The following is a 548,395-nucleotide window of genomic DNA, read 5'->3' on the forward strand; positions in this document are numbered from 1 at the left end:
GTTTCATCAAATATCTAGGTGCCCTGTGATTCAGTCAAGATGACACATAAAATTAACCATCAAAGATCATATAGGCGTTTACATAAAATTTTAGATAAGCGATGCATCTGAAAAAATTTTCAAACTAAAAAATCTGCCCTCCACTGGAGTGATTGCACCCTAGGTGCAAGGAGTTGGGTGTTTATCCTCCTTCTCCTATCAGTTACTGGCTGAGAAGTAGCTTCTGAAGGTGTTCATTTCCAGCGTTCCCTGTGCATGGGCTGGATACCCTCCTGTGGTCCAAGGAAGTCTCTGTCAGAGCTGTAGGCATATGCAATGAGGGACCTTCCCTGTGTACAGAAGAACATGGAGGGGAGGGAGAGGAGCAGAGCAGCACCTCCTCTAGATATGTTGCATTTTTACAACAGCAGGCATAAGTGGGATATTGAGGACATTTAACCATGCTCTTTGTGGATAAGACCTATTGATTTTTGCATGTTCACCACAAACTGAATATGCTACCCGACCTGCATGGGCATCACCTGTAGATGTGACCATTATTACCCCTGTGATAGAGCAAGGAGTACCTCTCCAGTGCTTCCACACAGAAACTCTTCTAAAGAGATGGAATGTAGACAGGGCCCCTCTGCTGGCGACATGTAGAATGGAAGGCAGGTGCCATCTTGAAGAAGATTGCTCAGCCTGACCAGAGGCCCATTTCCCCTAGCACTCTCTTCATACCCTTCAAGCCCAAATCCCTGAAACTGATGTAGAAGTGTGGGCCTTTCTCTCTGCTAGTTACTTTGTATGTGGCCAATAAAGGATGGTGATACTGCAGGAGATAAACAGGACTTTATAATGTTTGTGTCTAATCAGAGAATAGAAATCTTTTTAATAAAAAAAAAAAGTTTATTTCATGTGAAATAAAGATTTTGAGCAGCTTCCCTGACAGTCCGGTAGTTAAGACTCTGCTACCACTGTAGGGTGGGTACAGGTTTGATTCCCAGCTGGAGAACTAAGATACTGCAAGTGGTGGGACATGGTAAAAAAAATTTTTTTTTGAAAAGCCTTCACAAGCTCTCCATCTTCAGGAGAGTGTTCTAGGCAGAGCTCAAGTTAACCTACAGCTCAGAAGACCACCTGACCTGCCAAAGTGTGTTTATTCGAACAAATAGAGTAAGCACCAACCAATTAAAGCTACCTGACAACAACAATGAAAGTCTACTCTGCCGAAGTAGAATAAGAAAATTTCAGATAAATTTTAAGATGGCACACTTCAGGATCTCCTGCTCACCAGCCAGTGCTGCTGTATCCACTTAGATCATGCCCCCAGTCTCTCTGCTGAGGTGGGAGATCTGGGTCCCAGGGTCTCTGCCCCACTGGCTCTGAATTTCCTGGAGCCAGGCTGCCAAGGGTTTGGATAGTGGATTGGAAGGAAGGGCCTGTGTTTGAATGACGTCTCTGCTAATGCTTGGCTCCGTGGCTTGGTTGAATCCTCAGATTTCTCAGCCTTCATGGTTCACCTGTTAACTGGGTACAGCACCTAACCTGAGGGGGATGTCAGGATCAGATTCACTCCTCCAGGAAATGGTCACTGAGAGTCTCTTGTGCGGGCACCTGGCTGGCTCTGGGAAAATAGGGATGGATGATGCAGAAACAGCCCCTGGTCCCATGAAGTCTGAGTTTGAGGAAGCCAGGAGGGAAGTAGATGTCACTGGTTGACAAGTAACCGGGGCTATGAGGTCCGGAGGTCTTCCTGAAGGAAGAGGAGTCTGATCTGAGAAAGCATGATGGAGGGGGAGACAGAAAGAACAGGGAGTGGCCTAAGAGAGAGCTTGATGGGGGAAAGGAGAGAGTCCAGGACGTGGTTTGAAAGGCAACAGTCCTTACTGCGTCTCCAGCTCTAGAGAGTGGGTCTCTCTACCTCCTTCCCTCTCTCTCTCCTCCCTTTCCCCATGGAGGATCCTGCTAAAACCATAAGTTATTCTTTACAGTATTTTTCTCAATACTTTATATGTTTTAAAATAAAAATGACTGAAAAAAATAAAAATAAATAAATAAATAAAAATGAACTTATGTACTAAAAGTTTCTGAGGCTTCTGTAAAGAAAGATATAATAATAATTCAAACATTCATTATTATGAAACAATGTATCATAAGACTATGTCAATGACAAGTAAAAATAATCTCTACCTGATTCAGACCTCTGATGATAGAAAAAAGAAAAGAATAAAAGAAAGGAAAGAAACACATTAAATGCAAATTATAAGCCAATGATTGAGAAATAATACTGGAAATATTGAACTTTTAGAATTACCATTCTTAAAATGAAAAGGTAAAATATACAAAGTATTCATTGCCCTATCTGATAGTCTTGATAACTGTTTCATAACAAATATTCCAGATGTAAAAATTTTTTCTTTCATTTTGCATCGAATTTGGTCAAATTGTTAAACGGGCGTCCACAAGCATCTTCAACTAGGGAATACACATTCCTTTGTAAAAGCTCACTTCCTTAATCAGGAAAATATTTTGTCTACTCGTCCTGATTTTCACTTTGCTGTTGAAATCAATACAGTTAACTCAGATCAGTTTCTGGTTTCCTGTTGGAGTATAACATAACATCCACATCTTTTTTTTTTTTTTTCCTCTCTCTCTCTCATCTTAAAGTAGTCACAAAGAACTGTAGCCTACCATGAATATTTAAAATACTAGACTACTGTGAACACTGTTGGGTAGTATTTGAATAATGTTAATATTTGAGTCTTCCAGTAGGATTAGCAGAACTACACAAAATCCCTTGGTGAAATGACCAAATTAAGAACTTATTTTACTTCCAAAAGGTGTTATTTCTTGAACGCTATTCACAAAATTTGTATAAAGAATGCAAGCCTATAAATTTATTCATTTATATTTTAGTTGCCAGCATGACTCATTCATATGGAAAATTGTTCAGTCTTAAAAAGGAATGAAATTCCAATACATGCTACAACATGGGCAAATCTTAAAAAGCATTATTCTAAGTAAAATAGCGCGCGCGCGTGTGTGTGTGTGTGTGTGTGTGTGTGTTCCATTGTTTTCGACTCTTTGCAACTCCAGGCTCCTCTGTCCATGGAATTTTCCAGGCAAGAATACTAGAGTGGGTTGCCATTTCCTCCCTCAGAGGATCTTCCCAACCCAGGGATCTAACCCATGTCTCTGTGTCCCCTGCACTGGCAGGAGAATTCTTTACCACTAGCGCCACCTCCTTGCAGTCCAACTGCAAGGAGATTCAACCAGTCCATCCTAAAGGAAATCAGTCCTGAATATTCATTGGAAGACTGATGCTGAAGCTGAAACTCCAACACTTTGGCCACCTGATGCGAAGAACTGATTCATTTGAAAAGACCCTGGTGCTGGGAAAGATTGAAGGAGGGAGGAGAAGGGGAAGACAGAGGACGAGATGGTTGGATGGCATCACCGACTCAATGGACATGAGTTTGAGTAAACTCTGGGAGTTGGTAGACAGGGAGGGCTGGGGTGCTGCAGTCCACGGGGTCGCAAAGAATCGGACACGACTGAGCGACTGAACTGAACTGAACTGAGCGCCACCTAGGAAGGCCAAGCCCGTATGCAAAAGGACAGATATTCTATGATCTCATTGTATGAGGCACATAAAGCAGTGAGATTCTTAGAGAAAGCTGAAAAGTGGGCTATCAGGGTCTGGGAAGGGGGCATTGGGGAGTTAGTGTTTAGTGGATACAGAGTTTATGTTGGGGATGGTGAAGAGATTTGGAGATGGGTAGTGGAGACGGTTGCACAACAAAGTGAATGACAATGTCACTAAACCGCACATTCAAAAATGGTTAAAATGGTAAATTTTATGTGATGTGTATTTTACCATAACTTAACAAAAAATGACTCACTGTTATTAGCTAGGACCACGAACCATGACTCACATATGGTTAACAGCTATTAACACAAGAAGCAAGACTGACTTCATCATGATGACTTCTCGCTTTCATAGCCCTATTTCTGCTTTTTTGCTTACCTGACATTGGTGAGTTCTTCTGAAGCAGAATCGCTAAGCCTTAACTGTTGAGGGAGAGTTATAATACCTTTTTTTTTCCTGATTTTTTTTTTTTTTTTCAGAATCAAGTCCAGCCATGAAATTTGTGGGGCCTGGTACAAAATGAAAATGCGGGGCCCTATGTTCAAAAATTATTAAGAATTTTCAAGATGTCAATGACAGAGCATTAACCTGAGTGCAGGGCCCTTCTAAGCTCTGGGCCCTGGTGGCACTGGTCTCATACCCGTGAAGTCAGCCCTTCTCAGGATTTAGCAAAACACAAATTTCCTGAGAAGTACAAAGGCGTCATTCCCCCTGGAGACAGGAGGTGTGAAATTAGAGCATGTGGCCCAGTGACTGCAGCGAGCACTGGGCCGCCCTAAGGGGAATCCTCTTGGACACAAAACCAACACGCTGAGCAGGTGTGTGAAGGTGCCATTTTTGAGTCAAGAGTTGACCAGTCTTGGAGCTGTTCCACCTCCAGGGAGGTAAGAACTCCAGTTTATTTGAAGCTTATTCTTTTGTTTCTTGTTATTTATAATGGATGCACGTCTCGTCTCTTTTTCTATATAATTTACTTATTTTGAGTTGTGCAGGGTCTTTGTTGCTGCCCATGCCACTCTCTCTAGCTGGGTGAGCGCGGCTACTTTTCATTGCCGTGCACAGGTTTCCCACTGTAACGGCTTCTTTTGCTGGGGAATGTGGGCTTCCCTGGTAGCTCAGTTGGTAAAGTTGGTAAAGAATCTGCCTGCAATGCAGGAGACTCTGGTTTGATTCCTGGGTTGGGAAGATCCACTGGAGAAGGGATAGGCTACCCACTCCAGTATTCTTGGGCTTCCCTTGTGGCTCAGTTGGTAAAGAATCTGCCAGTCCGCCTGCAATGATGGGTTTGATCCCTGGGTTGGGAAGATCCCCTGGAGAAGGGAACAGCTACCCACTGTGGTATTCTGGCCTGGAGAATTTCAGGGACTCTATAGTCCATGGGGTCACAAAGAGTCGGACATGACTGCGTGACTTTCACGTGGGCTTTAGGCACACAAGCTTCAGTAGTTGCAGCACACGGGTTCAGTAGTGGTGGCACACAGCCTTTAGTGGAATCTTCCCAGGCCAGGAATCGAACCTGTGTCGAACTACTATGCATTGGCAGGTGGATTCCCATCCACTGTGCCACCAGGCAAGTCCTGACACCTGTCTTAAAGAAAGGCCCTTTCTCATCCATGCAGCCCCCTCTGGTTCCCCTCTAATAACTCTCCTTAAAAAAAAAAGAATAGAAACATGTATAAAAATTCCAAAATTTATTAATAAAACTTCACCCCTGAAAAAAGAAAACTCATATTAAAATTTTTTTTTTCCTTTCAAACATTATCTTTCATACAAACTCAAACGTGCTGCTTCCATTTCCTTGGCCCCTACACAGCTTGACTTTCTCCCACCCCCACCTTTGCAGAAGGCGCCCTGGAAGTCTGGGATGACCAGTCAACTGCCTAGCCCAGCTGGTTATTTTCCTACCCTTGCTGCCATCCACACTGAGGAGTCCCAGACCCAGCCAGCAGCCTAGGAACCCCTGGAAGGCAGCCTTTACCCCTACGTTTTTGTTTTTGTTTCTTTGCCTTAATGCTTAAATAATTTTTTTTTTCATTTATTTTTTTGTCTGCGCAGCCCGGGGACTGAATCCAGGCCATCAGTACTGAGGGCAGAGTCCTAACTACTGGACCACTGAGGAGATCCCAATTTCTTATTTTTAAAGTTCCAACCTACTGAGAAATGAACACCTTGTCAACCTAGAACAACACTGGCAGCCACTCCTCACGCACTTCAGTAAGTCCCCTGGCCGGTAGGATACGATTTATGTTATAACACCTCCTCTCCCACGGCCGCAAACCAGCTTCCATGACGGGCCCCTGCTGCCCTTGTTCCTCGCCCCATCCCCACCATTCACCTTTCCTACTCCCAAAAGTACAGCTCATGGCAACCTTTTAAAGAAAATTATTTTAATGGGTGTCCCAGCAAATGTACTTTTTAAAAAGCCCCCTCTGAAAACCAGAGCTAAGGAAAATGAATTGTGTTCAAGGATTTCTTTTTTTTTAAGCCTTCCCTGGGTCAAAAAGGTGTCATTCTGAATACTTGAGTTTTGTCTCGTGTACTTATTTTCCTTTAGATCCCCTGAGATCTCAAGCCCATTTTCCTCAATGAGCGAGCCTCTGAGCCCACTAGGGCTCAGCTTCCCGGCCCCTTCCTGCCTTGGAGTCTTTCCCGGGAACCAGTCATTGCTTCCATGACACTGACAGGGAACGTTCCACAAAGGCCATGAGCCGGATCCCAGCCCACCTGCTATGATAACTCTGTGCTGGAAAACACATGAGCCAGAGAGCTCTTACCCAGAAGAAACATCTCCAGCTCTCAAGATTGTAAGACAGAAGACAACAAAATTCTGTCAAACAATTACCCTTCAATTAAAAAATAAATTAATTAAAAAACAATCTCTCACACATCATTAGTGCAGTTTAGAGGAAATGTTTTTTACCCCCACTTTGAATTCAGCCAGCATTTCGATGGGTCTGGATCTTATAAGCACAACCACAGTACATGCATTTGGAAAACAGATGTCTGTGTTCCTCTCTTCCAAAGAGACTATAGAATAAGGGTTCTCCTTCTTCAGGATCCGAGGCGTCCAGAGATCTGGGGCCCAGGAGGGCTGCCAGCCCCTGCTTTCTTGTGCCTGCCAGACCTTCTTTCTCACCACACTGTTGGCCATACCTTAGTCTGCAGCCACCGTCAGTCCTTGCCCCGTAGCAGAAAGAACCTTCTAGCTACACTCAGGCTGCTACCCATATCCTGTTCCCAGAAGTATCATTTCCTCAGGCATCTTTTGAACCTTTAGTCAGATACATTATGTTCTTTCTTTGTTTTTAACTTTTTATGTTGGAGTACAGTTGACTAACAATACTGTGTTAATTTCAGGTGGACAGCAAAATGACTCAGCTACACAAATACACGCATCTCCTCTTTTTCAAATTCTTTCCCCATTTGGGTTGTTACATAACATTGAGCAGAGTTCCCTGTGCTCTGCAATGGGTCCTTGTTGGTTATCCATTTTACATACATGTGTATGTATCACTCCTGAACTCCCTAACTATCCTTTCCCCCGACTCTTCCCCCATGGCAACCATTGGTTCATTCTCCAAGTCTGTGAGTCTGTTTCTGTTTGGTAAATAAGCTCATCTGTATAATTTCTTTTTAGATTCTGCACACAAGTGTGTGTGCTGCATATGAAGTTGCTTCAGTTGTGTCTGACTCTTTGCGACCCTATGAACTGTAGCCCACCAGGCTCCTCTGTCCATGAGATTTTTCAGGCAAGAATATTGGAGTGGGTTGCCACGCCCTCTTCCAGGGGATCCTCCCCACCTACAGATCGAACCCACGTCTCTTATATCTCCTGCATTATTTGGCAAGTGGGTTCTTTACCACTAGTGCCACCTGGAAAGCCCCGCATACAAGTGATATCATACCATAATTCTCTTTCTCTGACTTCATCAGTATGATAATCTCTAGGCCCATCCATGTTGCTGTAAATGGCATTATTTCATTCTTTTTAATGGCTGAGTAATATTCCATTGTCCTAACCTCTAGAGTACTGTGGCTCAGACAATAAAGAGTCTGCCTGCAATACAGAAGACCTGGGTTCAATCCCTGGGTCAGGAGGATCCCCTGGAAAAGAAAATGGCAACCCATTCCAGTATTCTTGCCTGGAAAATCCCATGGACAGAGGAGCCTAATAGGCTACAGTCCATGGGGTTGCAAAGAGTTTTACACGACTTAAGCTACTTCACTAAAAAACCTAAATAACCATTGTACATATGTACCACATCTTCTCTATCTATCCCACACTTAATCTTCTTGCTCTAAATTCCCCATTGACTCCCACTGCACTTAAAGCAAAACCTGACTTCCTTACAAAAGTTCCATAAAAGGCCAGGACTGGCCAGCTTTCTGATTCTTGGATCATCACTCTCCCCCATCCCCAACCCCACCCAGGTTCTCTCTCCCGGGATACACTGAACTGCACCCCACCCTACCCCTGCAGGTGGGCCCTGGTTTGTGTACACCAGTAGAATTCTCCTGGTCACAGAGATTGGCTGCGGCAGAGGCACATGTCCCCAAATGGTTCAATCCTAGGGCTTTCCTTCCACAACTTTTCTCCATCGATGAGGCCCTGGACACTGTAGGGCAGTGGTCCTCAACCTTTGTGGCACCAGGGACCAGTATCATGGAAGATAATTTATCCAAGGACCGGGAGTGGGGTGGGTGGGGTGGGGACTGTTCAGGCAGAAATGAGAGTAATGGGAAGCTGTAGAGGAAGCTTCGCTGGCTTGCCTGCCACTCACCTCCTGAGCAGCCCAGTTCCTAACTGGCCATGAACCGGTACCAGTTCTTGGCTCAGAGATTGGGGACCCCTGCTCTAGAACCGTGGGCAGCTGTGCTGCAACCGTAAGAAGGGGCCACCTTGAATGTAGGAGGAGACTAACCGTGAGGAGGCCAGACCGGGAACAGAACCCACACTGCTGGTGACTTCACCATCTCCAGATGAGACCATCCTGAAGCCCACGCATGTCTGATCCACATGGATGGACACATTCCCTCTGGAAGTGGCTGGCAAGGGACACTGTCTGACTCTCTGTGGTAGGAATTCTGCGCGACAGCTTCTAGACAGGCCCCAGCTGGCCAGCTCCTCACACTGTTCCCACGCTGTCACAGTACTTACCGCTGTCCGAAGGGGCTCTTATGCTTTGGGTTGTCAGCTGCTCACGTCTGACCCACTAGAGCAGGGGACTCATCTGTACTTGTTCAAGTTGCTCCTGCAGGGATGGCGCACAGTGGGTGCTCAGCAAATACTGGTGAATGGCCGATGACCTGTTCACCAACTCTTTTATTCTGACCAGGCCGCATGGCTCATGGGATTTTAGTTCCCTGACCAGTGGCCCCTGCAGTGGAAGTGCAGAGTCTTAACCACTGCCACCAGGGAAGTCCCATCACCAAGTGTTTCTTTTCTCTCTGCTGTTGCTGTCCTCACTGCCTGAAACAGTCCCAACCCCTTTCTCCAGCCAACGCTACCCTCCTCTCAACTGCGGGTCACTTATCAGATGCTCTGAGACCCCTGCCTGGGCCCCCACCTGGAATGGTCTTCCCTGAGTCCCAGGTTTCTCTCTCACCTTACAAGACTGATCACTCTTGGCAGCAAATGTCAGTTCACATCTCTGGCTCCCCATTCTTCATCCATTCGACAGTTTAGCTGAATACCTACTATGAGACAGGCGCTATGGAGGCTGGGGAAATAGCACTGAGAAAACTACATAAACACTGTATTCATGGATCTTACATTCTAGTAAGGGGAAGACAGTAACAAGTGAATAAGGAAAAGACATGATTTGACAGCTGAATACTATGAAGGAAAATGAAGCAGAGGCGGGAGATGAGGTGGCGGGGGATGAGCAGACTTAACTGGGGAAGTCAGAGGTGACTTAAAGGGGAAGGTGACATTTCAGCAAAGACTTGAATAAGGTAAGGGAGTAAGCCAAGTGGCTAAATACAGAGGTATAAATTTGAGAAACCTCAGCATGTGAGTGGTATTTAAAGCCATGAGCTTCTAGGGCATCATGAAGGGACTGATTGTGGATATACAGGTAGAGTCCAGGACCGAACTTGGGGCCTGGGAAGGTTTAGAGGTCACGAACAAGAGGAGCAACCCATTAAGGAGATAAGAAGCAATAGGAAAGCCGGAAAGAAATCAGGAAAGCCTGGTATCCTAGAAACCAGGACAGGAGAGTTTCAAGGTAGGAAGTAACCAACCATGCCAAACGCCACGGATAAAAGGTCTGAGAAGTGGCCACTGGATGAAGAATATGGGGGTCACTGGTGACTTTGATAAGGGGGCAGAGACTGAAATTGTTAACATGTTGAGATGAATATGTGAAAAGCTGTATGTATCAAGACGCTCTCTGTGGCACTGTTTGTAAGATGGAAAATCTGGAACTTGAATATTCAACAAGACGAAATTGGTTGTGGCAGATAAGGTGCATATAAGCAACAAAACACTATGTACCATTAAAATAGTGCTCTAGAATGTGAGAAGTGTTCGATTTACGTTACTAAGTGAACAAGTTGGGTCACAGAACATACACATTAAGAACCTATTTTTGTATTTGACATGTGTTAGTTGCTCAGCCCTGCCTGAACTCTTCCAGGTCCCATGGGGAACTCTTTGTGATCCCACCAGGCTCCTCTGTCCATGGATTTCTCCAGGCAAGAATGCTGGAATGGGTTGCCATTTCCTCCTGCAAGGGATCTTCCCCACCCAGGGATTGAGCCCGTGTCTTCTGCATTGCAGCCAGATTCTTTACCACTGAGCCACCAGGGACGCCCCATTTGATAGCACAATAGAAGATAAAGCATGGGTTGGCAAACATTTTTTGTAAATGGCCAGACAGTAAATGTTTTAGGCTTTGTGGACATTCAGCTTTAACGTGGAAGGTGTCACAGACAAAATGTCAATGAATGAGATGGTGGCTATGTTTCAATAAAACATTATTTATGGACCCTGAAATTTGAATTTCATGATTTCCATGTATCATGAAATAGTCTATTTATGTCTCCCCAAGCTTTAAAAAGAGTATAAAGACCATTCTTTGCCCACTGAGTGCAGAAAAACTAGAATAGGGTTGGATCTGACCTGTAGGCCATAGTTTGCTTACCTATTCATTCCCTGCACCTTGTGTTTCATTGTTGCTTGTTTCCCAAGACACTTCTCGTTCTTTAATAGACTAGATAATTTATTTTAAAAATATATGTACTGTTTGTGATCCACACCCCTCTTTTCCCTCAGCCTCCAAGAATTCAAGTTCCAGGAGCTGCAAGTTATTTTATTCATTGATGTATCCCAGGCTCCTAGATAAATGCCTGGGGCACGGTAGCAGATTATTAAACAGTTGTTGAATGTATGAAGGAATAACATATTAATCAATCCTAAAATAAATCAACTCTCATTATTCATGGGAAGGACTCCCCCCGAACAGGAAAACGCCAATACTTTAGCCACCTGATGCGAAGAAAAGACACTGACGCTGGGAAAGTCTGAGGGCAAGAAAAGGGGAGGGCAGAGGATGAAATGGTTGGATAGCATCTCTGACTCAACGGACATGAATTTACGCAAACTCCGGGAGATATGGAAAGACACAGGAGCCTGGCAGTTGACGGGGGTCACAAAGAGTCGACACGCCTTAGACGTCTGAACAATAACAACTCATATAATTAGCAACCTAATATAAAAAACAAACAACCAAAAACCTTCTTCCGTGAGTCCCCAACCCTAAGAAAGTCCACAACTTGCAGGGGTCCTGGCGCCCACTTCTCGAGACCCGCCCCTCAACCCCCGAGCCGAGCACGCACGTTCACTCCCCGCGACGCAGCCTTGACGCCACTAGGAGACGCCCAAACGGCCGCCCTCTAGGTAAAAACACCAGTCCCACGTGACCGGCGTCGCACCCGGTGAGCGTCACGTGACGGACTCAGTTTTCCTCCAATCGTTGCACATGTTGTGGGGATTCCACCCAGGACCTGACCTGAGCTTTAAAACACCCTATGCCCCCGCCAACCAAACTGGCCGGCTCCGTCAGCAAGCTGGGCGGCGGTGTCTCTTAAGAACCTACTCGTAAAGCCGCTTCGGGGAAGACCGGGCCTACAACGTGCTTAGTCCCGGAAGTGACGGCTCCCAGAGGGGCCGGAAGTGGCAGTGGAGGGAGGGAAGATGGCGGAGGTGGTGAGTCCGGTGCCCGGGGCGGGGCGGAGGGAGCCAGGGGAGGTGGGTAGAGCCCGAGGCCCCCCAGTAGCCGACCCTGGCGCCGCGCTGTCTCCCCAGGGGGAGATAATCGAGGGCTGCCGCCTGCCCGTGCTGCGGCGGAACCAGGACAACGAAGATGAGTGGCGTGAGTGACGTCGGGGGGCGGGGCTAAGGAACCTGAGGGCGAGAGGCGGGGGGAGAGTCAACAGAACCCCGGGGAGGGGGTGGGGCCTCTAGAATCCTGGAGCGGGCGGGGCGCAGATATTCAGGAGGGGCGTGGCTTTTAGCCTTAAGAGCTGGACAGGGCAGGGCTTGAAGAGGGGATGGCACTTGGTGACTAACCGGGGCTTGAGAGAGCATTTCCAAGTGCTGGGGCTTTAGGGTTCGGGCCTGGTGATGGAGTTCAGGTGGTAGGAGGGTGGAGCTTCATGGCCTGGCCCTTCTAAGGCCCTTGCCTTTGCTGTTCCCACAGCACTCGCTGAGATTCTGAGCGTGAAGGACATCAGTGGCCGGAAGCTTTTCTACGTCCATTACATTGATTGTGAGTTCTGGGCCGGGATGAGGTGGGGCTGGAGGGTTGGGGGGCAGCCTCTGGCACTCCTTCCTGAGCCATCCCCACTGCTGCAGTCAACAAACGCCTGGATGAATGGGTGACCCATGAGCGGCTGGACCTGAAGAAGATCCAGTTCCCCAAGAAAGAGGCCAAGACCCCCACCAAGAACGGACTTCCTGGGTCCCGACCCGGCTCACCAGAGAGAGAGGTGGTGAGTAGGTCCCCTGCTTCACCTCTTCTCTCCTGCCTACTTTTCAAATCTCTTGGCCTCAGTGGCTCACAGATAGGCAAGAGGCTGTGCCCTCCCACCCTGGCTTCAGCTTGTAAAGGATGGGGGCCAAACTGCAGATGTAGCTTCCAGAGTCCAGTGACTGTACCTGTGTCCTTGAGAGGGCAGAGGGTGGGGTTTGATCACTCTGTGCCGAGGGGGCCCTACTCCCCTTCCCCATCCCACCACCATCCCAGCCCCAGAGGAAGACCCTGGACCTATCTCTACAGCCGGCCTCCGCCCAGGCCAGCGGGAAGACCTTGCCAATCCCGGTTCAGATCACACTCCGCTTCAACCTGCCCAAGGAGCGGGAGGCCATTCCCGGTGGCGAGCCCGACCAGCCGCTCTCCTCCAGCTCCTGCCTGCAGCCCAACCACCGCTCAACGGTACCCTCAGCAATTCCAGGGACCTTGCTTTCCTCTCAGGTCCCACCTTCTCTACCTTCTGACCCACCTGTCCTGGTTTCTCTCTGCAGAAACGGAAGGTGGAGGTGGTTTCACCAGCAACTCCAGTGCCCAGCGAGACAGCCCCGGCCTCAGTTTTCCCCCAGGTGAGTCCCCCAAGCCATCTCTTCTGCCCTCCTACCCTCTGGTAGCCCCTTTTGGGCTTACCTCACAGCCACCCCTTCTGTCCTTCCCCTATCATTTGCAGAATGGATCAGCCCGGAGGGCAGTGGCAGCTCAGCCCGGGCGGAAGCGGAAGTCGAATTGCTTGGGCACTGATGAGGTAGGTCTGGGGAGGAGGGAAGCTGGGTGAAACGAAGGGGACATAAGGAGGACACGGAGTTTAATGACTACTTTAAAAATGAACAAGGGGTACTGGGCAGAAATGGTGTTGGAATTAGGAGTGAGGTGGAACTGATTCAGATCTGGCACTAGGTGATCTTTTTCACCTTCCAGGTGAAAATCACCCAAGTCTGGGTTTCTTCAGTTGGCAAGTGGGGATTACACCTCCCCTAGGAGGGTTGCTGTTAGGTTTGGACAAGGAAACCTGTGGAAGGGCTGTGAGCTGTAGAGTGTGCTGCTTGAGTTGTCTTCTGTAACCTGGTATCTTTCATGGGCCTTGGGCAGGACTCCCAGGACAGCTCAGATGGAATCCCGTCTGCTCCTCGCATGACTGGGAGCCTGGTATCTGACCGGAGCCACGACGACATCGTCACCCGGATGAAGAACATTGAGTGCATCGAGCTGGGCCGGCACCGCCTCAAGCCGTGGTACTTCTCCCCGTACCCTCAGGAGCTCACCGCGCTGCCCGTCCTCTACCTCTGCGAGTTCTGTCTCAAGTATGGCCGAAGCCTCAAGTGTCTGCAGCGTCACTTGGTATGAGGAGTCCCAGGGGTCACCCTCCTAGCAGCCCACCCTTCACCTCAGCCCCTGTGCCTGATTCTCCTCTCTTCCTCAGACCAAGTGTGACCTGCGACATCCTCCAGGCAACGAGATATACCGCAAGGGTACCATCTCCTTCTTTGAGATCGATGGACGTAAGAACAAGGTCAGTGGCTGAGAGGCAGCAGGAAGACTTTGGTGCTGGGAGTCTGGGGGAGTCGAGTGAGCAGCTTCTTCAGCTCAGGAGGACACTGTTACAGCTAACAGATCTCGGGTGCTGGTAGACAGAGTGACCAGGAGTTTGACAAAATCTCTGCTCTCTCAGAGCTCACAGGGGAAAACAAACAGGCCAGTAGCAGTTTGGATCCCAGTGTGACATGTTTCATGAGAAAAGTGGGCTGTCAAGATCTTGGGGTGATCAGCTAGGCTTCACAGAGGAGGTAACCTCTGAACCTTGCCACAAGGGTAGGGTGGGTACAGGAACCCCCAGCAGTGGGTTCTTAGGAGTGGGTGTAGCCTGAGACCACTGCAGGTGGTCAGAGACCCAGAGACCCTGCAGGTTCAGTTCCAGACCACCGTGATAAGGTGAACATCAAAATAAAGCAGTCACACAAGATTTACTGGTTGCCCAGACTATATAAAAGTTACATTTATGCTGTGCCACAGTCTATTAAGTGTGTAATAACAGTATCTAAAAAAAAATTACAGTGGTAACATCCAGAATCACTGATAATTGTAACAAATACAATAATGAAAAGGTTTGGAATATTATTGCAAGAATTATGAAAAGGTGACAGAGATGTGATGTGAGCAAATGCTATTGGAAAAATGGCACTGATAAACTCAAGGCAGGGTTGCCACAAACCTTTGTTAAGAAAAAAAAATGCAATGTCTGTGAAAGTCAATAAAAAGAGGTGTGCCTGGGTAGATAGTGAGCCTCGAAGCGCTGTCCTTCGGGCTGGAGCACAGACAGAATGAGGGAAGGCTGTTACAAGGACAGAGTTCAGGTGGTGGGATTGGGGTCAGCTGGGAAAAGGGGACACTACAGGTCTGGGGCCTCACACCTGCCTTAGTCTCCCTGTGGGGAGGGAGAAGGGAATAGCCTGCAAGGACCTTTAAGAGCGAAAGGCCTCCATCCCTGGGGCCAGGAGGGCGGGGAGGGAGGGCCAATCACTGACTGGCAGGAGAGAGCTCTGGCTTGGGTGCTGGGGGAGCTTAAGAGAAAGATGCTGCTTTAATCACTGTTAACTGTGTTAGGTGCGGGCTTGGGTATCCAAGTGGCCATGCCTAGCAGGTGCTTAAAAAGCCTCCGGTGAAATGCAGGAGAGTTGTGAGCATGGAGTACAGTACCAAGATGAATTTTACTGGGGCAGTCCTTGAGAGACCCCAGACTTCTTCACCTGTGTTGTAGACGAGCAGATGTGTTTTCAGGAGGTGTGACTGGGCAAGAGAGTACTGTGGCTTTTTGACAGCCGAACTCCTGAGACTGTCACACAGGCAGAGCTTTTCTCATAAGCCTTGGTCAGTCTTCCTGTGGGGGCACACATCAGTTTGTTGACTGGTAACTGTGCAGAGGGCAGTGGAGGCCTTCCAGGCCAGTTAGGTGGAGGTGCGGGGAGTAGGGGCAAACCTGCCCAGCTCACCAGGAGGTGGGTGCTTGAATACCATCACAGCTGGAACAGGGACTGCTGGACACTAAGAAGGGCCCGTGCCTAGGGACAGCCTGGCCCAGGGATGGGTGCCAGGGAAGAAGGCACCAGGGAAGAAGGCTTATCCCCTTTCAGCCTGGGGGACAAAGAAGCTCCAGGCTGACCCCAGCCTGACGGCCACGCTCCAGGAGAGCCACGCGAGGTGGTGACAGACCTTGTCTTTCGCAGAGCTACTCCCAAAACCTGTGTCTTCTGGCTAAGTGTTTCCTCGACCACAAGACGTTATACTATGACACAGACCCTTTCCTCTTCTACGTCATGACAGAGTATGACTGCAAGGGCTTCCATATAGTGGGCTACTTCTCCAAGGTGAGCGCTTCTGCAGGCGGCTCCTCAGTCCTGCCCTGAGCTGGGTCCCTCCCCTCACGCTCACTCTGGCCCATCTTTTCCAGGAAAAGGAGTCCACGGAAGACTACAACGTGGCCTGCATCCTGACCCTGCCCCCCTACCAGCGCCGGGGCTACGGCAAGCTGCTGATCGAGTTCAGTGAGTACTCAGGCTGCTGGCCAGGGGCCGGGGCGGTAGCAGGCTGGCCCAGGCCCCAGGGGGCTGCACACACAGACAGACAGGGCTGCTGTGTTCCCAGCCGTGGCCTTGCAGCCCAGTCACCATGGGAACTGGCCAGAAATAAAGGTGGGACCCTCCCAGGGTTCTCTCCGTTCTGGGGTGACTGCCCTGCTTGTCTGCGCTAGGCTCTCAGTCCCTCGTAGTTCCTTGGCCACGGTGCTGAGCACCACTCAGCTGCTCCCAAGTCTGACTCATCAGCCCCTGCCCAGGGCCATGGGCAGAAGCCGAGTGAGCCACTCCTGCTCAGCTGTCTGGTCCTGTGCAGTTGTACACGTTCCTGGGCAAGGATCTGTGGCTCATTTCCCCACTTGTTGCCTGAGCCTTGTGGACAGTGGATGTCACATCAACATGACTCACAGGGGATCTGGCCTCTGCCCCTCGTCAAATGTGAACTCCGCATTGGCCTCCAAGGCCCCCTCCACTGCCCAGCCTCCTCCCCTCATTCTGTTCATCTCACCATTCACTGCACCCTTGGAATAACCACACTCTGACCTGGGAGATGAGGAGGGAGCCTTGGCTTCCTGACGAAGACATGAGGCCTGACTTGATCACGGGGCACCTTGAGTTCTATTGGTAGAAAGATGCCAAGATGGGGTCACATCTTCAGGAAGCCCTCTGTCTGGCAGAGCAGGAGGATGCTTAGGAAACTCAGCTTAAGCCTTGGAGCTCAGACCCAGTAGAGACGGGATGTGTGTGGGGCCACCAAGGAGATGCGCTCATTGTGCCTGGCGGGAGCAGACAGGATACCAGAAGCACCAGTCCAGGCAGCTCCTGAGGGCAGGGGGGTGGGGGGGTGGGGGGTGTTCACTGGGAGGGGCCGGGAGTCCCTGCCACTGAGGCGGCAAGTGTGGCCTCCAGTTGATTGGTCAGGACTCTGCGTGCCCGCCCAGCAAAGCTGGGTGGGAGTGCCAGTGTGCCCCTTCTCTCTTTCCTGCTTCCTGCCTCCGAAGCAGAGGCCTCTGTCTTCCCCACCAGGCTGTTTGGTGGAAATCACAGGAGGCTGGGCAAGAGGGTCAGACTGGCTAATAAAGATGTATCAAGGGGAAAGCAGAAAGGCTACACTCCAACACAAGGCTTGTGATGACTGAGGGTGAAGAAGGGCTTCTAGAAATAGTGGAGACATCTCAGGGCCCTGATGGGAAAAATGAAGACTGTCCAACAGGCGTGAAGCCACTCAGGGTTTTGCAGGGCCTGAGGGTCTCACCGAGAACCACCTACCAGTACCTAGCGTAACTAGGGTAAGGAGGGCGGAGCAGCCGAACTGGGAGGGAAGGAGCCCCGGCAAAGGCAGTTACTGCTGAGGAACAGCCTTCTCTGACTGGGAAGTGCTTTGGCATCACTCGCCTTACTTCCTCCCAGACACCCAGCCTGGTCTTAGAGCCGCTGATGCTTCTCCGCTCACAGCTGGGGGACTGTTGTGACTGAGAATCTGAGCAGCCCCTGGCCTGAAGCAGAGGGGGGCCTGGCCCACTTCTCTGCTCACATACCCAGACAGAGTCTGGCAGGACCAAGGAAAACTGGAGGCACTTTCTTTCCACAAGCCATTCTCTGCACTTCCCCATCCCACCTGTAAGCCCTTGCTGGCTCCTGGTTGATCGTAGCTTCAGCACACAGCTAAAGAGTAGGCATGCTAGTCCTTTATGAGGAAACTAAGGCACTGAACAGATAAGCCACATACCCAGACCACAGAACCACCACGTGGCAGGCCCAGGGCGGGACCATGCAGTCTACCTGGTCGCCTGCGTTCTTAAGACACTAGTGGCACAATACTGTGATTTTTTATCCACCCCCTCCTGCTCCATTGCTTTAGGCTACGAACTCTCCAAAGTGGAAGGGAAAACGGGGACCCCTGAGAAGCCCCTCTCGGACCTTGGCCTCCTGTCCTACCGAAGCTACTGGTCCCAGACCATCCTGGAGATCTTGATGGGGTTGAAGTCAGAGAGCGGGGAGAGGCCACAGATCACCATCAAGTGAGCCTGGCCCTGCCTACCTGGGGGTGCATGGCATGACCTTTTGTTCCCGGGCTTTTTCACTCCTCGGGCTACTGGGGCCTGGGGCAGAGATGGAGGCCCCCAGGGGATCTGATCTTTGCCCTCCCACAGTGAGATCAGTGAAATTACCAGCATCAAGAAGGAGGATGTCATATCCACTCTACAGTACCTCAACCTCATCAACTACTACAAGGTAGGGAGGCAGGCAAGGGGAGACAGGTGTGTGCAGGGATGCTGAGTGCAGGCCCCATGTGGGCTGACCTGCCTTGCCCCATCTCCTGTCCAGGGCCAGTATATCCTCACCCTGTCGGAGGACATCGTGGATGGGCACGAACGGGCTATGCTCAAACGGCTTCTTCGGATCGACTCCAAGTGTCTGCACTTCACTCCCAAGGACTGGAGCAAGAGGGGAAAGTGGTGACCGGACACTGCCCTGGGAATGCCGGCAAAGGCAGCAGAACTGAAGCTGGCAGCCATCCCGCCCCCACTGGGGTCTCCAGGAGGCACCCCAAGGGAGACAGGGCTGAGGACCACTCCAAAAGGAGAGGACGGGCCTGGTCAAGGCCGGCTGGTGCCCAGCACCAAGGCGAGCTCAGGGCTCACGTCAACTCCACGGTCAGCTGGCAGCAGGCCCAGGCCTACTGTGAACCAGGGACCAGAGGGAGCCAGGCAGCTGTGTATAGTAAGATGGGGGGTGGGGGTGCCTTGTACAGGGGACTGGCAGCTGTACAAACTTCTTTTGTAAAGTAGGAGCTGGGTTGTGGTGGGTACTGGCTGCAAAATTCTGGCCTCTTCTGCCCCATTGCCCCCTGGCAATAAATTGTTTCTAGAGGTCAGAGGTATGGAAGGTTCTTGTGGGAGAAGGGGCAGTGCTGGCAGACTCACAGATTCTGTGAAAAGCTCCTTTATTGGGTGAAGGACTCTGGCTTCACACTGAAGAGGAGGTTTATTGGGGTGAGGGGTTCGGTGGCTTTCAATGTCAAGCTCTGGTTCTCAGTCTTCGGGTACCTGTGCGTGAATCTGCAAAAGGAATCACCTCTGCTGTTGGATTTCTGCAGTGTAGTGACTGGGTGGTCCAGATATTCAGAATCATAGCCCTTCTAGAAGGCCAGAGAAGAGTGCTGGGGAAACCATGCTGCCCCTACCCAGTCTAATTCTCCAGTCAGACCAGGTCTCCATCTGCCGCGTTATTCGCCCCAGCCCCAAAGCCCCTAGATTCACTCCAGCGAGGGTGGGGCGGGGCGCGGTGCTAAAGCCTGCAAGGGAGAGGGCCCATCCATCTACTCACCGCTGCAGCGAGGCTGGGCCAGCTTAGGGCCCCACGCAGTTTGGCATCCGGACCAGGGATAGATTCCAGGCCCCACACGGTGAAGCTGCTGAAACTGGCTGTGGCTCCCATAAAGCGGTCCTGGGGACGGGAAGGGGTCCCGGCTCAGCATCGAGGTTGCGGTTCCCACCCCCGCTCCCTTCCAACCCTATCCCCCAGTGCTCACGAAGTCCCGCTCCAGCGCCTCTGGGGGTTCCACCAGTTCCTGCTGTTCTCGCTCGTGGTCACTCTGCTTCCCCACCAACATCTCTGCCTTCTCTTCTGTCATCACATATCCCACGAAGCCGGGCGGCACCACCACCTCCTCGCCACGTAGACTACGCCCCCGAAACGACGCTTCCAGTCCTGGAGGAGGCAGGCGCAGGGAGAGCCTCCGTGAGGGTCTGATCCAGGCCTAAGGAAGCAAGCCCGGTAGCGGTCCTCCCGCCGCCTCCGGTGGACCACGATCCCCAGGAGGACTTGCGCCGCTCCTCGCGGAGGAGAGCGCGATGCCGGCGCAGGGGCTGCCGGGAGCCGTAGTCCGGCCGCGAGCGCTCACCGTCGGGACCCAGGCGGATGGCTGGGGTGAAGAAGCACCCCACCGGGGTGGGCCGGTTAACCGGGACCTCGCAGGGCAGAAGGTGCAGCGAGACAGGGGCGGGGTCGCGCAGTGTATCAGGGCGCAGGTGAACGCGGCGTTTGTCGATGCTTTCCTCGTAGCTGTTCTCCATAGTCCGTCGCGACTCCGCAGCTCGCAGGCTAAGGCCGAAGCTGGCGCGTAAAGCGCGCGGAGCCTGTCGGGGGCGGTCAGCGCAGAGCCTCGTGGGAAGCGTAGTTCTTCTCTTAGGCGCCTCTGCAATCCTGCCTCCCAGCGTTCCAGTCCCAGGGTTTTTTCCTTGAAATCCCCCCCCCACCCCCACCCCAAGAAATACATTCTTATTGTAAAAAATTAAAACGATGTCTAAGAGTACACTTTTTACATTGATTAGTACAATGTGTTTTGTTTGTGGTGTATGTATGTTTAACTACACACACCACAAAGAAGGGACTCCTTCACATGTGAAGGTATTTTATCCGAGTTTGTCTTCCAAACCTGTATATTGGTCATTTTTATTACAGAGAAGACTTTTATTTATTTTTTAGTCAAATATGCAATGTATCTGCCTTTTCTTTTCAGGCCTAGTTTTAACAGTACTCTCTTTGTTAATTTCTTTAAGTTAGTCGCACAGTCGTGTCCGACTCTTTGCGATCCCAAGGACTGTGGCCCACCAGGCTCCTCTCTCCATGGAATGCTCCAGGCAAGAGTACTGGAGTGGGTTGCCATTCTCTTCCTCAGGGGATCTTCCTGACCCAGGGATCGAACCCGGGTTTCCTGCATTGCAGGCAGATGCTTTACCAACTGAGCTACTAACTCTTCTCTAATATTAATGTGTCCAGATAGCCAACTTAGATTTTGACAAGTACTCTCATAAAACGAACTCATACAAAACTGATGATTAAGATTGAAATTGCATTTAATTTATAGATTTGAGAAAGCGAAAAACATCCTCAGACTTCCAGGATCTGGCTTTGGTGTTTTGCTGAACAGGAACAATTTCATAGAATATCTGACAAGGTCACTCTGTGATGTGAGTGATGAAAACAAAAGCAAGATCATTCCGTACTCACCTGAACACTGACAAAAACACAAATATTGTCCAAAACACAAATAATGAACATTCTTCTATCTTGGATAGCATAGTGACTGTTGCTACTTTACCAATTATAGTGTTAGCTTCCATATAGTTAATGTTGTTAACATATCCCATCGTAGAAATACTCCCACTCTCTGAAGGCATCCAATCCATAGAAAAGTCCCCCTTCTTTAAACGCTCTCTCAGATTCCCTAGAACACAAGTCCAAATCCTAGAAATCCTGTTGTTTTTCAGTTGCTAAGTCGTGTCCTGCTCTTTACAACTGCATGGACTGCAACACACCAGGCTTCCCTGTCCTTCAGTATCTCCTGGAGTTTGCTCAAACTCATGTCCACTGAGTCGGTGATGCCATTCAACCATCTCATCCTCTGTCGCCCCCTTCTGCTCCTGCCCTCAGTCTTTCCCAGCATGAGGGTCTTTTTCAATGAGTCAGCTGTTCACATCAGGTGGCCAAAGTATTGGAGCTTCAGTTTCAGCAGTATGAAAAGGCAGAAAGCCTTCCTAACACCCTCTTACCGAGATACCCCACAGTGCAAAAGTAATAAGTACAGATGTATTCCTGGTGATCTTTGGCTGAAGGGTATGGACAGTTTTTTTTCTTTTAATATTTATTTATTTATTTGGCTGTGCTGCATCATTGTTGTGGCATGCATGATACTTTTTTTTTTTTTTTTTAGTTGCAGCATGTGAATTCTCAACATGAGAACTGTCAACTGAGGCAGGTGGGATTCAGTTCTCTGACCAGGGATTGAACCCAGGCCCCTTGCACCGGGAGTGCAGAATCTTAGCCACTGGACCCGCCAGGGTGGTTCCTTGACAGATAAGTTTTGCTTTAGTTTTCTACTAAGGTTGTTGTTGTTCAGTAGCTAAGTCATGTCTGACCCTTTGCGACCCCAGGGACTGCCGCACGCCAGTTTCCTCTGTCCTCCACTATCTCCTGGAGTTTGCTCAAATTCATGTTCATTGTGTCGGTGATGTTATCTAACCATCTCATCCTCTGCCAACCCCTTTTCCTTTTGCCTTCAATCTTTCCCAGCATCAGGGCCTTTTCCAATGAGTTGGCTCTTTGCATTAGGTGGATGAGATATATAATACCATTTATTTATGTCTCCTTTTATGTCTTATCTGTACAGTTGTGGGGTTTGCTTTTACACATATTTTAAAGCTTATTCCTAGATATCTTATATTGTTTGTATTGCAAACAAGATTCTTTTTTTCCACTTTATTACTCTTAATTATTATTTATCTATAGCAGAAGTTGGCAAACCTCGCATTTGGACTCTGACACAATTACTCAACTTTGTCATTGTAGCATAAAAATAGCCACAGACAGTATGTGAACTAATAAGCCTGGCTGTGTTCCAGTTAAACTTTATTTGCAAAAACAGACAGTAGGCTGGGTGGGGCCCGTCAGTGATAGTTTCCAGGAAAACAGTTGATTCTTACATATTTTTAAAATTTGCTTATTTTAATTGGAGGCTAATTACAATATTGTAGTGGTTTTTGCCATATATTGACATCAATCAGCCATGGGTGTACATGTGTCCCCCATCCTGAACCCCCCTCCCACCTCCCTGCCCATCCCATTGCTCAGGGTCATCACAGTGCACCAGCCCCGAGCACCCTACCATGTCTCATGCATGGAACCCGAACTGGCGATCTGTCTCACATATGGCAATATACATGTTTCAATGCTCTTCTCTCAAAGCAGTCCATACTTGCCTTCTCCCACAGAGTTCAAAAGTCTGTTCTTTACATCTGTGTCTCTTTTTCTGTCTCTCATAAAGGGTCATCGTTACCATCTTTCTAAATTCCATATATATGCATTAATATACTGTATTGGTGTTTTTCTTTCTGACTTATTTCACTCTGTATAATAGGCTCCAGTTTCATCCACCTCATTAGAACTGATTCAAATGCATTCTTTTTAATAGCTGAGTAATATTCCATGGTGTATATGTACCACAACTTCCTTATCCATTTGTCTGCCGATGGACATCTAGGTTGCTTCCATGTCCTGGCTATTATAAACAGTGCTGCGATGAACATTGGGGTGCATGTGTCTCTTTCAGTTCTGGTTTAGTTCTGGTTTCCTCGGTGTGTATGCCCAGGAGTGGGATTGCTGGGTTGTATGGGAGCTCTATTTCCAGTTTTTAATGAATCTCCACACTGTTCTCTATAGTGGCTGTACTCGTTTTCATTCCCACCAATAGTGTAAGAGGGTTCCCTTTTCTCGACACCCTTTCCAGCATTTATTGTTTCTAGACTTTTTGATAGCAGCCATTCTGACTGGCGTGAGATGGTACCTCATTGTGGTTTTAATTTTCATTTCTCTGATTCTTACGTATTAATTTTTTAAACATATATCTATTGAATTATTTGTTTTTCCTAATAGTTTTGTTTTCTTTCCTGGGTTTCCCAGAATTAATTATCTCACTTTCAAATAATGATTATGATCATTTTACCCCCTCATTACATTACATGTCTTCATTTCTAGCACATCAACAGACATCTTTTCCTTTTCCCCAACATTTTCTTGGGAATTTCACCAATACTCATGAAATCGCTTTTCAACTTGTTTATATGTATCTTGTTAAAGCTGTACTAAGGGTTTTTTAAATCCATTACTGTTTTTATTGCAGTAGGCTGGCTTTACAATGTTGTGTTAGCTTTTGTTGTTGTTGTTTCCATCACTAAGTCGTGTGTGACTCTTGAGCCCCCATGGACAGTAGCCCACCAGGCTCCTCTATCCATGGAATTTCCCAGGCAAGACTACTAGGTTGCCATTTCCTTCTCCATAAGGGTTTTTTAATTTGGAAGTAGATGTTTGATTTATTTTTACATTTTTGGTTTTGTTCAGTTTCCCATAGTCTGGATTTTAGTAATTGCATTCTCATAGTGTTATGTTTATCTGCCCTTATTTCCTGTAAATTAGTAATTAGATCTAGAAGCTTCATCAGATTCTTTTGGGGAGGGGGTGAGAAAGACTGCTTCAAGGGAGGCAGTGTGCTTTTCCATCAGGAGGGACCTAATACCTCATGTTTCCCTTTTTCTGTGAAGTTAGCAGCCCTGGATGATCATTGACCAGCTGTTTCAATTCACTGTGGGTTGCAAAATTGGTATTATAAGTTCACATTTCTTCTTCATTTACTTTATTCTTGTTGTTCAGTGGCTAAGCTGTGTCTGACTCTTTGAGACTGCATGGACTGCAGCACACCAGGTTTCCCTCTCCTTAACGATCTCCCGGAGCTTGCTCAGACTCATCATGTCCATTGAGTCGGTGATGCTGCCCAACCATCTCATCCTCTGTTGCCCCCTTCTCCTTCTGCCCTCAATCTTTCTCAGCATCAGGGTCTTTTCCAGTGAGTCAGCTCTTCATATCAGGTGGCCAAAGAATTGGAGCTTCAGCATCAGTCCTTCCAATGAATATTTAGGGTTTATTTCCTTTAGGATTGACTGGTTTGATCTCCTTGCTGTCCAAGGGACTCTCAAGAATCTTCTCTAGCACCACAGTTTGAAAGCATCAATTCTTCGGCATTCAGCCTTCTTTATGGTCCAACTATCACATCCATACATGACTACTGGAAAAACTATAGCTTTGACTAGACAGACTTTTGTCAGCAAAGTGATGTCTCTGCTTTTTAATATGCTGTCTAGATTTGTCATAGCTTTTCTTCCAAGGAGCTTTTCTTCCAAGTGTCATGGCTGCAGCCACTGTCTGCAGTGATTTTGGAGCCCAAGAAAATAAAATCTATCACTGTTTTCACTTTTTCCCCATCTATTTGCCATGAAGTGATGGGACCAGATGCCATTTACTAGAGTAGTTCTAAAAGGAAAACTCCCCCTCATCCACTAGTTGGTCCCCTCTTGGTGCAGTGAGTCTAAGAGGGGCACAGTTACTGCTCGATGCTTCCCTTGTATTTCTCAGGTTTTGAAATGACTTGTTCCCCTGTCATGCTTCCATGGTGACTTTTAAAAAAAAAGTATTATTATTAAATAATGTATTTTTAAATTTTGAATGCCTCAGTTACTTCTGTTTGTTATTCTCATTGATCCTGAAACTGTCCCACCTGTTTCTAATGGGAACCTCTTCAAGTGAGCTTCTGAGTCTTTTGATGTGACCCTAGTATTCTTGCCTGAAAATCCCAGGCAAGACAGAGGAATCTGGCAGGCTACAGTCCATGGGGTCACAAAGAGTCAGACACTACTTAGCAGCTAAACAGCAACAAAAAGTAGACTTTTATCGGTTTCCTTGTTTCCCAGAACCACAAGATATTTGTGGGTTGTCTTGACTAGTTCCTGTTCCAGACTTGGAATCATCCAAGGATCCTTGGTTCTTTTTACTAAGAAGTGATACTTACTAATTCAGTTTGACACTAGATGTGCTCATGACTGCTAGATTGTTTCTAGATGTTTTCAGTGGACATTTCTAAATGTTTTCTGTGAAAATATGTATTTTTCTCTTTCAAAAAGAAAATACATCATGAGTTTATGCTATTATATCTAGGATTACAGGGTTTTTTGGGCTTCCCTGGTAGCTCAGTGGTAAAGAATTTACCTGCTAACACAGGAGACACCGGTTTGACCTCTGATCTTGGAAGATCCCCTAGAGAAGAAAATGGCAACCCACTCCAGTATTCTTGCCTGGAAATCCCCATGGATAGGGGAGCCTGGTGGGCTACAGTCCACGGGGTCACAAAGAATTGCACGCAATTTAGCAACTGAACAATAACAGAGGGTTTTTACTAACCTCAATGCTCTTACCTCAGTATCTTTTTCTCCCACATGAAACATCCCAGTGCTCAGCAGCCTTGTTCCACATTACATACACAATAATCTCAATAAAATAGCAACACTACAACAATATGATTACCAGTTAAAAAATTATTTTTGTAGTTCTTTTTGTCCTTAAGATATATTCCACTAGGATGTACAGTCAGTTTACTGGTTTTAAGTTCTGTGATTGTACTACCAGTTGGATAAAAAGTTAAGCTCACTTGTTTCACGACTTTTGACTTTTAGAGATAGATTTTAAAAGATTTAGTTTTACTTTGTGTGATTATTTTCATTTCCGAAGTCAAACTACAAAGATATATTTAGAGAAAGCTAGTGTCTATCCCTGTTCCCTCTAACCTGTTCTTTCCTGCCCTGTGTAACTTTTTAAATACTTTAGTTTACTTTTCTGTTGTTTACTCTTTTCTGAAGTATTAGCATGCATGTAAGTATACTGAATTCAATTTCCTCATATTTTACGGAGGGTTTTTGTACCTATGCTCGAGTGATATTGTTCTGTAGTTTTCCTTTCTTGTGATGTCTTTATCCGGTTCTGGTATTAGGATAATGCTGGTCTCAGAGAATGAGTTAGGAAGTGTTGTTCCCTCTGCTTCTATTAATATTTTCTGAAAGAGATTGTAAAGAATTGCTATTGTTCTTTCTCAAATTTTTTTTCACAAGGAGAATTCACCAGGGAACTATCTCAGCCAGTTGCTTTCTTTTTTAGGAGGTTTTCACTATTTTTTGTTATCTTTCAAGAGATTTTTGTTTTCAACTTTACTGAGATATAATTGACATATAAAATTAGAAAACATTTAAAGTGTACATCATGATGAATTGACATATGTGTACATTGTGAAAGGATTCCTCCCATCTAGTTTAACCCATCTCACATATTTATTATATTTTAATTATATATTAAGAACATATAATATTAACTATTATAATTATTAATTTACTTTCTCTAGAGATAGCTCTATGCAAATCTTTTATTTTCCTATGTGTAAGGGTTTTTTTTCCCTGTGTAAATTTTGTTACTTTGTGTCATTTGAGGAATTGGTCCATTTCATATAGTTATCAGACTGTGAGCATACAACTGTTCATAATATTTATTATCCTTTTACTGTCCATGGGCTCAGTAATGATGATTCCTCTTTATTTCTGATATTAATGATTTGTGTCTTCTCTCTTCTTTTAGTTAGCCTGGCTAGATGCTGATCAATTTTATTGATCGTTTCATAGAACCAGCTTTTGGTTTCATTGCTTTTCTCTGTTGAATTTGTGTTTGACATTTTATTGATTTCTACTCCAGTTTTTGTTATTTAACTTCCTCTACTTGTTTTAGGCTTATATTACTCTTGTTTCTCTAGTATACTAAAGAAAAAATTTAGATAATTGATATTTAGATCTTTCTTCTTTTCTAATATATGCATTTAATGCCATAAGCCTCATTCTAAGTATTGCTTCCACTGAATCACACAGATTTTAACAAGTTATATTTTCCTTTTCATTTAGATCAGAGTATTTTAATATTTCTCAAGAGGTTTCCTCAACCCATGTTGTTATATGAAAGTATGTTGGTTAATCTTCAGATATTTGGGAATGTTCCAGTTATCATTCTGTCATTGATATCTCTAGTTTAATTCCAATGTGATTCAAGAGCAAATGTGTATTATTTTAAATTTGTTAAGGTCTGTTTTATGGCCCAAAATGTGGTCTGTCACAGTGGGTGTTCCATGTGTACTTGATAACATGTATTCTGCTCTTGTTGGATACAATATTCCGTAATCTATAAATGTTTTATCATCTATAGAAGTATTCTATAATTCAATCCGGTTGATTGATGGTGCTGCTCAGTTCAACTACATCCTTACTGATTTTCTGCCTGCTTGATTTGTCAGTTACTGATTAAAAGATGTTAAAGTCTTCCTCAAACAGGGCATTTGTTTATTTTTCTTCACAGTTTAAAATACTGTTGCATTGTTGTGCTGCTTTCCACGTCAGTTTTTAAGTCTATTGCCCTTCCAATTCTTTTGCCTTTGTAAGTTATTCAATCTTTCTGCCTAAAGATCTTGGAAAAAATTTTTTTTAAATCTTTGAAATCTGTTTTGTTAGGATGTGTCTCAAATTCTGGGTTAATTGCCCAAGGTTCCCAGTGGGCCCTTTGAATGTGCAGATTTTTTTTTTTTCTTGTAAAGTTTTCTTATAGTCTTAAATACCAGTTCTGGTTCTCCTGGTGGCTCAGACAGTAAAGAATCTGCCTGCAGTGCAGGAGACCCAGGTTTGATCCCTGAGTTGGGAAGATCCCTTGGAGAAGGGAATGGCAACCTACCCCAGTGCTCTTGCCTGAAGAAACCCAGGGACAGAGGAGCCTGGCAGGCTACAGTCCACGGGGTGGTAAAGAGTCAGACACAACTGAGCGACTAACGCTTTCTGGTTCATTGTTTAGTTTTTCTCCAGGAACTCCAATAATACAAATATGTTTCCTTTTTGACTATCTTCTGTTTCCATTACTTTCTTCTGACCCCTTCTAGGTTTTTATCTCATTTTCATTCTCTTGTTTTTCTTTCTTCAATGCCACTTATTATATTTTTATTTGAGTCTGTTCTCCTGCAAGCATCTTATAATGTAATCTTTAGTTCTAGTTAATTTGTCTGTTTCTTCCATTTCTTTCCTGAGTTTGATCTTGGGTGGCCTCCACTTGCAGTGGCTTGAAGCAGGGTTTCAGTTCCCGGTCAGAGATTGAGGTCAGGCCATGTCAGCGAGAGCTGAATCCTAGCCACGCAATCAGTGGTCAGTGACAAGGCCCTGGCCCTTTAGCTTTGCAGAAATGGATTCCCACAAAAACAGAAAGTCGTGAAACAAGCGAAGTGTTTAGTAGGAGGAAATGAGAATGGTACATGTGCACAGACACACAGGTGGGCTCAGAGATAGTCGCACCTGCTGGTAGTTTGAATCACATTTATGGGGCATTTCTTCTGGGTTTCTTTTGATTGATCATTTTGATTTGCGTGGTTCTGAGCCCGTTTGTGGTATATCTCACGATTCTTCCTTGTGTGAGATGTGATCCTCCCTCACATCTCAGCCAAGGTGGATTCCAGTGGGTAGCCTGGAAGGTAGCCTTGGCATCACTCCCCTTTTGATCTCCAAGGAGCTTTCTAGTCAGGAAGGTCCCTTTGACTTCAAGAATGAGAAATATGTGATCTCTTTTATATTTTATCTGGGCAGGGCCCATCCAGCCTTCTCTCTCAATTGTCCTATTGATCTTTTGGAGTTTCTGTCCTCACGGCATGAACTCCAGCTGCTTACCTCCTGCCTCAAGTTCAATCAATTCTCTTTTCATTTCGTCTTGGGTTTTTTAATTTCTCAGGTGACTTTGCATGCCTTCAACTGCTTGTTAGTTCTGAGTGTTATATTACAGCTTTCTTTTGCTTCGTTGCTGTTTTTGTTCAGGAATGTGTGTGAATTGGGCTTCATAGATATGTCATGAAATTCATTTTCTCATATTTTGCAATAACTCTGTATGAACCTGTTAATCTTTTTCTTGTTCTGTCCTGTGGGGCTGGGTGTTTTTTAAGAGCCCTAGTTTAGTGCGCCCTCTTCTGTCAACACTGAAAAGTCCAGACACTTCGAAGGATTTGTTTTTTTGAGTGGGGGAGGAGCCTGGGTCGTCTGATCTTGTTCTTTTGTCCTGCGGAACTTGTGAAATTTCTCCATTTGTTTCCCCTTTTATACTCAAATGCCAAAGTACAATCCCTTCCCTTACACCTCTTTGCTCCCCAGAATTGACGTGTTTCAAAGGTCATATTTCAAAAATCCTATAGACAACTTCCAGTCTCTTCCCCTAACCTACTCCAGACACTCGTTAACATTTGCAGACTTGGCTTCTGTTTCCTGGAACTGAACACTTACTGGTTTGGCAGTGGCTTGCCCAGATCACATAGCAAGTTACTGCAGCAGCTCCAGCTTTGGACAGACCTCCTCCTGACCAGCTCTGCAACAGCCCTACTTGTCCTTCTTGAGCCCTTCTTTCCTTCCCTCGCCCACCCCAAGCAGGAGGGGAAGATTGGGTGCCCGAGAGGCAGGGGCCAAAGAGCCCCTTTCCCCAGAGCAGTAAGGCCCAAGCCTCTGGCCATTCTCCACCCAGCACTCACCACTGCTGCTCCTACAGCCTCTGGGGGACATCCAGGGCAGGGAGGGGTGGGGACGCGGCCCTGTGGTAATGGAAACCTGCTCCACGATGACAAAACATGATTACCAACCAGCTGGGTGACTGTAGGAAAATCACTCAACCCCTCTGGCCTACAGATTTCCTCATCTGTGGGGCCCTGCTGAGCTGTTGCAAAGATGAAGTGAGGCAATGTGTGAGGAAAACAGCTTGGTGACTAGTAGCAGACTTGGCCTCAATACATCTGAACCCTGTTATCTTGCATGTTTGGAAAAAGGACTGGGGGAACTGTCTCCTTACCTGGCAAGATTCTTAGGTCCACAGAGTGGGGTTATCCCTGGGTCGGGAATTTCCCCTGGAGGAGGACATGGCAACCCACTCCAGTATTCTTGCCTGGAGAATCCCATGGACAGAGGAGCCTGGAAGGCTGCAGCGAGGAAAAGTCATCTTAATTTCAGGCCAGATCATGGGAGGTCCTTTCCATCAGCTCCCAAACCTTACTAGCAGATCCTTCCAAGTTGGCTCCAATCAACACAGCCTAGGAATCCCCTTCCCTAGGGCAGGGACCACCAGGCTGCTGCAGCTTCCTCTCACTGCTTCTCCCACTGGTCCACTATCCTAGCTAAACTAAACTCCGGATGCAGGGACCTTGCAAAGCTCTGGAGTTGAAAAGCACTGGCTCATAGGTCAGGTCCAAACCCAGCTTCATTTCCATTCCGAACTTGCTGGGTGGTTTGGGGCAAGGCTTATCTGAGAAGCAAAGATGTGGCTCTTTTTTCTTCTACCTCCTGGGCAGGGATTCTAGAGAATGCTAGGCATATCTGGGCAGGAAGGAAGTTTGATGCCCTGCAGTCTGGGGGTTCTATAGCTTGGAAGCTCTCCTAGAGCCTCTGATCCCCATCCCAGTTGCCTGCCCCCAACCAGGGCCCAAAAGGAAACAAACCAGTCAGTGCTGTTAGCAAATGTCATTTTTTGTGTGTTTTAAAGAAAGGAGCCACAGTGCTCTGTCCTGGTTCTCAGCAGCCCTTCCAGGGCAAGAGCCTGCAAAGGCCACCGTCCTGGCTCCGGGGCTCAGCCAGCCGCTGACAGCCCACGGAGGTAGTCCCCCGCCAGGGGCAGCACGGCCCAGTCGTCAGTCCGCAGGGCCACAGGCACTCCGTCCGCCTGGGGTGCCTCCAGCCGCAGCAGCAACCGCGAGTCTGGGGGCAGACGGATGGCTACAAGGTAGCTGACGGAGGGTTGGGCCACCACCACAAAGGGCTCCAGGTGGCGGGACACCAAGGCCTCCAGCCCCTCTGGCCCGAGAGGGCACCACAAGCGACTCTCAGCACCCTTCGGCAGGCAGGAGTCCCAGAGCTCCTCAAAGAAGTCCAGCTGGGCCCCCTCAGGGGGCTGGGGGAAAGGCAGGAAGAGGTCGGCGAAGGTCACAAGCAGGGGTGGCAGGTGAGCGTGGCACGTGAGGCCGCTGGGTGTGCTATACAGGGCACGCACGGCCAGCCTCGCGGGAGCCGGGCGTCGAGGCTGCAGAGGCAGGAGCAGAGGGCGGGTGGGGCGGCCGGGGCACAGGCAGGGCACGTGGACAGCCCTCAAGGGTGCATAGAGCTGTTTTTCCACACGAAAGCGCAGCTCCAGAGAATACACTGGCTCTAGCACCTCCACCTGGAGCTGGAGCACCGGGACTGGGCCCTCGGCTCTGCGGGGACCCACGCTTAGCCGAACCGGGGCCGGAGCCTCCTGCACCATCAGCGCCGCAGCAAAGCCCTGGTTCTCGGCCACCAGTGAGGAGGCCAGTGCAGGTGCAGCAAGGGAGGGGCCCAGGGCCACCCCCAGCTTGGGACCTGCTAGGTGGGCCAGGAGAATGTAGTAGAGGCGTGCGTGGTCCTGCCCATCAGGGTCCTCCAGCTGCCTGGCCAGTGCCTGTAGCAAGTCCACCAGGCCTTCTCTAACGCCTGCCCGCAGCAGGGCCCGGCAGACCCGCAGCAGGGCCTGTTGGAGGCCCCAGTCCGTGCAGTGGGTGGCTGCAGCCCACAGAAAGTTGAGCGTGGCACTCTGGGCATCCCCGTCTGCCACCCTGGCCAGCATCAGCAGGTGCCAACGGAGGGCCTCCTCTCTGCCCGGCCTGGACACCACCTCCTGCCGCAAGGCCACCCTCAAGGGTTCCTGCAGCTCAGGGCCCACTCGATCCAAGAGATCTACGAAATGGGGAGCCAGCGCAGGCCGGGTTCGGTACAACTGGGCCAGTCCCTGGGTCAAAGGTGTCAGTACCACAGGTTGCCCAGCCAGGCAGTGAGCAACTAGGTATGAGGCCTGAAAGCAGAGAGTAGCCAAGGCCCGGGGGCCACTGTCCAGGGCCGCCCTCTGCCGCAGGCCAGCCAGGAGCTCCTCCAGATAGTGCCGGGGACTCTGATCCTGGCCCTTTTCCTCCTTTTCTTCCTCTTCCATGCAGAGAAGACACAGCAGGTGCAGGCGGGCCAGGAGGGCCATCGGCTCATGCAGGAGGCTGGGCAGGAGGCCACGGCAAAGCTGGGACCCCAGCAACAGTGGGGCGGCCTCCTCACCTGTGGGTCCCAGCGGCCAGTTCTCAGGAAAGTTCAAGAGACAGTGCAGGTAGAAGAGATGGGTGGGCAGGGGCAGGGCTGGGTGCTGAGCAGCCAAGGTGAGCCGGCGAAGCAGCAAGGCCTCATCCTGGGCCGTGAACAGGGCCTCGCCAAAGGCCGCCTTCAGAGCCAGCATGGCGTGCAGCAGCGTCAGCTGGGCTGTGCCCAGCAGCCGTACCAGTTGCGGCTTGAAGAGTACTGGTGGCTGTCCCCGAAGACCCCGCAGGGCCCAGCCCAGGAGCCACAGAAGCTGGGCCTGGGCCACAGGAGTGAGCAAGTAGGAGGCGTCCAGAAGCTGGGCCACAGTGGCCCGCAGCTCCCGGGCCTCCTCAGGACTGAGCTCCAGCGCCGCAAGGCCACACTCGCCCTCCTCAGCCGCCGGCCAACTGGGTGCCTGGGGCTGAAGGTGGACATCACCCTCCTCAGCTAGCGTCCAGTTCCAGGGCCCACCCTCCATGGAAGAGTCCCCAGCCGTAAGCAGGCCCTGCAGGCCGGCCCCGGCCCTGGCTTGTATCACCAAGGCGTTTCGCAGAGCAAGTGCCAGCAGCAGGCTGAGGGGCTGGACCGGGCCCTCGCGTCCCAGCAGGGCCCGCAGCAGCCCCAGGCAGCCCCCCAGCAGCCCCGGCCGGCAGCTCTCCAGTTCCCGCAGGCATTCCCACGCTGTGGCCTGCAGGGGGCGCTGTTCCGAGGCAGGGCCGAAGCTTCGCCCCAGATCGCGACCCGAGGCCAAGCCAAGCAAGAGGGGCAGGAGCCGGCGGGAGGCTCCCGAGGCGGGGCTCAGCGCACCTCCTGCCGCCAAGGCTGTGGTGGCCGCCAGCAGCAGGGGCCGCCTCAGAGCTGAGGGCCGCGGGGGTAGGAGGACCAGAGTGTCCAACAGAGACGTGGCGGCTGCTTCGGCTGCAGGAGCGTCCGGCCACAGCTGGGCTGGGTACTCCAAGCACAGAGCCAGCAGGGCAACCTGGAGATGGGGGAGGGCGTGGGGTGGGCATCACGAAGTTGAGGGTCAGGACACGGTGGGCTAACCACCTGGGGCCAGGGCTCGGGCAGGTGGGCCTACCTTCATGGGCTCGCTCAGCTTCTCACTCCTCAAGTCGCTCAGCAGGTCACGACCCAGATCCTCACCCTCGGGACCTGCCATGAAGGCGGATGGGCTGGCCCGGAAGGTGCCCAGGCGCTGGGCCCAGGTTTCCCGGCCGAGGGGGCCCATGGTCGGGCACACAGATCCCTGCAGGGAGAGGCAAGGGAGGGTCAGAAGTGCGGCCCACGGACGCGCAGGAGCCCCAGGGCCGCTAGAGGGCGCGCGAGCCGCTGCGCGGACCCCAAAGGGGCCGCCCTCGGCCGCGCGCAGACACCAGCGGGGACCCCGCACCTGGGTCCCGAGATGAAACCCAGAGGCTTCGGGGTGACGCTGGGGCGGGCTGCCAGGGTCCCCGCGGGGCAACAGCGCGGGGAGCAAGGGCGGGGGCGCCGGGCGGGCCGCTGGCGCGGGGTGCGTGCAGAGAGCTCATTAGGCCGCCTGCCCGCAACCGGCACCGAAACCACAGCACCGCCCCGGCCCCCGGCGCCCGCGGTAACGGGCCGGCCCTCTCACCCTTCCTGACTCAGCGGTCGCTGGCGCTGGGGCCGGCCGACTCCTTCCGGGCTGGCGGCGCGGGGCGGGGCGCACGGCGCGTGGGCGACCGAGACGGGGCGGGGCCCGCGCGGGGGCGGGGCCGTAACGGGGCCACCACCTCCCCCGCTCTCCCGGCCGGCAGGTGCCGACTCGCCGGTTTCGCTGAGGCTGAGTAACTGTCCCGCTCTGCGCAGGCCCCCCTTCCCCGAAACCGCCGCAGGCCCAGGCAGAGGCGGTGGAGTTGGGTGGGCCCGGGCTCCCGGTGCCCGGGTCCCCGTGGGCGCTCCGACTGCAATCTCAGGGCGCTCGGGTGGCCAGCGGCCGGGGGCCCGCGCGCCTGCCGGGATGCCAAGGATGGCAACCCGCGCGCACCGCGCCGGCACCCGGGCGCAGAGCACCCTAGTCCAGCGCCCGCAGACCCGGGGAGTGAAGTGGATCACGAGTACTCGGGGCTCTCGGTGTGGCCGCTGGGGGGTGTGCGAGGTGCAGTCCCGGGCGGCCGCGGGCCTGGCGGAACCGGTCGGGCAGGCGCCGCAGGACTTGGCTTCGCTTCCCCGACGCCAGCCCCGGGCCCCCCACCCGCTCGGCTTGGGGGCGCGGAGCCGGCGCCGGGAACGAGGCAGGCGGAAGCTGTTGACCTTTGCCGGAGGCCGTGCCGACGGTCGGCTAGGGTAAAGCTGGCGGGGCCAAGTCACCAGCTGCAATGAAGCCGGAAGACAACGGGATGCAGACGTGCGGACTGGCAGGGCCCGGCGGGTCACGGGGCTCCTAGGACGCTTAGCACGGACCGGGAAACTGAGGCCTTGCCGCCGCAGGTCTGGGGTCAAGCAGTGCCCGAGCCCAGTACCTTGACTTCCAGAGGGCTGGACCAGGGCTCTTTGGGGGTACTCAGAAGGCTGAGCCTGGGGCTCACCTAGCAGCCTCTCCTGGGTCTGGGGCCAAGGCTACAGACGCCCCACTGACCGCCGGTTTCCAGGGCAGAGAACCGCAGGTGTCCAGACCCCACACCCACAGCCCACCGGTCTGAGTAACGCTCCAGGCTCTAATTAGCCTGCTTTGAAGATGAAACAGGCCCGAGCCCCCATGCTAGCCGCTGCCAACTGGTTTCTCTCCTTTCCCCAGGCTTGGCAGGCCCCTCCCTACTCCCATCCCGCTGCCCTCCAGATGAGAGGTGGTAGGGAGTGGTGGGGTAGAGAGAGCTGGAGAAGAGGCTTTCTGGGTGCCCAGGGTGCCAGGCGGATCCACCCCAAGGGACAAGTCCAGCTGGAAAACCCAGTCCCAGCTCCTCTAGGCCCCGGCTCCACAGTTGACTCACAGGCGGCAGCCCCAAACTACTTCCCTCTAGGTGCCTCAGTTTCCCCACCTATAAAATGGGAGTGATGACTCCTGCCGGGGAGGCTGCGGGGTGGGGCTGCTGGCTAATTAAGTCTAAGATGAAAGAGGCCAGGATGACAGCAGCCCTGGGAGGGAAGGCAGCTTGGAGGTAACAAGGAGCCTGTCTGGTTTCCCTGTCTGAGGCCCAGAGGGTGCTGATAACTGCACATCCCCAGCCCTCACCACTTACACGGAGGGAAGAATGATTATTAAGCCCCTTTTTTACAGTGGAGGAGCCAGGCTTCAAAGGGTCAGGAAATACTATGCTGGCTCTGGCCCCCGCTCGGCCTCTGACAGCCGCCAGTCTTTCAGAACCTTGGCTCCTTGGAGCCCAGGGTCTGGAGGGAGGGAGTTCCTGGTGCTGTGCTTCTGGATGCTGTGGTGGGAGCATCCGCATGGATTCATGGCGGTTCACAGCGCTCCGAGGGACCCGAGGATGGGGTCCATTCACAGAGAAGGAAAGGGAGGCCCAGCCAGGTGTAGTCACTTGCTCAGTCACAGAGCTCCTAAAATGTGGAGTCCACCCTTCAGGCAACAGCCCCTTGCTACCCTTGACTTGGCCTGCCACTCAGGGCAGCTACTCTCTGCCTTCACCTGCCTGCCCAGGTGTCTGCTCCCATAGGAGGGGGCTGCTGGTACTGCCCCTGGCACAGGCCAGCCATTACACTGAGCTCAGTCCACCAGCACTGAATCTGCAGTCAGCAAGCCCACCCCTAAGAGTGACCTCCCAGCCCAGAGGCCCCAGGTGTGGGCTGCAGCAGGGAACTCCCTACTCCATCCCCCCAGCTCATTTCTTCTCTTTCTGCTAAGTTTCCATCCTCCTCAGGGCAGCCCTGTTCTGGGGAGACATGAGACACAAGGCTTAAAATAGGGAAAGTCTGTTTCCAGAGGGGTCCTGAGTCACGGTTTTCTCATCTGTGAAATGGGAGATGACCCATCCTCACAGCACTGGCACTAGGGATACAGAGGTGCTTTAAAAGGAGCTCACCAGGGAGGTTCAAAACGGAGGGGATATGTGTATACCTATGGCTGATTCATGCTGAGGTTTGACAGAAAACAAAATTCTGTAAAGCAATTATCCTTCAGTTAAAAAATAAACAAATTAAAAAAAAACTACTTATGTAAAGAAAGAGCACATCAATTTGCAAATCCATAGAAAGCAGAGCCATGGGTACCAGGGGCTGGGGCGTAGGAGGAATGGACAGTGGCTGCTAACAGGCAGAGGGTTTCTTCAGGGGGCGATGAAAGTGTTTCTGAAGATAGTGGTGACAGCTGCACGGCTCTGTGCAGATACTAAAACCCACTGAATTGGGAATTCCCTGCTGGTCCAGTGGTAGGTCTTCGTGCTCTCATTGCTGAAGGTGCAGGTTCAATCCCCGCTGGGGGAACTAAGGTCCTATAAGCATGGCCAAAAACAAAACAAAACCCCACTCACTGACTTGTACACTTTAAAAGGGTGAATTTTATGGGTATGTGAACTATATCTAAATAAAGCTACTAAAAATGACATTCAAAGAGGTCCTTCATGTACAGAGTTTACACTGAGGAAGAATGGAACAGACAAGACAAATCAAAATTTCATGGAAAGAGATGCTGCAAAAAAGAATAATAAAATAAGGTAATGGGACAGAAGTGGCTGGCGGGACAAGGATTCAGCTGGGGCACTCAGAGAGGCCTCTTAGAAGAGGGCATGTCTGGCTGAAACCTGAGTGAGGAGAGCAGCCAGTCATCAAGTGGGGAAACGCCTCGGGGGAGAAGGAGCAGCGGAAGAGAGGCCTGAGCTAGGAGCCGGCTTTGGCCAGTTCAGTGGACAGAGAGCCAACAGCGTGGCGGGCACACCACGACCAGCGGTCAGGACGCCAGCGGGCCAGAGCTCGCTGGGCCCCAGGGACTCCTTTCGGCTCCCACGGATCGGAGTGGGACACACGGAGAGGGAGGTGCCAGGCGCCAGGCGCCCTGGGAACCGACAGGACGAAACTCAGCAAGCGACGGCGGCATCAGTGGCGCCCACCGCACGGCACAGATTGCCAGGGGCTCTGCAGCGCCCACGGGGCTCCAGCCAAAAAAGGCCACTATTGGAGCCAGGCAGAGGCCGCAGCGGCCCGGGCACCAGCAGCCTGCTCTAAGGCTGAGTCCATTCTCAAGGGCTGCAGGTCTTCCCGGCCAAGGCGAATCAGAAGCATCTCTTGGCAGCAGAGTTGGAACTCGGAGCCCTCCGTACAGACGTGGCTGAGCCCAAGTCCCTGGCTAGGGCAGCCCGGCTCCAGGACTGGTGTTCTGCTTGTCCCCTCAGCACAGCTCTTCCATCTTCAGCTGTCAGGCTTCTAAGCCTGCCCCACCCCACCCCCTCCCAGCTCCTCCCAGAAGCCTTCTTGAAAACAGGAAGGGGTTAAAACTTCTCCGTCCGACTTCTGCCCTGGCTCTCCCCAGAGTTGCTCAGGACAGAAACCAAGCACTGAAGGTGGCTGCCAGCCACCAGTCTTTGGGGAGCATGGTCCTTACTTGCCTGTTGGGGTTCTGTCTCCTCACACCCCTGTCCACTGTATCGAAGAGACAGGTCGGCTGAGGACACTTGGAATCAGCACTCGTGACCCAGGCCACCATCCCCTCCTGCTTGGACCATGACAGTAGCTTCCTCGCTGATCTCCCTGCTGCTCCCCTCACCTGTCGATGCACTCCCCTCTCCCCATCGCAGACCCCAAGGCTGCCCATCGCCCTGAACCTCACATGACATGGCAGACCTGCCTCTCCCAGCTCAGACCTTACACCCTCCCATCCCCTCACCATCCAGCCACCTTTCCGTTCATCACACACAGACATACACACAGACACACACCCGGGGCGCACTCCTGTTCTGGGGCCATTGAGCCATCTGATCCATCTACACTTCACGCTCTTCCCTGCTCTGCACAGCTGGCTCCTACCTCTCATTCAGATCTCAGTGCCCCTTGCCTGTCACCTGAAATCAGTCCTGACTATTCACTGGAAGGACTGATGCTGAAGCTGAAGCTCCAATACTTCGGCCATCTGATTCGAAGAACTGGAAAAGACCCTGATGCCAGGAAAGACTGAAGACAGGAGAAGGGGCGACAGAGGAGGAGATGATTGGATGGCATCACCGACTCAATGGACATGAGTTTAAGCAAGCTCTGGGAATTGGTGATAGACAGGGAGGCCTGGTGTGCTGTAGTCTGTGGGGTCACAAAGAGTCAGACACGACTGAGTGACTGAACTGAACTGAACTGCCTGTCACCATCCACCACTAACTGAATGTCCTGCAACACACTAATCATTTCCTTTGTCTTGCATCACAGAATACCCAGTGCTAGCATATAGCAGGTGTTCAATGAACATTTGTTGACTGAATTAGGGAAGGAGAAAATGATACTGAACTGGCGTTGTATGAACAGAGCAGAAGGTGCTTGCCCTTATGGAGCTCACAGTTCAGTGTTTACCCAAGTTCACACATACTGTCTAGTTCTAGATGAACCAGAACCAGAGACCATGAATCAGAAGCCACACACTGAAAGCCCATAGTTCAAATCTGCCCCACAAATGTATTTTATTTGACTCATTTATTATTATTTTTTAAGGAAGTCAGTGTTTAAAAACTGGTAGGTTTCAAGGAATTCCCTGGCGGTTCAGTGGTTGGGACTCCAAGCTTTTGGTGTTGAGGGCCTGGGTTTGTTCCCTGATTGGGGAACTAAGATCCTGCAAGCCACACAGTGAAGCCATAAATAAGTAAAGATAAAAATTGGTAGATTCCACATGCAAATTTCGATTTCCAGTTCCCAAGTGGACAAAAGTGGCACCACTGGGTTTCTGAGCTTGAGTGACATGCTTGCCACTGGCACTCTAGTCACATTCTCCATGCCACCCCCAATTTCCGAGAGCTGCCTTTTGTCACTGAACTGACATTATAGTTTTCCTTATAATAATAAAAAAAATAAATTAGCTCTGCATTTATACCTCTATTAGAGCAAAAGTTGGAACATGAAAGACTGTGTCATGTGAGTCAAGAAACATAGGCTAGGGGCTTCCCTGGTGTCTCAGTGGTAAAGAACCTGCCTGCCAGTGGGACACAGGTTTGATCTATGATCCGGGAAGATCCCACATGCCTTGGAGCAACTAAGCCTGTGGGCTGCAACCACTGAAGCCCGAGCACCTAGAGCCCGTGCTCCACAACAAGAAAAGCCACCACAATGAGAAGCCTGCCCCTGCAACTAGAGAAAAGCCCGAGCAGCAACAATGACCCAGAACAGCTAATAAATAAATCATTTTTTTAAAAAAAGAAACATACGCTATTCATCCATTCAATAAATATTCATTGACACCCACTATGTTCCAGGCGCCATTACGGATGCTGTAGATAGAGCGGTGGACAGCACAGGCAAATCTCTCTCCTTCCTGGGGCCTCATTCTATACACTGGGTACACTGGAGAACTTTCTTTCCACAAGTGAAGACATCTGAGTTCCTCCCCCATGAGAAGGACTGCCCGTGTCCAGCGTTATCCATGAAGATTTCAGCAGAGTTTCCACGAAGTCCCTGCTGTGTCCCAGCCCCTGTCAAGGTCTGGTACAACCAGGGTGCTCAATAAACATTTATCGGATGTTTGAGAGTCCAGGTAAGAGTGGATGGCTAACAAGCTAAGTGTGGGCTGTGGGAGGCAGAGCCTTGAGAAAGGAAGGGGCAGGGGGCAAACATTAACGCCCCTGCCAGATCTCACACCACTTCATACACGGCCCCAGGAGGTAGACAATGGGATTCTCAGGTCACGGACAATACAGGCTGGAAAGGAAAGCTCCTCGGCCGGCCAGACTCCCGGGTTCCAGGAAGGTGTAGAAGAGGAGGCCCATCTGGCCCCTAAGTCCACCCTTTCCCCACCCACCCAGGGTGTGCTCCACAGAAGTCCTGTGGGGGGATGTTAAGGGCCTCTGGAACCTCCCTCTTGAAAAGCTACCTTCTTCCACTACATGCCTGAAAGTCCACCATAGGCAGACTGCTCCTTTTCTGACTCCTGACTTTTGAACTGTGTGAATTCATTTATCAGATTCATTTCCTCCTAATCTGTTCTAGCAAACATTTAATATGTGAGAAAGGTGTGTGTGTGGCCGGGACTCTGAAATATTAGTTTATTTTACATGGGGGAAGCGGGGGAAGCTAAAAGAGAAAGGGGTCCCATCCCTGCCCTTACTAGTCAGCAGGTAAGAGAAACCCCGTGGCCCAAGCGTCACAGTCACTGGGCCTCACGGAGGCCACCAGGTGCTTCTGAGGACGGCGGGGGCTCCCTCCAGGAGGTGAATGGTTGGAGTGAGGGGTCCCAGGCTGAACCTGAGCTCAGGGTAGGACACAAGCTCTTTGCCTGCCGCGGTGCAGCCAGGCGAAGGAAGCTGGTCCTCCACCACCCGCTCCCCTCCAGTCTTGCTGCACCCGAAATCGGTCCATCTGGGACAAAGACGAGGGCTTTGGCGCACCCCGATGGCTAAGGCGCTGGGGTCTTTCGGGAAGGCGGCGGACTCAAAGCGGTTTAAAAGACCCTTCCTCCACGAAGCCTTCCACACCTGCCCGGCCGAAAGGCGGACTCTCGGCGGCCCCGGGCCCGGCGGGTGCTCTCCGCTTTGTATTGCGGCCGGCGCGGCCTGGCCTGCGGGTCCACCGGCCTGCGCGCTCCTGCGGCCCCGCGTGCCATTCCGCACGGAGCCGGCGACCAGCCAATACCTCTGGGCTGAGCCACGAATTGCTCAGCCAGGCCTTTGAGACCCGGGGCCGCCTGGGCCCAGGCCCGGTTCAACAAGTGTGGGCCGGGCCGCCCAGTCTCGCCCGACGGCTTCGCGCCTCCCCAGGCGCCCGGGGCGCGCCGGGCCCCGTCGGGAGAGTTTCATTTCATCACCGGCAGAGCGTGCGAGCGCCGGATAACGTTGCCCCTTCCCCTCCCTCCCCTGCTCGTCGGCTCTCTCTCCGAAACTCCGGTTGGCGAACGCTAGCCCTCCCGCTGGGCGGCAACCGGGCCGGCCCGGCAGCCGGGTGCCCTGCGCCCGCCCCCGCCCGGCCACCCCGCCCAGGCCGCGAGGCCACCTCACCGGCAGCGGAATGGAAACCGGTTCGACAGGTAACAAATAGGTGGGTTGTCACCGTTATTTCCCAACGCATGCGCCGTCGCTCTCCGGGCCACTCCAAGCTAATTAGCTCCGATCACCCCCTCCCCGCCCCAGCCACCAACACACACCGCCGCGAGCCAATAAAGCGTGAACCCGTCCGGCCGGCTCGCACTTTAAGACTCCGTGAGCGGCCGCGAGGGACGCCAGTCGCGCCGGGAGACGCTTCCCCGCCGCCCGCGGCACCTGGCTGCAGGGGACCTCATTGGGACCGGAGGACGCAACAGCTCCGCCGAGCTGAAACGGGCGCGCGCCGTCCCAGGCGCTTTGGCGACTTATTCTCCGACCTGCCCCCTCCCCACCCCCCGCCCGCCTCCAGCCCGGCCCGGGAAAGGTGGGACGGCTCCGGCTCTAGTTGCGGAAGCGGCCCGTGCCGCGCGAGGAGGGTTCGAAGATGCCCCGCGCCTTTCTGGTAAAGAAGCCGTGCGTCTCCACGTGCAAGAGGAACTGGAGCGAGCTCCCCGACGAGGAGCGCGGCGAGATCTACGTGCCAGGTGAGGCGCCCATCCAGCGCGCCCGGAGCCCCGCGCCGCCGAGAGGACGGAGGGCCCCGTCGAGCGGCCGGCGTGCAGGGCGCCGTGGCGCCGAGCCCGGCGGCCCGCGCAACTGCGGCGCCCGATTTAATGTTTAAGCGGCCGCGGCCCCGTTAGCCCGCGCGGGAGCGGCCCACCCCGGGCGCCGGGGGGAGGGGAGGGCGGGCGGAAAGAGCGGCCATGTAGGGGCGGGGGTGGGCGCGGGGGCGGCCTGATGTGGGGGGACAGCGGTTCCCAGGCCCCGGTGGGGGCGCGCGGGCTCGCGCGGGGCCGCCCTCCCCTCCACCGGCCTGAGCCGCGGCGCAGGGGAGGCAACGGGGTGTGTCACCGCCCTGGCGACCCTCCACTCTCGCGTCGTAAATCCAGAAAGCCAGGGCTTTTATGGGGCCGGCGGAGGGCACTGGAGCGGTGCCACTTTGGAGCGGGGGCACTTTGGGGGGGGGGCCGGGAGCGAGCTGGAGTTTGGGCTGAGGTTTGTGCAAAATGCAAGAGAAGACCCAGAGCGTAGGCCACCTTCATTGCTCTCTCCGTTTCCCCCACAACGCGGGTGACCAGAAGGTCCCCGTGGGGGTCTGGCAGGCAGGGAGCCCCCAGCCGTGGGGAATGCCAGACGGCGGGGAAGGCGTTGGCTGCACCCCACCAGCCCTGAAGACAAAGGTGGGATCGGGTCTCACCTCGGTTAGAAACGCGCCTCCTTCAGCCTCGAAGAGGACACCAGTGAGCTGAAAGGGGGTTTAAAGAAGCCGTCCCACAGCCAGGGACCAGCCCGGGGGAAGCTGAGGCAGCCAGTTTATTTTCGGAAGACGCCTTGACAGCGTCGGAGGCAACTTGGAATGAGTAACCCCAGTTGTTTCTTGCCTCGGCGGCATCTTCCTTGTTAACCTTCTGTCCGCCCCACCCCCAACAGAATCTTTGGTCGAGAGCGAGCAGGTTTCCTTCGGAACTCCCCCTCCCCAGGCCTGGGGGGTGGGGCGGGGGATGCGCTGAACACCCTGCCCAGCGCCTCCAAGGGGGAGAGGTTGTAATTAACCAACCGACTTTGACCCTTGATCTGCAGGCTCCCCGGCACCGCCCCAGGCCTTGTAGGAAAGTGGCGAAATGAGGGCGGTGAGGGGCCCTGTGAGGGCTTTTGCCTCAGTTTCTCTCCTGAATGCATGGTTGGAGACAGTGAGTGAAGCGGCGGCCTGACCGGTATCAGGATCCTATGGCCTAGGGTGCTGGCAGGGTGTTTCACAGCTTAGCCTTGTCTCAAGCGCCTTGGCCCCTGTCTACAGCCTCCTTAAGACGAGGGAATGTTCCAAAAGCCCTGATGATCCCAGTGGGGAAACTGAGACAGCAAGGGACCTGAGCAGGCCCAGGATTCTTTGCGGTTTATCGTTTCTCCAAGTTCCCCAGGGAGTTGATGGTGTTTCAGGTCTGGAAGGGGTGAGGCTGAGGGCCGCGCGCCCCCTTCCTTGCTCCTGCTCCTCCCTCACCTGTGTTTGACTTGCTGCTTAGCTGCTCCTTGGGATCTGATAAACCGAACTTGGACTGTGTTAAAGGTGAGCGGAGCCTTGCTTGAGACTCAGTGTGCTGTTATTTTTAGTTTTATTTCACATCCCAATCAGTAACAGATCATGTGTTGACTTTTACAAAGGACAAAGAAATTCCGCTCGTTCAAATTGTTGGCTGCCTTGTATGCTAGTGGTTTTCCCCACCGCATTTCTGGTGGCGGTGGGGGGCGGGGGGCACCTACACCCGGGGGCAGACCCGGCAGGTGCAGAGGAGGGCGTCTGGATGGTCTGTGCCACCTGCTGCTGCCGTCTGGGTGAGCGGAGCCGCTCAGCCTGCAGGACCACCCTGGACGAAGGGAGGGGTCTAACCTGGAAGTGCAGGTGAGAAGTTGCCAGGCAAAGTCCTGTGGGGTCAAGCAAAGAGGAGAAGTCAAAGAACTGACTTTTGCCCCTCAAAACCATGTGGCCCACTAGCAAGTTTTCCCACAGTTTTTGGAAATGAGAAAGCGAATGTTCTTGGGCTGCACTCCGGCGCCTCAGATGGCTGGAGAGTGGGGAGTGTGTTTTGTGGTGGCCTGTCCCCTGACTGGGCCATTCCATCACCAGCGGACCGTGACCCCAGGAGCCGGCTGGGCACGTTTCCTTCACCCCACCCCACAGCCTCAGCACGTTGTGACCAGCTAGGCGTTGACCCCGTCCGGTCCCACCGGGAGAGGCACTGGGAGGGCTGGGGAACGAAGCGTCTCAGGTCTGACCTTCCACCCCAGTCCTCTGAGACCCTCAGGGCAGCAAAGAATGCCTGGAAAAAAGGGCTTTACTGACTGAAGGCTCTGACTCCACGGCCCCAGGCTGACCGGCAGTCCAGCCTCTTCTCTGAGGCACAGTTCTAGAGGTTTCCCACCCTCAGTCCCCTGGCCTCAGTCTCCCCCGAAAGCTGAGGGCAAGGCCCAGAGGTGGGCACAGGGGCTGGAAGGCCGTGGGGGTGGGAGACAGTGCCACTCCTGCCGGGAGCATTGAAAGGGCTCATGGTTAAGAAGCCCCTCTTTGGGCCCCCTGCCCCCCATCTCCGCGGCATTTCTCCTGTTGTGTCAGTACTGACTGTGGGAGGGATGCTGGTTTCTTGAGGATGAACTCAGGCACCTGTACCCAGGGGCTAAATTCCATCTCCTGGACCAAAGAGGAAGCTCCAGGAACCGAGGAATGGGGATGAAGCCTGGGTACTCCTGGCCCCTGCTGAGAGGAATAGGGAAAGGCCGGGAAGGCCCTGGAGGGGCAGACCCGGCCTGGAAGCTGAAGGACACGCTCCAGCCATGAGCGTCCCGGGGCCTCTGCCCTCTCCCCAGCTTGGGACCCAACGTCTGTGGGCCCTTCTGCCAGTTCCCCAGCACGTGCCCTCCCCAGGGAGGCAGCCAGGCTGAGGTGGGGGGACTGGAGCTTCCCCAGCCTGGCTCTGACGAGGCCGTGTGGGTTGCTGGGCGGCTATCTTTCCTGGCCGGCCGAGATAGGAAGGCTGAGAAATTCAGCTTGGGGCCCCAGAGTACACGTGTGGGGGTGGGACGGAGTGGAGCTGGGGCGCAATTATGCTTCTGATGGTAATTATTCTAATTCCTGGGAGGGGTTGGCAGTGAGGTCTCCGTGGAGCAAGGCTGGGAAGGTAGGCAGCCAGCCCATGGGTGGGAAGGGTGGGCTGGGTGGGCTTCCTGGCTGTCCCGCGGGGTGCCGTCACCCCAGCTGCCCTCGCTGTTTGTCCCTCGCTTGGGTGACCTGAGGCAGAATCCTGCCAGACTGTTTGTCCCAGAAGGAGAGCAGGTGAGGACGGGAGCAAAGCGCGGCCGTTGTTGCCGTCAGCTTTCCTCTTTAACTCTCCTCCCCCTCAGCCGGGGCTGCGTGGCCTCCCACAGGGGTCCCCGTGCTGCCCCGGGGGGGGGGGGTGGGCAGCACGCGAACACTGCCCAGTCCTGCGGCGTCCGCCCGGGAGTGAGGGCTGCAGTGCATCGGGTGGCCTTCGCTGTGGACTCAATATGAAAAACGGCTGGCGGAGGGGGGACGATCCCGCCAGAGGGGAGCCCTTGGTGTTCACAGCATGGGAACGACAGGCTGAGAGACGGGGCCGGTTGCGTTTCCAGGGCTGCCCACCTCAGGCAGTTGGCTTCGCTGGCTTCCTCTGAGGCCCTGCTAGCTGACCTGGAGGTGGGAGGAGACGGGTGTGGGGGACCCTGCCCTTCCTGATGCAGGTGCAGGGCTGCCTGACAGGGGCCTGGGCATGCTGACACATGGGGCTCCCTCCGGCCTGCTTCAGGGCAGAGCTGAGCCCCGACCCCCTCCCAGGTCGGCGCAGCCGCAGCCTCTGGGAGGCAGAGGCCGGGTGTCCTCACACCTCTTTTGCCTGTTCTGCCCTGAGGCCTCGGATGGGGAGGACCCAGCACCCTGTCTGGTATTTGGGCCAGGAGCTTGAGAGACTTGCTGAAGGCCGAGGCGGGGCGAGAAGGCCTTGGGCGGGGGCTGCTCTGAACCCCTCGTCCAGGTGGAGGCAAGCTGGGCAGACAGAAGGGGAGCCCTGGAACCCCTGAGGATGTGGGGAGAGGGCCCGGCTGGCACGGCCTGGCCACGCTCCTCCGCTGTGGGCCGGCGATGAGTAGCCACAGCGACCGCCACCTTGCCGGAAACGTCTAATTAGGGGACAGAGAGCAGTGCCGGCAGGGCCCGACCAGTTCTGCTTCCTGCCACTCGGTGACACCCAGCCACAGGAGCCACACGCGGGCGAGCGCTCCCTGTGCGTGCGGCGGCGGGACACGCTCCTGGGGGTGGCGGGAAGACAGGTTTGGCGGGGTGAGTGGGAGGAGGCGAGCACCCCACCCTGATGGCCTCACCTGCCCCTGGCTTGGGGTAGAAGCGGCGTGGAGACAGGCCAGGTGGGCCCGCTCCCTGTCCCCAGCTCCCCGGCACCGTCACTTCGGGGGTTTCTGTGGAATGAGAGAGGCAGGCACTGGTCTCTCCCCAAACCGGCTGAGATCTCAGAACCCTGGCCTTGGACACCCCCACCCCCACCCCGAGTGGAGCAAGGGAGCCAAGGGTGACAGCTCACCGGGGTGCAAACCAGTTAACCCTTACCTGCTGTTACTCCTCCGTCTACTGCTCCATGTGCAGGCGGTGTGGCCCAGCTCCAGTGCCGGGGAGCCTCGCTCATGCTACCCGATACTGAAAGATAGAGAGGGTAGAGGTTCCTGTTTATCTCCACCTGGATTGAGAAATGAAAATTGTCATCCAGCTTTGAATTCCCTGGCAGGATCTCCAATAGCCGCATAAGCTGACATCAGCTGAAGCTGCCAGCTCTCAGACACGCCCCCCCTCAGCAGACCCCGTCCCTGTGGGAAGACTGGGGGGACCCCCGAGAGCTCTGGCCTGACGTCCAGCCGCCCAGGGCTTGGAGAGAGGCCAGGCCAGGGCCAGGCGCTGGTGAATCAACTCCCAGAATGAGGTGGCTCATTAGGATCCCCAAACGGACAGACAGACGGCGCCAGTGCCAGCCGAACGGGTTTGGGTGTCGGGCAAGCACATTCTTCCCCCTGTCAGACCTTTGTTGTGCTTTGAGGGGGCGAGAGCTCGGGCCTCTCCCGAAACTGGGGTGCCTTCACAGCTGCCTCTCCTCCATCAGCATGTCCTCCGCCCCCTCGGGTCCCAGCCCTCCGCCTCCAGCCTTGAGCGCTGCGTCCTGCTGGGGCCACCCCTCCGCGGATCCCCATCCACTGTCTCACCGGCCAGGGGGCAGCGGTGCCGGGGGGCCTGTTCATGGTTCTGAAACCCTAAGTCCACCTCCCGAGTCCCCTTCCAGAAGCCCACTCATCCTTTCCTCCCTGTGCCCCTCTTGAGTTTTCCTTCTGAGGCTTGGAGAATGTTCCTAGCTTAGCCTCTTTGAGGGAAAAACACTAAATTGAAGCATTAGATTGTTTGCCTCGACTGTGGGGGTGTGAGACTTGTCTCTTTGTCACTCGAGAGACCTCCCCTCCTCTCTAGTCAGGATGGGGTCCAAGCCCCCGTGTGTGAGGTGTCTGCTCGCTGTCGCTGCTGTCACTGCCCAGGGAGGGAGCCCAAGCCCTCCAGGCGCCACCGTGAACTGAGCTCCGAGCGGCGAGGAGCGGTCCCTGCTGCGGGGGAGGCTTGCGTCACAGGCAGGCAGGCTGCCCAGGAGACTGTTAGGCTGAATCCACCTGCTGCTCCCTGACCTCCTCCCTGCTCTGCCCCGCCCACCTGTCTGCCTGCCAAGCTGGGCCCGAGGGAGTGGGGAGCCTGGAGCCCCAAACAGCCGAGGTGTCAGGGACAGAGCGGCCCGAAGGAGGGAGGGGTTAGGACCACCCAGTTCCCCACAACCAGCGGCTAAATCTGCCTGGAGGAGAGGCCCTGAGTGCCCTCACCACTGGCACCCATCTGGGGCCGCGGTGAGTCCTGGGGTCCCGGGCCTCCTGTGTTGCCTTTTGTCACTGCGGGAGCGTGGCTGAGGCCTGGAATCCAGGGGGACTGGCCCAGGTGGGGCCAGCAGACAGCTCAGGAGGAATAATTGGCAGCACAGGTTCGGCCCTCCCAGTTCCGCTAAGACACAAATTACTCAGCGGGCAGGCCTGTGGGCCGTGGCGCTTGGCTGGCGTCACCTGTAATTACCTTAATGGGGTGGGAGGGGGGTGTGGCGGGCAGTGGGCTGGGGGCAGCCCTGCTCTGCCACATGCCTGCCAGGGGCGGGACTGTGGCCCGCATTTCCAGCAAGCTCACTGCCAGGGAGCCCTCCTGAAACCCTACAGAGTCCCCTTTTCTCCTCCACGCCCTTCACCTGGCTGCTCTTCTCTTCGCAGTCAGCCTGGGCTTCTGTCCACCACAGCCCTACCAGGAACCAGAGCCGTCGGTGGCTGAACCCCCTTCTTGCCCCCTGGCTTTGGACATGAGCCTTCGGAACTCCAGCTATAGTGTGACCCCCGGGCCCTGTGTGGTTGCCCAGCTGCCCTCCGAAGACATGAGCCGCCTGGCAGGCCCGCAGAGCAGAGACCACGGCTTTCTGCGCACCAAGATGAAGGTACTGACCCTCACAGTGTCCCTGAGGCTCAGAGGCAAGTGGGTCCACATGGGTCCCGCCCACAAGGCGTGGCCCAAATGAGATTAGGCAGACTGGCCTTGGATCTGGGTCCAGATTTCTACAGATGTGAGCCTCCCTGGGGCACAGACAGGGTGGGAAAGAAGAGAAGTGAGCCTGAAGTGAGGATGACATGCGTTGGGGAGAAGCAGTGAGGTTCAAAAGACGTCCAGCCCTTTGGAGTCCTTTGTGGGTGTTGTTTAGTTTTGTTTCTCGCCTTGAGGGGAGGCACCCCTTACACAAAAGTCCTTGGAAAAGCGGGGAGGCGTGAGCCTGGCTCTGCACCCCAGCCTGGCCCGCGTCTCCGCCGCCATAAGAGTGAGGTCTGGGATCTGCTTGGTGGTCAGCTGTCCCCTGAGGTGTATGCCCAGCAGTCTCTGCCTCGTCCAAGTGCATGCTTCCAACCCAGGGCCTTGCATCTCGGGCAGGGCCTGGTGAACCCGGGTTCAGCAGCCGAGGCAGGAAGAAGCACAGGGTGGCGGAAACGGCCCTGCTTTCCAGGAACACGAGGCCTGCGTTCCTGAAAGTTCTGGAACCTGGAAGCACCTGCCAGTGGTGATTTAGTGGAAGGGCTCTCAGTGGAGCTTCCTGTGAGCCAAGAGACCAGAGAACTGGCAGGGAAAGGCTGCTCCTCCTCTCATCATGGAGGCCGGGTGTTGAAACCTGCCAGGAATCACCAGGAAATGTGCTGGGCGGCTGACGGGAGCTGACACAGCGCCCCGATCCCCAAGGGCCTCCTCTCCCAGCCCTTGAGCCCCAGCAGCGAGGGAGCGCGTGGAGGGAAAGCAGAGGGCACAGGACCAGAGACGAGGCAGGAAGTGAGTCCTGACCCCAGACGGCTTGGTCAGTGAGCAACACGGCCTTTACCTGGTGCCAGAGCTGCGCAGGGCCAGGCAGCACGGGTGATGGGGGAGCACCTCGGGCCCAGGGGGCTCGGGCGGCGCGGCCAGCGACAAGGCCCCCACGGAGCACAAGTGACCTCTGAGCATTCAGAGGTAGGGCCTGGAGACCACGCCTCCACTTCTGAACAGATCTGAGGTGTTCCACAGTTTCCCTGGAAATGAAAAACCTTTATAAAGGGGGTCATCAGGGTGGCAAAGGGACCCAGATTAGACCATGTCAGGCTCAAGAAAGGCCGGGGCTGGGCCGGCCTGTGAGGCGAGGGAGCTCCGGGCCCCCAGCGGTGGCCTCAGCCCAGGAGGGCAGCGTGGAGACCATGACCGTGTTGTGGAACCTTCCCCGTCGTGAGGTGCAGACGGAGAACTGAGCAGCAGCTAGAGGAAGCCTGGGCTCAGTGAAGGGGGTACTTTCTGTCAGGGAGAGTTGCCCTCTTTCTGTTGGGAGCTGGCCGCCTGTCTCTAGAGACAGTAAAGAAGGGCCTTGCAGAGGGACTCAGGAGCCCGACAAGAGGCTGACTGAGGACCCAAAGGCGGCTTCTGGCTCCACCACCCCATCTCCGGGAGCCAGTGCCCAGAGGTGTGGCCCCTGGGTGGGCAGCGCCCTCCTTGGGGCCGGGGGCTGGCGCGGTGCATCTTCCCCATCTGCCACCTGCAGCCCCAGCTCCTGGGTGTCTGTCACACACCCCGCCCTTGCCCACAGGTGACACTGGGGGACGGTCCCAGCGGAGACCTCTTCACGTGCCACATCTGCCAGAAGGCCTTCACCTACCAGCGCATGCTGAACCGCCACATGAAGTGCCACAATGATGTCAAGAGGCACCTCTGCACCTACTGCGGGAAGGGCTTCAATGACACCTTCGACCTCAAGAGACATGTGCGCACCCATACAGGTAAGAGGGGCCCGCCTGCGGCAAGGCCCAGCAGCCGCGTGGCCATCATGGGGGTGGCCGGGGCGTGCGGGGCGGACGTCTTCGTCCCCTCCGTCGGGCCGCTGGGGAGTTGGGGCTCCTGTACCCCAGAGCCGGGTCCCTGACGCCCCCGCTGCCCTCCCTGCAGGCGTGCGGCCCTACAAGTGCAGCCTGTGTGACAAGGCCTTCACACAGCGCTGCTCTCTGGAGTCCCACCTCAAGAAGATCCACGGTGTGCAGCAGAAGTACGCGTACAAGGAGCGGCGGGCCAAGCTGTACGTGTGTGAGGAGTGCGGCTGCACGTCCGAGAGCCAGGAGGGCCATGTCCTCCACCTCAAGGAGCACCACCCCGACAGCCCGCTGCTGCGCAAGACCTCCAAGAAGGTGGCCGTGGCCCTGCAGAACACCGTCACCTCCCTGCTGCAGGGCGCCCACCATGTCTGAGCAGCGCCCCGAGAGGGCGGGGCCCGCCTCCTCGCTGCCCTGCCAGCCCGCCCTCTGCGGCTTCCTGCCGGAGCACCCGAGGGCAGGCCTGGAGCTCGCCACGCGTGCTCGCTCAGGCTGGCACTACTGACCTCTGTTTGCATTTGCACTGGTGTCTTTGGACAGAGGCCGCTCCGAGCCTGGGCAGACGTGTGGGGCGGGGTGAGGCCGGGGCTGCCTTCCCTGTGGAGCAGCTGAGTCCAGAGATAGGACTTCCTTCCCAGACGAGGTACGGGAAGGTGATTCTCTTGTCCCTCACCTCTGAAGCCTGGGGCAGGGGCAGCTGGTTCCCTGTGGATGGCAGTCGGGTGCCCTGACAAAGGGCACCGCGGCAAACACTGGTGGTGGAGGAGCTGGCGATGGCTCACCCGGCCGTGTTCCTCTTGCTCAGGGCTGCAGGGCTCTGCTCGTCGACAGGGAGATGCACACACATGTGCACAGCCGTGGATGTGCTTACACGGGAGGCCTTGCCACATATCACCTCATTTTTAAGAAATCAACTACTGGTGCCAAGGAGGTTTTATTTCTTTTTTTAAAAGATGACAAGTGTACAGATATTAATATATTTTTGGTGCCGATGGCGACTGCTTCTAAGAGAGGATGGAGCTGGCTTTTCTCCTCCCCACGCAGTTCTATTTATCCTGGACATTTCACACCTCCCCTGTGCCTCGGCTGTGGGGTGGCCACCGTCACCCACCCTCATCTTTCCCAAGATATTTAATCGAAGACTTCCCTCCAGCCCTGGGGGAGCGTGCACTGCACCCCGTTCTTTCCTCCTGATGGGACAGCCCATCACAGATTCTGCTCTTCCCTCCTTGGAATTCTGCCTCCTTCCTGCATCCTTTCAAGGCCAGCCTCCGGGTGACCGAGAGCCCCCTGGCCTCCTGATGACAGACCATGGGCGGAACAACTCACCATTCCAGAGGCCGAGGGTTTGTCCGGCTGGGGCCGCGGGGCTGAGACCAGAGGTGGGGTGATGAGTCTGTGATGCACCCAGGGGTCCCCCGCCGGCAGTCACAAGAAGAGTGCAGGGCCAGGCTGTGAGGTCTGCTCTTTTCCTGGCTGAGTCAAAAACCTTAGGACAGGAGCAAAAAAGTGGGAGAGAGTCATAACCAGACACATCAGAAGCTTCTGGAGGGAGGATGGTATGAGATGGTTAACAGGTTATCTTTGTAACCTTACTGCTGTTTTTCAGACGGCGGGGTTGGCCCTTGAGGCCCTGAGGAGGGAGCCACCCCTCCACGGGCTGCTCCATTAGAAGGACTCGGCCAAGCTCCCCTGGCTCTAGCCAGGTTTCCTACCAAGAACAGGAAAGGGCTGTGGGTCAAAAGGGAGAGACAGGCAGGGGCTGGAGCTAGTCTACCAAAGAATGAGAAGGCAAACTCGAAAGAGAAGACAACAGAGCTGGTGGAGCCGCCCCGCGAAGCCACAGCCCAGGTGGACCCAGCCTTGGCCTGTCCTGCAGCATCCACACAGCCCGGGATGCGGGAGGGGGCCTTCTCTGGCACAGCTCTGAATGTGTGTGGATGGTTTTGGAAGAGTCTGGCTTCATTTTACTTTAGGGCCTGCAAGAGCTGCTGTATTCTGGAAGTTGTAATGTATACAGTAACATTCTCTGGAAGTTCTGTCTTGTTTACGTGTCTGTGTCCCTGTGTGCGTTGCCTGGTCATTGTCCATCTCTGTGTTCATTGCCATCCAAGGAGGCTGCACAGCTCTGTGTTTGTTTTATTTTATAACTTTTCCCTCAACTGGCAAAATAAAAAAACTGTCATTTTCTGTGTTTCAGTGTTTTTGTTTCATAGGCCTCTTTTTTCCACCTCCAGGGAAATGAATCAAAACAATGGATACATTCTATTCAAAGTCTCACCCTTTTACAGGTAGCAGTGGCTCTCAAGTCAAGACAAGAATCTGCTCAATTAAGTGGCCTGCCCATGGTCTAAGCTGTCAGTGCCTGCTGACCCCAGGACCCCGTTCTGTTCTCCGTGGTGGCCACAGGTCCCATGCCCTGCCAGGACCACAGGAGGAAGAGCCGCATCCCCTAAATAGTAGGGCACGAAATTCTTGTCAGTTCTGGGTCAGACACTTAGCTGTGGGGATGGTCACACCCACATAGCCTCTGTTTCAGGCCAGGTACACTGTGTATTAGCATCCTTGACCTTCCAGCCACACTCTGGGATGGGTGCACAGTGCTGATGGGGAGGTTGGCAGATGGCATGGCACCTCTAGGCAACTCAAAGTAGAGGGAAACTTAGAGATCACCTGGCCGTGCCCATCACCTACCTAGGATCACTGAGGAGACCTGATCACTCTGGGACCCGGGTGCCTGAGTGCCCATTCAGTGTTCTTCCATCACAGCCTCGCCAGGCATGGAGGAGGCGGCTGCCAGGCCTGGGCCCTTGGCATACATTCTGGGAGAAGGATTGGCAGATCTGGTGCTGTGAGGAGAAAGGGAAACATTAATCTGACCTCCACAGCTCTCCCGTGTGAAGGCAGAGGGTGGAAGGGCCCCTAGCCCTCCCTGTGTCTCTTTAAATAGCCAGGCACAGAGGATTTCTCTTTATCTCTAGAAGCCTCCCAATGTGAAAGGCAAACCAAATCCCAGTTTTCCATGTCCCAGGATGAGCAGAACCCATTGTCAAAGCCCAGATGATTAACTGCTATGTAAACTTTAGCAGGAGCAAGGTTTCTCAGAAGCCAGGGATGGGGGTGGGGGGAGGGCTCCCTCTGAAGCTCTGCTCTCTCCCCCTCCTTAGCAGGGCTCAGGGGTGGGACACCGCCCGACAAGATCAGGCCAGACGGTCACATTTTGAGGGCCCATAATGATCTCCAGCTTCTGCAGGATGGCTGCCGCGTGTGGGCCTCCGCGGACCAGGAAAGAGGCTGCAGCCAGGCAGAGGGGAGCGATTAATGCAAGTCAATGTATAACTATGGGTAAGTGGTGCAGGCCTACAACCAATGCAGTGGGACCCGAAAGGAGGGTTTGGATTTGAAAGAGTCAAGATTTCTTGAAAGAGGTGGGGTTCAGCTGGGCCGGAAAAAATGGGAGGGTCTGAAGAGAACAAAAGAGGAGGGAAGGCTTTTCTGGGAGGGCGAGGGTAGGATCAGACCCAGAACAGAGGAGGTGTGTGCCCTGGGCTGGGCGGAGGTCCTCACCGGTCCCATTGCCAGTCCCGACGCTGTCATTCATTCAGCCACACCACTGGTGTTTTTTGAGCCCTGCCCAGGTGCCAATAAGAACTGGTAACCAAACAAGAGAGACAGACTCTCCCCAGAGACAGAAGAGCTGGCTGGGACCTAGCAAGACGTCCGGCCTAAAGGAGGATGGAGGGAGAGTCCTATTTATACAGCTAAAAGCAAAGCAACCAAACGCAGGGCAGAGGGAAATTTACAACACCAGGAAGTGCGGTGAAGATTTAGACTGTATATATTTGTACGCATTTTCTAATGTTTTTACAATGAACATATATTATCTTTTATAATCAGAAGAAAATTAAGTTATAAAACAATTTGGGGCTTTTAGTCAACTTGAAGTTCAACACATCACTGGGGACAGAGCTGCCCAAAGGAGTGCCAGTGTGACCCGGAGTCCGTGAGGGCGTGGAAAGAGCAGAGATAGGGCTTCCCTGCTGGCTCAGATGGTAAGGAATCTGCCTGCAATGGGGGAAAACTGGGCTCAGTCCCTGGGTCGGGAAGATCCCCTGGAGGAGGGCATGGCAACCCACTCCAGTGTTCTTGCCTGGAGAATCCCAGACAGAGGAGCCTGGTGGGCTAGAGTCCATGGGGTTCTGGAGAGTTGGACATGACTGAGCGACTATGCACACAGGACTTGAGGCCCAGCCCTGTCTCTGGCTGTCTGTGGGGCCTTGGGCAAGCAACCGAACCCCTTGGTTTTTCATCTATAAAATGAGACGGGTCCCCAAGTTGAAAGGTCCTTTCTGTCCTAACGACTTCATGTCTCTAGGCCCCCATCTCAATAAAACTCCTGAAGAAACTCACTGACAAACTGCAGCAGAAAGGAGGAGGTGCAGAAGGCTGAGAAGTTTGTCCTTCGAGTGGGGAAGACCAACCACAGGGCTGCCGACTTGAAGCAGGGGGAAAGGCTCATTCCGGTGGATCCAGCGGGCAGATCCTGGGCAGAGAGGGGAGCATCAGAGGGGTGCAGGCCCCCACTGTGGGGAGCCCTGGGGCAGCAGCTCAGGAAGGAGGCACCCCCAGGCAGTGTGCCTGGGGTCTGCTGGCTGGGCCTGGGAAGCCATTTGTCAGGAATTTCTTCAGGGACTCAAGTGGGGGAGCTGAAGGCTGGACAAAATAATCTTCAACACTTCCACTCCAAGAATTCTAAGAGGTTGAGTGGTGGTCATGACTTCCAAGCCCAAAAAATGAGAGTGAAGAGAAGGGAATGGAAAAGGAAACCCTGGATGGGGAAGACCAGTTGGGAGCCTGGGCTTGGGTGGTCTTGCCAAGAGAAGGGATACCCTGGCTGGTCCTTGGGGCCACCCAGGAGGAGCCCACTCCCTCAGGCAGAGACAGTCACCTGACCCAGCATGTCCCACCCTCTTCATGTCCGAGACCAGCCTGCCCTCTGTATCCTCATCCCAGCTCCCTTCCCCAGTTCCTAGAGTCTGCTTTAAATTTTTTCTTTTTGACCGTGTTGCATGGCATGCAGGATCTTTTCCCTGACCCCCTGCACTGGGAGCATGGAGTGTTAACCACTGGACTTCCAGGGAAGCCCGCTAGAGTCTGTCTGATACTCCATCCGTCAACCCACCAGTCATCTCCCTCAGGGACGGCCCTTGTCGTCTGGCAGCCCCCTGCCCCCAGGCGGCTGACTCACTGACTTGTGGGGGCTCAGGGCCCACGCCAGCGCTGGAGGGAACATGAGTCAGGTGTGGAGATCCTGGCCCTGGCCCGAGGGGGACATTGACAATGACATCTTCCAGTTTCTATTTCCTGAAAACGTAAGAGCTGGGTATCAAGTGATCCATGTCCTCTCTTCCCCACATGTTCTCTGCACAGAAAATGAGGGAGACGACTTCTACCCCATCAAGTTTTCACAGTAGGACACACATCAGGCATCTAGAAACATGCTCAGAGATGTGAAGGGTGGGGAGCCAGCTGCACGGTGTAACCTGCCAAACCCTCAAGCAGGAGCACCCACCTGTCCGCAGAATTCACTGGTGAAACTTTTGAGAGTGGATCGCCTGCCCCCCACCGCACTCCCACCTCCACAGAGAGGAAGCCAGGGCAGGGCGGCCCAGGGCAGAGAGCTAGTGAGTGAGCTCTGTGTCCAGGCTGCGGGTCCACACTGCCCGTCGGTGGACAGACGGACCGTGGCATTCGAGGTGGGAGACCAAACCGGGAGAGGCTCGGGGCACTGAGAGATGCCGGCGTTGCTCACTGCTGAGCCTGGCACTCCTGGGGCCGCGTCACCGGCCCTTTAATAGCAGCTAATCACCACTGGCATTTATTGAGCTCCTACTACACACCGCGCTGCTGCGCTTCCCCTCTGACATCATTGCTAACCACCACAACAACTCTGGGAGGTGGCTATTATTGTTCCTATTTTTAGACAAAGAAATGGAAGCTCAGGGAGATGAAATGCCTTGCTCAGGGTCACATGGGCTCCAGTCTGAGGCCTGACTCTCAGGCTGGGACTCCTGTCTCTCCAGCCCTTCACGATCAGGTGGCGGGAGAACCTTTCCTCTCCATGAGCACCTACTCTGTGCTGAGCCCTGTGCTGAAGCCCTGGGGGTTCAGGGGGCGGTGAGGTCCCTGCGCCCCGGGGCTCACCTTGCCCTGGTGGAGCCTCACTAGAGCGTGAGAGCCAGGGAGAAGAAAGGGGCGACCCCATGTCAGCAGAGCTGGGGAGAGAGAAAGGTGGGAGAAACCCTGACACGGATGAGCCCCCACGACTGCCTGTCTGGTGATTGGTGCCCTAGCCCCAAGGTCTGAACTCTCCAGACGAGAAACTGCACCTGCGTGCTCAGTCATGTCTGACTCTCTGCAACCACACGGACTGTAGCCTGCCAGGCTCTTCTGTCCGTGGGGTTTTTTGGGCAAGAACACTGGAGTGAGTTGCCACTGGGAAAGTGACGCCTAGAAACGTCAACAGGAGGCCAAGTTCACAGTGGCTACCTGGCAGAGCCACCACTGTGCAGGCACCTGGCTGGAGTCTCGCAGCCTCTCACTGATGGGCGTCACACTGTATTCCTAGGAAATGCGTGAAAATATAAGAAAAGAGGGTCCCAGAAACTCCTAAGCCCAAAAGTCCTCAGTGAGAGCCCAAGGAGGCCAAGGGTGTCGGGGTCTAGCTCCAGCCACAGCCATCTTCAGATATTCCAAAGGACAGGCAGGGAGATGCTCGGGAGCCAGGATGTTCCAAACCGGCAGGAACTCTGAAGGGAACTCCAGCACCTGCCCCCACGCCTGCCCTGACCTTCTCCCTGCAGACCCAGATTACCAGGTAGTGATCTTGGCCTGTAAGAAACTCATCCTTTCCTCACCCCCTCAGCCTGTCCAATCCAGCCCACTCCTCTGGGCCTCCCCCGCCTCTGGGGGGACTCCAGGCAACAGGCCCGGGCGCCTCCCCCTCCCCACGCGCAGGTGAGTTGGTGAAGCTGACCAGGAGAACTGGTAGGACTCCCATCCCTTCTGCCAGAGGCAAAACCTGCAGCGGTAATCACAGGGCAAAGGAGCGGGCCAGCCGGAGACTCAAGAAGAGGAGGGCAGACTGGCAGCCCCAGGGCCTGAATTGGGGCTGGCTCAGAAGCAAAAGGGGCCCTCGGAGAGTCGGGTTCTCTGTTCCTGCCCTGACAGACCCGATCAGTACTTCCTGCCCTACCGGACCCTGATACTAATATCCCGACACAGTCTTCTTCTCTGCCATCCTCCAGGCTTCTGAGAAGTTCACAGCGGGTTTTCTGATAGAACCTCTGAGGGGCCCACCATCACCCCCAGGAAGCAGCCTGTGAAAGAGGAGGAGTCAGTGATGTCCTAGAAGTTGGGGGCGGAAGGATGGGGGCTTGGTGCCCAGGCAGAGAGGAATGGCCTTCCCTAAGGAGGCCAGGGTGCTTCTGAGGGCAGGCACTTGAGGAGGAGCCCTCTACAAAGTTTGCTCTGTTGGTGGGGAATTTGTTAAAGACACAGTAGACGAGAAAGAGCATCCATGGCCTGGTTGGGAGATGTGGGGGAAACATTCCCACACTCAAAATGGTGCATGAAGACGTGGTGTCGAAAGGACTTCCCTGGTGGTCCAATGGTTAAGACTCTGCCCTTCCCCTGCAGGGGGGTGCAGGTTCAAACCCCTGGTCAGGGAACTAAGATCCTGCAGGCATAGTGTGGCAAAAAAAAGAGAAAGGAATTTCCCTGGTGCTACAGTGTATAAGAATCCACGTGCCAACACAGGGGACACGGGTTCGATCCCTGGCCCAGGAAGATTCCACATGCCACAGAGTAAGTAGGCCCATGTACCACAACCACGGAGCCTTCAGGCTGCAACTACTGAAGCCCGTGTGCTTAGAGCCTGTGCTCTGAAACAAGAGGAGCCACGGCAATGAGAAGCAACCAGAGTAGCCCCTGCTCACAGAAATTAGAGAAAGCCTGAGCAAAGCAACGAAGACTCAGCGCAGCCAAAGATAAATACAACACTTAAAAAAAATAAAGAAGAAAAGAAAAAAGACGTGGTGTCAAAATGAATATGACAGATAAAATTTTAGCCCTAAAATAAAGAATCCCTGCATATCAACAAGAAAAAGAAAATACAGAATATTGAAAACTGGGAAATAATATGCATGAGCTGTTTATGAAAGAGCTTCAAGTGATAAAAATCATGTAAAAAAAACTTCATTCATAATCAAGTAAAGAAAAATTAAAATTAAAACCAGATATAGACGTCTATCACAAAACTGATTATTTCAATGAAAAAGTAGGAAAAATCCAAATGTTTACCCCTAGGTTACCATCAAAAATTATAATGAAATGTTGTGTATCCATTAAATACGATGTTACGAAAGTATTTACTAAAGGGAAAATGTTTAAAATATATTAAGTTTAAAAATCAGTGTTATGGGTAGGCATACTTTCCATTTTTGTAAACACAGGTAGGCTGATGTACACATCATAAAAGCTACAGAAGACCAGACAACGTGACATTCACAGCACTGAGTTATTCCTCAGTGATGGAATTAGGATTTTTATTTTCTTTCGATTATCTGTCTATATTTTGTACTTTTCTACAATGATCCCATATCGCTTTTGTAATGAAAAGAAACCTTGGTGACTTTGAAAGGGTCCTTGGCAGAGGAGATGTAAGAATTGTTGCTTTCTGTGTACATCCATCCCCAAGAAGTGGACAGTCTTCTCCTGCTTGGTGATCATAAAGGTGGGGTAGGATGGGACTGGGGGAGGAAGGCTGAGGCTCAAGATCAGCTGGGGGTCAGGAAAGGGATCCAGGAATCCCAACTCTGAAGGTACTCTGGAGCCCCCAGGGGCCCTCGGATAGAAGACAGAGAGGATTCGGAGGTAAAGAACATGACTGGATCCTAGGTCCACCAGTTGACACAAAGGAAGCCACTTTATCTGAAACTCAATGTCTAGAAAGTGGAAGTAACAGTAATGTAGGATATTGTAAGGATCAAATAAGATGATTATTTTCTTTGCAAGGTAAATAGCCCTAAACAGGGACTTCCCTGGTGGTCCAGTGGTTAAGACTCTGCACTTCCACTGCAGAGAGCATGGATTGGATCCTGGTTGGGGAACTAAAAACCCACCTGCCTCGCAGTGAGCACCCCAACCCCACAAAAGCCCTAAACAAATGTTAGCTGTTGTAGTTAATAACGTTCACCTTCAGTTGAGCCTGAGCAAGAAAGCTGGCCAGCTGCTGCTGTCAGGGCTGCGCTGGACATGTGGGAACTGAGGGGCAAGTGTCCATATGTGGTTCAGGAAAATTCTCGGATTTCCCGGTCCAGTCATAGCACGTAAAAATGAAAATAAAATGAGCCTGAAGTAAAGTGTGCAGCAATTCACTGTCTACTCTTTGAGGAAAGAATATGTAATAAGTGATAAGAACTCCCTGGTAGTCTGGTGCTGGCGGTGAAAAGGAGGAGAAGATGGATGAAAATGCATCCTAGAGTTGTTTACTGATGTTCTAGCAAAATGCTTGGGGGCTGAGGTGGGTGGACCAAGGATGCCACACTCATCATCTAAGGAGACTGGGAGAGGCTGGGTGGTGGTTCCGGTTAGATGGGTCCCCACCCTGCGCGAGATGGGGGAAGCCATGGCTTGTGGGTGGAGGTGGCGGGCACGCCCGTGAATCACAAGCCCCTCTTGTTCAGAACCAGGGAGCTGGCTCCTACAGCGCCTCTCACGGCTTTCATGCAGGGTGGCCTCAAACATCCTCAAAGAGCACCACTTTCTTCATCCCACTAGAAGAACGGGATTTATTGCTGACAAGCTTTCTAATACTGACCATGTTTGGAGACTCAGTCTTGTTTTTAGTATTCATTTTTATTTATTTGGCTGTGGGGAGTCTTGGCTATGGCGTGTGGAATCATAGCTCCCTGACCAGGGATCGAACCCAGGCCTCCTGCCTTGGGAGCGGGGAGTCTTAGCCATGGGACCACCGGGGAAGTCCCTGGAGATGCCTTATTTTTTTTTTGTTTTTGGAGATGCCTCCTTGACTGCTCCTCCCCAAGTCCTCCAAATGACGTACTTCGTCTTCACGCTTCTTTTCTTGCTTTTTTGCTTCTATTAGGATGCCTTTCCTTCTGTTCACCCCCTTTTCTTCTTTGGGGTCATTTTGGTTGCTCTTCCTCTCCTCGATGCTCAGTATCCCCCCTTCTCCCTTTGTCCACCTCTCTCTGGTTCTGGGTTCAGCCAGCAACTTCACCTGTGCTCTTCATGTCACAGATAATTGGAGTCACCCGATGCCTGAGCTACAAGCACAGAGGACAACCGTGTGCTGAGCTTGCATAGATGGCCACTGGTCATTAGCGAGGAGTAGGGGAGCCGCCCCCTCCCCCCCGGGGCCACCAAGCCTGAGGATTCATGCACATTTCTCCTAGCCCCCTCACTAGTCCCTTCCTCAATTATCCAACAAGCCATTTGATATCTTTCTCTGAATTTTTCTCATGATACTCTTGCCAGCCCTTCTTCCTGGCCCCCAGGCCCCTCCCCGATCTGCGGGAGCCTCTGATGTATCCAAGCCTTGCTGGTGCCGACATGCCTAGACTGAAAGCACTGCTCGGCTGTGCGGTTTCGCCTGGTGAACAGAGTCACAGCCTCTTGCCTCCGAGGCAGAAGCAGCGGGGAGAGACCGGCAAGGACTGTCCGGCATTCCTGCTCAGCTCAGCAGCCTCCCTCCTGTTCTAGGCGCTTCTCGGCTTTTTGTTTGTCCCCGCTATCCAGCCAAGTACCAGGACGAGAGTTTCTCCTGGTCTCCTTCATTCCTGAGAACCTCACCCCACTGTGTTTTTTTCTAATCCGAATCTCATTTCGAAATCTCCTGCCCAAGGGGTTTCCCGACACCTCCCAGTTTTGAATCAACCCGCTGTTTACAGCACACCCAGATAGAAAATAGAGATGTCAGGGGGGCCTGGATCTGACACTACGCCCTGAAGACACTCCTGTGCCCACGACAGCCGTTGGACAGGTTGCACCTGGACAAACAAATCTATTCTTGCCTTATCTCCCATGAAAGAGGGAACCAAGTTGGCTCCAAGCTGTGAACAAGAACTGGCTGGAAGGCTGATGCCAACTCGGCCGTATTCCTCCCCTGGGGGACGCAGAGGGGTGCTGTAACCACGGGTCTGGCCTGCGTCTGGGCCATTCTCTCCAAGCAGCCCACAGAACACTCTGCTCCGAAGTGTCCAGTCCCTCCCAGCTTAGCTCCCCATCCCTGAGAGAAGGAGTGGATTTCTGGCCTCAGGGATCCCAAGACAGGAGCAACCGCAAGAACAAACAGGGAGAAGTGGGTCAGTGTTTTGAACAAGTGAAAATGGGTTGTTCTCTGCATACAAAGGTGACCCACCACCTGCCTGGTAACCTGAGCCCTGAGTGCTACCTGCCACCTGCAAAGAGGCTCAGCCTGTGGTCCCAGTCACCGGCTATGCCAGTTCTCCAGAGGAAGCAGTTTGGGATTAAAATGGCAACCTGGGTTTCCGTATCATGTCCTTGACAATTTTATCTTAAAAATCTAGTAAAAAAAAAAAAAATCTAGTCAAAGCCCCAGTTGTGCCTCTAATTCCCAGAGAGCCAGTCCCTTCATCCAAGTGAGCAGAGCGACATTCAGATATCCAGCCAGCCTCTGAAGCTCTTGTCTGCTCCTGTAACTCGAGGCAAGCAAGCTCCCGCTCCTGGCGCGTGGTGTCAACCCTATGTCATCGTGGTTCAGTGCAAAGCCTTCAACGACTGGTGGCAACGACACCGCAGAGGAGAGGACTCTCCTGTGCCTCCCCCCGCCCCACGCGCCAGGGCCAGAGCCCAGCTCTCACTTGTTCAGCTCTCCTGGAGAGCCCAGTTCTCCTTCTGTCCTGACAGAAGGACGTGCTCCAGGGCGAGGGGCCGGGAGCAAGGGCCCCCAAGCACGGACTGGGTGGAACCTCGGCGACAGGAACTGTGGGTTGCGGACTTCACCAACATTTTCTTAAAACTCAGAATTGCTCAGCAGACGACCACACACATGCACACAAAAACAGTGTTACCTGACATCAAAATGGCACATTTTATTGGCAGAAACACAGGAGACATCCACTCATGACTGGGAAGCCTGCCGGCTCTCGCTTTTTTTTTTTTTTGCTTAGCCATGCAGTTTGTAGGATCTTAGTTCCCCGACCAGGGATTGAACCCTGGCTCAGGAGTGAAGGGCTTCCCTTGTGTGGCTCACCTGATAAAGAATCTGCCTGCAGTGTGGGAGACCTGGGTTCAGTTCCTGGGTTGGGAAGATCCCCTGGAGAAGGGAAAGGCTACCCACTCCAGTATTCTGGCCTAGAGAATTCCATGGACTGTATAGGCCATGGAGTCACAAAGAGTCGGACACGACTGAGTGACTTTCACTTCACTTCAGCAGTGAAAGCACTTATTTCTAACCACTTGGGGATTCCTTGTCTCCCTCCTTTCTAAGGCATTGGCCCATCACACTTTTCTCAATCCCCAGTGCAGAAGTTTGCAATTTTTTTTCTGCTAAGAACTCCTTTTGGCCACCTAATGAATGTTTCATTCCTTTCTAGTGAGTCTAATTAATTAGCATAACTAAGCCTCTCCTGTCATCCTCCAGCTCCACAATCTCCTCAGCCTCTTCTCTGTCTCCCTTTCCTCAAACAATTGCCAGGTTCCTCTCAACAGGGTTTAATGAGCTCCCACTGGACTCTGGGCTCAATTCTACAAACCCCCTGAACTCCACTGTCTCCAGAAGATTCCTGTGTCCGTGGGGCTCTCCTGAGGCTCCTGAGGACAGCTCCTGAGGCTGTCCTGGGTTCACTGGTTCCTTCTCTAGGGATGCAGATTGAATGCTCATAAGAAACCCAGCTCCTTAAATGACCCAATCAAAAAATGGGCCAAAGAACTAAACAGACATTTCTCCAAAGAAGACACAGAGATGGCTAACAAACACATGAAAAAATGTTCAACAAAACTCATTATCAGAGAAATGCAAATCAAAACCACAATGAGGTACCGTCTCATGCTGGTCAGAAATGGCTGCCGTCAAAAAGTCTACAAACAATAAATACTGGAGAGGGTGTGGAGATTAGGGAACCTTCTTAGGTTGGTGGGACCAACCAATTCTCACCATTCTGTTGGTGGGAATGTAAACTAGTACAGCCACTATGGAGAACAGTGTGGAGATTCATTAAAAAATCAGAAACAGAACTGCCATACGGCCCAGCAATCCTACTGCTGGGCGCACACACACTGAGGAAACCAGAATTGAAAGCAACACATGTACCCCAGTGTTCACTGCAGCACTGTTTACAATAGCCAGGACATGGAAGCAACCTAGATGCCCATCAGCAGACGAATGGATAAGAAAGTTGTGGTACATATACACAGTGGAATATTACTCAGCTATTAAAAAGAACGCATCTGAGTCAGTTCTAATGAGGTGGATGAAACTGGAGCCTATTATACAGAGTGAAGTAAGTCAGAAAGAAAAACACCAATACAGTATATTAACACATATATATGGAATTTAGGGAGATGGTAACAATGACCCTATATGTGAGACAGCAAAAGAGACACAGATGTGAAGAACAGACTTTTAGACTCTGTGGGAGAAGGCAAGTATGGAATGATTGAGAGAAAAGCATTGAAACGTGTATGTTACCATATGTGAAACAGATCGCCAGTCCAAGTTCGATGCATGAGACAGGATGCTCAGGGCTGGTCTGGGACAACCCTGAGGGAGGTGGGAGGGGGATTCGGGACGGGGGGACACATGTACACCCGTGGCTGATTCATGTCAATGTATGGCAAAAAACCACCACAATATTGTAAAGTAATTAACCTCCAATCAAAATTAATTATTTAATTAAAAAAAAAAAAGAAACCCAGCTCCTCATGACCCATGAGGGAAGGTAGTTTGGAAGAGGCCTGACAGTCACAGACAGCACAGGTTTAGTGAAGACATGACCCAGGGGGAGCTGGTGTGGGGAGGGCTGCTGCCCAGCACAGCCGCCCTTCAGTCGCGCTCCCGCTGCGGCAGGCCACATTGTCGCCAGCCCGGGAGGGACAACAGCATCTCACTTACGAGGCCTGCAGTTTACCTCGATGGGCCCTGGTCCCCGGCCTGTCCCCTGGCTGTCTAGATGGCTGTGTTGAGCGAGAGCCGCCAGGAAGGAGGGGTGTCCTTGTGCCCTCCCATCAGAACTCTGACACCTCTACATACAAGGGAGTGGGGCTCACCTGTTCCCGGCTGACTCATCCTTGAAAACATCTTGTCAACCTGCATCAGAGGAAACACTCTTCTCATCCTGCCTCTGTTCCTGGAACACAGGGGGGAACTGTGCGGCCTGGCAAGTCATGCAGGGGTGGCTGACGAAGGGTCAAATCACCGTTTATCCCACTTCTGGGGCTCAGTGTCAAGGCCAAGGTCAGGAAGGAGCAATGCCGACCCACCCCACAGTACCACCTGGGGCCGTGTCCAGAGCATCTGTTCCTTGCTCTCGGGCCCCAGCCCCGAGGCCACAGAAGGAAGCCCTGGACTGTGGAGATTGGTGAACTGACCCAAGTGCCACAGCGAGTCAGGCCGTGCTCTTCCTGAAATACTTCTAACTACTTTATGACAAGTGTCTCATTGATCTGGCCAACAACCAAGGAAAGAAAGAAAAAAAGGAAAGGGAAGAAGAAGCCTTCTCATTTTACTGAAACAAAAGTGAATGGGGGGACTTCCCTGGTGGTCCAGTAGCTAAGACTCCATGCTCCCAAGGCAGGGGGCCCAGGTTCGATCCCTGATCAGGGAACTAGATCCCAGCACAGCATATAAATTTAAAAATCTTTTTAATTTTTATTTTTTTAAAAAAATTTTAAAGTGAATGGAGAGGGGGAGCTTTGGGGTGAACTAGGAAGCCAATGAAAAAGTGTAAACAAACTAAAAAACCCTGACCCTGGCCCCAGGGCCACAGCAAATCAGATAGTTGAGGGTGTGCATGCGTGTGTATGTGTGTGTATGAGAGAGAGAGAAATCGAGAGAGGGAGACAGGGGTCCTCTACTCTGGTCTCTGACAGTTTAGACTGACTCCAAAAGATGGGCTGAATTTGACCCCTCTACACTCCCACCCCCGCCTTCCCCAAACTTTGTAAATAATAGAGACGCTCACTAGAGTAATTAGAAGTAAAAAATTGTCAGCCAAGTGGTTTAAGAAGGTGTGGCTGGAAGCATTCTGTGTGTTTTCTCTAAAGGAGGACTGTGTAGACAGTCAAACACGTGAGTTTAATAAGCTTATAAATTTAGAGTGACTCCACATCTTACAGTGAGGTCTGGGGTTCAGCTACGTCACCTGTGAAGTCAAAGAGGCGGCTGTGGGCTTCTCCTCCCTGAACGTGGCCTCCAAAGTCTGCGCCCAGGGTTTCTGCCTCAGTCTGTTTTTTTTCCTATGTAATTGACCCAAACAATTCAGCCCCTAGTGTTTTTGCAGAGGGAGGTAACAACTCCTGGTATTCAGAAATGTTTTCTGATGTCCTATCTCTTTCCTCCCCTCCTTGGTCTGCCCTGAGCTACCTGAAATAGCTCAATCAGCGCTGATCTCCTTCAGGAACTTACGTGCTTCCTAGAAGAGACACGGATTTGTTCTGGATAACTCTTACAAATCCACAAGGTGCTCAAGTTCCAGGCACTCTGATCTCAGTAATCACTGTTTACTATAGTGCTTTTTCTGGCCTCTTCTACCGACAGTATTTCTAAACATTAATTTAATTGGACTTAAAAGATATTGTGCATAATGTGCCATAATTTGGCAAGCAAATCATGTCAACGGTATCCTGCTGACAGGGTACGTGTAGGGCAGGAAACCACACTGTCAGCTGGAGTGTCCCACGTGTGACTCTGAGCCCTAAACAGCCGCAGTCTCGGGGCTCCCCATGAGGGAGGCACACGTGGGTAACGTCATTCATCTGGGCCCTCGCTGCTCCGCTGGATCTAAAGGTGCTCTCCCTTTCCAGATGGTTTGTTCTGCAGAACTCACACTTGGGCTGCCCCTTCAATATTTTACTCTCTTTCTGGCACATGCCAGCCTGGACAACAAGGCAGAGCAAGTCTGTAGCTGAATACTTTGTCAGCTCTTTTTACAGAGCACTGCTGATACTCAGGGCTTGCTGCCCCCATCATGCAACCATCTGTTAACAGAGGGACAGACAACTTCCTAACCAGGGCCGCTACATATACTCTGACTTACGCCCTCGGTTCCATTCCTTTCAAAGATTATTTGGGTGGGGGGCTTCCCTGGTGGCTCAGTGGTAAAGAATCCGCCTGCCAGTGCAAGAGACACGGGTGCGACCCCTGGTCTGAGATGATCCTACATGCTGCAGAGCAACTAAGCCCAGGCTCCACAACTACTGAGCCGGCGTCTAGAGCCGGGGAGCCGTAACTACGGAGCCCACCGCAGTGGGAAGCCCACGCACCTCAACGAAGAGCAGTTACCGCTCACTGCAACCAGAGAAAGCGCTTGCAGCAACGAAGACCCAGCACAGCCATAAATAAGCAAATAAAAGGAGGAAGTGATGTTTATTTTTAAAGATTATTTAGAGGGAATTCTTCACTGGCCAATAATGCAGATTTGTTCTCCTTATGCCCCCAACCTGGACGCTTGGATCTGACCTGACAGCCTGAGCCTCCTCTTTCCATTGATGTTTTTCAGAGTCTGTCATTCTCGTGAGTTTTCCTTTGAGAATATAACTAAGACTGGACTTGCTTGGCGGTCCAGGGGTTAAGACTCTGCCTTCCAATGCAGAGGGTGGGGTTTCAATCACTTGCCCAGAAACTAAGATCCCACATGCAGCAGGGTACAGCCAGAAATTCTAAACAAACAAATAAATAAAAGTTGTTTTTAAAAAACGTAATTTGTAAAAAGAAGATGCATATATCCAAGACAAAAGAGAAATCCCAATCCTATGGATGCTGCATGAGTGGGTAAAAACTTTAAGATGAGGGAATTGAGGAGAAACCTCATAATATCCGAAGGATTCTTGGTGCAAAAGTTACTAAAGCCACTCTCTCACTCCCACAGCAGCCGGAGACACACACCTGCCCTTCCCCAGGCAGACTGAGCTGGACTAGATAGGCATCGAAAAGCTGTGCTACCTTCCTCCCAACTGAATCAGTGTCCAAGCGGGTGCCTCCCTGGACTCCTCGGAAATATCACCAAGCAGAAGTTCTTTCGAGGGGTGAGCACAACCTTCGGGAAGCCTAGCACCACCCGAGAGTGCCGCCCCAATCTCTCTGTCTTTGGTAGGTTCATAGGAGGCCTCAGGAAAGGGGGGTGTCCTGGAAGGTAGCAGCCCAGGTACGAGTGAGGAACTGTGCCCAGGGGGCAAGGAGATGGGCTGAGAATGAAGGTGCTTCCGGAGCCGCTGCTGCACACACAGGTCTGAGCTGGAAGGTGGAACTAGAAACTGAATGATGAAATAGAAACACATTCTTCGTGGTGATCGAACTCCCAGATTAAACCCGCTTTATTTCTTTTTAAAAAAATTCATCTCTGTAGCATCTGTTTGCCTCTGGGCATGTGAAGCTTTTGCCTTCTCTCTTCTTGTTCAGTCTTCTTCCAGAGGCGAGAGGGGTGAGAAGTGTCACCTTCTGATTCGGCACCAGATTGGGTCACAAGTGGATGGATCGCTCTCCTTATAAATGCATCAAATCTGACCAATCAACATGTGGGTCTGACAGTCACTGAGTGTTTTGAACAAGAAACCACAGCAGTGAGGAGCTCTAAAAGGCCACAGCCTCTGCTTTGAGGCACTTCTGTGGGACTGATCATGCCAGCCTGGCTACACCTGGCTTTATGCACCTGCCCTGATGTCTGCACAGGTCAGGGTTTTCTAAATGGAGATCTCAGCCCTTCCTGACTCACTGGTAATCAGACCCTTTGTTTTCATTTAAGACATCCTCCACTAGTAACAGCTTTGGATAGTTATCCTCTGGTTTGTCTATCCTCCTACCTACTTACATCCTCCAGAAGAGTCTCATATTTAAATAAGTCCAAGCATGAATCTCTGGTAAAGAGAAGACTATTCCTGTAAAAAGGGTAAGTCTTCCCAGGTTTGTGTGCCTCAGCTGGGACTGCTGACACAAACAATTTTCTTTTCTTTCCTAGAACTGATCTCCATTGCATTTCCTTTTCTTTTCATCTATGATTTTTTTTCTTAATCACCAAAGAAGAGGTTTGTTGCCTAAACTGAAAAAAAAAGGTCAATAACCAATCTGCGTCTTGTTGTATCAAAAGGTCCTACAAATGCAGGTGATTGTTACCAAAAGACTTGCATGATAAGGGAAGTGGAGGAATCCTGCAGGGAGCTTCCGGCCTGGGTAAGGTCATTCCTGAGCAGGTTAACAACTGCTTCGCAGCGCTGCTCACAGGCCCTCTGATGGCCACATTTTCAGAACAGAGAATTGGTGGCAGTCTGATGCACTCAGCAAGGGACCAACCAGTGTCTTCTGCCTCAGAAATTGAGATTGTCCCAAAAGCTGATGCCACATGGCTTCCCACAGCACAGCTCAAAGAAGCCTTTGTTGCACTCAGCTTAGTAGGTGAACGCAGGGATCTCTCAATCACTTCACCCTCAGTTTCCTCCCACTGCCTGCTCTTTTTGGTAAACCAGAGTTCATCACGTTGAAGAAAGCAAAGGTTCAAACAATCCTCCAAACTGACCTATCCACAATTTTCTTTTTTTCCCCCTACCAAATCAGCCCCCTTCCCCTTTAAAAAGAGATAGGTCAGCAGAACATGAGCATAGCTCCGCCTACTGACGATTCTTGGCCTGACGGGTTACTGCTCTGTATAAGGCTGGCACTTTCCAGATTAAAAAGCAATTCTTCCAAAACCGCAGTCCAAAAGCTATTAGGACCTGGACTTTGGACAAATGCCAAAGGTGACAGTCCCGATCTTCTTCCAGAGAGAGTAGGAAAATGACCCACTAGAAGGAAGAAATCTTCAATGATCACATAGAAAAGCTAAGTAAAATGTTGGAACCTGTTCAACCACCCTACTTCAGTTAGAAGGTACTTTTTAACAACATTAGGAAAGCGAAACTAGCTGTGGGTGGGGTGGAAATGTTGCCAGGTCATCCCGCCTGAAAAAAAAACCCACGATTGTGCCTACATGACGGACGTGCCACGGCGGCACCATGGTGGCACCGCTGTACCACGTGGCCGCGAGGACCACGCTAGAATTTTCTATGGTTCCTGCCCAGGGGGCTATTCCCCGTGTTTTGGTGACCACTAGCTCATCACTTGAGGTGACTGGGTTACTGATTTGTTATTCCACAGCGTGATTAAGAAACAATCATCTAGGAAAACACAGATGCACACATCAGTGTGTAAGAAAAGGCCCGAGGGTGCTGAGGGCTTGCTGGGTCAGGCGTCTTGGTGAGACGGTGGGCGGGTACGGGGCAGGAGGGCAGGACCCAGGGAGGTCCGGCCAGGCGACTCCGAGGCCAGCCCAGCAGTGCCGTCTCCTGGAAGTCTGGAGCAGGCCCGGCGCGGGCGTGCACGCCTTCTTCCAACCAGATGCGCGACTGCCCCCTATTGGACAAAATGCTCTTCAGCTTTGCCGGATAGGCGGCTGAAGGGAGACATTGGCTACAAGGCCCGCCAGGTGGCTTCAGGAGAGGCAGGACCTTCTAAGTTTCAGTTTCCACATCTATAAAATGGAATCTGTAACAGTATCTGGCCTTGCAAACGGCTGTTATCAGGAGGAAATGAATGAAGTAACACTGTGTTCTATCTCTGCCTGCCGTTCTGCTCTCTGCCCTGACAACATCCAAGTCACTTTCCTGAGGGGATCTTTCTCTCCAGTGTCTTTGAACCAAGGGCACAATCATAAAAACAACTTAGTCATGTTATTCTAAGCTCTAGTAGCTAGTGGCACCTCACTTCTGGTAGCTTTAATAACTTCACAAATGCTTTAAGAGTAATTCTGGAAGTACTTTTTTTAAAAAAGCATTTATCATGACTTAAATCAATTTTCTGATAATTTATGGTTAGTGTCTAAATCCCCCACTGGATTCTGAGTCCCCTAAATTCGGGGACCTGTGTGTCTTCTGTATTACCAGTACCTACCAGCATGGTGCCTACTGCACAACACATATGAGATAAATATCTGTTGAATAAACACATAGATGAATCATAAGAATTTGTAAAGGCCTGCCAGAAAGCGCACAGTCAGATATGGGGGGAACAATCTTTTTTCAAGAATGCTAACAGGGACTTCCCTGGTGGTTCAGTGGCTAAGACTTCATGCTCCCAATGCAGGGGGCCTAGGCTTGACCCCTGGTTGGGGAACTAGATCTCACAGAGGATCCTGCATGCCACAGTTTAAAAAGAAGAAGAAAAAAAAAAAGATCCCACATGTGGCAACAAAAATTCAAGATCTCCCATGTGGCAGCTAAGATCCAGCACAGTCAAATAAATTAATTATAAATTTAAAAAAAGAGTGGTGCCAAACTAATATTAAAAATGAGAGACTTCCCAGGTGGTCCAGTGGCTAAGACTCTGTGCTCCCAACACAGCAGGCCCCAGGTCAATCCTTGGTCAGGGAACTAGATCCCGCATGCTGCAACTGAAGATCCCGCATGCTGCAACTGAAGATCCTTCATGCTGCAACTGAAGATCATGCATTTTGCAACCAAGACTCCTGTGCAGCCAAATAAATAATTTTTTTTTTTTTACAAATGAAAGGGCAGGGTGATGAAAAAATTTCGGAACTAAATAGAGGTAATGGTTGCACAATCACGTGAAGGCACTAAATTTCACTGGATCATACGCTTTAAAATGGTTAATTATACGTTATGTGGATTTCACCCCAATAATAAAAAAAAATGAAAGGGCAGAATCGTAAATAATTATGATCCATGATGATTTAGACATTCTACAAATATTTGATGAAGTCAATATAAAGAGAATAACTTTGATACAGTGTTTGATGGTTTACTTAAATGTCTCCACGTAAATGATTCATCTGTGCCTCTCAACCGGCCCATGGACTTGCCCAGGAGGAAACCGAGGAGCCCGGATGTTCCCACAGTGACTTCCTATTCCTCAGACGGGCTAGGAGCGCTCACCACTGGGAGGCGCTGTTCCCTCAGCCTCCTGCCTGAAAAGCACTTCCTCCAGCCAGTTGCTTCTCTTTCACCCCTTTCTGGGCCTGACGTGGAGAGTCATCTCATCAGAAAGGCCTTCCCCAACCATTTTCTCTAAAAGACACAGTCCAGCCACTCCCCTCTGTCATTTTCTCTCTGCTACCCTACTTGGTTTTTCTCAAAAATTCTTAGCTCATATTACATACGGACACAGGTCTTCTGTCTCCTTCCACAATAGCATATGCAACAGAACAGGGATATTTGTCAGCTTTGTTCTCTGTTACAATCCTGACTTCTGGAATAGTGCCTGATAGGTGCTGAAGAAATACTTGTCAAAGAATGAAGAAGCAGTAGAATTTTACCAAGAACCTGTCTGGATCTTTGGGGGAGTCTAGGCTTTATAGGTGATACTACAAAAATGAAATTACAATACGTGTGTGTGCTCAGTCATGTCTGACTCTTTGCGACCCCATGGACTGTAGCCTTCCAGGCTCCTCTGTGGGAATCTCCAGGCAAGAAAGCTGGAGTGGGTTGCCATTTCCTTCTCCAGGGGATCTTCCTGACCCAGGAATTGAACCTGTGTCTCTTTAGTCTCCTGTGTTGGCAGGTGGATTCTTTACCACTGAGCCAATTATAATGTGACTGAGATAAAGTACCAAGTTGGGGACAAGTTCCTCTTGTCCCCAAGGGTGAGGCACCTGTCTGTTGTGTCCCTGGCTCAGCATGGTGCCATCCACCTAATACGGGCATTTGTCTGTATGATATCACCAAGACATGATGGATTCCAGGCAATACTGCCAAAAATGGCAGAACTGACCACAACACACATGCAGGTCCCACCCTGGGTGTGCACACCAGGGGACTGGGGGTGGAGAATTTCTGAGGAGGAGAGGAAGGGAGGAAGGAGAATGTGCTGGGTAGGAGTCAGAGTCCAAGGAGCATGACCTCGAAAGCCTTAAGTAATCAGGGTAGGAATAGCTCCTGAGATCAAATTGATCTGCAGTGCAAACCTTGTGAGATTAATTTGGGCCCACTAGGGGGAAGATCCCAGGGCAGACGTCTTAAGAGTTGGGTCAGGGTGGTCTGACAACACGATAACCCTTGCAAGATGGACAATGAACCTCTGAGACCCAGTGGCCATCCCAGAGGAGTGCCCAGCGGCCTCTGAGAAATCCGTGCCCAGGAGCAGCAGCCGCCGCCTTCCTTCAGTCCCTGAGTCAGGCAGCCAAGCACAGAGGAAAACCCTCTGGGGTCGCATACAGGATACAGATTAGGAGCCAAACTCCTAAAGCTCCGCTGTCTCCTCTCTTCCCTGCACCTGTTTGCACCTGGGTCTCTTAAGTGCAGTTTACAAATTGCAAACAATCTCACACAAACATAAAATCTATCATTTGTCCAAACTGGTGGCTGCTATGGCCCTTGTTACATCTTAGATGGAACAAAAGTTAACATGGACAGATACCTGTTTGTCATCCTGTGGCTCACATTCTAACTAAATGGAACAGAAACATGTTTCAACCTTTAGTAAATTGCAAAAACCTTTAAAAAATGTTCTGAACTTGAATGTCTACAGAGAATTCCAAGCTATGTAAGCTATGACACACACACACATGTTTTCTCCAAAAACTTCCTTATAATATGTTCAAAGTTCACAGCTGAAAATTCCAGCAGGGACTTCCTTGGCGGTCCAGTAGTTAAGACTTCACTAAGCAGTGAGTAATGGGTTTGATCCCTGATCAGGAAGCTGAGATCCCACATGCCTCACAGCCCAAAAACCAAAACATTAAATAGAAGCAATACTGTAACAAATTCAATAAAACTTTGAAAATGGTCCACAGCAAAAAAAAAATCTTTTTAGAAATTCAAGCAAATTAATCAATTACAAAACAAATTAAACACAAAAAAATCACAACATGATTTGTATAGCTCTCATTACTTTGGCCATTTTCCAAGGGGTGATTGACACTTCATTTTAATGGGTGTTGTTTCCGGGAACTATGACCATTGACCTTTGGCCTGTAGGTAAACCTCCTCCTTGTGGGCACTCAAGCATGGGTGGGTATTTACTTTTTCTCAATTCCCACAGCACAGAAGAAAAAACAAAGCAAAGCGCATTACTGTTTTTACCTTATATTCCCTAACATTCAGAAAGAGTATTTGGCCATCAGTTGGAGGCCTGGGCTTGACATGAGATCGAATGAACAGGCACAGCCTGGTGTCAAACTGAACCAGCAAACTTGAGCATCTGCAGAGGGGCAGGGACCCGGGCAGGCTGGCGGGCTCTGGTCCACAGCCGCCAGACGCAAGGCAGATGGGCAGCAAGAGTTGCTCTGCGGGCCAGGGCAGCCAGAGCTTCTTACTTTTCAGGAAAAACCAGAAACCCAGGTTTTAATAGGAACTCTATTTTTAAACATTAGCAGTTAGTTCTAAAAACTGCTTTCAGAATATTCTATGGGCCAAGTGACTCTCCTTGCGATCCTGTGATTAAGATTTTGCCTGTCAATGCAGAGGATGTGGGTTCAATCCCTGGTCAGGGAGCTCAGATCCCCCACATGTTGCATGGCCCCTCCCCAAAAAATCAAAACATAAAACTGAACCAATATTGCCATAAATTCAACAGACTTTAAAACTGGTCACATAAAAAAATCTTTTTTTTCCCCCCCAAAAAAAGAACTTCTAAAAATTCATTTGAAAAAAAAATATTCTATGGGCCAAGCAGTACACATCTGTGGCCTAATATGGACCTTGGGCACCCTAGCTGTGAATCTGGGGAGCCTAAATCTGCCACTCTTTAACTGCTCCTGGTGGTTGCTTTCCTTCCTTCCCTTGGGTTCAAATCCTTGGATTCAAACTGATATATCTGCCTAGACACTTTGACCACTCCAGGGCCCAACTTCCTCATCTATAAAATGCAGATAATAACATAACTCCTCTCATATGGTGATTATGGGAGAAAAGGAGATACTGCAGGCAAAGAATCTACCTGCAAAGTAGGCATTTGGTGAAAGACATCAGCTATGATTAGTTGTAAACCTGGTGTCTCCCTCATCACCATCATTCATAATTAATCAGCAAATTCTGTCAAATAGGATTTATCCTTCAGTCTGTCCTCTTGTTTTCATCCCCATTTTCTGTGCCTTAGTTTGTAGTCTCCTCCTCTCACTTCTGAACTGTTCATTCCAGTGATCTAATGAACAGACCTCCTGAGCAGGGGACTCTGTGCCAGGGACCTACTTACTGTCCCATTTTGACCCACTCCCATGCTGCTCCCAGCTGACTCAATCTCTGCTCAGCAAATGATGAAAAGCAGACATGCTGGAGTCTTTTTCCCTGTCACCTACAGAACAAAGGCCAGTTTCCTTATTCTTGCATGCAAGGCTCCCCCCGCCCCCAGCTCACCTCCTCCCAGTCTCTATAATCCTCTCTCTGTTCCAGCTACACCAAACTACTTTTTTCACCTTTTCCCAAGTGAGTCACATGGTTTCTGGTCATCATACATTGGCAACACTATTCTTCCTGCTTAGAATGTTTGTTGTCCTCTTCTCACCCAGTGTCAACCCCTTCTCACCCTGGTAAGTCCAGCCCCAAATGGTCATCTCCACCATGAAGCCTTCTGGGACCACCTCTCTAAGCAGTCACCCTGCCTCCTCTGCATTTCCCACCAGACAAAGTACATAGGTCCCTTCAAGCCCTCTCACAGTGTGTGGTAGCTGGTTTACTAAGGCATCTCTGTCAGGATGAGACGGACAGGAAGCTGAGGGTAAGAACCTGGTCCCTTATATTTGTTGTATTTCCAACTAGCACGTTGGTGAGTGTTCAGTGTTGGTTGAATGAATTAATGGGACCAAGAAGGCACTTGAACAAAAGCCACACAATAAAGGCACTTTTATACAACTTGTTGTTAGAAACAGGGATCTTGGACTTCCCTGGTAGTCAGGTGGTTAAGACTCCAAGCTGCCACTGCAGGGGGCACGGTTTCAAACCCTGGTCAGGGAAGTTCCGACTGTCGCAATTTGTGGCCAAAAAGGAAAAGACAAAAGAAAGACAAAAACAGGGATCTTTGGGAATATGCAAAGAAAGAATAATAAAAACATATAAAATCACCCAAAAGCCCACAATTCCCTGTAATGTGCACATTTTGGTTAAGTTTAGTAAATATATATATATATATATTATATAAAGTTCTAGCTACTCAGATGATTGAAAATATCTGCACTTACACAAGGTGGTGTCATGGTGTCTTGATCTTCACTTTTTCTTTCTGTGGTCTCAGTGGAATGCATCTCATATTCCAGGAGAAAATGTAATTCAGCCAAAGAACAAGTCTGATGATTTAGTTCACAGTTTATATACTGTGAAGCGCAATCTGAGAGACTCACATAACAGAAAACTGTCCGTCTTGACTGGGTGTCTGTGCATGCCTCTTAGAAGAGAGGCAACAGTTTCTCTACACTCAGATATCACCAGAGGAGGCCCAGAGTGGTTGATCTTGGGAAGGCAGAGGTCTGAGAAAGAAAATAAACATCATTGTCTTTTGGCATTTATGTTCTTAACTTGCCTCTGAAGCGTTCATTCAACAAGCATTCACTGGGACTTCCCTGGTGGTCCAGTGGTTAAGATTCCATTGTTCCACTGCAGGGGGCACAGATTTGATCCCTAGTCCAGGAACTAAGATCCTGCATGCCACGTGGCATGGCAAAAAAATAATAATAATAATTTTTAAGAAATAAGCATTCATTGAATGAATGGACAGGTGGCTCCACAACCTTGCTCCCTGACTCCCAGCCAGAATGGCAGACCGTGCTGTGAAAGGCTAGAACAGGTTGTCGTGCTCAGCTAGCAAGAGCAGAAGCAATTCAGTACAATGGTTCCCCATGCGGTTCTGGGTTCAGGCTTGCCTTGGCTCTGGGCCTGGCACAGGCAGTTTCTAGTTAAGTAGAGCTGAGAGACTGACAGTTCTTATCTTAGAGGGTTGTTGGAAGGATTAGATGATAGAGAATATGTTAAGTGCTCAGTATAGTACCTACGAGATTATTTTGATTATTATAAGAATTCAGTCAATGTTAGCTAGGCTCATTTGCTAAGATGATCCTACTGATAGGTTTGAGCCTTCTGTAGTTTATCTTTACAACTCTGTCCACACCCAATATCTCCACTTTACTACCTTAACTATGAGATCAGAGTTCCTAGAGAATGCAAGAAACAGCAAGCTATAAACTTCTAACCAGGGACTTTCCTGGTGGTCCAGTGATTAAGACTCTGTGCTTCCACTGCAGGGAGCGAGGGTTTGATCCCTGAACTAAGGGATCAGGGAACTAAGATCTCACATTTTGGGTGGTGTGGCCAAAAAAATTAACTTCTGACTGATAAATAAGCAGAAGTAAAGGATCCAAGGAGAAGAAAACAGGCCACATATACCAAACATCTCGTTGGGTACAGTGACTCAAGCATAAAATAGATCTGGACTCTTGATGGCCAGGGAGATATGGGTAATAAAGAGGTATGCCTTCAAATTGCTAGGGGAAATTCCACACCTCTGTGAGCCTAGACGAGTGGAACGACATTTTCAGGAATTCAAGGCTTCAAAAAATCTGAGATATTCTAAGAAACAGCATAAATTATTATAGCAAGTTCTCAATAGGTGTTAAATAGTACTGAGACAAGTAGTCACTGAATTGAAGGACTGATTCACACAGTACCTACATGCTGAGTACCTGTGATGCATTGGTTAGAGAATTGACTGGAACAGGTAACCCAACAGACACACGTTGATTCCCTCTGGAGCTTACATTCTAGTGGAGAGAGATAGTAAACAACCATAGAGGGGAAACTGATTCAGATGAATGCTCCAGAGAAAGATGGAGAAGGATATGGCAACCCACTCCAGTGTTCTCCAGTATGTCTGGCGAATTCCATGGACAGAGGGGCCTGGTGGGCTACAGTCCATGGGGTTGCAAAGAGTCAGACACAACTGAGCGATTATCACTCATTCCAGAGAAAGAAAATCAGGGCTGAAAGTCTCAGTTTGGAGTATACAAGAACTGTAGCTGGTAGAGGATCCGGCTAAGTGACACAATCAGATAAATCCAGAATGCTGGCCAACTATAAGAATATGGGCCAGAGATTCCCTCACAGTCCAGTGGCTAAGGGTCTGGGCTCCCAGTGCAGGGGGCCTGGGTTCGATCCCTGGTGGGGGAACTAGATCGCATATGCCACAATTAAAACCTGGCACAGCCAAATAAATGATCTGAAAAAAAAGTTTAAAAAAAAAGGAATCACCTTGCAATGCAGGGGATGCGGGTTCCTTCCCTGGTCAGGGAACTGAGACCCTACACGCCGCAGAGCAACTAAGCCCGGTGCACTGATACTGCTGGTGTGCATCGGAGCCCACGTGCCACAGCTGGAGTCAGTGTGGCAAGAAAAGATCCTGCAGGACCCAACAAAGACCCGACGCAGCCAAATAAATAAATAAATGTTTTAAAAAAAAGAATACAGGCCAAGTTAGTTAAAAAGTTATCAAAGTTGTTAAAAAACAAAAGAAATGGGAGATTAATGTAAATTTAAAAGAGGCATCACCGACTGGATGGACATGAGTTTGAGTAAACTCTGGGAGTTGGTGATGGACAGGGAGGGAGGCCTGGCGTGCTGCGATTCATGGGATCGCAAAGAGTCGGACATGACTGAGCGACTGAACTGAACTGAACCGAACAATCACATTCAACATATAAGCCTTGCTTGTATCCTAGACCAAGGGAAAAAAATTATAAAGTATATTTTGGGAACAAGGAAGGACTTTGGAATACAGATTGAATGTTAGATGATATTAGGGAATTATTCTTAATTTTTAACTTATTAAGTTAAAGCTTTTTAATTTGCTTAGGTATTATGACTATGTAGGAGAATGTCTCTATTCTTAGGAGACACACACTGAAATATACAGTGTGCTGTGTGTGCTCAGTCACTCAGTCACGTTCAACTCTGCGACCTCATGGACTATGGCCTGCCAGCCCCCTCTGTCCATGGAATTCTCCAGTCAAGAATACTGGAATAGGTTGCTATTTCCTATTCCAGGGGATCTTCCTGGGCCAGGGATCGATTCTTGTATCTCCTGCATCTCTTGCATCTCCTGCACTGGCAGGTGAATTCTTTACCACCACACCCTCTGGGAAGCCCCAAAATATATATAGAAAAGGAAAATAGGGCAAACTATTCGTAACTCCTGAATCTAGAATATCTTATTGCCTATTGCTCTAATCACTAACTTTTCTGTATATACTGAAATGCCCAATATAGAAAAACTGGATAAAAAGGAATGGAGAAGGACTCACTTAGTCGAATCTGACTCTTTGTGACCCCATGGACCATACAGTCCCTGGAATTCTCCAGGTCAGAATACTGGAGTGGGTAGCCTTTCCCTTCTCCAGGGGATCTTCCCAACCCAGGGATCAAACCCAGGTCTCCAGCAATGCAGGAGGATTCTTTACCAGCTGAGCCACAAGGGAAGTCCAAGAACACTGGAGAGGATAGACTATCTCTTCTCCAGGAGATGTTCCTGACCCAGGAATTGAACCGGGGTCTCCTGCATTGCAGGTGGATCTTTACCAACTGAGCTATCAGGGAAGCCCAATCATTAACTTTTCTGTATGTGTTAAAATGTTCAGTATAGGAAAACTGGATAAAAAGGAGTGGAGAAGGACTTTTCTGGTAATCCAGTGGGGAAGAATCCACTTGCCAGTGCAGGGGGTTTGGCTTAAATCCCTGTTTTGGGATGATTCCACGGGCTGAGGGGCAACTAAGCCTGTGTGCCACAACTACTGAGCGTGCACACCTAGAGCCCATGCTCCGCAACAAGAAGCCCGTGCACTGCAACGAGGGTGGCCCAGGTTTGCCGCAACCAGAGAAAGCCTGCATGCAGCAGTGAAGACCCAGCACACACACACAAAACAAAAAAAATACTAAAAAAGATATATATACAAGGAATGGAGGAGAAGTAAGTGTAGATAACTTTTTGGAGGAATTTAGCTGTGAAGGGAGTGTATTAGTTTTCTAAAGCTTGCTGTAAGAGATTACGACAAACAGTGGCTTAAAAGAACAGAAGCATACTCTCTCACAGTTCTAGGGGCCAGAAGTCCAAAATTAAGGAACTGGCAAAGGCCACCTCCCTGCAGAGGTTGTAGGGAAGAACGCAGTCTGTGCCCCCCACCTCTGGGGGCTTACCCGCGCCTCACTCCAGTCTCTGCCTCTGGAGTCACATTGCCTCCTCTACTTCTGCCTGTGTTTGATCTCTTTCTGTCTCTCTTTTATAAGGACACTTGCACTGGCCTATCAGGCTCACCCAGATTATCCAGAATAAGTTCCTCCTCTCAAGATCTTTAACTTAATCACATCTTTCACCATATAAAGTAATGTGCATTCTTCTGCCACATGGGTGATATTCACAAGTTCCTGGGATTAGGAAAGGAATGTATCTTTGGAGGGCCACTTTTTTGCCTAGTACAGGAAGAAAGAAAAGGCGACAGTATCTAGAGAGGAATGTAGGGGCATGAAAGGTTTTGTTTTTAAGATGAGAGAAAAGATTGCATGTTTACAATAACTGGTTTGAGACTATTTTGCTGTACACGGCAGTAACAGTACAATAATACAGTTGATTTGTTCATTGTGTTAGTCACTCACTCACAGGTAAATTCATAAAGAAAACAGCAAGGCCATCATCAAAAAGTCTACAAATAATAAATGTTTGAAAGGGTGTGCAGAAAAAGGAACTCTCCTATGCTGCTGGTGGGAGTATAAATTGGTACAGCCACTATAGGGGTTTCTCAGAAAACTAAACAGAGTTACCATAGGATTCTGTAATTCCATTCCTGGGCATCTATCTGGAGAAAACTATAAGTCAAAAAGATACCTTGCAGGACTTCTCTGGTGGGCCACTGGCTAAGACTCCATGGCCCCAATACAGGGGGCCAGGGTTTGATCCCTGGTCAGGGAACTAGATGTGGCATGCTGTAATAAAGATGGAAGATCCCACATGACTCAATTAAGACCTGGTAAAGCCAAGTAAATAATTTCAAAAATATGGCATAGAGTTTAGATCTTTTGGAGACTGGGGAAAATTATAAAGGGATGTGTATAAAACTTTTTTTTAAAGGTTTACCAACATGCTTTGTATATAATTTTATTTATTTATTTATGGCTGTGCTGGGTCTTCGTTGCTGCATGGGCTTTTCTCTAGGTGTGGTGTGCATGCTTCTCATTGTGATGGCTTCTCTTGTTGCAGGACACAGACTCTAGGATTAGCAGGCTTTAACAGATGGGGCATGTCAGCTCAGTAATTGAGGTTCCTGGGCTCCAGAGCTCAGGCTCAATAGTTGTAACACATGGGCTTAGTTGCTCTGAGGCATGTGGGATCTTTTCGGACCAGGGATTGAACCCATGTCTCCTGAATTGGCAGGTGAATTTTTTACCACTGAGCCATCAGGGAAGTCCAGAAAACTTAACAGCTGAAAAAAATAAGACTATTATTTATATAAATTTGTTATGAGACTTACTTATGATATAATGAAATTTCTACCCCTTAGAAATTGTATAGATTTTTTAAACTATATGGAGGAGAAAGGGTGAAGTATTCCTTTCATCCTAACTATCCATGACTGCTTTTCACCACCTCTTAGGTCCCTACTGGAGAGACCAAGTCTTAATACTGATGCTTTGACACTAGATACTTAGGGAGTCTCCTCTCTTCCCTGGGGTGACAGTGGATGCTGGATGACAAGTGGAAGACATACAAGAAAGCCCCAAAGGAGACAGGCACAGGGGGAAACTCCATCTGATTAGATGAATAATTAAAAGTCAAAATGGAAACAATAATAATACAAAATAATCGAGACAATTTCAAATCAAGTATGAGCAATTCAAATTTGATGTGGAGGTAAGGGGAACTCGTGGAAATAGTGATCATGGTGAAGTGATTAAAATGGTGGAATCCATTGTATCATGATTGGTCAACAGAAAATAATAGAATTCTATATCACCAAAACTACCATTTAATAGAAAAACCTGTAATCACTTTTTAAAATCCAGATGCATATCAGAATTATCTTGGAATTTTTTGAAAAATACAAATGCCCAGATGCTTTTTTTTTTTCTTTGCTACAACTCCAGATACATTTCTAATGAGCAGCCATGTTTACAAAGAACTGGTCTGTATGAGGATCTTTTATCTATCTTGTTTCACTTCTTCTATTTCATACTCGGTGTTCCCATTTCGTTTAGTTTATGCTTTCCAATTTCTCTCTTTTCTTTTTTTTAATGTACTTTCTCAAGCCTTTATCAAGCATAGTAGAAAAGCTCTTGTATACATATATATAAATAATATGTATAATGTATATATTAGAAAACTTATGAATTTTTGCCTAAAAAATTTATGACACTTTGATTCCACTTGTTTGACTTAGCATAAACAGAACGCTAGATTTCTAATTTAAAAAAATACATATGTAACCAGCAACAAAGGTTTACTGTATAGCACAGGGAACTATAGTCAATATCTTGTAATAACCTGTAACGGAAAATAATTTCAAAATAATATATGTGTATACATATAACGAATCACAAAAATAAAAGAATTCTATTTTTTGAAATTTAGTAATGTTTATCTTTTTGCCAGTTTTTCTAAAAGTCCTATGGACATCTAATAACATATGAGATATAAAATTTTAAATTTATTTGTGTAGGATATAAGATTAATATGAATAGAAATCTATTATATTTAAATTATTAATGACATCATTCAAGATGCTCCTATTCTTATTTTTTCTGAACTTCATACTCTCAGAGAAATGGTACTAAATCTCACTATGATTATATATTTTTTCTTTTCCCTTATATTTCTTCTGATTTTTGCTTTATGTATCTTTGTTTCTTTGTTGTTAGGTGGCTAATGGTTTACGATGCCTATCTTCTCTGTGAATTGTACCTTTTATCATTAAAAATACTTTTTGTTTCATTTAAAAATAAATAACTAAATTTAAAATAGGGGAACCCATGGGACTTCCCTGGTTGCCCAGTGGTTAAGAATCTGCCTTCCAATGCAGGGGATGGGTGTTCAGTCCCTGGTCAGGGACCTAAGATCCCACATGCAGGGGGCAACTAAGCCCCGTGGGCCACAATGAAGGGCCCATATGCTGCAATAAAGACCCAGCACAGCCAAGAAATAAAATAAAACAGGGCTATTCTGTTATTCTGGAAGTTATTCTGGATACAATTTGCAGGCTAGAGGGAAGATCAGGGAGGCTGGACCAGATACACAGGACCCAGTGTGAGGCCTGTCCCACTGCACTGTAAAATCAGCTACATGGGAGAGGAGAGAAACAGGGAAGAAATAACTTTAAAATCCAACAAACATGATTACTATTATGGGATGTAGCTTCTTACTTTTTTCCGTCACTTCTTTATTTTCTCATCTCTGCTCTCGCCTTTGTCGAGCTCCTCATCCTTTAGGATCCTCTATCAGACATTGATCACTCCAGCCCACATCTCTTTCCACCACCTTCATGATCTATCCTCATCCCGCTGTCACTGTCCATTTTTCTCACTATGCATTCTCCTACATCTCATAAACTCAATCATCTGTTAAACTAAATCTTTCTGGCCCGTCCTCAATCCATTTCTCAAGCACTTCTCTACAAGCTCCTTAGTCACAGCTCTTTTCCAAGAAACCAATGTCCACTTTTCCTCTAGCTACCGACACATTAACAAATCTCTTTCTTCCCAAAATGTTCCACTTCCCTCTATCAGGCTTTTTCACTTCCTTTGGTCCTGGTGTCCACCTCATTCCCAGTAGCTCTTCATTCCCACTCTTTCTTCTCTTAGGCTCAGATGCTTTCTCTATTTACCCCTTCAGGGTCAATAGCATTCTGCTTCACTCTAATTTCTCCTCTTTGACTTGCAAAACATCCCCTATTTGCTCCTCTTTCCTTCTTACATTCTCCATCTCCTCACTCACTTCATCTTCCTCCTCTATAATTGCTTTCTCTTCCATAGAAACAGATTCATCACTATTATCATTCTCTTCTTCTAAGATATCCTCCTCCTCCCCCACCCCGTCCTCATTCTCTTCTTCATCATTCGCCTCTACACTTTCAAAAGGAATTTCCATCTCAGCATTGGTGATTTCTATCAATCTTTCATCCCCAACCACTTCCACCACTTTCTCAATTTGCTCTTCATTTATGCTCCCCATTCTTGAACGCGCCAACTTGTCTCCACTAGTCCCCAGCTTCTCCCTACTGGATCGCTGCTTCTCTGTACTTGAACGCTGTTTATCTCCAGTGGATCTCAACTCCTCTCCACTTGTCCCCAGATCCCCTCCCCTGGATCCCCGCCTCTCTGCTCCGGATCCCCGCCTCTCTGCCCCGGATCCCCGCCTCTCTGCCCTGGACCCCCGCCTCTCTCTCCTGGGTACTAGCTTCTCTCCACTTGTTCCCAGCTTCTCTCCCCTGGATCCCCGCCTCTCTCCCCTGGATCCCCGTCTCTCTCCCCTGGATCCCCGCCTCTCTCCCCTAGATCCCCGCCTCTCTCCCCTGGATCCCCGCCTCTCTTCCCTGGACTCCAGCTTCTCTCCACTCAAATTCAGTTTCTCTCCACTCGATCTCAGCTCCTCTCCACTCGATCTCAGCTCCTCTCCACTCGATCTCAGCTTCTCTCCACTCGATCTCAGCTTCTCTCCACTCGATCTCAGCTTCTCTCCACTCGATCTCAGCTTCTCTCCACTCGATCTCAGCTCCTCTCCACTCGATCTCAGCTTCTCTCCACTGGAACTCAGTTTCTCTCCACTTGACCTCAGCTCCTCCTCATTCTGCTTTACTTCGTATCCTCTGGATCTCAAGTCCTCTCCACTGGTTTCCACGTCAGTAAACTTCAACTTCTCTTTAAACGCAGGCCCCTTCCGAGATCCCACTGCAGCCCCTGCACTCTCAGATTCAGCCTCTACTGTGTGTCTGAATTCTTGCTTTCCCCACACCTCCTTTGAGCTGTCTTTCCGCAAACCTGCCGAAATCTGTAATGCACTTGATACACTGCGCACTCGTTTCACATCCATCCTTTCCGGACTCCGGCCTGACTTTCCTCTTAAGACTGTCTTTTCTACATCTTCCAGTATCCAGTTCTCAGACTCAAGCTTCGGGTCCCACGTTTTAGGTCTTCGCGTCTTTCTACCCAGGAGCTCCATTTTCCTGCCAATGACGATGAGCCCGTTCCAGGGCATCCATAACTTTTCTCGCATCGTCTGCGCCCCTCTGCTTCCCGGCTCCAGTTGCGACAGCCCGAAGATCCTGGCCTGGCCTCGGGGGCCCTGGCAGCGGGCCTTGTCGCGCCCCCTTGCCGCTCTTTGTGGCTTACCCCGCCACTCCCTCCTGTCCCCGAGCGGATATCCAAACAGAGCCCCTTTCTCCAAAGACATTACGCCTCTCCGTGGTCCCTAGTCCGCCCACCCCACCCCAGCTCCCCATTCCCCCCACCCTCCCACCCTCCCACCCAGCCCACTGGCCCGCCGCCCCGCCCACCGCCTGGAGGGCGCGAGAGTGGACTAGTGCGCACGCGCAGACCGCGCGAGGCCGTTGGAAGGCGAGGCCCAGAGCGCCAGGGAGCGGGAGTCAACCAACCGGGAGGTGGGGGCTGACAGGACTCCAGACCTCTGCGACTGTAGAGCAACCCCCTCCCCATCCCCCCGCCTCCCGCCTCCACGCTGTGGCCTGTTCCCTGCCCTCTCAGTTCCGGGCTGCCCCTTAAAGGTGGGGCCTGGGCACAGGAACGACAGGCGTTGCAGCCAATGGCGTCCCGCACGGTAAACCTGCTACCCAATCACGAGGCGCGGCTGCGAGGGAACGGCGTGGGAACCACGCCCGGCTCCAGGTGACTCCTCGGTAGAGAGGGGAGGGCGCCTCCGTTAGTGGATAGGATCCCCACTGGGTCCGTTCCTCGGGGCGAGGTCTAGCGGACCAAGCTGCCGCAGCGCGCGGGCAGTGACCCGCTGCGGAATCCTTTAGTGCTGTAGTCGAGGAGAGTGATGGGGGAGCATCTAGAAGCTGGGAAGGAGAGCAAGGTAGAGAAAGGATGCAAACCCCCTGCCATTCCTACACCTCCCTCCATAATATCCGCTGATGCCCAATTAGGGAGTGAGAGAGAAAGAGAGAGAGAGTGTGTGTGTGTCTACGCTCACGCAAGAGTTAGAGAAAAAAGCGATCTGAGCAAGGGGGTGGCATCCGCTTGGGGACTGGTGAGGAGGCAGGGTTTACCTTTACCCCGACAGATGGAAACGGACCCGTCACTCTTACTCCTTCCTCCCCTCCCCTGGGCCGACTCATGCCGGTTTCATGGAAGGATGTTATGGGTTGAGAAGGGGCTGGAATACTGCTTTCCCAAGGTGGGGGGAATACTGTTCACCACTAATGGTTTACATGTGTATCTGTGTTATACAATCAGAAGACCAGTCAGCCTTCATTCTTGACTTCATTTGACAGTTTCTGAGCATCCTTGTGCTAAGGATGGTTGGGGGTGGGCATACAGAGGTGCACACTTTTAAGGGTAGGAGATACATACGTAATGGGCTGTGACTAAAAGGCCACTTATCCTATAAGGATGGAGCAGCCATAGTCCATTTTTGAAGCCCCATCTCTCTCAAGCAGTTACCAAGAAAGGAGGCAGGGCACTTGGGGGCCTGTTGCACCAATGAACCAGACTGTCGGGGGCGGGGGGTGGGGGAGAAGGGTGGGGGTGGGCGGTGCAGGCATATGGACAGAGGAAGAGCTTGCCCTGGGGGTGCTGGAGAAGCCAACAAGTGAGGAGTGGGGTTCAAGTGGAATTTGATGAAGTGAAAGGGACTGACAGACCAAAGTGTAGAAAAGAAGGCATCGTTTCAGTGTTTATCTATGTTCATATTCATAGTTAAATTCGTTTATATATATGCCTGCCATATAGGAAGGGCAAATCTAAGTGTTAGCTATTGTATTACTATTACTGTATAGTGAATGCTACGTGTTGGGAAGATGTCCTGGGCTGTCAAACTGATGGGTTTGTGGTTACAGCCCACTGGCACCTAACCTTTGTAGGTACCAGACTCTCTTATAGTCTAGTATTAGATCTTGTCCTTTAGAATAAGCATTACCTTCTTCAAAATTCTCCTATAAATATAGAAAGATGAATAATAAATGAACAGATAAGTAAAAATACAATAGAGAAAATGAAATAACAAAATACTTGATTAATCTAACAGAATTCAAGAAAGAATAAAAGAACAAAAAACAGGAGACAAACAGCAAGATGGCAGGCTTATAGCCTGGTCCGGGAAGATCCCACATGTCGAGGAGCAGCTGAGCTCGAGTACTTCAACTACTGAAGCTTGCTCACCTAGAGTCTGTCCTTTGCGACTAGAGAAGCCACAGCAATGAAAAGCCCGTGCACTGCAATGAAGAGTAGCCCGTGCTTGCCACACTAGAGAAAACTCACACATAGCAACAAAGACAGGATAGCTGTAAATAATTTTATTTTGAAAAAGACATACTTTTAAGAACACAGAAATATTGAGAAACTAATGGAATATGTACACTATGATCACACTAACCAAAAGAAAGCTGGTGTGGCCTTTTTAATTTCAAACAAATAGACTGGAAGAGAAAGTATTCTAGAAAAAAAGGAGGGATATTTTATAATTATTAAAGAGTCAAAAAAAAGAGTCAACTCAACAGGAAGATAAAACACTCCTCAATTTTATGTACTTCATAACATAATTTCAAATATGCAAAATAAAAAATTACATAATTAAAAGAAGAAATCAACCCATGATTACAATTAGAGTTTTAGCACAACTGATAGCATATTAAAAAGCAGAGACACTACTTTGCTGACAAAGGTCCATCTAGTCAAAGCTATGGTTTTTCCAGTAGTCATGTGTGGATGTGAGAGTTGGACCATAAAGAAAGCTGAGCACGGAAGAATTGATGCTTTTGAACTCTGGTGCTGGAGAAGACTCTTGAGAGTCCCTTGGACAGCGAGGAGATCAAACCAGTCAGTCTTAAAGGAAATCAGTCCTGAATATTCATTGGAAGGACTGATGCTGAACCTGAAACTCCAATACTTCGGCCACCTAATGCAAAGGGCCAACTCACTTGAAAAGACCCCAATGCTGGGAGAGACTGAAGGCAGGAGGAGAAGGGGACAACAGAGGATGAGATAGCTGGATGGCATCACCCACTCAATGGACATGAGTTTGAGCAAGCTCTGGGAGATAGTGAAGGACAGGTGACTGTCCTTTTTGTAAGGGCTGCCTTGAAGATGACAACTTTGGAGGAACTATGGTGACTGGCAGTGGAAAGAACAACATACTTCTAAATAATAAGTCAAAGAAGAAATTATAATGGAAATTAGGCAATTTTTTAAGAAATTATTTTGAAAATATGACATATCAAAACGTATAAGATTGGAGAAGGAAATGGCAACCCACTCCAGTATTCTTGCCTGGGAAATCCCATGGACAGAGGAGCCTGGTGGGCTACAGTCCGTGGGGTTGCAAGAGTCAGACACAACTTAGCGACTAAATAACAGATGGAGTCTTATGATGACTTGTGGCAGAATGATTGTCCCTAATATGTCTGTTTATGAATAATTGTGGTGAAAATGATAAGAAAAAAGAAGAAAATGTGACAGAATTCTGTATGTTAAGATGCTTTTTAATATCCAAAGTTAAAGAGATTTGTTTTCGTACAGACTTCCTGAAAATGTGATTGTGGCTCAGCTGGTAAAGAATCTGCCTGCAGTGTGGGAGACCTGGGTCCGATCCCTGGGTTGGGAACACCCCTGGAGAAGGGAAAGGCTACCCACTCCAGTATTCTGGCATGGAGAATTCCATGGACTGTATAGTCCGTGGGATTGTAAAGAGTCGAACACGACTGAATGACTTTCACATCAAGTGTGAGTACAGTTCGACAAAGAAATAAAAGTATGAGCACATTTTTTAAAAAGTGCTGACTTATAAGCTGTAGCTAAAGCAGTGTCCAGAGAGTAATTTATACCTCCAAATGTATATTTTAGAAAAAAAGAAAGGTTAAAAAGTCAGTGATCTAATTTCAATATCAAGAAGCTAGAGAGGACATATCTAGTGGTCTAGAGGTTAAGAATCTGCCTGCCAATGCAGAGGACACCAGTTCGATCGCTGGCATGGGAAGATCCCACATGTCACAGGGCTATTAAGCTCTTGTGCCACAGTGTGCAAAACCTCTATGGAGAAACTATAAAACATTACTGAGAAAAATTAAAGAAGACCTGAATCATTGGAAAGATATCCATGTTCATGGATTAGAAGATACAGTATTGTAAAAATGTCTATCCTTCCCAAATTGACCTATAGATTCAATGTAATCTCAATCAAATCTCAGAAAGTTGGGATTGAAATTAACAAGCTGATTCTAAAATTTATGTGGAAATGCAAAGGACCTACAGGAGCCAAAATGATTTTGAAAAAGAACAAAGTTAATTCTACATTATTTCCATATTACCTATCAATTATAATAATCAAGAGAGTGTGATATCAAAAATATAGATGTGTATCAGTGGAACAGAATAGGGAATACAGAATTGATCACTTTTGAAGTCAGTTGATTTTCTGCCAGGGTGTACACCAAAACAAATCACAGTGCAAATCAGTTCAGTTCAGTTGCTCAGTCGTGTCCGACTCTTTGCAACCCCATGGACTGCAGCACAACAGGCTTCCCTGTACATCACCAGCTCCCAGAGTTTACTCAAACTCATGTCCATTGAGTTGGTGATGCCATCCAGCCATCTCATCCTCTGTCATCCCCTTCTCCTCCAGCCTTCAGTCTTTCCCAACATCAGGGTCTTTTCAAATGAGTGAGCTGTTCGGATCAGGTGGCCAAAGTATTGGAGTTTCAGCTTCAACATCAGTTCTTCCAATGAACATTCTGGACTGATTTCCTTTAGGATAGACTGGTTGGATCTCCTTTTAGTCCAGGGGACTCTCAAGAGTCTTCTCCAACACCACAGTTCAAAAGCATCAATTCTTCAGTGCTTATATTTCTTTATAGTCCAACTGTCACATCCATACATGACTCCTGGAAAAACCATAGCTTTGACTAGATGGACCTTTGTTGCCAAAGTAATATCTCTGCTTTTTCTTTTCTTTTTTTTTTTCTTTTTTTTTCCATTTATTTTTATTAGTTGGAGGCTAATTACTTTACATCATTACAGTAGTTTTTGTCATACGTTGAAATGAATTAGCCATGGATTTACATGTATTCCCCATCCCGGTCCCCCCTCCCACCTCCCTCTCCACCCGATCCCTCTGGGTCTTCCCAGTGCACCAGGCCCGAGCACTTGTCTCATGCACCCAACCTGGGCTGATGATCTGTTTCACCCTAGATAATATACATGTTTCAATGCTGTTCTCTTGAAACATCCCACCCTCGCCTTCTCCCAGAGTCCACAAGTCTGTTCTATACATCTGAGTCTCTTTTTCTGTCTGCTTTTTAATATGTTGTCTAGGTCATAACTTTTCTTCCGAGGAGCAAGCGTCTTTTAATTTCATGGCTGCAGTCACCATCTGCAGTGATTTTGGAGCCCCCCAAAATAAAGACTGTCACTGTTTCCATAGTTTCCCCACTTATTTGTCATGAAATGATGGGACAAGATACCATGATCTTAGTTTTCTGAATGTTGAATTTTAAGCCAACTTTTTCACTCTCCTCTTTCACTTTCATCAAGAGGCTCTTTAGTTCTTCTTCGCTTTCTATGATAAGTGTGGCGTCATCTGCATATCTGAGGTTATTGATATTTCTCCCTGCAGTCTTGATTTCAGCTCGTGCTTCATCCAGCCCAGCGTTTCTCATGATGTACTCTGCATATAAGTTAAATAAGCAGGGTGACAATATACAGCCTTGACATACTCCTTTCCCGATTTGGAACCAGTCTGTTGTTCCATGTCCAGTTCTAACTGTTCCTTCTTGACTTGCATACAGATTTCTCAGAAGGTGAGTCAGCTGGTCTGGTGTTCCCATCTCTTTAATAATTTTCCACAGTTTGTTGTGATCCACACAGTCAAAGGCATTGGCATAGTCAACAAAGCAGAAATAGATGTATTTCTGGAACTCTCTTGCTTTTTTGATGATCCAGCGGATGTTGGCAGTTTGATCTCTGGTTCCTCTGGCTTTTCTAAATCTAACTTGAACATCTGGAAGTTCATGGTTCACCTGCTGTTGAAGCCTGGCTTGGAGAATTTTGAGCATTACTTTGCTAGTGTGTGAGATGAGTGCAATTGTGCAATAGTTTGAGCATTCTTTGGCATTGCCTTTCTTAGGGACTGGAATGAAAACTGACCTTTTCCAGTCCTGTGGCCACTGCTGAGTTTTCCAAATTTGCTGGCATATTGAGTGCAACACTTTCACAGCATCATCTTTTAGCATTTGAAATAGCTCAATTGGAATTCCGTCACGTCCACTAGCTTTGTTCATAGTGATGCTTCCCGTGACCCACTTGACTTCGCATTCCAGGATGTCTGGCTCTAGATGAGTGATCACACCATCATGGTTATCTGGGTCATGAAGATCTTTTTTTGTACAGTTCTTCTGTGTATTCTTGCTACCTCTTCTTAATATCTTCTGCTTCTGTTAGGTGCATATTGTTTCTCTCCTTTATTGTGCCCATGTTTGCATTAAATGTTCCCTTGGTATCTCTAATTTTCTTGAAGAGATCTCTAGTCTTTCGCATTCTATTGTTTTCCTCTATTTCTTTGCATTGATCACTGAGGAAGGCTTTCTTATATCTCCTTGCTATTCTTTGGAACTCTGCATTCAAATGGGTATATCTTTCCTTTTTTCCTTTGCCTTTAGCTTCTCTTCTTTTCACAGCTATTTGTAAGGCATCCTCAGACAACCATTTTGCCTTTTTGCATTTCTTTTTCTTGGAGATAGTCTTGATCACTGCCTCCTGTACAATGTCACGAACCTTCGTCCATAGTTCTTCAGGCACTCTGCCTATCAGATCTAATCCCTTGAATCTATTTGTCACTTCCACTGTATAGTTGTAAGGAATTTGATTTAGGTCATACCTGAATGGTCTAGTGGTTTTCCCTACTTTCTTCAATTTAAGAATGAATTTGGCAATAAGGAGTTCATGATCTAAGCCACAGTCAGCTCCCAGTCTTGTTTTTGCTGACTGTATAGAGCTTCTCCATCTTTGGCTGCAAAGAATATAATCAATCTGATTTTGGTATTGATCATCTGGTGATGTCCATGTATAGAGTCTTCTCTTGTATTGTTGGAAGAGGGTGTTTGCGATGACCAGTGCGTTCTCTTGGCAAAACTCTGTTAGCCTTTGCCCTGCTTCATTCTGTACTATAAGGCCAAATTTGCCTGTTATTCCAGGTATTCCTTGACTTCCTACTTTTGCATTCCAGTCTCCTATAATGAAAAAGACATATTTGGGGTGTTAGTTCTAGAAGGTCTTGTAGGTCTTCATAGAACCATTCAACTTCAGTTTCTTCAGCATTATTGGTCAGGGCATAGACTTGGACTACTGTGATACTGAATAGTTTGCCTTGGAAACAAACAGAGATCATTATGTCGTTTTTGAGATTGCATCCAAGTACTGCATTTCAGACTCTTGTTGACTGTGACGGCTACTCCATTTCTTCTAAGGGATTCTTGCCCACAGTAATAGATATAATTTAATTTATATATTTATAAATTATATAATTTATAAATATAAAAATTATATAATTTAACATCTGAGTTAAATTCACCCATTCCAGTCCATTTTAGTTCACTGATTCCTAAAATTGTCGATTTTCACTCTTGCCATCTCCTGTTTGATCACTTCCAATTTGCCTTGATTCATGGACCTAACATTCCAGGTTCCTATGCAATATTGCCCTTTACAGCTTCAGACCTTGCTTCCATCACCAGTTGCATCCACAGTTGGGTGTTGTTTTTGCTTTGGCTCTGTCTCTTCATTCTTTCTGGAGTTATTTCTCCACTGATCTCCAGTAGCATATTGGGCACCTACCAACCTGGGGAATTCATCATTCAATGTCCTATCTTTTTGCCTTTTCGTACTGTTCATGGGGTTCTCAAGGCAAGAATACTGAAGAGGTTTACCATTCCCTTCTCCAGTGGACCACGTTTTGTCAGAACTCTCCACCATGACCCGTCCACCTTGGGTGGCCCTACATGGCATGGCTCATAGTTTCATTGAGTTAAACAAGGCTGTGGTCCATGTGATCAGATTGCTTAGTTTTCTGCAATTGTGGTTTTCATTTTGTCTTCCCTCTGATGGATAAGTGCAAATACAATGTTTTTAAACAAAGAGTGCTAAAACCACTGGCTATTTATGTGGCAGAAATGAATCACAACCCACAGTTTACACTATATACAAAATGAATTAAATGGATCATAGACCTACATATAAATATATGAAAATGGATCATAGACCTAAAACTGTTTCTGGAAAAAAAAATAGAATATCTTCATGACTTTGGGGTGGGAGTGTTTCTTCAAGAGTACAAAAACATCCTTAACCACAAAAGAAAAGATTGGTTTGTTGAGCTTGTAGAATTATAAGCCATTAAGAGAGTGAAAAGTCTCGCTTTGGCAGCAGATATACTAAAATTGGAACAATACAGAGAAGATTAGCATGGCCCCTGTGCAAGGATGACACGCAAATTCGTGAAGCATTCCATAAATTAAAAAAAGAGAAAAAAAAAATGAGAGTGAAAACACATCCCATAGAGCTGTGGATATTGACAACACATATAACTGACAAAGGCACCTGGAACTTCCATACACTGCTGGTGGGAGTGTAAATTAGAACAATCAGCTTGGGAAACTGTTTGGCAGCATCTATGAAAGCATTTTAAACACATGCCTACCCTCTGACCAAGCAGTTCTCATACCCAACAGAAATGAGTACTTAGGTCCCTCAAAAGATATATGCAAGAATGTTCATGGTAGCTTTATTTATAATAACTGCAAACTGGAAATAATCCAAATGAGCACCAACAGCAGTAGACTAGATAAACCACGATGTGGTCATAGAGTGGGACACCACACAGCAATGAAAAAGAACCACCATGCTCAACGACATAGATGGGTATTTTAAAGAACATGGTCAACAAAAGAGTGTGTTCTATGTAACTGCATTGTTATATGAAGCTCAGGGCCAGATAAAATTAATCTATGAGTGGTCCCTCAGTGTCCTAAACATAGGCCAAAGCCCATGAGAGGAGACAGGGAGGCCTCTGAGGGTGAGAAGTGAGCTGTGCTTGGAGCGAGAGTGACTTCTGACCTTGTCTCTAGTACCTCCTGGCCCAGTGGTATGGACAGAGCAGGTGTTCAGTAAATGCATATTGAGATAGCTCAGTGCAAGAATGAACTAGTAGCTTGGTGCCTCAGGGATCTTTTCATTTGGAGAGATACAAGTGCCTGACCTATAAGTCTGTGCCTCTTGACACTAAATGTAGTGAATGGAATGGTCTCAGGACCCCCTCAGAAAGGGGTGGGACTGTCTTTACACCTGGTGAGAGGTACCTGAGGTAACCAGCTGGGAAGGGCTGGGCAGGTAGCTGAGGAAGCACGTGGGATGTGGAATTGAAAAACTGTTTCAATCTGGCCCTGCCACGTGGCAACTGTGTGGTTCAGGCCACATTATTTCACCTCTCTGGGGATGGCAGCCTCTGGGCCTTTAAATGGGGCAAATTCTGCCTACTTCAGAGGATGGCCAGGTGGGAAAGTATCATTGTGAAGCCCTGAGCAGTGACTTACCAGGATCTTTGGTGTGTGTGGTGGGGTGCAGCCAGTGACCCCAGGCCATGGTGGAAATAACACTTTGAGGTGGCTCTGCAGGAGGACTGGAAGCCTGCGGCCAGGATGGGGATGGTGGTGGTCAGTCACGTCAGGGCCCTCCTGTCCCCCACAGGCCTCCTCCATGTCAGTGGGCCTGCAGGGAGACGGCTCCTTGCAGGTGGAGATCTCTGATGCCGTCAGCGAGCAGAGCGGGACAAGGTGAAATTCACTGTTCAGACCAAGGTGACATTGCACCGGGAGCAGGGGTGTGGTTCCGGTGGCTGCCGAAGGAAGCTTCAGGAGCCCGAGCAGCCTGGCTCACCTGGTGGGCAGATGCCAACAGAGCCTTTGGGCCTGGCTTCTCAACCTGGCTCTCTCCCCCTGCCCCTCTGAGAAAGAGAGCGTCTCATCTAGTCTCTGACTGCCTTTTCCCAAGGCCCCAAGTGTCTACCCTCCTAAGGGTGATCAGGAACACGAGAGCCCCAACTTGGGCCTCACCTGGCATGTGGGACAGGGGTGGCCCAAAAGTGGGTGCGCACGCAGGAAGCTTGGTGGGTGTAGGACTTGCGGGGGGCAGGAGAGGGGAGACCCCTTCAGATAGGCTTCTCGGCTTCCGGAGCTGCCTGCCTCACTTCACCCAGACTGAGTTCTCCGTCATGTGACAGCATGAGGAGTTCATCTGGCTGCACGATGCCTACGAGGGAGGTGTATGCAGGCCTCCCCGTGAGGGGGAGCCAGCCTGGGAGAACAGGGGGTACGCCGGTCTCCCTGTGAGCGGGAGCCGGCCTGGGCCTTCAGGGGAGGTGGGGAGGCAGGGCCAGGCTTCAGGGTGCGGGTGACGGCCATGTGGATAATGAGAGGTCTCCCAGCTCTGTCCTCCTTTGAGCAGATCCCCCCAGCCCCTCCACAGTCAGACTCTTTGAGGCTTCAAAGGAAAAACTGCAGAAGCTGGATGAGGAAGACCGCTCAATCACACGGCAAGAGTTTGCCAAAATGAAGCAGGAGCTTGAAGCGTGAGTGCTGCCTCCTTTTCTTTCTTTTTTTTTTTAAACATTTACTTATTTATCTGACTTCGTCGGGTCTTAGTTTTGGTACACAGACTCTTAGTTGTGGTGCACAGGCTAGTTGCTCCTCAGAATGTGGGAATCTTAAGTTTCCTGACTAGGTATCCAACCTGCGTTCCCTGCATTACAAGGCAGATTCTTAACCTCTGGGAAGTCCCTTGCCTCCCTTTCTTGTCTGCCTGACAAAGCCCCAGCCCAATCTCACCTGAGAGGCCCAGGGTTTCCCTCCTGACTACCCTCTGTGAATGTTTAGGGACCCTGCTCCTTACTCTGGGGCTGGCAGAGGGGAAGGGGCAGGATGATGGGAGCCAGCAAGGGAGCTGTGAGCTGCCTGCTGTCCTCCGTGGGGAATACCTGGCTATCTTCAAGAAGACAGTTACGATCCATGAAGTCTCTGCAGCAACTGGCAGCTCACCCCACCTTGTGTCGAGACCACAACTTCTTTGTCTTTTTGGAATATAGCCAGGATGTGAGCTGGGGTCACCCCTGGGGGTGGGGGACAGGACTCTTAAGTGGGCTCAGGCCTCCAACTCATCAGCTCTGACAGTGGCATGTGCCTGGGGTGGGAGGTGCTAATGCCCTCCCCCTGCAACATCGACCCCCTCCCCATGTGTGTCTCAGCTGACTGTCCAAGGAAAGAACAGGAAGGAGCACCTTGGGTTTCTGAGGAATATCATGAAGTCTGCAGATGAAGCCCTCCATCACTGGGATGTCAGGGCTCAAGGTGACTCCTAGGCCCCTTCTCTGGATTCAACCCAGGGCCTCAAGTCCACAGCAAGGACTGAGGCTCTGGGTGGCTGTGGGAGGGAAGCCACTGGGGGTTCTGGCCTGGGGGAGATCATGCCACCCTTGGGAGCCCTTAGCTGCTCTGCTTCTGGTGGCTCAGTGTAAGTGGGTCCTGTCTGGCTCCCATAGGAGGTGGATGATTTCTTTGAGCATGAGAGGACCTTCCTGCTGGAGTACCACGCCTGCATCCAGGACACCTATCTGCGGGCAGACCAAGTTATGCACTCATGAGTGTACGCAGAACTCCAGGGGCCCTGGATTCCCTACCTTCTCTACCCAGTGGCATACTCCCCAGAGAGGAAATTTCCTGTGTCTGCCCGTGGCCACAGACACCCGTGGTGGGGCTTGAGAGGTGGGACACCCGTGGTGGGGCTTGACAGGTGGGCCAAGGGGCTCTGATGGGAGGCTCTATCCCAGCAAGCCTGGCAGATGATTACATGCCTATTTCAGCTGCACTGAGCAGTCTGGGATCACAGGAAGTCAAACCAGCTAAAGACGTGGATTCCCTCTGGCCCCTCTCCCCCCTTTCTATGCCTGTAATACTGTGTCTGTCCATGAGGGGTCACTGTGTGGAAGTCTACTATCAGCTCTAGCGGGGGTGCAGAAGCTCCTGTTTGGCTTTGATAGAGAAAGAGATTTCCCCTAAGGGCAGGGAGACTTTAAGCACCTGCTAAGACCCCTGCCCTAACTCCTCCCCACTGCCTAGGAGCTTCTTCAAATTGGCAGAGCTCTTTGAACATTAAGGGTGAGTACTGCCTTCTGTGTTGAAAGGTGATCATGATTCTTTGCACAGAAGAGTGTCCTGGGCTGGGGGAAGGCTCCAGGATCGTTTTGGGATCTTTCAGTGATAACTTGGGCCCGATGAAGCCCTGGGCTCACTCTCCACACTAGTTTAGTGTGAGTGAAGTCAGGGATCCAGCCTCAAGTGTGTGTGCATGTGGTGATGGGGGAGGAGGTGGGAAGTGGGTTTGGCAAGGCCTTTACCAGGATGTGCCACGTGCCTTTGGCACTGTGCTGTGCTGCCAACATTCTGTCCCAGACACACTTCCTGAACTCTTCGCCAAGAAAGTCACTGGAGTGTGCCAATCTTTCTAAAATGTCCGTTGCTCCTCATCTCTTCCCTGCTCAGGGCCCTTCGGTGACCCTGTCCCTTCCAGGAACTGCCCAAGACACAAAGCCCAGAGTTCCTAGCTTGCATTTTAAGCCTGGTATGCTCTGGCCACTGCCACCCAACTGCCCTACTGAACTTAGAGTTCCCTAAAATCATACCTGGCTTGCACACCTGCAAAGCCTTTGCCTATTGTCTAACCCCTACTCAACCCCTGAGATCTAGGTCTGAGGCCAACTGCTTTGTGAAGCCTTCACTGGCCTGCTCCCGTGAACATGAGTGCTTGACATAGAGTGGATATCAGGTGACCCTGCTGGGTATTTAGAGGACAGCAGCACCCCTGTCCTTAGCAGCCCCTCTGCCAGCTCCGTCCCCAGCTTCCACCTTCTTGCTTCAGGAGTTGGAGGGCCAAGTGGCCTCTAACGAGGACCTGAAGCTGTCAGACATGCTGAGATACTACGTGCGAGACTCCCAGGCAGCCAAGGCGAGAGGTGGGCCCAGAGCAAACCTCCGGGCTGGAGGCCAGGGGGCTGAGCCACCCGGGGGGGCAAGCAGGCGAGGGTCAGGGACCCTGTGCCCTTGCCGGCCCCAGGACTGTTGTCCTGGCAGCTGCGGGCACTGGCAGACTACAAGAATGCCAACAAGGAGCTGGACAGGGCCCGCACCACCAACCAGGTGTGGGCTACAGAGAGCCATCCACCCTGTGCCCCTCGGACTCAGCCAGGCAGGGTAAGCCCCGCGCCCCGTGAGCCCTGCCGCTGCGCGGGCCACCCCGCCAGGGTCGTCATTGCTCTCCTCTCCAGAGCTCGTGGACTTCACATCCCATGGGTCTTCCTTCCATGAGAACCCCACTGGGCTGGGCCAGCTGGAGCTCAAACACGCCAAGGTGAGCCCTCCAGCCTCGCGGAGCCCTCTTGCTGCCTTCCTGGCCTCCCACCCTGGGTCTCTAGTTTCTTGGCACTTGGGAGCAGAGGTGGAGCTGGTGGGGGTGGGGGGAGTTGGCTGGCACGAGCACCCCAGGGCAGGGCCAGGGCTCTCCATTTTGACCAGGACCCTTCCCTTCTCATCAGTAGCAAGGCTTCAGTGAACAGTAGGACAGGGCTGCGGACAGAGGAGTCATTCAAGGTGGGGCAACAGCAGGGAGACATCATGAACTCAACAGGCCAGCACCCTGCTTCTCTGGAGCACCCTTGTCATCCTCAAGGGGGAGCCTTAGAGCTACCAAAAGCCCCCAGATCTCCCACTCCAGACAGGCTGCCTTTCAGCCCTAGGAGCCACTTACTATGCCTTCTCAGGGCAAGCCCCACCCCTGCCCCAAGGTGCCAGGCCCTGCCAGAGGGAGTCAGAGCAGCATGGACACCACACTTGGCCAGAGCTAAGCAGAGCCCCAACCTGGGGAAGCCCGGGGACTGTGACCTCCCCTCCCTAGAGACAGGGACAGCCTCCACCCACTGCTGGTCCATTTGAGTTCATTTGTCTCCAGCCTGCTCACAAATAAAAAAACCTGGTTTTATAAGGAGGCTTGCTTGTTGTGACATTCCAGTTCCGGGGCCCACCAGGTACATCCCCCTGGGGCACACCCCTGCAATATCTTCAGCCACTCTCCAGAGTGCCAGGAAGCTCCGTGTATCAAGGACAAGAGCCAGAACTTGGAACCCAGGAGCAGTCAAGGCGTGCCACCACCCCCTTATAAACCCTGGCACAGACCACACATAAAACTATTAAAAATACTCTGCACCCATTTCCTAATTAGAAAATGGAATACACCTTCCTGCCTCCCTCTCAGAAATACTGGCAAGTTCCAAGGAACAATCTTTAATTCCAGGCAGCTTTTTAGTTGATGGGGAAGCTGGTTGGGGAGGAGGTATAAATCCTGCATTACCACCACCCCCTAGGGCAAGACTTCCACCTTTACCTGTGGGGCAGGTGGAAGCCCAAAGTAGTCTGGAAAGAGCCCACAGCAAAGTTGGCAAGAGGCTTGAGGCTCCAGCCAACACCCTCCTGGTTAAACACCAGGAAGGTGGTGCCCAAGACACCTTGGTCTGAAGTCCTGGGCTCCACCTGGCCAGCCCCACCCTAGACCCCAGACAGATGCTTAAGGCCAAAGGCTCAACCTGGCTTGTGACTCACAGCAGCCACTGGACCCACCCCTCAACAATGAGTCAGCTACCCAGGGGAGAAGGCAGAGCAAAGAGCAACTACTGAAGGCGGAGAACAAGCTCAAGAGGCAACCAGTGACTTGCAGTCTCAAGGCCCACATCTGGGAAGGCTGCATGGGGAATAAGAGGACAGGCCTCACCATCGTGTTGCCCACCTGGATCAAGGCAACAGAAGCAGTCAGTTCAGGCATGAAGCCCCTCTGTTCAAGGGACCCCTGCAGGCAGTAGCAGACACACCCTGGCTGAGCTACCTCCTAGCCAGCCAGCCTGGTGCCAGCTATAAAATGAAGAATGGGAACTGTCAGAAAAGGAGCCTCAGCCAGTCACAGGGGTCAAATGAGGGTGTGTGGGGGCTGTAGAGGTGGGTACAGAGGAGATGCTGCTCATTCTCCCACCCTGCCTCCCGCACAAGGTCCCCAACCTTGAAACAAACATCCCATTAGTGAGCCTTTTTATTGTGGTTTTTCTTTTTTTTTTTTAATTGAAGGTCCCTTACTGGTCCTGCTTCCATGAGTGGCTGTGACCAGAGGAAAGGGGGGAGGGGAAGCAGGCGGCGCAGGGAGGGGTCATCTCCACAACATTCCATTTATACACAGAACTAAACAGACAAGCACAGAGTCACTATTGCGGTTAGAAGTTGGCAGCATGGGAAAGGGGAGGAACAGGTGGGGGACTGGGGTGTCGTTAAAAAAAATACAGGCCCCCCCCAAACAGGGGTTCCTGGGGGGGGGGAACTTGGTCTGTTTCAACCCAAGAGGAATCAAGATCAAAAGCGGTTTGGGAAGGCCAGAACCGTCAGGGGTGGAGGGAGAGGAAGGTCCAGGGGGTGGGGGGGGCTGTTTGGCAACTGGGGTGAAGGGACTGCCCTCCCCCTGCTGGGATCCCCCCAGCCCCTCCGGTCTGGCAGGAAGGGGGCAGCCTGCAACCCCCGTGGGCAGGTCTGGGGCTGCCAGATGCTCCAGGCAGGGGGCTGGAGGGGGCTCACAAAGGCTTGCCCTCCAGGGAGATGACGGCGCTGCCCCCCAGCTTCTCTGCAAGGGTGCAGCGGTCCTTGACCTCTTCGTAGCAGTTTGCTTGTAATTCATGCTTGATCCCTGTGGGGAAGAAGGGGGAGCATCTGTGAGCAGGAAGGGTGGGGGTGGGGGGTGCTGTGGTTGGGAAGGAGCCAGTCTGAACAGATGGAGGGAACCAGGCTCCCTTCCAGCAGGCAGGGATCTCCTGGGCCATGCCATTCACCCCACCCAGCAACCAAGGCCCGAGCACAAGGGCATATGGCACCAGCAGTGCTGGCCCTTACCCGTCAGCTTCTTCTTGATGGCGTCCTTGGAGCTGGCGTAGATCATTTTGCTCTTAAGGGGTGCACACTCAGGGGCCCTGCAAGAAAACAGAATCAAGAGAACTCGCCTCCAAACCCAGCAAGTGCCCTCAGGCAATCAACAACTTCCAGAAACCCCCGAGCTGGGCCCGAGCACTCACGCTTTCATCAGGTTCCTCATTGACAAGTTTTTTTTTTTTTATTACAACACCCTCCTCTGACACACAGGCGTCTGGATTAAGCCGGAGCCACAGACCTTCCTGTCCTGGGAAAGGGGGGTGGGGCAGAGATAGAGCAGGTGAAAGGGGAAAGTGCCTGCAAGAGGAGCTCACCAGAAGATGAACACCAGGTCCTCCTTCTTGCTCTCCTTGGTCTCGTAGGTTGCATCATAGAGGGCGTAGCGGCAGTCCTTGTCTGGCAGCATCTTGACAAAGGTGGCATAAGGGTCGTCTACCGTCTGGCCCACATCACCCACCAGGATCTCCTTGCCCTCCTCCAGGATGATGTTCTTCTTGTCCTCACTCAGGCAGAAGAGCACCGCCTTCTTGCGCTTCTTCACTTCCTCTGGTGTTGAGGACTTACGCACTTTCATGTCGTTGAACACTTTGATGACCCCATCAGAGACAGCCACACCGGAGGCCTAGAGGATGAGCCACACGCACCTCGTAAGGAGAGTTCCCGGGACATGCCCTGAAGTCCCTCTTTTGCTTTCTTAGGAGATCTGTCTAAAGGCCAACAAAGCAAAGTCCTCAGCCCCAAGAGGTTACTACTAATCCCCTTCCCAGGACTAGTGGCACTATTTTCCCACCCAGGTCACCATCAAAGGATCAGATGTGACACAATCCCAGAATAGCAGCCAAAGAAAAAGGGACCTTTGATCACATAATTCAACAGCATTCCTCTCCACCCGACATCCTGCAGGCTAGAGATCCAAGACCTGTGAGAAGCAGAGCCTTGGCCAAGATGTGAGTCCAGAATTAAAAGAACCGACAGACTACTGACCCCGTTTTCTACGCAGTCTCAGCTTTTGCATAAAGTGCTGACTCAGAACTTCACGTATAGCAGAAAGGGACCCAGATCTTAGTCATCTCTATAGAACCAGGACCCACCAACGGTGCTCAACTGTTCTAGCAAGCCCATCAGCACGGTTCCAAGCAGTTATTACACAAGGTATTCCCTTCTCTGCTGGGGTCTCCCCAAACCAAAGCAACAACAAACCCCTAATTAAGGCCCTACACGGGAAAATGCAGGCCCCCAAGTCGCTGATAGGAGTCAGCGGTCCAAATTCAAGTGCCCACAGTCTCTGAGAGCTCTTTAAACTTATAGGTCGTGTTGGGGGACACCCTAGCCAGGAGAGGGAGTGACGGTCCACGGTGAAATCTGCCCCCGCTCCCGGAACTGCAGAGGAAGCCGGCCACGTGATTGAGCCGCTTCCGGAGTAGGCGGTGAAAGCAGATCGGCTAGAGTCAGCCCCCTCCCCGAAAAAAAACCTCGTACCCAGCGGCAGCTGCACCTCGGAAGGCCTCAACCCAATGGAATTGCCTGGGCCGACGACCTTATCGGCCCCCTGCGCTGCAGGCCTGGGCAAGTTACACAAGCTTCGGCTCTCGCAGCCCTCGGGCCGAACACAGGGGACGGGGTGGTTTCCGGGCGGTGCCCGCCTGGGTCACTTCCCTAAACGCGGCTCCACCCTTAGGCCCCATCCGGGAGAGCCGAAGGCCCCGTTAGTCCACGGCTTCGGTCCCAGCGGCCAGGCCTGACCGTGTGCGCACGCGCCGGCCGGGAGCGCTGTCCCAGTCTCCTCCGGGTGTACTCTGCGAACCCGGCTCGCCTTCAGGGGCTCGCTAGCCGGGGAGGACGGCCGAGATCTTCGCGGTCCGCTCTGTGGCGCGCGGTGCAAGCCCCTAATCGTTGGCGCCTGCGCCAGGACACCCCCGCATCCCCCGCCAGCAGCGCCGCCCCCGCCCCTCGCGGGCATCCCTGCCACCTGCTCTCTAGACGGACCCCGCTCGAGAGGGAGGGTGACGCGGAGACAGGAACAGCCCTTGGGTGGGGCGCGCGCGCCAAGATCGCTCGCGCGCTTTTCCTCCGTCGCCCCCGGGCCAGGTTTGGATGCCGCGTATTCCAGTCGAGACGCGCGTCCCCGAGAAGTGACTCTTGGCGGCCCCGCCGCGGCGCGCGACGCCGGCGGCCCCGCGAGGGGACGGGCGCGCACGCGCCCTGGACCCCTCCCCCACGGCCCTGGGCCGCGCGGGCGCAGCAGCCGGGTGGGGGAGGGGAAAGGGAGCCCAGGGGGCGCGCGAGCGACGTCCGAGCCAGCCCTCCCCGGCGCCCGCGGGCGCGCACGCGCGTCCCGGCGCCGCCCGCCCCTCAGCACGAGACCCTCGTCCAGCCCCGGGAGCTGGGGGAGGGGGTACCGACGTCGCGCCCCCGTTCCCTCTCGCGCGCCCAGATGATCGACTCGCGGCCGCCTCCCGCGCGGCGCCGTGGCCTGCGCTCACCATGTTTCCGGAAGCGAAAAGGCGATAGCGAGGAGAGCCTACGAGACAAGAGCCGCTGCAGCTGCTGCCGGGATCCGACTGAACGCGGCCTCTCCCGGCCCCTTCCGTTTAGTACAAGCCGCACAATGAGGGGCGGGGCGGGCTTCCGGGGCTCCCACTGCGGGCCGACGGGAAATGAAGTCCGAGGGCCCTGCGCTGTCTTCTGGCTCGCTGGGTAACAGAGTCTTTTTCGTCTGACGGTCGCCGAGCGCCACGTTGCATCCTGGGAAAGGTAGTCCGAAACAGCAGAGAGAGGCGGGGCTGTGGCACGGAGAGCGCTCCCGTAGGTCGAATTTCCCAGGAAATGCTCCGAGCTCAGCGAAGGCCTCAGCGTTTGGTAATAAGACCTGAGAATAAACCTTGGCTTCGCAGCTCTTTACCCAGTAGCGAAACGATTTTCCTAAGCTTCATCTTGGCACTTTCTGGATACCTTGGTAGGAAAAATTTCAGTGAGTTAGTATTTAAGTTTTCTGAATTGAAGCACCTATTTATTCTTTTTTATGGGATCCAGTCCTAGAGCAAGGAGAATCGCCAAGTATAAGGCCCCTCCAATACAATAAGTATTCATGAAGCATCCTCCATGTTGTCTACTGAGAAAAGGTATATGCAATGTCAATAAACTGAGGAAAAAAAACACAAAGGAAAGGCTACAAGGAAATGTTTGGAAATAAGAGATTTGTGCCGAAAGGTGTTTGGCAAATTCATGAAGCAATAAAGGGAGAAGGGGCTTTGTGCATTCGATTCAAAGAGTATGTGCTTTTCTACTAGACAGTGAAAAGAGAAAATAGATATTAAACCAGACTTGAATTTCATTCTCGAGTTGGTAACCAGGCATATGGTAAATTAATACCCTCAGAAATTGAGACAGAAGTTCTGTGAAAGCATAACCTTCAAAATAAACCAAACTGGGTTGGGGGACTCCGGGAACATTTCGTCGGTCTCGAAGACTTTTTAGTCTGCAGGAAGAGAAGACAAGGTCCCAAACAGGAGGCCCGGGGCATTGATCTCACATGCAAAATAAAGTTTAGAACAATAAACAGCTGGAAGCCTGGTCTTCAGGAGCCGGCTAGCGACACCCTAGTGGGGTACGTCGCAGAGCATGCTGGGGGTTGTAGTCGGGGACATCCCGTCGCATCGCCCACCAACCGAGCTCCCAGGAGCCTCAGTGGGGGGCGCAGCTAGACCGCCGCCTCCAGCTAGAGATCGGCCGGAGATAAGGCTGGCTCCACCTTTTTAGAGATTCGGAGTTTCCTAGAGCAACGAGGAGGGGGAGGGAGACTTCGCAGTTACCCTGGAGACGCGCTCCCGCCCGCCCCTAGCTGCGGGATGCCCTAGATGTCCTTATTAGGACAAGAGACTAGAGGAGGCGGGGCCAACCCGAAGGCCGGCGGCAGGCTCCTTATAAGGCAGCGTCGGGCGGGAGGCGGGAGTGTGGAGCGAGATAGCGGGTGAGAGATTGGGGCTGGGCGGGGCTTGAAAGGGAGGGCCTGGAGCCCAGGCGCTCGCCTCTCAGCTCCGCTCCGGTTCGGCCCCCGATCTGCATCTCTCCACTTCCGGAATAACCCCTGACTGCTGCTCTAACTCACTGAGTAGACTCGGGCTCAACTGGGACCCCTGTGCATAGTTTCCATCTTAACCTCCCTGAGGGTCCCCCACCTCCAACGAGTCACAAAAACGATGAAGTGTTTTCCTTTGTCCGAGCTTCTTACTCCCAGGCTGCCACCCCGAATCCAACAACGTGCCCACTTCAGCCCCTCTCATATCCCCCGATGTCTGGTGGTGGTGTAGTCGCTCAGTCGTGTCCTGACTCTTGCGACCCTATGGACTGTAGCCCACCAGGCTCCTCTGTCCATAGTATTCTCCAGGCAAGAATACTGGGGTGGGTTGCCATTTCCTTCTCCAGGGGATCTTCTGACCCCAGGGATCGAACCCAGGTCTCCTGCACTGCAGGCCGATTATTTACGACTGCGCCCCCGAAGTCTAGCACGTCCTATTTGTTCCCTTTCTACTTGTTCTCTGTCCCCTATTCTCTGTTCTCCAAGCTTTGAAGGGCTTCCCTGCGTGTCCCCGGCTTCACGGCCCTCCCCCGTAGCGCAGGGTGGAGGAGCCCCAGCTCAGGATAGACAACCGTTTCCCCGAAGGGTTCTTCAGCTCCTCTTTGAGTTACCTTTGTGTCCTCATTCTCTGTACCCATTCTTAAAGTCCCTCCTACAAAACTACCTGCATGCATTTGTTCTCCCACCTGTAAGGCGAGTGCGGAGAAAAAGAGAACGAGTCAGGTTCTCTACATGATCCTCCGCTATAGCGAGACTGAAGTCAACTCGGTACGCGCCGCCCCAGCCAGACCTCCCAGCCACAGGGGGCGCTATCCACATTGCCCCCTCCTTCCCTGCACAAAGAGGACAACCCCTCGCTCTCGAATCTGTGGTGAGAGGAAGAGGCGGGTCAAGGCCTCGTAAAGGAGGAGGGGCGCGTCCTTAAAGGCTGGTCCTGTCCGGGAACGGCGGGAGGGCGAAAGGTGGTAGATAACAGCGATCGGTAGCAGCCACTTAAGAATAGTACAGGGGCGGGGAGGGCGGCAGAAGGCTGTCCTCTGGTTAATGCCTCGCGTGGGACCACGTGATTAGAGCGGTCCTGCCCTCCTCCGCCGGAACCTGGTGTTCGAATCCCGTCTCCAGAACTAGCAGCATTTCACTCCTACCAGCGTGAGGCGCCAAAGGACCCGCCCTGCGGCTCATGGCAGCGCCCGTCCGGCTGGGCCGGAAACGCCCGCTGCCTGTTTGCCCCAATCCTCTCTTCGTACGCTGGCTGACCGAGTGGCGGGACGAGGCAGCCAGCAGAGGGCGCCGCACGCAATTTGTGTTTCAGAAGGTGGGTTCTGGCCGGGCCGGATGGGGAACAGGTGCAGGCCAGACGAACAGCCAGGCCCACCTTGACCCAATCCTGTACCCACTATCCCCGCCAGGCGCTGCGCTCCCTCCGGCGATATCCACTGCCCCTGCGCAGCGGCAAGGAAGCTAAGATCCTCCAGCACTTCGGAGACGGGCTTTGCCGGATGCTGGACCAGAGACTGCAGCAGCACGAAGCATCAGGCGGTGAGTGCTGGGAGAAGGATTCGGTAATCCCCTGAGCCTCCCCCAGGTGCAGCTTTTGTACCCACCCAGGATACCTTGGCTTCTTCTGCCTACTCCAGTTCAAGTTGCTCTTTGACCTGGGGCTAATAGCTCTTTCAAGAGCCCGACCGCTCTCACCAACACTTGAGCCGGCAGCATCCTGCCTGCTGGATTCCAGGGTCCGTGTTTGACCCTCTTCTCTTCCCACAGGTGACCATGTCCCGTGTTCACCATCCGGAACCAAGAGCCCAGCCCGGGAAAGGCCACCTGCTGAAGTCCAGGACCCTTCCATGCCAGTGAGGAAGGAGCAGGGGAGTAGAGGGGAAAGCAGGAGCTCCAGGAGTAACATTTTTCTGGCTTGGGGGATTTCGCTGTGCTGGGTCCTAATCCCACCTGGCTCCGGGCAAGTGACTTATTCTGTTTGATGCTTAGTTTTCTCATCTGTAGGAGTGGATAGTGATTTGTAATACAGTCAGTTGAGAGAGTTCCATGATCAAGCTATTCAGGGGACTAAGCCCAGTAAGTTCTAGAATTTGCTGTTGAGTCTTCTTGCCTTACTTCCTCTGACCTGTGCTAGAACTGAGGCTAGGCCAGGCAGATTACACCCCCACCCCAACCCCGTCCCCCGAGACTGTCCACCATCTCTTCCCAAGTTTGCAGATCATCCTCTCACATAACCTGTGTAACAAACTAGAGAGTTACAAACTAGTTACAAAAACTTGAGAGACAGCTGAGTGACGTGGGTTTTATTGTGCTTAGTCATTCAGTTATGTCTGACTCTTTGTGACCCCATGTACTGCAGCCTGCCAGGCTCCTCTGTACATGGGGATTCTCTAGGCAAGAATACTGGAGTGGGTTGCTATGCCCTCCTGCAGAGGATCTTCCCAACCCAGGGATTGGACCCAGGTCTCCCTCATTGCAAGCGGATTCTTTTACCATTTGAGCCACCAGGGAAGCACCGCTGAGTGACTTGCCCAGGGCTATTTAGCCTGCTGAGATAGGACCTGAACCTCAGCTCTGCCAGCGATTCTGTCTGTAGCAGCTGGTTGGTTTTGGGTTCAAAGCCCCCCTGTACCTTTCAGGTCCCAACCCAGCTCAAAGCAGGAGGCCCTGGCAGCTACTGGCCAGCTCGGCACTCGGGAGCACGAGCGGTCCTGCTGCAGCTATACAAGGAACACCTGGTGAGCGCCTGCCAAGCTAGGAGTTGGGGAAACAGGCGGTGGGGCTGCTGCTCGGGCACTGTGTTGGTTATGTTTCTGTCTTGGTTACAGAACCCTAGTGGCCAGGGCTTCCTAACCAAGGAGGAGCTGTTGCAGAGGTGTGCCCCAAAGGTTTCCAGGGTAAGCACAGAGGGGAGAAAGGAGCCAAGTGGCTGTGGATCTGACCCTGAGTCCTCCAGAGACTGCCCTTGGGAGAAAGCGGCATGGGGCACAGGGAGTGGGCACATGGTAGACCTGGGCGCTCTCTAAGGGTCTCCTTCCCTGTGAACAGGTGGCCCCTGGAAGTGCTCGCCCCTGGCCAGCCCTCCGTTCACTCCTCCACAGGAACCTCGTCCTCAGGACACACCAGCCGGCTAGGTGGGGCGAACGCCATGGCGTGCGGGAGGCAGGGCGGGGGAGCAGGCATGCCGTGCTGAGGGTAGCCGTGCAGTCAGAGATGTGCTTGTTGTCAGCCTGAGAAACAGCCCTGGGCAGGTCCAGGGGAAGCTGATCTGAGGGGCGAGAACTCGGCTGGAAGGAGGGAGGTTGGGGAGCCCGGGACTTGTCTGTAAAAGGTCGCCAAGGCGGGTGAGGCCAGCCTAGCTAGAGGCCCGGCAGGAGAGCCTGCCAGGCATGAGTGAAGAAGGGAGATGTGTGTTCTTCTCCACCCACCAGGTATTCACTAACCCCGGAGGGTCTGGAGCTGGCCCAGAAGCTGGCTGACTCAGAGGGCCTGAGCTTGCTGAATGTGGGCAGCGGGCCGGAGGAGCCCCTTGGGGAGGAGTCTGAAGTGCCAGGAGCGGCTTCAGCTGAGCTGTGAGGAGGAGGGAGTGAGGGGGAGAAAAGGGGAGCAGGAGGGGCCCCCGAAATGAGGCCAAGACCCCACCCTCTTTCCAGCAGCTCCAACTGAGCTGTGGCTGCCCCGCATTCTGTGGGTTAGGGGAATAGCAGCCCCGGCCTGGCTCAGGCCAACACCCACCTCTTCTCCCTGGTAGTGGCACCAGCGAAGGGAGCATCCAGCAGCCCCTCTTGGAGTTGGGACCTGGAGAGTACAGGGTGGTGTTGTGTGTGGACGTCGGTGAGACCAAGGGGTGAGTGAGGTGGGCCTGGGGAGGGAGAGGGTCGGGGAATGGCCGACGCTGACTCGGGCCCCCCACTGTGTAACTCTAGGGCGGGCCACAGGCCAGAGCTGCTCCGAGAGCTGCAGCGGCTGCACGTGACGCACACGGTGCGCAGGCTGCACGTCGGGGACTTCGTGTGGGTGGCCCAAGAGACCAGTCCCAGAGACCCAGGTAGGGGATGTGGACACGCAGGTGGAGGTCAGAGGCAGGGCATGGTGGGTGAAGAGCTGTGAGCTAACAGGACCCCTCTTGGCCTCTGGGCAGCACGACCTGCAGAGCTAGTCCTGGACCATATCGTGGAGCGAAAGCGGCTGGACGACCTATGCAGCAGCATCATCGATGGCCGCTTCCGGGAGCAGAAGGTCCGTCACGGGGCTCACTGCCCCTGCCTGCTCGGGGGCACTTCCGGGTGGTCTCCAGGCAGAGCTCCTGCAACTCAAGCCACATCCCCTCTCAAGCTGGTCCAGGGTGGCCTGAACTCAAACTCCCTTGGGCCCCTCTGGGCACACAGTAGGTGTGCAGGGTCTCTGGGAAGAGCTGAGGAGCACGTTAAGGACCCCTAGGGGGTCCAGCTCTTGCAGTCCAGGGTTGACAAGGCTCTCCTCTCCAGGATGGGGCTGCAGAGGCTGCGTTTCCATGCTGGCTGCTGGGCTGGCCCCACGGTGAAGCCACGCATAGGCCAAGGGAGGCTTGAGAGGGATGGGCATCACTCAGATGGTGGTGGGGCTTTCCATGCGAGAGCAGCAGTGTGAGCCAGGGTGTGGAGGCCCCTCTGAGGCAGGTGGAGAAGCTCAGGAGGATGAGGTGGCGGGTGAACTGGTGGGTCCAGGATCTCGTGATGGTTTTGAGGGAGACATGACAGACACCTAGCATATGAGCTTCTAGGCGTGACCTGCCCGACCCCCATCTGCCTGCCCAGTTTCGGCTGAAGCGCTGTGGCCTGGGGCGCCGAGTGTACCTGGTGGAGGAGCATGGTTCTGTGCACAACCTCAGCCTTCCTGAGAGCACACTGCTGCAGGCTGTCACCAACACCCAGGTGAGCCGGGAGGGCGGGGCCGGGCCGGGCCGGCAGGGAGCCTGTGGCCCGTGAACTCCGCTCTGGAGCCGCCTCCTCCCTTGGATCCCCTTCCCCAGGTCATCGACGGCTTCTTTGTGAAGCGCACAGCGGACATTAAGGAGTCGGCTGCCTACCTGGCCCTGTTGACACAGGGCCTGCAGAGGCTCTACCAGGTGAGCAGACCCCAGCGGGTGCCATCTGTCACCACTGGCCCCTCACTTGGGTGCTGTACTCCCTCAAGGAAGGCGAGCAGACTGAGTCCCCTGGTCTCAGGCTGGCCCACTGAGGCCTGGGTTGGGGCAAGGCCTGGCTGCTAGTGTCCCCAGAGCTCGGGCCTGGCCTCAATCCCCTCTTCCCTCAGGGTCACGCCCTCCGCAGTCGCCCCTGGGGCACCTCTGGGGACCCTGAATCAAAGGCCGGGCCCTCCCCAAACCCTCTCTGCTCACTCCTCACCTTCAGCGACTTCAACGCGGGAGCCATGAAGAACAAGGTACCGCCTCTGCCCAGCCCCTCCTCCTCCCAGGCTCCGGCCCTCCGCCGTCCTGATACAACACTGCCCCCACTACAGGCCCAGTCTGTGCGGGACGTGTTTGCCAGGCAGCTCATGCAGGTGCGCGGGGTGAGCGGGGAGAAGGCGGCGGCCCTGCTGGCTCGGTACAGCACCCCTGCCAGGTAGGTGCCCGGGACCCCGTCCTCTGCTGTCCCCCACACTGGTCATCAGCTCAACCAGTGCCTCGTGGCTGGTCAGGTGCTATGAGGGCTGGACTGACCCCGCTGACACCCGAAGAGTTCATGGAGGTCAGATGGTGAGGGAGACAGAGCCACCCAAGACCAGACAGAATCTCGGGCATTGGGTGGGGGGCGGGTGTCGGAGAGACCTGGTATGTAACAGAGAAGGCTTCCTGGAGGAGGGGGTGGACCATGAAGACTGGGCCAAGAATAGCCATTCTGGGAAAACATTTGCAGGAGCATGAAAGGAGGGTGAGCAAGATGGAGCAGGGCCTTGAATGCCAGGTTCGGAAGGGTGGCGGTTGTCCTGACTCCTCTCACCCAGGCTGACCCCTTCTAGCCTGTCTCCTGTCATTCTGGCCCGAGCCACTCAGGGTGGGTCAGCAGTCAGCCGTTGTCAAGACTTAGAAAATCAAACTTTCCATCCTGCCCTCAGCTTACTGGCCGCCTATGATGCCTGTGCCACCCCGAAGGAACAGGAAATGCTGCTGAGCACCATCAAGTGTGGGCCGCTGCAGAGGTGAGAGCAGGAGACGGAGCCTGCAGGGGGTAGGTGGGCTGCGGTCACCCTCGCCCACCTGACTCTTACCTGCCTCTCTCTCTGCACAGGAATCTGGGGCCCGTTCTGAGCAGAACCTTGTCACAGCTCTACTGCAGCTCTGGTCCCCTGACCTGAGCTATGCCACAGGACAGGCTCCCATCTGCCCCCATCTTCCCAGACTACCAGTCTTCTAACCAGAATTTTTGGGCTACAGTAAAAATCTTAAATGTTTGCATTTTTATGTGTTAGAAGGAGGCCCCAGGGGTCTTGAAAGATATCCAGGTAAGAACAGGGGAGACAGTCATGTCCAGTTTTTAAACTGAGCTCCTCGGGACTCTTTTGGTTCCCTTTCAGAGGACTGAAACTGCTAGGGAGATGGAGTCAGTGAGGCGTTGCGACGTTGACTCTAGTTCATGTCATCAGAGTTCTCTGATCAAATAAATTTCCTTTGATGAGAAGTTCTGTAGCTTGGAAAAGAAAAGTTTATAAAGCGCTAACAATCCAGTGGCCTCATTTTACGGATTGGAACACTGAGACTCAGAGAGCTGCTAGGATTTCTCCACACTGATAGTTTGAGCCCAAGCTGGGATGGAAACCCAGGGCCTCCTGGCACTGGCTAGAGCAGGATTCTTCAGGCCCGCTGCAGACCAGCCAAGTCCAAGTTTTTGGGCTGGGGCCTGGAGTCTGCAGCCTCATTACCTCCTCCCTTCTTGGGTGATTCTGGTGCCCATGGTATGTAGGCCAGTCCCAGCCTTGGGGGTGCAGCTCCCAGCTCCTGTCAATGGGGCCCTTCAGCCTGGGCAGAAACACGCCCCGCCTTTAGGTGGGTGTGGCCTGCCTCCCGTTAAGTCTGGCCTTTCCCCGCTCTGGGGTTCACTGCAGTGTGACCCACCCACCTCAGCCACCAGAACTCCTTCTTTCTCCCTTTATTGCCTCTCTCTCTCTACTACCCTTCACAAGAGCATCTTCCCTTTTAGCAGAACACAGTCATCCCTGAGCCCCAGGCTCCTCAGCTACAGAGAACCTCCCCTTCCCTGAGGGCCCCCCACCCACCCCTCAGAAGGTGTAGGCCCCCACGAAGACGGTGAGTCTCAGTACAGAGCTGGCCCGGTAGCTCATGAGGGAGTTCATGGTGACCATCTCCAGGTCCAGCACGTACTCCCGGGGGCCTGTCACAGGCCGTGCGAGGACCAGCATGGCGCTGACATTGTTGATTTGCTGCGGGGTACAGTGGGTAGGGGGGGACACATGGATTGCATCAACGTACGCACCCAAACCCTACCCCCACATCACCTCCCTGCCCCGTGTCTGGCACCCACAACCAGTTGGCTGCACAGTGGAGAGTGCCCCGGCCAGCCTGTGACCCCCTTGACATCGGCACCCTGCCCCCAAGAAATACCCTTCTGGTGCTCTGCCTGCCCTTTGCAGCTAGTTCTTTTGTCAACCACGGTCAGCTGATGATTCAAGGCCTGGGGTGATTCTTGGGAACAGTGGGGCCTTTAGCGACTGGGGCAGGTAGACTCACCTTCAAAACACTCAATTCCAGGACAAAAAAGCCAGCACTGGTGCCAGACAAAGCCTTAGGGCCCTCACTGTGAGTCTCATCTGGACCGCCCCCTCAGCTCCACCAGCCCGGAGCTGGAGTCTCAGGCCCCAGGCTCTGTACTAGCCCCTGCTGCCTCTCTCCCTCCAAGACCCAGCTCCACTTGCCTGCCTTCCCACACTCTGCTGGTGTGTTACCTCCGGCCTCTTCAGCCGTCCCTCATTCTAAGGGTGAAGCTATCCAAGCCGATACGCAGACCATTACAGGGACTCAAACCCCAGTGTCCGAGTGCCTTGCTAGGATTGCATTTAGCTATCTGTCGTTTGTACCAATTTATAACACTTCTACCTTTCTATAGAAATTGACCCCTGGGGTTGGGGGTACTTTCAGAGGAAAGGCAGGGTATGGTGGCATAGTTGAATCTTCCACTTAAGGTTTCCTGGAACTCAAGTTGGGAATTATGCAAGTCACTTGAGGGGTGGTGTTAGGGAGAGCCTTACCCTAATGTAGAAGTCTCCCTGCGAGTTTCCAGCACGGATCTGAAAGGCATTGTAGGCACCAGGGTAGACGGAGGTTGCTTGGATTTGGAATACATCCGCCGGTACGCTCCGCTCCGAGGTGATGCTCATATAGCGGTGCACGATGGATGAGGGCTGCTCCCGGCACAGGGGGTTGGAGGCCGGACAGAGACAGCGACTGGAGACCCCAAGATGGGGACACAAATGAGGTTCTAGCCCATCCCCCAAATTTGGCCCATCCCACCCAAAATCAAGGATCTTCCCACTCCTGCTAGAACAGCATGTGTGGTTTAGTCATGAAGGACTACAACTCCCATCAGCTTTCAGAACTTGCCAGTCCAAATAGGTGCCAGGCAGCCGCAGAGCTCTCTGGGAGTTGTAGTTTCTCCCGTGGCCTGGCGTGGAGTTGACTCACTTGTCGGACACCTGGACGTAAGGCTCCACGCAGCGGTTGGTGTCCACACAGCGGTAGCCCCCATGGAAGTTGACACAAGTCTGGGCCTCAGAGCACTGGTGCGCACCCGACTCACACTCGTCAATGTCTGTGCCAGGGGAGAGGGGCTGGAACCCAGGTACCAAGCCACCAGCTCCTCACGCCACCCTGCCCACTCTACCCGGGCAACCTGTACCTTGGCACAGGCGTGTGGCCAGCAGCTGGTAGCCCTGTGGACAGTGGCAGGAGAAGCGGCCTGGCTCGTTGACACAGCGGTACTGGCAGAGGTAACTGGAGTAGCTGCACTCATCGATATCTGGGGGAGGGTGGGGCTGAGGACAGGGCCGGGCCGGCCTCCCAGCTCAGCCCCACACGGGCTCATCTAGAGAGCCTGGCCTCAGGTTAGGCTCAGTACAAGAAGAGGCAGAAGAGATAAACCCTGCAGCTCAGCAGGGGACAGAGGGTTCAAGAACCGGCTGCCCAGGGGACTTCCCTGGTGGTCTGGTCGTTAAGAATCAGCCTGCCAATGCAGGGGAGCACAAGTTCGATCCCTGGTCCAGGAACTACTACCCCACATGCCCCAGGGCAACTGAGCCCATGTGCCACGTGTGCCCTCGCACCCTAGAACCTGTGCTCTGCAACGAGAAGCCATCACAATGAGAAGCCCGTGCACCGCAAATACAGAAAGTCCTGGCAAGCAACAAAGACCCAGTGCAACCAAAAATAAATAATTTATTTTTAAAAATGCACTTTTCAATGCAGGGGATGCAGGTTCGATCCCTGGTCGGGGAACTAAGAACCCACATGCCACAGAGCAAGTAAGCCAGTGGGGCTCAACTACTGAGCCCACGCACCACAGACCCATTGCTGCCAAAAGAAAAAAAAAAGACTGCCCTGCTCACAGACCTGTCTCTGCCCCAAGACTAAGATGATACTAAATGAGAGGACTGGGAATCTGGAGGTTTGGCTTTAAATCCTACTGACTGAGTTTGAGGAACCTCTGCTTCCTTTCAGTAAGTAAGTGGATTAGGCTGGATGAGCCCTTGACACATCCCAGACTGCTCTGGGTTTCAACACTTTGCCTGATGCCTGCAACCTATGATCCACCCAAGCACACAGTCACCTCCTGCCAACTGTGAGCCGCGCAGGCCAGAGCCAGGTTTTCTCCTCTGTGCCCTTTAAGCTGCCCGGCACCGAGCCAGGTACCAGTCGGGCCTTAACTTGGCAGCAAAGTACAAAGCTTAACAGAAACAGGGTACATGGCTAGTTGACAGGGAGAGAAAGAGAGCCCAGGCCCCACCTCACCCCAGCTACATGACCCTAGGCAAGTCACTCAACCTCTCGTTGAAATATTTTATTTTTTGTAATTGTCCCCCCAAAAAACTTGAGGGAGGTATTAATGTCAATTTGCAGAGAAGGAAAAACTCATATTTATTTCATTAGGATGTGAGATAAATACTTTGGCCACCTGATAGGAAGAACTGACTCATTGGAAAAGACCCTGGTGCTGGGAAAGATTGAAGGCAGGAGAGAAGCTGGTGACAGAGGATGAGATGGTTGAATGCACCCGCTCAATGGACATAAGTCTGAGCAAACTCAAGGAGACAGTGAAGGACAGAGAAGCCTGGCGTGCTGCAGTCCATGGGATTGCAAAGAGCTGGACACAACTTAATGACTGAGTAACAAGAAGAACAATCTCACAGGATTTCTGGCAGACTGCACAGGGCAGGTTCTCAATAAATGCTCATTCACTTTGTAAAACGTTGCTGCTTGGACAGTATAAGGTCTTCCTGTTGTCATTTTCTTATTTAATTCTCAAGACAACCCATTCTACAGAAGAAGAAATGGACTCAGAGAGAAGAGTGACTTGCCCTGGTCCAGGATTTGCACACATATCAGCCTGACTCCCAGGGACGGAGGCACCTCCATCTTTGCTCAGTCTCTCTGCTGAGCTTCAGTGGGGACCTAACTGCTCCCCTCCGTGCCTTCCGCAGCAGGCTGGGAGTTCTGGTGGGCAGCTCTGAGGGTGCCTTGCCCCCTGCTGGGGTGGGGTACACAGGAGGCACATGGGTGCTGGGTGGATGGGACATAGAGGCATCAAATGGAGAGCTGTGTGGCAAGAGGCTAGGCATGCACAGGGCCTGGGGAACCAGCAGAAGCCAGTGGAGACCAGTGGGGAACCAGTGTCGGGGGTGGAGTGCTCACCACTGCAGGAGAAGCCGTCCCGGTGCAGCTCATAGCCCTGGTGGCAGCGACACAGGAAGGTCCCATAGGAGTTGAAGCAGCGCTGCTCACATGGAGCCCCCATGTCACATTCGTTCACATCTGGGGGTGCCAGGAAAACGGGGGAGGGGTGAAAACCAAGGAGCAGCCCAGAGCCCCAACTGCACCTGCACTGATCAGAAAGGGAGTTCCCCCACTTCACACCCCTCTGCCCAGGACCCCGAGCCTGGCCCAGCCCAGCCTCACCCACACAGGAGCGGTTGTTGGGCCCCAGCTGGAAGCCCGGCTCACACTGGCAGCGAAAGGAGCCAGGCAAGTTCACGCAGCGGTGCTGGCAGTAGCGGTACCGACACTCGTCTATATCTGGGATGCAGGCAGGAGAAGGACAGCGGAGGGCAGAGTCAGGTGCCGCCCAAGCCAGCTGGGACCCCGCCTCATCACCCACCATCTTGCCTGATTCTGGGGGGCTGGGCCAGGCCAGATCGGGCAGGACTCATACATTACACGCATACAGCTCTGTGTCTGGTGACTCAGGCAGAGGTGGCAGGGGGCAGGGGTGAAACCTGGGGATGGGTTGGAATGGGGGTCAGGCGCTGGGGTGAGAGCCAGGCCACAGGCACAGACTTACCCACACACTCGGGCCCGATCTTGCGATAGCCGTCGGGACAGGTACACTGGTAGGAGCCAGGCAGGTTATGGCACTCCTGGCTGGGGCGGCAGTCGTGCAGGGCCTGGGCACACTCGTCTACGTCTGCAAGACACACCACTCAGCCCCTGCCTGGGAGCCCGTGCACCACCCAACACGACAAGACTCCTCCACGTGGGAGGACACGGGTCAGGTACCACTCACATGAGTGTGTGGGTGACTGACACCCCCAAAACAGGAACATGTGGGCCCATCGCCCAACAGCACAAATAAGAGTCTACTAGCCCGGAGCTAAAGAGAAAGGGGCCCCTAAGCGGGGAGACTCCAAGTCAGGGATACATAGGACAAAGCCCTGCCCATACTCCCAGGGGCACTGATTCCAGGCCCTTCCTCCAAGGTCCCTGCCTCCCAGGGGTGGGGTCCAGACCCGGAAGGGCCAGAGCAGAGGCTGAGGGCAGAGCTCTTGCAGGGCATCTGCAGCAGTTGAGGTGGGGGTTCCACAGGGGGCTGAGCAGAGGGATGGGCAGAGGAACTGGGACCACCTGTGGCAGGTAAGGACCTGGGCAAGGGTCTGGATGTTACTCCAGTGCCCTGAGGAAGCTTTGGAGCAAGGGAGGAACACAGGGTATGAGTTTTTAAAAGGCAGTGCTAGACACCTGTTAAGAAGATTGGCAGCCTACTCACCCACGCAGCTCTCTTGCTCGTCGGGCTCATAGCCCGGGAGGCAGGGGTGGGGGTGCTCGGCAGGGGGCACGGGCGGTGGGGGCCCCTCTCCATGTAGGTCATTGATGACAGCAGCCGAACGGGGCAGGCACAAGTAGCCCCCGTAATGGTTGATACATTTCATTTCCCCCTTGCAGGCCTCAGGAATGGTCAGGCACTCATTGACATCTGCGGAGAGGGGCCTGCTGGGCACAGCCAGTCTCCCAAGCGTGGGCCGTGGAGGGCAGGGGAGGCAGGAGCCCAGCTCAGCCTGCTCTAAGCTGTGTGATCCGCCAAGGCCTTCCCTCTCTACTCCAAAAGCTAAGGCTGCCTGCCTGGGACTCCTTCCTGGGGGCTGCCAGGGCTGTTCCCTGCCCCTGGTGGGGCAGCTGTTCCCACGATCACCCCCATTCTCTTGCCCACAAGAGGGTCTCTATCCCTCCCTGAAGCTTCTGCCCTGGCTCAGCCTAAGAGTAATGTGCAGGCCTCCTGACCGCGCCCCCGCCCCGCACTGCTCGCCCAGGGCCATGATGGTGCAGGGCGAGATAGCAGAGTGATTAGATGAGATGTCCAGGAACCAGTCCTGTGGGCAGCGCCCTGTTGGTCTCTGGACTCTAGGGGGTGGCTGGGGGGAAGGGTGCCCCATGTTTCTCTGAGGGGGAGGGGCCTGGATGGCTTTTCTACCCTGAGCCAAGCTGGCCCCCTGAGAACCAGAGCAGGTGACATACGGCCAGGCAGAGCAGGGCAGGGGACAGCCACAGGGCTCCTGCAGCCTCTCTAGGAGCTGGGCTTTGTGATCCCCTTTCCGGTTCTCGGGGGCAGGTCGGCCCCCAAGCATACTTACCCCTGCAGTGCTGGCTGTCAGGGTCCCACTCATAGCCATCTGTGCATTCCTACAAGGGGAACCAGAGGTGGCCAGTGGTCATCCCTGGTCCTCTCTAACTGACCAGGCCGAGACCAAGGCCCAAGCCCGGCCACCCTCCCGGCCTGCTCCAGACAATGGCCCCAGCAGCTCCACCAACCAAGGGAAGGCACAATCTTCCCCAGCAGCCGCCACCCCAGGATCCTGGCCTCGGTGTCCCTGCCCAGCCCAGCCCAGGCCAGCGGCCCCACTGTCCCCACCGTGTAGCTGTCGGGCTCCTCGGAATCCTGGGGAGACGCTGCTCCCAAGAGCAACAGCAGCAGCGCCCAGAGCAGTAGAGACCCGGGGAGGCAGGAGGCGAACGGGAGCATCCTGGGGCTAGGAGGTGGTGGGCAGGGGTCAGGGCACCTCTGCCACAGCAACCCCCAAACCCTGTGCCAGGACTTCGAGCCCCAGCCCCTGCCGCCTCCCGCCCGGGACCGCGCTTGGGGCCCCGGAGCCTCCCTGGGCCGAGGGCCCACTCCTCGCGCGGGCCGGGGTTCAGGGCCCACTCGCCTGGGGCCGCCCCGCCCCCGCCCGGTCCCTCTGTGGCTCCGGCCGGGGAGCGCGGGCCTCTCGGCTCCTTGCTGACGCCGACTCGGCCTAGACTTCTGGCTCGCGCCCTCCCGCCACGGACGGCCACTCACTTGGGCCCACGACGGCCCCGCGGCCCGCGGCTCCGGAGGCTCGGCTGGCTTCGGCAGTGCCTGCGGCAGACGGACAGGCGGACGGCGCAGCTCCCTGGACGCGCGGCCCCAGGAAGCGCCCCCCGCCCGCCCGCCCGCCGCGGCGCGGCCCACCCCGGCGCCTCCGCCCGCCCCTCAGCGGATTCCTGAGCCCGCGCCAGGGGGAGGGACCCCGACCCCCCGCTTCTCCGCCCCCGGCCGGCCGCAGGCCCCCACCCGGTCCCCCGCGGCGCCGCCCGGAGCCGCCTCCCGGCGCCTGGCCAGGGTCGCCCAGCGCTCGATCCTGGGGGCATTGGCCTTGATGCGGGGCCCCCGGCTCACTTAGGAGTCCGCAGGCTTTCACTGTGCGCACCCCAAAATGTCATCCTACGCACCTAGACCCTACCTAATCTGTGCTCCAGGAATTCTTGGGCACCCACACCTCAATGCCGGGGGCCCCAGGCTCTGAGCCTCCCGGAATGTCACCCTGGGCACCTGGACCCCACCAAATAATCCTGGGACTTCCGGATTCTCACTCTGCACCCTCCGGAATATGATTCTGGACACCTGGACAGTCACTCTGGAAATACCGAAACTTCGTTCAGGGTTCCCAGACCCTCGCCCTAAGAAGAGATGCTCTCGGGTCCAGAACTGTCCATCTCGGTCCCTCTCCCCTCCATCCCCAGGGTTGTCGTCAGCCAGGCGGTCCCTTCACTCCAGAACTGCCTCCTCCGAGTCCTCAGTCCGCGAGACTACATCAGATTGGGGCGGGGGCGGCAGTTCACATTTGGCCGAGAATGAATGGAAGCCCCTGAGAAGGCGGGCAGGGCTGAACTCGGGCGTGCTGGACGCCAGGGTCAGGGTCCGGTGCCCTCGCCTTTCTGGCCATCCTCCCGCCAGCGTCCCCCACTATCCACACACCCCGCCCCCAGTCCCCGGGTTTGTGCCTACTCCCGAAGCAGCGGGAGAGCCTTAAGGGGCGGGGTTTGGGCGGAGCTGGCTCCCAGGAAGGGGCGGGGTCTTGCCCTGCCCACGTCTCAGGGCGGGGCCAGACGGGAAAGGGCTGCGTGTCCAGGGATCTCCCTGCTGGAGGCAGGCGGCGTGCGGGAAATGCCGAGTTCTCGGTTCACTTTCCCACTCCTGTTTATCCTCACACACGCCCCCATTAGCAGCCCTGCCCGGTGAGTAGGGGAGGACGTGCCGGTGGGTCCTAGGATGAGCCTTCAGGATTCACTGTGAACTGCAGAGCACCCTCCCACCTCCAAATTCTTCCCAGCACCACCACCCGCCAGGGGTGGGGGAGAGGAGGCTAAAAATAATAAGTCTTTAAAACCCAAAAGACAGTAACAAGTGCTGGAGAGGATATGGAGAAATTGGAACCCTCACACTATGAGTGGGAATGTAAGATGCGGCGGCTGCTATGGAAAACAGTCTGGCAGGTCCTCAAAAATGTTAGCACATGACCCAGCAATTTCACTCCCAGGTGTACATACGCAGGGGTATTGAAAACATGTGTCCATACACACACACAAATCTGTACACAGTGTTCACAGTAACACTATTCATAAGCGTTGAAAATATAGAACCAAAGGAATGTTCATCTATTGATGAAAGGAGAAACAAAAAATGATATGATAGAATATTCAGTTCAGTTCAGTTCAGTCGCTCAGTGGTGTCCGACTCTTTGCGACCCCTTGAACCACAGCATGCCAGGCCTCCCTGTCCATCACCAACTCCCGGAGTCCACCCAAACCCATGTCCGTTGTGTCGGTGATGCCATCCAACCATCTCATCCTCTGTCATCCCCTTCTCCACCTGCCCTCAATCTTTCCCAGCATCAGGGTCTTTTCAAATGAGTCAGCTCTCGGCATCAGGTGGCCGAAGTATTGGAGTTTTGGCTTCAACATCAGTCCCTACAATGAACACCCAGGACTGATCTCCTTTAGGATGGACTGGTTGGATCTCCTTGCAGTCCAAGGGACTCTCAAGCATCTTCTCCAACACCACAGTTCAAAAGCATCAATTTTTCGACGCTCAGCTTTCTTTATAGTCCAACTCTCACATCCATAGGTGACTACTGGAAAAACCATAGCCTTGACTAGATGGACTTTTGTTGGCAAAGTAATGTCTCTGCTTTTTAATATGCTATCTAGGTTGGTCATAACTTTCCTTCCAAGGAGTAAGTGTCTTTTAATTTGATGGTTGCAATCACCATCCACAGTGATTTTGGAGCCCAGAAAAATAAAGTCAGCCACTGTTTCCACTGTTTCCCCATCTATTTGCCATGAAGTGATGGGACAGGATGCCATGATCTTAGTTTTCTGAATGTTGAGCTTTAAGCCAACATTTTCACTCTCCTCTTTTACTTTCATCAAGAGGCTCTTTAGTTCTTCCTCACTTTCTGCCATAAGTGTGGTGTCCTCTGCATATCTGAGGTTATTGATATTTCTCCCGGCAATCTTGATTCCAGCTTGTGCTTCCTCCAGCCCAGCGTTTCTCATGGTGTACTCTGCACATAAGTTAAATAAGCAGGGTGGCAATATAATGATAGAATATTATTCGGCCATAACAAGGAATGAAGTACTGATATGTGCTACAACATGGATGAATCTTGAAAATGACACTGCTTGAAAGAAGCCAGACACAAAAGGCCACATATTCCATTTATATGACACAACCAGAATAGGCAAATCTGAAAAATGAACTAATGTTTGCCAGGGAAGAGGAGAATGTGAGAAAGACTTCTGACGGGTATGGGATTTCTTTTGGAGTAATGAAAATGCTCTGAAATTAGACAGTGGTGATGGTTGCATAGTTATGCAAATACATGAAAAATCACTGAATTATCTAAACACTTTAAAATGGTGAATTTTATGGTACGTGAATTATACCTCCATAAAACTTTATTTTATTGATTTATTTAGACTGTGCTGGGTCTTCACTGCTGCCTGAGGGCTTTCTCTAGTTGCAGTGAGTGGGCTTCCTGCTGCGGGGGCTTCTCTTGTTGCAGAGCACAGGTTCTAGAGTACCACGCTTCGGTAGTTGCAACTCCCAGGCTCTAGGGCACAGGCTCAATAGTTGTGCCTGATGGGCTTAGTTGTCCTGCAGCTTGTGGGATCTTCCCAGGCCAGGAATTGAACCTGCATCTCCTGCATTGGCAGGCAGATTCTTAACCACTGGGCAAGCAGGAACCTAAAGCTGTTATTTTAAACCTCCAGCTCTGGGGGTGACGGGCGGGGAGCCCTTAGTTGTAGATCACACACGGCTAAAACCAGCTTGGGACACATGACTGGGGACTAGAACTATGGACCCAGGTACCCTTCTGTAGAGTCTGTCTACTGCATTTTTCCAATTTATTTATTTATGGCTGGGCTGGGTCTTTGGTGCTGCGTGCGGGCTTTCTCTAGTTGCAGTGAGCTGGGCTTCTCTCCTTTGTGGTACGCAGGCTTTTCATTGAAGTGGCTTCTCTTGTCGCAGAGCACAGGATTTAGGTGCATGGGCTTCAGTAGTTGTAGTACATGGACTCAGTAGTTTTGGCTCCCTGGCTCTAGAGCACAGGCTTGGTAGTTGAGGTTCGCAACATTAGTTGTTCCTCTGCATGTGGCATCTTCCTGGATTCTGGGGATTGAATCCATGCTTCCTGCATTGGCATGCAGATTCTTATCCACTGAACCACCAAGGAAGTCCTCTACTGCATTTTAATAAAGTCAGCATCATTCTTTTTTTTTTCCCCAGGGGAGACCCTTGGCTTACTACATGGTATGAGTGTGTCTGTGGGGGGGGTGTGTGTGGGTGCAGAAAAAGGGACCTCACGGCTTTGGGAAGATTCCCAATGATCGAAGAAATGAGGTAATCAGCACATGAATGAATGGATCTCTTCCCCTGCTCCCATCCCCATGGAAACCCTGGAAAACCAGTTTTTTTCTCGCCTGTCTCTGGTCTTGGACGCTGGTTCCCAGACTGAAGGTCCATGTGAAAGCCCCCGAACCCAAGGACCCACATCAAGGCACAAGTGACAGGTGTTAACACCCCTGCCCAGGCCTCAGCCTCTGGCCTGGCTCTGTCTGAGGTGCCAATCCTGCTATCCTCCTTCCCCCTGAGGCTCATTCACATGCCTCCTCCCCTCCCCGTTCCCAGACTGTGACAAGAAGGAAGAACAGAGGAGGTTGTAGCTGCCCCTTGCTGTCCCCTGGACCCTGAACGTTTCTGGTTAAAAAAGACGACTAATCACTAAGCCAGCAAATCCCCCCGAGCCAGCTCTGCGTGCGGCCCCTTCCTGGGTGCTGAGGATACAAGCAAGGCAGACACATCCGCTGTGGCTGGGAGGCAGACGCCCAGTAGACGCAGGCAGCCCGGGGGTTCAAGGGGCTGCAGGTTATACCACAGGATAGGCGCGCTTCTTGGGGTGTCGCCCGAGCTGACTGAGCTCTGTACTAGGATGAGCAAGAATGCTTCCTGGGGGGTACTGACCACCATTCACACCACCCCCATCATTAGGGCCTGTGGCTCCCATAGCCCTGCTTCCCCCTCCAGGCACCAATGGCCCTATATTAGCATTTGCCCACTTAGCATCTGTCTCCTCCTGTCCTCTTAAGGCCAGATCCATCTCCACATCCTTAGGATTGCCCAGGACAGGGTTGGCAGAGAGCCTCTGCCGAATAAAGACAGGAGGTGGAGTGGGGTACTGGCAGGCAGGGGCCGTGCAGGGAGAAAAGCCTGAAGCCCTCTTGTGTATGTGTGTGTGGGGGTCCTCCTCCCCCTCCCGACCTGGTTTCCCTTTTGTGGTTTCTCCAGCTCCACCCTCTCAGCCCCTCCACCTTGGTCTGCAGCTTCCTGCCCCAGACACTCCAGTCTGCCGCATCATGGCACCAACTGTCCATCTCTCCTGCCTCCTGGCCCTGCTGGTGGCAGGCTTGGCTCAAGGCACCAAGGGCTCCCTCAGGGGCCAGGTAAGTGTCCCCAACTTTCTCCCATGCCTGGGGCTCACCCTGGCAGAAACAGGGCTCTGTTCCTATTTCTCAGAGGGAGCGACTGAGACTGAAGGGATGATCCATGTGCTCAGGCCCACACAGGGAGAAAAGCGGGTGAACCGGCTGCTTCCCTAGGCCAGTCCCAGCTCAGGTGGGAGCTGAGGTGTGGTCCCGGCCATGACTCCTCACCTCACCCCCTCCCCACTACTCTTTCTTTTTACACCAACCCCCCCCCACCCCCCGCCCTGCACCGCCACCCAGGACCCAGGTCCCCAGCCACTGGAGCTGAAAGAAGTCTTCAGATTGTTTCAGATGCAGTACAACCGGAGTTACCCAAATCCAGCAGGTATCCCGGGGCACGTGCGTCTCCAGTCTAACCCCTGCTCTCATTTAACAGACAAGGAAATTCAGGCTCAGGGTGGGGAGTGCATTTGATCAAAGCCACTCAGGACAGTGACGTGGGGCTGGGAGTGTACTCCCTGGTTTCCCGAATGCACAGGGGGGACAGGATCCTCCTTGGCTATGAACCTGGAAGAAGGTGGTGGCTGTTGGGGGTTAAGAGGATCTTCACGTCCAGAGCCACTTTCCTGTGACTACAGCAGGAGACTGCGAGTCATCCAGCAAGCACCAAGCAAGCACCCACTTTGTGGATTCCCTCTCCACCCCCATGTGTTGCCAGCCCTGTTTCTGTCCTCTGGATCTCATCTCCCATAGGGGAGGTCTGTGGGCACCTTTCAGCCTGACTTCCTGTGCCAGGGACTTGTACCCCAACCCTCCCGTCATGTTCCAGCCACAGACTTGCGGCCAGAGGTGTGAAGTATAGATAGATATGACCTGGCAGGAAGTCAGTCTCTGACCACCCACCTTTCTCTTGTCACTAGCCTTCAACCTTTCACTTGGCTTCTTCCCCAGGTGGGCAGATACTCTCTTCCTGCCTTCAACGAAACCCCAACCCTAGGGGGACTGGGGAGCCACTTCCTTGGTCCAGGTGTCTGTAGCGGGGTCTGCAAGGGCCATAGGAAAGGAGCCAGTGCTTACCTGGGAGAGTGTGGAGGGAAGCCAAACTGGTGGCTGCTTCCTGTCCCCGGGGGCTTGTGAGCCAGCCTAGACAACCTCCTTTTGGTCTAGAGCACGCCCGCCGCCTGGACATCTTTGCCCAAAACCTGGCCAACACTCAGCGGCTGCAGGAGGACGACCTGGGCACAGCCGAGTTTGGGGTGACTCAATTCAGTGACCTCACAGGTACTGGACTCCCGGCCCTGGGTGGTAGGCAGGGAAGCAGGATCTTTCCCAGCAGATACCAGGCTGACTTGGCTTCTGTTCCCCAGAGGGACTCCTGAGGGCCACAAGCTTGGGGGTTTGCCCCAAATCCGAGATCAGGGCAGGAACTCTGTGGAGGCCTGGGCAGCAGCCCAGCTCACAGAGACACCGGGTGCAGGGCTGTGCACCCCAGCAAGGAGCCTGGCCTCCTTCTAGGCCTCAGGGTCCTTATCTTTCTGCCTCCCGGGGCATTACAGGGACTCAAATGGCTCTGGATGTGGATGGCTGGGGTGGGAGGCAGGATGTGGCGGGTTGGGGGGGGGAGTCAAAACAGTGAACTTCATGGCCCCATGTGTCCCCAGAGGAGGAGTTTGTCCAGCTTTACGGAAACCAGGTGGCTGGAGAGGCCCTCGGCGTGAGCAGAAAGGTGGGGTCTGAAGAGTGGGGGCACTCAGTGCCCTCAACCTGTGACTGGCGCAAGGCTGGCACCATCTCACCCGTCAGGGACCAGGTATCTGCCTCCACCCCAAGCCCAGCAGCCTGGCCCAATCCAGCCCTGGGAGGAGGCGGGGGGGGGGGGGGGGCCAGCAGCGCGTGGGGAGGTGGGGAGGAGAGGGCCTGCAGTTCTTACCCGCCCCCACCGCTATCATTCTTTCACCATTAGCAACACTGCAACTGTTGCTGGGCCATCGCGGCAGCGGGCAACATCGAGGCCCTATGGGCCATCAAGTTCCATCAGTCTGTGGAAGTCTCCGTGCAGCGTATGGCTGGGGGCTGGGGCGGGGGGCTGAGGGAGGTGGGGGTGCCTGAGGCCTGGGCACACACACTGTCCCTTCTGGCACCAGAGCTGATCGACTGTGACCGCTGTGGGAACGGCTGCAAGGGTGGCTTTGTCTGGGATGCGTTCCTCACTGTCCTCAACAATAGTGAGTACCTGGCTGCTTTGGGCAGTCGTGGCAGGGGGAGGATGGGGTGGGTACTGCTGCCGAGCTGAACTGAGCTTCCTCCTGGGCCTCGCTTATCTCTAGGAGGCCTGGCCAGTGAGAAGGACTATCCATTCGATGGGAGTGGCAAAACTCATAGTTGCCGGGCTGAGAAGCACAAGAAGGTGGCCTGGATCCAGGATTTCATAATACTGCAGGCCTGCGAGCAGAGTATGGGCAGGATGGGGACACGGGCAGGCACAGTGGGGAGACAGACAGACTAGGACAGATGGAGCTATAGACAGAGATGGAGGGATCTCTGGGGGCAGGGGGTAGAGGGCAGGAAAGAGGAAGAGATAGATAGAGAGAGATGCCTATGAGCCAAGAGCAGGGGATGAAGGAGAGGCAAGGCTAGATGGTACCTTCCACCCCCAGGCATTGCCAGGCACTTGGCCACCCAAGGCCCCATCACCGTGACCATCAATATGACGCTACTGCAGGTGAGATAAGGTAGGGAATGGGGTGGGGGGGAGGGGGGCGCATATAGGGGAGGTGGCCCCAGACTCTGCCTCTCTGCCCCTGCAGCATTACCGGAAGGGTGTGATCAAGGCCACACCTACCACCTGTGACCCCATACAAGTAAATCATTCTGTCCTGCTGGTGGGCTTTGGTAAAACCAAGTCGGTGGAGGGGAGGCAGGGGAAGGCGGCCTCATTCGGATCCTACTCTCGCCCTCGCCACTCCATGGCATACTGGACCCTGAAGAACTCCTGGGGGACTCAATGGGGTGAGAAGGTGAGTGTGATCTACTGGGGGCAGACAGGGCGGACAGACCTCTCCCCACTGTCTGGCGCTGATGGGCCCTAACTTCTTAGGGCTACTTCCGGCTGCATCGAGGGAGCAACACCTGCGGCATCACCAAGTTCCCGGTCACTGCCAGAGTGGACAAACCTAATAAGCAGCAACAAGTCTCCTGCCCTCCCTGAGGCCGCCTGGCTGCCCTTTGGCTCTCTCCTGCTGTGCCACTTACCTCCCCCTGCCACCCGCCCCAAGGTTTTTGCAGTCTCCCAGTATTCTTGCTGGGGATTGAATAAAGCAAGACAAGACCCCTGTCTTTGGAGTGGACACGGCTGGGGTGGGGAAATGGATGGGGAGTGAGTAGATATCGTTCTCCGACATGTCCTTGTCCCTGTGGGGTCAACAGACACACACATCCTCGTACACCATGACACTCAAAAAGAGACGTACGTGTGCAACGGGCACACACTTCCATGCGCGGACCCATGCGTGTACCCACTCACAGCCTCCTCCAAAGTCATGGCAACTTTATTGTCAGTGTGGCCAGGGCGGGGGGAGAGGCCTCAGTCATGATAGAGGCGCAGGAGGCAGCCACGGAGGGTGCCCATGTAGCGGTCCCAGAGCGCCTGGTGCCTGCAATGATAACAGTAATGGGTTGGCTGATGTTGACTGGATCCCCATGACCCTGCTCCACGTGCTCTTTACACCTTTACTTGTTTAATCCTCACAGGATTCCTCTAAGCCTTACTGCTGTCACCCCCAGCTTATGTCTGAAGGAACTGAGGCACACAGAGAGAAAGGAACTTGTCAAGATCAGGTCAGTTTCTCAGCAATGGAGCTGAGACTCTGGTCAACAGAGTGACTTCCAACCCCAGGGCCAAAGAACTAGGGTACTCAGAGTCTGCAGGAGGGCTGGGCCCCAGCAGGAAGCCAGCAGGATAAGGAGGCCTGAGGTCTCTCACCGGAAGCCATCCAGGGAGTGGACTGAAGCTGAATACTGATTCAGGAAGAGCCGCACATCATTCAATGGCCAGTGGTCAGAGCGGCAGGGTTCCACGAACTGTGGGTCCAAGGTAACATCTAGCACTGGCACAGCCCAGGGACAGGCCAGGATGGGGCCAGAGGGCAGCCGGCAGGACAACTCACCTTCTCCACGAGGTCTACAAACAGGTCTCTGACATCCTTATTGTGGGTCAGCTTGGCGGCCACATTCACCAGCCCCCGGGACAGGTTCTGTGGGGCAGGGAGCCTGGGAGTTCTGCCTTCTGCCCGAGAGAGGCTGGGGGCTGAGACCACATCTATCCACCTCCCTCAATCAAATAATTCCCCAGCGTTTAAGAGCTGGCCACCCCCAGGGGCAGGCAGAGGGAACAGCAGCACCGCCTGAGGCCAATAGCACAGCTGCTGCGGGGACAGGGCTCTGGAGGCTGAAGATGCCCCAGTTACAGAGGCTGGACTGGGCCACAGACCTTGAAGTTGGCTTCCATCTCCGAAAAGACACCAAGCTTCCCCCGGAGGGCAGTGCACACCAGGCTGAAGGAGGACAGGGTCAAGGCCCACGCTGCCTGGGCGCCCACTTCAGGCCCCGCCCCACAGACCCCTCGGGTCACCTCTTGTGCAGGTCTAGAAGGTCCTTGTCAGCCACAAGCACCTTGAGCTCCTTCAAGTCCTGGAGAAACTCCTTGTCTAAGTCCATGTCCATGTCATCCACCTGAGAGTCTGAGTGAGGCCCATGAAAGGAATGGAGGTGGGAGATAAAAAATACCTCCTGTGATAACCTGAGCCTTCCCCCCACCATCTCATGGCACCCCACAAGACAAAAGAGCATGCTGGGTGTGAGAGAGCTGGAGGGACTGGCCCCAAGCCAGAGAGACGCTGTGGGTCCCTTGTTTGCAGACAAGCTATGTGTGGGGGCGCTGGGCCATAAGCAGAAGCAGCTGGGCAGGGGCCCTGAAGAAGAAAGGCTGCTGGGAACGGGGGCCTGCACCTGGGTCAGTGGGGGCCTCACCGACGGCTCCAAGGGTCCAGTTCTGGATCATGAGCTCAGCACAGAAGGCAAAGTCCCCAAAGCTCAGATACTGCAGTTTTTTCTTCCCTGTCTCAAAGCGATTGTTGGCAAAGAAGACGATGGCTGCATAGTCCCTGCGGGGTGGGGAGGGGGGGCATCCATCAGGGCTTGAAACTGCTTCTTAGCAAGCAGTTCCCAGCTACAACATTGGCGGGACCGCCGTATTCTGGCCTCTCTCTACCCTAACTCACTGTGTGATGTGTTTCAAGTCACGTCTCTCTGGGCCTCCTCCTCTGGGCAAAGAGAAGGTTTAAGCCCGGATCTCCTAAGGGACACAGTGGGAGACCACAGGGTAACAGCGACCATTTCCTGAGTACTTACTAAGCCCCAGGGACTGTGCCATCATGGGCTTTACCCATGGCACCTCACAACAGTCTAGCTGGTGAATGGCCAGGCTGGGATTCAAACCCAGGCCAGTCTGAACCAAAGTATAATCCAAGAGAGGGATAACCATTGCCCCCATACAGTAAACAGGTCATGCGGGTTGGGGCAGAAAATAAGGGTCAGCCTCAGGGCACAAGGAAGGAGTGTGCAGGAGGGGGAGACAGTTGGCTCCTCACCTGGCCCCTCTCCTGGCCCCTCACCTGGCCAGCCGGTCGGATAGGAGGAAGTGCTGCTGGATGTTATCCACCAGAGAGCCCCGCATTTCCTCCACCACCTTGAAGACGCGCTTAAAGTTGTCAAACTGCAGGGCAGTCAGAGGAGGAGGAAGGACTGGTCAGAGGTTGCTCACCCAATAAACTGTTGGGTTTACCCACAGTCACTTTCCCACCTATCCAGTCACCAGACACTGATGAAGCATTTGCTATTTCTTCAACAAACTATTATCTCCTGCATTGGCAGGTGGATTCTTTACCAATTTGTCACTTGGGAAGCCCTATTAATTATTAATACCTCTTATCAATCGCCCAAATGTTCACCAGCTTCTGCCATCTTGCCTTGGATAAATGTTTACTCACTCTTATCAACAAATTCACTGCAATTTTAGCATCATGCTTTCTAGTCCTTCACTAGTTTGTGCTGAAACTGACCTTCCTGGCTAAGTCCCAGGAACTCAAAGAAGAGAAAATACTAAGCCATCTTGGGGAGCTCACAGGAGTCACAGAGGAAACTGCTAAAGGCCCAGTAGAAGGGTTACTTCTTCCTGGCACCACTGGCAAGGCTTTTGGAGAAGGTGGTATATGATCACCCCCCTCAATCAATCCCCAACCATGCCTTAGATTTCAAGAGGTAGATATGTCCTAAAATAATACCCTGTAAAAATAATACAGGTAGGGGCAGATGAGCAAAAGAAAGCCAGGGGCTGGGGAGTCTAGAGGGGGGACAGGGACAGGATGATAGGCGGGTCTGAAGGTCAAGACCAAGGAATGTAGCTGCTATAGGAAAGAATGGGAGCCATTCAAAGTTCTTAAGCAGAAGAAAGCTAAGGTAAAAATGTAGGCTTCTGAGAGGTCACTCTGGCTCAAGAGTAGGGGACGGCTTAGAAGGAGCTAAAAGAGAGGAGAGTGGAAATGAAGGCACTGCCACAGAGGTGTTGGAGTGGGCTGGAGGTGAGGCAGGAACCAAAGGGATGGTGCAAAGGGCTGGGCTGCAGACGGGTGCAGTGCCCACCTGTCTCCGGCAGCTCTTGAGGGTGATGCCTGTTTTGGTGCTGATATCATCCAGGTCTTTCTTGGTGCCCTTGGACAGTTTTTTGCCCAGCACCTCCCGCACGAAGGCCTCGTCAAAGGCATAATACCTGTGGGGAGTTGGGAACGACACTACTGACTTCCCATAAAAAGAGGAGAGAGGAGAGCTGGCAGGATCTGGGTTTGGCCCCTTCCGCTCTCAACTTTCTCCCGGCTTGGGTAAGTCCCGTCCGTCCCCGGGCCCCATCGTCAGCCTGCAAAATGGGCACAACGACAGACTGGTTGGCGTCCCCACCCCCCGCCAGGTGAGCACCTCTCGATGAGCAGCGCCTGTCGAGAGGGCGGGATCTGGAAAATGAGCTGGTGAAGCAGCTTGGGCGGCGCGTGGAGCAGGCGCTCGAGCATGTGGAAAGTCCGGTAGTGGTCCATGGTGTCGCTCTGCAGCACCGCTGCCGTGGCGCCGGTCTGCTCCAGAATTCCCGAGCGCACCCTCAGGGCCACCGCGTCGCTCACTGGGAAGCGAGCGCTGGCATCAGGCCCCGCCCCGCCGACCCTCGAGGTTCTACAGGGATTTCAGCCCCAAGCCCCAGGCTTTTCATACTCCCAGGCCTCTGCCCACTGCCCTATAGGATGCCTAGTCCTGGTTCTGCCCCCTCTCCCATCCAAAACAACCGCTCCGCCAGACCGGCTCCCCCAGTCTGCCCCCCACAGACCCGAATAACCGTCCAGCCAAAGGCGATACACGTCCTCGTCGATGAGGGTCGTGTTCCCCACGAAGATGTCCAGCTCGCTGGTCATGGCGACGCCCGGACCCGGGCGCTACCGCAGCGCCCCAACAGGAGCGAGCACTGCCCGGGCCCGGCGCGCCGCCGCCGGGCCACTTCCGGGAGCACCGACATTCGTCTCCCGGCACCCGGAGCCAGAAAAGGACCACTTCCGGGACAGAGCGAGTCGGGGGCTGGAGCCGCGAAGAAAGAGGCTGAGGCCGACACCGTTGGGTAGCTCCTCCTCCCAGCGGGAGGAGGAATCTCGGGATCCTCAGTTCCCAGCCCAGCCCAGCCCAGGCCACCCCACCCTCATGCCGGCCGGGTTTGCAGGAGGGCATCCAGAGCCAAGGCCTCTGGCTAGTTGCCCCTATCCCGGCAACCTTCACCCTCATATCTTCCTGGTTATTCTGTGCTCTTTTGCGGGGAGCCCCAGTACTTTGACCTGTATCCTGAATGGAGGAGCTCCACAGGGCTCTGTGGGGGTCTCTGGTGGCTCAGCGGTAAAGAATCCACCCGCCAATACAGGAGATGCCGAGTTCAACCCCTGGATCGGGAAGAACTCCTGGAGAAGGAAATAGCGACCCACTCCAGTATTCTTGCCTGGGCAGTCCTTAGGGTCGCGAAAGAGTAGGACACGACTGAGCGACTAAACAACAACAGGGCTCTATCCTGAATCTTTTTTATGCAAAAAAAGTCTGGCCCGTCTTCAAGGGCCCTTGCTGAGAACCCCTCAGCCCATCCTGCAGATGAGCCACTCCTGAACACGGGGTACCTACTCCCATGATTTTAAGCCAACCGCCCCGCCTCCACCCCTCCAACTAATGACCTCCCTGATACAGCTTAGAGCTCTGTCTGGAAGTCCACATCCAGACGGCCACCAATCTGTAACTCTTTCCACTCTTTTCCCCACAGCCAGACCTGTTGGTTTCCTGATCTGTTCCCATCCCCACCCCCCACCCCGTGTTCCTATCTCAGGAACAGCCTCTACATCCACCTTGTTCTTATACCAGAAACCTGGGCTTTCTCCCAGACTCTTCTCTTTCCACATTCAGGTCTGCTGATTTGCCTCCTGAATATTTCTAGTATCTGTTTTGTCCTCTCCACCCCCACTGCACTGTCCAAGCCCAGTCCTTCTGCATAGCTCTCCTTGCCCACTGACACATTGTTCTCAGTAATCTTTCTGCCTACATCCCCTCCCTATGGTCCATCCCACACAGAGTAGCCCAATCAACCTTTTTTAAAAAATGTATTTTCAAAAATGTTACTCTCCTGCTGAAATCCTTACTGGCCTGTGTAAATGCTCCAGCTTAGTATTTAACGCCCTTAAGAATCTAGCTTCTGACTACCTTTGTTGCCTGCCTTCCTCTCTTACCACTTTCTCTAAGCACTGCCTTTCCAAAACAAACACGAAAAACCAGTTTACTCTCGCTGTTCCTAAAGCATAGAGGCTCTTTCAGTCCCCAGACTTTCATTGTGCTATTCTCTCTTCCTCAAATAGCTCTCTCATTACTCACCAAAGTCCTATACATCTTTCAGGGTCCCTCAGGTAGCACCTCTTTGGGGAAAGCTTCCCAGATGGCCGTAGAAGCCTCCTGCCAATGCAGGAGACATAAGAGATGTGGGTTCCACTCCTGGGTCGGGAGGCTCCCCTGAAGGAGGGCATGGTAACCCACTCCAGTATTCTTGCCTCGAGAATCCCCATGGACAGAGGAGCCTGCCAGGCTACAGTCCATAGAGTCGCAAAGAGTCGGACACGGCTGAGGCGACTTAGCACGCACTTTGTGGGTGGGGGCAGTCCCTCAAAATGTGGTCTTCCTCCATTTGCTTCTTCATCGCAGCTTGTCGCCTCTGCCAGATCAAGACCTCTTTAAGGACAGTATAAGGATATGACTCAAGTTTATTTCTGCATAACTCTTACACACAATAAAAGTTTACTGAACAAACAAATCCGTTGTATGCCCCTCCCACCGGACAGGAAACGGTCTGTGAGAGGGAGAGTAGACTGATGATGTGAGCCAGGACGTTTGGACTTAGGTTTCCAAGGACTGAAAGCGATGCTCAGTGAGTCGAGACTCTACAGTTCGAGCAAAGCTAGGATGGATGGAAAGGCGATCCGTCTGGATTTTGTCAGAGGGTGGGCGGAAGAGTCGGGGGTCGACACTGGAATCTTGGTTCTCAGAGGGAGCCGAGAGGCCTGGGCTCGAGCTTGAGGCGGTTTGGAATTGGAAGGTACGAAGTGCCTACTTTGAGGCTGTCTGGAACCGAGGTCGGGGACGCGGATACCCAAAGTCAGCGAGCGTCAAGGGACTCCGCGGTCCGAAGTGGGCGGGGAAGGGCTTCATTCTGGGAGCCTGGACCCCGCCCCTTTCCGAGGGCGCTAGCCCGGATTGGCTGTTCGTCCTTGACGTCTTGGAGCCCCGCCCCGGCGCGCGCCCGGCCGCGTGCCCACCCCCGCGCGGCTGCTGCATCCTACTCTAGCTCCGCCACAGCTTGTTCACTGAGCGGATTCCTGAGCCCCAGCGGCGAGGAGCTCGTCGTGGGGCTCCTGGGCCGCGGCAGCGGGCAGGCAATGCTCCAGAGGCTTAGGCAGCCATGGAGGCCGAGACGGGCGGCCTGGAGGAGCTGACGGATGAAGAGATGGCGGCTCTGGGCAAGGAGGAGCTGGTGCGGCGCCTGCGGCGGGAGGAGGCGGCGCGCCTGGCGGCTCTGGTGCAGCGCGGCCGCCTTATGCAGGAGGTGAATCGGCAGCTACAGGGTCACCTGGGCGAGATCCGCGAACTCAAGCAGCTCAACCGACGCCTACAGGCCGAGAACCGCGAGCTGCGCGACCTCTGCTGCTTCCTGGACTCGGAGCGCCAGCGCGGGCGGCGCGCCGCGCGCCAGTGGCAGCTCTTCGGGACCCAAGCATCCCGAGCAGTGCGCGAGGATCTGGGCGGTTGTTGGCAGAAGCTGGCCGAGCTGGAAGGCCGCCAGGAGGAGCTGCTGCGGGAGAACCTGGCGCTCAAGGAGCTCTGTCTGGCGCTGGGCGAAGAGTGGGGTCCCCGAGGCGGCTCCGGCGGCTCGGGGGGCTCTGGCGCTGGGCCGGCACCCGAGCTGGCCTTGCCCCCCTGCGGTCCTCGTGACCTGGGCGATGGAAGCTCCAGTACCGGCAGCGTGGGCAGCCCCGATCAGTTGCCCCTGGCCTGCTCCCCAGATGACTGAGGGCACAGCTTCCCGCCGATGCCCGCCCGGATTGTTCCTCAAGCGACGAGACTGCGGTGAATCTGGGGACCCGGACGCCGCCCCGGCCGCGCACGAAGGGCCGATGGAATGGACTTAGAAACCCTAACACTGAGGAAGGCCCCTGGCTCTCGCTGGCGGGGCAGTAGGGGGACTGGAGGCTGGAGTGGAGGGACTTACTGGGGGCTGGGTGGAGGCTAATAAACTGAGGCGGAAGCAGAGCCCATGGCTCTGGCGCGTCTGTTTGGAACTCGCCGGCGTTGGGACGAGGGCGGGGACCATTGGGGGTACCATTCCCATCTGGAGGGACTGTAGAACTAAGGTGGCTGACTCCCCCGTTACTCCAGTCCTGGGGCGGGATGTGGGACAGTGGTGAGCCATTGGCTCCCCCCATCAGGCCCCAGGACAGGCCGTGATCCGGCCCCAGAAGTGGCTCCAGCTCCCTTCCCGGCTCCTTCCTGTCCAAGACAATGGAGCAGGAAGCAGGTGCTGGGGGCCTAAAACCCACTCAGCCGCCTCCCGAGAGGCTGGAAGGGGCCTAACAGCGCCCTCCGGTGGCACACGCGGGAGCACTGTGGGTCCCCCACCGGGAGGAGGATAATCCTCTTGGCTTGGCACCTCACAGCACTTCTCTTCCTCTTCTCAGTCCTGGAGATGAGGCAGAACCGATGTAGCCTCATTTGTCAGATAAGAAAATCGAGGTCCAGAAATATCAGTTTGTCTAAGTTCAGGTAGTGAGTTGGTGGAGCTGAAATGGGAGCCTGAGGCTTGTGGTTCCAAATGGTTCCCTTTAGCCTCTGGGTCCAATGAGAGCAGACTAGAGCTTCAAGCCTTTTATTCCATTTTGGCAGGTTTGTATAAAAATACTCTCTTTAGGAAAATAAATAGCAGCTGCCCACGCTGTGGAGGCTTGGAGCTAAAGTCTTCTCAGAGCTGGGGGCTGCAGGTCAGCTCTGGCACTCTCCTGAGCCGTTCCTTTTAGGAGGCGCTGGCAGAGTGTCCTGGTTCAGTAACCTGGTGCTGCTCGCAGGGCGGCTGGGTGAGTTAGTGTTCTAGGCTGGTAGAGTATCATCTTCTGTCAGGGGTAGGGTTGGGTGGATCACAGGAAGAGGCGATGAAGACCATAGGGGTGACCTGCAGGGGATTAGGGCTCCAGAGGACCTCTGAGAATCTACAAAGTCCCTTGGGAGCTGCCCGGAATTCCCTCCAAGTGGGAACTATTTTGTCTCTGATTTAGTGCAAATTGTGCTAGAGAGGCCAGCTCTGGAGAACCAGTGGGCAGCTTTGGCTCTACTAGGAAGCAAAATATGCTCAGTCTCGTCTGGAGGGATGCAGAAGAATCTGCTGGAGTTGGACATGGGATATGATCCAGACCAGCTGGACCAATGAGCAGGGAAATACTGGTTAGGGTGGCACCCATGGGGAGCAGGAGCTGGAGTGCCTCATAAGGCCAGGAGGGTTGGGGAGCCCAGGGGATCAGAAGAGGGGTCCCCACTGCTGCTGCTACTCTTGCGATGAGCTGAGGCACAGGGCTCTGGCGTGCTGGGGTAGGTGAAGACCAGACTGGGGGTGAAAGGAGTCAGGGAGGGTGTGGTCATGAGCGTGGGAGTGTGCAATGCTTCGGGTTCAAGTATAGGCCCTGGGGAAAGGGAGATACATGGCACAGGGCGGGAGGGGCCTGGCGGGCTGCTGCTGCCGCTGGCACCGCCTGTGCCGCTGGTTTCGCTCTCCTTGGCCCCTTCCGGGATTTTGCAGATGGGGCGGTGGGCTTCGAGCACCAGCTCCAGGCGCTCCTTCTGCTTCTGCAGCTCCTCAATCTCTCGCTGCAGTCCAGATTTCTCATCCTCCAGTTTGTCGGTCTCCTGTGGACGATAAGGAAAGGAGTCAAGAAGAAGAGGGCTGAATGTCGCAGAGCCTCCCCCGGTGGTAGTGATTGGCAGGTTGGGGCGCGGGGGAGGGGAGGCTGGAGAGTCTCCCTCAAGTATGGACTACAACTCCCATGAGCCCATAGGAGAATATGGGCACGATTCCCATCAGGCTCGGGGGCACCTTTGAAAGATATTGTCGGGCCTGCTTCAGCTCTGCTATGTTCAGAGCGAGACACGCTGCAACTAATTTTTAACCACTTTTTCCTCGTCGCAGTGCCGCTCCAACGGGGAGCTTGGGGGAGGGGATGTATCTAATGGCGCCCCCTGCGGCCCTTGGGAACTGGGGGCTCTCTGAGGTTGGGTGGGCCGGGACCAGGGCACCCTCTGCACTCGCTGGTGCTCACCGCCTGCAGGAAGTCGGTCAGTTCTTTCCTCCGGTTCCTGCACTTGGCCGCAGCTAGCTTGTTCCTCTCCCGCCTCACTCGACGGCGTTCCTCCTCCTCGGGGCTGATCTGGGGGAAGGAGGGTTACAGAGAGCAGTCAGGTGGACTCTGTGCTGCTGGCCAGTGGTAGGACCCTGGCACAGGGCATGGCAGCACAGGGGCGCCCTCACACTGCACTCTGGGGACCTCCCCACCCTGACCCGTTCCGCATTTAGTAAGCTTGGATTAGTCAAATTTCCTCCTCGCTCCCAGCTTTTGCTTCCTATGATTCCTCTGGGAATGTCCTCCTTGTCCCTCTATAAATCCTAACCCCCTCTCCCAGGACTCCACTGAGATCCCTCAGGCCACCACGACCCTTCCTGGAAGTCTTCTTTCATTCCACAGCTGTAAGTGGCCGTTGCAGCCACTCTTTTTCAAAGGAACCTCTTCTTTTCAGTCACTTGATAACCAAACCTCCTCTTCCCCAGGGGCTGTAAGCACTAAGAGGGGCTAATGAGAGCTTCTATGTAGTTATTTATTGGGAACCTACTGTGTGCCAGCTAAGTGCTTTATATGGATCCTTAACCCAGCTTCTCTTGTAAGGAGCCAAAGGCCAGGGAAGATGAATAACTTGTTTGTGGTTCCAGAGCAGAAATGAAAATCCATGTGGTTAAGAATCTGCTTTGCAGTGCCGGGGACACTGGTTTGACCCCTGGTCCAGGAAGATCCCACATGCTGCAGAGCGACTAAGCCTGTGTACCACAACTACTGAGCCAGAGCTCTAGAGTCTGTGCTCCGAAACAAGAGAAGCCAACACAATGAGAAACCTGCACACCACAAAGAAGAGTAGCCCCTGCTTGCTGCAGCTAGAGAAAGCTTGAGAGCAGCAACAAAGACCCACCACAGCCAAAAAATAAGTAAATCTTAAAAAAAATTAATGCAGTCTATTTAACACTGAGAAAGGGCCCAGCTGATGGACACCACCTCTCCCAAAAAGGAGCCCATTCATAGCCCGTCTAGGAGTACCCAGGATCAAAGAAACGTGGCTGAAGGAAGTCCAGGAGCCTGCCTCTGGGGCTTACACCATGGTCTCCTTCCATCTGGTCACAAAAGCCAGCCATTCTTTTTCTGGAAAAGCCACCCCTGACTAATCGCACATTTCTCAGGATTCTAACTGTCCTTTCCATCCTCTACCCTGCTGTCAGAGCAAACTCATTAAGAGGCAGCCCTCACCCACTACAGTCTCAGATACTGAAATGCCCCAGGGAGAGCAAAGAGGAACCAGTCCCTTAAAGACCCTCCAGCTCTTAATCATTTATTTGGGCAAGGACTTTATTACTAGCAGTGAGCAGCCAAAAACCCTGGTTTGGAAGGCAAGTGTTCCCAGCTCTTTCAACTTCAAGCCTCCTCTTACCTCCTGGTGAGACACTGTGGCTTGGTGGGTATGATCTGACTTTAGAATTGGACAGTCCTGTCTCATTACTCACTCCTTGTGTGACCTTGGGCAAGTGACTATCTCTCTGTGCCTTCATCTCCTTAGCTGTAAAATGGGGGAAAGCCAGAGTTCATTCCCAAGAGGGTTTTTGTGAGGATTAAATGAGTTAGAGAAATTGAGACTCAGAGTAGCTGAAGGAAACCCTTTCTGTTTTCACCTCGGCAACACAGCCAACCTAAGCCCACCCTCTCCACACCTGTCATCAGGTGGAGCCCTGCTACTGCCCACACAGCTTTCCACATACGCACCTTACATGTTCTCACCTCTGCCTCCATTCCTGCTCCTGCCATCCCCTCTACCTGGAATGTCTTTCCATCATCTTTCTCCCTATGCAAATCCTACCCATCCTTCTAGGCTAATATGCCTCCACCTCCAGGAAGTCTTCCCTGATCCAGAAGTGACTGCATTGCCCTCTGGGTCTCCCCAGGGGCTCTCATCACTTTCTGTCTTGGCCAATAGTAACCAGCGAGCCTGTTCTCCCCACACCCCTTCTCAGCCTGTGTTCTGCTTCTGGACAAGAGTTTATTCTCTGCACCTCAGCACCCCTGTGGACTCAAGAACCTTTGTGAGCACCTCTGCTTCTTACCTGTTCACAGGCCCGGCGACGCACCCCTGGAGTTGGGCCCAGGGCCCGGATGACTCCTGGCCGGGGCTGTGGGGGACTGTATGGGGGATAGGCCAGAGGCCTGGGGTAGCTGCTGGGTCCCAGGAAGTGAGGCTGAACCATCCACTGCAGCTCCTGGTTGCCACTCACAGTGTTGATGCTTGGCACGAGGTGGAACTTCTGAGGGATAAGACATGGAGGGCCAAGGATAAGGTCTGTGTGGATTGAGGGGCTTCCAGTAATAAAGTGTGAATTCCAGGTGCTGTCCCAGACACTTTAAAAATACTGACTCCTTATAATTTGCACAACAGTATCTTCATTTTAAGGGCTTCCCTGGTGACTCAGCGATAAAGAGTCTGACTATATTTCTGATGCCAATGCAGGAGATGCAGGTTTGATCCCTGGGTCAGGAAGATATCACTTAGTGGAGAAAATGGTAACCCACTCCAGTATTCTTGACTGGAGAATCCCATGGACAGAGGAGTCTGGTGGGCTGCAGTCCATGGGGTTGCAAAGAGTCGGACACGACTTAGTGACTAAACAACAACAAATCTTCATTTTCAGACAGGAAAACGGTTGTCCCTAGATAGACAGTCAATAAGTGGGAAGTGAGGTTTGGGCCCAGGTGATCAGGGTCTTACCAGCTCCTGCACCCTGCCTGAGTCCCATCTGCACAAGGAAGATAACGACAGCCCCAGGAAGATTCCCTGGGGAAGGAAACGGCATCCTGCTCCAGCATTCTTGTCTGGGAAATCCCATGGACAGAGGAGCCTGGCGGGCTACAGCCCGTGGGGTTGCAAAAAGTCAGACACAACTGAGCAACTTAGCACAACTTCAAGGGTGACGATGAGAATCAGGTAAGAGAATGTGTGTGCGACAGAGCCTGGCAAGTGGCAGGTACCCAACATACAGGGGCCATGGTAGGCAAGAGCCACTGCTCTGGGTTCAAGCTAGCTCAGTTCTGATCTTAGCTCAGCCATCTACTGGCTGTCAGGGTAAATTATTTATCCTCAATATGCCTCCATTTCCTTGTTTTTAATATTGTCATAGGTTAAGATCATTTCCCTGATGCCAAGAAGTACCCTTCAGTAGCTCTGAGGTCACAGTTTAATTGACAAATTAAAAAAAAATAGTGGCACAAAATAACGGGTTTTAAAATCAATGGGGTCTTAGGTTCTGTGAGACAAGGTAAAAAATGAGGTGGAAAGTGCCCAACACAATGCAAGACTGCACAATATGCGCTGCCACGATTCTTTCAGCCAGAAATGTGAGGAATGGGTTGAGATAGGGACTCAGTGTTCCGGAGGAGAACTGAGTTCAAGCCCTGGGGCTGGGCCCTGGGTGTGGGCGCCCAGCCGTCCGGGAAGCTCCCTCAAGCCCAGGCAAGTCTAGCCCCGGCTCAGCGCTGCGGGCCCAGTGGCCCAATGACCCTAGTTCCCGGCCTACGTACCGCCGGCGGCATCTCCCGCTCCCGACGTTGTCAGGGCCCGGGCCGCTCCGGGCCAGGAAGGGAGGGGCGCCCGGGGTGAGTCACCCACCGTGACTCGGCCGCCGTGACTCGGCGGAACGGACGCCGCTCCTTTCCACCCCTAGCGACACGTGCTCATCGCCCCTCGACAGGAAATGGGCACCTGCAGCCTCCCGGGTCCCCCCAACCGGCAGCGGGCGCCGTTCGATGTCGGGGGCGCGGGAGTTGCCGGTTGCATGACCCCGCGCACGTCCTGGCACCTCGCGGTCTCCACCCGCCCCAACCCGTAAAGGGGTCAAGAGCCAGTCTCCCGGAGCCCACCAGCTCCACTGCGGCTGGACGGGGATGAGAACTTGGCGATGGGGTGGAGAGGGACAAACAAACAGGCAGGCACACGGACGACCACAGACAGACTGCTCAGGATTCCCAGTCTGTCCGGGCAAGCCGGCTGGGGGAGCCAGTGTGTGGGGACCTCTCGGCCGCGGCTCAGACTCCGGACCTCGGAAATGTCGTCCGAGATGGATCGGACCCTCTCTGATCCGGTCGGGGCTGGGACTAATCCCGGACCAAGGGGGTCCCCTTCCGAAGCAGATGGGACAAAGAAATTAACGGTGAACAGGAGGAAGGAGAGGAGGTAACAGAGACGGAGGGACAGAGAGACAACGGACAAAGGGGGAGGGGACGTGCGCTGGGGCCGATGCTCGCAGAGATGTGTTCCTCCCGCCGTGCGCGCTCTGCGGGGCTGTGGGGCAGAAAGCGCCTTTGGACAGCGGAGAGTGGGCAGAACCCGCTGCCACGGCCCCGAGACCTGGTCCCTCTCCCGGTTCCCGGTCCCAGTCCCCGAGTGTGCCGGAGCGGCCCGCGCTCTCCTCGGCGCTGTCCACCTGTGGACTCCAGGTGTCGGGTTCCTCTCACCTGCTGGCCTGTGGCCGGGGGCTGCGTCGGGCCGCCGTACGCACCGCCGGCGCCGGAGCTCGGTCCGGGTTCCCCGTAGTCTCGGAACATGCCCTGGGTTGGCGGCTCTGTGGGGTCCGCGTCGGCGGCTTCGGTTCTGACTCACTCGCTCCTTGCGGAGTCTTTTCTTTTTATGAATGAAAAGTCCTCGGGCTGAACCACTTCTACTGGGGGGGGTGGGCGGGGGAGGGCGGGCGTTTCGCCGCGGCTCTGGTCACCTCCAGGCTCCACCTCTCCAGACGCGCCGCCTTTTATCAATCCGCCCTGAACTTTTCGATCGCCTCCCACAGTCCAGTAGCCGACTGACTCTCGGTGGGGAAAAGGGGCGGATCTGGCGGCTCCCAGGAACAGCCGCGGGCCCGCCCCCTCTGACGTAGCTGCCCAAACATGGTGCGATTTCCTCGCCGCGCCCAGGTGGAGCGAAGGATTCCCCCGCGGACCTACGCACCTGCGAGCAGCCGGGCGCCCCGCCCCGCCCCCAAGAGCCGACTTAGCCTCCGCCCGCCACCCCCCCCCCCCGCGGTTCCCCCCGCAGCCCCACCGCTTGGTCTAGCCTAGTGTTTGCATTGTAAAATGGGACAAAATAATCACAGAGCGACCTTGCCACGCGTGGGAAGTTGGAATGAAGAATATGAAAGAAGTCTGGAAACTGTACATCGGATTATAAATGTGATTGATGTTGCTAGTATTACGATCATCATCACCTACTGGGTGCTTATTCATGCCCGGAACCATGCTACTGCCATCCAAGTCGTGACATGAGTCCCCTTCACTGGCGCTGTTTTAAGGTTCAGGTATACGAAAAAGTGAACAAATGACAAACCAGAGTTACAAAAATGGTGTGTATTTTAAATAATTACAAGGACATGTTAATACTTTGAACTACCCACAGATACAAAGCAATACAATCGCCTTACTCACAGGATAATTTTAGGAACTGTAGCAAGGTTTAATTCAGAGCCCCTACCGGTAGTGAGATCCTGTCAACTGAGCCAATTGGACACAGTTCTGTGTTCTGATAAACGCCATCTTCCTTAAATACTGTAACGGCTCTTCCAGGACTGTGTTGTCATCAGCCTTGTTTGGAGATTATGTCAAAGGTTTGTGTGAATGTGAGGCCAGGACCAAGTGTCAACAACCAAAAACCAACAACTCTGGGAGGAAGGTCCCTTTATCAGCCCCATTTTGCAGATGGGGAAACTGAGGCCTGAACAGAGTAAGGAGCTGCCTGAGTCACACAACTACACAGAGAGAGAGCTGGGCTATTCTGCTTTCCACTGGTACCTCCTTTTGATTGGCTCCAGTTTTGTCCTCACAGAAGGGAAATTTCAGGAAGATGGGGTCCTGGACTACCTTCCTCAGGGACAGAGGCCACAGTTGGTGGATGTATTCAGGACTTAGAACCAAGAGGCCAGCTTGGCCCTGGGCTTCCAGTCCCAGAGTTACTATTTTCTGTCTCTGTTACCCTGGGCAGGTCACCTTCCTTCTGAGTCTTGCTCCCAGTGGGAATAATTGAGCCGCCTGCTGACCTCATGGGGCGGCTGTAGGATCAAATGAGATCACAAATGTGAAAGTGCTTTGTAAGCTGTAAAGTGAGGCGCACTCAGAAGGTGGTTACCCATCTGGTGCCTCTCCCTTTTCCTTATTCTACTCTGCTTGTCATTGTCTAAAAAGAAAAGAAACCACCAGCAGTTTGCCAGAATGAGAAATACATGGGTGTGTGTATGTGTGTGTGAGTGTGCATGCACACGTATGTGCACACATGTGTGCATAAGTGGGGGGGAGAGGCAGTGTGACTCATGGAAAAGAACATATGTGCTGGAATCATACACCTGGGTTCTGAATTTGAATTCTTCTTAGGCTGCTTGCCAGCTGTATGACCTTGGTGAGGCACACAATCTCTCAGAGCCTCATCTGTGAAATGAGGACATCTGATGACTACAAAATGATAAACATCTCAGGATTGTTAGAGAATAGATATCAAATAATGTTTCATGCTGCGTACAGCATATAGTAAGAATTTGACAAATAGCAACAAAACATGCACGTTAAGAAAAAGCCCCACGGGTGGAAGCTTTGGGGGTTCTGATCACATGCTAAGGTACTTGTGTGTACGCACACACACTGATATCCGAAATTCTTAGCTGAACCTAAGCAGGACAGGTCAGAGTGAAGAGGCAGACAGGTGGTGGCACATGGGAAGCCTAACAGGTCAGCCTTGACTGCATTTGTCTGCCAGCTCCAGAAACACAGACTGGGACAGTGATTGAGCAGGGGCTCAGGTCTCAAGTGTGTGTGTGTGTGTGTGTGTGTGTGTGTGTGTGTGTGATTACATGGCTCTCAAAGTCCCTTCCTGCCCTAACCGTCGGTGGAGCCACAAGGAGGTCTTTTCAGAGGCTGCACATTCCAAGCTTCTCAGTCACTAACTCCCGCCTCGTGGCTGCAGTAACGTTCCTGGCCCTTGACCTCACTAGCTCCCACCCAGGGAGGCCTGGCGAGAATTCCAGGGGGCCACAGTGATTTCAGGAGTCTGGGGGCTGGGAGGTCTAAGAGACCCAGGCCTCGTCCTTTGGCAACTGTGTGAGCCTGGCTCTATCAATTTCCCTCTCTGAGCCCCAGACAGTCCCCACCTCCTGGGGCTGCAGTGAGACAAAAGGAGGTAGTGCATGAGGCTGTTCCGCACCCAGAAGGTTCTGTCAGTGCCCCCAGGGCACTGAGGTGATGTTTATGTTTTCCAGTTTCCGTTCACTTTTTACGTTGAAGTTTACTTTTTTAAATTGAGGTGAAATTCACATAACATACAATTATCCATTTTAAAGCATACACTTGAGTGGGATTTTGTGCCTGCATGAGATTGTGCAACCACCACTTCTCTCTAGTTTCAAAACTTTTTATTTTTTTTCAAAACTTTTTAAATCGTTCCAGATTTAAAACACTCCGTGTCCATTAAGCGCCAGTACTCTGTCGTGTCTGACTCTTTTCGACCCCGTGGACTGTAGCCCATCAGCCTCCTCTGTCCATGGGATTTCCCAGGCAAGAACACTGGAGTGGGTTGCTACTTCCTCCTCCAGGGGATCTTCCTGACCCAGGGATCAAACCCACATCTCCTGCGTCTACCTGCATGTCTACCTGCGTTGGGAAGTGGACTCTTTCCTGCTAAACCACCCAGGAAGCCCATTGAGTAATGGCTCCCAATTCCCTGGTAACCATGCTCCCATCCCCTAGTAACCGCTCATCTGCTTTCTATTGCTACAGATTTGCCTGATCTGGACACTTCATGCAAATGAAATTATACATTTGTGACCTTTTGTGTCTGGTTTCTTTTACTTAGCATAATATTTTCCAGGCTGCCAATACTATAGGATATATCAGCATTTCATTCCTTTTTATGGCTGAATAATAGTCTATTGCATGGCTATACCACCATTTATTTATTCATCAGTTGATGGAATTGGCTTGTTTCTACTTTCTGGCTATTATGAATAATGCTTCTATGGACATTTGTGTACAAACTTTCATGTAGACATATGTTTTCCATTTATCTTGGGAATATATCTAACAGTGGAATTGCTGGGTCATGTGGTAACTGTATGGATCACAACAAACTGTGGAAAATTCTTCAAGAGATGGAAATACCAGGCCACCTTACTTGTCTCCTGATAAACTTGTATTTGGATCAAGAAGCAACAGTTAGAACCTTACATGGAACAATTGACTGGTTCAAAATTGGGAAAGGAGTATGACCAGGCTGTATATTGTCACCCTGTTTATTTAACTTACATTCAGAGTACATCATGTAAAATGCCGACTGGATAAAGCACAGGCTGGAATCAAGATTGCCAGGAGAAATATCAATAACCTCAGATATGGTACCACTCTAATGGCAGAAAGTGAAGAGGAATTCAAGAGCTTCTTGATGAGGGTGAAAGGCGAGAGTAAAAAAGCTGGCATAAAACTCAACATTCAAAATACTAAGACCATGGCATCTGGTTCCATTACTTCCTGGTGAGTAGAAGGGGAAAAAGTAGAAGCTTGACAAATTTTATTTTCTTGGGCTCCGAAATCACTGCAGCTGGTGACTATAGCCATGAAATTAAAAGATACTTGCTCCTTGGAAGGAAAGCTATGACAAACCTAGACAGCGTATTATAGAGCAGACATCGCTTTGCCGACAAAGGTGCATATGGTCAAAGCTATGATTTTCCCCGTAATCATTATGGATATGAGACTTGGACATAAAGAAGTCTGAGCACTGAAAAACTGGTGCTTTCTAATTGTGGTGCTGGAGAAGACTCTTGAAACTCCCTTGGGAAGCAAGGAACTCAAACCAGTCAATCCTAAAGGAAATCAACTCTGAATATTCATTGGAAGGACTGATGCTGAAGCTGAAGCTCCAGTACTTTGGCCACCTGATGCAAAGAGCTGACTCATTGGAGAACACCCTAATGCTGGGAAAGATTGAAGGCAGGAGGAGAAGAGGGCCGCAGAGGATGAGATGGTTAGATAGCATCACCAACTTAATGGATATGAATTTGAGCAAACTCCAGGAGATAGGAGAGGACAGGGAAACCTGATGTGCTGCAGTCCATGGGGTTTCAAAGAGTCAGACACAACTTAGGGACTGAACAACAACGATGTTGTTGTAATTTTCTGTGTAATCTTGTGAGGAACTGTCTCACTGTTTTACAAGTGCTTGTACCGGTTTACATTCTTACTAGCAGTGCCTGAGGGTTCTAATTTTTCTACATTCTTGCCAACATATTATTTTCTGTATTTAAAATACACCCTAGAGGGTGTGAAGTGGTGGCATCTCATTGTGTCTTGATTTGTATTTCCTTAATAGCCGCTTGTGTTCCTTAATGGCCAGTGAACATCTTTTCATGTACTTGTTGGCCATTTGTAGATATATTTTTGGACAAATGTCTATTTAGATCCTTTGCTATTTTTAATTTTCTTTTTTCTTTTTGTTGTTGAATTATATGAGTCCTTTGTTTATTCTAAAACCCTTATCAGATAAATGATTTGGAAATATTTTCACCCATTCTGTAGGTTGTCTTTTTACATTCCTCATGGTGTACTTTGATGCACAAAAGGTTTTATAATTTTTTTGAAGTCCAATTTATCTGTTTTTCCTTTAATTTCTCATGCTTCCAGTGTCCAATCTATGAATCTGTTGCCAAAGTTGAGGTCATGAACATTCATCCCAATGTTTTCTTCTAATAATTTTTAAATTTTGATTCTTATTTTTAGGTTGTTGACAAAATTGCAGTTTAATGTACATACAATAAAGTCCACTCATCCATTATGTTCAGGTCAATGATTTTTTTTACATGTATGTACACACACGTAGCTACTGCCCTGATCAAGGTATGGGATATTTCCAACAGCCCACACCTCTTTTTGTCTCCTCCCAGTCACCACCCACCATCCATACATAACCACCATACTGACTTCTATCATCATAGATCAGTTTTGCCCGTTCTTGAACTTCATGTAAATGGAACCGTATAGAGTGCACTCTCCTGGGTCTCGTTTCTTTTACTCAGCATATCTGAGGGATTCATTTACATTGTTGCGTGAAGCAGTAGCTTGGTCTTTTCCATTACTGTGTAGTATTCTGTTGCACAACTATCCCATAATCCTCCTCTCCATTCTCCATCTGCTGATATGGATGGCTTTCTGAGTTTGGGCTCTTATGAATAAGACTTCTGTGAGCATTCTTTTTTATTTTTAAGTCGTGCCCAAACTCATGTGAGATCTTAGTTCCCTGGTCAGGGATCAAACCCATATCCCCTGCAGTGGCAGTGTGGAGTCCTAACCACTAGATCACCAGGAAGTCTGTGCATTCTTGGTATGTCCTTCCACGGCCAATTGCACTCACGTCTCTTGGCTGTCCGCCCAGGGGTGTAGCTGCGGGTCACAGGGTACTCGTTAGTTTGGCCTTCATTCTCTCCAATGGTTCCCATCCCGCCAGCAATAGGTCAGAGTTCCAGTCTTCCTACATCTGGAGGTGACATTTCAGTTCACGTCCACAAAGCTTTCTTCCCCTTGGGCCTGGCCCCATTCTGTCTAACCTGGATATTCCCCACAGCCTCCAGCTTGCTCCCTTCCCTCCACTTCCCACCCAGCAGCCCGAGGGATTTTCTACTTTATTTTTATTTACTTATTGTTGGGCTCCTGGCTTGTGAAATATTAGTTTCCCAACCAGGGATTGAACTTGGGTCCCTGGCAGTGAAAGCGGCAAGTCCTAAACACCCCGAGGAAGTCCCCTGAGGAAATGTTAAAACCCTGACAATATTCACAGAAGAACCTTTCATAGTTCTGACCACTTTGCCCTGACTTGGACCTTTCCAAGCCACGGAACATTTCAAATTGCTTCTTAGGAGGGTCTGGGGTCTGGGAAGGGGTAGGGTCCGGATGCGTGACATATTCTGTATTGTTTTAGGTCGTGTGTTGATTGAGAGGCTTGAAGGGCCAAGAGAGTCATGCACTAGTGTCGTACACTCATATATGCTGTTGTTATTGTTTAGTCTCTCAGTTGTGTCCGACTCTTTGCCATCCCATAGACTGTAGCCCACCATGCTCCTCTGTCCATGGGCTTTTCCAGGCAGGAATACTGGAGTGGGTTGCCATTTGCTTCTCCCGGTATCTCTTATGAACCAGCCACTATTTGAAGTAATTCACTGATGCTCACAACCATCCTGTAGAGACAGATAATAACATTCACCTATTTTATAGATTAGGGGATGGAGGCATAGAGAAATTGAGCAAATTGCTAAAAACTGCACAGCAAGGAAATGGTGGAGCCAGGCTGTGAATGTAAGCAGTCAGTCTTAAGAGCCTGAGCTTCTCACTGCCTTGTTAGTCTGTCCCTTGAAGGCAGCCAGAATCCTGAACATGGCGACAGGTTGTTCCCTCTGCCCAGGATGCCCGCCCTCATCCCCTTGCCTGGCCAGCTGTCATCCTGCAGGTGTCAATTTCCCCTCCACTTCCTCAGGAGGCCTTCCTAGAGTCCTTAACCCAGGTTAATCTCTCATGCAACAGAGCCCCACAGCATTATGCAGGCTATTCAGTTCAGTCTCTCAGTCGTGTCTGCCTCTTTGTGACCCCATGGACTGCAGCACACCAGGCTTCCCTGTCCATCACCAACTCCCAGAACTTACTCAAACTCATGTCCGTAGAGTCAGTGATGCCATCCAACCATCTCACCCTCTGTCATCCTTCTCCTTCCACCTTCAATCTTTCTCAGCATCAGGGTCCTTTACAATGAGTCAGTTCTTTGCATCAGGTGGCCGAAGTACTGGAGTTTCAGCTTCAACATCAGTCCTTCCAATGAACACCCAGGACTGATCTCCTTTAGGATGGGCTGGTTGGATCTCCTTGCAGTCCAAGGGACTCTCAAGAGTCTTCTCCAACACCACCACCGTAATGTAGGCTATTACATGTTTTTAATCTGCTCAGAATACTTTTTAAGAATTTTATGTTTTAGGGATTCTCCCTATCTCTTGTTCTGTGTGTGTGTGTGTGTGTGTGTGTATGTATAGATGTGTGTGCAAGAGAAAAAATATTTTAAAACTTTATTTTTATTTTTTACTTTACCTTATGTTTTTAAACTTTCATCTCATTTGTTTTTCAACTAGGAAATACGTTTACATGCTTCAAGATCCAGAAGTCACCCAAGCATATACAGGGAAAAGTATCTTTCCGTGTTGTAAGCAGTCTCTTGTGTATCTTTTTACCCAGAAGTTAAGCTGCTCTACACCCTGTTGGTTTCTGTTTTATGTTTTGTTTATCTGGCTCAAGTCATGTGGGACCTTAGTTCCCCAACCAGGGATAGAACCCGTGCCCCCTGCAGTAGAAGCATGGCGTCCTTAACTCCTGGACCACCAGGGAAGTCCCCTTGCTGTTATGTTCTGTGCCATGTGGACCGTTTCCTCTGAATGCAGGATACCAGGGGCTCTGCTGCTGGAGCCCAAGAGGCTCTGCCCGCCCAGCTTGGCCCCTTGGGTTTCTTAGAGTAGCTCCTGTCCCCTGTAGTCCCAGGCCTGGGGCAGTTAGGGCCTGTCACCGAGTTCTTGGACTCTCCTACCCTCCTAGGCTGAGGCTTCCTCCCACCCCTGGGCTCCGGGTGCCAGCCCCGGCTTCGGGCCAGCCCAGGGATAAAACTCTTATCCTGGAATGAAAGGCCGGCAGGCCTGGGCTGGGCCTAGTAAACGCTACACCCTCCCTGGGAGGATCTCCGGGCACCGGTGTAAACTGAGTCATGGGGGGCGAGGGGGTGAGTCATCGGCCCATGAGTGGGTCCAGATGAGGCAGAGGCTGTCTGCATGGAGCCCTCCCTGGGCCACGCTTCCCGGAGCCACGTTCTCAGGTCCCCTCCAGCCCCCAGGGGGACCCTGGCCCAGGGCAGAGGGAGCGGGGCCCACTGGGACCAGGGCCTGGAGGCCAGACTCTCTGCGCGCAGAGTGTGCCTGTGTGTACGTGTGTGAGTGTGTGTGTGGGGTCAGGGAGGGGGGAGGCAGACAGGAAAGGAGGCTCTGACTCGGGAGGAAAGGATTGGGGTTTGGAATCGAGTCAAAGCCTCCAGAGGCAGATTTTGGCGGGAATGCCTCGCTGCTCTCTCCTGACCTCTGCGGGTTCCGCCGAGTTTTCTCTGCAAAAGCCGGCTCTCTCTCCCTTTGGCCTGGGAGGAACCAGCACCCCTTGTGTGACCTGCCTGTCCTCAAGGGTTTCCAGGGGCCTGAGCTGGGAGCTGAGGGTAGAAGGTCCCCAGAAATCACTTCAGACTTCACCCCAGGGAGGCCACTGCTCAGGGAGCAGGGGATAGCGCCCTGCCTCAGGGGTGTGTGCAGGGCTCTTGGGAGTTGTGGAGAGCCTCCGGAGCGTTTCCAGCCTTGACCGTGGCCAAGTGACTTAAGCTCTTTCTGCTCAGTTTACTCCTCAGGAAAATGAGGGCTGTGAGAACCGAAATGAGTGAATGTGTGCACATTGCTTAGAGCAGTGCCTGGAGCAGAGCAGAGCTGCGTGTGTGTCTGCTCTGGCTCTGGAGCCTCTGTTTTCTCATCTGAAAAATGGGTGAGGGGGGACACCTGAGGGGCCCCTTGTCCGGTTGTTGCTCTGGTTCCAGTCGCTGTTATTATTTCCTAGGAAGCTGCCCCGGGGCCCTGCTGCCCTGCCCAACTCTGTCCCGGGGTGGTTTTCCAGCCCTGCTGGGAGGCCGATAATCAAGGAAAGATGGGTTTGGTGGGTTTCTGGGCTAGGTGCCCTTGGGTTACCCCTCAGCATCTTGGGGATGCGAGTCAGAGAAAATGGGGAGTTTCCCTCCTCAGATGAATCAGCTGTGTGACCCAAGCCAGGTCCCTGCCAGGGCCCCTCCCAGTGGGCGGGAGTGGGGCACAGTTGCCCTTCTGGGAAAATCCCCAAAACCTCGCCAAAGCCCTGGCTGAAGCTTTCTCTCGACTCAGCTGTTTCCTGTCCTCCCAGGTTCAGCCCCTGGCCCCAGCTGGAATCAGGGGTCGGCAGGGTCCCCTCACTCACAGGCCAGTCCCTCTGGAGCCTTCTCTCCAGGGGCTGGGGGTTCGCTGTGGTGGGGGTAGGAGTAGGTGGAGTGGGGGTGTCATCCTTTTCTTGGCTCCGTCGTCCTGCTGTGGTTTCATAAAAGGGAGCAGAGCACAGAGCCTGTCCAAGTTTACCCAGCCTAACCTGCCCGGGTCTGGGCTGCTTCCTGAGTCCCGCACAGGAAGGGGCCGGCCAAACAGTGCAGAAGGCCCCTGGCAGCCTGAGCAGGGGGTCCCACTCGGAGGAGCTGCTGCCGCTGCTCCTGGCAGAGGGCAGTCCCCACTGGAGGCAGGTAGATCCTTCCTGCTCAGTAGGCTTGGTCACTATACTCTCTGGGCCTCAGTTTCTCCATCAGTAAAATGGGAATCTTAGTCTTGGCCCAGCCTCTCTGAGGTGGTTCAGAGGACTGAACCTATGTGCTTTACACATCAGATCCTAAGTCCTTGCTGGGTCTTGTTTATCCATGCAGTGCACCCCTTCTCCCCAGAAGCACTTTCATATAGCAGGGGCTCAACAATGTACTGGGCACTCTGGCGTTGGATGTGTGGCCAGTTGCTTAGTGGTGTCCTACTCTTTGTGGCCCCATAGATTGTAGCCCACCAGGCTCCTCTGCCCATGGAATTTTCCAGGCAAGAATATAGAGTGGGGTGCCATTTCCTACTCCAGGGGACCTTCCTGACTCAGGGATCGAAACTGTGTCTCTTGCGTCTCCTTCACTGACAGGTGGACTCTTTACCACTAGTGCCACCTGGGAAGCCTGGAGTTGGATGACCTGGATTGACATACTGAACTTTGTAACCTTGAACCAATGACTGAACCTCTCTGGACCTGTTTTACAGAGCTGAGAAAGGCTTAGATGAGAAACATAGCTACATACTTAGCACAGTGCCTGGCTCTTGTTATGAATAGAATGAGGAAACTGAGGCCCAGACACAGAGGGTGACTTTCAGTCAGTCACTCATTCATTCTTTTTTATTTGGCACTTAGCTAGGCCGGGTCCTACGCTGAGGACACCCTGGGGTATAAAGTGCAGCCACTGGCCTTGAGGGGCTTCAGATGCCCAGACGAGAGCCACAGGTAGGTGGGCATTATGGGAAACTGGGGAGCAGGCGAATGAGGGAGGGGAACCGCTGAGAGGATGATACTCGAGATCTGCAGTCAGCCAGGAGGCAGGGGAGGGTCAGGCCTACCAGGCAGAAGCAACAGCCTGAGAAAAGGGCACCAAAGTGGGTAAGGCCAGCGTTGTGAGCAAGCGTCACGGGCACAGGCAGCTCCCAATTCTGGAACAAGGAGTCAAGCATAGAGCAGAGAAGATGAGGCTAGAGGGACTGGCAGGGGATGGATTTGAGTCATTCATTCATTCATTCATTCAATAATATATGAAAAGGTGGCTCTGGCCACACACTGTGCAAGGCTCTCTGGAGACAGGGCTCAGATTTAGGCATTGTTCCTGCCTTCAGGGAGCACTGTCTGGGGGGCCAGCGAGAGACAGACATTAATCCAGTGATTACAGAAGGAATCACTCGATCCTTGCTGCAAAGCAGGTTGTTCAAGCAGAAGGAAGAGTCTGAGGCTCAGCGCTGTGTGCCAGGGGGTGAAGAGAGAGCCAGTTGGCTCCAGCGTGGTGAGCATGGGCAGAAAGGGGAGCCTGAGGGAAGCTGGCAGGGGACAACTAGGTCATAACGGGCGCAAGAGTGGACTCAAGTCACAGGCTGCGGGGGTGGTCACAGAAGGGCTTTGGGGAGTGGACAGACACTGGACAGAGGCTGCCCTGTAGGACAGCTGGCAGTGGGGGGAGAGGGGAGAATGGGGCAAGTGGCAACGGTTTGGGAGAGAGAATGAGGAAAGGGCTAAAGCGGGGCCATGAGGAGGGAGAACAGGGACGAAGTGTGTGAAATGCTGAATTGTGGAAGAACCAGGTGGTGTTGATACCATTTGGGCATCTTTGTGGGACCCACGAAGGCCTGGTCAGGAGCCCCCCAAGCCTTGGCTCAGTCTGGGCAAGTGCAAGACGCTTATCGTGAGGGAGGCAGGGCCCCAGGCTCCGGCCTGGAGACCACTCAGCACTGGGGACTTCCCAGGGCTGGGCTGAGGGGGACTCAGCTCAGGGCGGAGGAAGCTGGGAAGGGGGCAGAGCCAGCATGACTCACCTACTTCCACCCAGTCAGCCTGGTGGCATCTCCGCTCCCCTGCTCCAAATTCCAATTCGATGAGGCTGCTGAAGGCTGAGTCAGTTCCAGCACGAGAGCCGCATCCCCAGGGGCTCCCTGCCAGACGCCCTGGCCTCCAACCAAGGCCAAGGCCAGGGCCAGGGCTGCAGCCAGGGGTGCGGAGCCAAGCTCCCAGAAGCTGTTGCAGCCTCAGCAGAGGGCATGGCCCAGGAAGATCACGTGAGTGAACATGCCAGTTGCATTGTAGAGTTCACTCTAGGTGAGGCTGGAGACCCCCATCAGCCTGGTGAGGACTAGGATAACTTTTTAAAAAATATTTCCTTATTTTTAGTTGTGTTGGCTGGATCTTAGATGTGCCACGTGGGTTCTCTAGTTGAGGTGCGTGGGCTTAGTTGCCCCACGACACACAGGATCTTAAGCTTCCCGACCAGGGATTGAACCCATATCCCCTGTATTGGAGGGTGGAGTCTTAACCACTGGACCACCAGGAAGGTTCCTGGGGCACAAGTCTTTTAACTCTCTCTGCCCATGACTCAGGTAACTCTCTTCCCCTCTTGGTCTCTATTTTCTTGACCATAAATTGAGCCAAAATCTTCTGATGGGTTGTGAGAATTAAATAGTCCATATGGAAGTGCTTTGTAAACAGACGGGTGGCTTCTGATGGTTTGGGTGGTAGGAAGCGAGTATAAACAGAACTTAGAAGGCTTTTTAAGGTTGTGTACTGCACGATATTTCACTGCACAAGTATATTTCAGCCAAGCAGGTCAAAACCCAACCCACCCTCTACTCACCGGACCATGTGCCTGGTGGAGAAGCAGGGCAGGACCAAGGAAGGACCTTTCTCTAACACACCCTGTGGGCTAGTAGTAGTCCCTCAGACTTTACTGGGGCAAGTCCTTGAATTTATGGGAAATCACCGAACAACTGATTCTGATTCTTGGCATGGAGGTGAGACAGGACTGACTTTGAAGAGGCTCTCAGAGACATTCCCAGCTTGGTCACTGAGGGCAATCAGGACAGAGAGGGCAGTCTCTCCTGGCCCTGCCTCTCTCCACCAACCAATGCAGGTAACCACCGACATAGTATTGTAAAAAACACTCAAGACACAGACCCAGGCTGGGTTTATTGAAATGCCAGGAGTACGCGTGTGACAAGGGAGCCAAAGAAAGGAAGAAGGTGGTGCGGGCTATGAGGTGGCAGGGACAGGCCCTGTGTCCTTGGCCCTGGCATCCCCTCTCTCTGCTGGAGGCAGAGTGGGAACAATCACCCACTCTCTCCCAACAAAATGAAATGCTCAGGCCCACAGGACCTCTGCCCCCTGCACTGTGAAGGCCCCAAGGAGAGGGATTGGAAGCACTAGTTTTTTCTCTTGTGAAAGAGGAGAAGGGGAGGATGCAGGAGGAGGGGGAGGTGCAGTCAGGGATGACGGTGGCCAAGGAAGGTTCTCCTGCTGGCGTCTGCACCCTGCCTGTGCTTCTGGATGACCAAGGGGAGGCAGCAGCTAATAGAGGCTGAGGGTCCGGCCCTCAGGGAGCCATTGCCTCCAGCCAGTGGGGACTGGAGTCACCCTGAACACAGGACAGAGGTTCAAAGGGATCAAAGATGCAGGCAGTTCCCGAGTGACCCAGTCCTCAGAGCTGGACAGGCTCAGCCTCCGTGGGACAAGGAGGGAGAAGACAGGCGGAGGCTCCAGCCCCAGCAGCGGGGGCAAGGGCCGTCTCCCTCATGTGGCCCTATTAGGTCAGTTCCACATTGTTGGCACGGTCCAGCACACGGGAGCCACGGGCACTGCCCCCCAGCTGGAAACGGCTCTCATAGAGAGTGGGGCAGAGGTGCCAGCGGTTGGCCCGGTAGATGCCCAGGTAGGTGTAGACGTCAGGCTTGTAGGTAAGCAGGCACTTCACACCTGCCGCACGAATGGCTGCATCTGCCTCCAGAACACCCAAGCGGTCCGTGAAGTCGTCCGTATAAACACAGATGACCTGCCGCCCTCCCTCCTTGGCCCGTGGGCTCACCTTGGCCACCTGCAGCCGGCCCTCGACCACGGCCCGAGCAATGCCAGCCCAGGCGTGGTCCAGCTTGAAGCCAGGTGCCAGGTGTATTAGCCATTTGCCAGACAGCACCTGGTGGGTGATGGCCAGCTGGCGCAGGGTACCAGGCGTTATGGGCCGCCCGCTGGTCTGCAGAGCTTCCCAGGCGGCCTGCAGGCCCTGCACATCACCCGAGTTGGGGATGTAGCCCTGCCCGTACGCTGCAATCCAGCCCACAGGCTCAGAGTTGGGTGAGCCAGGGTCCCCGTAGCGGGTGACTTGGGATGGCGGGTACTTGGCCAACCAGGCATCCAGCTCTGTGGCAGGCGTCGTGCGGGCATCAAACACCAGCCAGGGGTCCATGTCGGCTGCCATGGCCTCCGCAGCCAGGTGCTCAGCAGTGAAGCCATCTTCACGACCACCTGGGGAGTCCTCTTCCTCCAGCTCCTCACCCGGTTCCATCCTGTGGGAGGGAACCGAATCAGGGCAGGGCCGGGACAGACTCAGCTCGCTGGGTCCTAGGGAGTGCCAGGCACCGAACTGAACTTGAAAGGTGTGGGCCCGAGCCTCCGCTGCCGCATCTCCACGATGGATAACAATTTGTTACTGCCTCAAGCAGTTGTGCAGAATTAACCGCCTGAGGTGGAACAAAAGCTGTATAAATGTAGTTAGTGTTATTACTGCTCTCCCTGACCTACAAACGGGGAAACCGAAGCTCAGAGAGAAGAGCCTCACTGCAGGTCACACCTTCAGTGAGTGACAGGGCCGAAATGGGAATTCAAATATGGGAACCGCCGGCCCAGCTACGCCTCCTGGCCCTGCCAGAGCCTGGCCGCTCTCCCGGGCGCTGGGATTTAATGGAGGGAGGCAAAGCACACGTCCTCGCAGCACCGAGGCAGGGCCCATGGGGCCAGGCCTCCGGGCGAGCGTTATCCAGCCCGCTTAAAGACGAGGGCACTGAGGCGAGAAACGGCAGTGTCCGATCCGAGACCAACGGGGCGGTGCCTGGACTCGAACCCAGGCTACATAGAGGCTGCAGAAGGGCCTGCCTCCCGCCCCGCCGCGCCCGCCGCCATTAGTGCCCACGGCCCGAACTGCGCCCCTGCCCTGCACCCTCCCGCCAACCCCAGCGTCACCTCCGGCCTTCGCTGCGCTCGGCGCCCGCCCAGCCCCGGGCCCGGCTCCGTTCCTGCCGGGGCTCTGCGCCGCCGCCACCGCCGCGCCCCGCCCCCGCCACGGCTGCCGCCGCCGCCGCCATCTTAATGCCCCGGCGCCTCAACAACAACTTTATAGACAAACGCACACAAGGCGGGGCCGGGGGCCACCGGGGGCGGGGCCATCGGGGAAGGCGAGGAGGGGCGGGCCTGCGGGGGGCGGAGCTAACGTTCGCTCTTCAGGTCTTGGGGGCGGGCGGGAGTGGTGGTTCTGTCCCGGACGGACGCGCACAGCCCGGGAGGCTCTAAAGGGGAGGGCGCTCGGGCCCTGCGGGCGGAGTCCTGACCGGCGGTGCTAGGACCCTGTGGGGAGCGGAGGGGGCGGAGCCGACAGCACCAGGAGCCGGGGGAACCGCGGCGGACGGGCTACGAGGAGGCCCGGGTGCCGGGAGGCTGCGGGCGGCGGCGCTGGGCCCGGCGCGGTGGGAGAGGCCTCGAGATGCCGAGCAAGAAGAAGAAGTACAACGCGCGGTTCCCGCCGGTGAGTACGTGACCGGGCCCCGGAGGAACGGGCCAGGCTCTCGAGAGGCTCCGGCCCAGGCCCGGCTAGGGAGGCGGGCTCATCGCGGTGTTCGGGGGCCCGTACGCCCCGCCCTCTTCCGTGCCCTTCTAGCGTGGGTGCCCCCCGCCCCCTTTCTCCCGGGATGGATGTTCCCTCTCTCTGCCCGGCTTAAGCACCCTTTCCGGGATGGAGGCGACGGGGTCCGAGCTGTCTGCCCCCTCCCCAGGCGCGAATCAAGAAGATCATGCAGACGGATGAAGAGATTGGGAAGGTGGCGGCGGCCGTGCCTGTCATCATCTGTATCCTGTCGGGAGCTGTCGGGATGCGGGTGTGGGGGAGCCCGGCAGACCCGGGGTCGCTTTTTGTGGACTGGGCCACCACCCCGCGTTCTCCTTGACCCTCCTCAGCTCGGGCGCTCGAGCTTTTCTTGGAGTCACTGTTGAAGAAAGCTTGCCAAGTGACCCAGTCCCGAAACGCCAAGACCATGACCACATCCCACCTGTGAGTGGCTCCGATCCTAGAGGGCCCGGTTGGGGTCTTCCTCCAGGAGTTCACACGCATGGGGGAGGCTGTGCCCTGATAAGGAAGTGGCAGGCTGCTGGGAGATTTGTGGATTTGAGGAGGAGGGTTAGGATGTTCTGGCCAACGGGGAGGGTTGGGGTGGAAATTTTCCAGGTTCCATTCCCCTGACATCCACAGAGTCCGTACTGTCCCTTGCTGAGGGCCCAGATGTCTGGGCCCCATCTGAGTGCCATCCCCTTCCCACGTCTTCCAGGAAGCAGTGCATTGAGCTGGAGCAGCAGTTTGACTTCTTGAAGGACCTGGTGGCATCTGTACCTGACATGCAGGGGGATGGAGAAGACAACCACATGGATGGGGACAAGGGTCCCCGCAGGTAGGGAGCCGGGGTCCAGTGTCCAGGTGGGGAAGGCCAAGGCCCCTGGACTTGGGAATGGCTGGGGGGTGACAAAGGAGTGGGGAGACCTGTGGGCAGATGTACTGTACCTTCCTGAAGGGGCCGGAAGCCAGGCAGCAGTGGCCGGAAGAACGGTGGGATGGGAAGCAAAGGCAAGGACAAGAAGCTGTCAGGGACAGACTCCGAGCAGGAGGTGAGTGAGGCCCTAGGCTTCTACCCCACAGGGTGGACAGGGCAGCCCTACACCAGGCCAGGACAAGCTGGCTGGGGGCCTGGTCCCTCACCTGTGACCTTTGTATTGGTTTCTTTGTAAATTGGAGTTACTGAGGTCAGCCTCCTGTCCCTGCTTTCAAGCGATGGGCCCATGCCCTTTTAGTCTCTCATTCCTGCCTTGTTCTCAGGATGAGTCTGAGGATACAGACAGTGATGGAGAAGAGGAGACACCACAGGTCCCACCCCAGGCCAGCCACCCCCCTGCCCACTTTCAGAGGTAAGCAGCTCGTGGCACTCAGAGGGGGCCCACTGACCCCAAGACTGACCTGTCTGTCCCTCCTGGCCTCCCTGGCCACTTGGTTCTGTTGGTCTTGGCAGATTTGGGGGATGGAAAGGGAGGAACTAAGAAGGAGTTCAGGGCTGGGGACTGTGCTCTCAGAAGGTCCTCTTTTGCTAGGTGGGGCTGTGTGACCTGCCCTGGGTCCTTCCCTTCTCTGGGCTTGCTCCCTGTTGGTACAGAGGGCAGTGGGCTCCAGGGATGCCCAGGTGGGGCTGAGTGGGGGATGGGCACCAGAGAGTGTCCTGATCTTTCTTTCCTGCTTTCTCCCCTGCAGCGCCCCGACACCCTTCATGCCCTTCACCTCGACTCTGCCTCTGCCCCCAGCACCGCCGGGCCCCTCAGCACCTGACGCAGAGGAAGAAGAGGATTATGACTCCTAGCACCCTCTGCCCCCCAGGCCACACCCTCTTTTAGTTTGTTTTAGTTGCTCTGGGGGGAAGAGAGACCATAGAGCTGTTCTTAAATTTATTAATAAAATAATAATAAAAGGGAACGCTCATGTCTGTCCTGGTTTTTGTCCAGGGTTTGTGGCCTCCTTCTCTCCTTCCACTTCCTTCCTGACACTGAGCTGGGACCCGGAGCCCCGGGGGGCTGGGCAGCAGCTGACTGAAGAGGGGGAGCATACGGGAGGCCATGGTTCTGCCAGCGCAGGGCCAGGGGTGCCAATGGAAGAAGGCCGGTCAGAGTAGCAGAGGGCCTGAGCCAGCTGGAGCTGGTCATGCCGGGGGACAACCTGTTCATGGTGCTTTGTGACCCTGGGCAGCTTCCTCTCCTTCTCTCAATGGCTTCTGCTTGGTTCTCTGCTGTGGACCATTCTGTCCACTCTGGGCTGCTGCCAAGGGGCACGTAACAGAAGTGAGTCTGGGAACTAGAACTCGGGCCACTTGCCTTAAAGGACATGAGGCAGGGCGGTGGGGGCAGAGGCAGGTGGTGTGGTGGGGGCCGTGAAGGCTGGCTGGTGAGCAGGCACTGACTGAGCAGACCCTGGAGCTATGCGTACGAGGCAGACATGTCTTCCGGGAGCAGCGGCTTGGTGAGGCGGGCAGGAGGCGTGGAGTGCTGCGGGCAGTCTGGAGGCCTGGGTTGGGAGTAGACTCTAGTGCTGATGGAGGGAGGGGATCTTCAAGGACTCTTGGGTTCTTTGGGTGGGGACATGGGGATATAGAAGAGGGATCTCAAGTAAGATCAGTAGGGATCTTAGTAAGATCTCAAGTTTGGCTGTGATGAGTTTGGGGTGCCTGTGAGGCCGCTGAGGAGAGGCATGGGGTGGGCACTCGGATGTAGGGAGCTAAAGACAGGTGTGTGAACCTTGAGAGTCGGGGAGAGGGGAGGGCTGGGGTGGCCCACCAAAGGAGACTGAAGAGCAGCGAGCCCAAGGGCCCCTGGGAGCCTCTGTGGTGCCCAGCCAGGGGCATCTGGGAGGAGGAGAGGTCAGCTGTCAAACGCCTTGGTGGGCTGGTGGTGCTTGATGAGATGGGGAGAGCTGGAGGTGAGAAACTCAGAGGTGAACGGAAGCACCACTCAGAACCATGCCGTGGAGATGGGAGAGGGCAGAGGCTCAGAATAAGGACAGAGGAATAGATTTGGTTTTGTTTTTGAAAATAATTTAACTAAATTAATTATTTTATTTTTGGATGTACTGGGTCTTCGTTGCTGCTTGGGCTTTTCTCTAGTTGCAGCGACAAGGCTTCTCATTGCGGTGACTTCTCTTGTTGCAGATTGTGGGCTCTAGGACACGCGGGCTCAGTAGTTGCAGCTCCTGGGTTCTCGAGCTCAGGCTCAGTAGTTGCAGCACATGGGCTTAGCTGCGCCATGGCATGTGGGATCTTCCCAGACCAGGGATGGAACCCATGTTTCCGGGATTGGCAGGCGAATTCTTTACCACTGAGCCACCAGGGAAGCCTTGGTGTTGGTTGTTTTTTTTTTTTAAGGTGGCAGATATGCAGGCTGAAGTGGCTGAAGGGATGGGAGAAGAGGACTAATGGAGTGAGTGAAGTGGGGTTGCCTGAGGCCAGCCCCAGCCCAAGAGGGGAAAAGGTGAGTGGGTTTTGGTGGGAGGTTGAGATATTCAGTTTTTATCTGGTGGCGTGTGACTTCTTTATGAAGTCAGAGTCAGGGGGACAGCCTGGAGGGGCCCAGAGCAGCTGGAGCCTGGGGACATTGGTCCTGTCTGCTGCTCATCTGTTCCTGCTCCAGCTGTAAGAAAAGAAAGCATTTTCTTTAGGGGTGGCTTCCCTTGTGGCTCAGCTGGTAAAGAATCTGCCTGCAATACGAGAGACCTGGATTTGATCCCTGGGTTGGGAAGATCCCCTGGAGAAGGGAAAGGCTACCCACTCCAGTATTCTGGCCTGGAGAATTCCACAGACTGTATAGTCCATGGGGTCTCAAAGAGTCGGACACGACTGAGCGACTTTCACTTTCACTTTCTTTAGGGAAAGCATTTCTACTCAGCCTGTGGTGTGTGCAGCTGACCTCACTTTGCGGGGTGGGATTGAGACATGGAAACCGCCAGCCTGGTCAACCAAACAGGCCTGCAGGCAAAGCAAGGAGATCAAACCAGTCAATCTTTTTTTTTTTTTCAAATACTCCATAATAAATGTTTATTAAAAACTTAATAGATTTTTACATACAACATGTTTATGCCATTTTGTAAACATACAATCACTGCTGCTGCTAAGTCGCTTCAGTCGTGTCCGACTCTGTGCGACCCTATAGATGGCAGCCCACCAGGCTCCCCCATCTCTGGGATTCTCCAGGCAAGAACACTGGAATAGGTTGCCATTTCCTGCTCCAAAACCAGTCAATCTTAAAGGAAATCAACCCTGAATAATCTTTGGAAGGACTGATGCTGAAGCTGAAGCTCCCAATACTTTGGCCACCTGATGGGAAGAATCAACTCATTGGAAAAGACCCTGAAGCGGGGAAAGATTGAAGGCAGAAGGAGAAGAGGGTGACAGAGGATGAGATAATTGAATTGGCATCACAGATTCAATGAACATGAACTTGGGCAAACTCCGGGAGATGGTGATGGACAGGGAAGCCTGCAATCCATGGGGTCATGAAGGGTCAGACATGACTTGGCAAATGAACAACAAAAATATGTACTAGTTGTACCTATTAGTTAGGGTAAAGGATTCTCCAAGCAAGCATACTGGAGTGGGTTGTCATTTCCTTCTCCAGGGGATCTTCCTGACTCAGGGATCAAACCCGAGTCTCCTGCACTGCAGGCAGACTCTACCGACTGAGCTACAAGGGAAGCCCCAGGGTGAAGGACTAATGTAAGAAACTCAAAACGTATAGATTCAAATATAATGGAAGTTTATTTCTTGTCCACATAAGGTTCATAATGAGATCTATCTGATCAGTGGGCTATGCTTCTTTAAGAGGGACTTCTGGGCTCATACTCCTTCCATCTTGTGGCCCCACCATCCTCAGTTCATGGCTTTCAGAATCGCTGTGGAGGGACTTCCCTGGCTGTTGAGTGGTTAAGACCTTGCACTTTCATTGCCGGGTGCATGGGTTTGATTGCTGGTCAGAAAACTAAGGTCTGGTGTGTCGTGTGGCATAGCCAGATGAATGAATAAATAAACAAAAATACAAGGTCACTGTGGAAGGGGAAATCTCAGAGGCCAGGGAAGTCTTCCTGGGCCAAGACAGGCAGTGGCCCCACTGCCTCTGTTTCTCTCTCTAGTGGACCTGTCACAGGGTCCCACTGGAGGGATGCTGGGAAAGGTGGTTGAGCCAACCTGGGTGACAAGCCAGTTTTCAGCCACAGGACCTCACACACCTTTGGGAAGGGTCTGACCCAGCCTTCAACAACTATTAGGAGTGCACCCTTCTCAGTCAGAGGGTAGGGGCCCAGGGAGACAGTGCTCCTGGCTGGGCCTGGCCTCTGGATATCTCCTGGGAGTGGGGAAAAGATGGCTCTGCCCTGCTGTGTGTATCAGTGGGCATGGGGAGGGGGCACCTGCCAGCAACCCATCTGCAGAGCTCTTTTTGGGAACCAGGTGATTTTCATTCTTTATCCACTGGAGAGCCTTGAGCCTGAATGCCTTAGCCCAGCGTTGACTGTGCCCCAGGTATAAGAGTGACCAGAGTGTGAACAGAGGAGCAGCTTCTGGGGCCAGCGTGGCAGCCAGAACTATGATCCTCAGGTGAGGAGTGTGGGTCCACCTCTTCCTGCCACTCCCCTGCTCCACAGCCCATTTGGGAATCCATTCAGCAAACATTGAGCACCCAGCATCATCACCCAGCAGGGAAATGAGGTTCCACAGTCATCCATCAGAAGCCTGAAACTAAAAAGTCTTATACCAGGAATTCCCTGGTGGTCCAGTGGTTAGGGTCCCATACTCTCACTGCAGAGGCACATGTGTGCTCAGTCCTGTCCGACTCTTTGCAGCCGCATGGACTGTGGCCCGCCAGGCTCCTCTGTCCAAGGGGATTCTCCAGGCAAGAGTACTGGAGTGGGCTGCTATGCCCGTCTCCAGGGGATCCTCCCAACCCAGGGATTGAACCCAGGTCTCCCGCATTGCAGGCAGATTCTTTTACCATCTGAGCCACCAGGGGAGCCAATGAATACTGGGAGTGGGTAGCCAATCCCTTCTCCAGGGGATCTTCCCGACCCCCTGAATTGAGCTACCTGGGAAGCTGGTAAAGCTTCCTCACTGGTGAGGGCCCGGGTTTAGTCCCGGGTTGAGGAACAAAGATCCCACAAGCTGTGCCACGTGGCCAAAAATAATAATAATAAATAAATAGTTCCTTTATTAAATAAATAAAAGGTCTGATATCACCAATGCTAGGGTTGGAAGTGGTGACATCAGAACTCACACTACTGAGGGGAAAGGCAGTTGGTGAGGCCACCTTAGAAAATGGTTTGGCAGATTCTCATGGAGTCCACGAACATGCACTTCATGTGAAACGGCAACACTACCCCTGGGCACACGTCCACCAACGGACACACACAAGAATGTCAGTACTCCCAACTGGAAACAACCTGAATCCCATGAACAAGATCATGAGTAAATAAATAATAGAATATTGTATAACAGAACAGCAACACAAAAGAGCAAACCACCATGACACAGAACATCAGAGTCAACCTTGTAGATGTTATGTTGGCAAAAGCAACCAAACAAACAAAAAGCAGCCAAACAAATTACAGCAGGTCCTTTAAATAAAGTTCAGGGGCAGGTGAAACTAGCTGATGGTGATGAAAGTCAGTGTAAGTACCTTGGTGTGGGGACTGATGGGGGGCACACGGGAACCTTCTGGAAATTTTCTATAGCTTGAACTGGTGGTGGTTATTTATAACAATGGATCCAGCTGCCCACTTCAAGTACATGGACCTTTATGATACCTGCTGAAAAATTTTATTTTATGTACGTATCTATTGGGGGTTTCCCTGGTGGCTCAGATAGTAAAGAATCCGCCTGCAACGTGGGAGATCCGGGTTCGATCCCTGGGTCAGGAAGATCCCCTGGAGAAGGGAATGGCAACCCACTCTAGTATTCTTGCTTGGAGAATCCCATGGACAGAGGAGCCTGGTGGGCTACAGTCCACGGGATCACAAAGAGTCGGACATGACTGAGTGGCTCACACACACACACATGTCTATCAAGAACCGATTGCATGCCAGCTGCTATTCTAGGTAGTGGTGATTATATGAACAAAGTGTTTCCTGGAGTTTATTTCTGATGGGAGGAGACAGACAATAAAGAAGACAAACAGTATGTCAAATGGTGATACACGTGCTGGGAAAGGAGAGTGTAATAAATAAGTGGGGAGTCCCGGGCAGGATGCTGGCCCAGCCGTTCTATGCAGTGTTCAGGGGAGACTGAGAGGTGAAATTTCAGTAAAAAAAGGCTACTAAGCGAGGAGCGTAGTGGCCACAAGCTACCTGTGGGGAGAGGGCGGAGGGAACAGTGAGGGCAAAGGCAGGGATCGAGACTCGGTTCTGCCAGGTTTCCCTGTGGTCTCCCCGCCGCTGGCTCTCGTTTCCTCCTCCACCACCCAAGCACCCAATTCAGGAGCCACCAGCCCCAAACTCGGCTCACCTCAGCTGAGGGGGTGTCCGGGCACCGGCAGCCCCTCCGGGTCCCAGAAGCTTCGTGGAGGGAGAGAAGACAGTGGTGTGGGCTCCTCCCCGACACCTGCCCTTCTTGCTTCCAGTCGAGCAGGCCCAGGGGCTGAGGAGGAAGTGAGGGGCGGGAGAGATTCGGGGTGGGAGTGACCCCACCCGCCGCCCACTGGCCTGGACGAAGGACCTCCGAGCTGTGTGACACGTGTGACTTCACCACCTCACCTCTCCAGCCTTCCATGTCCCTCATAGGGGGCGGTTGTTATTTTTTTAAGTTCTTCCTTTTTCTCTCTCTTTCTTGAGCAGCTTTCTTTCCCTATGGCTGCCCTGGGTCTTCGTTGCTGCATGCGGGTTTTCTCTAGGTGGAGCAGCGAGGGCTACTATCTAGTTCTGGTGCGCGGGCTTCTCATCGTGGTGGCTTCTCTTGTTGAGGCGCACGGGCTCCAGAGTACAGGCTCCGTAGTTGTGGCACATGGGCTTCGCTGCCCAGCGGCATGTGGAATCTTCCTGGACCCGGGACTGAACCTGTGTCCCCTGCAGCAGCAGGCAGATTCTTAACCGCTGGGCCCCCAGGGAAGTCCCCACCCGAAGCTATTGATACCGCCCCTCATGGTCGCCAGGAGACCAAATGTACTGCAGTAGCTCATCCTGCTCTTGTTCATCTGTGTCCACTCTCTCAGAAAGGTGTCCTCGTCACCACCCATTTCACAGAGGAGAAGATTGAGGCTCAGCAAGTGAGATGAGTGGCCTGAGTTTGTTCATTGGCACAGCGATTGTACACAGGCTTGTGCAGGGGCCCAGAATGTGGGGAGGTGGAGTTCATGAGGATCCCCCCGCATTCTTCCTCTGGTGTGGTAAGTTTGTCTCCAGGACATGGATGGGACCAGGTTCCCACTCTTCTAGGCTATGGGTACTGCAGCGGGGGCATGGCAGCTGTGACCCAGGTGCTTCACCAGGGGCCTGGTCCCTCCTCTCCTTGGGCAGAGTGTTTGGTGAGAGTGGCAGGTGGCTCTGGACTCTCTCAGGAGGCTCCGTGTTGCTGGGGAGAGGGGCAGGACATGGGTGACACTCAACTCCCATCATGATAGTTGAGCTATCTTTGTTCTGAAATCATGTCCTTTTTATTTTGTGTGCTCGTGTGTGTTCAAATGTTATTTTTAGAAATGGAACAAGGGCTAACACTTCTGCACCCACTCCAGTAATTGGAAAGCTACAAGGGAAAACAAGATCTCACACAAGACACATCAGATTGGCAAGAACAGAAAGTCAGATAAGGAAATTCCCTGGCAGTCCAGTGGTTAGGACTCCACACTCCCAACGCTGGGGCCGACCCCTGGTTGGAGACTGATGATACTGTAAGCCCTACCCACTCCGAAAAGGAAAGTCAGATAAGACTGATGGCTGGTGGGAGGGGGGTACATGGAAGTCTGGTGCTTCTGGAGAGAGTGTAAACTAGGGGCATGTTTGAAAAGGCAGCTTGGCAGTTAAGTGACCTCCAGCTGTTCCATTTCTGGGTAAAACCTCTCACAGGAAGAAAGACATGTCACAAGCGTGGTTAGAGGTGACAAAGAGTTGGAGGCTCCAAGTTATCTGTCACTGGGGCGCGGCATGGCTGGCAGCAGTGTGAGCAAATCTTCCCCGCATCCGAAAAACAGGAAAATGCAGAACAGATCTATAACACAGCAGTGTTTATGGAAAGTCAAAACACAGACAGCACAACAATGCTATATATTTCTGTCACTTACTCTGTGACCTTGAGCCAGTGACTTAAGCTCTTTGTGCTTCAGTTTCCTCATCTGTAAAGTGGGGACAATCATAGCACCTCCAATGACACATAGAGTGCTTAGCACAGTACCTAGCACATAGTGATAGGGACAAAGTCAAGGGACTAAGTAGGTGTTTAAATAGTTAACCCCACTAGGGTATTGTAAGTAGAAAACTATGGGAGACCCCTGTAAGTTAATGATTACTCAAGAAAGCAGGTTTGTTTAACCACAAAACCAAGCAGGCTTAGAAGCACAAGATGTGCCCCCAAACAATAAAACAATGGTCGCATGAGACCCACATCCTGCCCAGTGAGCTCAGGAAGTTAATGATCTCTAGGACATGCTCTCTGCACATATAAAAACAATAATTTTGTGGACTTAGCTTGACCATGTAGGGACAGGAAAACTTCCCTGCTCAACCTGGAGGAGGAAATGATAATGGAAGCATGATGTCTACTCAAGAAAGCCAAATAAATGGAGAAGGAAATGGCAACCCACTCCAGTATTCTTGCCTGGAAAAATCCATGGACAGAGGAGTCTGGCGGGCTGAAGTCCATGGGATTACATGACTGAGCCTGTGTGCACGAGGGTGGAGGGAGATGGGTTGGTAGCAATAAACTGGTAGAACTAAAAAAAATAAAAATAAAAAAAGAAAGCCAAAGAAATTCTTCTCCTCCCTACTCTTCCTTTGGTTATAAAACTATAGCCCAGGAAATTCTCAGGGCATGACACCCCCTCGCCTGCCTACTTGTAAGCTTCACAAGCATCCTATTCTAATAAATCACTTCTAAAAAATTTATTTTTTTTATTGAAGGATAATTGCTTTACAGAATTTTGTTGTTTTCTGTCAAACCTCAACATGAATCAGCCATAGGTATACATATATCCCCTCGCTTTTGAACGTCCCTCCCGTCTCCCTCCCCATCCCACCTCTATATCTAGGTTGATATAGAGCCCCCATTTGAGTTTCCTTAGCCATACAGCAAATTCCTGTTGGCTGTCTATCTTACATATGGTAATACATCACTTTTTATCTATCACTTGCTCTCAGTGAATCCTTCTCTGCACTGAGACATAAAAGACTATGATACCGGAGCTCTTCAGAGCCCCAAAATGACAGCAACCTGTTTGTCAACTTAAAAAATAGTCACAGCCTAAAAGTTGAGGGATATGTTTTACTTGGTGGGAATTTTAAGACCTTCAAACTGGGGAGACGTCATCTCAAGTGACCCAAGAGAACTGCTCAGAGGAAGTGGGGGTGGGGTGAGGTCAGGTTACATGGATGTTTGCAGCCAACAAAGGGCAGGTAAGTCTGAATATCAAAAGTATTTTTCTGAATTAAAGAAAACCAGATGTCTCAAGTGAAGGAATTTAGGGCTTTTCTACGTATGGGAAGATGCAGGAGTTTGGGCTCACTGAGATCATTCCTTTCACATGCATCTCAGCTGTCTGGGGCCAGCATCCCGTGTTTTTCCTCCGTGCTCACCTTAGGGAGCAGCTACAGCCTGGTGGCTGCTGGATCCCGGTATTGTTCTTCTTCCTGAGTGGCCTGGAGGGCTGGAATCCCTGATGACCGAGACATCCTTGTTTATTGATATGGCAGGAAATACTCCACTTCTCAGTTTTCAATAGTAAGCATTCAATAAATGGTGCCTGTAACTGACACGTATGGAAATAAATGCCTGGAAAGCAGATTGGAAGGACATGGGCTAGACACACAAGAGTGAGGTGCTGTGGGGAGCAGGAATGGGACTGGGGATGGGCTGAAAGGGAAAGTCTATTTTATTTTACTTATTTATTATTTATTTTGTGGCCATGCTACATGGCATGCAGGATCCTAGTTCCCCAACCAGGGATCAAACGTGCGCCCTCAGCACTGGGAGCAGAGTCTGAACCACTGGACCAACAGGAAAGTCCCTGAAAAGTCCATTTTAAAGGGAGGCTTTTCAGGACAATGGGGATACCTGGAATGCCCAAACCAAGGAGATAGACTGCTAGGTCCATGCAACACATGTTGAAAGCAAAACCAAAAAGTATTGTCAATTGTCATCTTCAGAAAGGGCCAAACCAATTGATCCTCCTGGATAGTGTCTATAAAGACAGGTAAACAGTGGCCCTGTGGTGTTCTTGGGCTCATAGGCGTCTCCTTCCTTCACTCGCTCAACAAATATTTCCTGAGCACCTATTCTGTGCCAGGTATTGCTCTGGGCTCTGGGGACAAGAGCACAAAAGAAAAAGGACAACCTGCTCTGGTGAATGAATGCTCAGAGAACCAGGGCCTAGGGTGTGGGGATGGGGTGGGGTGGGGTGGAAGTGTTGTGAAGGAAGCAGGCCTGGGGGAGGGAGAGGGACGGGGCAGCAGTGTGCTGGCTGTTCTGGGAACTCGGAGGAGGCCAGTGTGTGGAAGTAGTTGCAAGCGGGTGTGTGGTGGGAGGAGCCCAACCCTTTGCATGAGGGGCAGGGGGTGAGGAGGGGTGAGTGCCACCCTTGTTTCCAGCCACCAATTCCCTCCCACCCCCTGCCCTGTGCTGGGGTTGGTTTCACTTTCCTATTCCCCTAAATTCTCTGAGTTTTGTTTCTGCCTGTGGGTTCCCCACCTCCAGCCACCACCTTTGTCTGGAGCCACCGCTGAAGTCAAGCAGGGAAGCTGATCAGTTTTGGGGTGGGGCTCCATTCCTCCTCCAAAGGCCCTATTTCATCCCTGACCTGGTCCCATCTCCACTTGGGATCCACCTTCTCATCATTCTCAAGGGACTGGAGTCCTCCCAGGAAGAGTCTTGGCTCTGGGCTGATACTCCTTGTATGTATTAAATATTTTGGTTTTAGCACCACTGCTTACCAGCCTTGTGGCTTTGAGCAGATAACCCAGCCTCTCTGTGCCTCAGTTTCCTTATTAAATGAACATCATATTAGGATTGTTTATGGAGATATTTGGGCTTCCCCGGTGGCTCAGTGGTAAAGAATCCACCTGCAATGCAGTAGACGCAGGAGCAGGTTTGATTCCTGAGTTGGGAGGAGAGCAAGGCAACCCACTCCGGTATTCTTGCCTGGAGAATCCCATGGACAGAGGAGCCTGGCGGGCTACAGTCCGTAGAGTCGCAAAGAGTTGGACATGACTGAAGCTGCTGAGCATACATGCATGCACAGAGATATTTATAGACATCTGCCAACCACATACTTTGTGCCAGGCTGTTCTAGACTCTGGCCTTAGGCCGTGAGCAAACTCAGCTCCTGGCCCCCGTGTACCGGACCTTTGATGAGGACAGGGGACTCACCTTTGACCACATATTGGAATCACTGGGGATCTTGGAAGGTGACTGATGCCCAGGGTCCATCTCCAGAGATTCTGGTCCAATGAGATGAGGGCCCAGGCCTGGTATGTTTTAAAGACTCCCATGTTGTTTGGTCGCTCAGTCGTGTCCAACTCTTTTGCGACTCCATCAACTATAACCCGCCAGGCTCCTTGGTCCATGGGATTCTCCAGGCAAGAATACTGGCCTGGGTTGCCTTTTCCTTTTCCAGGGCTCTTCCTGACTCAAGGATCGAACCCGTGTCTCCTGCACTGTGGCATATTCTCTACCACTGAGCCACCTGGGAAGCCCATTGCATTTTAGATACTACTCTTTTATTGGATATATGATTTGCAAATATTTTCTCCCATTTTTGTGGACTGTCTTTTCACTTTTTTGATGGTGTCCTTCGAAGCACAAGTTATTTAAAATTTTATTTCATTGAAGAATAGTTGATTTACAATGTGCTAATTTCTGCTATATAGGAAAGTGATTTGGTTGTGCATATATATATATATATATATATATATATATATATATTCTTTTTTATATTCTTTCCATTATAGTAGAAACCAATAGAATGGGAAAGACTAGAGATTTTGTAAAAAAAAAAAAAAATAGAGATATCGAGGGAATATTTCATGCAAGGATGGGCATGAAAAAGGACAGAAATAGTAAGGGCCTAACAGAAGCAGAAGAGATTAAGAACAGGTGGCAAGGATACACAGAAGAACTATACAAATAAGGTCTTAATGGCTTGGATAACCACGATGGTGTGATCACTCACCTAGAGCTGGACATCCTGGAGTGGGCCTTAGAAGGAATTACTATGAGGAAAGCTAGTAGAGGTGATGGAATTCCAGGTAAGCTACTTCAAATCCTAAAAGATGATGCTGTGAAAGTGCTGAACTCAATATGCCAGCAAATTTGGAAAACTCAGCAGGAGCCACAGGACTGGAAAAAGTTAATTTTCACTCCAATCCCAAAGAAAGGCAATGCCAAGGTAAGTTCAAACTACTGTATAATTGCACTCACTTCATATGCTGGTAGACTATGCTCAAAATCCTTCAAGCTAGGCTTCAGCAGTATGTGAACCAAGAACTTCCAGATGTACAAGCTATATTTAGAAAAAGCAAAAGAACAGAGATCAACTTGCCAACATCTGTTGGATCCTAGAAAAAGCAAGGGAATTCCCCAAAAACATCTACTTCTGCTTCACTGACAGTGCTAAAGCCTTTGGCATTGTGGATCACAACAAACTGTGGAAAAGTCTTAAAGAGATGGGAATACCAGACCACCTTACCTGTTTCCTGAGAAACCTGTATGCAGGGCAAGAAGCAACAGTTAGAACTGGACATAGAACAATGGACTGGTTCAAAATTGGGAAAAGAGTACGTTAAGGCTGTATATTGTCACCCTGATTATTTAACTTATATGCAGAGTACATCATGTGAAATGTTGGACTGGATGACTCACAAGCTGGAATCAAGATTGCTGGGTTATATAGATAGGTTTGCACTAAGTTTTCTTTTTTTTTGACTGTGCTATGCAGCATGTGGGATCTTAGTGAGATGGAAGTGTGGAATCTTAACCACTGGCCCACCAGGGAAGTCCCTGCACTAAGTTTTCAAATCAGGAAATGTAAGTCTTCTAACTTTGTTCTTCTTTTGTGAGATTGTTTGGCTACTCTGGGCCCCTTGACTTTGCATGTAAATTTTAGGATCAACTTGTCAGTTCCTGTAAAAGGCAGCTGAGATTTCAATAGAGATTGAGTTAAGTCGGTACGGAGAGTATTGCCATCTTCTGGGTTGTTTTAATTGACAGATATTTTCTCCTGGTCATTAATCAGAGTATTCTTTGTATATCTGTTAATTTTTTACTGGACACCAAACATTGCATTGTGAATTTTACATTATTGATCTGGATTTCACTGAATTTCTTTAAAGAGTGTTGGACTCTTCCTGGCAATTTGGTTGTTACTCCTGGGTTAGTCTGATCATTTCGAGATTTGTTACAAGCTCCTGAATGGTGAGTCTAGAGTAGCCTTCATTAGGGGCTGATTTAGGTTCACTTCTAAGACATGGCTCTTCTGGGTTCTCTACTGAATTTTCCAAGTATTCAGTGAACTCTCTCCTTTAACTGGAGAGAATCTTATAAGGATTTCTAGTCCTGTGTGAGCTCTGGAATTATTCCTGCTTCCCTTTTCTCAGGGATTACAGTCCTGTGCTACCAGTTTTCTAACATCTGAAAGCAGGGTTGTTTCTTATACTCATTGGAAAAGACCCTGGACTGAGGGCAGAGGAGAAGGGGACGACAGAGGATGAGATGGTCGGATGGCATCACTGACTCAATGGACATGAATTTGAGCAAACTCTGGGAGATGGTAAGGACAGGGAAGCCTGTCATTCTACAGTCCATGGGGTCATGAAGAGTCGGACATGATTGAGCGATTTAACAACAACAATCCAGTTTCTTAATTGTTTGCAGCCAAAGGATCCGCCTGACTTGTTTCTGGCCAGAATCAGAAGCCCTCTCTCCTTTGAACACCCCAAGTCCTTTGCCCATCCCTCTTCCAAAGTTCTGCCCATGTTGTGGTTTGGATTACAACTGTGTGTGCATGTTTTACCTCCCTCACTGGTCTGTGACCATCTCAAGGCAGGGAGGCTTATCTTATTCATATCTGCATCTGCAGGATATCTGTTATAGAGACATGATAAGCATGTTTTTGTACTATGGTCTGCCCTGACCCTCTGCCTTCAAGTCACCCCACATCACATCCCCAACCTTTTAAAAATTAATGCAATTAAAACTTTCCCCTTTTAAAATTTGAAGTATAGTTGACTTACAATATTATACCAGTTTCAGGTATACAACATAGTGGTTTGGTATTTTTATAGATACTCACCATATTGAGTTATTTATAATATTGTTGACTATATTCCCTATGCTATAGATTACATCCTTGTGACATTTATTTTATTGATTTGTTTTGTTTTTTTTACTGGCCATGCCTCAGTATGTGGGATCTTAGTTCCTCACCCAGGGATCAAATCTGTGCCCCCTGCATTGGAAGTGTGGAGTCTTAACCACTGGACAGCCAGGAAAGTCCCAAGGCTTTTGTTAGCTTTATATATGTGTGTGTGTGTGTGTGTGTGTGTGTGTATGAAGTGAAGCGAAGTAAAGTGAAGTCGCTCAGTCGTGTCTGACTCTTTGTGACCACATGGACTGACCTGTGTGTGTGTATACATATATATATATATATATATATATATATATATATATATATATACATATATAACTGGTAGTTTATACCTCTTGCAAGCATGTGTGCTCAGGTCACTTCAGTTGTGTCCACCTTTTTGTGACCTTATGGACTGTATCCCGCCAGGCTCCTCTATCTATTGGATTCTCCAGGAAGAATACTGGAGTGGGTCACTGTGCCCTCCTCCAGGGGGTCTTCCCAGCCCAGGGATTGAACCTGCATCTCTTGAGTATCCTGCATAAGCAGGGGAATTCTTTACCACTGAGCCACCTGGGAAGCCCAGTTGACACTTCTTAATCCCCTTCTATCTGCCTATCCCCTCACCCCACTCTCTTCTGGCAACCACTAGTTTGCTCTCTTTATCTGTGAGTCTATTTCTGTTTTGTTGTATTAGCTTTGTCTTGCAGATTTCATGAAGTAAAACATACGGTATCTTTCTTTGTCTGACTTATTTCACTAGCATAATACCTTTCTGTTCCATTCATCTTGTCACAAATGGCAAGATTTCATTCTTTTTTTTTTATGGCTGAGTAATATTTTAATATCTGGCTAAGGAAATGGCAACCCACTCCAGTATTCTTGCCTGGAGAATCCCATGGACAGAGGAGCCTGGTGGGCTACAGTCTACAGGGTCGCAAAGAGTTGGACACAACTGAAGCGACTTAGCAAATATTCTAGTATCCATCAATATCTATCTATTTACGTATCACATCTGCTTTATCCATTCATCTATCAATGGGCACTTAGGTTGCTTCCATATCTTGGCAATTATAGATAGTGCTGTGTTAAACATTGGGCTGCATATATCTTTGAGAGTGTTTTAGTTTTTGTTGGATAAGTATCCAAGAGTGAAATTGCAGGATTGTATGGTAGTTCTATTTTTAATTTTTTTGAGGAAACTCCATACCGTTTTCTATCCTTGGAACACCGCTCCTCCCACTCCACCCAGAAGGTACCACAGTACAGCGGGTCACAGTCCTTGTCCCACTAGGTCCCTGTGATTGGTCCAGGGGTGGCCTTGAGACTCAAGGCAGGAAACGTCAGAATCCTTGCCTGGGGTTTGCTACCTGTATACTTGGGAAGAGTCCTCTCGCTACTCTGGTGGCAAAGGTCCAAGGATAGCAATCTGGTGCTGCCCGCAGCCAACACTCCCATTGGAGAAAATGAAGCCAACACAGACGGAGAAATGACGATGAAATGAGGAAGAGAGAAAGACACTCACACAGACACACACGCACACACACATACACACACGCACAGATGCATGCACACCCACATGCAAAGGGGCTCAAATCTTTCAATCCAGGCATAATTGAGGTCAGGCCCTTTTTATTCATTAGTAAAATAAGCCAATTACTTATCTTATCCTTTTGGCTTAATTTAGCTCTGTCATTTGCAAACCAAAGGAACTTAACTAGTATAAGTCATAGCCATATATTTGCTGAATAGTAGAATTAATTTGCATACCTGCCTCATTCCCAGTGTAAGTGAGGTAACTTCTGACAAGAACAAAGAAGATAAAATCTTAAAACAAAAATTGAGACTCAGGAATGTGAAAAGACATTTGAAAAGAAAATGTGAAGATCTGGAGCAAGAACATAAAGATATAAATATGCAGGTCTATTATTAAGTAAAGCCCATAAGACACTCTGGGCTTCCCAGGTGGTGCTAGTGGTCAAGAACTCATGTGCCAGTGCAGAAGACGAAAGAGATGCTAATGCAATCCCTGGGTCGGGACGATCCCCTGGAGGAGGGCAACACCACCCACTCCAGAATTCTTGCCTGGAGAATCCCCATGGACAGAGAAGCCTGGGGGGCTACAGTCCATAGGGTCACGAAGAGTTGGACATGACTGAAGTGACTCAGCATGCACACATAAAGCATTCTATTATCTGCAGATCAAATTTGGCTTTGAGCTTCCAGGGAGCCAAAGCAAAAAGGGAGATGTAGTAACTCAGCTCCACCACCCGCCCCCCCACCCCACGCCAGAGATAACAAAGGGTACCAGTTCCTCAGGGGAAAGAATATTTTTCTGAGGCCAATCTTAGCCACATTTAAATAGCCAACGTTTGTAATGCACCTTCTACGTCTGGTCTTTGGAGTTAGGCCTAGGGAACAAGTGAGGTTGCCAAATTTAGTTCACTCGGTCAGCCTTGCCTTGACCTCTCTGTGGCTCTTGTCAGAGCTGATCACCCGCTCCTTTTTGAAACACTTACTTCACTTGGCTGGGAGCCCTCCCTCTCTGGGCTGACTTCCTCCCTGCCAGCCTCTCTTGTCTGATGTCCATGGCTGTTTCCCTGTCCTCCCCTGATCTCTAAATGGGAGTGGGCCCAGGCTCAATCTCCAGACCTCTCCTCTTCTTTCCTCTCTCTGCCTCCCTGGCCCAAGTCCTCTAGTCCCTCTCCTGGACAACGGTCCCTCTTTCCACCCTGGTCCTCCAGTCTAGTCTCTACACAGCAGCCAAAGGGAGCTTTTAAAAACCTCAATCAGGGTGACTTTCTTGGTAGTCCAACGCAGGGGGCCCGGACTCCACCCCTGGTCAAGGAATTAGATCGTGCAACTAAAACTCTGTATACCTCAACTAAAGATCCTGCGTGCCGCGGCCAAAGTCAAAGATCTCATGTGCTGAGACTAAGACCTGGCACAGCCAAATAAATTAAATGCATTAAAATAAATAAAAATGTTAAAAAAAACAACCCTGAGTCAGCTCCTCTCCCCTCCTCTGCCGCGTGTGTGCTCAGTCATGTCTGACTCTTTGCGACCCCGTGGACTGCAGCCCGCCAGGCTCCTCTGTCCATGGAATATTCCAGGCAAGAGTACTGGAGTGGGTTGCCATTTCTTTTCTAGTCCAGGGGACCTAGTCCAGTCGGGAAGACCCAGGGATCAAACCTGTGTCTCTTGTATGTCATGCACTGGTAGGTGGATTCTTTACCATTAGCGGTACCGGAGAAGCCCATCACCTCCTTCCCCCACCAAATCTTCTACTGTGATGACTACTGTGACCAAATGAGATGCGCGGGATATAATAAAAGATAATTTTTGTCTCCCAATGTCCCTCTGAAATCCATAAGGAAATTTGTCTCTGCCCCCAGATGAAGTCTTGACTTCCTGTGCCATATTTCCTCAGAGTGCTGGCCATTCTGACCACGGCTCTGAAGTCCTTCTGGAAGTTTCCTGTACACTTGATCCACGGGCCTGCCAGGATCTCAGGGAGCCCATCTCAAATTCCCTAGATTTAGGATTTGAAAGTAGCCCCTAGCCCCAGCCCCAATCTCATCACAAAATTCCCTTTTTAGAATCCACCTTCCAACCCTTCATAATCTTGAAGCAGACTGGGAGTTTTGTGTTGACAAAATGAGTTCTTCTATAACAATATCCTTTCACCCTTTCCATCATGTTTAGGGCAAATCCCAAGACCTTCCCGCAGCCACTGAGCCCTACATGATCCGAACTCTGAGCCCCCAAAGAAGTCTAAAATGTCAAAATATCAAAGAATATTACAAATAATTGTATGTCAGTAAAAATAAAAACGTAATGTAAAGGCATTTTCAGAAAAAATAGATCAATAACCAGCAAAAAAAAAAAAAGATAATCTAAGACTCCAGTGCAAAAGAGTCCCAGTGGAAGGGGAACAGATGGTCCTTATCTGATACTAGTTGTTCCAGAAAACAGAATGAGAAGAGGCTGCCCACTTCCTCATCGACTCCCAAACCAGATAAGGACAGTATCAGAAAAGGAAAGGTGTAGAGCATTTCAATCTGAACCTGAAAGTTAAATTATGATCTACCAGAATAAAATATAGGAGAAGGCCCCACCTAGGAGTAGGGTAAGGATTTAAGACATTCAAAATGCAAACCCTCATGCAAAACCTTTATGGATCTGACTACATCAAAATTGAGGATTCCTCCAAATCAGGGACACAGAGAATAGACTGCTGGTTGCCAAGGGTGAGGAGGGTGGCAGAGGGTTGGACTGGGAGTTTAGGGTTAGCGGACACAGACTGGTATATATAGAATGGATAAGCAATAAGCTCCTACTATGTAGCACAGGGAACTTATTAAATATCCTGTGGTAAAGCATAATGGAAAAGAATATGAAAGAGGCTAGATATACACACGTATAACTGAGTCACTTTACCGTACAGCAGTAATTAAATTGTAATTCAACTATACTTCAATTTTAAAAAATAAAAAAAATTAAGGATTTCTGTTCCACAAAGGCCCTCAGAGATAATATTGACAGAAAGCTGGTTGCAATCTAGTGAATACAGAACTCCTGCACAAGTTAATAAACAAAAGCCCAGAAGCATAATACGCGGCCACGAACAGAAACAAGCAGCTGACAGGATGAGCCCAGAGGCAAAAAATAATGAAGAGTGGGTCAAAGAAGTAATCGTCACAACTCAGTTAAAATTACAATGAGGGGACTTCCCTGTCTGTCCAGTGGTTAAGGCTCCGTGCTCCCAATGCGGGGGGTACAGGTTCGATCGTTGAAGAAAGTGAACGTGTTAGTTGCTCAGTCGTGTCTGACTCTGTGACCCCGTGGACTGTAGCCTGCCAGGCTCCTCTGTCCATGGGATTTCCCAGGCAAGAATACTGGAGTGGGTAGCCATTCCCTTCTCCAGGGGATCTTTCCAACTCAGGGACTGAACCCAGGCCTCCTGCATTGCAGGCAGATTCTTTACCGTCTGAGCCACCAGGGGAGTCAATCCTTGGTGGGGGAATTATGGTCCCGCATGTGGCATGGCCAAAAGATTTTTTTATTTTTAATTATAATGAGATACCTTTTTTTAAAAAAAAAACCGGGAGGCAGGGAGAGGGAGAGGGGTGCGGCAGGTACTATCTGCTGTCTTCACAGGGTGTGAAGACCCTTTGGGATGGGTGGTCCAGAGATTCCTTTGAGAGATGGAGGAACACAGGCTGAGCAAGGGCAGGGGGATCATACTGGGTCCACAGGAGTCCTGCAGAGGCAGGACTTGGCCTGGACTCTTCCTCAGCGTCCTGCCGAACTCTCCCCGCTGGAAGGAAGCTGGTCTTACACAGAGCCTTCTTGGTCTGCTTTGGCCAGAGCCCTTAAGGCAGGCTCAGGACTGGTTGCCATAGAGATGGTGGGCCGGGCAGTTCCAAGGTTGGCAGATGGGGGTGGGGGGTGGGGCAAGACACCAATATGCCAAACGCCCACCAACAGTTGGTCAGGACTTCTTCCGGGAGACCTGGGCAAGACGCACGGCAGCAGGCTCCGGGGACGGCCACAGGTCTGCTCAAACTTCTCTCAAGCACCCACCACGCTGAGCAGGTGAGGGAGGCCCTGCGGGGGGACTGGCAACCGCCCAGAGGCAGGCTGGCTCTCTGGGGTGGAAGGTCAAGGCTGAGGGAGGCCACAAGATTGGAGCCGAGGCCCAGGAGAGAGTCAGGGAGGTCCGAGATGTGCAGGGACGTGGGGTGAAGGGCAGGATGATGCCCAGTTATGACTCCCAGGCTTCTGATGGAGCAGTTTGGACAAATTGGGAGGATTTGAGTTTCAGGAGAAGAGTTTTTCCCTCCTTGGCTTTGCAAGTCCAGAGTCCTGTGGGGCACTGAGAAGAGCTGTCCAGGACCCAGAGGCAACCCAGGGCAATGGGGGCAAATCTGGGCTTTAGGATAGTCCACATGTTAGGTCCTGGCTCCGCTTCCTGGCTGCGTGACTTTAGTCAAGTGACTTCACCTCTCTGAGCCTCAGTGTTCTCATCTGCATAATGTGGGTGAGAGTAAGCAAGGACCTCATAGGATCCCTGTGTGTGTGTGTGCGCGCGTGCGTGCGTGCGCACGCGCGTGAGTTCAATTGCTCAGTTAAGTCCAACTCTCTGCGGCCCCATGGACCGTAGCCTGCAATACTCCTCTGTCCATGGAATTTTCCAGGCAATCATACTGGAGCGGGTTGCCATTTCCTTCTCCAGGGCACCTTCCGACCCAGGGATCGAACCCACACCTTCTGCGTCTCCTGCCTTGGCAGGTAGATTCTTGATGACGACAGCCACCTGGGAAGCCACAGGGCCCTTGGGAAGGAAGGCTAAATGAGCTGATGCACGAAAGTCCCAAGCATGCGGCAGGTGCTCTGTGAATAGCACTGTTGGTTTTTAAGATTTACTTACTTACTTTTGGCTGCTCTGGGTCTTTGTTGCTGCTGGTGGGCTTTCTCGAGTTACAGTGAGCGGGGCCTGTCTTCCTTGCGGAGCTCGGCTTATTGCAGTGGCATCTCTTGTTGCGGACCACAGGCTCTAGGTGCTCAAGTTTCAGTAGTTGCGGCCCATGGGCTCTAGAGCGCGGGCTCCTTAGTTGTGGTCCATGGGTACAGTGGCACTGCAGCATGTGGGATCTTCCTGGATCAGGGATCAGACCCGGGTTCCCTGCATTGGCAAGCAGATTCTTAACCACTAGACTGCCAGGGAAACCCACTGTTGCTATTTTAATATTAATAATTCAGGTCATGACCCATCAGTTCCAGGGGTAACAAGGGCCCAGAGGGCCAGCCAGGGTGCATGGGACTGTCTCCTGGGTGAGTGGCTCAGAGCTAGGCCTCTTCTCCTACCTTCGCCCAGAGGAGTCTTGGGAGCGGTGATGGTGTTATCCACGCCCAGAAGCAGAGGTCTCGGAGTGCGGGGCAGACACCAAAGAAGGACCGGAGGCTCAGAGGCCGGAACAAGAAAGGGCAAAGCTCTGCGGAAGCTGAGGAGTAAGTGGCTGTGGAGGGCCGGGAGGGATGCAGGGGGCCAGGCCCCGCTGGGGGCCGGCGTCCGGACCCTGACCCCTGCCCCCTGCCCTCTCCCTCCTCAGTCTCGTCCCCTCTCCTCCTCGGAAACCCTCCTTCCCCTTCCAGTGGGCCTGGGAGAGCTTCGCCACAGATGGCCGGGCCCTGCATCAGCCGAGCTCCGTCTTGGCCCCTGGCCACCAGGCCCTGCCCTTGCCCCCGGCGGTCCATCACCACAAGTCCCGGCGCAAGTCCACGGCCGCCCTTCCGGAGGCCCACAGCTTCTGCTGGAAGACAGACGGGCCAAACCTGGAGAGGAGACAGCAGCTCAGGTCCAGCAGCTGCTCCTCCATCCCTCCGGGTAGGGGGACGAGCCAGGAGCTGGAGCCGCCCAGGGAGGCAGGCCTGCAGTCGCCCAGGAAGTCCTCGAGGTCCGGGTCGGAGCCCGAGGAGTCTGAGCCAGAAGGCCCAGCGGCCGAGGAGGCCGAGAGGGATCTGATTCCAGGGGAACTGCCCCAGCTCCCCAGGAGGGGGTTGATCTTGGAGGAGGAACAGTTTTCAGAGGCCACAGAGGAGGCTGAGGACGGGGAACACCAGGTCCCCCGGAGAAGGAGAACCAGTTCTCGAAGAAAGGGGCGGAATTCTGGTGAGGAGGCCTGGGACGAGAGTGAAGTGCGGTGCCTGGGGAGCATTTCCAGCTCCACCAACCTCCGAGGACCACAGAGGAGGAAGCCAAGGGCCAAGGAGCTGGAGGGGCCATGGGACCTGGAGAAGCTGCAGAGACAGCTGCAGCAGGAGCTGGACTGTGGTGAGTCCTGGGGCTCAAAGCCCAGGTTCCCCACAAAGTCACACAGTGTGGAGAGGGGCTGGAGCCAGCGACCTGGGCCAGGCATTCAGACATGGCCGGACTGCAGGGAGGGATTGCCCAAGGGGACAGGGAGGACAACAGTCCCTGACTTGTCCCTCTGCGGACAGGCCCCGAGAAACAGCCCTGGAAGTCTTTGCGGGCTGCTGTTCAGGCCTCCAACTGGAGCAAGAAGGCCCACGCCTTGGGAGATGATGAGACTTTTCTGTTTGCAAACTTCCCTACCCGCACCTTCCACAAACGACAGGAGGCCACCAGGTGAGGCGGAGAAGGAGGGTGGGGGCGAAGCACAGGGACTAGAGAAGGAGCTAGTTCTCCAAGAGACACTCATTCATTCATCCCTTCATTTACCCATCCATTAGTCTTTCTGATCATCCAGTCATCCGTCCATCCATCCATCCATCCCCTTGGCCAACTGTTTATTGGCATAAGCCACTTTTCACTCACTTCTACCCACTCATTAATCTATTAGCTAAGTGATTAACGCAACATACATTGAGTATCTGCTAATGAGTCCGCAGGATATAAAGGTAAAAAATCTTGGTTTCATCCCTAAGAAGCTCAAAGTCAGCTGCAAAAGGAGACAGATGGGGGAAAACAGGGACAATGGCAGAAGAGTTAGATCATTACTATACTTGGGGCTTGAACAAGAGACAGTGGGAGCAGGAGGGAAGAATGGGGTGGGGGGTGCTGGCAATATCTAGGTGAAGGCTTGAACCAGGTGGTCATGTGAGTGAAGAGAGAAGGATTTATTTGAAAGGATATTTGGAGGCTAGCTTAGGGGGCCTTGGTGACCAGTTAAAAGTGTGGCGTGAGATCCATTCAGCATTCTAATAGCGCCCTTTGAGTCTCCTCCTGCCATCCCTGCTTGAGATCTTCCCATGCTCCCCAGCGCCCCAAGGATGGAGCCCAGATCCCTTGGGAAGGTGCCGGGCTATGTGTCTATCCCTTTACACAATGTGCAGGCTCCTCCAGGGAAGTTGCCGGATCTTTTTGATAACAGCCCCTGTCTGGTGCCCTAAAAGGGTCTGGCACAGGGTTGGTGCTCAATAAACCTGTGCTGAGTGTATGTTTGCATCTACCCCTCTGTCATCTTTCTATCTGACCATGATTCATGTCCTTACTCGAAGGACTGATGTTGAATCTGAAGCTCCAATATTCTGGTCACTTGATGCAAAGAACCAATTCATTGGAAAAGACCCTGATGCTAGGAAAGATTGAAGGCAAAAGGAGAAGTGGGCAGCGGAGGATGAGATGGTTAGATGGTGGTGTCACTTCTCAATGGACATGAATTTGTGAAAAATCCAAAGATAGTGAAGGACAGAAGAGCCTGGGGTACTTCAGTCCAAGGGGTCACAAATAGTCAGACACGACTCAGGGAGTGAATGACAACAATTATGCATGAACTCACCCATACTGAGTTTCCGTCTATGTTAGGCACTGTTCTATGTGCTGGGGATACATTGGTGGTGAAGATGACAGACAAGGAATCCTGCTCTCATGAGGCTTACATTCTACTTGGAAAGAAGGATAATTAAGAAATGAACAAAACATAGAGCTAGAGATGGAAAATCTCTGGGAGGTAGATGGGGTGCTGAGGTCGCACTTTTTCTGACCTTTGAGCAAAGACTTGATTGACAGGAGGAACTGATCATCAGACCTGGGGGAAGGGTGTTCCAGGTGGACTAGGTACTATCTATTCAACCATCCACACCATTCATCCATTACACCCACGGATCCCATCACCATTTCTTTCTCTTTCCCATTCATTCATCTGTCTATCCCTCAAACCAACGGGCATTACTCTAGCTCCTACTAGATATGGGGGTGAGAGAAAGAAAGATCTGGGCCCTGCTGTCAAGGAGAGCTGCTTTGCAAGGGGAAGGTGAGGTCATAGGTGTGTGTGCCGAGCTCCACAAGGCTGAGGACGGTCAGAGTTGGGGCACACCACTGGCTGGAATAGGCAGGAGGCTTCCAGGAAGAGCTGAGACAGCCTGAGCTGGGCCCAAGGGCTGAGCTCCCAGAGGCAGCCTCCATCCAGTTTGACTTCCACGATAAACCCCATTCCCTAGGCCCCTGGCTCTCTGGGCTGTGGAAATCTCTCCTTCTAGGTTCCTGCAGGCCCCCTACCTGCCCCTGGGCCTCCATGAGGCTCCTGTTCCCTGCAGACTTCTCCCACCCCTCTGCTTTTCCTCTCCCCCCGACCCAAGAAACCTGCTGCGGGCCTGGGAGCGGCAGCAGCAAGAAGAGCGACAGCAGGCCGAGGTGCGGCGGGCCCGGGAGCAGCGAGTGCAGCATCAGGTGGCTCGCTGCCTGGCAGCCTATGCGCCCAGAGGGAGCCGGGGGCCCGGGGCTGCCCAGCGCAAGCTGGAGGAGCTGAGGTAGGAAGCCCAGGGTTGTGGATCTTGGAGGGGAGAGGGCAGGGAGGCGGTGCTATCAGACTGAAGGACCAAGGAGACCTTGCCCTCACCCCACCCACGGGGCTGAACCCCCAGGACCATCCTCCCTGCCAGGTAGGCAGGTCGGGCCACTTTACAGATGAAGACACTGAGGCCCAGGAGGAAAAGGGGCTGGGACAGGTCACCCTATTATTTATTTATTTATTGGCTTCACCTTGTGGTATGCGGGATCTTAGTTCCCTGGCCAGGGATTGAACCCAGGTCTCTGCAGTGGAAGCGTGGAGCCCTAACCACTGGACAGCCAGGGAATTCCCAAGGTCACCTGGTTAATAATAACCATCCCAACAGCTGTCAAAGGCTCAAGTTTGAATTGTTCTACATGCATCATCACACTTTCAAATCTTGTTTTCTGATTTCAGATGCCAGGTGTGCATACTATAAAAATTCATGTATTACAGAGATAGTTTGTGGAGAATGTAAATAGTGCCTATGACCTGATTCCTGGAGACAGCTGTTGTTCGTGGTCGGGGCAGAGTCATCCGTTTCATTTTCTTCCTATGTTTTGATCATAAAAAAATGCAAATTAAGATTTAAAAGCAAACCTTTTTTAGACTCATAAGAATAGGTATTATCACCACTCCCATAATTTTACAGATGAAGGAAGCTCCAAGAGCTTAAATAATTTTTCAAAAGTCACAGATGAGCAGCAGTTCTGGGATTCCAACCTAGGCAGCCATTCGGCCGCCATGAAGGGCTCAAATGCCCAGTCTCCAGCTACAGTATGCCAGGATCTTCCCTGCAAAGTCCAAGTTGGTAAACCAGATAACTCAAAGAAATATGATCGCTGATGCCACTGACACCGAGCACTTCAAGGTGCAGCTGGCACCAAGGCAGCCCTCCCATCTGGGGAGAAGCACTAGGTCAAGGTGGGTGGGGTACTGCTGAGAGACCAGGGGGTTTCTGCCCTGTGATGGGGCCACTGAGGGTCCAGCGGGGCTCCAATCACCTACTCTTTGAGGCTCAGCCATATCACCCCCAACTTTGCCAATGAGGAATCCTTGATCAGTGAACCGGGAGATGCCTTCTCCCTGCTGGACTTCAAGTTCACTTTTTTTTTTTTTTTTCTCACAAGGCAGGAAGCCGAAGGCTCGGACTCCAGTGGCAGGTGTCAGTGAGAGGAGTGTTCCCAACACAATCCTTTCATTTTCTACTTGGGAGCAGATATTTCCCATGGGGAGTGTCTCAGTGCTTCCAGCCCTTGACCTTAGCTCTGAGCTGCATGCAAGATTCTGCCCTTCCTAGGAGGGAGGGCACAAAAGGCATAGCCCTGTGGTGGGGAGGCTCCGAACCTTCCTTTTATTCTGAGACAATAGACAGGGCAAAACCCCACTGATATGACTTCCTTTCTTGCTTAGAGCTCCAAGACGTGGGCTTCCTCTCAATTCTAACAGAAATAGCCTCAAGAACCACGCAGGAAAAATGTACGCGACATCACGGGCAAGACAGAGATATAGCTCCGGCCTCCCCCACCCCTACTCCTTGAAACTGCTGTAACATCCCCCCTTGAATGATGAAGACTCTTCTTCGCAGTGACTTCTGTTCCCAGTCGTGGTTTTCAAGTCCATCTTTTTCTTGAACGGAGAACGTTTCTTTACCGGGCACAGAGCCAAGGGTCCTGGCCCAGCAAGCCAGGGTGCTTTTCCGTGGGGCCCAGCACATTTGCCGGAGGCTCCCAGCAGAGGCACAGAGTCTTGCGTGCCTCTCCCCTCCTGTGCTGTCTCTGCATGCTGCCGCCACAACCCTCAGCCCCTCTAGAGTGCTCAGCAGAAGGATGCCTGGTCCCACGTGTGATGTGCTCAGAGGACCCTTCTCACAGCCAGGACTTGCAGCTTGTAGAGCCGACAGATTTCTGACAAGCGCACAAACTGGGTTTTTGTAAAAGGATTGTGCTTCTCCAGTGGGACCTGGATCTTTCTGGGATGTGTTCCTTCACTTGCAGTTTGTTTGTTTTTCAGTCACTAAGTTGTGTCTGACTCTTTGCAACCTCATGGACTGCAGCACGCCAGGCTCCTTTGTCCTTCACTATCTTCCGGAGTTTGCTCAAACTCAAATTCATTGAGTGGGTGATGCCATCCAACCATCTCATCCTCTGTTGTTCCCTTCTCCTCCTGCCCTCAATCTTCCCCAGCATCAGGGTCTTTTCCAATGAGTTGGTTCTTTGCATCAGGTGGCCAAATATTGGAGCTTCAGCTTCAGCATCAGTCCTTCCAGTGAATATTCAGGGTTGATTTCCTTTAGGATGGACTAGTTGGATCTCCTTGCTGTCTAAGGGACTCTCAAGAGTCTTCTCTAGCACCACAGTTCAAAAGCATCGATTCTTCATTTGCAATACATTTCTTTAGTTCCACTGTCCCATTTTCTAAACTATCAGCTTATAAGAAGCACAGAGAATGCTGGCAAGCTTGTCCCATACTGGCTATAGTACAGAGAAGAAAACCGAACCCAGGGTCCAGAGTGCAATCTTGCCCGAAGCCACAGCCGACAGTCACAGCTTCTCCTCACAGGCAGAGAGGGTGCAGGGGTGGACGCGGGGAGTGCAGGGCTGTGCATGCAGACGTCCAGTTGCTCAGAAGCCAGTGCTGGCCCCTCTTTCTCGGGGATGGCTGTGAGGATGGGCGAGCCTGGCGCAGTCTGCAGACCCAGGCTCCACGCTCAGTCCCTCACTTTCCAAGACCCTCGACCCGCCTGAGCCTCAGGCGTGTCATGGACAAAATGGGGGCAGATGATTCTCACTCCCTTCATGTCAGGGGGAATCTCAGTGGAAGATGGAAATGAAACAACTTTGTAAAGCTAAGGGCGGGAGGACAAACAGAAAGTCCTCAGTGAGGGCTCACAAGTGGCGATGGCGTGAGTCCACAGTTAGCTGCCCAGAGGCCCGTCTCCCCTCAGGCGCCAGGAGCGACAGCGCTTTGTTGAGTACCAGGCAGAGCTGCAAGGCATCCAGCACCGGGTGCAGGCCCGGCCCTACCTGTTCCAGCAGGCCATGCAGGTGAGGCTGGCACCTGGGCAAGCACGTGGGCTCTCCAAGAGCAGAGCTTCTCACCGGCCGAGAGGGTAGGGAGATGAGGCGGGAGGGGCCCTCTCAGTTTGGACCCTGGGACCCCCTCAGTAATCAGAGTCTCACTGTGTCCTCGGGGCAGCCCAGGTGAGAGAGGGGACCCCTCTGCTTTCTCATCAGGCCAACGCCCGGCTCAACGTGACCCGCCGCTTCTCCCAGGTGCTGTCGGCGCTGGGACTGGATGAGGAGCAGCTGCTGGCCGAGGCGGGCAAAGGGGACATGGAGGGCGCCCCCAGGAAGCACAGGTGAGGCCCCGCTGTGGGGAGAAAGGCCATGGTCACCAGCACCCTGCCCCGCGGGGTCTCACTCAGCTGTCACCCTGCCCAGGGGACAGGCTAAGGGGCCTCCACTGGCAGCCACATGGGTCCACCCTGAATTTAGACTTCCGTGCTGCCCTGTCCACTCGCTGGCCAGGAGGACTCAGTCTAGCTTTCGCAGTCAGCAGGCTTGGGGGGCGGGGGTAGTCTCCTGCTCAGGGTTTCAGAGTATAGGGGCCACATTTGAAAGCACCGACATTGGTGATGAAGGCCTTGCCCCTCCTACAGCCCAGGTCTCCTTGGTTACGGGGGTGGGGAGTTGCAGAGCCCTGTGGTCTCTATCTGTGTCTTCATCTTTAAGGAGCCACAGGTCAGTGGGGGCGAGAATGGAGCCCTCATCTCAGAGCTCCCCAAAGATGGAACCCACTGGCAGCCAGGCTGGCCAGCACTTCGCCCCAAATGCAGACCAAGAGTTGAATCCCTAAGAGAAAAATTAAATGCTTTGTGAAAATACAGTGTGGGATTTCTGGCGGTGGTGGGAAGTGGCTGTGGGTTGGGAGTAGGCGGTGGCAGGTGGGTATGAAGCAAGCTCGGCTTGTGCTCACATCCACCAGGAACGCTGGCTGTTCCGGCGGCCCCCGCCCAGCACACACGGATCTGTCTCTGCCCAGAGGAGTGAGTGGGGCATCTCCCAAGAGCAACAGCTGCAACTCCTACAAATGCTGGGTCCTGGAAACTCAAGAGTGAACAGGACAGAATGCCTTCTGCCTTTGGGAACGCCCAGTCCTGTGGGGGAGGGGGCGGGCCTTTAAAAGGGCGCATTATCACACCCTAACAGATGGGCTGGCAGATCGAGCAACTGGGAAGTGGGGGTGTCAGGAGGAATTGTGTGAACTGAGCTTTTACACTTAAGTAGCTACAAGTTACAGTCTCCTCAAAGGAAAAGAAAAAGAAAAGCTCACACAGACGCATGTGCCAAATTTTGCATTCAATTTCAGGGGGTTTACAGACACACAGAAGCTCAACTCGACCTCCGGGGCAGTCACAGAGCTCATGGTTAAAAAACTCAATCCAAGGAGCGTGGCAAAGCCGCGTTGGCAGACAATACTAGTAGTAGGGGCTGGAAGGAAGCTGGACTGTGGAGCTGGGGGTCTCGGGAGGAGAACATGCTACGTCGTTTAACACCTGATGGAGTCAAGACCCCAGGCAGTACACTAGGAGACGCCTACTGGAGAGTTGGGCGCTGCCCAGGGAGAGTCCGTGAGCCAGTGAGCATCCGTAATTGAAGGTGTGAAAGCAGAGGGAAGCCGGGAAGGGGCTTCCAGCTCTGGCGATCCTGGCTTGGGTGGTCTCTAGGTCCCATTCTGGGATACTGTCTTCCCTAGACCCAGTCGCGAACTTTGAGGCGCGCATGCGCAATCGGCCGGCCGGCTCAGCCACCGCTACCCCGGCCCTGCTGGCTGCGACTGCGCAGTCGGGTTCAGATCCCGGCCTTCCCATGAGCCTTCGGGGCGGGCTCCGAGGCAAACGACGGAAGCAGCCGCTCTTGGTTTCCGGCAACAGGACACCGGCTGTCGGGCGACCCGGAAGTGTTCCCATTTTGCGTCGTCGGGGCTCGGCGGCGGCCGGGCTCGAGGTGGGCCGACTACCATGGGATCGTCAAAGAAACACCGCGGGGAAAAGGAGGCGGCAGGAACTACAGCAGCGGCCAGCACTGGGGGCGCTACCGAACAGCCGCCTAGGCACCGGGAGCACAAAAAACACAAGCATCGGAGCAGCGGCGGCGGCAGCAGCGGCGGCGAACGACGGAAGCGAAGCCGAGAGCGTGGGAGCGAGCGCGGGAGCGGGCGGCGCGGGGCCGAAAACGAGGCCCGCAGCAGCACGCACGGGCGGGAGCGCAGCCAGACAGAGCCGTCCGAGCGGCGCGTGAAACGGGAGAAGCGGGATGATGGCTACGAGGCCGGTGAGGGGCCTGTGCAGGGGGCGGGGCTTCCGTAGGGGCCCCGGGTAGGTGGGCTCTGGGTTTGGAGGCCGAGGCGTCCCCCAGCTTTTTCGTCAGCACTCTTTAAAGGGTCTTCCTATGGCTATTTGGGACTGAAGGTTGTGTTTCTCTGCTAAACTCTCTGAGAGTAGAGATTTTCTTTGTTTTCCTCAATTGGCATATCACGAGCCCTCCCTGAATGTGTTGAATGAATGAAGCGATGGCAGCATGTGCAGAGGCAAGAACAAACGTGTTACTGTCAAAGTTGTGTAGAGTTCATAACAGAGACAGGAGTCTGTAAGAGAGACACGGTTCCGAACACGAAGGGCTGTATAGGCCTTGTTAAGAAATTGAAACTTGCTTTGAGAGGAAGCCGTGAATTTGAACTGATGAGTGAGTTGATCACGTTCATATTTTGCAAAGATCACTGTGTTGAGAACTGGGACAAGGGCAGTAGAGACTGAAGGTGAGATGAAGACTGATGGTAGCCTGCACCGAGGCATCAGCCATGGGATGGAGAGACATGGACAGATTGGAGAGGTGTTTTGGAGGAGGAGGTGATGGAGCTTAGCATTTGGATGAGGGCTGGAAAGAGAAGAAGAAATTGAGGGTGCGCCTTGAATTTTGACTTGAGCAATTGGTTGAGTGGTAGTGATCTCTGCTGATGTTTTCCTGGTGGTTCAGTGGTAAAGAATCCGCCTGTAATACAGAAGACAAAGGAGACATGGGTTTTATCCCTGGGTCGGGAAGATCCCTTGAAGGAGGGCATGGCATCCCACTCCAGTATTCTTGCCTGGAGAATCCCATGAACAGAGGAGCCTGGAGAGCTACAGTCCATAGGGTCGCAAAGAGTTGGACACAACTGAAGTGACTGAAGCACGTCTGCACAGTGCTGTCGACTGAACTTCAGGATTTTGCAAGAGAAACAGATTTTTGAAGGGAGACAACCGAATTCCGTTTTGGAGAGTGTTGAATTTGATGTGCATGGAGAAACCCAGGGTTTGGGCTGGATAGAGCAGTTTGGGAATCATGAGTGTTTAGGTGGCATATGAAATCCACTGACAGACTAGGAGCAGGAAGCCAGGGTTGGTAGCAGAACCTGATAAATGCCAAGGTTTTAGTAGAAGGTTGAGCAGGAGGCTACAGAAAAAGGAGGTAGGCTATCCCCCAAAGCAGGAAAACCATACAGTCTTGTGTCAGGGGATCTGTGGGAGTGATCATCTGTGTCACATCCTATTGGAGACCAGATGAAAACCAGAGCTGAAAAGAATCCTTGGGGTTTTGAAATGAGGCTGGTGATATTGGAGAGAGCCTGGAGTGGTTGAGATTCAGAGTTCAAGTGGGATAAGAGGGACAGAGGTAGGTTGTGAGGTGAACATGCTGGAACAGTGAGCTGTGGGTGGCACCTGGTAGGGGCAGCTCCATCTGAGTCGGAATCTGACTTCTGCATGTGGTGTCCGGTGAAGTCATTTGCTGTTTGTGAGGTGAGTGGAGGAGGTCCTAAATGCCCCTTTATCTAGCATCACAGAAGAGGCTCCAGTAAGCACATTTCTTCACTGCATGAATTACACAGAGGGCATAGTTATGCTGCCAAATGGTCCCTGCCCTGTGAGGAGAGTCGGGTCCAGAAATGACTGTGATCATGTTGTGCAGAGGAGAGCGGTTCATGCTGACCAGTAACGGAGCAGGACTCCAGGGAGGAAGTGGGGTCTGATAGGATTTTGTTAACAGCCTGAGGCCAGAGAGGGCAGTGCAGGTTGAAAGCACAGGATAGGCAAAAGTGGAGAGGTGCCAAAGTGAAGGACGTAGAAAGCTGGATCCTTTGGATCAGGAAGGAAGGTGTGGGGAGAAGCAGTGTTCTCAGAGCCTGGGACTTGGGTGGAAGGAGCTCCTGGAGGGGAGGAAGCAGGCCCAGGTGCTGGGCTCGTCTTCGGCCCTGCATCCGGAGCCAGGGCTGTGGCTCCTGGGCCCAGTGCTCAGCTCCTGAGTCTTGCTGCTGCTTTTTCCAGCTGCCAGCTCCAAAACTAGCTCAGGCGATGCCTCGTCACTCAGCATCGAGGAGACCAAGTAAGTTCTGTCTCCTTTTCATGTCTGTTTTCTTCTGGGGTAGCTGGGGAGGCTTTTGTGTAGTACATGTTCTGATTGAAGTTTGAAGTGTCATGTAAATCAATCTAGCCAACCATCTGAGTTCCTGAACTGGACTCTCAGGCCCAGGAGAGGGTGGCCTTGCCCTGGCTAGGAGGCAGGCCAGGCCTTCTGCCTGATCGGGAGGCCAGTACTTCTCCCACTGCTGGGTCAGGCCCAAGGTTTGAGACCCTTCGGATCACCCAGTCCCCTCCTGTTTTCTCCCTGTTTGTACAGAAATGCATTTGGTGCCCCCATTTCTTGGACAGCTCATAACACTTGTATCTGTTGTCCTCAGTAAACTCCGGGCAAAGTTGGGGCTGAAACCCTTGGAGGTTAATGCCGTCAAGAAGGGTGAGTGTGGGGCTGAAGGTGGTGGAAGGGAGGGCATTTGGGGTCAAGGAGCAAGGCCGTCGGGAGGGATTTTTGAAGAAAGTGGGCTTGGAGTGCAAATCAGCACCACTCAGTGGTCCCGCTTGGGTGCTGGCCGCAGGCCCGGGGCTTCCTTGCTGCTGTGATGGGGTCTGGGAGTCGGCTGGTTCCTTAAGCTCAAGCAGTCGACGTGGCAGCCTAAGTCTGGCTGCGAGGTGGCGTTAGAGGGACCATGAGATGTGCACAGGGCTGCAGACTCATCTGCGCTGTGCACGTGTGGGGCTTTTTTGTTTTGGTTTTTAAAGTATGACCAGAGGGGCTTTGGAAGGCGTGGAGGGCCCCATCTTCTTGTGGGGGTGACATGGGAGTGTGGGGTTACATGGGAGTCCGGAGGCAGAGGATTCTTCCCCTGCTTCTGGCTTCTTTGGCCCCGTGAGCGGGACGGGGCAGCGTGAGTGGCTCCCTCCTTTCCCCACCAGCCTTGGGCAGGCATAGCCTCACGCCTGGGCCTCCCTTCCAGAGGCGGGCACCAAGGAGGAGCCCGTGACCGCTGATGTCATCAACCCCATGGCCTTGCGACAGCGCGAGGAGCTACGAGAGAAGCTGGCGGCTGCCAAAGAAAAGCGCATCCTGAATCAAAAACTAGGGTGAGGGTCCCTGCCGGGTGGGCCCAGGCAGGACCCAAGGAAGCGCCCAGGAGATCTGGAGTCGGGGTGGGGGGAGCAGGAGTTGGTTCCCCAGAGGATCTTTCTCCTCTGTCTTCAGGAAGATTAAGACCCTGGGGGAGGACGATCCCTGGCTAGATGACACCGCGGCCTGGATCGAGAGGAGCCGGCAGCTTCAAAAGGAGAAGGACTTGGCAGAGAAGAGGGTGAGGTGCTGGGGTGTCACTCAGTGCCTCTGGTGGCCTGATGGCTGGTGGGGCCGCAGACGAACCGTGGGGAGGTGAGGCGGGGGCTCAGAGTGGTGGGGGGCCTGTGGTCAATGGCGCCTGCATTGGATTCTCAGCAGCTTGCTTGTTTAGGGCTGTGCTTTTTGCATCCCCACTTAGTAAGGCCCCACATCTTCCGGTGATCCAGAACAGCCTGAGGTGATAGGTCACTGCCCCATCCCTGTCCTGTAGGCCAAGCTGCTGGAGGAGATGGACCAGGAGTTTGGTGTCAGCACCCTGGTGGAGGAGGAGTTTGAGCAGAGGCGGCAGGTGAGGCTGTGGCAGCTGGGGGGAGGGGCTGGGGAGGCTGCTGTCCCAGGTGCTGGGATCCCTGGGCCGGGTCCCGACTGGGCTGCACTTTCTGCCCTGCCTCTAGGACCTGTACAGTGCCCGGGACCTGCAGGGCCTCACCGTGGAGCATGCCATCGACTCCTTCCGCGAGGGGGAGACGGTGATCCTCACCCTCAAGGACAAAGGTGGGTGGCACTGGGGTGCTCTGGCTGGGGGCCCAGGCCTTGCTGGGTGGAGGGCACGTGACCGGCCGCCTGTACTCTGTCTGCAGGAGTGCTGCAAGAGGAGGAGGATGTGCTGGTGAACGTGAACCTGCTGGACAAGGAGCGGGCAGAGAAAAACGTGGAGCTGCGCAAGAAGAAGCCCGACTACCTGCCGTACGTGGAGGACGAGAGCGTGGACGACTTGGTCCAGGCAGGCCGGCAGCATGGGCACCAGGCAGCGGGGGGTGGTTTGGGAGGAGATGGTGGCTCTGTGGCTTTTCAGGAGCCAGACTGCATCCCAACCTGTCCCTCTTGCCTTGCAGCATAAACCTCGCTCTATCCTTTCCAAGTACGATGAGGAACTTGAAGGCGAGCGGCCGCAGTCCTTCCGACTGGAGCAGGGTGGCGTGGCTGATGGCCTCCGGGAGCGTGAGCTAGAGGAGATCCGTGCCAAGCTGCGGCTGCAGGCCCAGTCCCTGAGCACAGTCGGACCTCGGCTTGCCTCCGAGTACCTCACGCCAGAGGAGATGGTGAGTCCTGAGGTCTCCGCCCAGACCTGCCCCTCCCTCTTCTCAGGGGCCACAGGCTGCCAGAAGGCACTAGAAGGGGGATCAGGTAATCGCGTGGTACTTGGTCCCTGTGGATGAGCGGAGACCGGCAGCCCGGTGGGGGTGCTGCAGGGAGGCAATCGGTGTAGACAGAACAAGGACTGTGAGCCAGGTGCCCCCGAGCTGGTGCGCAGGTTCTGCCACACTGCCAGCTTGTGCCTGGGGTGTCATTTAACTGTGAGCCTGAGGCTCCCCCTCTGAAATGGGGTGGCGGGAGCCACCTCACAGGAACTGTTACAAGGGTCGGTGGTGGTCTGGTAAGTGGTCATTTTGTAGGGTGTCACCTTTGGGATGCTCTGTGGGCATTCAAGTAGACTGCTGGCTCAGTAGGTTGCTTGCCTACATGGTTGAGAGCCTGACTCTGGAACCAGACTCCAGGAATTTCACTGTCCTGGCTCTCCTGCTTAGGAGCTGGTGACTTTGCACAAGATACTTAATCTCTTGCTGCTTTACTTGTCCTCATCTCACAGATGGGATGATGGTTGCTCACGTCTCACGTCTCGCTCACGTACGTGAACTGCTGAGTAGCAGCAAGCAGCGTCCACTCATAGACTTGTGCTGTCTGCTTCCCCCCGCCCTCACGTCTCTCCTCCTTTCAGGTGACCTTTAAAAAGACCAAGCGGAGGGTAAAGAAGATCCGCAAGAAGGAGAAGGAGGTGATCATGCGGGCCGATGACCTGCTGCCGCTTGGGGACCAGACTCAGGATGGGGACTTCGGTTCCAGGTGGGCTGGGAGACGGCTGGGTGTCGGGGCTGGGCCGGCCCTGGGGCCAGCGTCACAGAGAAGCCTCTACCCCCAGACTGCGGGGCCGGGGGCGGCGCCGGGTGCCTGAGGCAGACGAGGAGCCCCAGGAGGAGGGGGAGAAGGAGCCTGTGCCTCAGCCCCCGCCGTCAGATGACACCCGTGTGGAGAACATGGACATCAGTGACGAGGGTGAGGGCCCGGCCTGCGGGGTTGGGGTGGGACCCGAAGGGCCCGGACAGGAGCCGGGCTTTGGTCTGAGCGGGCGTCTTCGTGTCTTCCCCAGAGGAGGGTTCCGTGCCGCGCTCTGGGTCCCCAGAGGTGCTGGAGGAGGACGAGGCCGAGCTGGAGCTGCAGAAGCAGCTGGAGAAGGGGCGCCGCCTGCGGCAGCTGCAGCAACTACGGGACAGCGGCGAGAAGGTGAGGGGGCTCCGGGGGCGGGGGCCCATGTGACAGGTGCGTCTGTGGTCACCTGTCCTCGGGGGCACGTGTTCCCACACCGTCATAGGCGGTCCCCGTATTCCATTTTGCATCCTCTTTTTTGTTCCACACCATGTTATTGGTAGGTTTCTAGGTTTCTGCCATGTTCTCACTATGGGATGCTTTAGCGGTTCGTTGTTTCCATCTTCTTTCCTTCTGTTGTGTGTGTTGTTGCCTTGCTGTGAGTGAGGCGTCTTCTAGGGCTGGGAAGTCACTGGGGGACAGGACAGCCTTTCATGGGGCAGAAATGGCAGTGAACTTGTGAACACAAGCAAGCTGAGTGATCTCTGCTGGTGACAGCTGTGCAGACAACACAGGAGTTACCCGGAGGTTGGTCTCTCAGGCCCAGTGTTCAGGGAAGACCTTTCAAGGGGTGCCTTTTGAGCTGAGACTGAAATGATGCCGTGGAGTCTGCCTTGCCCAGATTCAGAGTGGACAGGCATTCAGGCCATGGGGACAGCAGATGTCCTTTAGCGAGATGACCTTAGAATGTGTGAAGACCAGGTGGGCTGGACCAGAGGAATGGGATGATGCTGTGAGCTGAGGTGGAGAGTTGAGTGGGGCCTTGAGACCATGGTCGTTGCTGGCCCTCTTGGAGCACTGATATGCAAGGTTGCTGGACACAAGATTAATAGGTGAGAGTTCACTCTGTTTCTGTATACTAGCAGAAGATGGAAAATGCAATTTTAAAAAGACACCATTCATGAAAGCAGTATAGATAATGAAGTAACACAGATAAGCAATAGAAGGCATTATGGATAATGAATTATCAGCTTAGCAACAAAGTTAAAAGGAATGAATGACACGCAAGATCTCTATGAGGAAAATTGTAGTCCGTTTTTGAAAGGTACTAAACAGGACATGTTTTAGTTACCCAGGGCTGCCATAACAAAATACTGCAGACCGGGTGGCTGAAACAGCAGCAGTGTATTCTAACACTTTTGGAAGCTTCAAGTCCAAGATCAGGGTGTTGGCAGGTTTGCCGTCTTTCGAAGCCTCTGTCCTTGGCCTGTCGGTGGCCGTCTTTTCACGCTGTCCTCACATGGCCTTTGTGTGTAATTCCCTGGTGCCTCTGTCCTTCTTACAAGGACACGAGCTTATCAGATTCGGGCCTACTCTTAGGACCTCATTTGGCCTTTACTGTCTCTTTAAAAAAGGCCCTGTCTCCAGGTACAGCCACACTGTACGAATATTTTGGGGGGGACACAGTTCAGTCTGTAACAACCATATTAATGAATAAAAGTAATGTTGTAAAGATGTCTGTATCCTTGCAGTTCCAGTAGAAATCCCAGTAGGCTTTTGAAGAACCTGGCAAAGTGACTCTAAAATTTACACAGAAGATCCGAGGGCCCCAAATAGCCAAGACCCTTGGACTAATCAGGTGGTGGGATTTGCTGTAGTAGATACCAAGTCTTTTTGTTGTTCAGTCGCTAAGTCGAGTCTGACTCTTTGGCGACCATGTGAACCATAGCCCACCAGGCTCCTCTGCCCATGGAATTTCTCGTGCAAGAATACTGAAGTGGGGAGCCATTTCCTTCTCCAGGGGTTCTTCCCAACCTAGAGATTGAACCCTCACTACCTACTTGACAGGCAGATTTTTTACCGGTGAGCCACTGGGAAGCCACTTTCAAGTCTTTTTAGACAGTTGTAATTGAGGCCCTGTGATACTGGAGGCATTGAGTGTGGCCCCCACACTCCAGAAACAGACTCCTGCTGTAGAACACGAGGTGGCCCAGCGTGAAGGGTGCTCAGCTCCGTAAGCGGTGTCAGGACAGTCAGTTATCTATTTGGAAAAATATGAAATGTGGTTTGTACTTCACACCTTGTGCAGAAATTCACTTAAAAGATTAAGAACTTAAAATTTAAAACTTAATATCTGAGAAAAGCGCGAAAAATTTTGTTTATGACCATGGTAGAGGTTCTTTTTTTTTTTAATTGTGTTAAAATATCCGTAGGATTTATCATCTTACCCGTTTTTAAGTATATGGTTCTGTGGTGTCAAATATATTCACCTTGTGTGCAGCATTTAACTACTTAGAAATTAAAAACTTGATTTTTGTTTAAAAATTTAGTTTTATTTTAAAGACATCACGAAGGGAACTTTCCTGGTGGTCCGGTGGTTGAAACACCCCACTTTCAGTAGCACGGGGTGCTGGTTTGATCCCTGGCCAGGGAACTAAGATCCCACCTGCCTTGTGGCACAGCAAAAAAGAAAAAAGAAAAAGATGTCATGAAGAATGTAAAAAGATAGGCCAAATGGAGAAGATATTTGTCTGTGTGCAGAAGGGCAGTTCACAGGGGCACAAGGACGCGTGGCCACTGAAACAAGGTGAGGCCCAACCTGGGTGGCAGTGGAGGAAAGGCGAGCTGAAACGATAGATCAGGTCACCCCCGCCTCACTTGGCAAAGATGTCAGGCTGGATAATGTCCGGTGGCCGTGAGGATGTGGAGTAGCCAGAATTCTTGTCCACACTTTGCAGGGGCATGTAAAGGAGTCTAATCAGTGGGACTCCTAGTGGGACGAGCCTCGTAGAGTGAGATCACATGTCTCAGCGGACCACACCCCATGTGAGCCCCCGAGAAATGCTCACGTCAGGTTGCGTTAGCTGTGCTGTTTGTGGTCCCAGGAGGAGGCTGTGTCCAGTGCGCTGGAGAGTTACACTGTGGTACAGTCACAGCCCGGAATGGGATTCTGTAGTGAAAAGCCGTTCAGCTGTAGTTGCTTACGTCAAGACTGACCTTAAAATACATGCTGCGTGTATGTGAAAAGAACTTGTAGTAGAATTAGACAGTGTGCTTCAGGTTGAGTAATGTTTGAAAAATGCATAACAAAACAACAGACTCTTCTTGGGGAGGTCTTTATGTGCTAAACTGTGAAGGAAAGGCTGTGAATCGTGACCACAGGTATGCGGGGAGGAGGCCTGTGGGGCCTGAAATGGTGTTACTAATGTTCTTCAGCCAGGTCATGGGGACATGCTGTTACTTCGGTGGTGGTGATTTTTAAAGGCATACACGTGTGTTACAAGTAAGCTTTTTATGTGTAGGATGACATTTATTTTAAAATGTGATGTCATGTAAGGAAAGGAGTGCAGAGGTGGACACGGAGACTGGAAGCTTTGATGAGTTTGCTGTCAGGGGCAGAGCAGGAAGGCTGTGGTGTGGCAAGAGGAGTTCTTCAAAGAGCAGAGAGGGTTTTCCCTGATGGTCCAGTGGCTAACACTCCATGCTTTCCCTCAGGGGTTGCTGGTTCAATCCCTGGGTGGGAACTAAGATCCCACATGCCCATCAGCCAAAAATAAAAGAGGGAAAAGGGGGGAAGGTCCTGGACAGTCCCTGTGTGCTGGTGGGAGTGGTGTCGGGGTCAGAGTTCTGACGGCCCTCGGAGCCCTGCCAGGTGGGGTGGCCTGTGGTGGGCGCAGGGTCAGGTGTCGGCCGTGAGGAGTGGGGAGGCAGGGTGGGTGGGTGGTGGTTCAGAGCTGGAAGCAGGGGGCAGGCCCACGGAGCATCCAGCCTGCGCAGGGCCGGGACTCCAGGGGGAGGGATGTTTACTTAGTCCTGAGCCGGGTCTGTTCAGGGAGGAGGGGGTGGTAGAGGAGGGGCGGGAGAAGGAAGGTGCGGGGTAGGAGTGAGCGGAGGAGGAGGAGCGACAGGCTTGGGGCTGTGCAGGATTCTGGATGTTAATTCAGAGGACAGAGGGGAGCCATTGCCGACTTCGGAGCGATGGAACGAGTGGGCGAGATCGGTGCAGAGCAGACTAGTGGTCAGGGAAGAGGAGAGCCCGGTCTGGTCCGCTGTGGGCGGTGGAATGGCATGCTGTTCTGCCACCAGGGAGGGTGGTGCATTCCTGGGTCTCCATGGCACCCGCCTAGAAACTTCTGGGTTTGCCCACAGCCGCTCCCTCCCCCAGGTGGTGGAGATTGTCAAAAGGCTGGAGTCTCGGCAGCGGGGCTGGGAGGAGGAGGACCCGGAGCGGAAGGGGGCCATCGTGTTCAATGCCACGTCCGAGTTCTGCCGCACTCTAGGGGAGATCCCCACCTACGGGCTGGCCGGCAACCGGGAGGACCAGGAAGAGCTCATGGTGGGTGCTCGGGCAGCCCACTCCTGCACACTCCCCGGGCCTGCTCTGCTCTTGGGCGCCGGGGTGGTGGCTCTGCCAGTCCTTGGGGACGAGCCTCAGTGCTCAAGGGGGACGAGCTGGCTGGGGCTGGACTGAGCTTGGTCATCCCTCCTCCAGGACTTTGAACGGGACGAGGAGCGCTCGGCCAATGGCGGCTCTGAGTCCGACGGGGAGGAGAACATGGGCTGGAGCACCGTCAACCTGGACGAGGAGAAGCAGCAGCAAGATGTGAGGAGGGCGAGGAGCCGGGTTGGGGGACAGGAGGGGCTGCTGGGTGCAGGGGCCCTGCGGGGTGGGCACTGGGCTGGGGGTCAGCTCTGCCCTCCCCGCCCTGCGGCCGCCGTGTCTCAGAGCCCTGGCCTCTTCCTGCGTAAATGGGGTGTATGGACCTCGCAGGCTGTTGTGCTTTAAAGGAGGCATCTCGTCACGCAGGGCCTGGAGCACAGCAAGGACCATGGTCCTGGGAGGGATGACTGTCGGGCAGAAGGGTAGCCCACTTAACACCCCCATCATTGTGTGCTCTGCCCTCCCTGCCCCCCCAGTTCTCTGCCTCCTCCACCACCATCCTGGACGAGGAGCCCATCGTGAATAGAGGGCTGGCGGCCGCCCTGCTTCTGTGTCAGAACAAAGGTAAGGGGCTCGGGCTGCCCCCCGGCGGCCTCGGAGCTGCTCTCCAGCCCCCTGCCCTCCTCCTCTGCACCCCCTGGGCCTGGCAGTCACGGTGGCCGCTGGCCTCTCTGCGCCACCTCACCGATTCGCAGTGCCTGTGTGCACACGTCCCCACTGGGCCCCACTGCGCCCCGGAGGCTCGGCCTCTGCGGGGAGCAGTGGCGTGGCCGCGGTGCAGGCAGGGGCACGGAGACCTCGGCCACGGGATCGCAGCCCTGCCGTGTACTGAGCCGGTGGCCCTGGCCGGGCGCCTGATTTCTCTTGACTCTCCGTTTCCTTTGTCTGCACGAGGGGACTGATGTCTGTCCCTTCCCACAGCACAGCTCGGAGGGTCCCCCAGGGGCCACCGTGCTGTTGGGGGCACTGGGCAGCCTGGACTCTCACAAATCCCCCTCCCCCAGGGCTGCTGGAGACAACGGTGCAGAAGGTGGCCCGGGTGAAGGCGCCCAACAAGTCCCTGCCGTCGGCCGTGTACTGCATTGAGGACAAGATGTGAGTGCGGGGGCCCGCCGGGGCCACGCTGCCGGGGGCCGGGCGGGGGGGCAGCGGCCAGCGCTGAGGTCCCGTGTGCCTCCGACAGGGCCATCGATGACAAGTACAGCCGGCGGGAGGAGTACCGCGGCTTCACCCAGGACTTCAAGGAGAAAGACGGCTACAAACCTGATGTGAAGATCGAGTACGTGGACGAGACGGGCCGGAAGCTCACACCCAAGGAGGTGAGTGGGGCTGCGCCCTGGAGTCTGGGCCGGGGGACCATGGTGTCCATTGCTCTGGGGAGCACAGCGGTCCCTCCCTTGCAGGCCTGGCATTAGGGTGTCTTTGCCCGCCTGCCCCCTCCCCAGCCAGCCCCCCGAGCTCTCACAGCTGGTGGCAACTGTCCGCCTTTTCTCTTTCCCATGTTCTTGGGGTTTGCGGCTCCCTCACTGCAGCACATCCTTCCCTCTCTTCGGGGGCTCCTGGAGGGTGCCAGGGCTGGGGCCATCTCCCAGCCCCTTCCCAGCTGCGCCGCGCCCACCTCGGCTCAGCCGGGCTGGGGGCCACCGCCCTCCCTGCCCCGAGGGCTCCAGCGGCTCTAACGGCATTCTGCCCGGGTCCCCGGGTCGCAGGCTTTCCGGCAGCTGTCCCACCGCTTCCATGGGAAGGGCTCTGGCAAAATGAAGACGGAGCGGCGGATGAAGAAGCTGGACGAGGAGGCGGTGGGTGCCCGTGGGGAGGTGGGGGGGCACTGAGGTGCCGGGGTGCTCCTGCCATGCTGACTGGCCCTGACCCACAGCTCCTGAAGAAGATGAGCTCCAGTGACACGCCTCTGGGCACCGTGGCTCTGCTCCAGGAGAAGCAGAAGGCCCAGAAGACCCCGTACATCGTGCTCAGCGGCAGCGGCAAGAGCATGAACGCGTGAGTGGGGTGGCGTGGGGCCTGTGTGTTGTGGCGGCGGTGGGGGGGTCCCCAGCTCTCTGTGGCCTCACGCTCCTTTTCTTTCTGCAGGAACACCATCACCAAGTGAAGCCGGCCTCCTTTCTGATTCCTCCCCCGACTTTAATATTAAATAAAGCTCCCTCCTTATTTTTTCCCGCTGGTCCTGGTGCAGGTTCCAGGGTCAGACCTGGGAAGAGGGCAGGCGGTGCCAGACGGAGCATTGGCGACACTGCCCTCCAGCTCCGTCATCACCTATGTGACCTCAGGCAGTCACTGAATCTCTCTAGGCTTTAGTTCTGCTGTTTGTTTGACCAAAACACCTTTGCTCCATAGGATGGCTTGTGATGATTAAGTGAGCCCGTTTCATTCACTCACCTGGAACATGGAGGTGAGCAAGGCCCCTCAAGAGGTGGCTTAGGGTCTGACTTCTGCCAGCTGAGACCTGGTCGTAGGTGACACAGATAACACAGATGCCGGCAGAGAACTGGCCCAGCTCCTCTCAGGCAGTTGTCCAGCCCACGCTGGGCCCAGCCAGCCAAAGGGAAGCCAGCTGGTTCGCTTTCTCACCCTCGCCTCCCCCAACCGCTCCTGGCATGGTCCTGTCGGTCCTGGCTGAGGCTGTTAAATGTCACACGTTATCCTCTGCAACGCTGGCTTCTGGGTAAGAAGTGGGATGTGTTTTAGAAGCTCAGTCACTTTGGTCTCTCCCAGTCTCCAGTGCTACAAGAATCGCTCTCTTCACAGCCAGGATGGGCGCGGCAGGGTCTGGGGGCATTACAGGCTCCTGTAGTCTATGTGGAGAGTGAGAGGCCCGGTTCCTCAGAGCACCCACCTCCTGGGAGCCTTGTCCCCTTAGCAGGGCAGGTGAGATGCCTCGGCGTGAACTCCGTGAGGGACAGTAAGAGCCTGAATCAAGGGAAAGGTGACTTCTGGCTCCCATGGGAGTCACAGAAAACCAGCATCCCACCACCCCTACCTCCACCCGAACGCGTGGCCATCCGATGGTTCACAGATTTTTTTTTTTTTAATGAAAAAAAAGTGGATTAAAATAACCTTAGAAAATGTAAGAAAAGAACAGAAAAATGTAAACAAGGGACAAAATATAGTTGCCTTAACCTATTGCTTTTGATGACAGTTATTTCATGGCAGACCCACCCAACATGTAATGTCCTGCTTTAGTTTGTCTCCTTGTTTTGGGGTCTGATTGTGATTTAATTTTCACTGGGGCAGGTTCCTCAGGGAGGGTCCTTGTGGGATGCCTAGGCTGGATCTAAGATCTGGGGAATCTCGGTCTGTTTCTCCCAGAAACCTATGCGGCATGTGCGGTGTTGCGGACGATGGTCCACTGTTCCTGGCAGTGGAGCACCAGCTCTGGCCAAGCTCTTGTCAAAGCTCACACCTTACCCGCTGCAGCCTGTTAGGAAGCTGTTGCCATCATCAGAGCCAAAAACATCCAAGGTCATGTCTAGAGCAGCGGTGGACCTGGGTCGAGCTGACTGCCGTGTCCCAGGGTGTCTCCTGACACTCTGACCCTGTGACTGAGGGGACAGTAAATGGTGAGCCAGGGACTAGCAGGGGCTCCTAGGGGCCTTCAGGAAACCTGTCTGGCTGGCAGTCCGTTTCCTCCCCGCTCCTGTGGCCTCTGGTCCCAGCCCTATGCTTGCTCTACTGTGCCCTGAGTCAAACCCGCTACCTAGGCTGTGCTTGCCCACCTGACGGGGGCGGAGAGGCAGCGTGGAGTCCGGTCAACTCCAGGGGCGAAGGGGGCAGCACCAAGTCTTGCGAGGCCTGAGCTCCCAGGGCAGGCAGAGCCCAGGGAGAAGGTGGGGACTGAGAAATGATGTCAGCCACCAGTGAGCCCAGCCCTCCAGTGCACCCAGGAAGGATACTGATACCTTCACTCTAACAACCATCAGACCGCAGCTGCTCCCTCTAGTGAGCAGTGAGAGTTCAGGATGTGAAAAGCTGTAGGATGCTGGCCCCAGAGAGCTGAGATGCGTTCGAAAGGAATGATTTCAGGGAGCCCAGACTCTTGAATCTTCCCTTACAGAGAAAAGCACTGAATTCCTTGAGATCCACGGTTTTAATTCACAAAAATACTTTTGATATTCAGACTACCTGCCTTTTGTTGTGAACTTCTATAAGGTTCACCTTATAGACTCCTCCACCCCACTTGGAGCAATTCTCAGGGTTACTTGAGATGCTGTCTCCCAGGTTTGAAGTCCTGAAAATTCCCACTGAATAAAACGTCTCAATTTTTAGATTGTGACTATCATGTAAGTTGCCAGGACCCACCAGTACTACTAAGCCCCTTGGAAACGGGGCAGTGATGCCTCCACTCAGGCTGATGTGGGGGTCAGTGTGGTCTTAGCCAAGCCCTGGGGAGAGCCAGCTGGGCCACTGTCTACAGCAAATTACCACTGACTGCGTTCTACGTCAGACTTCCAGGGCTGGTGTAAAGTGGAGTTGAAAACATTCACCCTTTCATTACTTCAGTGAATATTTACTGAGCATCAGGGGTGCTGGGGCTGAGGAGGAGCAGGGCCAGACCGTCTGCCTGGGCCCCGAGGGTCTGATGGGTGAGCAGCCATGAACAAGGACACTGGCAGGTGAGAAGGGGACGGGAGGGAGTCCCTGCTCTCAGTGTGACACGTGCCTTCAAAAGGGCACGGGAGCTCAGCTGTAATTTCCAGAGGCCTGGGCGGCTGCTTCTCCGCCCCCAGCCCATGTGGCATCCTTGCTAAGGCACCAAGGCCTGTCCAGGACCCGTTCACTTGCTGCGGCTTCATTCCCTCGGAGCCCCCAAGGAAGCCCTTCTAGGCCTGGTGATGGGAACCTCAGCCCAAAAGCCAGTGTCAGCTGTGGCCTGCAGGTGAAGCAGGGGCAGGATGGCCACCCCCTCCCCGAGGTGTCCTCCCCTCTCTGGGCTGTGCGCATGCCCCGCCCAGGTCTGCTGAAGCCCGTCGAGCTGCAGTGGCCAGTCCTGCCCTGTGGCTCCTGCCAGCTCATCCAATTCTGTTTCCCCACAGGGAAGCCGTCCCGCACTCCCCTCAGGGTCCCTGCCTTACCCCCACCGCCCACCCCCAGGCTGCTGGTGAAGAAGCTGCCCCAGCTCATATCCTGGGGCCCAGGGCAGGCCCCCTCCTGGGATGTGTCCTCTGACCCGCTGAGAGTCAGTCAGAGTTCCTTGAGAGAAACAGAACCTTTAGGGTGTACACACACACCTGAGGAGGTTTATTGCAGGAATTGGCTCCCGTGACCATGAGACGTTCCCATATCTGCCATCTGCGAGCCGGACACCCAGGAAGGCCGGTGCTGTGAGTTTGGTTTGAGTTTGGAGGCCTGAGGAGTGTGGACACCTGAAGGCCCAAGGCGGGTGTCCCATCTGAGGCTGAGGGCACCTGCCGTCCCCCACCTCTCTGTCTTCATCGGGCTTTTGGTGGAGTGGTGAGCCCACCTGCACTGGTGAGGGGAACCTTCTGTGTTCCGTCTGCTGCTCCAAATGCTGACTTCCAAACACGCTCCCAGACCCACCAGAATAACGTTTCACCAGCTATCTGGGAGCCCCTGAGTCCAGGTAAGTTGACACAAGATTAGCCATCACAGTGAGTCACCTAAAATGGTCTAGAATATTCCTCTTCTGCTTAAACAGAGTAGTTCCTCTTCTATACAAGTAATACTTCCTTTTTTAAAAAATTTTTGTTTTTGTCTGTGCTGGGTCTTTGTGGCTGCCCTTGGGGGTCCTCCTTGTAGCATGCAGACTTAGTTGCCCTGTGGCATGTGGGATCTTCATCCCCTGACTAGTGATCGATCGAGCCAGAGTCCCCTGAATTGGAAGTGTGGAGTCTTAACCACTAGACTGCCAGGGAAGTCACTAGTCATATGTTTTTATTCTCCAGGACATTATCTTGTCTTTTTTAAGAACCACCCCCTAATCGGACATCTTCCATCAAGAATGAACTCCTCCTTGTTCCTTCTTGCCTCTCAGATCTCTCCTTTGGAGTCATTTTCATTGTTTCTGAAGTTCATCTTCTAGAAGTTCTGTCTAGATGAGCTCCCGTACTCTGCCGGTCCGAATGTCTTCATCGTGGTGTTGGCTGGAGACGGCTGTGCTCGCTCCAGGGCTGCGGTGAGAGTCCAAGTCGCTCCCCCAGGGCCACTTCCGGAGTCGGAGTCAGCTTCACTGGGGGTCTCCATTCCTACGATCCCAGTGTTTCCCTCAGTACCTGTTTCCCCCTGTCTGACTCCTAACGCACCAGATCCTGTCAATTCAGGCGACCCATCAAAGCCCCCTAGCCTGGAGCTCCAGGGCCCGTACCTGCCACACCTAACACAACCCTGTCTAGTGCAGACACTGGGATACCTGCCCTTCTGCAGAGCCTTGCCCCTTCCTCGTCTGTACCCCTGCTCAGGAGACACTAAGCGAAGCAAACTTGCTGTATGGTTATGTGCTCCCCAGTAGGGGGGAGGGAGGAGACAGGAGACAGAATGTGTCTCACCTGTCAGCCTGGGACAGAAAGGGAACCCAAAGAAGGGGAGGCCCTCCCCACAGAGGCCATGGATGGTAAACAGGCCGGTCACCCACTACTCTCCAAGTGCTCTCGAGCACGCAGTCCAGTCTGTGCCCTGGAGGGTTGATGGACTAATGCCTTGTAAGTGAAGTCCCCTCTGGGTGGTGGAACATACCAGCGGCCCACCAGTCACAGCCGCTCTCGGACCCGTGCACCGTGTTGGCCGCTGTCGTGTCACTGGATTGTATCATCCGAGCGACCCTTTGGGCTGCTGCACCCAGGACCAGGGCTGACCTGCTGGCTAGACATGCCTATCGTGCCCCTTGTTGGCAGCTTCCGTGAACGCTGACTGAATATGGAGCCAGGAACTGATGACACCTCTCACTGGGCCCAGCTCATGCAGTTTGAACCCCAAGGAAGAGAAAAGAACTCTTCTGCAAGTTAATGGAAACGGTGTCATAGCCCTCTCTCCATGCTGAACCACCCGGACTGGCTGGTAACCAGGGTTTCTGGTGCTCGTCACTGTGAATGAGCAAAAGTTACATAATGAAGTGGCTATTTAAGCATCACGAGATGCTGTCCTAACAATAGCTGAAGAAATGGCCACCACTCAGGAGACAGCCTTGATCACTGCTAACGGTTTATTCCTGTGTCACCAGGCGGGGTACGCTGTATGCCTTGACACATTCCACAAGGATTCTGGATTCCCCGAGTATGTCATCCACGAATCACCTGTGAGCACGAGCACTGCTGGCGTCCCGACCTCCCTCGCACTGATGCTCTTCTCTCAGTGGTTCCTGCTGAGAAGCTGCCTTACGTGTTCCTCAGACGCAGGAAGCAGAGATGGTTGGGCCTTGAATGAAGACAAAATCCAGCATCCCTCAACCCAAGGAATTTTCTAGGGGGACGTGGGCAATTACTAAGGACAAGTTGTTGGCCTTTTCCTGCAACTACGAGGCCCTGTGCCAGTGTGGCTTCTTTGCACACTGAAGGCTCTCCCACATCAAGAGCCTCTGTGCTGGGTTCCTGTACAAGAGGCCGGTGTGGGGGCTGCAGGAGGGGGCCGCCCTGACGCTCAGCCCCATCTCCCTCAGGCCCCAAGGCACTCTCATTCCTCCAGCACTCAGCGGCCCCAGGCTTTGGCATTCACAGACTTCCTCCTGCTGCTCAGCACACTGTAAAATCCTACCTGTATCCCCTCAGCCCAGAACAGACCCTGCGTGCTGCCAGATCTCAGTGGCCATGAAGCCCAGTCTGCTCACGTTGGGCTGGTAGAAGCTGACACCCCCAGGGGCAGCACTTCAACAAGAACCCAGGGTTGGTGGGAAAGGCTGCCTTGCTCCCCAGGCGGCTATTGCTCAAGGGTGAAGGGTGTTAGACACTGGATCCCAGAGTTTCTATAAAGGAAAGTTCCAGCACCATCCACTGTGGTTTAACCTGCTAGAGAACTCAACCTGAGCTGAAACAAAGAACACAGCAGACAGAATACACAACGGAAGGGACGCAGCTTAGGAATCAGTCAGTTACAAAACCAGGCTAAGAAAATCGTCAAAGAAGAAAGACTGAAGAAATTAAAAATGTAAAAGAAAACCTAAGAGATGTGGGAGACAGTACAGGGACTAACATCTGAATAAGAGCAACTAGACAGACATAAACGTGGCGGGAGAAAATATTTGAAGAAATAATGGACACAAATTTCCTGGAATAATACAAACATGAAGCACACTGGGCCAGAAAAGCCAAGTGCCAAAAAGAGAAAAAAGGAACAACGCATACCTGTGTGTGTGTGTGTACATATATATATATATCACATAGGACTTTAAGAATATCAGAGATAAAGCTTACAGAGAGAGCCAGTGCATCACATATGCAAAGGGGAGAGACTGACATCAGGTTTTTCAACAGCAACACTGATGCAAAAAGATAATGAAGTCGTGTTTTCTAAGTGTAAGGAAAAGAGTTTAGAATTTTACAGGCACCCAAACTGTCATTCAAATTAGACAGATGGGTCCCTGTATACCAATTATTACAGAGTTAATAGACATTATCAGTTAAAAGAAAAGTAGTGACTCTATTTTTAAGAATCCAGATTCAAACAAAAAATTTTAAAAGGAAAAATAAAAAACAAAAGGAGAAACAAGAAAAGAACCCAAATGCCCTTAGAGGCCACGCAAAGAGAAAGCAGGAGGCCTCCCCGGCGGTCCAGCGGCTGAGATGCTGCGCTCACAGTGCCCGAGGCCCGGGCTCATCCCTGGTCAGAGGGCCAGATGCCACATGCTGCAGCTAAGACCCAGGGCAGCCCAATACATAAATGCATAGGTTTTAGAAAGTGAAAATAAAAGGATTAAGATAGAGGGTGAGAAGAGGGGAAACTGGAGAAAGGTGGTTGAAAGGCACAAACTTCGAGTTAGAGTTAACAGCTGTAGGACAGACACACAGGAAAAGTGTTGACAGAGGAAATCCTGAGAGTGCTCATCACTAGGAAAAAAAATTTTTCCTTTTTTTTTTTTGGGCATATCTATATAGGAAGACAGATGTTAGCAGAACCTATTGTGGTAATCATTTCATAATATATGTAAATCAAACCACCATGCTGTATGTCTTAAACCGAGTGATGCATGCAAATTATTTCTCAATAAAACTGGAAAAAAAAGAAGGAAGACAACTTACCAGGCAAAAATACTAACTAGAAGAAATCTCGGATAGCTATACTAACGTGAGATGAAATAAACTAAGATAAAAGGGAACTGTATGATGGAAAGAGTCACTTCATAAAAAAGGGTCCTGTTCACAGACAATTTTAAACATGTTGCACTTAAGGTAAACTTAAAAAACAGCTTATGAAAAAACCGACAGACTATAGGAAGAGGCCATTACCTCCACCTCAAGGATCCACAGTTGGTGAATGTCAACGGTGCAAGCACTTTGGGAAGCATTTGGCGGCACTGACTAGAGTTGGGACACAGAAATCTCACACTCAGGAACTGTCTCATGAGAAACATACACAAAGCACAAAGACACAGGCACAAGAATGTTTACAACAGCGAAAATGTGGGGAAAACCCAAAAGCCATCAGAACAAGTCAATGGATACATTTGATCCAGTCCCACAGAAAACAGTATAAACGGTCAAAACAAATGAACTACAGCATTATATAGCAATAAGGAGAAACACAGTAATGTAATGTAAATGAAAGAGCCCCAAAATATAATATTCAGCATGTTATCCTCTTAAAAATAGCTTTACAAGAAAATCACAAAGAAGGAAAATAAGAGCAAAGGTAATTCAAGAAGACAGTTACCTGGGGTGGGAGAACAGAAAATGGGAGGGGTGGGGAGTAGGAAGGGAGAGTGGAGGCATATGGTAGCTTGGGTGATTGTCAAGTCCTGGCTTTTGTGGTGGTGAGTTGCAAGGTGCTGTCGTTAAAAATTACCAATGATGGGACTTCCCTGATGGTCCAGGGGTTAAGAATCCACCTTCCAATCAATGCAAGGGACGTGGGTTCAAACCCTGGTCAGGGAACTAAGATCCCACGTGCCATAGGGCAACTAAGCCTGAGTATCACAACTACAGAGCCTGTGCGCTTGGGAGCCCACATGCCACAACTGGAGAAGCCCTCCCGCTGCAATGAAGAGCCAGCACAGCTGACAAAGAGAGGTATCATGATGGAAACCAAGGAACACTAAAAATGGGATACTTCACACCTATCAGGATGGCTACTATCAGAAAAACAAAGAAACGTGTTGGCAACGAAGTAAAGAAACTTGAATGCTCTGTGCACAGATGGTGGGAAATGAAAGCTGGTACAGCCACCATAGAAAACAGTATGGTGGTAGTTCCTTAAAAAATTACAAACAGCCACGTGATCCAGCAATTCCACTTCTCTGTATATATTCAAAAGAAAGCAAGGTTTCAGAGATATCTGTACACCCATATTCACAGGAGCATTAGTCACAACCGGTAAAAGGTGGAAAGAATCCAAGAGTTCATCAGTTTAGATAAAAAAAATGTGACACAGGACAAACAATGGAATAGTAGTCAGCCTTAAAGAGGAAGGAAATTATGGCATATGCCATAATTTCTCATAGATAAACCTTGAGAACATTATACAAAGTAAGAAAAATAATCGTTACAAAAAAGACAACTATTGTATGAGCCCACTTATCTGAGATATCTAGTCAAACTCATCAAAAACAGGAAGTAGGGAATTCTCTGGTGGTTCAGTGGTGAGGACTCCGTGCTCTCACTGCCGAGGGCTCAGGTACAACCCATGTTCAGGGAACTAAGATGTGCAAGCCATGAAGCGTGGTGGGTGCCTCCTTCCTCAAAAAGAAAGTAGAATGGTAGTTGTCAGGGACTGGAGGAAGGGCAAATGGGGAGTTGATAATGGGCATGAAAGCATTCTGGAAGTTGGCTGTACAACAATGTCACTGTACTTAACACTACTGAACTGCACACTTAAAAATGGTTAAGATGGTTATATATGGAATTTAGAAAGATGGTAACGATAACCCTATATGCAAAACAGAAAAAGAGACTCAGATGTATAGAACAGACTTGTGGACTCTGTGGGAGAAGGCGAGGGTGGGATGTTTCAAGAGAACAGCATCGAAACATGTATATTATCTAGGGTGAAACAGATCACCAGCCCAGGTTGGATGCATGAGACAAGTGCTCGGGCCTGGTGCACTGGGAAGACCCACAGGGATCGGGTGGAGAGGGAGGTGGGAGGGGGGACCGGGATGGGGAATACATGTAAATCCATGGCTAATTCATTTCAATGTATGACAAAAACCACTGCAATGTTGTAAAGTAATTAGCCTCCAACTAATAAAAATAAATGAAAAATAAATAAATAAAAATGGTTAAGATGGTAAATTTTATGTGTATCTCAATTCAAAAATTCAACTCAAAAAACACTTAGACACAAATACTTAGAGAGCTGCATTAAGGGAAACTTTAGTCCTAAAATATAAGACTGTTTCACATATCACCTAATTACAAAAGGAAAACAGAATCTTTATAGGGAAATGACCTAGAAGCCATCCCTTTAACCAGTTGATCAAAATGAGTGTCGCCAATAGTTGGGCATCCTGTATCACCTGCCTTGTGATCTGTGACAGATGAACATCAGTTCCACACCTGGTGATGCACCCGGTCAGAGCACATAAACTCTAGGTTATTTTTGCTAAAACTGTTTAACCCAAATCTAAGCATACAAAACAATCACACAAATCCAAGCCCAGGATATTTCTGTAAGAAAACTGGCTTGAACTGTTAAAACGTCCATTTTATGAAAAACAGATCAAAAAGATGTTAAGAAGTCTATTCTAAAGAGAAGCTAAATAGATACAACAACTAAATGTAAAACCTATTTGAAAAAAAAAACACACCTTTTTTTTTTTTATGTACAGAGTCGACTGTGACAGAATGTTATAAACTCGTGGCCCTGTTGAAGGTACTCACTTCATAATTCTTTCACTTTTTCTTCAGGTGTGAAAATTCCCTAACTAGTCTAGGGAAAGGGAGGAGATAAAGCTGAAAATTAATGAGTTAAGGACAAAACCAAACAGGTTAGAAAAAGAACCACAGAATAAACTCAAAGGCAGTATAAGGAGAAATACAGCAAAAGCAGAAATTAATGAAATAGAAAAGAAACTAACAACGAGGAATGACAACAAAAAGTCAGTGCTCAGCAGAGAGTAATAGATGAATTTCTGCCAAGATCGACAAGATTGAAAAAGAAAAAAGCACAAACAAATAATATTAGATATAAAAAAGAGGGATACAACTTTGGATACAGTTAGGATTACAGACTTAAAAGTCAATTAAACTTTGTGCCACAGATGAAATAAGAAATATCACTGACTCAAGAACAGAAACCTGACCAATCCCATTCTCAATAAAAATCTAAAGTTAAAAATCTACCACTGCAAAAATGCCAGCCACAGTTGGCTTTAGAGTTAAAGTTTTACCAAAAATTTTACAAGTGTAAAATTTCAACCTTACACAAACACTTATTTAATGAGAGAGAACACACATATAGAGAACATTCTCCAATTCATTTTATGAGGTTGGCATAACCTTGAAAAAACAAAACCACCCAGACAAGGGAAATACTGGAAAGGCAAAGCTTCAACCATCTCACTTATGAGCCTGGATGCCAAAATCCTCCCAAATATCAGAAGACCAGATCCAGCAATATTCTGAAAATGCATCATGGCTATTTTACTCTAGAAATGCAAGGATGTCTTAATGTGAGAACTGTCAAAAGTATCTCGTGTTTGCAGATGAAAGGAGAAAAACTACAGGGCCAGTTCAGAGTGCCGTGGGTGCTCCTTGGCACAGATATACGGGTGCCTGGATGACAAGAGAGGAAAGTGAGCTGGGCTGCATCGGGGGGCTCCAGTGGGAACGACCTGGCTATAACGGTTGTCCTGAATTGACAGACACATGGAGTCTGACGGGCCCCAAGTCTCAAACCTAACTGCAGCAGGGTCAGGACTGTTTGGCAGTCAGTCACCTGGACTGGCCATGGCATTGGGGAAGAAGGGCTTGGAACACTCAGCTGACCTTGGGAGCTCTATTCATATGTGGTTAGATGCCACAAGGAAGCTGAAAGAATAGAGGTGGAACTCAGCTGTGGAGAATGACAAAGGGGAATGGTATGCAGATTCTACCTCTATCAGAATTCCTAGCTATGACCCACAGGAGCTAAATGGCTAATAAGGGAGGAAGCAGTGGAAGTTAAAAGGTTTCAGGAAGTAAAAAACGAGGTTATGAAGTAGGTCACAGAATCACTGAGGGATGGAGAAAAGTACAAGGCCAAGCTTATAGATATAACACTCCTTCCCCTCAATCACACAAATACACCAGGTAAAGTGGGGAACTGGGAATTCCCTGGTGGTTCACTGGTTAGGACTCTGGGCTCTGTCAAGCCCCCAAGTACAATGCCTGGTCAGGAACTGTAAGATCACACAAGCTGCATGGTGTGGCAGAAAAACAAAAACCCAAAACAAAAAACAAATGTTTGCTGTTTTATCTGCTCTCACCCCTTGTGCCTTTTGGGTAAAAGAACTTCTCTATGCTATGGGAAACATGTCATATGGATCAGGGTGGCTCATCTTGCCTCCTCTTATTCCCCTTACTCAACCTTGGCCACAGTGGTTTGCTCAGGAGGTAAGTGATCTGAGGAAGGCCAGTGAGTCTTCCCTGAAATTCACAGAGCCTGAAGAAATAACGCTATGTAAGGACTGAGTGCTAACTGGAGCTTCCTGAAAAATACACCTGTAGAGACAAAGGAGTTGGGCAATCAAGAGCAGCAGACAATCCAAGATGAATGAGAACCCTGACAAAACCATGCTGGCCGAGGTCAGCTCTGCTCTGGAGACCACAGACCAATGGGCCATTGTTTGTTTCTGCTGGTTTGAACTAGCCTTTGTCACTTTTAAGACAGACAGTACCAAATGATACATACTATATATGACCTTTTGCCCCCTCAAAACTTAAATATACATAAAATATATGATTCTAAAAATATATAAATTACCAAAGTTGACTCAAGGATAGAAAACTTGAGTTCCGCAGGGGACTTCCCTGGCAGTCCAGTGGTTAAGACTTCACCTTCCAATGCAGGGGGTGTGGGACCAAGACCTGGTTGGGAAGGTTAAGATTCCACATGCCTCATGGCCCAAACACCAAAGCATAAAACAAAACAATACTGAAACAGATTCAATAAAGACTATTTAAAAAAAAAAAACTAAGCAGGAAATTCCCGGTGATTCACCAGTTAGGACTCTGCGTTCTTTGCCAAGGGCTTCAGTTCAATCTCTGGTTAAGGAATTAAGATCCCGCAAGCTATAAGGCATGGACAGAACAAAAACCAACACAAACTAAGCAGAGTTACATCAGAATTCAAGGATGGTTCAACACCGATGTAAATCAGTGCAATCATTAAAAACAAATCTTTTGACTATTTCAATGGATACCAAAAATTTGTCAATGTGGAATAAAGGGAAAAAACATTATGTTGGGTACAGAAGGAAACCTTTTCAGCCTAATGAAGTTTACCTACCAGAATGCTAAAGCAAGAATAATATTTCATTGTGAAACCTGAGAACCATTCTAAGAGAAACAAAGGTGTCATTTGACATTATACTGGAGGTCCTGCCCTCTGTAATTCATAAAGAAAAGGGTGTAAAGAATATGGTAAAACTGACTCTAGCAGGATATGATTTGACTTTCTACCCACAAAGCCAACAGAATCAACTGAACAACTATTAGAAGTAATGAGAATTCAATTAGATCAAATAGGCAGGAGCACAGAAATGGACAGCTTTCCAACATGCCACTGATGGTCGGAAGTGTAATTTCAAAAGAGCCCATTCATAACAACAAATAGCTAAATCAGAATTCTTAAGGCTACATTGAACTAGAAACAACAAAGACCCACATGAGAACTACATCTTAGAAAAGAATACACATAATTCATTTCTGGATAGAAGATCAGAAACTGTTGAGTATGACTCCTCTCCAAATCAAACTATGAGATTTAAAACCATGCCAATGGTAGCACAGGGAACTATATCCAATATTCTGGGATAAACCATAATGGAAAAGAATATTTTAAAAAGAACAACTATATATGTAAAGCTGAGTCACTCTGCTGTACGGCAGAGATTGGCACAACACTGTAAATCGATTATGCTTCAAGAAAAAAACCCACGCCAATGGAAATCTTAATAGACCTTTTAAATGAAAATTGCCAAGTTCATTCTAAAGTTCTCACATAAAAGAAAATATGAAAATTTCAAGGAACAGTGGGGCAACAGTGAAGGAGAATGAAATACCAACCATGTCATAACATATGGCATATGAACAAAGATCAACAAGCCAGATTTCAGAGAGATTCATAAAAATGTGGAAATTTCATTTATTTTAAAAAGGTACTTTAAATCAGTGAGGAAAGAATGAGCCACTAGATTAATGGTACAGGGACAAGTGGCTATCCCTTAAAGGGAAAAAAAATTAGTCATCTCCCATAAAAAATAAACTTCAGATGAGTTAAAAATATACCCACATATATACATCTTTAACTCACCTGGTAAATTTTTTGCATATAAATGTACATACATTTCTATACATGCGTATATACACATGTACATACATACAAGTATGTGTATACATGTAACACTATACTGAACAAATACAAAAGAGTGAATGAGGAGCAAGTAAATGAAACGGTAGCTGGAGAGGGTGTGAGATCATTGACAGGTTTTTCTGATTGTTTTTCAGATGGGAGATTCTATCATACTTTTGATGCTAACACATCCAGTAAAGAGGATGATAAAACCAAAACTGACACAAAGTCCTGTAGCAGAAATAGGCTCCAAAGTACAAGAGGAAAGGCTTAAGTCCCACTGGGTTAGTGGGCGGTAAAACGACAGGAGGATCAGTGAGCACCATCTAGGGCAGGTAACAGGTGAGAGTTCCCTCCGATGGCTACTATTTCTTTATGAATAATGAGCTGCTGTGTGTAATTAGCAGAAGGGGAAGTTAGTCAAAAAGTTTTCAAATACAGCATCCTAGGGTAGATCTGCTAGGCAGGGCTGAGTGGCCATCTGAGACTTGTAATTTTCAGGTAAAACTAGTGAGCCAGGTTGGCTGCTTTCTCTAATAGTTCCTTGCGCACAGCCACAGAGGTGCACGACTGGGTTGACCATGGTCAGATTTGTCTAGATGAACATGATGGAGGCAGAAAGGAAGTACAGGGTGTAGACTGTGGAACTGATGCTGCGTGAAGAAGGAAATGAAGATAGGAGCATGATGGTGAGAATGCGGCACGGCTGGAGGATGAAGATAAAGGATTTCTTCCGGGGGTAGGGGGAAAGCATTTCTGTGGGAGGAGGGGGAGTAGTTGAGTGAGTAAGCCTGGAGGTAGTGATTATACAGGTATCTGAATTCCAACGGTGCTGCAGTTTCTAGTGATGTTAGGGGCAGAGAGTGACTAGGGATACAGGCAACAGACCTGGAATAGAAGGGCCCCAGTGATGGGGGCATCAAGGACTTAAGAGGTCACAGCATTGAACGGGCCCATCCATGGATGCAGACAACAATAACGGATGCAGGGGAGGAAGACTCTGAGCCAGGAGGTAAACTTCAACATCTGAGCACTGACTACAAGGTCAATGCCAGCAATGAAGAGGGAGAATGTACAGTCAGAAGTGAAAAGCTTCAAAGGAGAAGTGAAATGATGTGGGTGGCTGAAGAGTGACGGTCTGAGCAGCCACAAAGAGGACACCGACCAGGGGACGTACACGCAGCGTCACGGTGGGTACTCCTGTGGTCACAGGTGATGAAAAAGACGGGAACAGTGGCTCACGAAGCACCATGAGATTCACCCTGAGTGTCTCACAGAGGCAGGCGGGCACCGAGTCCCACTGTGACCCTACGCGCCTGAGTCAGCATTAACTGCAAGCGGGTGATGAAGTGGGAATGCGCCCATGCATTAACTACATGCAAGCAAGCACACAGGGCCTGGCACTGACCTAAGTGCTGGACGAGACAGAGAGAAACTAGGAAAGATTCCAGAAATTCCCCATTTCCTGCCCACTCAGCCCACCTGCCCATGAGGCCACCACCGAGGAGCAGTGTGTCATCTTATCTACATCTCCCTCCTTCCTCCAAAGAGCCACTCCAACACCAGCATGAGTCAGCACCCACCAGGGGTTTAATTCTCCTATGTCAGAAGGTCAGTTCAGAGAGGGGCCTGCCTCGTCCCCATCCAGGGGGAAAGATCCGCAGAGCCCCCTGGGAATGTCCATGCTCAGAGGAGCCCAGGACTAGTCTCTGAGCAAGAGAAGTGGGTCCTGGGGTCTCAGGTCGCCTCCTCCTCTTCACTCTCCTCCTCGCTCTCATGATACTGTCTGCGGTTGGTGTTAACAAAAAGGTCAGAATCGTCTTCAGAGCTGGACTCTTCTCCTGACGACTGTGGCTCAGCTGGGAGCTCTGGCTGAGTCTGTCTGCACGGTGGATATGGAGAGAGTTAGCCCAGTGCCTTCTGAGAAGACCTGCAAACAAGGAGCCTCACAAAGAGGACCATATGGCCAAGCAGTCAGGGCTCGGTGAGCCAGACAGGGAAAGAACTGCAGGAAAACTGGGCCAAGGAACACTGGCAAAACACTACCTCCCCACACCCATCTCATAAATTCATTAGAACTGCTGATTTTAACAGTAATGATTCTACTATGACCAACTAACACTCAGTGAACTCACACTGCTTACCAGGTACTATACTAAGCAATTTTATAAGCATCAGTCTCTTTAATCCCTACAGACCTCCCAATTTATAGCTGATGAAATCCGAGCCTAAGAGCTTAACCTGCTTAAAGTCACCTGTTTGTAACTTGCAAAGCCCAGACTTTAACCCAGGAGATCTGATTTTCAAGCCATACTCATGACCACATATTCAGGCACTCTCACCAGGGACCTGATATACAAAGAAAGGAAAACTATATTTCCCCTCAAGGTACCAAGGTCTGAATCCCCATTTTCTGTCTTCCTTATCCCAAGACTTGTGTCTCACCTGTTCCTATTGTTGGGTTTCTCAGCCACTTCGGAGAAGGCCTCGGGCCTATGCCAAGAGAAAAGCCAAGGTCACAAAGGACAGAGAAACCCTCTCAGCAAAAGAGCTGTTGCCAGCTGTTCCTGCCTGAAATGCCACGACCTTCCCTCCCCTAAGCCCACAGGTATGAATGAAATCCCCAGAGAAGTGGGGCCACCAATGACCATGAGGACCACCTACCAGTGCCCATCCTTCTGCAGAGAGCGCACGTGGTCTTTGCAGAGCACAAAGGAGATCTCAGCCTTCACCTTCTCTCCTTCTTCAATAGGGTCAACGATGAGAAAGTCCCCTGCAAGGGGAGGAGAGAAAATCACAGTGGGTCCTGCTTGTGGTGGGGGAAGCCAAGGCCACAGGAAACAGTTCAGTCTCCCAAAAAGCTGCCTCTCTCACCTCTCTTGATCCAGATGTTCTTGCGGTACTTGGAGGGCATGCTCACCAAGAAGCGCTGCCCCTGGGCTGTCTCCACCTCATGTAGATTGTTCCCTGGGGTCCTGAGGACCTGGTCCAGGAGAGACCAAGAGCCAATCAGCTTCATCAGCCTGTTCCAACACCTGCTGAGCTGTACAGCACCTTGTCCCAACCCCAGGGGCCTAAGAGGGATGGAGGGGTGGGGGAGGCAGAGCAGACGGTCCCTGATGCCACTCACCCTCACGATCTGCTGCTGGTCAGAGGGCACCATGTGCTCCCCCAGCACCTCCTTCACCACATGTTTCCTCTTGGTGGCCTGAGACATGGTGGGCCCTGTCCCAGGGAGGTGAGGGATGCAGAGACTCTCAACTCTTCCTCCTGAGTGTTTTAGATGGTAGGCTGAGAAGCCAAGACTCTTTTGAAGATGAGGACGGGCCTTTTACCGAGGAGTAACACAATGTCCTGGGGAAGAACTTGGGCTCTGAAATCCAATTGACTGGACTCAAATCCCACCTTGGTTATTTCCTGGCTTTTCAATTTCTCTAGACTTCAGAGAACTAACCCAGAGCATTAGTACTAGAACAAAATAATCATAAGCAAAGCAGGAAACACAGCATAAGACACATAAAAGTAACTTGTGTTTATCTCTTAAGTACTGGCATAATCATAAAAACTAAATATATGTTTTAGAAAAATAAGCCCTTCTGGGAACCACTTGGGGAAAAAGCAAGGTAAGTCACTTCTTCCTTAACCTGCTTGTACATCTCAGGTGTGACACAACCACACGGATGTTCAGTCTCTCAACAGCCTACAGACACAGACCAGCTAAGACAAGCCAGGTCAGGAATGAGCTAATTTAAGGGCAAGGTAGACTAAATTGATGCTTTTGAACTGTGATGTTGGAGAAGACTCTTGAGAGTCCCGTGGTCTTCAAGGAGATCCAACCAGTCAATCCTAAACGAAATCAGTTTTGAATATTCATTGGAAGGACTGATGCTGAAGCTGAAACTCCAATACTCTGGCCACCTGATGCGAAGAATTGACTCACTGGAAAAGACCCTGATACTGGGAAAAACTGAAGTCAGGAGAAGGGGACGACAGAGGATGAGATGGTTGGATGGCATCACCAACTCAATGGACATGAGTTTGAGCAAGCTCCGGGAGTTGGTGATGGACAGGGAAGCCTGGCGTTCTGCAGTCCATGGGGTCGCAAAGAGTCAGACACGACTGAGCAACTGAACTGAGACCGATTTGATCTTTGGCATCTACTGTTTCTGACCCTGGTACTGCAAGACAACGACTGATGCGTACGCAGAAGACTGTTGTTCACTCGTTAAGTCATGTCCGACTCTTGCGACCCCATGGACTGTAGAACGCCAGGCTTCCCTGTCCTTAACGATCTTCCCGAGTTTGCTCAAAGTCATGATGGTTTCCAAAGGAAACTCCTAAGTGTCATCTCTAGTTGCCGTCCCCTGCCCTCCTCCTTCCCTATCCCGGAGGAAAAATGCTCAGAGGGAAAGATCCAAACTTACTCTCTAGCCTTCGGATCCCACGAGAGCTGCCAGAACGACCCGGTTCTCCAAGCAGGACGCTGAGATCGGCTCGTCCACGACTCACTTCAGAGCTGAGGCAATGAAAGCAGAGAAAAAGGACTCGCCAGTGGTCACGACGGTGGAGTCGGCTTGGACTCAGGTCTCGGGCATATCCGCTTCCCGTCCGACTCTAGCAAGTCCGGCAGTGAGGAGGACAACGCGTGTCGGCCTGAGTCGGACACCGTACTTCAGGCGCTCTCCCGGAAGTCTCCTGGTCACGCCTCTCTCCTTGTCCGTTTCTCTAATTCTTCCCACCACCAGGTCGGCCAAGGTTAAGTGGTTAAGTTCCGCATGCCGTGCAGCAGATAAATAAAGTTTTCTTCTCACAGGTTTCTGTTCCCTGAAGCCGGAAATGCTTCCCAAGAAGCAAGACTACAAAAGGCAGTCCGGCTTCCTGCGAAGCAACCGGAAATGAACACCTAGTAAGGGCGCTCTCGAGGCCCGGGTGGTGTCGCAACTCTATGACTCTAAGCGGCTAGAAGTGCCCAATGTAGGTTTTTGTGTTTTTTTTTTTTTAAGGCGGCCCTTGAGGCGATCCGGAAGCGGAAGTGGAAGAAAGTTCTAGTGGGCTGAGGTAGCGGCGGGAGCAGCCGGCTGGCGGGAGAAGCCGTTACAGAAACGGGAGCTGCGGGTGAGCGCGAGCCGCGGAGCAAGGCTCAGGCTGGAGGCCAGAACGGGCGCGGGGAGGAGGGGGAGGCAGGGAGGAGAGGGGCCGCAGGCGCTGAGAAGGGCCAGACGATGCGCTCCCCGAGAGGGCTCAGCGAGGCGCTGGGAGGGGGCGGGGCGCGGCGCGTTGGGGGCGGGGTCCACGGCGTAGGGCGCGGCGGGAGTCCAGGTGTGGAGCTGACGCGGCTGGCTGGCCGGGTGTGCGTGCTCGGGCTGCGCCTTCGCTCTGTGCGCAGCCTGTGCTGCGGCTGGGTCAGAGAGCCCTTCATTTGCTTTTCGGGCCAAGTGGCCATTCCAGACCCGAGTCAGTGCTGCTTTTGCCCAGCCAAGGTCACAGAGGAGTGACAGCTTCAGGGCGGGCCCTGGGTGCTGACCGACTGTGGAAATCATACCTTTGTCCTGCATGCGCCGCCTGTTAGGGCAAGATAGTTTCTTCTCGGGGGCGGTACCAAAACCCAGCTCCCGCAGGGACTGGGAGAGACTTCGCTCTTAAACAGTAAGGAAAGACTGCTTGGATCTCAGTTTTCTCATCTGTGAAGTGGGGGGAATCGAGAAAGCTCCCTGCTCTGGCATTCTCTTCCTGTGAGATTGCCAGTAGGTTTGAGGGCGTTCCGGGTTTTCAGGCCTAATTTCCCTTTTCTTGGGATTCCCAGATTAAGCTTGATCGAGATGACAACCTCTCAAAAGCACCGAGACTTCGTGGCAGAGCCCATGGGGGAGAAGCCGGTGGGAAGCCTGGCCGGGATTGGCGAAGTCCTGGGCAAGAAACTGGAGGAAAGGGGCTTTGATAAGGTGTGGAGTGGCCGCCTGTAGTTGGGCGGGGGACGGGGCACGACTACAGTATTTGCTGGCAGCTGGGGAATGAGGAGGGTGTGTATATCTGGGGGGGGGGGGGGGTTGTGGACGCTCGTGTGTGGTCTGCAGAGTCAGCCGGGCAGAACCCACCCTGCCTCTTGGGCTCCTGTGTGGGGAGCCACAGGAAAGTGGCCCTTTTTTCCCCCTGTGATGTTTTATTTCTGTTTGCCCTGGGGTCTTAGTTGCAGCATGCAGGATCTTTCATTGTGACTTACAGGCTCCAGAACCCACGGGCTTAGTTGCCCCACAGCAAGTAGGATGTTAGATTCTGGGCCAGAGATTGAACCCACGTCCCCTGAATTGCACGGCAGATTCTTCACCACTGGGCCAGCAGGGAAGTCCCAGGAAGTGGTCGTCTTGTCTGTAGTCCTACAGAGCACTCAGCAGCCCATCTTTTGTTTTGCCCGTTTTGCAGGCCTATGTGGTCCTCGGCCAGTTTCTGGTCCTAAAGAAAGATGAAGACCTCTTCCGGGAATGGCTGAAGGACACATGCGGCGCCAATGCCAAGCAATCCCGGGACTGCTTTGGCTGCCTGCGGGAGTGGTGTGACGCCTTCTTGTGATGCTCTCTGGGGAGCCCCCGATCCCAAGCCCCAGCATTGAGTCTCCAGAGTTTGCAGCCTAGTGAGGACTCCTCCTCCGTCCTCTACAAAGGAAGAGATTGCTGTTGTCGTGCACACTTCCCATGTACTCCAGGGCCTTTGGGGAGTTCTCACCCCTCACCATTTCAACTTTTTTGGAATTCTCACCCTTGCATGCATCTTCCTTCTCCTTTCCCTGCCAGTTTCATGACAATAATTAACAGCTTTTCTGAGTGGATTCCTGGCCCTGTCCCTCACCCCCACCCCCACCTGTGGTCTCTTTTATGCCATTTGGCGGTCTTTTTGGCAGAATAGTCACTGTCCTTGTAAAGTTTTTTAAATCAATAAAGCCAGTGGCCTTCATGACTGGGCTTTGTATGTGGGAAGCATGCGGGCTGGGAGTTGCCTGTTCCTCAGGGACTGACCAGGTTTGCCACACTGCTTATCAGTGCAGACTGAAACTGGCAGCTTCCCTCGCACTCCTGAGGGCGGCCGCCCTGGCGATACGGGCCTTGGGCAGGTGCTTCAGAGTGTCTCAAACCCTCACTAATGTGGGAGAGAGAGCGGGTTGGTTCCTTCCCGGGATCCAGATGTCCGTGTGGTCACCAGCTGGGTTAGTCAGCACCTGGTGGAAAATCCGAGGGAGTCAGAGCAGGAAAAGGGTGGATGGGATGTGGGCTAAGGTCTACCTGCCATTGGTTATGTTCTCTCCTGGCCTCTGTGATGAGTGGGCAGGGCTCATGCAGTCCGCCCTGTTCTCTCAGGGAGGCAGAAAGTGTGAGGGCAACACAACTGGGTGGGCAGGCTTGAGTGAGTTACACTTGTATTTGGTATATTTTCATTTTCTGTTCATTGGACTTAGTATGAACCAGGTTCAGAGCTAAGGTCTGTGCAAACATTTTTTTTTTTCTTTCATAATAAGTAATAGTTTTCCACAGATGAAACTAGAGGCTCAGGCTATGTCCATGGACTTACTACTGGGGAGTAGCCAGACTGGTCCTCAAAACATCACATGGAAACCCATGGACCTGAGAGCCATGGGTGTTCTTTGCTCATGGTGCTTGGTCTCTCTGAGACTCAGTTTCCCCACCTGGAAAATGAAATTGTTGTAAGGATCAGATGCAGTGCTGGTGTTGTTCAGGAGCTACTTGTTTATAGAATTTTCCTCATCCTCAGGGCTTGCTTAAAGTCTGGTGAGGGGAGAAATGACATCATAAATAGAAACATTGGGATAGCATGAGATTTTCTTGATCTCAAAATAGGGAAAGATTAAAAAGGTGATAAATTCAACTCCATCATAGAAATTTTGTTCAAGATAATCAGAGTGAGTGAGGAGCCTAACCCAGGGTGAGAAAGGATCTTTGTGACCCACATAGATGACAAAGGACTCCAGAGCTGCAGTCAAGAGAAAGCAGATGATACAATAGAAAAATGGGTGAAAGACCTGGAGGGCAGCCACAGAAGAATACCTAAGTGGTGAATAAGCATGTCAGAAGGTGTTCGGTCACATTAAGTCATCAGAAACCCAAGTAAGATGCCATTATACACTCAAAGGATTGGCAAATTTTAAGTCAGACAATACTAAGTTCTGATGAAATGAAGCAACAGGAACAGATATCCAACTAGTGGGAGTGTAAATTGGTGTGAACAATTGGGGAAAACAGTTGGGTGTTTGCCAGTAAAACTGAAGACCCACCCTGTGAGCCAGTAGTTCCTTTCCAGGGATGGGACAGGACACAAGGCACACCCGCGTCAACACCTGAGCAGATGTTCACAGCAGCTTTGTTCATTCACAAGGGCTCCCAGCTGGATCCATGTATGAGGATCTTTGCAGAGGCAGTGAAACTAGACGGGGAAAAAATGCTTATTGCAAAAGAAAATGAAGTCACTGAGTTGTGTCCAATTCTTTGTGACCGCAATGGGCTGTAGCCTGCCAGACTGCTCGTCCATGGGACTTCACAGGCAAGGATACTGGAGTGGGTTGCCATTTTATTTTCCAGGGGATCTTCCCGACCCAGGATGGAAACCAGCTCCCGCACTGCAGGCAGACTCTTTACTGTCTGAGCTACCAGGGAAGCTTATTGCAAGAGTCTGGTAAAGCAAGAGAAGTGGGGAGGGGTTTCCTCGGGGAAGGAGACAGGTGTGGTGCATGGGAGCACAGAGGGCTGAGAGTGGCAGTTTCCACTTCTTGACCTGTATGGTGGTGATCCGAGACACTCTGTACTTTTCTGTAAGCTACATCTCAGAACAGTAGAAGATAAAAGGGAGAACAAAAATAAAGACCCCAGGATAGAGCAATTAGGTAATTAGTCAGAAATTACTATGCTTATTAGTAGGGATGAAGGTTCAGTGTAAGCCTGGGTCTTGGAAGTGTGAGAGGCCTCCTGGAAGGTCACCAGATGGCCAGAGCTGGGCCCAGCTCGTGTTACAGGCTGCTTCCTTGAAGGGTGCCAGTCTGAAGCCCAGAAAGGTAACGGGGACTGTCCCTGGAGTTTCAGGCCATACTATGTTTCTAATGTTACTCTGGTTGGGTCCAGGGTCTTCCAGCTGTCCTGACCTCTGATTAATCTTCACCTGCAAAATGATGGTGCTTACTAACTCAGGGTGTTTGTGAAAATAGACCAGCTGGTGAAAAGTCTTTGGAAATTGTTAGGTTGTTGTGCAAAAGATTTGTTGGTGTCAGCACAAAGGAATGACAGGGTAGGGGCAGGTGAGCTGGGGGCACTGGCCCTTGGTGAGTCGAGAGACTGGGCCGTGGCTAGTTTCCCAGGGAGCTGGTGCAGATTAAGTGCGGCTGCAGCTGAGTTCCAAGTGACAGAAGAGCAGACCTAGAAGAACCCGAGGAGGTTCCTGGACATTTGGGGCTGCTTCTGCACCCCTCCCAGCATGTGCTGCAGCGTGGGCCTCCTGCTCCCCCACTGCCAGGTTCTCTTGATCGGGCTCCTGCCTGGCCTTGGTCTCCTTGTCAAGCCAAGCTCTCCCCAGCTCTTGCACAAATGGGTCTGTTGCAGAGAAGAACCAGTTCTCACTCCACACTGGAACTGTTTCTTTGACTTCCTGCTCTTCTTATGTGTTGTGTCAGCCACCGAGTCATGTCTGACTCTTTGTGACCCCCTGAACTGTAGCCCACCAACCTCCTGCCTATGGAATTCTCCAGGCAAGAATACTGGAGTGGATAGCCATTCCCTTCTCCGGGGGGTCTTCCTGTCCAGGAATTGAACCCCAGTCTTCTGCATTGTAGGTGAATTCTTTACTGTCAGAGCCACCTGGGAAGCCAGAACAAACTGGCCTGCCTCAAAGGACCCTGGCCCTCTGCCTGACTGTGGAACTAAAGTGCTTTTGTTCACCTCAGAGAGAGAGACTCTGACTGTCCCCCTGTGAATGACTACAAAAAAGGGATTAACACACCCTTTCCAAATGCTGGCCCTTCCTGGAGATGTTTTGGAAGACTGAAGGCCCTTTTTACTTTACTTCCTCACTGCCTCTCCCTCTCTGTTGTGCCTTTTGACTTTAGTTCCTCATTGCTTCTCCCTCAGGTTCTATAAAAGAGCCTGGCATCCAGACCCCAACAGGATGGTCATTTTGAGACATTAGTCTGCCATCTTCTCAGTCGGCCAGCTTTCCAAATATAGCTGTGTTCCTTGCCTCAGCACCTTGTCTCTGGGATTCACTGGCCTGTTGAGCAGAGGGAACTTGCACTCCATAACTGGTCTGTCCCTTTAAGGCAGACACCTGAGCCCAAAACAAACTTGTGACTATTCCTTGGCATCCCAAGATTGTTTTTCACAGCTGTGCTGAGGGGGTGGGGCAGCATCTGGACTGGGCAGTGACTACATGCTGGTCCCAGTCTCCCTGGGAGAAATCCCTGCCTTTCCTGACTGCGGGATTCTGAGGGTCTGAAAATTGGGGTTGGGATCGGGGAATCTTGGATGCTTATTCATAATATTCACCACAGTAATAGCTACCACTTACTAAGCACCAATACTTCATTGCTTATTGAAAACCACAACCTCTCCCCATCCCCAGGAAAGATTCTCAGAGGCCCCGAAGCACTAAAGATTAGTGTCCCCAGAGCAAAAAACACCACACACACCCCCACCACCTCAACAAGTTAATTAAAAATACAAATTGCCCTGCACTTGGCTTCCCTAGTGGCTCAGCGGTAAAGAATCTGCCTGCAATAAAGGAGACGCAGGGGATGCTGGTTTGATCCCTGGGTTGGGAAGATCCTCTGGAGAGGGGCATAGCAACCCATTCCAGAATTCTTGCCTGGAGAATCCCATGGACAGAGGAGCCCGGCGGGCTACAGTCTATGGGGTCTCAAAAAGTCTGAAGCCATTAAGCACGCACCCTGAATTCTTAAAATATTAATTGTAGAAAATTCTAACAAATGTCAAACTTTTCCTGTGTTGACTACTTCAGTGCTGCCTTTTATATTTTGTCAGATTATTCCCCCCAGAAATCATAGCCCTGGGACTTGCCCACTGGTCCAGTGGTTAAGACTCCCTTCCAAAGCGGGATGTGCATTCTATCCCTGGTCTGGGATATAAGGTCCTACATGCAGGGTGTGGCCAAAAAGTTAAAAATTGTAGCCCTGTTTTGCTGGTACCTCCAACATATGCCCACTTTACCTATGGGTGACCCAGTTTCAGGCCATTATAATTAGCAAGACCTTAGAAGACAAGAATTGTCACCTTTCTTCAGGTGATGACTGAGGCTCCCAGAGGTCACAGGGCTTGCTGGAAGCCCCCCAGGCAGTAAATGGCAGAGCTGGGACTATTCACACTCCTGGCCAGTTCTCATTCTTTGGGCTCCCTCTGGATTGAGAACACAGATTTGAGTTAGACTGTGTCTCCTGTATGTGTGTGCTCAGTCGTGTCCAAATCTATGTGACCCCATGGACTGTAGCCTGCCAGCCTCCTCTGTCTATGGGATTTTCCTGGCAAGAATACTGGAGCAGGTTGCCATTTCATATTCCAGGGGATCTTCCCGACCCAGGGATTGAACTTTTTTTTTTTTTTTTTCAGGGATTGAACTTTTATCTCTTACGTCTCCTGCATTGGCAGGTGGATTCTATACCACTAGCGCCTGCCTGGGCTCAAAAGCTAGTGTCACCATTTACTATTTACCAGGCTGTGTTCTTGGGCAAAATCAATCGTTTACTCTGTGTCCTGTTTACTCCTCTGTAAAATGGAGCCCTTGCTCACTGATCCCTACATCATGCTGGTCATGAGGGTTAAACAGTGCCCAGCTCAGTGCAGTGAGGACTCCTGCTTACCTGCTGTTTATATAGCACCTGGCCTCCCCTAAGCACTTATTGAAGCCTGGAAGCAACCCATTTCACAGAGGAGGAAACTGAGGCAGTGAGGGTTAAGTAACTTCTCCAAGGCTATGCACAGGAGACAGTTAAGAGCTTGCTGGTAGCTGTTGTTGGTTTCTCATATGGGATGGGTCTCTGTGAACTGTCCCAGTGCTGGCACTTGCGGCTGGGAGCTGTCGCGGTCCTTGCCCTCACCACCAGGTGTGCCTGGAGGGCAAGCAGCGTGGTGGTGATGCCCAGGTGTGCTCGGGCCTGTCCGCTGTCCTCCTCGGCACCCCGAAGGCGGCCTCGCGGGTGGACCGCCCAGGCTGGGTGGATCCCTCCCCGCCTGCGGGGGCGCGCGGCGCGCGGCGGGCGGGGCCAGGCGGGGCCGCGGAGCTCATAAAAGCGGCGCTGGCCGCGGTTGGACACCGACTCCGACGACCATGGCGCGTCCCAGCCTCCTGCTGCCGATGGCCCTGGCCTTGCTCGCATTCTGCCTCCTGGCGCTGCCCCGCGACGCCCGGGCCCGGCCAGGGGACCGCAAAGTCGGAGAACTGCAGGAGTTGTCACCCAGCGACCCGCAGGTGCAGAAGGCGGCGCAGGCGGCCGTGGCCAACTACAACATGGGCAGCAACAGCGACTACTACTACCGCGACATCACCATCCTCCGGGCCCACAGCCAGGTGCGGGCCGGGCCGGGCAGGGCCGGACCGGGGAAGGGGCGGTGCCGGCAGCAGGGGGCGGCGAGCGCGGCCCCAGCCGGGCCCCAGATGGAGGGGGCGGCATCTTAATACAACAGAGTTTTCAAAATCCAGTTAATGTCACCAGTCCCTGCGGAGCAGAATCTCAGAATTTCAAATAAGATTCAACCCTGAGTTGGCCTTGTCCTGAAAGGCAGACTGGGGTGCGGTGGGGTGAGGGAGAAGGGGCAGTTGCCTGGACTTGAGACTCAGGCTCCTGCCGGGCCCAGGCTCTGCCCGCCTCCCCAGAGACCCCCACCAGAAGTCCCTGCTGCCCTCTCCCTGCCTTTCCAGTCCCCCCATCCCAGGTCTGAATCCAAAGGCGGTGTGCTGGCTATGCCCAGGGGAAGGTGATGGGTGATGGGAGGACACAGAGGGACGTGAGCGGTCCAGGTCAAGGGTTGTCTCCAGGCACCCCTGACCTGTGCCCACCTCTGCCCCAGCTGGTGGCGGGCATCAAGTACTACCTGACCGTGGACATGGGGAGCACGGCCTGCCGGAAGAGTGCCGTGGCTGGAGACCACGTAGACCTCACCACCTGCCCCCTGGCCGCAGAAGCAGAACAGGAGGTAACAGCTGTGTCCCCAGTTAGGCATCAGCCCAGCAGCCGGCCCCTCAGGTTGCCCAGCCTGAACTGGTCTGGCTGGCCGGGCTGATGTCTGGCTGACTCAGCCCCGCGGCTAGGGTGAGGGTGCAGAGAGGAGCAGACTGGGGCCTCCCCTGGACTTGGGTGGGGGGGGCGGCGGTGGGAGGCTGGGGTTGGCTGGAAAGATCTGGGGTCTGGTGGTCCTGGCCATCTAATTCGCTGTTCCTTCTGCATCCCAGAGTGTCACAGGCACAGGGCTGTTGGGAAGCGGCGGCCTGGGGCCTGGGCTCACCCCACCTTTTTCATCCTTCTCTCTGCAGAAGCTGCGCTGTGACTTTGAGATCCTTGTGGTTCCCTGGAAGAACTCCTCCCAGCTTCTAAAGCACGACTGTGTGTCCCTGTAGAGACCCCTGTGGGCTCGGGGGAGGGAGGCAGCCAACGAGGCTGGGCAGGACTGGGCGCATGGGTGGAGGGCATGTCAGTTCCTTGGACCATATCTACGGCAATAAATTGCTAGCACTGCTTCTGGCATTCGTCTCTTCTGAGTCCCTCTCTCATCCCCCACTCCCACTCCCAGCAACCCCCCTCCAGCTGACAGGGTGCCCACACCACCCCAAGCTCGGCCTCTGCCATCTCAGCCCAGAAGATGCTAAGGGTGCAAAGTTCAGCTCCCAAAGTTGAAGTCCCCCAAATATCCCAGCATCACAGACAGAGGAATGAACCTCCAGAGACTCCCAGAGTTTGCCAAGTTATGGGTGGAGAAACAAAGTCACAGGAGAGAGATGATACCCCAGGACTAGAAGGAGATAGCAGCCAGGAGGGACTGAGGGGCACCTGAGCCCTGTTCCCTCTCAGCTGCCAGGACGGCTCAGAGTGGCACGTGGGGGTTCCGCCCACCCAGCCCCAGAACACTGAGCTCTCATCCCATGAGATTCTTAGACCAGCATGTGGCCCAGAGATGGCAGAGCCCCTGCTGGCCAAGACACACACACTGTGGGCCCCATGCCAGGAGGACTCCCCCACCCTCTGTCCTGAGCAAGACCCCTGGAAGGGGCTGGCAGGGAGCGCCCAGGGGAGCGAGGTCAAATCCACCGTGCATAGGAGGGGTGAGGACACAGATGCAGTTTAATGTCCTTTAAAGAAATAGAGTTGGAACATGTTTAGCACACCTGAATCTGTGGCTGGAATTAACACTCACTACACAAGATGCACACCCGCATCCAGAACTTATCAAGACGCCAGACACACAGACACACACACCCACCATGAACCCTCAGATGGTTCCCAGACACCACACACATATCCAGAAACACATACACGACCTAGCAACCCAGAAGCACAGACACAAACACACGGGAACAACACCCCTACACTGAGGACAACCTGGAGCTGTATACACAGCCCCCCAGACAGACCCACAGGCCCCGGCTGGAGCTGTCTCAGATGCACAGAGGCGCAGCCGTGGGTGCCTGGGACAGGATGGGCGGGAACCGGGTCCTGCAGGAGCACAGAGGGTGGGCAGCACCAGGCCCCAGGCGGGTGGCCGGGAGGTGAGGCCAGTGATCTCTCCACCCCGGGGATCTGTACCCAAGTCCCATGTGGCGTTTCCTTCGCACAGTCGGTCCGTCCTCTCGGCCAGGCCCGGGCTTGGGAGGAGACATGAACACTGTCTGGTCCAGAGTGGATGTAGACGGAGTGGCTAGGGAAACGGTCACCCCTCAGCCCCTACTCTGGGGTTCTGTCCCCGATTCCCTCCAGCTTCACTCTGCTAGAGGTAAGGTGGGTGTTGTGGGTGGTGGGAGACCTCCCTCCGGCTGGATGTGAGCAGGACTTAGCGCTCGGTGCCCACTGCCATCCCGGGCATCCTACGGGGGCGCTCATCCCTCGCTTTCGTCTACCAGAGGCTCATCCCCACCACACACACCCCTCCTCATCCCCACCCCGAGACCTGGAGGACTAGAGCAGCCTCCCTCCTCTCCCTCCCCGAGGCTCGTTAGCCTGACCCCAGGCAGGGCAGGGTATGGTGATGGCCTCTGCCTTCTGGGCTCAGGCTGCCCCCAGTGAGTTGGCACCCTGATACTGGATGCTGAGGGTGCTGGTAAGCCCGAGTTCCTGGGCTCTGAGCCCTCATTCCTGGAGCCTCCTGGTCCCTCGGGCTCCTGACAACCATGGGCTGTTCTAACCTGTTCTCCCGTCTCCTAGGACAGACCGGCCTCCCTCCCTGAAGCAGGGTGATTGCCCACTCTCTGTCCATCATTGAGCCTGGGCCACTTTCCACAACACCCCACCCCACCCCACCCCCGGCTGCTATTAAGGCCCTGCCAGGCCCAGACAGGATGCCAGGCCCCGGGGGGCAGGAAGGGACCCAAGGACATGCCTGTCACCCAGAACACTCCCGTGTACACATGACGCAGGGTGCACGTGTATGCGCGCACACGGGTTCCCTTGTGCTTTGGCCGGGCCAGTGAGGACGCAGAACCAACTGGGGTTTCAAAACTCTCTTGGCCGCCTCCCCCCTCCCCCCACCCCTGCAGACCCAGTGATCCTTCCAGCGGATATGGGGGCTTGGTCGGAGTCGGTGGATAGGCAGCTAGAGGCTGAAGTCTGGACCCAGGCTGCCTCTCTGGGGGTCACTTTCTGAAGTCCTCTTCTCCAGCCTGCAGGGGAGGGGGTGGGAAGTGACGGCCCGGCCTCTGCTTCCGGGAGGCCCACACTGCTCTCCTTTGGACCACTTCTGGGCACAAGCACCGCCTTCCAGTGCCCCGCCCCATCCACCTGGCTCCTCCCAGGTCCTGCCTGGTTCACCTCGAATGTGGTGTCCACAATCTCATCGATGACAGCGGCCTGGGAGCGGAATTTCAGCTGGTAATGCTCCACACCAGCCACCAGCTGCAGGAAGTGGAACAGGGTCTCCAGCTGCCTGAGGGCGGTGGAGAGGGGGCAAAGCCAGGCCATCTCAGCCCCCAGAGTGCATCCCCACCCCTCAACCCCTGCACTCACAGCACCCTATGCCTCCATTTTCAGCCATGGCCAGCCCTTTTCTGTGTGGGCCCCCCATGGTGTATCTCCTTTTCCACATATACCCTGCAGCCCCATCATCTGCCTGGACCGCGGAGAGTTCTGACTATTGTTTACCTCCCAACCACCTGCCCCTGCATCCGTCCAACCTACCCCACCCTGACTCATGCACCCACTCAGCCACCTACTGGCACACTTGCCCGGCTATCTATCCACTGACTCACCATGGGACCACCCCACCCTGTCCCTCTCTCACCTATCTCTCCATCCACCTGCTTTTCCCTGGTCCCACCCCCACCCACTACTCATTCATTAACTCCTTCACTGCCAGCCTGCCTTATCAATCCAGCCATCAAATAACACTGAAATCGGTGAACATCGCACGGTGCTTGGAGGACACAGAAACAAAACAGAAACAGCTCCTGCCATCAAGCAGCTCAGTCGGTGACAGCCCAGAAGGCAAACAAGGGTGTTTACACTGGTGACAAGTGTAAACACAGGGCACTGAGCGACCCACAGGTGGGAAACCTGATCCGGCACTAGGGGGTCAGGAAAGGCTTCTAGAAGAAGCATCACTGGGCTGAGCTTGAAAGACACTTTGAGGGTTTGCTAAGCATAGACAGGGCTCCAGCGCGCCCAGATCTGTGAACAGTGGGGACTGTCCTAAGGACCAGGCGGGCTTCAAGGAAGGAGTTTTCTGAGGATGGATGAATTCAAAATGAAGACATTCAGGGAAGGTCAAAGTGAGGTGCCCCGACCTTAAGCAAAGGGAGGCAGGAGCCCTTACAAAGCTGCAAACTCAGAAAAGGCAGGAAAAGCCAAAACTTTTTTTTTTTAAACAAAGATCACTAAATAAATAAAAAGAAATTAGAAGGAAGAAAGATTAAAACCAACAGGCAAAACAACAACAAAAACAAAGACCACTCTCAGTGGAGGCGAAGGTGGGCCAGTGGGGAAGAGTGTAGAGGCTGAGAAACCCCCAAAGAAAATATCACAGAGGAGTCAAGTCCCAGTGCACACTGGGGGCAGAGGAGCTGGGATGTGGAGGGTGGAGGGCAGCTGGGAGAGCAGCCAGGAGGTGAAAGGAACAGGACTGGATCTCAGCTCTTCCAGCTCTCGATCACCCATGTCTGCTGTCGGCAGCCAGAGAACGTCCCAGCAGAGAGAACAGGGCGGGAGAAGGCCTGAAGGTGGACACGTGTGTGCTGTGCTGTGCGTAAAGCCAGGATGGGCCAGGGCGGTGAGGGGGAGCCATGATCACAGAGAGCTTGGGGCTCGAGCTCTGCCGGCAGCAGAGAAGAGCCTGAAAGGCTGGTTTGGAGCCAGTCTGGATGAGGTGGGGCAGGCCTGGCTTTCCGGGAGAAGGATCTCTGCGGAGCCAGGCCTAAGAGCCAGGAGTCTGTGCCAAGGACCCCTGCCGTGAGCACAGCCATGAGTCCCCAGCTGTCTGGGCCCGGCTGGCCCCTCAGGTTGACTTGACATCTACCTCCCAGGCCTTTTCTGAGCTGTTTCCTGACCCACCCTCCTCATTCCTGCAGCCAGAAGTCTACCCGCCCTCCGCGGCCCCAGGCAGCTCTTTAGAGAGGGTCCTTGGTGGCTCAATCGGTAAAGAATCTGCCTGCAACTCAGGAGATGTGGGTCCAATTCCTGGGTAGGGAGGATCCCCTGGAGGAGGAAATGGCTACCCACTCCAGTATCAGTTCAGTTCAGTCGCTCAGTCGTGTCTGACTCTTTGCTACCCGATGGACTGCAGCACACCAGGCCTCCCTGTCCATCACCAACTCCTAGGGTTTACTCAAACTCATGTCCATCGAGTTGGTGATGCCATCCAACCATCCCATGCTCTGTCATCCCCTTCTCCTCCTGCCTTCAATCTTTCCCAGCATCATGGTCTTTTCCAAGGAGTCAGCTCTTCACATCAGGGGGCCAAAGTATTGGAGTTTCAGCTTCAGCATCAGTCCTTCCAATGAATATTCAGGACTGATTTCCTTTAGGATGGACTGGTTGGATCTTCTTGCAGTCCAAGGGACTCTCAAGAGTCTTCTCCAACACCACAGTTCAAAAGCATCAATTCTTCAGCGCCCAGCTTTCTTTATAGTCCAACTCTCACATCCATACATGACCATTCCAGTATATGGAGGAGGAAATGGCTACCCACTCTTGCCTGGGAAATCCCATGGTCAGAGGAACCTGATGGGGCCCAGTCCATGGGGTCACAAGAGTCAGACATGACTGAGCAACTAAACCAGCACCACCTCATGAGTTGGTGCCAGTCTGGGGCCCCTTTGTGCCTCTGAAGTCCTTACAAAACCCAGCCCAGGGCAAGGAACAGGCATGATTCTCAGATAAAAAGATGAGCAGAACCCCTGCTCCCACAGCCTCTGTCCGCCAGCCCTGCCCTGGTCCTTGGCCTCCGGGGCGGGGGGGCTCTCGTGGCCCTTCAGGCGCTGGTGGTGGGATCCTCTTGGTGGTACCAGGGGTCTCTGGGTGAACAGAAGCCACTCAAGGCCTCCACAGCCCACCCAAAGGCTCCATGTAAGCCTTAGGGCCCTACCCCTCTTCCAGAGAGGCAGGCAAAGCCCCTTCCCTGCCGCCCACCACTCAGGCCCCCAGGCCTCTCCCCTCAGACCTGACACCCCCCCCTCCTTTTGCATCTCCTTACTTCTCAGTCAGGGCTCCAAATTTTTTCTCAATGAGCTGCTTCTGTATAGTGTGTTCACTTAGCACCTCTTTAGGCTCTGGTGTAGAGAAAGAAAGGGGAAGTCAAGCTGCTGCCTGGCAACTTCCCTGGTGGTCCAGTGGTTAAGAATCTACCTTTCAATGCAGGGGACACGGGTTCGATCCCTGGTTGGGGAATTGTCCCCTTCTCCTCCTGCCTTCAACTGAAGACAAGCTGCTAAGTAATCTGAGACAATTAGTTCCTCTTTTTGTTTTAAGCTTTTTTTGCATTGAGTGCCCAAGATGGAGGGGGCAGGTGAGGGGCCAGGTGACACTTGAGGGCCTTTAATCCTTTGGTGTTGATGGTCCTAAGTGTGGGATTCCAGAGTTCAGATTCTAAAGTACTGAACATCTTTCAGTAGGAGGCAAAGCCATTGGCTCAAAATCTATTCACCCAGAAAATCAGATGTGTTTAAATGAACATGTACAGACTCTCAATTCACTTTGAGTGACTCTGGACAAGTATGTATAACACCTTGACAAAAGCCTCAAGGACAGCTGAAATCATCTCATATAAGACCAACTGTTATAAACTTTGTACATAACAGAAATGAATGTTTGGTGAATTGTAATGTGACTAGATCTCAGAGACTGCCGGGAGAAATATCAATAACCTCAGATATGCAGATGACACCACACTTATGGCAGAAAGTGAAGAAGAACTAAAGAGCCTCTTGATGAAAGTGAAAGAGGAGAGTAAAAAAGTTGGCTTAAAACTCAAAACATTCAAAAACTAAGATCATGGAATCTGGACCCATCACTTCACGGCAAACAGATGGGGAAACAATGGAAACAGTGACAGTCTTTATTTTGGGGGGCTCCAAAATCACTGCAGATGGTGACTGCAGCCATGAAATTAAAAGATGCTTGCTCCTTAGAATATGGCCAACCTAGACAGCATATTAAAAAGCAGAGACATTATTTTGCCAACAAAAGTCCATCTAGTCAAAGCTATAGTTTTTCCAGTAATCATGTATGGATATAAGAGCTGGACTATAAAGAAAGCTGAGCACAGAAGAATTGATGCTTTTGAACTGTGGTGCTGGAGAAGACTCTTGAGAGTCCCTTGGACTGCAAGGAGATCCAATCCGTCCACCCTGAAGGAAATCAATCCTGAATATTCACTGGAAGGACTGATGCTGAAGCTGGAACTCCAATATTTTGGCCATCTGATGCAAAGAACTGACTCCTTGGAAAAGACCCTGATGGTGGGGAAGATTGAGGGCAGAAGGAGAAGGGGACGACAGAGGATGAGATGGTTGGATGGCATCACTGACTCGATGGACATGAGTTTCAGTAAACTTTGGGAGTTGGTGATGGACAGGGAGGCCTGGGGTTCTGCAGTCCGTGGGGCTGCAAAGAGTCGAACACGGCTAAGTGACTGAACTGAACTGAATGTGGCTAGTTAGTTGTTTTGCAAATGGGTCTATCAAGAATTGACTCTCAGTGTGGTGGATAGTCGTGGAGTTCTTTGGACCAAAGTTCTAAGCTCTGAAAATTCTCCTGAGTCTCAGATTCTAAGACTCTAAAAGCTAGGCCAAGAGTATTCTCTGGTGGTCTATTGGTTAGGACTTGGCACTTTTACTCCTGGGACCTGGGTTTGATACCTGGTCAGGAAACTGAGATCTCGCAAACCACCCAGTGTGGCCAAAAATAAATAAATAAGTAAAGTTGGTCCTGGCACTCTTCATCTGTCAGGGAAGACGCGGGGTGCTGGTACCTGCTTCCATCAGCTTTGTCACTGAGTCATCCAGCAGCTCTTCATGGAGCTCAGCCGCCTTCTGCAAAGAAGACGCTTCCGTTCTGCCAGAGTCCCATGTCTGCCTGTCCCAGAGCACCTTCCATCCTTCCCTCCAGCTTCTGTGCCCCCCTCCCCATGTCTTCCCGATGGGTCCACCCGCCCCATCCCCTCAGTACCTCCTGCTTCACTTTCTCCAGGCCTTTGAGCAGCGCCATCTGGAAGTTATCCACCAGGACAGCAATCACCAGGCTGAGGCGAGAGACAGGAGGGGGCTGGAGGGGAGGCTGCACCCTCCTCTGGGTTTGTGGTGGCAAAACCATAGTGAGAGGGGAGCAGAGGGGGTGCCCCTGGAGTTAGGTTGGGGAAAGTGAAGCTGGGGCGGGCGTGCAGTGGGGCAGACCCTCACTTGAGGAAGATGAAGTACTGGATGATGATATAGATCATGAGAATGGGGATGATGTACCAGGCTCCTGGAAGAGACGGGGTGGGCTCCTTTGAGCTTCGAGTGCCTTGCCAGTCCTCACCGCACCCCGGCCAGCACGGTTCAGAAGTCCCACTTGGCAGATGGGATAACTGAGCCCTCAGGGTCTGCCCACCCAGACAGCCCCTGCCCTCCACCCAGCCTGAGGCCTGCCTTACCGTTGGCCCGGCTGTCTAGGTAGATGAGGGACCAGTCGTCCAGGGTGAGCATGGTGAAGAGGGTGAAGATGGTGGTGAAGATGTTCTGGAAGCGTTTGGGATCAGAGTAGCGGAACAGTGCCCGGAGTACCACAGAGAACAGGACTGGCTATTGAGGATCAAATCTGGCTCACAGGGTCCTCTCCCCCTCTTCCTCTCCCCTCACCGCCCCCAACTTCCGATTCTGCCTCACCACTCTGTCCATTACAGCACCTTACACTCCCACCCAGCCCCGCGACATGGATACAGAGGCAGGTAAACATGAGGATGAGGATGGCAGTGATGGACGGCAAGGACCGGGCCAGGGTTCCGGTCACTTCCTGGAGGTTGGTCAGGAATCTGTGGGCAGAGGTTTAGAGAGAGGCTCTGTCAGTGGTGTGGGCGTCTGTGCCCAGAAACCGATGATGATGACACATTTCAGACTGCTGATGACGGAGGTGGTAGGTCCCTGGTTTGCTAGTTACTTTGCAGACGGTCCCAGCCCCTCTCTGGAAAATAAGAGATTGAGCCTAGTGAAAGGCAGGAGACTCATCAGAAAAGCATTCTGGAAATCTACAGCTTTGTCGTGGGCAGCTGTGGTCCTGCTAACCTGAGCCTCCGAAGGACTCGGATCGCGCGCAAGGCTCGCAGGGTCTTAAAGACCTTGAAGATGCGGAAGATGCTTTGGTTGTGGATCGCACGCGTGGAGGAAGAGTTGACCTGTATGAGCGTGAAGTCCACCACACCCATTACCATGATGAAGAAATCTGCAGACACAGGGATGCCCGGATGTCACGGACTGCTGCCCAGGCCCACAGCCCTCCCAGCACTAACACCCCCTGCTTCTGTCGCCTCTGGGCAGTTCAGGGGCTCCCGCTACACACACACACCCAGGCCCCATCTCTACCCACCCAGGTTGTTCCAGGGGTCCAAAAAATACGCGAGGCCGAGAGCAATGATTTTGAGCATAGCTTCCACCATGTAGATGGAGAGGAAGATGTAGTCCAAGGCCGTGAAGTACCACTCTGTGAGGACACGGGGTGGGGAGGGAGGAGAGAGCCCTTGCTTAGGCCCACCCCTGCCCCCAGCAACCCTTGCCTCCTCCTCCTCACTGGAACCTCACTTGCAAGCGGCCATTTAGGGAGAAGCTGGCTCTGTCCAATGGCTGTGCGTCTCAACTGCTCTCTGCCTCACTTTCCTCGTCTATGAAATGGTGATAATAACACTCTGCCTGATAGAATTTTCATGAGAATTAAATGCATTTCACATAGTAAAGGGCTTCCAAGGGAGCCTTAAACCGCTTGCAAGAAACATCAGCCCACTCTTTTTCCTCCTTTGTTTATGGGTCCTGTGGCAGGTCCTTTCCTTCGCTCTGCTCCCTGGAGTCTTAGGGACGGTCTTCCCAGGTTTCCCAACCTCCTCCCTCCAGGGTCTCCTGGCCTCCAGGGCCTCCTGATCCGTCCAGCGGACGTGGGTTCTGGGCATCCTTCCTGCGCAAATCAACATACTTAGAGCTGACGCGCCACCTGGTGGCTGTAGTCACAAACAGCACACACTCCAGCTTAGAAGACCCTCCTGTCTCTGGCGGTCTGGTTGACTTCAGCAAAACTCTCTGAGACTTCAGCAAAACTCTCTGAGCCTCACTCTAACTGCTGGGCAATGTCGCTCACCTCTCAGGGTGAGGATCAAATGCGCTAAGCTGTTTAAATCACCTGGAACTTGGTCAGGCTCACAGGAGGCCCAGAACAACATCAACGGCCTTCTTTACGTGAACAGGGCTCCCTGGCTCTTACCGCCCCGGATCTCGACTTCAGCGAAGGTCTGCGCCACAAGCATGATGGTGTTGAGGCAGACGATGAAGATGATGAAGGTTTCAAGGGCCAGGGAGTCAACCAGTTTCCTCAGCATTCTCCGAAGGCCCCAAATAAGGTGGCTTAATTTTTCCCACAACCAATACAAGAAGTCCGAAGAGTGCACCTTCTTGTGGGTCCGTGGGGCTCGGCCATCTGTAAGGGGGCCAGAAAGGCAAGTTCTTGAGGACAACGGACCCAGGGGTCTGGGCACCCTCCAGGCCTGCCTGCCATGAGCTCACTCGGGGGCCGGCATGCTGGTCATGCGCTGGTATAGAAGCCAAGGCTTGACCCTTCCTTGCAGGTGCCAGCCTGCTTGGGATTTGAGCATATTTCAGGGGCTCAGGCTCTTACACTCCACGCGTTTTACTCACACGGCAGCTTACACATGGAAGACCCAGTCTTCCTCGCCACCCCATCCTCTTGGTAACCTAGTCCTCTCCCTGCAAGATGCTTCTGACATATCTCCCCCCTCCTGACTGCCTTATCTTCCACAATTAGACACACATCCCTTGCTTCTTGTTCAAGAAGCTAATGCAATGTCTACTGAACTACTAGGGAACAATTTGGGGGGATTATATGTTAATAGGCAAGGTCCTCCCTGCCCTCCAACCAGGCCCTCGTTCAGGCACTGGTTCCTCCCTCTGTCCTCAACAAGGTCACAGTTTAGTGGGGGAAATGTGGACAAACAGAATCCACAATGGTAAACGTTCTGATACAGACAATGGACCCCTTCACTGGGCAGTCTGAGTTTGGTCATCTAAGTGACCTACACCAGCTTTCACATCGATAATAGGAAACATTTGAGAAGTGAACATGAGAATGAAGGACAGTGACTGAATGAACCAACAATTGATGCCTGAAGAAGTGCCTAATTCCAGGAATAAAAAACTGGAGGATGAACGGTCAGGCGCGTTAAGAGCCAATGGACTACACCTGCAGGCGAGAGCGAGCCTTGTGAAGGACGGGCCAGGCCTGGCTCAGGTCTGGAGCCTGGGCCAGGCGGCTGGAGTTGGGGGCGAGGGGTGAGTTCAAGACGCACCTTTGCGCTTTTGAATGTGCCCATCTTCTTCAGGGCAGCTTTCCGAGGTCTTAGAGGAGGAGTCCTGAGGACAGACTTTGTTGGAGGTCTCGGAGGGGTGCAAGTTCACTGTGCTGAGGGAACGAGCCACGCTGAAGGCGGAGGTCTTTCGGTCTGGCTTGCTGGGCTGGAAGACTGCTGGACGAGAATAGGCAGAGCCGAGGGAGCCTAAGGTCACGGTGTGGGGCATGTACGAGCCAAAGAGTTGGGAGCTTCCATGACGGTGCTCCCCATGGTGGTGATCTCGGTGGGGGTAATCACGAGGATGCGTGCCGTGCTGGTGCTCGCCGTGGTGGTGCTCGCCGTGGTGGTGTTCACTGTGCTGGTGCTCGCCGTGGTGGTGCTCGCCGTGGTGAGGTGGGCCATGGTGGTGGGACATCATGGAGGTAGGCCTTCTGTGGTGGTGCCTACCATGATGATGGGCCTCACTGAGGTGGGAGTGGTGACTAGATTGGGTGGAGTCTTTATGGTGGTAAGCCTCACTTTGGCGATGGAGCCCACTATAGTTGGGAACCTCAGTGTGGTGATGAAACCCACCATGGTGGTTGGGCTCCCTATGTTGGTGGGACCTCCCATGGTGTCTCCTGCCATGGTGGCGCTCATGGTCAAAGTGGTCCTCACCATAGGACTGGTGGGAGATGAGAGCATCATGGGAAGGATCCTGGGAAAAGGATGTGGAACAGTGGTCTCCACCATGATGGTGGGACTCACCATGACTGGGGGAGTGATAGGAGTGGTGGGCATGGCGAGAGAAGACATTGTCATGGAAGTCTTGGAATTCATCAGGGTGGTGAGGTCCACCACGATGATGGGATAAGCCATGATGGAGCGACTCACCATGGTGACGGGATGCACCTTGGTGATGGTGGTGAACTCCACTGTGGCCTGGCCTATGGTATGGGGTTGATGAGCCAGGGTGAGCGAACACATCTGAGTCATCAGTGTCTGCCTCATTTTGAGCCTTTGCAGACATAGAAGGTTGATCTGAGACTATGCTGGGAACCCTGGAATGAGGAAAGCTTAACATGTGGGCCCAAAAGAGCCCTTTCTGGATCACCTGTCTCGCCTAATCACCTAAGCCATCATACTGGGGCTTCTAGGAAAGCCTGACTTCTCATGGAATTCTACCCTCTATGATGTCACAGGCAGACCTCTACTCAGGCCTAATTTCCAAATGCCTCCTCCTAAGCTACAGTTCAAAGATCATTGTGTCCAACTCTTCATTGTAAAAGGAGGAAACTGAGGTCAAGAAGGGGAAGGGACTGGCCCAAGGTGACCCAGTAGGTCAATGGCAAAGCTGGACAAAGAATTTCGGGGTGACATCAGAGGCCCAGCAGTTGCTTTACCTCTGTTACTGGAAAAAAAACTTTAAGAAGCCAGATGGTCCAGTTCTCAGTTGTACCTAGATACTAACTGGCTCTGAGGTTCAAACTGCCCACTTCCACTGTAAACAGGTATGTGACCTTGGTCTAGTTGCTTAATCTTCCTTTGCTTCAGTTTGTTCTTCTATAAAATGGGGATAATAACAGCTACCTCATAGGGGACCAAAAAGTTAAAATATAAAGCTTATAGTAATAGCACAATAAATGGTAATTAGCATTGTCATCCTTGTCTCGATGGTTGACAGTAATGGAAGCCTCCCTCTTGGGTTATTACTAAAATTAAACTAACAGCCAATATTTATTGGAGACCAGCTTTATGCACTTTAAATATAATCCTCACAATAACTCCACAGGGTGGATAATATTATCCCCATTTTGTTTTATCCCAATTTGGAAATGTGGCTCAAAGAGTATAAACAAACTGCTCAATAAATAAGAACTTATAAAGTCAGCACTCATTCCAAGCTTTCCACCATGCTGTCCTGTCTTCCTGCTGAAATCCACCAGAATTCATCTGTGACCAGTGCAGTTCTTCTGGAACTTTCAGGTTCCCACTTTGACTACAGTTGTTTCCTCAGTGCTTGGTCATGGCTAAATTCATAGTGCCATTGGGTACCAGGTTCCCAGTGATGAAAGAGATATGGCCCTCAAGGGGCTCAATGTCTGTTGCCAGCAGCAGACAAGGAAAGAATTTTTAATAGGACAGTTATTCCACAGTTACATTCTCCTCTTCCTCCTGATATGTTCTCCCAAATAGAGGCGATATTTCCCAGTGTGCCTTCATCTAGGCTGGCCAAAGAGTGAGAGCGGAAGCAGTGCAACAACTTCCGGGTCTTCAATTTAAGGCCCTGGACGTGGGCACGTGTATTTCCATGCTTCTTTTGGGCTGGAGCATGGATTAACCAGCAAACAGGAGTGATAGTCTAAGGCAGAGATTTCTGAGTTCTGCAGAACCACAGAATTTACTTGAGATGTTTCTAGGTTAGGGATTCTGTCTTGTGATGAGAAAAAGAAATCAGTGTTATTTTTGAACCTTGTGTGCTGTGCGATGCCAACGGTTTCAGGGATGGACCCCAATGGAGCAGCCTCTGAACTTATTTGTGAGGGGTGGTTCAGCCCCGGCTGCAGTGCTCAGTGGGTGGGGCCTTGCTCAGTTTTCAGCATGAGATCAAGAAGTCTGTCCATCATGTGTGAACATGCTGTTGCCTGGAGAGGAGGAGGAGGTAAAGATGGATGACTTCACCCTTGTCCTCTGGGTTTCCTCCCCCTTACGCACGGATGACTGACTTAGGGGGCAAACACACTTTCTGATGTGGTAGAGAATGAGAGGAGGGACTTCCCTGGTGAGCCAGTGGTTAGGACCCTGCGCTTCCACTGCACCTGGTGCTGCTTCAATCCCCGGCCAGGGAACCTAGATCCCGCAAGCCAGGCATTGCAGTTTCAAAAAAAAAAAAATCAGAAGCAGTTTTTTTTCTGAAGAAATATTTTTTTCATGACTTCGTGGCGTTCCTACCCACTCCAGTATTCTTGGGCTTCCCTGGTAGTTTAGACGTAAAAAATCAGCCTGCAATGCGGGAGAGCTGGTTTGATCCCTGGGTTGGGAAGATTCCCTGGAGGAGTGCATGGCAACCCACTCCAGTATTCTTGCCTGGAAAACCCCCATGGACAAAGGAAACTGGTGGGCTACAGTCCATGGGGTTGCAAAGATTTGGACCCAACTGAGAGACTTAGCACACACAACGGCCTCCCTGCCACGTTGCTGTTGATACGAACAATGTAAAACATGAATTATGTAGGTTAGAAGTGAATTTCAGAATGATTTAATATTTTTTGCGAGTTTCCTGTTTAGTTATTATGATGCCCTTTCATTGTATATCTTATTAGCATTTGTGTTTTACAAACCCGTCTAGTGATTCAACGTGGTGATGTTTTATTATGAAGTGTGAAGTGAAAGAGGAGGAGCTTAGGACTGTGGACAAATCTGGCAGGCTTAGTGATGAAAAATTACAATTTACAAATGTAACCCTGGCTTTAGAAAAATTGAAGAGAACTTAACTATAAATTACAGCCATTTGATAATAAATAGCTAATTTTAATCTATGGTATCACAAAGCAAACAGATCAAGGCTTTTATAAGCCACATTTGTTATATTAAAAAGCCTCAAAGAACAAGTTATTTGTAACAGACCGATTGTTCAGAAAAAAAGAACCTAATAATGCTAGTGTGTAAAATTATATGAGTGAACTGTTAGCACAAGATGCTCAACAAAAGAATGGAAAGATTCTACTCTCAGAGGGGGCAACAACGAGACATACTGATGTCACATGATGCTGAAGACATTTTTTTTTCTTGGTAATTAACTGAAAAAACAACAGATTCTTTATCCAGGCTGATGAGTCAACAGATTTCACTGACAAATGCCATTATCCCACTTGTAAGATTTGTAAATGATGGTGATAATCAAGAAAAAAATTTTTTCCTGCTGCAGCTTTTACAAACAACCAGCCAAGATATGGTTAATGTTTTACTCTTATCTGGACTCAAAAGGTCTGTCTTAGAAGAACTATTTTGGCATATAAAAAGCTTTTTTTTGGAGTCTAGCTGATTTACAATGTTGTGTTAGTTTCTGCTGCAAACTGGATCTGTTATATATATAAGCATATATCCACTCTTTTTCAAATCCTCATGTGGGTCACTACAGAGTTTTGAATAGAGCTCCATGTGCTATACAATAGGTCCTTATTAGTCCTCTGTATTTTATGTAGGAGTGTGTACGTGTCAGTCCCAGTCTGCCAATTTGCCCTCTCCCCAACCTCCTGGTCTAGGCATTTGAACTGATGGCATTTCCATCAAAAGTTGGTCCAGGAGTTCCTTGGTGGTCCAGTGGTTAAGGGTGCACCTTGCAATACAGCAGACACTGGTTCAGTCCCAGGTCGGAAGCTCCCACATGCCATGGAGCACCTAAGCCCGAGCGCCGCAACTGCTGAGCCTCCGTGCCCTACAGCCGGTCCTCTGAAACAGAGAAGCCACTGCACTGAGAACTCGCACTGCAACGAAGAGTAGGCTCCTCTTGCCACGACTAGAGAAAGCCTGTGTGCAGCAGTGAAGACCCAGGGCAACCAAAAATAGACTTTTTAAAAGTTGGCTCCGTGAGAGTTTTCACTGCTCATATGAAAAACCAAAACCAATCAAAACCCAGCAAGAAAAAAAAACAATTTGATGTTGCCACGCACATTACTTTCCATCCAGGAAGGTGCTGGTGTCAAAAACTGTTGGAGATGAAAAAAAAGAATGATGGTGCAAAATGTTAGCCTGGTGAAACCAAAACTAGTTTACTTGAGAGTGTTTAAATTATGCTGTGATCATGATGCAGCAATTAACACCTGGTTATGCACCAAAAACATGGAAGGCAGAGGCTCAAACCGATATCTGTCCACCTGTTTGTGGAGGCATTATTCACAACAGCCAAGAGGTGGAAACAACCTTAATGACCTTGGACAGATAAAGAGATAAAATGTGGCTCATAGATACGATGGAATATTATTCAGCCTTAAAAGAAAGGAAATTCTGACAGCGTACTACAACATAGTTCAGTTCAGTTCAGTCACTCAGTTGTGTCCGACTCTTTGCGACCCCATGAATTACAGCACGCCAGGCCTCTCTGTCCATCGCCAACTCCCGGAGTCCACCCAAACCCATGTCCGTTGAGCCGGTGATGCCATCCAACCATCTCATCTTCTGTCATCCCCTTCTCCTCCTGCCCTCAATCTTTCCCAACATCAGGTTCTTTTCAAATGAGTCAGCTCTTCACATCCGGTGGCCAAAGTATTGGAGTTTCAGCTTCAACATCAGTCCTTCCAATGAACACACAGGACTGATCTCCTTTAGGATGGACTGGTTGGATCTCCTTGCAGTCCTAGGGACTCTTAAGAGTCTTCTCCAACACCACAGTTCAAAAGCATCAATTCTTTGGCACTCAGCTTTCTTTATGGTCCAACCCTCACATCCATACATGACCACTGGAAAAACCATAGCCTTGACTAGACGGACCTTTGTTGGCAAAGCAATGTCTCTGCTTTTTAATATGCTGTCTAGGTTGGTCATAATTTTTCTTCCAAGGAGCAAGCGTCTTTTAATTTCATGGCTGCAGTCACCATCTGCAGTGATTTTGGAGCCCCCCAAAATAAAGTCTGTTACTGTTTGCATTGTTTCCCCATCCATTTTCCATGAAGTGATGGGTCCAGATGGCATGATCTTAGTTTTCTGAATGTTGAGTTTTAAGCCAACTTTTTCACTCTCCTCTTTCATCAAGAGGCTCTTTAGTTCTTCACTTTTTGCCATAAGGGTGGTGTCATCTGCATATCTGAGGTTATTGATATTTCTCCTGGCAATCTTGATTCCAGCTTGTGCTTCCTCCAGCCCAGTGTTTCTCATGATGTACTCTGCATATAAGTTAAATAAGCAGGGTGACAATATACAGCCTTGAAGTACTCCTTTCCCTATTTGGAACCAGTCTGTTGTTCCATGTCCAGTTCTAACTGTTGCTTCCTGACCTGCATACAGGTTTCTCAAGAGGCAGGTCAGGTGGTCTGATATTCCCATCTCTTTCAGAATTTTCCACAGTTTATTGTGATCCACAAAGTCAAAGGCTTTGGCATAGTCAATAAAGCAGAAATAGATGTTTTTCTGGAACTCTCTTGCTTTTTCAATGATCCAGCAGATGTTGGCAATTTGATCTCTGGTTCTTCTGCCTTTTCTAAAACCAGCTTGAACATCTGGAAGTTCACGGTTCACATATTGCTGAAGCCTGGCTTGGAGAATTTTGAACCTCAAAAACACTACACTAAGTGAAATAAGTCAGACACAAAAGAACAAATATCATATGCTCCACTTTTATGAGTTACCCAGAATAGGCACATTTGTAGACACAGAAGGTTAAATAGTGGTGACCAGAGGCTGTGGGCAGAGGATAATGAAAAGTGAATGTTTAACGATGCAGGATTTCAGTTGGGATGATGAGAACTTCAGGAGATGGACCGTGGTGATCCGTTATTCAACATTGTGAATATACTCACTGCACTTGAATGGTACACTTGAAAAATGGTTAGAAGGAGACTTCTCTGGTGGTCCAGTGGTTGAGAGTCTACCTGCCCATGCAGGGTGCACAGACTGGATCCCTGCTTCAGGAACTAAGATCCCACATGCCTTGGGGCAACTAAGCCCGAGCATCACAGCTGCTGAGCCCATATGCTGAAACTACCAGCTCGTGCCTAGAGCTCATGCTCTGCAACGAGAGAAGCCACAGCAGTGAGAAGCCTGAGCGCCGCAACAGAGTGGGCTCCGCTTGACTTGCCACAAGTGGAGAAAGCCCTCGCCCAGCAATGAGGACACAGTACAGCCATAGAGTAAATAAATAAATCAACTTTAAAAAAAAGGTTAAAATGGCAAACTTTATGTTAATACATATTTTGCCACAATAAATTTTTAAATTAAAATAAACTGTGTGGAAACCTGGACAAAGAACACAGACACCTCTTATAAAGACATATAGAAACCTGGTGGCTTCGCACTTTGTGAAGTGTCCATTGAGAAGCACCAATTTGGTGGGGGTAAGAGGCTGACCGCATCTATGGGATGGATTGTCGTGTCCAACTCGTGAGGACTTCTGCACTCTCTGCCTTGGGCAGCATTTACACGGGACACGAATAACTTCCCATTCTGTGAGCATTTTAAGACGCCATCCATGTGTAAAGCAACTATAGTCCAATAAAAATTAATTTAACAGAACACCAACAAAAAGGAAACCCCATGAGATAGTTGTTGTCTTATGGAAGAAGAAAGAAAGAATCCACCCACAGACGTCTTCCATAGACCATCATGTCATCAATTTCCCAGATGTGTTCTTTTCAAGTCTTTGGGAATGGCCAGCCCAGCAGATATTGCTCAAGAGTCTATATAAAGTGGCACCTTAGCCTCTCCTTTCTTCCACACAAATGGATAACATGTGTATTGCCCAAAGCTCTGCCCACAGGGACCATTTTTCTTCATCACCGTTTTTCAGGGCCAGCTCTGAATTAGGCTGTCCTGAGCAAGACGTCCACTTCTGGCTGTCACTGGCTTACTTGTACAAAGCCTTCCAGAAGTCAGGCCTGTCCTTTCTCCTCCTCCCCTTGGAGCCTTTGAGTATAAACTGAGGTGAAGCCGTAGAAACTGATGCCATGTGAATCTGAACCACCTGCTCATGTAATTTATGTGTGCCTTCTGGAGCAGTTTGGGCCCAGTATCATATATATCACTTCAATTTATTTTACTTATTTGACCGCCTCAGGCCTCAGTTGCAGTACACGGGATCTTCATTGCATCACGGGGGATCTTTCGTTCTGAAACATGGGCTCTCAAGTTGTGGTACGCGGGCTCAGTAGTTGTGGCATGCAGGCTTGGTTGCTCTGAGGCTTGTGGGATCTTCATTCCCCAACCAGGGATCAAATCCACATCCCCTGCACTACAAGGCAGATTCTTTTTTTTTTAGAAGGCAGATTCTTAACCAATGGACCACAAGGGAAGACCCTCTATCACTTCAGTTTCTAATGAGATGCCACCGTGAAAATCCAGTTTCATGATTCTGTAGGTCAGATAACACCCAGTTTATGATGAATACTTGGGTCTGATAATCACATGGTGTTACATAAATCAGGGATTCAGTTTTCATTAAGGCCCAGTAGCAAGCCAGAAACTGCTTTTGAAGAGATAGAATAGTTGTCAGCAGAGATAGCATGACCAAAATTCCAGAGTTCTTAGCTGTGATCCTCCTGTTGGGGGTTGCCAGAGATGCCACATGTAGTCTTTGGCTGACACCTAAGTCAGACACGTGGATCTACTAGGCATAGTGCCCAAGTGGTAGGCAGCTTGCACCAAGTCTGCACTTGAAGAGGTTTTTTGAGATCCAGATTGAACATTGTCCTATTTACAGGTTACCCAGAAATTGAGTCAAAACAGCTTGTGATCCGTGTTGACTCCAAAACCCAAAAGGCACACCATACATTGCTCCTCTTTCTTTGTGGCATATGATATAAGTGACAGCAACTCATCTCTCACATTAGAAGAGATATGCAACATTCTGCAGACCTCTGGACTGCTGGAAACTTTCCTGATGTGGCAGGCCCTTGAATTTTTATCTCCAACTTTCTGGCCCACATATGTCTAGGGCACCTAAGGGGATTGTAGTTTCCTGCACATAGTGTCCAGTTAGCATAATGGCATCAATTGAGTGTATTCTCTGTGCTAGCAAGACTATCAAAGTCCCTTTGGACCTAGCAGTTTGCAGGAGAATGGCAATAATCTAAGGACGAGACAGTAAAGGTATACTGTTATCCTGGCTAGGTAAAAGCAAACAGTGTCATTTCCTATACTCATGGGAAAGTAAGAGAAAGCACTTACTAGTTCAATAGCCACCCAGCAGTTGCTGCTGGGGTTTTCATTGATTTTCTCCAATAAAGATCTCAAATCTAGAATTGCAGCAGTGTGGGATTTCCCTTAACCAATTGACCAATTGGTAAAGACTCTGAACTCCCAATGCAGGGAGCCTGGGTTCAATCACTGGTCAGGGAACTAGATCCCACATACTGGAACTAAAAGATTGCATGCCGCAATAGAGACTGAAGATTCTGTGTGCTGTGGCTAAGACCCAACACAAGCAAATAAACGCATAAATAAATTTAAAAAATACTTTGTTGTTGTTGTTCAGTCACTAAGTGGTGTCCAAATCTTTGTGACCCCAAGGACTGCAGCATGCCAGGCTTCCCTATCCTTCACTATCTCCCTGAGTTTGCTCACACTCATGTCCATTGTTCAATGATGCCATCCAACCATCATATCCCCTTCTCCTCCTGCCCTCAATCTTTCCCAGCATCAGGGTCTTTTCCAATGGGTCAGCTCTTCATATCAGGTGGCCAAAGTATTGGAGCTTCAGTATCAGTCCTTCCAATGAATATTCAGGGTTGATTTCTTTTAGGGTTGACCAGTTGGATCTCCTTGCTGTCCAAGGGACTCTCATGAGTCTTCTTCAGCACCACCTGAAGTGGTTTGAAAGCAACAGTTCTTTGGTACGCAGCCTTCTTTATGGTTTAAAATAGAATTGCAGCTATTATTGCCACTGCCACATCACTAAGTTTGCTTTTTCCACCTGCAAACAGGTAGGAATACAACTGGAATCACCACTACTCTTGCATCTCTGAAACCCTTAATGGTGGCACTAATCTCTGCAGTTTCTTCAAAGTTGTGTTATCACTTCTGGTTTACAACTTGGTGGAGGAGGGGACAATTCCCAGGGCTTTCCTCTTGGTCCTTTTTGCCATATTCATCCACACTGCAGTGGCAGGGAACCAATGGGAGTCTGCCAGCTACTGAGCACTAATCTCACAATCAATTCTGGGATGGCAGGGGGTGAGGGGGGGGACAACCACAGCATGAATCTGAGGGCCTCAGGAATGTGCCCTTTCATCTCTAAGGCCATTTGGTGCTAATTGGTCTCCATGGGTAATAATTTTCAAATTAACATCTGAAACTGCAGTGAATTTGTACTATGTCATTTTAACTAAGCTGGATTTCCCAGAATTCTCTTCCCTGCATAGTTCTGTTAATGTGGGCCACAAGTGACATTTTGTGTAAGATTTGGAAAGTAGAAGTGAAACAGGAGTTGTATCCTTTTTCCATGAGGCAGGTTGGTGCAGGGGCCCCAGAAGTGGTGGCATCTCTCACAGTGACCCTCATTTGCTGGCTCAGCATGTTGGCATCAGGCAATAGCTGAGTCCACAGCTCCTCCTGCTTCTGCTACTCTTGTTCCAGGTGCACGTTCAGCTCCCGGATGGAGTGCCAGCTTCTCCTGTGAACCGTCTGCTTCATTAACGTTACAGGCTTAGGTGCAGTGAGAGACTGATTGGGTTCTGGTCCATCCTGTGGGTGCTAGCTAGTCCTCACAGGTGCCGTTTGTTCTTGCTTCCCTCACCTCACATCACATGCTTTCCAACAGTCTGCCCGCTGTCTTTGAGCTCCAGTACCAGGAACAAAAACAGCAGTCTTCTATGATCAGCCCTCACAGTTACGCAGGGTCTTATCCCTAGGATACATCTTGACTACACATAATCGTTCTCAATAATTTTGATTCTCTGATTAAATCCTGGTTGATACAGTAACCTTATTTTTTCTTAATGTTTTATTTGTTTGTTTTTGGCTGTGCTGGGTCTTCATTGCTGCAGGGGCTTTTCTCTAGTTGTGGTGAGTAGGGGCTACTCTTTAGTTGCAGTGCAGTGCTTCTCATTGTGGTGGCCTCTCTTGTACAGAGCACAGGCTCTAGGGCATGTGAGCCTCAGGAGTTGGAGCACAAGGGATCAGTCATTGTGGCTCACCGGCTTCATTGCCCCTCAGGATGTGGGATCTTTCTGGATCGGGGATTGAACCCACGTCCCCTACATTGGCAGGTGGATTCTTTCTTTTGGGGCGCACCATGTGGCTTGTGGGATCTTAGTTTCCCAACCATGGATTGAACCCAAGTTATCAAACTTTTGATCTCTATGACTCTTGTAGGTAAAAAATAGGTTCAGTTCAGTTCAGTCACTTAGGCATGTTTGACTCTGCAACCCCATGGAGTGCAGCACACCAGGCCTCTCTGTCCATCACCAACTTCTGGAGCTTACTCAAACTCATGTACATTGAGTTGGTGATGCCACCCAATCATCTCATGCTCTGTCGTCCCCTTCTCCTTCTGCTGTCAATCTTTCCCAGCATCAGGGTCTTTTCCAGTGAGTCAGTTCTTTGCATCAGGTGGCCAAAGTATTGGAGGTCCAGCTTCAGTATCAGTCCTTTAAATGAATATTCAGGACTGATTTCCTTTAGGATGGACTGGTTGGATCTCCTTGCAGTCCTAGGGACTCTCAAGAGTCTTCTCCAGCACCACAGTTCAAAAGCATCAATTCTTCTGCGCTCAGCTTTCTTCATGGTCCAACCCTCACATCCGTACATGACCACTGGAAAAACCATAGCCTTGACTAGACGGACCTTTGTTGGCAAAGCAATGTCTCTGCTTTTTAATATGCTGTCTAGGTTTGTCATAATTTTTCTTCCAAGGAGCAAGCGTCTTTTAACTTCATGGCTGCATTCACCATCTTCGGTGATCTTGGAGCCCCCCAAAATAAAGTCTGTCACTGTTTGCATTGTTTCCCCATCCATTTTCCATGAAGTGATGGGTCCAGATGGCATGATCTTAGTTTTCTGAATGTTGAGTTTTAAGCCAACTTTTTCACTCTCCTCTTTCATCACGAGGCTCTTTAGTTCTTCTTCACTTTTTGCCAGAAGGGTGGTGTCATCTGCATATCTGAGGTTATTGATATTTCTCCTGGCAATCTTGATTCCAGCTTGTGCTTCCTCCAGCCCAGTGTTTCTCATAATGTACTCTGCATGTAAGTTAAATAAGCAGGGTGACATTATATAGCCTTGACGTACTCCTTTCCCTGTTTGGAACCAATCTGTTGTTCCATGTCCAGTTCTAACTGTTGCTTCTTGACCTGCATACGGTTTCTCAGGAGGCAGGTGAGGTGGTCTGGTATTCCCATCTCTTGAAGAATATTAAAAAACGCTTGCTCCTTGGAAGGAATGCTATGACAAACCTAGACAACGTATTAAAAAGCAGAGAAATTACTTTGCCGACAAAGGTCCATATAGTCAAATCTATGGTTTTTCCAGTAGTTATGTACAGATGTGAGATTTGGACCATAAAGAAGATTGAGTGCTGAAGAATTGATGCTTTCCAATTGTGGTGCTGGAGAAGACTCTTGAGAGTCCCTTGGACTGCAAGGAGATCAAACCAGTCAGTCCTAAAAGAAATCAACTCTGAATATTCATTGGAAGGACTGCCACTGTAGCTCCAGGAGTTTGGCCACTTGATGCAAAGAGTTGACTCATCGGAAAAGACCCTGAAGCTGGGGAAGATTGAATGCAAAAGGAGAAAGGGGTGGCAGAGAATGAAATGGTTAGATAGAATTACTGCCTTAATGCATTTGAATTTGAGCAAACTCCTGAGATAGTGGAGCGACAGAGGAGCCTGGTGTGCTGCAGTTCATGGGGTCGCAAAGAGCCAGACAGGACTTAGCGACTGAACGACAACAATCTCTTGAGACTTCTCCGGTCTTTAACCTGGCCTCAGGCGGTCTTCTCTGGAATGAAGAACGCTGATACCTGCCATTTACTGGGGGTTTTAATTCTATAAAGAGCTCAAAAGATACTGTTATGTGTACCCCTTGAGGTGGAACCAGGACCCTGCCCCAAGGCTGCTGGTCCTCTCTTGTCTCTGCATCTGCTACCTTGTTTGATGAGCAACTGTTCAAAACTGCCCTTTGGAACTCAGGGAAGGTCACGGAGGGTCTCCTGCTTACAAACAAGAAATGGGGGACATGGAAAGGCTTTTATGTCCAGGAGCCCGAAGATCCTGCTCAGTTTCACTGGGTCCCCATTCTCATGGCAACAGCCACATCTATTCTTAGGCATCTGCCTCATCCTCAAAGGACGGGGAACTGGCTTTTAATGACTGACATACAACATGCACATTTTAAAATATTTTATTTAAAAAAGGAAAAACAAACAAAAAGCCCACCCCAAGAACTTCTGGTTCTGGGGGTCTGGGAGCAGCTTAGGTCTGTTAGAAGGGTGGAACCTGGAAGACAGACAGTGTGGGGGCCTCTGACCCCTGGCAGAAAGAGCAAGAACTCAGGAGGCTGACGGACAGAGTAGCCTTTCCCAGAGCTCAGCCCCTCTCTGTGGCATGGACTCATCCACTTGGAAAAGACAGGTGGAGGGGTCCTCAATCCACTTAAGAAGGCAGGGTGGGCAGTTCTGAACGGGCCTGAAATCTCTTGGCAAAGCCACCATCCAATTAGGACAAAGGAGAGAGTGGCCCGGGGTTCTATTGGGCCTACACCTTCCTGGGAGGTGGGCTCAAACAGGGAGATGCGCCTCCACTTACTGCTGCAGCCCCTTTCGGGAGAAAGGGCCCTGATGCGGTGGGACCAGGAGGCAGCCCTAGGAAAGACCCTGGTGGGCAGGTCAGGGGCCAGACTCTCACGCGGAGCTCAGTGGCCTGGGCGCAGCGCCCGGATGGGCCGAGGAGGGGGATTGTCTAGGACCGGTTCGGGCCGGAGGCGCATGCCGCCTCGACGCTTCTGCTTGCGCAGCAGGTAGCTTGAGTACTGCACCTCGGGCATGGCCAGCTTGAGGCAGGCCTCGGTGGCTGGACCGGCACGGCCGCTGGGCAGGTCGTAGCCCATGATGTCCACCTTGCGGCTGGGCTGCCACGGCTGCAGCTGCTTGGTGCGGATCTGGGCCGCGGGCCGCAGCACCGGCTCGTCGCCAAAGCAACGCCGCAGCAGGCGCTCTCGGGCCTCGCGCAGCTCGCGCGCCTCGCGCTCCACGCAGGCGCGGCCGGCACTCGCCACGCGGCGCCAGAAGGTGGCGTTGAAGTGGTCGTAGAGGCCGGCGTCCAGCGCGTTCCAGGTGCGCGCAGCTCGCGCGAGCGCCGCGGGGATGGCGGCGAGGCGCGAGCTGGCGGCGCGCGCGTTAAGCCTGGCGTAGAGCACGTCGTCCAGGTCCCAGGCCAGCAGGCGCCGCAGCAGCACGAGCGACTCGTCGAAGTACTCGGCGATCATGACGAGCGAGAAGACCTCCTCCACCTGGCGGATGAGGCCCGCCAGGTAGGCGGCGTCGTCGCGGGGGCTGCGCTCGTTGTCGCCGCCCAGGTCGTAGGCCAGGGTGTTGTGCGCGAACATGGCGAAGTGCTCGCCCGCACGGTAGTAGGCCTCGGGCGCGCGCAGGAAGGCTTCCAGCGACGCGTTGGGCACGCGCCGGAAGGCGGGGCAGTACTGGTTGTAGTAGCTGAAGAGCGACTCGAACATGGCGGCCGGCTCGCGCAGGATGGTGACGTAGACGGTGCCGGGCGGCATGAGGCGCTGCAGCTCCGCGCGGTCGAAGCGCAGGTGGCTGGCCAGCACGTGTGGCGGCCGCGTGGCCGGGTGCACGAAGTGCGCCGAGAAGTTACGCGGGTAGCAGAACTGGTGCTCGCAGCTCGGGTGAGGCAGGGCCACCGTCAGGTTGTGGCGCTCGGCGAAACGGAACAGGATGTTCTGCACCGTCGTGCCCGCAGTCTTGTGCGTCTTCAGAAAGGCCACGGTCATGTGCTTGGGGCGCGGCGGAGAGTCCTGCAGAGGCGGGCAGCTCAGAGGGAACAGCTTGGGGTACCTGCAGGGTCCAGGGTGTGCAGGGAGGAGGGTGTGAGAGGGTACTGCTCGACCTGGCCTCTCCCCAAGAATGGTGGGGATGGGCCCAGGGCGTTACCCACAGAACAGTACACAGATGTATGGTATGCAGCATCTAAGGTGACCACCCTCCAGGGATTCCCTGTGAGAGTAACAGGCAGGAAGGCCAGGGGTCTCCAAATGGAGAAAATAGGCTGCAAGTGTCAGACTTTTTTTTTTTTTTTTAAATCTCTCTAGCGTCTGCTTACAATGTGGGAGACCCGGGTTCCATTCTTGGGTCAGGAAGATCCTCTGGAGAAGAAAACGGCAACACACTCCAGCATTCTTGCCCGGAAAATATCATGGACAGAGGAGCCTGGTAGGCTATAGTCCATGGTGTCACAAAGAGTTGGACATGACTGAATGATTTCACTTTCACTTTAAGCAGCAGGAGGAAACAAACTAGTGTTATATGTTTTCCCCTTCACTATACAAAGTTAAAAAGAGGTTTCTCTTAAAATACTGTGTTGCCATAATGACAGCTGGTTCCACCTGAACTTAACGTTTCTCAAATCTTGAGCTAACCAATGCATTTTTTAATGGAAATGTTTGTCTTAAGCTATGTTAATGTACTATGCATTTACCCTAGACTCTATCTTCAAGTCAGTTCTGCCTAAAAGCTCAGATTTAGGCTCAGAACCGACTTGACAAACCAATATGTTATACTCATACATTGTTCTCATAATCTATGTAAATGAAATTATTGTTTTTCCAGTAGTCATGTATGGATGTGAGAGTTGGACTATAAAGAAAGCTGAGTGCTGAACAATTGATGCTTTTGAACTGTGGTGTTGGAGAAGACTCTTGAGAGTCCCTTGGACTGCAAGGAGATCCAACCAGTCCATCCTAAAGGAGATCAGTCCTAGGTGTTCATTGGAAGGACTGATGTTGAAGCTGAAACTCCAATATTTTGGCCACCTGATGTGAAGAGCTGACTCATTTGAAAAGACCCTGATGCTGGGAAAGATTCAGGGCAGAAGGAGAAGGGGACAACAGAGGATGAGATGGTTGGATAGCATCACTGACTCGATGGACATGAGTTTGAGTAAACTCCGGGAGTTGGTGATGGACAGGAAGGCTTGGTGTGTTGTGGTTCATGGGGTCGCAAAGAGTTGGACACAACTGAGCGACTGAACTGAACTGAATCTGCCTTTCTACAAGATTCAAATCAATCATTTTATGGCCCGGGATGACTCACCTGGTGCCAGGATTATCTCAAAATACATCTTGTGGGTCAGGGGCCTGGTGCCATTCTCTGAGTTTTGAGACATTCCTTTCTTTCGTTAACAGGGTGCTAGTAACTAGCTAACATCCAGCTAAAGACTAGTAGGTGGGTATTCTTTCTGCTCCCTTCTGATGTCTATGTCAGAAGCTTTCTCTTTCTCCTTTATGCTTTAATAAAACTTTATTACACAAAATCTCTGAGTGATCAAGCCTCGTCCCTGGCCCCGGATTGAATTCTTCTCTTCTGGAGGCCAAGAGTCCCAGCATCTTCCGTGGTTCAGCAACAACCTTTCACCTGTTGACCTCTTGTCATTCACACTCGTGTGTATGTCCCACCTCTTGAATATGAGTGGGACTTATTGATGCCTCTAAGGAGTTAGAATAGGGCAGAAATGGTGGGATGTGACTTGTGAGATTACATTGTAAAAAGATTATGGCACTGTCTTGGTATTGTTCTCTCACTCTCTCTAAGGTAACTCATGCAGGAGGCAAGGTACCAGGTGGGAACAGTCAGTCCCCAAGGAATCAGGCCCTCAGTCTGTCATCAGTCTGCTTGAAGAGCTGAAGCCTCTCCCAGCAACCACATACAGGAGCTTGTAAGGGGAGCCCTTCCAATCAAGGCTTCAGATTAAACCGCTGTCTCCAACCACCAGTATGATTGCAACTCTGTGAAAGGCCTCGAACCTGAGGCATCCAGCTAGGGCAAACCTGAATTCCTGACCCACAGGAGTGAGATAATAAATGTTTGATGTTTTCAGTCACTTTAAGTTTTGTGGTATTTGGTTACTCGTAAAAAATAATACAAGGACAGCGATTCCCCTGGTTGTCCAGTGGTTAAGAATCTGCCTGCCAATGCAGGAGACACAGGTTTGATCCCTGGTCTGGGAAGATCCCACATGCTGCTAAACAACTAAGCCCAGTGCCACAACTGCCAGGCCTGCGCTCTAGAGCCCACGAGCCACAACTACGGAAGCCCGCACACCTAGAGCCAGTGTTCTGCAACAAGAGAAGCCACTTCAACGAGAAGCCTGTGCACCGCAACTAGAGAAAGCCTGTGTGCAGCACAGAGGCCCAGCACAGCCGAACAAATAAACCCTTAGTGTTTTAAAAAAGCAAAATAAAATAATACAAGGACAAAGGCCCTTGGGGACCCTTGAGAAATTTCACTTTACAGGTGTAAAAACTGAAGAACAGGAGGAGGAAAATCATTTCTGTAAGTCCAGAAACTGAGATAAAATCGCCAAATCCTCTTACTGTCTGTTGTCTTTCTCATTTTTACTCTTTCCACTGGCTCTTCATTTCATTGGAAAAGACCCTGATGCTGGCAAGGATTGAGGGCAGGAGAAAGCAACAGAGGATGAGACGGTTGGATAGCATCACCAACTCAATGGACATGAATTTGAGCAAACTATGGGAGATAGTGAAGGACAGGGAAGCCTGATGTGCTGCAGTTCATGGGGTTGCAAAGAGTTGGACACTACTTAGCGACTGAACAACAACAACAAGCTCCTCACATTGTAGATGAGTGGCAGGGCCTCTGAAGCAACCTGTTGTTATATGATTCCATCAAGTCCTCTGGAACCTCATTCATTCATTCAGGTTTTTTTGGTTTGTTTAAGCATCTACTAATTTACTTTGTGCTAGGAATTGTTCTGGGCTCCAGAAATATAATAGCATAAAAAACATAATAATCCTAGCCTTCATGAAACTTTGATTTCTGTTTCCTTGTTCCTGAAACAAGGGTGTTCAAGGTGACCTTACTAGGTGACCTGTAAGTTCACTCCAGACTTTGAGTCACTGTCCTGTTTCTTTTCTGCCATCCTAAGCATCAGGCAACAAGGGCAACTCTAAGCAGCCTTGAGGATGCCAGTGAGATTACCTTTCTGGTTTGGGTTCAGGATGTCTACAGAGATGCTCCATAAGCCCAGAAAGGCATCTGGCAGGAGGGACGGGGCCCATTCACATTGTTCTCAGGGATGACCATGTAGAGAATGGCAAACAGGTCCTGGGCCGGGGGGGGGGGGGGGGGGGGGCGGTGCAGGGATTTATTCGGTTCATGCAGTGAGCCAGGAGCAGGGTCGGGGCTCCTATTCATCATCACAGTGTATCCTGTATCAGGGTGAGTGGCAGGGTCATGCATAGTGTCACTGTCATTTCTAGATGAGCAAATGGGCTCAGAGAAGTGAGACTTGCCCAGAAAAACAGTAGAGTGAAGCTGTTTGCAGTTCTCTGGGGAGTGTGTGGCTGAACTACACTGACTCCATCACAGGCCCGCAGCCCTACACCCTCCCTTTTCTGTGTAACTGCGCTTTAGCCTACTCATAAGAAGTGCACTCAAGCCAGGTAAATTCCCTGTCAGACTTTACCCTTGCCTTCATCCCATATGCAAACTGCAAGACTGCCTTTTGCTGATGCAGATGGTTAATGGCCACAAAACCGCCAACCCCCGGCTCCGGGGTGGAGGATACCACCGCCTTTCCGTCCATGAGGATGTACTCCTGAGTAGTCACATTCTGTTTTTAGCTTTTGCCCCTTTAAATCTCCCTGTACCCCTTTCGATGCCACTGTGAATGCCTCTGGATCCTCCATCTACTAGATCTTTCCCGCCTGTATGTAAGTTACCCATAGTAAAGTTCTTAAGTGCAATTTATATGGAGGTACGCACTTCTGTTTTTGTTCTTAAAGTTCTTTTTCACTTCGTAGGATATTCAGCCTCTCTGCGTCCCATCCACCAGGTACTCAGAAGTGATGCTGAGGGAAAGACTCGGGCTGGAATAGAATCTCAGTTTACATACTCAGGGCTTTCCTGACAGCTCAGTTGGCAAAGAATCCGCCTGCAATGCAGGAGACTCCAGTTTGATTCCTGAGTCAGGAAGATCTGCTGGAGAAGGAATAGTATTCTATTCCCACTCCAGTATTCTTGGGCTTCCCTTGTGGCTCAGCTGGTAAAGTATCCGCCCGCAATGCGGGAGACCTGGGCTTGATCCCTGGGTTGGGAAGATGCCCTGGAGAAGGGAAAGGCTACCCACTCCAGTATTCGGGCCTGGAGAATTCCATGGACTACAGTCCATGGGGTCGCAAAGTGTTGGACACGACTGAGCGACTTTCACGTCCACATCCACTATACACACTTTCAGTGAAGTCCTTCCCAGGGAGGTTGTGTGGATCTAAAGAGAATGTATGGAAAGCGCTTTGAGAACACAGGAAAGAGCAAAGCCCAGCAGAAGATGGACTCTTTTGTCAGGTTTAAGGAACGAGAAGGAAGGAGAAGGAGAGCTCCTATTCGCTAACCCGACAGCTGAGTTCTGGAGGAAGGCAACTCCCGGGCACCGCCCCCTCACCGAGACCCCGCCCCCTTACCAGCTGAGCTGCGCCCCCTGGTGGATGAGGAGGCTTAAGGTGCTGCATCCTAGCACCAGCAGCAGGATTTTCCTACGGCTCATCTTGGTGGCCTGCTGCAGGCGCTGGAGAATGGGCGGCATGATGGGGTACCCACCCCTGGACCAGCCAGGGCCTCACTATCCAGGACTCCCTTCGCCGGCACTCATGGGGGCTCCTGGGGCTCCGGTAGCAAGGCCAGTGTTCCTGTGAGGCCTGGCAGGAGAAGGAGGAAAACAGGTTTGTAGCGGGCAGAGGAGATGGGCGCCGAGCCCCAACAGGACTGCTGCAAACGAGAGCTCCGAAGGGTGGGGTGTGCAGAGAGGCCAGGGAAGATCAGATTCCTACCTCCTGTTACCATGACCCTATCTCCACGGTGCTCCAGATAACTCAGTCTTGGGTGGAATTACAGGCTCTGGGGTCTGGCCAGCCCTTCAGGCTATAGCCACTCCCTCCCTTGAGCCAGGTCTCTGCTTCTCTGCCTGCCCCTAATTCGTTTTTGTCTCATGGCCATTTATGTCTGTCTGAGCACCAGCGCCTGGCTTAGAACAGAAGTCTCAATTCAGGGTTTCCTCTCCTACAGGACTCCTTGCCTGACTGCTTCTTCAGCCAGGGGTTAGTCTCGACTCCCCAGACACTGAGCTCCTCAGAAACACTGACCAGGCCTTCACCTTCTTGAGTCTCTGATATGAGGAAGAGGCTTACTATATGTATTATATGACTGCACACTTAATTTCATCTAATCCTCACTGCAACCCTAACATAGGTGTTCCCATTTTACAGACAAGGAAACTGAGGCTCTAAGGACTGGTGTCACTTATCTGGGTCGCACAGCTGGTATTAGCAGGATCTGGATTCAGATCTGCTTCCAGATACTTCCGGCTTCAGAGTCCATGCCCTCGGACAGCATGTGTGCTGCTTCCACAGAGAACTGGTTTCCCCATCCCTGCCCCGGACTCTGCAATTCTGCATACCTCTGATCCATGAGGGAAAGAAAGGAAGGACCTGCGATCCTGGAACTCTATCTGAATTCCATCCCCAGACACCTGAAACCCTGGCTGCCCCGTCGGCTGATGGCAGTGAGAGGTGCCTGGCCAAGGAAGAGGGTGGCCGCCTGGGAGTTGGGAGGGGAATGCAGGGGGCTTCCTGCTCATTGCCCTACAGAGATTCTCCAAGGGAAGATGGGCCTCCATCCCAGCTGAGCAGCAAGAGCGAGAGGCAGGAGGAGGGCCTGGTGTCTGGCCAGTCACCTGTCCCCGCATGAATGTGTTAGCTCAAGGGCACCCTGACCCTTGGCAGCTTCAGTGGAAAGGCAGCTTCAGTGGCAATGCCTGTCCCCCGGTAAGGGTGGGGGTCTCTGTCTTGGGGCCCTCCGTCTCCAGGTTCAGGTTTGGCTTCATCCTCACATGCACCCCTCTCCAAATGGAAGGGGGAGCCTGGAACCTTCTGGGCACGTGCATGTGTGTGGAACTAGGACACCTCGGTATCAGGAGGGTTGAAGTAATGTGAAAACTCTTTGACCATGACCTTCCCCTGGGCTTGGCTTCCAGTCCTTCTCCTTTAGCTCCCCCCTCCCCCTAATTAATCCTGGATTACATTGAAACCTGTTGGGGTGTAAAGATGTCCGGGTTATGCCTTTCCCTTCTCTCCAGGCCCCCTTACCTGGTTTCTTCCGCCAGCCTGCAGACAAACTTAATCCTCCCGGAGCCAAGGGATGTGAAGCACCCAGCCACAGAGGGCAACCAAGGGCGCAGCAGAGAAAGCCTAAGATCCCCGTCTTCAAGGACTGCTGGGGCGGAGGAGGGCTGCCGCTGCCCGTGTGAAGCACGGGAGTCAGAGCCCTCTCAGGACACACAGCTTCTCCCCTGTCACTTATCCTGCCAAGAGGACTTGGTGACCAGGCAGGACTTTCCCACTGGGGCCACATGGAGGACCACCAATTTCCATCTTTGCTCAACTCACTGAAACCAGCCTTTTTTTTTTTTTTGCAATAGAAATTACACAAATGGTTCATTTACTGAAACAGTAGAAAAAGGTGAAGAAACATACATTAAAGCACATATACTCAGGAGCTAACATCCAAGATTACATATATTCTAAGTTGCTGAAACCAGTCTATTTTTCAGAGACTCCAGGTCAGCCCAGGAGGTCAAGCCTGGGGACAGCTACAGTGGGACTTTGCCTGGGAGATGCTTCAACCAGGCCATAGGGAGAAAGGTGATGGGGTGGTTGGTGGTGCCCTCCGTCCCATCCCCGCCATGGCCTGGCCCTGGGGAGCCAGCCAGTCTGAGGCCTGCCGGGTACAGGGTATCATCCGTCTAAGAATGAATGCCAGTCCTCCAAGGTAGGCAGCAGCTTCTGCATGTTCCCCGTCCATGATTGGAGGCTCGCTGCCTGCAGATACAGCCTGGGTTGTTTCTGAGCAGCCTTGGCTGTTTCAAAAGTTCTTTCTGGGACATCTGGACTCAGCCTACTGCTGGTTGCACCCTCCTCGGCCTGTCCCCTTCCACCTTCCACACTCGGGGTTGCTCATGCTGCCCTGCTAGGCCGCAGGAACCCTGTAAGTTTTTTCTCCATGACAGACCTTCAGGTATTTAAAAGCAGTAACCCTGTCTCCTCTGGGTGGGCACTCGGCCAGGCTAAACATTCCAGGTCCCAAGAGAGGGTGCTGCTCGGACACCCGAGGAGGTGGGTGCGCCTTTGCTTGGCAAGCTCACTCCGCGATGCCTGCTGTGGACACGGGGTCAGGCCGCCGGCACCCAGGAAGGGGGCCACCTGGGGCTCTCGGTTTCCCGCGGTAACCCCTAGGTCAGTGGGGGTGGGTGGCAGTCTGCTGCGATCAGAATTGAGAGCAAGGGCCCTGGCTCCTGCCTCTCACATGTTTCAGACTTCTCCTGGCCTCCCCTGTGTCTTCTCCGATGAGAGTTTCCCTCAGTCGTGTCCCAGACAAGTCAGGGTGCCCGGGCTCGTGAGAAAATCAGTGCTAATTTTAGTCTGAACAATCTACCGCAGGCTGCCGCACGGTTTTGCAAATTGCTTTCCTTTCTCCAGGGAACCAAAGAAGAAATGGCTTAGCTGGCCAAAGCTTTGAAAACTGGTCTAGATGCCCACCCACTGCCACACAAGCCCTCTGCTCGCTCCCTGGGGGCCTCAGGGCTGAGATGGGTGCCCTTGGAGGAGGAGGGTGCCCTGGCCCCCACCACCTGGACCTGACCCTCGGGTGACCTGGAGACTGCCTCTTTACTGAGGATGGCACCACGGGGTGAAGAGGGCAACTGCCCCCTGCACTGAGGAGGAAGGGGCCCTGGGCAGAGTGGCTGCACACTAGTGGCCCAGGAGATGAAATGTCTCCAGCTCCCTCTTTTCCTTCCTTTCTTACCCACCAGCCTTCGCCAGGTCACCCCGCCCCCCAGTCCCCTCTGCCTGTCATCCATGGCCACCTCCTCCCTGCCTCTGATTTCCCTTCATCCTCCTCTGTCCATCACTGCCCCCCACCCTCCCAGCCCCCATTCCCTCAATTGGATGCCAACCTCCCCCAGGGATCGGGTCACTGGGATCTGGTCCCCAATGAGGGATATGCCAGCGTCGGCGCGCTCTCACCCATTCCTCTCCTGCTCTGCCGGGGGCCAAGAGCCCCCCTCCCTCCTCATGCTCTTCAGGCGCCGGCCTCCAAGACACTCTCCCGCCCCAGCCGGCATCCCTCATTCAGGTCCGGTCCACCCCCGCCCCTCCAGCCCCAGGCCGGCCGCTGCAGTACTCACGCTGACCGGACTCTGCCTGGACCCGCGTGGAGGGGGGTCGCCGCTATCTCCCCAGACCTTGCGGCGAAATCCGCTGAGGGTCCGAGGGCGCTGGGGGCCCAGCGCGCAGAGTGCTGGTCGCTCGCTGGCCTCTGAGCGCTTGGATGGGATCAGGTGGCAGCGTCGGCCCAGCTCCGCTGCTCTTGGCTCAGCCCGCTGCCCGCCCCCCATCGCACACCGGAGGCGGAGGCGGGGCGGGGGCGGGGGCCGGCGAGCAGGGGAGGGGGAGGGGCAGAGTAGGAAGAGGAGGGGGCCGCCCGCGGGACTCTCTCCCAGGGGTGTCTTAGAATGCGGGCATCTTCCCTGGGCCGTCTGGCAGAGTCTGGACGCCAGGGGAGTCAGCTGCTTGCCCTCCCACTACGGAAGGGGAAACTAAGGCCTGGAAGGTGTCTGGGCCTCCAGCCTTGCTGGGCATTCCCGGGCCCCCACTGGTTACCCTTGGCCGGGTCGGTCCTAGGGGAATTAAGAGACACAGGTACATGCACAAGTCCCCACATGCTTTCTTCCACCCCCTTCTCCTCTTTCCACCTCCAGCAGGGAAATATCTTCCAGCCTGAGGTCTGGTTCCATCTGTCCTCATACCCCTGGGGACCCCTTCCATTCCAGTCTGCCACTGACCCTCTCCTCCTCTGCACCAAGAGTCCGGATGCACTTATTCCCGGCCAGAGTTTTCATGGACCCGGGACCCCTGCCTGGGCAGTCTGTGCTGGGAATCACAGAACTCAAGTTCAACCTGGGGTGAACTTAAATTCTAGGGTTAAGAGGCAACTCCCTGGACCTGGTTGCTTCCAGCTCTACTATAGGGAGCTGTTTGTGGAGCTGTTCTGAGGCTGCAGAGATGACCCATGTGAAGGCTCTGTGAGAATAGTCCTGACTTTTCTACTGCCTTCTTAGTCCTCCGCTCCAACCACCTGGGAACTGAGTCCTCCTAGACACCCAGAGCCCCACATTGAGTTATGTGGTTCTCATGAACCCCTGCTTTTCTATTGCTGTCTCTGCCTGGTGTGGCCAGGATCCTGGAGCTAAGGCAGCCACCCAAAGCTGGGGCTGGAAGGGGCTGGATTCCATTCTAGACCCACACAGATACATAGGTGTTGTGTGAAGGTCCTCACTAAGCAGAAGGGAATGGGGAATCTCAGAGTCAATAGAACTGCTTGTGATCCGTTTGGTCCCTTGGGGATGTCAGTTTCTCTCTGCCCGTCTTCCCTTCTGCACAACTGGAAGAGGGTCATATCCTGTCCAGGTCCCAAGGCTGTTATCATCAAATGAACACCCCGCCTGGCCTGTCCCTTTCTGGTCCTGGTCACACTGCATCCTCACACATCAGCCCTTAGTTTATCCTGCCTCAGAGACCCCCAAGTTTTTCCCTAGCACATACATATGCCTTGGGGCCTCTGGCCTCAGATGACCTGCCAGTGGCTCTCCAGTTACAGTGAGCAGAAAGACATTTCCTTTGCATCAGGAATAGTTCTGCCTGAGTGGGCTGACAAGCTGGAGGGCTGGGGGGCACTGCTGTTCTTTCTTCTGTCCTTTCTGGGTTTGGCATCTCCTCTGGGAATGTCAGGAGACTGGGATGATGGTAGTGATGAAAAGGGGGAGGGTTTAGGTTTGGGCAGGAGCAAAGAGAATTTCCTAGCCAGGGTGAGGTTGCAAGCAACCTTCCTGGCCTAGTCCTTTGTCTATCCTAAACCTCACCTTCCCTGGACCTGACATAGCGTTCTTTTTTCCCTCCTCCCACTCCTCTGTTGGGGGTGATCCGTGAAATACAGCATGCTAGAGAGAAGATCTGAGGGATGTGGGTGTGGAGGGCAGGGAGAGGGAATAGAGACCATTTTGAGTTGCCCAGCTCGCTCATCCAACACACATACATGCACACTGGCTGAGACCTGGCTGTCCATGAGACAGCAGCACTAGAATGGGAATGGGATCTGAGAGAGGCAGAGGTGGGAAGATGAACTGAACTGACTGATCAGGACAGGGAAAAGCAGAAGGTGGGCAAGCAAGGGGCACCTGCTCGTCCCTCCCTCAGGGGCATAGGCTGCTGGTGGGGTAGGACAGCACCAGACAGGGTCTGCTGCGCCAGTAGGCCGGTGGGGATGAGGGAGGAAAAGGTCCTGAGTTTATTTCCTCTTTCTTTTTTGGCCTTGCGGTGCGGCTTATGGGATCTTAGTTACCGGACCATGGATGGAACCCGGGTTTCCGCAGTGAAAGCACTGAGTCCTATCCACTGGACCACCAGGGAATTCCCCTGCGTTTATTTTCAAGACTAAAAAGGATCCAAATCTTGTCGCTTAAGACTGCTTTTTTTTTTCTTTCAGTAATAATTTATTGAGCACCTCTAACGCCAGGTACTGTCAGACAGTAAAAACTCATGTCTTGGGAGTTGTAAGTGCAGAGAAGGGGCAAGAAAGATTTCAAAACAAATGGTGTAGGTTTGGCCGCTCCAGGGCAGGAAAGGCGGGAGACAGTTTAGCGTAGATGACATTTGAGCCGGCCAGGAAGGTGGAAAAAGGGGCTTTAGTGTGGCCCTTCCCCCAGGTCGGCAGCTGGATCTCAGCCCGGAGGGCCGGCTTCGCTCCCGGCTCCGATCTCCTTTCAGCCCATTCATCCATGCCTGGGCCGGGGGTGGGCGGGCAGACAATCAGACACTGTTTTATCACAGGCATCGGCGGCAAACTCCCGCTTGGCGCCCACAGCGCGCGCCCGCCGGGGGAACGAGTCCCTGGAGAACGTAAGCGTCCGGGCCTCTCAAGCCCAACCAGGGAGTAGCGCCGCAAGGCGGGAGGTCTGCGCTGAGGCCAGAGAGATGCAGAAAGCACGCCCTTCGGGCAGGACCTGCTTTCCCCACAGCCCCGCCCCGGCTCTGGCCTGCAGTGTTACCGGCGTCGCCGCCAGCCGCGGTCCTCCCGGATTTGGATCCGCAGAGACCGTGACCTGGGCACTACAACTCCCAGAAGGCTTCGCGACTAGGCTCCCTAAGGAGCATTGGCGAACGGCAGAGGGTGGGCCCTAATGGGAACAGCCAGGCAACCCTCGAGCGGACGTGGCGTATGACCCTACCGGAAGTTCCGGGAAGTGGGCCCGGAGGCTGGTCCGAGTTTCCGGGTTGGTCGCGCGCCTTCCTGCGGCTAAGATGGCGGCCGAGCATCCCGAGCCTCCTAAGGGAGAGTTGCAGCTGCCGCCGCCGCCACCTCCTGGGCACTATGGTGCCTGGGCTGCCCAGGAGCTTCAGGCCAAATTAGCAGAGATCGGAGCTCCCATCCAGGGTGAGGACCATGGGAAGTCAACAGCCGGAAAGTGCAGGCCTGCGGGGAAGCGGAGCTGGTTACCCCGGAGACCCAGGGGCGGGGGTTGGAGGCTGGGCGCGGGGGCTTGACTTGGGCAGGCTGGCCTTCTCGGCCTGACCTACCCCGTTGATCCTGTGCTTTGCTTAGCAGGGAGTCGCGAGGAGCTCGTGGAGCGATTGCAGACTTACACTCGCCAAGTAAGTGTTGGTGGCGGGACATGAGGATAGGCCAAGCCTTTGCAGGAGGCACTAATGAGCCGTTACAACGCGGTCTTCGTTGTTTACGAATCTCGGTACAGCAAGTGGGGTCTTGTCTGCTTCTTGTCTGCTGTGTGATTGCTTTTGTATATATCGTTTTGCCCCAGAATCCATTCCGAGCTCTGGCAGACAGTCACTGAGTAAATTTTGTTGACTAGATGAGAGCGAACGCAGTTTCATGCAACAGCTCCTTTTAGACTGACCTAGAGTCTTTTCTCTTTCACAGACTGGCATCGTCCTGAATCGTCCCGTTCTAAGAGGTGAAGATGGGGACAAAGCTGCTCCTCCTCCTATGTCAGCACAGGTAAGGAGGCGGTCTCACTTGATAAAATTCTTTTCTGCTCAGAGTAGCCCCTCCTCTGAGCGTACAGAGGGATGCACCTAGCCCATTGGGCAGGGAGGTACACTGATGAAAGAACTGGGAACTCCTCAGTTCTTCCTTCATCCAGAGTCTTACTTTCTCAGTGTCAGCTCCTCCAGATGTCATGTATCATTTAAGATTCAGCTTAAATATCTGGAAACCTGACATAATCCTCCCCCAGCTGGAAGTAATCACTCTCTTCTCTGCCCTCCCTGTGCAGAGTTCCCGTGTTATTCAGTGAGAAATTAGGGCTTACTCTCTGATTTAATTTCATACTGTCTATATTTAATCAGTCATTGGGGCACACTGGGTCTTATTTATTTAAATTCTCTCAATTTCCATGACTTTTCTGATCCACGATTTGATTGTTTTTTTCTGTAGAGCAGTGGCCCTGACTTGGGGTCCAGGGACTTCTATGTGTGGCATAAGAAGGTTTTTATTTTTTGAGGGGATGAGGAGTTTTTAGATGGCCTTTAGAGGTGTCCCTGAGTCTCCTGAAGTGGTATGTGAAGTCTGTATTCATGATGTTTTTCTGGGACAGAGTTGATAGCTTTCATCAGTTGGTGCCCCAGAGTTAACACGCTCTTCTCTTGATACTGCTGTAGGGTATTCCTTTCTTTCTTTCTTTCTACTTTGGGCTGCACTGGGTCTTCATTGCTGCGTGCAGGCCCTTTCCAGTTGAAGTGAGCACAGGACTACTGTTGAGTTGCAGTGTGCGACCATCCCATTGCAGTGGCCTTTTGTTGCAGAGCACGGGCTCCAGGGTATGCAGGTTTCAGCAGCTGCAGCACACACGGCACATGGGCTTAGTTGCCCCGCGGCACGTGGAATCTTCCTAGAGCAGGACTCGAACCCATGTCCCTTGCATTGAGTGGATTCTTAACCACTGGACCATTAGGGAAGCCCATAGTATTTTCTCGAATGCCAGAATTGTGCATCATTTGACTTTGAATCCCAGTGCCAGCCTTATATTACTTCCCCAGTAAATGCCTGCCATTACATAAATGCTTCGTAGTTAATGGTTTTATTTTTTTCCCCACAGCTCTCGGGGATTCCCATGCCGCCCCCACCCATGGGTCTCCCTCCTCTACAACCCCCTCCACCACCCCCACCACCCCCACCTGGCCTTGGCCTTGGCTTTCCTATGGCAGTTGGACCCCGCCCGCCAAACTTGGGGCCACCTCCTCCTCTCCGGGTGGGCGAGCCCGTGGCGCTGTCTGAGGAAGAGCGGCTGAAGCTGGCGCAGCAACAGGCAGCATTGCTGATGCAGCAGGAGGAGCGTGCCAAGCAGGTAGGGAGGGTGGCAGCGCGAGCCTGGGTCCCACCAGGGTCCTGAAAGGGGAGTGGGGCCTCCGGGGGAGCCGGATCCTGGGGCCAAGGCGTCTGGGAAGATCTGGACCCACGTCTTTGGGGCATAGGCTGGAAGAGCAGACCAGGAAGCAGAGTTGTGGCAGCCTGGCCGGTGGGATGCTGGTGCTGGTATGAGCTTATTTTCTTTTTTAAGCAGGGAGACCATTCACTGAAGGAACATGAACTTTTGGAGCAGCAGAAGCGGGTAATGCCTCCCTCATCCTCACCTTTGACCCCCATGGATCCATCGTCTGTCACTTCTAGTGCTTACTGTCTAAAATTAGCAGTGCCATTCAGGTTTCCCATGGAGATTACCTCATCCTCATCTAAGTTCCAGTATCTCCCAAATAATTCTTTCTTTCACATAGCCAAGGAGTTGGTAATCTGTGGACTATAGCCTGTTTTTGTATGGCCGGTGATGTGAGGATGGTTTTTATATATTTGAAGGATTGTTTTGGGGAGAAGGGGGAAAGGAATTTACAACAGTCTACAAACAGTTATTTACTGGGCCAGTTATTTACTGACTGGCCCATTACAGAAAAAGTTTCCTGACCCCTACTGGGCTTCCCTGATGGCTCAGTGGGTAAAGAGTCTGCCTGCAGGAGACACAGGAGATGTGGGTTTGATCCCTGGGTCGGGAAGATCCCCTGGAGAAAGAAATGGCAACTCACTCCAGTATTCTTGCTTGAAAAACCCCATGGTCCAGAGGAGCCTGGCAGGCTATAGCCCATGGAGTTGCAAAGAGTGTGGCAGGCTATAGCCCACGGAGTTGCAAAGAGTCAGACGTGACTGAGCAACTAGGCACCCATGCATGCACGATCCCTGCTAGTCTTAAGTGATACCGTTTTAGGTACATTGGAGAGGATTCTGGGCTAATTTAGTCATTTATATCAGATTTAGTTTAGATGTGGTGTGTTTAAGTTAGGGAATGATACATAAGATCCTCAGTTACTGAGATGCTTTGTATCAGTTGTTACCAACTAGGTTATTTAGGAGTATTAGGAGATAAACATTGACAGGAACAAACATGGAGATACTTACAGAGTATTGTCTTTGCCCAGATTGTGGTAGATCTTGAGGGGTCAGTACAAGAAAATAATTTATTGTTCTTAGAAATAACTTTTATCTTTTGGGAAGAAAAATCTTGTTAAAAAAATAGGCAGTGTTTACTAAATATTAAAAAAAAAAATTATTAGGAAGCAGCGTTTTCTTTGGGTTTTTGTTGGTGTCGTTTCCAGTTTTCCTTTGTTCTGAGAGGGCGCTTTCATTTAGATCACGAGTGGGGAAGCATGGGGGTGGCAGGGAAACCAGAGTGCTGGTGGCACCTGGTGAGTCTGTGCTGGTGCCTGATTGATCTGTTACCTGGCTGAAAGGCTGCATTTGCTGGGGGCTGCCTGCCCAGTGGATTTCCAGAGCTGTGTGCCCAACTCCTACTTCCCTCTCGCAGGCAGCTGTGTTACTGGAGCAGGAACGACAGCAGGAGATTGCCAAGATGGGCACCCCCGTCCCTCGGCCCCCACAAGACATGGGCCAAATTGGTGTTCGCACTCCTCTGGGTCCTCGAGGTAAGATCCTAGAAGTGGAAGGGAAGGGCAAGGAAGGTGACGGAATTTTTTAACAAGTATATGTCACAAAAAAGTGCACATATTGTTAAGTGTACAGTTCAGTGAATTTTCACAAACTGAACACGCCCATACAGCTAGCACTTGGTCCAAGAACCACGATTATTGGCACCTCAGAAGCCCTCCTTGCTCCCTTCTAGCCCTTCCTCTCCTCCCAAGAGTAACCATTACCCTGGCTCTGAAGCAAGGAAGGTAAATTTTAAGATGTGTGACTTATCTTTTCTGACATTAGATGTTTTTTTCCTCCTCTCAGTGGCTGCTCCAGTGGGCCCCACTCCCACTGTTCTGCCTATGGGGGCCCCCGTTCCTCGGCCCCGTGGTCCCCCACCACCCCCTGGAGATGAGAACAGAGAGGTGAGATTGCAGGGTTCTTCCTGGGAACAGAAGAGTGTTTTAGAAGGGGACTATTTCTGGATTTTTAGAGGAGGATTCAGGAGAAGATGGGAGAACTTCTGGGGGTGGGGTTGGTTGGTGGAGGGGATCCATATTTACTTAAAACACACTTAGGGTCTGGCAGACATTTCTAGGGTGGGGTTCTGGGGTTCACTCTGAGGGATGCTAAGGTGTAGTTGAATCCACTTGGTGTCCACTGTCGATGTTTCCAATGCCTGGCCAGCAGCCTTTCAAGTCCAAGAAGCAGAAGTCGAGGAAAAAGGGCCCTATGATCACCCTCTCTTCCTGGCTTGTCTCTGGCAGATGGATGACCCCTCTGTGGGCCCTAAGATCCCCCAGGCTTTGGAAAAGATCCTGCAGCTGAAGGAGAGCCGTCAGGAAGAGATGAACTCTCAGCAGGGTGAGTCTGAAGGGCTACAAGGACAGAGCCTGCAGAGCCGGGGCCAGGCCTGCCTTCCGCCGCCCCCCCCCCCCCCCCCCGCACCGAGGAGGATGCTAGAGAGAAACTGGCTCTGGGGACAGAGGGGTTGCGGTGAAAAGATTGATGGCCATCTTCCTTCCTTACAGAGGAAGAGGAAATGGAAACAGACACTCGGTCGTCCCTGGGCCACTCAGCATCGGAGACTGAGGAGGACACGATGTCTGTATCCAAGAAGGAGGTATGGGGGCAGCTGGATCTGGAAGGGATGTTGGAGAGAGGGTTTGGGCACTAAAAGAATCCTGTCCCAGATCTTCAATAGTAGCTGCTACGACTTCCCTCGCGGTTCAGTGGTTAAGACTGCACTTCCACTGCAGAGGGCACAGTTTGATCCCTGGTCTGGAAACTAAGATCCTGCATGCTGTACAGTGAGGCCAAGAAAAAGTTAGTAGCTGCTGCCTCATGCCACTTCTTGGTCCAAAGTACCTTCAGTTCAGTCACTCAGTCGTGTCCGACTCCTTGCGACCCCATTAATTGCAGCACTCCAGGCCTCCCTGTCCATCACCAACCCCCGGAGTTTACTCAGACTCATGTCCATCAAGTCGGTGATGTCATCCAGCCATCTCATCCTCTGTCATCCCCTTCTCCTCCTGCCCCCAATCCCTCCCAGCATCAGGGTCTTTTCCAATGAGTCAACTTTTTGCTTGAGGTGGCCAAAGTATTGGAGTTTCAGCTTCAGCGTCCGTCCTTCCAGTAAACACCCAGGACTGATCTCCTTTAGCATGGACTGGTTGGATCTCTTTGCAGTCCAAGGGACTCTCAAGAGTCTCCTCCAACAACACAGTTCAAAAGCATTAATTCTTTGGCATTCAGCTTTCTTTATAGTCCAACTCGCACATCTATACATGACCACTGAAAAACCATAGCCTTGACTAGATGGACCTTTGTTGGCAAAGTAATGTCTGTGCTTTTTAATATGCTATCTAGGTTGGTCATAACTTTCCTTCGAAGGAGTAAGTGTCTTTTAATTTTCATGGCTGCAGTCACCATCTGCAGTGATTTTGGAGCCCCCAAAAATAGTCAGCCACTGTTTCCACTGTTTTCCCCATCTATTTCCCATGAAGTGATGGGACCAGATGCCATGATCTTAGTTTTCTGAATGTTGAGCTTTAAGCCAACTTTTTCACTCTCCTCTTTCACTTTCATCAAGAGGCTTTTTAGTTCCTCTTCACTTTCTGCCATAAGGATGGTGTCATCTGCATATCTGAGGTTATTGATATTTCTCCCGGCAATCTTGATTCCAGCTTGTGCTTCTTCCAGCCCAGCGTTTCTCATGATGTACTCTGCATAGAAGTTAAATAAGCAGGGTGACAATATACAGCCTTGATGTACTCCTTTCCCTATTTGGAACCAGTCTGTTGTTCCATGTCCAGTTCTAACTGTTGCTTCCTGACCTGCATATAGGTTTCTTAAGAGGCAGGTCAGGGGGTCTGGTATGCCCATCTCTTTCAGAATTCCCCACAGTTTATTGTGATCCACACAGTCGAAGGCTTTGGCACAGTTAATAAAGCAGAAATAGATGTTTTTCTGGAACTCTCTTGCTTTTTCAGTGATCCAGCAGATGTTGGCAATTTGATCTCTGGTTCCTCTGCCTTTTCTAAAACCAGCTTGAACATCTGGAAGTTCACATACTGCTGAAGCCTGGCTTAGAGAATTTTGAGCATTACTATATTTTTTATTCATCTAAATCCTTTGAGTTCTGAGTGTGATGGATGCCTCCATTTTAGAACTGAAATAACTGAGGTTCATAGAGGTGCAGTACTTAACTCAGAGACACACAGTTTGAGAGGGGCCAAGCTTTGTCGTCTAACTTCGAGGCCTCTTTTTGCAGTTGCTTGGGGAAAATTGGGTGAGGTGATTAGGGTTGGGAAGCAGGCGTGGTGCTTTGATTCTCTGACCTAGTTGGTTTACCGTGTTTTGGCAGAAAAATCGGAAGCGTCGGAACCGAAAGAAGAAGAAAAAGCCCCAGCGTGTGCGTGCGGCGTCCTCTGAGAGCTCTGGGGACCGAGATAAAGAGTCAGGCCGCTCTCGGGGCTCGGAATCCCCAGCAGCCGACGTGGAAATTGAGTATGTGACTGAAGAGCCTGAGATTTACGAGCCCAACTTTATCTTCTTCAAGAGGATTTTTGAGGCTTTCAAGGTACAAGGAGCAGGGCACTGGGAAGGGGCACTGCTGAGCCGGGGCGGAGTGAGGGGTTGTCTTTTCAGAACCAGCTTCAGGAACCAGGGAGGGGCCCAGGGCTGGGGTTCCACGCTGTCTGTCTCGTCAGCTCACCGATGACGTGAAGAAGGAGAAAGAAAAGGAGCCAGAGAAGCTTGACAAAATGGAGAACTCTGCGGTGCCCAAGAAGAAGGGCTTCGAGGAGGAGCACAAGGATAGCGATGATGACAGCAGCGATGACGAACAGGTGAGACCACGCCCCCTGTCCTGATGAACAGCTGAGGCCACGCCCCGGAAACAAGGGCTCTGGGGGCGAATGGCTGCGATGCATCCTGCAAGGGACCGTGGTGACCTCTTGCAGGGGAGAAGCCCTTAGGTGGCTTAAGTTTCAGGGTAAGCTGGGAGGTCTCATGTCACCTGAGAGTCCCACTCACAAGAGAAGATTGTTCTGTTCTAGGAAAAGAAGCCGGAAGCCCCCAAACTGTCCAAGAAGAAGCTGCGCCGAATGAACCGCTTCACCGTGGCTGAGCTCAAGCAGGTGAGCTCTGAGACGCTGAGGCGCTCCCGCGGGCCCTGGAGCCCAGGAGCTCCGGGAACCTCCAGGGTGTAGGGAGGCGGGCTTTGAAGGAGGCCCAGGATGGCCCTCTAGAGGAAGGGAAGGCAGGCAGCTTCAAGTCTGAGAAGCTCGGACTCTGCAGAGGGATTCTGCTGTGTTTCCAGCTGGTGGCTCGGCCCGACGTCGTCGAGATGCACGATGTGACCGCGCAGGACCCCAAGCTCTTGGTTCACCTCAAGGCCACGCGGAATTCTGTGCCTGTGCCACGCCACTGGTGTTTCAAGCGCAAGTACCTACAGGGCAAACGAGGCATTGAGAAGCCCCCCTTTGAGCTGCCCGACTTTATCAAACGCACAGGCATCCAGGAGATGCGGGAGGCCCTGCAGGAGAAGGTGAGGGCCTGGCTGGCGGTCAGAACTGTGCTAGGGGATCCATCCTTAGCTGCCACCTGCTTCAGAATTGTATCTGGCTCCTCAAACCCCCCTCCACGTTAACTGTCTGATTGTTGATCCTTCGTTTTACACATCAGCACTGCATCGGACACATGGGGGCAGGGAGGGCAGGCGGGGAAGGACAGCTCCTGAAAGGCAGACCTCACCTCTCTGCTCAGAGCTGGCTCCCCGCCCCCGCTGAGACTGCTGGTTCCTTGCGGCTCTGTTTGCCCGTTTGTCTGTCCCCCTGGCCCTGTCCCCCTGCCTGCCTGCACTCTGCAAGCTCTGAGCCGCACACCGCGCCTCCTTCCTCTGCAGCTTTTGGCTGTTTGTAGCTCTGCCTGCTGTGTGAACTGATGCCCTTGAGGCTAGAAATGGATGGTGATTGTTTAACTTCCTAAATTCCAAAATTTTAATTAAATACTCTGGTTAGGTCATCAGAGTATTTTTGTGTGTAGTGCGCAGATTCAGGAGGTACCAAAGTACATGGTGCAAAGCCTGCCTCCGAGGTAGACTCTTGTCACCTACTTTTCTGCAGAGGCAACTGATGAGGTCAGTCTCTTGATCAGATGGCTTTCAAAATATTTAACATACATAGCTGAGGGTGATTTCATATGTTACATCTGTTTTATTCAATGTGGATCACATTTTTAGGGACTTGAGCAGGAAGGATTTTGGTGGCTTCTGTGATGAGATAAATGAGGTTTCCCTCTGTCTCTTTTGGGAGCAGGGATTTGGGCCTGCCAAGAGTTGAACTTGGTGTTGTGAACACCAAGTGAACTTGGTTTTATGGTGTGTCTTCTGCCATTTTCACAGGAAGAACAGAAAACCATGAAGTCAAAAATGCGAGAGAAAGTTCGGCCCAAGATGGGGAAGATCGACATTGACTACCAGAAACTGCATGACGCCTTCTTCAAGTGGCAGACCAAGCCAAAACTGACCATCCATGGGGACCTGTACTATGAGGTTCGGGAGGGGACGGGGAGGCAGCGTTGGGCCTTTGGTCATGGCTGTGTCACTCTGGGTCAGAGGGCTCTGGTAGCAGGTATGGTGGCCCCTCCCCTAAGCCTTCACATTGTCCATCAACTCCCGTTGGATGGGATGGAATTTGGAATAAGGTGGTCCTCTGAAGGAGATATGCAGATCATATTTTTGAGGTGATCGTTGTTGATGGTGGGTGGTTTGGGAATAGAGGGGCCAAGGGAGGGTGCTTTTTAGATACACCTTGTATTGCGTAGGAGGAAAGGTTTTTTTTTTTTTTTTTCTGAGCCTTAAAATATTCATTGCCATGATATCTTGGGAATTTTGAGGTGGAAGGACCTTCGTTCTCCTCAGATGTCTTCATTTAGCAGATGAGATAGCCAGTCCTTAAACCTGGCCATGTTCTCATGGTGGGCCAATGACTGCGCTGGGAGTCTTGCCTTTTCCCCCTCCTTCCTGGCCTTTATTCCTTTCCCTGCTGTAGCCAAGGAAAGAAATGATGAGAACCAGGTGGGAACTTCAGCCCCCAGGACTCTGTCTGATGTGGATTGGGACTTCTCTTTGTTCTCATGTCCTCTTGCAACTGACCTCCCGGCATGTGTCTGGGGTCCACAATACCGCATGCTTGGCTTTTTCCTCAGGGGAAGGAGTTTGAGACACGGCTGAAGGAGAAGAAGCCAGGAGATCTGTCTGATGAGCTGAGGATTTCCTTGGGGATGCCAGTAGGACCAGTGAGTGCCAGTTACCCGACTGGGAAAGAAGAGAAGGGGCTGTTAATTGAGGTGGGAGGGAGACAGAGGGATACAGTCAGGCAGATGGTATCCTGTGCGCTTTCTCCTGCAGAATGCCCACAAGGTCCCTCCCCCGTGGCTGATTGCCATGCAGCGATATGGACCACCCCCATCATACCCCAACCTCAAAATCCCTGGGCTGAACTCGCCTATCCCCGAGGTGAGTGCCATCCTTGCTTTCATTCTTAGCTGGCTCTACGTTTTAACTGGAGGATGACTTTTTTCTTCCCTTTTTCATTCTACAGTGTGTTGTGTGTTTTTTTTTAAGGAGTAATTGTTTTTTCTTTAAACCCTGAGATATTTGTCATAAAATGCACAAAATGTCCAATCAGAATTGATAAGTACAAAGAAGAAAACACACCATCCACATTTCACCAATCAAATTTAATATCTGGTGAGTGTGTTCCCAGATATCTTTTTTTTTTCCAGATATCTCTTTTATATACACATGGATAGACAGACATAATTTTATCTCAAGAATGGCATTAAACTTACCGTTATTTTAAAATAATAAAACATTAAATAGGAAAAAAAATTCACAAAGTCATTAAAGTGAAGGAAAAAGAGGTAATTGTTCAACTTCAGGTGAAATTTTCTGTCCCTTAACAGAAACAGATTCTGAAAGCTTGCCAAAGTTAGGAAGAATCAGTAAGAAGTTGGAGCCATGTGTTTAAAAGTACATGTTTTCAGTTTCAGAGAGTATGACTACAACGACTGAAATTATTAGCATTTTTTCTGCTTACCACCTCCCATCCTATTACCTTCTGATTTTTGTTGCTTGCTAATTTGCTTTGTAATGCTTTCAGACATTTGATTCTTCTTTGTAGTTGTAATCTCAAGAGTTCCCAAGTGTTAATTCTGTACTTTGGAGCGTGACTTTTCTCTCGGGCATCAGTGTGTTTCTTGGAGCCCAGGCATGGAAGTGATTTGCATTTCCTGTCTTGCAGAGCTGTTCCTTTGGGTACCATGCTGGTGGCTGGGGCAAACCCCCAGTAGATGAGACCGGGAAACCCCTCTATGGGGATGTGTTTGGAACCAATGCTGCTGAATTCCAGGTATGGACCGTGACTAGCACGCCTGGTCTTACTTTAGGTCATGAAGTTCAGAGATAGTTGGTTTCTAGCTTCATTATCAGAGAGCTGTGTGTTCTGAAGTTTCAAAGTCTGAGAAAGGGGTATACGTTTCCCTGAGATTTAACACAAGCTCTCCACCAGACTAGGCGCTCTCTCTGGGTAGGGATTATTATCTGACTGTTTACTCTTAAATTCCTCCCTTTTACAGCCACTTGACACAGGATACATGTATAGTAAACATTCGTTGAATGAATGAGTGGTGTTTTTCAGACCAAGACTGAGGAAGAAGAGATTGATCGGACCCCTTGGGGGGAGCTAGAGCCATCTGATGAAGAGTCTTCAGAAGAAGAGGAAGAGGAGGAAAGTGATGAAGATAAGCCAGATGAGACTGGCTTCATTACCCCTGCGGACAGGTGGGGGAAGCAAGAGAGTCTGCCTCTTCTCAGTGATCTGTTTGTGTGTGGGGACCTTGTCTCTACTCCAGAGCTTGTATCTCTCTCCACAGTGGCCTCATCACTCCTGGAGGGTTCTCGTCAGTGCCAGCTGGAATGGAGACCCCCGAACTCATTGAATTGAGGAAGAAGAAGATTGAAGAGGCGATGGACGGGTGAGGGTACCAGGCAGGGCTGAGAGGGAGGATTTTCTAGGTAGCCTGGCTGACTTTCGTTCCTCCCGCCTCCCATGTCCACCCGTGCCACACCCACACACCAGCATTTTACTTTTTTTTTTTAACAATTATTGAACACCAGCTCTGTGCCAGGCACTGCTGTAGGCATGGTGGCATCAGCAGTTAAGAAAGTCAGGTGAGGTAAACAAGTTGTCAGAGAAGAAGACAGTTTCAGATGTGGATCGGACATGTAGCAGGAGGAGGCTGAATAATGGGGTGTAGAAAGCTTCAGGTGGTGGGGAAGCCTTTGGGAATGCCCACAGAGGAGAAGGTATTCGGGCTGAGAGCTGGGGCAGAAGGATTTGCAAGAGCAAATGGAAGAACACTGGAAATGTTCAAATGTTCAAATAATATACAATTCTTATGATTGAAATCTCTCTAAAAGATAAATAATTGACCATTTAAGCAAAAATAATGACCATGCAGTAGCCTTCCTTCTGCAAGCTGCAGGGTTCTAGGTTGGCAGTATTTCTTCTTTCATTCCTTTAAAGATGTTGCTCCCAGTGTCTTCTTTCCTGCATTGTTTCTGCCAGGAAATCTGTCGTCGTCCTTCCATTGTTCCTCTGTGAGTTTATGTCATTTTCTTCTGGCTGCTTTCAAGATTTTCTTTTTATCGCTGTTTTGAAGTTTATGATGTGCAGTGTAGTGAAGTATGTTAGTTTTCTTTGGGTTTGTTTCTTCCTTTTAATGGTTTGATAGTTTTTTATTTTCTTTTCCATTTTCTTTTTTTGGCCTTACCTCGAGGCTTGTGGAATTAGATCCCTAACCAGGCATTGAACCTGGGCCCTGGGCCCCAGAAAGCAGAGTCCTAACCACTAGACCGCCAGGGAATTCCCATCTTTGGATTTCTTTACTTGGGGTTTGTTACACATCTTGAATCTGTGTCTTTATAGTTTTTATTAATTTTGGAAAAATTCTGGCCGTTACTTCTCTAATTATTTTTTCCTGTTTCTCTTTCTCCTCTCCTTTGGGAGCTCCAGTTACACGTCTGTTAGATTTCTTGAAGTTGTCCTGCTGCTCACTGATGACTCTGTTTATTTAAAAATTTTCTCGTTTCTTTTTGTATTTCATTTTAGAAATTTTTCTATTTGTGTCTTCAAGTTGGCTAGTATTTTTGTCTATTTCTAATCTGACATTAATCCCGTCCAGTGTAGTTTTCATCTCTAGCAGTGTGATTTGGGTCTTTTTATATCGCCTGTGTCTTTTATTTGATTTTTGAACATATGGAATCCAGTTATACTAATATGTGAAAAATATTTATGTATTTAGCTGCACCAGCTCTTAGTTGTGACACATGAGATTTTCACTGGGGCATGTGGATCTTTAGTTGTGGTATGCAGATTCTTAGATGTGGGCATGTGGGAGCTAGTTCCTTGACCAGGGGTGGAACTGGGCCTCCTGCCTTGGGAAGGTGGAGTCTTAGCCACTGAACCACCAGGGATGTGCCCTGTTATAATAACATTTTAAGGTACTGGCTTGCTGTTGCTAACATCGGGGCCAGTTCTGGGTTGGTTTAAATGAACTGATTGTTTTCCTTGGTAAGAATTGTATTTTCACGCCTCTGTATTTCTGGTAATTTTTTATTGATGTTGTGAAACGTACCTTGTCAGGTTAAGGTTCTTATAAATCTTCAGCTTTGTGCAGGGTTATTACAGTTAAGGTGCTTGGAAACCGTTCGATTCTTGCAGGTCCTGCTCTTCAGGTTCATTAGGCAGGACTGAAGCAGAGTTCAGTCCTCTCCACTGCTGAGGCCCGAGACCCTGCACTCTGCCCTGTGTCCTGTTGATCAGGCACTGTTCCCAGACCGCAGGGAAGAGCAGGCGTGTATGTAACTGCTAGTGCCTTTGGGTGGCCCTTCCTCTGGCCTTGGTACTTTCCTCCCACACAGTCCTCACCCGAGAACTGAGGACTGCAGGGGGCTCTCTGTAGGTCTCTTGAGTTCTTGAGTCTCTGCTCTTTCTTTTTAGGTTCTCTGTCCTGTGATCTTTAGTCACCTTGGTTTCCCTGCACTTCCAGCTTCACCCCTTCCAACTCCTGGAGTCCTCTGGGCTCTACAAGGAGCTCCCCCTCCTTGTTCTGTAGCTTGGAGACTCTCAGTGCAGTAGGAATCACCTCACTTGTTTCCTGTCTCTCAGGAATCACTGTCCTTTGTTGCTCATGTCCAGTGACCTGAAAACCACTGTTTCATGTATTTTGTCCAGTGTTTGATTGTTTCAGGTGGGAGGGTAAATCTGGTCCCTGTTATTCCTTGTCCAGAATCAGAAGTCTCAAGTTTTGCATATTCAAGGAAGAAAAAGAAAGGGTACTAGGGCTAGAACCTAATGAGCAGGGATTAAATAAAGGGCCAGATTATTAACCTTTTAGGTCACAGGGACGAGTTTGGGTTTATTCAAATAATGATTAGGAGCCGCAGAGGATTTTGGACAGAGAAGTGACAGGATCTGAAATCTGTTTTTACGTCTGGCTGCTTAGTGAGGGTGGATTTTCATCTCTTCTGGGGAAGGGGTGGGGAGGAAGTCATGGTCTGCGTTGATACTGGTATATTTACTCTTGGTTTTTGAGTAGAATTCTTGAAATAGGTGACACTTTTTCATCTTATGGGTCTCCATGACCTGTAGAGGCAGCTCGGACATTATTTTTCCCCTGGGTGTCTTGGAATCTTGGGGGAGGTCAGCGGAGCTCAGTGGGGGCGCTGCCCTTGTTCCTTTCGTTGTCCCTTCTGGACACCCTTTCATCCTTTCTTTTTGGGGCTTGACCCCCTTGTTTGCCTCCTTGGCCTTCACAGAAGTGAGACGCCTCAGCTGTTCACTGTGTTGCCAGAGAAGAGAACAGCCACTGTAGGGGGCGCCATGATGGGCTCAACCCACATCTATGACATGTCCACGGTGAGCACTTGGAGGACGCTGGTTCAGGGGGCTGGGAAAGCGGGCAGGAGCTCCAGCTTCTGAGCCTCGCTTTGGAGAAGACAGTGCTCTGATTTCTTTTCCAGGTTATGAGTCGGAAGGGCCCGGCCCCTGAGCTGCAGGGTGTGGAAGTGGCCCTGGCACCCGAAGAGTTGGAGCTGGATCCCATGGCCATGACCCAGAAGTATGAGGAGCACGTGCGGGAGCAGCAGGCCCAAGTGGAGAAAGAAGACTTCAGTGACATGGTGGCCGAGCATGCTGCCAAGCAGAAGGTAGAGCTCACACGGGGGCCCGGCTGTGTGAGAGCCAGGGATTGGGGCTGCCTTTCTCGGAAGGCTGTGTCCTCTAGTGGCGAGAGGAAGGGAGGACGCAGTGCCTGCTGCCCTGAGCTTCCTGGGTGCTGGGAACCTTAGGAATCCTCTGGCGGGCTGCCCTCTTTAAGGACGATGAAGCTGAGACACAGGAGGGGAAGGAACTCATCTGAGGATTCCAGTTTCTAGTCTTTTTCCACAGATGTATGTGGCCGCGTCAGCCTGCCCACCCTTGTTTTGGGGAATCAGCGGGTTATTTAACCCGTTGTGACCTGTTTCTCTTTCTCTCCTACAGCAAAAGAAACGGAAAGCTCAGCCCCAGGACAGCCGTGGCGGCAGCAAGAAATATAAGGAGTTCAAATTTTAGGTCCCCGTCTTACACCTGGCCTTCTCTAAAGCCCTTTGCCTGGACATCTGGGCTGCTTCACACTTGGGCCCGAAGAACCAGCTCTCCTGCTATTCCCAAGGCCTTGTCGTTTTCATGTTCTTATTTTAGACCTGTTTTGTAAATAAAGCCGTTTCCCAAGGAAAGAGATGAATATGTAACACTTCTGATCCTTCCTCTTTTAGTCCCCTCCTGCAAAAGGATGAAAACAGCCATTTTCTGTGGCCTAAAGTGGTCCAGCATCTGGGGGCAGGCACCTGGAGCAGATGTTACAGTTGAGACTAGTGATGAAGCTAAAGCCACTCTGAGACTTTTTTTTTTAAACCACTGCCCGCTTTTGTAGGAAGGCTCTGGAGGAAGGACCTCCAGGTCTGCTTTGACCTTACTAGTGTGTCCTTGGGGACTAAAAATAGCCAGCTTAGTGCCCAGCTGGGCTGAGGAAGTGCAGTGGGCTTGGGAAGTAGGCCAGGTCAGGCCTTCTAACAGACGTTGTGGCCAAGAGTCCAGGTCCTCACCTGGGAGAGAACACAGCTCTAAGCCTCTGGATTGTCCTGAGTCCACACGAGCCCCTGGGCGGCTTCATCAACCATGTCTAGGTTTAGGGGGTGGGGGCATGGTTGGGGGCTGCTTTCCCAGGTTCTAGGCCCCCGTGTCCCTGAAGTCTTCCTGCCAGGCTGGGCTGGGGTGGACCCGTGGTTCCCACAGGCAGCCGCCAGGCACGGGGAGGGGGAGAAGTCAGTGGTGCTGTGCCGCTCATGCTGGCGTGCACCATCTGAGGAGCGGACGTGCGGGAAGCTTCCGGATGCTCCCTGGAGCGGGGAGTGTGGGCGACTCCGGGGAGGGCAGGGCGGTTGAGCACGACCTCGGAAGGAACAGGATTGTAGAAATACAGTAAGTGATGAGGCAGAAAAACATTCCAAGTGTAAGAAGTTGAGGGCAGAGATGGGGACTTGGGACTCTAATGGTTCTTTAGGAGGGGGACATCGCAGTCAGAAAATACGGGCTTAGCTTTAGAATTCACCCGTGCCAAAGGCCTTTTCGACTCTAGGTCCTTGAGACCCTGCCCACATTGGGGAGAAGGGGGCGAAAACTGCCCGGCCCAGAGGCGCCCAGTAGACCGCTGGGTCCCCATAGCGCCCTTTGCAGGTCGTGGCGAAGAAGCCCCCCGGAGCCGCAGCGCGGGCGCCAAGTCGGCGGTCGGAAAGCGGGTTTGAGCCGGCGGCGGGTCGGGCCTCAGTCTACAGACACGAGGGGGCCGAAGCGCGCCCCCGCGGCATCCCTCTCCGGGCCGGGACCGCGCCCCGGAAAAGCGGGGTTTCCGCTTGGCTCTGCTGCCACCGCGGAAAAGAACGAGAGGGGAGAGAAATGGGTGGCGAGGTTTAGCGGGCTGCCGCCGGGCCGCGAATTTCAGGAGAGGACCCGGCGGAGGGCGCCAAGCCGCCGACCACCACCCGCGAGGAGCGAGGGGCGCGCGCGCCCAAAGGCTTGCCCAGGCGCGCGCCTGAGCGCGGCCCCGCCCCCGAGCGCTGGGTGGGGCGGGCGCGGGCCGGGGCTCCCCGCCCCCTCCCCGGACACGCCCACCCAGTGTCTCGGCGGCGCGAGCCGCAACAGGCAGCGGCGGGCGAGCGCGCGGACTGCGCGCTGCGAGGCCCCGCGCGTGCGTGTAGCTCGCGCTCGCGCGCTCGAGCGGGCGGGCTGAGCAGAGGAATCGAGCCCCCGCCGCCGCCGCCGCCGCGGGAGAAGCCTGGGCGGTCCGCTCGGCCGTCGCCTCGATCCCCGTAACCCCCGCGCCTCCCCGCCCCCGGCCGGGCCATGGCGGAACGCGGAGGGCCGGGCGGTGGTCCCGGAGGCGCCGGGGGCGGCAGCGGCCAGCGGGGCTCCGGGGTCGCCCAATCCCCGCCGCAGCCGCCGCCGCCGCAGCAGCAGCCGCCGCCGCAGCAGCCGACGCCCCCCAAGCTGGCCCAGGCCACCTCGTCGTCCTCTTCCACCTCGGCGGCGGCCGCCTCCTCCTCGTCCTCGTCCACCTCCACCTCCATGGCCGTCGCGGTGGCCTCGGGCTCCGCGACTCCCGGCGGCCCGGGGCCAGGCCGCACCCCCGCCCCCGTGCAGATGAACCTGTACGCCACCTGGGAGGTGGACCGGAGCTCGTCCAGCTGCGTGCCCAGGTGAGCGGCGGGCGGGGGGCTACCAGGCCCTCGGGGGCCGCCCAGCCGGGGCTGTGACAGGCCCCCGCCTTCCTATTCCTCCCCGTCCCGTCGGCCAAGGGGGGCGCCCCGGCCCTGGATTCCCCCTCGCCTGCCTCGCTGCCTCCCTGCCCGGCCTCCCGGGGCTCCTCCCGGGGGGACCCCGCCCTCCCCTGGCGTGCCCACCTTCGGTCTCGGGCCGGGACCACCTTTTTGCCCTCCCAGAGCGGGGCCCACTGGATTCTCTGCCCTGGGCCTTCTGACAGAATCCGGCCTTCCTGTCCGTTTCCCCGTGAAAGTCACAGACTTTTTCCCCTGCTTCGCTAGCGCCTGTGGGCTGTACCTGTGTTACATGGATGTGATATAGATCTCTCTCGATATTATTATTTCCCAATATACTTGCCATGTGCCAAACTCGGTTGTCACCTTCTGCCAGGTAAAGCCCGTATGGTAACCTTTAGGGCTTCTAGTTTGTGTTCAAAACACACGTCCATTTGTACTCCAAATACACATTCTGTCCGGGCTTTTATGGTCTTAGAAAAGTCCTGTGTTTTCAAGTGTATTTTTCATCGTCTCTTCCCCACCCCCAGTAACCGGTCACAAATTCTCCTAGCCCTGCAGGGCCGCATAAAATTATTGCCTTGTTCCTAACTGCAATCCATTCCTGTCTGTTGGAACCGTCTGGGGACTTTCCATTGGTAAAATATACCTGAATTGGGGCTGTTTTCTGTTTCTGTATGGGCAAGGCAGTCTTCCCACACTCTTCGGGGACAGTGTGCAGTGTCTCACAGCTTACCCCTTGACTAGACACTGCGAAGTTGGTTTCACCCAGGAAGCCCAGAGAAGTGCCTGAAGGTGGTCTTTTTTTCTATCACCTCTAAACCCAGTTGATTCTGTTGTCTTGGAGTGTGAGTTGCTCCTCACTCTGGAAGCCCATCTTGGGCAGATGGGCATGTAAGTGGGGGTTAGGGAGCATGGTTTGGTTACATCTTCAACTCTCATGTTTCTCCAGCCCCCTTTTATTTTGAATTGTTTCATGCATGCAAAGTGATGTATGTCCTAAAGAGGACTTTAAAATTAAAAAAATGACAAGAAGCACATCTCTGTCCTTGACTCAGCTTGAGAAAGAGCATTAGAGTTGTGTTGGAGCCCTGGGTGCCTCTTCCCAACCACGTCCCCGTCTTCCCCCTGCAAAGGTAAACATTATTCTGAATTGTGTGTCCCTCATTTCCTGGTCTTTTAAAATTAGTTTTACTACATATGTGCATCTCTGGACAATGTTTTTTCGTTGTGAATGTTTTGGGAAGTTTATATAAATGCTATCATAATGTATGTGTTTTGTGTTTGTGTGTGTGTGTGTGAACGCAACATTAAGTTTGTAAGAATCGTCAATGCTGTATGGTAACTCGAAATATTTTCCCTAAAGGATAAGAATTTCACAGTATGAATATATCATAAATCACCTTTTGATGAACATTTGGGTTGTTTCCTGTTTGTTAACACGAGCAGTAATGCTATAAATATTTTTGTCCAGGACGCTTGGCACTTCTCGCAAAAGTTTCTTTAGGATCGTCTTTGTGTGCAGGGGTGGAGTTGCAGTTGGAAGGATAGACATCTGGAATGTTTTTAGATAATGCTGGATTGTGTTCCATCAGTCCCCCTCTGCTCTTGGCGTCCCTGCGTTTCAGCGTTCGCTTCACTGATTTTACTTTCTTTTTTCTCTATCCTTTCTTCAGGGCAATCGCGAGCCACACCAGTTTGCTTTGGTTTGGCCAACACCCTAACACACACCAGACTCAGCTAGGAGTTTAGTATGTGGTGGCTTACCCCTCCTGGTCCTAAGCAGGCCAGCCTTTCTCTTTCTGTTCAGGCCCATCTATAGCTGAAATAGCCTCATCTGCTTCTTTCAAATATATGAGCACTAAGTCCCTTCCTCCCTGGGTCCAGTGTGAGTAATGCAGGCTTGCCTATCCTTCCTTCACATCTCTCACTAGGTTTGATGACATTTGGACAGCTGCCTTCTCTAGCTTGTTAGACCGAAAAGGCATAAGCTTACTGACAAGAGGCTGCTGTGCCAGCAAGGAGGATAAATAAAATCACCGATGGCTGTTGATTTCCAGTCTGTCCCTGTTGGTCACCGGGAGGTCCACAGAATAAATTTTTCGCCCAGGAAACAGCCAGACATCCTGATGAAATCAAGAATTATGTTGATGTGGTGTGAGAGCCTCAGGCTGGCTTATTGCTGTCACCTGCAGGGAGCATGCGGTCAGGTCATGTCTACTAACCAGTCCTTGGGACTGTCAGCTGTCCTGCTCTGACTTTGTCTTCCACCCATCACCCTTGTGCCTCCCAGCTCCTTGTGGAACACTTGTGCTCTTTGGAGCGTGTTGTCTTATCTGCAGGGTGGAAAATAACACCCTGTGGGGAGAAAATGGCCTGCTCTTGGCCCTTCCCATTATTAGAGCCATCCAGTTAGTTTGAGGTCTCCTTGGTATACTTGTTCACGTCGTTTAGAGTATATTGGCAGTCTGTACTCTGTATCTGGCATGCTGAATTTCACCTTGAACTAACACTGTCATCTCGTGAAGCTCGGATGAGACATAAACGTGTGATTTATGTGCACTTGAGAAATGTCAGTGTGATTATGTGACCCAAGGTTAGGTATGTATGAAAAGTCGTGGGATTCAGTCTAGTGAAAACGTCATCCTGTGCCTGGTGTGGAGAAGAGAGTTGAAAAGCTGAGCGCAGAGAATGTCATGCTCCTTTTCTTGATCCCTGTAGAAATATAACGTATTTTTGGGGAAGGAAAAAAACAGCTTTCCCTTTATTAGATGTTTAAATAAAGTTGTTTCTTAAGTATGTACTCTGCTGTGACTTAACAGGTACTAAATTCTTTCAGAATCCACAGTACTTTTTTTATGAATGAAGAGCATACCTGTAGTTGGCTTTAAAAATAACTAAACTGTTCTATTCATTACCATTTTTTATCAGTATTGTTTAAAATAAAAAGATGTTTTTTTCCAAAATAAAATCAGTAGATTTTTATTCTTCGCACCTGGAATTTCAAATTTTTCACTGAAATATAGTTGATGGGCAATGTTATGTTAGTTTCAGATGTACTGCAAAGTGATTTGACATTTGCATACATTACAAAATGATCATGATACATCACTAACCATCTGTCCCCATACAAACTTATTATAGTAGCACTGATGATATTTCTTATGCTGTATATGACTTCTCTGTGGCTTAAAATAAAAATATTAATACATGTCCATAATTAGAAATTCAAGCAGTACAGAAAGATGAAGATTTTAAAGGAAAGCCCCTGTATCTGTTCTTACTCCCCAGAGGTAATCATTGTGAAATATGTTAAGATTCTGGACTTTCCTGATGGCTCAGCGGCAACGAATCCACCTGCCAGTGCAGGAGACTTGGGTTCGATCCTTGCATCGGGAAGATCCCCTGGAGAAGGAAATGGCAACCCAGTATTCTTGCTGGGAAATCCCTTGAACAGAGGAGCATGGCAGGCTACAGTCCATGGAGTCGTAAAGAGCTGGGCACGACCTAGTGGCTAAACAACAACCACCAGTGGGTAGGTCTGTTACAATAGTTCCTTTATGAAATTCGCAGCTTTTGAAGTCGGCACCGCTCCACACTTAGGAGTGCTGCCTCGTCTGTGGTCCAGAGTGTGGACAGTGGTGTGGCATCATCGTCGGCACCAGGTGGCAAGTTGCTTGATGTCACAGGAAGAGTTTTAGTGTCTCATTGATCCCTTCTCTGTGCTGTTTGTATGGTGACGTTTCCCCTCACATTCTTTCCTCTTTTTGAGTTGTGTAAGTAGGAGAGACAGAAAGATGATTAAATTTCATAAGCGTGCAGAATTCTTTCTGTGGGGACTATGAGGGGACAACATGTGCTCTTCTGGATCACTCACGAATTGTATCACATTTGTCTTTGAGCCCAGAGCATATTTGCATATTCTTATCTGCGTGTATGCTTAGGGAAGGAGCTCGGTGGTTATCAGTCACTTCTCCTTTAGACCACATTTAGAAAAAAAAGGATGTGACCATGGCCAAGTTGGCGTCACTGGCCTGCAGTAGAAGTGTTAATTTCATGAAGGCCCTTGAGGCCAGTTGCCCCTCTAACCGTGAAAGCACTAGGCAAGCCAGGATATACTGCTGTGTGTTCTTCCTGTGTGCTGGGGCAAATTCTCCAATACTTTGGTGTTTTGATCTATTGATTGGGAATACTTTTACTTACTATCCATTTTAATATGTGGGTGAAATACATGTAAAATAGGACAGGGTCTTTGCTGGTGGTCTGGGGTTAAGACAGCACACCTCCCCTACAGGGGACATGAGTTCGATCCCTGGTGGGGGAACTAAGATCCCACATGCCTTGTGGTATGGCTGAAAAACAGAAAAAGAAACAGTTGATAAAATAGGACCTGCAGATCTACAGGAGAAAGTACTTCTTAAATGATAGATATAAAGTAAATGTAATTGGTCAAAGAGAGACCTGGTGAAATTTCTATTATTTCCCTAGCACTGAAAGTCTGAAAAGTGTATCTGTACCTTAGAAGATTTGAATTTCACATTGTGAGTGTTGTAATAGAATAGCCTCTCTATCGGGGTAATATTACCCACCGTCCCTGCGGAAGCTCAGATTCCTTAAGTCAGAGACGGAATGACTTTCACAGAGTTTTACATGTATTGATTTACAGATCTTTTGGACACGTGAGTGGTTATGTGATTTCCTTTTAAACTAGATTTCCAGTTTCTTAGCTGAGCCAATAAGCTGCTGCTGCTCTTACTTCTGGTTCCATCTCCGTGTGCATGAGAGAGGTGCCAGCCAAAAAGTGCTGGGGCCGTGTGTTTTTACTGCTTCATTCCATGAGGCTTGTCCTGTTTTGGCCTGGACTTGAAGGCTCAGTGGGTCCTCTGAAATTTGCGGTCAGCTTGGCTTTGATCTGTCACATTCTGGGAGCACTTTGGGAAAACAAGGAAGCTGTAGAAATGATGGCAAGAGTTGGGTCTTTTTCCAGTGTGAGTTTGGAGTAGTATTAAGGGCTCTAGAGAAAAGACAGGAGCTTGAAGTTGGCCATGGGGCTGGCCTTGAGCAAGGTGGTTTGGTTCTAGACTGGCGAGCTGTGACAGAATCCTCCCTTCTTCAGGCCTAGTTAGTGGAATAACCAGCATAGCTTGGGAGGATTTTAGAGAACCAGCGTGTGTGCCCGGGCACCACCTCTAGAGTCATTCACAGGGCAGTGATCTGATGAGAAGGCCTGCTGGATCCGCTTTCCCTTTTCTGTTATTACAAACCAGAGAATAGCTGTGGTCACAGCTCAGGACTGGTGCCTGGCCTCTGCCTAGGGTAGTGCCATGGAGAAGGCTGGTCAGTGATGATGTATTATTGCTTAGCTTTTATGTCTTCCAGAAGACAGTTACTTAAAATATTTTGTTTGACATTCAATTATGTCTTAAGATCATAGGCTATTTTATCTTTAAAGCCATGCTGTTCAATACAGTAGCCAACTAGCCACGTATGGCTACTTAAATATTAATTGAAATTGAATAAAATTTAAAACCCTCTTCCTTCGCTGTATTGGCCACATTTCGTGTCATACCAGTCGCCTGTGGCTGGTGGCTGCCATGTTTATGGTTTTTTCTAATTTGTTAAATTAGACTAAGTCCTCAGTCTGTCCTCTTCCAAGTTATTTTAAAATGTCCCTTTTCTTCTCTCTTCCAAGGGCCCATTGGTTTTCTTCTGTTAGTGTCCCCTCTTTAAACGTTTTTACCTTCTACTCAGCGTGCTTCCTCCTGGAGAGAATTTGCTTCCTGATGCTTCCTTGTCCATTTGTTTCTCACGATTTTAGGTCTTAGTCAATATCTACGGAGAAAACTGGAAGCATTCACTCCAAAATGGTTTTTAGTTGATAGGATTATGTGTGATACTAATTTCTGTCCTTGTATATTTTTGGTGATTTCCAGACTTTCTGTAATAAACACATATTACGGAAAAGACCGGTAAATGTTGTTTTAAAAATAAGTGTTTAGGGACTTCCCTGGTGGTCCAGTGGCTAAGACTCGGAGCTCCCAATGCAGGGAGCCTGGGTTTGATCCCTGGTCGGGGATCTAGATCCCGCATGCCGCAACTAAAATCCAGTGCAGCCAAATGAATAAATACTTTAAATATTTTAAAAATAAATAAATATCTAAAGATATGTATCAACTCTACTTGGTTGTATACATATGTCAAAGGAGGGAAGCTTACAAATTTTATATCACAATAAAGCTGTGAAAAAATGTTGGATGGTTGAGACATGGTGGGGCACTGAGGTTTCACTCTACTCCTCACCCTCCTTTCTTGGTTCTAGAGTTGCTTGCTCATCGTTATTGATAGCAAAAATATTGACTGGAGAGTGCTTTGCCCTCTGCCCTCTTCGTGGTGATGGGTGGCGAGGCACAGGTGAGGAGGGGGCATTGATATTGGAGTTTAGTGATAGCTTTGCCAATTTTTCTGACCCCGAGTACTGTTCTTCTCTTCCCCCCTTAGAAGTAATGATGCTCCACAACTCCCAGATGAACCTGTGTTTCATTCATCCTTTCAGCACTTTCAGTTCTGTAGAGAGAGGCACTTGGTAGTATCCAGAGATGATGTTGGCAAAAGTTTTTTTAGAACTATAATGTACCTCTTAGAAATTACACTGTGAGATCAGGTAATAGACAAAGTCCATTCTCTTCTAGCGTGAACATTCTAGTGGAGGGAGACAGGTAGTAAGCATGTCAAGTGTGTGTGATTTACCCTGGATGTTCTTTTAGTGACCCAGTGTGGATATAGGTAGGTGTGAAAGGAGTGATGTTTTAAAACTTGGCCCCTATTACAGTATCTGCTCCTCTCTTAGTCTGCCACCTCCTCTGGATGGCAGTCTGCCTCTCAGAGCCATGTTCTGAGCAAGATCCTCCCCGCCTCCCTCGCCAGGTAACAGTTTGGATGTGCTAGGTGGAACCTTACTTGTCCCTAAGGAAATTTAGCCTGATTATTGTTCTTAGATGTAGGAAGGTGTTTTTTCTTTACAGTTTTTCTCCAAAACTCTTGTGTGTCTGTCTGTGTGTGTGTCTGTGTGTCTGACTTTGAGCTTCCTTTTGTTCCCCTTGTTACAAGTGAGACAGAGATCCTTTGTAGTGGTTTAAATGGTTTAGAAAAACACAGAAGGCTTAGGACGTCAGCTGTCGTTTATTTGGTCCCTCCTCAAGGCCCTTTTCCTCTCTGTTGCTTGAAAACACCAAGTGGCTTCAGGGGTTAGATGGTAGCCTTTTCTTCCCCTGTTTCTGATTTACAGTGCCCAGAAAGCACACCGCATGTGCTTGTTCGTAAATTTCCCCATCCTCTGCCACCCTGGTCTCCTCCCAGAAGGTAATCACTAGCCGCAGCTCAGAGCGGTATTTTAAAATGAAAATCAGATCACGTCACTCTTCTGTTCATACTCTCCCCAGTTCATTCATTTAACAGATGCTTGTAGACCAGCCAGTATGTGCCACAAGCAAAATCCTTCATCTCATAAAGTGTACAATCTGCTGGGGGAAGATCAGTTAGTTGTTGTTTGGTTGCTAAGTCCTGTCTGACTCTGCAACCCCATGGTTTGTAGCCTCTGTTCAGGGGATCTCGCAGATAAGAATACTGGAGCAGATTGCCATTTCCTTTTCCAGGAGATCTCAACCCAGGGATTGAACCTGCCTCTCCTGCATTGGCAGGTAGATTCTTTACCACTGAGTCACTGGTGAAGATAAGAGATGCTATCAAGTAACTTGCCATCACACTTAGGGTAAAAGCCTTCTTCTGACTTCGGAGATACTTCCTGGAGGGGTCCTTCCCAGGGCTTCGACCTCATCTCCACCATGCTGCCCATGCTCGCCTGGCTCCCCAGGCTGGGCCCCGGCATGGTCGCCCTGCTTCTCGGCTTTTGCACCTGCTGTTCCCTCTGCCTGGATGCCCTGTCCCCCGATCATCCTGTGACTGGCTCCTGGGTATTGTTCAAGTCTCAGCTGACCCGCTACTTGGAAAGCTGCCCTCACCTGCCGGGTACATCCTGGGAGTTTAGAAATCTTCACACCAGTTAGCGCCATCTGAAATAATCCTGTCTGTTTACATAGTTACTTTATAGGTGCTTGATAAATATATTTGTCAATGAACAGTACCTGTTTATTTGTAAAGTTCATTGAATGAAAGTCTCTCCTACATGGTTCTTTCATTCAACAAATATTTGTTGAATGTTTCTGTGTGCCAGGCACTGCTCCAGGTGCTGGGAAACCAGCAGCAAGCAGGTTGACGAGGTCCATTCTCTCAGAGTGAGTGTCCCAGTGGAGGCAGACAGGTAATAAACCGTAAGTAGGTCTAGAGTGACCAGGCAGGCGGTGAGTAGTGCCGTGATGAGAACCAGAGCGGCGCGGGGACTGGAGCGGGTTGGGCAGTGTGACTGAGAAGACCTCTGATGAAGGGGTGTTTAGGAGGATGCCCAGGTGAAGGGAGCCGGACTGCTGAGCATGTGCTGTGTGCACGGTAACCATCAACTCCCCAGGAAGGGAAATCGAGGCCCAGGAAGGGGAAGGCATTTCTGTAGGGCTCCCCAGTTTAGAGGGAGGTGGAGCTGGGATTTGTCTCATGACTCGGGAACTGCTTCTCTGTTAAAACTCGGTGTCCCCTGAGCGCTCTCTGGCTCTCATGATTGATAATGTTTCATGCTTTATACACTGTAATGTTATCCCATTGACAGAGGGGCCTGGCGGGCTACAGTCTGTTGGGTCGCAGAGAGTTAGACACAACTTATGTGACTTAGCACGCACGCTGTAATGTTGGGATTACAGAATGCTGCTCTGTTACCAAACTACAGACAGTGAGAGGCTCCATCGCATAGTGTCTACAGGTGTCAGTGCTGGGACCATTTGTTGTTCAGTTGTGAACAGTTGCTCAGTCGTGTCCAACTCTTTGCGACCCCACGGACTGCAGCACGCCAGGCCTCCCTGTCCATCACCAACCTCCAGAGCTTTCTCAAACATATGTCCATTGAGTTGGTGATGCCATCCAGCCGTCTCATCCTCTGTCGTCCCCTTCTCCTCCCGCCTTCAGTCTTTCCCAGCATCAGGGTCTTTTTTAATGAGTCAGCTCTTCACATCACATGGCCCACCTGTTGGAGCCAGTTAGCCAGGATTTTAATCTTGACTCTTGGTTTACTGTTTGAGTGACGTGGGCAAATTACTTAACCTCTCTAATGCTTCATTTTTCTCATCTGTAAAATGAGCATAATAATTCCCCTACCATTCATGTATTATGAGGATTAAGGGAGATTAATACAAGTTAATTGCTTTTGTGGCACATAGAAAACACTTAATATTACTGTTACTCTTGCTGTCTTTATCGCCAGCCTGGCTTCTCTGTCTCTTCTCGATACCCCTCCAAAAACTGCTTTCTGTCTAGAATCAGGGCTACCTTGTTTGATTCCGATTTCCTCCCGGGGACCATTAGAAGGTCTTGGGTTCACTGTGAACACAGATCCTGCCAAACCCCAAGCCTAATAGACTAGAAAGTCAAAGGAAAATAGTTTGCTTCTCTGAAGTGGTGGCTGCGTCGGGATCCTGTTTCTACATCCTGCTAGCTTATGTGAACGGAAGAGATGTTTCAGGCCCCGCCTGCAAACCACAACTTTGTTTTGAGCCAACTTGACTTGACAGCTTCCCTATTCTACCTGCTGACTTCTTTAGCTCTGCTTTGGCAGCCAGAAGAGCAACTAAACCGGTTTACAGCTAGCCGTTTATCACCAATAAAAGCTGGGTGACTCCTAGGAAAATGAGGATTTAAACAGAGTTGATCTTCTTCTCTTTTCCTTTTTGTGTCTCAGACTACAGAAGAGCTGTATCCTACTTTTATAGGAAAACCTGGTAATACATTTAAGGTCTATCCTGAAGCACGTGGATCTTTGTATACGTGTCGGTTTTCTCCTGTAATAAGCACCAAGACTTTATTTTCCCATTTTGGTTATAAACCCAAAAATATATTTACATGTTTCTGGTTCTTCCTTGAGAATGTATAAAACACGGGCTAACCTCTTCTCCCACGTGGATCGTCAGGATGAATGAGACCTTCATGGGCTTGAAGAGTGTGGACAGGTGTGTGCTGCATAACTATTTTTAAAGTCACGTGTTTGCTTTTTTACTTTTGTTTTTGCCTTCATTTCTCCCTATTGCTATTGATATGCCTTCTTTCTGCTTTGTTGGTTCTGATATTCTGTGAACTGAAGAACCAGATAGTCAGTATGTTAAGGAGGAATGGGCTCTGAGTATGAGACTAAGAGTAACGGGAAGTATAATCTGAGAGCCTTAGACCCACATTGGGGCTGTTTTGCTCACCTCCTGGTCCAGGTTGTGTTCCCCAGGCAGGCTTGCTGGCGAGTTGAGGGTAGGGATTTAATCTCAAGTCTTAGGGAGGCGGAGACCCTACTGAAAATGTAGTTGGAGACACAAGTCACATTTTCCTTTGGGGTTGGACTACCATGGACTAGTAAGTAAAGCCCTATATCTAATGCTTAGTTAAATTTGTTTTGATTACCTCTTTTTTACCTGATTTTTTTTTTTTTACAAGTGGCGATACATTTCTTTGTCCTTGTTGATTTGGTATGCAGAGAAACAAAATAGTTGTAAAATGTTTGAGCATCTCTATTCACAGAAATCGTTACCTTAACATCTTTGGATAGCAGTAGTGAAACTGTGAGTATGATGGTTGAGTATCTGTAGGCCTGATTTATGTTAGTCATCATTTACTTTGTCTCTACAGGTAGGCTTTTGTTAGGCACTTTCAGCTCATATCCAATAGAACGTGGCAGCATAATCTACCTGAAGTCTGTTGTTTAATAAAATTGTCTCCTTAAAATTGAAATACATGGATAGTCCACAGCCTTCGGTCATTCCTGCCATGCATCGTTTTGGCTGTGGATGAAAATGAATAAGCAGCGCTGGAAACCAGGGTCCTCTGGGAACATAAAAACTCTTGTGGCTATTAATGGATTTAATTGTATTTCCTTTCTGCCACCAGGATGTGCAATAACTTGTTTATGCCCTTATCTTTAATGAGGAAAATGGTTCATTAACCATATGCAATAGCATTATCGCTTTGTTTTTATTACTTGCAGATAATCCCCTCCATCTTTCCTTTAAAAAAAAAAAAACAAACAAAACTTATAAAAAGGAGCAGTCATAATGTTATTAAGCACTGCCCATTGATCTTTTTGGTTGACTTTTCTATCCACGGAGGAAAAGGAACGTACCATCTCATTGGGGAAACAAAAGCTTGGGTTGGAAATGGGACAGGATCTAAGCTAAGATTTGGTGTAGGATTAGTTTGGTGTGCTTTGGCCTTAGACCAGTGGTGTGTTTACTTACATTCCTGGAGGGCCTCCTCAGGCAATTTCCCTGATAAATGTGAACTGATAAAAGAGAACTGTCTGATTTGAGTCCATTTAAGAGAATGTTAGAAAAGTGACTGTTTGGGATGGTGGCCCTATCTGAGTTTAGGTTTTGTTTTGTTTTGCTTTGTTTTGTTTGATGCTCATTCAGGTATTTCCTCCTATTCTTATATCTGGAGGAAAAAAGTCAGCAAGTTGCTCTAATCTTTTTAAAACCATGTGCCAGAAATGCTTTGGCTCTGGAATCTGGTTTCTGATTTGGCTTTTCCTCACCATGTGGGTTTGGGTCGTCTCTGTTACTTCTTCTCTACCTAATAGTAACTTCGTTCGGTTGGTAGATATCACAGACATCAGATGCCTAGTCACCATTTTATTTGTTTATTTATTTATTTTTTCTCTTTATTTGGCCACACTGCATGGCATGTGGAATCTTAATTTCCTGACCAGGGACTGAACCTACCCTCTCTGCATCGGAAGTGCAGAGTCTTAACCACTGGACCACCAGGAAAGTCACGCCTGGTCATCATTTTAGACACTGAGGGAAGAGCACTTAATGTATGTATGTGTGTTTGCTCAGTTGTGTCCAACTCTTTGCAACCCCATGAACTGTAGCACGCTGGGCTCCTCTGTCCATGGAATTTTCCCACCAAAAATACTACAGTGGGTAGCCATTCCCTTCTCCAGGGGATCTTCCTGACCCAGGGATCAAACACATCTCCTGCATTGGCAGGCAGATTCTTTACCATTGTGCTACCTAGGAAGAGCATTTAATAAATAAAATCCAGCTTTCCTGGGAGTTGGGCTTCCCTCGTAAAGAATCCGCCTGCAATGCAGGAGACCCCAGTTCGATTCCTGGGTCGGGAAGATCCGCTGGAGAAGGGATAGGCTACCCATTCCAGTATTCTTGGGCTTCCCTTGTGGCTCAGCTGGTGAAGAATCCACCTGCAATGCGGGAGGCCTGGGTTTGATCCCTGGGTTGGGAAGATCCCCTGGAGAAGGGAAAGGCTACCCACTCTGCTATTCTGGCCTGGAGAATTCCATGGACTGTACTCAGCGACTTTTACTTTCACTTTCACTTTCCTGGGAGTCACCTTCTCAGGGCAGAGTGGGCAGCAGACAATAAGCAAATGAGTGAGAAAATGACAGGGAATGTCAGATGGGGAAAATTAAAGCAGGAGAGGATTAGATAAGTGAGGCAGAGAGTGTGTTACGACATAAGGCGGTTTAGAAGACCCTCTCAGAGAGGGGGAGTAGTAGTGTGGAGCACACACTTAGGCAAGCCAGTGGAGGGAACAGTACTGGTAGGTTCCAGGAACATCCAGGAGGCCAGTGGGCTGGAGGCAAGTGAATGAGGTGGAGAATAACAGGAGAGAGAGAGTGAAGGGACCAGATCTTGTAGGCCTGTGTAGGACGCTGGCGTTGACCTTGAGTGAGATGAGGAAGCCGCTGGGGTTTCAGGCCAGAGAAGAGACATGATAATGACTTAGATGTTAAAATAACCACTGACCCTGTGTGTAGAAGAACCTGTGTAGAGAAGAGCAAGGCGAAAGCAGAGGGTCCCGTTAGGAGTTTGAGAGTGGTGTTCCAGGAGCTGGTATTGGTGCCAGGCAGGGTGATGGAGACAATGAGAAGTCATCGGATTCTGGGCATGGTCTTTTTAAGCCTAAAGGATTTGCTTATTTGGGATATGGCAGAAGAAAAGGATCCAAGGAATGACTTCAAGGTTTCATTTAACTTCCTTGTGTCAGTTTTCTGTTTTTCACTTAAAAAAATAATAATTATTGTCATCTCCTTATCATTAAGTGACATGGTATGAGAAGGAGATCTGTGTAACAGAACTCTTCAAAGCTGTTGAGGAACTTTCTTTGTTTCTCCATTTGCCCCTTGTGATTAATTGGGAGTAAATTTCCTTGAGGATTTACTGGGTAATGGAATAATCCGTAGGTTGGTGACTGATTATGTTAAAAATCTAGATAAATTCTTTTAATGCCATAGGCCTTGGTGAAGCTGTTGGAGCAGTGCCGTCTCTCTGTCCCTGATTATCGTGCTGTCGTGTTAGTTTGGTCTGGGAGCTCCTCTCTGATCCTCACCTGTTTGATGGTGTTTAATAAGAGAGAGAGAGCTACCAGTAACAGCCACAGCACATAGCCTTTGTCACTAATCCAGTGGAACTGAAAAGTAAAAAACATCTGGTGGTTCTTTTTTTTTTTTTAATGACTGGTTTTCTACAGCAGACAGCCTGTCTGTGCTTCCTAGGAGCTGCTCTATAAGGAGGAATCCTGCTGCAGAATGATCTAATTTGTGTAATCTTGAAGGTGGAGCTATTTTTGAAAGAGAACAGAAAAATAATGGAAGCTTTTGCTTGCGAATGCCAGACTGGATCTTACTGACTTAAAAGGAAAAGGGCTCAGTTAGATCTTGTAGTTTGAACTACTGTTTCCCTCTTGTTCTGCTCATGATGTCTAGGTAATATTTATAATAGATACATTTAGGTGATTGCTGTTGAAAATGGTAGTTGAATTTTTCTTTTCTTCTTTTTTTTTTAAACATTCTAGATAAGTATTTTACTTGTGATTTAGGTAATGTGAGTAGCATAAAAGAACAGTTATCAAATTCAAGAATTTAGGATTCTCTTTACAGTTATTTGATGGTTTGCAGCTGGTTCTCAACACTTCAGATTTTATGACCCCTTTTCTATCCTGAAGTGAAATTTCCAAGATAATAAGATTTATCAACATGTGTACAGTATCTTAACTGCAATATAAAGGAAACATACAAGGAAAGCTGTCTGTAATACAGCAAGTATTTCTATATGTCGATTCTCCGGAGACATGAATAAGTGTTCACAGCATGTTGGAAACCGTAGCTGTCACGTGCTTGCAGGTACACCTTGGCTGGGCTATGGCACCCGTAAGTAGAGACTGATACAGGTGTACCCTGGGGGGCCTCGTGATACGTGGTTATATCATTGGTGACATGGTTTTCTAAAGTGGTGAATAAATCTTCATCAAATTCTATACAAAACAAAATACAGTGTTTTCTCTATTTACAGTAGTTACATTGGTTACATTTCTGGAAAATTCAGTGTATATTGATTGGTGAAAAATTAGTGACATTTCTATGTAAAATCTATTTAAATCTTAGAGTTTGAACATTATAAACTGCTTTTTATTTTCATACATATATGTCTGGAGACACCAAAGACAAATGTATTATGAAGCTAATGAAACTTAAGCTTCAAGGCCCTTTATGTGTACAGGCTACTTCCATGGCCCTGTACCTAACTAAAAAAAAACTTTTTATTGAAAAAGTATAATATATGGTAGTCCTTGGAAATGAATATACATCATTAGTACAATTGATAAGTTTTTACAAACTGAACATACCTGCAAAATTAGCAGCTATATCAGGAAAGAGCACATTACCAACAGCCCAGAACATTTCCTTGTCCACTTCTAAACACTGCCTCTACCCGCACCAGAGATGACTAGCATCCTCTCTTATAACTGCATAAGTTAGTTCTGCCTGCTTTGGTTCACTTTTTTTTTTTTTGCATGTTCCAAATGCTGCCACTTTTTGAAAAATTGGAGTATAATTGTTTTGCAGTGTTACATTACTTAATGTTGTACAACAAAGTGGGTCAGCTGTATGTGTGCATGTATCCCCGCCCTCTTGGACCTTCTCCCCCTGACCCTGTCCCACCCCTCTGGGTCATCCCCGAGCACCGAGCTGAGCTCCATGTGCTATCCACCAGGTTCCCTAGCTGTCTGTTCTGTACATGGCAGTGTAAGTATTAATATATCAATCCTAGTCTCCCAGGTGGCCCCTCCCTGTTCCCTTTCTCCCCTTGTGTCCACATGTCTGTGTCTCTATTCCTGCCCTGGGAGTAGGTTCACCCGCACCATTCTTCTAGATTCCACATATATGCATTAATGCACAATATTTGTTTTTTTCTTTCTGACTTACTTCACTCTGTATGATAGTCTCTGGGTCTGTTGACATCTCTACAAATGACCTAATTTCTTTCCTTTATGGCTGAGTAATATCCCATTGTGTATATGTACCACATCTTCTTTATCTGTTCATCTGTCAATGGATATTTAAATCACTTCCATACCCTGGTTATTGTAAATAATGCAGTGAACATTGGGGAACATGTGTGTTTTTGAATTACGATTTTCTCAGTATATGCCCAGCAGTGGCATTGCTGGATCATATGGTTCTTCTAGTTTTAGTTTTTCAAGAAGCCTCCATACTGTTCTCCATTGCAGCTGCACCGATTTATGTATCTTGTCTTTTTTTCTCTCCATGATGTTTGTTTGCCTGTGGTTGCAGGTCATATTTTCTTGTTGCTGTATTGTATTCCATTGTTTGAATGTATCTCAAGTTATGTAATCACTGGGCTAGTGCCAGTCATGTGGGAGATTTCCCATGTCATGTATAGGGCTGCGGTGGCCATTCCTACCCGTCTGTTGGAGGTGATAAGCGCTCACGTACAGTTTGTTTCATTTCTTTTGAGTAGATAACCAGGAGTGGAATTGATGGGCTGGGTGAGAGTCCCAGGTGGGCCACAGTCTCCAGCATCAGTTGCTGTTGTCATTTTCGTTTTAGTTGTTCTGCCCTGGAGGTTGCCTCCATGGTGTTAATTTGCATGTCCCTGATGATGCTGAGAACCTTTTCCTAAGCTTACCAGCCATCAGTTGCTGTTCTTTATCATTTTCATTTTAGTTGTTGTGCTCTGGAGGTTGCCCCCATGGTGTTAATTTGCATGTCCCTGATGATGCTGAGAACCTTTTCCTAAGCTTACCAGCCATCAGTTGCTGTTCTTTATCATTTTCATTTTAGTTGTTCTGCTCTGGAAGTTGCCCCCATGGTGTTAATTTGCATGCCCCTGATGATGTTGAGAACCTTTTCCTAAGCTTCCCAACTGTCTGGTATCCTCTTTTATGAACTGTCTGTTCAGGTCATTTGCCCATTTTTCTATTGGGTTGTCTGTTTTTTATTGACTTGTAGAAGTTCTTTTTCTTACAAATATCTTCTCTTACTCTGTGGGTTTCCTTTTTACTCTTTCAGTGGTTGTTTGATGAACACAAGTTCTTAATCTTAAATCTGCCCAATTTATCCATTTTCTCCTTTATGTTTAGTGTCTTTGCTGCCCTATTTAAGAAATCTTTTTTTTTTTAATTTTAAAAATTTATCTATTCATTTATTTGTTGCTGCCCAGGCTTGTCTCTAGCTGTGGCGAGTGGGAGCTCCTCTGTAGTTGTGATGCACAGGCTTCTCATTGTGGTGGCTTCTTTTGTTGCAGAGCACAGACTCTAGGCATGCGGGCTTTAGTAGCTGCAGTTCCTGGGCTCTAGAGCACAGGCCCAGTAGTTGTGACCCACAGGCTTAGTTGCTCCGAGGCAGGTGGGATCTTCCCGGACCAGAGATCGAACCCGTGTCTCCTATATTGGCAGGTGGATTCATTATCACTGAGCCACCAGGGAAGCCCCCTATTTAAGAGATCATAGTACATTCAAGATCATGAAGATGTCCTCTAATATTTTCTTCTCAAGCTGTATTATTTTTCCTTTCACATTTAGATCTACGGTTCATCTGAAATTGAAATCTATGTGTGAAATGAAGAGTTAAGATACATTCCTCCCACAGGGATCTTCCGTTAACCTTGCACTGTTTATTTAAAAGATCATCTTTTCGATGGAAATGTTCTGTCTTGATAATGATGATGCTTACACATTTGTCAAAACTCATGAAACTGTACTCTCGAAATGGGTGAATCTTATTATATTAAAGTTGAAAATAAAACTAAAGTGAAAAAAAAGATGATCTTTTCCACTGCTTTGTGTCACCTTGATTGTAAATTATGTGACAGTTTCTGTGTGAGCCTGTTGTTAGACTTTCTGTCTGTACCTTTGGTCAGGTTGTGCGTGCTTGTACCAGTGTTCCCCCGTCTCTGTTCCTCCATCCTTATAATAGGCCTGTTACTGAGTGATGTAAGTCTTCAGCTTTGTGCTTCTTCCTGTTTGCCTTGACTAGTTTTTGCTCTTTCTTTCCTTAAAAGTTTTAGAATCAGTTTTTCAATTTCCCTGATCTTTTTTTGGTGAGAATTTTATTAGGATTGCATTGCTCTGTGGATTAATTTGGAGTGAACTGAAATCTTTAAAGTATTGGGTCTTCCAATCCATGGATGTGTCATGTCCTTCCATTCAAATATTTAGATCTTCTTTCATTGATTTTGTACTTTTAACATAGAAGTATTGCAAATTTTTCATCTATTCTTATGTATTTAATATTTTGAAATCTGAGATGTAATGTTGTAACTGTAATTTTGTGTGCTTTCCTTTAGAGGGCCCTCCAGCTTGTATAAACTTTGGCCTTACAAGACCTAGTTCTGCCCCTGCGTAGGACACTTCCACTTATATGAATGTCAGAAATTGTGTAGAAAGGTAGTCATTTCTTAACTGTGCAGGACTCAAAGGAACTGTGGGTTGGAGGAGGCCTGGTATTCTTGTTTTTTCCACCACTGAATGTCAGTGGAGTCCTTAATCCCTGTGACAATCCAGAAGGCCCCCTGGGGCCGTCTCCACCAGCATTATGTTTCAGTTATGATAGTCCATGAAGTAAGTGGGTTTGACTTGTTTTAGGAAGAGACCTAAAATAAGTCAGCAATTTTAAATGGTGTCATCCCTAATCTAGACCTTAAAAATTAGCAAATGCTTAATCTTCACAGACTCCTACTATTTATATAGATAGACTGGTAGAATGGATTGAACACTGGACTTGGAGCCAGAAGAGTTAAATCCTGCCTTGAACAACAGCTGTGATTTGTTACTATTTGAGTCTCCATCTCATCAGAATGGGCAGAAGTAAAAATGACTGTGGAGCTGACTACCCAGGGGTGTTGGGAAGAACAGATGAGCAATCTGTAGATACCTTCTAAGTCTTTGAGCCTTGTGGAAAAGCCCTTGAATTCGTCTCTGAGTTTGCTGTCTTGTTTTTGCTGGGGCTGTAGGCGTGATTACTAAGGTGAAGTCTTTTGAACAATGTGAATCTGCCCAGTTTGGGGTTCTATGAGGTTGGTCACTTTAGAGATAACTTATTTATGGGAAGTGGTGTCTGCCTTTTAAAAGGCGTGTGTTTATAGGAAGGCAGCAAGAATACTACTCTGCTGGGATTCCTGTGTCTTAATTCTGGTTTTCAAAAAGAAAGTAAGCAAACCACTCACTTTTCATTTCCTTCGTCATCTTACTGCTTAGAAATGCTGTGAGGATTCTGGTAAAATTTAAGCAAATTTTATGTTCCTCATTGAAAGTTTCCATGTGAATTTAGGTGATATATTACTATAGTCAAATTCTCATGCATATTAATACACTATAACCCTGGGCTTCCAGCCAAGGGATTGAAAAATCCTGGCCTGTTACCGGATGGAAAGGTGATAAGATTTTGGAATGTTGTGAGAGAGGAAGGATACTGTCTATGCAGGTTTAATAAGGAATAGACTTAATGCTCGTATAACACTGAATTACAGTGTAATCTCCTCACTTCCCCCATGACCTTAAGTCTCTGTAGTTAGTATTACCTCTGGAGTGCACCTTCTCATACACGCAGAGGCTTGCTTTCTATTTATTTATTTGTGTATTTTGCCACACCTCACAGCATGCAGGATCTTAAGTTCCCTGACCAGTGATCGAGCCCATGATCCCTGCAGTGGAAGCATGGGGTCTTAACCACTGGACCGACCGCCAGAGAAGTCCTCATATGCTCGTTTTCATTACATTTTGGTTTCACTTGAAGTTTCAGCATTTGATTATTTTCCAGTCTGGTTTTATTTTTTAACTAGTCCACTTCCCCTTACTAGTTTGTTTTCCCTAGCTGTCATATTTGTTTCTAGTCAAAGTTATGCACATATTTTAGAGTCAACTAGTTCTACAAGGCTTCTTTCAAAAGCCATCTTTGGTTATTATCTGGTGAATTCCAGATGTGGAAGATGGTTTGGCTTGTTCACTATCACCTCATTCTCTCAGTAAAATTGTAATTTTGGTTAGATGATTCTTCAGGGCTTGTGTTATTATGATTCGAGAAAAGCAAGTCACTGTTGAGTTTCATTGCCAACTATGATTTGCCTTTCCTGGCCAACATTTAGATTTTCCAAGCATTCATAACCATCTTTTTTAGGTTTGTTTGATGATAGCTAATGTTAATTGGATGCATAATATGTACTAGGTGCTGCACTAATTGCCATCGTGTGTCAGTTCATTTAATTGTCAGGCAGGTAGAGGTGTGCAGAGGGGTCAGGTAACTTGCTGAGGAAAGCGACATCGCCAGAGTTCAGACCTTGGCAGTCTGGCCTCAGGATCTATGGTCTAAACTCTTGTGCTGCACTTTTTTTACTTTCTATTAATATGCACTTCAACATTTTTAAAAATTGAGTTAAAATTTGAATGCAGTGAAGTGTACAGATCTTGGGGTTATAGTTGGTTGAGTTTTGACAAAAATATACATTCATGTAACCAACACCTTAATCAAGAATTGGTATCACTTCCAGTCAGTCCCCACCTCTCATAGGCAATTACTGCTCTGGTTTATAGTGTCATAGATTATGTTTGTCTGTTCTTGAGTCTCATATAAGTAAAATCATATACTACATATTCTTGTGTTAACCTTCTTTTTCCAGATGCATCCACATTATGTGTTAGTGGTTCATTCTTTTTTATTACCAGATAGTGTTTCGTTGAAGCAAATACTAGAATTTGTTTATCTGTTCTCCTGTTGATGGAAAAATGGGTTGTTTGCAGTAGTTTTTTATTTTAATTTTAAAAATTTATTTATTTTTACTTATTTATTGGCTGTACCATGCAGCATGTGGGATTTTTCATTCCCCAACCAAGGATTGAACTCGTGCCCCCTGCATTGGAAGGCAGAGTCTTAACTACTGGGCCACCAAAGAAGTCCCAGCAGATTTTGGCTTTTATTTATAAAGCTGCTGTGAATGTTCGTGCGCAGGTCTTTTGTGGAGTTACACTTTCCTTTCTTTGTGAGTAAATCCTTGGCAGTGGAATGGTTTATCCTTAACTTTCTGAGAAACTGCTGGTTTATAAGAAGAAGTGGTTGTGTCACTTAACATTTTCATTTACTGTGGCAGATTCTAAGGTGGCCCCGCCCCGTGATCCCTGTCCCTGGTATTTATGCTTTAGTGTAACCCCTCCCTTTGAGAGTGGGTGGGATGTGTGACTTGCTCCTTCCTAACAGAAAATGACTGAGGTGATGGGATGGACATGACTGTTACCTCAAGGGCAGCTTCAAGTCCACAGGCAGCGGGAAATGTGACCCCCGGTTCAGGAACCCATGAAGAACTGAATGTTCTTCATTGCCAACAAGCAGATGAGCTTGGACACAGGTCCTGCCCTGCTCCAGCCTCATGTGAGACCTTGATTGGAACCTTGCAGAGGACTCGGCCCAGCCACAGGTGGACTTCTATCCTACTGAAACTGTGAGATGTTAGCATGTGTCATTGTCAGCTGCTACATTTGTGGTCATATTGTTGTGCAGCAGTAGGTAACTCATACAAACAGTGTACAAAAGTTCCTGTTGCTCCACATTTCCACCAGCATTTCATTTTGTCAGTTTTTTTTCATTTTAGCCATGTGAACAGATCTGAGATGTTCGCTCCTTGTGATTTCAATTTGCATGACTAACTGGATTTCCCAGGTGGCTCAGTGGTGAAGAATCTGCCTGCCAATGCAGGAGACTTGGGTTCAGTCCCTGGGTCAGAAAGATCCCCTAGAGAAGGAAATGGTAACCCACTCTAGTATTCTTGCCTGGAAAATTCCATCCCACTCTAGTATTCTTGCCTGGAGAATTCCATGGGTAGAGAAGCCTGACAGGCTACAGTCCATGGGGATCACAAAGAGTCAGACACAACTGAGCAACTAACAGTTACTTATACTTACATCTATATTTATATTTTACCACAATTTATTCTATGCTATTCTTATAAAAACAGAACAGCTTTCTCTAAATTAGTCTTTATGAGCCATTTGAGACTAAGTTATGTATATGATTCCCTCTTTCTTGAAACATTCCCCCGAATCAAGTGCACTCCTAAATAACTACTGCATTCCCTCTTAGGCAGGTCGTTAGCATCAATAAAACCCTTCTCTCCAATCCACAGACCCTGCCCACATTTTGCCAGCTGCCCAGCAGCCCCTCCTTTTGGTTTTGGTCCAGGATCCCACCATGGAACAGACATTCGGTTTAGTTGTCAGGTCTTTTTGTGTCCTCCACTCTGGGATAACCCCTCATTTCTTTCCTGTCGTCCATGTCCTCAGCAGCTGTATGTTCAGGAGGATGATCTGCAAGCTGAATCTATTACTGTTTCCTCATGCTCAGTCGCAGGTCGTGATGCTTCGATATTCTCAGTCTGTCCCATCATAGAGCACATGGTGTTAACTAGTCCTGTTACTGGTGAGGTTGACTTTGATCATCTGGTTGTGTTGGTGTCTATGTGGCATCTCTGATTTTCTGCTTGTAAAGGCATTGTTTTTCTTTTTGTAACTGATGAGTATTTTGTATGGAGGCATTTTAAGATCATGTCAATATCCTCATCAGACTTCAAACTTACCAGCATTAGTGTCTTGCCTGAAACAGCAACAACTATGTGTTTGCCAAATGGTGTTTTTTTGTTTATATTATTCCGTCTACATTTATAAATTGTTCTGTTGTAAGGGTGAGCCTTTCTCGTTCCTTCCTCCCTTCCTCGCTCCCTTTCTTTCAGTATAGACTAATGGATTTTTGATTTATTTATTGTGCTGTAATTTACTAGTATTATGATTTATTTTGATGCTCAGATTACCCCAGATTTGGTCAGTGAGAGCTGTTTCAAGCTGTTTCCCTTTTATAGGTCCTTTGTATTCTTTGAACACTTCTGATTTTTCTAGAACAAGATGTTCCATGCTTATCTTGTGTTTTCTGTGTCCTGGCCCGGGAGTCAGCCACTCTTCTAAGGAGTCCTGGTTCTGTTAGTGGAGGATGGTATTTAGAAACCAAGAATAGGAGTTTGTTGTGCTCACTCTTACAGGATGTCATTGCCTCTAGATGCGCTCAGAAGATGGAGCCTGGAAATATGCATAGCTGAAGCACAAACCCCCCCCCCCCCCCAACACACACACACACACAGAGTTTCTCTATTTCTGTAGAAAACCCGGATTTTTTTTTTTTTTAACTATAAAATACCCCAAGTTCAAACTAACACCTTCAGTTCCCATCTAACACCTCGGGGTGCTCTCCAGCCCTGCCGCTTTCCATGTTTGCTAGTGACTTTTCCAAGAGTGAGGAGTCTGGCTTTCATTATCCTTAACACATTTACTTACTTGCTGATCGTAAGTGATCTCCCAACTCCCCTGGCCTTCTCCCCCCTCTGCCACGTCTACACCCTGCCCCAGCGCACCCTGGGTCCTTGAGCACTAGCAGGCACAAGTTGGGGAACAGGGAGCCTGGCAGTAGACTGCTTAACCTTGACACTCAAGACAGCAGAGGTGGAAAGGGAGAGGCAACCCAGTTAACTCCATAAAATCTTAAGTAGTATCTGTTCCAGTTATTTACTCTTGTGTGGGGGAAAAAAAAAAAGCCACTCTGCAAGTTAGCTGCTTAAAATTTGAAGTGTTCTTTGGCACACAGATCTGCAGTTTAGGCTGAGCTCGGCAAAGATCCTCTGCTCCACTCGAGGTCATTTGGGCAGCTTGGAGGCTGGGGGCTGGAATCTGGTGCAAGCTTTTTTACTCAACTGTCTGACAGCCTGGGCTCCTGCTGGGACACCTAGAGGTGGCCTTCCCGTGTGGCTGTTTGGCTTCCTCACATCGTGGTGTCTGGGTTCCCAAGGCTGGCATCACCAGAGAGAGAGCGAGCCAGGTGGAAGCCGTATTGCCTTTGCTCACATGACCTGGGACATTAGAAACAAATCACTAAATCCAGCCCATATTCAAGGGGATCTTTGTTTTCTGCCTTTTCATGAGAGGACTATCAAAGAATTTTTAGACATGTCTTAAAACCAGTTTAGTGTTGATATTTTAAAATCTTTTCTGAATGAATGAGAGATTCTTTCATTCGTACAGTTGAATTCTTTTTTTAGTACTTTTCATTCATTTTGTTTAAAAGTTAAAATATATATCTGTATATGCTTTTGTGGGTATGCTAAGTCACTCCAGTCGTGTCCGACTCTCTGTGATCCTATGGACTGTGGCCCGCCAGGCTCCTCTGTCCATGGGATTCTCCAGGCAAGAATACTGGAGTGGATCGTCATGCCCTCCTTCAAGGGATCTTCCCAACCCAGGGATGGAATTCGCGTCTCTTAAGTCTCTTGGGTCGGCAAGCAGGTCCTTTGCTACTAGTGCCACCTGGGAAGCCCTATATATGCTTTTATGTAGAGTCATAAAAGAAATTGTATAGGATGCGTGTCATGCAAATCTGTGTATATGTGTTATTGTTTAGTGAGTCTGTTGTTTCTTTGTTTTGTTTCCTTTGTTTTCTCCTTGCTCTTCACTTTCTCATTTTTCACTACTCCCTACCAGCTAACTCATATTTATATCCTTCCATATTTTTCTCCATGGAACGTCCTAGGTGGCTCAGTGGTGAAGAATCCACCTGCCAATACAGGAGGCCTGGGTTCAATCCCTGGATCAGGAAGATCCCCTGGAGGAGGAAATGGTAACCCACTCCAGTATTCTTGCCTGGAAAATCCCAGGGACAGAGGAGCCTGGCCGGCTACAGTCCATGGGGTCGCCAAAGAGTCAGACACGACTTAGCAACTAAACAACAGCAACATATTTTTTCTCCATACTCGTGTGTACACACACACACAGAGTGACTGGGGATATCCTTTTAAAAATGGGGTCATATTGGAACTGATTTTTGCATCCTTTCTCATTGAGCACCTTGTAGAAATTCCTGTTAAGAGATTTTATTCTGTTTTGTTCTTCTTAAGGGTGCACATCTTCTGTTTTCTGATTTGGTTATTTGGCCGTGAAAGGATAGGAGACTAAGCTAAAGAAATAGGAATGGAGAGGGACAGGCTTTAAGGAAAAGGTAGTCGGGAAGAGAGAGAGGAGTATTCTGTTGGTATTCCCGGGGTCTCAGACCAAACGAGCCACAGAAGGGGATGGGAGGTTGGAAAAATGCTGTGGGGAGGCATGTTAATGGATTTTGTCTGAGAAATGAGTGTTTCTGTGTACATTAAAATTGCCTACCAGGCATCTGAAGGCACCCGACAGGCACTCTGGTCCAAGGAGAGGATTGGGGCTGAAAGACAGAGCTTTGAAGTGGGTGATTGCTTGAGGGAGAGCTGTGCTTGGCCAATATGTGCTGTTCGCAGGAGACTTCGTGACACCAGGGTCCTGTGTGTTTACAGCTGATGCATTGTGTACTGTCTATTTTTCTGCAAGCAGAGTTTTTATTTTCATTTTATGTAGTGTGGACTGAGAGAACCTTCTGCTAAATATAGCTGTGAGTTTGCTAGTCTTTTGGAGACATGTAAGACATTGAAAATTTGAAACCAGAGATGCCTGATGGGAACTTCCTTAATCTCTTCTCTCGGATCGAACCAGCCCAGGCTGCATGAGGTAATTAATGTCATTGAATGGCTGAAGAAAGGGTTTTTTTTTTTTCCCGCTCTTTCCTTTTATGTTAGAGAACGGATTTGTAATACAGCTAAGTAATGGATGCAAATGAATAGAGCAGACAAATGATTCTGCCGAGGCTCTAGAGCTGATTACCGCACCAATTCCTTTGGGATGATGATGGTGATGATGTTTAAAATACTGGTGGCCTTGAAGTCAGCAGTAGAGAATTAAAATGCCATGTCCTTTTAGGGAACAAAAGTTTTGTTCTCCATACCCCCCCACTGGCTTCTGAAAAGTTGAGGGGTGGTTGTTCTTATTTTCTACTTTTAGATTGGGTTCCTGAAGCTCAAAGCTAGGCTAGCCCACAAGTTCCATGTCAATGGTAAAGTTGAAATGATAAACACCTTCAGATTTGATGGGGGGTGTGGAGAGAGTGAAGGGTGCTTTCGTTATTGTTCTTTCTCTTTGGTCTCCCCGTCCCCCTCCCCCCCCCCCCCCAGCCCTGCAAGATAACGTATAGACAACACCAGATGTCAACTATTTGTGAAATGTGCTCGGAAAACTACCAAAGTGAGTATGGTGCAGGCTTGGCCATAAAGAGCTCATTGTCTTGGTGGAAACAGCTGACAGTTGTACAAAGCAAGCTGAAATCAGCCACACACAGAGGTACATGCTGTGGTGATATAGGAGAAGAGGGCATTAATTCCTCTATAGAACCTGGCATTTGAATTGGAATTTTTGCTTTCAGCTTCTTGATGTGGGAAATTTCAGAAGTATACCAAAGTAGAGAAAGTGTGATGAATCCCTGTGACCTCACCTCCCAGCTTCATTATCAGCTCAAGGTTGTTTCATCTGTATCCACACCTCCTACCCAACTCACACCTCCAGATTATTGAAGCACATCCCAGATGACACAGAATTTCTGCTATAACAATTTCAACATATCTCTAAGGAGTAGGGGCACATTTTAGAAGCATATAACTGCAATGCCTTTATCCCTCATAAAATAATTGACAGTAAGTCCCTAATATTGACTCCATATAGTCAGTTGGACTGTACTTTATAGAGAGAAGATTTTTCTAGTGGGAAGAATTCTGTTACTGGGAGAAAGGAAATTCAGGTTGCGGGGAGCACTCCCTGCAGAAGCAGGGAAGTATGCGTAAGTGACAGGTGCTAAGAGCCTGGTTTCGGGCCGCAGCGACGGATGGAGAGAGAATGGCGGAGACGAGCCACTGTGCAGGAAAGGGCAGTGGGATCGCGCTGTTGCAGGCGGCAGGCGTATCACCCCTCTCCTTCTCGGCAGCAGTGCCGAGTGGTCACTCCAAGCCCTACAGCACAGGGTGGGCAGACCATGGCCTGCTCCCAGCCAGGGTTTTATAAATGAAGTTTTGGGCACACAGCCGCATCCTTTCACGGGCATATGGTCTACAGCTGCCCTTGCCCCACAGAGGCAGAGTTTAGTGGTTGCAGCAGATACCTGTGACCTGCAAAGCCTCAGATACTTCCTGTTTAGCCCTTTATTTTTCATTTATTTTTATTAGTTGGAGGCTAATTACTTTACATTATTTTAGTGGTTTTTGCCATACATTGACATGAATCAGCCATGGATTTACATGTGTTCCCCATCCCGATCCCCCCTCCCGCCTCCCTCCCCATCTCATCCCTCTGGGTCTTCCTAGTGCACCAGCCCTGAGCACTTGTCTCATGCATCCAACCTGGGCTGGTGATCTGTTTCACCCTTGATAATATACATGTTTTGATCTGTTTAGCCCTTTAGAGAAAAAGTTTGCTGACCCTTGGTCTAGAAGAAACTGAGTCCTGGGTTTAGTGCTTTCAGAAGGCTATGTTGAATGTTCTGGTGCGGAGCAGCTGTGGCTTTGTGAGGCTTAGGAGTGAGAAGGGTGGGAATTTGTTTAGTTTTGACTTCATCATTCACTCGATAGCCTGAGAAAGTCCATATCTCTTAAGAATTTCTCTGATTTGATCTTGTTTATTGTCTTTCCTACCAGTCAGGGATTTTTGCCTGTTTTGTTAGCTACTCCATCCCCAGGGTCTGGATTAACGTCAGACACTTAGCAAGCACTCAGTAAATAATTGTTGAATAAATAGGTGAATGCATTCTTTTTTTCTGCTCTTCTGCATTAGATACATTTGGAACTTCTTGGGGGACAAGAAGGATGTATTCTTAGGTGACGATGCTATTATGTAAATGCATTATAATTTTCTGCCACCAAAGTTTAGGACAGTGTTTCATCAATGCAATAGAGTCTTAAGCAGCAACTAAAACTAGTAATTATGAAGAGTGTAGAAATGTGGGAACATGTTTATAACGGGTCAAAATCTTATGCACACTGCCTCTCTGAAATATATATGAATATGGACAAAGACTGGAAAATAATGCAAAATGAAATGATTGTTTTAAGACAGTGGATTTTGGGGATAGTTTTTCTCTCTGGATTTTTCTTTAATGCTGTTGTTTTCTCATATATTCAATAATGGTTTTTAAAATGTGTCATTTTTCTGTGCCTTCCACGCCCACCCCATGCACATACTTCTGCAGCATGTCCAGAAATATAACCTTTAGTTTGGGTCACAAATAATGCAGTAATAATCAGAAATTAGAGTTAGTATTGGGAAGGTGGGTGGGCATTATGGGTGCATGTTTCACTTTATCCCCTGGGTAAACTGCTACCGCATACCTCCCAGTAGGATATGCCTGTGAGCTTTCTTGGTTGGAGCCTGATTTGGGTCCATATATAAGCTTACATTTAGACAGAAGCCCTCTTATTTGAAAGGGAACATGAATGGACATGGTAGGAAGGAGTGGTCTGGGTAAGAATGTCTTACATTTGTGTTTTCTGAGAACTGGGCACCCCCTTCCTCTTATTCTGAGATGCATGTTCTGCCTGGTTTTTCTTTTTCCACATTTTCTTGGGGATATAGTCATTTGGGGCAGTCATGTGGTTTTCTCATTTCACTTTTAGGCTACCTTTAAAAACGTGAATAGGGGCTTACCTGGTGGTCTAGTGGTTGAGACTCTGCCTTGCAATGCAGGGGGCACCAGGTCAGTTCCTGGGTCAGGGAACTAAGGTTCCACTTGCTGTGGGATGTGGCCCCCCCCAAATTATTTTTTAATTAAAAAAAGAAATCCATGGATAAATCTTTTCTTTGTTCTTCAGTTTCTCCACGTGCAAAATCACTGTTCTCTATACATCTTCCAAGGATGTGGTGAGTTTACAATCCTTTTATTTAAATACGTGTTTGTGTTTGTTCTACACAATTACATTTCTAGGTTATATAGAGTTGGTACTTCAGCCTCTAGACTTTGTCTGAGTGTCTTGTCAGGGGCTAGAATTCTACATTGCAAAACAAGATACAGAAAGATCTCACAATTTCAGAAGTCTACTCTTTAAGGGAATGTTACTCCCTTGAGAGTAATGGGGCTTTCCAGGTGGCTCACTGGTAAAGAATCTGCCAAGCAGGAGACCTGGGTTTGATCCCTGGGTTGGGAAGATCCAGGGAAGGAAATGGCAGCCCACTCCAGTATTCTTGCCTGGGAAATCCCATGAACAGAGGAGCCTGGTGGGCTATAGTCATGGGGTCACAAAGAGTCAGACATGACTTGGCTACTAAACTCCCACCAAAGAGAGTAATAATTAAAATATCACCTCTCAGGTTTAGCAAATGGGAAGACGATGAAGTGTCTTTTCTCAGTTCATTCAAGGTAAAACCCAGAGTCTTTCTAGTGGTCTGCAGGAGCTGATGTGATAAGACTGCCTGCCCGGGGCACCCCCCTCCCCGACTTGGACCACCTGCCGCTTCTTCATGGGTCACCCGTTCTCACGTGGGCCAGTTGCACTTCCTTGAGAATACCAGACGTGGCCTGCCTCTCTGCACAGCCTCTGCCAGTCGGACACAGGGCTTGTTCTCATTCTTTGTTTGCTCAAGTGTCACCTTCCCAGCGAGGCCTGCCCTGAGCCCTCCTTCCCCCACACTGTTCCTGCTGCTTTTGGTCCATAGCACTTGTCAACCTCTAACACACTATATAATTTCCTTATGTATCACGTTTGTTGTTTACTGTCTCCTCCCATCTCATTGGAACTGAGAACTTCCAGATGTACAAGCTGGATTTAGAAAAGGCAGAGGAACCAGAGATCAAATTGGCAACATCCATTGGATCATAGAAAAGGCAAGGGAATTCCAGAAAAACATCTGCTTCATTGACGATGCTAAAGCCTTTGCCTGTGTGGATCACAACACACTGTGGAAGATCCTTAAAGAGATGGGAATACCAGGCCACCTTACCTGCCTCCTGAGAAACTTGCATGCAGGTCAAGGACCAACAGTTAGAACCAGACATGGAACAGTGAACTGATTCCAAATTGGGAAAAGAGTACATCAAGGCTGTATATTGTCACCCTGCTTATTTAACTTACACGCAGAGTATATCATGTGAAATGCCAGGCTGGATGAAGCACAAGCTAGAATCAAGATTGCTGGGAGAAATATCAATAACCTCAGATATGCAGATGACACTACCCTAATGGTAGAAAATGAAGAACCAAAGAGCCTCTTGACAAAGGTGAAAGAGGAGAGTGAAAAGCTGGCTTAAAAGTCAGCATTCAAAAAACTAAGATCATGGCGTCCAGTCCCATTACTTCATGGCAAATAGATGGGGAAATGATGGAAACAGTGAGACTTTATTTTCTTGAACTCCAAGATCACTGTGGACAGTGACTGCAGCTATGAAATTAAAAGATACTTGCTCCTTGGAAGAAAAACTATGACAGATCTAGACAGTGTGTTAAAAAGCAGAGACATCACTTTGCTGACAAAGGTCTGTATAATCCAAGCTATGGTTTTTCCAGTAGTCATGTATGGATGTGAGAGTTGGATCATAAAGAAGACTGAGCACCAAAGAATTGATACTTTCAAATGTGGTGCTGGAGAAGACTCTTGAGAGTCCCTTGGACAGCAAGGAGATCAAACCAGTCAGTCCTACAGGAAATAAGCCATGACTATCCATTGGAAGGATTGATGCTGAAGCGGAAGTTACAATATTTTGGCTAAGTGATGCGAAGAACCAACTCATTGGAAAAGACCCTGATGGTGGGAAAGATTGAGGGCAAGAGGAGAATGGGGTGACAGAGGATGAGATGGTTGGATAGCATCATTGACTCAAAGGACATGAGTTTGAGCAAACTCTGGGAGATAGTGAAGGACAGGAAGGTATGCTGCAGTCCATGGGGTTACAAAGAGTTGGACATGACTGAGTTACTATACAACTCCTCTCCCAGCTGGAATGGAAGCTCCATGAGGGTAAGGATTTTTGTTGGTTTGGTTCACTGTTGCACCCCTAGTGGTTAGAGTAGGGTCAGCTGCACAGTAAGTGCTTGGTAGAAGGAAATGGCAACCCACTCCAGTACTCTTGCCTGGAGAATCCCATGGACAGAGGGGCCTGGCAGGCTACAGTCCATGGGGTCACAAGAGTTGGGCATGACTTAGCAACTAGAGAGAGAGAGAAATATTTTTCGAATGTTTGCAGTTTCTGGGACCCTGAGTTTCACTTTCCAGTTGGAATCTTACTTAGATGATTGTTATTACTCTACCATCTTGACCCCAGGGATGCTGTTCCCCCTTTAATGAAAAAGATGAAAACGTCTTCTCTTGGTTCTGCTTTGGTGTAACTGAGATGGGCGGGGAGTTCAAGGAAACGTTTTGAGCGCTAAGAACAATGAAGAAATGAGGACGGAGGTTGCAGGGAGTGTAACAGTCTAGTTTGCAGCGGTGACTCTGGAATCTGCCGTGGTCAGCTGGCTCTGGTGTCTTACACGCCCTGTGCCTGTCTCCCTTCTTCTGAGAAATCTACTCTTGGCCTCAAACAACCTGTGCTGACCTTGTCTAGACCTCCAGCCTGTGGCTTCATCTTACCATCCTCGGCTGAGGCGCTCCCTGCTGGGGCATCTTCACAGCTGTCATCGAGGCCAGCAGAGCTCTGGATTTGTTGGGCCACCATGAGAAATAGCACAGGCTGAGTCGCTTAAACAGCAGATGTTTGTTTCCTTGCAGTTCTGGAAGTCCAAGATCGAGGCGCCATCAGGGCTGCACTCTGGTAGAACCTCCCACCCTGGCTTGCAGAGAGCCCCTCCTCACCGTGTCCTCCTGCGGCCTTGCTCTCCGTGCGCCCAGAGGGGGCGATCAAAGGTGTCTCCTGTTGTTGCCGTTCAGTCTCGGTCGCCTCCGACTCTTTTCAACACCTTGGACCGTAGCCCGCCAGGCTCCTCTGTCCATGGGATTCTCCAGGAGAGAGTACTGGAGTAGGTTGCCATTTCCTCCTCCAGGAGGTCTTCCTGACCCAGGGATGGAACCCACGTCTCCTGTGTCTCCTCCATTGGCAAGTAGATTCTTTACCACTGAGCCACCTAGGAAGCCCCTGGTATCTCTTACTCTTCTTATAAGGACACCAGTCCTGTTGGCTTAGGGCCCCACCTAATGACCTCACTTAACCCGAATTTCTTCCCTAAAGGCCCTGTCTCCAAACACAGTCACCTTGGAGGACAGGGCTTCAAGATGAGAACTGGGGGTGTGGGTAGGGGAGGAGACACAGTTCAGTCCATAATTGTCATTGCTCTTACTGGAGCGAATAACATTATGCTTCATTCAGGTGAGACAGCACACAGGTGGTATGGCCTTCTCTAATATTTTCAGTTCAGTTCAGTTGCTCAGTCGTGTCTGACCCTATGAACCGCAGCACGCCAGGCCTCCCTGTCCATCACCCACTCCTGGAGTCCACCCAAATCCATGTACATTGAGTCAGTGATGCCATTCAACCATCTCATCCTCTGTTGTCCCCTTCTCCTCCTGCCCTCAATCTTTCCCAGCATCAGGGTCTTTTCAAATGAGTAAGCTCTTCGCATGAGGTGGCCAAAGTATTGGAGTTTCAGCTTCAACATCAGTCCTTCCAGTGAACACCCAGTACTGATCTCCTTTAGGATGGACTGATTGGATCTCCTTGCAGTCCAAGGGACTCTCAAGAGTCTCAAGACTCTGATATTTTAGCTGACATTTACTGAACTAAACTAACTGTGTCCCAGATTGTGTGCTCTGTGTAGGACGTACCCTTTCCTTGCCGTCCTGAAGCCCACGGCTCAGCAGAGGAGACGGAGCAGGCTGACGAGTACTATGAGGATGCATATAGGTGTCAGGGAAAGCATCCTTGAGAAGCTCTCTTATGATATTCTTGCAGACCTGTCAATAAATATACCTGTGGTTACAGCATCATAGCATGTAATGTCATAATACCGTAACAGTTCACACGTACGGTAATAAGGGCAGCTCCTTCCAACTCGAGCCTGAATCCTCTTCCTCATCTTTCCCTGGCTGTGTCCTCCAGCCTCTCTCCCCAGCCTTCAGCTCCCCAACATATTCCCCCGTTATTGTAATAATCAATGACTTTTCTTCTCGTTCTCTGTTGAAAGTTACTGATTTTCTTTTCCCCCTGTTTCCTTTTCCTTAACAAGTTGAGTTGAACATTTAGCTCTCTGTTCTCATCTCATAGCTTTCTGCAGAGGCAGTTCCCGGTGCTTAGTGAGAACTGTTCCCATCAGAGCCTCCTGTTTGCCATGAATAAAGGCCAAAGGAGGTTGTCAGCCAGCATTATTGCCCAGCTTATAAGATGGCAATTACCGACACAGCATTTTGTGAGGTTCTTACTATACAAGTGGCACAAGTGATTTGACAAGTTATGACTCCAGAGAATTCCATACACTGTAAGCCAACATTCATTTTCCTTTTCAAGGGGATACACATGCCATTAAATTAAGTTTGTTTCGCCTGCCATGCATTTTAAGCTGAGCTGGCTTTCCTGCCTCTGCTTAGTGCGTTTATGAGAGAGTCACCAATTTCTCTAAGAGCATGGCCGTCAAGGGAGCAGCCTCATTTGGCCTCAGTCTCATTAATGCTTCGTGGTCTTGAAATAATAAAAAAGCCCTTATCACTTACTGCTTCCTGACCCTGTGATCAACCACCAAAGCTCCTACCAAACACCTCCTGATTTTCGCGGCCTGCACTCGGAAGCTGATAGATATTCTCTGTGGTCCTTCTCTTTCCTGTTGGTTCTGTCCCCACATCTTTGTATATGATGTTTCTGGTCCCAGACAGGTGACCTTCTGACGCGTTAAGCTGAACTTATCTTCAACAGCTTTTATGATGGTATAGTAGAGGCTTTTTAAAAAGGTTTTACATCTCGTTCTCTCTTGTTTCTTTCCCTACTATCCTTTCATCTTTCTAGTCCAGTTTTCCTTGTCCATTTGTCCATCTGTCCTCTCTCCCTCCACCTGACACTTGTTGAACATTTGCTAGGTAATTGTTGTTGTGGAACTTTCTTGGTCCTCCTGACTGTGGCCGTGGCCTTCACATACTTTTTTTTTTGTCTCTGTAACCCATTTTCCTTTTCCATCCTCTCATGGAATATTTTCTGATACTCTGACAGCTGTCGCTTGTAATTAGTGAAGTTAATTTCTTCAGCAGATGATTCTCTTTTCTCTGTTATTAGCTTTCAGATTTTACTGGCCTTGTTTTGTAAATAGGTCTATCACAAAGGCTATTATACAAACAGGGAAGTACATGTGATTTTCTCTTTGTTCTTTCTCATTATTTAACTGACTCATGGTACCTTCATCAATGGAGAAACTGTCAAATAGAAATTCAGTGTGAGCCGCACGTGTATTAAAAAAAACTTTATTGAGATGTGATTTACATACTGTACAATTCACTTTATTTAAAGTGTATTGGTTTTTAGTGTATTCACAGAGACATGCATACTTTAAAATTTTACAATAGCCACATGAGAAAAGGAAAAAGAAACAGATGAAATTAACTTTAATAATGATCTTATTTAACCCATTGTATCTAAAGTATGATCAATAAAAAAGAACTTCTGCTGCTTCAGTTATTAAATTTAAAATTCATCTAAGTTAAATAGAGAGGTTAAATATAATTTCTTAGTTGAACTAGCTACATTTTAAATGCACAGCAACCACCTGTGGTCAGTGGTTATGACCACATTGGATCTTCTAGGACAGTCTTGTTGTAAGATGGTCCTGCCTTAGGCAACTGTGATGTTTATCAAAACCGCACACTTTCGGACTGTTTGGTGGGGAACCTGTTTTGGAACATGAACCAAAGTTACTTGGCTGACACAGCTGAGCAACAGTATGTTTTATTTGCTGTTGGACGGTGAGAGGATGGAAGATGCAGAAGAGAGTCTTTTCCAACATGACTTCAAGAGGATGCAAGAGTTGGCAAAAAATTTCGCTCAGTCAATAGCTTTCCCATTCGTACATTTTCATCCTCATACATAGATGCGCTTAGTTGACATTAAGCACCTCTTATTTCTCAGAAATAACTGTAATTTTGTCTTTTGTATCTAGTTTGTCCCATGAAGCTTTTCGGTGTTTTCAAGGAGCAAATAAAGAAATAGTGTTCTCTTTTTCCAGCCTTCTAATCTGCTATCTCCTACATGTTTTACTTTTCCCTACAGATTCTTTCTGGATCAGTCAATTTAGTTGCTCACTCATGTCCGACTCTTTGCAACCCCATGGACTGCAGCGTGCCAGGCCTCCCTGTCCATCGCCACCTGCCAAAGCTTGCTCAAACTCATGTCCATCCAGTTGGTGATGCCATCCAACCATCTCATCCTCTGTTGTCCCCTTCTTTTCCTGCCTTCGATCCTTTCCAGCATCAGGGTCTTTTCCATTGAGTCAGTTCTTCGCATCAGGTGGCCAAAGTATTGGACTTTCAGCATCGGTCCTTCCAATGAATATTCAGGACTGATTTCCTTTAGGATGGACTGGTTGGATCTCCTTGCTGTCCAAGGGACTCTCAAGAGTCTTTTCCAACACCACAGTTCAAAAGCATCAGTTCTTTGGCTCTCAGCTTTCTTTATAGTCCAACTCTCATATCCATACGTGACTACTGGAAAAACCATAGCTTTGGCTAGACGGGCCTTTGTTGGCAAAGTTAGTGATTCTTTACTACCAAGTTAAAAATCATGAAACAATTTGAAAGTATGAGAAGTGGCAGTAACTTCAAGTGCCCCAAGATGTTAGTCTGTATAGGTGACTGTCATTTGAATACTTGGAGCTAGCTGTATTGACTCTAAAAGTCTGGCAGCTCCTCAAAAGATTAAACACAGTTTAACCATAGGACCCAGCAGTTCTACTCTTAGTTGGTATTGGTGCTGAGTCACTAAGTCATGCCCGACTCTGCGACCCCATGGACTATATAGCCTGCCAGGCTCCTCTGTCCATTTGATTTCCCAGGCAAGAATACTGGAGTGGGTTGCCATTTTCTTCCCCAAGCGTTTACACCTAGATATATACCTAAAAGAAATGAAAACACACGTTCTTACAAAAACTTACACGTGAAGGTTCACAACAGTGTTACTCATGATAGCTAAAAAGTAGAAACAACCTACCTGCTGATGGGTGGATGAGTAAAATGTGGTGTAGAATATTATTCAGCAGTAAAAGAGTATGAAGTACTGACCCATACTATAGCATGGGTGAACTTTGAAGATATTATGCTAAGGGAAAGAAGACTATCACGTGCTGAGTCTATTTGTATAAGATGTCTGGAATAGGAAAATCCATAGAAACAGAAGGAAGATCAGTGGTTGCCTAGAGCCCAGAGCTTGTGGGATTGAAAGAAACTGGGGAGTGACTGCCAATGATCATGAGTACAGTGTTTCTTTTGAGGATGACGAGAATGTTCTAGAATGGATTGTGGTGATCGTTGTACAGCTCTGTGAATGCACAAACAACAATTGAGTTGTACACCTAAGTGGATGAATTGTACAGCGTGCAAGTTAGATCTCAAAACAAATTTTTTTTAAAAAGTGCTGACAAGCAGGAGTTCTCAGGAAATTCTCAGTCAGTGGTGGTTCTTGTACTCTCCACATTGGTTTTACTTTCTTTCCTTTATTCCCCCTTAGGTTCAAAAAAAAAAAAAAGCTAAAAGCCTTCTGGTCTTTCTGTATATATATTCTTTTTTTCACTATTTATTTATCTGGCTGTGCCAGGTTTTAGGTGCAGTGCATGAACTGTTTAGTTGTGGCATGCAGGATCTAGTTTTCTGACCAGGGATCAAACCCTGGCCCCCTGCATTGGGAGCACAGAGTTTTACCCACTGGACCACCAAGGAAGTCCAAAAAAAATCTTTTTTAATTGAGGTAACGTTGGTTTATAACTTTATGTAAGTTACATCATGTACAACATGTGTGTTTCTACTTCTGTGCATGCTATAGCGTGCTCACTGCCAAAAACTTGGTTTCCGTTTGACACCATACAGTTGACCAGCTTTACCAATTTCACCCTTCCCCCTACCCCACTGCCTTCCCCTCTGGTAACCACTGCTTGGTTCTCTGTATCTACATATTTGTTTTTGTTTGATTTGGTTTGTTCATTTATTTTATATATTTTTTTAATATTTATATTTTATTAAAATGTATATATTTTTATATTGTTTTTGGTATTTTATATTGTTTATATGTGAATAAAATCATATGGTTTTTGTCTTTCTATCTGATTTGTTTCAGTTAGCATAGTTCCCTCAAGGTTCATCTATGCTGTTGCAAGTGGCAAGATTGCATTTTTCTTATGGCTGAATAATACTCCCTTGTGTATATGGAACCATATGTGTGTATGTGTGTTTTACTTGCCACATCTCCTTTATGCATTCATCTGTTGACAGGCGCTTAGGTTGCTTCCATATCTTGGCTGTAACAAATAGTCCTGCTGTGGACGTGCGAGTACAGGTTTCTTTTCAAATTAGTGTTTTCATGTTCTTTGGATAAATACACAGAAATATAATTGCTGGATCATATGGTAGCTCTCATAATTTTTTTAGGAATCCCCATCCTGTTTTCCATATTGGCTGCACTATTTTGCGTTCCCACCAGCAGGGTGTGAAGTTCCTGTATCAGTCTTCTTAAGCTCAATCTCAGTGCTTTCCTGACCACTCCTACCAACCACATTTAGAATTTTTCATATGTAACTTTTATTATTATCCTTCTATAAATTTATGTCTTGTAGAGCTTATTACACACTGAGATCGCGTAGAGGGGAAACACTGGGGTCAGGGTTTAACCAGGGGCCGAGCTTAAGCGCACATTGCAGCATTCTGTCATGTAACCTTTACAGTGACCCTGTGTGTCTGCAGCTAATGAGCAGCAGAGATGGGGTCTGAACCAGGGTCTGTTTGACTCTGAGGTCCACGTCCTTAGCAGCTGTGCTAGTCTGTCTTCTTGTAACCCCCATAGTTGTAGGCCCAGAGGTCTAGTCCATGTGATACATTTTTGCTGATTAACTGTTATATATTCTGATACTTCTCCAACCTTTTCCCCAAAATACTCCAAGAAATACATGCAGATGTATCACTGGGTGTCTTGTAGTATAGTTCAGAAACTGCCTGCTGCAAACACAAAATGTCCTTGAAATCTTATGTTTAATCTTGCAAAACTGTGTAAATCCAGCACTTTAGACTTTATATGTGTGTGTTCGATTATAAAATTCATCCCTCCCTATCCACTCACCCCCAGTTCCCAGTAAAATTGTTCTTGGAGTCCTGATCACCAAGTGTGGTCCTGGAGCTCTGGGGTAGGTGTCTACTGCTTTCAGAAGCACAGTTGTATAATCTCGTTCTCAGTTTCACAAATCCACTCTTCATTAAGAGTATATCCAGCCCTGACTTCTCGTAACTTCAAACTTGTATATCCAAGTGCCTATTTGACATCTGCATTTGGACGTTTAATCAGTATCACAACTTCACTCTGGTGGCAATGTTTGGACCGCAGGGAAAGCAAAGAAAGCATCTTGAGGATCTACAGGCTAGACTAGACTAGACTAGAACTCCTGATTCTCCCTGCAAGTCTAGACCTCTTCCTCCAGGTTTCCCCATCTCAGTGCATGGTCCTGTCATCCACCTAGTTGCCTAAGCCAAGCACCTAGCAATTATCCTAGATTCCTCTTTTTTTTATTCCTACTACATCTAATCCATTAGCAAGAGCTACTTATCTACTTTTAAGATATCTTGGCACCATCACCATCTCTCCTGTTTTCTCTGCTTTCCGTGTTGTCCAAGCCATCCCCACCACCTGTTTTGTGCAGTAGCTGCCTAACTGATCTGCTTCTCCTTTTTCCCTTAACAGTTCTTCTCTACGCAGCCAGGGTGATGTTTTTAAAATGCAAACCTGATTATTTTTCTCCCCTGTTAACACTGTCCAATGAAACTTAGATTTCTTGGCCTATAAAGGTTATTTGATTGGCCTCTGCAAACCTCTCCAGCATCGGCTCTTACCCCTGATCACTGCGTTTCTATCACATTGGCCTTTCTGTGATTCCTTGACCAGGATAGGTTCAGTCTGTCTTTAGGAATTTCGCACTTGCAGCGCTCTCTACCTGGGATGCCTTGATCTCAGATAGTCACGTGGCCATCTCCTTGGTGTCATTCGGGTCTCAGCTCAGGTAGGTCTTCCCTGACTGCCGGGTCTGAGCTAGACATACGGACCTCCAGCTGCTTTTTGATTATGTTACTTTTAACTTTTTCTATTACACATCCTATCTGAAGTTATCTTTTTTCCATTTATATCGTTCTCCTTCTGCAACCCTTCCCCCCAAAAAAGATTGTAAATTTTGCAGAGGAGGAATTATTCTGTTTTGTTCATTACTGTGTCCATGGTGCCTGAACAGTCCCTGGAAACAGTAGGTCTTTAATATATGTTTGTAGAAGAAGTGATTGCTTTTCCCATTACACATAGGGCCAATATAAGAGTGGGACTGGTGGTGAGCTGAGAGTAGATGGCAGTGCTGAAGCAGAAAATGAAAGGAGTCAAAAGCTTCTGGTGTTCATCAGATTTAGTCATACTGATTCAAAACTGGCAACAACCTGTATATCCATCAACAAACGAATGGATAAACAAATTGTGGTCTATACGGTGCAGTATTACTTGGCCTTAAAAAGGAATGAAGGGACTTCCCCAGTGGCCCAGCGGTTTAGAGTCTGTACTTCTAACACAGAGGGTACAGGTTCAGACCCTGGTTGGAGAACTAAGATCGCACAAGTAGTGTGGCACAGCCAGAAAAGGAAAAAAGGGAACATCACTTCCTTCGGGAATCAATTGATGGAATGACTCAGATACAAGAAAAGAAAGAGTCTGTATACTGCATAAAGAATGTGATATCAAAGATACCTGCAGAGTATATTCAAGGTAGCATGGCTTCAATAAAGCATGATAAGCACCTTAAAAAAAAAAGGAGTGAAGTACTGATCTATGGTGCAATATGGATGAACCTCAGCATCTTAACCACTGGCCTACCAGGGAAGTCCTAGCAAAGCACTTTTTAGGTTGCAGTGCTGTTGTTTATTTTCAGGTATGCTGTTGGAACTTGCCGTCAAGGCTAGTCAGGTTTCAGTAACGGGACAAGTACTTGCAATGGAAGTATGGCTGTTTTACAAAACAACCAGAAAGGAAAATGCAGCTCATCTGGCTTGACAGGAAGATGTAAGAAGTATATGTTTTAAACTCTCAGTTCTTTTAGATACGATGACTTGTGTACTTTGATCATAGTGTAGGCTTACCACTTCAAAAATCTTGTTCTTAATGTTTATGATTCATCTTGTTTGTATCAATACAGGAGCTGAACTAAAACCTGTTTTGAAGTGTGGCAGATAGAAGACAGTCCAATGATCACACTCTTGCTCTGACATTAATAAATAGGTTTTCATCTTTGTTTTTCTTCTCTTTGATTCATAGAATCATCTAGCCCTTTTTCCATACTAAGATTTAAAAAAATATATACAACAGCATTTGAATGATGTGAAAAATTTCCCCAAACTCCTTCACTTCTCTTCCCCTCCCTAGACAAACTATCCTGAGTATTTTAAGTATCAGTATTTGCACAGGCTCATTTAAATATTTTATATAAGCAGAATCACTGTGAGTTGCTTAGCTTGCCCTTTTCCTGTGACAAAGATGTCTTGGAGATTTTTCTGTTTCTGTACTTAGAGGTCTTTCTCATTCTTTTTCATGGCTATGTAGTAGTCCATGAAATTGACAAAACAGTTTGTTTAACTAATCCCACTAAATGAATATTTAGTTTATTTCCAGTTTTCATTTTAATAATCAGTGAAGTTAGATGAATGTAAATAATCTGTGCTTTTAGGGTTTTTCACTTCTTTTTTTATTCAGTTATATAATTATCTATACAACATATTCTAAAAACGCTTATTGGTACCTCCCTGATGTTGTAAAGTTGGAATGACACTGTTTGAAGACCTTTGCTTTGAAAGAAAAGGTTGAAAATAAATTTTCTGTGCTCGTGGGCTTTATTCATCATTGTGTTTTCAGGGCTTTCTCTTGAAGTGTGATTATGAAGCAAGAGCACTGTGAGTAGTTACAGATTATATTACAGTTTTTCTTGGGCCAGTTTGAAAGAAGAGTATATCTCTAAGGATCAGAACCAGAACAATACAAGAGATCAGCAGTTGGTTAGAATGGTTGCTCTAGGTTAGTATTTTCTCACTGAGCTAGAGTCAAGCCTATGTGAAAAATGTTTCTCTCTCTCTTTTTCAACTGGAAATCCTGTTAGCAATCGTCATTACCATGGAACTTTCTGTCATTGATGACCAGCTGTTGCTGGTTTTCTGGCACTTGAAATATTATTTATAAACACACCCCCCCCCCCAGAAAAAAAACACACAAAAAAAACAAACCCACACCAAAAAAACCCTATTTCTTCCTGTTTCCTTTCTCTGTACATAGGAAGATGCACATACATGGATAGTTCTGATGTTTAAGGAGATTTAGAAGGTTATATTTTAAGCAGATGGGTTTGAGTGTCTCAGAAGCCTCCTGATACAAGCATATTTCCTCCACTCTGTCTTCGGGCCAGCTGTGGGTGCGGGGAGCGGGCTAATGTTTGCCTGGCCACCCAAGAAGAGCCCAGACTGCCTTCCGCGAGGTGCTGACAGCCCTGCAGTTGTGAAACATCCAAGGACATGGTTTCTGTCCTATTAATTGACCTTGATGTCAACCTCCTCTTCCCACCCCACCTTTCTTTTTCAGGTTTCTGGTTGGCTTTTCTGATTCATTAGCACACTGCAGAGTGAAGGCATTGCAGTTGGTGGAAGTCATTGCATTTCTCTGAAGCTTTGAGCTGTCTGGGCTCTGAGCTTCCTTTATTTTAGGACTTTGTGAGACAATGTAGGCAGCCTGTCGCAGCTGAGGGTTTATATTCCTGTTAACCTTTTAATTTACAGTGATAAGATGAATTAGCAACGAAACATTTCCTCTCTTTAAGAGTTGCCTTGGCAAGAAGTTGGAAGTCTAGAACCCGCTTGCAAGAGGAGTGTGGCTGTTGGGAGCGAGTTGTCTCTTGCCGTCACTGCGCAGTTAGGTGTTAATGCGCTTCAGCCGGAAGGAGGCAGCAGAAGCAGCGGAGGACGAGGGCGGGGTGCGGGGAGAGCGGGTCAGCGGAGAACTGACCCGTGGATCTGTTCCCTGACTCACCTGCGGGCCTTTGGCTTCTCCACCGCACATCCTTTCTTTGCCCTCAGTCAGTAGATATGCAGTTTATTGTAGATGCATGCGGTTGCGTTTGTAAAAGGTCTCCAGTGCTGCTAAGAAGGTAGGAATACACATGAGGTGTTGTGTGTTCTAGGGCTTCCCTGGTGGCTCACAGTAAAGCATCCGCCTGCCAAGCAGGAGACCCAGGTTCGATCCCTGGATTGGGAAGATCCCCTGGAGAAGGAAATAGCAATCCACTCCAGTATTCTTGCCTGGGAAATCCCATGGCCAGAGGAGCCTGGTGGGCTATAATCCATGGGGTCCAAAAGAATCGGACACGACTGAGCATGCGTGGACACATGACATTGTATATTCTCTTGCTTAACAATGACAAATCCTAGAACTGCCTCCGATTCCTCTTAGAATATAGCTCCTAGGAGACAAGAGGTTTGTTTACAAATTTGACATATTTTTCTTGGGCCTCTGTTGTATACCAAGCATTCTGTAGGTTTTGGAAATAGAGTGGTTAACAAAATAGATGAACTCCCCTGCCCTCATGGAAACAAGGTTGTAGTTGGGAAGACATCTACCAGATGAGAGAACGCGAGTCAGATCCCTGCCCGTGTGTTAGCTGGTAACAAACGCTAGCAGAAAAAATGAAGGGGGAAAGGAGACAGGAAGTGTCAGGGAGAGGTCGTGTGGGCTGATTACGATAACCCGCTTCCTTTTTAAACTATGCAGACAGTTTTATGTATTCAAAACCATTGTTCTGAGAAAGGAGCTGCTGGCTTCTCCGGACTGCCAGAGGAACCCACAGCACAGAGAAAGTTAATGACCCAGCACAAGGCCATCCGTCCAACCACGGGTGATTGAAGCTGTTTATCTCTCTTTTATGCTTTTTGTGATAATGACGCAGTAGACTTTCCCGTGTTGATGTTCATATTGCATCTGGTAATTGTGGCTTCTCAGGTTTTCTTTAAACCATCTGAAGCCATCATTCATTTTGGGGGCTAGTGTTCCAGGGACAGTAATTTTTTCATCTGTGTTATGCAGACCCCCAGGGCACCCCAAGCCTTTCTGGAGACTCAGTGGTCATTTTAAATTGATGCTTGGACCTTTTTCATCCAGATTCGTCTAAACAAGTTAGTCAGATGCCTGGCTTGAGGTGAGGTATGAGTATAAAGAATAGTTGGAGGGGCTGGTGCATATTTATGGGCCATAAACAACAGAGATTGTTAACAGATGCAAAAAGTAGGTAAACCGCTGACTTAACTCCTTAGGTGTATGTCATGGAACCGCTGTCAAGACCTCGTGCTGGTGTCTGTGTTTATATGAAAATAAGAATTTCTGAGCTTATTCCTCTTTTATTTTCCTGCTCACCCTTCCCTCCAGGTTTTTTTTTTTTTTTTTTTTTTTTTTTTGAGCATCTATGTTGGCTGGTTTAGTCACTAAGCTATGCCCCACTCTTGGGACCCTATGGACTACAGCCTGCCGGGCTCCTCTGTCCATGGGGTTGGCTAGGAATATAGATGTAAAATGAGACAAAAACATACACAGATGATTGACTGGATATGTTATGGTAAGTGTTAGGATAGAGATAGGCCCACGTTTCAGTGAGAACTCAAAACTGGGACACTTCCCCCAAGTGGGAGTGGAGGAGGGTCCACGAAGGCCTCCCGAGTCAGCAGCTCCGGCACTGAGTCAAGAAAAAGGCTGCAGGACTCCCCTGATGGTCCGGTGGTTGAGAATCCGCCTGCCAGTGCAGGGGACATGGGTTCGATTCCTGCTCCCGGCGGATTCCACGTGCCACAGAGCAGCTGAGCAGGGGCGCCACAACTACTGAAGTTACCCACGCCTAGAGCCCGTGCTCCGCAACGAGAGAAGCCCCCGAAGTGAGAAACCCTCGCACTGCCATCAGAGAGGAGCCCCCACTCGCCACAACTAGAGAAAGCCCTTGTGCCTCAGTGAAGACCCAGCACAGCCAAAAATAACTAACTAAATAATTTTTTTTAGAAAAAGAAAGTTAAAGGCCATAGCCTTGCTCTGTGGCTCACTACTTTTCCTTTGATCTCTTCTGACTTTATCTACATTGGTTTAACGCAGGTTCAGCTGATGCCCTCTGGTCCACTACCTGTTCTTCTATAGCCCCAAAGCTGTAGTTTTTTAAGTAGCTGGAAAAAAATCAGAAGAGCAATAATATTTTGTGGTATGTGAAAATGATATGAAATTCAACTCTTTGAGTCCACATATTAAACTTTATTGGAACATCGCCAGGCTCATTTGTTTATTTTCTGTGTTTGCTTTTTTTATTTCCACTAACATGCTTTAATGCCCTACTGAAAGGCAGGAGGCGGCAGAGATGATGGTGGTGAAATGGAACGCATGAAAGCCTGTTATCTTCTGCTTGCTGATTGCAAGTAATGCACAGGAAGTGTTTGAGGCGCCTCTTGTCCTGTCTCCCACCAAAACATGATGCGGCCACAGCTCTGTGCATAGTGACTAGCATTTACATGTGTCATTCTTGTTTTGTCTATTTTGAATTTAGTTATGGGGACATGTTTTAGTATTCTCAGAAAGAGAGTATCTGGTATGAGTCAAAATGATTATAGACTGTGCTCACCTCAGGGTGGGAGATCTGGGCCAGAGGACCTCAGGAAAGTCCTACTGTCCCTGCAGGTCTCTTTCAATGATAGGGTTGGTTGGTGAGCAAACCAGATAACCTCCAGGTACCCTTCAGCCCAGAAAAGACGATGCTGCTTGGTGGAAGGAGCATGAAGGCCTGCACCGGCCAGACCTCTGTGCATCCTGGCCCTGTTACTTCCTTCCAGCTGACCCTGAGCAGTTGATCTAAACTCTCTGTGCCTTAGTCAGCTCATCGGAAATTGTGATCATAAGAATGACATGAGGGACTTCCTTGGTGGCCCAGTGGCTAACTCTGTGCTCCCAACACTGGGGGCCAGGTTCCATCCCTGGTCAGGGAACTAGATCCCACATGCCACAGCTAAGGATCCCACATGCTGCAACTAAAGAAGAGATCCCGTGTGCCATGACTAAGACCCAGCACAGCCAAATAAATACATAAATATTTAAACAACAAAAAAAGGAAGGAAGTGATCGCGTGTTCTAAAAACTCCTGGCACTAATAATTGTTTAATCTGGTGTAACCATGATAATTATTTTCAGTCTGTGAACTCTTACTTATATATCATGAGACATTTTATAAAACAGCAGCGATCTCCCAGCAGTTTGTTGTAATGATTTATTAATAGCCCGTCAACTATGACTTAGTACGTTTGCATTTTTGCAGATAACGGGCTTCCAAAACACTTGAGTTCTTTGAACCAAGACTTTCCCTAACTGGGAAAAGTTTCTGCTTATGTTTTAACTGGAATTGGCACATAGAGTGTTACGTCTTGCCTTGTAAACACATTCAGCGATTATTTCATTTTACTGTGCAAATGATAGTAGAGAAAAGATAATTTGTGTTGTATCACATTTCCTCTGCCTTAGCCACTTTTTTTCCTTTCCACCCATTCTCAATAACTGAACTGTTTAATAATTTTAATTCTCCTAGGAAGGTTAGTTTTATTTTTGTTTTTTATTATTTAATTATTTACTTGGCTGCACGGGGTCTTAGTTGCGGGGCATGAGATCTTTAGTTATGGCATATGGGATCTGATTCTCCAACCAGGGATGGAACCTGGGCCCTGCATTGTGAGCATGGAGTCCCAACCGCTGGACCACCAGGGAAGTCCCCAGGAGGATTAGTTTTGATGAGGAGACTTAGACTGAGACAGTCTTGTGTTTTCTTTGCATAATTTTTGATGATTTTAGAGGTAACATAATTTTTGAGAGAGTTGGATTGTCAGTTGTCAGGATACTGCATTTTCTGTCTTTGAATAATTCTTATTTGATCATCATCTTAAAAAGTCTAGTGAATGCTAGCTATTTAGCACTTAATACTTTATTAGTATTTCAGATCCTTTATTTTTAGCAATCTCAATGTATGAAATATTTGTGTTTATGATTTGCTTAATGACAAAGATACGGGATTTCTTAAATAGCTAGCTTTCCTAGTTGGATCATGGTAATTATTTAAATTACCTACAGCTATGTAAGATCATATCAGTGCATAGTAAGCTAGACAAGGATTAGACTGTGGCTAAGAGTCTAAGGGCTTTGGGGTCCTATAACGCATCTGCGAGTCAGAGCCTGGCGCTGCCGTTTGCTAGCATGTGCGATCTTCCCTCCTGGTGGGAGTAATGATCCTAAGGGCAGTTGGGAGATGCAGTGACATTGCAAATCTGAGGTGCTTGGCGTGGTGAGCGCTTCCTTATATCTGTTGTTACTGGATTATTTTAGGGACCTATACCACGGATTGCTCTCTCTGAACGTAGAACTGAATCTTCCTGTCTTTCAGGCTTCGTTTAATCAGTCTGATCTCAGACTCCAGCCATAGTGAGCTTGTGGGGCAGTTCCCCTAAAATTCCATGGCTTGCTCGTCTCTAAATGTATACCTCGAGCTGCCTAGAGCACCCTTCTCCTGTATTCCTTTTCTCCTAATTTCCTTAACTTTCAGGGCTCAGTTTCCGGGATTCTCTTCCATGAACCCTCCCCCCGCCCCAACTCTCTTGTGCTTCTGCTGGACCCCGTGTGCACCTCTCTCTGCCTCTCACATTGAGTTGTAAAGAACTGTTCATCTGCAGTCTGTCAGACTGTGAGCCTCTTAAGGGCAAGGCGTTCTGCTCAGCTTTATAAAAAATATTTATTTATTTGGCTGAGCTGGGCCTTAGCTGTGGCACGCTGGATCTTCACTGCGCCATGCAGGGTCTAGTTCCCTGACCAGGGATCGAACCCAGGCCCCCAGCATTGGGAGCTCAGAGTCTTAACTACTGGACCACCAGGAAAGTCCCTCTGCTCAGCTTTGGCAATGCTTTGTGGCAGCACAGGATCAACCTATCTTCCAGGCATGTACATCCTGTACATTTGGGGAAGACAAATATTTAAATAATCGGGATGGTACACAGGCCTTCAGTAGAGCATTGCATGCAGTGGAGTGTAACGGGAGCTTTGAACCTTGTCTGAACACATCAAAGACGCCTTTTTCTAAGGAAGTGATGTTGGTTCAAGTTAGAACCTGAAAGATATTTAGGAGTTAGGGAGGGGAAAACAGGGGAGTTCCAGGTGGAGAAAACTGCATGTGCGGGGTCACTTTGAGCCAGTTACTTAGCTTCTCTGTGCTTTAGTTTTCTCATTTGTAACATGGAAGTAGTGTGACTACCTCAGAGGATTGTCCTCTACATAAATACTGTGTTTAAAGTTGTCTTCTAATGAGTATTTCTGAAGTGAAGCACAATCAGTTCCTACAGGGCAGTTTCCTGGTCCAGGTTTGCTTATTGAATTGCTAAACATGTGGAGTCACTTACTGTATTTTTCCTGGTAACCTTGCTCTTGACCTGTCCCAGAGCCTCTCTCTTGTTTTAATGACAAGGACAGGGGGTATTTTGTTTTGCTTTCTTGTGTGTTTGTGTTAATTATAGAGATCCAGTTCTGCCTTTCATTACTGCACACAGCTCATGCTGTGGCAAACCTTTTAGGTCAATAAGTGTTATCGGGTGGAATGCTTTCACCTTCAAAGAAAACAAAAGCCAACTCAGTGACTTAAACACCCAGGCACTGTTTCAGATAACAAAGAGTCTGGAGGTAGGGTGACTCCAGAGCGGGTTAATTCAGCAGCTGGGGACCCATGTTCATTTTTCTTCCTGCCCTGCCATCCCCAGAACACTGGCTTGTCCTGGCCGCTTCCCCTGGTCTCAGGTGGAGTGTCGCCACTCCAGGTGTCACAGATGTGTTATTGACCAAGGTTCCTGGCCTTCCCCAGTCAATGGAAATTGATCAGAGGCTCGACAAGAAATTCAGGCAAGGTGCTACTTTACTGGGGCCCCTGCTGCAGCGCGAGGGCGTGCGAACAAGCAACGGGCTCCAGTGCTTGTTTGCTCCCCGAGGGGGACGAGCTGTTCCTTTTCTGGGGTGACGGTAGGGGTGTGTCCAGGGGTCTGGCCAGAGGGGTGCCTTCAGTGTTTGGCCCTCCCCTTAGGTGGTGCTCTGTGCAGAGGGCATGCACAGTACCCTGCTTTTGCTCCTGGCCCTTCAGAAGTGACTGACGTTGAAGTTGAAGTTCCAATACTTTGGCCACCCAGTGCAAAGAGCCAACCCATTGGAAAAGACCCTGATGGTAGGAAAGATTGAAGGCAAAGAAGAAGAGGGCAGAAGAGGGTGAGATGGTTGGATGGCATCACTAACTCAGTGGACATGAGTTGGAGCAAACTCTGGGAGATAGTGAAGGACAGGGGAGCCTGGCGTGCTGCAGTCCATGGGGTCGCCAAGAGTCAGACACGACTGAGCAGCTGATCAACAACTTCAAAAGTGGCCCTTGGGGTCTTTGGTCTCTGTATCTTGTCCAGAATTTGCCCCAACTGGGCATGCACGTGGTAATTTTTAGTCCCATACAGTTTCTTTATATTTTGTTGCTGGAGGAGAGGTGTGTCCGGGTGCTGGCACTGCAGCGAAAGGGTCCCAGGGCCCACGCTGTCTCAGATAGACCCCAGAATGTCCAGCTGAGAAAGAGGCTCTGTGTTTATCCTGGTGTCTCTCTCTTTGCCATGGGCCTTTCAGGTTGTTCCCACCTTTTGGCTGTGGGGAGTAAAGCTGCTGGAAGAAAGGAAATCAAAACCTAGGCAGGTTGATCTGCCAGCTTCACCCAGCCGGCCCCTTCGAGACAAGTGGCGGTGGCCCACCTGGAGAAAGCACCAGACCAGGAGGGAGAGTTCCTTGTTTGGGCTTGACTTTGCCCTTGACTGCTAGTAATCAGGGTGTTTCCTTCTCCTGAAACACATCAGTTAGTCACCGACAAGGTTCCCAGCAGAACACTTTAGCTGGAAACAGACTCGCGATCGACCGACAGGTAATCCCTGACCAAGTAAATCCCAGTGGAACCAGAAAACTGGGTCTCGCTTTCCTTAATTGGAGCCTGACTTCGGATCAGATATTGAACTGAAAAGAAAAGCATTCGCCATTAGAAAAAGAATTTAAATTACTGGTCTGTCCATATTTGGAATTTCTTGCAAATCGTTTCCACTGTATGTAACACTGAAATCCTTTGTGGTTGTCTGCTGCCAGAATGAATCTTTGACCCGGCAACTTTAAATGTGTGTGACACCTTTGGGAATTTTGAGAATTCTTAATTTAACCTGCGCTGGTCCAGAGGTGGGGGCCGGGATGAGGGAGCGCGCGATCCTTTTGTGTTGAAGGTTATGCTGTTTGTCAGCGGAGGCCTGTGCTTCTGGAGCTTGGGTTAGGAGGCAGTAGGTGCTGGCACAAGAAATATCATACTCGAACCTTTATTTCTGGAGGCAGTAAAGAGCCAGCCAAGCCCGGAGGTGAGTAGGAGGTGACGGGCAGCACAGGGCCCTGGAGCTGCTGGTGTCACGTTGTGCTGCTGCTGGCTGAGGGCATTCTCAGAGTGGAGAGAGAGAGAGAGACCCCCGTCCTCCTGCCAGGGACCCTGACTTCCTCTGCAGGGCTCCCTAAAGGCAGGCCTCGCCGCTGGACTGCAGTGAGGCTGGAGTGTAAACTGCTTGCCTCTTCCCCAGCCCAAATTTCTCAGGTTCTTTCTTTATCGTTTTTTAAATTAATTAGCTAAGTAGTTAGTTTTACTTATCTCTGGTTGCCCCGAGTCTTCAGGCTGCGAGGGCTTTCTCGCGTTGTGATGGACGGGCTTCTCCCTATGGCGGCTTCTCTCGTTGCAGAACACAGGCTCTGGGCACATGGGCTTTGGTAGTTGATGCTCTTGGGCTCTAGAGAGCGGGCTCAGCGGCTTGGTTGCTCTGTGGCACGTGGGCTCTTCCTGGACCGGGGATAGAACCCGTGTCCCCGTGTCCTGCATTGGCAGGCGGGTTCTTATCCACTGGACCACCAGGGATGTCTTCATGGGTAATGTTAATTGCCTGATTAATGAACTGATTCATATTCTCTTTTGTGATAACTTAGTTTATGTCAGGTGGTGCTAGTGGTAAAGAATCTGCCTGCCAGTGCAGGAGATGCAAGAGATGCGGGTTTGACCCTGGGTCAGGAGGATCCTTTGGAGAAGGAAATGGCAATCTACTCCAGTTTTTTCACCTGTAAAATCCCACGGACAGAGGAGCCTGACAGGTTACTGTCCATGGGGTCACAGAGAGTCAGAAAACACACACACACAGTTCTTGTCAAGAAGGGACTTGTCCTGATGAAGAAAGCAGGAAGGTCAGTGGACCGGGCCCTCTGGTTCCTTGTCTAGACAGCGTCCACGGCTCTCCTTCCCTCACAGGCTTGGATTGTTCAGAGTCACGCAGCTCCCTGAAGGGAAGGAGGAGGCATTAAAGCAGAAACACACACAACTCAGCAGGTTTCTCTGAACGACCAGTGATCACTGAGTTCTCGCTGGACCCTCCCACTGATTCACTCTTTATATTTCTTCTCTGTGCCTCTGTTTTCTGGTTGGTAAAATGTGGATGTTGCTGACTGGAGGAAAGTTGTGAAGAGCTAATGAAAGAGGCTGGACCTCACCAGGGGTAGGGAAGGGCCTTTGCTTGGAGAAGTGCACAGCGGTCACCCTTGCCTGGGGTGCAGAGCCGTCTGTGTTGGGATGGAGGAGGGGCCCAAGACTGCCCCTCCCCCCGCCTCGGGGAGCTGAGACATGCGCAGAAGGTGGACGCGGCAGTGGGTGCCCCATGTGTGGCTTCAAGTAAGTGATTCATGGACACACTGGGTGGGACGTCTTCAGTGTTTGAGATGGCGACTCAAAGCCTACTTTTCCTTCCTTAGGGACGCCACAGCCCAGAATCAGGCTGTTAAATGGGGGTTGATGTCCTAGACTTTGTTACACTTTTCTAGATGAAATGAGTCTTATAAACGATCATAAATGCTTTTTTCCCCCCCATTGGTGGAGGTAAAGACTGTGTTTTTCAATAAGTGAGACAAAGAGCACATGGAACATGATACATCTCCTGACAGAGGTCTGTGACACCACCTGTAACTTTGCCTTGCCAACTCTTAACAGAACCAGAACTTGTTTAAACCTCTAGATCTTACTGCAGTTTTATAGGGACTACCAGGGACAGAAAGATGGGAAATTGTTTTTAGGGATGCAGTCAGCAAATTCCAAACCACAGGTGTTTTATAGGACAAACCCATTTCTTCACCAAATAAATGGTAATGAGGGGAAGAAAGGATGGAGGGGACACCTGTAGATAAACAGAGACTTAAGAAGTGATTGAACCAATAATGATTATGGTGCTGATTCTGCCAAGCATAATGAAGGAAAACATGTGAGACAATCTGGAAAATGTGGGTACAGATTAATTTTTGGTGTTAAGAAGTTATTGTTAATTGTTTTAAGTGTGGAAATGGTATTATGGATATGTTTTAAATGAATATCCATTAGAGATGTGTACTGAAGGCAAAAGGAGAAGGGTGTGGCAGAGGACAAGATGGTTAAACAGTTTCACCGAGTCACTGGACATGAATTTGAGCAAAAGTGGGGAGATGGTAGAGGACAGAGGAGCTTGGTGTGTTGCAGTCCATGGGGTCACAAAAAGTCAGACATGACTTAGTGACTGAACAATCACAATTGAATTATTTACATATGAAGAGAAATAAAGTCTGGGATTTGCTTCAAAATAATCCACTAAGGGCTGTGGGCAGGAGTAGAAATGAGACAGGATTGGTCATGCGTTAAAAACTGTTGAAGCTGAGTGTTGGGTAAATCGCGTTCATGAGACTGTTCTACCCTGTGTGCATTTGAAATTTTCTAAATAGTAAGTAAAACTTTTAATATTACCTCTCAAACTGTTCATTTAAAATGGGAGCATTTTGGGAATTCCTTCACCATCCAGTGTTAGTGCTTGAAGCTTTCACTGCCTTTGCCTGGGTGCGATCCGTGGTTGGGGAACTAAGATCCGCCAAGCCATGTGGAGCAGTCAAAAAAAAGAAATAAAATGGATGCATTTTATTGTATGTAAATATTATATATATGTATGTAAATTATACCGTAATCAAGTTGATTTAAAAAATAATTTAAAATGAGTAAGAAGTTTTCATGTTTTGTTCATATCGTGTCAAACAGTAATTTCAGAGGTTGATGCTACCTGACCCCCCAGGAGTGGGAATGATCTGACTTGGGCTGTATCTCCCACCACCCCCAACTTAAAATGAACTTTTATCATTTGCATTTCTGATGTTGCTCTAGCATCTCTTTGACTTGAATTCTGTGATAGGTTTGTTCATGTGTCTGCCGTCCAAATGGACGTTCCTTTTGATGCTAGAATAAGTGATGCCAGGAAGGACATGTAGCCATCGCCGATGATAATCATTGAACCTTCATTTAGCTACATTATCATAGCCAAGAAAGTCCAGTTGAGTTCTAATTTTTATTTATTTTCCATGCAGTCTGCCAAGCAGCAGACTGGTCAGCTAGTCCGCGTTGAGCGTATTCTTTGCTCCAGGCACTGTGCTGAGTTCTGGGTTTACAAGGGTGAATGTGCTCTGACTCTCAGGGTGGGAAGATGGTCGTGGATGCATGTAATTTCAGCGGTGTGATGAGGGCCGTGGTGATAAAGGTGGGTGCAGGACACCTCGGGGGCTCCATTTACATTGTGCCCTGGTGCCCTGCCCGCCTCCCTCCCTCTCAGCTCCCTTCCTCGCCTGTTAAGTCAGATGAGTCAACCGGCAAAATGTCAGGCAGATTGGGAAAGGCAGCTGGAACAGAAGGAACACTCCTTTTGCCTTGTGAAACTTGTTACTTTTTTCTTTTAGATCTCAAATGCAGAGCTGAATTTATCATACTACATTGTGTTGACATTGTAGGATCCTTCTGGGGTTATTGATGTCATGGTTGTCATTTACCATCATCTCTTCTCCTATTCCGGTCCCCTATTCCCGTTCATTTCTCCTCTGATGCTTTTCATATTTACCCTTGGATATGTTTATATCCTTGTATGACGTTCTTTGTAAATTTGTCTTAAGTAATACTATATCACATTTCTCATTTTGACCCTCTTTTCACTTAAAACTATGTTTTTCAGTTCTCTCCATGTTGTTGCATTTGTGTTGCATTTGGCTCCTTTACTGTATTTTATCACTAGCATCTACCTTGTTTTATTTCTCTGCTTCCTCTTAGAGATGGATACTTAGCTTGTTCTCCAGCTTCCTACAGTACAAACAGTGCTCTGATAAAAGACATCACACGTAGCTTCTTAGGGACTTGAACAAGAGTTTCTCCAGCTGAATACCAACAAGCCTGTTAGTTCCCTGAGTTCACTCACACTTAACTTCACGAAGCATGAAGTTAAACTGCTAAGCATGACTGTTCCCTTTCTATTCATACCACAAAGTGCAATACTCAAGATCTGATTGTCAGACCTTTGTCAGTTGATGGATGTAGCGTGTTATTTTATTTGATTTTGACTTTTTAAATTATTTATTTATTTGGCTGCTCGGGGATCTTAGTTGCAGTATGTATGATCTAGTTCCCTGAACAGGGATTGAACCCAGGCCCCCTGCATTGGGATCACAAGTCTTAGCCATCGGACCACCAGGGAAGTCCCCTGTTATTTTCATTCCTGTTCCTCTTATTGCTAAGTGAGGACAGGGATCTCTGTGTATACTACAGGAATACATAAAGGTGTTTCCCTTTTATGAATGACTTGGTCATATCATTTTCCCATTTTTCCGGTGAAGTTCCTCATAGGTTCTAGGTTTTAATCCTTTAAGTGAAAGTGTTAGTTGCTCAGTCATGTCTGACTCCCTGCGACCCCAGGGACTGTAGCCTGCCAGGCTCCTCTGTCAACGCAAGGCAAGAATACTGGAGTATTCAATGTCCAGGCAAGAATACTCTTCCCAACGCAGGGATCGAACCCAGGGCTCCCACATTACAGGCGGATTCTTTACCATCTGAGCCACCAGGGAAGCCCAGGAATACTGGAGTGGGCAGCCTGTCCCTTCTCCAGGGGATCTTCCCTACCCAGGAATCGAACCAGGGTCTCTTGCATTGCAGTGAATTCTTTACCATCTGATCTACCAGGGAAGCCCCTATGAGTAACCTGGTCATATCCTGTTCCCATTTTTCCAGTGAAATTCCTCATAGGTTCTAGGTTTTAATCCTGAAAGTGAAAGTGTTAGTTGCTCCGTCCTGTCTGACTCTTTGCAACCCCAGGGACTATAACCTGCCAGGCTCCTTTGTCCATGGAATTCTACAGGCAAGAATACTGGAGTGGGTAGCCAGTCCCTTCTCCAGGGGATCTTCTCAACCCAGGGATCGAACGGGGCATTCGCATGTGATTCTCTTCTGAAATGTTCTGCCACTGGGCTGTTTGCATGGCTGATTCTTGTCTGAGTTCTCAGCCTTTTCTGACGGCTCTGTCTGATTTAGGACACGCGCCCCAGTCTCCTGTCTCCGTCCTGTAGTCATTGTTGCTCTCTGACGTTGTGTTGTCTCGGGTATATTCATAACCCCACTCCCTCACCCCACTTTACAGCCAGCTTTCCGGGACTAGGGTGCCGAAGCCTGTGTCCTTCGTGGTTATACTGGTGTTTGCAGCCGTCCTCCAGATTTGCTGGCAGTTAGGAGGTCTGTTTCGAATGAATGAGTGGGCTTTCAAGGCGGCGTCTCTTGCAGCGGAGAGTCCCGTCGATATGCTGCAGGCTGGAGGAGCTGCTCTTGGCTTCTCACAGGAAGAGGCAGGCAGCTGTTATTTCAGAGCACCTGCGATTAGGTTGGATCTGGCTCTGCCACTTACTGGCTTTGAGGCCTTGGGCAAGTCACTTATCTTCGCTAGATGTGTTCTGTCATTTATGGAGCAGAGATAACAATGCATATCTTGTTGATGCTCAGTCGCTTCAGTCATTCTGCAACCCTCTGGGCCATGGCCCGCTAGGCTCCTCTGTCCTTGGAATTCTCTAGGCAGGAATAGCGGGTTGCCATGCCCTCTGTCAGGGAATCGTCCCAATCGACGCAGGGATCGAACCTGCGTCTCTTAGGTCTCCTGCATTGGCAGGTGGGTTCTTTCCCACTAGCGCCACCTGGGATTTCGGTGAGGAATGAATGAAATAACATGAAAACACCTAGCAGGCACCCGGCAACGTGTGCCCCCCACCCTCTGTCTCAAAGTAAAGCTGCCCCCTGAATTCTGAAAGCCCATCACCTGCTCTGAGCCAGCTCCTAAACACCGGTGTCTGATGAAAAACAGTATTTCTAGGGGATTTCTTGGCGGTCCAGTGGTCAGGACTCTGCGCTTTCACTGCTGAGGGCTCCAGTTCGATCCCTGGTGGGGGAACTAAGATTCCACAAGCCACACAGCATGGCCAAAAGACAAACAAACAAAAAAACATGTCTCTTACAAGTAGTCATGTCATATACATGTTAAGCCAAAATTTTTTAAATTGCACAGATGAATTTTTATTCCTGTTTCGCTGTAGGAAGAGGGGAGAGGAGCCAGTCCCCGGGACATCACCTGATGACATTATTTTTCTACTCCCTTTCTTCTCTCTTCTCTGCACGAACCCTCAGCCTTCTTTTCTCTTGGTTTCCTCTTTGACTTCTCTCATGGCTGCCAGAGGCCTCACTGCTGACTGACACTTGGGGTTGAGGACGCTGCCTACCCCCGTCCAGGTCATCAGAACAGCCAGTGAGACTCCGCAAGGCTCCTGGTTTGTAATGTAATATCATACAGGTCGTCTTGGAAAGATTCTGCTTGCGAGCAGATTCGGGGGAGGAGGGCCACACAAAGTTGCTTCTGAAGGAGCAGATTTGCTCGCGTGTGTTGTCCAGGCTCTGATATTCGGCAGGTCTTTTTGTGAAATGTACCTTAAAGCAATCCTTTCTGCCTTTTTTTTTTTGTGAATCTATAGAGTCTAATGGGAAAAAAAAACAGACCGCTAAAACAGTTAAACCAGTAGTATTTGTCTGGGTTAAATGTGATACTGGGTGAGACCTTTAGCTTCCTACTTGCTCAGCCGCCTGTGAAATATACCACGTGTTTATTCCCATTTCTCAGAGATATGAAAAGCTACCTTTAACACATCCGTGAAAAATACTTATCCTTGAGGTTACTGCTCCAGGCCTCTGAGCCCCAGCCTCGCCCCAAATCCCTTTCCACTTCAAGCTCCTGCCCCACAGCCTGGCTGCAAGGGGCCTCAGCGGGCTGGGTGCTGCCGGAGGACGGGCCGGGGGTGAGAGCAGCAGGGGTTCTTGGAAGACATAACTCCCACTTTCCCTCCTGACGTTCCTTCCTTCTGGGCATGAAGTGATGCTTTATCCCTGTCCTTTCTGATCTGAACAAGCAAATACAGAAGCAGATGGCAGATAACTGGTTTTGTTTGTTTTTGTTATTTTCCCCTCAATTGCCTGGCTCTGAAAGCATTTCCAGGGGTTTATAGCCTAGTGTAGTTTCCCCAGGTTGGGAGCATCCTCTGACAGTCCCACCTGGAGAGGCAGGTTGTCCTGGCTGACGGCGCCCCCTGATGGCCCGTGGATAACCCGGCCACCTTCCTCTGTTCCCACCCTAGCCAGGGTCTTCTCTCCTTACCCCATTTTGACGCACTTTTGTTCCATCTGGCATTTTAGATAATTATGCTTCAGCTAACCCTTCTTACCTCCTCTTCGGGCTTCTTATTGATTCATCTGTTACCCCAAAAGCATCTTGTTTTTTTTGTCCCCATTCACTCTTATTATTGTATTTCTTTATTTTGGGGGGTTTATTTTTAATTTCTGAACAAAATAAACAAAAAGCCATGATACACAACATTCAAGCTCCGTGTCACAGGTGGGAAGAAGCAGGGCTTGAGGCTGTTGTATCCTGCCTTAGACAGAAGGACAGAAATAAAACCACGAGACACCAGCAGAGGGAACCAGGTGGGCCAGGGCCCCTAGGGCTGCTGCTGGGGGAACCATGGGAATCTTTTCATTATGCTTTTGAATTAAAAGTTTTCCCCCATCATGGCTAAAAAGCATTTAGTGGCATGTCCTTATTAAGGCAAAAGGAAGGACCAGATTTTGAAGTGAAATTAGGTGCCACAATAAAGACTCACTGTGGCCAACTTCTAGAGCTCTTAAGGTCCGTCGAGAGCTGCTTTCAGAGTCTTTCTTCTTTTTTCAATATTTATTTATTTGACGGCACTGGGTCTTTGTTGTGGTACACAGGATCTTTCTGGTTGTGGCATGTGAACTCTTTTTTTTTTTTTTTTTTTCCCCACAGTATTTGTTAATTGTTTATTTATTGAGAGACTATTTCTCACCCCAGATAGTCATAGTTTCATAGTTCAGGAACACAGGAAAGTGAAAAACTTCCATGGAACTCAACCCAAGAAATTCTTTATATTCCAAATCACTTTGCACTCTGAAAAATACCGGCCTTCCTCATCTCCTCAAAATCTTTCATGGAATCATAATTCCTGTAGAAATCTGCATATGCCTTCTTTCTTCGTTCAGCCACAGCAAACTTATAGAAAGTTGCAAACCCCAGGGAGACCATGAACGCTCCAACAATATGAAATTGCAGACGTTTGGCCAGGAGGCCACGCATCTGAGGTTTTGCCAGAGCAGTGGACATGGTAGTTCTCCTTCTCGGCGGCTCAACCGCAACGTCCTTCTAGGCTGATGGAGAAATGGACTGCATGTGAACTCTTAGTTGGTGCTTGTGGGATCTAGTTCCCTGACCAGGGATGGAACCCAGGCCCCCTGCTTTGGGAGCACGGAGTCTTAGCCACTGGACCACCAGGGAAGTCCCTCCCTTCAGAACCTTAACAGATTTTTGTTCCTCTTCTCAACCTCCTTCAACTAAATTTGCTTTGTCCACAGTATTAGAATTCAAAATAAATAAAATGCTTCTTCAATTTTATTTTACCTTATCAAGTACAAGTATTCCTGTGGGATTTTCTGCCACCCAGAAGAGGTGTTGATGCTCAATATCTCAGATGTTTTGTGGATTCACCATGTCCAGGCTGAGAGGCTGGCTGAGGAGCCTGGTTCCTCCTGGCTTTCCTTCCCCAGCTCTCCACATTTTTAGTGCTGTTTCAAATTCTACCCAGCCGACTTGCAAAACTCGCTCCTGGAATATAGCCCATTTGTAAGCTGAATTTTTCTTTGTGCTTTTCAGCTCGTAATCAGACTGTAGAGAAAGTGACATTGACATCTATGGATGTCTCGTGGGTTATGCGTCATGAGTTTTATGCAACAAAGAACGACATTGCTGAGACCTCATACTTACCTCATCAGCCCGAATTCACTCTCTTTCAAAACCCTTGTTTTGCTTTTAGTAATGAAGGGGAAGGAGATGAAACAGAATTGGCCAGCACCTCACCACAAAAAAAAAAAAACCCTCAAAGTACTGCTGAGGACAGCAGCCGTGAGTCCACAAATCATTTATCCTGTCCCCCCCGTTTCCCCTCCCCGAGAGAACACTGTACTTAGAGTGAAAAGTGAGGAGCACCATGGTTCCCAGTCTTTCTGGCATTGTGAGCGCCTTACGTTATTTAATTTTGTGCTGTTAACTTTTCCAGAGGTGATGTCATCTTTGGGACAGGATTGTATAATTTCGGAGTTTGATGGAACCTCAAAGATCATGTTGCTTTGTTTCCCACCTTACGGGGTCCTCCCTTCCAAAAATTTCCTAAAAGTTGGCCACTTAGCCTTGGCCTGATTCTTAGAAAGTTCTTCTGTATGTTCAGCTGACATTTAAACTCAGGGGAATTTCCACCATCAATCCCGAGTCAGCTGTTTATAGCAACCCATGACTCAGTTTTTTTCACTCTTCCATAAGAACGCCTTTCAGCAATTGGAGGCCAGCCCTTGGCCTCCTGAGTCTCTCCAGGCTGAGCTGTCTCTTTCGCATGTTGGGCTTTTTTCTTGGTGATTTGGGGAGTTTTTGTACATTAAAGAAAATAGTCCTACGTCTTTGCTATGAGTTGTCAAACTTCCCTTCATGTCGTCATTTTTCTTCAGGCTTTATTTACAGTGGTGTTTACCATGCAGGTTTTCAGGGGGTATGTTTTGGTGTTCTGTTTGGTTGTTTTTTTCTTTTTTGGCCATGCCACACAGCGTGTAGGATCTTAGTTACTCCACCAGGGATCAAACCTGCACCCCCTGCATTGGAAGTGCTGTCTTAACCACCAGCCTGCCAGAGAAGTCCTGATCTTTTTTTCCTTAATGTAATAAAATGTATCAACTTCTTAAAAACAGCCTCTGGATTTTATATCCTTTGGATTTTGTTCCTACTTAGAAAGACCTTACTCACTTTGAGGTTATCTTAAAAGTATTTTCCTCATACTTTCTTCTTGTACTTTAATGTATTTGTTTTTAATGTTTAAATATTTGATTCCTTCTGGAGTTTATTTTGATATAAGATGTGAGGTGGAGTTTCAAATGTATTTGTTTTTCCAGTTAGGTACCCAGTTACTCCAAAACCCTTTATTAAATGATTCATTTTCTCCCACTGATTTGAAATGCCTTATGTTAAATTCATGATATACTCCTGGACTTACTCCCAGGATTTTTCATATGTTTTGCTGCCAAGCAAGCCATCACCCTTCTAATACCCTTGTTATTAAAAATTTTTAGCTGAAATGTTAAACTTTTCATATACTTATTATAGTTCAGTGTTCAGCCTGTCATCTGGCCTATCAAGATGGCCTGATTCTTGCTTTTTGCACTAGCAGCTTCTTGCTCTGTGCCACCTGCAGGTTAATAAGCATCTCTTTTATGTCATTATCCAGGTCATTGATTAAAAGAGGGAGAAAAATACTGATCAGTGTAGGGCTGTCCTTTGAACATCGGTGGAGGGCCACTGTTCATTCTTTCCTGTATCAGAGATGCAACATGATACGTTAGAAAGACCTTGGGGTTTTAGTATTTTTGCAAGACTTTATTTGGACATCCCTTATTTTCATTGTTTCTCAAACTTCAGTGTGCATAAGAATGACCTGAGAATCTGGTTGATGTGCAGATTCTGACTCAGTAGCTCTGGAGTTGGGCCAAGAATCTATACTTGTCGTAAGGCTCCAGTCCATGCTGGCGCTGCTGGTCCATAGACTCACACTGTACAGGACGGAGGCCAGGGTAAGTCCAGCGAGATGCTCTGGCTGCAGTGTTTAAGGAGGCACTTACTCTCAGATTTGCTCAGGTGCCAGTCTTGCCTGCCAGGCTCACTTGATGTTCGGTCTCACTACCGTTGAACTAACCTCTTCCTTTTCAAGAAAGTTCCCCCAGTGATTCTCAGGCACACCAAAGTTTGAGAAGCCTGATTCTCAGGCACACCGAAATTAAAAAAGAAATCTAGAAGTTCTGACTTTTGGAATTAATTTCTTAAATAAATCCTGTTGTGAACTAGTGCTTACATCCTGAGAACATCATGGAACCATTTGCCTCTTGCTTGTCTGATGTGCTGAGTCCCAAATACCGACAGTGGTTGTTCAGATAGTGCCAAACCATAGGTAAAAGAAGCCTCCTTGAATTTGACAAAACCAACCTTCGCCCCTATATTGATGACTCTCACGAGATGGACTCAAAATCAAGCTCTTATATGTCGTTGAAAACTTCATTGAAAATGTGCTGCAGGCCAGTGCTTCTCAAATGTTAATGTGTGTGCAGATCTCCTGGGTGTCTGGTTAAGATTCAGCTTCTGATTGGTGGGTCTGGAGTTCTGCATCTGTCACTGGTGCAGTGAAATCATCTTTCACTGATTTGGTAGCTCTGAAGTGATGCTGAAGCTTCTGAGCTACAGCTGCAGAACCCAGAACAGGGAGAGTTCTGACTGACCTCTAGATAAGAAATCTTCCTAAAGTATGAGAGGGCATTGGTTAGGAATGTTCGGGGAAGTCCTTCATGGATTTTATTTTAGAAAGCGAGGAAAGAAGCTTATATTGTTTCCCCTTTCTTGCTATGACAAACAGCGCTGCAAAGAATGTGCATTATATATTTGTTGTCTGTGATGCAGCAATGTTATTCCACTTTATAAAGTCTTGAAAGGTATTTATCTTGAACTTTTTATATACTTAATGCGATATTATTTTTATGTCTTTAAGTTACATCTTAGTGGATATGGAAAGTATTTTCTCATCACTAATGTTATTAACACTGAATAGCTTTAAAGTACATTGTTTTCGTTCAGTTGCTAAGTCATGTCTGACTCTTGGCAACCCCATGTACTGCAGCACGCCAGGCTTCCCTGTTTTTCACTATCACCTGGAGTTTGCTCAAATTCATGTCCATTAAGTCAGTGATGCCATCCACCCATCTCATCCTCTTGTCACCCGCTTCTCCTGCCCTCAATCTTTCCCATCCTTAGGGTCTTTTCCAATGAGTTGGCTCTTCGCATCAGGTGGCCAAAGTATTGGAGCTTCAGCATCAGTCCTTCCAATGAATATTCAGGACTGGCTTCCTTTAGGATTGACTGGTTTGATCTCCTTGCTGTCCAAGGAACTATCAAAAGTCTTTCCAGCACCATAATTTGAAAACATCAATTCTTTGGCCCAGCCTTTAAAATACATATATATGCATAAGATACATATATGAACGTGTGTGTGTGTGTAATGTTGCTTAGTTGCTAAGTTGTGTCCAACTCTTTTGTGACCCCCCATAGGCTGTAGCATGCCAGGCTCCTCTGTGCATGAGGATTTGCAGGCAAGAATACTGAAGTGGGTTGCCATATCCTTCTCCGGGGCATCTTCCTGATCCAGGGATCAAACCCATGTCTTCTGCATTGGGAGGAGGATTCTCTACCACTGAGCCATCGGGGAAGCGCCCCCCCGCCACACACACACACACACACACACACACACACATAGAGAGAGAGTTTTTCTAGAACCATCGGGGAAGCGCCCCCCGCCACACACACACACACACACACATACATATAGAGAGAGTTTTTCTAGAACCATCGGGGAAGCGCCCCCCGCCACACACACACACACACACACACACACACACACACACATAGAGAGAGTTTTTCTAGAACCCAAGTAGAATGTGCTCATCTCTTGTGAATCAGCATCTTATGAAAAAAGAGGAAGTAAACTGTTTATGTCAGATGTAAACCTGGTGCTTTCTATAATTAAGAGCTATTAGTTTAAACCAAACAGGACTGGAACTCCTGAGGAGGAAGAGCAGGGAATGTTCAAGTCAGCTGCCATCTAGCACTGCTTGCCGTATGATTGCGCTCATTTCACATGCTAGTAGGGTTGTGCTCACAATCCTTCAAACTAGGCTTTAGCAGTATGTGAACCGAGAACTTGCAGATATACAAGCTGGGTTTAAAAAGGCAGAGGAACCAGAAATCAAATTGGTTCATAGAGAAAGCAAGGGAATTCCAGAAAAACATCTACTTCTGCTCATTGACTATGCTAAAGCCTTTGACTGTGTGGATCACAACAAACTGGAAAATGCTTAAAGAGATAGGGATACCAGACCACCTTACCTGTCTCCTGAGAAACCTGTATTCAGGTCAAGAAGCAATAGTTAGAACCTTACATGGAACACGAACTGGTTCAAAATTGGGAAAAGATTATGTCAAGACTGTATATTGTCACCCTGCTTTTTTAAATTTATATGCAGAGTACATCATGCAAAATGCCAGGCTGGATGAATCACAACCTGGAATCAAGATTGCCAGGAGAAATATCAACAGTCTCAGATAGGCAGATGATACCACTCTAATGGCAGAAAGTGAAAAGAAACTAAAGAACCTCTTGCTGAGGGTGAAAGGAGAGTTAAAAAGCTGGCTTTAAACTCAGCATTCAGAAAACTAAGATCATGGCATCTGGTCCCATCACTTCATGGAACTTAGAAGGGGAAAAAGTGGAAGCAGCGACAGATTTTATTTTATTGGGCTCCAAAATCACTGCAGACGATGACTGCAGCCATGAAATTAGAAGATGCTTGCTCCTTGGAAGGAAAGCTTTGACAAACCTCGACAGCATATTAAAAAGAAATGACATCACTTTGCCAACAAAAGTCTGTCTAGTCAAAGCTATGGTTTTTCCAGTAGTCACATATGGATGTGAGAGTTGGCCCATAAAGAAGGCTGAGTACCGAAGAGTTGATGCTTTTGAACTGTGGTGTTGGAGAAGACTCTTGAGAGTCCCTTGGACTGCAAGGAGATCAAGCCAGTCAATCCTAAAGGAAATCAACCCTGAATATTCTTTGGAAATACTGATGCCGAAGCTGAAGCTCCAGTACTTTGGCCACCTGATGCAAAGAGCTGACTCCTTGGAAAAGACCGTGCTGCTGAGAAAGGTTGAACGCAAAAGGAGAAGGGGGAGACAGAAGATGAGATGGTTGGATGGCGTCACCGACTCAATGGATATGAGTTTGAGCAGACTCTGGGAGATGATGAGGGACAGGGAAGCCGGGGGTGCCACAGTGCATGGGGTCGTGAAGAGTCGGCCAGGACTTAGTGCCTGAACAGCAGCAGTGTCCTGTGAGAACAGCCCTGAGACGCTGCGTTGATCTCAGTGATGCCCAGCGTTTTTACCTCCTCTCCCCTGACACGTTAGCCACCTTCACTGGAAAAAACCCCAATTCCCCTAAATGGTGTTCGTATCTGGAATTTCATCACGGAGAAAAACAGAGTGACTCACAATCCAAAGTTTAGTCTACACTGACTCGCTGTTTGACTAGACTAGAAATTCTGTGACTTATAGGTGAGTCAGGTCATTCTCTCCAGTAACAGCCGTTTGAGAGGCTATTCTTCCTGATGCAGCGTTTTTGGCTGCAGTCAGGTGGTTCTGTTAATGAAAAAGCCAAACAAGAGAAACAAGAGGAGTGATTTCCCTCTCGAGCAGTATTAGATTATGGTGTTGTCAAGAGTCTTGCAATTGAATTACCTCTGTGTAATCCACCCCACCTTATCAGTTAAACTCCACTTGTAATGGACTGCTGGCTTCTGGGGACGTTGTGTGGATTACTTAAAACCTCTTGCTGTCTGGAAGTGACATGATCTGCGGCGTTTCGTTGGGTGGCGTATTCCTTCCTCTCACGCTGGCCAGGCTTATGGTGGGAAAGCATCCCAGAGCAGCCGCTGAGGAGCAGAGGGTATGTGGTCATTTCATCACAATGCCGTCAGCGTGTCCTCAGCTGGACCGGATCTGGTCAGGCCAGCGACGGCTCTGCCCGCTTGCGTCAACAGGTCACATGGTCCCACCCACCCAAGGGAAGCAATGAATGAGAAATTCCCTTTGCCACGATGTTTGTCCTGATTAATGTATAATACTCAGTCTGGAAAGTCTTGTGCTGCTGAAGCCTTTCGAGAAAAAATGCCTTTTGAGAAATTTCAAAAGTGATCTGCAGTTCATTGAGGATGGGGTGTGGGGAATAAATGCTTTTTCAGGAACTCACAGTGTCAACACAGTAACAGTCTTGAAGAATGCTTTTAGGAGGCATAGAGCCATAGAACTAAGAATCAGAAATCCTTGAGCTTTGACTTGCGTTTGCCTCTGACTGATAACTGACTGTATTTAGCCTTTTCTCGAGTCGGACTCTAAGAAAATGAACAGAGATGAACAGATAGCGGCGATAGTACCTGTTTGCTGAATTACCAAAGCAAGCCGTGTGAGGGTTTGCAATTTTAGCAGGGTAGGTTCCAGCAGCAGACTGCAGTTTCTCTTCCTCAAAGATACTGTGTCACACTGAGAGAGGAAACAAGGTTTACGAGAGTGATGGAAAATAAATCCCAGGCTTGTTATTGGTACAAATCAACGTAGGGCTGTCTGCCTTCACTGGGGATTGGTTAACCAGCTCTCAGGAGCCTGGTGACTCGAGACGCCAGCCAACTAGAGCATGTGTGTCTTCAGGGAAGGAGACCAGGAAGTCGCTGAGCACCTTTTTCCGTAGAAGAATGAAGGTGAGACTTGCTCCTGGTACCCAGATAAGACCTGAAGGAAACCCAGGCATTTGGTTTACTTTCAGACCCGGTAGACTTTTGTCATGTTAGTCACTCAGTCATGTCCAGCTCTTTGCGACCCCATGGACTGTAGCCCGCCAGGCTCCTCTGTCTGTGGAATTCCGCAAGCAAGAATACTGGAGGAGGTAGCCATTCCCTTCCCCAGGGGTTCTCCCTGACCCTGGGATTGAACCTCGGTCTCCTGCTTCGGCAGGCAGATCTTTACTGCCTGAGCCAGCAGGGAAGTATTGTAGAGCCTTTTGTTTTTTTTTTTTAGAGCCATCTTTTGAAAAGTTATATTTTGGGTCTGCCCTGGCGGTCCAGTGGTTAAGACACCAGGCTTCCACTGCAGGGGGCACAGGTTTGATCCACATTCAGGGAGCTAAGATCCTGCATGCCACATGGTGTAGCCAAAAAAAAATAGAAAAAAGAAAAAGTTATATTTTGCTCTCTCAGGACCTAGAAGCACATGGTGTAATAGTGGAGGAAGACAGCTGGGCATGAGGAATGCTCGCTTGCCTTTTATGATCCCAGACTTGACTTATAATGTGGTGTCATGTCATGTGGCCGTGTCATACATTGGAGATCAAAGAAGATTTAAAAAAATAGCTAAGGACAGAGGCAGGACTCTGGTAAGGGGAGTGAGGAAGTGAGCAAATTTCTCCTCGATAAACAATGATAAACTGGACCAAGTTGTCAAAAACAGCCACTTCAGGCCTGCGGAAGTAGAGCTCATGCCAGCGGCAAGTCGAGAAGCATTTATCCGTAAGAAGCTGCTGAACTTCAGATAAGGACAGTGGGAGTTTCTGATGTTCTTGGTCTGGAACTACTCCCTGCCACCCCCATGCCGTTAATGTACCAGTTCTGGCTGCCGGAAGGAAAGTCGTTTCATTTGGAGCAGAAGAGATTCTGTTTCTCTGACAAGAAAAACAGCCCGCTGCCCTCGTCATTGACAGTTGTGGTCTTAGTGGCAAGTAGACAGGCAGCTCTGGTTGCCTAAATAGCTGTCCCGCTCGGGACAGACAGCAAACCATGGTCGAGTCAGAGACTTGGCCGAGGTCCTGGAAACGACACAGCCACAGAAAGGCTTGAAAAGCTCTCCACGTGCCCCTGACCAACGGGAAGCTGGGTAGGTAAGACTTGAGGGGTCCCAAGGTCTCTGCACAGCCTCGGTCAGCTGGGCAGCTGAATGTACAGAGGCGATGCAGGAGGGTCCGGCAGAAAGTCACATTGGGGGCAGACTCAAGCTGTGTGTTCTTAACCCTACACAGATCGACGTGCAGGGCTTAGGAGCCTAGCTGGTCCCAGATGTGTGAGCACCACCTTTAACCAGTTGTTGGCTGGTCACTAAATCCTGCAGACCCAGGGGCACCCCCTAGGAATTCAGGTCTAAAAACAGAAATGAGAATTAAAAGGAAAAAATGCCCTTTGTAGAAACACCATGGCTGCACACCATGGAGGAGACAGTCTGCTGATTTCCTCCAGAAAAATTACTCACAAGGAAGGGTGTCCATTTAATCAGTATAAGCTATAAAATATGAACAGTAAGATCCATTTGGTTAAAAAAGAAGAGCAAGAGAAGCACAGAAGTCTGCTCAAAGGGTGGGGTACACACACACACACACACACACATATTCACACACACAAACACATTTTTCCTTGGATTTTTAACAGTGAGCTTCCTTAGAGGTTTATAGAGATGTTTCTTTCACTTTGCTGTTTATTTTGAAAATAAATTAGGTATTTTTTCTGCAGCGTATCAGTAGTACTTTGTAAACACACACACACACACACAAAAGTAACCTACAGCATAACACTAACTGTGATTTAGAATTGTGGGATTTATTAAATCAAGTGCTTAGTTTATAAACAGCACTTTACCTTCTACCTCCCACCTCCTATGTTTCTCCTCTCCTATTTGTTTTTTTTTTTACATGTCTATTTAGTACATCAGAAAAATATTGGGAGCAAAACTGATGAACTTATTCACATTTCTTCCATCCCATTCCTATGTTCTATTTTATGTTTCCTCTTTATTAAAATAGGAAGAACAGTCCCAAGACTTTTCTACCTTTGACTATATTACTTGAAACATGTGAACTGCTTGACTTAAATTTCTGAAAACAATCAAATCTTTACCATTGAGATTGTTGTTCATTATTTTAAAACTTGTATAGCGCGGTGTTTCTTAAAGGTAAGATGTTATTTTAAAAAACCTCAAAAATATCTTGAGTTGTAAATTATCCTCAGTTGGATTAGGAAATTACCAGTAGAGGAGACAGACTGCAGTGGTTGCGCAAGCCCTCCCACAGGTGATAATTAGCAGATCTGGACAAAATAAAAGAAAAAAGCACCCAGAAGCAGAAGCTAGAGAAGAAAAAGGTTGTAATTGGAAGGAGTAAGACTTGCAGACTTGTGGGTTTTTTGCCTACCGGTGTGCTTCAGTCCCCACGGTGGCTGCAGTGGAAATGCCTGGAAAACTGCAGCCTGACAAGGCAGAGGGGACAGAGGAGGGAGGTCAGGAATGGAGAGCAGGCGAAATAGAAGGGGGAGTCCTGGAAGCAGAAAGGGTGAGAGCAGCAGAAAGGGTGAGGCCCAGCATCTGAGTAAACACTCTGCCCAATCCCTGGTTGACCGTTGTATTAGTCAAGATTCTCCAGAGAAATGGACCCAATAGAAGATAGGTAGGTAGGTAGGAGATAGATGACAGGAGTTGACTCACATGATTATGAAAGTGGAGAGGACCCACCATCTGCAGCCTGCAGTTGGAGATCCAGGGAAGCTGGTGGTGTAATTCAGTCTCAGTCCAGAGAGCTGAGAATTAGAAGGCTGATGGTACAAGTCCCAAATTGAGTCTAAGAACCCAAAACCCAGGGATGCTGATTTCCGATAGCAGGAGAAGATGGATGTTTCAGCTCGAGCAAAGAGAAAGAACAAACTTGCCCTTCTCCCACCTTTTTGTTCTATTCAAGGCCCTCAGTGGATTGAACAATAACCACCCACACTGGGGAGGGCCACCTGCTTTGCTCGGCTCACCGATTTAAATGCTCCTTTCTTCCAGAAACACCCTCAGACACACCCAGAAATAACGTGTCACCATCTATCTGGACATCCCCTAACCCAGCCAAGTTGGCATGAAATTAACCGTTAAAACTGTTAAACTCTAAATGTGCAGGAGAGACCCCAGGGGACCCAGAAAAAACAACGAACAAACAGGGAGCAGCAAGAGAGAAACTAGTCCTTGAAAACCTGTACTAGCTGAGATCTGTAAGTTTGATGCCCTTTTTTTTTTTTTTTTTAAACTGAGTTAATTCCTAATCTGTACATAATTTAGGCAGGAGCCTAAACTAGCTTGGAGCCTTACTGGCTTGGGGTGTCAGAAGACAGATCTTGAGACTGGCAGAACAGCTAGAAAATTAGAGGGAAATTATAAAAACAAAAATTGCAGAAAGTGTGAGCCCTTAATCTGAGTATAAGCATCCCAGATCTTTGTCTATCTGCCAAATTACACAGGTGCAGGAGAGCCCCCAGGGAGCCAGTCTAAAAAAGTAGTAGCTAGAAGCTGTAAGAATTGAGTGAATTTATCAGTTGCTGCATACTCAGGAAAGACCAACTTGTAGTTTGAATCTAGGCAAGTTAACTACCTACTACAGTTAAAAAAAAATCCTTAGAGGGACACAGCAGAGTTCAAAATTGCCACAGCACCTTATATACAATGTCTAGTTTTCAACCTGTGATTACTAGACATATAAACAGGAAAGTGTAACTCATACTCAGGGGAAAAAAAAAACAACAACAGCTATCAAAAGAAACTGATTCTGAGTGTCTTAGTGGGTACACATGTTGGATTTTTTAGATCAAGACTTCAAAGCAGCTGTTATACACGTGACCACAAAGTGTTATAGCAAAATATGATCAGAATTAAAGGAAAAATAAATGAACAGATAGAGAAGTTGCAGCAGGGAAATGGAGCTAGACCCAACATGCTACAACTGAGGGTTCACATGCTGCAACTAAAGATCCCGCATGCCACAACCTGGCTCAGCCTAATTTAAAAAACGATCTGTGGATTTAATAAAATTTCAGTAAAAATGTCTGCTTTATTCTTGTTGCTGAAATTGACAAGTCCATTCTACAATGTGTATAGAAATGCAAGAGAACTAGAATAGGTTGTTTTAAAAAACTGTTTTTAAAAGAACCACAAAATGAGAGAATTTGACTTGCTTGTAGTACTGTAAAGTTATGATGATAGAAAAAGAACAGATATATGGATAAATGAGACAGAATAGTCCAGAAACAAACCCACATACATGCGGTTCCAAGCACATAGACAGCTGATTTTCAGCAACAGTGTCAAGGCAATTCGATGGGAAAAGGAAAGTCTTTTCAAGAAATGGTGCAGGACCAACTGAATTTCTGTTTGGAAGGAGATGAACATTAGCCCTTACTTTAATATCCTATGCAAAAAATAACTCAAAGCAGATCAGGGGCCTAACAGCAAGAGTTAAAACTATAAAGCTTCTGGAAAAAAACATAAGAGAAAATATTTGTGACCTTGGGGTATGAAAAGATTTTCTAAATACAATGCAAAAAGCACAGACTGTAAAACACATGAGTGCTAAAGTGGATTTTATCGAAATTTAAGATGTTGCTGCTTGAGAGTACAGTTAAGAAAAGGCAGGCCATGGTATGGGAGAAAATGTATGTAATCTGTGTATCTGGCAAGGACAGTAAAAAGGTCTTATGATTCAATAGCAAGATGTTAATTCCATTTTTTAAATGGGCAAAAAGATGTGAATGAGTACTCTACAAAATAAGATACACTAGTGGCCAGGAGTTAATAATAACTTCCATTATTAGTCATCAGGGAAAAGCAGTTTACAGCCACAGAGAATTACCACTGTATACCCACTGACTAGCACAGTTAAAATTTAAAAGAGGAAAAAAAAAATTTAAAAGACCAGTAATACCAAGTGCTGGCAAATCTGTGGGGCCAGTTGAACTTCGGTGCTCTTCTGTTGAGAATGTAAAGTGGAGCAACTAGTTTGGAAAACAGCTGCCAGTTTCTTTGGATGTTAAACACATACTTACCTTTGGGAGCTTCCTCGGGGACTCAGTGGTGAAGAATCTGCCTGCAATGCACGAGAACTGGGTTCGATCCCTGGGCTGAGAAGATCCCCTGGAAAAGGGCATGGCAACCCACTCCAGTATTCTTGCTGGGAAAACCCCATGGACAGAGGAGCTGGGCAGGCAGGGGAGGTTGTGGGACTCCATGGGGTTGCAAAGAGCCAGACATGACTGAATCAACTGACACACACACACACACACACACACACACACACACACACACACACCATGCTGCTGCTGCTGCTAAGTCACTTCAGGCGTGTCTGACTCTGTGCGACCCCATAGACAGCAGCCCACCAGACTCCGCGGTCCCTGGGATTTCCCAGGCAAGAACACTGGAGTGGGTTGCCCTTCCTTCTCCCACACTTACCATAGGACCCAGTAATTCCATTCCTAGAGATTTACCTTAGAGAAAGGAAAACAAAAGTACACACAGAGACTTCTCCGTAAATATTCATAGCCGCTTCAGTCATCACAGCCAAAGACTGGAAACAATCCGTGTGTCCATGAACAGGTTAAGGGATAAGCAAATTATGGTATAGCAGCACAATGAAATAGTACTCAGCAATACAAAGGAACTGCTGATAACACACCGCAAGAAGAAAACCAGTAACCAAGAGGTGCATATTGTATGATTCTACTTATATAGAAATCTGGAAGATGCAAACCAGTATATAGTAACAAGGATGCAGATCAGTGGTTGCCTGGGGCCTGGAGGAGGGAGGGGTACCGATTGCAAAAAGGCACAATGGAACTTTTAGGAGTGATGGAGATGTTCTTTATCTTGATTGTGATGGTGGTTACACCATGTATATTGTATGTAAGCTTTATGTTTATTGTGTATAAATTATATCCCCCAATAAAAGTTGGTCTTGAAAAAACCTTCCCACTATTTAAAGAAGGCTAGTCACCATTCCTCGACTTGATGCTGCTGCTGCTGCAGGTTGTTTATTCTCTTTTTTGGAACCTGTTTTGTTCGGATATCAGGTTCCCCCTTGTGGTCATGTTCTTCTAGGAAGACCGATCCTGTCCCAAGTTCATAATTCAGCCTCATCTTGATAATTTTACTTCCACAACTACTTAGGGTGCACATGACTCAGTTCTGGCCAGTGGCAGATGAACAGAAGTATCATGGGAGTGACTTTTAAAGACGACAATGAAATGGGATAGATCATATCTACTCCTTCCCTAACCCCACTGAAATGACAGTAAAGGATTTTTTTTTTTAAGGTGTAAACTATGAGGCTGAAGAGAAAGGCAGAGGAGGTAACAGTGGGCCAGAATTTTCCTTATAAAATTATGAAAGCTGAAAAGTAACTGCATACGTGATAAGGAACTTAGGTTTCAGTGTCTTTGCTCTGAGTGCTTACAATGGAGGGAGGCCAATGAGAAGCAAGCCAGTTTTCAACCACAACTAGACAGTGTTCTACAATAAGTTTTAGGAAACTCTGACTGTGGGATATACTTTGGGGCTGAAATACTGGTTGAAAGTCTGAAACGTGGCAGTTAGCAAGCACCCAGATCCCCATCCCCCCCTTTCAGGTCACTACTGCTCCCCCATTCCTGCCAGACATGGGGAGTTTAGTATCTGGAGAAATTGAAACAGAACATGTGTGTGAAAGTCCAGTCTGGGGGAAAGTGAAGTGAAAGTGAAAGTAGCTCAGTCGTGTCTGATTCTTTGCAACCCCACAGTCCATGGAATTCTCTAGGCCAGAAAACGAGTGGGTAGCCTTTCCCTTCTCCAGGGGATCTTCCCAACCCAGGGATCGAACCAAGGTCTCCTGCATTGCAGGCAGATTCTTGACCATCGCTAGGTCGTGTCCCACTCTGCGACCCCATGAACTGCAGCACGCCAGACTCCTCTGTTCTCCACTGTGTCCCAGAGTTTGCTCAGATTCATGTCCATTGAGTCAGTGATGCTATCTAACCATCTCATCCTCTGCCTCCCTCCTCTCCTTTTGCCTTCAGTCTTTCCCAGCATCAGGGTTTTTTCCATTGAGTTGGCTTTTCACATCAAGTGGCCAAAGTATTGAAGCTTTCAGCTTCTAGAAAGAGAAGATGGACAGGACATTGTTACAGAAATAATGCAAGATTTTCTCAAAATTCATGGTCTTTAGAAGGAATAAAACCCTCAACAAACTACACTGTTGTGAAATTTCAGGACATTGACAGCAGATTTAAAATCTTTCTTAGAGAAAGGTCATATAAAAAGGATCTAAAACAAGTAACATCAAGCTGCTTAATAGCAGCACTAGAAAGCAAAACACAATAAATCAGTGCCTTCTAAAGCCTGATGGAAATATTTCTAACCTGTAATTCTATCCTCAGCCATACTGTCAGTCAAGAGTGAAAGCAAAATATTTTCAGAAATGCAAAGTCTCGAAACACTTACTTGCTGTCTGCCTTTTCTTAGAACACCTAGAGGATGTGATCTTTCAAAACTAGAAAGTAAAGTACGAAAGAGAAAGACCTGGAATTCAGGGAAAAAAGGAATACGACGCAGGCTGTGTGGGGAACCCTCAGAGTATTGGTGAGGAAAAGTCCCAGGATGACAGCTTTGCAGCTGGCCCGGGTCAGACTCACCCTAGGTTCCAGGAGGTGTGTCTTGTAGGATAAGTGGGACTCAGAGACTGTGTGTAGTATATCATGTGATTGATTGTATTGAGAGGAATCTTAGAGTTCTGTTTGAGAATTTTTAAAAAAAGAAAAAGGCAGACTCCTCCAAATGTTATATAAGAAAACATATGTAATCATAGCATACCACATGACTGAACAGGATAAAATATCAGAACAACAGTCATAATCATTTAAGTACTGAATACTGATTTATTAACATAGCGCCAGGTAACTGTTGTGGGGGTGAAGGAAGGGTGATGTGTGTGTCTTTGCATGGTGTCAGAGAGCTAAATTTTAATCTCGTGTAGGAGGGACTCAGTAGATAATGTCTGAAATTGGAAAACTTAGATAGATACAAGCTTTATATAGAATACTTGTATCTATCTTTAGAAATAGAAAGTTGAAAGTAAATACCAGAATTGAAAAGGGAGTATCTCTGGAAAGTGGAAAGGGATTAAAGGAGGAAACAGTTTTGTTAATTAAGCCCTGTAGCACCATTTGATCTTTTAAATAATGTACACTTGTTAGTCATAGTAGCGTTAATCCCTCAGTCGTGTCCGACTCTTTGTGACCCCGTGGACTGTAACCCACCAGACTCCTCTGTCCATGGGATTCTCCAGGCAAGAATGTGGAAGTGGGTTGCATTCCCTTCTCCAGAGGATCCTCCGGACCAAGACATTGAACCCGGATCTCCTGCATTGCAAGCAGATTCTTTACCATCTGAGCTATTTTGATACAAATAAAATTTAATTAAGAAAGAGACCTAAGAAACGAAGTCCTTATTTTCTGCCTCTGGATGTTGGTGTGTGATCGCTACTGGGGATGTGATTACAGGAGTTGACAGCTGTTGTCTACCCACAAGGAAGCAAAATTAGCTATTGTGCTATAAATGACGAAAGGCTTGACTCTTTCCCTTTGTGTCCCTATTTTCAGAATAAGTTAGTTCCCTAGCTGCCTTCTGAGTTGTTATGTGTGTGTTGTGAGCTCAGGGGTTTCTATTTATTTGATGTTTTTCAGCCTGTTGTCATCGTTGTTCATTTGGGTGTTCAGATGTCACCTCTGGTTGTTGTGGTCTCTTTCACGGTGGCTTCCAAGTCATTGGCTGTGACCCCACGATATCAAGGAAGATATGATGTCTTCCTTGCTTTCTGGCATGACAAGATTTTCTAGGCTCATTTCGTGCATTTCCTGTCCCATACTTAGAATCAGTTACTTTCCTTTGAATGAGAAATGGTATTTAGAGACCAAAATCTGTATGCTACTGAGATGATTCTTTCAGAGGTCAGAACTAAGCAATACTATTTGCTTCCTTTAAAAGTATTCATGATTTCATGCCGGTAGTTTCAACTGAAGCTAAAATTTTCAGAGGTTTTAAATGTATTTGTCCTTTATTGCATTTATTTTATGCTGAAAAACTTAAGTAATATTAACATAATTACTTATCCTACACTGTATGTAATAGTTTTAAAGTAATACTGAGTTGTTATTAACAATATGAATGTGAAAGTCGCTCAGTTGTGTCCAACTCTTTTCAACCCCATGGACTGAAGCCCACCAGGCTCCTTCTGTCCATGGAATTCTCCAGGCCAGAATACTGGAGTGGGTAGCTGTTCCCTTCTCCAGGGGATCCTCCCAACCTAGAGATTGAACCTGGGTCACATGCATTGCAGGCGAATTCTTTACCATCTGAGCCACCAGGGAAGCCCAATTAACAATACGATTGTTATTCATTATGAGTTAAGATTTCTTTGTGGTTCTTTTTGCTGTTTAGAATATATCTCACTTGGAATAAGACTAGCTTCCTTGGCTTAGCTGAACCAAGAACTGGTCCCTCAGCTGGGGAGGGCTCTTCCAATGGGACCTGACTCCACATTTGTTTTTACCTTTTTTTTGTTGAATTATAAAAAGATCTGTTGACTTTCCAGTGTGAAATATGAGAACCTAAGGTATAGCACTTTATGTTCTTTCTTCTTCCTCCCTCCTGTGTTTGGAAAGTATTGAATATATTTTCAGGGTTTTTTTGTCATCGCTAACATTTATAACTTTAAATGTTTCGGTTATGTTTTTCACTAATGACATTACCTTTAGTTAGTTTTTTTTCTCTCCCACTTTGAAGTTGAAAAACCATAAATAACATTTGTTATTATATAAACATTGTGACTATAGCCCCACAACTCTAACTACTTGCAGTACTAAGATTATGTTTTCTTTATTCAAAGGAGAATGCTTCTAGGATAAAGATCACAAAGCTTCTTTTTCATAAATTTTATCAGTTACTTAAGATGACGTCATACTTTGCCTCATGTTTGGATTGTTTCTTTTATGGTTTTCACCCCAGAATTTCTCATTGCTTTCCTTTTTTTCTTATTGGCAGAATAAAATACCTTTGTGATATCGTCAAGTTTCTCTGACCTCTCACTTATACTATTTATTGCATGGAGTTCCCCCTTTTATGCAGATATTTCTTGATTAGAGTCCTCTTTCTTCCTAATCCGGATCGTTTGATGTTTGTGCCTGCTAGACAGCTGTTATAAGATTTCTAAAATCCCTGTCCCAGTGCATTTCCCAGCTTTTATCCCTGCCCCATTCTGAAAAATACCGTTAATTTGTTAATTCTCCCAGAGTTACTTTATCCATATACTAGCAAATATACATGTATAATTCATTTCCCTCCTGCTTTCCATAAGTGTCAACATGGTATATACTGTTCTGTACCTGTTTTTACTTAACAGTTTGTCTTGGAGATCTTTTCATATCAGTACAAGGAGAATGTCATCTTTTGTTTGTAAATATTTATTTATTTATTTGGCTGCACTTGGTCTTGATTGCAGCATATGGAACCTAGTTCCCTGGCCAAGGATCAAACCCGGGCCCCCCTGCATTGGGGCACAGAGTCTTTGTCACTGGACCATCGAAGAAGTCCCTGTTGTCATTTGTTTTTATAGTTGCAGAGTTGTCCATCCTAGAGATATATCACGATTTATTTAACTAATCCCCTGTTGATGGTAACTTTATGTTTTCCAGTCTGCTTCTATTAGAAACAGCATATATCTGTAGAATAAATCCCTGAGTAGAAATGCTGAGTGAAAGAATAAGTAAGGAAGTGTTAGTTCCTCAGTCGTGTCTGACTCTTCGTGACCCCATGGACTGTAAACTGCCAGGCACCTCTGTCCTTGGAATTCTCCAGGCAAGAATACTGGAGTGGGTAGCTGTTCCCTTCTCCAGGGTATCTTCTTGACCCAGGGATCAAACCCAGGTCTCCTGCATTGCAGACAGATTCTTTAGTCTCTGAGCCACCGGGGAGCCTAAAGAGTATGTGTGTACTTGCAGAAAGGGTTGTTGTTGTTCAGTTATGCAATCATGTCTGACTCTTTGCAACACCATGGACTGCAGCATTCCAGGCTTCCTGTCCCTCTCTGTCTCCCAGAGTTTGAGCAAACTCATTTCCATTGAGTTGATGATGCCATCCAACCGTCTCATCCCTTCTTCTCCTGCCTGCACTCTTTCCCAGCATCAGGGTCAGCAAAGTGGGTAGAAATGACTGAAATGCTGTCCATAGGCTTGTGTGGACTTGGGTTCCCACAATTAACAGACAAGTGCCCACTTCCCTGCCCCAGCCTTCCCCACACTGTTACAGGGGTGTGTATGTGTGTCTGTCTCTCTTTTTAGGGGATTAGGTTATTTACTAATCTGATAGGTAAAAGATGGAAGTTGTTCAATGATGATTCTATCCATCTGAGTCTGACATAGAAGGATTACCCCACTTTCACAGAAACAATGAAAGAAAGTCCAATTCTCTTTACATTTAATAAGATCCAAGAAAATGCTAACAGATTAAGAAATTAACTACAGGACCTCACTAGAAAAAGTTTTGGCAACATGCCCAGCTCACGCAGTGGCAAAGGGAGAGAATATTCTCATTTGTGACAGTGTTTAGAAAGGGGTAATTTAAATGCCCTCTAATCTGGGCTAGTGTTGTCCAATTAAGGTGTCTATTAGAATGAAAACACATGGGTTTTTTTTTTTATATTTAGTGTGGTGAAGCAGATTTTTTTCTTCCATTAAAATCTTCTCTTTAAATATATTTACATTGAATGATAAACGGTTAATATTACAATTAAACAAACTGAACGTTTCCTGTTTTCTTTCAGACTGCTGTGCTAGGAACTGGAGAGATTGAAGTAGGAGTAGGACAGGGCCCTTGTCCTTCAGATGCGCTGGGTGTGGGTTGACCCTCACTCCAGGGAGAAGCTGATGATGCGCGCTTTAAGAAGTGGAAGCAGTGTGGGCCGCAGCGAAGGGCAAAAGCTCACACAGTGCTGGGGAGTCAGGAGAGGAGGTGTTTTTCGGATGAAAAAATGAGCAGCAGTAGACACAAACAAGGGAAGGTTTTTAATTGTCTCTTTATCTGGTTTGGGTCACAGGATGTGAAACATCTTCTCGGCATTTTGTGCACTCTAAAGCAGCAAGTCATACTGGAATTGAGCACCAAAGTTTTATATCTAATTTAGGCAGTGTAACCTAGTTTAGAATACACACCTTCCTGGCTGCCACCCACTGGCTGTGTGACCTTGGGTGGGCAGGCTGTTTAACTTTTCTGCACCTCTGTTTTCTTCCGTATAAAAGGAAAATTATAATTGTTTTGGGGATAAAATTGGTGTGTGTAAGTCACATACTGCAGTGCCTGGCTCATAGTGTTATTTGCTAGTTATTGTGTTGTACCCTCGCAAACAGATAACTTTTTCCTACTTGAAAGAGTATTTTCTGGTTATAAAATGAATATATGGTAATTATAGGAACTGTGGGGTATGTAGAAAAGCATCTTTAAATCCTCACTCGTAACCACCCCACCTGGACTAGCCAGGCATCTTGGCGCGTTGTCTCCGGGGCAGCCTTGCATGGCATCTGAGACCATGGACCCTGGAGCCCACTTGCCAGGCTCACATTCTGGTCCCACCATTTACTCATCTCTCCTCCCCTCTTTCAGTCTGCTCATCTGTAAAACCTGGATAATAGTACTGTTCAAGGAATGAGGACTGAGTAAGTTAATATACATGGAGCATTTAGAACAGGGCATGACAGAGTAAGTGCTGGGTCTGCTATTATTCTTCCCTGTGTGGGTTTATGGCCAAGATTTAAAGAAATTCTATCAGCCTCTGAATAGAAAATACAAGCAAATATGAGTCCTCGTAGTGGAGCAGGCAGTCAGGAAGTACAGTGGTGTAAATGAACACACACATACACACTATATACACACATACACATGTGTATACATACACACACCATATGTATACACACACCATATACATACACACATACCATACACACACCATATACATGCACACACCATACCATATATACACACACCATATACATACACACAGCATATACATACACACACACACCCCATACACACACCATATACATAAACACACACCCCATACACACACCATATACACACATACATATGTGTATACATGCACACATCATATATATACACACACCATATACATACACACACATACCATACACGCACGATACCATATATACACACACCATACACACACACACACACCCCATACACACAGCATATACACACATACATATGTGTATACATGCACACACCATGTGTATACACACACCATACCATATATACACACACCATATACATATACACACATACTCACACCATATACACACATACATATGTATATACATACACACACCATATGTATACACATACCATATACATACACACACACACACACACACCATACACGCACCATATACATACACACACCATATACATAAACACACACACCATACACACACCATATACACACATACATATGTGTATACATGCACACACCATATACATACACACAGCATATACATACACACACATGCCATACACACACCATACGTACACACACCGTATGTATACACACATAAAGCACTCACACACATTCACACACATACCATACACACACCATACCATATATACACACACCATATATATACACACACGCACATATATGCATGTACCACACATAAAACACACACATATCACTCGCACACACTATACACACATCCACATACTATACACACACGTACACACATACCATACACACATATACACACATGCACGTATCTCATACACAATACACACATCCCATACACACACACACACACACACACACACACACACACACATGTGATTTGCATGACCTGGAGTAAAGGATGGCTGAGGAAAGGCAGGACAGTGGAGGACGGGAACTAAAGTAGTTACTGCTTGCCAAGAGGAGATTATAGCTTAATTAGATGGAATCTTAGTTCTCCCTATTGGAAAATCACTTCTTCCTGGGTGAGTGGGGTGGGGGGGAGTGAATAAATCCATGGTTTTAAACTCAAGGAGGAAAATAAGAATGTCTGTAGAGATCAGACTTGTGGTTGCCATGGGGAGGAGGGGCAGGACAGGGCTGGACTGAGAATTTGGGGTTGGTAGATGCAAACTATTACATTTAGAACGGAGAAGCAACATGGTCCTACCGTATAGCACAGGGAACTATATCCAGTCTCCTGGGATAAACCATAATGGAAAAGAATATTTTAAAAAGAGTGTATGTATGTGTAAGGGAAACACCAATGCATAATCAGTTGCAATATTAGTGCCAAATTGCATTAGTTGCATCTACTTTCTTGCTCATCCATCAGCAAAGACCTTGAGAATGGCTTTTCTTAGCATTACAGGTCATCTTAGCCTTCCACATGTCACATCGGTTGCTGGTCACCAAACCGTTTTGTTTCCCTTGACTAATTTGGTCTTTAACTACTTCACCCTCTTTGAAAGCTATGGGACTGAATTTTCAAAAATAAAAAGTTAGAAAAGAAAAATAGGAATGTTTAAAGTGTGGGTCATAGTGATAATAGAAATAACCCTATTGATCTAATTCCACTAGAACAGTAAATGAACTCCCACTTGAAATCTCCACCAGATATGAAAGTGGAGATTCAGTAGGCTACATTTTCTTCCCACAGAAAAACCCTTATTTGGATTGAAAATCAATACCTTAGGAAGTGAACATACACAGCATCAAGGGATTCTCTGTTGACTGCCTGTCAGTATTAGCTTTTCCCAAGTCAGATTGAATTCTTAGAAGGACATGATGAATGGCATGAAGGGCAAGCATACTTTATTTTAGGAGCCCAGCCAAATGGAGATTAACCTGTGTCATGGGGTGAATGGTGGACCCTGAAAAAATATGTCAGCGTGCTACTCTGGGTACCCATGAATGTGGCCTGATTTGGAGAGAGGATCTTCTAGTGTCTGTAGAGGGAAATTTGAAAGAGGAGAGATGGACACAAAGGAAAAGGTTTTGTGAGGACAGGAGGCAGAGGCTGGAGTGATGTGTCTACAAGCCAAGGCAGGCCAGGGCCTGCCAGCAGCCCCCAGGAGCCATGGGGGTAAGGAAGGATGCTCCCATGGACTTGAGAGGGAATGCAGCTCCGCCAGCACCTTGAGTTTAGACTTCTGGGCATCTGAACTCTGAGAGATCAAATTTCTGTTGTTTTAAGTCACCAAGTTTGTGGTAATTTATGTCAGCCCTAGGAAGGTAACACAAACACAGATGAAAATAAGGCAAATCTGAGGTTGTCACTGGTGAAATTATTTTATGCGCACACACAAAAGTACATTTTCTAAGACTTGTGCATGTATTGTATAAAGCCGAGTAAGACTCTTAAAATTTTACAGGCAGTAAATTTAGAGAGGAAGGAGTCAAAGATACCATATAAACAATCCTGAAGGCATTATAAATTAATCCTTTTTAAAAAAAATTTATTTTATCAAAGTGTAATTGATTTACACTGTTGTGTTAATTTATACTGTATAGTGAAATGATTGTTGCTGTGTATATACATTCTTTTTTATATTCTTTTCCATTGTTTTCTACAGGGTATTGAATATAGTTCCCTGTGCTATACAGTAAGACCTTGTTGTTTATCCTTTCTCTATTATTATTAATTACATCTACTAATCCAAAACTCCCAGTCTCCCTGCCCCTGCCAACCCTGGGCAACCACAAGTCTGTTCTCTATCACCATTTTTATTTGGGGCCCATAGAAGAATTAGGGAGTGAGAGAGTACTAAAAATACAACAAAAATACTAAAAATACTAAAGATACAACTAAGTTTTAAAAAATTGATTGCAATTCTTCCTTTGAAACTAGTTGTTGGTAAGAGTCTGGCCGTGATTGTCTCTTGTCACAGTATCTCAATCCCACCCAACATTTGTAATTACTTTGTCATTTGTTGTTGTTTAGTCACTAAGTTGTATCCGAATCTTTGCAGCTCGTGGACTTCAACACTCTGTCCTCCACTGTCTCCCAGAGTTTGCTCAAATTCTTGTCCATTGAGTTGGTAATGTTATCTAACCATCTCATCCTCTGCTGACCCCTTCTCCTCTTGCCTTCAATCTTTCCCGGCATCAGGGTCTTTTCCAGTGAGTCGGCTCTTCGAATCAGGTGGCCAAACTATTGGAGCTTCAGCTTCAGCATCAGTTCTTCCAATGAATATTCAGGGTTAATTTCCTTTAGGATTGTAGTGGTTTGATCTCCTTGCAGTTCAAGGGACTCTCAAGAGTCTTCTCCAGTACCACAGTTCAAAAGCATCAGTTCTTTGGCGCTCAGCCTTCTTTATGGTCCAGCTCTCACACTCATACATGACCACTGGAAAAACCATAGCTTTGACTAGATGGACCTTTGTTGGCAAAGTAATCATCTCTGCTTTTCAATATGCTGTCTAGGTTTGTCATGCTTTTCTTCCAATTTCATGGCTGCAATCTCCGTTCACAGTGATTTTGGAGCCCAGTAAAATAAAATCTGTCACTGCTTCTACTTTTTCCCCATCTATTTGCCATGAAGTGATGGGACCAGATGCTATGATCTTGTTTTTTGAATGTTGAGTTTTAAGCCAGCTTTTTCACTCTCCTCTTTCACCTTTATCAAGAAGCTCTTTAGTTCCTCTTTACTTTCTGCCATTAGAGTGGTATCTGCCTATCTGAGGTTGTTGATGTTTCCCCCGGTGGTCTTGATTCCAGCTTATGATTTATCCAGCCTGGCATTTCACATGATGTGCTCTGCATATGTTAAATAAGCAGGGTGACAATATACAGCCTTGTTGTACTTCTTTCCCAATTTGGAACCAGTTCGTTATTCCATGACCGGTTCTAACTATTGGTTCTTGACCTGCATACAGGTTTCTCAGGAGGCAGGTAAGATGGGTATTCAGGTAAGATAAGAATATTCCACAGTTTGTTGTGATCCACACAGTCAAAGGCTTTAGTTTGGTCAGTGAAGCAGAAGTAGATGTTTTTCTGGAATTCCCTTGCTTTCTTCGTAATCCAGTGAATGTTGGCAATTTGATCTCAGGTTTCTCTGCCTTTCCTAAACTCAGCTTGTACATCTGGAAGTTCTTGGTTCACATGCTACTGAAGCCTAGCTTGCAGGTTTTTGAGCATAACCTTGCTGGCATGTGAAATGAGCACAATTGTACAGTAGTTTGAACATTCTTTGGCATTGCCCTTCTTTGGGATTGGAGTGAAAACCAACCTTTTCCAGTCCTGTGACCACTGCTGAGTTTCCCAAATTTTCCAAATTTCCATTTCGAGTGCAGCACTTTAACAGCATCATCTTTTAGGAGGTGACTTAGATGGTAAAGAATCTTCCTACAATGCAGGAGACCCAAGTTCTATCACTGGGTTTGAAAGATCCCCTGAAGAAGGGAATAGTTACCTACTCCAGTACTCTTGCCCGGAGAACCGCATGGACAGAGGAGCCTGGCATTTTACAGTCCATGGGGTCGCGAAGAATTGAACATGAGTGACCAACACACTATCAGCTGGAATTCTTTGTTCTCGTAGTAATGCTTCCTAAGGCCCGCTTGACTTCACACTTGAGTATGTTGGGCTCTATTACTATGAGACCAAGCTAATTTGATTTTATATCATTTCTGAGGTAAAGCTAAATTCTGATCTTAGGTCTAAAGTGTGTGCTTCAGGCATTGTGGTCCCAACAGTGGAAGCATGGAAACAGTGGAAAGATGCTCATTTGGATCCCAGCATTTTTCTTTTCAAGGTGGAAGCTCTGTGAATAGAAAGCTCTGACACGGGAGTATTCTTATTTGAAGCCTTGTGATTTCAAACCTTTAGGTAATGGTGGTTCCTCTCTGTGAAGTCCTTTGTCAAGAATGCCCAAGGATTATCCTCTGACCTCACCTCTAAGAGCAGCTGTTTGTTTCTGGAGCCAGAAATGGATCCTCCCCTGGAGTGGGATAGACAGAGACAGTAAAGAAAAATGGAATTGTCTCTGGAAAAAAAGAAGCCAGCTGCGTCTACAGTATTTAACATACATATATTTGAAGGTAAAATGGTGAGCTGTTTCAGCCCCTGACATGATCTACTATTTAAAATGTTGTCTTTGTAGAGAAAGCCATCTTGAATCCAGATTACACAGTTTTTTGTTTGTTTAAACACTGTAAGGATCTGTCAGGGTGGATGTCAGGAGAGGGGAATACAGGAAAGAGAAGGCGAATGAGAAAGGAAAGGAGTCAGGAAAGCAGCTGGGTGTCCCCTTCCTGACTCTTCAGATCATGGGAAGCTGCAGCATCCCAGTGGCTGTGATGCCTGCACAGTTGGGGACAAGAGCATCGATCTCTGGTTTCGGCCTCCTGCTGTCACCTTGCTTCTTTTGAACTGTACAGAGTTAAAGGTTTCTTTCTCATGTGTTATTCCTTTTATCAGTCAAGTCTCATTGCAGAGGAGATTCGAATCAGCTCCTCATCTCTGCGATTTCAAAAATAGTCCAGTGACCCTGGGATAATGATATGGCAGGACAGAAATCGAACCTTTCTGGGCACTCGTGTGCTATATCATTTTTCTCGTATATAGTTCTAGAGCATCATCAGAGCTACTTTAAAATACATCTTTTCTATTCAGTTGGTTTATTCCATTTCAAGTCTCCAGTCACCTCTCTTCCCCACATTCTCAGATGAAACTTATTTTCTCTGTCCCCAGGGGAACTCTGAGAACCACAGGGAACCTCAGATGAGGCCACTTGGCCCCAACACTTTTCACAAGCAGCTAAATGCTAGAAAATGTGCATTGTTAAAGACTCACACTGTCAGGAAGCGGACCAAGTACCATGGTGCTCTTTCTCCAGCTCAAAATTTTCTCCTCTGTCCTCCCTTCCATCTATAACTGCTTATATTTCTCATGAGAAAGGGTACGTCAAGCTTTTGTTTTTACTACTCCACTGAAATGCATATTGGGATCACCAGGATTTCCGTTTTGCTAAATCCAGTGATCAGTTTCTCTCCTCAGCTTACTCTGCTTCTCGGCAGCACTGGACAGTTTCTTAAGAGCTTTCTTCCCTAGGCTCAAGCAGGCGCATCCTTTTCCTTCCTCACTGGCAGCTTCTCTGTCCCCTTTACTGGACCTTCCTTCTCTGCCAGACTTGCATGCATCAGAATGCCCATCCTTGGCCTGCCTTCTTTCTTTTCTTTTAATCTCATATAGAGCTTGCATTCATTCTTTTATTTGTTTGTTTGCTACGCTATGGGGCGTGCGGGATCCTAGTTCCCCGACAGAGATTGAATTCAAGCCCGCTGCAGTGAAAGCTGAACCACTGAACCACCAGCGAAGTCCCTTGGCCTTCTTTCTTATTTGAACTTTCCTCCGGAAGGTCTCACCTGTCCCCATTGCTTTGTATGTCTTCTTTATGCCATGAGTCCTAAGTCCCTGTCTCTAGTCTAATCTTTCCGTTGAGCTCAAGACTCATAGCCAGCTCTCTACTTACTGTTTCTACTTGGATATTCAAGCTGTCTCAAACTCTAACAATGTCCTGACTTTTCTATTCACCCCAAAACTTTCCCCTAACTCCCTTGTTTCAGTAAACAGTACCACCACCCATCCACCCAAGCCCAGATAGCTTCTAGGGAGCTTATTATGGGCCAGGCACTGTTCTCAGTGCTTTTATATATATGAATCCTGACAACTAGCCCAAGAGTTGGTATTACAGTCCACGTTTTGCAGATAAAGAAACAGGGGCATAGGAAGATGAAGTGGCTCACCCAGGGTCACATAACTAGTGAGTGCTATGCACACAGTTGTACGTGTCTTCTGGTACACAGGCCTGGAGGAGTGAAAGTGCTAGATCCTGGGTTTCACTTATGTTTGGCTTCATAAGATGATGCCTGATAGTTTCCTGAGTGATGGAACTCCCACTGGCAGCATATGAATTCCTGTTGCCCTGCATCTTCACCCACATTGAGTGTTGCCAGTTTTGTGGGTGTAAAATGATATTTTGATTTCAGTTTGCATTTCTCTGATTCATAATGAGGGTGAGCATATTTCTGTGTATTTATTAGCCATTACTGTTTCCTCTTCTGGAAACATGAAACATCTGTTCATGTCTTTTGCCCACTTTTCTATTGATTTGTCAGTCTTTTTCATAGTGAACTACAGGAGTTCTTTATATTCTAGACCCTTTGTGAGTATTATGAGTCTCAAATATTTTCTCCAAGTTCATGATTTGTGTTTTCACTCTGTGGTATCTCCTGATGCACAGAAATTCCTAATTTTACTATAATTGAATTTCTCGATGTTTTTCAGTGTCTTTTTTGAAAAATCCATCCTTCAGAGTATGAAAGATACTCTCCCATATTTCTCTTACAATTTTGCACTTCACACTGAAGTATTTATCCACATAGAGATTATTTTTATACATGGTGTGGATCTGATTTTTTTTTTTTTCTGTTTCATAGTGTTTTCTTTTCCAGGTTAATGAAATGCTGCCTTTTTCTTCTGTCAAACTTCTGTATAATTATGAGATTGTTTCTGGGCACTCTGGTCCATTCCGTTGGTCTATCTTTCTGCTCCTTCACTAATTCTGTACTGCCTCAGCTAATACTGCTTTACAAATAATTTTTCTTTCTTGGGTATTAATGATATGTAAATTTTATGAAATGGATTGGAAGATGTTCTATCTTTTTGATCCTCTGGAAGAATGTGTGCAAATTAATATTATCTCTCCCTTAAATAGCTGATAGAATTCGCCTCTAAAAATTATCTGGACCTGCTGTTTTCTTTTTCAAAAGAGTTAAAATCAGTGCTCAATGTCTTTAGTGTTTACACAGCCATTCAGCTTTTCTCTAGCTTCCTTAGTCATTTCTTGTATGTTATATTTTTTAGGAATCTGCCCTTTTCATCTAAGTTTTCAGTTTTATTTGCATGAAATGGTTTGCGGCATGCTCATAAATCTCTGCTTTGTCTGGAGTATGTCGCTTTAAAAAATGATTCTGGTTTATGAATTTTATTAGTCTATTAAGTCATGTATGTTTATTTTCTATTTTATGAAATTTGCTTTATCATTTTCTTACTTTTAGATTCTTTGGTTTGTTTCACTAGTGTTTTGTTTGGTTGGTTGATTTGGGTTGAGTTTTTAGGGGGTTTTTTTTGTTGTTTTTTTTTTACCTCTTACTGGCTGCTTAATTCATTAATTTTGGCATTTCTTTTCTAATGTAACCACTTGAGACTATTGTTTCCTCTGAAAAGCAACAGTAAGATAAAGTTTCCTCTAAGAACCTCTTTAGTAGCAATAACAAAGTTGATATATAATGTTTCAGTTTATGTTTGGTTCTGAATATTTCTGATTTCTATTATGATTTCTTTTTTCCTGTATTTCCTTTGTAAAACCCATTTCCTGTTTCCTTTTGAACTGGTTAAATTGATTCTTTTTTTCTCACAATCCATTTAAACTACCAATTTGAAAGATTTGTTATTGTTGTTGTTGAGTCACTTAGTTATGTCTGACTCTTTGTGACCCCATGGACTGCAGTAAGCCAGGCTTTCCTGTCCATCACCAACTCCCAGAGTTTACTCAAACTCATGTCCTTTGAGTCGGCGATGCCATCCAACCATCTCATCCTCTGTCACCCCCTTCTCCTCCTGCCCTTAATCTTTCCCAGCATCAGGGTCTTTTCCAGTGAGTCAGCATCAAGTGGCCAACATATTGGAGCTTCAGCATCAGTCCTCCCAATGAGTATTTAGGGTTGATTTTCTTTAGGATTGACTGGTTTGATCTTGCTGTCCTAGGGACTCTCAGACTTCCAGTTTTCAGTTTCTTGGTGATTACTCTCAGACTATGAAAGTGTACACTTAAGAGTTTAACGTTAGTTTCCATTTTCCTCTGAAGCTTTAACTCAGGGACTTTAAACACATGCTCTGATTTCAGGCAGTCCCCTCTTACCATGCCTGCTGTATTTACCGTAAATTAAACTTAGTCATTCTTGTCTCAGATTAGCAGTTTGTTTAAATTATCCACATTTTTACTGTTTTCTTTGTTCATCATTTATTTTTCTGTCCTGACCTTGATCTTCTAGTACCATTTTCTTGTTTTTATAGTATGTCCTTAAGAAGGTATACTGAGGTTCAAGCCAGCCTCTAAGGTGCCCCAGTGATTCACCGTCTCAGGGGTTCACACTCTTAGTATCCCTCCCACGCTGAACAGGACTGGCCTGTGTAACCATTAGGACATCGCCGACATGCTGGAGTGTGACTTCTGGGGCTAGGTCATAAAATACATGGCGTTGTTGCCTTGCTTTTTCTTGGACCCGCTCACTCTGTGAGGAAGCCAGCTGCCATGTCCTGAGGTTATCAGTCAGTCCTGGGAGAGGAATCAAGGCCACTTGTCACCACCAGCCAGTACTTTGAACGAGCCCCCTGGAAAGAAAGCAGACCCTGGTCAGGAGGGTTGCAACCTTGGCCGACATCCCAACTGCAGCCTCCTGAGAGACCTTGAGCTAGGACCACCCAGCTCAGCTGCTGCTGAGTTTCTAACACATAGAAACTGTGAGATAACACACATGTGTCATTTAAAGCCATTTGTATTGCTACATAGCGGAATATAAAAGTAATATCCATATAGGAGGGTCTTTTGGTAGTAAACTCAGTTTTTGTTATCAGAAAATGTTTTAATTCTCATTCTAAAATGTATTTTGTATGTGCATATAGTTCTGAATTCAAAGTTGTTTTCTGTTCAGCACATAGAAGATATTTTCAAGTCTCTTCTGAATTCCTTTATTGTGATTAAAAGTCCACTGTCAAAGAAAAGCCTTACATTCAGAATATATTAAAAACTTGTTGTTCAGTTGCCCAGTTGTGTCTGACTCTTCACAGTCCCATGGACTGCAGCATGCCAGGCCTCCCTGTCCCTCAGCATCTGCTGAAGTTTGCCTAAGTTTATGGCCATTGCATCGGTGATGCCATCCAGCCATCTCATCCTCTGTCATCCCCTTCTCCTCCTGCCCTCAATCTTTCCCAGTATCAGGGTCTTTTCCAACGAGTCAGCTGTTTGTGTCAGATGACCAAAGTATTAGAGCTTCAGCACCAGTCCTTCCAATGAGTATTCAGGGTTGATTTCCTTTTAGGATTGACTGGTTTGATCTCCTTGCAGTCGAAAGATCTCTTAGAGGTCTTCTGCAGCACCACAGTTCGAAGGCATCAATTCTTTGGTGCTCTGCCTTCTTTACAGTCCAGCTCTCACAACCATATCTGACCACTGGAAAGACCATAGCCTTGACCATATGGACCTTTGTTGGCAAGGTAATATCTTTGCTTTTCAACACACTGTCTATGCTCAGTTGCTCAGTTGTGTCTGACGCTTGGCCACCCTTAGGCTCTGCTGTCCTTGAGAGTCTCCAGGCAAGAGTACTGGAGTGGGTTGCCAGGCTTTCCTGCAGTGATTTTAGAGCTCAAGAAGAGGGAATCTGTCACTGCTTCCATCTTTTTTCCTTCTATTTGCCTTGAAATGATGGGGCCGGATGCCATGATCTTAGTTTTTTAATATTTAGTTTTAAGCTGGCTTTTTCACTCTCCTCCTTCACCTTCATCAAGAGGTTCTTTACTTCCTCTTCACTTTATGCCATTAGAGTGGTGTCATCTGCATATCTTGAGGTTGTTGATGTTTCTCCTGCCAAACTTAATAATAAGACAGACAACCCAATTTTTAAATGGGCAAAATATCTGAATAGACATTTCACTAAAGATATGGTAAATAAGTACATGAAAAGATACTCATCATTATAAGCAAATTAGTCACTGGGGAAACGTAAATTAGTCATTAAGGAAATGCAAATTAAAACCACAATGAGATACCACGTCACACTCTCTAAAATAGCCGTAGTCAAAAAGGTAGACAGTAATGAATGTTTGTGAGGTTGTTGAGAAAACAGGAACCTCAGACATTGCTGGTGGGAATACATAATGGCACAACCACTTTGGAAAATACTTTGGCAGTTTATTAAGAAGCTGAACATAAATTTACCATTGACCCAGCAGTTCCACTGGTCATACATACCTAAGAGAATTGAAAATATGATCCACAGAAAGATACTTCTCTCTCTGATTTTGGCAACTTTAATCTAGAACTGGGCTTCCCTGGTAGCTCAGCTAGTAAAGAATCGACCTGCAATGCAGGAGACCCCAGTTTGATTCCTGGGCCGGGAAGATCCCCTGGAGGAGGGATAGGCTATCCACTCCAGTATTCATGGGCTTCCCTGGTGGCTCAGATGGTAAAGAATACACCTGCAATGTGGGAGACCAGGGTTCAATCCCTGGGTTGGGAAGAACCCCTGGAGGAGGGCATGGCAACCCACTCCAGTATTCTTGTCTGGAGAATCCCCATGAACAGAGGAGCCTGGCGGGCTGCAGTCCTTGGGGTCACAGAGTCGGACGCACTGAGCAACTGAGCACAGCAATCTAGAGCTGGTTTAATCTAAAACCAGTTATTGTATTCTTTATTCTAAAGTCAGCCACTAAGAGACTTTACTTATCCTTTTTTATTTTTTGCTTGCCTGGAATTGACACTGCTTGGTGAATTAGGTCTGTGACTAATCAAGTAGTCTGTATAGAAACTCCCACTCAGTTTTCAAGGACAGAACTCTAGAAAGTATGTTCACTCATTCAACAGTGTGTCCAGTGCTATGAGCTGGACACTCTGTTAGGTGCCTGGATTGGTGCCTCTGATTGGTGCCTGCTATGGTGAGCTTAAACAGCATTGTCAGTGTCCTCACTGAACCTGGTTATACTCAGTTGCTTAGTCATGTCTGACTTTATGCTCCCTCAAGGATTGTATTTCGCCATGCTCCTTTGTCCATGGGATTTTTCTAGGCAAGAATACTGGAGTAGGTAGCCATTCCCTTCTCCAGGGGATCTTTTCAACCCAGGGATCAAACCCAAGTTTCCTGCGTCCCCTCTACTGATAGGCGAGTTCTTAACCACTAGCGCCACTGGCCTGGTTGGGAGACATATCAATTGAAGCTGAAGGATACCAGATATAATCAAAAGATCTGTGTAACCACAAGGTAAAGAAGCTGAAGGGATGCAGGAGTGTAGGTAGGCTGCTTAGGAGGCTGTTGCAGAAGTAAGTTATGGTGTCTTAGACTTGGTTGGTGCTGGTGACAATGGGAAGAAATGGATTTGAGAACCCTTTGGAGGCATCGTTGACAGCCCTTGGTAATGGTTGGGTTGCGAAGGCAGAGGAGTGAGAGCTAATGTAGGTCACTCCTAGATTTCTTGTTTGCTTCATAGAATGGACTGTGACCAGTGGAAAGGAGGAAGTTTACTGAGGAGAGTTTGGTTTTTGACCATGTTGAGTTTGAGATGCTATTGATACTTCAAAGGAGAACTGCCAGCCAGTAAGCAGTTGAATATACAGTCCATGGAGTCACAGAGTTGGACACGACTAAGCAACTTTCACAGGCTGTTGAATATACAAGTCTCATGATTGGAGGAGATATGTAACTTACAAATTGTCTCTGTAGGTGCTTATGTATAGGTCTGCAGTCTTATGGTAAAATTCTCCATCTTTTCATCTCCCTTTTCCTAACTTTCTCCTGTCTGTTTTTTTTTAAACCAGATTAATTATTGTTATTTTTAGGTGTTTTTCAACTGCCACTTAACATCTGGATCATCTTTGGGTCTCTGTCAGTCTGTTTTTCTCCCCTTGGTTTTCAGTGGTGTGGTCCTGTCTTTCACCATGTCTAGTAATGTCAGGCTTTGCAAACAAAAGTAACTGTAGGAGCTCCAGGTGACGATATTCTTGTCCAGACAGGATCACTTTCCCTCTGCTGGGCTGATGACGTTATCAGCAACTAGACTAGATGGAAGTTGAATTTGCATCTCTGCTGAGGCTCAGATTCACTAACGTCTGGTTCTCCCCAGCCCTCCAGGGTTTTCCAGAAACCCTTATGTGTTCTCAGGACCCTTTTCTCTGGTAGAGCTCACATTCTTTATGTAACAAAACTGCTTTTCAGGAGACTTCTGCTTAGCTCTTTACTGCCTCACGCACCCTCAGTATTCAGCAAACGTCCTTAGAGAAAACCTGGCAGTTTTGAAGACTTGAAGCCTCCATTTTGCTGGTGTCTGACACAAAGCCCAGGTTCTCTGCCTCCTGCCCATGTTCAGAGTCTGTAATTCACTGCAGAAGTCAACTCCCTTCTCAAGATTCTCTTCTTATGGCCCCTCCGGATGCTCTCTACTCCTTTAAAACAGACCGTTCCTGTGTTCCAGCCAGCCTTTCCCGTTGTTCTCGGCAGGAGTGCTGATCTGCTGTAGCTTCTCCATTCTTCCGTGAAGTGGAGTCCAGCTTCCCTTCCTGTGAGCTGCTGAAGGGTGGGAATTTGGTGTATTTTGTTTCCCGTGAAAAATCCCTGAAGAATATTAGTACATGGTTGATGCTTAAGAAAAATTTAGTGAGTGAATGCACCCAAACATCTTGGCCCCATTTTTAGATCTGCTTCATCTTTTCCAGGTCTTGAACCAGAGTGCTCTCTACTTATTTTTATTAAATATTGAGTATTCTACTGAATATTGAGTATAGATATATAAGAATATTTATAAAATATATAAAAATTTATATATATAAATATATAAATTTATAAGAATTTATAAGAATGTTTATAAAATAAAGTTTATAATATGTATATAAATTTATTAAAATGTATAAAATTTATAAAATATATATTTATATAAAATATATACTATACTAAAATATATACTATTTCTAAAATATTTATATAATATATATAATATACGATAAAATATATATTACATATATACTATATAAATCATTTTACAACAAACACCCGAAACCCTCCTTCCCGATTTAAGGAAAAGAAGTTAACCATTCGGAGTTCCGTGTGTGTTCCTCTCTTGTTGCATCCTCTTCCCTCCCCATCAGAGGCAACTAACCGCTATCCTCAGTACAGAATTCTTTGTCATTTGCTTGAGTGTTTGTCTCCATGAACAGTGTATTGTTTATAGAGTTGTGTGTTCTGAGCTTTATGTACATGGAATCACATTAACTGTATTCTCTTTTCTTACTGTTGTGTATATCTGTAATTCATTCATTTCCATTGATGTGTATGTAGTATTCCATTGTATTACTGTGTGTGCATGTATGTTGATAGATATTTGTGGTGGTAACCAATTTTTTGTTTGATCTTTTTTGTTTGTTTGGATTTTTTTTATGGGATTTTTTTTACGGGGGTACAGATCTTCATGCTAAAAGCATGTCTTCTGGTGGGTTATAGCTACATTAATATTTACTACAAATTAAAATAGAAATGTTTATTAATTTATTAAAATAGCAATAATTTTAAAATAGTAAGGTAAAAATTAAAATTTTTCTGAAAGAAAAACTACGGCTTCTGAAACAAAAAGATTAATGAAAAATATGACATTGTTGCACATTTTTGTCACAACTCTTTACTGACTTTATGAAAACTGATTTCTTGCATCTGCTTCTGCATTCAGATTTGTTACAGTATCACACACGCATGGAAGACACTTTCACAGTTAGGTGAGAATGAGAGTGAAATAGGAAGCAATATCTTAGAACTATTTTGAAAGTAGTGTTGACCTCACATACCTCCCGGAAGGACCCCTTGAGTTCCAGACCGTACTTAGAGAACCACTGATCTAGGGTCTGTTTGTAGACTCTACCGCAGGGAATGTGCATTCTTCAGCTTTGCTTTGTAAAGCCAGCTCTGCCAAAGTAGATGGACCAAGTTCCCTCCCACCAGCAATGTTTAATTGTTCTGATCACTCTGTCATAGCACTTGATATTGTCAGATTTAGAATTTTTGCTACGCTGGTGACTGTGAAACAGTATCTCACTGTGGTTTGATTTGCATTTTCCTTGTTACTCATTGGTTTGGGCATCTTTTTATGTGTTTATTAGTTATCTGCTTTCCTTTTCTGTTAAGTGAAAAGCGCTAGTCACTCAGTCATGTCTGACTCTCTGCGACACCACAGACTGTAGCTGACCAGGCTGCTCTGTCCATGGAATTCTCCAGGCAAAAATACTGGAGTGCGTTGCCACCCTGTTGAGTGCCTATCTAGTATTTTTCAGCTGTAAATCATGTTTCATTCTACCTTGTAAAGTGAGATAAAATGTTTTTTGTTAAAACACTCATTACAGAGTCAAATTGACCATTTTCATTACTTTTTTTTTTTAAGTTGAACAGTTATTTTAACATGTGAGGGAGATATTTGACATTTCAATATTGTTAAGCTCCTCCTTGATTTCTTTAAAGAGCTGTTAAGTAGCGCTTTTGCAGAGGAGAACATGAGTCTGGTTTGGTTTGGTATAATATTCAGCTTTTAGCATCTATACTCATTCTAATTCAAAGAGCTTTCTGTTTTTCATATCTCATCTCTTAGAGCCTGTAAAATGGACTTAGTGCATTCAGCTCCAGTATTCTGAGATTCTTACCTATTTTGTCTAATTTTTACCCTTTTTTCAGTTATATGAATTGGCTTAGAATTATTAATAGTTTGATGGATTTTTTTTCCCCTCATTTAAACCATACTTTTAAACTAAGTGACCTTTAGTGATTATAGCCCTCTGATTTTTTTTTTATTGAAGTATAGTTGATATACAAGCATACAATATGGTGATTCACAGTTTTTAAAGTTATACTTCATTTATGGTTGTTGCACAGTATATGCTTGTAGCTTATTCTATATTTGCTTGTACCTCTTAATCCCCTACCCCTATATTGCCTCCCCCCACTGGTAACCACTCATTTATTCTCTATATCCATGAGTCTGCTTTTTTGTTATATTCACTAGTTTGTTGTATATTTTCAACTCCACATCTAAATGACATCACACAGTATTTGTCTTTGGCTTATTTCACTCAGCATAACACACTCCAAGTCCATCCATGTTGTATTTCTCTGACAGTTAATGATGTTGAGCATCCTTTCATGCACCTATTGTATAGCCTTCTGATTTCTGCTCAGCCTGTTTCTTTTACAACAAATTGTTTATTTTTTAACTTAAGAATTTTCAAAACTAGAAAAAATAAAATGGTGATCTCCTACGTAGGTACCCCTGTCACCTAGTTTTAATAATTATCACTATTAAAAAAATCTCTGAAAATGGGCATATATTTTTTGGTAAGAAAAATAAATATTTTTAATGTAAACAATACCAAAAAACTTAAAGAAAACAATAAGAATAGGTGGAATTCCACTTCCCAGCAATGACCAATATAAGAGTTTGTTGAAATGATTTTCCATTTGTATGAAAACTGAATGTTAGAAATGTTAACAAAAATGGAAGTATAATTATTATATTTTCTCAATTTAATATGTATAGATCTACATCATTCCTTCTAGAAACTATACATTGCTTCTTATATAAATAAGATATTTATTAATCAGTTCCCTATATGCACTGCTCTGTCTTCTTACATGAATTTCTAAAAGTGGGATTATACTTTCAAAAGGTTTCAGTTCAGTTGCTCAGTTGTGTTTGCCTCCTCGTGACCCCATGGACTGCAGCATGCCAGGCTTCCCTGTGTATCACCAACTCCTGGAGCATGTTCAAACTCAATGTCCATCGAGTCAGTGATGCCATCCAACCATCTCATTCTCTGTTTTCTCCTTCTTCTCCTGCCTTCAATCTTTCCCAACATCAGGGTCTTTTCCTATGAGTCAGTTCTTCACATCAGGTAACCAAAGTATTGGAGTTTCAGCTTTAGCATCAGTCCTTCCAATGAATATTCAGGACTGATTTCATTTAGAATGGACTGGTTGGATCTCCCTGCAGTCCAAGGGACTCTCAAGAGTCTTCTCCAGCACCACAGTTCAAAAGGATCAATTCTTTGGCATTCAGCTTTCTTTATAGTCCAACCCTCACATCCGTATGTGACTACTGGAAAAACCATAGCTTTGACTAGAGGGACCTTTGTTGGCAAAATAATGTCTCTGCTTTTTAATATGCTATCTAGGTTGCTTATAGCTTTTCGTCCAAGGAACAAGCCTCTTTTGATTTCACGGCTGCAGTCTACGGAATCTGCAGTGATTTTGGAGCCCAAGAGAATAAGTCTGTCACTGTTTCCATTGTTTTCCCCATCTAGTTACCATGAAGTGATGGGACCGGATGCCATGATCTTAGTTTTCTGAATGTTGAGTTTTAAGCCAACTTTGTCACTCTCCTCTTTTACCTTCATCAGGAGGCTCTTTAGTTCTTTGCTTTCTGCCATTAGGGTGGTGTCATCAACATATCTGAAGTTATTGATATTTCTCCCAGCAATCTTGATTCCAGCTTGTGCTTCATCCAGCCCAGCATTTCTCATGATGTACTCTGCATATAAGTTAAATAAGCAGGGTGACAATATACAGTCTTTAACATATGCCTTTCCTGCTTTGAAACCAGTCTGTTGTTCCATGTCCAGTTCTAACTGTTGCTTCTTGACCTACATACAGATTTCTCAGGAGGCAGGTCAGGTAGTCTGGTATTCCCATCTCTTGAATTTTCCACAGTTTGTTGTGATTCACATAGTCAAAGGCTTTGGTGTAGTCAATAAAACAAAAGTAGATAATTTTCTGGAACTTTCTTGCTTTTTTAATGATCCATTGGATGTTGGCAGTTTGATCTCTGGTTCCTCTGCCTTTTCTAAATCAGCTTGAACATGTGGAAGTTCATGGTTCATGTACGGTTGAAGCCTGACTTGGAGAATTTTGAGCATTGCTTTACTAGCGTGTGAGATGAGTGCAATTGTGTGGTAGGTTGAACATTCTTTAGCAATGCCTTTCTTTGGGATTGGAATGAAAACTGACCTTTTCCAGTCCTGTGATCACTGATGAGTTTTCCAAATTTGTTGGCATATTGAGTGCAACACTTTCACAGCATCGTCTTTTAGAATTTGAAAGAGCTCAGCTAGAATTCCATCACCTCCACTAGCTTTGTTTGTAGTGATGCTTCCTAAGGCCAACTTGACTTTGCATTCCAGGATGTCTGGCTCTAGGTGAGTGATCACACCATTGTGATTATCTGGGTCATGAAGATCTTTTTTGTATAGTTCTTCTGAAAGATATACATATTAAAAATTTAATGCTTATTATGAAACTGCTCTCTAAAAATGAAAATCTCTAGTAGGTTTCATTCAGTACATTAGAGTGCCTTTTCCCTGTATTTCCCAACCCTGGGTCTCATCACTTTTTCTCATTCTTTCAGTATTGTTGTTATTTTTATTTATCTGATTACTAATAAAATTAAATACCTGTTTATGTTTTTTCACCACTCCTTTTTCTTTTTCTGTGAATTGCCTATTAATGTCCTCTTTTATTTTGAAATTTTTTTCTATTGATTTATAATAACTCTTTGCATATTAAAGTTTTGACATTATATCATAAATACTTTTAATGTTAATTGTTAAAATCTTTAAATCTCTTTGGATACTTCTAAATTTCTGTTTTATTAATTACTCTATAGAAGTTTTTGATTTTTATGTGTGTCAGTCAGTTCCTCTGTGGGTTCTGATTTGGTGTGATGCTTAGAAAGCCCTTCCCCACCAGAAGATTATTTTTTAAATTGTCCATGTTTTCTTCTAATACTTTTATGGCTTTCTTTTTTCTATTTATATCTTTAATCCATCTGAAATTTACTTTGAGTAAGGAATGAGATGGAGATTCATCATTGTTTTTCTTCAAATAGCTAGCCAGTTTTCTAATGCTATTTATTAGTTAATTTACCTGTTTCTTACATAGAGTAAATTCTTATTTAGACTTGGCCTAATTGTTTTTAGTGTTTATTTGCCTGTTTACTTATCTATCGGGTCTTAGTTGGGGTTGCAGGCTGAGTGGTTGCAGTGCTCGGGCTTAGTTGCTCCACAGCCTGTGGAATTCAGATCCCCAGCCAGACGTTAACCCTGTCGCCTGCACTGTAAGGCAGATTCAGAACCACTGGACCACAGGGGAGGTTCCCTACACTTGGCCTAACTTTGGACTCTGTTCCCTTCCATTGATCTCTTTGTGTATCCTTTTCCTAACAACAAGGTATTTTCAATACTTCAGCTTTAGAATACATGTTAATATCCTGTTGGGTGAAGCCCTCTTCTTTATTCTTTTTTCCCCTAGAAGAAATTTTTAAAGCCTACAAAAAAGTAGAAGAGTTTAGTGCAGCTCCATATATGTTAATTTCCTACATTAAGCAATTATTAAAATTTGGTCCCATTTTTTTTCTGAAGCACTTTGAAGTTGATTAGGAAGTCATTTCCTACTTGAGTGCTGCAGCAGCCATCTCTACTTACTTTCCAATTATACTTAATTATTGGTTAGTGTGTGCATTAAGGAAACTTTTGGTTTTTGTGTATTTAATATTTTCTTAATGACTCCACTAGCTTTTTGGTTCGTTCTCTTGAGTTCTAGAACACAGTCACATACCTTCAAATGGGATAGCTTTGTCCCCTCCTTTCAGCTTTTTATATCATTTTTTTCTGATTACTTCACCCAACTTTTCAGACCAGTTTTATATAAACAGCAGAGATAGGCCCATATATTGTTCCTGCTCTGGTCTCTCAGCTTCAGTCCTGATGCTAACTATATGAAAAGCATATATATTTAAAGTTTATGTTAAGGGAGTATTTTTTTTTAGGAAGTATTTTTCTATTGTTCTTTTTCCAAGGGTCTTTTAAAAATTAGGAATCTGTGTTGAATTTTGCCAAATCCATTTTTAGCATCTAATAAAATAATTGTATTTTTTCTTTTGCACTTATTAATGTGATAACATGTATTAATAAGTCCCTAATACTCAGTCACGCTTGCTTTGGGAGTCTTCTGTGGAAGGTGTATTTTTGTTTTCATGTATTTTATTGGTTCTTGCCCCTGTTATTTTTGGCTGCACCCTGGAGAGTTTTGTTTGTTTGTTTTTGTTCTTCCCACACGTGCTCTGCCTCTGTCACTGAAACAACGTGGATTAAGGGGTTTTCACAGTGAGGGGCTGTAATTTAAGTGACTGGGGCTTGTCCGATGCTGATGGCATGCACCCTTTTTGAGCACTTCTGATGTGCCAGGCTCTGTGCTGGTTGCTTTCCACATTCGTTAGTCCACACAGCAATTCTGTTTTACAGATAAGAAAGTATACACTTAAGTCTCTTCTATATTACTAAGGAGCTGCAGACTTGAGAATTTTTTTTTTTGAGGGAGAATCTGATCCTTTTCAAAAAAATATTTATTTATTTATTTGGCTGCACCGAGTTTTAGTTGTAGAATATTGGATCTTAATTGTGGCATGTGGGGTCTTTTAGTTGTGGCATGCGTGATCTAGTTCCCTGACCAGGGATCGAACCCTGGGCGCCCTGTATTGGGAGCACCGAGTCTTAGCCACTGGACCCCTGGGGAAGTCCTAGACCCAAGAATTCTCAAGTCTGACTTGAATAGGAAAGCCCCTCCTCCCCACCTTACCCTACATCCGAGGCCTGTTTTCCCATCCAGAAGAGTCTCATCAAGGACGTTGTAGAAAGAGGAGAAAACACTGTAAATCTTGTTGGCTTGTGCAAGTGATTGGCATTTATACCCTAAAGATAACAATATGCTGAGTAGCTGAAAATTAGGGGTTTACTCATAACCCGACGGTCCGCTGCTTCCCAGAGTCACATCCAATGGCCTGGAGCATCTTCCTGGATTCTCTTTCTTGTTTGGGTCTAAATTTTTCTCATCCTCTGGTGTTTCTCCGTTTGAACAGTGTCTCGTGCCATCTGATTTCTTGTGAGACAGTCAGACAGGAAATCTTTTTTTCTCTCATCCGTTCATGGTAAAATCTCCTCTCCTCTATGTCTCCTTCAACCCATCTCTTCCACGTTGTGCCTTTCAGGATGATGATTTAGTTGCTTTACTCTTTAAAAATCCGCTTTAGGGTTGCTCATTGTATCTTTTATTATTTTTAAAGATTTGTTCATGCATGCATTTATTTTGGCTGTGCTGGCTGCGGTGAGTGGGGGCTACTCTCTGCTTGTGGTGTGTGAGCGTCTCACTGCCACGGCTTCTCGTGTTGCAGGCGCGGGCTCTGTGGGCACACGGGCTTCAGTAGCTGTGGTGCCCAGGCTTAGCTGCCACAAGGCATGTGGGATCTTAGTTCCTGGAGCAGGGATTGAACCCTGCGTTGGCAGGCAGATTCTTAACCACTCGACCACCTGGAAAGCCCTAAGATTACTCATTTTAAAATAATAACACCTTCATTGCTGTGCACAGACTTTTCTCTAGTTGTGGTGCCTTAGTTAGTTGTTTCACAGTCAGAATTATGCAATTTCATGTGAAATAATGAGTTCAGTATCTACATAGTCAAGTAACCTCATAAGCCGTAAAAAACACTGCTCAGAAATTTGCCTTTTGTGTTCTGATTTTTGAAGCTCATGCAGACTTCCACAGTACCGTGTTAAAATGGAGACAGTTATAGAAATGGAGAGTTAGTCCCACAGAAGAAAAGCTTTCCCATAATTTTTTTCTACTAGTGTGCTCTTTATCTTTATAAACGGGTTGGAGGGGGTAAGGCAGAGCTTGCTCTTCTCATTTTAGGATTAAAGATCTGCAGGGGGGAGAGGCAAGGCTTGCTCGTGTGACGCAGCCATTTCTTGGGACAAAAGAGTAACCCAGGCCACTTGGCGTCTAGTCCAGCAATTATCTGCTCTGGTCCCACAAGGACCGTCCGTTTGATCCAGAGACAGGATTTTCAGTGTTTTATTTCATCCAGATCTCTGTTTCTCCTTTCTTCTCCCTTTTTCTGTCCAAAACATGGCCACTGCACTGTTCGCTGATGGCCTGTCAGGAAGGAGGTGGGGGCTGAGATGGATTATGAAACTGTTTCTCTCCTGCTGAGCCGTCCAGTTCTAGTTTGCTTGGGAATAAGTTTGAAACAGCTGTTACATGCAGACTGGGGATCATTTGTAGATATCACTTAAGGTGGTTTCTGTTTTATCTTACAGCAGAGTACAAACTAGAATAATTTAGAAGGTTTTTAAAGATTCTTAATGTATTTTTGTTCCCTTTGCTACCTGGTTGTCAAGCTTTCTTCTTTCTTCTTTCAGATTTAGTCCAATAGGATCTAAAAGAAAGCAATTTCTGGAGAGAATTTACTTGGGCTCAGATAACATATCCTTACTGAAACTGTCGCTCAATTACTCATGATCTCCTTTTGTGTAATTTAGCCCTTGTATTATGTATGCACTGTTATATTTATTGGCGAACTGTTGGATATACTTAATCCCCATCCTCCCAAGAACTGCTCACAAGCAGAGATTATGCCATCAGTGTTCCTCTGACTTCATCTTCCTGTGCGTATTTCCAAATGTTCTCATCCAAACCCCTGTGTGTTCAGCGGTATATGCAGGATTCAAGCCGTTTTTCACTACCCCGTCTGCTCCCAGGCTCCGAACGTCTGTCATCTGCAGTTTTGCAGTACTGTAGTTGCTTCCTCACTCTCAGCTTTTCCCCCTTTTCCTTTTCTTCCCTTCATTCTGCCCTAGTAGAGCAGCTGAAAGAAGCTATTGAAGAGCCTGTGTCTGTCTCACCTAAAGCCAGTGAGTGGCTCCCCGTTTCTAACAGAGTAAGAGCCAAATCTTTACTGATGTAGAAAAATGGATGAAAGCAGGAGTATGATCGGGCAAGGCCTTACTGCATAAGAAGTGTCCAACCAATAAAAACATAGGCTAACAGAAAACCCTGCGATCAGCATCTAACTCAGTCTTGTGTTTGTTGAGACACCTTCAGTCAGAATGTCCTGCCAGGCTGTCATCCTCAGAACTCCATCTGCGGCTATTTCAGTCAGTATTGTGTGAGTGTGTGTCTTATTTAATCAGAGTTTTTCTGTTAAGATATATGTTGAAAATATTTACTTGTAATTAAAATAATTTCTTCTGATTGTCAAATAAGTGCCTTGTACTGGTTTTAATTGACTTCTGTACTAAGATAAACTTAAGTTTGCGTCTTGGCTCAACCACTTTGTTGTGTGACCTTGGGCAAGTTTCTTAATCCTTCTCGACATCCTTGTCTGTACGGTGGATATAGCACCCACATCTTAGAATTATTGTAAGACTTACATGAGAATGGGGATTTTCCAGATGGCTCAGTGGTAAAGAATCCGCCTGTCAATGCAGGAGATGGAGGAGACGTTGATTTAATTCCCTAGGTGGGGAAGATCTCCTGGAGGAGGAAATAGCAACCCACTCCAGTACTCTTGCCGGAGGAAGTCCTGTGGACAGAGGAGCCTGGCAGGCTCTAGTCCATGGGGTCACAAAAGAGTTGGACATGACTGACTGAGCATGCACACATGCAGATGCTTAATGAGTTACAGACATTTTTCTTAACGCTATGAAGAACTGGAATACATTTACGTCCCCACATCCCCTTGAGTGATACCACTAAAAACAAACAACTAAAAAGACCTATTGAACTCACTGCCAATAGTATGGAAATCATATGTGGTGTGTCTGGTTTCTGAGCAAACATTAAACACATCCAGTCTTGCCATTAATCAATGTTTTGTTATCTAAGGGACTGAATCATTCTTGGCTTTCTTGTTAACATCAGGTGCTGTGGCATACAGGTTTGTTCATTGGTTCACCAAATATTTATTGGTCTGTAGTGTGCTTTTCCTTCCTGAAAAGGATGCCACCATATTGCCTGCAGTGTTGTATATGCTGTGTGAAAGGAGAGATGGTCCGGAGTCTTCTGGGGCCTAAAATCGCTGAGGACAGGAGTGTCGTGTCAGTCGTTGCTGTGTTCCCTACCAGGCTGTCTTCACGAGGCTGTGGACCACATCCTCCCGGCTCCCGCCGTCGCCGTGCCTGGTGTTCAGGAGATGCTCACTCAAGTGTGGAATGTATGAGAGAGTGAAGGATGGCGAGCAGAGGCAGAAACACACATGTTCCCAGTTTCCTCCTGTGGCTCTTCTTACAGTGAGTTTATTTAGTACCAGTGCATCCGTTTGTAGCTGCTTTGAAAGCGGAAGTGTTAGTGACTCAATTATGTCTGACTCTTTGCAACCTCATGGACTGTAGCCCGCCAGGCTCCTCTGTCCATGGGATTTCCCAGGCAAGAATACTCAAGTGGGGAGCCATTCCCTTCTCCAGGGGATCTGCCCATCCCAGAGCTGGAACCCGGGTCTCCTGCATTGGCAGGTGGATTCTTTACCACTTGAGCCACCAGGGAAGCCCCTGCTTTGAAACAAACAAAAACATAACTTATCAGAAGCGTTCGTAATTAACAGCCTTAGATGAGGAACAAAATTGGGGATATCCAGTCTCTTCCATGTTGTTCATCCTTTCTCTTTCCTTTCCTTGTCGTGTTCCCTTTCCTTTCCAGCGAGTCTTAGAAATCAGCTAAACAGTGTAGTTAGTTACATTTCTTAATCGTCAACTATGTGAAGTATAGCAATCCCTTGGGTGTTGACAGCACCAGAGTTCCTTTGGGCCAGCACATTTCTACTCTGAAGGGAAAGGAGATCAAATGATGCTGCGGGTAGTCATTGATGGGGCAGGGGGCGGGGGGCAAGCAGGAACTTGCAGTGATTCCTACTTAACAGACCCGAGCGTGTTTCAGGAGCACAAGTGCAGAAGCTCCAGTCAGTGACAGAGCCGGCAGCCGTGTCAGGGAGGCCTCAGGGCCGAGGCCAACAGCTGCTGTAACAAAAGACCACGGACACAGTGACTTAAAACAAAACCCACATTTATTTCCATGATTCTGGAGATCAAAAGTCCAAAATGGATTTCACTGGGCCAAATTCAAGGTGGTGGCATGGCTGCATTGCTTCTGGAGGCTCCAGGGAGCATCGGTTTTCTTGCTTTTCCAGCATCTAGAGGCCACCTACATTCCATGGCCCCGAACCCGGGGGTTTTTCCATCTTCAGAGCCAGACACACATCACTCTGACTTCTGCTTCTGTGGTCATATCTCATTCTTTGACTTCGGCCTGCCTGCCTCCCACTTAGAAAGACTTGATTAGTCTAGTGACCCATCCAGACAATCGAGAATCGCCTCCCCACCTCAGCATCCTGAACACCATCTTTGGAGTCCCTTTTGCTATGAAAAAGATTTCCAGGTTCTGAGGATTAGGGGATATTATTTGCTTACCACGAGGAGACTGGAGTTTAGAATACAGTCCTGTCACTTACTGGCTGTGGGCATTTAGCTGAGTCATGACTGTTTAGAATCTGCTTCCTCTTCTATGGGTACAGCGGTGAACCTTCCCCACCCACCCACCCCACCCCCTTCACACACACACGGTCACACACGGAGTCATGTTTTTGAAGTCTGGGTGAAATAACATATATGAAAAGACCTAATAGACTTTCTTTTAGTTGATTTTGATTCTGACTCAAAGCAAAAGGAAAGAAAGAGATTTATTTGCTCCCTTCAGAAGTTACCAGATCTTAGCCAAGTGTTTGGGGCAAGGGTGAATTGAGTTCTGTTGATCTGGATTTGTTCCCCTTTTTTTTTTTCATGAATCTCTTCAACATACATTCTTGTTTACCTGGTTTTCCCTAGAGGCCCTGTTAGGAAGTTGTTAAACTTCATTAACAAATATTTGCCGAGTGGCCGTCGTGCGCCCTGCCCTTTGGTAGAAGGCCCAGAGGTGAGCGAGTCTGGGCACCAGAGGAGCGGAGGTGATTTCAGGGCGACTGGAGCTTAGAGCATGAGGAGGGAGCGCAAAGATGAGACGAACTGGGAATCAGGGGAAAAATGAGCGCAGGACCGAGTCGGGAGCCTCAGGACCTGATTCGGGTTAGCAGCATCCCACGTGTGCCCCTCGGTCCTCCAGCGATGAGAGGAAAAGGACATGAGCCACTCAGCCCAGGAGCTGAGAGGCAGCATCTGAGGTTTCCCTCCTGGCTCCCCCTAGAAGTCCAGGGTCGTCCTGCCTTGGAGGCCAAGGTCGAGTCAGAGTAGAGATGCTGAGACTCCAGAATGAGGGACAGCCCTGTCGCTTTTAATTAAGGGGTATGTCCTCATCGTGGCCCTGAAGAGTTTTTCCATGTTTGATGCAAAGTTTGGCTGAAATCGAACCAGTGGTCTTTGAAAGCGTTTCCTGCCAAAAGGCTTCTGTTCTGTTTGTGTGGATCATCTCCTTGTTGATAAAGATTTGCATCTCTAAGTGTCTCGGGTGATTAGACTGAAAGGTAGGGGAGGAGCTGGGCAAGCAAAGTAAACATTGATGCCCCCAACCCCAGCCTACTCCCCCCTCCCACTGAAACTGCTCCTACATATCAGGAGTGGAAAGGCATGTTGGTCTTTGCCGGAGATAAAGGGACACCCACAAAAGTTCACAGAACAATATACCTTTTGACACTGAGCAAGCACAAAAGTTAAATAAGAGTGCTCTTTTACTGACGATGGACCCAGTAAAGAGCATTCTGACTTTCTTCCTCTAGGTAGAGCAGCATTTCCGCAACAGATGGTGTGTCTCTTTTCTCATAAGTTCCTTACCTTTGACTGGATCTTCTTTCTCTAAATTTTTCTAGGCTGTTCAGCTTGACCCTGAAGAAACTCGTCATGCTAAAAGAAATGGACAAAGATCTTAACTCGGTGGTCATCGCTGTGAAGCTGCAGGTGAGCTGAGCATGATTGTTTGCTCAGGGCCCACGGAAGCTGGTAACCTTGTGCCCACTGTCAGGGCTTCAGAGATGCTGGTAGGAGACCAGCTTCACTCAGCAAAGAAGATACAACTCTGGGAAGGTGGTCCAGCTCACGTAATACTGAATCCCAGTTCTGCCTCTTAGTTAAAGCACTCAGTCTCTTTAGGTCTCAGTTTCTTTGTCTGAAGGATAAAAGTGGCTCTCCCTGCCCTGCCTATTAACAGGATTAGCATGAAGATCAAGAAATTCAGAAATTACTAGGATGGCAAGTGTAGGTTTCAGTCTTATTCCTGGGATTTCTGGATATAAGCAGATATATGGGTTGGGGAGACAGCTTTGGCGGTTTTTCACAGGGTGAAAGAAATTTATAGGTTATTATTTCAGGCTTGACAGTTTAAAATTTACTGGGATATTTCATCTTCTGTGTAATCCCCACATTTAATTCCTTGAACTCACTCAATATCTCCAAGGGACCCAAAATATTTCACCAAGATGCATACTCTAAGCGTTCTGGAATTTCAGTTTCAAGAGAAACCGAGCTCCAGAAAGGTCAGGGGGTCTGCTTGTTGCCGGGTGATCTCCAAGTGGCAGGAGTAGAAAGCAGAGAGCCGTCACTCGGGTGGCCATTAAACTGCAACCAGGACCTTCCCTAACCGACGCCTTTTTAGTGACGGGTCCCTCTGCCTTACTGAGAGTCTGAAGAGCCTCTGGATCCATGAAATGATGGAATTCGTCAGCTTAAGAAGAGTGTATTTGTGATTCATGGAGTTTTGTTTCTTGGAGAAATAGGGAGCTGTGTGGCCACTCCCTACTAACCAGGATGTTTGGTTACTGGCTCACCTGTTATGCAGCAGTTTCTTTGGCTTCATTAAAACCCACGTCTGTAGCATTTTCGTAGTACATGAACCATACACTAAAGTCCTCAGTTCTCTTTCTGAGATGAATACATTATGTTAATTTAGTCCTCGAGACCTGAAACATTTTGGGACTTCCCTGGTGGTCCAGTGTAGCGCTAAGACTGTTCTCCCAATGCAGGAGGCCCAGGTCAGGGAGCTGGATCCCACCTGCCACAACTAAAGTTCACATGCCCCAGCTGAAGACCCCCAGTGTGGCAGCTAAGACCTGGTGTGGCTACATGGATAAAGACACATTTAAAAAAAAAACAACTTGAAACATTTTAATTACTCCCAGTGACTTCTGTGTGCCACTTACACTGAAACTCCCTGTTCATCTCGGTCCATGGTGGTTTTAGTCACTAAGTTGTGTCCAACTCTTGCAGCCCCATGAACGTGGCCCGCCAGGCTCCTCTGTCCATGGGATTCTCCAGGCAAAAATACTGGAGTGGGTTGCCCTTTCCTTCTCCAGGGGATCTTCCCAGACCCAGGGATTTTTAACCCAGCTCTCCTGCATTGGCTGGCGGACTCTTTACCAACTAAGCCACCAGGGCTAATTCCTCCCAATTCTGTGAGACATTCCAGACACCATGAGGTGAAAAAGCAAATGAGGGGCCGTGACGGGCAAGTGGAAACTTGTGGTGTCTTTTCCTCCTTTCCCTATTTTGTACTCGTTTCTAGGTCACAGGCAGCGTTCCAGTTTTCAGGAATTATTTCCTTGCTAAAAGCCAGTGCTTTCCAGTGCAAACACTGTTGGTGTGGTTTGGAAAGTTCCCTGCTGTTTTTGCCTTCCCTGCAGTTAAACGCCTTTGCCAAAAGAAATAATTTCTTTTCTTTCCTAATCAAATATTTAACATTCTGTAAAATTTTAAATTATACCCAAAAACTACAAATATCCGAAATTTTCTGCTCGACTTCCAAGCAGCTGAAAGTAATTACAGATGTTAATACATTCATTTATCCAGTCACTTATTTATTCATTTACGCATTCATCTAATAAATATTTATGGAGCACCTGTTATAGGCTAAGTGTCGTTCTAGGCACAGGAGATTGAGCAGCGAACAAAACAGACCCAAACTCTTGTCTTTAAGGACCTTTACCTGCTGATGAGCAGCTATCCTCAAAATAGGGTCTGCAGAGCCTGGGCTCCCCAAGACCCCTCACAGGATACAGGAGGTCAGACCTGTTTTCATGATAGTGCTGTGACTTGACTTGGCCTTTCCACCTTGTTGACATTTGCACTGAAATTACAAGCGCAGTGGTTGATGAAGCTGTTGCAGGAAGTGGGACCTCCTCCTGGGACCGAGAGCAGGCTCTTGTCTAACAGTTGGAAATGGATTGTCCGAGGAGATACACATGCTGAAAAAGCAGGAGACTTGATTGGGAAGAGACGCCTGGGCGGAGAGCAGCAGGGTAAGGGAACCCAGGAGGACCGCTCTGCCACGCGGGGCGCAGCGTCGGGTTTCATGGTGATGGGATGAGTTTCCAGGCTGTCTCTGGCCAGGGTGCTTCCTGGGGGCGCCTGCATTGCCCAGCCAAGATGTTCGCCAGCGAGGGGGACCCAGGGACGTTGGTATGACGTACGGTCTGGTGTCTCCTTTTGACCTTCCGCAAATTCTTCCGGTGGGTGGTGGCTTGTTAGTTCTGTGTTCCTTACCAGGACCTCCTGTCGTAAAATAACCCCCGCGATGGGCTGCTATGGCGCCTGGCCAGGGTGGGCAGCTTCAGGCAGTGCTTCCTCTAAGAAAGCAGCTGGTCCTCCCCTCACACCAGGGTGGCCTCCCCCTTGTGTCAGCAGTCATCGTGTGTCCACCATCACAGCCTGCAAGGAAAACGGGGAAAGCCAGCTTTGCTTAAGAATGTCCTTGAAGAAGGATAGTAAGAATTGTTCATTTATTTTGTCTCAGCCCTGGAGCACATGCCTTTTGAATAGTCTGCGTGATGAAATGGAAATGTGCACATAGTGCTCCTGCTCACGGAGGAAGCTGCCTGACGACTGAGCTGTGACTTGAAGTATCTGCTTTTTCACGGAACACCGTTCGTATCAAAAGAAGGGCTTACAGACAAACTTACTCAGACTCAGGAATTTGGAAGATAGTTTCTTGAAAATCAGCAGTGTGAGCCTGTCACTTTGAGGGGAAACAACTGAGAATATTTTTGGCCAGTAAAATAAATGACATTTGAGTTTTCAAGTGAAGATTAGAATTATATATATATATGTATGTATATACATGTGTGTGTATATATATACATGTACACACACACACACACACACACACACACACAGTCCTAACCATTGGACCGCCAGGGAATGCCCAACAATCCACCAAGAATTTCTCTATTTAAAAAAGAAGCATTTAAAACACTAGTAACCTAATTTTTAATACATTAAGACTCATTAATGGGTATTTTTATGTGTCATAAGTAATGGTACTGTGAAAGTGAAAGTTCTGGTTGCTTAGTTGTGTCTGACTCCTTGTGACCCCACGGACTGTGACTGCCAGGCTCCTCTGTCCATGGACCTCTCCAGGAGTGGGTAGTCATTCCTTTCTCCAGGGGATCTTCCCAACCTAGGGATCAAACCTGGGTCTCCCGCATTGTAGGCGGACTCTTTACCCTCTGAGCCACCAACCAATTCCAAGTGTCAGTGGTACTATAGCATCAGACACAAACTGTTTTGCTTCTATCCTGCAAATGAAGATATATGGTTCTACAGATTTTAAAAGATACTGAAGATAATTTTGAATTTGGACCCAAGTTGGTAGTGTCTGGCACCTGGAAGAAGCAAATTCTGGGACCCACGAGGGGCCGAATCTTTGCTGAAGGGCAGTAAAGATGAGACTGGTACTGTGCTGGGCTCTGAAAGTGCCCGAGCTGGGTGTGACCTTGTAAGCTGCTCTGCGTCTACATCCTGTTACCCGCGCACACAGGTTCACGTTCACAAGTTTGCAGTTCAGATAATGCATTTGGGATGGAAACGTTTCTGGGTATTTACAGCACACGTTTACATAGTGAGAGTTCAGATAATGAGGGCCGCTGCTGTTGGAAGGTGATGATGTGTCCCAGTGGGGGTGGGGGCACAAATAAAATGCAGTCAAGAGGATGGAGCACGCCCAGGGGCGGAGGAAGTTACCGGTCATACGTGGTGCTCACAGGTGGCCTCACTGAGAAGATGGCAGGGACTCTGAAGACGGTGGGGGAGGAAGCTGTGCAGATACCTAGAGGAGGAGCCCTGCAGGCGCAGGGAGAAGCCAGGGCAAGCGCCTGAGCAGGGAGGTGCTGGCAGGTGTGTGGCAGGATGGAGAGAAAGGAGGAGGGGCCGCTGAGGCTGGAGGGGAGTGAGAGGAAGAGGAGGGGAGAGGACAGCGGTGGGGATGGGGGCTACGCCGCGATGGGAAGGCCTCTGGCTTCTATTCTGTGTGAACTGGAGGGTTTGGTCTTTCTCTTTATTTTGTGGCTGCTCCGCAGCATTTGTTGTTCAGTCACCCAGTCGTGTCTAACTCTTCGCAGCCCCATGGACTGCAGCACACCAGGCTTCCGTGTCTTCACCATCTCCCGGCGCTTGCTGAAACTCACGTCTGTTGAGTTGGTGATGCCATCCAACCATCTCATCCTCTGTCATCCTCTTCTCTTCCTGCCATCAAACTTTTTCTCAGCATCAGGGTCTTTTCCAGTGAGTCAGCTCTTCATGTCAGGTGGCCAGAGTATTGGAGCTTCAGCTTCAGCATCAGACCCCTAAATGAATATTTAGGATTGATTTTCTTTACGACTGACTGGTTTAATCTCTTGGCAGTGCACGGGACTCTCAAGAGTCTTCTCCAGAACCACAGTTTGAAAGCATCATTTCTTCGATCCTCAGCCTTCTTTATGGTCCAACTCTCACATCCATACATGACTACTGGAAAAATCATAGCTTTGACTAGACGGGCCTTTGTTGGCAAAGTGATGTCTCTGCTTTTTAATACGCTGTCTGGGTTTGTCATAGCTTTTCTTCCAAGGAGCAAGCGTCTTCTTATTTCATGGCTGCGGTCACCATCTGCAGTGATTGTGGAGCCCAAGAAAATAAAACGTGTCACTGTTTCCATTGTTCCCCCATTCCCCAACCAAGGATCGAACCCATACTCCCTGCACCCCTGCGTTGGAAGTGTGGAGTCTTAACCACTGGACCACCAGCGAGTCCTGACTTGGAGGGTTTTGAGCAGGGAAGATAGGATCGTTCTGGCTGTTGTGTGGAAAGCAGTGTCAGTGAGAAAGAGGAATCAAGAAGATCAGCTCTGACAGTGATTCTGGCAGGAGATGAGGGTCGCACTGAAGCCTTGGCCTCAGCAACTGGAAGGGTGGATATGCCGTTAAGTGAGATGGGAAAGCCTGTGGGTGAAGACGGTTTGGGGGAAAGATCCAGAATTCAGCCCATCATGTTATGTCTGTGGTGACTGTTAAACATCCTAGGAGAGATATTGAATAGACAGTTGACTGTGCAAGTTTAGAGTTCGGGAAACAGCGGTCTGGGAGAGAGACAGTTTGGAGAGTTGTCAGCTTATCTGAGACCAGAAGATGGATGCACTCCTCGGGACTGGAGGGGGTGGATACAGAGAAGAGAGCTTGTCTAGAGATGGAGGCCAAGGGACTCCATCACTGGGACGTCAGGAAGGAAAGGAAGGACCTGACCTGGGGGGCCAGGAAAGAGCAGCCGAGGGCGAGAGGAAATCCAGGAAAGTGTGGTGTGCGGGAGGCCACGGGAAGGAAGAGGGGCCGGAGGGGGAGTGGCGGGCCCTGTCAGAACTCAGATCAGTGGAGGAAGAGGCGTCCCCCGTGGAGGTTCTCAGAGACCCTGAGGATGGCAGCCGTGGTGGGAATGGCGCAGGTAGGAAGGCTGACGGAGCGCAGCCAGGAGACAACCAGAGAAGTCTTCAAGAGCAAAAACAGCCGGCTGTTGAGGAGTTTGCTATAACAGGAAGGTGAGGTGTGGGGCGGTAGCCAGCAGGGCATATGGGGACAAGAGAGGATTTTTTTTAATGAGGGGAATATTAGTAGCCTGTTTGCTAATGGAAATGATCCAGAAGAGAGAGCAAAGTTGACTGTATGGGAGAGGAAAGAATGACTGGAAGAGCCTCTTAGAGTCAGTGAGCAGGTGAGCAGAGGTGGGGGGGCTGGGCAGGAGCCCCCCGGTGTGACCGAACGTGGCCACACAGACGTGGCCAGGAGCTCATGTGGCGGGGGCTCTTTTCCTATCACTCCAGTTTTCTCGGCACAGTAGGAATCAAGGCTGTTAGCTCAGCGTGAAGGCGGGGTGGGGAGGTGTTTGGGGCGTCAGGATGGAGTGAAGGGGTGAGTGCCCAGACTGGGGAAAATGCAGTGTGATCACTGGGCTTCACGTTTGGGATCATAAAGTCCAAGTCAGAACAGAGAGCAGATCACCTGATTCTCTCCAGGCGTGTTCGGCTTGTGCCGCCGGATTTATACAGTGTTGGAATCTGCCTGGTGAGTGTGGAGAACAGCAGCGGGCAGAGGCCCTTGGGGGTGGGCAGGGACCGCTTGTCCAGACGGTGGCATTTCAGCCGAGCAATGAGCAGAGGGCACAGTGGGCATGAGGAGGAGTGAAACGCGGGAGGATCAGCAGGTCTTAGGCCTGGTGGGTTCGAAGGATTGTTGTTGTTGACACACCAGAGAGAATGAGCTGGAAAGAAAGGGAAGTGGAGATCAGAGACTGGGCCATGTGACATAGAAGATTCAGTCGTCAGTATCGGTAATGATAAGGTCCAGAGTGTGATCAAGTGGGTGCAGGACTCGGACACGGATGAGGGCGAGACCCCTGGGAGACGGAATCACAGGGTTTAGAGGCTGGGATGTCCGCAAGTGCACGTGTCAAAACCATGAACTGTTAGCGTGGGAGGAGTCCTGGGGAGAGGAACAGTGTGTGACGGACTAAAGTCAGGAAATGAGCAGGGGGCTTCCTTGGTGGTCTAGTGGTTACGAATCTGCCTTCCAGTACAGGGGGCGTGGGTTTGACCTAGGAACGTTCCACATGCTGGGAGGCAGCTAAGCCCATGTGCCAAAACTCCCAAAGCCTGGTGCCTTAGAGCCCGTGCTCTGCAACAAGAGAACCCACCACAACAAGACCTTGCATCCCAATGAGACAAGGCCCAAGCACAGAAATGAAGGCCCAGCGCAGCCAAAAGTTAACTTTTTTAAAAAAGACTCAGTGCAGCCAAAAATAAATGCTCCTTGGAAGAAAAGCTATGACAAACTTAGTGTATTAAAAAGCAGAGACATTACCTTGCTGACAAAGGTCCGTATAGTCAAAGTTCTGGTTTTTCCAGTAGTCATGTATGGATGTGAGAGTTGGACCATAAAAAAGGCTGAGCACCGAAGAATTGGTGCTTTTGAACTGTGATGCTGGAGAAGATTCTTGAGAGTCCCTTGGATCAAACCAGAGTCCACACAGATTCAACCAGTCCATCCTAAAGGAAATCAGTCCTGAATATTCATTGGAAGGACTGATGCTGAAGCTGAAGCTCTAATACTTTGGCCACCTGATGTGAAGACCTGACTCACTGGAAAAGACCCTCATGCTGGGAAAGATTGAAGGCAGGAGGAAAAGGGGATGGCAGAGGATGAGATAGTTGGATGGCATCACCGACTTAATGGATGAGTTTGAGCACTCTGGGAGATGGGGAAGAACAGGGAAACCTGGCGTGCTACAGTCCGTGGGGTCGCAAAGAGTTGGACACAACTGGGCGACTGAACAACAACAACAGAAATTTGAAAAAAGAAAGAACAACAGCCAAGAAGAGAGGCAGTGGCAGCCACTCAGAGAGGGACTGGGGGAGGCGGGAGGGAGAGTGCTCTGGAGCTGATGCTGGGGAGCAGGGAGGACTCCCTCCCACTGCCAAGCCCCGAGGTCACACCTAGTACAGCAGAGGGCGCAGGGTTTCTTGGCAGTTTCCTGGGGCTGTCCTGCGCCCTGCAGGCTGGTCAGCAGCAGCCCAGGCCTCTCCCCTGTAGAAACATCACACTCACACACACCCCCCCCCCCCCCACTGGTAACAACCAAAAATATCAGTAAACATTGCCAAATGCCCTGGTTGAAACCACTGCTATATATAAACCACATTTTGAATTCTTAGTATTTCTCAGATTCATTGTCCAGAGACTTCTTAAATTCTAAGAGCCTAAATAAATTCAGGTGAAAACTTTGTCAAGACTCTTGGTCGTAATAGAGGTTACAAAAAGTGTTATCTAACACATGAAGCAGAATTTCCTTTATTATTTTTTGCTGTTGTTTAGTTGCTAAGTCATGGATTGTAGCCCACCAGGCTTCTCTGTCCATGGGATTTCCCAGGCAAGAATACTGGAGTGGTTTCCATTTCCTTCTCCAGGTTATTATTTTTAATTGGCATAATATAATGGTATTCTAATTATAAAAGCATTGTGAAATATTACATTTAGGAAATTTTTCTTCCTGCATTATATAAAACCTGCATTTCATAAAAGCTAAAATTAGAGATATGTAAGAAACGTAAAAGTTAAAACTACAAGTTTTTCATTTCTAAAGGACAACAGCAGAATACCTACTCCAGTATAGCAGAATAACTTCACCACCTTGAATTAGAAAAAGATTTCTTAGCTAGGACCCAGAATGCACTAATAAAAGGAAAAGAAAATCAAAATTAAATACTTCATCAAAAGATACTATTAAGAAAATGAATAGGCAAGAAAATATTTACAATTCATATATCTGGCAAATTCTTGTACAAATTAAAAAAACTTACAGTCGAGTAACATGATAAACAACGTGGACAAAGAAGTTTGATGAGGCTTGTCATAAATGGAGATTTACAAATGACCGATAAATGGCTGGGAGGGTGCTACAGGGGATGAGGCACCAGGGAGACGCAAAGTGCCGCGGAGTGGTCCTCTGCACATGCGCAGCAGAGTCCGTGTGTCCTGGACAGACCATGCCCATTGCCCGCAAGATGCGAACACTGCAGCTGCAGGTGGAAAATGGCACCAACGCTTTAGAAATAGGTCTAGTCGTTTCTGATAAAGCTACAAGTGCGTCTCCCCTGGGGCCCAGCCAAGAAAAAGAAAATACCTCCACACAGACTTGGACAGGAATGGTAGCTTTGGGACTTCCCTGCTAGTCCAGTGGTTGAGAATCCACCTGCCCATGCAACTGGACGCGGGTTCGAACCCCAGCAGGAGAACCGAGGTCCTGCATGTTGCAGGGCAGCTAAGCCCCATGCACTGCTACTGGAGCCAGAGCTCGGCAGCTGGAGAGCCTGTGCACCACAGCGAAAGGACCCACACACAGCAACGAAGACCTGCTGCAACCAAAATAAAATAGGAATAAACAGACACGTAAAAATCAGAATGGCAGCTTTAGCCATAGTGATTGCTAACTAGAAACGCCCCAAGTATGAACATTCAGCAACAGGACAGTGGGAGCCACGCGTGGTACATTCGTGGGACAGAATTCTACTCGGCAGTCCAAGGGAATGTGATACACACAACAGCCTGTATGAACCTCAGACACATTATACATGTTGGGCCGAAGAAGCCCAACCAGAATAGTACACGCCGTGTGGTTCCATGTATGTGGACTTTTAGAGCAGGAAAAACGGGTCTCAGGTGAGAGGAGTCAGCGGCGCTGGCCTCTGAGGAGGGGTGCAGGATTGACTGGGGGTGGGGTCCAAGGGCTTTTCCTGCAGTGAATGAGATCTTGTACATCTTGATACAGATGCGGGTTACATGGGTGTGACATTTACTAACTTGTCCATCTGTGTGCTGGAGATCTGGTCACTTCACCGTGTTAAATTAAACTTAATTTTTTTAAGTAATTTTTACAAATTTACTGTCATTCCTCAGACCCTCTGGTTGGTCTCTTTTTACTTTGAGGATCAGTTTAGCCCAGCTTTATTTTTCTTTAAGAACAAAAACACTAGGGTGTCTAACCCAGTGTGAGGTTTGGCAGAGACAGTACTTAAAGTAAAAGTTCCTGGGAAAAAAATGATACCAAAGCTGAGACTGGGAAGGTGAGTTGATGAGCTGTGTGCGGAAGCATGAGAGAGGACCCGTGAAGAGAAAGCAGCGTGCCAGAAGGCCCAGGGAGAGGACAGTGTGGCTGGTCAGATGGGAGGAGGGCGGCCGAGGAGCCTCGGGGAGAACTGCCATGCCTTGGGGTGCGACCCTTCTGCCTCTCCCTCAGGGGCGGTGGGAAAGGAGAACTCGGGCGCAGTAACAAGTCATTTTCATGGGAAAACCCTTTGTAAACAGCGTAATACATGTAAAATCATGTCTATGGTAGTGGCTTAATCAAGTACAGCAAAGACTGATGGAATATCTGAACTGGTAAGATTCTTCGTAGAGTTTAAGTGTTGTTTGCAAGCATAGTATTTCTTTTGTTCTGATTTTTGGTGATGCAGCTTTGATCTATTTTGTCTTGGTTTCAGGGTTCAAAAAGGATTCTTCGCTCCAACGAAATCATCCTTCCAGCCAGTGGACTGGTGGAGACAGAGCTCCAGTTAACCTTCTCCCTCCAGGTGAGAACCTGCTCAGTCTTAGGTCATTTAATATGCCATGTCCCCCCTGATCTCGAACGATGCTCTGATCTGGAGATCGTTTGATCCGAGAACAGCCCAATGGCTTAATGTCAGAGCTTCTGTGGCCTGCATGGATGGCTAGAGCTATCTCTGAGGCTGCCGCACCACGCGTGCTGAGACCTGGATGAGCTGCTGCAAAGTACACCATGTCTCATTCTTCTTTTTTTAATTGTAGTTGATTTAAAATGTGTTAATTTGTGCTGTATAGCAAAGTGATTCCATTTTATACACACATACGTAGACTTTCTCCTTTTTCTGTTTCCTGTATTACATACACATTCTTTCTCATGTTCTTTTCCATTCTGGTTTGCCACAGGATAGTGACTATAACTCCCTGTGCTATACAGCAGGACGTTATCATTTTTCCATGCTATAGGCTAGTTTGCATCACATCCTCTTTCCTTGGACTGGGCTGTTGGCCCCACCGTCCTACCGCAGTCAGTCCTCCCCATCTCCTCTCCTTAGTAATCTGTGCCCCTACTCCCCGAAGGAGAGGGTGCTCCTTCAGTCTCATTTTGCCCCCATATTGCAACCTCTGTCCCATCCCTTCTCCTCCTTTTCCATCCTAGTATGTCCGTCTCTCCTCGTAACCCCAGTAGTCCAGGTTGAACTCTCGATCACCTGGCAAGGAAAGAGGCCATGTTTCAGAACATGTGTGGGCCTCCAACTGCAGAGTGGAAGCCTGGGGCTGGGAGGAACCAGATGCTCCCCTCACCCCCCCGTCACCCCCTCATACGGAGGGGAGCCAGTGATCCCCGTCACCCCCTCATACGGAGGGGAGCCAGTGATCCCCGTCACCCCCTCATACGGAGGGGAGCCAGGGAAGCAAAGGATGGTGGTGCGTCCCCCAGCAGGACTGGACCCCACGGAGGACCCCTGTCTGACTCACTGTGCCCGGCTCTGCTTTGTGCCCGGCAGTACCCTCATTTCCTGAAGCGAGATGCCAACAAGCTGCAGATCATGCTGCAGAGGAGAAAGCGTTACAAGAACCGGACCATCCTGGGCTACAAGACCCTGGCCGTGGGGCTCATCAACATGGCGGAGGTGAGCGCGCGGCCCTTCAGAGCCCGCGAGAGACCCCAGCCCAGCCGGGGCTCTTCCCCGCCCGCCCCCTGGCTGTTTTATTCCAGGTTACAAATTAACTCTTTTATGGGAAATTCAGGACACGCCTCTTTTTATCCAATACTTCCTTGCTCACAAAAGTTTTTTCTTTAGCTTTTTAAAAAATGTCAGAGAAAACTTATAATAGTATGAAGGATTCCCGTCTGCCCTTCACCCCGACGCTTCAGTGTTAGCATATCTGCCTTTTAGTTCCCGCCTGTGTACACAGCGTGCATGTTGTTCGCTTTTCTGAGCCACCGAGAGTGAGCTGCAGACATGATGCCCCATTACACGTTAATATGTTGTTGTTCCGTCACTCAGCCGTGTCCGACTCTTTGCGACCCCACGGGCTGTAGCCCAGCCAGGTTCCTCTGTCCATGGGATTCTCCAGACAAGAATACTGGAGTGGGTGGCCATGGCCTGCTCCAGAGGATCTTCCTGACCCAGAGATCGAACCCACATCTCCTGCCTTGGCAGGCGGATTCTTTACCACTGAGCCACCTGAGAAGCCCACATATTAGTATGCACTGTGTCAATTTCCTAGAACTAGGAATGCTCTCACGTGTGCGAACTGCCCACCGTGAAGATCAGGATGCTGACGCGGCCCAGTAACGCCCTTCACAGGCCCGGGGCATCAGCTGGGAGCGCGGGCTACGTTTACTTGTCCCTTTGATCTCCCTCGACCTGCAGTCCCTCAGATTTTCCCCATGTCTTTCATGCCCTTGACATTTTTTTTAAGAGGACAAGCTGGTTTCTTTATTGAATGTTCCTCTTTTCGGGTTTGTCTGATGTTTTCTGAAGATCACATTCAGCTTCCAAGTTTTTGGCAGAGTTACCTCAACTGTAATGCAGGCAGCACTGCGAGTCGACTTGTTCCGTTACTGGTGAGGCTGTCTTATCGCTCGGCTAATTGAAGATGATGTATGCCAGGACTTCCAATATAAAGTTAATTAATACGTATTTTGTTCTTAGCAATGAAAAAAACATTTTATAGGCAGCTGTTTGAGGACCCTGTAACAAAACAGTCTCTTTTTTCCTCATATCTTCACCCAGTAGTTTTAGCTTCTGTTAATGATTCTTGCCTGAATCAGTTATTAATCGTTTGATGTGAGCTCACATTCCAGTCAGCTCCAGTCAGCTCCTCTGGGTTCCTGCAGCCTTTGTCCTCTCCACGTTCCTCAGTCTGTTTGCTTGTTTGTGCGGCTCTCCTGTGTGCGCAGTAAATCTTCTCAGCCCGGATGAAGGGGAAGAAGAAAGGGACCACACATCAATTTTAAAACGTATTTTTGTATTTTAATACTTCAAATATTTTTGAAAAAAAAAAAAAGTTTTGTGGCCACCTTTTACAAAGGGTGAGGTAGCCCCAGCGCATCTTTCTGTCATCTTCGCGTCTTGCATCAGAACGAGGGCCTGGGGGAGCGAAGGCTGTGGACCCGTGTCGAGCCCTCAGGTTCTTTCCCTCGTTGCCGGCACAGGTGGGCGCGGTCTGCAGGCGCCACCCCCACCCCTGAGCCTGAGAGCTGCTTTCTCTGTGAAAGACTTAACTAAACTGCAGTCCTAGAGAGGAGCAGTCATTTTCTATCCCAGGCCTTGACTTTTATCTCTGAGCACGTGACCAGAACCGTGCCTGGCACTTCTGGAGACAGTTTTTAAATGAGACTACGGAGACTTCCCTGGCGGTCCAGTGGTTAAGAATCAGTGCAGGAGACACGGGTTTGATCCCTGATCAGGAAACTAAGATCCCACACGTGGCAGCGAAGCCCTTGTACCGCAACTCCTGAGCCCAGGCTCCCTGATGAGAGATCCCACGTGCCGCATCTAAGACCCAACACAGCCAAACAGATAAAGAAGTATTTTAAAAATAAATAAAGTGAAATGAGGGAATCCCTGGCAGTCCAGTGGTTAGGACTCTGCGCTTTCACTGCTGAGGACCAGTTCAGTTGCCAAGGGGTTCAGTCCCTGGCTGGGGAACTAAGATCCCACAAGCTGAATTGCACAGCCAAAAAAAAGGTAAAGTGAGACTGAAGGCAGTAGAAGAAGAGTAGGCGGGGGAGCGTGAGGAAGAAAATGTGTTGGCAGAACGCCGTTCCCGGTGGCTTGCGTGTCCGCTGGGGTCTGTGAAAACGGGCCGCCCTGCGGGGCTCTGTGTGAGGCATGTCGTGGCCGCCCGTGCTCGTAGGTGATGCAACACCCGAACGAAGGCGCCCTGGTGCTCGGCCTGCACAGCAACGTGAAGGACGTCTCCGTGCCTGTGGCAGAAATAAAGATCTACTCCCTGTCCAGCCAGCCCATTGACCACGAGGGGATCAAATCCAAGCTGTCTGGTAAGATGAGTTGTGTCGGAAGCCCTGCCCACCCCCACCCCCAGTCTCCATCCTGGGAAAGAGGAGCTTAGGGGTCCCTGAAAATAAAGGGGGGCGGGGGCACTCTCCTCTTCCCCAGCCTAGTCTCCGCCTGAGGATAGCGGGACTCCAGCCGGCCAGAGCCCCCCCCACCAGGCCACATCTCCCCCTTGCGAGGTTCTCTTAATAATGTGTCTATTTCCAGACCGTTCTCCTGATGTTGACAATTACTCTGAGGAAGAGGAGGAGAGTTTCTCATCGGAACAGGAAGGCAGTGATGACCCGCTGCACGGCCAGGTAACTTCTCACAGCCCCTCACACACAGAGGCTGGGAAGCCCCTCCAGACCCTCCAGAACCTCGTGGGGTTGGGGCTCCCCAACCTCACTCCATCCCCTGCCCGCTTAGGACCTATTCTACGAGGACGAGGATCTGCGGAAAGTAAAGAAGACCCGGAGGAAACTCACCTCCACATCCGCCATCACAAGGGTGAGCCGCCAAGGTCCGGGGAAGGTTTCTGCCGAGATTTCCAGTCGGGGGTGGGTAGGATGGGAGTGGTGTTTTCAGACTTCCTGGGAGCCTTTTTTTATCAATAACATCCACACAGGGCCGTCCCCTCGAGGCTCTGATACACCCCTTGGTACCACGTTCACCCCACCTCCTCCACCACCAGCTTATTAAGAATCACTGTGGAGAGAACCGGCATTCCTGATGGCAGCATGTCACATTCTTTGGGCTCTCTTAGGATAGAAGAAAGTTGAGAAACCTTGTTGTAGGCTTTGGAACAGATGCTTCCTCAGGGAGCAGATACCCCCTTCCTCAGATACCGTGCCTCCCCTTTCCAGGTGATTACTCTGGATTTCGTACTGTCCACTGCATAGAGAAGTCCAGTCCTCTCTAGGAGAGTCTCCACTTCAAATCATTTGTTGAACTTACCCAAAAATAATAGGCTAGTGCCTGGAACAGTGGGCTTGATATAATGCCTGCCTTAAATGGATCCATGACATTAGAAACCAAATGCCCATGGAATCTGTCTCCTGCGTAAGATTTCCTAAGGAGCCACTGCTTTTGGTGAAATTAGAGTCCTGGACTGAGATGCCAACATGCTCAGTCACTCAGTTGTGTCCGACTCTGTGACCCCACGAACTGTATGTAGCCCACCGGGCTTCTCTGTCCATGGGATTCTCCAGGCAGCAATACTGGAGTGGGTTGCCATGCCCTTCTCCAGGGGATCTTCCCGACCCAGGGATTGAACCTGCATCTCTTGCACCTCCTGATGCCTAATACCTGAATTTCTAGGTTAACTCTGACCTATTCTGGGGTTCCAGTGCCAAAGTGTAGAAGAGTCACAAGTGTCAGGAGCTTTTTAGAAGAGAAATTCCCAGTTTCATGAGTCCCCAGAGGCATCCTGATCCTCTCTGGGCAGATCCAGCCTGGGGACCCTGAGAGCGGAGATTCCCATCACCTTCTGGAGTGAAATAAGCAGAAGCCAGACCTTCCCAGCGTGTGTGTCTGAGCCTGGTTGAGCCTAGTCCACTGTGAAGCATGCTGTCCTTTCTCCAGGCATCCTGGGGTGTCCCTGGGCTTCCATGTAAATCCCAAGACCAAGGCCTTGATTCCCCCACTAAGCGATGTCTAGAGCGTGTTTGAATCATTTCATTGTCCTCAGGCTTCTCACCCTTGATTAGGCTCCTAGGCCAAGTGAGGCCCATCCATCCCAGCCTCTAGCCTCGCTTGTGCTCTGATGATGGGTGGGTGAGGCAGGGTGGCTCTCTTTTGTGACTTCTGCTAAATTTTTTTTCCTGCACTATAGCCACAGAGGTCCCATTTTCTTCCCTTGGGTGCCCCCTGGGGCTTTATACCCGCCTCTCCCTATCCAGCCTCACTCGTTACAGGACCAGTGCTCCGTACCCCTGTGGGTGTTTTTGTTGCTGTTGTTAAGTGCAGGGCTTCCCAGTCAGAGTGTCAGAGTAACCGTTCTCTCATTCCTGTCTGCTGCACACACCCGTCCTCTCTCCACCGAGAGCACTTGTTTTAGGGGCGCTGACTGATGGTCACTGCGGCTCCCGGTCTTCCTCGCTCGGGGCGTCCTGCCGCCGAGGGGAGACCCGCCGTTTCCGGAAGGCCCAGCTCAGCCTCCCTCACAAGTTAGTCTCCTCCATCCCCAGCTGGTGAGTCTGCCGTCCAGGCAGGAGGCGCTGGTGGCCACAGACTCATCACCGTAGCTGGGGTTGGACACGGAGAGACGAGGAAGGCCTGGTCTGTGGCGTCGGGGCGCTCACAGTGTCCACTGACACTGACGTTTTACACGAGCGGCCGTGACGGTGCAGGGCAGGCAGCAGATGCGTACTGTCAGGGCCGCGACGGCAGCAGGGGGGGAGGTGAATGACTCTGAGCTGGACAACTTCACGGGCGAGATGCCAAGAGATGCCAGGTTTTCAGGAGTCGGCAGACCTTCACCACATGGATTTGGGGCCGAGGTTTAGTCAAGGCAGAAGCTACCATATAAAAGGCCCAGCAGGGGTCACCACACAGAGCTCTGCAGAGTCTTAAGCAGTGAGTTCCCACCCAAGCGGGGCGTGAGCGGTTAACGGCGGGCGAGGCCGGGGACAGGCAGCGCCGGCCCTCCGTGGACACACAGTGATGCCGAGAGGCTCCGGGGCCCTCGAAGGCCATATCGCCTGCGGAGTGACTGGTGGGATCTGCCTGTGGAGCAGTCACCGTGGACTCTGGAGGAGAGGAGACTGGAGGCGGGGTGGAGGGGGCTGGTGGACGGCGGTTGGTGGCCCCAGGGGGCTGGACGGAGGCAGTGTTGTTCCAGGTGGACAAGCGGGCAGGACTCAGCGGCCCTGGGCCGGGAGGTGAGGCGGGGGAGAGACTCCAGGTTCAGACTTGGTGACTAGGGGACCAAGAGGGGATGCACGGAAAAACGTCCAGTTTGAGGAGCCTGTGTGTATACTGGTGGCGCTCACCCGTCAGCACCGTGTTTCTGAAAGACTAGAGAAAGGGATGAGCAGGCGGTGACGGTGGGGAGTTACTGGGTGGGGTCCCGGGGTAGAGACTGGCCCCTCCACTGTCCTCCCCCAGCTCTTCACAAAAGCGGGCTCTCGGTCAGCCTTCCGACGAGTGATCGCCTTCCACACGGGGCTGCTGGCTGAGAACCTCTGTGTCTTTGTCCCTACAGCAACCTAACATCAAGCAGAAGTTTGTGGCCCTCCTGAAGCGGTTTAAAGTTTCAGATGAGGTACGAGCCCTTACTCCCGAGCTGGACGGTGAGTGGAAATCTGGAGTGTCGCCCTGGTTTTCCCGGGGCGCAGTCGCTGCTGCTGCTGGGAGTCGAGATTCCAGGCCCCCCACGTGAGGCAGTAGCTAGAGGAGAGCCTCACGCTACTTGGAAAGAGGAGAGATTGACAGGCAGCGCCCGAGGTTGGGCTGTCTTGAGCATGGGGCGCCTGGTCCTCCCTGCCGTCGGTTAATTCCAGGCCTCTGGTGTGGCGTCTCTGGCTGTTGTTCAGTGTTCCCTCCTGCCCCGAGGGGAACATCATGAGGAGCAACCCGAGGTGGGCACCTCCTCCATGGCGTCAGGAACTGGCCACTAGAGAAGCAGTATCCCCCCCACCCCACTCCCGGGCTCTCGCAGACCGGAGCTGGCCCTCACAGGCTCTCTCCTTAGTGGACCGAGACTGGAGGCTTGTCCCCTGTGGACTCAAGGGGAGGACAGCATGAGCCTGCCAGGGTCCCAGGCTTCTGAGTTTTCTCCAGCCTATTCCTCGGGAAAAGTATGGTCTTGCTCCTGCTCCTCTTCCTGACACTGGGTCCTGGTGGGGAGCGCCAGGGAGGCACTGAGGGGGGACCCTGGCCTCACCATGTCCTGCCCTCAGGATCAGATCACAGAAGGGAGGAGGGTGAAGCTATGGCAGGTCCCCCGAGGGGACTGGGCAGGGTGGCCAGTGGGAACAAGTTGCCCATCTCCATGCTGTGAACAGGGGTAGCCCCCAACTCAAAGGTTTTGTCTTCCCCGCAGGTGGGCTTTGGGCTGGAACATGTGTCCCGGGAGCAGATTCGCGAAGTGGAAGAAGACTTGGACGAGCTATACGACAGCCTGGAGATGTATAACCCCAGCGACAGTGGCCCCGAGATGGAGGAGACAGAGAGCATCCTCAGCACGCCAAAGCCCAAGCTCAAGTGAGGCCCGCAGCCCTGTCTCCTGAGGCCACACCGTCTCCAAGACCCTTTTCCCCACCCGCCATGACCGGGAATCTTGGCTCCTCACCCCTGATGAACCTCCAGCCCTCTGGATAAAGGTCGTCGTTTAACTGACAGAAGCCCCGGTAGAACTCTCTCAAGTCCTTCAGTCCAGGCCCCCCCTTGTCAGCCTCTGCAGTGTCTCTTCCTCCCGACATCCTTGAAGCCCGGGTTTTCAATCTTTCTAGAACACCAGCTCTCCCCGGCTGACCACAAGCTGCTATTCTGGGGCCTGGCGGCCCCTGACTGACCCTGGCTGTGCTTCTTTGCCGCCCACAGGCCCTTCTTTGAGGGGATGTCACAATCCAGCTCCCAGACGGAGATCGGCAGCCTCAACAGCAAGGGCAGCCTCGGCAAAGACACCACCAGCCCTGTGAGCACGGCCGAGGGCGGTGGGGGCGCGGGGCCGGGGAGTGGGCTTAACACGGGGTCTTCTGCATGACGAAGGGTGGGGGGCGTGCAGAGAGGGGCTGGGGGAGTTGGGGTAACACTGGGTCCTCTGCTCCCGGCTCATTTGGGACCCGTGAGTGGTCTCATCGTGTTTCAGCCTCGGCTGTCATCTCAGTCCTACCCGGTGCTGTGCTCTGAGGGCACTGCTGTGGCCGGGCGGGTATCCTTTTTGGTCTCTTCCCACTGTGACCTGGAGCCTTCCCTCCAGAGCACGCGGTGCCTCGACACCTCCCCTCAGCACCCATCACGCGGTAGCTGGGAGTGTGGCATCCAGCCCGGGGTAGCGACTCTGCTTCCAGGCGGGGAAGGGATGGGGCAGGAAGCCCCCAGGGTTTGTTCAGGAGAGATTGCATGGGCTTTGCTGAGGAAGGGGGCAGCGCCCTCACAGAATGGAGAATTCAGTGGGCAGGTTTCCATTTGGCCTGGTGAGCCAGAGGGAGCCGGAGCCCCCCAGAGCCCAGCCTCACCCCAGACCACGCCCTGTCCCTCCCTGGGAAGGCCTCCCCAGCCGTGGAGCAGAGCAGGAGCCTGCCTTGATGCTGCACCCGCCTCAGGCCCTTGGAAGCTCTCCTTGCCCTCGTTTACAGCCCACGGCGGGGAGACGGGCCGATTTTAGTGGGGTCTTTGGTTCACAGCTGAAAGCCCAGTGTCTTCTCTGTAGATCAAAGAAACGGAATCCTTTAAGCCCTCCTGCTCTTGCTGCTTTAACAAAGAAAATACAAAACTCACTCAGCAAATAGGTATGAGCCTGTGAGGAAACGTCCAGAAGCGAGTGAGGCCCTCCATTCGCCCCCAACCCCGTGCATTCCCGGGCGTCTGCGAACTGTCGGCTCAGAGACGGCCTGACTGCGTGCTGCCACCAGGTGGCGCAGTCGTCCGCCTTATCCGTCCTCTTGCTGAAGGCACAGCGGGCCCTAGAACAGCGGCACCACGTGGCCTTAGCGACCAAACGTGGGATGGACCCTGGCAGGCCCCGCCGAGAATCCCTCCGCGGAGAAACCTCAGGCCTGACACTTGCAGAGTCGGCGCTCTCAGCCTTTCCAGCCCAGGTTCCTGTGATCTGGGGCGGAGGAGGCCTTACACAGCTACTGCTTCTATTCAGGATGTCCTTGTAGCTGCTTTTTCTGGAGGGGCTGCTGAGTGGCCCTGCTGAGTCCTCAGTGTCCACGTGGACGGATCACTCACTACGGGCCCAGAGTCCACTGCAAGTGTAAATAAAAGGGGTGGACTCTTCCAGAGAGAAACCTGGGGCCTGGCCAGGGGCAGACTGACTCCAGGCATCCTAGGAATGCAGAACAAGGGCCCTCCTGTGACACAATGCAAACAAATTATGAACTGAGTTAGCACCCCAGAGTGCTAAGCCTAGTGCCTAACATATGCAAACACCCAAGAAATGTTAGGGATCATTGTCAGTCAACCAGTAAGAGAAACAGTCTTAATGAAGTTGTCTCTGAGTTGATGCAATTTGTAGACTCTGCTTTTAGTCTCAATTGCATTACTTACAAAATTTAAAGAGAAAAATCAATTGATGTTCTGGGCCTCGGGTGCCATATTTGTAAAGTGAAGCTGCTAGGAAAAATTGAAGGCAGGAGGAGAAGGGGACAACAGGATGAGATGGTTGGATGGCATCACCGACTCAGTGGGCGTGGGTTTGAGCAAACTCCGGGCAATGGTGAGGGACAGGGAGGCTTGGCAAGCTGCAGTCCATGGGGTCGCAAAGAGCCAGACACGACTGAGCGATTGAACAAAAGGTGTCAGCACAGGAGCCCAATTAGAATCAGAAGTCAATGGAGTCTCAGTCTTGGCAGGACCCCTGTTCAGGCAGAACATTGCTGTGGGGCAGAGTTTGGCTGAGAGCACAAACTCTGGAGTCAGTCTTCTGAGTCTTAATTTTGACTCCATCACTCCACTGACTGTTCTGGGCAGTTACCAAGGCTTCGTGTCCTCATCCACAAGTTGCATGTAAAAAGGACTTGCCTTGCAAGGCAGAGTGAAGATCCAGTGGGAGAAGGAAGCTAAAACCTCCAGCATGGCGCTTGGTTGGTGGTTGGATTGGTTTACAGCAGGGGGAGCAGCAGTACTGTACGCGGCTTTGCCACTGTTACTCTGGGCCCTGAGAGCCATTCCAGTTCCGGACTCCTGAAATTGATAGACTCCAGTTGTCTTTTTAGTGAGTCCTTCAAATTCTGATTCTTTTGGCCAAATTTCAGACTTTGCTGGTTCTCTGTGATATTTCTATTTTGAAGAGCCCCATATGTCTTGATGTGGGTGTGGAACTTTGGAGTCCTTCCGTATGAAAGGCACTTTGGGAACTGCAGAGCGAGGCTGTGCTCTTCACACAGCAAACTTCGAGACGTACAAGGGGAAACATACGGGGCTGGTGCACCGTAGGCAGGCGAGCACATGCCGCCCAGCTTTCGTCCTCTCTCCCTGATTTCGTAGCCTTGTTATTTGTTTCTTTTTTCTTAACCTTCCCTCTTGTTCCCCAAATTTCAGAGAATTCAGTTGATCACTAGAACCAGAAGGGATTTCTGCCAATACAAATTATTACAGTTATGAGTTTTCCCAAGACTTGAGCACATGATTTGGTTCTTGAAGCTGATAGCAATAGGCCCTGACAGCGCTTCAGCTGGGGCAGCCAAGAGATGGAGACGTTCCACCAGGACTGCCTGCCTGCTGCTAAAAGTTGCAAATTCCATGGCACTGTGATGAATGGTGCTGGAGACCAGTAGTTGGTCAAAGCAGGAGCCTAAAGTACCACCTCACTCTGCCCCCCCACACACACAGGAGTGCGGGCACCTGTGCCACAGCCAGCAGGCACCACACCTCAGGCTGCTGCAACTGTCTCGGTGCCACACAGTCAGACAACACAGCGGCTGTGCTGCTGGGGCGAGGAAAGCGTAAAGTATTTATAGGAGCAGGAGGAGGAACTTGGAAAGCCAGGCGCTTACTCCTGGCAGGATCGACCAGAACATCCCGAAGAGTCGGTGCACAGCCGGCAGGTGCCCCCACTCTAGTCTGGGTTAGAGCGCTCTGACACTGCTCCGTTGTCAGAGGGCTTGGCCACAGGGCTGCTGCCCGACCTTCGAGCAGGGTGGTGTTACCACCCTCATGCATCCTCTCCAAAACATGTTTAAGTCATTTGTCGTGCTGAGATCCCACACTGAGTGAAGTCATCTCCAGTCTCAAGTCCAACCGAGACTTTTCTCTGACTGTAGACTGTTAACATCGGTTATCCCAATAGGCAATGTGTAAATGAACTAGCTGTGCAGACAGGCTGCAACCTACCGTGCATGGCTCTGAACCAAACTGTCTCACACTCCGGGGCTGCAGGGTCTGGTTAAAATGCCTTGGGTTAGTTTGACAGACAGCTCAGAAGAGTGGTCCTCAACCAAGGGTGGTTTTGCCTCCCAGGGAACACTGGGCAAGGACTGGAGACATTTTTTTTTTTTTAATTCTCACAGCAGGGGTGATTAGTGGGTGGAGGCGGGGCTGCAGCTCAGATCCTGCGCAGGATGCCCCAGAGTAGAGAAGGGCCCTCCGCAGATGCCAGCGGTCCCAGGTGGAGAAAGCCTGGCTTAGCGTGTGACACGGGCTGACTTGTGTGATCGTTGTTCATTAGTTTGCCAAGTGACCCCTATGAACTTTATAGGCTTTTTCTCTGTACTCTGTCGTTTACTCAGAGAAAGGACTTTGGGTCATTGGGAGGAAGTGGGCTATCTTTGATCCTTTCTGATTCCCTGGTTCCCCAGAAGAACCAGAGACCCATTTTCATGTAGGATACACAATTCATAGGTCTATTAACTCCTTAGAAAAATGTCCCCATTACTCAGAGAAAGGTCACTGGGAGGAAGTGTGGGACATCTTCGATCCTTTCTGATTCCCTGGTTCCCCAGAAGAATCAGAGACCCACTGAGGTCAGTGCCTTCCCCACAGCTGCTCAGGATTCCTTCACTGGTGTCTGCATAGCCAGAAGCAGCATTCGCAAGTGTGAAAAATCCAGTTCTGTATCTGTATTTGCAAAGTACATTGTTAATATTTATGAGATCTGTTAATAAGAGTTGAGGACAAAGGGAGAATTATTTCACACCTAAATGGCTTAGAATATCCTGTTTGAGGGTTTTCTAGATGTTTCCACCTAGCCAAATGCATTTGGCCCCCATGGATGTCTTTAGTCTCAAAATCAAAGACCTGAACGCTGAGAGTCCCCTTTCTTCTCAGCAACGCTGACAGCAGAAGTGGCCCTGTGTGCCCCTCCTGGGCAGGGGTGTTCACCACATCTCAGAGTCAAGACTAGCAGATCCTACAGCCAAGCCGTCTGAAGGCTGAGCCTCTCTTCCCTGAGAGCATCTTTTGAGAATCAGAGTTTCTGGGTTCAGCATCTCACCGTGTTATTGATTTAATGATCACAGAATAACTGACCTTCTGAAGTTTGGTTTTTCACACAAAAAATATGCTCCTTGTTAAGATGAAAGTCCCAAAGACATTATGAAAGATGTCATGAGGTATTCAGATTAAGTGAAAGTATTTTAAGCTTCCAGGGGACTTAGGGATCAAGTTAGAGTGGTGGTTATTTGGATTGGTGGTGACTAATTATTATAATTTTTGCAGATGGAATTGTCTGCGCTAGAAAAAGTCAAATCTGCTCGGATTAAAAATCAAGATGACAGCTTGACTGAAACAGACACTCTGGTATGTGTGGTTCCGTCTCCTGTTTTCAGCTGTCTAAAATAGTTTTGGGTACCTTTAGAAATAGAGGCAAAAAGACCCTCAGGACCATCCTGAAACTTTTGCCTAAATCTGTGGACTTACGAAGGTCCTGCATTCTCTTCCTCCCGAAGTCTTTACTTGTCGAGTATCAGGTTGGTGCCCAAACTCGCAAACCAGGAACGTCCCCATTCCACTCCTTCATTAGGTCTGAGCAAATGCTGACTTGATACTTTCTCACTACCTGTCACTGTCATGTACCTTTTTTTTTTTTTAATTTTTATGTATTTATTTGTTCACTTTTGGCTGGGCTGGGTCTTCACTGCTGCATGGGCTTTTCTCTAGTTACAGCACGCCAGGGCTGCTCTCTAGTTGTGGTGCACAGGCTTAGTCACTCCTCGCCATGTACAACGTTCTCGAATCAGGGATCAAACCTGTGCCGTCTGCATTGACAGGCTATTCTCTACTACTGAGCCACCAGGAAAGCCCCTCCACCCCCTCGTTTACTCCTGGGGGACGATGAGCAGTATCTTTCCCTGAAAAACCGTCCCTTTCTCCAGTGTTATTTTTAAAATGACCAAGACAGTCCACAGCATCAGCTCTCCAAGTGGTTACTTACTGGCCGTCTCCTCCCACTGAGAGATGTTAGGGCTGCTCGGGGGTGCATGGGATGGATCGCCTGGGGCGCCCAGTGTAGTTACACACAGATTGAAGTCACACACAGTGCTGAGCACTGACCGTGCCACAACGAGAACACCACGGCTCCCCGTCCGGGAGGAAAGCTGGCCAGAGCTCACAGCGCAGAGGCTCTGGGGGCCCGGGAGGGAAGGGCGGGCGGGTCACCTGGGCGAGGGAGTCTGGGGCTGGGCCTGCGCTCAGCCCATGTGGGACTGGAGGCCAGACCCAGCTGGGAGGAGAGAGCAGAGAACTTGACCGGAAAGCCTCTGGGGGTGTACTGTACTTCAGCCTCCCGGCGGGAGCTGCCAGCTGAAAGGAATTCTTTCAGGCTCACGTCTCCTGTAGTAAAGAATACTGGGTCACAGGTCTGTTGCCCAGCGGAGCCTTAGGCTGGGTTCAAGAACACTGTGGTTCACCTGAAACCCAAGCAGCCCAGCCTCCACTGTTTCCCCCTTTGGTCTCTATTGCACAGCAGGCATTTCAAAAATGGAATTCCCATCACGTCATTTCCTGAGTGAAAGGCTCTCCTTCCCGCCTAGAGAAGCCAGATCGTCAGTCGAGATTTGCGTGCTGATGGTTCATAAGCATAGGGGTCAGGTCGGATAGCAGGCAACAGTGCCCAGCACGGCGGGCGCCCTCAGCTGAATTAAACAGGGGAGGGGGGGCGGGAGTTTTACAACCGTGTGTTTCCTGGAAAAGAGCTCGGGGGGCTGCTGGCCCAGACAGGAGCCACCAGGCTCTCGTGGTCATGGAGGGGGGGTCACCCTCATGGCTTCCTTTGGTCTGTGGCAGGAAATCACTGACCAGGACATGTTTGGAGACGTGAGCACGAGTCTGGTTGTGCCTGAGAAAGTCAAAACTCCCATGAAATCCAGCAAAACGGACCTGCAGGGCTCCGCCTCCCCCAGGTACTCAGGGTGGGAAGAAGCTCCTGAGGCATCGGGTGGAAGGAGGGGAGCACGGCCAGAGTGGCCTCGGAAAGGGGGGCCACTTAACCGCCTCCATCCACGCCCGTGGCAGCAAAGTGGAAGGGGTGCACACCCCCCGGCAGAAGAGGAGCACCCCCCTGAAGGAGCGGCAGCTCTCCAAGCCGCTGAGCGAGAGGACCAACAGCTCCGACAGCGAGCGGTCCCCGGACCTGGGCCACAGCACGCAGGTACCCGCCCGCCGGGCGCCCCAGATCCCCGGCTCTGCTCCGTCATCTCTTTGGGAGGTCGGGCGGAGAGGGAGGGGTGTACTTGATTGTTCTGAGTAAAGAGAGGCCTAAAGGGAGAAGACCAGCATGTTTGCTATCTGCTCCTGCTGAGGAATTGCAGGATGGAATAGGGGACACTGGCGTGTTCTGCCCCCGTCAGACCTTAGAGGGGACAGTGTTCAGGCGACAGCGGCCATCAGCTCTCCCCGGAGGTCTGCCCTGCACTCTGATGCCCTCAGCATTGCTGCAGGTAGTTACAGTGATTTGAAGCCGACATGGCAACATAAACTTTTGAGCGCCAGCCCTCAGAGTGGCTGGGGTAGGCACACAGAAGGAACTGGCCCTCGGCTCGTGTGCTCTCCAAAGGCCAGTCTCCCAGGGAAGGGTTCTCCCTGACGGCCTCACCCAGCTCCTGCGCTCCTGGAGTTAGTGGTGGGCCTGCTTCTTCTGCTGATAAATACCTCTGGGAAGGGGGTTTGTGTCCGTGTGGCTTCCAGAGCTAACGCTCACTCTCGCAGCTGAAAATGAGCCCAGGACTAGAATAGCCTGGTGCCTGGGGCGAGGTATTGTCCTTCTTGTTAATCACTGTTCCTGAAATACCTTTGTTCCCCAAGTCGGAGGGCTCCCCACACGGCGCACTCTCATTATCTCTCCCCACTGCCCTCCTTTCCGTCCTGTGAGCACCTGCTCTCCATTCCTCCTTCCCCCACTCCTGCTGCCCCTGCTTCAGCAGGACAGCCGCCATGTTCCTGGGGCACCAGCCTGGGCCCTGAGGCCTGGCTTCGCATGTTCTCATCCCCCTGCTGCCTGCTGTGCTCTGGCCGGTGGGACACCAGGTCTCCTGCACAGGTTCCTGGTAGCTCTTCTTCATACCCTGGACCACAAGTCCCCCCAACCACCGCCCCCCCCAAGCTCCCTGGGGACCGACAGACATCTGTCTGCATCTATCCCTGCAGATTCCTAGAAAGGTGGTCTATGACCAGCTGAACCAGATCCTGGTGTCAGATGCGGCCCTCCCAGAAAATGTCATCCTCGTCAACACCGCTGACTGGCAGGGCCAGGTACAGCACCCAGGGTCACGGGGCCGGGAAGGAGGGATGCTGGGGAACAAGAGACTCCCCGGGTGTGGATCTCAAAGGCAGGGCACGGGGAAATCCGAAATGACCCCCTTCTTTTCCGGCCCCTCCTAGCCTGACCTAAGCCCACAGCTCTGGCTCTGGTCCCAGTCCCATCATTTTCCAGCCTGAAGGGCCGTAAGTCACCAGTTTTCTGTACCCCAGCTTCCTTATCTCTAAAACAGCAGCAGTATGGGCCGTCTCACTGCCTTCCCAGCCTGTGTGCTGTGAGGCGCCAGCAGTGCCCTGGTTTCCAGAAGGGCCAGAGCAGCAGCAGCCCCGCCCCGCCCAGTCCAGCCACCTACCCAGCGTGGGGGCCGCGGAGGCCGTGTAGAATCTAGCATGTCCTGGGCCTCCCCACGTTTCCTCCTGATCCCGTCTCCCTGGGGTCTGGCCCCACCTCCTCCTGACTGGCAGTCAGAGCCTGGCCTTGGCCAGCTGTGGTCTGAAGGACGGAGGGTGGGGCCCTCTGCCCGGCCTGGGCCTCGGCGCCCTGGTGACCTGCGGGAGGCAGTGGCCGGGCTACACAGCCTCACCTGTGTGCTTCCGCCCCCCGCAGTATGTGGCGGAGCTGCTGCAGGACCAGCGGAAGCCCGTCGTGTGCACGTGCTCCACGGTGGAGGTCCAGGCCGTGCTGTCCGCCCTGCTCACCCGCATCCAGCGCTAGTAAGGCCCGGCTCCTCCCCTGCCCTTTGGGGTCCCCTCCCACCCTCATTTCCAAGCTCTGAGAGGACCCCCTGGCCCCTCAGACCCAGGGCTCACAGTTGGCACCTGGTCGGGCGGCGTCTGGCCCTGGTGCTCTGTTGTCCCTGCTGGCCCCAGAGGGTCGGGGTGAAGATGTCACCTTCCTGCCCACCAACCTCCCGCCTGGTCCTCTGCCACACCTTGACCTGCCTCACCCTCTTCCTAAAGCCGTGACGAAGAAGGCCGGGCCGAGAGAGCCCGGGGCTCTACAAGACTTTCTCCTCCTGCCCCACTGCCTACCCAGAGTCGGGGCCCTCCCTCTCAGGACCTGCCATGGAAAGAGCCTGGGACGTCATGCCCGCCTCTGACCCCAGGGCACTGCCGACTCGTCTTCTCGTTAGCCTCAACCGGTTCTGCCTGCCTTCTAGACAGTCCCCTGTCCTCTCTGACCCTGAATCTCTCTTTTTGCAGAAGCACTATGGTGTGTTGCCTCTCTCTGTGTGATTTTGTTCACTGGTTTGTTTCTCCTCTGGGGGCTGCCGAGGTCGAGTGAAGTCAGAGCTGGGGGGGAGGCTTCCTCTGAGCAGATCGTGGCCCCCTGACGTGGCCCTGTCCGCCCCCCTCACTCCCAGCTGCAACTGTAATTCCTCCATGCCGAGGCCGGTGAAGGTGGCGGCGGTGGGCGGCCAGAGCTACCTGAGCTCCATCCTCCGCTTCTTCGTCAAGTCGCTGGCCAGCAAGACCTCGGACTGGCTGGGCTACATGCGCTTTCTCATCATTCCCCTTGGTGAGGACGTGGCAGAGCCCACCCCTGAAGCGGGGGGTGGCGTTGGGTCCTGGGAAGGGCCAGTCGGGGAGACCAGAGGCCGGGCTTCATTCACCCCCCTCACCAGCTCGCCTTCTCTGGTCTCCGTCTACCAGGTTCTCACCCAGTGGCCAAATACCTGGGCTCTGTCGACAGCAGGTATAGCAGCACCTTCCTTGATCCTGGCTGGAGAGATCTGTTCAGCCGCTCGGAGCCCCCGGTGTCAGGTACCGCCCCTCGTGGGGGACGAGACGCAGGGAGCTGGGCTCAGCCGCACGCGGGGGTGGGGGGCATGCCGCTTCTCCTCCCTGCGGCCTGTTCATTTTTCCAGCATTTTATTAAAAGGAGGCCCCGTAAGCACAGCCCTTCCACGCTGGATGTGTTTGGTCTCTGAACATTTAGAAATAAGGAGGCCGAGGGGGTGGTGTCAGGAAGTATCTGGTTGTGGAGATCAAATATGGAAGCGGAGAGCAGCTGCCAAGCATCTATTGATAAATGAATAACACGCTACCAACCGTGTCTTTTTCTGAAATACAGAGCAGAGGCGGCAGGGACGGGAATGAGCTTGGGCCCAGCGAGGCCGGGAGGTGGTCAGCGCTCCCACAGGCCAGGCAGGAAGTGACGAGGGCAGGAGGTGGTGGGGGCGGCAGGTAGTTCCAGGGCTGATCAGAGCAGAGATGAAAGCAGGCTGGGGGGAAGGGCGCACATATCAGACGGAGGACAGCTCCTGGCTGCACGATTCCTTAGATTCAGGGGACTTCCCTGGTGGTCCCATGGTTAAGACTTCACCCTCCAGTGCAGGGGATGTGCATTTAATCCCTGGTCGGGGAGCTAAGATCCCCCATGCCTCGAGGCCAAAAAACTAAAACATAAAACAGAAGCAATATGGTAACAAATTCAGTAGAGACTTTAAATAAATAGTTCACATCCAAAAAGGTATCTTTTAAAAAAAATTCCTGGGATTTCCCTGATGGTGCAGGGGTTAAGAATCTGCCTTTCAATTCAGGGGACGTGGGTTCGATCCCTGGTCGGGGAACTGAGGTCTCCTGTGCCACAGGTCAACTAAACCTGCACACTGCAGCTAAGGCCCAACACACCCAAATAAATAGATGAACATTGTTTAAAAACTTTCTTAGGTTCAAACCAGTGGGTCTTTAGAGCCCTTTCTCTGCCTCAGCTCCTGGGGTCTTCTGGTGGGACTTGGCAGGGGGACTCTCAAAGAGGGTTCTCAGGGTCACCTGCTGAAGTAAGTCAGCCCGTGTCTCTCGGCTCCTCCGCAGAGCAACTGGACGTGGTGGGGCGGGTGATGCAGTACGTCAACGGGGCGGCCGTGACGCACCAGCTGCCTGTGGCGGAAGCCATGCTCACCTGTAGGCACAAGTTGTGAGTGCACCCGGGGTGGACTCTTGAAAACAGGTTGGGTGGGCTAGATAAATCTTCGGTTCTTTTGCTTTTTCACACCCTCCTCCTCCCACTGCATCTCCCTCGTGGGAACCCAAGAGAGTAGTGCCTTTCCTTCCCTGCCCGGGCCTGCCCCCACCCACCGTGGGTGCCCCCTCGGTACAGACGTGTGGGCAGAGGGTAGAGCGCGCATGATCGGGGCTCTCACCTCCTTTTGGAGGCTCCCTGTGCCATCCTGAGGGCAGAGGGAAAATGGCAAGTGGTGTCTGGGCTCCCTTAAAGCCTCAGTAAAGCGTGGAAAGCTTCTGTCCCCAGCTCTCCACGCGGTCTCTCCCGCCCGCTGTAAAACTCTCCTGTCTCTCCTCACAGCCCTGATGAAGACTCGTATCAGAAGTTCATCCCCTTCATTGGCGTGAGTACCAACCCCCGTCTCCTCTGTACCCCACCCACCCACCTGGCCTCCTGGCCTCCATGTGCGCGCGTGCATGCGCACACACACGCACACATGCACAGACACACACAGCTTTCCTGATCGAACCCGCGCGCGCGTGCGCGCGCGCACACACACACACACACACACACAGAGCTTTCCTGATGGCTCAGACGGTAAAGAATCTGCATGCAATACAGGAGACTCGAGTTCATCCCTGGGTTGGGAAGATCCCCTAGAGAAGGGAATGGCAGCCCACTCCAGTATTCCTGCCTAGAGAATCCCATGGACAGAGGAGCCTGGCGGGCTATAGTCCACCACACACAGTCTGACATGACTGACTCACTTCATACACTTCATACTCCTCTAGACAGCAGGTCTTATCCAGGGGCGATTTTGTTCCCAGGAGACATCTGGCAGTGTCTGATCTGGGGACACATTTGGCTGTCAGAGCTGGGAGTGGGGGTGGGCAAAGCTGGGAGTGGAGGTGGCACTGGTATCTGTGGGTGGGGCCAGGGACACGCTAACCACCCTGCAGGGCCCAGGACAGGCCCCCAGCAGAGAGCCCCGAGGGTCAGCAATGCCGGGGAGAGGAAGCCGTGGGCTGGGACAGGCGCCGAGCTGCTCCTTTCAGAGTCCTTTCCCCTTTGGGGGCTGGCCCCACGTCACCACAGGTACCACATGTTATTACTGTGGTTCTGGGGTCCCGGGGGGTGATATCCAAGGCCCTGGTTCTCCGGCTCCAGGGAAAAGAAAGCAAAGCTGTTCCAAGGAGGGGAATCTGAGACACGAGTAGCTGTCTTCAGAGACGGGGACACGAGAGGAAGGGGCTCTCTCCCCTCCTGTTTGGTCAGGGAAGAATCTTTGCACAAGTGGGTTCTGAAGACAAAGGAAAGACATCTTGGGTGTCCTTGGAGTCGGGTGGTCCCGGCCCAGGTTGCATTTGGCAGTTGGAGGGCCCAAAGGCCGAGACTGATGGAGAGAGGGAGCCTAGAGGGGACAGCTGACGCCCCTCCACCCCCGGGGCCAAAGCACAACACAGAAGCTGGCAGAGAACTCAGATTTCCCTTTCTGAGATGGCCGAGTTTCTCTTCCACATCAGCTGGTATCTTTTCCTGCAGCCTCGCCGAGGGTCCCTCCCAGCCTCTAGGGAGGACAAGGCACGTGCAGGTGAGGGGCCGGCAGCCCCCATCCCTGCTCTCCGCTCATCCCAGATCCTGTGATCTGGGTCATCCTGTGAGCCTCGAGCGATCCTGGGAAATGCCTGAGCCTGGGGTGGGGTTCTTCCCAAGGTTCCCATCTGCCTGGTCCAGTCAGTCCCCGCCAGCCACAAGGGCTGGTCCTACGGCCACATCGGAGGGCCCGGGCCATGATGAGCAGCCCGGGCTGAAAGTGACCCATGTCTATATGGAGCAGTGGGGTCACTGCCACTCTGGCCTCCCAGCAAAACAGAGAGAAAAAATTAAAAATGGAAACAAGTGAACGAAGGAGCTGGCAGCCTCGTGCAGCAACCAGAGGAGCAAGGAGAGAGGACTCTCGTCCAGGAAGTTCGGAGTACCAGCGTGCCACTTTCCAGGCATTAAAATCAGGATGCGTAGAGTCAGGGACAGATTCCACAGAGTGGCAGCACTGTGCTCTTACCAGCTTCAAGGGAGCCACCATGTGTGTGTGACCCCCGCTCCCTGCTGTCCCCAGGGTCCAGCTTCTGGTGACCCCTCCAGCAGGCCCCCTGCTGACCTCAGGCCCCTGCCCTGACGTTCAGGTCTGTCTCTGGCTGTACCCTTTTCTGGCCACTGGAGGGCCCCCTCTGCCCTTCCCAGAATTCTCTCAGAGGAATCTAAAATTCTCTGGGGAGCTGACATCAGTATCACTGCCCAGGGCTGGGCTTGGAGTCAGGGGTCCCTGGGATTCTCCCCCTCCTCATTGGTGTTCCTCCAGATTCCTGTTCCAGCATGTTCCCCAGCCCCATCTGTATCCCACTCCCATCTGCCGAGGTTTTCTCCCTGTCCTCCCCTCTCTGACCTGAGAAGATGGTCTCCTGCCCAAGTGATCTTAGAAGAAATGAGATCAGGATACAAAAGGATGTATCCTTTTTGTATAAGGCCTTGCCCACGTCCCCAGAGAAGAGCTGTGGGTCTCCCGCGCCCCCGATTCGCTGTTTGCAGCTGGGTTTGCTCACCTCTCCTGATGATCCCAGCTGCTAAGAATCGGCAGAGTTTCGAAGCCTGCGATCAAACAGCGTGCGGTTTTGGCCGCTGGGTCCAGCTGACCCGAAGGTGTCTGGCTTGGGTGGGCAGACCTAACGCAGGGTCTCTTCTCCCTTGCAGGTGGTGAAGGTGGGTCTGGTCGAAGACTCTCCTTCCACGACAGGTGAGCCTGGGGCCCCTTGGCCTCTACTGGGTAAGGATAGTGCATCCCGCCCACCTGCTCCCTAGTCAGGCAGGCCAAAGGGTGAAGACGAGGGGGTCCCAGGCCAAGGCAGGGCTTGAGCCACAGGGTTCGAGCCCCAGGGCGGTGGCAGAGCAGGCTGCGGCCAAGACCGGTCAGGGCAGTTTCCTCTGGCCGACCGTGTCTGTCCCCCCGCAGGTGATGGTGACGACGCACCCGTGGTCAGCCTGACTGTGCCTTCCACGTCGCCACCCTCCAGCTCGGGCCTGAGCCGAGATGCCGCGGCCACCCCTCCCTCCTCCCCGTCCATGAGCAGCGCCCTGGCTGTCATGGGGTAAGGCTGTGGCCTGTTCCTGTCTGTCCCCCAACGCGCCTTCATTGGGGCGGCACCTGTCTGATTCCCCAGCTGCCCCAGTGTGTGGGACGGTGACCCGGGGCCTGGAAGGTCAGCGGGGGGAGTCAGGTCACTGGCCAAGCCAGTCGTCACACAGCTTGCTCCCACGAGCTCCCGTCTGTCCTGTGTGCCCCCGGGTATAATTGCAAATGAGACCCAGGTCACCGAGGCCCTTCTCGCCTGCCAGGTGCTGCACGTAACGAGGGTAGGACTGCCGGGTCCGGGAGAGGGAGTGTGGGCCCAGGTGTCAGACACCTGGATTTGCGTCATGTCCACACAGTTGCGTCCACCATGTGTGTTTGTGTTAAAGAACAAACCGCTCAGTGACACTTGTCAAAGCAAGAACAACTCTGTCGAAGGTGGGAACGGCTGCCGTAGGCGTGGGCACCCCCGCGGTGGGACTCTGCAGCGGGAGCTGGGACTTTGGGTGGAGCAGAAGCAGGAGGGGGCAGAGGCAGTAAAAGTACTCAGAGGAACTTTGGGGGTTCCAATTCCGGCTAAACTGCCCTGACAGAAGTCTCATGAAGACACTCCTGAGGGGTGGGGGGTGAGGAGCCCTGATCAGAGACACAGGGCGGTCAGAAATGCGGGGCAGGGGGGATTCTTGCGAGGACTGGATTTTCCGAGGCCCAGAAAGAGGTTCAGGAGCCTGACTAGTTTGAGCACGGGATCTCGGTCACTTGGACAAGCTACTCAGCTCCACTCACACCCCATGAAAGTAAAGGTGAAGCAGCCACGGGGTTTTGCTGTGAGGTGGAGATAAGAGCCTCGCGGTCAGCGCCTGGCCCGAGGAGGCGCAGCCTCCTTCTGGGCACCCGGTGTGTCCGTCACCCAAGGGCCCCTGCGGCCAGTGATGTGGGCAGGTCGGACCTCGGGCTCCTGGGCCCCGGCAGGGCCAAAGCTATGGAGAGACTGCTGTGACCGAGTAGGGAGGGGTGGCCAGGAAGCAGAGGGAATTCCGTTAGGATCTCAGATGTCCAAAGCTTAGATCAGGAGGTCAAGGAGGCCTCTGGGGAGCTGACGGGGGCAGGGGAGGGGGCAGCCGAGGAGCCAGAGGCGTTCCTTCCGCTTCCTCCTGCTCCCTTGCCTCTCCCCTCACCTCCTCCTGGTCTCCTGGGGATGCTCTGTGAGGAGCAGAGGGTGGGCACTCACCGGTGGCTTTTCCAGAACCCTCGACAACAGTGCCGTGGTCCCCAAAGAATCCTAAGTGTCTCGGGGCGGAGCCCGGACCCCAGCCCTCCCCCTCGCTCGCCCTGTCTCTGCTCTCCGCTCCCCATCGGGGTCTGCCGCTGACTTGCCAAAGTGCAGGAAGAGGAGGGAATCCCACCAGCAGGTCACGCGGTGGCCTCACGGTCCAGGCTCCCTGGGGACCAGCCTCACCCCGACCTCCTTTCCCATCCGGTTTAAGCTTGTTTTTTAATGGAACCGCTGAATCCAGGCAGAAAGAAACATCAGATGATTTGTGTAGCCTGTACCTATTGTGTCTGACGCCTCCTTTCAAGAAAATATCAGCTCTTTTTCCCCTCAGAGCTAAAATTATCCCTGAGCTAGAAGCGCCATAAACGAGAGAGAAAGCCACAGGTCGGCTGCTCTCCCCCGGCGGCTCTGCCGCCGCCTGATGCCCGCCTCTGCCCCACTTAGTCTCTCCCACCCTCGGCGGGGGTTTCTGCCTGCTGGGGGTCGTGCGTGTGCACACGTCTGCACACATGCTCACGCACATGTGTCCTTGTGTGTGGGTGTGCGTGCACACATTTTCTTCCCTCACAGAGCTTCCTTCCTCTCTGCTTGCCTTCTTCCTGGGCTCCCCTGTGGGCACTTGGGGCCTCGCCCTCTCCTGGCCTTGTTCTCAGGTCAGCCTGACTCTGCACTCCCACCCCAGCCTGTTCTGTGAGGCTGGAGGGAACCGGGAGCCCCTGGGCTGGCGTCTCCTCCAGGCCCTCCCCGCCCCGTCTGCCCTTGGCGGGCGCTGAGCCTCCCCACCCCCATTACCGCCCCTCTCCAGGAGCCCCAGCAGCCCGTACGGGGACGTGATTGGCCTCCAGGTGGACTACTGGCTGGGCCACCCTGGGGAGCGGAGGAGGGAAGGCGACAAGAGGGACGCCAGCTCCAAGAACACCCTCAAGAGCGTCTTCCGCTCAGTGCAGGTTTCCCGCCTGCCCCACGGCGGGGAGGCCCAGCTCTCCGGCACCATGGCCATGACCGTGGTCACCAAAGAGAAGAACAAAAAAGGTAAGTGACTCGAGAGGCCAGGGGCAATCAGGGCCTCCAGGCCTTCCCGTCTCCTCTCTCGGGGTCGGGACAGGATCCGCTTCTGGGAGAGAGACCCCGGATGAGCACAGAGGCAGCAAGCACATGTATCATGGGGTCCCGCCCCACCACACAGGACTGAAGTGGTTCTTTCTGTCACAAAGGAAACCGAGGTCCCCAGGGAGTCACCGGTCCCTGCCTGCTGAGCATCGGCACCTTTGGGGCGAGGCAGTTTGCGCTGCCATGAATAAGGGAGGCTTCCTGGCCAGTGCCCTCAGGGATGGATGTTGTGACCCAAAGGTTGTCCCCACGCCACGGCTCCCAACCCCCAACCCCGGAGGCCACCCAGGCCTTGATGAACAAAGGGTGTGGTTTGACGAGAGCCTGTCCCGGGGAGCAGACAGCTTCAGCACCCGCAGGGGGAGGGGTCCTGCACTCTGAGGAGGTGAGGCAGGAGCCCCGATTCCCGGGGGCGGGGGCAGCACTCACAGATGCGGTTCCCGCGGTGAACCCCCACATCTGACTCTGCATTTGCTGGAGCAGGCGGGTGACTCGGGGAGCTTGCCGCCTCCCAGCTGTCAGGAAGGGGCTTCCTTCCTGCTGGGCCTCACCTTCCTCCTCTGGGAGCATCCGAAGCAGCTGGGCCTTTGCATTCCTGTCTCTGCCCTCAAAGGTGCCCCGGGAGGGCAGGCAGGCCTCATGCCAGGCCCGCAGCCAGAACCCCCCCCGCTGTGGCACCCAGAGACCCCCCAAGGGCGGCCTAGGGCTGAGCTTCTATGTAGCTTCCCTGCCAGCCACACAGACACAGCCCCACGCAGGCACTTGAGTGGGTGGACAGAGGCGCCCGACAGGGCAGCTGGCCCCCTACCCACAGGCTTTCAGAACATTCAAGCAGGAAGGGACTCCGAGCCCATGTGGCCCAGGCCCATGTGGCCCCAGGTCCTGTTACTCGGTGAAGGTACCGAGGCCCAGGGAGAAGGGCAGGAGCTTGGAGATCCTGAGACATAGCCCCAGAGGCAGACAGGCAGGGGGTGGGGGGAGTGGGGAGTCTGCTTTCTTCGAATCACCGCCCTTCCAGCCTGGAACGGGGGCAGCGGGTGGGGGAGAGCGCAGCCGCCTTTCCAGGAGCGGTGACAAGGCGGTTCCTGCTTGCTTTCCAGTTCCCACCATCTTCCTGAGCAAGAAGCCTAGAGAAAAGGAGGTGGATTCTAAGAGCCAGGTCATCGAGGGCATCAGCCGCCTCATCTGCTCTGCTAAGCAGCAGCAGACCATGCTGAGAGGTGCGGGCGTGGGAGTTGGGGGGTGGAAGGGAGGCTGCGGCCCTCCCCGGCATCCTCCCCGGTCATCCACACGCCTCCCCTCTCACCCCCAGTGTCCATCGACGGGGTCGAGTGGAGCGACATCAAGTTCTTCCAGCTGGCAGCCCAGTGGCCCACCCATGTCAAGCACTTTCCAGTGGGACTGTTCAGTGGCAGCAAGGCCCCCTGAGGGCACCGTCTCCCAGCCGTGCCCCTTCCTGGCGCTGCCACCAGCCTCACCGCCTGCAGGCAGGGGGAGGCCAGCGGGCCCCGGGCTCAGTGTCCCCTCTGCTGGCCCCGGGGCCTGCATCTCCCTGGCCCGGTCTTGCTGGACACTGCCACCCACCAGGGCCGCCGTTCCCTGCCACTGCTCGGTCCCAGTCCTGGGCAGCCCCCCAACTCCCTCCTTTTCTTCCCCCTCCGCTCCTGGCCCAAGGCATGTTGACTGTGCCTTTCAGTGCCCAACCCTGCCCCTGGAATCGAGTCCTCCAGGCCTTCCCTCACCTCACCTGACTTCAGCCTCTTTCTCCACGTGGCACCAGTTCTCTTCCTGGAAATAGGAAACCTGGGGTCCTGGCCCACGGCCAGCATTCCAGCCTCCCCCTGCCACCCCCAGGATCCCATCTTCTAAAGCTCAGCTGCCAGACACCACACAGGTAGCCTCTCTCTAGGGATGCCCAGCACCAAGGCCACTTCCCCCTGCTGTGGGGGTGACAAGGGCACAGACACCCCCCCACCCCAAGACAGAGTTGCTGCTGTGATGCGTGGGTTTCTGGGGTGCAGGAGCCTTCGTGGTCTCACCCTGCATGGTTCCCCCATGCCCAGGTCCCCTGGAGGTGTCACATGTGTCCCTGAGCAGTTCTTTGGTTCTCTGCACCGCCAGTCTCTCAGTGGTTTCTGTGACTCGCCGGGGGGCTCGGCCCTGTCCTTGGATCCCCCCTCACCCCCACCCCGTTGAGGACTTTCTCCCCGGCCCTGCCTAGGGCCCCGGGGAGGTGGGAGGCAGACCCTGCCAACACATCTGCAGCCCAGTCCCTTCCGCTCCCTGCACCCCGTGTCCCTCCCTCCTCACCTGGGCCCCTGGCCTGGGCAGGCCCCGTCCTCCCAGGCCTCCCCCGCCTCCCCCGCTGTGGCCTCAGGCGCCTGAGCCCCTCCTCAGCCCCCACCATCGGCCTTGGCCGCCCTGGAGACCCGAGGCACGTGGGGCGGAGCTCCGGACGCAGCCTGCCAACGCCTCCGCCTCCGGAGCTTCAGCCCTGGCCCTCTCACCCCTTCTAGAAGTTTTTGCACAGAACTTCATTTTGGAAAGTGTTTTTCTCATTCTCCATACCTCCCCCAGACTCCGCCAGCCCTTCCCCCAGCGCAGCCCTGCCATCCAGAGTGTCCCCAGGGCTGTGCTGCTCCCTGGGCCGGAGAGAGGGGCAGGGTGGGAGGGGCTGAGGATGTTGGGTTTTTCATTCAATAAACTGGTGATTTCTTAGCAACGAGCAATCCTTGGGCCTCCGCGCCTCTCATTGTGACACGGGATCCTTCCAGCCTCGCTCGTCCCTGTCGCACAGTGTGGCCGCTGACCACACTCACAATCAGTTGGGAGGGGGACTTCCCTGGCGGTCCACTGGCTAAGGCTCCGCACTCCAATGCAGGGGGTCTGGGTTCGATCCTCACTAGACTCCACAGGCCACAGCTAAGACCTGGTGCAGCAAAATAAATATTAAAAATCAATTAGGAGGGAATACCTGACACTCCAGTGGTTAAAATTTTGTGCTTCCAATGTAGGGAGCATGGATTCCATCCCTGATTGGGGAACTAAGATCCCACCTGCCCCATGGTGTAGCCAAAAGAAAAAAAAAAGTCAACTGGGAACTGGCTGGAAAGAAGCCTATTCCCATTTACTTGATTATAGAAACAGGTGTGAAGGTGTGTTGCCCCATATGAGGCAAAGCGAGGTCAGGAATAGAAGTCACGCCATTCCCACGCTGAAACCCCATTTTTCTCGGGGACCAGCCATCCCCAAATCCCACCTCCTAAGTCAGTGACACGTCATCCACACTCTTCCAACTGGAGATGAGAACTCGGCTTCTCTCCCGCACTGGATCATATTTTCTGGAAGTTGGTGAAGCCTGAGGTCTGGGGGGAGGGGATGAGCCCAGGTCCACCATCAGTTCCCTTTCCTGCCTGCCCTTAACCCTGGAGGTGACAGATTCCTGCTCCTGGGACACCTGGCTCTTCACGCACTCCCTGTGTCCTCCCATGCAGGACACAGGCCTGCATGCCAAGCCTCCTTCAGCAAATAAGTGTCCAGTAATAGGGGCTTGTGTTCCCCCCCAACCCCAGGACACAACGGCCAGGTGAGGCAGGCTGTCCCCAGCTCCCCAGGCCCCATGGCCAGTCACCTAATGGAGGCTCTGGGACCCAGTGGTGAGGCCACCCAGGCTCTCTGGGCCTGGAAGATGGAACAAATGCCCACCGCCTGAGGGGCAGAGTCCAGTCGGGTACCAGAAGGTGTCCCAGAAATGCAGTCTGCACTGCAGTTCTCCAATAAAGGATACAAGCCGGCCAGTGAGAGATATGCCTGGAGAGGTGGAGGCTGAGGTGGGCTAGAGAGGTGGGCAGAGCCCCTCAGAGGCTCTGTGGGGCAGGGGCCTGAGGGCCTGGGAGCTGGTGGGAGACCCGAGTGGGACGAGCATGGACAAACAGACTCAGGTCCCAGCTCAGAGCCCAATCAGGGAAGCAGATGATGGAGACCGGAGTGTGATCTCCCTGACCTCACTCCCAGCCCCACTCCGGCCCGGGTGACCACTTGGCCCTGCCCCAGGTCCCTCCTGCTTTCTCCAGGACTTCCTCTCCTGCATCACTGGTACACCGCCCCCCAGCAGATCTGTCACGTCCCATGTACACAGGCAGTAATAGCTCCTTGGTTCTAAAACCTCTGTGCTCTCCCAACAGCGGAAGTCTTCCAAAGGGGGCGGGGGGCTTCTGGGCCTCCTCCTCACTACCCCATCAGGCGCTCCCTTGCCAAGGTCACTGATGTCCTTGGCTGCTTAGCCCTGGAAGGTACTCAGTGTTCTGCCCTCCCCACCCCACCCCCCGCTTCTTAAACTTCTCGTTCTGGGTCTCCTTTGTTCCCTCCTCATCTTCCTGGCCTTGGGAAATTCTCCAGGTGTGCAGACATGCCCCTGACTCAGCAGTTGAGCGTGCATGCGTGCTAAGTCACTTCAGTCATGTCCAACTCTTTGCTACCCCATGGACCATAGCCCACCAGACTCGTCTCTGTCCATGGAATTCTATAGGCAAGAACACCAGAGTGGGCTGCCATTCCCTCCTCGAGGGGATCTTCCTGACCCAGAGATCGAACATGTCTCCTGCGCTACCTGAGAGGCCACGGCTCTGCAGTTGCTCAATCTTTGGAATCATCCCTGAGTCCCCTCTCTCACACCCAGCACCCACTCCCACGGCAAATCCCATAGGCCTGCCCGTCAGACCAGAACCCTGCAGCTCTTGCTGCTTTCACTGCTCTCTGGATATTGTAATAGCTTCCTAATTACCTCCGCTTCCACCCACTCTTCCTGTAGCCTATTCTCTACACAATAGCCGGAGGAAGTCTTTTAAAATGTTAATTAGAAGATGTTAAATTACTTATCCAAACTGTCCAATGGCTTCCCATCTCACCCAGAATATAATCCAAACCCCTCCACACAACCTCCAGGGCCCTGCAGTGCTGACTCCTGGGGGGCTGCTCACCTCTGGTCATTCTCCCCTCGCTCACGGCCTCCTCTGTATTCCTCAGATGCACAGGGCACACTCTGCCACAGGGCCTTTGCACCAGTCGTTGCCCCTGCCCTTCCTGCTCCTGCCTCTGGTCATGTGACTTGCTTCCTCTAGTCTTGGCTGCCTCTGGGGCCTAGAATAGCACCTCTCTGGACTTCTCCTGCGGCTCAGTTGGTAAAGAATCCACCTGCAATGCTGGAGACCTGGGTTCAATCCCTGGGTTGAGAAGATCCCCTGGAGAAGGGAAAGGCTACCCACTCCAGTATTCTGGCCTGGAGAATTCCATGGACTGTATAGTTCATGAGGTTGCAAAGAGTCGGACACAGCCGCGCGACTTTCACTTTCACTTTCCTTTTTACCAAGGAGGATGCCAGACGTCAGAGAGCCACACCCCCAACGTGCTCGACTCTCATTTTTAATCATTTACTTGATTCGAATATGCCCAGACGTCTCAAACCTAATATGGCCAAAATCAAGAACCTTGATTTCCCTGGCTCCTCCTAGACTGAGTCAATGGCAGTAGCATCCATCCTATTACTCAAGCCAGAAACTCACGAGTCATCCTGTGTCATCCCAGGGGCTCTGGTCCATTCTGCCTCCCAGCGGCCCTGCTCCCCGGCTACAGTCCTGCAGCAGCTTCCTAATACCTCTGAATATAGCCACCCAACCCACAGTCCGTCAGCCTGCGCTGTCTCCCCACCCCTACCGCTCTAACTTCCCTTTCAGTTGCTTCACGCCCCTGGTCTCCCACCCCAGAGCTCACCACGCTCGGGCCACACCTGATCTTTCAGTGGTCAGATCCCTCCTCCCTGCACAAGAGCCCAGACGTGCCACTCTCTCCACCTTACACGCTCTCCCTGCCCCACAGAGCATCCCCTTTTCCTTTATTCGTTGCTGTGTGCAAGCTCTTCTGCGTTGCGGCACATGGGCTTCTCCTGCTGCAGCACACAGGCGCCCTAGTTCCAGCTTAGCTGCCCCACGGCATGTGGGATCTTAGTTCCCCAACTAGGGATCTAACCCACATCCCCTGCCTTGGAAGGCGGATTCTTAACCACTGGACCACCAGGAAATTCTCCCCCTTTCCCTTTGGCTGTGGCCTGCCCACCACCTTCTCAGACAGGTTTTCCCAACCACCCTGCTCCAAACCCCACTTAGTCTCTCGCGAACACTCAAAGGCCAGATAAAGGAAAGTGGGTAGGTAAGTTGCTTGTCCAACACACTCAGAGTGGCTGAGAAGGAGCCGGATTTTTGACCCAGGTCAGAGGACTCCAGACCATCTCTCAAGGCCCTGCTCAAATCCCAACTTCCCAAGATTCCATCAATCCTACAAGTATTAAATTCCTGCCATGGGCCAGTTCCTGTCCTCGGCATGAGGACACATGGATGAATCTAGGGCTGGGTCCTAACCTACATGGAAACCCTGAGCCTCGTAGGGGAGACAGACAAATAGACAGCGGCCACACAACATGAAGGGAGGACGAAGGAGGGGCAGCAAAGCCAGCCTGGGAAGGGGTGTCCAAGAAGATGTCTCAAAGGAACTGATGCCAAACATGACGGATGTCCTGGGACAGGAAGTAGCAAGACTAGAGATAAGACACAGTCCTGCCTATTCGAGATGCACACGTGGTTTAGTGGGGCTGAAAGCAGTCGGGAGCGATGGGGCGGAGGAGAAAGGAAGTGGCCAGAGCGCTGAGGAGCCTCCTAGCTGTGACTATTACTACTTGGAGCCAGAGCAAGGACTGTGCACTTCATCCCGAGGTCAGCAGCAGTCAACAAACAGTTTTAGGCAGAAAAGCAAGATGATCTAATTTAGGAAGATCACCTTGCTACGTGTTGGAGGAAATAAGAATAAAGACCAGCAGAGTTCACAGGGAACAGCAGCAATTTAGAAAAGACGCGATGATGACATAGACCAAGGTCAGGAAGAAGAGGAGGCAGAGAAAGGAAACTTAAGTCCTATATATTTAAGAGGCAGAGTCAGGGCTTCCCTGGTGGCTGAGTGGTAAAGAATCCACCTGCTAATGCAGGAGACAGGGGTTCAATCCCTGGTCCAGGAAGATCCCACATGCTGCAGAACAACTGAGTCCGTGTGCCACAACCACTGAGCCAGTGCTCTAGAGCCCGGGAACCGAAATTAATGAGGACGCGTGTCACAACTACTGAAGCCTGTGTGCTCCAGAGCCCGTGCTCTGCAACTAGAGAAAAGATCCAGCACAGCCAAAAATAAATAATTTTTTCTTTTAAAAAAAGAGGCAGAATCAAGACGTGTAGGTGGCTGGTTAGAAAACGGGGTTGAGGGACTTCCCTGCTGGTCCAGTGACTAAGACTTCATGCTTCCAAAGCAGGGGGCCCAGGTTCCATCCCAAGATCCCACCTGCCCCAACTGAGACCCAACACAGCCAAGTTTTTTTTTTTTTTTAAAGGAAAGGATACAGGGTCAAAGGAGACAGTTGAGGATGGGGACTGACCGTCTGCTGGGTGAACAGGTGGATGGTAAAACATCTCTGGAGATTTGGGTGGGAGATGGTAGGTTTAGGGCAGGGTGGGTGTGTGCTATTCAGAGGTAGAATTGAGTATGTAGGTCTGCAGGGTGGTTCTCTGGGCTGGATGGAAATCTGAGCATCCTTGGCACGTGGAAGGGCTGACTTTAGGGAGAGGGGGAGACTGCTCCTGACCAGGCTGAGCCCCCTCTGTCCTGACGCTGCAGGGTACCCGCTGCCACCACCAAACGTTTTAGTGCTTGCTATCTTCAGGCTCTCCTTTCTATTGCTGCCTCATTTGCTGCTTGCTTGCATTCTGAATGTCTCCTCTCCAACAACGCTATAAACAGAGACTGCCCTATATTTCCTATTTTATTCTCCCCACTCTCCATTCACTAGCTCAGGACCTGTCCAATAGTAAGCTTGATGGCACTAATGATAATATTTAATAGTAATACCGTCTATTGTGTGCATGCTAAGTCGCTTCAGTCGTGTTCGACTCTTTGAGACCCTGTGGACTGTAGCCCACCAGGCTCCTCTGTCCATGAGATTCTCCAGGCAACTGGAGTGGGTTGCCATGCCCTCCTTCAGGGGATCTTCCCAACCCAGGAATAGAACCCGCATCTCTTATGTCTCCTGCATTGGCAGGTGAGTTCTTTATCACTAGTGCCACCTGTGAAGTCCCAATAGCATCTATTGTGTACGAGCATAATGTTACAGTCTTAACTCTACTATTTTATTCCACTCTCTTGAGGACTCAGCAAGCTCGGTATCAGGAACCTCATTTTACAGACAGGGAAACAGATGAAGTTGCAGTATGTGCCTAGGGCTCCCCAGCCAGCAAGTGGAGAACGGGGTTCTGAATGCAACTAAGTCTCCCCCTAAAGCCTGTATGCCCTCCCGCTGAGCAAGACCGGGACACTTCGGGTCTGTCTGGGAGGCCACAAGGAAGAATGCGTGCCGACATGCCCAGTAGCTGCCAGGTCAGGAGCCAAGAGCCTCGAGGGGGCTCTGAGCAGACCTGATTCACAGCTCAGTGGTGGAAAACCTGGCAACCAGAGGCATCCAAGGTGAAACCGGCCCCTCGGAAAGTGGTGAGCTGCCTGTCATGGCGTGGGGGGGCATGTGTGAGACATGGTCTTTGAGAAGCCTCCAATCTTGAGCACTTACGATGTGAACCTGCGGCTGATTTTTTTTTTCATTGATTTTCGGCTGTATTGGGTCTTTGTTGCTGCTTGGGCCTTTCTCTGGTTGCTGAGAGTAGAGGCGACTCGCCGTTGTGGTGTGTGGGCTTCTCATTGCGGTCACTTCTGCTGCGGAGCACAGGTTCCAGAGCTCGGGCTCCGTCGTGGTGCACGGGCTTAACTGTTTTTGTTTGTTTTTGTCCTGACGTGTGGCTTGCAGGATCTAGTTCCCCGACCATGGATCGAAACTGTGCCCCCTACACTGGGAGTGTGGAGTCCTAATCACTGAACTGTCTGGGAAGTCCCAATATGCTGATGTTCCAAGGGGGATGATATGCTTGGGAAAAATGCCCCTCCACCCCGCCCCGACCACCACTTCAAAGAAAAGGCATGAAGCTAGCCAACAGAAGAAGATTAACTTAAGAAAGCAGATTTCAGTGGGATGAATGCTTCCAAGGATCCAAGGGGAAGGGGTGGGAGCAGTGGGAGTGATTTTCAGGGAGAAAACAATCTTAAAAGTAGCAAGAACAACTTCCCCAGATGAGCTCTGTGGAAATGGCATAAGGAGCTGAATCACCATCAGGCATGGACGGCTTTCTTTCTTTTCCATCAACAGAGCACCCATCAGCAGCCTGGCACCAGACCAGCAGCTGCGGGGGGAGTGGGGAAGTAATAGTCCGTTCCCTTGGGAGATGCACAGTATAATCCCCAGAGACCAGATCAAAAGCCGAGCGACTAAAGAGACTGAACACATGCAAGGTTGCGAACCAAAAGCAAGATAAGAGCCTGGGAACCCGGCGGGGAAGGCCCAGGCCTTCCTCTGTGGGGCGCACAGGGAGGATCAGGGCCAGATGCCTAAAGAGAGCCTCAAAGAAACCACGGGAGCCTGCAGAGAGGTGGCAGAAAGGCTGGAGCAAGAACCCAGCACACGCCATAAAGGGGGACTGAAAAATGCTCTCTCCGTTCACCCGGGTAAAGGTGATCAAAGGAAGGCGCTCTGTCATCAGACGAGAGAAGGCACCAGGGAAGAAGGCCCGGGGTGTGTTTGCCCCTGGTTACATTTGATATGCAGTTCCCTGGGCCTGTAAACCCACGTGGAGGCGTGCGTGTGGCACACGGGCCTTCAGTGCCTCTGGGTGAACCTGCCTGAGGCTATATTTTTTTCCTAACATTTATTTATTTGGCAGCATGTGCTGCACTGTGCTAAGTCGCTTCAGTCACGTCTGACTCTTTGCGACCTCATGGACTGTAGGCCACCAGGCTCCTCTGTCCATGGGATTCTTTTTTTTTTTCCATGGGATTCTTTAAGCAAGCATAATGGAGCCGGCTGCCATGCCCTCCTCCAGGGAGTCTTCCCCACCCAAGGATCGAACCTGAGTCTCTTGGGTCTCCTGCATTAATAGGCCGGTTCTTTACCACTAGCGCCACCTGGGAAGCATTTGGCAGCATACTGGATCTTTAGTGGTGGCACGTGACCTCTTAGGGCTTCCCTGATAGCTCAGTTGGTAAAGAATCCCCCTGCAATGCAGGAGACCCCAGTTCGATTCCTGAGTAGGGAAGATCCACTGGAGAAGGGATAGGCTACCCAGTCCAGGATTATTGGGCTTCCCTTGTGGCTCAACTGGTAAAGAATCCACCTGCAATGTGGGAAACCTGGGTTTCATCCCTGGGTTGGGAAGATCCTCTGGAGACAAGAATGGCTACCCACTCCAGTATTCTGGCCTGGAAAATTTCATGGACTGTATAGTCCATGGGGTCGCAAAGAGTAGGACACAACTGAGCAACTTTCACTTCCACTTGTGACCTTTTAGTTGCTCCATGTGAGATCCAGTTCTCTGACCAGGGGATCGAACCTGTACTCCCTGCATTGGGAGGCCAGAGTCTTAGCCACTGGACCACCAGGGAAGTCCTGAGGCTGTGTGTTGAAGGTGTATGAGGCTGCACTTCATGTGTCTGTGAATAGGCAAAGTGACCTTGGTTCTCTTGACCGCTACAGTGTGGGGTCAGTCTCCTTTACTGTCAGTCTCTTTATGGTCAGTCTCCTTTGTCCACACCGGGACAAAACGACCAGACTCTGGATTAGAAAAGGGCACAGTGGTCAGCTGGTGCAGCTGCCGTCCCCTCTCTGGGCCTCACTTTCCTTACTTGTAAAACAAAGATGTATAAGGAGTGACTTTCAGCCCAGGGTGCATGTCATGGGCATTGCTGAAGTTTCATAATAATAAGAGGTATTCACGGCCCTCCCTGGCACCACTGAATCTCAGTCTCTAGAAGGAACCCCTCGAACAAAGTTCCCTCCCAAGAGTTACTGAAACCCAGCCTTGTTAAAACTCCTGAGAGTCCCGTGAACAGCAAGGAGATCAAACCAGTCAATCCTAAAGGAAATCAACCCTGAATGTTCATTGGGAGGACTGATGCTGAAGCTGAAGTTCCAATACTTTGGCCACCTGATGTGAAAAGCTGACTCACTGGAAAAGACACTGATGCTGGGAAAGACTGAGGGCAGGAGGAGAAGGGGGCGACAGAGGATGAGATGGTTGGATGGCATCATTGACTCAATGGACATGAGTTTGAGCCAACTCCAGGAGATTGTGAAGGACAGGGATGCCTGCCGTGCCGCAGTCCATGGGGTTGTAAAGAGTTGGACACGAATGAGCGACTGAACAACAACAAAGCCTTGATAAGAATAGCAAAGTTGCCCTGGGCTCCAGATCCCAGTTCCTCCCCGTGAATTTGCCAGCCAGCTGGTAGAGCAGTCGTGGACTGATGGGAGTCTCTGCAGAGAGGCAGGCTTGTCACAGCCAGTGTGACCCTGGGAGGTAGGGCTGATGTGCCGGCTAAAGACCCTGAATGCAAAAGACGCCAACCTGCAGGGCCCTGGAGGAAAACTGACCCTGTGAAACTGACGAGGATAAACACAAGTTCTGCGCTGAGGCAAACCACGCAATCAATGGACACAAGAAACTGGTAACAGCAGGTGCTCCCGGGGAGGGGACCTGCGTGACTTGAGGTGGTAGTCACTGAGAGAGAGCCACATTTCACTGCATCTTGTACCTGCCTTTTGAATGTTGCAAAATCTGAATGTATCAATTCCCTTTAAAAATCACTGGTGAAAAAAAAAAATCAGTCGCTGAAGCTCAGGATGGGGGAGAAGAACCTGACTGGCTAGAACCAGGGTGCGTGCAATCTAGGGCTTTAGTTGACAAGCTCACCCCGAGCAGACACGGTCCGGTGGCTGTCGAAGTCAGGCTGACTTTCAGCTTCACGGTGGACAGGTGGTGTGCTCCTTGGGAGGGGACTGGCCCTCTGCTCTCTGCACAACTCCCTCCCGGTCTGGATCCCTGAGCCCTGGACTGAGCCCCATATTCTGAGCAGTGTCTGGATGGACATGCGAAGCCACATCCAGAAAAAGAAATCAGCAGGGGGAATGGGGGGAGGAGTGGGTGAAGGGTCCTGGATTGTCTGGCCAGGCAAGGGAATACTGGGTGGGGCACCATCACTCTACCGTCTTTTTGGCAAAAGGGAGCAGCCATCCTTCCTTTGGACAGAGTTTCAGTTTGAGGTGGGCAGCACTGTGGGCAGATATTTTAGGGGGCTGTCGAAGGAAAACCTTGCTGACCTTAGAGCTCACCACAGACTGTACCGAACTTCCTGCCACAGAACATACTTGAGCTGGGGGGCGGGGGTGGTGTCAGAACATCTCTGTCAGAGATGATGCTCACAGGGTTCATCCACCAGGACACTGAACTTGGTAGTCTGAGCATCCCCCACACAAGAGGAACACCCCAGATCCCTGGGTACCAGTGCCAGGCCTTGCTGGGCAGGTACTGTCTCTCAGAGAGGTCTCTTCTAGGGATGTTGACCTAAAAGCAGTGGAGGTAAGGCCAGGGTGGCCAGCAGCCCAGGGCTGTGGGGTGCCAGGCCCAAACCTGGGCCAACAGGTGCACCCTTTTTAAAAAACCAACATTCACTGAGTGTTGCCATGTGGTGGCCAGAAGTTTCTCTGGGAATGAACAAGACACGCAGATCTTGGCCTGATGGGTACATGAGATGTGCTGGAGTGCTGCTCTGCATAAGGGTGCGGGGAATCAGGGGAGGGCTCTCTGAGGTGACACCTCACCTGAGCCGTGAACGACATCACCTTGTCCTGACCGTCCAGCCCACAGCATTCGTGGTGGTGCTCACCCACAGGGTCATGAGTGTTTCTGCCGATGCCTGGCTGCCCCTTGTCACCTTTTTCTCTTTCACGGCCAGAAGCCTCTGTTCCTTCCTCCCAAGAAGCGGCCCTAAGATGCCGGGAACTACCTCATGGGACAAGGACAGCTCCAAAGGAATTGGGTGGGTAATAACCACCGATTAGAGAGTGTAGGGTTATTATCTGTGACACTGGGATAATAGCAGTGCCCGCTTTATTCCGTCTTTGTAAGCGTTAAATGCACTTAAGGCATCCAAGCACGCGGCACGCAGTAAGAGCTCAGAAAGTGGCACTTCGCCTCATTCGATGCCAATAAATGTCAAATGTCCCGACCTGGACTCAGGAGGCCGGGCCTTCTCCCTGGGCCTCAGTTTCTCCCACCGTCCTCTCTGGCCGCAGAATAAGGTAAGTTCAGGTACACATCCTCGCCAGCCAGTCCACACTCCCGCGGCCTCGGGGTGGGTTACAGCGAAGGACTCCGAGACCGCAGGAGCTTGGGAGGCGGCGGCGGCGGCGAACCCACTTGCCGGGCTAGCCCACGCCCCACGCCTCGGTGACCACGCCCCATCGCTGACGGCCACTCCCCGGACCCCTCCCCCTGGCCTGGAGTGGGCCCCGCAGGCGTGCTCCTTTAAGGCAGCCTGCTGGCCGAAAGGAGTGTTTCGCCCCCTCCGACGCCGCCAAGGTACCAGCTTCACCTTTAAGGCTGCGCAGGGAGTGCTGGGAAGGCCGGCGGGATGGAGGCGGCGGGACCCGCTCACGGCGGCTGGTCCGGGTGAAGCGGCACCGGAGCCGGAGCCGGAGCCGGAGCCGGAGCCGGAGCCGGAGCCGGAGCCGGAGCGGGAGGCGGGCCCGAGCGGGAGACTGAGGTCCGCGCGGGCCGATCGGGCTGGGGGAAGGGAGCTCGGTGTCGGCCTTAGGGGAGGGGTCGTCTAGGGCGCGGCTCGTGAGAGGAGGACCAGGCCGGCCCGCGGGGAGGGGGCGCGGTCCTGGATGACGGGGTCGGGAGCTTTCAGGGAAGGGGTCCGCAGGATGTCATGCTGGCCTAGGGGGAGGGGTCGTCGTGGGCGAGGCCTGGAGGGGGGAGGGGACGAGGAACCCCGCGATCTCAGCTTCTTAGCGGGAGCGTCTCCCCAGGGTCGGCCTGCCAGGAGGGGGGCTCTGTGGCTCGGCCTGCCTGTTGGGGAGGGGGCGCTGCCCGAGGAAGCTGGGACCGGATCCCTCAGAGGGGTTGGTGTCTCCGCACGGGAGTGAACCCCTCACGATCCCAGTAGGATCGTCTTCTGGCTCCTCCTGTTCTAAGGGAGCCTCCGGGGAAGCCCCGAGACCTGGTTGCCTAAGCCGGCCTTGAGCCGGTGGTCTGGGCCGAATCCGGGTACAGCCTCGGGTCGCACCGCATTGCGTCTCCCGGGCCGAGACGAGCAGAGCGCGCCCCCTGTAGGCCGAGCGCGAGCACGGTGCGGGCTGCTCCCTGGGGGCCGGGCACCCGGGGGATCCAGGCGTCCGGGGGGGCTTAGGTGTTTACCTAATCCGGGGCGGACAGCGGCGTGGCCCCAGGCCCGGCACCCTCTGCCCGCCTTCTCGCCTTCACAGGAGGCACGGCCATGGCCACGATGGTGCTTCCTCGGGAGGAGAAGCTGAGCCAGGATGAGATCGTGCTGGGCACCAAGGCCGTCATCCAAGGGCTAGAGACCCTGCGCGGGGAGCATCGTGCCCTTCTCGCTCCCCTGGTCGCTCATGAAGCTAGTGAGGCCGAGCCAGGCTCACAGGAGCGCTGTGTCCTCCTGCGCCGTTCCCTGGAGGCCATCGAGCTGGGGCTGGGGGAGGCCCAGGTAGCTGCTCCGGAGTGCTGAGGAGGGAGGTCATGGGAGGGATGGAGCCTTCCAGAGAAATCCTGGCAGTGTAGTAACAGAATCAGCATGGAAGGAAGAACCTGTGCCTTGGAGCCTTATGGTAGGATCCGGTAGCTATCTGTTGAAGAAATGGATGGGTTTTGGAGACCCTCACTGGACCTGGGCCCAGGAAGGCTGATCGTCTGGCTTCTCTGCTACCTAGCAGAGACGGCATGGCCTAGGGAAACAAAGAGGAAGTCCTAAGGACCCCTCCCCTCATTTATTCTTTTATTCATTTGTTAACAGGTAAGTTATCTACTGTGCGCCAGGAACTGTGTTAGGTGTCAGGGATATAGGTCCAAGACAGACAAGATCCCTGCCAGGTCTAGTAGTTGAAGAGTCAGAAATACATATATTTATTCAACGTTACAGTGAGTTCTCAAAAAAAAAAACTTATGGCAGGAGGTCTTATCTATTGGTCAAGCCACACTTCTGAAGGAATGACATTTAAATCAAGACCTGAGTGACAGAACAAAAAAGGAGAGTGAGAGGTTGTGTGTGCAAAGGTCCTGTGGTAGAAAAGATCTCGTTGTGGTGGGAGAACTAAGAGAAGACCTGTCTGACTGGAGCTTTATGAGGAAAGAGAGAGGGGCAGAAAAGGTCTATGGAGAAGGCAGGGGCCTTATTAGTCTGGGTTTTATTCTTAGGAAGTCAGGAAGCCTTTGGAGGGTTTAAGCAGTCACAGGACACAGCCTGGCTTAGGCTTTAAAAACTCTCTGGCTGAGGTGTCGAGAATGAATGAGGATGGGTCAGGGTACGAGGTAGCAGGTGTTAGGAAGCCACTACTGGAATTCAAATGAGAAATGGCGACTTGGAGTAAAGGGGTGGCCATGAAGGTAGTAAGAAGGGGGTGAGTTCTAGATGTTCTGGAGGTAGGTCCAGCAGGGCCTGGGGCTGGACTAAAGGAGAGGGAGAAGGGCAACTCCTAAGTTTGTAGTTTGAGCAAATTAAGAAGAAAAGGGGGACTTCCCTGGTGGTCCAGTGGTTAAGACTCTGCACTCCCAGTGCAGGAGGCGTGGGTTCAATCTCTGATCGGGGAACTAAGATTCCCACATGCTGTGCACAGCAGCCAAGAGATAAAAAATATAAAAATAAGTTAAAAAAAAAAAAAAAAAGAGAGTGAATGGATCAGGAGTTCTGTTTGGGCCCTCTTAAGGAGCTGAGGCTGCCAGGATGACATGCAGATGGAGATGTCCAGGAGGCACTGGGGTCCCCAAGGAGTCAGACTCTCTGGAAAAGAGTCTTGGCCCACTCAGATCTTGGCTGAGACACTGCCTGGCTCCGTGAGTCCTAGGCAGGTGGTATCATCTTGGTTTCCTTGTTTTTAAAAGAAGGATCACACCATCTGCTGTGTATACTTACAGGCTGTTTAGGGAATTTTTTTAAACAGCTAGCGGTTGTGAAGACACCTGCCACTTGGGTGTTTGCTCGTCTAGAAAGCACATGGTCCTAGATTGCCCAGCCCTCTGGAAGGACAATGTGTTGGTCACTCACTCCTTGACCAGTTGACTGCCAGGTACAGAGATGAACATACCGAGGCACCCTCCCAGGGCAGGTACAGGTGGACAACAGGATGGCGTGGGGGGTGGGTGAGGTACTCTGCTTTCCTGGGGCTGAGAGCATAAGAGGGAAGAGGCTTCACTGCAGAAATGACCCTGACCATGAAGGATGGAGAAACGGTAGCGCCTAGTTAAGGCCTCAAGGCAGGAAGCACCTGGAAGCTCAGGAAAGGAGTCAGGGAGTTGGGGGAGGAGGATGGGAGCTGAGGCCCCTGGATCCCCTTCCCTGCCCCTCTGGTTCCCCAGAAAACCAGGGGTTTAGGACACATACTCCTTTCCTCCCTGGGAGCTGCAGGTGGCCCCTGGGCAGAAGTCAGGATGGGGTCTCTTGGTATCCTTTCAGCCACCTCTCAGGAATCTTTGGAAAAGTGCTAGCCCTGGGCCAGGGGCAGTGATATAGTGGCTCTGGCTACAGGGCTTGAATACAACTCCTAGGAGAGACAGGAAGAGAGCGGCCAGCTTGCAGAATGGGCAACACCCCAGTGAGCACTCTTCGTGGTCAGAACGACCCAGCAAGGATCTGGACATCAATGCGGAGGGCTAGCTGGAGGCCCCAGGAAAGGGGATGATGGGATCTTTCAGAGTCTAGCAAAGCCAACCTGGGAGCCCAGGGGCCCCTACTGCTAAAGGAAGGAGCTGGGGATCCCCAAGCCTCCTGGGTTCAGGTCTCAGGCTGTGTGTGGTCTGTTTGAGGCCCTGGAGCAAAACTCCCTCATGAGAGAACTTGGGACCCTCAGGCTGGCAGCTCCTCCAGGCCTGGCTCTTCTCTGGGCCCCAGGAGGCCCAGGCTGGGCGGGGTGTGGGGGCAGGTGGCCAGGGCTCTGACCTCCATCCCGGCTGGCCGCCACAGGTGATCTTGGCGCTCTCGAGCCACCTGGGGGCTGTGGAGTCGGAGAAGCAGAAGCTGCGGGCCCAGGTGCGCCGCTTGGTGCAGGAGAACCAGTGGCTGCGCGAGGAGCTGGCGGGGACGCAGCAGAAGCTGCAGCGCAGCGAGCAGGCCGTGGCCCAGCTGGAGGAGGAGAAGCAGCACTTGCTGTTCATGAGCCAGATCCGCAAGCTGGATGACGCCGCCTCCCCCCCCGTGAGCCCTGGCGTGGCCGCTGCAAGGCCGCTGTAGGGTGTGGGGGGCGGTGAGGGGGGCTGGAAGCAGGTGCGGCTCCCACCTAGCCCACTGACCCCTGGGCTGCCCACATTCCCTGACACCCTGTCTCCCTCCCCAGGAGGACAAGGGGGATGTCCCCAAAGACTCTCTGGATGACCTGTTCCCCAGTGAGGAGGAGCAGAACCCAGGTGCGGAGGGGTGGCTGGCTCTGGGGGTGGGGAAGGAAGGCTGGGTGAACTGGTCCCTAGGGCCCAGAGGTCACAGGAAACAAGGTCTGAGTGACCACCAGGTTCTTCCCTGCCTCATTTCTGATCAGAACATCCCAGCATGAGAGTTTAAAAGGCCGGCTTTACCTGTTGCTTCTCTCATCACCTCAAGTTCCGTGAGAAGCAGGCAGCACAATTCGGAGCCCTGGAGCCACCCGGCCCAGGTGTGATCCCTGACTTGCTTTGCACTCTTTGCTCTGTGACTGCTGGTAGAGTTTCTTTTCTTCTCCGAGCCTCCCCTGAGGGTTAAAGGAGGAGCATACATAGTGCGGAGCCCCAGGCCGGAGCACTAGGCCAGTGCTGGCCTTGTTCCTCATGTCATGTGCCAATCAGAGCCTCCCTTCTGCAGATGAGGCAGATGCTCCACTTGGGGGTTAGGCGGCTTGCTCTGGGCCACATAGCTTGAATTACTGGAGCTGGGACTCCACCCTCTCTTTCTATGGACTAGACCCACTCTATAGATGGGGAAACTGACAGAGGGTTACAGTTAGTGATTTGCCCAGGGCCACGTGTGAGATCAGTCAAAGCTATCCCCCAGCTCAGGGGATAGTTGGTACATCTGACCTCCTCCCCTTGGCTTTGCAGCCCCTAGCCCTGGAGGAGGCGATGTGGCCGCCCAGCACGGGGGCTATGAAATCCCGGCACGGCTGCGCACCCTGCACAACCTGGTGATCCAATACGCCTCCCAGGGCCGCTACGAGGTGGCCGTGCCCCTCTGCAAGCAGGCCCTGGAGGACCTGGAGAAGACATCAGGCCATGACCACCCGGACGTGGCCACCATGCTGAACATCCTGGCGCTGGTCTACCGGTGAGGCTTCTCCCTGACTGCAGTCATCTGCCGGAGCGCTCCTCCTGGGGATGACAAAAACCCAGTGCCTGCAATGGGCCAGGACTCGGGTTCTACCAGGCAGTGGGGTGACAGAGACAGAAGGATCTTGTCCCCAGAGAGGGCTGAGCCCACAGGGGGCCTGAGTTACACACGTGAACATGCCTCAGTCTAGTGCGGGAAACAGGCTTGGACGTAACTGGGGAGGGGGCGACACACAAGCATGCTGGGGGCTCAGCTTCTCCAACACCGGAGGTTTGAGGAGGGTCTCTGGTGAAAGTTGAGTTTGCCCAAAGTCGTAAGAGGGCTGAAGAAGGTTTTGTTGGCAGAAAGGGCAGCAGGAGCAGAGGCCGTGGGGAACAGACCACACAGAACACTGAGCACGGGCAGTGAGGGCGGGACACGGGGGAGTCCGCTCACACCGAGTACCGCATGTGCTGCCTGCGCAGAGCTCCCCAGGTCGGAGGGCAGGGGCTGACCACGCTTCCCAACGCCTGGGTCATACCCCTATCGTGCTCATTCATCAGAGCAGACAGAATGAGTGACCCCAGGGATCTGGGACCGCTAGGAGGAGGGCCTTGGGCTGGAGGATACCATTCATCAGCTCCCACCTGCCCCCAGGGACCAGAACAAGTACAAGGAAGCCGCCCACCTGCTCAATGATGCCCTGGCCATCCGAGAGAAGACCCTGGGCAAGGACCACCCAGCTGTGAGTGAGGCTTCCTCCCCGCCCCTCTGCACTTCCAGGTCCCAGAGACCGGCCAGGCCCAGGGTCATGGAGCCTCTGTTCTCCCCCACTCTAGGTGGCTGCGACACTGAACAACCTGGCAGTCCTGTATGGCAAGCGGGGCAAGTACAAGGAGGCTGAGCCTCTGTGCAAGCGGGCGCTGGAGATCCGGGAGAAGGTGGGGGCAGGCAGGGCAGGGCCGGCCAGCGGGGCTTGGGGGGGGCCTCAGCCAGCTCAACCCTGGCCACTGGCTCCTGCTCTGGTCCCAGGTCCTGGGCAAGTTTCATCCAGACGTGGCCAAGCAGCTGAGCAACCTGGCCCTGCTGTGCCAGAACCAGGGCAAAGCCGAGGAGGTGGAATACTACTACCGGCGGGCGCTGGAGATCTATGCCACACGCCTGGGTCCTGACGACCCCAACGTGGCCAAGACCAAGAACAACCTGGTGTCCGGGGCCGGAGGGCCTGGGGGAGGGGGCGGAGGGGCCTGGAGGAGGGGGCGGAGGGGCGGGAGGAGGGGAAGACTCAGTTCCTTCCCTCCTGCTCACCTCTGGGCCCTGCCCCTCCAGGCCTCCTGCTACCTGAAGCAGGGCAAATACCAGGATGCGGAGGCCCTGTACAAGGAGATCCTCACCCGCGCTCACGAGAAGGAGTTCGGCTCTGTCAGCGGTGAGCAGGGCTGCCGAGGGGCTCATCTGGGGCAGGCCGGCTCAGCCACCAGCACCCACGGCAAACACCTTGGCCAGGCAGGCCTCGCACCGGGGTTCTGGCCGGTCCGCAGCCACGTGTGTGCACACATGAGCACACACACCCAACTCGTACGGCCTCCAGGGGGTCTGGATCCGTGCGATGCCCACCCGGTGCACACCTGTGCCCTCAGCTTTGAGCCTCTCCCCCTTGCTCTACTGGGCAACACATGCTCACCGGGAGGGCCTGGCCCAAATGTCTCCCTGTCTGGGAAGCCACCTTCCTGGCCCCTGACGGTCAATCACTTCCTGCTCTCGGACCCCTCAGCCTGGCCCATTGCTTGGGCTGAGCACCATCTCAGACCAGGGTCCTGGGGTCTGCAAGCGTCTGCTCACCGAGACCCCCAGGCGTAAGTTCCTCAAGCACAGGCCTGGGCCAGACTCCTCTACTCCAGGAGAGGGTCAGTCATGTTTGGGGTCTGTTTCTTATCCATTCATTCATCCAACGAAGGCCAACTCTGGTCCTTCTCAAGTGTCCCTGATCCCCCACCCAAACCCCAGTCCTGTGTCCAGCCCACCCAGGAGGGGCCTACATGAGAGGCTGTGACAGCCCCTCTCCCCTCGCAGGGGACAACAAGCCCATCTGGATGCACGCAGAGGAGCGGGAGGAGAGCAAGGTAGCCCCCTGGGGCAGGGCCGGGGCGGGTACCCGTGGAGAGAGGGCAAGCTGGGCGGTGTGCAGGGGGGCCTCTCCCAACTCCCGCGTGTGTCTCCCCCAGGATAAGCGCCGGGACAGCACCCCCTACGGGGAATATGGCAGCTGGTACAAGGCCTGTAAAGTAGACAGGTGAGGAGCACAGAGAGGCGGCCGGAGCCGGGGGCGGCATCATGGGTGGGTGCTGAGGCCAGGCTGGCAACGCTCATTCCACTTAGGCCTGATTCAGAACCCCGATTTAAACTGCTCAGCCTCGGAACACACGCTTCTTCTCTGTCAGCTCGTCTTTCGAGGCCCAGGTCACAGGCCACCTGTCCCAGAAAGGCTCTGTCCTCCCAGGAAAACCTGATGATCTCGTTCCCGGGGTTCCTAGCTTTCAGTCCTGGGAGGCGACATCCCACTTAGGGCCCTGAGGGGATCTCCTAAGATAGAGGTGAACCCAGGCAGACCTCGACCAGGGCCCGGCCTGCCGGAGGGGCTCCATTTTGGTTGGCTGGAGGCTCTTCAGTGCCAGCGGGGGGCCGGGTGTCAGGGTGGGCCCTGATTCCTGGGCGCATGGAGCCAGAGACTGCCCTGCTCCCTGTCCGCAGCCCGACGGTCAACACCACCCTGCGCAGCTTGGGGGCCCTGTATCGGCGCCAGGGCAAGCTGGAGGCTGCTCACACACTGGAGGACTGTGCCAGCCGCAGCCGCAAGCAGGTAGGGTGACAGGCACGAGGAGCGTGGGCAGGGGCCTGCGTAGCCCGATGTGTGATCCGACGGGCCCCTTGCTCGCCTGATACACCCTGCCCTGCCTCAGGGCCTGGACCCCGCGAGCCAGACCAAGGTGGTGGAGCTCCTGAAGGAGGGTGGCAGCGGGCGCGGAGACCGCCGTGGCAGCCGAGACGTGCCCAGGGCTGCGGGGGCTCGGTCTGAGGCTGACCTCGAGGAGGCGGGGCCTGCAGCTGAGTGGACCGGGGTGAGTCCAGGGGCTGGCTGGCCCAGGGGGCTGTGTAGCTGGTGAGGCAGAGACAAACCTGTCGGCCTCCCTGCAGGACGGCAGTGGCTCCTTGCGGCGCAGCGGCTCCTTCGGGAAGCTCCGGGATGCCCTGAGGCGCAGCAGTGAGATGCTGGTGAAGAAGCTGCAGGGGGGTGGTCCCCAGGAGCCCCCAAACCCCCGGTGAGCCCCCCATCCCAGTGAGCCTCTCAAGAACTCACCCAACATCCTACCAACCCCAGCTGAACTCCCGACCCAGGGTGATCTCTGTCTCGCTGAAGCCCCATCCCCCACCCTATCCGCCTCCCTTCCACAGGCCTACCTCCCCATCCTCCCTGAGTTCCACCATGGGCAAATCCTGACTACCCTTTCCCTTCAGGATGAAGCGGGCCAGTTCCCTCAACTTCCTCAACAAGAGTGTGGAAGAGCCAATCCAGGTACGGGTAGGTAGTGGTCAGCACCCAGCAGCTGAGGCCCCAGCCTCGGGCCTGCATGAGTACCTGCCAAGCTGCTCAAGCCTGCCTGTTCATCTGGCAACACTTCCGTTCCTGTCTTCATCCCAGGCCTGGCTGGACCCTGGGGAAACGTGAGGGGAAGCTGGGTGCTGCTTATGAGCGGCCAGCAGCAAACACAGTGACTGTGGAGGTGGGTGGGAGTGTCAGGGCACCAGGGGCTCTGGCTGGCAGGCCCCTTCCGGCCAGGGAAGCAGACTGGCGGCAGCACACGGCTGAGCCACCTGCCCCTCTGCCCACAGCCTGGAGGCACAGGCCTCTCTGACAGCCGCACCCTCAGCTCCAGCTCCATGGACCTCTCCCGGCGAAACTCCCTCGTGGGCTAATCCTGAAGGGGCAGCCGTTCGCCAGAGCCTCCACCGGCACTGTCCCCACCCCTGCCCTGCGCATGGGCCTGCTGCTTGCCCTCCCGTCTCTTCCAAGGACCCCTATCTTTTCTGTTCAATCTCAGGGTAACCTTCTCCCTTTAGCCTGAGCCCTGGAGGCTGGGCCCTCCCGCTCCAGCCCTCCCCCTTATTTATTCCTTCCAGCAGGGCCCCTCTTCCCTAGGTTCAGGGCCAGCAGAGGGGTTGGGCAGGGTCTCCAAGGTAGAGAGACTCAGTGGCCCGCTCTCCGCAGACCCGTGACCCAAGAACACTAAGCACCTGCGGTCCCTTCAGCACCCAGCCCTCCCCCGGCCGTTGCTTCTGTATATATAGAGAAATAAGTTATTGGCCGCACCCCTCCCCTCCGTCCTTGGTACTATCCAGCCTGACCCCACCCTTCTCCAGTGGTACCGCCCAGGCCTTAATCACCCCCATTCCGCGCGGTGGTATCTCCCTGGCTCCACATCTCAGGGGCGGCGCCTCCCCAAAGGGTTTCCTGGGCCCTCTCGCATTCCTCTCGGCCTCTTAGGGGTGCGCCCGGACCCGCCATCGCCCCGTGTCCCAGGACGGAAAGCCCGCTCCATACTGGTCCTCTCCCCGCCGGGCCCTGCCCTGCAACCGGGTCTTATGCACTGCCCCGCCCGCCCCGCCCAGGCTCGGCCTGACCTCGTCCCGGGCACCGCCCACAAGAGCCATCCTGCCACGCCTCCTTCCGCGTCTGCAGCTTCTTGCGAGGGGCAGTGATGGCCCCCCGTGGCAGGAGGGGCAGCCCCAGTTGGGAAGTGAGGCGGTCGCTCTCTATTTTCAAATGTTGCTGTAGAAATAAAGACGGTTTGACTCTGAGCCGGGCTTGTTTTGGGACGGAGGCCGAGAGCTCCTAGTGTCTCTAGTCTCTAGGTTGGGAGTGGGGTCGGGAGAGGCTGCGAGTATGAGTGTGTGTGTGTGTCTGGTTCACATCTGGTTCCGCGCAGCTGGAGCCCAGTAGGCTTCTCCTGTCCCGGAACTGTTTGGGGGCCCCACAGATTCAGGAGTTTTTTTCTAACAACCTTCATCTCTGAGATTCTATAGATCATAGATTTTGATTGAGCTTTGTCCCTGACGAAGCTATTTGACCTTGGGCGAGTTACTGAGACTCGATTTTTTCACCTATAAAATGTGGGTGACACCTTCCTGGGGTTGTGGCTGGGAGTTAGGAGCGCCAGCACACCAAAAACCCTTGATAAATGAACTTTTACTAATATTCCCGGAAGCGGGGAGTGTAAGGATGAATACCTCTGTCAGACGTGAAACGCCAATCCGAGCACTAAATTGAGTATCCCAACGCCGGGACGTGGTGAGGCTGCCGAGCGCCGTCCTTAAGCCCAGGTCCGTCTAGGGAGTGAACTACAAGGTCCAGAAGGCAATGCGCGGCGATGAGGGTGCGTGGGCTAGGAGATTCGGGCTCTTCGGTTTACGCCTGCGCGGCGGGAATGAGTTGGACAACGTATGGGGACTACAAGTTCCGAGAAGCAATGCGGCGAGGCCCCAGTCGGGAACTTTTGCGCCTGCGCGTCGCGGGCGGGGCCTCTGGGGCGGAGCGGCCACCATCTTGGAACGGGAGGCGGAGCAGAGCCGACTGGGAGCGACCGAGCGGGCCGCCGCCGCCGCCATGAACCCCGAATAGTGAGTGCGCCCCGCCCGCGCCGTGCGGCGCAGCCTCGATCCCGAGTACGGGACTGTACGCTTACCGGGGTTGTCCGGCCCGGGTCAGGGCTGCGCGGCGCCCCCACATCCGGGTCCCCTCTTCCGCTGACCTCCCCCCCTCACATCCGGGTCCTGCCCCTCCCCCGGGGGCCCCAGGACCCTGACTCGACACCCCGAGTTCTCGCACACGGGCCTGGAGACTGCGACCCCGAGGGGCACCACTTGGAGCCCGAGGCACCGGCACTACCAGGCCTTGTCGGTCAGGTGACCCTGCAGCCCCGCTCTTTCCAGGCCTCAGTTTCCCCACCTGCTGCCTTAGAGTGGCGATCGGGGAGCTGACGACAGTTCTGATAGTGGAGCCCGTCACCAGCGTTTCTGGTCTCGGTCCAGACTCGGGCCGTTTAGGTCGGGCGGTACTTTCTGCTCTCCCGTCCTCCCGGAATCCGGTTCCTGGAGGCTGGCCCTCTGGGTAACTCGCAAGCAGCCTCTCCCATCCGGGCTGCTGGATCAAAGTGCCTGGTCGCCCCCGGCGGCCGGTCCCCTCCCGCCTTCCCCTCACCTTTGCGCAAGCCCCGGCGCCACTGTCACACCCCTTCCTTTCGCCGTCACCCTGCGGATGAAGTTTACACGAATGTTGCGTTTGCTTCCACCCTTCCAGTGGGATTCTTTTTGTTCCTCAAACTCTCCTCACTTCTTGGTCACTCCCCCTACGGGTAGGTGGCCCACGTTTCTGCCCCGACTTCTCACTGATAGCTTTCCCCAAGTGTCAGTTATCTTCTTCCTCTTCGGCTACTTCCTTTTTGTTCTCCAGATCCAGACTTCACATTTCCTTGGGGAATGGTGAAGCTCTGAGCTGGATCATAAGGGGAAACAGAGAAGGGTACCAACAGGCTTTCAATGAGACTTTGGAGTCTGAACCTGGTTTCCAGTATTAAGGTTAACAGCTGTGTCAGTTAGGGCAAGTTGCTTCCGTTCTCTGGCGTGTGGTTTCCTCATTAGTTGGAAATAAAAGCACTCACTTCAGTGGACTACTGTAAGGTGTAAATGAGATGATGAATTTGAAGTACTTAGCACAGGGCCAGGTACCAGTGTAAACTTGATACATTTTGTTGTTGTTCAGTCACTGAGTCATATCCAATTCCTTGTGACCCCATGGACTGCAGCACACCAGGCTTCCCTGTCCTTAACTGTCTCCAAGAGCTTGCTCAGATTCATGTCCACTGAGTCAGTGATGCTATCTAAGCATCATTGCCACTTGTTGACCCTCTCTTCTTAGAGGCCTCATACCAGGCTCTTTACGTAAAAATTCAGTTCATAAGTTCTAGGCTGGGCGCTGGCTTCCACTTCTGGGGCCTCTCCTGCCCAGTCAGGTCCAGGCACAGGGCAGTGCAGTAGGGTTTCCCTACTGGACTCAAAACCATGGAGTCTATTGGGAACCAGGCTGGGATACCCAACTCTGTCACCTGACTGGTTGTGATCCTTGGCAAGTCACGTTCCTTTCTGTGCTTCTGTTTTCTTCTCTGCGAAGTGGAAATTCAGATGCTTCCCTTTGGGCCAGCTGTGTTACGGGGTGTGGTCAGCCCTTCCCAGCCCGGGACTTGCAGGAGGGTCTTCTGAGTACCTCACTACCCTAATCCGAGGCACACCTCGCAGTGTGGGAGAATGCTGTAGTTGGGACTTCAGGGTGATGGCAGGCAGGCTCCCTGCCTTCCTTCACATCTTCCCATCCTTTCTCTCCAGTGACTACCTGTTTAAGCTGCTTTTGATTGGTGACTCGGGCGTGGGCAAGTCATGCCTGCTCCTACGGTTTGCTGTGAGTAAGAAGCTTCCCATACTATCCATCTAGGGTCCTGGCTGGTGGCTTGAGGGAGGTGGGGCGACACAGAGAACAGTGGTTGCAAGACCCGGGAGACCAGGGGTGAAGGGGCAGGACCTGCCTGCAGCATATCTGACTGAGCACAGGCATAGGGCTGGCAGGTTGGGCTGTGAGAACTGGGGCTCAGCAGTGAGGCACTCAGGTCGGGCAGGGAACCAGAGGGAGGTTTTCCAGATGGGCCTCAGACCTGTCTGCTCAGGCCATCTCCCTGACCCCCGGTCTTCCAGGACGACACATACACAGAGAGCTACATCAGCACCATCGGGGTGGACTTCAAGATCCGAACCATTGAGCTGGACGGCAAAACCATCAAGCTTCAGATCGTGAGTGTGGCTCCTCCCAGAGCCCTGGTGCAGAGGCATCTGCCTTCAGAGGGGAGGGGCTCTGGGCACGGAGCCCAGGGCTGACCTGCCCCCTCTCCGACTGCCTTGTAGTGGGACACAGCTGGTCAGGAACGGTTCCGGACCATCACTTCCAGCTACTACCGGGGGGCTCACGGCATCATCGTGGTATACGACGTCACAGACCAGGTAGTCCTGGGCTCACCGTCCCCCCTTTGCCTCCTCAGCCTTGGGTCTTTGGCTTTTGCTTCTTTTTACTGTTCCCGTCCTCTCTTCCTCATGCTGCCCGGAAAGGAGACTGTTCCTGGACTTATTTCACAAGGAGGCAAATAACTGCAGAAATGGATCCTCCCCAGGCAGGCCCTGCTGCAGGGCCTTGGCAGAACCAGGCCTCACCTCCCTGTCAAACCTTATTCAGGCCTTCCACGCACCTCTGTTTCATGGATTAGTCAGCTGATTGGTTGCTGTGCTGGGCTAACGGCCTCCTGGGCAAAGACCCTGTGGAGAAGCAGTGGGTGGGGCTTACACAAGGAAGTAAAGGAGCTGTGCACTCTGGGCCCCGTGTGAGGAGAGTGCTGGGAGCCCTGAGTCTGCTGTGGCAACTTTAGTCACACGTCAGTGGCAGCAGTGGTGATGTTAACAGCGAGAAACAGTCCTGCCATGCCTTACAGTTCACAGATTCTGTCACAGCTCTTTGATGCTCATATCATTCCAAAGAGGTCTGTATTATATTCCCATTTCACAGATGAAGAATTGGGTCGGGGTGGTAAGACTTTCTTTTTCCCTGAAGCTGCTCAAGTGGCAGAGTCTGAAAGCCCAGGCCTACTGATTCTACCAGCTTTGCTGTTTTCAAACTTTGTTGCTTAATGGGGGTCAGGCCCTGGGGACATGGGGACGCTTACGTCAACCCCAGGCCGGGAGGAGCCCCTGCTCCAAGGAGCGGCTGGACTCCGGCCCGCCAGGGGCTCGTGCTGCCTCCTGGACAGCAAGCTGTGGGTGAGCTGCGCTCTGCTCAGGCGGAGGTCACGATGGCCCTCTAGCTGCCAGATCCTGTGACCTCATTGCAGTGTTTTCCATGATTGACCTCTCATGGCTTTTAACTGTCTTCTCTTCCCTCTCCTTGAAAAAGTGAGTGTCTCCAGCTCTCCCACCTCTTGCCGCCCTAGATTCTCTTTCCAGTGACTTTACTGATCCGTCCAGTACTGTCCCCCCACACCCCAGATTTTATGCTTCCTGACAGCCCCCAGCCTCCCGAATCCCCCTGCACAATGCTGACCACCTTGTGGTTTGGCTTTTGCCTTGTGTTTTCTACAACTAAGCAGACATCACCGTGGACCTCCTCTCTGTCCTGCCTTGTGCTCGCACTGTGTCTGTGTTAGTTCTCACCTTCACAGTCTTACCCAGTGAACTAAATGGTGGGGTCCCTGTTTTCCAGATGAGGAAACAGGCTTGGAGATATGTTGAGTTACTTGCCCATGCTTTCATAGCCAGGAAAGGCAAAGCCAGTGTTTGTGAACCCAGGGTTCTTTGCTTACCAGCGCATCCTTTCATGCCCCTAAACTGCCGCTAGGCCACCCACAGAGCTTTAGACGGTTTGCAAAACCTAGTGTGTCCTCTGCTGGTCTCACTCTTCCTGAACCAGCTCCTGCGTCCTCATCTTTATAACAGCGTCCCTGTTGGCCTGACCGGAAAGCTCTTCCCTCCCCCATCCCAGCAGTCGCCAGGCCCCTCTGTTCTCCCCCATCGTCTCTCTCAAATCTGTCCCCTCATAATAATAGCAGTGATGAGGATAATAGCAGCTCTTGCTAATTAAGCACTTGTTATGAGACAGGCCTGCGTTCATTATCTCATGCTCACAGCAGCCCCACCGGGAGGTACTGTTTGATTGAGGTGAGGACACAGGTTCGGAGAGGTCGGGTGACACATCTAGGGTCATACAGTTAATAGCAGAAGTGGGGCTAAGCCCATGATCGTCTCACTAAATCCTGTGCTCTCGCCTGCCTCATTCCCTGGCTCAGGGCACATCTGCTCTTCCCTGGATCATTCCAACCACCTCCCAGTTTGTCTCCATCTTCTTGCTGGTCTGATCTGGCCTCTGCACTCCTTCCAGGACTGTCTTCCCAGAACACAGGTGTGCTCCTGGTTGTCCAAGATTTAGCCAGGCTAGGCCCCTTCCCACTTGGGCCTGCCGCCTCTTCCTCTGCTTCCCCGCCCAGGGCCTGAGTCCCAGCAGTTTTCAGCTTTCCCCTCCCCCCAAAGATGCCACACCCTTCCCACCCCATCCCGCCCTGTGACCCTGTGTGTTGTCTCCTCCCCCTGCACCTTCCCTGTCCCCCCACCAGCACCCATACAGGGGTAGTTCACCCCTGCAGGTGCAGGTCAGCTGTAACCTCCCCGAGCTGAGATGGTCCTAGAGTTCCACCAGCTCCTACCTTCTCTCCCTGGAGCGTTGGTCACCCTGTCTTGGCCTTGTGTGTGTCCTAGTCTGGTCCCCCACTGTCCTGTGAGTGCTTAGGGCTGGGCCCAGGCATGGTTCCGTTATTTGAACCCAGTGCCCAGCCCAGGGCCCAGCCTGGGACGTGGCAGGAGGTGTATGTCTGAACCCAGTGTGGAATCATCAGACCTTTGGCTCCTAAGAAGGGAAAGCGGCTCTAGCTCAAGCCTGTTCCTAAAAGTTCTGTCCTTTGTCGGCATGCCAGGAGTAGGGGTGGGGCATGGCAGGCTGCCAGGAGAGCCGGGCTGAGTGAGGAGGCTGTTGGTGCCAGAAGTAGGACGCACGTTAGGTCCCGCTCCCAGGGTCCCTGTCTCCCTCTTAGGCCAGGGCCTCCTCTGAGAGGGTCCTCTCCCTGCCGCTCGGCTCCCAGGTTTCCAACCTTAATGGGATTTTAAGGCCACCGTGTGAGTCTTGCTCAGTTACCCTTTGCTTCTGTCTTCCCTCTGGCTTGTCTTTCTTCTGATGCCATGTGCTCCCTATGTGTGGCTAGGCCTTTTCTGTGTCTCAGGGAGACACGACCAGCTGCAGGAGGAGCTGGCTGGCCCTTGGCCTAAGTCATTTGGGTGTTGGGGCTGTTGGAAGAAGCTGGGCCACCCTGGCCCTGGCTTTTGGGGTCTCAGAATTGGGCAGGCAGGAGAGCTAAGCCCCGTGGGGCTTCCTCTGGCTTCTTGAGCCCAGCGCGCCTGCCTCTCGGGAGCCCAGGACACCCACCTTCCCCTCAAGGCACTTGTTCTCCAGGCCTGGGGTAGGGGTAGCAGTTGGGAGCAAAATGCCTTTTGATCTGGTCCCTCTAGGAATCCTACGCCAACGTAAAGCAGTGGCTCCAGGAGATTGACCGCTACGCCAGTGAGAATGTCAATAAGCTGCTGGTGGGCAACAAGAGTGACCTCACCACCAAGAAGGTGGTGGACAACACCACTGCCAAGGTGAGCGGGCCAGGCCAGGCCGCCGGGCACACCACGGCGAGGGTACCGGGGCCTGCCGCTGCTCACCTCCTCTCCCCTCCTCTCCTCTCCTCTCTCCCCACGTCAGGAGTTTGCAGACTCTCTGGGCATCCCCTTCCTGGAGACGAGTGCCAAGAACGCTACCAACGTCGAGCAGGCATTCATGACCATGGCTGCTGAGATCAAAAAGCGGATGGGGCCCGGGGCAGCCTCGGGGGGTGAGCGGCCCAACCTCAAGATCGACAGCACCCCTGTGAAGCAGGCTGGTGGTGGCTGTTGCTAGGAAGGGCTCATGGGGTGGGACAGGAGGGGGCACCTTCTCCAGATGATGCCCCTGGAGGGGGCAGGAGGGGCCTCCCTCTCCGGGGCATTTGAATCTGTGGCTTTGGGGGTGTCCTGGGCTCCCCATCTCCCTCTGGCCCATCTGCCTGCCGCCCTGAGCCCCAGGCCCCCCAGGGAGGACACCCAGGACCTGTGGCTGGGGTGAGGGTGCGGGCTTGCTCTGCTGCTGCCTCTCGGGGACTTTAAAAGATACCCCACCACACACCTTTGGGATGAGGGCCCCTCTGTCTGTCTGTCTCCCCGCCCCCACGTATGCTGCAGCGGGTCTCTCCTGACTTCTTCCTTCTCCCCTGCACCTGCCCTGCGTCCCCGAGAGCTGAGGGCCTCCCTAGCCTCTACTGCCCCTGCCTGTAGTCAGCACCTGGGGCCAGGATGGGACCAGGGCATCCAAGGCCCTGGGATCCAGGGCCCTGGGCTGGACCTCAGGACGGGCGTGGGGCCACAGGGGCCCAGCCGCCTACTCTCCCCAGCCCCCCGCCCCTCCCACACTCAGAGCTCCAGCCGTCCAGCTGCGTTGGGGTGTGAGCACATCTAGGGCAGGTGGGCGGGCAGCTGCGCTGGGCTTGTGTCTTGAGCCCAGAGGGAGCCTGCTCCTGCCGCCCCCTACCCTGCCAGAGCCAGGCCCATGTGCTGCCTGCCCACCGTGCCCCTTTGTCCCCAAGGCAGGCGGAGGCGGAAGGCCCACCGTGCCAGAGGCTGGGTACCAGCCTTAACCCTCTCTGCCAGCACCCCCTCCTTCCCCTGAGGCAGCACGTCCGGCTTATTCTCCCCCCATCCGTCCCTTGGAGCCCGTGAGGGCAGATCCTCACCCCCTGTCGCTACTTCTCTGGGAATGTGGGTGCCACCCAGGGTTTGGGGGGGCCTCTCCACTTCTTCCCTCTCACCCAGGATTCTAGCCCTCCGCCCTCTGACACAGCTTCTTCCTGCAGAAAGACAGACCTTTGGTCTCTACCTGAGAAGCCATGTCCCTCGTGCTGTCTCTTGCCTGTCCCATCTGTGCCCTGCCCTCCAGCTTGTATTTAAGTCCCTGGGCTGCCCCTTGGGGTGCCTCCCCCCATCCCAGGTTCCCTTCTGGTGTCATGTCAGGCATTTTGCAAGGAAAAGCCACTTGGGGAAAGACTTAAAGGACAAAAAATTAAATAAATTTCCATTGGCCCTTGGGTGAGCCAAGGGTTTTTGCAAGGAAGTTGTGGTCTGTGAGTGTGGTCTGTGGTGGGGGCTGCCCTGGGGCGGGGAGATGGAACTGGAGCTCTGGACTTGGCAGACTTCACGGGGGGTCCTGGCTCTGGCTGTGTGTCCTAGGGTTGCTGTTGGAAGTCCTTGACCCAGTTCCTGGAGCTAGGAGAGCTGCCTGCTTGTGCTGCTGTGGTCTGTCCCCACGGGCCCAGCACGGTTCCGGCAGGGAGGGAGGCAGCGGCCATCAGTGAGCACCTGGTGAGCCGCCGCCGACACCCACACAGGCGGCTCGGGATGGGGAGTTGGGCCGCAGCTGGAGCAGGCGGCGGGCCTGCGGACTCGGCCCCGTTCGTTACCGGCCTGCGTCCCCTAAAGCCGCCTGGCTCAGCCCCCTCTCCTGGCTTGTTCTGGGTTCAAGCCAGGTGTGTCTGCCCCCTCTCACGGAAGGTGACAAGTGCTTTGCACTTCAGACCTCAGCGCAGCCTCCTGGCCGGCGTGTGAGAACAGTGTGCCCGTCTGAGCGGACCGAGTGTGGCTGCGGTGGGTTCGTTGTGTGGTTGCGGGGAGAGGGGGCTATGCCGGGCATGTGCGTCCATGCTTACGTGTCCCTGAGGTTGGGGCGGGGGTGGCGCCCAGGCCGGGCTGGCGGAGGGGCGCACGGAGACCCGGCCCCGCCCGCCTGAGGCTGCTTGCACGGCGGCCCCGCCCCCGGCTCCGCCCCGCCGGCTTCGCGGGCTGGCGAGCGAGGGAGCCGCGGGCGAGGGATCGCAGGATGAGCGATCGGGGCCCGGGCAGCCGGCAGCGGACGCGCCCCCCGAGCCCACCGGCCTGCGCCCCGCGTGCCCCACGGCCCCGCGGCCCCAAACCCGGCCGCGCTGCCCGCGCCCCCCAAGCCCGCGCCCGAGCCCTGCGGGCCATGCCTGGCCGGCCCTAAGCGCGGGCCGGGGGGGGGCGTCCCCTTGCGCCCGGGCCCCGCGCTGGCGCCCCCCGGGCCGCCGCCCGGCGCGGGGGCCATGGCGTTCACCTTCGCAGCGTTCTGCTACATGCTCACCCTGGTGCTGTGCGCCTCCCTCATCTTCTTTGTCATCTGGCACGTAAGGCCGGGCTGGGGCTGGGGCTGGGGGCGGGGTGGGGGCAGGGGGTGCAAGGAATGGGAGGGGGACGGATGGATGGTCTCAGGGCCCAGAGAAACTTGGAGCCTTCTCTCCGCTATCGCCCATCAGTCTGCTGCTGTTCGCCCCATGAACACCCCCCATCATCAGCTTCCTTTCCGGGGGGCCCCCCTTTCTCCGCCGCCCCCGCCTGTCTGTGGATATGTCAGTGGGTCCCTGACCCCCCTCCCCTGCCCCATGCAGCCTTGGGGTGTGAGGCGAAATTCTGGGATTCTTGCTACTTTGCCTCCTCCTGCTTCCCGCCCCCCCTCAACCATTTAGTCGCCCCCGTTGTCCATCGGGCAGTTTGTCTGTCTGCTCTCCCCACCCCCTTTGTGGGTTTTTCCAGCCAGAGTGATGGAGCTGGTTGCTATGGCAACTGCATCTGTTTACAGGACCCACAGATCGCAGAGCCCATTAACCCTTTCCCGTCCCACCACAAGCCCCCACCCCCACCCGGGACCCTGCATCGATTGGCTGTAAGCAGCCCCAGAGATCTAACCAGCTCACCTTGGGTTTCCCTGCCCCCTCCTGTCTGGGCTTCCCCCCACTAGGTTTTCTCCGCACTTCCAGCTTTCCTCCTCTTCCTGCCCCCACTTTCCCCTTTGTCTCCTGTCTCTCTGGGTCTGTCTCTCCCTCTGGCCTTGCCTCACACCTGGCTCTTCGAAATGTCTGTTTCTCATCCCTTATGCTGATTGCCTTTCCTGAGAGAGGGTCCCTCTCCCCCACTCTCTGGGGCCTTCTCCTCCTCTGCCTGTCTCCCTTCCATCACTGAAGAACTGTCAGTCAGCCTCCAGTGTCTTTTTTGGGACCCCTGCCCCCCTCTTTACTGCCCTTTCTTCTCCTCTGTCCCCTGAGGTTCTGGCCACCACCCCATCCCCTTCGCACGGCCTGTGCATCTTGGCCCTGGCCCGCTTCGCTCCGCATCCCCTGCGTGTATGTCCAGTGCACACCTCCCTGGTCATCGCTTTGTCCCCTGCCAGCCCTCTCTCTAGTCCCCCTTCCGTCCTCTTCCTTCCCATTGCCTTACCAGCTTCTCCCTGGGTCTCCCCGCTTCATCACTCCCTTCTTTTCCTGGGACATGCTGCCTGCCTGCTCCGTGGTCCTCCCTGGCTCTGGACCCGTCTCTCCCGCGTCCGCCCCTGCTGCCTGTCTCTTTCACACCAGGATTCCGTGGACTCGGACTGCGCCCCTCCTGTGTGAGGAGTGAGCCCCCATAGGCACCTTCAGACATACACGCGCTCTGCCGCCCTCTCGCCCCCTGACTGTGCCTCTTTCTGTGGGCCTCTCAGTTGCATTTTCTCTCCTCTGCCCCTTCTCCGTTTCTTTCTCTTCCTGCATCTCCCCGGGTCCTTCTTGGTCGCCCTGAGCCTTCTGTCTCATGCCAGGGCCTTGGACTGTCCTGCGGGGTGGTGGCTGGAGTCCTGAGGACGGGAATGAATTGAGCTGGGCACACAGAACTAACCAGCTCCTGGAAGAAAGGCTCCTGGAATTCAAGAAGCCCCTTTCTGGGCCTTTCCCCACCCAGAGGCCTCCCACAGCCTCTGTGGGGGTCCCTGTCCTCCGGGGGTCCTCAGAGCAGTCCTCCATTCAGCACATCTGTGTCCATGCTCCTGAGAACCAGGCTCTGGGTGGCTTTGGGGAAGACTAGGATGAATAAGACTCAGGCTTTGGGGCTCCCAGGCTGGAAAAAAGGGCCCAGGCGTTCTCAAAAAATATTTATTGAGTACATACTACATGTCAGGCACTGTGTTCGCTCAGCTATTTAGCCGGGCAATCATAGCAAGTCTCTTGTTCTGGGTCCATTTCCTCATTGGTAAAGTGGGCTTTTTGTACACGAGGCTGCGTGTATGTAAGTCCAGGACAAGGCTTGCCAAGGGGTGTGCGGGTGGGGAGAGGAGGTGTGGTCCTCAATCCAAATTGGTAAGAACTAGAACCTTCCAGGGCAGGACCCCAGATCCCACCACAGACCCTGAACCCAGGCCCCACTGGTCGCTAGGCAACCCTGGTGGTGAGTGACGTGTGTCTGCTGTCACCATGGGGGGTTGTTTGTTCCAGGGGGCTGAGTCAGCGCCAGGCAGCCTGGGGGGTGGGAGGCGCGACACCCGCCGCCTGCTGGTGGTGCCAGCTCTGGGGCAGACAGACGGCACCCTTCCGCTCCCTGCTGGACCCCATTGCTGTGCCTAACAGGCAGACGGATGCCCAGAGTTGGGGGGGAATTGGGGGAGCTGCTCCAGATGGCCCCAGCTCCCTCCAGGAAGCCCATGTTCTCTCGCTTTGAGCCTTATGGGGTCTGGGATGCTTGGGGGGGTGGGCCTGCTGCCTCATCCTGGGGCTGGTGCTGAGGGGAGGGGACCCCAGAAGGCTCCTTTGCCAGCCATCCTCCCAGGCCAGCTTCCCTCAGGTCCATCTTGTCATCCTCTGAAGCATCTGCTCCGTGAAGAGTTCCTATCCCAATGTAGACAGTGCCCACCACCAGATGCTCCAACAACCAAAGTCGCCTTAGGCCTCTTTGCTTCTACTTCACTGCCATTCAAGCCCTCCGGAGTCTGGCTTCTATACAGCTCTGGAGCCCATCCACACCTCTGCATCCGCACTGCCCTCTCTTCACTCAGATCACCATGCCTTGCCTACCTGCCCCCAGCACCCAGCCTGCACCCCAAACATCCAAAGTTCCTTGACTGGTCTGGCTTGAGTATAGTCACGTGTTTAAAATTTTAACTCTGGAATCTGAGTGGTTTAGAATCCTGGCTTGCCACTAACTAGCTACGTGGCCTTGGATAAGTCATTTAATGTATCTGTTTCCTCATCTGCAAAATGAAAGAGATAATGCAGCTCCTACATCATCAGGCTGTTGCAAGCATTAAATGAGTTATCAAACATAAAGCCTGCTGGCATAAAGGAAGCATCGTGTATGTCTTGGCTGGGATTGTTAGCCAGTATGTACTTCCTGCTCGTTCAGTCCTAGAACATCAACCTGACAGCCCTGCTCTGCTGCTTTCTGTCCCTCAACGGCTCCCATGCACGTCCATGTTCGAGTCCAAAGATCTTGTCCTGCCTTACAAGGCCCCCACATCTGGCATTGCTGACCCCTCCAGCCCATCGTTCACCATTCCCACTCGCCTTACACTTTCACTCTAGCCCCATAGGACCTACAGCTTCCTGAATGTTCCTTGTTCTTCCAAACTTCTGCCACTGTACCTCCTGTTCTGACTGCCCTTCCCCCCATTTGTGCACCAGGCAAACACCTGCTCCGAGTCCAGCCTGAACTCCCCATCCCCACCCCATGCTGGATCAGGCACCCACCCCGGGTTCTGTACTCTGCAGCCCTGATCACCCTGGAATGTAGTTCACAGTTGTCCTTCTAAGCCTGGGGTTCCTCCCACACAGGAGCTGTGTCCCGGGTTTCTGGGGCCCAGTGTTCAGCACAGGGCCTGCAGACAAGACACTATCTCTTGGGATGTTTTGGATGGAGGTGTAGTAGACATGTTCTGAAGTGGATATCAGCACACTAGGATTCCATCCCAAACTGTTGTGTGACCTTGGGCCAGGCCCCATCCCTCTGGGCCTCAGTTTCTCTACCTTTGCAGCAAGCTTCATCTGGGTCGATCCCCATGTGTGAATCTCACACCAGAGAAGAATGGGTGGGAGGGCCATAAGCTGCTGCCCCAACCCTGACGGGCACACGCCCCTCCCCCAGATCATAGCCTTTGACGAGCTGCGGACTGACTTCAAGAACCCCATCGACCAGGGCAACCCAGCGCGGGCAGTAAGTGATACATGTGCTGTGCTGAGGTGTGTCCGTCCGTCTGTCTTTCCATATGTCGCGGGTGGAGGGCGGCGGGGGTACGGGAAGACGGGGGTGTGTGGGGGGCGGTGGCGGTGGCCGTGCCCCTTCCCCTTGTCTGTCCCCGCCCCCAGCAAACACCTGGCGCGGGCTCAGGGCTCGGGTTCCTCCTGGAGGGGCAGCCGTTGCCGGGCTCTGGGCCGTTGCCGTGGAGACGCGGGTGAAGATCCCTCCATGGTGACGGTCGCTATGGGGACCGCGCGGCTGCTTCCCTGCCGCGCGGCCGCAGAACCTGCTCTGGCGCCCCCTTGTGGCCACGTGCAGGGAGTTGGGGGGGGGGGCGTGGGAGTGCTGCGGGGCGCATCCAGTGCCCGCTCCTTCACGTTCACCATTGCTGTCTTTTCCTCCCCTACAGCGCGAGCGTTTAAAAAATATCGAACGCATTTGCTGTCTCCTGAGGAAGGTCAGTGTCAGGGCGAGGGGCGGGAGGCTCCTAACCCAGCGCAGCCCCACTGTGACCCAGAGCCAGGCCTTCCTCCTCTGCGGCCTGTTTGGCCTGATGTGCCACGTGGGAGGGAGTGGAAGGCTAGAAGCCCTTTTAATCCCAGAGGCCATGGTGGGTGGGCCCCTCCCAAGGGCCCTTAAAGCTTGGATCTGTCCTAGCACCTGGCCGCTGACCTCTCACCCTCACTCCCCAGCTGGTGGTCCCAGAATACTCCATCCACGGCCTCTTCTGTCTGATGTTTCTGTGTGCAGCTGAGTGGGTGACCCTGGGCCTCAACATCCCCCTCCTCTTCTACCACCTTTGGAGGTGAGGGCAGCCACAGCCTTTGGGAGGGTGAAATGGGGGAGCTGGCAGGATGTGGGTGGGAGACTTGAGGGTGGGCACTCAGACCCCTTCCTTCCCCCAGGTACTTCCACCGCCCTGCAGATGGCTCTGAGGTCATGTATGACGCCGTCTCCATCATGAATGCTGACATCCTCAACTACTGCCAGAAGGAGTCCTGGTGCAAACTCGCCTTCTACCTGCTCTCCTTCTTCTATTACCTGTACAGGTGAGGCCCTGCCCGCTGCAGTCAGAAGTCAGGGAAGGGATGTGCCAGGCACCATCCCTCCAATCCCAGGGATGGTTGGGCCCCAAGTTCCTGCCCTTTGCCCTTGATAACTGGGGTGCGACAGGGTGGGTGGCCGGTAGCCAGGCGCGCTTGTGACTTGGCTCACTGCCGTGTCTTCCCACAGTATGGTTTATACGTTGGTGAGTTTCTAAGGGGGAAGCCGGCCAGGGAGAGAGCCCAGAACGGACCGGACGCCTGTGCACCCCCAGCCCTGCCCCTGGGCCACAGAGGCCTCAGCCCTGGGGAGGGAGGGGGCACTGGTGCCCCCAGCCTCCTCTCCACCCCCCAAACTGCTGCTGCGGGGACTTCCCGCCTTCAGAGCCCCTTCCCCTTGGACTAGGGCTGGGCAGAGCTCTCAACAGGGACAGGAGCTCCTCTGCCAGCCTGTGGGCATGGCAGTCAGTCCTGGAAGGGGTGGGACCTCCGGCCTTGTCCGCTTCAGGGGGAATTTAGGCCCTGCCAAGGGGCAGGGCTTGACCCTGGAAGTTCTGGGCCGCCCCTGTACCCCCCACCTTGAGGCTCCCCTGCAGGTGGGGGGGTACCCACACCGGGAATGAGCAGGCTCAGCAGGGGGGCAGCCCCACCCCTAGTCTGCCCTCTCCCCCCCAGGCGCTCTCTCCAGACCCCTCCCTGTCCCCACTTGCCCCAGCCCCAGCCTACCCAGTCTCTTGGACCTATTTTCTATGTTGCCTGGAGGAGTACAGCACCCCCCTCCCCGGCCATTTGTGACAAAATATGAATAAACTACTGCAAACACATGGGCCCCAGTTCTGCTCCTAAAAGGCTTAAAGAGGAGATGGGGGGAAAGAGGGGGAAGCACCCCACTGGCCTAGAGACCCTACTAGGACCTCCTCAGATGCATCAGAGGCCTTCAAGATCTCCTTAGCAGCTGCCTGCTTCCACCTCACTTTCCTAGGCACATATAAATAACTATTTCTGTTGAAACACTTCCATCTGCTTCCGAGGCAGTATCAAGGCCATCAACTCCAGGAAGACCTCCCTGGATCCCCCTCCTTCGAGAAAAGTGGAGGTCCCTGTCCCCTGGCCAATGAAAAGACCAAGAAGTATTAGCAAATCACCCCCACAAGCCCCAGAAACAAGGGTCAAAAAGAACCAAGGAAATCAAATCTTCAATGTATGGAAAAATCAGTGCCAGTGGGGATGGGGGTCACCGGACCAGGTGGAAAGTCAGCCAGTATATGATAAGGGGCTGAAAGGCTGCAGCTCCTAGCGTCAGGTAGAGCTGAAGACGTTGTCGGGGGGCCGGGCCGCCCATGCTGTCGGGTCCCAGGGCTGCTGTTCTCAAAGAGCGCACCTGGGAAAAAGGAGAAAGCTGAAGCTGGGCCGGGAGGGGGAGGCCTGTCCACAGCTCCGACCCCAGGCAAAGAGGGGCCAGCCCCGGACTCACAATGAAGTACATGAGCGCAGACGAAGTCCAGGCCAGTGCCACGTAGTAGCCATCGCTGCCGAAGAGCAGGCCCGTGAGGACGCTGAGGATCATCCTACAGGGGGCAGGGGCAGGAGGGAGGAAGGAAAGACTGGAGACCTCTGAGGGTCCAGGCCTGAGACTGCCTCAGAGCCCAGCCTAGACCCCAGCTACCATCACTGGGGCCCTTTACCCCCAATCTGCAACCCCCCTCCCAACCAGGGACCTAGACTCAGAATGAATCGGGAAGGCCAGGACTCAGTCGTCGAACCTGGATCCAAGACCCCCTTCTCCACCCCGGCTCACCCTTCTCCCCTGAGCTCCTGGGTGACTAGTCCATTCCCGACCTGAGCAACACTACCGGGCTCCTGAAAACAGACACTCCCTCTAATAGAGAAGAGCTGGGTGGGCAGAGGGGATCCAGAGTCACAGTTCGAGGCTACCACTGGGCAGGCCCGGAACCCCGGGCGGCGGGCGGCTTCCCGCTTGGCCCACAGGTGCTCACCCCACATATTTGTAGCCGCTGTAGGCCAGCAGGTGGAAGGTACTCAGGTCGCTGCGCACGGTGGCCAGGTAGACGCCCAGCAGCAGGGCCAGCACTTCCATCACAACCCACACCAGCGCCGTGCTCGCACACAGGCCCAGCACCTCCGGGGAGAACCTGCGGCCGCGTGGGGGTGGGGGGTGAAGGGAGTCCCGAACCAGCCATCCTGGGGCAGGGGTGAGACTAGGGGCACGGACGGACTTGGGAGCTGGCACAGATCCCCCAGGGAGGTGAGGAGAGGAGTCAGGAGTGGGGAAGTTGTGGGAATCGGGATGGGTTGGCACTGACCTTTTCTGAATGCCCAGTGCCATCCCAGCCAGCAGCACATAGGTGATGAAGGCCATTGCTGCCAAGAGCCAGAGAGATGCCATCAGCCTGGTTTCCTCAACCAGAGCCCCCACACCCCATCCCTAGGGATTAGAGCCACGACACCCCCATACTTCCTTCCCTGAATATCCCCACATGCTTCACCTCTGCCCTCAGACCCCCAATACCCTGCTTGGGATGCCTTTTCCTGTTCAGGCCTCCTGTTATGTAAATGCTACCTGACCCTTCTCAGGACCACCAAGCCCTCTCCTATACTAGGAAACTCACCAAAGCTTCCTGCTGTGTCTCAGAAACTACCTCAGGCGCCAAAGTCACCTCTGCTATTTTCACAAAAGCTCAGATGGCAGCTGCCTTTTCACAGCAATTTCAACTCATCAGTCCTGTCCTCTGCCCCCTAATAGCCCTAGAACTAATGTACCCACAAGAGGGCATAGTGTCTGGAGTCAGGAAATCAGCTCTACCACCTGTAAGCTGCATGTCCTCAAAGATGCTCAAACCGCTCTGAACCTTGGCTTCACTGTGTAAAACGGGGATGGCAGTTCCTGCCTTACACGGTGACTCTGAGTGGGAAACGGAATGAAGGAGGGGAGAGGAACTGTGGCTCTCCCAGGGTATCTGGGCTGTCTGGCTGCCCTTCTGAGAGCCGGCCTGGGCATACTCCCCTCCTCCAGCATGTCCACCAGGGGCCAGACCTTATGCAGGGCCTAGACAGACAGGAGTCAGACGCGGAGTCTGCCAGCCACAGCGTGGGCGGCCTGACCCATGCCATGTAGACAGGTGGTTGTGGGAACCCAGAGGGAGTGCCCACGTCCTCAGAGGAGGGGATGCTGGAGCAGGCCTTGGAGGACAAGTAGGAGAGTGATAACAGCTTATAGTTCCTCTGTGCTTCCCGTGTGCCCAGTGCTGGCTGAGCACACACAGCCCCTCACTGAATGTCCACCACAGTTCTCTGTGGTAGGAACTGTTGTTATTCCAGCTTTTTCAGAAGCGTGAAAGGAGCCCCCTGAGGTCCCATAGCTGGAAGTTGCAGAGCCAGGTCTAAACCTCAGGCTCCATGCTGGGGAGGGACGTGGTCCAGGTCAGGTGGCAGGGAGGTCTCAAAGGGGAGTATCCTGGGAGGACACCCAGGAAGCGGCTGGTCACCCCACTCTGTCTACCTGGCGTCTAGGGACACCACAAAAGCCACACACAAGATCACCAAGAGCAGATGCTGAACCAACACATGAGCCTGTCTCTTCTCGTTGGTGCCTCAAGGCACAAGTCCATTCCCCACCCCCCCGCCCACATCCCCCAGCCCAAGTCAAAGACTCACTGGGGATATAGAGATCGGGGGCGTTGAGGTCTTGCCGTGGGGGCAGAGGCACATCACGATTGTACTGCACTTCCCAGTTCTGGAGGTGGCAGCAGCGGCCAGGCGAGGAGGAGCAGACAAGAGAGCAAAGGAGGGGGCTGAGATCTGGGGCAGGAGGCAGGAGGCAAGGGGGCCCATCACAGCTCCTCTGGTTGGCAGCTCACCTGGTGTGTGTAGGGGAAGACCAGCAGCCCTAGCTTCTTGGCCACATAGGCTGTGTCCACAGCGAAAAAATACTTGAGTTTGTTCACAGACACAAAACGGTGCAGCTAGGAGGGGAGAGAGGAGGCTGTGGACGAGCTGCACCCAGAACCTCAGGGTGCTCCTGTCTGCTCCTTCCCTGAAGGCCATTGTGAGGATTAGGTGGGATCCCGTGATGCCCCAGCCCTGGCCAGAAATCCTGCCACCCTTGCCCTGGGGGTGGGCCACACCTCCTTGTTCATCATGTCCTTCCCATGGGATGCGATGGAGCTGCCATAGGCCATAGCCATGTTGGCCATTGGGTCCCCAAGCAAGTGGTTGACATTGAAGGCCACGTCGGCTCCTGGGGCTGGGTAGCCCCCTGGCTGGCTGGAGTAACCACCACTTGTGTCATCGAAGAGGGGAGGGGGATCCGGAGCTGCCCGGGCCCTGTGCTTGGAACCTGTGGGTTTGCAGGTGACAGGAATACCAAGCATAAGCCCAAACCACCGCCTCTTCCCCTGGCTGGACAGCCCTGTATGGGTCTTGGGAGCACCAAACAATCAGTGAGGGGCACTAGCTGGATGAGGAGAACTCATCCAGAAAGAACTGTGAGGAGGGATTCTTTTCCAGAGGTGCTAAATGTGGGTAAATAAAGAACTGAGGCAGCCCCTGGAAGTGGTTGCCCACCTGAAGGTTCCTGGGGGCCTCCTCAAGGGAACTGATCTCTGAAGTGAATCTTGGAGACTGAATTTGCTAGATGAAGACAACTGGGAGGATATCCCCACATTGAACAAGGGTGGGAAAGGCGACGGCTGGGTAACGCGGAGGCCCTAGGCACTGGTGAGGAACCCTACCAGGGTCATGGCCGGGAAAGGAAGTTTGGGAGGCAGACCCCATTCATGCCCGAGTCGGACACGGGAGATCCCAGCAGTGCTATCACCGCCCGATCTGATCTCGGGTTTGGGCAGAGAGGGCGAAGTCCGGGACGCGTGGCCGAGCCTTACGGGGCAGGAATCCGAATGACATCCGCCACCCTGGGCAGCAGTCACGGCTGCCCCTCTCCCTCAGGGTGAGCGGGCCGCGCCGCCGACCGTCCTCGGGCGGGTCGGCCCGCGCCCCGCCCGCCCCGCGCCCCACGCACCGTGGGCTCCGTAGCCCGAGTGATAAGCCATGGCCCCGATGCTCGCTCTCTCTGAGGGCCCGCTGAGTCGCCTCGTGGTACGAATACTAGCGAGGCAGCTGCTCCGTTCCCTGGGCACCGATCGAGGTTACCGAGAAGCCCGACACGTCCCCGAACTGTCCGACGACAGCAGCCATGTCGGCGGCGTCATCCTCTGCCGCCTGCCATTGGCTCCTCCGCAGCGCTGGCTCGCCCCTCCCCTCTCCCAATTGGCTGCTGGTGCACCTTCGCCGAAGCGGATTCGGCAGTAATCAACTTCCGGGAGGAGGGATAGGCGGAGCTATTGGAGCCTCTCTCGGATTGGATAGTGGGTTTGTTAGTTAGCGGCGGAGCAGCCAATAGATGGGTTAAAGTTATAATTATTTCCGCGCCTGCGCCGTGGGGCAGTTGACGCTCGGCCTGCCACGACTACAACAGGCGGAGGCTGGAGCCCGGGAAGAAAGTTTCACTCGCGAGACGTACTCCAAGAGAGACTGGGACGGTGGAACTGTGATCAAGCCCTGTCCCTCGGGCTTTTGCCTCTCCTCAGTGTTAGCTTTCCTTCCGCGTCCTCCATTCTTCTCCCAGTACTGGCGCCGAGTCCGGGAGAGGTGGCGGTGAGGGGTGCACGGGGAGGCGCTGTCGGTAGGAACTTGGGCTGAGCAGTGACCGCGGGGCCTAGCGAGCTCCGGGATTCTGACTCCTCCTCCCGCCTCCCAGCCGTCCTTTCCGCGCGGTGCTGTCCGTCGTCTGGTGCTGAAATTCCCACCGCCGCTGCTGCCATCCTGCAGACCCCAGGGGCCTGGCGCTGGGAGGCCCCGGGTTCTACACACACACACGCACATATACACACACGGGTAGACACACACACCACACACACACACACACCCATTACACTGGCCTGGGTTCTCGACACACACACACATACACACATACACCCATTGCACCTATTGAAAACCGAGGTATGGGTCTGAAGTCCCAGAAATGGGTGGTAATAGTTGGAATAGGATCCTACACTAGTCTCGTCCCATCGACTCTCCGGTGGTCCAGAAGATGTGTGAGTGGAGGTGTGCTGTCCCATCGACTCTCCCGTGGTCCAGAAGATGTGTGAGTGGAGGTGTGCTGTCCCATCGACTCTCCCGTGGTCCAGAAGATGCCAGTGGAGGTGTGCTGGTTCGTCTCCAGAAGCTGCAGTTGAAACTCCTGAGTCATTCTCACCCCTGCAGTCATCTCGAAGTGAGACCCCCAAGCTTCACTCGTGACCTCAGGGACTCCTTTCTCTCATTCCCACCTTTCCTGAAAACAGTCTTCAGGGGTCTCCCTTCTCACAGACGTCCAGCCACCACATCTCCAAAGCAAGATCAGGTCCTCTTTGACCTGCCTCTAGTTAGCTACCCAGTGTCCAGTTACACCAGGTGACCTTCCTGCTCTCCAAACTCAATCCACGTAGTCCAATCACAGTGCCTTTGCCCAGAAATCCCCTCCACCTGGCATGTCCTTACCCTTCACATCCACCTGTCCCAAACCTAATTATCCTTTAAGAGTCAGTTCAACTGTGCCTCTCAGAGAGACAGAGTGAAGAGTCCTGACCAGACTTGGAATGGATGCTGGAGGCCAGGCTACAGGCTCCCTCTGACTGCAGTAGTTGCCCTGGATGTAAATTCCATGAGAATAGGACCTGTGTCATTCTCCACTCCTACACTTGTCTTCACAATGCTTATGAATACTTCACAGTACTTGCATATAGAAGACACCAATAAACATGTGCACCCAATAAATTAAAAAAAAATAAATGGATGAAATTCTGATTCAGTCCTTTCCTCTCTACCACTCCATTTACTTAATCTTTAAATGTGTAGGGGTGTTGAACGGAATGATCTTTGAGTTGCTGTTTGGGTAAAAAAAAAAAAAAAAAAAATCACAAAACAAAATCCACCTAGCATTGCAGCTCCTTGTGTCCTACCCACTGACTGTCTACCTTGGGGCCTAGGCTCTGACTCAGGGTCACATGTGAAAGTCTGAGGCCCCTGAGGGTCAGGGGGCAGCACTGGGGCCACCAGTACCTGGGAGGGAGGTCCTCTCGTGCAGGACAAATCCCATGCCCCTGGTCCACATGATGAATGTGCCTTGAATCCAACACCTTCCTGTGCCCATTTCACAGGTGGGAAAACTGAGGTTGGCGTGGAGGGTGCAAACTCAAGGTCACAAAGCCTAGGGCCCGGCTGTCCTGGCCTCCTGCTTGCCTACTCTAAGTAGAGCCCAGCGCCTCTGTCCAGCTAATGAGGCTCACCACAGCATTCGGGTCTTTAACTGTCCCTTGTACCACCGCCACAATGGAGGCATCAGAGACGGTGTCTGGGTGGGCTAAGGCCTGGGCCTACTCCTCAGAGATAGGACCCCGCGGGCACCCACCCATCCACCCTCGAGATTCAATTTACAGCGGGGGTAACTCAAGCCCCAAAAAGCAAGGACTCGTCCAAGGTCGCAAGCGCGAGCGCGGCAGGAGGGGAACCCAGGCGTCCGTCCGCCCAGCCTGGGCTTCTCGAGGGCGGGGGCAGTGCCCACGGTGCCAGGCGCTGCCGGCGGCGCCGCGGGTGCCGTGGGGGCGGGGTCAGCGGAGGGCGGGGCGCCGGGCACCGCGGCCGCCAACGCCGCCGCCACTGCCGCCGCCGCCGCGCTCGAGCTCCGCGCACTCCCTCCGCGGCCGCTGAGCCGAGCGGACGCCCTCCGGGGCCACGCCGCAGCCCTCCGCGCTCCCCCCTATCATGCCCCGGGCCCGGGCGGGGGCCGCCCAAGCAGCCAGGACACCATGCCCGAGGACGGCAGTGGCGACAGCGGGGACGTGCCCGAGCTCATCCCGGACTGCGAGCCTCTGCGGGAGGAGGTACCGGCGCCGGGTGATGGGGGGGGCCAGAGCTGGGGCTACAGAGGGGAGAGGGCGACAAGAGCCGGGGCGATCCCCAGAGCAGGGGCTGCAGAGGGAAGTCCAGAGCCCCTTTGGTCAATGACGTCATTGGGGTAACCTGCATCCTGAGAGGGGTCTCGGGGCCTAGGGGCCCGCGTGGGGGTCGGGTGGGGCGGCTGGGAAGGGATATGGGGAACAACTCCAGCCTCCGACGCCCCCTCATCCAGCCTCGCCCTCCTGTGACGTCAGCACCAGGCCCCTGCGCGTCCCCATTCTGCAGCGCTGCCCCGCTTCCCCGGAGCCCACGGGTCAGGCCCCCGGACCGGCCCGCCGTTCTTGAGGTGCCCGGGCGGAGCCTGCAATGCAGCAGCAGTAGCAGGGACTTGGGGGGGCGGGGAGCAGAGGGAGGAGGGGAGAGGAAGGGAGGTGGCCTCTGGGTACCCCTTCTCCCTCTCCCAGAGGTGAGGACCCAGGACCCATCCTGATGGTTGGGACCCTCAGAATGGCCCCTCCTCAGTCATAAGGAGGAAGAGGATCTGCAGGGGTGTGGGGCCCAGTGAGGGGTGTCGGGGTGATAGGCAGTGAGTGGATCTATGTGTGTGTTTAGGTGAATGTAGAGTGCTTGTGGGTGTGTGGATGTCAGTGGGTGCTCCCCACACCTTGAATGGGACATATGTGCCCTATAGTCAGGTGAGGGACTGGGGGGCCCGGTGGCTTGGGTGAAGTGCTAATGAGTGAGTGCGTGTGAGTGCAGCCCTGTTGTGGGTGGGTCTCTCCGAGTAGAGTCTGTAGGGTGTGGGTGTCAGGTTGCAGTAGGGTAGGGATGGGGGATGTGCACTGTGATAGGTAAGGTGTGTCCCTGGGCTTCAGTGAGTGTGTAACATGTATGTGCCTCTGTGTGTCCTGTGGTGGGTGGACCTGGGGGAGGGGGGAGGGGCAAGTGCACACACACCTTGGCACCATGTCACCATGGGGAAGGGGGCTGTGCCCTGGGTACTGGTGAGGGGCTGGTGTGTGTCAGATAAACAGGCAGCGTTCACATTCCTGGTGGGTGGATTTTTCGATGAACTTGGGGTGGGGTGGATCCTGGGGGTGGATGAGGGTATGAGCACCTGACTGCCCCTGCGGGTCAGGGGGGTGGTATCGCACCTGTGGTGGGCTGGGGACGCTTCCTCTCCTCTTGGGTCTCTCGGAGCCTGGTGGGACTGTGACAGACACGGTGGCCCCTTAACCCCACCTATGCTGTTTCCTCCAGACCGTCTCTTCCTTCTTCCCCTTTTCACCCCTTCTGTCCTCCCTCTTTTCTCTCCTTGCATCTGGGATGAGGTGGGGGCCAGGCTAGAAGCTCTGCCAGGGAGGGTGTGCCCGAGTCCCTGGGCCAGGGAGTGGTCCTTGCTGCCCAGCAGCTGTGTCCCGCCCCCTCCCTTAGGGCAGATGGGGAGTGGAGGACGGTGCTCCATCTGCTCCCCTCCCTCCAGACTCACACCCCTCTCTCTTCCTCTCTCATTTACTTAAAAGCCTCTCCCAAGTCTCCTGCCATCCCGAGTTAGACCAATGGACCAGAGGCATTGCAGGGTAATGGTAATAATATCTATTCCATTGGCCAGACCCTATGCTAAGATCTTCACACATAGGATCTCCTTGACTCGTCACAACCCCAGTTGACTGTAAACAACCCCAATTTACAGATGAGGAAACTGAGGTCCAAAGAGGATGAGGGGACTGGCCAAGTCATACAGTCAATGGTGGAGCCAGCACCCAGTCCCGGGCTCCTAAGACCACCCCTAGGCTCTTCACCCCTAGGACCCCCTGCCACCCTGGCTTCCCACACCCCCAGGTCCAGGAATCAGTGCCCAGAGAGGGCAAGGATCTGGCCGAAATCACACAGCAAATCGGGAGCGAAGTCAGGACCAGAAGGCAATTTTCTCAACAGCCAGTCATTGGGGGGCTGGGGTATCCTTCCCTCTTGTGGCAGAGATGAATCTGTTTTCTCCTACATGCCTGAGGGGTGACAGGGCAGGGTGGAGGCCAGGGTCAGGGCACACAGTTTGAGTCCTGCAGCTCTCCTGTGAGTTGGCTAGAGGGGTGAGGCCAGGAGCGAGTTCCTCCTTCGCTCAGAGCCTCCGGTTCCTCCTCTGGACAGTGGGACGCGAAGCCCCACCCCCTCACGGGGCTGACCGCGGCCTCCCCTGCCTCTGCCCCTCCTGCAGCAGCGGCCCCTGAAGCAGTCCCTGGGAAGCTCCTTGTGCCGCGAGTCGCACTGGAAGTGCCTGCTTCTCACCCTGCTCATCCACGCCTGCGGCGCCGTGGTGGCCTGGTGTCGCCTGGCCACGGTGCCCCGGCTGGTCCTGGGGCCGGAGGCCGCCCTGGCCCGCGGAGGCGGGGGGCCGCCGCCCACCTACCCGGCCAGCCCCTGCTCCGACGGCTACCTGTACATCCCCCTGGCCTTCGTCTCGCTCCTCTACCTCCTCTACCTGGCCGAGTGCTGGCACTGTCACGTGCGGTCCTGCCAGGCACCGCGCACCGACGCCAACACCGTGCTCGCCCTGATCCGCCGGCTGCAGCAGGCGCCGCCCTGCGTCTGGTGGAAGGCCACCAGCTACCACTACGTGCGGCGCACCCGCCAGATCACCCGCTACCGCAACGGCGACGCCTACACCACCACGCAGGTCTACCACGAGCGGGCCGACAGCCGCACGGCGCGGGGCGAGTTCGACTACTCGGCGCACGGCGTCCGCGACGTCTCCAAGGAGCTCGTGGGCCTGGCCGACCACGCGGCCACGCGGCTGCGCTTCACCAAGTGCTTCAGCTTCGGCAGCGCCGAGGCCGAGGCCTCGTACCTCACCCAGCGGGCCCGCTTCTTCAGCGCCAACGAGGGCCTGGACGACTACCTGGAGGCCCGCGAGGGCATGCACCTGAAGGACGTGGACTTCCGCGAGTCCCTCATGGTGTTCGCCGACCCGCGCAGCCCGCCCTGGTACGCGCGCGCCTGGGTCTTCTGGCTGGTGTCGGCGGCCACGCTGTCCTGGCCGCTGCGCGTGGTGGCGGCCTACGGCACGGCCCACGTCCACTACCAGGTGGAGAAGCTCTTCGGCGCCAGCTCGCCGCCGCCCGGCGCCGTGCCCAGCGGGCCCCCGCTCTCCCGAGTGGCCACGGTGGACTTCACCGAGCTGGAGTGGCACATCTGCTCCAACCGGCAGCTGGTGCCCAGCTACTCGGAGGCCGTGGTCATGGGCGCCGGCTCGGGCGCCTACCTCCGGGGCTGCCAGCGCTGCCGCCGCTCGGTCAGCAGCAACTCGCTGCCCCCCGCCCGGCCCAGCGGGCCCCGTCTGCCTTTCAGCCGCAGCCGCCTCTCGCTGGGAGCCGGGGGTCGGGCCACCCCGGGGGTCTTCCGAAGCCTGAGCGGGGGGCCGCTGGGGCGCCGCGGAGAGGACACAGAACCCCTGGAAAGCCCTCCGTGCTATGAGGACGCCCTTTACTTCCCGGTGCTCATCGTCCACGGTGACAGCGGCTGCCAGGGGGACGGGCAGGGTGCTCTCTGAGACCCACGTGGCCCCCAGACTGGCCCTCTCCCCACCATCCCACCCCAGGAGCTTCCACGCCTGAGTGATTGCCATCCAAAACAGGAGGGAAAACAGACCAGCACACCAGGGATGGGGGTGGGGGTGGAGCCCTTAGACAGACTAACCCTTCAGTGACCCCTGGTCCTCTGGGGGGCGGAGGGACACCCCCGCAGTTGAGTCTAGGACCGTCCCAGCATGGCTCCCCTCCACCGCCACCACCACCACCATGTCCCACCCCCTGCGATGGCAGGTGATCTAGCTCGGGGGGGCCTCCCAGCCTGGGCAGGAAAGGAAGTTTCCAGAAAACCTGGGCTGGGGGAGGAGTCCTGGGGACAGCAGTTGCCCGCCGCAGAGGGCCGACTGCCTGTGGACCCTTCCCGGCACGGTGGAGGTCATGTTGGGGGCCCTCAAGCAAACCAGAAGCACAAATTGGTGGTTTGGGGCCACGCCCAGCTGGGCTGGCATCCACAAACCTGGAGAGTTGGCTATGGCAGCACCACGGCCTCGGCCCCGCTCCCCTCCCAGGGCCCCTGTCCTCTTCCCCTGACAGGCCTCTGCTCAGGGCCAGCCCCTGATCAGACCCTGCAGCACAGCCCCTCTACCGGGAGCCTGGTTCTTGGAGCACAATCCTGTTCCACTCACCCCACCTCCCTGTTTTCCCTGGCGCACCCTTCCCCTGCACCCAGTCACCCCTATAACCCGGGGTTCCTCCTCAGGGCCCCACCTTGAGTCCACCTTCCCTAGTCTCCGCTCCTGGCCCCTGACATCTGTGTCCACCTCTCAGCCACGCACACACCTCTCATCGCCCCCGACTTCTCTGCTCTTCGCCTTCCCGATGACCCACGGGGCTCGGGGCTGCAGGGCATCCGAGGGGCCTCAGCCCCGGCCACAGCCTCTTGGACGATGCCCTTGCTCTGCCAGGGAAGCTCCTGCTTCCTCCATCACTGGGGCCTGGCCCAGGGGACACCGTCCCTCCCCCAGGGAGGCGAGAGTAGTCCCTTCCCTTCTAACTGGGGCTTCCACCCCCTCTCAGGAGCCGGTGGGGGAGGGAGAAGGCAGAGAAGATGCAGATAAAATAAAAGGTATGAAATGGAAGCTCTTTTCTCGTGCGTTTCTGGGTGGTGGGTTCGAGGCCACCACAACAAACACAGTGAGCCAGGCAGGGTCTGGGTGGGGGGTAGTGTGCCAGGGGTGGTGGTGGCTGCAGCGCCCCAGGAGAGGGTGAGCTCCCTGCCCGGGCTAGGGCCTCTGAGATTGAGGTTTGCATTGCTCTGAGTAGCTGACTCCAATCGACTGGCATCTGGGTCATTTCCAGGGGACTATGCAAGTGGCCCCTCTTCCAGCCCAGCAGGGGTTTCCATTCTGCTGCTGGATGTGCTGAAGACTAAGGGAGGGGTGCTGTGCTTAGTCGCTCAGTCATGCCCGACTCTTTGTGACCCCATGGACTGTAGCCCACCAGGCTCCTCTGTCCATGGGATTCTCCAGGCAAGAATACTGGAGTGGGTTGCAATGCCCTCCTCCAGGAGATCTTCCCCACCCAGGGATCAAACCCGCGTCTCCTGCATCTCCCAGATTGGCAGGTGGATCCTTTATCACTGAGCCACCTGGGAAGCCCAGATAAAGGACAGCCTTTTCTAGTCCATGCAAAGGCACCATGAGAGTGCTAGGGGTGGGTTCGATTCTCCCAGGCAGAGATGGGTGGAGGGTGTTCTGGACAGTGGGAGCTACCCACACAAAGGCCTGGCTGCCAGGGTCGAAGCAGAGCTGTGGAAGAGGTGGCTGAGCTTTCGACATCAATGACAAGAATTTGCCAGTAAACTGGGGCAACCATGGAAGGTGGTCGAGCAGGAAGTGATAAGCTCAGTGCACGTTAGATTTTTAGCAAAAGTCTGGCTGCCTGCTGTTCACCTGGGGAGGGTGAAGTTAGAGACCAGAGCTTTCCTCATACATCAGCCCACTGCCTCGCAGGGAGTGAAGTCCATCCTTTGTTCAGAAGCAACTTAGATGGAAAATTCCACGGTCCCCAAACATTCAAGGAAGCTGCAGCAGGTTGTGGGCCAATGTGCAGATCCAGCTCCCCCGAATTGTCCCCCTCTTCCATTGTCCTGCTCTAACATCAGCCACCAACGGCCCACTAGTCACTATCCATTCTCCTCCCCTCCTCAACACCAGAACCTCAGTTTTACTTTAGATGGCGATGAGCTCAGCTAAAAGGCAACATTTCCAGCCTCCCTTGCACATATGGTGTGGCTGTGTGACTTAATTTTAGGGTATGAGATATAAGCAGAAGATCTTGCAAGGAATTTCTAAAAATGCTCCTCGAAATGGAAACAATATTGGTGAAGGCTAGTTCTGTCCTCTCTGCTTCATCCTGCCTTCAGCCTGGAAGGCAGATGTGATGGTTGGAACTCCAGTAGCTACTTTGGATCAGGAGGTTACCTTGAGAGTTGGAGCCCTGTGCTGAGGATAATAGAACAAAATAGAACAAAAAGGCCCTGGGGAGCTGCCGCTGTTGCTGCTTGTGTTGAGTCCAGAACCGCAGCCGGACGTGGGGCTAGAGGACGAGCAAAGGATGCTGACCAGCTCTGGAGATCCCAAGGAGGAGGAAGAAGAGGAGGAGGAGTTAGTGGATCCTCTAAAAACAGTGAGAGAGCAATGCAAGCAGCCGGAGAAATGTGTAAAGGCTCGGGAGCGGCTAGAGCTGTGATGAGCGTGTATCCTCCAGGTCACAGACGGAGGAGGACCGCACAGAGTAGCTCTTGACTTCTTGCATGCAAGAGACCACTGTGTGGCCCACAAACTGTTTAACAGCTTGAAATAAGTGTGCAGATTTGTTCACCCCAGCCTTCATCACCTGTGCATTGGGATATTTCCTCATGGTTTTGAACATGATGTTTACTTATGTAACTAAGTTCATGTGAATCTCAAGGATTTTGGCTTAGGCAAGTAATTTCTGTGTAATTATCAGTGATTTCATCTTAATAAAGTCCAGTGATCAGTAAATAAATAAATAAATAAATAAATAAAAGACCCTGGGAAGACAACAATTCCCTGGTTGTCCAGTGGTTAGGATTCCAAGCTTCCCTGGCTGGGGAACTAGGATCCTGCATGCTACATGGTGTGGCCAAAAAAAAACCAACCAGACAAAAAAAGACCCTGGGCTTCTGATGACATCATAGGATGTCCATATCATCCCTGGGTTGCCTATTTCCAGACCCTCTCAGTGAAAAAAAGAAGTAAACTGTTAGTTTGTTTAAGCCAAACTGTTAATTTGTTTAAGTAAACTGTTAGTTTGTTTTTTCTTGTCTCTATTACCAGCAGCTTACATTATTGTCTATCTACTGCTGCAACACAGATTACACTAAAACTTAGTGTTTTAAAACATCAGTAATCAGTCTTCTCTGGTGGCTCAGTGGTAAAGAATCCATCTGCCAATGCAGGAGATATGGGTTCGATCCCTGGTCTGGGAAGATCCCACATGCCAAGGAGCAACCAAGCCCATGCGCCATAACTATTGAGCCTGTGCTCTAGAGCCCAGGAGCTGCAACCGCTGAGCCCGTGTGCCACAGCCGCTGCAACCCGCTCACCCTAAAGCCTGCACTGCAACAAGAGAAACCAGCACAATGAGAAGCCTGCACACCGAAAAATGAGAGTAGCCTGGCTCACCGCAGCTAGAGAAAAGCCGGCGCAGCAAGGAAGACCCAGCACAGCCAAAGATAAATAAACAAAATTATTTTTAAAAAATCAATAGTCATTATTATCTCTCCTGATTTCTGTGGGTCACACATTCAGACACAGCACAATGAGGATGGTATTCCATGACGTCTATGGCCCCTGCTGGAAGAATCAAAAGCCAGGAGTGGAATCATCCGAAAGAACATTCACGCACGTGTCTGGCAGTTGATGCTGGCTGATGGCTGAGGGTCTAATTAGGGCTATTGGCTGGAACACCCAAAGAGGGCATCTCCAAACTTGGGCTTCCTTATAGCTTGGCGGCTAGGGTCCAAGGTCAAATTCACCAAGAGAGTGGAGGCTGTATTGCTCTTTGCCATCTCGCCTCCGAAGTCAAATACATCACTTCTGCCCCTTTCTATTGGTTAAACCTGTTTCAAAGGTCCACCCAATTTCAAAGGGAGGGAATGTAAGACCCTCACCTCTCCATGGAGGCTCGTCACCATCACATTGTAAGATTAGCATGTGAGGTGGGAGGTATATTAGTGGCCATCTTCAAAAATGCAATCGAGGGACTTTCCTGGTGCTCAAGTTGCTAAGATGCTGTGCTTCCAATGCAGGGGGCACAGATTCAATCCCTGGTCAGGGAGCTAGATCCCACATGCTGTGATAAAGACTGAAGATCCCACGTGCTGCTGCTGCTAAGTCGCTTCAGTCATGTGTGACCCCATAGATGGCAGCCCATCAGGCTCCCCTGTCCCTGGGATTCTCCAGGTAAGAACACTGGAGTGGGTTGCCATTTCCTTGTCCAATGCATGAAAGTGAAAAGTGAAAGTGAAGTCGCTCAGTCGTGTCCGACTCTTAGCGACCCCATGGACTGTAGACTACCAGGCTCCTCCGTCCATGGGATTTTCCAGGCAAGAGTACTGGAGTGGTTTGCCATTTCCTTCTCCATATGCTGCAACTAAGACCAAATAAATAAATTTTAAAAAATGCAATCAGCCAATGACTCAAACGCCATTCCTAACCAATCAATGTCTATAGACTGGTCTGCAAAATGAGCACCCACAGATATTTTTTTTTTTTGGCCACACCTCGAAGCCTTTGGGGTTGACCAGGAATTGAACCCAGGCTTCCCAGCAGTGAAAGTGCTGAGTCCTAATCCCTGGACTGCGAGGGAATTCCTGAACACCAACCATTTTATAATGCTTGTTTCAGGGAGAAGGTGGTGGTATATGAGATGTGGGCCTACTGGGGGCAGAATGACATGCTTTGGTCATTTGTTGGGACCCTCTGGCCTACAGCAGATTAAATACGGACTCAAACTCTTCAGTGCCTCCCATCAAGATTCTCCCATTGAGAATCTATTTCCTCGCTCTTTGGATCTGGGCTGGCCTATGACTTGCCTTGACCAATAGATTGTGGCAGAAGTCAGGCTTCACCACTTTGGAGGCCGGGCTGCTAGAGGGCTTGCAGCTTCCACCTACACTCTCCTGGAGACCAGAGACCACCATACAGTGAAGGTGCCCAGCCTGACCTTCTGACAGGTGAACGGTCACACACCCCGGCCAAGGGCCAGCATCAGCTTCCAGATAGACGAGTGAGGTCATTTCAAACAGGTCAGCCCCAGTGGAGCCGCAGAGGACTGTAGCCCCAAGAATGCCCCCCAGCTGAGACTAGCAGACAAACCAATGAGCTGATCCCAGCCCACACTGTTGACCTACAGGCTGGTGAGAAATAAGGAATCCTTTTTTCAAGCCACTACGTTCTGGAGTGGTCTGTTGCATGCAGTGAATAACTGATACAGGCTCTGAACCCAGTTCCATCTCTTTCTTTCTTTCTAGTTTTTGGTCACACCATCCAAGATCTTAATTCTCCCACCAGGGATCAAACCTGTGCCCCCCCGCAGCGAAAGTTCAGAGTCTTAACCACTGGACCACCACATCCACCTCTTAATGGAGAGTCACTAGACAGCTCCCTTCTACTGGTCTGGTGTGTTTTGTTCATGTGTTTGGACTTTATGAGGGCCAACAGTGAACCAGGATGCTCCATTCTAAACCATTCTCAAAAGGAGAATAATGGCTGAGGATGGGGACCAGAGCTTTGTCCCTAAATCCCAGAAGCCTCTGTCTCTGTTCTATGATGGAGAGAGAGTGGTGCCACATGCTGTGGCAGAAAAAGGGTGCTTGAGAGACTTCCCTGGTAGTCCAGTGGCTAAGACTCTGCACTCCCAATAAGGCGGCCTAGGTTCGATCCTTGTTTGGGCAGCTAATTGCAACAAAGATCAAAGATCCTGTGTGCCACAACTAAGACCCAGCACAGCCAAATAGAAAAATATATATATATTAAAAAAAAGAAAGAGGATGTCTGATCGTCACCCCCTCCAACCCTGCTCTTCTCTATCTTTTCCATCTCAGGAAATAGAGTCAGCACTCTTGCTTAAACTTGACACTTGTATAGCAATCTTTTTCTTGTTTTTTCTTTTTAACTTTAATTATGTAAAATTTCAAGCACCATGAAAGTAGAGAGATTAGTGCAACAGAGCCCTTTGTCTCCAGCGCCAAGCGTCACAGCCATCACTCTTATTTCACCCACACCCCCCCCCCCACTTCTCCCCCCTCCAACTGGAGTATTCTGAAGATCCGGAAGTTGTATTAATAGCATTTGATCCGTGAATACCTCCCTCACCCCTGTCATGAAATCTACATCCAGGATCCTGCCTACAGCACATCTCTCTAAACAGCCCCCAGGCCTGTCCCAGCCACCACCCTGCTCCAGGTCTCCTCAGGGCATCCTCCTCCAGCGTCAGCCTTGGACTCCAACAGACCTCTCCTTCCTCTCATGTCCTCCAGCCCACGCAGAATCACCTTAATATGTAAACCCAATCACATCTCCACCATACTCAAAATATACCAGGGCCAGGACTTCCCTGGCGGTCCCGATAGTGAAGACTCTGCATTTCCAATGTGAGGGGCACAGGTTTGATCCTCGGACAGGTAACTAAGATCCCATGTGTCGTGCAAAAAAATAAATAAATAAAATTTATTTATTCAAATAAAAAATAAATAAAATTTATTTATTCAAATAAAAAATAAATTTTAAATAAATAAAAGATAATTTTAGATTTTCATATTTTATATATATATATATATACAGCGCCTCAAGGAAAACCCAGACTCCTGCCCAGGCCCTCAGACCCCTATTTCCCCAGCCATTGAGGCCTCGCGCCTGACCCTACAACAAGCCAGGCTCTTTCCCACCTCCAGGTCTCGGCACCCGCTGTCCTAGCTCCTGGAGTCCGCTTGCCTCTCCAGCTCTCCCCCAACCCCCAACAGCTCTGTCTGAAGACATCCACTCCTACCTCAGCTCCCTCTGCATTTCCTTCTGCCGCTCAGCAGAGGTGGCAATTATTTTTATTTATGTATGCATGAGGTTATGATTTGTTTCTTCTATTAGAACTAAAGTTATGGAAGGCAAATGGTCACAGGTGCAGACCTTTCAGTCTGAGGGAGCTCTAATTTCACCACTATGACCCCAATGGCCCTCGGCAAGTTACTTATCCTCTCTCAGCTGCAGAATGGAAGATAATAATAGAATCTGCTGACTTCCAAGGCTTATCATGAGAATTAAATAAGATAATATGCCACCAACATGGGCTTCCCTGGTGGTTTAGCAGTAAAGAATCTGCCTTCTGGTGCAGGAGATATGGGTTTGATCCCTGGGTAGGGAAGAGCCCCTGGAGTAAGAAATGATAACCCTCTAGGAAATCCCGAGGACAGAGGAACATGTCAGTCTACAGTCCACAGGGTCGCAAAAGAGTTGGACACGACTTAGTGACTAAAACAGCAACAACAAAAACACCAACACAACATTGTAAGTCAACTATACTTCAATAAATAAATAAATAAAATCACAATACTAAAAAAAAAAGAAAAACACACTATGCCACCATGCTTAGAAAAGGGTTTGCAACATAATAAATGCTCAATAAATTTAGCTGTCATCATCATTCATACTGTTATTATTCATTATAAATAGGCACTCCATATTACACACACAGTCACACACACCAGCAGGCAGCACAGCGCCTAGCACAAAATTGATGTCTGGTGAATATGTGTTAAGTGAATGATCCTTCAGTTGCTACCAACACTTCCAGGGTGACTGAGGTCACAAGGTCCTGAGGATGGACTGGTGGCCCATTTCACATCATCCTGTGGCCCAGAGCTGCCAAAGGAGCTTTGCATCACCCAGCCTCCCCGAAAGTGGAGCTTTATCTTCCTTGGCTAACAGCCCTGAGAAGGGCACCCAGGGAAGAGTAGGCTGCCTCCTTGATCCAGAGCAGCCCATGAGGCTGTGTGCCTCCTCTGCGGGTCGACCCCCAGAACCTCCCCCAGGCAGCAGGCTGCCTCAGTTTCCGTGACCATCTTCCCTCTTAGATCTGGTCCTCCAGAGTTCCTAAGTATCAAGTCATCCTTGAGGTGGCTGGAAAGGGCAAGGACCCGACCCTGAGTTGGGGCAGGGAAGGCAAGTTGCTGCCTTGCTGGGTGAGGGTGTAAAGCTCCTGGGAGTCAGATCCACCAGGAACAAAGGAGAACAGAGAGGCCAAATTGATAACCGTGCATCAAATGCCGGAGGATGCGAACCTCTGCTCCAAGGGGGAGCTTCTGCCCAGAATGTCAGCTGAGACCAAAACCAGCTAGTTTTCTGAGACCAAAACCGGCAACTCATGGTTGCCCGAGAAAAGACAGTTCTATTTTTCTTCTTTTAAGCTGCTGTTCTAAAACTTATTAAATAAAACTGACTAAAGTACTGATTTTTTTTTTCAGTAGAAGAGTTTCAATTTATGTGTTACAAAACATGTGTTATAATTAATATTTTAATATTAGGCTAATATTTTAACAAAGATCAAGCTCACAACTCTAAAAAACACTTATAAAAGAAACATAGTATCATTGAAAAATTCAGACTGGATATTTAGGAAGTTAGGAGTTGGAGTGTTACTGAATCCGGGTCTGGTGGTTCCACCACTTGAAAACCAATTCTCAAAAGAGTTGATAGGAAAGGAAAGGTTGCTTTATTTTGGAAGAAGGTAACAAGGGGTAAAGATCAACTCCTGTTCGAGAACAAGTTCCCCTCCACTGACAATCAGTGGCAAGAGCTTGTATAGGCTGAGGGATGGGGCTACATGTAAAAACAGTAGTCACCTCTGACTGTCATCTTGAAATTGGTCATCAGTGGTCTGACCAGCATCACCTTGATTAAGTACAGTTAATTTCACATGCTAGCAAGATTATGCTCAAAATCCTTGAATCTAGGCTTCAGTAGTACATGAACTGAGAACTTCCAGATGTACAAGTTGGATTTAGAAAAGACAGAGGAACCAGAGATCAAATTGCCAACATCCATCAGATCATAGGAAAAGCAGGGGAATTAAAAAAAAAAAAAATCTGCTTCTTCTTCATTGACTATGCTAAAGCTTTTGCCTATGTGGATCACAACAAACTGGAAAATGCTTAAGGAGATGGGAATACCAGATCACCTTACTTGTCTGCTGAGAAGCTGGTATACAGGACAAGAAGCAAGAGTTAGAATCAGACATGGAACGAACAACAGGTTCAAAATTGGGAAAGGAGTATGGCAAGGCTGTATATTGTCATTCTACTTATTTAACCTCTATGTAGAATACATCATGCGAAATGCCAGGCTGGATGACTCACAAACTGGACTCAAGATTGCCAGGACAACTTCAGATATGCAGATACCACTTTAATGGCAGAAAGCGAAGAGGAACTAAAGAACTTCTTGATGAGGGTGAAAGAGGAGAGTGAAAAACCTGGCTTAAAATTCAGAATTAGGAGCCCCCTGATGGTCCAGTGGTTAAGTCTCCACTTTTCAAAGCAAGGGATGTGGGTTCAATCCCTGGTCAAGGAACTAACATCCCACACGCTTCAGGGTGCAGCCAAAAACTTAAAAAAATAAGGTGATTGTGCTATTTAAAAAATAAACTTAAAAAAACACAAGCTTAATAAAAAAATAAAATAAAATTCAGCATTTAAAAAACTAAGATCATGGCATCCGGTCCCATCACTTCATGGCAAATTGGCGAAAAAGTAGAAACAGTGATAGATTTTATTTTCTTGGGCTCCAAAATCACTGTGGACACTGCCTGCAGCCACGAAATTAAAAGACGCTTGCTTCTTGGAAGAAAAGCTATGACAAACCTAGACAGCATATTAAAAAGCAGAGACATTGCTTTGCTGACAAAGGTCTATATAATCAAAGCTATGGTTTTTCTGGTAGTTGTGTACGGATGTGAGAGATGGACCATAAAGAAGGCTGAGCACTGAAGAACTGATGCTTTTGAAATGCGGTGCTGGAGAAGACTCTTGAGAGTTCACTGGACAGCAAGGAGATTAGACCAGTCCATCCTAAAGGAAATCACTCCTGAATATCATTGGAAGGACTGATGCTGAAGCTGAAACTCCAATACTTTGGCCACCTGATGTGAAGAACCAACTCATTGGAAAAGACCCTGATGCTGGGAAAGATTGAAGGCAGAAGGAAAATGGGGTGACAGAGGATGAGACAGTTGGATGGCATCACTGACTCAATGGACATGAGTTTGAGCAAATTCTGGGGGACAGTGAAGGGCCAGGAAGCCTGGCATTCTATAGGGTGCATGGGGTCACAGAGTCAGACACAACTTAGCGACTGGACAACAACAGATCTTCAGTTCCAGGGTCGGTTTGTTTCCATTTCTTGCGGGCAGCTCTCTGTGGCAGCTTATGTTATGGCTACAGTCTGGTCACCATGCAGTTAACTTCTCCGCCTGGTGGGGGTTTCAGCATCTACAAGACAGCTCACAGGAGATGGATCAGAATATTATCTATAACCCTTGAGAAGAAACTAAAGGTCCCTGTCTATGCTTAATGACTAAACTACTGTGATTTGATCTCCTCTGACCGTTTTCCTTTGTTTCTGCATGTTCTCACTTCTCTCATTAAACTTAATCTTCAGCTAAAAATTTTCCACAGGCAAACTCAGGCAGATGAAATGGGGGACAAGGACCATAGGATCCTTGGTCCTGTTTCAGGAGGGGAATTCCCCAGTGATCCTGTGGTTGGGACTCGGTACTCTCACTGCCAGGGGCCCAGGTTTGATCCCTGGTCGAGGAACTAAGATCCCACAAACTGAGTGATGTGGCCAAAAAACAAAAAGAGAATTAGAGTTCCCCTTGTGCAAGAAGGTGGGTGGCAGCTTTGGTCATTTCAGGGACCCCCAACCATGGAGTAAAATGGAAACTCCAATCTCCATTTTCATCCTGACCCTCTGCCGTAAGCTCTGATTCAGGCACCCAAGTGCCTTCCTGTCTGATTCAGACCCACCTGGGTGACCTCCAAATACTGCAAATGCAACATGCCCACATTGAACATCACCCATCTTTCCCAAGGGGCTGCTTCTCGCGGGTCTCCTCCTCCATGAACGGCACCACCAGGGGGAGCCAAAACCTGGCGCCACCATCCTCCGGGCTTCATCTTCAGCCAGTCACTGGATCTGGTCCAAATCCACTCTCCAGCCACCTCTCAACTTGACTGTCTCCTCCCATCCGAGCTCTGCTTCTGCCTTGGTTCAGATCACCACCCTCTCCTGCCTGGGCAGGGCCTTGAGTGGTATCACCTTTTCTATTTCTTTTTCCTCCAGTTATGTTGAGATATAATTGGCATACAAGTCTTTCCAGGAGTCATGTATGGATGTGAGAGCTGGACAGTAAAGAAAGCAGAGCATCGAAGAATTGGCGCTTTCGAACTGTGGTGCTGGAGAAGACTCTTGAGGGTCCCTTGGACTGCAAGGAGATCAATATTAGAGTCAATATTAGAAAAAATCAACCCTGAATACTCTTTAGAAGAACTGGCCCTGAAGCTGAAACTCCAACACTTTGGCCACCTGATGCAAAGAGCTGACTCATTGGAAAAGACCCTGATGCTGGGAAAGATTGAAGGCAGGAGGAGAAGGGGACGACAGAAGATGAGATGGTTGGATGGCATCACCGACTCAAAGGATATGAGTTTGAGTAAACTCTGGGAGTTGGTGATGGACAGGGAAGCCTGGCATGCTGTAGTCCATGGGGTCATGAAGAGTCAGACATGACTGGGTGACTGAACAACAACTGTATGTGTTTAAGGTGTATAGCATAATGATTTGACTTACAATGTTAAAAAAATAGAAAAATATTTCCCTTGTGATAATATTCTAAAAACTCTTAGAATTTATTCTCTTAACAACTTTCATGTATAGCATACAGCAGTGTTAATTATCTTGTCATGCTGTACATCACATCCCTAGTACTTATTAATTTTATAACTGGAACATTGTACCTTTTGACTATATTAATCCAATTTGTTTTCCTCCCACTCCCCACTTCTGGTAAGTACAAATCTGACCTCTTCTTTTATGAGTTTGTTTGGTTTTGAAGTATGATTGATCTACAATACTCTGTTAATTCACATGGCATTCAACATAGTGATTCAATATTTCTATACATTTCAAAATAATCACCATGATAAGTCTAGCTGTCACCTGTCAAGCCAAAGCTATTACATAATTATTCACTGTATTCCCCACACTGTATATTTCAGCCCCATGACTCATTTATGTTGTAACTGAAGGTCTGGACCTCTTCATCCCCCTCACCTATTTCTCTCCCTGCCCCCACTCCCCTCCTTATCTTACATATTCTTACTGCTCTCCTTCTAGTTACTTTTGTGGAACTGAGCCTTTGTGGAGCATCTGATGCATAGTAGTGTCTTGATAAATACTGGACAAAGGCGTTTGTTTTTTAGTGGCCAGTGGGTTTCCTGGCCTCCATTTGAACCCTTCCCCCTGTAATAACTCTTGTTCACATGGGGATACATGGCTCGGCATGTGTCTAAATGTCCTAAGTTACACATTCAGGAACCAGGAAAATAACCCAAGATGGGTCCTTTGTGAGCAAGTTCTGCGGTACAGCATCCACTAGGAAGAAAATAAAAATCTACTCTTTTATTATTTCCTTATTAGTGAGAGAAACTGCCACTTAGCAATTACCTGCTTTTTTCAACCAAGCTGCTGGGTCTGTAATCTGGAGCCTTCCCCTGCTCTTCAACCAACAAAATTGCAGGCAAGTGGTGCAAGAAAGGGCAAATGGATGCTTGGAATGTAAATTCTAGGCAAAGTCTCAAAGACTCTGAGACTGGCTGGAGACAAGCATCCAGCAGTGGCCTGATCACACTGCTCCTGAATCCCTGCTCCGTCCTCCAAGCTACCCCAGCTTCTGCTTGTTTCCAGGCCTGAATTTCATCCCACATTAACCCCACAGCTTCCAGTGTCTTACAAGATTCCCTTCTGTTTTGCTTGCCATCAAAGGATGCTGACTCGCTGGGAGCCAAGGTACCCCTGGAAGGTGAGCATTTGAGACCTCCTCTCCTTTGGGGATTCAGAGTGATTCAATAGCCCCAGATGGCTGGAGATGAACTTGAATTATGATCAGATGGCAGGAAAGAACCTCAAGGGACCCCAAGAGGGAGGAGTAGCTAGACACAAATTCGTACAGGGTCTGATGCTTCCTAGATGAAAAGGTCAACATCATCTCATGAAACACAGAAACATCTCCTGACCCAGGCCTTCACTCCCGAGGTTGTGACAGCTTGTATCCACACACTGTCCCCTCTGGTCCCATAGCCATGTGACCAGGAATGACTGCTTCATGTAAATCGGGAGCAATAGCGCCTCTCCCCACTGTTTGGATGGCAGCAGGAGGTGGTGGCAAGTTCTCACTAACGAAACAAGCTGACAATAAAAAGCAGACTTTATCATCTCTCCTACCGGGCGCTCCACCACAGGACCAGCTTGCTGTGGCTAGAGGGATCTCACACCAACTTGGAACACTTTTTCTGGTCCCCAAGTATGGTCAGCAGAATGATGGCCCCAAATATGCCCACGTTCTAATCCCTGGAACCTGTGCATATGTTATCTTATACAGAAAAAGGGACTCTGCAGATGTGATTAAGGTTAGAACCTTGAAAGGGGAGATTATTATCCTGAAATATACAGGTGGAGCACCCATTTTAATCAGTCTTTTGAAGTTTTTTTTTTTAATTTTTGGTTGCTTCGAGTGGCACCCAGGATCTTAGTTCTCCAGCCAGGGATCAAACCCATGTCCCTGCATTGTGAGTACAGATTCTTAACCACTGTACCACTTTGTTTTTGTGAGCATGCATGCTTAGTTGCTCAGTTGTGTCCGACTCTGCAATCCCGTGGACTGCAGCCCACCAGGCTTTTCTGTCCATGGGAATTCTCCAGGTAAGAATACTGGAGTGGGTTGCCAAGCCCTCCTTTAGGGAATCTTCCCATCCCAAGGATTGAACTCAGGTCTCCCACACTGCAGGTAGATTCTTTACCAGCTGAACCACCAGGGAAGCCCTCTTTTTTCCTGGGGACTTTTTTAATCAGCCTATTTTCAGTGGCCACTGAGAGTGGAGAATCTCTGGGACCTGGTGACACATCAGTCTGTGGGGTAGGCAGCTCACAAGTGGGACAGACTGATATTACAATTCTGTTCTCTGAAGCCTTGGAATTTTTTCCTCTGTATTGTTCCAAGGAAGCCTGATTCTTCCCAACATGGGGCCAGTGCTCAGTTGGGGCTGCAGTGAGTCCTCTGACAAAGCTTCTGTCGGATGCCTGCATTACAGCAAGAAAATCCTGCTTCCCATAACGCCCTCTGAGACCATGCATGAGTCAAGACCTAAACCTTTACTTTTTGGCTGCCTGGTTTTAAGAGTTCATCCCCCAAAGCCAGGTCTGCCTCTTCTCCATAGGCTTCTGTCATTCCTCTTGGGTGTGATATATCTTCCTAATTTGATTCTGCCCACAACCCACACCCATTTTGTTTTCATTTTCCATCTTCTCCTTAGCTACCATGGGACCAACCTGGCAAGAGAGTAGAGAGAGGGGGAGGGGGAGGGTTGCAGTCACCCCCAACCTCACACACCTTCTTCCCCATCCTTGTACGTGTCCTCAGTCAGAATCCTGGCATCTAACAAGATGCTGTCTTTGATGTAGGGCCCATGCACTGCAGCAAACTCACGGGTGCCATGAAATATTATAGAACTTTGAGGGAGAGACAGAGACACTGGACATCTGTCAGACAACTGGCAAGCTGCTAGCTTGAGGCCGCTCACGATTTCAACATCGGATTGCACTACATTCCTTTCGATGACATAATCTCTTTGCACAGCTGGAATTTTGGCAGCTGCCATGATAAAAAGCAAGTACCGCAGTGAAAGTCAATGCCGAACAGGAAATGAAGGTGACGATGTCCAGTCGGATTCCAAGTTTTGAGAAGTGGTGCACACACCCCACCGGCAAGCAACTATGGTCGTTTAAGAATAAAATATTTTTGTATCTTCCAATATCTCTATATTATTTTCTCAAATGACTACTGAAGTATTAAAACACAAGCATTTCTTACATTGTTTATATCTAACTATTTACTAAATGGAACTGTTGGGTGACCGAGGGACTCCATGAAAAAATCAAGTGAGACACTCAGGACATGGTAAACTGACAATGTTTGGGAACCCTTACTGTAGGGACTTGGTGGGTGTTAGATGTCAGTTTCTGGGGATTCAGCTCTCCCACAATCAGTTTCTGGATTCTGCCAGCTAAAATAGATAGCACTTCCTGTAGGAGGTTCATGCAGCCACCTTGAAGGTCCTCACCAGCTTCCAGAAAGAGACCTGTCTCTCCTGATAGAGTTCTTTCTTTTCTCCAACAGATTATTGTGGCTATCATGGGCATTATAGTATGCCCATTTTTCAAATGAGGAACGGTTAGGGAATCTGCCTAAAGTCTGCAACCCTCAAGCAGTAGAGCTGGAATGGAAGCAAGCCTGTCTGGTGCAGGGTGCCTGGTCTTAACCACTGCTAATTTGTCTCCTGGAGAAAAATTCCCAAACTCAATCAAAACCATGCTAAAATCATGGCCAATCTCAGAGACCCTAAAGCTGCACCTGTTCTGGGCCTCTTGTCTGGATCTTACCAGGTCACAGGCAATGCCTCAGTTAGAATTATCATTCATCAAAACCACAACTGACTGTGAGGAAGGCTTCACCTGCCCCCCACACCCAATCACAGCATGATCAGCCTGGGAGCCCACATCTTGCAGCCTTACCCCCAAAAGCAAGTTCCTTGGGAGGCGGGCATTTCTGGACCAGAGACATGGCTGTCACTATTCACTGGCTCTACTCTAGGGGTGAAATCATAGAATCAGATTCAAACCTCCATTTACTAACTCGGTCAAATTGGGCAGGGCTTAACACAGGTACTCAGGCAAGTGCTTTCAGCTTCTTCATTCATAAACTGTGGTAAAACTAGCACTTCTTTTTTTTTAAACTAGCACTTCTTTGGGATTGTTATGGTTCTTAAATATTTTTAACACTATGGTCCTTAAACTATTCTCAAATGCAAATCCATTAGAATTGGGCTAGGCATAAAATAAGCACTGCACGCATCTACTATTGTTTTCATTATTATTTGGCACCAAGCCCCACGTGCATTGGTACAGGCCAGGACAACAGGACTGGAATCCCCTCTGGAAGCCATCCCACACCTGAGTCCCAAGTTTGTCCGGGGTGGCTCTGAAGCAGGGGGTGCTGGCACCGAGTTGTGCTCAGTAGGTGTTACTTTCATTCCCCTCAACTTTAGCTCCCTGGTCTGTCCCAATATTGTTTGAATAATATTTTATTGAGTTCCTAGCACTGAACTCAAATCTTCTGGCTTCCTGGAGTCCCCAACTAGTGTGGGAGTCAGCAGACTAATATTTTCAAATGTAGAGATGAGCACTGATAAAGAGGACAGCCTTGAACTCAATCCTACGCCAAAAAACTGTGACTCTCAGATCCCAACTGAGGACTTCTGAGCCCAAACCCACTCCCTCCTGCCATACACACCTCCCTCCAAGAACGGTGTGGACACTTTCAAGCTAGTGAGGAGGAGGGACCTAGCCCTAACAATTCTTGGTCCCCAGGTGAGAGGTTGTGCTTTCCTCCCTGGGAAACAGGATTCGAGAGGAAGGACAGCAAGCTGCTGTAAAGACACAGAGACCACTCAGCTTGAGGGCCAGGGTGAAGCCCTCTCGGTGTCTTCCAAATACTATGAGAGCAGATCCGCTGTTCTGCTGGGGGGAGTCGGCAGATATTAGAGTTACACAAACATTTAACCAGTGGAGCAACTGTTCTTTGTGCTTTCCTGTTTCAAGCGCCGAAGACAGGCGGCGCCAAAGGCCCACTTCTGGACGCAGTCCGCCGGACTCCTGACAACTGACTTGGAGCGCACTCTAGAGAACCCGCGATCTTGACGACTAGAAACCGGGGGCAGGAAAGGAGAGAGCGGCAGGGCCGGCTCCAACGGCATCCTGGCCTCGATCACACCCAGAGGCAGTGAGCGACCTCGGAGAGTCCCGGGTCCTGAGCGGCCGCGACTTCGGCCCCTAGAAGGCGGGGCCTGACGGTGGGCGGGGCTGTAATTAACGAGAGGCGGAACCCGACGTTGGGTTCCGTTCTCTGCGTGGTTGATGCTCGTGTTCAAAGCCCGAGAGACAAGCGCTCTCTGGGTGGGTGGACTTCCGGGCATTTTTAGCGGGAGGGACCTGGGGCTCTTTAGAGGTGGGCAATGGCCACCTCATTATCTCAGTGTGAAGGGAAGGTGTGTTAGCCAGATGTGGGCGGAGCTCTTCCCTCGGGAGGCGGCTTGGGGCCCCGCCTCCGCGATTGGGAGGGGGGGAAACCTCGGGGAAGGGGCGTGGCTTGTAACGGGGTGGGGCGTAGCCTGAAGAGGAAGGGAACGAGTAAACTCGTGGGCGGAGTTTTCATCTCTCCCGGACAGAGTTAGTGTCTCTGAGGGACTCCCTGCGCTCGTGGACCTAGTCCCCAGCTCAGCAAAAGGCGGAGCTGCGTGAAGAAAATGTGTTAACTCTGGACGGAGTTCAGAGCACCTTGAAGCGAGAACTAATAATTGCCAGTCTCAAAAATAAAAAAATAACAATTGCCAGTCTCCCAGTGCAAGTCGCACTTAGGAGGCGGGGCTTAGGCCCAGGTGGGCGGGACCTAGTACCGCCTCGGCCTGGGCGGAGCTAAAGAGCGGAGGGGCGGGGCAACCGTTCGGAAGAATCTGTGCTGGCAGGGGGCGAGGCTTGCGGCTTTGGTGGGCGTGACCTCCGGAGAGTTCCCGAGGGGACGCTAGCCGGCCGTGGGTGGGCGTGGCTCGAAGCTCCTAGAGACCCGGCTGATAGCGCAGACCCGGGGCGCGCCTGGAGGAGGCGGGGCCGGAGCCAGTGGGCGGAGCCTGAGCTCAGCTCTGGGTCTAGGCGGAGCCCCAATGCTGCGCTAGTGGGGGCTCTGCCCTGGGAGGCCGTCAGTTTAGGCCCGCACGCAGCTCCGCATCTGGTGCTCATTACAGGATGACAAAGAGCCGGCTCTGGGCCCCCTGCCCCACTCCCATCCCCGCCCTCTGACAGCAGTGCTTTTAACTCCTTCCTGCCCTCGAGGCGCTCTGGATCGCCTGCCCAGGGTCACGGGAGGGAATTCCAGTCCTTCCCGTTCTGGCGGGCTTTGCCACCCCCACAGGCCGAGCCCCTACCTTCTCCTCCGATCTAACTGTTTGGGACACCCCTCGACCCCCCACTCCCATCCAGTGAATCTCTGTGGCTGCACCTCCGACGTTAAAAGCTTGGGAGGGATCTGGTGGGGGCGTCTGGTTTGAGTTAAGAGGAACGTGAGAGCGGGGGGGGGGGGGGGGGGGGCGGTGTGCAGCGTTCCCGCCGCCCCCCACCCCGCGCCCCCATTCCTCCCAACTCCCATCTCCCCTCTCCGAGTCCCGTGGGGCCCAGCTCAACCTTCCAGCCCAGGCCCAGCCCCTGGAGGTCAGAGGGTAGCGAAGGGCACTGCGTGGGGAAGGGAGCTCTGGACCACCCCTCCTCGCCTGCCCGGGTGGTCGTGGTGGTTCTCTTCCGTCTTAATTAGAGGTCCCTTAGAAACTGCAACTGAAAAATTACAGAGGTGGTGGGATCCGGTGCCTCCCCTTCTCAGGTCCCGCCTCTCGCAGTCCCCAAGGCAATGAGCCCAGGATGAGGGAGGTTGCTGGGTCCCCACAGACTGTGATGATTTTGGTTTGTTTTTTTTTTTTTACCATCCCCTCCTCCCGTTCATGGACAGCTCAGCTTGGAGCAGCCCAACCTTTCTCAGTCTGGGGTCTCCCTGACCCAGCACCATGCACACAGAAAGGCTCCGAGCTGCTCAAGCCGCCGAGGCCTTGCTTAGGAGGCTGCCCAGGGAGCTGGGTGTGGGATCTCTCACCTGGGTTCCTGCTCTCCAGCCCTGCCTTCTAGACTCTCCCCAAGGAGTGCCTCTTGGGCACCTACAACCCTGAGGCTGACAACTCCCTTGACTCTGAGCCCAGCCACCAGCTTCTGCAGCCTTCAGGGAGAGGAAGGACAGTACAAGCAGAAAGTCAGGAGAAGCTCACCCTCGGGGGCCCCCTGCACTCCCCAGAATCACCCAGCCTAGAGCTTACCTTTGACCCCCAAGTCCCAGCTTGGCTCCAGGTCAGCAGAAGCCCTCATTTCAGACTCAGTCCCACCTTCTAAGAGTTTTGGTTAAAAGAGGAACAAACATGAAATTCTCTTCATGCCAAACCTCCCACTCCTAGCCTCACTGTGTGACCTTGGGCAAGGTTCTGCCCTCTCTGGTTTCCTGTTTCCCTGAGAATCTCTAAAACATACCCTCCCTTAAGGAGTCTTACCTTATTTCCTTGGGGGCCCAAACAAGCTGAAGGAAGATCCCCTCCTTTTTTTCTGAGTCCTCCCAGACCCTCCCCTCAGGCACCAATGGGGATCAGAAGCTTTGGGTGAGGTTGGCACCCCCTTTATTGGAGAAGTCCCCAGCACCCACCCCCTGAGGTCCTGGGGGCCTCGGTGTCTCCTCCACCGTGAGTGCTGGGCCAGGAAAACAGAGTTCCCAAGAGTCGAGTCTAGTGGCTGGCTGAGAGAGGAGCCTGGCTGGGCCCGGGGGAGCAGGAAGCTTTCTGTCCAGCTGGGCAGCCCCATGGGTCCCTGGTGCAGCCTGGGCCATGAGTCCAATGTATGCCCCTTCCCCTTCATCCCACGGGGGGGGGGCTGCGCCCCATCACACGCTGGTTCTGCAGGTCTGCACCCCTGTGAGGCTGCCCCGGTGGGGCACGGGTTCCGTCGGGCCCTTGCTCCCGGCGTGGGTGACCCAGCGATAGCAGTCGGTCACGCGCTTGTTGGGCGCGTGGGGGCCACAGCGGGTACAGTACACGATGCCCAGTGCAAGTAGGACCACCAAGAAGACGCATGTTGGCACTAGGAGTGCCACCAGGAGCCACCGGTCATCCCTCCGGCTTCGGCCAGCTGGACTGGCCTCCCCCAGGGCTGGAGGAGCTGATGTGGGGGCCGCCGAGGGCAGCCATGGAGCCAGACTGGGGTCAGGAGTGCCTTCCCTTGGGACTTGTGGGGCTTTGGAGTGGGGGTGTGGAGTGCTGGTGAGTGAGGTCTGGCTAGTGGAGCTCCGAGGGGGCAGAGGAGTGTGGAAGGCTGGGGGCTGGGAGGCCGCAGGAGCAGGGGCTTGATGGGCAGGGGGCACAGGGGACCTGAAAGCGGTGGTCCGAGAAGGCTGGACGGTAGAAGTGATGGGATGGTGGCCGGCCTGGGCTTTGAGGATCGGGACATCTGGGGTCACAGGGGCTTGAGGGGGACTGGAGGTGGTGACCAGAGGGGTGTGGTTAGCTGGGATTCGAGGCAAATGTGTGGTGTTCTGGGTATCAACGACCTGGGTGTCTGGGAACACGGGGGACTGGTGAGTGGGGAAGAGCTTGGGATATTTGGCTGAGGCCACTGGGGGCTGGTGGGCAGGGGTTGGTCCTGGCTGTGCAGCAGAGATAACGAGGGGTCGGTGAGCAGAAGGCAGGTCTGGATAGTTGGCTGAGATCATGGGGAACTGGTGGTCAGAGGGCAAAGCTGGGTGTATGGCAGGGATCATGGGGGGCTGCGGGGCCGGGGCCAAGGGTGGGCGTGTGGCAGAGATAATAGCGGGTTGGTGGGCAGAAGGCAGTGGGGGGCGCGTGGCCGAGACCACCACAGGCCGGGTGACAGAGAGCACTGAGGGGTGGTGGGGGGCCCCGGGGGCACTAAGTGGGGGTGGCCAGGTGGGGTACAGGTAGGGCATCCCTGCCTCCCCGTCCTCTGGGAAGCTAGGTCTATAGGCTAGGTCAAAGTCGGATGACTGCGTGGCCTCCATCCATGGGATCCCAGGCATCTCTGTCCAGCCACCATCGAAGGCCTCCCAGGCTTCCTCTTCGTCCTCTTCCTCCTCCCCTTCATCCAGCAACTCATCCTCGAGGTCCTGGGATGCCCGGGCGCCCGTGGCTCCGGCGGGGCTGCAGCTGATGCCATCCGCCTCCAGCTCGTGGCCCTCACTGCAGTAGCACTCGAAGCCACCGACATAGTTGACACACATCTGCTGGCACACGCCAGCAATCTGGCACTCATCCGTGTCCACGCAGCGGTGTGGCTCATCCTCGGCAGGCCGGAAACCCAGGCGACAGTGGCAGCTGTAGCCCTGCGGCCCTCCAGGCTCACACTGCTGCTCGCACGGGGCATGGGCACACGGGTCCTCGCAGCTGCGCCCGTCCGCTGCCAGCCGGAAGCCCTCGCTGCAGCGACAGGACACCCGACCGTCCACCGCCTCAACGCACTCGTGTTCACAGCCCCCGTTGTCGGGGCCGCAGCCGGTACCGGGGCACAAGGGGCCTGTCCGCGACCAGCCCACGCCCCCCTCAGGCTGCTTCACGCAGAGCAGAGAGGCTTTTCTGCCAGCCTGGCACGGCACAGCAGCCACAGAGCCGAAGGGCAGCCACTCAAACTCCGCGGAGACCAGGTGGAAGGGCGTGGTGTAGACGGCTGGGCCGGCCTGGCCCACCTCCTCGGGCAGCGCGGGGCAGGAGCCCTCGAAGCCAAACTGGCACAGGTAACCATCGACGGCCAGCGTGCAAGAGCCCTCCAGCCAGCGATGCTCGCCACTTGCCTCCAGGGCGGCGCAGCGCTGGGCCGGACAGGGCCCGCCTGTGGCAGGCTGGGCCCAGTTGGTGAAGGCAGTGTCCTGGTCCCCCGTGGTCCACGTGAAGCCGCGCAGCGGGCGCTGGGGCTGGCATTGCCGGGCCTGCCGCTGCAGCCCGATCCACAGCAGCCGGCTGGCCGGCCCGGAGCCCACCAGGCTGTCCACACGCCGGGCCTCCTCGAGGGTCCGCGGAGTGGCCAGGTCGCCCCCCAGCTCGCGGCAAGCCCGCCAGGCCTCAAGGAAGGTGCGGCGCCGCGGGAAGAGCGCGTAACAGCTGCCCGGGGCGCAGGCAGCACGGGGCTCGGTGGCCCAGGAGGCCTGGCCCAGTGTGGGCACCGCGGCCGCCCAGGCCAGCAGCAGGCGCAGCAGCATCGCGACGCCCCCCGACTGGCCCGGGCCCGGCCGGCGGCGGTTCTTGACAGGGGGAGGGACTGGGGCCTCTGGTGGGCGGGCCGGGGGCGGGCCCGGGCCGGGCTCGGGCCTTGTAAGGAGTGGGGCTGGGGCCTCTGCCAGCTCCCCGCTCCCGCTCCCCCGGGGCCGCCAGAGCAGGAAGCCGTCGGGCGGGGGGCAGGGGTGGGGTGGGGTGCTGGGGGTGGGGGCGGGGGAGGGGATGAGGCTCAGCAAACGGGCTGGGGAGTCCGGGTAGGAGGCGGGAGGACCCCCAGAAACGTCCTGCGCTATCTGGGGCTCTTGGAGGTGGGGTGAGGTCGTTCCCAGAGACTGACAGAGACCCGATTGGGGATACACCGACCTCATCAAACCCGTGAACAGCTGCCCGTCCTGTGGGTGGAAACACGCTCTGACTCAGGCCCTCTCATCACACACGTGTGTGCGCTCTCTCTCAGACCCTGTCCCTCTGTCCCAGATCGGCCCCCGCTCTGACACGCTGACCGCTTTAGGTGTCCCTGCGAAAGGGAGGTGGCATCCACGGGCCCTGAGACGGGAAGTCCTCAGGGTTTCCGCGTGCAGGGAAGTCGCGTGCAGCCCCGGGGTGTGGGAACCACCTGGATCATCCAGGCGCCGGCATCCTCCGGCCTCATTTCTCTACAGGGCTCCTGCCGCTCCCTCTGCCCTCAAGCCTCCTGGCTCCAGCTGGACGAGGGGTGGGGGCTGGGGGGAAGGAGGAGGGGCAGGGGGCTGCCCTCCCTTCACCTCAGCTCAGCCTGGGGCCCTGGGAACCTGGACTTAGAGGGGGCGGAGGCGGCCCCTAAACAGGAAATGCTTCTCCTGGGCTCCCGCTGCAGGAGGGCTGGGTGCATGGGGGAGGGGGCCGGGCAGGGTGAGCAGGGCTGGCTGGGACCGACTGGGAGAGGCCGCGTATGGGCACGGGGCACACAGTGATGCACACATGTGTGTGACACAGGCATCACATGTGTGGCGCCCTCCCTGCCCCCAGGGCCTGCTCTGTGGGCCTGGCCGGGGTCCTCTTCCCGCCCCTTCTGGAAGCCTCTAGAGGCATGTGTGCTGAGCACCATCCTTCAGGATGGTCCCCCGGGGAGCTGTTTGCCATATTAACCCCTGCACACCCACTGCGCTCCTAGCAGGAATTTGAGCCAGGGCTGGAGGCATGGGGAAGAAGTTCTGCCCCTCCGTGTGCTGCCCCCGGACCGGCTCGGCTTCCCACTCTGTCCCTGACCTGCTGTGTGACGGCAGGAAGTGGCTGACCTTCTCTGGGTCTCCATTTTCATTACCTACAAAATGAGGGGAGCGTGCCAGGGCCCTTCAGCTCAGCAGGGCTATTGTATCACTGCACTCAGTGTGTGCAAATGTGCTTTGTCAGCTGCAAAGCACAAGACAAATGTTCCTTACTCTTCTGAGCAAATCTGGGTGGGGGGGAGGTGGAACCAGGGCAGCCTTGCTAACCTTCTTGCAGTGGCAGGGCTGGCCCTGCAGACGCGGCCAGTCGCCTGGAGAGACAAGGCTTCGGAAGGGCTTGCCCGATGCCAGGAAAGTGGTTCTTTCAAGGTTTCCATCTGTGAAGTATAGAGATTTATCCCCTTTCTCAGGGGAGGAGAGTCAATATGGGGCCGTTCATCCTTCCATTGGCTCAGGCCCAAAGCCTTGAGATCATCCTTGACTCCTCTTTCTCCCACACCCCACGTCCAATCTCTCAGCAATCCTGTTGGCTTCACCTTCAAAACAGACCCAGAATCTGATTGCTCCTCACCACTTTCTCTGCCACCCACGTCTGGCCCAAGCCACTACACTTGTCCATCTAGATTCTTGCAACAGCCTCTCCTCTGGTCCCTCTCATGCCTTCTCTGTCCTGTTAGGGAGATCTTTTTAAAACTCAAGTCAGATCCAATCACTGTCCTGCTTAGAACTGTCACGGCCCCCACATCACTCAGAAGGAAGGCCAAAGTCTTCACCAAATACGGCCCCCAGGCCCTTGTGATCTCCCTGCAAACTCCCTCTCTCATCCGCCTCCCTTCCCCCCACTCTTGCTTCTCCAGCCACCCTGGCCTGTGGCTGTTCCTTAAGCTCACCAGGCCACGTGTCTACCTCAGGGCCTTTGCATTGGCTGTTCCTCTGCCTGGAACACTCTTCCTGCAAGAGGCGAAGTCTCTGTTTCTTTACTTTTTTCAGGTCTCAGCTCAAGCATCAGCATCCCACATTCCCCTGGCCCCACCATACCTTGGTCTTGTTCCATTTTTCTCCTTTGCACTTACCGTTATTTGACATAATATAGGTTTGCTTTTTGGCCTGGTGGCTCAGATGGTAAAGAATCTGCCTGCAATGCAGGCAACGTGGCTTCAATCCCTGAGTCGGGAAGATCCCCTGGAGAAGGGAATGGCTACCCACTCCAATATTCTTGCCTGGGAAATCCCACAGACAGAGGAATCTGGCGGGCTACAGTCCATAAGGTCACAAACATTTGGACACAGCTGAACGACTAATACTTTCACTTTTTTCACTTTCTGAATTCCCCAGTAGCCAGGGTTTTTCCGGCCTCAGCTTGACTGAGACTCAGGGCTCCGTAATGATACCTTGTGGAGACTGTTCTGTGCATTTTAAGGTGTTTAGCAGCATCCTTGGCTTCCCTCTAGATGCCAGTAGCATTCTTGCAGGTGAACAATCAAAGGACTCCAGTCATCACCAAATGTCCTGGCCCCTGGGGGCAGCATTGCCCCAGGTAGAGAATCCCTGCCCAGGAGACCGGAAGCTCCGTTTCTGTAGCTCCATTGTCTTGTTTCTTACTGTATTCCCCAAGCCAGGAAAGCTCCCCGCCCACAGATGCTGCTCAGTGGGGTTTGCTGAATGAACAAATGAATGAAAGGGGAATTCCCTGGTAGTCCACTGGTCAGGACTCCATGCTTTCACTGTTGTGGGTCTGGGTTTGATCCCTGGTCAGGGAACTAAGATCCCACATGCTGCATGCAGCCAAATAAACCAAAGACGGTTTAAAAAAAGAAGGAAGGAAGGAATGTGGGAATGAGACTCAGCTAAGTGAAGAACCTGGCTCAGGGCAATGCAGTGGGGATGGTGGAATCCTACCTGTAGCCAAAGCCCAACTGCTTCCCACATTCACCAGCCTCCCCCAGAAGTCATCCATCCTAGACCTGGGAGATTCCTGGAAATCAACAGGTTTTTTTTTTTTTTTTTTTTTTGCACAGGAGGCCCCGGGAGTCTCAGAACGAGTCGGTGGCAGGGCTGGGACTAGAAGGCATTAGACCCTTCTTCCAGTTCCCTCTTTGCTGCAGCACCCCGAAGAGTCATTGGAGCGGTCTGGAGATGGGTGTGACGTCAACAAGTGAGGATGGAAGGCAGGCATGATGGGAAGAAGGCAGAGCCGAAACAAAGTTACTGAGTTGGGAGAGCTCCCGACGAGTTTGGAGAATATGAAGGACACTGCTGGGCCTAGAGAGGGGTTAGGGTGAGAGGGACAAGGGAGAGTGGAGAGAGAAAGCGGGTAGAGGCCTGGCCTGGGAGGCGGCAGAGCTGCCCCTGGAAGGCTGGCCTCCATCAGAGGGGCACCGGGCAGAGGCGGGATGATGAGATAGCCCTGTGGCTGGTGTGCGGTGGATGGAGGGGGGGTGCCGGGGGCCAGGGACCAGTTAGGAGGTTGTTGCAATCGTCTGGGAGGGGGGAGGGAGCTGGCTGGAGAGCCGGGCAGCAGGCGGGGCAGGCTGGGGGAGGCAGCCTCTGGAGGCTCCTCAGGGGCGGGCCGGAGCCCGGTCCAAGGGTGTGGCGGGCCCAGTCATGATTCGGGCAATGGCCAGTGCTGGGGCGTCTGAGGGGAGGCTGCAGGCCGTCTGGCGAGTGGGTGGGTCAGATCCGAGGTCAGGACTACAGCCTCAGTGGGGGTGAGGCACTGGGGAGCAGGCAAGCGACCCAGGAGGAGGAGGGTCAAGGGCCAAATTCCAGATGGCCCGGCTGGGCAAGTGGAGGGAAGCCTGAGCCAGGATGGCTGGCGGTGGTGGGGAGGAGGGGGCCACCCCTGACTGCCACCAGACTCAGGGTTTGATAGGTAGAGCATGAGACTTGGAGATGCACCAGGGCGCCCAGATTGGGTGGGCATCTAGCACTCACCTGTGCCCCCGGCCAGGTTGGGAGAGGTAAGGTGGAAGCCACCCAAGAATTTCCCACCCTAATCAGGACGGGGAATGTGGTGGGCAAGCATTGTGGATCTGGGGGTGAGGGGTAGAGAGGGGCTTGTTGTGGTCTTCCGGCCAGTCCTGTTCAGCCTGACTCATCTTGGTTCACCAAGAGCTCAGAGAAGATGCTGGTGCAATGCATGCTTCAGAGGATGGGTAGGTGGGGATATGGATGGATAGATGGAAGCGTGGCTTAGACAGGAGAATGGGTCGATGGATGGATGGGTGGACAGATGGATAGACAGAAGGATTGGGGAATGAGCCAGTGGATGGATAGATAGATGGCTAAGTAGGCGGGTGTGTGGATGAGAAAATGTTTAGATGCCTGGCTGGGTATAGGTAGTGTCAGAATTGCTGACTTATGATTAGTTGCCACCATGATGGGTGGCACGGTCAGAATGTGACTCTGGGGGTTGAGAGGAGTGTAGCCCAGGAGGACGAGATGGCTTGGGCCACCCCCGGGCAGGGAGCATGGCTGTTACCTCCCTGTTACCACCCAGCCAGTTTTCTCTGTTGGGGTCTGAGGTCAGTGTGTTTCCCTGGCTGGCGTGGGGACAGTTCAGGACACCAGGCCTGACTCAGGCTGGGAGTCAGGAGGCTGGGGTTCCCTGCTCGCACTGTGGCCTTTGCAGGGAGAGCTCACCTCAGGAGGGACGTGGGGACAGAAGTCCACTTCCCCAGGAGGAGCACTGGCTTCCAGCTCCTGGGACAAGCCAGGAGGTGGTTTTGGAGGCCGTATGCGGGGCCCGTGGGGGTGGGGGTGAAGGCAGCTTGCAGAGGGGGCTGGCCCAAAGAGGGCCCAGTGGAACAGCCAGGATGGGGGGGCTGAGTGTGATTGGGGGGCGCCCCCTGGGCAGGCGTCCTGGAGAGCCTTGGCATGACGGGCCGCTGAGCCAGCACATTGCTTTGTGCACGAATCACCTCCTTTCCTCCTTCCTCTTTTGTCCCCCTCCCCCACCCCCTCCATGTCTAAATTCTTCCCAAACCACCCCAGCCTTCAGGCTTCGGGAGGAAGGGCCAACGGGTGGGCGGGAGGCGCCTGGTCCTGGGTGGGAGAGGTCCCAGGGCAGGGGCGGGAGGGAGGGGGGTTGATGGTGGGCCCCTCCCCTGCCCCACATGCTGGTGCCTCTGGATAGGAGAGCCCCACCGGACCGGACATGGTGGGAGAGAGACAGGCTTGGAGAAGGTGGGGCCCAGGAAGAAGGGGTGTCTTCCAGGCCTGGCCCCTGCGGGTAAAGGATTCTGACAGTTGGAGGGGGCTGTGGCCGGGTGGAGGTGGCTTTGTCATAGAGGCGGTGAGTGTGTTTGTGGGTGTCACCTTGGTGTTTATGCATGACCGCGCATGTGCGTGTGCATGTGTGTGTGTGTGTGTGCGTGCGTGCACTCTCACGAGCCTGACACTGCTGTGGGTGTGCACAGCTGGGTGACACATGTCCCCGAGGGCCTGCACCTGTGCCCACAGCCGAGGACAGAAGCATATGGCGGCCCTGGGGTGGCCCAACCTGGGCCCAGCTGGAGCCCCATTCCTTCTCCTGGCCGAGGCTGGACCTGAACATCTGGCCACATCTGGCCAGGGGGCTGCGAGTCCTGGAGCCCCCATGAGAGATAGAGGAGCCCAGTCATGCTCCCCACGCTCCCCCTGCCCAGAGAGGGACCAGGCTCATAGCAGGTCACACAGGTGGAGGCGAGGCGGGGTCTGTACCCAAGGCAGGGAAGGTGGGGAGGGGTGGTCCTGGGACCACCAGAGGACTGCTCTGTTCCTCTCTGGGGCGCTTTGGCTCGGGGGCTCCACCGAGCAGCCCTGCTGTGTGCTCAAGGGACATCCCGGCTGGCCTTTCTCAGGCCACAGCTGCCTCATCTGTGGCGGGGTACCTGCGGCAGTGGACTCTCTGATCCCTGCGGTGTCTGGCAAAGGCCGGCTGCCAGGGTGATCCGCTCTGCCTGGTTTTGTGAGGACTTGCTTGTTCTCAGTGCTGCAAGTCCCCTGTCCCTGGAGCCTCCTCCTTGGCCCTGCAAACGAGGATGGTTGGTCCTCCCGTCTCCAGGGAGACATTTCTCCATCCACCATCTTCCTGCCGGATCAAGTCCCCAGGGACCTCCGTGTCCCACTTCCCTCCCTCTGACTGCAGGATGTCTGCCTCTCTCCTCCTCTCTCTCACCTCTGTGTCGGGGTCTCCAGCTCCCCTCTTGGTCTCAGGGGTCCCTCTGTCTCCTCTCCTGTCCCCGGGATGGTCCCCTCGTTGGTCTCTGGGGTCTGTCTCTCTGTTCTCTGTCCTCTTTCGTGTCTCCCCTCTAGAGTCTCCCCCGCTGTCTCCCCCATCCTATCCCAGGGTCTCTGGCTCTCCGCCTTCCCTGGGTGGTCTAGGCCTTCCCCCTTCTCCCCTGGCTTGAAGCCCCAGGGCTGGCTGGGGTGGGAGCCAGGTCTGGGGGCTGTGACCGGGCTGGGAAGGGGAACCCAAGCAGACATGATATTTATGTTAGGACTTCAAAGTGGAGCAGAGCCCAAGGCGGGGGGTTGGTGAAGGCTCTCGAGGGGTGGGAGGGGTGGGAGGGAGGCAGGCAAGAGCCAGACTGAGGTCAGCTTAGGCCCCGCCCTGGTGAGGGTCTCCTTGGTGACACACACCTCCCCCGTGGGACACTGAGACCCAGAGTGGGCTATTTTGGTGCTGAGTTCCAAGAAAGGCACTTCCTGCACCCGCGGCCTGTCCCCAACCCCATCCTCTCTTCCTGTCACCCTGCAGGGGGAGCTGGGTCCTCGCCTGGGAGGCAGGGGGCTTTGAGCGGGAGCGGGAGCTGAGGACTCCGGCAGGAAAAACATCCCTGGCGCTGGGACAGGCGCGTCCTCAGCTCTCTCTGGCAGAGGCCTTGCCTGGCAGGGCAGCGAGGGTCTGTAACCCCATGGGCCCTGACTGGGCCAGGCTGCTCCAGCCACTCAAGGCCTCTGGGGGCCATAGGGCTGCCCGCCTGAGAGCCCGAGGGGCCGACATGGCCGTGAAGGTCACCCCACCCCTGGCCCGCCACCCTTGGCCTCACCCCTGCTAAAGACACCCAGCTGTTGGGGCCGGGAAGCCATGGGGTCAGGGGCCCAGGCCCCAGGCGGGATGGGCGGGAGGGACTGTTTGTCTCATTCTGTGACTCAGTTCCATGTCCTAAGCCCCGTCCAGGAGCCAGACCCAGTAGACACCCCTTCAGGCCAGGGCTACCTCCTCCCCCAGGAAGCCTTCCCCATCTCAGACTAGAGGCTTGCTCTGGTCCCAAGACCCTCTGGTCCCAGGCCCACTTGGGCCTCCCAAGCCCCAGGCCCCTGGACCGTTCCCCCGGCCCCCCCTTCCCCAGGCACTTCCCATGAATCACTCAGGCTGGAATCTGATGAGCTCAGGCCTCCCCGCCCAGTGCTGCCGGCCTCTGCCTCCTGCCTGGCCAGTGGGGTCACCACACCCCCACGAGGGTCTTCTCAGAGGCTCACAGCCCCCACTGGGGTCCACCATGTGGGGGGGGCGGCTGAGTGGCGGCTGGGATAGGCCCCGGCCGTGTGGGTCCGCGTCTGTGTCTGCACTTGTGTGTGTGAGCATCTGCACTTCTCCGCCTGTGTAGGAAGGAGGAAGCCTGTCTGAGCCGGGGCCCTGGGTGTGTCCGTGGCGGTCCGGCAGGGGTGGGTGTGTGTGGGGTCCTTGTGGAGCAGGTCACCACACGTCTCCGTGTCTCTGTACGTGTGTCAGGGAGTCACTTTCTGAACCCGAAAGGGAGGGTGCTGAGGGAATAGCTCTGAGTTCGCAGACCCAGGGACGTCCGTGTCGGGGTGTGGCTCAGAGGAGGGGCCGTGTGTGTCCGTGTCCCGTCCTGCGGGGCACGAATGGCTCACAGTGTCAGGGTGTTCCCAACGCTCTGGGTGTTCCTCTTAAGGGTGGCGGTGCTCAGGGATTCCGGTAAGTGACCGTGGCAGGTGAGGTGTGACAGCCCGTGCACAAATGAGTCAGGGCGTTTTGTGTGTTAGGTTGTGCACATGAACGTGGTCCCCAGGCCATACGGGGTGTTCATTGCTTTGTCTGCAAGTTGATTCAGGGCGTTGTGGATCTCAGTGACGCCTTCCTCCCCACCCCTGGCAGGGTCCTCTCTCAGGCCACCCCACGGGCCTGGCTCCTGGGCCTGCCCGGAAAGAGAGCCCTGGCGGGGATGTGGCCGCTCCCGCATTCCCTTCCCAACCTCCGCTAGGAGGATCCTGTTCGCAGGGCGGTCCCAGGGCCCCTCTGCAGAGCTGCTTCCCTCCTGGCACCAGGCCCTGCACCATCCTTCGAAGGGAGTGCTCTGGGTCCCTGGGTGGCCTCAGGAGAGAAGGGACCTTGGCAATGACGGGGAGCAGGGCACGCTCGCCCCCTAGTGGCAGCAATGGAGGCTGCCCCGCTGCCAGGAGTCCCAAGAACCGGGATGAACTGGGTAGGCTGAGTCTTCCTGGATCAACTATTCCGCACACACTTACCAAATGCCAGTTCCCGGCCAGGAACTGTTCGAGGCCCCCAAGATTCAGCAGGGAACAAGGCTGACTTGGCTCTGGCCTTCGGGTGAGGAAGACAGACGGTAAACAAACTCAGAGAACTACTGTGAGGTGGTAAGTGCAACAGTTCCAAGTAAGGAAATGACAGCTGCTCCTCCAGAGATGCAAGCATCAGAGTCAGCCCTGCCCTGCAGCAGTGGCCGCTGGACTCAACGTGGCCCCTCTCAGAGCCCTGACTTCCTCTTCCAGAGGGTGACAGGCGGGTGGCAGGGGTGGGAGTGGGGGCAGTACAGACCCAAGTGCACACTAGGCTGCCCACATCACACCTGACTCCCTCCAGCTGGGGCTGTGGGTGCTTAGCTGGTTCGGACACGATGGGTTACTGCTGAGTGGATGAGTACACGAGTCCTTCTCCCTGGGAGGACTGTAGAATCTGAAGATCCACAGAACCTGGTGTCTGAGTCCTTTGCCCTCTAACGAGTCACTTTCCCTGAGCAAGCCTCAGTTTCCTGATCTATAAAATGGGGATATTGAAGTCACTCCTAGACTGACCTATTGTTCCCTGCCCTGGAGCCCCAAGTCCTGTCCGATGACCCTTGGTCATGCGGATTTACCTGGTCGGGACCCCCAAACCATCAGAATCTCTTGAAAAGATAAACCAGGAAATTCAGGTAGCAAGCAAGGCCTGGCAATGCTTCAGTGAGCCACTGCTGGGGGTATGCTGGATTCCCAGGGCCAGGAATTAGGACTGAGCCCTGGAGAGGGGTGGGAGGGGCTTGCAGAGGCCCCCTCACAGGGGCCCAGAAGCCTCTGCCAGTCCTAGTTCCCGTGAGACCAGCTCTACATCCGGCCCTGGGGCTCTCTGAACACCTCCTACGACCATGTCAGGACCTTCCTCTGGGACTGAACTTGAGACATCCTGTGTTCGGTTCCCAGATCCCAGCCGCCCTTAGCCTCCCACCTCACCGCCCTGTGCTCTTAGTTATCAAACTCCAATCAGTGGACCACATTTATTGAGCGCCTGTGGAGCGCCCAGCACTGTACAAGGCACTGGGGTGGGTTCGGGACTGGTGGGGAATACATACAAAAGAGTGAAGGGAGACCCTCACCAGTGAGAAGCTTGTGTGTGTCCATGTGTGGGAGGGGGTGGAAGTTGGCAGAAAGCTGCTGATGGCCTAGGGAGAAATTTGGGAGTCCTGCACCCGGGCTGTATCTGGAGGGTCTGAAATCCCAGTGGCTGTGATTTCTGCCTCGCAGCCGTCATCTCTGATATGTGGGCCGGTGTCCCTTTGTGCTCAGGGCCCGAGCGAGCCCCTCAGAGACTGGCTAGGGTCCTCCTTCCACTGGGGTCTAGTTCCTTCCCAAGGAGTGGTCCTCGGAGGCCAGCCTCATCCAGACCTCAGACTCCCAAGAGAGCTGAGGGCCAGAAGGCTTGGCTCTTGCACTGCCCCTTAGTTGCTTGGCGGCTGCAAGACTGCAAACCCCAGGACCACCTGTACCGCCGCCGCGGCCCTGGAGCTGCAGTCACCGATCAGGTCGCCCTCTCAGCCGCTTCCTGGGCCACGTGTGCCCTCTTGTGGTGGTTTCCGGGATTTTCTTTACTCATTTGCCGCCTCCCTGGACCTCCCGCTCAATCACTCACATCTGTCTGACTCTTTGCGACCCCATGGACTGTAGCCCCCCAAGCTCCTCTGTCCATGGGATTTCCCAGGCAAAAATACTGGTGTGGGTCTCCTGCCATTTCCTCCTCCAGGGGATCGTCCGGATCCAGGGATCGAACACTCATCTCCTACATCTCCTGCACTGGAGGCAGATTCTTTACCACTGAGCCATTGGAGAAGCCCTAGACCTTGAGGATTAATTTATTGGTGGCTTAGAACACAAGGCATAGTTGGAACCTGACTCCTGGTTTGGCCTAATGGTCCGGTGTGTGGCGTCTTAGGAGTCACTTTCCCCGCCTCGGTATATAATAAATCAAGCCCTGTCTCCTGAAAACCTCTTGTGAGGTCCAAGAGACTTCAGTGGGGAAGAGACAGTTTCCGAGTCCTCATTCCATTTCAGAAGGCTATCTCACCTGTCCACTTCCCCTGGGACAGCAGCATGCCTGGGAGGACTTCTTCTCTTGGGGAAAGACTGGAACAGGGGTGCTCCCTTGGCTGAGCCTGACCCCCTAGATGTTCCCCAGGGCCTCCTGGAGAACTTCTCCCTTAGGTGAGGGAGGAGAATGGACCCTTGGAGAAGCGTGTGTATGTGCAAGCTGAGGGATTTGCTAATATTCAACCTCTTTCTCTCCCCCTTCCCCTAGTTGTGCTCTGTTCTGCAACAAAACCACCTATTCTGAGCCGTGGAAGGCTTCTGGGAGACGGCAGCGCGGCAGTAGCACCCCCACTTTACAGGCGAGGACCCTGAGCTTCAGAGATGCTTGTTCTGCAGGCGGTGTGGGCAGGACTGAGCCATGAGGCCTTGCTGCCTCTCTGAATCCTCCTGACACCTGGGAATTGGTGGGGCCTTTCTGGGTCTTGAACCTGCCCACCCCTCCCCATTGCCACCAGAGGTGGGGCCCCTGCTGGATTTCTCCCCTGCTGGACACACTCCCCACTGAGGGCTTCCTGGCCTCCAGCTGAGGGGGCAGGAGGAGAGGCCAAGGGCCTTCATCTGGGGCCCCCCAGACCCCTTGGGCTTCACCCAAGTGCCCTGGATGTGGCCAGCAGGTGTGATCGGCGTGCTGGAGGGTCAGAGGTGACGGCAGACCAGGAGCAGAGTGGGGGAGGCTCTGGGGCTGCAGCCTGGGCCGGCGAGGCTGACGCTCTGCAAGGCCTTCCCAGCAGGCTCCAAGCTTCCTGCCCCGCGCGGCCCTTCTGTCCACTCCCAGCTACTCCTCTGCGGCCTGGCTCTCCCCAGTCTCTGGCCCCCTTGGCTGAGCGGGGCCTCCCCTGGCCTGGCCCTCAGCCCCCTCGGCCACTGTAGCAGATTCTCCCCTGCCATCCTTGGGGCTGGTTTTGGCCTCGGTGTCCCCAGCTCCCCGGCCCCCTTTCTCCTCCTCCCTGTCCCCTGCCTCTGGCCCCCCACTGCCCTCCCCTGTGGCAGCCCCAGGTGAGGCCCCCGGGGTCTCGGGCTGCTCTGCCCGGCGGTAGACGAGGTAGCCGGCAGTGGGCAGCCTGTGAGCCAGGGCTCCAGGGGGCAGGCGCTGGTAGTCCTGCCCCTTGTACAGGAAGAGGCCAAAAGCATCAGGCTGGGCCACCCGGAACTTGGTGGCACAGAGCTTGTTCAGCGTGGCAATCGAGGCTCCTGGGGGCACGGCCAGCGTCTTGGAGGTGCAGCCACTGCTGGGGTCCTGATAGGCTACGCGGAGGAGGTGCTATGCAGGGAGAAGCGAGAACAAGAACTCAGTCCTGCCTGCAAGGCTCGAGGTCACAGTCCAGGCTCTGCGGTGACAGGGGTGGCTGGAAGAGAGCCAGTGGTAGAACCAGCAGCCAAAGCTTTCTGAATAAGGTGAGCTCCGAGGGGGGCTCCATGGATGACAGGGCTGTCCCTGGGCTCACGGGTCAGAGCCGCGGGCTGGAAGGACGGCCCAGCAGGTCTCTACAGCCTATCGATCCCACTCAGGTCGAGCTTACCCTGTGCCCCCAGCGCTTGTTCTGAATTAACCCCTTTCATCCAATATCAACCCCAGGATGTAGGTCCTATTACCCCATTTTACAGACAAGAAAACTGAGGCACTAAGAGAACACCTAACTGGCCCAAACTCCCACAGCCAGAAAGCAGAAATGCCCGCATCTGGACCCAGGATCTGGCTACAAAATCTGGACTCTTAGCCAAGGCTAAGGAAGGAAGGGTCCCTTGACTGGATGGAAGGAGGTGAATGGCAGAGATACTCTCTGGCTCTTAGGACACCTCGCCTGAGCCCGGGGTGGGGTGGGGGGACAGGGGCGGGGAGTGAGGGTGAAGGGGGCATGGGCTGGAAGCCTGAGTCCAGGTGGCAGCCGGAAGCCAGGATCTGGGGTTTGAGCCTGCCTGTGTCCCTTTCCCTTCCCACGTCATGTCTCAGTTTCCTCATCTGTAAAATGGGCATAATAATGATCCCACTTCAGTTTCTGTGAAGCCTGTGGGCCGCCAGAGCACTGAGCCGTGTCTGTTGGTGGAATGCACCATCTAGAAAGGCTGGCTCGGATGTGTGTTCCATATGGGGCGCTGTCTGTCGCCTGATGAAGTAAGATTGCCCTTCCCCTTTCCACGTCTTTCCTGAGTCTCACTGGGCGAGGGAGGAGACTGTGCCAGCTGACGCTGGGCGTCCCCCGAGGCTGGCCAGTCCGTTACCTGGAAGCAGTGGGTGGCGGGCAGGCGGCGCTGCTCCCAGAGGCTGAGTGAGCGTTGCAGCTCCTGCGAGGGGCTCAGGGGGAGGGCGTGGGCCTCGGTCAGGCCACTCAGCAGGGCCAGGCTCGCCGAGAGGCTGGTCAGGTAGTAGCCGCCTGGGACACGAGGGGAGGGCTGCGGCTCAGGCTCGGTGTGAGCCACCGCTCCTCCCTGCCTCCCCCCTGCACAGTCAGGGCGCCCCAGCCCCACCCAGACAGAAGCGGGGGCCCATGGGGTCCCTCACCCTCTCCGGTGAGCAGGGCAGGCTCTAGGAGCTCTGACATGTACTCAGCCTCCAGCAGCAGCTCAGGAAGGTCACAGTGGGCCAGGACGAGGCTCAGCAACGGCAGGAACTCATCAGCCCCTGCGCCCTCCCCTGTAGGTGGTGGACAAGGCCACAGGGTCAGGATCATCTGCTACTTATCTTAGACAATGACCCTCCCTCTGCCTGCCAACGTGGTCTCTATGGCAACCAGGGGCAATGGATGGGGAGTGGAGGCTCTGCTTTCTGGCCACAGTTTTACCATCAGTGAAATGGGAAGGTTGGACCCATCCATATATATATATATTTTTTTTTTTTTTTTTTTTTTCTTTGTTTTCCCTGCTGTGCCATTCCTAGAGCCTCTGCCTGGTGGCCTGCCTCTGACTTGGCAGGGGCCGGTGGGAGGTGGTGGGAGGGGGCATACCTGCCTGGGTCCTCAGGGCCGTGTAGAGCAGCTTGCAGGCCTGCAGGAGCCGCTTGACCTGGGCGCTGGGTGAGTAGGCGCGAAGCAGCTGTAGCAGCTTCTGACGCACCTGCTCCATCTCTACCGGGGAGGGCAGGCTTAAGTGGGACCCGAAGGCGCTAGCGCCCCGGGCCCGGGCCAGGCGGAGGCCTTCAGCCAGGCGGCCCAGGGAGCTGTTGGCTGAAAGCCGGCGCCGCAGGCGGGCCACCAGGATGGGCCGCAGGGGCTTGAGCACGGAGCGGTGCAGCGACTTCTCCAGGACGCATTCTGTGGGGGAGAGGCAGGCAGGGGTCAGAAGAACTGGGGCGGGGTGGGAGTCCCGGGGAGGAAGGGCATGATCGGGAGGGGAGAGGGGTGAAAAAGAGGAATCTTTGTGACTGGGAGAGAGGCGGTGGGTAGCAGTTGCTTGAATGGTGCAGAGACAAGGGGGGTGTACACGGAGGAACAGACTGGGAGACAGGCCGGCCCTGGAGAGGCAGAGAGAGCGGAAGGCGGAAGAGCTGAATTCTGGAGATGGGGCTGCACGGCGGACCCCGGGCTGGAGTCTCACCCAGCCTGTCTGGTGGCAGCAGCTTCTCCGGGCCCAGCTCCGCGCTCAGCATGGCTCGGGCCCGGCTCAGGGCCTCGCGGACAGCCTGCAGCTCCCGGGGTTTGGGGCCGGCACGCACCTGGGTCAGCAGGTCCTGCACCAGCTGTCCCACGGCTGTGTGTCTGTCCTGCGTCAGCGCCGCAGCTGCCCGGCCCACCTGCCGCTCAGGCGCTAGCAGGGAGCAGAAGGCAGCGCTCATGGACCGAAGCAGGGGCCGCCGCCGCCGCTGGTGGCCCAGGTTGGGTGAGGTCGCTGGGCTCCCCTGGGACCCTGGCACCCCCTCCTCCTCTGAGCTGCTGGGGGAGGCGCAGTCCACCTCCTGGAGGGAGGGCAGCGGTGGGAGGCTGGGGCCGGCGCCCCCTGGCACACGGTACCCCACCGAGCTCTCCCTCCGTAGCAGCTGGCGAGGAGGCAAGCTTTCTGTCTGGTTGGGGGCTGTCCCTGGCAACACCGGGACTGGGGGAGGCGGCACTGCTGGGGGAGACAGGGGGCTGGAGGTCTCCGTGGACACACGCACTTTGAAGCTCCTCTTGAATTTCTCCCGCTTGGTGGGGCCCAGATCCCCCGGGAACAAGGGGTTGAAGAAACATAAGGCGGCTCCGGTGCCCTGGTCCAGCTCTTGTGGGGGCCGGGGCTTCAGCCGGGGCAGCGGGGGGCCTTCCGATGAGCTTGGCTGAGCCTTGGTGTTGAGGGAGGAGCTCCAGAACTCTAGGAAAGAGAAACAGGTAGGGCCTTGGGGTGGGGGTGGAGGGGATCAGGGAGGGGACCCAACTGGGGGAAAGGCCCAGGCTTCGGGCTGTGTGCCTTCGCCTTCCCTCTCCCTCTTGGCCTCAGCTTGTCCATCTGTGCAGTGGGCAGTCCGGGAGCCCTTACCCATGCCCAGATGGGAGATGGCTTCCAGCTCCTTGTGGGTGGCTGCCTGGCGGATGGCTCTGGGGAGCTGAAGCGGGAGGAGGAGAATGTCCCTGGGGCCAGAGGGGAGCAAAAAGTGGGCAGTGAGGAAAGCTCTGGGTGGCGGGCACCGGGAGCACCCCTGGGCGAGGAGGACAAGGCGTCCCGGGAAGGGAAGCAGGGCCCTGTGGCTCAGGCGCCCAGGAGGCAGGCTCACCGGCTGTGGCAGTAGGCACAGATCAGCTGGACCAGGTCTAGGAACACGAGCTCTGAGCCCTCCAGGGAGACACCTGAGGGGTGGGAAGTGAGGTTGTTCTCTGGGGGCACCCCCCTGCACCCCGACCTGATGATTCCAGCCCCTCCCGCCAGGCCGGGCCAGTCCCTCTCACCCCCAGGGGTCTCCTGGATACAGTGGCTGGAGACGAAGGAGGGGCCACTGGCCTCGGGCAGCCGCACGCACAGGGCCTGGCACTGGCGACTGTTAGACTTCCGTACCAGGAACGTCTGCAAGTGGACAGGGGTCAGAGGCTCGAGGCCTCTGTGTCCAGCCCCTCGCCCCCCTGCCCTCAGCCTCCAGCCCCAGGGGTGGGGAGAGACTCACCCCGGGGGGCTCAGTCCTCAGCACGTGCAGCGCGGCGGCCTCATTGGCCCGCAGCTGCAGCCACACGGGCCGGGTGAGCAGCAGGCGCTCCCGCAGGCTCACGGTGCGTTCCGGCCGCTGCGATCCACCTGTCTGCACCCCGCCGGCACCAGGCACATCGTACCGCGGGGCCTGGGCTGGCCTGGCGGGGAGAGGGGAGGCGGGGGCGCCAGATCTGAGCAGGGTTTTGCCCAACCGTCTCCCCCTCCTTTGCCCTGGGACAGACCCAGCTCAGGTTCCCCACCTTCCACACCACCCCACCGGGGCTGCCCTTCCAACTTCACTAACTTTTCTCTCTCCAGGTGCCCAGAAGCGAAGCTGGCTGGGTAGGGGGCTCCGAGAGGGCCTGTTCCTGGCTCCCCGGGGGTTTCCATGGCTGGGAGCTCCTCCGGTTTCTCGGTTTCTCCCGGGACTCAGAGAAGCCAGCCCCCAAGGCGAGAGCACTCACATTCCCAGTGGTGAGTAACACTTCCTGAGGGCGGTTCGCCCTGTCACACCCGCCAGTTAACTCTTGTGTGTCCACTCAGCCCGGGCAGTGCCTACTTCCTCTGCTCTGGGCCCAGCCTCTGGGGGCAGGGATCCGCTCCTTGCAGGTGGCCTGCCCAGGGTTCCACCTGCGGGGCTGCCACCTCCACACGGCGTGTCTTGCAGCCTTGCCAGACTCCTCGAACTGCACAGGTGGGCAGAAAGGAGTTAAGCAGGGCCTGCCAAGGTCTCTCCAGGCCTCGCCCTTGGGGCACCTTCAAGTCTGTGGTCAACTGCTCATGTGTCCCTGGCCCTGAGGTCAGCCTTTTGGGAGAGTGCCCCCTACTGGCTACAGATGACTCATGCCTGAGCTTAACTTGGTTTCGGGGATTTCAGGTTGCCATGGAGAAAGGATGCTGTGTCTCCATGGAAACTAACCCCTTCGCTAAGTGGAGGTTCTGGGGGTGGTTCTGACAGCCAGCGCTAAATAGGGGGGAGTCTGGCTGTGAGGTCGTCAGCACATGGTGCTGCTGCTGGCTGCCTCCCACGCACACAGGCTCTGCCAGCCCGCCTTGCCAATCTGCCAAGAGACTGGGGCAGGTGCAGACATGATCCAGTCTCTAGGCACGGAGCACCCAGGCCACGTGATCAGCCTGTGCCACAAGTTGCTTCAGACTTTGTTCACCAGCACCAGGCAGTCCAGAGCCCAGCCCCGCACATCTGGAGCACATGCGTGGGGGAATGCCCCCTTCCCCAGCCTATACCCCAAGTCAGAGGGGGTAGGCTTTGCTCACTGGAGATACCAAGGCCCCCAGCAGAAACTGCCCGTCTCAAGCACTCTCCATGAGAGCCCTGATTCCCTTGCAAGGTAAATTAGACACATGTGGGTCATCCAGAGTCCCAGGAGAGGTTTTAATTCCAGTCCCTGAAATGTGGGAGGCAGATACCAGGAACCTCCTTGAGAAGGAAGACCCGAGGAGCCTGCCTTGTCACCTCCAGCAACAGCCAGGACACGCAGGCCCCCCAAATATAATTTCTGGCTCAGAGTTCCTGCAAAGTGGGACCCAGCTCAGTGATTGGGGTCCAAGGTCAGAAGAAAGGATGTTGCTTTGGCTTAAGACAGGCACGTCTTCGTCAGGGAGGGCTCCAAGGAGGGCGACCTTTGGGAGGGGGTGGTGGTGGGCTGGCTGGGGAAGGAGCAGACCGTCCGGCTGGCCTCGGGCAGCCCCAGGCCTTCCCTGTTCAGGCCCCGGGGAGGGCAGAGGGGGAGCCCAGATCAGTGATGGCTGGAGCGGAGGACCCCGGAGCAGCACTGGAGAGCTGGCTGGGCAGACCCCGAGGGGCCTGCCGGTCTGCCTTTCTGCAGCAGGAACGTTCAAGTCTTGGGTTTGGTGCCAGCTGCTCCAAGGGGCCCCCCTGGCTGTGAAGAGCAGGGTCAATCAAGGTCCTGAGGGTACACAGGAAGGGAAAAATCACTGCAGGTGAGAGGAAGGCAAACCAAGAGGAAGAGAGGCACTCCATACAGGGGACTGAGAGGAGTGGCCTTAGTCCGGCCCAGGGCAGGTGAGGCCGGGAGGGCAGGGCAGCTCCACAGCCTTTACTAATGGGCTTCCTGGTTCTCCGGGCCCCTGGGCCAGCTACAGAGGCTCAGCATTCCATCCTCCCTAACCAGACCTGGCCCCAACCCCACCCCAATCCCCACCGTGACCTCGAACCCAGAGCTTCCCTCAGACCCAGAGCATCCTAACGGATCTGATATGCCCCCGCCTCCCACCCGGCGCCTTTCCAGGAGGCTGGCCTGGGGGAGGGGGTGGTGGAAGGCGGGACACCTTTGGTGGTTCTTACCATCTGATTTTCTCTTCTGAGGGGACACAGCTGCCCTTGCCTGGGTGGGTAAGAAAAGCCCACTGAGAGGCTGCCTGCAGCTAAGACCCCCCTCCACAGCAGCCTTTCTGGGGTGGGGGCTGCACACAGGGGCTGAGGGGAGCTTAAGGCCCCTTCTAGGCAAAGGATGGACATGCTCTCTTGTCAGAGACCCAGGCAGCCTGGCTGCCTTCCTTCCTCCCAGCCCATCAAAATCTGCCTGGGAACAAGAAAGGGGCTGAGGAAAAAAGGAGGTTTGGGAGACCAAGCAAAGCCAGGGAACCCGGGCTGAAGGCAGTGGGTGCCGGGGGCTGACAACAGAGCTCCCCAGGGGAAGGCCCGCACAGAGACCAAAGCTGGTCTGGTTGGAGAGGGGGCGCCACACTGCCAGCCCGCACCCTGTGGCAGGCAGAGTTGCACCCACCTTTTTGATGGCCGTCCAGTCCTCCAGGATGTCAATCTCCTGCAGCATGTACACGATGTAGGGGCCTGCGATGGGGGTCAAGGAAGCAGGAAGCCTGGTGGAAGGGGCAGGGGATGGGCCCCCGGCCCAGGGGGTAGGTGGGGGCGCCAGCACTCAGAAGAGATGGTGCCATGGATGGCAGGGTGGGGAGCCGAGCTGGGGTAGCACTCAGGCTGCGCCTCCGACCTCGTGGCTCCTGGGTTCTCAGCAGGGTGGAGTTCGTGGCTATGGCCTATTTCAATCTCACCCAGTCCACAGAGGGCTTCCAGACCCAACCTTACCACCCCTTGGCTCCCTCCTCACCTCCTCTCAGGCCTCAAGGTCAGAAGGCCAAGGCCCAGGCCACCCACTCAGGGATCTTGCCTCCCTGTTCCCTCGTCTGGCCCCTTTCCCACCTACACAGGGACTCTCATCTCTTCTGTCCTAAAAACCACCCCCCATCGGTCTCACACCCCCGTCTGAGGAACAGCCACTCTGTCCCCCTGACGTCTCCACACCCTCACCTTCCACCCTCGCTCAAGTCTCTGTAGTCCAGATTCTTCCCTCCCTGCTTGAATCTGATCCCCATCACCAGGAGGTCAATTTCCTGATAATCTGGTTGCGGCAGAAATTTGGAGGGGTGTGTATACCCAAGAATTCAACTCCGTGCTCGGCTATGCGAGAGGGGAGGCCGGCACAGCAGGCCCTGAAGAGGGGCTCACACCTGGGGTGTGGCAGAGAGGACTATGTCCAGAAGGGAGGCAGGTGCCCCAGTTCAGGTACAGGGGTGCAGAGGAAAGGGAAGCCACAGCCATTTGTCGGGGAAACCAGGAGAGGCTTCACGGAGGAGGTGACAATTGATGGGAACAGAACAGGCAGACAGGTAAAGGCATCCAAGAGGAGAGTGGAAAGTCAGCAAAGGTACGGGGCTGGGAGAGCCTGGGATGTGCCCAGGACACTGTGAGAAAGCCAGAAGAGCCTCAGAGGAGGCCTCACTCAGAAAACCACGGGAAAACCTCTGGATGAATGCTTGTTTTCCCATGGTCCACACCGCCCAGGAGGACCCTGCAGAAAATTCAACAGCTGGATCTGCCTGTACACGGCCACAGGAGGCCAGATGACCTTAAGTGAGTCTGGTCTGCCTCTGTCTCCCGTGTGCCTCCACCCTGACCTCCTGCCCAATTCAGGCCACTGTATGGGGAAGGATACCGGAAACGAGAGGCGCCTTCTTCCTCTTGTTGGGCGGCAGGGAGTCCCATGTCTTCGAGCTGCCTCTGGCGTGCAGTTTGTCATCCCACCACTCTGTGCCCCAGGGCAGAGTCAGCATCGGGGTGCTGTCCTCCCAGGACGCCCCACCCCTGCAGCCCGCATCCCTCACATGGGCCAGGCCAGCCCGTCCCCATCAGCCTCCCCAGGGCAGTGCAGAGAAGCCTGGGCTTGGAAGCCGAGTTCAATCCTGGGAAAGAGGTCACTGTACTCCTGTGAACCTCAGCTTCTTCAGCTGTTTCATGGACAGGGGTGTAAGACCACTAACCCCTCCCTCCCCAGTGCCCGGTGTGGACGGACACGGTGGCCATGGCAGGTGCACGTGTGTCGGAATGATACCTCCGTTCAGGAAACTGAGCACAGGGGCGGGGGACCCCTGAGCTGCCACTGTGCGCCAGGCACTGGGCCAGGCCCTTCCCCATCTGCTTTCCATCAGTCCCTGCGGTGACCGCGGAGCAGGTCCTCTTACAAGCACCCCCGAGCAGGCAGGAAAGCTGAGGCCCAGATAGGCAACGGGCACTGAAAGCATAGGGCCAAGCAGGGGTGCCGGCCGGCTGCTGGCCTCACCAGAGCTGATGTCCAGGCTCTGGCGGTCCTCCTCCAGCCTCTGGATCCGCTCCTGCAGCTCGCCCTGCAGCGTGTCGTAGAGCAGCAGCTTCTCACTCTGCAAGAGGCACCGCGGCTCAGCGGGGAGGGGCGGGGCGGGGCGGCCACCGCCTCCCCACCCGGCGCACCCACATTCACCTCCAGGTGTTGCCTGGCTCCCTGCAGTTCACACTCATACTTGTTCCTGATCACGTCCAGACAGAAGCCTTTGTAAATCCCTACGGAGGGAGGGCGATGGGCGGCCCGGCTTGGCCAGGGCCCTGGCTGCCCACAAAGGCAGGCGAGCCAGGGCAGGGGTGAGAGGGGAAGGCGACAGAGAGCCGTGGGTTCTCGTAACGGGGCGGGGCACAGGACGGGCCACAGACCTGCCACCTGAATGCGAATCTTGAGGCTCCGCTGCAGCCCCCCCAGGGGCTCCGTGTATTCGGGCGCCCTCTCAGCTCCCACTTCCTCCAGCCGCACCCGCAGCTGACTCAGTCTTTCCCTGAACAACCTGGGAGGCGAAAGGCAGCCGTGCGCTCGTGTGCCCATCCACCGAACACGTGCCCAGCGCCCCCGGTCAGGCCCTCGCTCACGCCGGCCCCAGCCAGCCCTGGCCAGCGCCAGGCCCGCCGCAGCCTCCTGCAAGCCTGGCCCCGGGCCCCTCGCTCACTTCTCCTTCAGCTCCGAGAACTGCTTCTCCAGGTCCATCATCTCACTGACGCACTCGCTGCGGCGCCGCTCATAGTCCTCCTCGTCCATCTCTGGGACAAGAGGCCAGTCAGGGCCGGCTGAGGGGGGCGCGGGCAGGGCGCTCGAGGGTGTGTGGGGCTCACCTGAGCTCTCCTCTTCGGACTCGGTCTGGCTGCCGCTCCGCTCCTCCTCGCTCTCCTCCTCCTCCCCATTCATCTCGGCGGCTGAGTCGCCCTCTGCTTCCATCTCCTCTGTGTCCTTGCTTGGAGGCTGGACGGGCATCTGGGCGCTGGGAGTATCAGTGTAGCCGTCACTCGCCCCTGCCCCCAGCTCCGAGTGGCAAAGTGGTCACCTGGGGAGTCAAACCAAGCTTCACTGTGGACGGGGACAATCAGGGGAGGGACTGGACTGGACTCGCTGGGCCCCGGGGACACATGGGGTGGGGCAGGTACAAACGGAGTCATCTACACATTTCCCGGAAATCTAGGAGCCCCAGAAATGCCCATCCCCTTGGACGTTGTTGGTGATCTCAATCTCTGTAATACTGGCCAGGGTGATGATCCGTAGAATGGGAAAGGCCAAGATGGGCTCCCCACTGCCTACAGGACTGGGCCCAAACTTCTGACCCAGGCTTTCAAGGCCCTGCACAGACTGGACTTGAACCACTGCCCAGCTCCTTCACCCACATCTAATGGCCAGTTCTCAAATACACCACGCACTTCCTCCCCAGCCCCTGCTGCCCACTGTGCTGTTCCTTCTGCCTATAAAGCCCTCCACTTCTCTTTCCACTCTACAATGCTTGGGTCCTCTCGCTATGCTCAAATCCTGTCTCCTTCTGCTTCCAATAAGACCCCACGTCATCAGTTCTCCACTCTCTTCTGCATGCTCAATTTTCCCTCTTGGCAGCTCTTAGGAAACTTTAGACATGCTTAGGTATTTCCCAACATACAGAAAAAGCAGAAACATAAAACTTCATCCTACTCCACTCAATTACCCATTTCCCATCTTTTCAACGTCTCGTGAACACTTGCCCTTCCTACTCTTTCACCTTCCACTTGTTCCAATCTGTCTCTGTAGCATCACTCTCAGCTGAAACTGATCCTGTAGTTAACAGATGACCTCCTCGTGCCCAATGCCAATATTTTTCAGTGCCTATCTTGACTCCTCAGCAGCAAAGAGCACTGTTAAGCATTCTTTTACTCACCAATTTAATCTTTATTGAAAAATCTATTATATGCTAGGTACCATCAGACACGATGGTAGGAGCTTGGCTCAAGTGTGGCAGACAGAGAGTCTCTGATCTCAAGGAGTTTACAAGTTCCTAGGACAGAGAGGCCCGGAAGCAGAAGTTCCAGTGGCATATGGGAGAGGCAGCTAACTGAAACGTGGAGCTTGCTGCAGAGTGAGGGCTTGTAGAGGAAGATGGGCCAGACCCAGGAGCTGAGCTGGTGAGGAAGAGAAAGCATTCTAAGGAGAGTGAGTGGCATGAGCAAAGACCCTGAAAGGAGAGAAAGGGCAGGATTGGGGGCACATGGGTCTAAGCCTCAGAGAGAAATCTGGGCTGTAGAGATCTCGTCATCACATATAGTGAGTTCTTCAGACCTTGGGAGAGAGTGCAACCAGCAAGGCAGAATGTGTGGAGTGAGAAGGGGCTCATGATGGAACTCCAGGGTCACCGAAGGGGCAGATGATGAGACCCCTCCAAAAGAAGAAGAAAATTAGCAAGAGATGGAAGAGGATAAACTCAAAGTTGGGGAGAGAGAATTTCAGAATGAAGAAGTGACAGTGCCAAGTGCAGCCAAAAGATCACCCAAGAGGAAGAATAAACAGTCTTCTCAACAGATCATCTCTTTACCTACTGGGGGCTCCTGTTTCACTGTGATACCGTCTCTGGGCTTCTTTGTAGTCCTTTAGCTCTGTGCAGTCACCCTTCCTGACTTATTTATGTGTCTATTTGCCCATTCTCATGTCTGTCTCTCCAACCAGCTTGTAAGCCTCACCAGGGCAGGGCTGCACATGTGCTTTATTCACCCATTTGTACCAACTCATTTGATAACTGGAGGATTTGCACATACAAAGTTAAACAAAACCTTTTGTATGGCAGGGATTGGCTTTTACTTCTCGGTAGCCCCTGGCTTCTGCAAAGGTACTCGAATAAAGTAATTGGCCTAAGTTTCAAAGTGGGCTTCCCTAGTGACTCAGATGGTAAAGAATGTGCCTGCAAGGCAGGAGACGTGGGTTTGATCCCTGGGTGGGGAAGATCCCCTGGAGAAGCGAATGGCTACCCACTCCAGTATTCTTGTCTGGAGAATTTCATGGACAGAGAAGACTGGCAGGCTACAGTCCATGGGGTCGCAAAGTCAGATACAACTGAGTGACTAACACTTTCAAAGTTTCAAAACATCCCTCAATGATTTCACAAATGATCTCAACCTGGCCTGAAAGCCTCGGTTCACCAAACCAGCCTCTTTCCCATCCTGCCTCAATTTCCAAACTTTGCAGTTCTTCTTCACTAGTAAGGCCTATCTTTCTGGGCCAGAAAGGGTGAGGGATTGGGGAAAAGTCTCTCCAGCAGTCTCTGAGTCTACTGCTTACCCTGGGTATAAAAAGAGAATAACCATCGCCACTCTCAGTGTTGTAAAGGCTGCAAGCGGTGAATGGCAAAGCAAATTGTAAGGCACTGTGCACACTGCAATTTATCTTTCAGAAAGTGAGCAAGTCGAGGGCAGGCCTCCTAAGAAGGAAGATCCTGCCCCAGTCTCGAAGAAGCCAACCCAGCCCCTCCACGGCGCACCGAGAGCTTCCCGCCCAGTTCCATCGCCGTACGTGCAGGCGCGGGCGGGAGAATCACTGGCTCTTCCGCAGCCAGCTCTGGTCCCGCGGTCCCCGCACGCGTCCGGCCGGTTAAGTCTCCGCTTCGGCCCTGGAGATTGGGCCGGTTCCGATCGACTGACCGGAGAGGGCAAACCAGGCGCCAGAGTTGGCGTTACGCACCCGCGGGGAGTGGGGCCTCTGACCACGTCCAACACTCCCTGAGAGGTGCCAGAGGATGCGGACACTGGGCGCCGCCGCGGGGCTCCCGGAAGCGCTGGGCCGGTCTCTTTCTTTCTGGGGCGGGGGGGCCTGGCCGCACTTCCGCATGCGTCATCAGGAGGCGCCTATAGGAACTCTCACAATTGGGCAGCTGGAGGTGAGGCATGCTGGGATACCGCGGGCCGGTTTCCATAGCAACCGATCGAATTTACACAGGCTTTCGACGGGCAGGAAAGGCCCTCGTGCGTTCTTTGCCATGAAGCCCGCGCGCCACTGTCTGCAGCCACCTCCCCCGGCTTGAAAAGGGGAGAACCTGCGACATGTTCTCCCATCCCCGCCCGGTTCAGGATAGTAATGAAGCCAACTGTAGGTGTCAACACATTTATTTACACATTGTAGTCGGTAGGCAAATTACCCAGCCCAGCCTATTCAAGGGTACAAATTCAGACTATTAACACACACAACCTACCAGACCTTTCCCTTCTTCAGAGCCCCCGGGGCGGAGGCCTAGACTACCAGGAAGCTGCCGAAAACCTAAGAACTAAATTCAACGCCTTCATCTGATTTCTTTCCAAAACGCCCCTTTTGTTAAGTACTGACTTCTCAGCTCTGCCCCATTCATACGTTTTTGCTCTCCTACTGCCCACCCACCCAAGATTGTTAATAATAACAATAATAACAATAATAATACTGTAATAATATTAATAATACTTCACATTTGTACGAAGCTTACAGAGTGTTTTCACATATAGCATCTCCTCTGAGCCTCCCAACAGTTCTGTGAGGTAGGTATTTCTCACCTCCCTTTTACAGACGGGGTAACTGAAGCTCAGGGAAAGAACGGGATTTGCTCAAGGCCACACAACTAGTTAGTGGTTAAGCTAGGACTTGACCCCAGCACCCCATATTCAAGTCCAGTGTTCAAACACCACAGCCACCACTGTAAAGTGGAGTGACATTTCTTACCCCAGTCAGGCCTGAGGGACGGCCTAAGGAGGGAGGGGTCTGAGACTTCTCAGACTAGGTGGGGGAAGGGCTCAGCAGTGACGCGGGGAGTCAGGGTACTTGGCCTTCAACTCCTGTTTGAACTGACGGTAAAGGATCTTATTGTGCTGATTTTCAGCCTCCTTTTGGGGATGGAATTTCAGAACTTCTTTGAAGCCCTTATGAACCAGGAAACCTTCATTCAGCACCTCGAAATCGAATCCTGCCACGTGCAGCTCACAGGCCTGTGGAGGGAGAGACAGAAGTGTGATGACATTCCTAGAGCAGAGACTGGCATCCCTGCTTGCTCCAGCATTCCCAGTCCTCTGGAGGCACCATGGATCTTCCAACCATTCAACCACTTCCTGAACTATGATTCCTCCTGCCTCACTGCCTCTTTTCCATCCAGACCTCCCTGATGCCCCTATCCCTCCTGCCCCATTTCCCCTCCCCTCTCCCTTAAGAGCACCTGGCTGATACGATTGAAGCCATACTGTCGAAAGCGCTCGTCGAAGGTGGGCACCTTGCCTCCAGCCACGTAGAACGGCTCCCAGGGGTCTTGCCAGGGCACCACGTAGGCAGGCCTCAGCAAGGTCTCTTCTGGCAGGTTGACCCAGCGGGAGTAGTTGGTGGGCGCCTGGCAGGGGGTGCAGAGCCCATAATAAAAGGGCCGCACCTCGCCCACCTGGTAGAGCTGCAGCAGCTCGTTTTTGTTCATGGGCATGCGGCGGGCTCGACGGATCTCAAAGGCAGGCACCACCAGCGCTGTGCCCGCCCACTGCTTGCTCTGATCCAGCATTTCCCGCAGGCTTCTCCACAGCCCCTCGCTGGGCACCATGTCCACGTCGATTACTAGGGCATAGTTGGCCCCCTCACGAGCCAGATTCCTCAGCAGGTTATTGGGGTAGGAGACGTTGGTGCCCAGCGCGTAATTGACCCCGGGCTGGGCCACCCTGGCCAGTTTGTCAAAGACCTCCTGGCAGGAACGCAACAGGGCAAACTCCCCTGGCTCCCGGGGGTCGGGAACGGCGGCCTCGTAGCGTGAGGGGCACACAAGGTGCATGGCGACCCTGGCACGCATATCGGGGCAATGGCTGCTCAGCGCGTAGGTCAGCACCGTGGCCAGCTGCGCCTCCTCCTTGGTGGCGGCGAACACCGACACCGACAGAGGGCCCTCCCAGCGCTCCAACAGGCCGGACAGGTGCAGCAGGTTGTCCACACTGGCGTGAGTGGCCAGGATCACATCGTTGGGGTCCATGGTGGTCTTCAGTAGGCCCCTGTAGACGCGGTAGTCGCCGCTGGCGTCCAGGACGCCTCCAGAGGCCAGCGCGGTGCGGAGCTGCGCCTTGACTTGGTCCACCGACCGCGGGGACGGGGGAAAGAACTCGAAATATTGGTCTTGCTCCTCTTGCCCATGTAGCCCGGACAGCAGCGACAAATAAAGCAGCTGCAGCATAGCCACCAGCATGAGCGCGGCCAGCAGCAGCTGGTAGAAGGCACATCGGATGGCGTAGGACATCTGCATGGCTCTTGGGGTTCGGGGCGCGCAGCAGGGACCACCGGGCCGCAGCCTCTGCCAGCCTCTGCAAGCCCGGATTTACCGCAGCCTGCCGAGCGCGGCCGAAGCGAGTCGAGGCGAGCCGAGGCGAGCCGAGCCCCTCGCGCAGCCCCGCCCACCCGGCCGCCCGTGCTGGCCTCGGGCGAGCCAGCTCGCCCCCTGCTCCCCGGGAGGAATTACTGCAGCCTCGGTCCTCGCCGCGCGCTTTGCAAACGCTGGAAACTGACCGCCACCGCGCCTGCTGTGTTCCGGGGGACCTGCACCCCCTCCTCTGAGTCAGTGCGCGACCTCCCGGACTAAGTGCGTCCTGAGACCTCGGTTCTCTCTCCCCAGAATCAGGGAGCAGAAACTGTGACCGAACTTGACTGCAGAATGGTGAAGGGTGGCGCGGGTTCCTGGCTGCAGCCGGCGGAAAGGAACATAAAAGCCCCTCTCTGTCCGCCGCCTCTCCCTCTAAGTTTTATCAGGTCTGTATTGAGGAATAGCTGCAGGGGTCCCGGAACACGCTGGGATGAGAGATAAAGGAATGTGGAAGAACGTGCCCTATGTGGGACGAGGTGGCCGAGTGGTTAAGGCGATGGACTGCTAATCCATTGTGCTTTGCACGCGTGGGTTCGAATCCCATCCTCGTCGTTCGTGTTTTACGCGGGGGGGTGATTCTTAATTTTCACATCGTGGTGTCTGGGGCAGTGGGTTGAAGAGAACTGTACTGGGGATGCGGCACAATTCAGTACAGGCCGGGTCTCCTTTCTGTGTTTGTTCAACGTGCAGCTCCGGCAGGTTCGTACTCCACGTATGTGGAGCCAGTGGGAGGAAGTCGGAGCTGTACTTTTTTCCTTCTCCATAGAAAGAGGGCCAAGGGTTTGGTGACAGCAAAAAACCAGAGCCAGAATTCTGATCAATGCAAATTGGGGTCCAAGAACTAGAGAAGACCCCGCTGGAGGAGCTGGTCTGTCTAAAGTAGTGGAACTGGAGGCAAGGAGGCGGTGTTAGATCATTTAAATTATTAAATTATTCAGCGCACTGATTCCCCTTCCTCTAGCACTTCTCTCTGGGCGGAGGTCTTGCATGGATCCACACACCTGCTGCCCTCCCTCACATACACAACTACACACTTAACACCAGTCAGTGTACACAGAAGGCGCCTAATAAGTGTTTCCGGAATGATTGACCCATGGACTCTACGGGAGGAGGAGAGGCTGTGCAGAAGGGCAATTACTTTCATATACGTAATCTGTTCCAGCGCTGTGAATCTTCGGAAGGAGCTTTGGGTCGACCCAGGGAGGGCCTGGAATGTCGGTTTAAGGTGTTTTCCTGCTGCTCCACAGGCAGTAGGGAACCAAGGTTGTTGAGTTAGGAGGTGATCAGGAGCAGGAGACCTTTGAGTTAGGAAGTGATCAGGAGCAGGAGACCTTTGTTTTGCGGCCCCAGCTTGTGGAATCTGAAGCTGTCTCCTGGTAGGTAGTGTCAGAATTGAGTTGTATAGGACACTTAGCTGATGTCAGAGAATTGCTTGATGTGGGGTGGGGGTGGGGGATAAAATAAACCAAACAAACCTAGGCATCAAAATTTATGTCCAAATTGTATGTATACCCTGGAGAATGAAATGGAAACCCACTCCAGTATTCTTGTCTGGAAAATCCCATGGCAGAGGGCTACAGTCCAAACGGTCAGAACAGTCAGACATGAGCAACTGACCACGTAAACACACACAGTGAAGACCCAGACAGAGAGAACAGACTTGATGCAGTGTGGGAAGGAAAGGGTGGGGCAAACAGAGTAGCACGGAAACGTATAAATTACCATATGTAAAAGAGATGGCTAGTGGAAATTTGCTGTCTGAGCAGGGAGGGACTCAAATCAGGTACTCTGTGGCAACCTAGAGGGTTGGGGTGGGGTGGGGTGGGAGGGAAGCTCAGAGGGACATATGTGTACCTATGGCTGATTCATGTTGATGTCTGGCAGAAACCAACACAGTATTGTAAATGAATTATCTGCCAATTAAAATTTTTTTAAAGTAAGGAAAATAAAAAAATTGTATGTATAAAAATAAACTGGAAAAAAAAATAAACTGAATTTTGTGTATTGTCCTTGAGCCCTGCAACTTTGCTAAATTTATTTACTCTTCCTTTTTTTACTCTTAATTGTGTGTGTGTGTGTGTGTGTGTGTGTGTGTGTGTGTGTATTCTTTAGGATTTTCTGTATGTGTGTATATTATTTGTGATTGCAGATAGTTTTACTTCCTTCTCAATTTGGATGCCTTTTATTTCTCTTTCTTGCCCAATTGCTCTGGCTAGAATTTCCAGTACAAAGTTGAAGAGATGAAATAGTGATAAGTAGGCATTCTTGTCTTTTTCCTGATCTCAGGGAGACTTCACTCTTTCACAGTTAAGCATGACATTAGTTGTGAATTTTTCATAAACACTTTTTCAGATTGAGGAAGTTTGTATTTATGCCTTGTTTGTTGAGTATTTCTGTCTTGAAAGGATATTGGGTTTTGTCAGATGCTTTTTCTGCATCAACTGAGATGATCACGACCTTTCTTTTCATTAGTGTCATGTATTACAGTGATTGATTTTTGTGTGTTGAACCACCTTCAGTTCAGTCCCTCAGCCGTGTTGACTCTTTGCAACCCCGTGGACTACAGCATGCCAGGCTTCCCTGTCATCACAATTCCTGGAGCTTGCTCAAACTCATGTCCATTGAATTGTTGATGCCATCCAACCATCTCATTCTCTGTGGTCCCCTTCTCCTGTCTTCAATCCTTCCCAGCATCAGGGTCTTTTCCAGTGAGTCAGTTCTTCACATCAGGTGGCCAAAGTATTGGAGTTTCAGCTTCAGCCTCAGTCCTTCCAATGAATATTCAGGACTGATTTCCTTTAGGATTGGCTGGTTTGATCTCCTTGCAGTCCAAGGGACTCGCAAGAATCTTCTCCAACACCACAGTTCAAAAGCATCAGTTCTTTGGCGCTTAGCTTTCTTTATAGTTCAACTCTCATAGCCATACATGACTCCTAGAAAAACCTTAGCTTTGACTAGATGGACCTTTGTTGGCAAAGTAATGTCTCTGCTTTTTCATATGCTGTCTAGGTTGGTCATAACTTTTCTTCCAAAGAGCAAGCCTCTTTTAATTTCATGGCTGCAGTCACCATCTGCAGTGATTTTGGAGCCCAAGAAAATAAAGTCTGTCACTCTTTCCATTGTTTCCCCATCTATTTGCCATGAAGTGATGGGACTGGATGCCATGATCTTAGTTTTTTGAATGTTGAGTTTTAAGCGAAATTTTCACTCTCCTCTCTCACTTTCATCAAGAGGTTCCTCAGTTCCTCTTCCCTTTCTGCCAGAAGGATGGTGTCATCTGCGTATTTGAGATTATTGATATTTCTCCCAGCAATCTTGATTCCAACTTGTGCTTCATCCAGTTTGGCATTCCTCATGATGTACTCTGCATATAAGTTAAATAAGCACGGTGACAATATACAGCCTTGACGTATTCCTTTTCCTATTTGGAACCAGTCTGTTGTTCCATGTCCAGTTCTAACTCTTGCTTCTTGACCTGCATACAGATTTCTCTGGAGGCAGGTCAGGTGGTCTGGTTTTGCCATCTCTTGAAGAATTTTCCAGTTTGTTGTGATCCACACAAAGGCTTTGGCATAGTCAATAAAACATGTTTTTTCTGGAACTCTCTTGCTTCTTTGATGATCCTATACATGTTGGCAATTTGATCTCTGGTTCCTCTGCCTTTCCTAAATCCGGTTTGAACATCTAGAAGTTCTTGGTTCTCGTACTGTTGAAGCCTCACTTCGAGAATTTTGATCGTCACTTTTCTAGCGTGTGAAATGAGTGCAATTGTGTGATAGTTTGAACATTCTTTGGCGTTGCCTTTCTTTGCGACTGGAATGAAAACTGATCTTTTCTAGTCCTGTGGACACTGCTGAGTTTTCCAAATTTGCTGGCATATTGAGTGCAACACTTTCACAGCATCATCTTTTAGGATTTGAAATAGCTCAGCTGGAATTCCATCACATCCACTAGCTTTGTTCATAGTGATTCTTCCTAAGGCCCACTTTACTTCGCATTCCAGGATATCTGGCTCTAGGCCAGTGATCACACCATCGTGGTTATCTGGGTCATTAAGATTTTTTTTGTATAGTTCTGTGTATTCTTGCCACCTCTTCTTAATATCTTCTGCTTCTGTTAGATCCATGCTGTTTCTGTCCTTTATTGTGCCCACCTTTGCATGAAAGTTTCCCCTGGTATCTCTAATTTTCTTGAAGAGATCTCTAGTCTTTCCGATTCTAATGTTTTCCTCTGTTTATTTGCATTGATCACTAAGGGAAGGCTTTCTTTTTTCTTTTTTTTGAATAATTAATTAATTTTAATTGGAGGCTAATTACTTTACAATATTGTGGTGGGTTTTGCCATACATCGACCTGAATAAAAATATGGAACATTTCACAAATTTGTCTGTCATCCTTGCTCAAGGGTCACGCTAGTCTTCTCTATATCCATTCCAGTCCATTTTAGTTCACTGATTCCTAAAATGTCGATCTTCACTCTTGCCATCTCCTGTTTGACCACTTCCAATTTACCTTGATTCATGGACCTAACATTCCAGGTCCAGTGTTAGGTTCATTCTAATGAACCGCCTTCATTCTAGAATAAATCTCACTTGGTCATGGTGTATAATTCTTTTACTGTGTTGCTGTATTCAGTCTACTAGTGTTTTGTGAGGAATTTTACACCTTTATTTATAAGGGATTTGGGTTTGTAGTTTTATTTTCTTGTAATATCTTTATTTAGCTTTGGCATCAGGGTAATGCTGGTCACATATAGAGTTAGGAAGTATTCTCCTCTTGTATTTTTTGGAAGAGTTTGAGGGCTGGTGTTAATTCTTTAAATGATTGGTAGAATTTGCCTGTGAAGTCAGCTGGTCCTGGAATTGCCTGGGAGGTTTTTGATTACTGATTCAGTCTCATTCCTTGATATAGATACATCCAGATTTTCTACTTCTTCTTGAGTTACTTTTGGTAGTTTGTATGATTCTAGGAATTTGTCCATTTCATCTAGGTTCCTCATTTGTTGGCATACAAGTGTTCATAGTATTCTCTTACAATGCTTTTTATTTTTGTATAATCAATAGCAATGACCCCTTTCATTTCTGATTTTAGTAATTTTTAAATCTTCTCTTTTTTTCTTAAACAACTCAAAAGTGTCTAAATTTTATTGTTTCGAAGAACCAACATTTGGTTTCATTGATTTTTCTCTGTTGTTTTTCCATCCTCCATTTTGTTCATCTCCACTCTAATCTTTAGCATCTCCTTCCTTCTGTTAGTTCTGGGTTTAATTTGCCTGAGATACTTCCTCCTTTTTAATATCGGCATTGACACCAACAAGTTCCTCTCAGCATGGCTCTTGCTGCATCCCATAAAATTTAGTATGTTGTTTCCATTTCCATTTGTCTCAAAGCGTTTTCTAACTTATCTTTTGGTTTCTTTTTTAACCAATTAGTTGTTTAGGGGAATGTTGTTTAATTTCCACATATTTGTGAAGTTTCCAGTTTTTCTATTATTGGTTTCTAGTTTCATTCCACTGTAAGTGGAAAAGATGCTTTGTGTGATCTTAGTCTTTTAAAAATTATTGCAGCTTTGTTTTGTGGCCTAATGTATGATCTCTCCTGGGGAATGTTCCATGTGCACTTGGGAAGAAGGTATATTCTGCTATTTTTAGGTAGAGTGTTGTGTGTTTAGGTCTCTCATGTGTGTTCAAGTCCTCTGTTTCCTTGTTGCTCTTCTGTCTGGTTCTGCCCTTTATTGAAAGTGGAATCTTGAAAAAAAAAAAAAGAAAGCGGAATCTTGAAGTCTCTATTATTGTATAAATGTCTCTTTATCCTTCAATGTTTTCAATTTTTGCTCCATATTTTTTAGGACTTTATTGTTAGGTGTGTATATACTTATTATATCTTCTTGATGGACTTACTCTTTTATAAATACATAACATCCTTCTTTGTCTCTTGAATGATTTTTGAATTAGTCTTTTTTGTTTCTGATATTAGTATACCTACCTCAACTATCGTTTGCTTACCATTTGCACACAATACCTTTTCCCCATCCTTTCACTTTCAACCTATTTGTGTGTTTGACTCTAAAGTGGTAGAGAGCATGTAGTTGAATCATTTAAAAATCCATTCTGACAATCTGACTCCTTTTAAATAAAATGTATTTACTTTTGGTTCTGCTGGGTCTTCGTTGCTGTGTGGGCTTTTCTCTAGTTTGGTTCTCAGGCTTCTCATTGTAGTGGCTTCTCTAGTTGCAGAACACGGACTCTAGGTGCTCAGGCTTCGGTGGAATATGGGTCCAGAAAGAGAACACCCACCTCTCAGATGCCATTATGATGTCACAACCTGGAAATCCTTCTTCGGGTCCTCCTTCCCGGTATACTCAGCACAACTTTGAATATCTTTGTTTCTGATATTAGTATATCCACCTCAACTGTCATTCGCTTACCATTTGCACACAATATCTTTTTTCCATCCTTTCACTTTCAACCTATTTGTGTTTTCGACTCTAAAGTGGTAGAGAGCATGGGCTTAGTGGCCCCATGGCATGTGGAATCTTCCCAGACCTGGGATCTAACCTGCGTCCCCTTCAATGGCAGGCTGATGCTCAACCACCGGACCACCAGGGAAGTCCAATCTCTGACTTTTAATTGGAGAGCCAAATCCATTTACAAAACCAGGAAGTGTCCATCTCATGAAAGGGCGAGCAGCTTGAGGATAAGGACTGGCCTTCCAATGTTTGCATCCCTCCATGAGCCTGACTCAGTGCCCTCCACTCCGAGCCCACTCCAATTGTTTGCTCATGGGAACTGGCTGCTTCTGAGGGAAGCTGGACCTGTTGGCGGAGCTGTGTCAGGCTGGGGAGGTGGCAGTGGGCAGGCAGGGGGTGGTGCTGGGCATCAGCAGAGGGACCAGCAAGTGGAGCCCCTCAGCCCAAGTATTTGTTTCTTTTTTAAAAAGTAGGTTTTATTATTTATTTGATTGCCCTGGGTCTTAGTTGTGGCACGCAGGATCTTTAGTTGCAGCATGTGGGATCTAGTGCCCTGACCAGGGATCAAACCCAGGTCCCCTGCATTGGGGGCACAGAGTCTTAGCTACTGGGCCACCGGAGAAGTCCCCTTTTATTTTATTGAAAAAAAATTTTCAAGTATTTGTTTCTAACATCAAGCCCAGCTGCATCCTGATCTGATGAGAAAGTTGGGCTGAGTAGGAGGAGGACCGGAAGAAGGAATTCCAGGTTGTGACATCATAAGGGCATCTGAGGGGTGGGTGTTCTCTTTCTGTACCCATCCTCCACTGCTCAGCCCCACCTGGGCTTGCACCAGAGGGCCATGGACCAGCACCACTGGGTTCCCCAGGTTGGCTGGGTCTGGCAGGTCTAGGGAGCTTTTGAGTACAACAGACAATAGTCTCTGAAGGTGAAGAAGAGAAGGGGACCTTGGAAGTATTGGGGTCCTGCTCCCACCAGTCCCAGCCAAAGGGTACAGTTAGGCTTAGTGGTCTGTATGAAATATTCTCTGGACTACAGCTACCATTTAGTAAATGTCAACCTGTACTTCAGTGCTTTCTCAGTACTCCAGTCTTCAGGAATCCCTGTTCCCACTGCTGGGAAAGAGCCTGACTTCAAACCCAGGACTCTTGAGTCAGGGCACACGCACTTAAATCACCAAGTTAAATGGTTCTGTAGAGGGAGCCACCTCTTCTCCTTTATGTCTCCTCCTCTAATTCCCTGGTTAGGCCTCACCCCTAAGGCCCGTCATCATTTGTCTGCAGCCCACTGCCCCAGCCTTATCCTTGCCCCTTCCCCTCTCTCACACCCTAGGGACTCCCCACACTCCCTGCCCTGCTGCCAGAAGTCCCCACTGTCCCCTGAATATTCCACATCCATCCAGGCCTTGCATTTTCTGGTGCGTCTGCCTGGGTTGCCCATCCCCCACCTTAGCCCAGCAAACTCATATTCATCCCTCAACGCCCAGCTCAGAGGACACCTCCTCAGGGATGCCTGCCCAAACTTCCCAGTGAGATCAATGGCCCCCTCCTCTAGCATCTCATATTACACATTTTGTAGGGTCCTCACAAGCCCTATCACAAGTTACATTCTATTTCCCATGGCCTTGGGAGTAGGGTCACAGCTCCTTTGTTTCAGGGTTTCAGACCACCCAGAACCTGGCACAGTGACTAATGGTCGAAGGAATGAATCCTCAGTTGGAGTTGGCCCTGTGTCTTTATTTCAGTTCCCAAGATCGCTTATTTTGTGTGTGTGTGTGTGTGTGTGTGTGTGTGTGTGTGTGTGGCTGCACTGGATCTTCATTGCGGCATACCAGGTCTTTCACTGTGACACTCAGGCTCTCTAGCTGTAGCATGAACTTAGTTACCTCTGGGCATGTGGGATCTTAGCTCCCCGACCAGGATTCAAACCTGCATCCCCTGTATTGCAAGGTAGATTCTAAACCACTGGACTACTGGGGAAGTCCCCCAGGTCAAGTCTTGCCTCACTTTCCTCTTTGGTTGCAAAGCAGCCTCTGGCTTCTGAGCAGGGCCTGGCGCTGATCCATCACCTGGTTTATAATAGCTGCTCATTGAGTGGCCGTGGGAGGCAGGAGGGCAAATGGGCAGAAAGGTCCGTGCTGGTAATCTCAAACACCCTGCTCTTCCCTGCCCTGGGCAGGGTAGCACAGATGTGTGGCAAAGCAGGCCTTTCCTCTGTCCCTCTGCAGAACTGGTTGACTGTATCTCTGAGGCTCCATTTCTGAGAAGCGGGGAGCCTGGGGAGGCAGAGGACTCTGGTGTGGGGAGAGAGTCACAGTTATCCATGCAACCAGGCAGTCTGTCTGGGAGTACAGGGCTTCTTGCAGGCCAGTACCCCTTGGCCATCATGTGGCCAGGAAGGCCGAGCCCAGGGATGCCCACAAATCCCTTCCCTTCTCAGGGCCTCGGTCATCCCATCTGTCAAATGGGTACAATCATCCCCACCACACCCAGCTCATCAAAGCCAACAGAACTGAAAGTGCTTTGGAAACAAAGACTCAGTGAGATCATTGTACAAATGAAGACGGTTGTTATTAGACCCAGGAGCAGGGTCCGAGGGAAAAACAAGCAAAAAAAGGGTGAAATAAGTGTTCAGGGCTCTCGCCTTGAACCCCTTGAGGAAAAGGGAAGCAGGCAGAGGGCAGGAAGAACAGCACCTACAGGGAGGTGGGGACCGGGTCCTGGCTCTGCCAAGAACTGGTCATTCCCCCTGGGACTGGGTTTCCTCACCTGTACAGAGCGGGGCACAGTCCCTGCCAGCCTCCCTCCAAGGGCCTCAACGTGGCTTCAGCGAAAGGGCAGGGTCGGAAGAGTTTTGCAAACTGTAAAATGCAGCTCACACCTGCAGGCTAACTGCAGTTCTGGGACCCGGGCCCAGCTGGGCTCCAGGGAGTAGACACAGCGAGTCCTGGCGACGTAGACACTGTTTGAGGCCCGGAGGGTCCTTTGAGCTCCCTCAGATCCCTAACTCCTTCTCCCCCGTCCCCTCAACCTCCCTGGATTCCTCTGTTCTGGGTGTCTGAGACACCTGACCGAGGGGTCACTGAAGCCTGGAGAGAAGAGGAGGTCCTGCCCTGGACTGGCCCCCACACCCACACGGACTCTGAGGCCATGTCCACACCAGCCACGTGGTTGGCAAGACTCCACTTGTGGCCTCTGAGTCCCGGTGACTCGCCAGTGGGTTTGTTGTGATTAACAAACGCAGTCCTGACGGTGAGGATGGGCCGTGATCCTAGGCCCTCTTTTCCCTGATGATCACCCTTTCAGTGAGGTTTTATGTGCATCCAGATAGTGCGTCAGCTCCACTCCTGGGTGAGGGCTGGAATGGCAGGCGGAGAATTCTTCCTAGCAGCACTCCAGGTGGCCGCCAGCCCAGGAAGGAGAGCTGTGCCCGCCTCTTGCTGGAGCCCTCAGGCCACAGGGCCCCCGCCCACCTGGCCCAGTGGAGGCTTGAGCCTGGCCCGTCATTCCCCAGCGCTGGGCCTCAGCTCTGAATAGAGACACTGGGAGAGCCTTCGATGGAGCGCTTCAGAGCAGCGCCTTGAAGAGGAAGGAGAGGGAGGCGCCACAAGAGAGCCCCAGCGCCAGGAAGAAGGTCATGAGGGTGCCGGTCACCTCCCTCTCCTGTGGCAGCACCTGCCTGGGATACACAGGAGAGGAGCTCTGAGAAAAATGTCAGGCCCGCCCTGGACCCAGCCCCGTGCCCTCTGCCCCTCTAACAACGGGACGAATGATTTCCAGTCCGGGCTGGCCCAACTTCCGGGCCACTACAGTGAGGCCCTTCCCTCTGGACTCCAGCTTCCTGATCTGTCAAATGGGGCCACTGGACACGGACATCTCTCACGCCTCTGGGGTCCAGATGCCCCTGCCTCCCTTCTTGGCAAAATGCCCCCCACCTGGTCTTCCCCTCTATGCTCCCTTGTCCCCAGGGTGAGCAGCCCAGGAACTCTGCTTGTGGCCTCAACCTTGGGTCCCCTGCAACTGAGAATGTGGGAGAGTAGCCGGGCCTTAAGGAATGACAGTGCAACCTGTTAACTCACAGAGGGGAAACTGAGGACCAGAGAGGAGGCCCCAGAATCGGCCTGGGCTGCTTTACTAGGCAGGAACCTCCCAGCCGAGTCCCCTGCTCCTCAGCTCCTGGCCTGGGGCCAGTTCAGCAGTGAGGGCCTGACCTGATGCGGGGCACCAGTGAGGCCTGGAGAAACAGCTCGGGCTGGGCTGGCCGGAAGCCGAACCCTTGGCGGCTGTCCCTCTCCAAAACCAAGCCCATCTCCCTGCTCCCAAGCCCGTCCCTCGCCTCCCCATTTCCCAGACCTGGGCGCCAGGCACATGGTGAGGGACACCAGGTAGCCATTTGAGACGGCGAAGAGCAGCATGAAGGTGATGAAGTAGGCGTCCTGGGGGAAGAGAACGGGCAGCCGGGACCTCTCGGGCACGTGGCACAGCATGAAGAGCGGCACGAACAGGACGCGCAGGCAGACCAGCAGGGGCAGCAGCCGGCTGTCCTCGTCGGGCTGCGGCAGAGGGCGGGGGTGAGGGCGGCCCCCCCCTCCCGAGAGATTCAACTATCACTTCCCCTGGCCTACCCCGTGTGAACCAGGGAGGACCCAGCACGGGAGCCTCTGGAGAGCGAGGGGCAGGGCCAAGGCCCCCCAGCCCATAAGCGCCCAGCCTCTGCCTCTCCTGAGCGCCAATCTGTGCTCTTTCAGTGGCAGAACTAGAAGAATGTCTATGGTTTTCCAAGTTGCTTGCACTGAGCACCCCTGGGGGTTCCAAAGAACCCTTTGGGGCAGATGGGATTGGAAACTGGGGATCCAGACCCAATCAGAGCAGCTCCTCTTTGATCTACTATATTTGTTGTGTGTCCTTGGAAGATTTCATTGAAAGAAGGGGTATCATGGCAAAAAGCAATCCAAATACTAGGAATCCTGTCTGACCTCTCACATGGTACAGGAACCTCTCCGAGTAACACTCTCCAAGCGCCCGGGGCTGGGCCCTCAGCTGGATGCTGGAGACACAGATCAGCTGGACAGGGCTTCTGCTTTCAGAGAGTTCACAGTCCGAGCCCTGGCTTGCATGCCTCCAGGGGCCGGTGCTCTGTGCTAACTGACTGTTCCATTACCGAACCCATACCCGGGCCAGTCAGTATTGGGAAGTCACCCTTCTGCACTCTTTCTCACACTCTGATCCCTGACTGCTTCTCCAAACATCCGATCACCCCAGTAGACGTGCTCACCCACAGGAAGTAAGAGGTCAGGCTCCGTCCCAGACAGTCCATGACGTTGAAGAGGAGGAAGCAGCAGATGGGGTTGAAGAACTGACCTGGGGGTGGGGGCAGAGGGGGCTCATCCTGGTCCAGGCTGCCCACTCCCCTATCTCCCCTCCACTCCCATTGCCCTGTCCCCTTCCACTTCCCACCACTCACTCCACTTTCCAGGACTGGTGGAGCTGGTCACCATGGCGGTGATGGCCGGGAAGACAGACAGGGTGACTGTGAAGACCAGTACGAGGCATAGCGCCGTCAGCCAGATCTGGGAGCCGGAGATGGTGGTGAGCGCGCCGCCAGGCTCGGAGCCCAGCACACAGCCCCGACCCCTCCACCCCAGCCTTGGCCCCAGGACTGGGACACTGGGGCCTGGGCCAGCGTGTCCCTGACCCCTCCATGACCCCATCACCTCCGGTGGACAAGCTGAGTACTAAGGCCGCAGTCCGTTCTAAGAGGCTCTGGGGTAGGCTGGAGAGAGCAGCTCTCTCTTCCCCAGGGATGAGGGTTGGGGGCTGTATCCAAGTCAAACCTTCCGGAGGACGATGAAAACTGAAGGTTTTTCCGGCTTCTGGGGTTCCTCTGGTTCCATCTCTGTCTCCTTCTCAAGGTCAAGATCCAGAGTCAGGGCTGCCTTCTGGGGGCTGTTGGGAATCCCATTCTTCTCATCTGGGGCAAGAGGAGAGGGCAGGGTCATGCCTGTGACAACCAGGCTGGAGAAGGGGAGATTCCAAGCAGTTAAAACAAGTGACCCTCCACCAGCCCAGGGGCAGGCCAAGAGAATTAATGGAAATACGCTGACCTACTATTTATTGGGCTGCCCTGGTGGCTCAGCTGGTAAAGAGCTGCCTGCAATGCAGGTGACCCAGGTTCGATCCCTGGGTTGGGAAGGTCCACTGGACCTTCCCTAGTGGCCACCCACTCCAGTATTCTTACCTGGAGAATCCATGGACAGAGGAGCCTGGTGGGCTACAGTCCATGGGGTCACAAAGAGTCAGACACAACTGAGCAACTAACACTTTCACTGTTTATTAAAGTTCATGCATGTATCAGGCACAGTTAAGCACCTTAGATGGATTATTCCACTACCATTGCTTTATTTAAAAAAAAAAAAAACCTGAAGCTCAGAGGGGTTATGTGACTTGACTGAGGTCACACAGCCTGGATGTCGTGAAGCTAGGATTTAAACTCAGACACACCTGGATCTAGGACCTGCAGACCTGAAGTTCTGCTGCCTCCCCATTTTATGGAGGAGGAAACTGAGGCCCAAAGGGGAACTGAACGGATGACTTCAATCCCCCTGACTTCCCTTCAAGATCATCTGCCTCTGCTCACTCAAGGCTCCTAGAGATGAGGGCTCTAGTTGGGGACAGAGGTGAAATGCTTCCCTGTGGAGATGGCTCCAGCCTCCCCTGTCTCTTCCATCTCCCCGGCAGGGTCCCGGGCTCACCAGATTTGAGGAGCTCAGCTTTGGTCTCCAGCTCCTGACCTTGGGCCTTCGATGGTTTCTTGGCCAGATAGTAGCGGGCAAACTTCTGCAGAAGGAAAGCGTTGTCCCTGCCTGGCTTGGGCTGAGGTGCCTGGATCCCTCCCCACCCTGCTGACTTAGAGGCTGGGGTTCCCCAGTGGCTGAGTCCTTTGGGGATCAGGACTGGGCCCCTCTGCCTCCTTTGGCTTCTCTCAGGACCTCAGACTCAGGGCGGTATCTGTGATGCTCCAAAGTGGGCCTCGAGCCCAATACCAGGCTCACCAGGTGAGGCAGGCTCAGGTAGCACACGATGGACATGATGGTGCCCACGCAGGGCGTGATGAAGTACCCCAGGGCGGACGTCTGGGCATCCACGCCACCTGTGCAGAGACTTCAGCTGCAGAAGGGAGGTGACTGTCCACCAGCTCCCGCAGGGAGCTTGTTCTACTTCGCAGAATACACGTCTCAGATTCACCTCCCGGCCTCTTCCATTCCTCCCACTGACACTCAGGACACTCAGGGGGCCCTGGCCTAGCCCTTTGCACCTCTTGCTCTATCCCACATGTCATTTTTGTTGAGCACTTACTATGTGCTCATTATAAATGTACGCTCCTTACAATCTGAGTATGGAGCTGTAAGGATCATTCAGGTTGGGAAGCGAACACAGGTAAGTGTCTTATCCAATGCCCCTGGCTAGAGAACAGCGGAACCGGAGTTCAGACCCGGTTGAATCCCACATCTGTCCCCTCTTCCCTCAACCTCAACCTGCTGCCACAGGCCAGTGCTGGCCTCAGGAATCCTGCCCTGGGCCCCAAGTTAACCCAGTCCTCATCCATCATTCTCTCATGGTAGGACTCAAGAGCCCCACACCCAATCCCCAGCTCCCCCATCACCCCATCACCTCTGTCTTCACCACCACCCAAGGCATTTCACCCTTAGCACACGCTCTGCTCCCTGGAATCCCAGCCTGCCACCCAAGTCTACTCACTGGCCATGGATATGATCATGGCAAGAGCAGCGAAGATCCCAGCCAGGCCCTGGCCACTGAGGAAGAGGGTGCTGTACTTGGAAGGCATGGTGCCCAGTTGCCCGAAGAGGCTGCCTTGCAGAACTGCACCGAAGGCTGTGGAAGGACAGGATTGGGGGTTGCTGCTCAACTAGGCAGGCCTCGAGGGCTCCCTGGAGGGGGTGTCAGCTGGGTGCACAGGGGACTCTGGACTAGGTTGGGCACTCTGGTGTAACACCCCACGTGCATTCCTCTTCCGAGGTGCAGCCCTGGGTGTGAGGGGCTGGGGGCCAGAAGACCTGCTCTCAGGTCACTCCGAGGCCTGGGACAAGTGACTTTTCCTCTCCTCTGGGCCTCGGTTTCTCATCGGGGATATGTGTGATGTTTCTTCTGTCTTCCCTTCGATACTTTGGGTCCTTTCAATTACAAGAAGAGGCTCGGCTGAAGCCCTGGGGGGGGGGGGGGTGCAGAGTGGGGAAGTGGGGAAGGGCCGAGGTGCTCACAGTTGATGAACCAGACAGAGGCCATGGTGATGGAGAAGAAGAGCCCGGGGCTCATGTCCACCTTGACCAACACCGCCGTCAGGGTGAAGAGGAGCAGGATGACCAGCAGGCTGCCCAGAATCCGCACCGTCTCGGGGATGCTGTTTGGAAGGGGGGAGGGCAGAGTGGACACCGCTGGGCTCAGGCCAGGCAAGGGGAGGAGGGCGAAGAGTTTCATCCCAGGACTGGACAGCGGGGGCTGGGGAGAGACACAGAGGGAGGGAAGGGAGGACAGGAGGCCTCCCTGCAGGGGCCCAGATGGAGCTGCCTCAGCAAAGGGGGAGGGGACCTAGGGGGCGGGCCTGGGACTGAGGGGGGCGGGGCTCTCACCACTGGTACAGGAAGGAGTTGAGGAGTGTGAAGAGCAGCAGGGGCAGCTGTGACAGCAGGGTCACCCAGTTGTTGAAGTTGAAGGTATCTGCGGGGCTCGTGTGGTTGGTGCCCAGGGTCTCGGTGGTGCTGTTGGCCCCCGCCAGCCGCCCCTGGAAGTACTGCCAGGAGGCCAGGGGGGTAGGGTACAGGGTCACCCCACAACCTACCTACCCTCGGGAACCCCCCAGCCTTCTTCTTCTGCCTCCTCCCACACCCGGGATCGCTCCGTTAACTCCTGCGGGACTGTCTCTCTGTCCTTGCGCTGTCCCCAGCATCTGGCAGGCGGTTGGAGCTCGATGAACATGCACGGAGTTGAATCGAAGTCTGGGACAGAGCCCAAGCCTGAAGATCCCCCAACTTGGGCCGTGCTCCATCTCTGGATCACCCCTCCTCTCCTGTGGCTCGGTCACAGCCCCCACCCCCACTCCTGCAGCAGTGTCTAGATTCCTGAGTATTAATGGAGCTCCAACCATAAGCCAGACTCTGGATCAGATGCTGACCAACTGCTTTCTCTCTGGAACACACATCCTGCCACAACTCTGCTTAACTCCCCCTCTCCCCACCCATGGCTCGCTGTGGCCTGCAGGGCAAAGCCCTAAGGTTATGGAACAGCATTTAGGGCCTTTCAGAACTAGTTTCCATTTTGTGGCCCATTTCTTGTTCCATCCTGCTAAGCTCCAGGCACCCTAAGCTCTGGCCCTTTCTCTGTAGAGGTTGGCACTCTCTGCCTCTTGTTGCCTTCACCAGACTCCTGGCTGTTTGAAATGCCCTCCCCTCTCTGACCACTCACCTTCCCAACACAAATGCTTTACCTACCCTTCTCCCAAGTTACAGATCACCTGATTATTAAGCAGAAGGAATTGCTCTCTCCCCTGGGGACCCATTGGACTCTGCTCCAAGCCTGGGATGGCACATGTCATGTTACATTACCAACATTTCCTTGGCACCTATCTTGCTCTCAAGATCAGGGGCTGATTCATCTTTGGGTCTCCAGGGCCCAGCACACAGCTAGGCACTGAAGAGGCATCTGGAAAGTTGTTGCTTTTAATATACAAGAACAAGCCCCTACCGAAGAGAACATAAGCCCTGTATTCCTGCCTTCCCTTGAAACAATGTAAGCTCAGTGAGGATGAAATCTTCCTCAGCTATGGTTCCTCCTGTAACCCCAGTGCCAAGAACTCGAGGTGTACATTGGATGAATGAATGTAATTCATGCTATTTCAATGAAAATCAAAGGCTTGGATAACCACTTTTGGAGTGACCAGCCCAGGAATAATGACAAAGGAGAGGTGGGTGGGTAGCTCCTTGCTGGCTCCACAGGATCTCCTGACCTGGTGGCCCTGCGCTAGTATCTGGGCACTCCTGAAAGCTTGTGGATCCTAGCCATGAGAGAGGGACCTCTCCTCCCTGCGGCCCTCTGTTTCAGCCGACAAAGGGGACACAGTGAGGATTCCCTAGGAAATCCAATGGACAGAGGCGCCCGGCGGGGCTCCAGTCCATTGCAGTCGCCGAGTCGGACCGACAGAGACACTGACACTCTGCGTGGTGGCGAAAGGCGGCTGGAGGGACGGCTGGTGGTTGTGGCCTTGGATCTGTCACTCCAGCCACGAGTCTCACCGGGATGGCTGTGATGAAGAAGTTCCAAGGGAGGAGGGTGCCCAGCCCGAGGATAAAGAAGCTGATCCCGACCAGGTGGTAGCTGTGAGGATCAGACAGAAGGTCACTCGGAGGACTTCCCGCTCCGGCGGCCCCGCCGCCTCCCAGACCAGCCCCCTCCCCCCACCCCGCTCGGAGAGCGGACTACAACCCCCATCACCCAGGCTCAGGCACCCGAGGCAGGGGGCTGACGGGAAGTGTAGTTCCAACTGGTCTTCTTTGCGCTTTAGAGATTCCAAAGGGAGCGGCTCTGCGCTGCCCACGGCCGCCGGATCCCCATATGCCGCACCCCACATGGCCCCCAACTTGCCTGTCCCGCGGGGCGTCTCCTCGCGCCATGGCCGCCCGGCGGGGTGAGCCCGAGTGGGAGAAAGATGCGGGCGCCGCAGCTGCACCTGCCCCGGGGCCCGTGAGCCGAGCCGGGGACCCGGGAGGCCGGGTCTGGCCGGTGGTGGACACGGGAAGCGGGGTCGGGTCTTCCACGGTCCGAGACCGGGCAGTGGAAGGCGGAAGCTGGGCTGGGAGCTCCACGCCAGTTTCGCCGGGTCTCAAGTACCGCAGGCTCGGACCTCGGCTCCGCCCCCGGGGCGGGGGCAGCGGGGAACCCCACCCCTCCCGGCCCCCGAGGAGAAGGGGCTCCAGACTCCAGCCCACCCCCGGCCTGACTTCCTGGTCCCCGGACTCCACCGCTCCCCGTGCCGCCCGAGAGGCTATGATCCGGGAAGATTCTCCCGGATCTGCGGGCGCCGGGCCCCGACCCGTGCGGGTGGGTGGGGGGAGGTAGTAGGGTTGTCCGCCCTGATCCGGCCCCCTGCCCAACGGAGTGCTATGGAGCTGACCTGGCGCGGAGTTTCCCAGGCTCCGCCAAGACGGAGGTGGTGCCGTGGCGGTGCTAGCACCCGCTAACGTGCAAGACCACTGGGTGGTAACCCGAGAGCGGCCAGCCCCGGGGGAAGCCGGAGAGACCGTCTGTCGCCGGCGGTCCTGGCGGGCTGCACTCAGCTGGGTCCCCCCGGGAGGCAGAGGGGAGGGCCAGATGTCGGAGCTGGCAGAGCCCGCGGGCAGATCTGGAAGACAAACAGATGAACCCTTCTCCTCCAGCGGGTGCCTGGGGAATCGCCGGGAGTTTGGGGCGCACAGCGGAGGGTCGAGTCCAGAGGGGGAGTCCAGAGGGGCTTCCTGGTGGCAGTGTGGCTAAGCTTCGGAGCAGTGGCTCCGGAGGAAAGGGAGACCCAGAGGAGAGTCCAGGCCGGCTCCCTAGTCTTACCTGGTGCTCTCCCATCACCGCCACTTAAAAAAAAAAAAAAAAAAAAAATTACTTTGAGGGACTTTCCTGGTGGTCCAGTCTTTAAGACTCCGCGGCCTCTGCAGGGAAAGCGAGTTCGTTCGCTGGTCGGGAAACTAAGATCCCGTGTGCCGGCTTCCCAGGTGGCGCTAATGGTAAAAGATCTGCCCGTCAATGCAGGAGACATAAGCGACATAGGTTCGATCCCTGGGTCAGGAAGATCCCTTGGAGAAGGAAATGGCAACCCACTCCAGTATTCTTGCCTGGAGAATCCCCATGGACAGAGGAGCCTGGTGGGCTACAGTCCATGGGGTCGCAAAGAGTTGTACAGGACTGAGCGACTAACGCACACACACAGGCAGCGGGGTGCAGCTAATAAATAAATATGACTTTCAACGATCCCACGTCACATCGTATCAAACATTAACATGCATTCAGCTCCCAGCCTTTTTCCATGAAAAACTTTGAAAAGATGATAAACCATTGCACTTTTGAAATTAATTTTCTCTAACTCATATAATTTACAAGAGGGTTTGCTTTCTCTGCAGTTGCCGTGCGTAATAGAGATGCTGGAGAAATTTTGTCACAAATTGTTTTCATAAGTAATGACATTTTATGGCCATTTCCTGGTTACGTGTGTGTGTGTTTTCTCCAGTCTGTGAGGCAAAGACTGTGCTTATTTAGTTTGGCGTTTATTGCAAACGTCTAGAGCAGCTGCCTGGTACAGAACACATGCTTGAAAAATGTTTAGTTAATAAATGGACTGCACTGATACGCAAGTGATTTTAGAGAGAACAGGGTTGGCTTTAAATTACAGTGATTGAGAAAGTTAACTGTGTCTTCAATTTGCTTTCAACCTTTTAGAATATGACAAAGAGGAAAGTCTCAATTGTGGTGCTAACGTTTTAACACTTATTAATCTCTATTTAGGTAATCTCTCTCTCTCTCTCTCACACACACACGCACACACAGAACTGACCTCAGAGTTTTTGCTGACAATTTTACCTAAATAGAGATTAACAATTTTTATTAAAACTTTCATTCTATGTTTTTATAGTTACTTTATTTTTAGGGCTACTTATGCTGGTTTCCTATTTATTATAATAGATACTTTTCCTTGAAGATGAATTTATTTATACATTTAATATAACTTAAAAAATTTACTTATGAAAAATGAGTCATTTATAGAAAATTTATAGAAAATGAAGCCCCATTTGGGGCTGCAGGTGTGGGCACAGCTGAGACACAGGTTTCCATGGAAGGACATGAGGAACTGAGGTTTGAGAAACACTGCATTTGTGAGGCAGTAAGCTAAGACGATGAGGGCATTTCTCCAAGAGAACAGCCCGTACCAAGGTCAGGGACATGAGAATGCCAACACGTCCAGGGACATGCAAACAGATCCATTTGGCAGGCGGGGCAGGAGTGGGGGACGAGCCTCTCCAACGGCCAGTCTGGTTATGACCGAGTGCTGAGTAAGGAGTGTGGATTTCATTTTAAAGGAGGAGTTTGGCTCAGCCATTCTCTTTTTAAGTTTTATTTACATATTTATTTTTGGCTACACTGGGTCTTTGTTGCTATGCGTGAGTTTTCTCCAGTTGTGGTGCTCAGGCTTCTCATTGCAGTGGCTTCTCTTGTTGTGGAGCACAAGCTGTGGGCTTCGGTAGTTGTGTTTCTAGAACACAGACTCAGTAGTTGTGGCCCATGGGCTTAGCTGCCCAGAGGCATGTGGGATCTTCCTGGACCAGGGATCAAACCCATGTCCCCTGCATGGGCAGGCAGATTCTTATCCACTCTACCACCAGGAAAGTCCAATCATCCTCCTAACATGCATTCTGTTACTATCCTCCAATGAAATTCACCTATCATAAAGCCTATCTATACACACAAAAATTAATGTCAATAAAATACATGATTGTACTACCCAGGATAAAGAATAATGCATGTTTGAATATGTTAATGCTCAGGCACAGTGAAGCAATCTGATGCTGGCCCCTCTTTATATAGCCACTGCTTTTATAATGCATATACAGTGTAGGCAAACCGGCCACTGCGGGACTGCTAGTTTGCTCTCAGTGATGTGATTTTCTGAAATGGTGACCAAGTCTTGGCAAAGTTCCAAACAATGCCTGGTGCAGCTGTTCCTCTATGTAGAGAGTAGCTGTGTTACCAAAAAGTGCTGTGTATATTTGAACCTTACCAATAATACATTGCATCCATATGTGAAATGTGGTTAGTCTAGGCAGAGAAAATTATAAACATGATTTTTAAAACTAAGTAATAGGTTTTATTTTTAGTACAGTTTTAGATTCACAGAAGAGTTGAGCAATAGAACAGAGAGTTCCACGTAATCACCTTTGCATTTCATTCCCCAGTTTCTGCTATTACTAACATCTTGTATTAGTGTGGTACCTTTGTTACAATTGATGGACTAATATTGGTATAGCTAGTCTGTAGTTTACATTAAGATTCACTCTGTGTTGTATAGTCCATGGCTTTTGGCAAGTGCATAGTGTCATGTGTCCACCGTTCCAGTTTCATGTAGAATAGTTTCACTGACCTAAAAGGCCCCTGTGTTTTATATTTACCCCTTCCCTCCATCCCCCAACCCCTTGGCAACCACTGATCTCTTTACTGTGAGTATAGTTTTGCCTTTTCTGAAACGCTGTATAGTTAAAATCACATAGTATATAGTCTTTTCAGACTATCTCCTTCCATGTAGCAATATGCATTTGAGATTTCTCATGTCTTTTTATGCCTTAATAGCTCATTTCTTTTTGTCATTGAATACTATTCCACCTTCTGGATTTTCACAGTTTGTTTCTCCATTCACCTGTTGGTTGCTTCCAGTGTTTGGGGGTCACATATAAAGCTTCTGTAAACTTTCATGTTCAGGTTCTGTGTGGCCACAAGTTTTCAGTTCAGTTGGGTAAATACCCGGAGCACAATTGTTGGGTCATGTGGTATAGGTATGTTTAGTATTATAAGAAACTGCCAGACTGTCTTTCAAGTGCCTGTACTATTTTGTATTCCTATCAGCAATGAATGAGCATTCCTGTTGCTCCCCAGCCTTGCCAGCATTTAATATTGTCATTGTTTTAGGTTGTAGCCATTCCAGTAGGTGGGTAGTAGTTTCTCATTGTTTTAACTTGCGCTTCCTTAATGATGTGTTATGAGGACCATCTTTTCATATGCTTATTTGCCAGCTGTAGACCTTCTTCGGTGACGTCTTTGTTCAGATCTTTTGCCCAGTTTTGAGTTGTGTTGTTTGTTTTCTTATTGTTGAGTTTTGAGAGTTCTTGGTGTATTTTGGATATAAGTCCTTTATCAGATACATGTCTTGAAAATATTCTCTCTCATTCTGTGGCTTGTCTTTGCATTCTTTCAGTAATTCCTTTCACATAGCAGAGGTTTTCATTATAATGCAGTTCATCTTATTGATTTTTTTTCTTCCATGGATCATTCTTTTGGTGTTGTAGGTAAACACTTTTGGCTAGATGTTTTATCTCTTTGTGTTTTACATTTTGGTCCAAGATTTATTTTGCGCTCATTTCTGTAAAAATTTCACCTGCATGAATGCCCAGGACATTAGTTACAAGTTGTTCTGGATACAGGCAAGCTTTCCTTATATGGGACTATCTTGTGTATTTGGAGATAACTATTGGAGAAGGAAATGGCAACCCACTCCAGTATTCTTGCCTGGAGAATCTCAGGGATGGGGGAGCCTGGTGGGCTGCTGTTTATGGGGTCGCAGAGTCAGACAGGACTGAAGTGACTTAGCAGCAGCAGCAGCATTCAATATTATCCCTGTCCTCACCCACTGATTACCATCCTTGTGACTACCAAAAAAATAAAAGCCCTCAAATGCCCTAGGAGTCAATACTGTCCTTCTAAGGATCATTTCCTCCTGACACAGGACACAGAGGAGGAAGGTGTTCAAATAAGCTATTTAAAGGTCACTGCAGTTGCTGTGAATTTTAACACAGTCTTTTGGAGGCATTCATCCAAAACTAATTTTTGTTTAGCTTGGTTTTAAACTTCATATAAATACAATTTGCTTTTTAAAAAATCAACACATTTTTGAGATCCATTCATGATGATACATTGGCTGTTGTTCTCTCACTGTTCACTAATGTGTAGTATTCTACAGCGTGGTATTTATCTTGGTGGATAAATGTCACCGGCATTTGACTTGTTTCCAGTTTTATGCTAGTTTAAGCAACAGCTCTGAGTGGTATTGTACTCACTGCATATGTCTCCTGGGCACCTGTGCAGGAGTTTCTATAGGTCAGGGTTTCTCAGCCTCAGTGCTATAGACATTTGGCTGGATAACAGTTGTGGGAGCTGTCCCGTTCATTGGAGGATGTTTAGCATTATCGGAGACCACACTCACTAGATGCCAATGGCACCTTCTCCCAGGGGTAATAATCAATGTCTTCCAGGTTGCCAAATGTGCCCTGGGACAAAACTACCCCTACTGTAGAACTGATTTTCTGAAGCCTTGTTCTCAGCTCTGTCGGATGAAGCGCCCTCTTTTTTAAATTAAAATATAGATGATTTTCAATGTTGTATTAGTTTCAGATGTACGGAAATATATATATATATATTTTCAAAATCTTTTCCATTATAGGCTATCAAAATATATTAAATATAGTTCCTTGTGCTATATAGGAGGTCCTTGTTGTTAATTTTTTTAATGTATAAGAGTATATATCTGTTAATCTCGAACTCCTAATTTATCCCTCCCTGCTTTCTCATTTGGCAGCCATAAGTTTTTTTTCTATTTACAAAGCAGTCTATTTGTTTTGTAGATAAATTCATTTGTATCGCTGTTTTAGATTCCACATATAAGTGATATCATATTTGCCTTTCTCTGTCTGACTTACTTCACTTATTATGACAATCTCTAGGTCTACCTATGTTGTTGCAAATGGCATTATTTCATTCATTTTTTTGTAGGTAAGTAATATATATATTTGTTGGTGTTCAATCACCGGCCATGTCCGACTCTTTGTGACCCCATGGACTCTAGCCCCTCAGGCTCCTCTGTCCTTCCGGAATTTGCTCAGACTCATGTCCACTGAGTCAGTGATGCCATCCAACCATCTCCTCCTCTTGCTCCCTTTTCCTCCTGCCCTCAATCTCTCCCAGCAATAGGGTCTTTTCCAAGGAGTTGGCTCTTCGCATCAGATGACCAAAGTATTGGAGCTTCAGCTTCAGCGTCAGTCCTTTCAAAGAGCATTGAGGGCTGATTTCCTTTAACATTGACTGGTTTGATCCAGTCTTTCCAAGGGGCTCTTAAGAGTCTTCTCCAGCACAGCAGTTCAAAAGCATCAATTCTTTAGCACTCTGCCTTCTTTATTGTCCAGCTCTCACATTCTTACATGACTACTGGGAAGACCATAGCCTTGACTATACAGATCTTTGTCAGCAAGTGACATCTTTGCTTTTTAACACATAGTTTTCCTGTCAAGAAGCAATTGTCTTCTAATTTCATGACTACAGTCACCATCCACTGATCTTAGAGCCTAAGAAGAGGAAATCTGTCACTGCTTCCCCCTTTTCCCCTTCTATTTGTCATGAAGTGATGGGACCAGATGCCATGATCTTAGATTTTTAATATTGAATTTTGAGCTGGGTTTTCCACTTTCCTCTTTCACCCTCACCAAGAGGCTCTTTAGTTCCTCTTCGCTTTCTGCCATTAGAGTGGTATCATCCACGCATCTGAGGTTGTTGATATTTCTTCTGGCAATCTTGATTCCAGCTTATAACTCATCCGGCCTGGCTTTTCGCATGATGTGCTCGGCATATTAGTTAAATAAACAGGGTGGCAATAAACAGCCTTGTCATACTTCTGATGGTTCAGGATTGAGAAAAGTGTATGACAAGGCTGCTTATTGTCACGCTGTTTATTTAACTTATACTCAAAGCACTCATGCGAAAAGCTGGGCCGGATGAGTTACAAGCTGGAATCAAGATTGCCAGAAGAAATAGCAACAACCTCAGATGCGTGGATGATACCACTCTAATTGCAGAAAGCGAAGAGGAATTAAAGAGCCTCTTGATGAAGGTGAAGGAGGAGAGTGAAAAAGCCGGCTTAAAATTCAATATTAAAAAAACTAAGGTCGTGGCATCTGGTCCCATCAGGTGGCTCAGACAGTAAAGAATCTGCCTGCAATGTTAGAGACCTGGGTTCGATCCCTGGGTCAGGAAGATCCCTTGGAGAAGGGAATGGCAACCCACTCCAGTATTCTTGCCTGGAAAATCCCATGGACAGAGACTCTTGATGGGCCACAGTCCATGGGGTCAAAAAGAGTCAGACATGACTTTATTACACTTTATAACATATTTATACTATTTTACTGCATAAATGTTTTAGTGTGGCAAAGTATCAACAGCTGTTGTACCTAGACTGTGGGTGTCTGGATATTCTTTGTGCTATCCTGTCTACCTTTCTGTAGGTTTGAAACTTTTTATAACCAAAAAGTTCAAAAACAAGGGTTTTTTTTTTTCGTACTTTTCCTATTGCTTAACCATTCATCAAAAAGATGTTTTTAGGGCTTTCCTGGTAGCTCAGTGGTAAAGAAGCCTCCTGTCAATGCTGGAGACTCAGGTTCCATCCCTGATCCAGGAAGATCCCAAGTGCTACAGTGCAACTAAGCCCATGAGCCACAGCTATTGAGCCTGTGCTCTAGAGCCCAGGAGCAGCAACTACTGAGCCCATGTGCCGTAATTACTGAAGCCCGGGTGCCCCAGAGCCTACACAAGAGAAGCTACTGCAATGAGACGCCCAAGCACCGCAGCTAGAGTAGTCTGCGCTCAACACAACTAGAGAAAAGCCAGCTCAGAAACAAAGACCCAGCGTGGACAAAAATAAACACATCTTAAAAAGATGTTTTTATATTTCCCCCAGCATTTTATTTGTGCAATGTCAGGAGCAGTTTTCTTGGAATCATATTGACGGACTCCTTAACCTTGGAAAAAACCCAAACACAAAAACTGCAGAGCTGTTCATTGTACAGCTAAATACACGTTTTTAAGTAGCCTTCTACTGTGTACATTCAGATGTGATTGTTTCCAACCTTCTGCTGTTTAAATAATGTGTCACTGAACAACCTTTGGAAGCCTATTTGTAGACTGAATTCCTGGAAGTAGAGTTACTTTTGAGGATACATACACTTATAGTTTTAATAGATGCTGCAAAATTACCTTTCCGAGCAATCTTTTCAGTTTACACTTTTCTGCCAACTGTATGTTGGTGCCTGTCACATCCCCTCTGGTCGGCAGGATGTTATCAGTTTTAATGAAACTGTAGGTGAAAAATGGTATCTTAATATGATTCTAATTGGCATTGATCATCTTCTTGTGGTTTAGTAATTTTTATGGATTTAATCACATAAACTTGCCATTTTTAAAGCTCAAAAGCAGGTAGGATTGTCAATTTCACATGCTTTGAGTTAATATATTTAAAGGTCTTTTTCTCCCCCTGAGAGCTGTTTCTTTATGTTCTTTGCCCATTTTTCTATTGGGTTATTGTTGTTAATGATGACTAGCAGGAAATTAACCTGTTGTCTGTCACATGGTTGTGAATATTGTCCCAGTTTGATATTTGTCATTTGATTGATGGTAGTGGTTTGTTTTTGTTTGGTTTTGCCCCCTGGAGCAGCTTGTGAGATCTTAGTTCCCTGACCAGAGATTGAACCTGTGCCCTTAGCAGTTACAGCTCAGAGTCTTAACTGCTGGACTGCCAGGAAATTCCCAAGATTGTGGGTTTTCCAAATAGATATTTTTACTTGTTATGTAGTTGAATGTATCAATCTTTTCTTTTATTCCTTCTAAGTTTTGTAACATACTTAGAAAAACTGTCCCCACTCTAAGAATGAAGATGGACAGAGAAGCCTGTTGTGCTACAGTCCATGGGGTCACGAAGAGTCGGACACAACTGAGCGACTGAACTGAACTGAACTCTAAGAATAGTTTTCAATATTCTTCCGTATTTTCTCAGTATATTTACAGTTGATGTTTTAGATTGGTATTTTTGATCATCCAGAACTCATCCTGGTATAAAGCATAAAGTATGGTTCCGTATGAGTCAAAGGTCCATTAGATAAACAGAACCGATTGATAAATTGATTGACTGATTGCAAAGAATTGGCTTATGCAATTGTGGGGCCTGGCTAGATAAATAATAAGTCTGTTAGAGCAGGCCATCAGGCAGGGCAGGATGGAAGTCTCCAGCAGGAGCTAATGCTGCAGTCTGTAGGAGGAACTTCTTCTTCCTCAGGGAAACCTCAGTTCTGTTTTCTGTTTTTTTTTAAATTAATTTATTTGCCGGGTCTTAGTAGTGGCATGTGGACTTTTAGTTATGGCAGGTGGGATCTAGTTCCCTGACAAGGGATCAGACCTGGGCTTCCTGCATTAGGGTTGCAGAGTCTTAGCCACTGGACCACAGAAAAGTCCCTTAGTTCTGTTCTTAAAGACTTTCCACTAACTGGATCAGACCACCAGATTATCAAGAATAATCTTTTACATTTCCTTCTTAGTTGCTCAGTCATGTCCAACTCTCTGCAGCTCCATGGACTGTAGCCCGCCAGGGTCCTTTGTCCATGGGATTTTTTCCGCTACTGGAGTGGGTTGCCATTTCCTCCTCCAGGGGGTCTTCCCAACCCAGGGATGGAACCGGCATCTCCTGCTTCTCCTGCATTGCAGGCGGATTCTTTACCGCTGAGCCCTAATCTCCTTTACTTAAAGTCAATTCGTTGTGGATGCTAATCACATCTATAAAATACCTTCCCAGCCAACACCTAGGTTAGTGTTTGCTTAAATAACAGGAATATAGCCGAGCCAAGTTGACTCATGAAACTGACCATCACAGGATCCAACCTAAATGCTTTTCCAGTTGGGTTCCAGCACTGTTTGGTGAATCACTCAATTTTACCCTACTGATATTAAGTGCCCTTTGTATTATATACTAAATTCTCACATGTAGCTGGGTGTGCTTTTAAGCTTTCTGATATGTCCGTTGATCTGTCTATTAATGTGCCAACACCACTGTATTTTCATTATTATAGCTATACCATATGTGGTTTTTTGAGATATAGCTGATTTACATCATTGTTAGTTTTAAGTGTACAACATAGTGATTCAAAATGTTTATAGGTTATACTCCATTTATCAATCATTGGCAGGAACACTACCTCCTGACTTCTCTTCTTTAGCAGAAATATTCTTGGGACTTTCTGGTGGTCCAGTGGTTAAGAATCTGCCTTGTGGGATGTGGGTTTGATCCTTGGCTGAGGAACTAAGATTCTGCATGCTACAAGGCACCTTGCCAAAGCTAGACAAAGCCCGGGCACCACAATGAAGACCCAGTGCAGCCAAAAAAAATAAGAAGAAAGAAAAAAATATTCTTGATATTTTTGTTTATTTATTTTTCCAACTGAATTCCAGAATTTGCTTGTTTTTTTTTTAATCCTGTTTGTATTTTTACTGGAATTACATTCAAAGTTTAGAGTATTTTTGGAGAATTGACGTTTTTATGATGTTGTCTCTTCCTAGCCAAGAAGGATAGGCCTCTTTTATTTGTTCAAGTCTGTTTTTAATGTCTTTTAGTAGAGTTTTAAAACATTCTTTATAAATATCATACACACATCTTGTTAATTTTATCCTCAGATGTTTTATATTTTGTTGCCAAGGTGATCTTAAAAAAAACACAACATTTTTTATTGAAGTATAGCTGAATTACAATATTGTGTCACTGCTGTAAAGCAAAGTGATTGTTATATATAAATTCTTTTTCATATTCTTTTTGTTATGCTTTATCACAGGATATTGAATATAGTTCCCTGTGCTACACAGTAGGACCTTGTTGTTTATCTCAGCTTTAATAAAAATAATTTATTTACTTATTTGGCTGAGCTGGGTCTTTGTGGCTGCATATCTCAGCTTTAATAAAAATAATTTATTTACTTATTTGGCTGAGCTGGGTCTTTGTGGCTGCACTCAGATTTTCTCTAGTTTTGGCGAGCAGGGGCTAGTCTTCATTGTGGTGCACGGGCTTCTCATCGAGGTGGCTTCTTTTGTTTCAGAGCATGGGTGCTAGGTACACAGGCTCAGTAGTTTTGGCACATGGGCTTAGTTGCTCCGAGGCATGTGGAATCTTCCTAGACCAGGGATCGAACCCTTGTCCCCTGCATTTGCAGGTGGATTCTTATTCACTGTACCACCAGGGAAGTCCTATCAAAACTTTTATTTTAAGACAGTGCAGAATCCTATATACCCTCAACCTAAAATATTACCTTACATCACCACAGTGCATTTGTCAAAACTAAGAACGGACATTGGTATAGTGCTATAAACTAAACTCCCCGGCCTCTGTTGGCCTGTGACCTTTCCTCAGTTTCTCCTTATTTTTCATGACCTTGACACTTCTGAGGCGTACTGACAGAAGTTTTGTAGAATGTTCCCCAGACTGGGTTTTTCTGTTTGATTATAGCTAGACTGATGCTAAGGAGGAAAATACCCTAGCGGTGAAGTGCTATTTCACCACGTATCAGGGAGCACCGGAAATCAACATGACGTCACTGGTGATGTTAACTTGGACCACTTGGTTAAGGTGACGCTGTCAGGTCTATCCTCCGTAAAGCTACTATTTCCACAGTGCAGGCATACTCTATTCTTTGGAAGCTAGTCACCAAGTTCAGCCCACAGATGGGTGGGGATAAGCTCTACCTTTTGGAAGGGGGAGGAGCCACATATGTTATTTGGAATTCTTCTGTAAGGTAGATTTGTCTCTTGTCCCACGATTTATTTATATCACTATGGACTCATGCATAGGTATGAGTCAATAGCTTTTTACTCTGATTTATAATCCGTACTGTGTTATTTACTTTGTTGCTCAGCTACTGGGAGTTCTTTCAAGTTGGTTCCTATGTCCCTTTGGGGGTTTTGTTTTTCTGTGTTTTTTTATACTTTTTTGGCTACACCATGTGGCATGTGGGCTCTTAGTTCCCTGACCAGGGAGCAAACCCACACCCCTAGCATTGGAAGCTCAGAGACTTAGCCACTGGGCCACCAGGGAAGTCCCCTCCTGTGTCCCTCTGAGATGGCTCCATCCTTTTGTCTTTCTGAGCACTGCCCTGCTTTCTGATACTAGTCAATACTCCAGATTCAGCTTGTGTTTTCCCTGCCCTAAGGGCTTCCCTGGTGACTGAGATGGTAGTCTGCCTGCAATGCAGGAGACCCAAGTTTGATCCCTGAGTCGGGAAGATCCCCTGGAGAAGGAAATGGCAACCCACTCCAGTACTCTTGCCTGCAAAATTCCATGGATGGAGGAGCCTGGTAGGCCACAGTCCATGGGGTCACAAAGAGTCGGACATGACTGAGTGACCTCACTCACTCACTCATCCCTGAATCAGAGCTTCCCTGGAGGCTCAGCGGTAAAGAATCCTCCTGCAATGCAGGAGATGTGGGAGATGCAGTTTCAATCCTTGGGTCAGGAAGATCCCCTGGAGGAGGAAATAGCAACCCGTTCCAGTAGTCTTGTCTGGGAAATCCCATGGACAGAGGAGCCTGGAGAGCTACAATCT

At 51.2% G+C, this 548,395-nt stretch overlaps 33 protein-coding genes, 5 long non-coding RNA genes, 4 other non-coding genes and 1 pseudogene across 83 annotated transcripts; 23 read left to right on the plus strand and 20 right to left on the minus strand.

The window, feature by feature from the left end:
• Positions 1-11,601: 11,601 nt before the first annotated feature.
• Positions 11,602-19,110, plus strand: KAT5 (lysine acetyltransferase 5). 4 transcript variants are annotated; one of them, XM_020906461.2, is made up of 14 exons: positions 11,602-11,840; positions 11,940-12,006; positions 12,334-12,402; positions 12,489-12,625; positions 12,913-13,068; positions 13,158-13,232; positions 13,334-13,408; positions 13,753-14,001; positions 14,084-14,173; positions 15,885-16,025; positions 16,109-16,202; positions 18,094-18,253; positions 18,386-18,467; positions 18,561-19,110. In XM_020906461.2, exons 1-14 carry the CDS (start codon positions 11,829-11,831, stop codon positions 18,693-18,695), a joined length of 1,542 nt encoding a protein of 513 aa, XP_020762120.1. In that variant the 5' UTR covers positions 11,602-11,828; the 3' UTR covers positions 18,696-19,110. The 4 variants fall into 4 exon arrangements, with proteins under 4 accessions (XP_020762120.1, XP_020762122.1, XP_020762119.1 ...); XM_020906463.2 differs by lacking the exon at positions 12,913-13,068 and having other exon boundaries at positions 11,604-11,840; XM_020906460.2 differs by having other exon boundaries at positions 11,814-12,006.
• Positions 19,111-19,162: 52 nt separating this feature from the next.
• RNASEH2C (ribonuclease H2 subunit C) lies at positions 19,163-20,379 on the minus strand. Its single transcript, XM_020906464.2, has 4 exons — positions 20,140-20,379; positions 19,768-19,946; positions 19,563-19,682; positions 19,163-19,294 (listed from the first exon to the last, which is right to left on the minus strand). Exons 1-4 carry the CDS (start codon positions 20,309-20,311, stop codon positions 19,268-19,270), a joined length of 498 nt encoding a protein of 165 aa, XP_020762123.2. The 5' UTR covers positions 20,312-20,379; the 3' UTR covers positions 19,163-19,267.
• A 10,789-nt stretch (positions 20,380-31,168) lies between these two features.
• AP5B1 (adaptor related protein complex 5 subunit beta 1) lies at positions 31,169-34,829 on the minus strand. 2 transcript variants are annotated; one of them, XM_020906431.2, is made up of 3 exons: positions 34,404-34,829; positions 33,870-34,037; positions 31,169-33,770 (listed from the first exon to the last, which is right to left on the minus strand). In XM_020906431.2, the coding sequence occupies exons 2-3, from the start codon at positions 34,017-34,019 to the stop codon at positions 31,287-31,289; spliced, it is 2,634 nt and encodes an 877-aa protein (XP_020762090.2). In that variant the 5' UTR covers positions 34,020-34,037; positions 34,404-34,829; the 3' UTR covers positions 31,169-31,286. The 2 variants fall into 2 exon arrangements, with proteins under 2 accessions (XP_020762090.2, XP_020762091.2); XM_020906432.2 differs by having other exon boundaries at positions 34,182-34,829.
• Positions 34,830-42,278: 7,449 nt separating this feature from the next.
• Positions 42,279-51,356, plus strand: OVOL1 (ovo like transcriptional repressor 1). The gene is made up of 4 exons (XM_020906465.2): positions 42,279-42,449; positions 48,826-49,043; positions 50,700-50,889; positions 51,056-51,356. Exons 1-4 carry the CDS (start codon positions 42,350-42,352, stop codon positions 51,349-51,351), a joined length of 804 nt encoding a protein of 267 aa, XP_020762124.1. The 5' UTR covers positions 42,279-42,349; the 3' UTR covers positions 51,352-51,356.
• Positions 44,059-84,587, minus strand: LOC110145937 (uncharacterized). Of its 6 annotated transcripts, none has more exons than XR_011484399.1 (10): positions 83,605-84,586; positions 76,395-76,679; positions 52,306-52,465; positions 51,483-51,681; positions 49,968-50,154; positions 47,093-47,219; positions 46,852-46,944; positions 46,118-46,165; positions 45,081-45,245; positions 44,298-44,385 (listed from the first exon to the last, which is right to left on the minus strand). XR_011484399.1 is itself a non-coding variant. In XM_070457654.1 (9 exons), exons 2-8 carry the CDS (start codon positions 76,455-76,457, stop codon positions 46,119-46,121), a joined length of 876 nt encoding a protein of 291 aa, XP_070313755.1. In that variant the 5' UTR covers positions 76,458-76,679; positions 83,605-84,586; the 3' UTR covers positions 44,298-44,385; position 46,118. The 6 variants fall into 6 exon arrangements, 4 of the variants coding, with proteins under 4 accessions (XP_070313752.1, XP_070313754.1, XP_070313753.1 ...); XR_011484400.1 differs by having other exon boundaries at positions 44,299-44,385; positions 45,122-45,245; XM_070457654.1 differs by lacking the exon at positions 45,081-45,245.
• A 1,185-nt stretch (positions 84,588-85,772) lies between these two features.
• LOC110145995 (uncharacterized) lies at positions 85,773-99,490 on the plus strand. Of its 6 annotated transcripts, none has more exons than XR_011484403.1 (5): positions 85,773-86,082; positions 87,443-96,028; positions 96,701-96,803; positions 96,995-98,859; positions 99,044-99,490. It is a non-coding gene; the product is annotated as an uncharacterized protein (transcript). The 6 variants fall into 6 exon arrangements; XR_011484404.1 differs by having other exon boundaries at positions 96,995-97,098; positions 98,777-99,490; XR_011484401.1 differs by having other exon boundaries at positions 96,995-99,490.
• LOC139031953 (U6 spliceosomal RNA) lies at positions 93,817-93,919 on the plus strand. The gene has a single exon (XR_011484502.1). It is a non-coding gene; the product is annotated as a U6 spliceosomal RNA (small nuclear RNA).
• Positions 99,491-100,581: 1,091 nt separating the features above from the next.
• Positions 100,582-104,063, minus strand: CFL1 (cofilin 1). 2 transcript variants are annotated; one of them, XM_020906472.2, is made up of 4 exons: positions 103,949-104,063; positions 101,780-102,087; positions 101,430-101,506; positions 100,582-101,226 (listed from the first exon to the last, which is right to left on the minus strand). In XM_020906472.2, the coding sequence occupies exons 1-4, from the start codon at positions 103,949-103,951 to the stop codon at positions 101,114-101,116; spliced, it is 501 nt and encodes a 166-aa protein (XP_020762131.1). In that variant the 5' UTR covers positions 103,952-104,063; the 3' UTR covers positions 100,582-101,113. The 2 variants fall into 2 exon arrangements, with proteins under 2 accessions (XP_020762131.1, XP_020762133.1); XM_020906474.2 differs by lacking the exon at positions 103,949-104,063 and adding an exon at positions 103,452-103,621.
• A 2,372-nt stretch (positions 104,064-106,435) lies between these two features.
• MUS81 (MUS81 structure-specific endonuclease subunit) lies at positions 106,436-112,205 on the plus strand. The gene is made up of 16 exons (XM_020906470.2): positions 106,436-106,858; positions 106,953-107,082; positions 107,311-107,396; positions 108,183-108,281; positions 108,372-108,440; positions 108,592-108,677; positions 108,975-109,115; positions 109,295-109,390; positions 109,470-109,591; positions 109,685-109,782; positions 110,340-110,456; positions 110,555-110,650; positions 110,839-110,967; positions 111,046-111,149; positions 111,643-111,726; positions 111,816-112,205. Exons 1-16 carry the CDS (start codon positions 106,724-106,726, stop codon positions 111,880-111,882), a joined length of 1,659 nt encoding a protein of 552 aa, XP_020762129.2. The 5' UTR covers positions 106,436-106,723; the 3' UTR covers positions 111,883-112,205.
• Positions 112,206-112,658: 453 nt separating this feature from the next.
• On the minus strand, positions 112,659-120,295 carry EFEMP2 (EGF containing fibulin extracellular matrix protein 2). Of its 2 annotated transcripts, XM_020906471.2 has the most exons (12): positions 119,785-119,896; positions 119,361-119,420; positions 118,935-119,052; positions 118,657-118,705; positions 117,795-118,001; positions 117,093-117,215; positions 116,711-116,827; positions 116,447-116,566; positions 114,438-114,557; positions 114,224-114,350; positions 113,791-113,986; positions 112,659-112,965 (listed from the first exon to the last, which is right to left on the minus strand). In XM_020906471.2, exons 3-12 carry the CDS (start codon positions 119,043-119,045, stop codon positions 112,804-112,806), a joined length of 1,332 nt encoding a protein of 443 aa, XP_020762130.1. In that variant the 5' UTR covers positions 119,046-119,052; positions 119,361-119,420; positions 119,785-119,896; the 3' UTR covers positions 112,659-112,803. The 2 variants fall into 2 exon arrangements, with proteins under 2 accessions (XP_020762130.1, XP_070313756.1); XM_070457655.1 differs by lacking the exons at positions 119,361-119,420; positions 119,785-119,896 and adding an exon at positions 119,946-120,295.
• A 3,916-nt stretch (positions 120,296-124,211) lies between these two features.
• Positions 124,212-127,637, plus strand: CTSW (cathepsin W). Of its 2 annotated transcripts, XM_020906433.2 has the most exons (10): positions 124,212-124,327; positions 124,610-124,694; positions 125,477-125,590; positions 125,971-126,119; positions 126,273-126,369; positions 126,454-126,534; positions 126,637-126,762; positions 126,967-127,031; positions 127,117-127,326; positions 127,407-127,637. In XM_020906433.2, the coding sequence occupies exons 1-10, from the start codon at positions 124,241-124,243 to the stop codon at positions 127,515-127,517; spliced, it is 1,125 nt and encodes a 374-aa protein (XP_020762092.1). In that variant the 5' UTR covers positions 124,212-124,240; the 3' UTR covers positions 127,518-127,637. The 2 variants fall into 2 exon arrangements, with proteins under 2 accessions (XP_020762092.1, XP_070313757.1); XM_070457656.1 differs by lacking the exon at positions 126,637-126,762.
• A 204-nt stretch (positions 127,638-127,841) lies between these two features.
• FIBP (FGF1 intracellular binding protein) lies at positions 127,842-131,916 on the minus strand. Of its 2 annotated transcripts, none has more exons than XM_020906477.2 (10): positions 131,739-131,916; positions 131,339-131,537; positions 131,009-131,135; positions 129,982-130,082; positions 129,338-129,471; positions 128,940-129,048; positions 128,799-128,862; positions 128,476-128,562; positions 128,292-128,389; positions 127,842-127,962 (listed from the first exon to the last, which is right to left on the minus strand). In XM_020906477.2, the coding sequence occupies exons 1-10, from the start codon at positions 131,821-131,823 to the stop codon at positions 127,893-127,895; spliced, it is 1,074 nt and encodes a 357-aa protein (XP_020762136.1). In that variant the 5' UTR covers positions 131,824-131,916; the 3' UTR covers positions 127,842-127,892. The 2 variants fall into 2 exon arrangements, with proteins under 2 accessions (XP_020762136.1, XP_020762135.1); XM_020906476.2 differs by having other exon boundaries at positions 129,317-129,471.
• A 2,293-nt stretch (positions 131,917-134,209) lies between these two features.
• Positions 134,210-135,232, plus strand: CCDC85B (coiled-coil domain containing 85B). The gene has a single exon (XM_020906481.2). The coding sequence runs from the start codon at positions 134,385-134,387 to the stop codon at positions 134,991-134,993; it is 609 nt and encodes a 202-aa protein (XP_020762140.1). The 5' UTR covers positions 134,210-134,384; the 3' UTR covers positions 134,994-135,232.
• Positions 135,233-135,829: 597 nt separating this feature from the next.
• Positions 135,830-141,945, minus strand: FOSL1 (FOS like 1, AP-1 transcription factor subunit). Of its 3 annotated transcripts, none has more exons than XM_070457657.1 (4): positions 141,784-141,945; positions 139,383-139,580; positions 137,284-137,391; positions 135,830-136,873 (listed from the first exon to the last, which is right to left on the minus strand). In XM_070457657.1, the coding sequence occupies exons 1-4, from the start codon at positions 141,871-141,873 to the stop codon at positions 136,454-136,456; spliced, it is 816 nt and encodes a 271-aa protein (XP_070313758.1). In that variant the 5' UTR covers positions 141,874-141,945; the 3' UTR covers positions 135,830-136,453. The 3 variants fall into 3 exon arrangements, with proteins under 3 accessions (XP_070313758.1, XP_020762138.1, XP_020762137.1); XM_020906479.2 differs by lacking the exon at positions 141,784-141,945 and adding an exon at positions 140,939-141,043; XM_020906478.2 differs by lacking the exon at positions 141,784-141,945 and adding an exon at positions 140,851-140,936.
• A 12,710-nt stretch (positions 141,946-154,655) lies between these two features.
• Positions 154,656-156,914, minus strand: C28H11orf68 (chromosome 28 C11orf68 homolog). The gene is made up of 2 exons (XM_020906482.2): positions 156,718-156,914; positions 154,656-156,044 (listed from the first exon to the last, which is right to left on the minus strand). The coding sequence occupies exons 1-2, from the start codon at positions 156,837-156,839 to the stop codon at positions 155,288-155,290; spliced, it is 879 nt and encodes a 292-aa protein (XP_020762141.1). The 5' UTR covers positions 156,840-156,914; the 3' UTR covers positions 154,656-155,287.
• A 105-nt stretch (positions 156,915-157,019) lies between these two features.
• On the plus strand, positions 157,020-159,265 carry DRAP1 (DR1 associated protein 1). Its single transcript, XM_020906483.2, has 7 exons — positions 157,020-157,276; positions 157,524-157,596; positions 157,705-157,798; positions 158,073-158,192; positions 158,313-158,406; positions 158,615-158,703; positions 159,041-159,265. Exons 1-7 carry the CDS (start codon positions 157,235-157,237, stop codon positions 159,144-159,146), a joined length of 618 nt encoding a protein of 205 aa, XP_020762142.1. The 5' UTR covers positions 157,020-157,234; the 3' UTR covers positions 159,147-159,265.
• A 19,047-nt stretch (positions 159,266-178,312) lies between these two features.
• On the plus strand, positions 178,313-187,011 carry TSGA10IP (testis specific 10 interacting protein). The gene is made up of 8 exons (XM_020906485.2): positions 178,313-178,455; positions 179,738-179,871; positions 179,973-180,694; positions 180,862-181,009; positions 182,962-183,132; positions 186,100-186,199; positions 186,389-186,513; positions 186,887-187,011. The coding sequence occupies exons 1-8, from the start codon at positions 178,327-178,329 to the stop codon at positions 187,008-187,010; spliced, it is 1,653 nt and encodes a 550-aa protein (XP_020762144.2). The 5' UTR covers positions 178,313-178,326; the 3' UTR covers position 187,011.
• A 1,086-nt stretch (positions 187,012-188,097) lies between these two features.
• On the plus strand, positions 188,098-200,612 carry SART1 (spliceosome associated factor 1, recruiter of U4/U6.U5 tri-snRNP). The gene is made up of 20 exons (XM_020906484.2): positions 188,098-188,488; positions 190,516-190,573; positions 190,929-190,984; positions 191,523-191,649; positions 191,768-191,873; positions 192,126-192,203; positions 192,310-192,409; positions 192,496-192,638; positions 192,751-192,957; positions 193,635-193,759; positions 193,836-193,969; positions 194,064-194,197; positions 198,165-198,335; positions 198,492-198,602; positions 198,917-199,004; positions 199,445-199,535; positions 199,624-199,759; positions 200,150-200,239; positions 200,317-200,438; positions 200,529-200,612. The coding sequence occupies exons 1-20, from the start codon at positions 188,176-188,178 to the stop codon at positions 200,545-200,547; spliced, it is 2,409 nt and encodes an 802-aa protein (XP_020762143.2). The 5' UTR covers positions 188,098-188,175; the 3' UTR covers positions 200,548-200,612.
• Positions 200,613-215,677: 15,065 nt separating this feature from the next.
• On the minus strand, positions 215,678-219,046 carry EIF1AD (eukaryotic translation initiation factor 1A domain containing). 3 transcript variants are annotated; one of them, XM_020906489.2, is made up of 6 exons: positions 218,534-219,046; positions 217,240-217,379; positions 216,984-217,092; positions 216,774-216,882; positions 216,555-216,602; positions 215,678-215,991 (listed from the first exon to the last, which is right to left on the minus strand). In XM_020906489.2, the coding sequence occupies exons 2-6, from the start codon at positions 217,324-217,326 to the stop codon at positions 215,847-215,849; spliced, it is 498 nt and encodes a 165-aa protein (XP_020762148.2). In that variant the 5' UTR covers positions 217,327-217,379; positions 218,534-219,046; the 3' UTR covers positions 215,678-215,846. The 3 variants fall into 3 exon arrangements, with proteins under 3 accessions (XP_020762148.2, XP_020762145.2, XP_020762146.2); XM_020906486.2 differs by having other exon boundaries at positions 217,240-217,463; positions 218,534-219,045; XM_020906487.2 differs by having other exon boundaries at positions 217,240-217,482; positions 218,534-219,045.
• Positions 219,047-219,114: 68 nt separating this feature from the next.
• Positions 219,115-221,057, plus strand: BANF1 (barrier to autointegration nuclear assembly factor 1). 2 transcript variants are annotated; one of them, XM_020906490.2, is made up of 3 exons: positions 219,115-219,224; positions 219,913-220,051; positions 220,530-221,057. In XM_020906490.2, exons 2-3 carry the CDS (start codon positions 219,929-219,931, stop codon positions 220,674-220,676), a joined length of 270 nt encoding a protein of 89 aa, XP_020762149.1. In that variant the 5' UTR covers positions 219,115-219,224; positions 219,913-219,928; the 3' UTR covers positions 220,677-221,057. The 2 variants fall into 2 exon arrangements, with proteins under 2 accessions (XP_020762149.1, XP_020762150.1); XM_020906491.2 differs by lacking the exon at positions 219,115-219,224 and adding an exon at positions 219,593-219,755.
• Positions 221,058-226,361: 5,304 nt separating this feature from the next.
• On the plus strand, positions 226,362-227,853 carry CST6 (cystatin E/M). The gene is made up of 3 exons (XM_020906492.2): positions 226,362-226,679; positions 227,180-227,305; positions 227,643-227,853. The coding sequence occupies exons 1-3, from the start codon at positions 226,440-226,442 to the stop codon at positions 227,724-227,726; spliced, it is 450 nt and encodes a 149-aa protein (XP_020762151.1). The 5' UTR covers positions 226,362-226,439; the 3' UTR covers positions 227,727-227,853.
• Positions 227,854-229,805: 1,952 nt separating this feature from the next.
• CATSPER1 (cation channel sperm associated 1) lies at positions 229,806-239,525 on the minus strand. 3 transcript variants are annotated; one of them, XM_070457659.1, is made up of 13 exons: positions 239,225-239,313; positions 238,349-238,794; positions 237,250-237,462; positions 236,368-236,481; positions 236,067-236,223; positions 235,725-235,816; positions 235,439-235,582; positions 235,206-235,269; positions 234,976-235,048; positions 234,779-234,839; positions 233,003-233,078; positions 230,128-230,242; positions 229,806-229,979 (listed from the first exon to the last, which is right to left on the minus strand). In XM_070457659.1, exons 2-13 carry the CDS (start codon positions 238,767-238,769, stop codon positions 229,953-229,955), a joined length of 1,557 nt encoding a protein of 518 aa, XP_070313760.1. In that variant the 5' UTR covers positions 238,770-238,794; positions 239,225-239,313; the 3' UTR covers positions 229,806-229,952. The 3 variants fall into 3 exon arrangements, with proteins under 3 accessions (XP_070313760.1, XP_070313759.1, XP_020762152.2); XM_070457658.1 differs by having other exon boundaries at positions 238,349-239,524; XM_020906493.2 differs by lacking the exon at positions 236,368-236,481 and having other exon boundaries at positions 238,349-239,525.
• On the plus strand, positions 239,467-255,092 carry LOC139031894 (uncharacterized). The gene is made up of 2 exons (XR_011484408.1): positions 239,467-239,841; positions 254,804-255,092. It is a non-coding gene; the product is annotated as an uncharacterized lncRNA (long non-coding RNA).
• GAL3ST3 (galactose-3-O-sulfotransferase 3) lies at positions 251,364-261,845 on the minus strand. Of its 4 annotated transcripts, none has more exons than XM_070457661.1 (3): positions 261,477-261,845; positions 257,692-257,925; positions 251,364-253,051 (listed from the first exon to the last, which is right to left on the minus strand). In XM_070457661.1, exons 2-3 carry the CDS (start codon positions 257,811-257,813, stop codon positions 251,890-251,892), a joined length of 1,284 nt encoding a protein of 427 aa, XP_070313762.1. In that variant the 5' UTR covers positions 257,814-257,925; positions 261,477-261,845; the 3' UTR covers positions 251,364-251,889. The 4 variants fall into 4 exon arrangements, with proteins under 4 accessions (XP_070313762.1, XP_070313761.1, XP_070313764.1 ...); XM_070457660.1 differs by having other exon boundaries at positions 261,471-261,845; XM_070457663.1 differs by lacking the exon at positions 261,477-261,845 and adding an exon at positions 261,310-261,399.
• On the plus strand, positions 252,417-254,525 carry LOC139031893 (uncharacterized). Its single transcript, XR_011484407.1, has 2 exons — positions 252,417-252,507; positions 253,306-254,525. It is a non-coding gene; the product is annotated as an uncharacterized lncRNA (long non-coding RNA).
• A 2,753-nt stretch (positions 261,846-264,598) lies between the features above and the next one.
• On the plus strand, positions 264,599-279,662 carry SF3B2 (splicing factor 3b subunit 2). Of its 3 annotated transcripts, none has more exons than XM_020906495.2 (22): positions 264,599-264,775; positions 264,944-264,993; positions 265,280-265,357; positions 266,457-266,705; positions 266,919-266,969; positions 268,212-268,329; positions 268,640-268,740; positions 269,083-269,179; positions 269,347-269,438; positions 271,182-271,397; positions 271,528-271,665; positions 271,876-271,956; positions 272,139-272,366; positions 273,222-273,371; positions 274,028-274,117; positions 274,230-274,337; positions 275,125-275,232; positions 275,521-275,663; positions 275,756-275,857; positions 278,703-278,802; positions 278,907-279,092; positions 279,427-279,662. In XM_020906495.2, the coding sequence occupies exons 1-22, from the start codon at positions 264,643-264,645 to the stop codon at positions 279,496-279,498; spliced, it is 2,691 nt and encodes an 896-aa protein (XP_020762154.1). In that variant the 5' UTR covers positions 264,599-264,642; the 3' UTR covers positions 279,499-279,662. The 3 variants fall into 3 exon arrangements, with proteins under 3 accessions (XP_020762154.1, XP_020762156.1, XP_020762155.1); XM_020906497.2 differs by having other exon boundaries at positions 266,922-266,969; XM_020906496.2 differs by having other exon boundaries at positions 264,947-264,993.
• Positions 279,663-281,122: 1,460 nt separating this feature from the next.
• Positions 281,123-423,488, plus strand: PACS1 (phosphofurin acidic cluster sorting protein 1). Of its 3 annotated transcripts, none has more exons than XM_070457664.1 (24): positions 281,123-281,681; positions 385,910-385,997; positions 396,370-396,459; positions 397,438-397,563; positions 399,800-399,944; positions 400,168-400,259; positions 400,369-400,449; positions 403,145-403,204; positions 403,985-404,145; positions 404,485-404,578; positions 409,267-409,347; positions 410,833-410,948; positions 411,061-411,196; positions 412,192-412,296; positions 412,910-413,016; positions 413,667-413,821; positions 413,956-414,066; positions 415,120-415,222; positions 415,610-415,652; positions 417,998-418,040; positions 418,257-418,392; positions 420,455-420,681; positions 421,860-421,979; positions 422,072-423,488. In XM_070457664.1, the coding sequence occupies exons 1-24, from the start codon at positions 281,329-281,331 to the stop codon at positions 422,185-422,187; spliced, it is 2,889 nt and encodes a 962-aa protein (XP_070313765.1). In that variant the 5' UTR covers positions 281,123-281,328; the 3' UTR covers positions 422,188-423,488. The 3 variants fall into 3 exon arrangements, with proteins under 3 accessions (XP_070313765.1, XP_070313766.1, XP_020762158.1); XM_070457665.1 differs by lacking the exon at positions 281,123-281,681 and adding an exon at positions 291,813-291,865; XM_020906499.2 differs by lacking the exon at positions 281,123-281,681 and adding an exon at positions 309,982-310,001.
• Positions 386,004-389,114, plus strand: LOC139031895 (uncharacterized). The gene is made up of 2 exons (XR_011484409.1): positions 386,004-388,330; positions 388,825-389,114. It is a non-coding gene; the product is annotated as an uncharacterized lncRNA (long non-coding RNA).
• LOC139031896 (uncharacterized) lies at positions 423,293-426,170 on the minus strand. Its single transcript, XR_011484410.1, has 3 exons — positions 425,739-426,170; positions 424,019-424,124; positions 423,293-423,688 (listed from the first exon to the last, which is right to left on the minus strand). It is a non-coding gene; the product is annotated as an uncharacterized lncRNA (long non-coding RNA).
• Positions 426,171-434,204: 8,034 nt separating this feature from the next.
• KLC2 (kinesin light chain 2) lies at positions 434,205-444,090 on the plus strand. Of its 4 annotated transcripts, none has more exons than XM_070457668.1 (16): positions 434,205-434,309; positions 435,218-435,456; positions 437,926-438,156; positions 438,296-438,365; positions 439,029-439,251; positions 439,891-439,978; positions 440,073-440,174; positions 440,266-440,439; positions 440,563-440,662; positions 441,307-441,356; positions 441,459-441,526; positions 441,985-442,093; positions 442,194-442,352; positions 442,429-442,553; positions 442,750-442,813; positions 443,125-444,090. In XM_070457668.1, the coding sequence occupies exons 2-16, from the start codon at positions 435,229-435,231 to the stop codon at positions 443,206-443,208; spliced, it is 1,875 nt and encodes a 624-aa protein (XP_070313769.1). In that variant the 5' UTR covers positions 434,205-434,309; positions 435,218-435,228; the 3' UTR covers positions 443,209-444,090. The 4 variants fall into 4 exon arrangements, with proteins under 4 accessions (XP_070313769.1, XP_070313767.1, XP_020762161.1 ...); XM_070457666.1 differs by lacking the exon at positions 434,205-434,309 and adding an exon at positions 434,317-434,493 and having other exon boundaries at positions 435,168-435,456; XM_020906502.2 differs by lacking the exon at positions 434,205-434,309 and adding an exon at positions 434,317-434,493 and having other exon boundaries at positions 435,168-435,456; positions 442,750-442,807.
• On the minus strand, positions 435,843-445,580 carry LOC110145962 (uncharacterized). Of its 2 annotated transcripts, none has more exons than XR_011484412.1 (3): positions 445,490-445,580; positions 442,411-444,703; positions 435,843-438,682 (listed from the first exon to the last, which is right to left on the minus strand). It is a non-coding gene; the product is annotated as an uncharacterized lncRNA (long non-coding RNA). The 2 variants fall into 2 exon arrangements; XR_011484411.1 differs by lacking the exon at positions 445,490-445,580 and adding an exon at positions 445,238-445,453.
• On the plus strand, positions 444,800-452,113 carry RAB1B (RAB1B, member RAS oncogene family). The gene is made up of 6 exons (XM_020906507.2): positions 444,800-444,909; positions 446,671-446,743; positions 447,034-447,129; positions 447,241-447,336; positions 450,436-450,567; positions 450,674-452,113. Exons 1-6 carry the CDS (start codon positions 444,896-444,898, stop codon positions 450,866-450,868), a joined length of 606 nt encoding a protein of 201 aa, XP_020762166.1. The 5' UTR covers positions 444,800-444,895; the 3' UTR covers positions 450,869-452,113.
• Positions 452,114-452,785: 672 nt separating this feature from the next.
• CNIH2 (cornichon family AMPA receptor auxiliary protein 2) lies at positions 452,786-458,912 on the plus strand. Its single transcript, XM_070457669.1, has 6 exons — positions 452,786-453,197; positions 456,955-457,023; positions 457,457-457,504; positions 457,740-457,852; positions 457,953-458,096; positions 458,281-458,912. Exons 1-6 carry the CDS (start codon positions 453,117-453,119, stop codon positions 458,306-458,308), a joined length of 483 nt encoding a protein of 160 aa, XP_070313770.1. The 5' UTR covers positions 452,786-453,116; the 3' UTR covers positions 458,309-458,912.
• A 355-nt stretch (positions 458,913-459,267) lies between these two features.
• YIF1A (Yip1 interacting factor homolog A, membrane trafficking protein) lies at positions 459,268-463,342 on the minus strand. Of its 2 annotated transcripts, XM_020906508.2 has the most exons (8): positions 463,129-463,342; positions 462,236-462,447; positions 461,969-462,073; positions 461,766-461,844; positions 460,415-460,472; positions 460,088-460,243; positions 459,565-459,658; positions 459,268-459,471 (listed from the first exon to the last, which is right to left on the minus strand). In XM_020906508.2, exons 1-8 carry the CDS (start codon positions 463,157-463,159, stop codon positions 459,325-459,327), a joined length of 882 nt encoding a protein of 293 aa, XP_020762167.1. In that variant the 5' UTR covers positions 463,160-463,342; the 3' UTR covers positions 459,268-459,324. The 2 variants fall into 2 exon arrangements, with proteins under 2 accessions (XP_020762167.1, XP_020762168.1); XM_020906509.2 differs by lacking the exon at positions 460,088-460,243.
• A 2,420-nt stretch (positions 463,343-465,762) lies between these two features.
• TMEM151A (transmembrane protein 151A) lies at positions 465,763-470,709 on the plus strand. Its single transcript, XM_020906436.2, has 2 exons — positions 465,763-466,030; positions 468,262-470,709. Exons 1-2 carry the CDS (start codon positions 465,956-465,958, stop codon positions 469,591-469,593), a joined length of 1,407 nt encoding a protein of 468 aa, XP_020762095.1. The 5' UTR covers positions 465,763-465,955; the 3' UTR covers positions 469,594-470,709.
• Positions 470,710-471,268: 559 nt separating this feature from the next.
• LOC110145996 (cytochrome b-c1 complex subunit 6, mitochondrial pseudogene) lies at positions 471,269-473,604 on the plus strand (annotated as a pseudogene).
• A 15,624-nt stretch (positions 473,605-489,228) lies between these two features.
• Positions 489,229-491,835, minus strand: CD248 (CD248 molecule). Its single transcript, XM_020906437.2, has one exon. It carries the CDS (start codon positions 491,825-491,827, stop codon positions 489,506-489,508), a length of 2,322 nt encoding a protein of 773 aa, XP_020762096.1. The 5' UTR covers positions 491,828-491,835; the 3' UTR covers positions 489,229-489,505.
• A 9,703-nt stretch (positions 491,836-501,538) lies between these two features.
• On the minus strand, positions 501,539-509,004 carry RIN1 (Ras and Rab interactor 1). Its single transcript, XM_020906510.2, has 10 exons — positions 508,029-509,004; positions 507,702-507,882; positions 507,490-507,604; positions 507,318-507,390; positions 507,083-507,174; positions 506,171-506,917; positions 505,582-505,887; positions 505,140-505,271; positions 504,860-505,011; positions 501,539-503,900 (listed from the first exon to the last, which is right to left on the minus strand). The coding sequence occupies exons 1-10, from the start codon at positions 508,112-508,114 to the stop codon at positions 503,415-503,417; spliced, it is 2,370 nt and encodes a 789-aa protein (XP_020762169.2). The 5' UTR covers positions 508,115-509,004; the 3' UTR covers positions 501,539-503,414.
• A 94-nt stretch (positions 509,005-509,098) lies between these two features.
• BRMS1 (BRMS1 transcriptional repressor and anoikis regulator) lies at positions 509,099-516,180 on the minus strand. 5 transcript variants are annotated; one of them, XM_020906512.2, is made up of 10 exons: positions 516,049-516,180; positions 513,198-513,406; positions 513,035-513,125; positions 512,748-512,875; positions 512,521-512,600; positions 512,344-512,440; positions 511,720-511,812; positions 510,493-510,557; positions 510,051-510,090; positions 509,099-509,652 (listed from the first exon to the last, which is right to left on the minus strand). In XM_020906512.2, the coding sequence occupies exons 2-10, from the start codon at positions 513,334-513,336 to the stop codon at positions 509,645-509,647; spliced, it is 741 nt and encodes a 246-aa protein (XP_020762171.1). In that variant the 5' UTR covers positions 513,337-513,406; positions 516,049-516,180; the 3' UTR covers positions 509,099-509,644. The 5 variants fall into 5 exon arrangements, with proteins under 5 accessions (XP_020762171.1, XP_020762172.1, XP_070313771.1 ...); XM_020906513.2 differs by having other exon boundaries at positions 515,881-516,180; XM_070457670.1 differs by having other exon boundaries at positions 515,849-516,180.
• A 272-nt stretch (positions 516,181-516,452) lies between these two features.
• Positions 516,453-518,711, minus strand: B4GAT1 (beta-1,4-glucuronyltransferase 1). The gene is made up of 2 exons (XM_020906511.2): positions 517,541-518,711; positions 516,453-517,316 (listed from the first exon to the last, which is right to left on the minus strand). The coding sequence occupies exons 1-2, from the start codon at positions 518,594-518,596 to the stop codon at positions 517,125-517,127; spliced, it is 1,248 nt and encodes a 415-aa protein (XP_020762170.1). The 5' UTR covers positions 518,597-518,711; the 3' UTR covers positions 516,453-517,124.
• A 469-nt stretch (positions 518,712-519,180) lies between these two features.
• TRNAS-GCU (transfer RNA serine (anticodon GCU)) lies at positions 519,181-519,262 on the plus strand. Its single transcript has one exon. It is a non-coding gene; the product is annotated as a tRNA-Ser (tRNA).
• Positions 519,263-523,068: 3,806 nt separating this feature from the next.
• LOC139031960 (U6 spliceosomal RNA) lies at positions 523,069-523,172 on the minus strand. Its single transcript, XR_011484508.1, has one exon. It is a non-coding gene; the product is annotated as a U6 spliceosomal RNA (small nuclear RNA).
• Positions 523,173-527,725: 4,553 nt separating this feature from the next.
• Positions 527,726-535,954, minus strand: SLC29A2 (solute carrier family 29 member 2). The gene is made up of 12 exons (XM_020906515.2): positions 535,833-535,954; positions 535,484-535,565; positions 533,825-533,985; positions 533,456-533,595; positions 532,935-533,069; positions 532,229-532,326; positions 531,929-532,013; positions 531,011-531,147; positions 530,641-530,746; positions 530,452-530,537; positions 529,530-529,729; positions 527,726-528,855 (listed from the first exon to the last, which is right to left on the minus strand). Exons 1-12 carry the CDS (start codon positions 535,859-535,861, stop codon positions 528,744-528,746), a joined length of 1,371 nt encoding a protein of 456 aa, XP_020762174.1. The 5' UTR covers positions 535,862-535,954; the 3' UTR covers positions 527,726-528,743.
• Between the last annotated feature and the right edge of the window lie 12,441 nt (positions 535,955-548,395).

The sequence above is a fragment of the Odocoileus virginianus genome, chromosome 28 (genome assembly GCF_023699985.2).
Source record: "Odocoileus virginianus isolate 20LAN1187 ecotype Illinois chromosome 28, Ovbor_1.2, whole genome shotgun sequence".
In the NCBI taxonomy this organism is placed as follows: Eukaryota; Metazoa; Chordata; class Mammalia; order Artiodactyla; family Cervidae; genus Odocoileus; species Odocoileus virginianus.

What these genes read in the sequence shown, in the direction of transcription:
- KAT5 (XM_020906460.2), top strand. Translation starts at nt 11,829, where the DNA reads ATGGCGGAGGTGGTGAGTCCGGTGCCCGGGGCGGGGCGGAGGGAGCCA. An exon ending in TCGATGGACGTAAGAACAAG is followed by an intron (nt 14,174 to 15,884) that starts GTCAGTGGCTGA and finishes TGTCTTTCGCAG; the next exon opens with AGCTACTCCCAAAACCTGTG. An exon ending in AGGCCACAGATCACCATCAA is followed by an intron (nt 18,254 to 18,385) that starts GTGAGCCTGGCC and finishes GCCCTCCCACAG; the next exon opens with TGAGATCAGTGAAATTACCA.
- RNASEH2C (XM_020906464.2), bottom strand. Translation starts at nt 20,311, where the DNA reads ATGGAGAACAGCTACGAGGAAAGCATCGACAAACGCCGCGTTCACCTG. An exon ending in CATCCGCCTGGGTCCCGACG is followed by an intron (nt 19,947 to 20,139) that starts GTGAGCGCTCGC and finishes TGCCTCCTCCAG; the next exon opens with GACTGGAAGCGTCGTTTCGG. An exon ending in GGCCCAGCCTCGCTGCAGCG is followed by an intron (nt 19,295 to 19,562) that starts GTGAGTAGATGG and finishes TTCCTTTTGCAG; the next exon opens with ATTCACGCACAGGTACCCGA.
- AP5B1 (XM_020906431.2), bottom strand. Translation starts at nt 34,019, where the DNA reads ATGGGCCCCCTCGGCCGGGAAACCTGGGCCCAGCGCCTGGGCACCTTC. An exon ending in AGCTGAGCGAGCCCATGAAG is followed by an intron (nt 33,771 to 33,869) that starts GTAGGCCCACCT and finishes CCCCATCTCCAG; the next exon opens with GTTGCCCTGCTGGCTCTGTG.
- OVOL1 (XM_020906465.2), top strand. Translation starts at nt 42,350, where the DNA reads ATGCCCCGCGCCTTTCTGGTAAAGAAGCCGTGCGTCTCCACGTGCAAG. An exon ending in TTCTGCGCACCAAGATGAAG is followed by an intron (nt 49,044 to 50,699) that starts GTACTGACCCTC and finishes CCTTGCCCACAG; the next exon opens with GTGACACTGGGGGACGGTCC. An exon ending in ACATGTGCGCACCCATACAG is followed by an intron (nt 50,890 to 51,055) that starts GTAAGAGGGGCC and finishes CCCTCCCTGCAG; the next exon opens with GCGTGCGGCCCTACAAGTGC.
- LOC110145937 (XM_070457651.1), bottom strand. Translation starts at nt 76,457, where the DNA reads ATGCATTCCACTGAGACCACAGAAAGAAAAAGTGAAGATCAAGACACC. An exon ending in AACCCTCGGCCTCTGGAATG is followed by an intron (nt 51,682 to 52,305) that starts GTGAGTTGTTCC and finishes TGCCATCCACAG; the next exon opens with GGAACCAGCTGCCCCTGCCC. An exon ending in CAGTGCAAATGCAAACAGAG is followed by an intron (nt 50,155 to 51,482) that starts GTCAGTAGTGCC and finishes TTTCATTTCCAG; the next exon opens with GGAAACTGTGGAACACCTCA.
- CFL1 (XM_020906472.2), bottom strand. An exon ending in GACCTGGTGTTCATCTTCTG is followed by an intron (nt 101,507 to 101,779) that starts GTGAGCTCCTCT and finishes GTTTTCTTGCAG; the next exon opens with GGCCCCTGAGTGTGCACCCC. An exon ending in CATCAAGAAGAAGCTGACGG is followed by an intron (nt 101,227 to 101,429) that starts GTAAGGGCCAGC and finishes TCTTCCCCACAG; the next exon opens with GGATCAAGCATGAATTACAA.
- MUS81 (XM_020906470.2), top strand. Translation starts at nt 106,724, where the DNA reads ATGGCAGCGCCCGTCCGGCTGGGCCGGAAACGCCCGCTGCCTGTTTGC. An exon ending in GCAGCACGAAGCATCAGGCG is followed by an intron (nt 107,083 to 107,310) that starts GTGAGTGCTGGG and finishes CTCTTCCCACAG; the next exon opens with GTGACCATGTCCCGTGTTCA. An exon ending in GACGTCGGTGAGACCAAGGG is followed by an intron (nt 109,391 to 109,469) that starts GTGAGTGAGGTG and finishes GTGTAACTCTAG; the next exon opens with GGCGGGCCACAGGCCAGAGC.
- EFEMP2 (XM_070457655.1), bottom strand. Translation starts at nt 119,045, where the DNA reads ATGCTCCCGTTCGCCTCCTGCCTCCCCGGGTCTCTACTGCTCTGGGCG. An exon ending in TGACAGCCAGCACTGCAGGG is followed by an intron (nt 118,002 to 118,656) that starts GTAAGTATGCTT and finishes CCCTCTCCGCAG; the next exon opens with ATGTCAATGAGTGCCTGACC. An exon ending in TACGTCCAGGTGTCCGACAA is followed by an intron (nt 113,987 to 114,223) that starts GTGAGTCAACTC and finishes TGGGGTCTCCAG; the next exon opens with TCGCTGTCTCTGTCCGGCCT.
- CTSW (XM_020906433.2), top strand. Translation starts at nt 124,241, where the DNA reads ATGGCACCAACTGTCCATCTCTCCTGCCTCCTGGCCCTGCTGGTGGCA. An exon ending in GAGTTACCCAAATCCAGCAG is followed by an intron (nt 124,695 to 125,476) that starts GTATCCCGGGGC and finishes CTTTTGGTCTAG; the next exon opens with AGCACGCCCGCCGCCTGGAC. An exon ending in ACTGCAGGCCTGCGAGCAGA is followed by an intron (nt 126,763 to 126,966) that starts GTATGGGCAGGA and finishes TTCCACCCCCAG; the next exon opens with GCATTGCCAGGCACTTGGCC.
- FIBP (XM_020906476.2), bottom strand. Translation starts at nt 131,823, where the DNA reads ATGACCAGCGAGCTGGACATCTTCGTGGGGAACACGACCCTCATCGAC. An exon ending in TTGGCTGGACGGTTATTCGG is followed by an intron (nt 131,538 to 131,738) that starts GTCTGTGGGGGG and finishes CTCGCTTCCCAG; the next exon opens with TGAGCGACGCGGTGGCCCTG. An exon ending in CAGGCGCTGCTCATCGAGAG is followed by an intron (nt 131,136 to 131,338) that starts GTGCTCACCTGG and finishes AACTCCCCACAG; the next exon opens with GTATTATGCCTTTGACGAGG.
- CCDC85B (XM_020906481.2), top strand. Translation starts at nt 134,385, where the DNA reads ATGGAGGCCGAGACGGGCGGCCTGGAGGAGCTGACGGATGAAGAGATG.
- FOSL1 (XM_070457657.1), bottom strand. Translation starts at nt 141,873, where the DNA reads ATGTTCCGAGACTACGGGGAACCCGGACCGAGCTCCGGCGCCGGCGGT. An exon ending in CCCCGGCCACAGGCCAGCAG is followed by an intron (nt 139,581 to 141,783) that starts GTGAGAGGAACC and finishes CTTATCCCTCAG; the next exon opens with AAGTTCCACCTCGTGCCAAG. An exon ending in TGACCGACTTCCTGCAGGCG is followed by an intron (nt 136,874 to 137,283) that starts GTGAGCACCAGC and finishes TATCGTCCACAG; the next exon opens with GAGACCGACAAACTGGAGGA.
- C28H11orf68 (XM_020906482.2), bottom strand. Translation starts at nt 156,839, where the DNA reads ATGGCGGCGGCGGCGGCAGCCGTGGCGGGGGCGGGGCGCGGCGGTGGC. An exon ending in GAGCGCAGCGAAGGCCGGAG is followed by an intron (nt 156,045 to 156,717) that starts GTGACGCTGGGG and finishes TCCCTCCCACAG; the next exon opens with GATGGAACCGGGTGAGGAGC.
- DRAP1 (XM_020906483.2), top strand. Translation starts at nt 157,235, where the DNA reads ATGCCGAGCAAGAAGAAGAAGTACAACGCGCGGTTCCCGCCG. An exon ending in GGCCGTGCCTGTCATCATCT is followed by an intron (nt 157,597 to 157,704) that starts GTATCCTGTCGG and finishes GACCCTCCTCAG; the next exon opens with CTCGGGCGCTCGAGCTTTTC. An exon ending in CCCCCTGCCCACTTTCAGAG is followed by an intron (nt 158,704 to 159,040) that starts GTAAGCAGCTCG and finishes TCTCCCCTGCAG; the next exon opens with CGCCCCGACACCCTTCATGC.
- TSGA10IP (XM_020906485.2), top strand. Translation starts at nt 178,327, where the DNA reads ATGCCAAACGCCCACCAACAGTTGGTCAGGACTTCTTCCGGGAGACCT. An exon ending in AAACGACAGGAGGCCACCAG is followed by an intron (nt 181,010 to 182,961) that starts GTGAGGCGGAGA and finishes CCCCGACCCAAG; the next exon opens with AAACCTGCTGCGGGCCTGGG. An exon ending in TGTTCCAGCAGGCCATGCAG is followed by an intron (nt 186,200 to 186,388) that starts GTGAGGCTGGCA and finishes CTTTCTCATCAG; the next exon opens with GCCAACGCCCGGCTCAACGT.
- SART1 (XM_020906484.2), top strand. Translation starts at nt 188,176, where the DNA reads ATGGGATCGTCAAAGAAACACCGCGGGGAAAAGGAGGCGGCAGGAACT. An exon ending in ACCTCACGCCAGAGGAGATG is followed by an intron (nt 192,958 to 193,634) that starts GTGAGTCCTGAG and finishes TCCTCCTTTCAG; the next exon opens with GTGACCTTTAAAAAGACCAA. An exon ending in GGAAGCTCACACCCAAGGAG is followed by an intron (nt 199,760 to 200,149) that starts GTGAGTGGGGCT and finishes CCCGGGTCGCAG; the next exon opens with GCTTTCCGGCAGCTGTCCCA.
- EIF1AD (XM_020906489.2), bottom strand. Translation starts at nt 217,326, where the DNA reads ATGTCTCAGGCCACCAAGAGGAAACATGTGGTGAAGGAGGTGCTGGGG. An exon ending in ACCAGCAGCAGATCGTGAGG is followed by an intron (nt 217,093 to 217,239) that starts GTGAGTGGCATC and finishes CTCCTGGACCAG; the next exon opens with GTCCTCAGGACCCCAGGGAA. An exon ending in AAACCCAACAATAGGAACAG is followed by an intron (nt 215,992 to 216,554) that starts GTGAGACACAAG and finishes TCCACCGTGCAG; the next exon opens with ACAGACTCAGCCAGAGCTCC.
- BANF1 (XM_020906490.2), top strand. Translation starts at nt 219,929, where the DNA reads ATGACAACCTCTCAAAAGCACCGAGACTTCGTGGCAGAGCCCATGGGG. An exon ending in AGGAAAGGGGCTTTGATAAG is followed by an intron (nt 220,052 to 220,529) that starts GTGTGGAGTGGC and finishes CCCGTTTTGCAG; the next exon opens with GCCTATGTGGTCCTCGGCCA.
- CST6 (XM_020906492.2), top strand. Translation starts at nt 226,440, where the DNA reads ATGGCGCGTCCCAGCCTCCTGCTGCCGATGGCCCTGGCCTTGCTCGCA. An exon ending in TCCTCCGGGCCCACAGCCAG is followed by an intron (nt 226,680 to 227,179) that starts GTGCGGGCCGGG and finishes CCTCTGCCCCAG; the next exon opens with CTGGTGGCGGGCATCAAGTA. An exon ending in CCGCAGAAGCAGAACAGGAG is followed by an intron (nt 227,306 to 227,642) that starts GTAACAGCTGTG and finishes TTCTCTCTGCAG; the next exon opens with AAGCTGCGCTGTGACTTTGA.
- CATSPER1 (XM_070457658.1), bottom strand. Translation starts at nt 239,414, where the DNA reads ATGTTAAGCTTTCCTCATTCCAGGGTTCCCAGCATAGTCTCAGATCAA. An exon ending in TGAAGTCGAGATCCGGGGCG is followed by an intron (nt 236,482 to 237,249) that starts GTAAGAGCCAGG and finishes GTGTCCTCACAG; the next exon opens with AGTGGTACTTCACGGCCTTG. An exon ending in GGACCCCTGGAACAACCTGG is followed by an intron (nt 236,224 to 236,367) that starts GTGGGTAGAGAT and finishes CTGTGTCTGCAG; the next exon opens with ATTTCTTCATCATGGTAATG.
- GAL3ST3 (XM_070457661.1), bottom strand. Translation starts at nt 257,813, where the DNA reads ATGCCGCCCATTCTCCAGCGCCTGCAGCAGGCCACCAAGATGAGCCGT. An exon ending in CAGGGGGCGCAGCTCAGCTG is followed by an intron (nt 253,052 to 257,691) that starts GTAAGGGGGCGG and finishes TGGACCCTGCAG; the next exon opens with GTACCCCAAGCTGTTCCCTC.
- SF3B2 (XM_020906495.2), top strand. Translation starts at nt 264,643, where the DNA reads ATGGCGGCCGAGCATCCCGAGCCTCCTAAGGGAGAGTTGCAGCTGCCG. An exon ending in AGGAGGAGCGTGCCAAGCAG is followed by an intron (nt 266,706 to 266,918) that starts GTAGGGAGGGTG and finishes TTCTTTTTTAAG; the next exon opens with CAGGGAGACCATTCACTGAA. An exon ending in CACTCCTCTGGGTCCTCGAG is followed by an intron (nt 268,330 to 268,639) that starts GTAAGATCCTAG and finishes TCCTCCTCTCAG; the next exon opens with TGGCTGCTCCAGTGGGCCCC.
- PACS1 (XM_070457664.1), top strand. Translation starts at nt 281,329, where the DNA reads ATGGCGGAACGCGGAGGGCCGGGCGGTGGTCCCGGAGGCGCCGGGGGC. An exon ending in GCAAAGACACCACCAGCCCT is followed by an intron (nt 404,579 to 409,266) that starts GTGAGCACGGCC and finishes TAATTTTTGCAG; the next exon opens with ATGGAATTGTCTGCGCTAGA. An exon ending in AGTTCATCCCCTTCATTGGC is followed by an intron (nt 415,653 to 417,997) that starts GTGAGTACCAAC and finishes TCTCCCTTGCAG; the next exon opens with GTGGTGAAGGTGGGTCTGGT.
- KLC2 (XM_070457668.1), top strand. Translation starts at nt 435,229, where the DNA reads ATGGCCACGATGGTGCTTCCTCGGGAGGAGAAGCTGAGCCAGGATGAG. An exon ending in TGGGCAAGGACCACCCAGCT is followed by an intron (nt 439,979 to 440,072) that starts GTGAGTGAGGCT and finishes CCCCCACTCTAG; the next exon opens with GTGGCTGCGACACTGAACAA. An exon ending in CTGCAGCTGAGTGGACCGGG is followed by an intron (nt 442,353 to 442,428) that starts GTGAGTCCAGGG and finishes GCCTCCCTGCAG; the next exon opens with GACGGCAGTGGCTCCTTGCG.
- RAB1B (XM_020906507.2), top strand. An exon ending in AAACCATCAAGCTTCAGATC is followed by an intron (nt 447,130 to 447,240) that starts GTGAGTGTGGCT and finishes ACTGCCTTGTAG; the next exon opens with TGGGACACAGCTGGTCAGGA. An exon ending in TGGACAACACCACTGCCAAG is followed by an intron (nt 450,568 to 450,673) that starts GTGAGCGGGCCA and finishes TCCCCACGTCAG; the next exon opens with GAGTTTGCAGACTCTCTGGG.
- CNIH2 (XM_070457669.1), top strand. Translation starts at nt 453,117, where the DNA reads ATGGCGTTCACCTTCGCAGCGTTCTGCTACATGCTCACCCTGGTGCTG. An exon ending in TTTGCTGTCTCCTGAGGAAG is followed by an intron (nt 457,505 to 457,739) that starts GTCAGTGTCAGG and finishes CTCACTCCCCAG; the next exon opens with CTGGTGGTCCCAGAATACTC. An exon ending in TTCTTCTATTACCTGTACAG is followed by an intron (nt 458,097 to 458,280) that starts GTGAGGCCCTGC and finishes GTCTTCCCACAG; the next exon opens with TATGGTTTATACGTTGGTGA.
- YIF1A (XM_020906508.2), bottom strand. Translation starts at nt 463,159, where the DNA reads ATGGCTTATCACTCGGGCTACGGAGCCCACG. An exon ending in AGGACATGATGAACAAGGAG is followed by an intron (nt 462,074 to 462,235) that starts GTGTGGCCCACC and finishes CTCCCCTCCTAG; the next exon opens with CTGCACCGTTTTGTGTCTGT. An exon ending in TCTTCCCCTACACACACCAG is followed by an intron (nt 461,845 to 461,968) that starts GTGAGCTGCCAA and finishes TGCCACCTCCAG; the next exon opens with AACTGGGAAGTGCAGTACAA.
- TMEM151A (XM_020906436.2), top strand. Translation starts at nt 465,956, where the DNA reads ATGCCCGAGGACGGCAGTGGCGACAGCGGGGACGTGCCCGAGCTCATC. An exon ending in GCGAGCCTCTGCGGGAGGAG is followed by an intron (nt 466,031 to 468,261) that starts GTACCGGCGCCG and finishes CCCCTCCTGCAG; the next exon opens with CAGCGGCCCCTGAAGCAGTC.
- CD248 (XM_020906437.2), bottom strand. Translation starts at nt 491,827, where the DNA reads ATGCTGCTGCGCCTGCTGCTGGCCTGGGCGGCCGCGGTGCCCACACTG.
- RIN1 (XM_020906510.2), bottom strand. Translation starts at nt 508,114, where the DNA reads ATGGAAACCCCCGGGGAGCCAGGAACAGGCCCTCTCGGAGCCCCCTAC. An exon ending in GCTGCCACCAGACAGGCTGG is followed by an intron (nt 505,888 to 506,170) that starts GTGAGACTCCAG and finishes TCTCCCCCACAG; the next exon opens with AATGCGTCCTGGAGAAGTCG. An exon ending in CCGCCACCCACTGCTTCCAG is followed by an intron (nt 503,901 to 504,859) that starts GTAACGGACTGG and finishes CTCCCTGCATAG; the next exon opens with CACCTCCTCCGCGTAGCCTA.
- BRMS1 (XM_020906512.2), bottom strand. Translation starts at nt 513,336, where the DNA reads ATGCCCGTCCAGCCTCCAAGCAAGGACACAGAGGAGATGGAAGCAGAG. An exon ending in GTCCGAAGAGGAGAGCTCAG is followed by an intron (nt 513,126 to 513,197) that starts GTGAGCCCCACA and finishes CTCTTGTCCCAG; the next exon opens with AGATGGACGAGGAGGACTAT. An exon ending in GAAGGCGCCTCTCGTTTCCG is followed by an intron (nt 510,558 to 511,719) that starts GTATCCTTCCCC and finishes CCCCCATCGCAG; the next exon opens with GCCCCTACATCGTGTACATG.
- B4GAT1 (XM_020906511.2), bottom strand. Translation starts at nt 518,596, where the DNA reads ATGCAGATGTCCTACGCCATCCGATGTGCCTTCTACCAGCTGCTGCTG. An exon ending in GCTTCAATCGTATCAGCCAG is followed by an intron (nt 517,317 to 517,540) that starts GTGCTCTTAAGG and finishes CTCCCTCCACAG; the next exon opens with GCCTGTGAGCTGCACGTGGC.
- SLC29A2 (XM_020906515.2), bottom strand. Translation starts at nt 535,861, where the DNA reads ATGGCGCGAGGAGACGCCCCGCGGGACAG. An exon ending in GGAGACGCCCCGCGGGACAG is followed by an intron (nt 535,566 to 535,832) that starts GCAAGTTGGGGG and finishes TGATCCTCACAG; the next exon opens with CTACCACCTGGTCGGGATCA. An exon ending in TGACCTCTTACTTCCTGTGG is followed by an intron (nt 529,730 to 530,451) that starts GTGAGCACGTCT and finishes CCTCTGCCGCAG; the next exon opens with CCCGACGAGGACAGCCGGCT.